General features: G+C 44.4%; 1 protein-coding gene across 1 annotated transcript; it reads right to left on the bottom strand.

The window, feature by feature from the left end:
* Positions 1 to 161,741: 161,741 nt before the first annotated feature.
* On the bottom strand, positions 161,742 to 492,584 carry TMEM47 (transmembrane protein 47). The gene is made up of 3 exons (XM_069640283.1): positions 492,092 to 492,584; positions 335,669 to 335,809; positions 161,742 to 171,649 (listed from the first exon to the last, which is right to left on the bottom strand). Exons 1-3 carry the CDS (start codon positions 492,309 to 492,311, stop codon positions 171,471 to 171,473), a joined length of 540 nt encoding a protein of 179 aa, XP_069496384.1. The 5' UTR covers positions 492,312 to 492,584; the 3' UTR covers positions 161,742 to 171,470.
* Between the last annotated feature and the right edge of the window lie 84,132 nt (positions 492,585 to 576,716).

The following is a 576,716-nucleotide window of genomic DNA, read 5'->3' as shown; positions in this document are numbered from 1 at the left end:
CCCAGAAAATCTAGGTCAAACGGATGTCACATGGGGGCCTATTTCCTCCCAGCGGAGTTGTGTTTGCTCCTGTAAGCACAGACCTCCGTGGATAAAAGTCACACAACTGCTGGCAGAGTTCAATTAGTGTGTTTGATGATGGTGGGCATCCTTTATTACATTTTAACAGACTCTAAGCCATGCCCCGTGCTCCAAAGTCAAATCTGATGGAATCAAATTAATCACTATCAACGCGATTGATCCTGATGCAACACGAGATTTGCTCCTGTCGGATGAAGAAACAACCCCTGGCTTCCCGGATCCAAAGAAAGGAGCGCTTCCCTGGGGTCGTGGCAGTTAGGGGCCAATTTAGGGGCCTTATGAAGTAGACTGTCTTGCCTGCTCGATGTGTCATGGGTCTGCTATTAGTGTGAGTTTGTGTGCTTACCGTCTGGACCAGCGTACTTAAAGGGGGGGGGCATACTGGTGGCAGTCCCTACTATGAGCACAATTTACAAAAACAGTTTTGTTCATAGCCTTATCTCCCACTAGTATGGGTATGGATTGGTTGCTTTCTACTGCCCAGCTTTAGAACCTTTGCCTTCTTGGGTGACAATTGTTTAGGTTAATATCTGGGGTCAGTGGCACACCCTCCACTGATTTGTCTGGTTGAACTGGTTGAACTGGGACCCTCGTTTTGCTCCTCTGGTTGGTCAGAGGCCCCACCCTGCGCAAACCCCTTCAAACGATCCATCAGAAACCCTCCACAGACTGACAAATGACCCTCTAGACTGCGCAATCGCATCAGTAGCTGGCTTTTAGGCTGCATTTTGGGCTGTGTTACATCACCGCCTGTGCAAGGTGCAAAATTGCAACTGAGCAACATGTTGCAGGGACGGTTGCACTCCAGCCCGTGATGACTGGGCAAAGCAACAACAGGAACTGCTGAAGGCATGGTCCATGTCGTAATGGGGACAGAGGTAGGGCAGACAGAAATTCCAAGTTCCATGTTCACAAACGTTGTCACTGCCAATCCTAGTGAACCATCCATAATTGTTGGCTGCACCACATTTCCCGTAATTTCGTTAGATTAAATCACCCGTGTAGTTCGGGATGAACGCCGTTGTCATGGGATACAATGTCCCTCCACACCCCAGGATCAAAACTAGCTGGGGCTTTAACAGGACCAAAGGATCCCAGGGATTAAGCATGCTAATAAGTGAATAGGCTACGCCAGTGGGATTTGCTGGATTAGTCTCTGTAAGCATGCATAATGCAAAGTGTCAGCTGCTGGAATGTTCCTTTTTACTAGCAATCATTTCTGTTGGAGTATGGGGGCAGAAACTGCTACTGGGATAATTGACATAACGGAACTGTGGGGATCTTCGAAGATAAAAAAGGAAGGAAAAGAGGCAGAAACTAAGGTCAATAGCACTGGGTGTAAGCAAGGAGTACAAATCCGATCCATCAGCGATAGAAGTGGTCAGTGATCACAATGTTCACAATTTGTTATCCGTTTGGCAAAGTACCCAGATAAAAGTATACAAAAGTGTAAAATGTACAGCTCAGAATCGTAGTGGTCATCAGCTCCTTGTTGCTCAGTCCCTGCAACCTGCAGTAGAAAAAATAAGATGGAGAATCTTCAGATGGCACCCAGCTGGGCAGCGCACACCCTGCAGGAGAAAACACCTGCTCCATTTCCCCCCACAGGCTTCACCCTCGTGGGGGACGGCAGGAACATTTAAGAAATGCTGCAGCAGGTGGGCGGGGCCTTTAGGCAGTGGCCAGATGTCGTGTAGGAACTTCTCAGCTGCTCAGCTCCTGCGCGAGCAAACACCCGCACCGTTTCACCCGCAGTATTCACCCTCTCGGGGTGGCAGGCACATTTGTGAAATGCTGTGGCAGGTGGGCGGGGCCTGTAGACAGCAACAAGCTGCCGTGACGTAACTCCTCAGCAGCTCAGCTTCTGCAGGAGCAAAGACCCGTACCCTTTCCCCCTTTTCCTTTCTCGGAATGGCTGGATTGTATTTGAAAATCCTACAGAATTTTGCATACAAAACAGTAAGAATGAGGTTTTTACCTAATGATCTATTGAAATATGAATGGAATTCACAATACACCATTGAGTTTGAGACTATCATGGCTGCTCATGAACAGACATCATCGCTGGACAATTTCAAAGTGGGAAGGCACACAATTCTTTCAACTGATGCCAGCAACACAGGTTTATGAGTTGTCATGGTGCAAGTGGAAGGAGACAAAGAATTTTAAAAAAAGAATGTGTCATAGAATTTTCCTCGTGAGTCCTGAAAGGTGCAGAAGCACATTATTACACCTTTGAGAAAGAAAGAACTGTTGATTAAATGGTCGATTAGAGTAATTTAGAACTTTTCTGTCGGGAGCTAAGTTTATCGTCCAAACAGATCATAAACTACTACGAGAGACACTGAAGAAGAAAGGACTAGACAGACTTTCCTCAAGGATAAGGACAGAAGTGATATTGCTCCAGGAATACGGATTTAATGTAGAATATGTTTCTGGAAAAATAAATATTCCTGCTGACTATTTGTCACATCTGGTTGCGAGGGGAGAGAATGGTGGAGAAAGTGAAGAAGGAGTTGATGAGAGTGAATGTGTTTTGAGCATTGAACAGATGATGGTCTCCAAAGAAGAGTGGAATATCAGTATGGAAGAGGATGAGTTGCTAAGGAAAGTTAGACATGAGAAGAAGGAAAAGGGGACATTGTCGAAAGTTTGCATAGTACAAATTTGGAAGGATTGTGGAACATTAAAGATGAATTTCAAGTGAATGGTGATTATGTCATGTGGAGTGAGATAGAACATTTTACAAGTGGCCCATGAGGGCCATCAAGGCATTACCAAGATGAAAAATTGTTTTTGTTCTGAATATTGCTGGCCGCTTTGTGATTTAGAGATAGAGAGAGAGTAGTAAGGAACTGCATTTTGTGTGAATTGAGTGAGAAGAGTCTCAAATCATGAGAAAGTCCAATGACCCTTGTTCCTGTGCCTTGCATGCCTTGGGAGAGAGTAGGCATGGATATAGAGGGACCTATCAGAGTCGATGAGTACCCAAGTATTGTATTGTGCTGGTAGACGCTTCTATCTGATTTGGTCAAAAAGATTAAATCAAATTCGATTTTATCTAAAAAATAAATGTGGTAGATTTTGCCGCAAAAATATGCGGGGGAGAGCCCCCACAGCCACCCCCCTTAACACCCTACATTAGTTATTCACCTATACCCTGCACATATATTTGGGGCAAAATGTGTTCAAAAACATGTGATGAATTTGAATTCTATGTAATCTCCCATGGCAAAACCTCCCTATCCTGTGGTAGACACACTGTGGAAGTGAAAATATCCAGGATTATGACAAAAAGAGAAGTAATACATTTCATAGAAGAGGTGCTCAGACGTGAGGGGTATCCCAGTGAAGTACTGATGGATAGTGGAGTGCAGTTCAAAGAGATGAGGGAATTTCTGGTTGGCAATGGTTTAGAGCATACATTCACATTCATATATCACCCTCAGGCCAATGGTGTTACAGAAAGGTCAACCATGTGGATTTGGGAAAGGGCAGTGCTTGATAGGATAGTGGCTCGTTGTTGTTCGCCATATGTTAGTACATGAATGTCTCCCTTGGGTGTTTTCCATACTTCGGTCAAGACTGAGGATGGCAGGACATGGAAAATGAATAGAGTAGCTAAAGTGGGAAGGAGTCAGGATAGTGATGAAACAGTGAGACCACTTGGAGTTGCAGACAGAAGTATTGTAAGGTCTGTGATCCAGGGGCTGGTGAGAATGGTAAGACGGTCTGAAATTTTCAAAGATTTTGTTGCATGTTGATGGAGGGGATGTGTGTAGTATGCTAGTAGCACATGGTATGGAATCCAAATGAGAGGTTAGAATGTGGAAGGTGAGCAAGGACGAGAATGCAGAGTGCAGAGGGGCGTTTGAGTGATGAGAGGGAGTGGACGTAGATCGGTGTGCTGCTGTTGGAGGATATTATGCAAGGAGCTTAATTTTATGTTTATTTGTACTTATAATGTACTACTTGCCCGCAGGCTCTGATCATGGAGGAGATAATAAATACCTTGCTGGTACCTCAACTGTGGAAATGTATCATTATAGTAAACTACTTGAAGTCAATCGACAACGGTAGGCATTTGCATGTGTCATTAGCGCCATGCATAAGATATGTATGTTGTGCTGAGGTTGAAACTGGACATGGTTATGAAAAGTATGATTTCCAAGACATATACACTTAAGGCTGACAAGATGGATGTGCATGTGATCAACACATTGTTTAAGTAGCACATTTTGTAAATACCAGAAAAGGGATTTTGAAGATCTAACTTCCAATTCCTTTTTACTATTGTCTGCAAATCATTTTCACAAAACTGTTTTCTCTTTTATGTATGTATTTATTTTTTGGACATGTGTATAGCGCCTATACAGCAGAATGTGTTTCCAGGTGCCACAAGAGAAAAAGGGGGGGGTAGGGGAGAATAAAACAATAATTCATTATCCTAGTAGGCCTTGAGAAATTCGATTCATGCAAGTGCAGTGCAAAAGTGCATGGGGTGGAGGAGGCACCAGGGTTGGGGCACGGTAATTGCTAGGAGAGCTCATAAAGGGCGAGTGTGGAAGGAGGCATGGGTAAGGGAAAAAGTGCGTGGAACAGTGGTGGGCCAGACTCATAGGACTAGTCAGGGAAAGGTGCCCGAGGGCAAGTGCTGGTAATGGGGTAATGCAGAGGACTGGTAGGAGGAGGGCCTGGCCCCTGTAGGACTCAGACGGGACCAGGCAGCCAGTTGTTGCAGTGGGGAGGCATTATCAGGGGAGGGAGAGAGGAAAGGAGGAGGAGAAGAGGAAAGTCTTGAGGAGTTTCTGGAACTTAAGGAGATCCGGCTCAAGTCTGAGAGGGGCAGGGAGGCCATTCCAGAGGGAGGCTCCTGCCGAGGAAAGAGATCTGCCCACCACTCTCTGGACTGAAGGACTCTAGCAGGGAGGTATTTAGGGAGGGAAAGTTGGACATAGCGTGGTCGCAGGCCCCAGAAAGCCTTGTGGATGATGCAGAGCATCTTGAATTTAATCCTTGCAGCAACCGGGAGCCAGTGGAGAGATTTTAGGGCTGGTGAGATGCGGTCCCTGAGCTTGAGGCCAAGGATAAATCTCTCAGTCCTATTCTGGATAAGCTGGAGAGGGCAAAGGAGGGAAAGAGGCTGGGGCAAGGTGAGGAAAGGGAGAATGCCTATGAGGAGGTAAAGCTGAAAGTGGGCATTCTTGGCAAGGTCTGTGATGCGAGGTGAGAAGGTGAGAGAGGAGTCAAAGATAACCCCCAGGTTTATTGCCTCACAAGAGGGTGAGGGGACGGGGTCCAAGGAGGGTAGGCCAGGGATTAGGGGGAAAGGAAGGGCAGGAGTTCTGATGAGAAGGATGTCGGTCTTGCTGGCATTAACACAGAGATCATTAGGAGCGCACCATGTCTGAATAGCAGTGAGACATTCAGGAATGAGAGAAGAAGGAGAGGAGGTAGAGGAGGGCAGCTTTTACGGAAATCAGCATAACAATGGGAATGAGGGGAGAAGGTGGAGATCAAGTGGGCAAGAGGGGCAAGGTAAATGTTGAAAAGCCACAGTGAGAGGATAGAGCCCCAGTGCAATGCTGCAGGTAGAGAGTGAGGTAGAGGAGAGAAAAGGGCCCATTTGAATCTGGGTGTGCCGATTCAAAAGGAAAGAGGTCAACCAAGCCAGTGCCTGGTCTGTGATGGCCGGGGTATCGTAGAGACGATTTAAGAGGGTGGCCAAGGGAGACCAGGGAGCAAGTGGAGGAAGGAGTGAAGAGGAGAGTGAGGACAGGATATCCTGAGTTTTGTTTTTGAAGTGGGAGGCAAGGGCTGTGCAGAGGGCCTGGGAGGAAGAGGAGAAGTAGAGAATGCAGTAGGATTGGCAAGTTTCTTACAGATTTTGAAAAGTTCATCCGTGTTGTTGGTGGCCCCCGAGATGCAGGCTTGGATATGGGCCCACTTCTTAGACCAGATGGAGAGTCTATGATGCCTTTGGGGCAGGCAGCAGGCCAGTTTGTCAGGGGGTGTACGAGAAGCCAACCATTTCTGTTCCGCAACTATACACTTGCTTTTCAATGAGGCTAGATCGGAATCGTATCAACTGTTGCATTTGGAAGCAGTCATGCTATTAATTTAGCAACAATTAGTTCACGTCCCATAGTAATTGCCCCTCTTACACTAGATTACTCAGTTTATTGTTACCAAAACAGTAAGGAGTGACACATTAATTGCAAATCTTTTTGACAGTTCCAGGCTGTTGGGATACAATGTTTTACTCTACAGGACCTTGGTGTCTGCAGGATGAGATCCTGGATTGTGTCCAAAAACTCAGACACAAATCATTGATAACTACGTTTCAATAAAATAATCGTTGACTAAATGAATAACTATTTACAAAGTGTAATTTTGCAGGACCAGAAAACTGAAACTATTTGGAGATGTGTATTCCTACTATACAAAGAAGCATATGTCTCATCCAAATGTTTAAGAGAAATAGTGGGTCATTTTCTAATGAGTGGAGTATTTGTATTTATTTGAAAAAACAGGATGTGAATTGTGCCTGTACAATACCATAAAGATGAGAGCAAGTGGTGAGCCATTTTATGAGGCTGTAAAAAAGTTGGACATATATCAGGGGCAAACAAAATGAACAGAACAGATATATAAGAAAAACAGGTGCCTTACACAGGTACCAATAATATAAAGGGATATGTGTTTCAAAATAAAGTGGAGCACTATTTCTATATTCAAAATTACATTACTAAGTATCACTGGAGGCATTGGTGGGGTCAGGAAGAGAGGATGGGGTGAGGTCCAGGGGAGCGCCCTATTTAGCAAGTAAGTGCAGCTTAAGCAAAACTTTGAAATTATCACCAGTTTTGGGCTGGCTTTGACTGTTACGGGTAAAGGGTTCCAGTGAAGTGGGGCGAGTAGGGAGAAAGAGCAGAAGCAAGAGGTGGCACAGGAAGCATATGGGACAGTGAGGTTGAGTGCAGAGGAGAATCAGAGGTGTTAAAATGGCCTGGGAAAAAACAAATTACCCAGAGTATGAGGAGCCAGAAAAACCCAGACTCAATAATGGAAATAGACAAAGTGAAAAGCAAAACCCAGCTTTATTAACATCCAAATTAAGCATGGACAGCATACAAACATAATATGTCGCTGCTCTCAGCGTGCTTATCAAAAACCACAGGTTTTATACTACAAATGTGTCATCAATGATGTCATAACATCATATCAGTTTGCACAACCTACATGTTATGGGGATTGGTTAAGGGGATTGACTACATATACATTCTATTAAGGTTAAACATCTGATTGGGTAGCAACAATCTGATGGCTCCTCCAGAGACCACCTCTGAATTGATCACAGTAAAAAGACATCATTTCCACAATAGATTATTGGTTGGCATAATGCGCACTGGGAGGCCTAACAATGAGGTTTTGATTGGTTGGATTTCTGTTGACTAACCTTGACCAACTAACAGGTCTTCAAGGCATGAGCCAGACAGGAGTAGGGGGAGAGAGGTCCATGGACTACTTTTTTCCGTTCAATTAGAGAAAATACAATCCCTTCTTCCTAGGCCATGAGCCAGCGTAATTTCCCTGTATTTGACATTGTGCAGCTCATCACATCTGGGAATATGAGTGAGGCAGGTGTCCTATCTGTGTTCATTACAGATGAATAGACAATGTTCTTCAATTATGCGTCACGCGTGATAAGACCGCATTTGGAATTATTTCACCCTGCATTTATTGGGATTCTAGCTAGACTCTTGCTTTCTGCCCCCAGGGTCGGGATCCAAACGCAATGGCCCGCCACTGGCCACCAGTGTAGCAGATCCCCAGGGAGTAGGTTGGGAAAGACCCTTACGTTTTTCTCAATGCCGTGAAGGATGGAAACAGATTGCCAAACTCTTAACCTGAGTAGAGGATGAAGCATGCGCCTTACCCATAGAAATGCTTCATTATGTTTTAAACACAATGGCCCAGTGAAAGTTGGTGAAAATGACGGATGCACATGCATCATGGATATACCTGGCATGAAATTTGTCATTGCCACACTCATGGACCACTATTGAGCCTGTGGTTCAAAAGCCTACAAGCCTACATGCAGCTCCCTCCAAATTGGGGAGGATTGTGCTCTCGGCAGTAATAGGTACAGCAGCTCGAGTGAAGTTCAGATTGGTAATTACTGTGATATTTTATGCAGGACTTTATGCCGAAATCCCAATTTCCAAAAGATGTAAGAACTACTGAAACGATATTTCTCATACTGAGGCCCTGTGCAGACCCACTTAATTTACATAACTATTCAACACCACCACAATTGACATCACATAACATTACGAGGTGTGCCATAAGACTTAATTCTCTAGCGCATCTTTGCATGGGAAATAGGTTCCATGAGCAAGATCAGCTAAATAACTATTTCTCCTTCTTACCCAGGACCACCCTATATAACCCCCTCTTCCACTACCCACCATACTCCTCCACTCTACCCCTCCTACCCTATGTTAGTACCCACATTCTACCTCACCCCCTCTCCTCATGCCGCCCACCCTGCCTCAACCCCACCTCACACATACTACCTTACCTCCTCCCCTCATGCCCACCCTACCTTACCCCCTCTCCTCATACCCACTTTGCCTCATCTCCTTCTCCCCACTCCACTGAACCCCCTACTTGCTCCCACCTCACTTCACCAGTCTATCCCATATCCCTCATTAGCAACACCCACCCACACATTTTTCTACCTCACCCCACTTTTACCACCATCCTCTGACACCCCCCCAACCTGCACTTAACCTACCGGGCTCCCTCCCCTGCCCTTGCCTGGCTGGGCCTGCACCCCTTTTGAGCCCTTTCAAGCCCACCTTAGTACTCAGCATATAGACCTTCTTTCCCCTGCACTCTGTTGGTTCCCCTGGCACTTGTCCACCTGGTCTCCACTTAGCACACGCCTAGACCAGGGGCCCCCCTCCCATTCTCCTCCACCCCAGAACTTGCACGCTCACCAGCCCTACTGGCGCTTCCTTCCCTCCTTAGCATTAGCGCATTCCGCTCTAACCGGCACTCTTCCACACACTCCTGCACTGTGTGTTACTGCACTTGCATGATCCGAATGGCACAAGGCCTAGTAGGACCATTTTTTGTTATTCTTCATCTAAACAAAAAACGGAGGAGGAACAAAGGAGCATAAAAAAGTTAACAGAAGCAATCCTACTATGCTTTGAGACATTTGGATCGTGCAAGTGCTTAAACATAACGGAATGGGAAAAGGGGAGAAGGGGAGGAGGGGAGTGCAAGTAGGGGAGGAATGAAGATGACACCCAAAACAAAAACCTCCCTACTAGATCTTGAGAGCATTGGGACCATTCAAGTGCTGTGACACAAAAGAAGGGAGAGGGGGCATAGAGGAAGTGAGGAATGGGGAGGAAGGAAAGTGATAAGGATGGAGGGCATCAAAAGGAAACCATGAGTGCAGGTGGATGGGTACAACATAGCACATGGCTGGAATGAAGAGGCAATTAAGTAAGAAGATAACAACAGGATACCAAACGAATATTGGTTCATGTTACCTGCATGTAAAGGGTTTAAGTGACTTCAAAATCAATGGTGAGTGGAACCCAGAAAATAATGCATAAGAGTGAATTATGAAGGCATTAAAAGACTTTAATTTTCACATTTTGAGAGTGCCATATTGTACTTTGATTGACAGGAACGGTTCCTCTGAAATATAAGGAAATATTGAAATGCATGGTTTTCTGTGGATTGTTTGAAAGTGAAAACCAAATCACAAAACTTACAATAAGCTAGTTTAAGGATAAGTGTGACCAATTAAGTGAGTGTATAATAATAACTACAACATTGCAAATGTGGTATTAACAGCAATTAAGAATTCCTGCTTACTCGAATTTGATCATGTAGATTTGGAAACCGATTAGCTCAGAAGCGAATGTTGGAGAAAATCCACAACATTTCATATTTATGATTCTGTGATATAACATGTTTTACTAAAGGTGCATCTTCTACTTAACTTTTAAGACAGCTGCTATGCACCAATAACCTTTCTTATAGTTTTTCCATAAATCTTTTTCCACATGGGCAAGACACAATGTAGAGGAGCAGTTACATACCTCTGCAGGAAGTCCCGCCCCCTTACCTCCTGTATGTTGGAAGCTTGACACCAGCAGTACCATACCACGGTGAATATTCGAAAGAATATATCCACTGAGAAAACCCTGTCAAATGTATTCCTGAAGAGACGAGGAACTCCTAGAAGGAATATGAGAATGTGTAAAAGAGGAGCTGGTGACGTCACAAGAGACAAACGTGACACACAGAGGATACTTGCTGAAGAGGATGCATGGACCTTATAGAAACTGATGATGAAGTTAAGAATCAAGTAAACTTTAATATGCAAAGAGAAGATTGCACGTGTGTGACGCACTGCAGAAAAAACAAGACATTCAATAACTGTACAGATGCAGCAACGCACGTAGATTAAGTAATCTTAGAAGCTGGCTATACATAGTGAATAGACTGCAGGCAAAGCCACCATTGTATAGAAGCTGGACATCAGTGTCATGAATTCAGTAAACTTGGACCCAAGAAGAGGAAAGGCTGAGAACTGTGTCGAAGCAAGTATTAGCTGAGATTGTGGATATGAATGGCGAGGTTGGTTGGCCCTTGTCAAAGTCAAAGCAGCCATGGCTGGTTATTTATTCTTGAAGGTGGTGAACATGAGAAGCTGAATCATCCTTTAACGCAAAGAAAGAACACAATGCATGTCAAGTTTTATTCATTTAAGACATTTAAATGCTGCACATTGGTCCAAATCGTGTTCTCCTGTCACGTGAGCCAAGGATGGAAATAGAGTTGAACTTGGAATTTCTAGAAAAGCAATAATCACACTCCCTTATATTCCCAGAGACAAGGATACTCTGCAAGACCAAGTTCAAAGACAATCTTCCTGGCATAAGGCTTGGGTGATGAGAGACGTTGGGCTTATTGGTTTGGGAGGTAAAGTCAAGTCTACCTCCTGGCACCTGGGTCTGAGCTCATGTGCTGCTAAGTGAACCAAATGTTGCAGACATGGCACAAGTGTGCCAACCAATTGTAGAGGGTCATACAATTAAGGTTCTTATAGTTTAATAGCCAATGATATACCGTTTACTTAATAGTGTTGAAGATGACATGTTTTAGAGGTAGGCATGAGTTGTCCACCTGACAGTAGATATCCAATCACAATCCTACCCCTTATAGAAAGTATACTTAGATGTTCCCCATGAGCCTATCACAACCCTTTGTAGGTTTTTTTCTCATTTGACACGTAATGTGATGTCACCTATGACACATTTTCAGTATATAAATGTGTTTTTATGGGAAATGAACCGAGAGCGTGAGAAAAACGTCCATTGGTGTCCATTGTAACTCCCTGTTTTAGACAGTTGATAATAAAAAGGCAGACTTTGCCATCTTCCTGAGTTAGTTCAATTATTTGGTGTCAGAGTTATTCTGCATCCCCATCCATCCCAGGCACATTACCCAAAGGTCTCTAAACTCAACAACATTCTGGAAAATAGAAGATAGATTATGGTTTCTTAACAGTAAACCATATACAAGTTGCCTTCCAATAGATAAAGCTGCCTTACTTGAACTTCAGGTGACTTAAAACCTTCCACTTCATCTCTTACGAGAGTTACCTATTTTCTAACAGGTAATTGGTCATATAAGACCAGATGAATATTCGAGGAACGAAGCATCTATGAGGTAATTAGAGCCTTTTATTCCTTTGAATGTGTGGTACTGCGCACAGGAAAATAAAATGAGATAGTGATACTAGATGTTTATATTGCAATTACAGACGACTGTTCAAGGATGTAGTCTGTGACAAGTTTTTTTAAAAACTATGTGAGAAAGGAAATCCATGATGAATGCTCCACCTATATATATGAGAACTCTGAAAAAATATCTTTTTGGTCTTTTGAAAGTAGTTCCCCTGATGAAAATTCGTAGGTACTAAGGGTATGTCGCTAAAATTATAAAACATGTATTGTTCTAAGGGATACATTGTGAAGGCAACTCACAAAACATCTTGCTAGAAATGTCTGTGACACAAACCATTGGCATGTTGATGACATGTGTTAAAGTTGTTTCCCTACTAAGAGCAGTGATATAAACAATTGTGCATAGGAGGTAGACTTTAAACATCTTTAAAAAGTACAATGTCATAATTGTAGTAATATTACTGGTAAAATAATAAAGAATGTGTGTTTATGTGTAAAGATACAAAGATGAAGTAATATGTTAATTAGATAAGCATGGCTACGCAGTACACATCTGAAATGGCAATAATAGGGTGAGTTCTAGACATAGTAGCAGGTTGCCAAAGCACCAATATCATCAGTAACAAACAGAACATAAAAAACATAAAAATCCAAGACCACTACAAACACTTCCCCCTCAAGCCACCTCCACAGTCACCGTGTCCATCCTCTAGAGTCTATTCCCACCTGTGCATTCTGGTACCTTAACTTTAAATATGGATCTGATCCCCTGCCCTCTAGGACGTTTCTTCACTTGAATCAAGCAGCACTACCAATGGAAAGTTCTTTGTGTAATTTGAATCATTTCGTTGATTGAAAATACTGCCTGCAATGGCATTATTCCGAACGGTATTGCATTAATTGAAGCTATGAATCTGGCGTAATGGGTGGCGTTGATGTTACTGCAGGTGATCTACATGTCTAAAGTGTTCCCACTCTGCCCATTCTCTTACCTGATTTCCTTGCTGCCTCCTACTAGAGGCACTGCCAGCCCCTCTAACCCTCTTCCTCCTTTAATACTCAGACCCATCCTCAGGTGGTAGATACCTAGGTTTTACAAAGGTAGCGGGCGCCCCTCTCTCGCAAGAACAGACATGATAACCTGTTCAGTGGTTATTAACCACTTGAGAGTTCGCAGCCACTGCTTTTACTCACTGTGCCTTTCACAGATGGGAAATATCCATTTGCATATCAGTCTTTGTCCTGCCCATGGGCAGTCCAGCACCGAAATACAATGGCAACTCCAATCTGAACGAGAGTACCACCAGCAACCCCATACACGTGTTTCACCCTTGTTGGGGATCATCAGTGAGGTGAAGCTGATGCCTCTCTAAGCACAGTGAGAGGGAGACCACGTCTGGTTGCCCCCAGGAGACCTAGGGTTACCAATCCCAGGTTCCTTAAAAAATAGTTTTACAAAGGTAGCGGGCGCCCCTCTCTCGCAAGAACAGACATGATAACCTGTTCAGTGGTTATTAACCACTTGAGAGTTCGCAGCCACTGCTTTTACTCACCTTAGAGAGGCATCAGCTTCACCTCACTGATGATCCCCAACAAGGGTGAAACACGTGTATGGGGTTGCTGGTGGTACTCTCGTTCAGATTGGAATTGCCATTGTATTTCGGTGCTGGACTGCCCCTGGGCAGGACAAAGACTGATATGCAAATGGATATTTCCCATCTGTGAAAGGCACAGTGAGTAAAAGCAGTGGCTGCGAACTCTCAAGTGGTTAATAACCACTGAACAGGTTATCATGTCTGTTCTTGCGAGAGAGGGGCGCCCGCTACCTTTGTAAAACTAGATACCTAGGTTACCTTAACATTTTTTGGGGATTCCCGACAGGGAACACCCCAGTGACCCATGCACTGTTTCTGTCCTGGTACCCTTCCGTGCCTGCTGGTCCTTTTGCGCCCCCTCCACAACCCCCGCCCTCTCCGACCCCCCACCGTGCGACCTGGCAGATTAAGTCACCCTGCCTGCTTGCATTCCATGGCCAGACAATACAGTGCCACAGATTACAACCCCCTTTACCACAACAACGTGCACAGAACTGAGATGCGTGCCAGCTAAGCTTGCAATATATTAAATGCAAATGCGACATCAAATACATTCTAATGTATCAGGACCCTGAAAAGAATGCCTGCCGGCAAGTCATGTGACCCGCGTCCAGCCTAATAACCACTTTCCTAACCATGCTGCCTTTCAGCCACTTGATTTATGATAAAAACAGTATGCTAGCAGTGAACCCCGAATTGAAGTCCCGGTCTTGAGGTTCCAGAGGCCACTCTGATATGCCATGCCACAGATGTTAAATGGTAATAAATATGCCAGCCATTTGACTCAGATGTATTGACCTGCCTGTGCAGAAATTAAATGTTCACAGCACCCATCAGCAATGAAATAATGTGTCTTTTTATCAGACTATACTTGTCCACACTTGCCAGCTCTTGCTGCTCACTCGGATGCATTGGCTTGTAAATAGGGTGAACAGATGTCCCGGTTTTCCCCGGGACAATCACCAGGGGTCCCGGGAGTTTTTTCATTTTAGAAACGCGTCCGGGGTTTGCATGTTTCGGTGGCTACTGTAATTAAAATTGCAATTATTGTTCACAACACTTCCATAATTTTGAAGTTGGAGGATTGGCTCGAACCCCCAACCTTCAAAAGTCACAACACTTCCTGACTGTGCCACATAGACTTATTTGGAAATGATTGTACAGCAAGCCATGTAATATCAATTTGAGAAAATGCTTGTTTTGAATTAACATACAAGTTTCCCATACAAAACTGCACAAATGAGATCATATACAGTTTATAGAAACGAGAAGTGCTGGAAGTATGATTGGGTGGTGGTTGCGGGGGCGTGTTGGCGGGGGGGGGGCTGTAATTGGTGGGCTGCAATGGGGTAGTCCCTCTTAAGTTTTTGGTCGTCCTGGTTTTTCGATTTTGGAAATCTGGTCACCCTACTTGTAAATTATAACGAGCATTGGAAAAACCAATGGTGTTGCATGCGGTATAGATTGCTCGATAGTGTAAGTGGTAGGAGAATGTGAATGCATTTAATTTTACATGATAACGAGATGATCTGTGACCCATTGTAATATGGAAAAGATACGATGTTAAAAATATATGAAAGGGAGTAACAGAAAAAAAGTCAACCCAATTGGCTGTGATGCTTTTGTAGTTGCATTTGTTCGTGGCAGAATCCTTGTTCAAGACCTAACATATATTGAGATGTTTGCTGAGGTGTTCATGTCGATTAGGATCCTTTAACTTAATGCATGCGTGTTCTTTTATCAAATGCTCTAATATCCCACAGCTTTCAATGATTATTGCACAATTCTTCAGTTTGAAATGATAGTTGGACTCTTTAACTCCCAGCATTTTGTGCGAACTCAGGCTGAGGGTGTGTTGCAGTAAAGGAAGGGGGGCTCATAGGCCCTATGTTCTCTTCTGCCCCCTGTCCTATGGTGTAGATTCATGCTGAGTCCATCACACCTACCCCCCTCCTCTCAGCGGAGGCTCCAGTGTGGATTCAGTGGTTCCTGACACCATTTGCATGGCAGTGCACGTGATCACATACTAATGAGGCCATCTCTTCTGTGCATTCCTTTGTGTCTTCCTGTGGAAACTGGAGATCCACAAAAGCAGGTTCCACTCTCACTGATCTGTGAAGAGGGCAGTAATAGAATTGTAAACCCTGACATTCTGTGCTGGAACTACCACCCACATCTGTATTCAATGCTTCATGTCATAAAAGGCACTTGCCACAAGGCCATTATGCTGTGTTCACATTAAACATAGACCACCATACCCTGCTGGAACTTTCTTTTCCTCCAGATGGACGCATACATTTTCTCATTGAAATGTATTTTTGCATATTTATGTTCATGTATGGTTCTCTTTATCTAACCATACACGCCACTTGTTTATTGTGTTACTAACATATGAAAATGCCAAGCATTCTTGTAACTGCTGTATTATGTGTCAATCGTTTAAATGGAAATGCTTTATATATTGGCCAACATTGTGAGAGCCTCTGTACTGAGCACAAAGACAGGGGACATGTACTGTGGGATGGTGCCCACAGTGCCTAACTAGAGGAGACCTAGCCATGTCTCTGCCAGTCTGATACCACGCACAAGGACACTGCAATGCCACATTGGTAGGGAGCTCACCTCTGGACAAGAGTAGAGCATCACCGCTGATTTCTGCCTTGCTGGGCCTTATCATTGAAGTGGGGATGAGATGATGCATCTCTACAGGCACAGGAAGCAAAGATGCAACATATCCATTGTTATTTTCAATGTAGGGTGAAGCCCCAAGAGTTCCACAATTAGCCAGAACTTTGAGAGCCACTTTATTTACAACCAACACGGGCAAAGAACTTGTTCAATGGGATGGCGTGCAATCATATTTTACCTCCTGCTGGCTTAGCAGAAGAGGAAAGGACATTTGCAGATCAGTCTGTCTCTTCGCATAGTGGCTGCTGTCCAGCAGGGGCGTTGCTAGGGAGGCGGGGGGTGGGCTGAGGGGGCTATAGCCCCTGATCTTTTGGTTGTAGCCGGGGATAGAATCTCAGGAGCTACAGCCAAAAGGCTAGCTAGCCCCCAGTCCCGACAGTTCCGACATCAGCCTAGCCCCGGGTCTTTTCCAGACCTAGCAACGCCCCTGCTGTCCAGCAGGGGCGTTGCTAGGCAGTTCTCTTCTGAACAGCAGTACCTCAAGCAAACCTGACACACGTGTCTCTTGGTTATGGGAAGAGAAGTGTGGCTGTGGTGCTGTGCTCCCGTGTAAACATTTGTCATGTATAAATATTGTGGAAATGCTCTATTTGTGAACACGAGAAATAGTGGTGAACATGAGTACAACTACACCCTCTAAAATGCTGATCTTTGAGAGGTCATCTGAATTTACTTATTAAAAAGCTTCTAGCCAAATATAGAACTAGTTTCTTTAAACATAGAACATTATTGCACAATCTAGCGCCTATATTGACATTGGAACTATGTACTTTTACTGCCTTTTACAGAGTGACGTCATGGAGGGTCAGGTTCACCTGCTAAAGACCAGCCGTGCAAGGTCGCTCCCTTGCTTTATCCCCCCCCCCTCGTTATATTCTGGGTTTCTCCATCGCGCCACCCCTCCCTTTCCCCTGTGTGCGTCCCCCACACACACCCTCGCTCGCTCCTCATCCATCCTCCTGCCTTACTTACCAGACACACCTATCGCCTGCATTCCAGGCACTAGTGAGCAGTGCAACATGTATCTATGAATTTGTCCATGCATGATGCTCTTTTGGGCATTGCTCTTTTCCCCGGCAGCCTCTGGGTGGCCTGTGCATGACATTATTTAAAGGGGCGGGAGGAGTAGAGATCACCACCTTTGAGTGAGGTTAGATGTAGACAATGCTTTTCATCATGTGAGTGAGCGTCTCTATTTCAAGTCATGAACCGAATAAACTCAAACAATCATTCTATGGTGATATATCATCAATATATTCAGGTTATTGTGCAAGCATTCATTCTCAATATCCAAATATCTATTTACTGTCAAAAGAAAAAAAAAGGCATTCCCCGATCACTGTTGCTGCTAGGTCCAGCCTTGTTGCGCCATGACATTGCTATTCATATCAATACGAGCATTACATGTCTATTGGTGACGTGCTACCGCCGACCAGTGGTGGCTAGTCAATTTCTAATTGGAGGGGCATAACTATTTCCCTCAAATATCCCATAGAAACCAAGTGTAGCGAGTGAGCTTGAACTAGACATGGGATTTTCAGTGGGGTTGGGGGGAGGAATCTCTCTTCCCCCCAGAGAAAATGTATTGAACAACAGGTTAAAGTGTTGTATTTTATAGAACACTTTAAGTAAAAAATTGGGTTTAATGTTAGGCAGTTTGCATATGGTATTGTAGGGTAACTCATGAACAAATCTAAAAGATGCAAGTCACCAACAGTACACAAGCATTTCCTTACACATTTTCATGATGCCTTTGTCCACAATACATACCAGTATGAAAACAAGTGATAGTTGGCTGTGCCCATACATTTCAATGCTGGCTGCACCAATATATTGGCCACCAATATATTGCCAATTATATGCCGAATATTGCCAATGTATTGCCACCAATATAGTGCTGCCAGTATTGCCTTATAAGAAAATGCAATGATACAATTAGAAAGGTTAGCCATATTGTTACAGCCAATATATGGTAGTAGCGCCACGCATTAACATATTCCAGTTGGCTTTGCCATTAAAAATTCCATACCGTAATATGAAAACATGTCCAAACTGGCTGCACGAAAAATGCCAGTTTAGTCACATAATAACAAATCAGGTTTTCTTTATCATAGATATCCAGTGAAAAATGCCATGACAAAGAAATAGCTAGACTGGCTGCACCAAAATGCCAGTCTAGCCACGTATTTACAATGTATCATACTTGCTTTAATTCCAATACCCAGTTAAAATTCCATGCAAAAGAAATAGTTACACTGGCAGCACCAAAATGTTGATCTAGCCACGTAACAAAACTAATCATCCTTGCTTTACTAAAGATGGCCAGTAAAAAATGTCATGCCACCGTAAGAGATGGGTAGACTGGCTGTAAGAAAATGCTAGTCGAGCCATGTAATAAACACTTATTATACCTGCTTTATCAAAGGATTAAGTTCAAAACCCTCTGCATTGTACACAAGGCCTTCTGGGGTCTGGGGACGCAATACCTTCAACTCTCTCTTCCTAAATACCTTCCTTCTCGACCTCTTCGCTCATCTGCCTCCAACTCCCTTAGGGTCAGTCGCTTCTCCAAGAAACGAGTTGGTGGCAGATCACTCTCTTCGGCAGGGGCCTCTCTCTGGAACAGCCTTCCTGCGTCCCTGAAACTAGCGGAGAACCATCTCCGGTTCCGGAAACACCTCAAAACCTTCCTCTTTGCTTCTGCTTTCTCCCGTCCCCTCCCTTGCTGAACTCCTGACTGCAATTGCACTGGTTACCTGGCCACCCTTCTGATCTCTGGCCCAGTCCCCATCAATTACCCACCTGCACTGCCTCCCTGGCAACCCCTGCACTTGGGGACCGTTTTCTGTATCCCTTCAGTCCCCCTACCAGCACTTACGTCTGTACTTCCTTTGCACTTACCACTAGCTGGTTGTTTTATGTGTCTTATTTATTCCACTTCCCATGTACTGCACTTTCCCCTCTCCCCTCCCCCTGCGCACTTTCCTTTCCCCCCTTCCCAAGCACTTGCGCAATCTGAATTAAACCTGGCCTAGTAGGATCATTTTTTGTCCTCCCTTTGTTCCCCCCCCTTGCCTCGTCGCGCCTTGAAACACTTGTGTATAGGCGCGTTATAAATGCCATATCATATCATACCATAAAGACACCCAGTAAAAATTGGCATGCCACAGTAAGAAATAGCTACACTGGCTGCACTTAGTAACAATTATCATGCCTTCTTTATAAAAGCTGCCGAGTTAAAAAGGTCAAGCCAAAATAAGAAATGGCTGGACTGGCTTCAGAAAAATGGCAGTCTAGCAACACAATAACACCTATCAGGCATGCATTATCAAAGATGCCCAGTATAAGATGTCATGCCACAGTAAGACATTTTCAGAATGCCAATCTAGCCATGTAATTATTATGCTTCCTTTAGCAAAGATGCCCAGTAGAGCATGATGCCTTCACAGCATCATATTTCACCAGTCATCTTTGATTTTGCCCCCCCACACAATCAGTGGCTTGGCCAGGCACCATACACATCCACCTGACATTCACCCACGCACCCATGCACCATAAACATGCTCATGCACACACTCACCCTGCACCTACACATGCATCATACACTCAATCATTAATTTACTCCTGAAGTCTACATAATACAGATTTGTACCTTCTGCCCTGGTCCAGACTCTGCTCCTCTTTTCACCCCAGCCTCCTTGGAAACATGACAGCCCTCTGGCTCCTGCACCATAGAAACAGAAACCAGGAAGCAAAGAGTGCTTCCTGGTTCCTGCACATGTGCACATAAGCCAGAGAACTTACATGTCACTGCCCCAGACCATATGAATGTGCAGGGAGTAACGGAAGTGCTCCCACACATATTCAGAGATACAGTTGGTCAGTCTACATCACCAATGCTCCATGAAAGGCTGGGGAGGCAGAACGTCCCTAGCCCGGTATGGTCAATTAGACATACATGCTGTGAAACAGCTTTCCCAGGAGCACTCTCTTAGCTGCAGAAAGCAGCTGGGAAAGCACACGAGTTTACACTGGGCTAGCTTGGCTCCTCCATAATGGACGAGGGTATTGGCGATTCGGTGCCTCCCTAGTTCTCCCATCTCTCATACATGTAATTCAAAGTATGAGGCAAAATGCCTACTGATTAGCAAAAGAGTTGAAAGTACATGACCATTTCAGGAGACAACCTAAAGTGGTGACCTGCCTTGGGATCTCCATCACCTGGCCCACTGGTGACGTTTTGATCTTTCACCATGGAAAAGAGATGAAAAGAACAGGGACTGGCTTCACATAGTGAGGACTAAGGCTAAACGTACGAGGGCAGGAGCCAGCGCTATAGCAAGTATGGTTCTACTGAGAAATGTATCCTCCTGCCATATTCGTCGTATTCTGTGAAAATGTGTGACCTATAAGTAGCTCAATAATCTAAAGAGAACATCCATCTGGCACCCAGAATAAAGATAATTACCACTCCTTCGAAAGATCACTGTATCTGCTAAGAAGGGTGTCTTTACATTGTCACAAAGTATGGTATGTCAAATTTCATTCAACACAACCGTGCTCATTGGTTTGATTATTCAAATTACTAAAAACCCACATTGTGTGGATATTGATTTTCAATTGTTTCATGTTATGGAATTAACGTTTGTGCTTTTCGCTAACATATTTCAATCTAGTTCACCTACCACAGACACTGGCGTACACAGAAGGATGACTTGTAATCATGCCTATGCATAGTTACATTTAACTACAGCCATCTCTTATGTTCACATATATGTTCGAATCATTTAATACTAATATCTAAATGATGTTTTGTACAGTTTGAGCTGGAAATATTAGTCACATTTTTGTATTTTCAAACTCTTTCATTTACTTCAAGAAATGTGTAACACTTTGTTAATCCAGTTTTAAAATCACACAAACTCCAGGTTTTGATAACGTTTCTTGACTCACTGGAAACAATTATGCTGCTTTAATGCAATTAATTACCTTTCTAAGCTTTGCTGACAGTACAATGTCTGAGATAATGCATTCTACCATCTCAGCATAGTAAATGTACTTAGTCCAATAAAAGGTATGAAAGTCTGGAGTTTGTGTACTTTACTGAAAGACAATGATGTTCTTTCACTCAAATACCTCAAACAAAATCATTTACTCAAGATACAATGCTACACCATTTTAGAGAAAAGCAGGCACAGCAACATCGGAACCGGAGTTCTGCTGGAGCTTTAAGGGGATCAAACTCACTAGTACTCAGTCCAATTAAGTCGTTGTCTTGTTGTCATAATGTTAGCAACCAATTTAAAATATTTAACCATCTTTTAAAAAGTATAACGTATATTTGATAAGACCAAGCAGGAAGTATCATACTAGAGTTAGGTGCCATAGTATCTCTTGAATGTACACTATGTAAGCCCTAACTCACAAGCAGTACATGCTCACTAAAAAAGAAAACTCTTGACTATTGTAGATCATATCAGTCACCAGATAAAATGTTGTTACTTCAATTGATCCCAAAGAATGACAATAGGAGACAAAAGCAACCTTGGGTGGCATCATAGCGGGTGCTTTTAGATTACTTTTGCTTATGTGGTTGTTGGGGAAAGCTTAAGCTGAAGCCATCAACACTTGAAAGAAGCAGATCTCAAAGTAGAGAGGATCAAACCAAACTTAGAGAAAATTGACCGATCTAAATTATAATGACAGCAAACTAGAAGTGCTCTTGCAAACTAAAGATGGTAATTTCGATACAAATGATCTTGCCAGAGATGAGAAAAAATAATATTGGCCCTCATTATGAATGTGGCGGAAAGGCAACAATGGCGCCGGTAGTGCTACCGGCGCCGTTGTTACCTCTCCACCACATTACGAGTTCTGCTCGTGGGTGCCGGACTGCACGCCTGGTAGGTGTGCAGACCGGCACCCGCGAGCAGAACTCATGATTGCACCAGCACCGTTATTAACGGTGCCAGTACAACCATGATCCCGACCCCCATTCAAATGGGAATCGGGAGACCGGCCATAATGGCATACACGAATCGGCAATTACCGGGTCCGCCAAACTCGGCATGACCCGGTTCTTGCCCATTCGCGGGTGCTGGAAAAAATGCAACTCCGCTGGTAGCCGGGCCCTTATCGCCAGAGTTGTAAAGAGGGCCATTGACTTAGAAATGAGGAGTGATCTGAGTTATTTGCCTGAATGAATTACCTACTTTTTGGGATTAGCTTGTACATCTTCTCTCTTTTTTGTTTGCACTTACATTATAAATGCTGAAGCTTTGTTTTGCTTGTAGGTTTTTTATGATAGAACATAGAAATATCACATTGTGATCTTCGGCATTAATAGTCTACTGTTTACTAACTTTTATATATATATATATATATATATATATATATATATATATATATATATATATATATATTTAATGAAAAAACGTTGCTAAAGAGACGTTATGGTTAAGTTGTACTAATAAAAACCTATGAAATTCAATGAAAAAACATTGTTAAAGGGACTTTATAGTTACAAGTAAAACCGAAAAACCTCAGAAATTTGCCAGTTATGGTAAGCTAAGCAACCATAACTCGTGCCACCACCGTGCACTGCTAGGACTTACACCCATGACGTCAAAGATGACATCACAAATGTCATTGATGACATCACTGATGACATCACATGTGAAATTACTTTTGATGAAAAGTCCCTAGAAGGGTTTGTGTTTATAATGTTGGTTACGTGATGTCAGGGATGATTGTGTAATGTTAAACATGTAATAACTAGCTAACAATTCAAGACTTACTACACACTTGTGCTAGTACAAAGAATACATATGAAGACCCACAATGCAAAGAAATCAGAGGCACATACAGGGAAACTAAAGTGAGGAAGAAAGAAACAGCATCATCAGAGCATGTTAATAGCATTAAAGTTTATCTTCATGTATACAAATTAATTGTGTGTGTTTGAGGCCTGCATATTTCCCCATGTACCGGCACCATGAGCTGAGACCAAACCCCAAGGAAAGTACTTTAAGAACATATGACAAGGCTAATGTCTAGATAAACAGCACCTTTTGAATTTTAATATTCTGACTGTCAGGGAACAAAGAGTAACCACAAAGGGGAGTTTAAAGGCAGTTCCCTCCTGCTTATGCCAAATTATTGTAACACTCAAACAACAGAAGGTAAAGTAATTATAAAGTTATTCCTATGGCTAAATCCCGAGCCAACATTTAAATGACCCTATCTGTGCGTAATCTCTTACCAATTGAATAGGGGTCCTAGTTGGTGCGGCTGGGCCGACTACAAGTGGTGTTGAGATCTTGTCCCTGAACTCTCTAAAAACACTTTCCTGGTGTCTAGTACGTGCACACAGATTGGAGGTCGATTCTTGTATTTTTAATTTGTCGCCCCCAATGTGTGTATCTTATCAATAAAAACACAACAACACAACACCCAAAGCAACTGGTTTAGAGAACAGTTGTCAGTGGGAGAGATTTTGCTAAAAACAAGGGGCAAAACGCGTATTTCTCGCTAGCCCAAACTTCAAATGAACCACTGTGTGTGTGGATAACAGGTTACATTTCTTTAAACAAGCCCTTAATTTTCTTTATAAGGGAATGAAGGTCTGGGTTATCCACCAGACCTATTGATTAGTCAACCGGTTTCAGCGGGATTCTCTAGTGGCCGCTTTCTTCAGGACGAATACTTTTTGATTCTTGTATTCTTAACAGTATCTTCAGCAGTGGTAAGTGTTAGAGGGTGTCTTCTAGCGTCCAAGACTTGATAGGGTAATCAATTCCTAGTCCTCTGTGGTGGAGACCCAGGATCAGTAATAAAGATGGCGTCTTCAGTAATCTCCACTGTAACAGAAATTCTTTTTGTCCGGTAAGGGGGAGTCTGTTTGATTTTCTCTCCTTATTCCTATCTCTCTAAATGCTGGTCTGTTCGTTCTTGGAGCATGTCCGGTACTGAGACGGACATGCTCCAAGAACAAACAGACCAGCATTTAGAGAGATAGGAATAAGGAGAAAAAATCGAACAGACTCCCCCTTACCGGACAAAAAGAATTTCTGTTACAGTGGAGATTACTGAAGACACCATCTTTATTACTGATCCTGGGTCTCCACCACAGAGGACTAGGAATTGATTACCCTATCAAGTCTTGGACGCTAGAAGACACCCTCTAACACTTCACAGTGCTGAAGATACTGTTAAGAATACAAGAATCAAAAAGTATTCGTCCTGAAGAAAGCGGCCACTAGAGAATCCCGCTGAAACCGGTTGACTAATCAATGGGCCTGGTGGATAACCCAGACCTTCATTCCCTTATAAAGAAAATTAAGGGCTTGTTTAAAGAAATTTAACCTGTTATCCACACACACAGTGGTTCATTTGAGGTTTGGGCTAGCGAGAAATACGCGTTTTGCCCCTTGTTTTTAGCAAAATCTCTCCCACTGACAACTGTTCTCTAAACCAGTTGCTTTGGGTGTTGTGTTGTTGTGTTTTTAATGATAAGACACACACATTGGGGGCGACAAATTAAAAATACAAGAATCGACCTCCAACCTGTGTGCACGTACTAGACACCAGGAAAGTGTTTTTAGAGAGTTCAGGGACAAGATCTCAACACCACTTGTAGTCGGCCCAGCAGCACCAACTAGGGCCCCTATTCAATTGGTAAGAGATTACGCACAGATAGGGTCATTTAAATGTTGGCTAGGGATTTATCCATAGCAATAACTTTATAATTACTTTACCTTCTGTCAGGGAACAAAACCACCTGGCCTAGATATTTCAGTGAACAAACACAAGTGGGCCAGATATATGATGTCATCAGTGATGTTATCAATGACATTTGTGATGTCATCTTTTATGTCCTGAGTGTTAGTCTTAGCAGTGCACGGTGGTGGCACGAGTTATGGTTGCTTAGCTTACCATAACTGGTGAATTTCTGAGGTTTTTTGGTTTTAATTGTAACCATAACGTTCCTTTAACAACATTTTTTCTTTGAATTTCATAGGTTTTTATTAGTGCAACTTAACCATAACGCCCCTTTAACAAAGTTTTTTCAGTTAATTTTATAGGTTTTTATTAGTGCAACTTAACCATAACGTCCCATTAACAACATTTTTTCATTGAATATCATAGGTTTTTACTAGTGAAACTTAACCATAAAGTCCCTTTAACAAAGTTTTTTCAGTGAATTGTATGGGTTTTTATTGGTGCAACTTAACCATAACGTCTCTTTAACAAAGTTTTTATCAGAGAACTCCATGGGTTTTTACCAGTGCATGCTATTTTCCTACAACTTACTAATATCATACTTACCCCAATATAGCAACGTTTTTGTACAATTTCCAACATTTTACCTTAAAACCCTGCCATTTCCCACCTCCTAGCATCATTTTTAACACTTCTATACTTTTTCCACTGTTTTTGCTTCTGTTGACGTCTGCGAATGTCTGACATCATTGTGGAACTTCCGGTCAGGGCCCCGTGACAATGTGCTTGCGTGCAGCATGATGACGTGTCCATGAACGCGTTTGCACTTTGCGTTCTGGTCCTTGCTTCGAGGATAATTCAGAACTGCATTTTCTACTGATCAAGGAACTTTCAAGCTCAAAATGTTCCCCTTGCACCGCTCCTACACCTATTCTTACTCATTATCCATTAACAATTTAGTACAAAGCACATACATGGAAGAATATTGGCAACAGTGCTATTTATCTTAAAAAGGGCATCAGCGATTGCCATCCCTCCTCCCCAAGAGCCACCACCACCAGCTGTAGGACCCAGACAACAAAAAAAGCACAGTATTTCCAAGACAATGAAGAGGACCAAGAAGATGAGGTAGAGGAAGTGCCTACCTCTAGCACCCAGGGAGAATCAAGGGTGTGGCAGTTCTTTACCACTGTTGGGAATGTACCAAAGGCTAAAGCTACTAAAGTGAAATCCACTGAGTGCAATACTCACTCACGGAATACCTGGATGTTAGTCCTACGAGACCACCTCCATGCGCTGCCACACCAAATCCAACTACCGCAATGCTCTCAGAAATATTGTTCCTTTATTAGTAAGTAGTAGGCTGTCTTGCTCCACATCATCTTTCTCAACCAATAATGTAACCACAAAGCCTACATCTGTGGGACACAAAATCCCACCAGCTACATTGCAATCAATAAAAGAGGCAGTTGATCCATATCTTTGAAAGACAACAGTCCTCTCTATATACTTCAACACACCACTCTGCAGGGGGAAGCAATTTCGACGTGCGTTTGAAGCTGTAATCAAGGAGCATGAGAAACTCTGCCCACTACCTTAGAAGTAAGACATGCACAACATTATCCCCTGTCCACCTGCACCTCCATATTAATGATTGGTGCCTCTTCCCTCATGTCCCTCCTCACCTTGGGTTCTAACCTCTCCTGCAATTTTTTTCTTTGAAAAAAAACACCAAAAGAACAGTTCCTCTAGGAGCCACCTTTCATAGTTAAAAAATAGAACTAAAAAAAATCTTATAGACTCAATGGCCCTCATTACGACCCTGGCGGTAAGTGAATAACGATGCCGGTAAAGGATTACTGGCATCGCTTACCGCTCCGCACGATTAGGAAAGGACAACCCGCTATTAGCAAATAGCGACATGAGCGCAGGCACGCGACCCCTCATGCCGGAAATAGCGCCATGGCGCAAACAGGGGAACATCACGACTCATGCGGACATGCATTTAACGCCCTAGTGAAGGCTGTAAAATACCTTACTGCCATGGTGCAAATACCGGTATCGCGGACCACCCGTAAGCGGCCATGTGCAGTGTTCCCAACTGCCACAGGTGCACACAATCAGCACAGGTGGAGGCAATACAGACTGGGCAAGCACAAAATGAGCACACCCCACCCCTTCCCACACCCAGTCACACTCCACAATGATTCCAATACTACTAGCAATGCTGGGGCTAGAGGACCTGATTGCAGTGGAAGTGCTGCAACAACAACAACAGGCAGCACAGAGGAGACAGAGGAGGAGAAGGAGGGCAAGGCAGGGCCAGCATGCCCACCAGTGCAGCCAGTGGCACCACGCAGGCAGCTCCCAATCCCACGCATCAGAGCCAGTCCATTCAAAATAACAGCTGAGCAGATCCACACCCTGTACCGTCTGGACCGGGACACCATCACCACCATTGTGGACATGATACATGAGGACATTGTAAGCCTGATTGAAACACGCGCCGCCATCCCACCCCTACTGAAGGTAGTGTCTGTGCTTCACTTCCTGGCCACAGGCACCTACCAGCACACAGTGGGGCACATGCATGGCATTTCACAACCATTATTCTCTTGTACGCTGAACCAAGTGCTTGATGCCCTCCTCAAGCACACAGACGACCACATTTCCTTACCAAGGTCTGCCCAGGAGATCTCAGACACCAAAGTAGGTTTCCATTCACTGGCCGACAACCCTGGTTGCATTGGCGCCATCGACTGCACCCATGTGGAATTGGTGTTCTCACATGCCATGGAGCAAGCGTACCACAACCGTAAGATATACCACTCAATCAACGTGCAAATGGTATGTGACTCGAACAGGATCATCACACATTGTTGTGCCCGATTCCCCGGATCAACCCATGATTCAATGGTCATGAACAACTCCACGATACCACCTACATGGAGCGACATACAGGGCAGAGATTCTGGCTTCTCGCTGAGTCGCATGTTATGCCCATGGAAATGTGATGTGGGTAGGTGATTGAGGTATAGATGCATACTTCACCTGGCTGAGATGGGGGAAGGGAGATGCATACTTCACCTGGCTGAGATGGGGTCGGGGGAGAGATGCATACTTCACCTGGCTGAGATGGGGGGGAGAGATGAATACTTTACCTGGCTGTGTGTGTCAGAGGGAATGGTGCATGCTCATACCCCAAAGCAGCCCAGACTTGACCTGACACCTGACCACATAATGCAAGATGTAAGCAGCCCTACCATGTAAATGAAGCAGTGTCACAACCATTCCACAGCCATCTGCATGTGCACTGTACCAAATCAGACCAAATCCCCCTCAACACAATGCAGCTACAAGCAATGACTATAGCCAATACACAGCACCAAACCCCATCAACTGAAAGGACAGTCCCCAATTACTGCGTACAAAGGAGTCACATGAGGGTCAAATACATCAATACACCACTACACTGACACATAGGCCCAACTGAATTGCATGACACCATTTGTTGTGCGTAGTGAGATCATCATGAGGCTGACATCAACGGTGCCAGGATGAAAGCATACAAATTACTGGAAATCTGCCAGATCACAGAAACAACCGTCGTGGACTAACACAGTGCATGAGCACTCACAAGGAACTGGACCCCTCTGTGCCCACTAGTTGATGGCATGCACACCAGTCCATAAGAGGAATACACACATAGCAGTCACATCGTGTGTCTCCATTCATGCATGGAAATGGGGTTGAATTGAAGAAATAAATGCATGTCATGGTGTCACTTAATGAGGTCCCATATGATGTGATGACTTACAGATACATTGTTGCCCACATGCAGGTGATGCAGGCTATCCCTTGAAGAGGTGGCTCCTTACCCCCGTCTGGAACCCGCAGAACAGGAACGAGGAGGACTATAATCGTGCCCATACATGAACCCGTGTGGTGATTGAGCAGACATTTGGCCTCTTGAAGGCACGGTTTCGCTGCCTCAGCAGGTCTGGTGGGGCACTCCTGTACCGCCATGAGAAGGTGGCAAAGATTGTCATGGCATGTGTCATGCTACACAATATGTGCACCTGACAGAATGTGCCCCTGCCCCCTGACGCTGAACTGCAACAACCTGACGAAGAGGATGAGGAGGGTGGTGATGGGGCAGAACCTCAGGGAGGCAGCGATGCACAGGAGGGACGTGACATGCGTCAGACTCTGATCAACCAATGTTTCTAGCACACATGGACAGGGGTGTTACATGGAGCTGGCACTCGGGGCACTGGGTGTGTCAGGGACATGCACACTGTAGACTGTTAACCAATAAAGCACACGTATGCAATAAGCAATGTCCACGCATGTGAATTATGAGAAACCAAAATGTGTATTGAAGAAGCATAACTAAGTGAACAAGCCCTCCACCCCACACACCCGCTCTCCCTCCCTCCTCAACTCCCCCACACACCCTCTCCCCCTTGCCCCTCAACTCCCCCACACCCCACACACCCTCTCACCCCTGTCCCCTCAACTCCCCAACACACCCTCTCCCCTCTCTCCCCTCAACTCCCCAACACATGGTGTGCAGTACTGGGCACCAGTGGACCACATGGCGCCAGTATGCAAGGCTGTGCTTAGTGGCATCCCCTTCTTCCAGCACCAGGTGCCCCCTGTCTGATCGGCGCAGGTTCCTGCCAGACCTGCGCACGGGGCTGGTCCTGGTGGAATTAGCAGCTGAAGATGTACTTGGTTGCTCAGATAACTGTGGTGAACGCATGTCCCGCATTGCTGCCACCATCTCAGACAGTACGTGCCGCACTGCGGCCAGTTCTGCACATATGTCCTTTGAGGATGACTCTATTGCTGACTTCAGGGATGCAGCACAAGAGGCCAGTGAGCTGCTGCTGGTGCCTTACAATGACTTGGATTCCCTCTTGGGTGTTTGGGGCTGGGATGGATGTTTGAGGGGTTCCCGAAATACTGTGTTCCTCGGGCACAGTTGGGGTGGTGCTGGGAGTTGCTGGCCATGAGTTATCCGGAGACAGCCTGCGCATGCTGGTGTCGGGCAGGCTGCATGGGGACGGGAGTGGGGAATGCAGGGGTCCAGTGGGGGGAGTTGCAACATGCAGCACATCCCCTTCCTCGTCATCAGAGATTGCTGCTGTGGCAGCTTTTTCGCCAACTGTGCTGCTTGCAGCCGATGCAGTCCCTTCTGCCGTCGACACATGGGTGATGGTGGCTGTTGTGGGCGCCATAGTGGGGGAGGTAGAGCACATTGGTGCTGTAGCCTGTGGTGTGGTCTTGGCCTTCCGATGTCGTGCCGGTTGGCCTATGCCCCTTGCAGTGGAGGGGCGGTGTTGTCCCTCCTCGGCCCTGGCCTTCTTCTGTGGTGTGGCACCGGTGTCCTCATCAGCGCTGTCAGATTGTGTGCCTGTGGGGGACCAAAGGAGGGAGAGGGTTAGTGATGGGCCTACGGGCATTGAGCATTCATTGGGGTAGCTGCATTGACATGGATTGGTAGACGAGTCAAATTGGGGGGAGTGACATACAGGTTGCCTCACTCTTGGGTGAGTGATGCATGGAGGCATTTGGGTTGCAGCACAAATGGGGTGCATCATGCATGTGGACAAGGTGATGCTCTGCACTGCCTGCACGCAGTCTTGTGCTTATGTGTGTGGTGGACCCTGATATACATCATTGCACTGTCAGTTCAGGTGGACATCATCGTGGTGGTATTGGCATTGTTTGATTAGAGACACCTAACTGCATCGGCTGATGACGGGGCTCCTCTCTCCATGTCCCCGACTCCATCTATTGACTCGGTGCCTATGGTGGAGGCACATATCTCCTCTCATGGTTAGAGTTTTATGGGCGACTCTGCACCTCCACCTGTCACCATCCTAAGGTTTTGGTTGGCCGACAGTATACTTCGCACACGTAGACGTAGGTCGTCCCATCGCTTGCGGCATTGTTTTGGTGTGCGGGGTGTGGTGGCGACAGCACTGACTCTCTGGGTGACCAATGCCCAAATCTGCTTTTTACGCTGCAGCGCTGGTCGGGACATGTCATTTGCAAACACCACGTCTGCATGCTCCTGCAGTGTCTCTGCCAACATGGTGAGCTCCTCTCTGGAGAAGCACTCCTGGTGCAGCCGATCTACAGTTTTTTTGACAGCTTTTGGCATCCTAAATTCAAACAGGTGGTGGTTGAGGTGTGTGGGAGTTCTGGGGGTCAGATGGCTACTGGTTGTGGTGGATGGCAATGGATTGTGTTTTTAAAGATGGCCGCCGTGCTCTTTCCCGTCCCTGTGCGATGACGCTACTTCTGGTTCCGCTTATTTACGGTCACTGCTAATAGTGGTTACCGCTATTTGAGGTGACCGCTATTAGCGGTGACCGCTAATGCCGATGGCTAGCATGCCGGAGGTGCTATTTCCACTGCAGACGATGCCGGAAAGGGGGATTTTACGGGCTTTTGCGGCATGGCGGTGATTTCATTACCGGCATGGTGCAAAGCTCGTGCCTGCAAACTCGTACTGGGCTGCTTTTAGCGGTCTATTGCCGGCACGGACACGGTAATTGCGCCATGCCGTTAATGACCAGTACTTACAACCATGGTCGTAATGAGGGCCAATCTACTTTACTTTTCTCAGTAAAGGACATAGGGCCTGATTACGACCCTCTCGGTCTGGAAAGAAGGGTGGCGGTAAAACCGCCACCACCGTTGTTTCAGGACCGGATGCTTCAGAGTCCTGCAGGCGGGAGGTGTCACTCCCGCCAGGTCTGACCTGGCGGGATTAACACCACCCGCCTGCAGGAGAACATGGGAACACCGGCTCTGTCATAGACTGAACCAGTGTTTCCATGGTCCCCATCCCCATGGAGTCCGGCAATCACAGAGGCGGAATGGTATTACGGGTCCGGCGGCAGCCTGCTGGTTTTTCCGGCACAGCTACCACCGGACTCGTAATGAGGCCCATAGACTCAAAACGATTTCCAACATTTCCATTAGCATTTTGTGTTATGCTAATGGGAAAATTATGATGTTCATCCCCCGTTCCAAGGACCGGAACAGGGGATAACGGACCGGCAGCCCAAGTTATCGGGCCAAGCGAAGTTTGTCTGTGTGTGCCCTGATGTATGCAGGCTTTGGCGCGCTATAAATAAATACATAAATAATGAGGGCTTTGGACCATTATCCCCCATTGCAGCCCCTGCAATGGGTGATAAAGGCCATTGGCTCTCTTGGTTCCCAAAGCAGGAACCCGGGGTGCTAAAAAATAGATTTGTTTTCCTACTGCAGGACGCAAGAAGGAAAATCCCTTTCCAAGATGGCCACCATGGAAAGAGAAGGCAGGGCTCCGTACAGAGCCCCTCTTCCCTTTCCATGGCAGCCTGCAGAACCCTAAGACCATGTTACCACAAGCACATTTTTTTCCCTTTCAAACCTATCCTACTTTGAAATAACTTTACCACATAGCCGGTCGCAGGCGGACATGGCCACTTTAACACAATTTGTCATCCCTCGCGGTGATGGCCATTAGCCAAATTGTCTGCATCATGACTTTATACCATGACCCGGACAATCTGGCCACTGCCCATGGCAAAAGGCTATACCTCAGTCACCAAAGGTATATCACTATTTTTTGTACCTACATTTTGACACTTGTCAAAAAATAAAACATGGGCACATTTGCAAAACCATGCTTTAAGGTCCTTGCCAATGCTCCTTACACGAGTTTGCTTGAAATCCTCCCATGTTTTATTTTTTCAAAAGTGTCAAAATGTATGTACCACATTTATAAGCCTTTACAATATTTTGGGACCCCCCCTCTAATGTTATCCCCTCTTTACTGAATCCCACCAAACTTTGCAAAACCATTCATAATTAAGTCTAGAATAAAATTCTAAAATTACATACAATTTAATTGAGTGGCGCCAAAGTTATAAGCCATCCAAAAACTCCTTTTCACCAAACCTGTAATGCAGAAATAGGCACAGATGTCCTAGGACATTTGAAGTGTCCGCGGACACCACAGGACTGTACCAGGACATGGAGTGTTCGCAGACCTGTTTTTTTGGCTTCTTATGGCCATATCCCATCCCATCCTCATCACTCCCACCTCCCCAGAGATTGTTGAGTTTGACTGTTGCAATGTTGCGTTTCTGTTTTCTCTACCCCGGTGTCCCACATGGCATGTGTTTCGAGAACACTAATGCATTTCACCCTTTTACCCATCCAATCAGCGGGTGCGCCCAATGTCTGCAGACTTCACGTCGCACGATAGGCAAATCAGAAGACTGTCCGCGGACTGTACATGGAAATGGGTCCACGACCGAACCCGGATATCACTAATTTTTGGGACTTATGTTTAGCCCATTTTAAAGAAAAATACGTCCAGGGGGAGCGAAGTTATAAGCCACCCAAAAAGTGCTCTTCCTATGGGTTTAGCAACTTCACCATAACTACTCGCCCGCTACTGCAGGCTGTGTAATATGCTTGTCCTGATTTCCTCGTTGCCATATTGCCGGCAAAAAGATAGTGCCAGTGTGCTTTAGATTCCCCCAGAATATTGCACAATGTCTCTTTCCTTTCATGTTGCGAGAGTGTGCCTATTTATAGACGAGGCTGCTGCTAATTTACTTAAAATCGGAATGCGTACACCTGTCCCTCCCTTTGTCCAGACTAAAATGCTGCGGCAGAATTCTCTGCTAACCCTTTATTCGGATGTAATTGGTACATTTTAGTGGCCAGTATCCTCTGCCAGAAGACGTTTTTGCAAAGTATTTTATTGTTCTATTTATCTGTGAGCTGAACTCTTTTTATTCTGCGTTATTTTGTCACTGTTGTATGCTGCTTTCTGTGCCTTGAAGCGATTGCAATGTGGCAATTGTTTCTATGCGTTATAAATTATTATAATTATAAAACAGGGAAACATATAGTATCTTGTGCTTTCCCTTCAGTGTCTTATCAACTTTTAAGCAGAACTAAGTGTTTCTGTGCCATAACTGGAAACATAGATCTTTTAGCAACAGTTTTTAAGAACATCGTTTTTAGTTCCATTTTCTGTAAGAAAGGTTAACAGCACCAGCATTTTCTCCGTGTGCTTTTTAAATGCAATTAAAAAAAGATAACTTTTATTGTTTTTCCCCGGGGGTCTCCTTTAGTGTCCTAAATATTTTACTTGTTACCATTAAACATTCTCTTCTTTGAATTCTCCTCTAAACGGAAAAGAAAGCCTGGAGAAGCTCTTGGCCTGAATAGAAGTTAGTGCTGCCTACGCGAGATGACCAAATTTCATCCGTTACACTGTATGTTTAAATAAGCATTGGCCAATCCAACAGTTTTGATTTTGTTAATGTGACCATTTACATGCGCGCCTTCTAGGTACCAGGAGAGAGGCGGGGAGGCAGTCCGCATTGTTGAAGGAACAGTGCCATGACAGAGGAGTGCAGAGTCCCTGCCTCCGAGGTCTTGGTGATTTTCAAAGTCCACTTTTTATTTTAACCACCCCTCATATCTGTGTAACAAAATATTTGATTACCTTTGGTGCTGCTGAATCACCCAAGGACTCAAATTAATTCTGCTGCTAAGAAGCACTTGGAACTGAGTCAAAACTACTGCTGGGGCTAAAGAGTCATCTATTATCCAAAAGTAATGGCGAGGCTAAGGGCCCGAATCATGGAAATGTCTGCAGAAATCCCACAAGGGCTGCACGCCGAGGAGGACACTGCTGCGAGCATGCGCGCAGAATAATAAATGTGTGCCCTGTGTATTCATGGAATTGTTCGTGCAAAGTAACCATATTCGCAAGTTGGGCCACAATGCCCCGAACATGCCCACACACAAAGCATAAACAGCCAGATCAGCCACCTTTGGGCTCTCCCCCGGGTGTGAATACACACACCCTTCAAACAGTTCATGGGGTCCCCCGCAAGCAGACCTGCATCTCAGAAACTCTGCGCAGGGCCCCCTGTAACTGTTTCTGGCACCCCAAGAACCTGCGTATGAAAAATCGTATCTTGATCTAAACTCTGCGTACAAACTCTTGTATACTGTTCCTACATCCCGCTACACTGCTTACGTGATCCCCTAAGTTACATCTGAACCCCGATTGAGTACACGCACCCCGTAATCCGACATACAACGCCACCTCCACGCTGAAAATATGCAAGTGTACTTATGCCTGCCTTCATGTGGCGGATTGTATGAAGGACTTGCTTAGTCATTTCCCGGCCGAGAGGTTGCACTATCGAATCCGTGAATAAGTCTTGTGACATGCAATTGTGGGCGTGTGAGGGACTTCCCTCGGAACGCCTGCTTTTCTGCAAGTTCTTCCCCATTTTTGGTGTTCTAACCCCTTCCCAGCCCTCTCCGCAAGACATGCCCATGCTCTGCCTGCAGTCTCGCGCAAGACCTCAATGGCTTGCACAGACGTGCCAAGCCAGCGCGAGCTCCACGCAAGTCCAGGAAAAGTACTGCGCAATCGATTCCATGAATCGACAAAGGCGGATTTGCACGAAGTTGCGTGCGCAAGTACCCTATTTTCCGTGCAAATAATTCCATGAATCAGGACCTTAGAGCCTAAAACAACTTTGTGCCTACTTGCACGCAACCGTTTATTTGCACAGTCCGCGTATTCATGGATTTCAAAACGCAAAGTAACCTGCAGTGCAAAGAAAATTGAGTTGTGCCTGGAACGCCCACAACACGCCCACACGCAAACAATAACTAGCGACAAATATCAACCTTTGTGCCTACCTTCACGCCTACTTTGCCCCACCATCCAGCACCCGGGTGAAACAGCGGGCCTTCACCTCGAACTCCAAGCGGTACCCTGGCGATACTGCACACTGCCCCCCGTAACTCAAGGCAGCACCCCAGCGATACTGCATACTGTTCCCCATAACTCAATGCAGCACTATGGCAATATTCCGGACCATCCCCCGTAACTGAAAGCAGTACCCCGCAAAACTACAGCCTTCACCCCTATTTTCAAGACACCTACACGGCTGGCCTACAACCCTAAGTTATAGCAGACCCGCTCAAGTCCTGACTCCACCCCTGACCTCCACCACGACCCCAGGTATCCCCCTCAATTCCTGACACAACCGCACACTCCCCTGACCTCTGGCACAACCCCAAGGCAGCTCCCTATCAATACAAACCCTCCCCTCACCTCTCTGACCACTGCAAAAAGAAATGGCAACCCCCCTCAATTACTGACACCCCATTGAACTCCACCACAACCTCCAGGCAGCCCCCTCAATTCTTGACACCACCCCTCAACTCTCTGACCTCTGCCACGACCCCCAGGCAGCCACCACAAGCCCTTACGCCACCCCTCAACCCTCTGACCTCCACCACAACCCCTACGCAGCCCCCTCAAGGCCTGACACTACCCCTCACCTCCTGAACTCCACCACAACCCCCAGGCAGCCCCCTCAATTCCTGCCACCACCCCTCAACCCTCTGACCTCCACCACAACCCCCACGCAGCCCCCTCAAGGCCTGACACCACCCCTCACCGCCTGACCTCCACCACAACCCCCAGACAGCTCCCACACTTCCTGACACAATCCCTCACCCCTAACCCCCTGACCTACACCAAAACCTCCAGGCAGCCCCCTGCCAATACAGCCCCTTCCTACCCCTCTGACCTCCATCACAATCCACAGACAGCCCCTCATTCCTGACACCACCTCTCACCCCCTGACCTCTGCCACAACCCCCAGCAGCCAGCTGCCACTACACCCACCTCCCCTCTGACCTCTGCTGCAATCCCCAGGCAGCCCCCTCAAGCCCTGACCACCCCAACCCCCTGACTTCCATCACAACCCCCAGGCAGCCCCCTCACTTCTTGACACCACCCCTCACCCCATGATCTACATCACAAACCCAGGCAGCCCCCTCAATTACTGAACCACCCCTCACCTCCTGACCTCTGTCACAAAAACCAGGCAGCCTCCTACCAGTACACATCCCCTCTCACCGCTCTGACCTCCGCCACAACCCCCAGGCAACACCATTAATTCCTGACATCACCGCGCACCCTGACCTCCGCCAGATCCACCTGGCAGCCCCCTGCCAGTACACCCCCCCTCTGACCACTGCCACAATCCCCAGGAAGCCCCCTCAATTCCTCAAACCGTCCTGCACCCCCTCACCTCCACCACAAACCCCAGGCAGCCCCCTGCCAGTACACCGCCTTGAAACACTTTTGTATAGACGCGTTATAAATGCCATATCATATCATATCATATCACCCCATCCCCTCATCCCTCTGACCTTCACCTCAACCCCCAGGCAGCCCACTCAATTCCTGGCACCACCCCTAACCCCTCTGACCTCTGCCACAACACTCAGGCAGTCTCCTGCCAGTAAATGCTCCACCCACCATCCCTGCTCACCTCTGCCCACTACCCCAGGCAGGTCCTTCTAGATTACACCACTACCAGTCCAAGGTTCCACAACAACTTACCTCAAATTCTCTGGCCTGCCTCCAACATGAACTACACTGGCCACATATCATCTTCCAACCTGAACAACTGGTAGCACTGTTGCATAATTCATGTCTGTAGCTCCTTATAGGACTCCCTGGTACATCACACTCAGTTGCACATCAACAGGATGGCATAACATAGCACCAGCTACACTTTGATTACACCATGTACCTGTAACTTAGTAATGCAATGGAATCAATGTCACATATGATTATGGCCATTTGCCATTACAATGGCCTCAAAGCTCTGTAGGTGAATGCCCTTGAATGCCCAGGTGCGACACACCAGAGAGTGGTCTGAGTCATTAGTAATGTGTCTGTGCATTGTAGCATCTTTAAAGCATGAATGAAGGTAGACAGCTAGATAGGCGGGGTGGAAATGTCCCTGCAAGTGACACCAGTAGAACAGGCTTGTGGTTGGGTGATGCCGAAGCTGTCAGAGAGCTTGTTAGTCAAGAAGATTTGTTAGTCAAGAAGATGATAATGGGTACAGCCAGATAGACTAAACAACCATGTGAATATGCCGCATTTGAGTGGCAGATGTGCATCATCATATGAGAGCAGGTAGTGGGTGATTGCATATGTGTGCAGGTGGGTGGCCATGCTTTGTGAGGGTTACATCTACCTTATATCAAGTGCACAAGTGATGTGTGGAGCCCACACATGCACATTGATGCCCCACCCACGTGACAGTCACAGAAGAAATGCATTTGCACAACATTGAAAAACTGATTATAAACATGAACAAAGAGACTGCAAGAAGCCTGGTATCAAGATTCAGAAACTTGTATTCAAACTATTTACACAACAATGCTGAAATATGGGGAAGGGCAAAATGTTCAGGGATGTAAACAATATAAAAGACCAAAATGAAACCTAATACGTCATAACTATTTACACAGGCAGCGGGCCTCAATATCATTCAATGCATCCTCTAGGATGTAGTCAGACTCCTCTTCACCTGTCTGGAGGCGGGCCTACATTATTGCCTGGAGCGCTTGCAGGCCCTCAATCATCCAACTCTCCTCCTCCTCCACAACCCTGCAAGAATCCTCCAGGATAGCTGCCTGCCTCGTTGTCTGCCTCTCTTCCAGCTCTGCCCTGGTTGCCTCCCTAGCCTGTTGCCTCTCCACCATCAGCCACCTCTGATAATGGGTTCTGATGCACACCAACTGCTGGGGAGTCCTCCTTTCCTTCTGCCAGATCTGACACATTTCCTACCTGATTTGCCTCATCGAGGTAGAACGGCCCTGCATCAACTGCCTCCTCATACTCCTCATCTGATGCTGCCTGACAGAGTGTAAGATGCGTGGTATGTATATGTGCCTATGTACAAACACACGTGATATGAGGCAGCCCAATACCTGGTGTAGACACTGGCATTGCGTGGCCTGCGATATGCCTCCAACAATGGAAGTGGTGTGCTGAAAGGCTTGTGGCTATGAAATGTAGGGCTGTCAGAACATTCTCTAGGGGTGTGAGGGCATGGGAGCAGATGGTGGTTGATGCAAGTTCTTCCTCCCACTCCCTGACTAGCTCTAGGACGACATGGGGTGGGAACCTGTACCTTGCATGCACCTGGTCATCTGGCATCCCAAAGAGCATAATGCGTGGTAGGAATATCCTGTCCCTCACTATCCTCCTCGTCCTCCTTCTATGGACATATACGATTCCTCCAAGTATAACTGCATTCATCCTGGTTGGGTGTCATTTGAATGGATGGCATTGAGTGCTTTATACACATTTCTTTTGCACGTTGCGCATTGTACATTGTGTCTCCTATCATGTGGAGGTAAGATCATGAGGTTTGCGTGTGACTTTTTCTGATGTGAATTTGCGCTTTGCAATCCATGAATTCGGTTGGTTATAGGTTAAAGGGTCGAAATACAAAGGATCGAATGCCATTTTTTTGAGTCAAAAGGATCGGAAAAAAAGAGTCGAATGCATTTAAAAAAAAAAAATGTTTATGGGGGGTTCCCTACCCAACCCCTGTTTTCTTTAAAAAAAAAGATTTTTTTAACTATATTAATTAAAATAAAAAATTAAACATAAAAAATGCATTCGAAAAAATTGTTTTTCGATCCTTTTGTCTCAAACATTTTGTCATTCGATTCTTTGTATTCGATCAACTGTCTGGACACCATTCGGTTAGGTTTGTGCTTGACTTGGTGTGAGATTTCTTTGTGTGGATCATCCCTCAACATGCCCACGTTATCCCTTGTTCTTCCTCATTTTGCGGGGAGAATGAGGAAATATACATGTTCCGCCCCCTATTTGTTTCTTTGGGCAGTCCCATCCCACACTTTGCGTGGTTTGTCACGCAAAGCACATGACTGCACGCAAAGTCATGACGGGCCCGCACAAAGTCCGATCCTTGAATCGCTAAATGTTTTTTATGTGCTGAAAAGTGTGCAAAGTCACTTTTCAGCATCCAAAAAAATCTATGAATCTGACCCTTTGTTAGATATCCAAAATTTGGACAGTACTTAGAGTTACTGGAAAAAGAAATATGTCAAGAAGAACTTTTGGCAGCTGAACTGGCAAAAGAGATGCCTGATGGCAGTCAGGATTCTGCACGAGGAAGTCAAAATGTTTCAGGCAAACCAATTATTCAACCTGATGTTGAGCTCATGATGTAGAAACTGCAATGAAACAGACAAAGGTTGCAGATGCAAATTATGAGACATTACTAAGTAAACTTAATGTAGAGCACAAGTAAGTCTATTGTAAAATAAAAAATACGTTTTTTTTTCCACGGTACAACATGACAGGCATGAATGTTCTTGTATCCAATACAGACCTCAATTGATGTATATCAGTGAACAAGCAGGAACAGGAAAATCATTTTTAATTCATGCATTGAGAGCAATGATACAACATTTCACCAATTGCTCTCTGTCATGTATTGTGACTGCTCCAACAGGTAGCAGCACCCCACATAGGGGTATTCATTTACATTGATCATTGATGCTACCATTGGAGAATTACAATAAACTTGAGTATCAAAAATGTGTATCAAATGCAGGACAAGAAGTAAGGGAAGGTCTAGCTTTCATTCACTTGAGAATGCAAGAGGTCTTGAAGATTGTCTATCACATTTTGTTTGCAGGTAAACACGTCTTTGTTTTGGGAGATTTGTTACAATCAACTCATGTGAAAGGTCAACCAGTCTTCAAGATGCTGTAATGTGTCAAAAAACTATAGGCAGCATTGGTCATTTCAACCTTTAGCATTTTCTGAATTCAAGGAACTTACCATTAATATGAGACAATCTGCAGACTTAGAGTATGCATAAATGCTTAATAAATTTGTATAGGTATCCTTGAGGAGAATATGAAAATGATTTTGAAAGGGAGACTGATTTCTAACAAGTTTCATGCAGGTTGCACTGCACCTGATGTCATTTTGACTCTTCAAGAAAATAACATTTCACGTGTTGCTTTGATGTGCAGACTTGGAGAGTGTGACAAGTTCAACTCTACAATGCTGCTCCCTGAGAAGCAAGACATTGTAGAGATACAATTGTGCAATGTTTTAGATGGCCATTTTATGCCATCAGAGTTAGCTAAAAGACCAAAGGCATGATTATTCCATTATACAGTTCAATTTCCAAAACCGCAGGTCTAGAATTGGTTTGAAACTATGCATCAATTCACGAGTAAGAGGAACTTGAATGTAGACATTGGTCTAGTCAATGGAGTAATGGAAGAGTGATTGCATTTCACACTTTAAACTTCACAGTATAAATATTAAACATATTCTTGTAAAGTTTGATCATGTAGAGGAACCTCATTTGGTTTCACGGACTTCTGCACTTTTCATGCTTTTAAAGGACACCTTTGTGAAGCATATGCATTTACTATTCACAAATCACAAGGGTTGACTCTAGAAACAGCACTGATTGACATTGGTCATACACTGTTCAAAGAAGGAATGTCATATGAAGCCCTGTCGCGTGTACAAAATATCAAAGGTTAATTTTGAATAAGCTTTGATGAATTGAAGGTGATAGCTGACATTTCCTGCATTGAAGAATATAATAGGTTATGTGTAATTGCATTATACCTCTTCCTGCTAACCTCTTAGCTAGAAAAAATATGCAACCGGTGAAGCTACATTAAAATAAAGTTGTTCCTCTTATGTCTGCAAAACAAATATGACAGATTTAGTAATCGAACAGGAGTTGAATGCTATTCAAATGCAGCTTTGTGCATGGTGTTTCAAATGACACTACTGATGCAAGAAATAGCTTCAAACAGTAGAGAAACAGCTATATGTGAAACATTCAATTATTAAAGTATCTGAAGATGAAAGAAAACACAACACACATTGGGCAATGCCAATCAGAGGTATAGTAGCTGTTGCAAGTGGAAGTGAACATTTTTCTTGCAATACATAGGAAGATAGTCAAGAATGTGTAATGACTATATTCGAGGTGCTAGTACAGGAACCAGTTGGTCTAGATAGATATGTAGGAATATCTTACGAGTGGAAGCATGAGTGTCCAAAATGTTACAAAAAGCTAATTACTCAAGATGTTACAGAAACGTTTTTATACTTTCCTGTTCCTGATCAGAAAAGTGTGACCTTTTCTGATCTCGTAACCAAAGCTTTTCATGATATGCAATGCAGTGACTCTGGTTGTAATTTACAACCAACACTGCAAAATCTAGTTTATAAATACCTTAGAGACATTGTATAGATGGTAGGAAATTTAGCACGTTGGGTATGAATTTTCTAAATAGTCAGGTTTCTGTTTGCAACAAAACTTTAAAAATATGCGCAATTATTTTTAATGAGGGAGCACCCATTCACTGTGGACATTTCACAACATGGGTGCGTACAGAAGTAGATTGGCTTGTCTGAAATTACTCTATAGTCACACACCAAGATAGATTGCCAAAGGGTTTAAAGAATGCTTACTTGATGGAATATATACATGCAAAATGTATTTCTGAATTGGCAGAATAGTAATAAGTGTTTTATGTAAACTAAAGGATAGTAATTTACTAGGTTTCAATATAAAATCACTACAACATAAATGTAATATTAGATTGTCAAGATTATATAAATAACAAACAAACAACATTTTGCAATCTTCTACTTCGGTTTTATTATGTAAAACACAGTGTATTGCAATATGTTCAAGTGTTCCCTATAAGTACTGGGTTATATAAGTGGTTCCATGTACATTATTTTGAGTGCTAGTGGGTGCAGATGTTGATATCTATTTACATCTGAATCAAGTATAGAGGTTTAAAAAAAAAAAATGAGATGTGACCACTAATTGTCTGTAGGTGGCCAACATAAGGATGCACCCAACCTTTACAAGAAGTGTTTAGTTAAATTAAAAGCCAAAACAGGCAACTTTAAGTACTGGTTGGTGGATTCTCTGAAGTTCTTTTATTTCAAGTGTAGTAGTTTCTACAAATGTCTGGGAATGTGTTCAGTGATTACACTGTGGACTTTAAAACAAAATAGATACAATCAAATATTTTTAAAGAAATATCAATGAATTTTTATGCAGTAGATTAAACAAAATTGCTATTAACTTCTTATGTATGTCGGTGGCCAAAAAGAGGACACACACTGATTTGAAAGCTAGCATTGTAATGACAATTTAGAGATAATTAGAATATTTGAAAGTGTACTTTGGTTTAATAGAAAAAAGGGATCAAAACTGCACACACGTGTCTGTTCAAATAGAAGTATTAAATAACAATATGCATTTTTTTAAAGGAGAAATGTTGATTATGAAAGGTCATTATTAACTTATGTGTGTAGGTGGCCAAAACAAGGATTTCACAAGAAGCATTGAAATTACATTTCTAAGATACTTAATGCAGCTTGTAGTAAGTACTCATGTATTTACATACAGAGAGCTTTTTCTTGTCTGCCTTTTATTTCAAATAATGGTATGACTAGACATTACAAATATTTACACTCAAAATAAGTGTACAATGTTGGCATGGCTGTATATATTTTTGTACAACTGATGACATAGTTAGTTTATATGTCTCAGTTTCCTGGTAAAGGTTGATTAAAATGCTCTGTAAATTTCATATGTTTTAAAATTAAAGAAAGTGTGTACAAAAATGAAACATAGGCTTTTCATATATAGGGGGTAATTCATAGAATTCGGCGCACAAGTGGCGCACGCTGCTGGCGCAGAGTGTGCGCGTGCGGCAGTCTGCGCCAGCTGCGTGCACCAAAACCCATTTTAGTGCACAGCGTATTCATGGATTTCAACATCCATAACCAGCCGTGGTGCAGAGTGGCGCAGCGACCCTGCAGCAGGGCCAGTTAAGCCCCCCAACCCCGCCCCGTGCGCCATGACCAGCACACAAATCCAGTACATGGCGCAAAGGCCAGTGGACCAGCATATAGCCCCCCAACCATGAAAACATGTGTAAAATTTCCCGCGCACGCCCCAGAAACACGTATCCCTCCTGCGGCAGCGAAAAACGCATGTAAAACTCCCCGTGCACCCCTCTGAATACACGTACCCCACTCGTGCCAGGTAAATAGCATAGAAAAAGCACCCCCCCTGTTGCGTGGTCTGCCTGTGGGGCATGCCCAGGGTGGATGGGGTTCCTGCGTGTATTTGGGGGGTCCGCGTGAAGTCTTACACGTGATAGGCCTTGTGCGAGCAGGGTACGTGTATTCTGGGGGTACGCGGGACATTTTACACGTGATAGGCCTTGTGCGAGCGGGGTACGTGTATTCTGAGGGGTGCGCGGGGAGTTTCACACGCGATAGGCCTTGTGCGAGCGGGGTATGTGTATTCTGGGGGTGTGCAAGGAGTCTTACACACGATAGGCCTTGTGCGAGCGGGGTATGTGGATTCTGGGGGTGCGCTGGAAGTTTTACACGCGATAGGCCTTGACCGAGTGGGGTATGTGGATTCTGGGGGTCCGTGGGATGTTTTACACGCAATAGGCCTTGGCCGAGCGGGATACGTGTATTCTGAGGGGTGCGCAGGGAGTTTCACACGCGATAGGCCTTGTGCGAGCGGGGTACATATATTCTGGGGGTGCGCGGGACGTTTTACACACGATAGGCCATGGCCGAGTGGGGTACGTGTATTCTGAGGGGTGCGCGGGGAGTTTCACATGCATCAGGCCTTGTGCGAGCGGGGTACGTGTATTCTGTGGGTGCGCAGGACGTTTTACACGTGATAGGCCTTGGCCAAGTGGGGTATGTGTATTCTGAGGGGTGTGCGGGGAGTTCCTAACGCAACAGGCCTTGTGCGAGCAGGGTACATGTATTCTGTGGGTGCGCAGGACGTTTTACACGTGACAGCCCATGTGCGAGCGGGGTACATGTATTCTGTGGGTGCGCGGGAAATTTCACATGCAACAGGCCTTGTGCGAGCGGGGTACGTGTATTCTGTGGGTGTGCGGGACATTTTACACATGATAGGCCTTGGCCGAGCAGGGTACGTGTATTCTGAGGGGTGTGCGGGTGTTCCACACGCAACAGGCCTTGTGCAAGTGGGGTATGTGTATTCTGTGGGTGCGTGGGACGTTTTACATGCAATAGGACTTGGTCAAGCGTGGTACGTGTATTCTGAGGGGTGTGCGGGGAGTTCCACATGCGATTTCGCTGAGCGAGCGGGATACGTGTATTCCTGGGGTGTCCCAATGCGAATTGGCAGTGTGTGTCCTTCCAGGTGTGCCCTCTCCCCCCTCCCCAGGCCCTGCAGGCAGCCCACAACACAGGGGACTACCCTGCACCCCGGCCATGCCCCGCAGGCAGCCCATCCACCCTGGCCATGCCCCCAGCCAGCCCACATGTCACCATGCACAAGTGAGCACCGACACATGTCCCCCTGCACCCTCACCCACCCAGCAGTGACAGGCACCTGCCAGCATGCCCCCAACTCATGTCCCCCCACCCACTCACCCACCCAGCAGTGACAGGCACCTGCCAGCAGGCCCTGACTCATGTCCCCTCACCCCCACCCAACCATCAGTGACAGGCACCTGTCAGCAGACCCCGACTCATGTCCCCCCACCCACTCAACCACCCAGCAATGACAGGCACCTGCCAGCAGGCCCCAACTCATGTCCCCCCACCCACTCACCCACCAAGCAGTGACAGGCACCTGCCAGCAGCCCCCGACACATGTCCCTGCACCCCCATCCAACCAGCTGTGACAGGCACCTGCCAGCAGGCCCCCAACTCATGTCCCCCACCCACTCACCCACACTGCAGTGACAGGCACCTGCAAGCAGGCCCTGACTCATGTCCCCCGACCCACTCACCCGGCCAGAAGTGACAGGCACCTGCCAGCAGGCCCCGACTCATGTCCCTGCACCCCCACCCAACCAGCAGTGACAGGCACCTGCCAGCAGGCCCCGACTTATGTCCCTGCACCCACTCACCCACCCAGCAGTGACAGGCACCTGCCAGCAGGCCCCGACTCATGTCCCTGCACCCCCCCCAACCAGCAGTGACAGGTACCTGCCAGCAGGCCCCCAGCTCATGTCCTCCCACCCCCTCACCCACCTAGCAGTGACAGGCACCTGCCAGCAGGCCCCGACTCATGTCCCCCCACCCACTCACCCACCCAGCAGTGACAGGCACTTGCCAGCAGGCCCTGACTCATGTCCCTGCACGCCCACCCAACCAGCAGTGACAGGCACCTGCCAGCAGGCCCCCAACTCATGTCCCCCCACCCACTCACCCACCCAGCAGTGACAGGTACCTGCCAGCAGGCCCTGACTCATGTCCCCCCAACACATCATCACGATCCACAATCATGTGCCTTATGGCCAAACAAATCACACCTCACGCCACCCCAGTCCAAACACACAACCAAGTATTACATCCACCCCATATTGAAATCCCCATCACATGATACATCCCAAATGGCAAGTATGCACATCAACACATTTCCGGCACACACACACAATGGGTGCATGTGATTGAGAAAACACACATCCTGACATGCATGAAACCAAAGAGAGAATACCACACATTGAAGTATGAAATAAAAATGTATTAAACACAAAAGCAAGGGAATGAAATGAAACACACAATAATGGAAATAATTAAGAAAATAGCAGCATGTCCAAAATATAAAATAAAAATGTGTGAAAGCAGAATCCAAATCAATCCAAAAGCACATTGGTCCAAAGTGTCTGTCCGTCAAAACAAATCCAAAGTGAAAAAATAAGACAAAACCATGGAAAAAAATAAAATAAAAAGAAGTGAAATCCAGTGTTGAACTATATACAAAGTACAAATCCAGGGTCCATGAACGACTGGTGCATAGTCTCCACAGAGGAGGAGAGGGCCGCCAGAGTGGTCGACACATGTAGGAACCCTCTGACCATGGCCCCTCCCAACTGGGCCACGTTGCCATGCAGCTCTTCGTGATGGCGTACGTGCTTCCCCCAGGAAGCATGCAGGTCATCACGAATGTCACGCGTGCGCAAAGCGAAACCAATCAGGACGGACCCCATACGGTCATGGGTCTCCTTGTCTGCAGGTAGTGGAGTGCCAGGTGACGTGGGCCTCCCCCCTTCCTGCGGACGGGCCTGGGACAGGGCATCCCTGCTGGTGCATGGTGGTGCAGTCAGAGGGTCAGGGACCGTGACATGCACAGGCCCCTCCACAGCGACCTGTGCTGGCTCCTGCCCCTGGACTGCACCACTTGCACCAGTGGAACCACCCCCACCAGGCCCCATGTGCGACTCAGTCGCAGCCTCCTCCTCCTCTGTGTTGACCACCAACCTGGATGGCTCCGCACCGTCTTCTGCCATCGCAAGCCCCTGTGGAGGCTCACCCGGCCCTTCCGCTGCAGCCATAGTGGCAGACGAGGCATCAGTCCCCTAGCTCCTGGATGATGGTAATTCCTGGGAGGGTGGCTGGGCCTTGCGTCGCTGACTGGTGTAGGCATCCCTGCCGCTTTGCTCCACAGCACTGTCTCCGCCCTCTTCTTCACTCGACGCTGTGTAGAGGAGACATAGAACACAAGCATCAGGGTACTGTACAATAGTCCCTGGACAGGAAGCAATAGCACATGAGTGGCACTGTCAAACATCACTTCCATCCTGTCCCTCCACAACACATGGGTCACTGCAGGCAACACACATGCAGAAACAGGCACGGTGCATGCAATCAACATTTGCATCCATGTTCAAGGGCCTCTATTGACATAAAATGTTGTCTTCAAACTCACATGCATCATGGGTCAAACTGATCCCATGCACACACATCACTGGAGGCTCATGCATCTGGCTTCGCACACCACAGACACAGTGGATACAAGGATGACTAGACTGCATCAGTGAATCAACACATCGTCACGGACATGTGTCATGCATCCATGGTGTTTCAAAGTCACACACACGCTACTCAGACACACAGACATGTACACCATACATGTCCATGACAGCAGCACCCACTTCTCACACCCCATCCATGTCCAAGAACAGAGACAGGCATGCATTCATGTGTGCATTCCGCATGCTGCTCCCCATGTTGCATTGTAACACATGCACCATCCATGTGGTTCACTCATGACTGGTCTCACATGCAGCACCATGATGTCCATGCACACACACATCCATACATGGCCTATGTCACACATACAGGCAAATAGACGACTACCAGCACACTGCTACATGCCCTGTTTCACACAGCAATGCATGGCCACTTACCGCTCAACTCCAGACGGGTCTGCCTCTGAAGGATCTGGACGTGGAGCGCTGGGTTCATGCGTTCCAGGACCCTTGTCTGGATGTTGGTCAGGCTGACCTGGCACCCCTCTGCATCCTCTGCCTTCAAGAGGCGCCAGGCCTTGTTGAGGGTCCTGGACCTGAAGTCCTCCTAGCGCTTCCGGACGTGTTTGATGTCACAGGTTGCCACCCCCTCCACATTGATGGCAACCACTACGTCCTCCCCTATCCTCTCCCGTCCTTCCTTGTTGGCACGCGATGGTGTGAAGAGGGCTGATAATGCCCCAGAACTTGCTCCACCCGGATACCAACTTCCTTATCGCTGAAGCTGGTAGCCCTCTGCAGGTGTGGGTGGGCAACTGGGTCCTGGGGCTGGGCTGTGGAGCAACGGTATACCAGTCGGGAGTCTTCTGTTCCAGCAGGGGTGGACACAGCAACTGGACCCCTGCAGATGGCTGACGTGCAGGCACCAAATAGCAGGGCACGTGGGCAACAGGCAGGCAGGCAGCAGCAGATGGCAGGTGGGAGCATGCCCAGGGCTCTGGGGGACAGGAAAATGGCCTTCTGGGCAGGAGCGTGGTCTTCCGTGTGCTGTCGCGTGGCCAGCTTGATACGGAGTGATTTGGCACGTGAAAAAACTGCACATCAGCGTGTAATTCGAGGAAAGGCCCTTAGTGCCGAAGCACGTCTGTGACATCACGCGCACAGGCGTTTCCCTCGTGACGGGTGCATAGTGATTCAGCACGTGAAAAAACAGCACATCCGCGTGTTGATGCGTGTAATCTGAGGAAAGGGCCTAAGCACGTAAGAGAAGTGATGCACGCGGGCGTTTCCCTCAGCACGGGTTAAAGGTGAGCGGGACCAGCAGTTCACTGTACGTGCTTTTCGTGGAGACCGACGTGTGTGTTGCTACTTTGTGTTGTTTCGCGCGCCATCACAACTTCACAGCGGATCAAGGACGTATCTCTTCTTTTGGCGGGGGTATTGGCTACGTGTGTTTTTCATTATCACGCTAGTCTGACGGTGATTCGGGCACGCTATTTTTCCCACTGCGGGCCCCTGTGTATCGCGTACCGTTTTTGAGGTCATAGTAGCCTGTGTGTCCCACGCGTACGTGTTTTTTGTGTCCCTGGGTGCCACCACGTACTGCGGGAGGTTAATTCCACACACGTGGGCTACCGGGGGTTGCGTACATGGTTTTACTCTAGTTTTGGGGTGCCTGAGCTTTGCGTGACACGTCACATTATCACCCAGGTCACATACAGCCTTGCAGGTGCAGGGGTGCTGTTAACATCTTGTATCCCACCCCCTTCACCCCAATTGCCCAGGACAATTGTCGTGTACACCTCCCATTGACACTACTCCATCTGTGCCCGCACTACTCCATCTGTGCCATGGCTGGGAGGCCACAACAGGTGAGGGGCGCCTCAGCTGGGCGTACTCCACGTGGCAAACGTAGTCAGGGACGTGGACGGGGTGACCAGGGAGTAGGGGGACTCCAGGGTGTCCAGGGTGGCTTCAGAGGGGGAAGAGGCAGGGGTGCAACACCTCAGCACGATGTTGTGCCATGTGTTGGTGCAGTCATACCACCACCCCCTGCGGCTCCGGGAGATGCAGTTCTTGCATCTGGCACTGGTGCCCATGTGAGCCGGCAGTCCGTTTCATCGACTGCCACGGGCCCAAGGGTAGTGGTAGCTGCAGGTGCAGCTGTAGACACCACCACCCAGGCTCAGGGTCTACCAGCGCAGGCTGCGTTGGCACTTGAAGAGTCCACCGTAGGTGCACGCAGGGCTGCCCAGAATGAGGCACGTGTCCCTGGGGCAGTAATGTCATCTGCTGCCCCGACCAGTTGGGTGTCGGCAACTGCAGGGGCAGATGCAGCTGACACGACCCCGGTTGTGAGTCTACCAACCAGGACAGTCCCGGTCAATGACCCTGGCCCAGCGGATGTTGCTGCGCAGGGTCCATTCCAGGGCACCCAGCAGCCACTGACGCAAGTCAGGGCCTCACTGTATGTTCCACCTGACACTCCCTCGGCTAATTCCACCAGCGCCACTGCCCATACTGATCAGGGTGGCATTTGCTAGCCAGGGTCCAGACCAGCATCCAAGAGAAGGAAGGTTGCACCTGCAGTACAGGCTGGGACCCCAGACACAGCTACGGCCTCCGGCACATCGAGGAAGAAGCCTTTCTGCAAGCAGGAACTGGACTACCTCATAGACTACGTGCGGGACCACAACCGTGACATGCTAGTGGGGCCGAATTGTCTAACTACGGCTGCCCATCGTGAAACCCACTGGAAGCAAGTTGCGGAAGATGTGAGTGCATTCGGTCATGAGGTGCATACGGCGCAAGAGTGCAAGAAGCGTTGGAATGACCTCAAAACCAGCACTAAGGCGAAGCGTGCCTCAAATTACAAAATGACTCTGGTGACTGGTAGTGAGCCGGAACCTGAGGAGGAAGACCTCACTCTGCACGAGTCACTCATTGCAGAGTTCATACCACCAGAATTGGTCGAAGGAGTGGGAGAGATGCAGGACTTTGATGCCCAGTCCAGTGAGTGGTGCTGCGTGTTTGTCGAGGCCATGTGTGTTTTACTTGTGTGATGTGTTGTGCATGACTGCCACCGCATGTCATGTGTACATGGTTCACATGTGCAAGTCATGCAATGCTTCACTGATGCATGGCTGCTCTGCAGGATGGTGGACATGTAGAGCAGACAGGGACTGTCCTCATCACAACACTTGCACCCTACTCACATGCTAGTCACTCGGATGCCCCTCCGGTCCATGTTCCAGTTCACTGGCCCTTCTGCATGAAGCCTGGGGTGTCCTTCCTCTCAGCACTGGGACTATGTCATAGCATGACTGAGGCGCATGTATCCTCTGTCTGCATATGGGCACTCCACGTAGGCATGCTCCGTTGCCCCTCCACCCCCCCGCACTCCAATTTCACCTTTGTACTGGTGTGCATCATTTTGCCGTAATGCAATGGCCTGTTCAAGCCTCCTGTGTACATGCTAAGTTCCACCAGCCAACCTGCCTGACACATGCAATGGGGTACATCCTTTGTCCTTCATGCAGGGTGTCTCACTTGGGATGTGCAGATGGCAGATGGTCCGCAGGGACATGAGTGCCCATTCATGCTCCATGTGCATTCCATGCATGCCCCTATGTGTCCTTGACTGGATGATCATTGTAGTACGTGTCCAGGGTGACCTACATTTCATGGCATTTCATCAGCCTTCCCATGCCCACTCTGGCTCAGTCCTGCGTCCCACACATGTTTAGGGTGTGACAGTCTGTGTGGGGCAGAGGCCTCACCCTGTTTCAGGCCCACTGACTCTGGCCAACTGGTGTAGTGTCTTCTGCACACATGGGTGTACTACTGAGGGTTCATCATGTGTCCTGCTTACTGTCCCATCATCATCTGCTGTGTTGTCAGTTGACTCAGTTGATGCAATTGATGCTAGTCAACACTGTCTGCCAATACACAGGTCTCTGGTCATCCTTTTGATACCATGCGGGGGGAGGGGTGGTTTGCTTGTAGCCATGCAGCCCATTGCATGCACATTGCACATGATGCCTGAACTTGCCCTTGCACTGCCTTCACATATATTGATACACTTCATGATGTACCTGTTCATGTAGATAGTGGGTAACGTACACTGTACTGCACTGCATCAACCCACTTCTTACACTTCCGTGTTACACCATCCTGCATGCCTTCTCACTGATACTATGTGAAAGTGACCTTGCATGCATGGCAGGTTCTCAGTTGTGTGTGACTTGTGTGCTTCATGTGTTGGCTGTCTGTGTGATGTCTATGTGTATGTGTGTTATGTGTTTCGAACATGTGTACTAATGTTATTTTTTCTCTTTTCAGATGATGACGCAATGGAGCCAGAGAATGGTGTTGTCATGCCAGGCACAGGGTTGTTATCACAACAGCAACCCGGCACAAGCGGGGGTCATGGGGTGGTAGACCACGAGAACCCACATTTGTTACAGACCATCTTGTCTATGGCTGGCAATGAGTCCAGCCCAGATGACCACTCTGACGTCCATGTCAAGTTGGATGTGCATCAGGTCCATTTGTCAGGGGTGAGTGATTCTGATGTGGACACTCCTCTGTCTGTGACACCTGCACTGAGGGGCCAGACGGTGGTGGGACCTCCGCCTGTGGTGGATCGGGATGCAAGGTCACCCTCCACACCAGTCGCTGATGTGCCTGGGACATCACGTCGACGGGGGAATGTATGTGCCGACCCGACAAGGACGTCCGGTCCTTGGGCCTCCCAGGTGTCAAGCCCAGCAATGTGGTGGCCGCGTGCCACCAAAGTATACTGAGTGGGAGCAAGACATGACTGCCAATTCAGAACCCCAGGGGGCAGCAATGGAAAACATTGCTGTGAGCATGGAGCGTGTGGCCCAATCTGTGCTCTCCCTGCTAGGCAGGTGCTTCTCCAGCAGCGGGCGGCACAGTCCAGGGCCCGCTCACTCAGGCTGGGCATGGCGGCCTCAGACAGGGCACGCCAGGCTGAAATGTTGTCTTTGCGTCAAGCAATTGCTGCTCACGCAGAGGCACACATGGAGGCCCTGAGGGTTGAGTTTGAGTCCCTCGGATCCACTCTGGGTGTCCTCTTGATGTCCCAGAGGGAGCGGTCAGAGGAGAGGTTTGAGCAGCTTGAGCGTACCATCTCGGCCGAGCTACGTGCTTGCCGGGAGGTGCATCAGTTGTCCAGCCAGGCCACGCAGGAAGAACTCAGTGTTACACGTGTTACCTTGCAAGAGGAAGCACGTGTATCACGGGAGGTTCTGTATGCAGACCTCTGTGTAATCGCCGCACAGAACCAGGCTCACCTGTCTGGCAGTCTTGCTGCCGACATGGGGCAAGCTGTGCCTAGGCGTGGTCAGGCTCCTGTGCCACGTCCTCCTTTTCAGGAAGAGGCAGACTCGGACGACGAGATATCTCCCACACAGGTCGTAGTGTGCAGGCGTTGAGCACATGGAGTTTCTTTTTTTGTCTCAACATCATCGCATGTGGGTGTTCAGGTGCACCCTGTACCTCCCCCCTCCTGGGTGCCTCCCCCCGGGTCATATGTGGCCATGTTTGATTTTTGATTTTAGTTTAGTTAGTTGATATTGACTATTTGATAGTTATTTTAATTAGGTAATGTAGGTTGTTCATTGTTAGTTTAATTAGTTAATATAGTTTAATATTGTTTGTCTATTGTGCATTCATGTGACGGTGTGGTGCTTTGTGGCTTTTGAAAGCATCCACTGGCTGTTCCAGCTGAGCCCTTCAAGCTTGTCTCGTGTATGTGTTTGCAGCTTGGGGTCCTGACTCACAAAAGCCACTCCTGCTTCCCGTATCCATGGGCTCGCAAGGATGGTTCGGTGTTACAGTCATTTACACAAGGGCTTTGGACTGTCATATCTGTGGCCTGTCTGCTGCTGTACTACTTGTGTTAACACCCCTAGTGGGGATTGTGGGGGTTTTATCCATGGCATGTCTGTATTAGATTTGGGTGGGTTCATGATTGATGTGTCCATTAATTTATATAGATTGTGATGTATGTTTCTTTTCTCTGCTGTTCATGTGCTTGTTGCACTTCATGCTGTAGACAGTGCCCGGCACCTTTTGCCTGTCAAAGTCACTCTGATGGTGGGACGAATTCTGATGTAGGTCTCTGACATGGCCCAGTCACAACCAGCATGAAGAGACACACACAGGGAACTTTCCAGCGTTAATTATATGTTTTGTGCCCTTTCTGCAGGTGAATGAGCCTCCAGTCCACCTTTGCCAGCAGACATGGGGCATACTTCTACAGACAGCTGGCCACGTTCGGTGAGGCGCGCATGTGTGCTCAGACTTCCAACAAAGGCAGACGTGTTCCCATGATGGGGAGCTTGCACAGATATTGTTGTTGAAGCGCACAGTCCAGCTAATATTCGTTGGGGGACAAATGGCAAGTTGCTTTCAAAGTTGTCAGGGCACACGCAGGGGCTGTCACACATATCCTCCGGTCGCCCCTGCTCCAAGAATCCAAGTTATTAGTGCAGTAGTGTTCCTAGCCAGAAACTGATGCAGCGCACAGGGACACCCAGCAAGGCATGGACTTGTGTGCAGTGCATATCATTAGCATGTGCAAATTGACACGTGCACTACCTATAGAAATCTGCGGATTCAAGGACACAACTTGTAGTGTAGTTGCACCTCGCTATACACGTCTAGCTGCTCTCCCAGGGACCATTGTATGATGTGTGATTCTTGACGCCTTGGTCTTCCATTTCCTGCGTGCCCACGTGCACCTGCCTTACTGCATTGACAGTGTATGGTCCATCACGGGGGCAAGCTAACGTATACGAACAAAGCAACAGACAGGAGTGTTAGTTTGTGGAGGAGTCACTTACTTTGGGGCATGTATGGTGTTGTGTGTGTGTGTTGTAAACACACACAGATTTGTAACTCACGCTCTCTTTGCAGCATTCTACTGCTCCTGTTACCGGACCTGAGAGTGCGCAGGCAGGAGGCCAGCAATCACCCCAGAGATAAGTCTCTCTTTGGCTTGCTTTTGACTCATTTGGTACAATGTGCATGATGAACATGTTTTCTCTGATTGAGTAGGTGTTATTGTGAATAGTAGTTTTTTCTATTTTGCCTACTTTCCCTTGCTAATCCGACTCCCCTCTCCTGCCCCTCTTTCCGGTTATCCTGCATACCAATGCCTGTCCAAACAACATATCCCTGACCCTCCTTCCCCGCCGGGGTCTCAGAGGCCTGTGTAAGTTTGACCTTGCAGACGCCCAGACCACAGAGGGCGTGGTTGGTTCGTGCCACTCCTGCGCCTGGACACCGGAGCTCTGACACTACCCATCAGTTGTTGCATCCTCATTGTATGTTATGTACCGTAAATGGTACCCATCCTGTAGGACCATTGTTCAACTGTGCTACCTTGGTTGTTCTATCATTGTGCTTGTACATGTGCTTTGACATTTCCTGCTACTTCAAGTCATCTACTGGAGACTCTTCCAGGGTTTTTTGGTGCCTACAGGCTTATTCCCTGGTTTGGCTCCTTGGAGTCTCTGAGATTTGGTATTTTTTACCAGTCAAGGTGGCCTCTGAGGGGGCTGGACCCTATTTACACGCAAGCTGGAACATGGAGACCAAAGGCTAGGGTGATCCTGTAGGCAGGTAGACTTGAAGGAAGAAGGCTACATACCCCAGACACAGTTGTTCATAAGGTCACGGTGATGTGTAAATGAGGGAGGCCCTTTTGTTGTTGGACAGTTGGCTTGGGCTACAGGGTCTTGGGCACTCTGAAATTGAAAATGTGGGGTACTATGTACATGATGTATTCTGCTGGTCAATGCCTGTTCCTGTGTTGTCTTTACTTTTCAGGTGTCCGCGGATTGGTGTGGTTTGACATGCTGGGGTGTACACATGGGCAATGTTCACATGTGATGTGTAGAGGACACTGAGGGTCACTTGATTTCGAATGCATGTATTGAGTGCATGTCGCTACTGACACACACAGTTGCACAATGACCCACCACATGTACAACCACCCTTCCATGCCCACAGGTGAACACAGATTGCCTTCTGGGGCCCACTGTGTCCCTGCAGCGCATGACCTATGACCATTTGTGGATCATGTACATGCGTCAATTGTTCATTTATAAAATTAGTTATTTTCATGTGATGCTCAAGGTGTATCTGCAATACAATGGCTGCTCAATGTGCTGTGTGCTGAGCAGTGTGTTGCAGGAGACACACACAGCACACGGGTTCGGAAGTAGGGATTTTGCCTTGTACAATGTGCATGTGAACAGGCATTCAGTGTTATGTTCGTGCTACAACTGGTGGTAAGCATTTGTGTATTACTTGGTATGTGTGGGAGGTTGATGGTCAGTCATTTCATCTGATTCCATATCAGGCATCATTGTCTCAAGCCACTGTCCATTTATCACATGTCACTTCGTATCTTTTTGGTCATGTGTTGGCCTTTTGCTATTGCTTGCTATGTCATGGTGTGGCAGACAAGGGTGATGTGGGTTGGGAGGGTTTGGGTGACATAGCAGGGATTATCATGGCCTGTTTTGCAGGGGGGTGTGATACACACCTTGCATGTGTTCCTTTTGGTCACACAGGATTGGTTCCGTTTGAGTAGCTAGGGATGCACACAATGTAGCACTTCCATGGCAACATTCTCAGGGTGGTAAGGTTGTGACAGTTGACTGTCTCTTTGTCATCATCGATTGTCACCTGGTATGTGCCAGGCCTGTGTGCACTCCACAGGGGTGGGAGTTTAGGTGAAAAATGTTGCCACAAGCTGGATCCGGGCAGCCTCGCCACATGCCCTATCCCCTCCCATGGGCAGCGCCTGTGCCTGTGGTTGGGAATGTGGGGGCACCACCATGTCCACCGGTACACCCTGCCGTGTTGCAACATTGTGCAGGACACATGCTGCCACAATGATCTTGCACACTACTGGGGGTGCATAGAGTAGATGCCTGCCAGAGCGGTCAAGGGAGCGGAAATGTGACTTGAGCACTCCGAATGTGCGCTCCACTATGCCCCTGGTTGCAATATGGGCAGCATTGTATCTTTCCTGGGGTGGTGTGGTGGGGTTCCGGAATTGGCATCATCATGTGGTTGCTCAGAGGGTAGGCACTGTCCCCTGGGGAGGTGTTAATGGTTGTGATTATTAGGGTTTGTGTATTTGTCTGTGTGTGACATGCATGCATGTGCACAGGCATTTGTACTCACCTAGGAGCCATGTGTCGCCATCCTGCCCAGCTTCCAGGGCCCAGCTCAGGGCGGACATTCTGTATATGAAACTGTCATGGGTGGAGCCAGGGTAGTTTGCATAGACAGAGGTGATGATTCCCTTTGCATCGCATACGACCTGCACATTGATGGAATGCCAGTGCTTGCGGTTTCGATAGATGTGCTCAGTGGCCCTAGGTGGACGTAGGGCCACATGGGTGCAATCTATGGCACCGAGCACTTTGGGGAAGTGTGCCACCCTGTAAAAGTCCTGGACCATGGCCTGCCTTTCTGCGGGTGTTCAGGGCATGTATATGTGCCTGCGGACTGAGGGGCGCGCTGTCATGATTGCCAACACCTGGTGTAGGCAGCGTGACTGGGTGGCCTGTGAGACCCCCCCACTATGGCAGTTGTCTGCTGAAATGACCCAGTGACCAAAAAATGCAGGACATTGAGCATCTTCTCCAAGGGGCTCAATGCTTGGGAGCACAGGGTGGGGGATGTGAGGTCATCTTCCCACTCCCTGACCAGGTCTAGGATGATACGAGGTGGAAACCTATACCTGCCATAGACCTGGTCGTCAGGCATCCCAAAAAGGCTAGTCCGGGGTTTGAAAATGCAGGCCCTGGATATTCTCCATCTCCTGCGGTGTCCCACGATCAGTGCTGCGACAAATGGGGCATTCATCGTAGCTGTATATACGTGTTTGTTGTTTGCACGCACTTTTATCCTGTGCATGGGGACGCTTCCTCCTGCCTTCATGTGGCAGACGTGTTGATGCCTATGCGCATCTTTTAGCGTGCACAGGTTTCCCGTATTCGATTCCATAAGTATGTGTTGTTCGCGTGCGTGTAGGCGTTCCATGTATTTCTCTGCAGTACTTCCCCAGTTACGTCTTCTTTTTCACACGTTGTTCCCCATTCCGCGTGTTACGCCCCGTGTCCCGCCCCCTTTTTCGTGTGTGCGCCGACGTTGTGCGCTTTCCTTGTGCGCGTCGCGCACGGCGTTCGGGATGTTGCAATGACGTGTACGCCACGCACGGGTTTGGCGCACATCCCTATGAAAACACGCGCAGGGACTTACATGAATCGAACGCGTGCGCCTGTATTTTCACGCCTGCGCCAGCTTGCGCCAAGATTTTCGGTGCACATTTGTTGCATGAATCGGCCCGATAGTTTTTTATTTGTATGATACTCTTAGTGTGTACTTTTTTTGTATGTAGAATGTGTAGAATTAGCTATGCAGGTGCAACATTTGAAATTGCTGCACATCTATTTAGAATTTGCTGATGTAAAACCAGGTTCATAGTTACCTCAATGCTTAGTGTAGCTGCCTTACTTTATTAAGGAGATATGCACCCAGGGAAGGGCTTTCAGCCGATAAAGTGGCTGGAACAATGGGAAAGAATACACATTGCCTGCTTTCTGACCCAGTCACCTGATGTTCTTCCCCGAGAGGCACCATTTTCCTTTTCATATTTTTAATCCAGTGAGGGTACAGGGAATTTCTCATTGTTGCCTCCCCCAATCAACTATCCCACCCCCTTCTTCCATCCCCCCTTACCTGTGGAACTGGGATCTATGCTCTGGTCTCAGACCTTTCCAGTCTCCCAGCCGCCATAGACATGGAAAAGTGACTTAGTCCCTTTTCCATATGGTGGCAGCCATTCCCCACCCATGCCGACTCCTTAGGAGATTGTTTGAGCAAGCTGAGCAAATCTCTCAGGGGGAAAGCCATTCACACCCCGGATAAACCTTGGTGTGTGAATGGCTTTCGCCCCCTTGGTGGTGTGCTGAAATGGGCAGTAATGGTCCACAGATCTCACCAAGCCTCTTTCTGCATGCGGGCATACCTTGGCAAGGTATGGTGGGCTGTTACAAGCCATGTCAACCCCCCACCACCAGGGCTGGGGGTGAACCTACATTCATGTATAAAAAATGAATGTTTTAGCAATACTTACTATACATAGTAATGATGTTTTTTTAGTAAGTATGATGCAATTAAGTCATTATTTTTAATAGTACTGTTTTAAATTATTAGTATGTTATAGAAAACAGTTTAGATGTAAAAGTAACATGTATTCATACAATTTCATTTAGAGAGTAGAGTTTTTTTCCTTCTATTTAATTATTAATAATCACCACCTTAATTGCTTGAGTACTCGGAATACGTTCAGTATTCAAACAGTACTGTCATGAGAAAAACAAATTTCAGTAATCTTCTTTTCATTTTTATTATGAAATATATTGCATTGTCTTTCACAGATGTCATGGTGATGGAGCAGACAAAATGAGGGACGCATTAAAGAAATTAGGTAAGTAATTTTGAATTACACATCTAAAGAAAATGCTGATAGTATGCTATTAAATAAAAACTTAAAAGTGGTATATTGAATATATTTTAACTCATTAATGGGCTACTAGTCACTGCCTGCTCCCAATGCTGCCAGAAACACTCAGCTCTTATACACTCCATGTAGTTACACAGACCTCTATCACATGGATCATCAATTCGCCTCACTGCCAGAAAACTCTTCCGCATTTTTAGAACACCTAGCCATTGCTAACACATGCTAAAATCACAACCTCTCTGATAATCTCAAACAGCACCTTAGAGCAGTCCTTAAAGAAACTTTTTTACAAACAATTCTGGACAAATTGCAGTTGCAAGAAACCTTACCTGATGCATAAACAATACCAGAGAAAATGACTGAATTCACTAATCTCATTAAACAAAAGTATCTTAAGACATTGGAATGGACAAAGATCTTGGCCTGTAGGCAACACCCATCAGATTAACTCTACAGGCTAAAAGACAGTTTCACCAAGTATTCTGGCATTTAGAATGCTGCAGATCAGTCCAAGACTGACTGCTCTTGTCTCTCATTTCATCGCTGGCCTTCTCCCTGAAGCATCAAATAACAATCAAAATGTCCATATAGGATGGCAAGCAAAATCAGTTGGAAAAGCCCTTCCAGCTGCTCAACAGTTGTTATGACAAATTAAAAAGTCAAGAACAGGATGGTGTTGCTAAACTGATGGCATTGCAAATCCACAATTATCAACCAATGGGATGCAGGGAGGGCCAGGGGACGCCCTGGACCTCTGCGCCAACCTTGTCTTCATCTTCCTTGCCCCCCAACCAACAACCTTGCCTCCAACAGCCATTTGACTGCCCTCCACGGATCCATCAACCTTTTACCCCACAACAAATGCAACCTGGACAGCCGTTTTGTAGATATTGCAAACAGACTGTGCATCTGATTCAGCAATGCAAATTAGACCTGTGAGAATGCAACTCCAGAACTATGCCACTCCTCAGCAGCAACTCTTTGCCCAACCTGCTAACTCATCTTTCCCTCCTGCACTTCTTCCAACCCCACCACCCCAACAACTCGTGATTACGCAGACATGTCCAAACCCGAAGGCACACAATAGGAATGCCAGTGGGTCCCTCCTGTGATATCATCAGCTTTGCACCTGCTAGACCACTCTGGTCCTTATCTTGACTGTAACATTGAAGAGAAAACTGTCAAATGTTAGGTTGATACTGGGGCTAGTCACTCCACATTGCATGCTTCTGAATTTTCACATGTTTCTACTTCCAATGATATTGTCAATGCAGTGAGGATTTTGGGAACTACCATCCCCCAACCTGTTTCAGATTAATTGTCTGTCTCCATTAGTCTCATCACAGAGCAACATGCTTTTCTATTAAGCCCCTGCTCTCCTACAAACTTACTGGGTATTGATATTTTCTGCAAAATTAATTGTACCATTTATTATTCTCCTGTTGGAATATATGTATACGTGCTGTGCAGGCTATATGCTGATTTTCTGTTTCTCTTGCAGCAAACTCCTGCTGCACCTTTGGCTTCTGACAATCTGCTCAAGCCCACACAAGCCTCACAGGTCACAGTTTGTTTGCAGTTGATTCCTGCTTCACTCTGGGCAACCTGTGTTTTGGAATAGGCAGGAACATTTCTCACCATTTAAAAAAAATGTAGGATTAACATAGCTGCATTTTTGTTCACCTTATTAAAAGTTAATTAGGTGATGTGCTTTGACACTAAAAAAAAATACAAATATAAGAGACAATCGCCAATGGTCAACCCTTTGCACACCCTTCAGGCGTGTCCACTCAAATCATGGACAACTCAAATGATGACATAAGTTATTAAGCATAATTTGTTTTAAGACTATTTCAAAAGAAAACAATTAGAGAAATTAAAAAAGGAAACCTTAATGGATCTGATATATGCATTAATTAAGAATGCAGCAAACATAGCATACTAACAGATTAATTAGTTGAACAAACATGCTAACTACTGCATAAAGTCTTGTCAAGCTACAAACAATATTCAATTCAAAACATGTTGTTCAAAAAATTATAATGATAAATTCTTACATCTTACTTCCCTCTTCAACTCCTCTCTAAATAATGCATCTTTTCCCTCATCCTCTAAGTCAGCTACTGCCTTCTCTCTCCTTAAGAAACCTGATTGTGATCATAACTGTCCTGCCAACTTTTGTCCGATCTCTCTTCTACCACACTATTCCAAAATCCTATATTAAGTAGTATTGAATTGACTCAATGATCCTCTTCAATCTGTCCTCTGACCTCTGCATTCTACCAAGACAGCTCTCCTCAAGGTTAGCAAATTCATCTCTTCCACATGTCATGCAAACAGTTAATCTATTCTTATTCTTCCTGACCTCTCTGCAAAATTCAATACTATCAACCCTTCTGACCTTCTCTCTATATTATCTCTCCTTTGCACCAGAGATGAGGCCCTTGCTTGGCTTGCATCATACCTTGCCTCAGACACTTTGAGGTGTCCTGGAACAGTCTTACCTTCCACTCACCCCCCTTACTGTCTGAGTTCCTCAGGGTTCTGTCCTTGTTTCAATTCTCTTCACTCACTATAGAGCTATTGGCTCCCTGATCTGCACTTACGGCTTATCTTATCAACTCTTTGCTGATATCAATCAGATCTTCTTCTCCTTTCCATCTTTATCCGACGAGCTGTTATCAATAATGTCAATAATGTCAAACTATCTCTCCGCCATTAAATATTGGATGGCATCTCACTCGCTCATGCTCAACTCCACTAAGACTGAAGTTCTTTACTTCCCAAACAAACAAACTATTTCTTCATCCCCCCTCATTTTCTCTACCCTCCTAACTGAACCGCCCCAATATCAAACCCATATGTCATCTTCTCCCTTTCAACACTGCTAAACAGATAGGGGCCAATTCATAGAATTCGGCGCACAAGTGGCGCACGCGGCTGGCGCACAGTGTGCGCGTGCGGTAGTCTGCGCCAGCCGCGTGCGCCGAAACACATTTCCGCGCACAGCGTATTCATGGATTCCAGCCACCAAAACCAGCCGTGGCGCACAGTGGCGCAGCGACCTTGCAGCAGCGCCAGTTACGCCCCCAAGAACGCCTTCCGCGCAGGGAAAAGCCATCAAAATCCCCAATCCAGCGCAAAGGGCTGCGCTAACCCTGTACCAGCATGGCAAGCGGGCTACGTGTATTCCAGGGGTTCGCGGGAAGTTTCACACGCGATTTCAGCAGGGTACGTGTATTTCAGGGGTGCGCGGGAAGTTCCACACGTGAATAGCCTGGGCGCGTGTATTTCAGGGGTGCGCGGGAAGTTCCACACGCGAATAGCCTGGGCGCGTGTATTTCAGGGGTTCGCGGGAAGTTCCACACGCGAATAGCCTGGGCGCGTGTATTTCAGGGGTGCGCGGGAAGTTCCACACGCGAATAGCCTGGGCGCGTGTATTTCAGGGGTGCGCGGGAAGTTCCACACGCGAATAGCCTGGGCGCGTGTATTTCAGGGGTTCGCGGGAAGTTCCACACGCGAACAGCCTGGGCGCGTGTATTTCAGGGGTGCGCGGGAAGTTCCACACGCGAACAGCCTGGGCGCGTGTATTTCAGGGGTGCGCGGGAAGTTCCACACGCGAACAGCCTGGGCGCGTGTATTTCAGGGGTGCGCGGGAAGTTCCACACGCGAATAGCCTGGGCGCGTGTATTTCAGGGGTGCGCGGGAAGTTCCACACGCGAATAGCCTGGGCGCGTGTATTCCAGGGGTGCGCGGGAAGTTCCACACGCGAATAGCCTGGGCGCGTGTATTCCAGGGGTGCGCGGGAAGTACCACACGCGAATAGCCTGGGCGCGTGTATTTCAGGGGTGCGCGGGAAGTTCCACACGCGAATAGCCTGGGCGCGTGTATTTCAGGGGTGCGCGGGAAGTTCCACACGCGAATAGCCTGGGCGCGTGTATTCCAGGGGTGCGCAGGAAGTTCCACACGCGAATAGCCTGGGCGCGTGTGTTCCGGGGTGCGCGGGTAGTTCCACACGCGATTGGCCGGGGTACGTGTGTTCCGGGGTCCCGTGAACTTTCACACGCGATTGGTTGGGATCCACGTGTGTACTGTCATCACGTGCAATGAGGGATACTCCCTCGCACGTCACGACACAGACGCGCTCACGCGCTGAGGGCCTTTGGTCCAATGAAAATGCGTATGCGTGCAGACGCGCTTACGCGCTAAGGGCCTTTCCTCGAATTACACGCTGACGTGCAGAATTTTCACGTGCCAAATCACTCCGTATCAAGCTGGCCACGCGTAAGCACACGGAAGACCACGCTCCTGCCCAGAAGGCCGAACTACTGCCCCCCAGAGCCCCGAGCACGCTCCCACCTGCCATCTGCTGCTGCCTGACTGCCTGCTGCCCACGTGCCCTGCCATTTGCTGCCTGCACATCAGCCAGGGGTGCTGTTGGTGTGACCACCCCTGCTGGAACCAAAGACTCCCGACTGGGATTCCATCGCTCCACAGCCCAGCCCCAGGACCCAGTTGCCCACCCACTCCTGCCTCTGGGGTTGTCATGTCGGGGCAAACTCCATCTGTGACCACTGACAACCCCCGGCCAGAGAGGCAGAGGGGCACCAGCTTCAGTGCCACCGAAGTTGGTGTCCTGGTGGAGCAAGTCCTGGGGCAGTATGATGCCCTCTTCGGAAGTTGCCGCGCCGACAAGGAAGGACGGACTCGGATCTGGACTGACATCGTGACTGCCATCAACGCGGAGGGGGTGGCAGTCCGCGACTTCCAACATGTCAAGAAGCGCTGGGAGGACTTCAGGTCCAGGACCCTGACCAAGGCCCGGCGCCTCTTGAAGGCAGCGGATGCCAAGGGGCGCCGGGGCCACTTGTCGGAAGAACAGATGAGGGTCCTGGAACACATATCCCCAGCGCTCCACGTCCAGGTCCTTGAGAGGCAGACCCGTCTGGAGTCGAGCGGTGAGTGTACATGCATCCTGATTGTGAGCAGTGCGTGTGGTGATCGTTCAGTAGTGTGCAGGTTGCACATCTGTTTGTATGGGGTCGAGTATGGGTGCGGGTGTACAGGGCCGTGGGGCTGACACATGCGAGGGCTGTAATGTGTGAGACATGGATGGTGCCTGTGTGTGTGGGCTTGCATGCCAAATGCAGTTGTGTGGGCACACAAGTTTGTATGAATGTGTATGTGAGTAGACATGTCCGTGATGTCACGCATGTATGTTGTTTTCAGCTGATTGTATCAGCGCTGTGTACATGTGCATGTGTGTGTATTTGACAAGGGTGCAACAGTGATGCAACATGGATGCATGTGACAGCGGTATGTGGAAGCCTGATGGGCAGATGTGACATGGATGCCCGTCTGAACACTGCGACACTTAGCAGAGGTGTACACATGCATGCAAGTGTGGTGGTGTGTGTACATGTGTGGTGCACTTCCTGTGTTGCATGTGATGTCTGGCTCACCTTTGGCTGCTGATGCTGTTGTATGTGTATGGATGGTGTTGGCAGTTGCAACATGGCTGTGGTATGGCTCGTGTGTGCAAGTTGTAATGACATGTGTGTTGGGGATTGTGATGACATGTCAGAGGTTTGCCAATGCCACTCATGTACAACTGTCATGTGTGTATGTGTACATTGTACAGTGCCCTGATGCCTGTGTTTTGTTTCTCCCTGTCTGCAGCGTCAACTGATGAAGAGGGCGGAGAAGGTGCTGTGGAGCACAGCGGCGGGGATCCCACCGCCAGCCGGAGACGCAAGGCCCGGCTCCCCTCCCAGGTTGTCATCTCGTCGGGGAGTGAGGAGTCCGGTGCCGCGTCCCAGGCCGCAGCTGCCGGGGGGAGGTCCAAGAGGCGGAGGTTGCAGTTGGACTCCTCGGCAGCAGAAGGGGCAGCTGGGACCCCACAGGGCCCAACGGGGGAAGATGGCACAGAGTCATCCAGGTTGGTGGGGGGTTTGGTGGAGGAGGAGGCCGTGCAAGCACCGGAGACGGGGTCTGGGGGTGGGGATCCCACTGGTGCTAGTGGTGCAGTGCAGGACCAGGGACAGGAGGCAGCACAGGCCGCCGCGGAGGTGCCTGTGTGCAATCCTGTCCCTGATCCTGTCCCTGCATCATCTTGCACCAGCAGGGATGCCCATGTCCAGACCAGTTTTCAGGCAGGGGATGAGCTGACGTCAACTGGCCTTCCCCTGCCTGCGGACGTGGCTATCCAGGCCCGGGTTGAGCCTGTCCTGGCTGGAGTGGCGTTGCGTCAACGGGCCATGCGAGGCGACCTGCAGTCTTTTCATGAAGAGACTGCAGGTCATCTCGAATGGCTCGTTGACCACGTCAGCCTGCTGGGACAGGTCACCCAGGCCGGATTCCTCCGTCTGATGGGGCTTGCCACGACCCCCTCCTCAGCTGGACCCCCTACGCGCCAGTCGTCCTCTGTGCCATCTTCCCACCCATCAGTCACCTGGGTGCCCTGTGGAGCTGCCTCTGACGGTGCGGCCAGGCTGGTGGAGGAGGCATCCCTGCCACAGTCGGGAGTCGGACGTCCAGCAGGGGTGGCCACGTCAACGACTGCACCCCAGCCGGCGGAGGATGTGCAGGCAGCAGGAGGCAGTGCAGGGGCAGAGGCACAGCAGCAGCAGCTCCATGGTGGGAGCCATGAAGGCTCGGGGCCTTCGACATCGGAGGGGCAGGCATCGGCCGGAGGGCAGGAGGACCCAGGACAAAAAGTGTCTTCCGTGTGGCAGCGGTTGGGCCACGCCATAGATGCGGAGCGGCAGCGGGCGGAAGAGGCACGGCTCTCAATGGTCAGGGCGGAGAACTCCATGCAGAGGGCCCTGAGGCGGGTCGAGTGCCTCGAGGCAATCCGCAGGGCTTTGGAGGTGGACACGTCGACGGCCCTGCGGACCCTCGGGGCCATGGAGGAGGACCGCCTCCGGGACATAGAGGAGGAGTTCGATGATGCCCTGGCCCGGCACATCCAGAAGTGAGCCGTGGAACTAGCCCGCTGCCCTTGTACATAGTTATGTAGGTAGTGTTAAGTTTCATTTTTGTTTTTATTTCATTTGGACCTTTTGGACATTGGCCACATTTTTGTATATAGTTTTTTTTATTGGTTAGTGTAGTTAGTTAGGTTTCCTTTATTTTGTTGGGATGATGGACCCTGGCTTCTTGCTTTGTACATAGTTGTGGACTTGTACAAACTTTATTTTTTAAAATTATCCATGGATCAATGGCTTATGTTTTTTTTTCACATTGGATTTTGTTTGGTGGACATTGACTTTGTAGTACATTACTTTGGATTTCTATATTCTTTGATTTTTTCTTTTTTTTGGACGGACATGCTTCTTTTCATTTTTTCCATTCACATTTCAGTTTCTTCATTTTTGTTTCTATTCATCTTTCCTTTAATACATTATTTATTTGTTGCACTTCAATGTGTGGTGTCTCATTGTTTTCATGCATTTCATGTTATGTGTTTTGAGATTCACTGACACCCATTGGGTGTATGTGAGGGACATGTGTTTGTTTTGGAACTTGCAATTGGTGTTCTGTGATGTAATTGCAGAATATGAGTGGGTGGATGCAATACTCGGGTGGGTGTTTTGCATTTGGGGGCTGACCATAGAGACCAGGGATCTGGACTGTGATGACATGTTGGGTGGGGAACATGAGTTGGACATGGGTGGGGGCCTGCTGGCAGGTGCCCCACAGTGCTGGGGGGTGGGAGACATGAGTGGGGGCCTGGTGGAGGGTGCACCTGGATGCTGGGGGGGTGGGGGTGTTGGGAGACATGAGTGGGGCCTGGTGGAGGGTGCCCTGCACTGCTGGGGAGTAGGGGGGATGGGAGACATGGGTGGGGGCCTGGTGGAGGGTGCCCCTGGATGCTGGGGGGGTGGGGGTGGTGGGAGACATGAGTGGGGGCCTGGTGGAGGGTGCCCCTGGATGCTGGGGGTGGGGGTGCTGGGAGACATGTGTGGGGGCCTGGTGGAGGGTGCCCCTGGATGCTGGGGGGTGGGGGTGCTGGGAGACATGAGTGGGGGCCTGGTGGAGGGTGCCCTGCACTGCTGAGGAGTGGGGGTGCTGGGAGACATGGGTGGGGGCCTGGTGGAGGGTGCCCCTGGATGCTGGGGGGGTGGGGGTGGTGGGAGACATGAGTGGGGGCCTGGTGGAGGGTGCCCCTGGTGGCTGGGGGGTGGGGGTGGTGGGAGACATGTGTGGGGGCCTGGTGGAGGGTGCCCCTGGATGCTGGGGGGGTGGGGGTGGTGGGAGACATGGGTGGGGGCCTGCTGGCAGGTGCCCCACAGTGCTGGGGGGTGGGAGACATGAGTGGGGGCCTGGTGGAGGGTGCCCCTGGATGCTGGGGGGTGGGGGTGCAGGGGGACATGCGTTGGTGGGCAGTAGTGCTAGTTGATATGTGGGTTGGCTGGTGGGCATGGCCATGGTGGATGGGGTGCCTGCAGGACATGTGCTGGGTAGGCCCCTGTGGTGTGAGCCACCTGCAGGGGCCGTGGAGGGTGTAGAGGGTACACCTGGGAGGACCCACACGTGCAATTCACGTGTGCTGCTCCCCGCGCACCCCCGAAATACACGTACCCCGCTCAATCGCGTGTGGAACTTCCCGCGCACCCCTGAAATCCACGTACCCGGCCAAATCGCGTGTGGAACTTCCCGCGCACCCCCGAAATACACGTACCCCGCTCAATCGCGTGTGGAACTTCCCGCGCACCCCTGATATCCACGTACCAGGCCGAATCGCGTGTGTCACTTCCCGCGCACCCCCGAAATACACGTACCCCGCTCAATCGCGTGTGGAACTTCCCGCGCACCCCTGATATCCACGTACCAGGCCGATTCGCGTGTGGAACTTCCCGCGCACCCCTGATATCCACGTACCCGGCCAAATCGCGTGTGGAACTTCCCGCGCACCCCTGATATCCACGTACCAGGCCGAATCGCGTGTGTCACTTCCCGCGCACCCCCGAAATACACGTACCCCGCTCAATCGCGTGTGGAACTTCCCGCGCACCCCTGATATCCACGTACCCGGCCAAATCGCGTGTGGAACTTCCCGGTCACCCCCGGAATACACGTACCCCGCTCATTCGCGTGTGTAACTTCCCGCGCACCCCCGGAATGCACGTACCCCGCTCAATCGCGTGTGTCACTTCCCGCGCACCCCCGGAATACACGTAGCCCGCTCATTCGCGTGTGTAACTTCCCGCGCACCCCCGGAATACAAGTACCCCGCTCAATCGCGTATTTTACTTCCCGCGGCGCCACTTTTTTGATGCGCTGGGACTCTACCGCCTGCCTTCGTGTGGCGGACGTGTTTCAGCTTGTGCGCGGCTTTGGCTGTGCGTGGGTTTGCCCTATTCCATTCCATGGATACGTGTGGTTCGTGTGCGTGTGGGCGTTACCTCTGCTTCCGTGCAGTGCATCCCCAGTTACGCCCTTATTTTCGCGTGTTGTTCCCCATTCCGCGCGTTACGCCCCATGTCCCGCCCACTTTCTGCTGTGTGCGCTGAGGTTGTGCGCTTTCACTGTGCGCGTCGCGCACCGTCGCGCACGCCTTTCGCGATGTTGCAGTGACTTGTGCGCCATGCACGGGTTTGGCGCACATCGCGCGGTGAACACGCGCAGGGACTTCCATGAATCGCACGCGTGCGCGTGCGCCTGTTTTTTTCCGCTTGCGCCTGCTTGCGCCTACTTGCGCGTAGATTTTCGGCGCACGTTTGTTCCATGAATCGGCCCCATAGTCTCCTCCTTAGGCCTTTTTTGATCCAACTACTGTTCCAGTCTCCTATTTGGCCTTTCCAACTATGCTTTTTTAACTCTGGACAAAGTCCTCGACTTCGTGGTTCACACACTTTTCAACCTTTCTGGCTTTACCTCTACCTCCTCTGCTCATAGCCAGATTGGTTGGCTATTTATGAAACAAAGACATATGCAGAAATATCTTCTTATCATCTTCAAAACTATTCCTGTGCTTACCTCACCTTACCAATCAGGTCATCTCACTCTCTACTCTCCGCCTCGCTTGTTAATGTCATGCCTGCACCACGGACGCACTCATTGGCAACCATCATGGACTAATTGTTATTCATTCATCTTCAAAATACTCTTTGAACAACCCCTATTCACACTTTGGTCCTTAATTCCCATTTCTGCAACATTGGTACTTTCCTATTTAATTCAACTAACTACATGTACCATAATGAACCTTGCTACAGCTATCAATTCCTGGCCAGTCCCATTCGTCAGTATTGGAACCACAATCCCCAGAAGCCCTAGCGATCAGTGCTGCTTCCACCATCTCAGGACCAGAGAGGGAGGAGGCAGATTATCTTCAGGTGTGCAGCTCCAGGTGCTGCCAATTAGCCTGCCTCAGTACAGGGCAGGGCTGTATTTAAGCAGCTGCCTGCAGGAGCTCTGTCTCTTGCATCAAGAGTCGCCCAGCCCCTTTTTGCCTTGAGCCACGATTTTGTATGCTGTTCCTGCTTTATCCTGCTTTGCAGCCTACTACAGTCCTCTGCAGCCCTCTACAGTCAGCGGCCCTGCTCCTCTGGGCTCACTCCTTGCTGCCCTGCTCTTCTGGGCTCCTTGCCTTGCAGCCTGCTTCACTCCGCTGCCTACAGCCCTTGTCCACTGGGCTCCCTGCCTTACAGCCTGCTTCACTCCGCTGCCTACAGCCCTTGTACTCCTGGCTTCCTGCCTTGCAGCCTGCTTCACTCTGCTGCCTACAGCCCTTGTCCTCTGGACTCCCTGCCTTGCAGCCTGCTTCCCTCCGCTGCCTACAGCCCTTGTATTCTGGGCTCCCTGTCTTGCAGTCTGCTTCACTCCGCTGCCAACAGCCCTTGTTCTCTGGGCTCGCTGCCTCGCAGCCCTGCTCCTCCGGGTTCGCTCCTTGCTGCCCTGCTCCTCTGGTCTCCCTGCCTTGCAGCCTGCTTCACTCCGCTGCCTACAGCCCTTGTCCTCTGGGCCCCCTGCCTTGCAGCTTGCTACACTACTCTGCCTTCAGCCCTTGTCCTCTGGGCTCCTTGCCTACAGCCCTTGTCCTCTGGGCTCCTTGCCTACAGCCCTTGTCCTCTGGGCTCCCTGCCTTGCAGCCCTGCTCCTTTGGGCTCGCTCCTTTCTGCCCTGCTCCTCTGGGCTCTCTGTCTGCCGTCTACTACAGCTCTCTGCCCTGCTCCTCTGGGCTCCCTGCCTTGCAGTCTACTATAGTCCTCTGCAGTCCACAACAGTTTACCTGCACCTTGTGCCATCCGTTACTGCAGCCCTGCTTCCCTGTTTGCAGCCCCCCTGTTTCCTGACTGCTGCTCCATTGCTCTCTTCCTTGTTTGCAACCCTCTGTTCTTGATCCCTGTTCTTCTCTTCCTTGAGTCCTCTGCCCTTCCCTTAGGTTACCTATTTCAATTATACTGCTTTTCCTTCATTTCCTTCTGCTATATTGCTCATTGACTTCCTTTTCCCTGGATATTTCTGTTCTTGTCTTCTCTTGTATCGTATGTAGATCCCTTTGTACAGAGCTTGACTGTTGGTATCCGGCAGGCAACCACTGCCCCTTCCCTTGTCGCGTTTCAGTGTTAGACACACACTGCTGTTGTTCCCAGCCATGAGCATAGAGTGTGGGCCCCTGTTACAGCAATCTGTGCAGAAGGCTGGAGTTTCCTAAGGTCCGTGGAACACGCTTTCCCATTTCTGCATACACCCCAAGAGGGAATCCAGTTTGTTTGTACCTTTGTATTTCCTGCTACAGCTGCCTACTCTTCGTTCTTGTTGAGCTTTCTGCTGTGTGTGTGCTTATCTGTCACCTTATATCACATACAGGGGTAGCCGCCTGACAATAGTTAGAGCATACTCTTGGTAGTGTATGCCTTTATTCAAAAAGGAGGTTGTGGTGTTTGCAAAGATCACCACTAATCTAAACTTGTGTCAAAGTCTAAAGGACCCCAAGGGGGTGAAAGCTACACGCACATTCATTCGTACATGTGAGCACAAAAGTTATACAAGATGTAAATTTATTACAACAAACTCATCGACCAACAACACTCAAGGTATGGCAATTTGATGCTTTCGAGAACAATCAGGTAGCATTTTAGAGACATGGATCCTAAAGACCTTCTGCAGCAGAAAGTTTACAGAGGTATAGTTTATTCACATGTACTTATACTTCATCAAGAAAACACATTAGTTATAAACTGATGAATAATAAATGCAGAAAAAACATAAAATTCATTTACAACAATTTAGTGCAGTGAAGCATGGTGATAGACTGTAGTGAGGCATAAGCATGTCTAGTAGGCACTATTTTCTAGTGCAAACGCAAAAGTATAGACAAGGTGCTTGTCCTTATAGAGTCAAGACAAGACCTATATGTATTAGACATTAGTCTGTTAACTATAGGTGACCAACCAAAGGGTTGGTCACCTATAGTTAGACATGCTTATGCCTCACTACAGTCTATCACCATGCTTCACTGCACTAAATTCCTTCTCATCATAAACAAAAGTTTAACACATTACAGGGCCTGCGTTAGTGGCCCTGTAGTTATGGTTAAGTTGCTCAACCCATAGGAAGAGCACCTTTTGTTTTGGGCGGCTTAGAACTTCGCCTTCCCATGACAAATCCTCATGAAACATTGCAGAAAAAGTATATGGGCCTGTCAGATTGACTTTGCTAAGTTTGGTGAGGTTTCGTGCAGGGGGGCAAACTTATAGGGGGGCTCGCAAAATGTGTGTTTTTTTCCCATAGATGCAATGGAAACAAAATGTTGCTCATGCCTATAGCCCAAACCGCTGGACGGATTTTCACCAAATTTGCACCAGGAGTAGTCTCAAAGCGTGCTTTTGTAAATTAGGTGTAAATCAGTTCAGTAGTTCTTTTTAAAATGGGCAAAAAATAGGTAGAAAAAAATTAGTGATATATGGGTTCGGTCCGCGGACTTACTTCCCTTTTTGGTACGTGGACGGGCCTCCGATTGGCTCAGAGGGTGGCGTGATGTGAAAACCATGAGGTGTGTCATATTTTTGGGAAACGCCTGCAATGTTGGATTCGTGGATAGCGCCCCTTGTCCGCGAACATCGTGGTAAAAACATATTTAAAAACACAACATTGCACTTGTCAAACTAATGAAACAATTTCTTGGTAGGTGAGGATTGATGAGGATAGGATAGGGCCATAAAAATCCAAAACAATGGGCGTTTTTTCTCACCTTCAAAGTTCGCGAACTGCTCGAGACATCCCTGTTCGCAAACATCTTAGATGTTCGGGGGCATCCATACATATTTTAGCATTAAAGGTTTGATGAAAAGCAGTTTTTGGATGGCGTACAACTTTGGTGCCACTCAATGAAACTGTGTGACATTATTCTAGACGTGACCTTGAATGGTTCTACAATGTTTGGTGCTGTTTTACCAAAAGGGACCCAGAAAGAGGTAGGGGGGGGGAATATTTGAAAGGCTTATAAATGTGGTGCTGTTTCCCAAATGTTCACAAAAGGTTGCAGAAAGATTTAAGACCCAGATTTGAATGTTTTTGCAAAGTGTGGTTGGATTTTGTGAAGAGGGGGCAAAATTAGAGGGGGAGTTTTAACATTTTTAGATGGGTTACAACTTTGTTGCACTTTGACGAATGTGCACAAAAGATTTTAGAAAGATTATTGACTGAACCTTGAATTTTTCTGCAAAGTCTAAATGGTTTTTGCCAACTGGGAAAAAAGTTATGTGACTATTTTATGTATGTACATTTTTACCCTTTAAAAAATAAAATTGATGGTTTTGCAGGAGAGTTGTGCAAGGAGCTTTGCCAAGGACTTGAAAGCGTGGTTTTTCAAATGTGTCCGTGTTTTATTTTTTTTAAAGTCTCATAATGTAGGTACAAAAAATAGTAATATACCATTGGTGACTGAGGTAAAGCCGGTGACCATGGGCAGTAGCCAGGTTGTCCTAGTCATGGCCTGTGGCCATGGGAAGTGGGCAGATTGTTTGAGTCATGGCCAACGGCCATGACTTGGTTAATCTTGCTACTGGCCATGACTCCAATGGACTGGCAATGGGGTTAAAGTGTGCATGGCCACCAGGAACTGGCTATGTGGTGAAATGTTTCAAAATCGGGATAGGTTTGAATGGGAAAATAAATTCTGCCCATGGCTAAAATTCTGTCCGTAGCTAACGCCGAAGTCCTGCACAGGATTGCATGAACAGATTGCTGTGACTATTGCTGCATACATTCAGAGGCAATGCTAATCAGCAGATCATTACCAAGCACGCAGAACCAGGTGCCCACGTGGTCACCATGCGACCCCTTGTAATCATTACCCACCGTTATTTGTGACCACAGTGGGACAAGATATTGGAATTGGATGCTGGATGCATTTCCACAACCTTGCTGCAATGACTGGCCCACAGTCGATTTACATGTCGGCTGAGTTCTAACACTAAATATAGCATCAAGAGTGGTTTTGAAGACTGCTTCATTATGACAACAGATACTTATTGAATAATAAGGGCTCACTCTCCTATTCAAAACCTAACACTTGAAGAAGGAAGGTGTAAGGAAGGCATGGTGTCAAACAGTGATGACTGACAGAGGGATCTCAGTTCAAGGGTGTTTATTGAACTTCATTGGGTTGGTTGAACGCCTATCTAACCTAAATTTAAGGATGGGAGCAGATTACGACCATCAAATAATAATAACGCAGTCCTAGTCAAATCTCTGTCAAAATAAAAGGGCATATACTAATAAATCTATTGCCAATCCTTACTTCTAAATACAAAAAGGTGTGGGACAATAATGTATGCAACAAAGAAAAAGTGTTCAAGAAATAATATGTAAGGACGGTTCAGCAGTTGGCCTCCCCTCCCCACGTTTTCAGCATGGGGCAAGGCGGCACATTCAATCTTCGCACACACTCTAGCTTCTCTGCCACAAGGACACAGTTCAAAGCAGATATATCAGGGCCTTCTGCCGAAGTCTCTTTCCCAATAACAGTCTCTTACTGCAGAGGGCCTGTCGTAACAATCAAATATCAAAGTTCCATTCCTATCAAGATCTTCACATGCACAAGTGCTGGCTTCCAGTGTTTATCATGGGTCTCCCTCCTTCAGGTTTGGACCCCTTTTACCACAATGTTTACAATTGGTCTCCCTCGTTCTGGCTCGGACCACGGATCTCCGTCGTTCGGCTCAGATCCTCTTGCTATCAAAATCAAAGACTTTTGAATGTGCAATGGGTTTTGTTTAAACTGTCGCAGGACCACTTCGATTCACTTCACACAATGTCCTTATCAGTCTTTTAGCATTTTTTTCTCTTGACAAGATACCTTCCAGAGACCTTCGATTGAGCACACTCATGGTGCCAGATCACTCTGTTAACAGTATCTTATCTTTCCTTCTCAAGTTCAAACATTCATCAGAAGTTTAGCTTCACTTGAGTCTCTAATCACACGCGTTTAACAATGTTCATTCCATTGCTCATTATACAATGTTGCAGCTTGCAAACTTGACTTCAACACAGACCAGTTTTGCATCGGTCTTCCCAATGGTATCTCTACCACACAATGCAGGATTATTTAGTCTGGTTTTGTGGCTTGATGCTTTCTGCCTCAAAGGTTTCTTGAAAGTAATGGTTTCTTGCCGAAAAGGTCAAGGGTATTTCCCTCCTTGTGAACCCTTCTTGGTTTCCTAACTTTATCTCTTCATTCAGCTGCTAACTCAAAACTGCAGTTCCTTCGTATACTTTGCCTCGCGCAGAATGTGCTCTCACGCTCTGCCTTTTATCCATGTGGGGAAGTCCGATGTGGGTGATTGTCAGTAATTGCCTGACTTCGCATGACCATAGTAGCAGCACATGTCAGATACACTGCTCGGTTTTGCGTCTATTTTAACCAAGAGCGCGTTGTCCTTGTAAAATTGTTGGAGAAGGGAAAGGGGGTAAGGCTCCCATGTATCATACCTGGTAAGATGCGAAAAAGGTGTTACAATACATAGACATGAACCAAAATACATACAAAGGTTTAAAAGTTCATACCTCATCAAAATTAACAATACATATGACTTATTTCAGAACTTATTTCAGAACTTATTTTGCACCTTGTTTCACAGTAAAATAAAAGTAATTAAACAGAGATTCAACCACTTTCAAGTGGTTACAATGAGTTTGCCCATTAATTCTGGATATCATCAAGCCACTACTTAAAGTACTGCCTGATGCTTAACCAAATTTGGTACAAAGAAATGTGTACTGATACAGATTGTGTGTGCAGACAATATACCCAGAAATCTTCACATATGATTCTATCAGGGTGCTTTGAGTCAGATTTAACATGTTGCGGCAAAAGAAAGCCTCAATCCTGTTAAGCCAATCCAACTTATGTAGCTCCAGAGCCTCTAATACATACAAGATGGAAGGACCAACCCATTGCTTGTATAGCATCAGCATCCCACTCAGGGAGAAACCAGCATTACTCCTGGAGAAACAATTTATCAAATAGGTCATTTGACAAGCCTTTACATTTTAGTATTTATAAAAGAAATGTAACTGCCTCTCTCTGTCAGATTTAAGCCTAGATACTTGAAGTCAGGGACATAATGAATCTGTCCAATGCTCAGTCCAATACAGACCGTATTTACTTTTTTATATGCAACTAACATAACCTTGGTCTTATTTAAATGTATTACAAGTTCATTTTCTTTAGCATAGTTAACTAAATTCTCCCTGAGTGTTTTTATACCTAGGACTGTGTGACTCAAGAGCACCAAGTCATCCGCATATAAGATTGCAGTGATGTGTACATTACCAATCTTCAGGGACCAAATGCCCAGTGCTTCCAAGCATCGGATTAGATCAGCCAGATATAGGTTAAAAAGTAAGGGCAGACAACAAGCACCCTTGCTTCACCCCCCCCCCTATTTATACCGATCTCATCCGACTGTAAGTCAACAGTGCCCAATCGAATCCTGGCAGTCGTTTTATGATGTAAAACGATGACAATTTCACAATTTCAAGTAGCCAAACTGGGCACCCCCACGCTCACATCTATGCCCATTTAGCATTCCTGGTTTACCAGATCAAACGCAGATTTAAAATCCACAAACGCTAGGTACAGGGCAGGGAGCGACGTATCTTTAGCCTGGTGGATTAAGTGGATCACCACTCGCAAGTTTACATTCGTGCTGTCCCCACTCCCAAAACCAGTTTGTAGTGGGTGAAGGTTTTTCCTATCGACCCATGCTTGCAAATGCTTTAACACACAGGCAGCAAAAATCGTGCTGGTGGTGTCCAACAAAGATTAAAGGTGATCATTTTCCGGGTTTAGCCTATCTCCCGCTTTATGGACCGGAATCAATATAGACGTTGACCAGGTCTCAGGGATATTTTTTAGAGGCATACTTTGTCATACAGGTTACAGAGCAATGTTGCCCAGGTAGCTGGGTCAGCTTTCATTACAACTACCACTAGGCCATTTGGGCCATGAGCCCTCGAGTTATTTGCCTTATTAATTAATTCCACAATACAATCACGGTTGAAGTGCAAGGGCCCACCACCCTCATCCACCATTTTTCTTCACTTGGTTTACTATTCTCCAGCATTTTAGTCTCGAAGAACAAACGCCAAGTGGCTTCAGGGATAGGCTTAATCATACGCTTACAGTCCTAATGGTCTTTGGCTAGTGCTAGACAGCACCAAATAGTTTTGGGGTTATGCGTCAGCATCGCTTGCACTAGTTTTTGCTAATTGTCATTCAGACCCTGTATTTCTGGCACTTATGCCAGTTACGATAACCGTTTTTAATTTTCCATATGTTCATCTCAATCACTGGTTTAGGAAGAATGGATCTTTTTGTAACTCTAATTTGTCTACGCATTTTGCGTTTGCCCACTTGCTCCTCCTTATCAAATGCTTTACTTTTAGCCTCCCCTAATGCAGCCTTAGGCTTGCCCCAGATTCTTCCCACTTTGTTGGTAATTTCCTTAATCCAGTCTTCGATGCCTTCAGCATCCAGTTTGCCCAAAAAAACACCCTCCACCTCCATTGCTTTAGTCAACATATACTTGCCCTTCTAACATTACCTTCTGACCATCAAATTCTATTACCTTGTTGGTTAAATTCAATATCAGCCGGGCAAAATTCATTCAGTTTTCTACCAATTCCCTCAATACAGTCTTACAGCTTCCGGTGGTCACTAACCGTTGTGGGGGCAGTGCATACTTACACTACTAGTTCGAGGAGAGGGCCATTCATGCATATATAGTCAATGGTACATTTCTTATTAGGCAAGGACCAGGTAGGTTGTCCTGGGATGTCTCCCCCAAATCGACCATTTAACGGAGACAATTCCCAACCCGCCCAGAATGTTTCCCATTCCTCCCCTTTCACATTCTGAGCTTTCAGTAGCATCCTATTTCTTATAGGGATGTGACTTGCAAGCTCTTTCGTAGAGAATTTCCCACACTTTGCATTCATATCTCCATATAAGAGAATCATATATCGCTCCAGATCATCAACCCACATCACAAATAATGTATCCAAATGTTCAAAAATGCTTTCAGATTTTTCATTCCCTGGGGGGTCGTATACACATACTACCAATAGCCGCGTACTTCGATGCCATAAATGGGTTGGTCATAAACCCGAATAAATCAAAGATTCTGATCTATAAGCACCCTAAAAAGAAGATTAGCTTTAAGAAATGGGTACTAGATGACCAATCGATCCCGCAAGTGGAAAAGCTAGTTTACCTGGGGTATAAGATATATGCAAGTCCAGCAGCATATTTAACCGAAGAAGATATCCTCGCCAAATCCCTTCTTTAGTGCCGCATTTGAAAAAAATAAACTCCAAGTATTGCAAGTTCTCCATTCTCCCAATGATAAAGTACTATGTGGCAAAAATTGTTCCATAGTACTATATGGCCTAGAGGCCAAACGACATCTGTGTAATTTAAATTGGTCCAAGCTGGAGGGAACAATATGGAAAGAGGCCTTAAACTTACCATCGAGCACCCCGGGATGGCACCCGAGATATGAACTGGGATTCAAATCGTTAAGTTGTCTGGCTGAATGGAAATTGCTATCGCTGTACAGAGAGATTGTACGTCCGAAACCAAGTTCCCTATATGAGGACATTTAAGTACACCTTGGTTATGCAAAACCCACCAATTTTCTAGGGTTGGAATCTAGAGAGAAAGCCGCTCTGGTAAAAACAGAATCGGACCTTGGAACCCTGATTGTTAACCCACTGAAGGTTAAACGGGAGCTGGAACTGTTAGATTGGATTGAAACCATCTCGAAGGTAAGGTCCTCAACTCCCTACAATTCATTTTTAGTGGTGCATAACAAAATAGGATTTCTCCTGCGGTACCTTGAAAAATTTCCAGATAGAAAGATCAGGAGCAATGTTTTAAGGACTAGGCTCAATATACTGCCCAATGGAGAGATACTAGTAGCTTGAAGGCAAGGGGCTAGAGCCATTACACGCTGTTTGGGCTGTGTCTGCCCAGCAAACCAATTCCTTTGGCATTTATTAATGGAATGCGAAGGCACCTGGCAGCTGAGGGGAAAAAGAGTTGCGGAGATTCGTGGCTAGGACCGAGTGGTTATTGTCAGAAAATTTCTGGTACAGAATGATATTGGGACACAAAGTACTCTTGACGGCAGCAGTGGTAGAAGTACTGAGTACCTTGAACCTGGTAAACTAAGAAAAGACATTGAGGGAGAGAAGAGCTATAGAACATGTTTCAATAATGTGCACAGGCAAGAAATGTTGGGGAGAAAACAGTTTTAACTAATTTGAGACAAAAGAGGGATGGAAGATTTGGGGGGAGGAGTAGCAAACCAAAGCTTAGGGGGGGGTTTGTTCTTTTCTTTTTCTCTTCCTTTTGTTGTGTTTATCTCTTGCTCCCCAAAGGTGAGGAATAGGAAATGTCCTGTTACACCCCGCCGTGCACATCACTCCAGAAGACGGGCTTGTTCTTTAAAAGGTACACTCAAACATGTTTTCCTTCCTTATGGTATGCGGCGCTTCATTCCCCCATTCCTTTCACAATGGAGATTGCGGCAGGGGTTGAACAAACTACGAGTACCATGATCCTCCACTGCACTATCATGTGCCCTGCGCCTCCAATCACCATGCTCTGACGTTTTGCTTTCTCTTTCGGATAAATGCAGTCTTTTCATTCAGCTCGCTGCTTCTGATTGAAGTTGCTGACGCCTTTGAAGTTTCGTCTTCGTCCTTTCTTGAATATCTGGAATTCTTAACCTTTGCCTGCCTAACGGACCGTCTTGTCTGCTGCTTTGTACTTTACTGCCAGGTTGGTGTACCAGGACCTATTTCTTGTTTTCACGGACTGCCTTGCCAAATCGATTTTGTACTTCTGCTGCCTGCACGTTAACAGGACCCTTTCAAGTCTTGCTCCTAGCCCCGAACTGCACATCTAACAGGATTACCGTCTGGGATTCATTGACATTCTATCAAGTCTGATATCGGACATTGGGAATTGTGTTTACCTTTCTTCAACAAGTGCACAGGGGGACGCTGCGCAGAGTGTGCACCAACCCGGAACTAGTGCGCTCCTCGTGCCGTTCGGGTTAGAACCCTCACTAACATTCCCATTTATTATTTTACACTGCCGTTTGTTTCACCTTGGATTGATCCCAACACTACTAGTGGTAAGGAGTGTTTCTTTCCTATTCCAACCTATTGTCATAGTTCCTTGAATAGTCTTGACAGGGATATTATCTTGAGGTAGAAATAATCCATCCCCGGTCTGCAATTATAGAACTCATCTCTTCTTCTTTATTTTTATAGCCGGTAAACCGTGGCAGTGTGTTCTCCCCGCTCTTTTGGGTGATCGGGCTCTTGTACTGTTTTAATCAGTAGGGGGTCATATCATTTTAAAGATCTATTCCCTCACAGAGAGGAGGCTCGGTTGGAGGCCCCATCCGAGCTCTTCAATCAAACCCTGCGAATCCCGGTCCTGGTCACCTCCTTATCCTCATCCTGGGTGGTGAGTAACAGAATCAGAAGCCTTATTAATATGGAAGGAGAGGACCCGTTAGCCGCCATGGTACGTCTGGTGGCAGAACTCCGGGCTGAGATTTCAGTAGCTCATGATGCTCTGAGTCACAGGATTGATAATCTACAAAGATTTCCGCAGCCGCAGTCTTTGGGGATAGACGTCTCAAACGCTTCTGCATCCACTTCAGGGGTCTCTAATCCCTCAACATCGGGGTTTGCTGAGGCCCCAGTACTGGTGGCTTCCCAATTCCCGTTAGCTCCTCCTGAGAGATTTCTTGGAGACCCAAAAAATTATAGGACCTTTATTAATCAGTGCAAGCTGCACTTTCTTTGTCGCCCTACGGCCTTTCCTAATTCAACGACAAAAGCTGCCTTTATCCTTTCCAATTTTGGTGGAACCGCTGCAGCCTGGGCTAACCCTCTACTCGAGTCAAACAGCTACCTGCTATATGACTGCGATGCCCTCATCGCAGCTATGAACCGGGTTTTTGACACTCGTTACAAATCCCAGGCTACGGACCTTGAGTTCCTGAACTTACGCCAAGGGACATCCTCTCTGTTTACCTATCTTACTAGGTTTAATCAACTGGCAGCCGAAACGGACTGGCCAGAAGAGAAAAAATCGGCAGTCTTTTACAAAGGGCTATCAGAGGAATTAAAAGATGTATTAGCAACCGTACCTACAGTTCCCACGGCTTTTGGTGAACTCCTGGATTTGGTTTTGCAGATCGACGCCCGAAGAGCAGAAAGAAAAGGGGAACGCAAACCAGCAGGTATGACCCCTCGACTGCTGGAATCCGCCAGTTCTTCCTTGTCCGCCCCTGAACCCATGCAAGTGGGGGCTATACGGGGACCCCTTACTCCAGCCCAAAGGGAACACCGCAGATCTAACAATCTTTGTATGTATTGCGGTTCGGCGGACCATCTACTTAGGGACTGTCCAAAGAAACCTGTTGGGAAGGCGGGAAACGCCAAAACCCGGCACTAGTAAGAGTCCCTACGCCGGGGATACATTCTTTGGACTCACACGGGGTCACCTCTGCCCCTGTTAGTTTACCTGTGTTCTTTACAGCGACTCCTGACATCTCTTTTTCTTCTTTAGCCATTATTGACTCCGGCGCCACAGGGAACTACCTGGACTATGACTATGCTAGTTCTCATAATGTGCCTATGGTGTCTAAGGTACGTCCAGAAACCGTTCATGCAGTGGACGGTACCTCCTTGGTATCTGGGTTGGTCACCCAAAACACTTCTCTGGTTCGAATGCAAACGAAAGAAGGGCATACTGAGAACATAACATTCGACTTGATCAAGGCCCCCCAGTTCCGGGTCATTTTAGGGGTTCCCTGGCTTCAACAACATAACCCTGCCATTGACTGGGCTAAGGGGGTCGTTCAGTTTCCATCCCCGCTCTGCAATGAACAATGCTTTCTAAGCACTAATGTGTCACCCGATTCTTCCTGTCAGGCATTAGTCGCCTCCACAGCCCTTATCGGGGCCGTTACCACTGCTCCCGATATAACTATTCCATTGGAATATCAGGCCTACCGTGATGTCTTTGACAAGGGTGGAGCCGACCACTTACTACCACATCGTCCATACGATTGTCCTATTGATTTAACACCTGGGGCCAAAATTCCAACTGGCAGAGTGTACTCCCTTACGTTACCAGAGGATAAGATATTAAAAGACTATATTGAGAAAGCCTTGAGCAACGGGTTCATCAGGCCGTCCAGGTCCCCTGCAGCCTCTCCGCTCTTCTTCGTTCCTAAGAAGGAGGGTGATCTTCGCCCTTGCATTGACTATAGGGCCTTAAATTCGGTCACAGTAAAAAACCAGTACCCTCTTCCGTTAATCTCTGTTCTTCTGGATCAATTAGGTACTTCTGTTATATTTACCAAACTGGATCTGAGGGGAGCGTACAATCTTGTACGTATACGCAAGGGGGACGAATGGAAGACGGCGTTCAAAACCTGGTACGGATTATTTGAGTACCTTGTCATGCCCTTTGGGCTATGCAATGCTCGGGCCACGTTTCAGGCCTTTATGAACGATATCTTCCGTGACTGTTTGGACCAGTTTGTAGTAGTCTACCTGGATGATATCCTTATATACTCTTCATCTAGGCAGGCACATAAGGAACATGTGCTTTTTGTTCTGCAGAGACTGCGAGAGAACCATTTATTCATTAAAGCCGAGAAATGTGTCTTCAATACCACTGAGGTCGAATTCCTTGGTTATGATCTCACTAATCAGGGTATCAGAATGAGCCGTTCGAAAGTTAAGGCAGTCTTAGAATGGCCTATTCCCACCTCAGTCAAAACACTTCAGTCGTTCTTGGGCTTCTCAAATTTCTATAGACGTTTCATACACTCCTTCTCCTCCATCTCAGCTCCTTTGACAGCATTGACTAGTTCCAAGCAACGCTTCCATTGGACTCATGACGCAAAAGAGGCCTTTGATGCTCTAAAAGAGGCCTTCTCCTCTGCCCCGGTACTACAGCACGCTAATCCACTGTTACCATACTTGGTGGAAGCGGATGCTTCGGGATCCGCTGTTGGGGTCGTCTTGTCTCAGCGTTGTCCTGATTCTGGTGAAATACACCCTATAGCTTATTTCTCTAGGAAACTCACTCCCTATGAGAAGAATTACCCCATTACGGAAAGGGAATTGCTGGCCATCAAGGAGGCTTTTTCAGAATGGAGACATCATTTGTTGGGTGCACAGCATCCTGTTACGGTTTTCTCAGATCATCCCAGTCTGTTGGCTTTCAAATCCATGAAATGTCTCACTGCTCGTCAGGCCCGCTGGCATCTCTTCTTTTCACAGTTCAACTTCACTATCACCTATCGTCCGGCACATCTCAATACATGTGCTGACGCCTTGTCTCGCCTGCCTCAAGATCCTCAGAGTACCATTCTTGACCGACCTTTGGTTTTACCCTGCAGGGTGGTCTGCGGATGCACCCCACATTCGTCTTTGCGTTCCATAGTTACGGAATGGGTTGCCACTCATGCAAAGGAATGCCTCGACCTCAATCTTGACATTGTTCAGGGGTTGCCTTACATCCAGGGTCGGCTATACTTACCTCCCGGAGAAGCACGTCTTTGTGCTTTTACCTGGTCACACGACTCGATTTCGGCAGCTCATCCCGGTCAACAGAAGACTTTGGAGGCTATTCGCCGTTGGGCTTGGTGGCCCTCGATGTCTAAAGATGTCATTGACTACCTTGCCTCCTGTTCAGTCTGCTCCCAATGCAAGACTACTCGGTCCAAGCCCATGGGCCTCCTACAACCGCTCCCTGTGCCACATAAGCCGTGGTATATGGTATCCATGGACTTTGTAGTGGACTTACCTCCTGTGAACGGCTTTAACACCATCTGGGTTGTGGTTGATTATTTCACTAAACTGGCCTTATTTGTTCCCTGTATCGGTCTCCCATCTGCCCCAGCATTGGCGTCCCTCTTTCTTAAGAACGTTTTTAGGTTCTTTGGCCTTCCCTCTATCATCGTTTCAGACCGTGGGTCCCAATTTACGTCACGCTTCTGGAGAGCCTTAACGGCGTCGCTTCAGATCGAGGACCGTTTCAGTTCGGCCTTTCATCCACAAACGGATGGCCAGACAGAGAGGGTTAATGCCACCATGGAACAGTATCTCAGGTGTCTCTGTCTTCAGTTCCAGTCGGATTGGTTGGTGATGCTCCCACCAGCTGAATTCGCATACAATAATTCCTTACACTCCTCTTCTGGTGTTTCTCCCTTCTTTGCTTTATACGGGCAACACCCTCGTTCCTTGCCTCTGGATCCGGCTCTTCCAATTGATAACCCGGCAGCTCTTGATTGCGTCCGGAACATGCAGACGGTGCATGACTCAGTTCTTGGACACCTATTGAAGGCTCAGAGATGGGCCAAATTCTATGCCGATAAGCATCGGATCCCTGCACCCGATTATACGGTAGGCATGAAGGTATGGCTCTCCACGCGCAATCTGAACATACCTGGCAAACGTGCGCTCCTTCCGAAATTTGTGGGTCCATATTCGGTGACGGCCGTGATCAACCCGGCAGTGGTGCGTCTTTCTTTGCCTTCTTCGTGGAAAGTGCATCCCGTGTTTCATGTGAGTCTGCTGAAACCATGTATTGCCTCCACCAGACTGCCGGCTCGTCCTTCTCCAGTGTCCATGGATGGAGACCTGGAATATGAAGTGGCTGGCATACTGGATTATCGTCTGCGCAGGGGTCGTCCCTTCTACCTTGTTGATTGGAAGGGCTATGGTCCCGAGGACCGGTCTTGGGAGCCTTTGTGCAATATACATGCACCTGCCCTTTTGCGCCGTTTCCATGCCCGTAGGGGGTTGGCGCCGTTTTTGGGGGTGGATACTGTTACACCCCGCCGTGCACATCACTCCAGAAGACGGGCTTGTTCTTTAAAAGGTACGCACAAACATGTTTTCCTTCCTTATGGTATGCGGCGCTTCATTCCCCCATTCCTTTCACAATGGAGATTGCGGCAGGGGTTGAACAAACTACGAGTACCATGATCCTCCACTGCACTATCATGTGCCCTGCGCCTCCAATCACCATGCTCTGACGTTTTGCTTTCTCTTTCGGATAAATGCAGTCTTTTCATTCAGCTCGCTGCTTCTGATTGAAGTTGCTGACGCCTTTGAAGTTTCGTCTTCGTCCTTTCTTGAATATCTGGAATTCTTAACCTTTGCCTGCCTAACGGACCGTCTTGTCTGCTGCTTTGTACTTTACTGCCAGGTTGGTGTACCAGGACCTATTTCTTGTTTTCACAGACTGCCTTGCCAAATCGATTTTGTACTTCTGCTGCCCGCATGTTAACAGGACCCTTTCAAGTCTTGCTCCTAGCCCCGAACTGCACATCTAACAGGATTACCGTCTGGGATTCATTGACATTTCTATCAAGTCTGATATCGGACATTGGGAATTGTGTTTACCTTTCTTCAACAAGTGCACAGGGGGACGCTGCGCAGAGTGTGCACCAACCCGGAACTAGTGTGCTCTTCGTGCCGTTCAGGTTAGAACCCTCACTAACATTCCCATTTATTATTTTACACTGCCGTTTGTTTCACCTTGGATTGATCCCAACACTACTAGTGGTAAGGAGTGTTTCTTTCCTATTCCAACCTATTGTCATAGTTCCTTGAATAGTCTTGACAGGGATATTATCTTGAGGTAGAAATAATCCATCCCCGGTCTGCAATTATAGAACTCATCTCTTCTTCTTTATTTTTATAGCCGGTAAACCGTGGCGGTGTGTTCTTCCCGCTCTTTTGGGTGATCGGGCTCTTGTACTGTTTTAATCAGTAGGGGGTCATATCATTTTAAAGATCTATTCCCTCACAGAGAGGAGGCTCGGTTGGAGGCCCCATCCGAGCTCTTCAATCAAACCCTGCAAATCCCGGTCCTGGTCACCTCCTTATCCTCATCCTGGTTGGTGAGTAACATGTCCCTAGTCTCCTTTTGTTTTTTCTTTTTTTCTTTTTTTTCTTTTAAAGAGATTTGAACTGTGTAGATTTTAAATGTTGGCTCTGCTTTGTTTGCATGTAAAGAATTGTAAAGGTTTGATGCTATTGTCTAATGATCTCTAAACCAAATACAATAAAAAAATGTTTAATAAAAAAATATCCGCGTACTTGTATCTTCCACCATCAAACGTGTTTTAATTGCCAAGACTTTATCCCCCACCTCAAATGGAGTAACAATCGAGGAGGATAAAACATGGGATATCTCTATCATTAAGCTTCCTGAGGGTCTCCCCTTAAGGCCCTTTATTGCCTTTCTCTGGTAGATCACATATCCATCTAAGACAAAATCTTCCAACATCCACGTTTCTTGTAACATGAAGATGTCAAAATCTACCAATGAGGTAAGTGACTCCCCTTCTGAGGAGAAATGATTATGGACCCTAGTGTTCCAGGACAAGATCTTAATTCAATCATGAGACCCCGCCCATACCTGGGATGATGCTCTGTTGCCACTTCCACCCCTGCTTGTTATCAAAACCGTGACCACAGCTTTAATTGGCTGCACAGATGTGACCTGGATGTCCTTTCTATTACAGTTTTTACATTTATTGCATACATCATCCCCCGGTTTCAATTCAGGATCACAATTCAACTTGTAACCCAGAAATTCCAGGGATTCAAATTGGGCTCTGATCAAAAATTCTGTGGCCAGAAGTGCACAGTGGATTTTCGACATATCTTCATGGCGTGGACCTAATGGTTGAACAAAGTCGAAGTCACTGGAATTCAAAATGCGCACAGTAGTGATTTTTGCGAACATTTTGAGAAGTGCTGATCGGTTAATGACAGTTCTTTTTATAATGGATGACATCTGGCAAACTGTCACTATACGCTTATCCAGATGCACCTTAACTGGTGGCCGGGCTAGTGGAGCCCTGCTTACCGAGGCAGGACACAACATTTTTGTGGGTACACCAGCCCTGTCCACCACAGAAAGTTCTGGGGCTTGAGAATCATTTGTAATCTCGCTGGTTTCTTCAGGAGGTTCAATCAACTCTTCCATTTCTTGTACAGAAGGGTTATCCTTTAAGAGCCAACTCGTCAAGTATCAAACAGCAAGGATCAAATGTAATGCTACATCGCATTCATATCCAAACTAAAACGTTTTTCTTCTGAGCTCAAGAATGCTCACACATCTGCCCTTTTGGCCCTCCCTTGGTAGTCTTCCACTATCGACTTCCTAACTAATCAGACAACTGGATCCCCATCATATTTCAATCTATGGCACCCTTCGAAAGAGTTAATGCCAGCGATTCTCATTCCAGTTGTTTCACCCAAGGCTGAGCATGCAATAAAGCTCATGTCAGAAAAATAGAGACTGAGTGGTGCAAAGATTAAAACATTCTTGGATATACATTTGCCATCAGGTCATAGCCCGAAACATTGTTGAGCACTAAATAGTGTCTTATCTCTCAAAGTCCTTGATTCCATCATCAAACTAAAGGAAACATGTTGCATTGTTAACAATCTGACTTTACTGGAGTGAGCCCAATCCATGGCTCCACAAACACACCGGAGATATGTAACATTGTAACCATATTCTTTTGCAATAAATGTCTAGATCAATCATGAGTGATCTCACCCCAGCCTTCACTCCAATACCATCCAGAAGCCAGGGCCTGCATTTCATAGGGTCCTTCCTGACTATAGCCTTTTGCTAATTAAAAAACGTACATAAAGAATCCAATTGCATCTGTCCTGCCACCCTCATTCTTGAATGTGCTGACATCGTGGTGAATCCGATAACACATTTCTTCAGCCTCTTCCTGGTTCTCAAAAAGCCAATGTTTGACCATCAAGTACTATTGAAATACTTACCCACTGCAGGTCTACCATGTTTTGCCAAGATCCTTAAGCATAGACTGTCGCAGTTGCTAACTGTTTTATTACAGCTACAAGAACTGACAGAAGAAGCCAAGTACCTGAGCGGGTCCCCAAACAACAAAGCACCATTGTTTTCGGCAGGATATGCATAACCCACCACTGGCCACAGGCATGGCTTTACACACACATCAGTATACAGAAAGGACTATGACAAACTTAGGTCATGCTGTTCACATAATTTTCTGCTTACACCAAACTACACCTCAACAGCTCTGACAGCAGAATGCATCGCAGACCTGTAACAAATTCAGGCACACTGAACACGTAGCGAGTCTGTAGCACTCACGCCATCTCCCAACTCCTCTCCGCATTCATCCACATGCCTGACAGCATGGATTGTCTCTACTAGAGCCAGGCCAGCACGCATACTAATCATACTCCATGACCTCCAACACTATGGACTTTGGTCCTCCGAGGGTGTTCCCACTAACTGCGCATTGAGACTATAATAATGGTAAGGCGCTATACAAATGGCAAGTACAATGCAATACAATAATGTGTCACTAAAGTTCCCATAGAAAGTATGTGTGCTATGGGCAGTTTTCAATTAGGCCTAAGGTATAAACACCACAGTAGATGTGCCCTGGTTATTGTCTGTGTTGAAATTCTGCCCTCAGATGATGGTGGTCTTTACATCCCCCATTATTCGTTTACTACCTTTGACACTGTCAACCACTTGTTCATACTGAAAAGGCTCGAACAGCCACGTGGGGTGTCTGGAAAGACCCTAACCGGGAGTCAGGACTTTCTGACTAATCACTAACAATGGCTGAAACACGAGGACTTTGTTTCAAACTGCTCCCCATCCCATTTGGTGTGGCTCGGGGCAAAACTCTGTCACCACTTTTGTTTGATATTTATTTGAAACGACTCATGGATCTTCTTCATGATTTCCCACTTACCTGGATGCTACACAAATATCACTGTAATTCAGCAGCGTTGAGAACCTCCTCTTTGATCTGTCAAGAGGGTTTGTTCCCCTCGCGGAATGGATGCATAAAACAGCATGAGTCTCTGAGGTGGCAAAAAAAGAAATATTTTTACATGCTTTACGTTTCTACTAAAAAAAACACCCCAAACCCCTCCTCACTTTCGTTGGCTCCCCTGACACCTTTTCAGCTAAATCGACAACATTGGGACACCGACATCTTGAGAGTGAACTTACAAATTAGAGTAAAACTTATTTCATCTAAGGTTTCTTAAGAAAATCCTCACCATCATCGATCAGGCAAACCATGCTGCAAGCGGCCGAATCCCGTGCACATTTACTCTTGGACTATACCAGTGTACCATCTGCCAATTTCCCCACGTACCAAATCAAAATGGTTGCAGCGGCTCTTTGGGGGGTTGTGGGCTCACTGGACTACTGTAGCCATTATAGGGCCAGTTTTATCCATATGATCCCAGGTTCAGATACCAGCTGCAGCAGGTCTACTCAGACCTTAATCCTTTCTAGGTCACTAAAATAAGCACTTTTGGGTGGAGTAACACTAATCTTCTGTTTCCTCGGACGAAAGTGCCCTTGCAAGTTCACCAATTAGGTTATCAAAACACAGAGAGCATCACACCAGAAACAACTTGCCATCTGCCCTTTCCTGATGGACTGCCAATCGCTCCCAGTAAAATTACATCACTTCGTACTGCTTTGACTGACCAACAAATTCCTTTCCTTTCCAGCACCCTCTTACCATGGAGACAGCATCCAACCTGACCACCTGTCCACCTCAACAGAAACCCACAGATCAAATGCTCCTGAAAAATTCCGATATGCAATTACTCTGGCGACAGAAGCTTATCAGTTGCAAACTGCTCTATGGAACAACCTCGCTGTATTTCTTGGGCAAACTTCCTTTTCTGCTCTTGTTTTGGAAGCTCCTAACCTGGCTATTTAGGGAACCCTATTGAAGTTGTCCATTGGACTGTATGTACCTCGACTCCACCCCGTTCCACGTGCTCTTACTGCTTCTCGGTCATACAAGCATCTAGTGACATGTATTTGTTGTTGTGCCTCGAGACATTTAAATACATGAAGAGCATGTGTACCTTTAAAAAAATAAACATTACTATCGAATATTCTCTTGTCCAGCAAACATAAGCCTGTTCAGGTATTGTTTCTGAAAGACCCCTTGCAGAGCCAATTAATTAGCATTTATATAGCACTACAAAGCCTCAGGTAGCTGGGCGCTGCTTATTATTGCCCACAGTGTGTGGTGCTCGTTTATCGACCTCCGGAGGATGAATGGATGAGTTTAACCCTGCCCGGATTCGAACCTGCTTCTGCAAGCTCTGCACAGATGTTAAAGCCAGCGCTCTACTTGCTGTGCTATCGGACCTGCTTAATTCCGCAAATTCCGCAAATTCCTTTCTTGAAATTATCCTAGGACATTTCACCAACTACTATGATAAGTGGAATCTGCTTATTGCATGGATTATTTGAATGCGTGTCTTATTTATAAAAAAACCCCACAATTTTCTAGTTACAAGATTTCTTTCAAAACAGTGGCAGTCAAATGCAGTGGCCCAGATGGACTCTGAAAAGGCAAGAGATTAAAAGACAAGCACAGAGTAAAGCGGGAAGACAGATACTTTTGATGTGACTGACTCCTTATCCCTCCACAAGTTAGTCTGTGACTTTGTGCTCAACAGTAGTATTTAAAAAATGAATGGTCGCCCAGGATACATGGACACCCTACTGTTATTTCCAAGCAACCAAAGACATTTAATGATGGGAACGCACGTGCCCCACGTCGTGTCATTGCTGCTTTAGTGGAGAGCAAAGGTTGAAAAGAACCTCTGCTCTGCTTCCTTCCTTCCGTGTTGCCATTTCCCACTTGGAGGAAAAGTTAGGTAGGAAAGGAAAGAGTCGAAGAGGCAAGACAGAGAGGTGAACTGTGGTCAAATCACTGCAAAGCATTGGAATTTCACAAAATAAATCATGCTGTGCAGACATGTGTTATTGTAGATTGCAAACCGTGCTTGCATTCTTTTCTACCGTTTTCCTACTCTTACTTGATCCTCGCCTCTTGGGTCAGCAAAGTTTGGGAACTCTTCGAGCAACCCATGCCAGAGATGGATGTGCTACTACAGTACATTAAACAAGCCTCAGCAAAACCGCTGTGGCTTTTTCGTGAACAGCAGTTCCCAATGGCAATACCAGCAAGCCACTGCCAGCATCTCCGGCAGACAAGCATCCGCTATGGTGACGGTGCACGACACCACAAACACCACCATCCCCACTGTGCCTGCAGACCAGCATGTGCCAACCCCAAATCCCCCTGCAGCCACTCCCATTGCACCCACTAGTACTTGTGGCCCAACAAGCGACAATGATGCTGCTAGCGTTGAAAGTGTGCATGCAGATCAGGGCGCTGACGCACCCGAGAATGAAAATGAGGGGGGCAACACCACACTAGAGCAGCTGGTCACATTCAGCCCCATGGGACTGCACAGTCCAATCCGCTCCCCCACACCTTCCCTCCACAAACTCAGCGCCCAGCTACAGCACATCGAAGAGCACCAGGCCAGTCTGACACAACTTGTCGAACAAAAGTTCCAGGCAAGGCTGCAACGGGGGAGGCCCGTCTGCAGCGAGAGAGCAGTGCCACCTCTGTTTTGGTGCCTCTCACGTGCGATAGGGAGTTTCTCCACAACATACATGGTGTTGTCACGGCGGGTCAGCGAGGGCAACAACATTCATGGACCGTGTGCCCGCACCAAGCCCTGCTTTGGCCTCCGCCAGCAGGACACCCATGAGTTCTGTGACCAGCAGCCCCGTAGGAGGACATCACGGCTGGCAGGAGCAACTCGGAAGGACAACCATGGGCACAAGCGCAGCAGAAAATAGTCTTTACATTGCAGAACTGTAGTCCCACAAGTTGTGATGGGGACGGGTTGGTGGGTGGGTACGTTGAGGGGTTTGTCAGTTTGGGCCTGGTTGGTGGGTGGGTACGTTAGGGACATGGGGGGGGGGCACATGTGGTCTCCATCGCAATCCCAAAACTGTTTCCCCTGTTAATTCAATAATACACTGGTGTGCAAATGCTAATGACAAGTGGACAATCTCATTTCGTGTGTATCGAAATAATGTACTGTAGTTCTACAAGATGAAGTGCTGAATGTGCATATGTAGTATATCAGAAGAAATTGTGTATGAGTGCTCCACGTGCATGTAGTCCATCAATGGCACCCCGGCCTGGTAGTGCACCCATCCCATCACCGTCATCATCATCATCATCTTCATCATCATCTGCTGGCGCGATGTCCGGGGGCAGTGGAATGTTCCTGCGTATGTCCAGATTGTGCAGCATATCACATGCAAGTACTATTTTCCCTGTCTTCACCGGGCTGTACTGCAATGCGCCACCTGATCTGCTCAAGTAACGGAATCTGGCCTTCAGCAGTCCAAAGGTCCGCTCTGTCACACCACTTGTACATATGTGTGCCCGGTTGTAGGCCTCCTCATGCCTGTTCCGTGGCCGTTGTATGGGCGTCATCAGCCATGGCGTGAGTGCATATCCTAAAGCAAGGAAATCCGTACTGCTGTAAATTCAATTCTCAATTAATTCAAATGACAAGTTATTTATCGAAGTGTACCATTATGGTATCACACATATTTTTGGGTTGAAGAGGACTCTGAAAGCAATAGGGGTAGTCTCAAGTTTTGTAAAAAAATATAAAGATATTTATTTAGCAAAGGAAATTATGTGTAAATAATATGTAAACATTTAAAGACATGATACATGAGCAATTAAATATAAAGACATGCAAGTTTATTGATTGACAAGTAAATGATGGCAAAAGAACGAACTATAAATAGAAAAAACAAGAATTCAAATATCAGTTTTTCTGCAAACTTGTTTGAGCAAAAGAAAAATACTAAAGGAAACTAGACACATGGAATGCCAATAGTGGAAAGTGACCCAAGTGTAAGCCAACACTCTTGATTTTGTGGCTTGATAAATGGCCACTGTACAATTTGTTTTCAAAAGAAAATGGCAGAATCTAAATTGTTCTATTTCCTGTGATTTGTTGACAGGTCTGCCTACGTGTGCGTGTCAAGAATTGGTACTGAAACAAAAAGTTCAAATTGTCATTGTTAAACCATGTTTCGGCAAAAGTGCCACCTGTCTGGCCAAAAGTTCCATGAGATATTTGAAGTTGCCTTCCTCAGGGCGAAATACCTCACAACAACTGGACCCTGTGGGGAAGCAGACATAGACAAAATAAATAGTGTGAAAGGGACGATCCCCCTTCTGTAAAACTACCCAGATTGCTCTAAAAGAAATTCAGATACCCAATGGCAACAACAATTACCTAATCAATTGGCTGTGGGAGAGTAGAAATGCCCAGACGCATGGTGGGCCAAAAAACCCATGCAGGGCGTCTGGGAGGGTGGAAACGGGGTGATTCACGGCATGACTGCATCAACAAAGGAATGGTCACATTGGAAAATGCGCTCTCTGAAAGTGGAGAGAGAAGTGTAATCAGAGACAAGGGTAATGCTGCACAGTGGTAATGTGGTTAAAGAAGCGTTGAGAACGCGTTTAAAAAGGCTACCTTTCGGTATATGTTTGTAAAAAAACGCTGGATGGAGTCTGTTCCACGCTGTTGCATTCAACGGAGCGCTTTGGAAAAATACTGGGGTCCGTGAGATAACATCAAGGGTTGACCTAAAAGGTATAAATATGTATACACATGATCTTGATTTGAATATGAAAAAGCACACAAGTGCTTCAAGTTACAATGGGAATTCAATAAAAGCCTACCTCAAGCGGGTGAAAAAGGGGGCCCAGCTGAAGGGTGGCTGTGTTGCTGGCTGAGAGCGGCGAGTACTGTCTTGCCGCCCGGGGGCGGAAGGAGGAAGCGTTGAGTGCTGCCTCTAAAAAGGGGAAAAGAAGGAGCACAGAAGTGCTAAGTAGTGCTGCCCGGCATGAAAACCATGCAGCACAATGTTAACCTCATACGCATGAACGTTGCGAGGCTGGAAATAGTTAATTTACATACCTCGGGGAATCCTGAGCTGTCGTCTGACCGATAGCTCCTTTCGTCCTGCTCTGCGAGAACGCCGGGATGCGCGTGTGTGTGTCAGTGGCGAAAAGAGAGGAACTGCTAGCTGCGGCAAGGGCGTTGGTCTGGGAGACTTCATCCTATTGGTGCCAGTACAAGATGCGACAGGATTCGCTAGAAGCTGACGTGCCTCCAAGTCGGTGATTGTAATTGGTTAAGCGGAGGCCCAGCCCTATAACCCACGCCTCCGAAGAGACTGAGTGCATCTCCGGCATCACCTGCATGGGAGTGAAAGTAGGGGCACATGTTACTGTTTGTGGTATTACTATCTGTATCAGATGCAGTCCACAGATGCCCCTTCTGGTAATCTGATGTTGACTCATCTATTGTGCACACTTGGATCACATTTCCATGCTGGGTTCTGTGATGCCTAGATTTGTGGAGTAATATTAGGCAAGAACATGTTCCAACACGGCCTAACAGTTTGGGCTGGGCTGTTACTATTGGTAGCAGTACCTGACTGATTTGCAATGGCACAGACGGGCTAAAAACAGTGGTGTGGAAGGTTGCCCAGAGCAATGCCAGTGGTACAGATTCATTCAAAACATTCCACCCATCACTTTTGTGGTTCCAATCATTGTAATGTACATGTGTTCAGATGTGGTGGGTGACTCCGGCATTGTGATGTGATGGGCAGATCTGCATCAGGCAGACACAGATCACTGCAAAGATTTGATCACTGTGCACAGCACGAGATGCGTCCATCGTGGCATGGGAGTAGCAAATGTACATTGGGTGGGGGAGGTACTCACATCCTCATGTTGCAATTGGATGTAGTGCCACCCCATGGCTAAGGTGTACATGAAGATAGGCAGGGCATGTTTATGCGTGACATGGCATGGTGCATTAGTCGCTGCACTAAGCTCTGTTTATTCTAGTGCTTGCCTATTGGGCTTGTATATTCCCCCCCAATACACAGGGGTCATGCATTGGCATTTTGCTCAGCCAACTGCCTGGGACACTGTGGGCCTTGACTATTCCGGCCCCCCCAATAAACAGGGGTCATGCATTGGCAGTGGTACTCACCCAACAGCCATGTGCTTTGTCCCGCATAACATTCCATATAGCGTGGCAATGTTGAATTTCGCAAGACCATTGAGTCATGTGTGGACCCAAGGAAATGGAACAGCAATACGTGATGACTTGTTGGGCATCGCAGACAATCTGGACGTTCAGCGAGTGGAATTGCTTCCGATTGCAGTACACTACCTCAATTGCATGTCTGACAGTCAACTCCATGCGGGTGCAATCTAATGCGCCTATGAAATTAGGCATACCGGCAATGGCATGGAAGGCCACTTTGGTGGCAATGACCTGGGCAGGTGTACGGGGTAGGGAAATGTGCTCAGATGCATGGCGCAGTACCTGGAGCAGTAGCCTGGAAAAACGGTTGTGACAGCCCGTGCAGCTCCCCAACAGTGTGCTGATAGGTTTTGGTGGCAAGGAAATGCAGTACGGAGACTAACTCAGCAGGGGGGGATTGCAGTCTGGATGCCGATGCGGCTGCTGATGTCCTCTTCAATGAGGGTGACGATAGATATGATTGAGGCCCTGTGAAGCCGGTATAATGTGTGGATTTGACTTGGGGTCAGGTTCCACAGTGAGGCCCTGATGCAGGGTATTGCTGGCTGCCTGCGGGGTGGTACCTGCTGTACATTGATGTTTTGGATGGCCAACGGGTTCCTGATTTGCCTCCTGCGCCTACGCCGCCTCCTCCTTTGCCTCAGTGCTGCTTCAATCTGCACTGCTACTAGCAGGTACCCTATCCCAATTGCTGTTAGGGCGGCTGACAGCATGGTTGTGTTGGAAGGTGGCTTGGGGGTGGGGGTGGCCCTTTTGTAGACTCCCAGTGGCCTATTATGTGCAGCTGGCCTGGGCCTGATTGTGTACACCTAGGGACTGTTGCAGCTCACCTGTCACTGTCTGACGCTATGTCCGCGGTACCGGCGGTAATGGTACAGTGTTCACAGTTTTTATGCCATGATCCTGGCGGTGTTTCTGTGTCCGTGCTACTCGTAATGTTCCCGGTGTTGCGCATTGCTGGTTATTGGGGGGTGCGCCGCCGAGTCGTCCCGCTGTTTACGTGCACGGAGCTACCGGGTGCGTGGCACCGCGGGTTCGCTTTGCATTGATGGTGTTTCCAGCATCACGGGTCAGAATGAGCTGGTCCGGTAAACGGTGTCGGTACAGGTTTATCGGCACCGTTAAATTCAGACCGGCTAACTTGTAATGAGGCACTATGTCTGTTTGCATAAAAATCGTTTTTAGCCTGTGTCCCCTTCCTGACTGAAAGAGCTGTTTGTATACAAATCGTTTTTAGCCTGTGCTCCTTTCCTTACTGAAAGTTGCTAGCTGCTTGAAAATCGTTTTATTCTGTGCCTGAATGCATCAATGAAAGCCCCCGTTTGTTTTGCAAATTGTTTTTAGCATATGCCCGCTTCCTGAAAGTTGCTGTTTTCATAAAAATCGTTTTTTAGCCTGTGCCACCTGCCTGACTGAAAGTTGCTATCTGCTTGAAAATCATTTTAGCCTGTGCCTGTCTGCATCATTGAAAGCACCTGTTTGTTTTGCAAATTATTTTTAGCTTTGTCCCCTTCATGACTGAAAGTACCTGTCTGTATGATAATAATTTTTCAACTGTGCTTCCACCCTACGGTTTGACTGTACACTTACTCATTTGGCCTACTATGCAAATTGGATTACGATCAGAACTGTACTTTGCAGCATACCTGCTGCACTGTGCCGCTTTCAACTTAACTAAAATTCGAACTTGGCGGTGTGCACTTGCTGAATTGGGTTCTTTCTACTTTAGCTAAAATCGAATTTGCCTGTGTACTTATGTCGCAATTCTTAAATTCTCTTCTTGCTGGGTGCACGACTGTTACTTAGGACCTTTTTACTAACAGCGTTGATGTTGAGTACATCCTGCATTAACATCCTGCACGTCCTGCCGGGTACTCAGCCCCCCACTGCTCTTACCCTTTGTACTCCCCTGTTTTCGAACCCCTCCCCTCCTCTATGTGCCTCAGTAGATAAGTCTGGTAAGTGTCCTCAAGCTAGCCATGTCGCTATATATATCTCCTATCTTCTCTAACTGTTTCTCTATTTCCTATCCTTCTATCACTAAATCTGGCTGGAAGAAACTTAAGAAGTACATACTTGGCTCCAACCCATGCCTTCCTATTGCAAACACCTATGTCACGGCTTCCACCAGAGAGATTCTCACAGACATCCTCTTTGTCGTTACCTCACCTGACCAATGGACCCTGTACATGGTCACCTTTCTCTCTCCTATCGCCTCTTCTCCCATTAATGGTGGCACCCGCTGGGAGGTCCTCCTTGACCTCTTCACCATTTCCAGGGTCCTCATTATTGTCTATTGGAATGGAACCATCATGGTTAAGGGTCCACAGCCCAACCTTCTTCTCTTTGACAGGCCCCTGCCTCGCCGCTCTAACCTTACCTCTCCCACTGGACAGGCTCCCTTACCTGCTGTGCCTTCCTTCTCCTCTGCAAAGGCTCCCTTGCCTACTGTGCCCTCCTCCTCCTCTGCACAGGCTCCCTTGCCTTCTGTGCCTTCCCCCTCCTCTGCACAGGCTCCCTTGCCTTCTGTGCCTTCCTACTCTTATGCATAGGTGCCCTTGCCTTCTGTGCCTTCCTCCTCCTCTGCACAGGCTCCCTTGGCTACTGTGCCTTCCTACTCTTATGCACAGGCGCCCTTGCCTTGCCTCACTGTCCCGGCTCACTTTTCGGCCTTGGAGCCACTGTCTTCCTCCACTATCCATCTGGCTCTGTTGCCACCCTCTAGGGGACCACCGTCTGCTGCCTCCCGTCCCCCACAGAAGACATTCAAAGATGGCAAGTGCTCCATATTTGCCACTCTTAACTCTCGCTCTGCTGTCAAACACTCATCTGACATCTGCAAACTCCCTGAATCCATGGATCTAGATGTGCTTACCATTACAGGACATGGTTCAAGGATAGCTCTGTCACAGGCTTTGACACACTCCTCCCTGAAGGATACAAGATCCTCTCTGCATCCAGGCCTAAAAGGACAGGAGGTGGAGTGGCGCTGATCTTCCCAGAATGGACACCTGTGTCCATCATCTCACTTAGGCCTACTTCTCCTTCGAGTGCCTAGTCTGCAGGCTCTCACTCTCTCCTAAACCTTCTCTTCTTATGGCCACCTTCTACCGGTCACCAGGACAGTCCACTCTCTTCCACTCTGAAAGGGCTGACCTGGCCTCCTCGCTTCTCTCCTCCTCCTTTCAACTTCTCCTGCTGGGTGACCTCAACATCCATCTGGATTCTCCTGACTCCTCAGGCCCTTTTTGCAACCTATGCAAATCTCTCTCCCTCTCTATCTTACCTTCTGGCTCCACGCACACAGCAGGCCACACCTTGGATGCTCTCATCTCTACTGACATCCCTCTCTCTATCCCTCTCACTACCTCTCTCTTGGACAGGCCACTCTCTTCTATCTTCACACTTGAAGCTCTCCTCGCCTCTTGCATCGGCACACCCAGTGCAGCCACCCTGTTTCAAAGTCATCAGACCCATGGAAAGAGTGACAGTGGCTGCCTTTACCTCCTTCTACTCTCTGCATCCTTCTCCTGCAGCTGACTCCCACCCTGACACAGCCCTCGCTAACTTCAATCTCTCTATCTCTAACACCCTTGATACTCATGCCCCTGTCATGAGGGTCCGATTGAAGCCTTCCAAAGAGTGCAACTCTTGGTGTGACTCTGATCTGGCTGACCTCAAATGCAAGTGTAGGACAGCTGAGTGGAAATGGAATTCGTTAGGAGGATCCTCTAACAAACTGGCATGCCGCCTTATTCAAAGGCAATATCGACTCTGCATCCACACCAAGAAAAGAGTCTTCATTCAAGCCTGCATCTCTGCAGCATCAAACAACACAGCCAAACTGTTCAAAGTCTGTAAGGAACTGGCCAATCCTCTAGCAGCTTCCTCTTCTGTCACACCTAACTGGGAGCTTTGCTCGGTCCTGGCTGCACACTTCTCCACAAACACCCAAGACATCCTCTCCTCTCTCATTCCCACACCACATCTTACACAAGCACCTCTGCAGCTTCCCATTGCTCCTCCACCAATTCTCCTCTTTTCCCTCACTCCCATCACACCTGCTGAGGTCGCCAGACAAGTCCGGTCTATGAAGACCTCATCCAAACAGAGGGACCCCTCCAAAACCATTAAGGACAACATTGACTCTTTTGCTCCAGCCTTGGCTGATCTCTGCAATCTCTCTTTTGCCACTGGTGTTTTCCCAACTTCTCTTAAGCACTCCCCTGTGCACCCTCTGCTTAGAAAATCCTCTGCCGACCCATTTATTCCAGCAAACTACCTCCCCATCTCTGTCACCCCTTTCCTGGGAAAACTCATGGAGAAGCTGGCTACCTCCCAGCTCACCTTCCACACTGAATCTGCTGGTTACCTCCATGACATTAGTCTGGTTTTAGAGCATGCAGAGGCACGGAAAGTGCTCTTCTGAACACCTGTGAAGATCTGCTTTCAAATCTTGACACTAACACTCCCTCTGTCCTCATTCTTCTTGACGCCTCCTCTGCCTTTAACACACTAAACCATACTATCCTGATCGCACGTCTCTGTGATATCCTGGGAATAACAGGTCAGGCTCTGGCATGGTTAACCTCCTTCCTCTCTGACTGTCCATCAAGGTGGAACTTGGGTCCTTCCTCTCTACTATCACTCTTTCAACATGTGGCATTCCCCAGGGTTCTAACCTATCCCCCTGGTTCTTCAATGTCTACATGGCTGCCATGGCACGTGTAATTGCCACTTTCTCCTTGAACTTACAGTGTTATGCGGATGACACTCAGCCTCCTCCAAGCTAACCTCAGCCACCTCCTCTTCCTCACCCATCTCTGACTATCTGTCTGCAATTCATCATGGTGTGCTGCAAACAAACTCTGCCTCAACCCCTGCTCCCGCTTTCCCACTCTCACTCTGGCCGGCCTCCCCTGGCCTTGCGCCTGCACCCACATGCGAGGCAAAAAAACTTGGGGTCATATTCGACCCAACTCTCTCCTTCTCCACTCACATTTCCGACATCTCTAAAAAGTCCAACTACCAGCTGAACCTCCTTAGAGGTGCTCTTCCTTTTCTCACCTTCCTCCAGCGGCTCACTGTCTCCAGAGCTCTGGTTCTCTCAAAGCTGGACTACTCCACCAGCCTCTTTCTCAATCTCCTTGCCTCTCCTTTGCACCTTTTGCAACTCATCGAGAACAGAACCACAAAACTTATCCTTGGCCTCAAACCCAGGGACTACATCTCTCTGGTGCTGAAACCCCTTCACTGGCTCCCCGTGGCTGCAAGGAAAAAGTTCAAGATCCTCTGCATTGTCGACAAGGCTTCCTGGGACCTACCTCTCTGCAACAATGTCTACCCAAATACTGTCCTTCCCGTGCCCTCCGCTCATCTGCCTCCAACCTTCTGCGAGTGAGCCGGTTCTCCAAGCAGAGATTTGGTGGGAGATCTTTTTCCCCAACAGGGGCCTCCCTCTGGAATAGCCTCCCTGCCACCCTGCGTCTTGAACTTGATCTCCTTAAGTTCTAGAAACTCGTCAATACATTCCTTTTCTCCTCTTCCTTCTCTCTCCCTATGCCCTGCTAACTTTTTCCTCCATTCTATCCCTCTCCCCCTCCTTTTCCACACAGCTTGCAGACTGGCCACTGGGTGTACCTTTGAGTCTCACAGGTCCCCGGCACCCTCGTCAGTCCTTTTCGCACTTGCCCCCAGACCTGCACTTGCCTCATCAATACTGCTCTTGGTTAATGACCCATGAGAGTGGCATCTCTCAGCACTTAACCCAGTTTCTGACTGACTGGGCACACTTAACCCCGCAACCCTGCACTCGCTCTCCCCCTTTTCCCCCTCCCTCCCCTGTACCGTCTGTGCGCTTGCTTGATATGAATCATACCCTGCATTTGAAGATCGTCTATCATCCTCCCTATCCCCCCCCTTGCATGGTGGCACCTAAATGCACTTGGGAAAACTGCAGAATTGTCGTCAGAACTGTTTGCTGTTATCCAAACTGTTAACTCTACTATATGCACTTACTCTGCCTGTGCAGACTTTTATCGTTCAAAAATTTAAGGGCTCTCAATGACTGTTGTTTCTTCTCCCCTTGTTTCCCTCCCTCCTTGAGCGCTTTGAAACACTTGTCTTGTGTATAGGCGGTTTATAAATAAACATTACCATTACCATTACCATTACCGTTTATTGCATAACAGATAGTGTGAGCAAAGTGCACCGCATGTTGCTCATGTAAAAAAAAAATACAACTAAAGATGGCAACCATGCAAATGATTAAGGGAGACCCTCCTACATTTTCATAGAAAGGAGAGTGATGAGCGGGATGGTCTCAATGGCTCAAGAACCGGAAGGTAAGTGAAAAGAGGTGTTTGGGGGATGCAGTGGGGGTGTGTGGAGGGAGCCTGAGCGGGTAAGAGAGACTATGGCAAGGAGATGGGCAGCACACAAAAAGAAAAGCTTGAAATTAGGACCTTCCCAACTGGTAAATCCTATAGTAACCCCTAATTGCAAGATGTTTGATTGGTTGAGGCACTCCACCTGTTTGCTAATATAGTGAAAATCTTGTTGTGTTAGGGTCATAGGCATAAGTGGTGAAGGGGAATTGTACATAGTGAGAAGGAGCACAGAAGAAAGAATACAGGAAAGTATCAGGATGAAGTGCATAAAGGGATGAATTGGGACAGCTAACAGGAAGGAAGTCTACCCAGGAAAGTCTCATTGGACAATATGGAAGGCTAGATTGAACACCTGCATCACAGTCATGATGAACCAAAAGCCTCCATGTATTAAACCACGCATAAAGAAAAATGCAAAATAGACTAAAAGAAAGGCGTCTCTCCATGGATTAGACACCAATAGTTTTGACAGAATCTGAGACAGGAATGTTAATGGTGTTGATGGTGTAGTGGCTAATTGTGAGTCTAGGTTTTTTAGCATGTCGGGGGAACCTACCAGGAGGAGTTCAGTCTTGTCGGAGTTGAGGCATTGTCCATTGTCTGCCATCCAGGCAGTTGCTGTCATCATTTGAGAATTACCATTAGAGATCAAATAGTCTTATATGCTTCACATACTGGTTAAAGATGATGTTGACTCATTCAATTGGGTGATTTGATTTGTCAGCACAAAGGATCTAATAGCCATGACAAACAAGATTGTGGAGGACTGGATTATCACTATCGTGAGCCATGTTTCTGAAAGTCAAATAGGTCTATCCTTTAAAGGGAATACGGATGAAAATATTAACTGATTGTGTGGCAAATCTAATGTTGAGCAGTGGGCACATTACCTCTGGGTTTTTGTATTCATGATGGCAATGCCAGGCAGTGGGAAGTGGTGTAAAGAGGTTGAGGCAGAATGTCATGTGGTGGGGCAGGATATTGATTCCCAAAGTGTTTCTAATATTGTATTTCTTCTGAGGTTACCCTTTCAGTTGTACAGTGGTTTAATAACCTCTGTGGTTTTGGCATTCCTAATACTATCTGTTTTGCCAGTTGGTCCCTTTAGAAAATGCACCTGCTGGTAATTCAAATTGGAGCCCCATCAGATTGGTGGTCCATGTTCCACATTTGAGGTGATCCACATGTAGTGGACTGTATGAAAACATGTCTGATGGGCAGGTTTCAGCCAAGTCCTGGTTACATGTCAAGTATCGTATGGATATTGGGGCTGAAGAGAATGAAGATTATTGAGGAATAGCAAACGTGTTTGTCTAAACCATGGTGCTGATATTTTACAGCAGAACAAGAGGATTCATTGGCCCAATTGGTTCGTAAACTCTTCTTTTTACCACCCCTGTTAAAAGTTGCAGAGCTATAGGACACTCTAAGAGGAGAGAAAACCTTTGGGTCCTCCCACCCATGGTTGGACTCAAGCCTGAATATCAAACCAGCCGACACCCTTGTACGTAATACATACGTATTGAAGAGGGCACAGAGAAGGAACCCTATATTTTGAGCAAAAAGACTTGCTGTTCAAGGCTGAGATACATTTGAAGGGGATGGTCTGATATGCTACCAGCTCTTGTGCCCCCCCTTTTTATAAAAAGCCATGTCAGAGCCAGTACAATTTCACCTGACTGCAAGTCACTTGGGCATTGCTAAGGCACAATATCATGTTCTTAGCCAACAGCCAACATTTCTGGACTAGGATGTACCAGCATGTCAAGATGATTTGTGATGGATGTACTATTTGCCTAAACATTTTGTGGGTAGATGTAGGGTGGGCACCCTTACAACCATAACCTGTTAACGATGTACTGTTCTCTATAGTAGGCAGGTATATTGTCGGGCCCTTAAGAGCGAGTGGAACTAGTATGGTATTGTTGATTTTGCTGTCATGGTGGTTCTGATGCTGGAAATGCATCGGAGGGACAGGGCCTCCGTATCCTTGTCCTTTACGGCCTTTTTATCGTGTGTTCTGTCGTGTTTTCTGCGCAGGAGTTCATGTGGGACTCCTGGCAGTACAGCTCTCTCTCTTTTGGTTTGGTGAACCGACCCATGGGATACCCTTATGGCACCCATGGGTGGGGGTACAACCCTGTGCCCCTAGTGTATGTTTTTGGGCACCTGTGGGTGGCCCGCAGAGCAGGGTATGGGCTGGTGGCAGCACCATGCTGAATTTGACAGGTGCGCTGAGTATCCTCCGTTTTGGGATACCCAGGCCCTGCCATTGGAATCAGTTGATTCCTGATGGAAAACAAGATGGCCCCTGTGGCCTCTTGCTTTCTATTACCTGTTACCTTGTTTTCCCAAAGTCCTGGCAAGCCCTGACTCTGTCCCTTCCCCCTGACTGGCTGTTGGGTGGAAGTTCCATATATGGTGTTGTTGTGAAGTCCAGTCCAGACTGACTGGAGCCTTCCCAGTGACTGTATGTTGTGGGTACACCCTGTGGGTGGGACCTGGGTGAATGGAGTGTGTGACCACTATGCACTTCTTGTTGTGGCTGTCTGGTTTCTGGTATGAGAGACAAAGACTGAGACAGCCCTGCCCGAAACTGGCCTGAATGCAGTGTGTAGTGTTGAATGGCTGGGTCTTTGTCCCAATCCACATTCCTTGTTGTGAGTGTCTGAGAGGGAGGAGGATGGCCTCAATGCACTGTGTGCCTGATTGGCTGACTTACTGCATGAATGCCCATCTGCATGATTGGCTGCTGAGAGTGACCCAGCAGTGTGGATGAGAGACAAGATAGTATATCTGGGGACCTCTCACCACTGGAAATTGTTCAGAAGCTGTGTCTACACTTTAAGAGTAACTGGAACTGCTGATCCTCGATGCCCAGCTGGAAGAAGAAGACTTGCTGTTGCATTTGCTCCGACCTGATCTGAAAGCTGCCAAACTCGTCAAGGACTGATCCGAGAGAGGACCTGGTAGGGCACCCTCTTCCCGTGCTCCGAGGCACCATCGAGCACCGCTAACCTTCACTGAAGCTCCCTGGAAGTCAGACCCTGGAAAGGCTGCCGACCCAAGACGGGACCGCTGAGGAGAACGAAGCAAACCACCCAGACTTCGCAGCTGTCGAAGTCTATTGCCATTGACCAGGGTCCGCAGGTTTGTGTAACCGCTGGAGGTCCGTCGAAGTTGTGTTGCCCAGCCGTGGGGACCACTTGACACCGTGCCGCCAACGACTGGAGCCGCCCACTCCTTTACCTAAGAACATTTGACTCCAAAAACTCCCTTGTCTGCAACGTCGACCGCTTTGTCCCGCCGGACAAATTCGAGGACGGCCAACGCGCCGAGGAGAATCCGCCGGTGGGTTTCCCGCCACCTGAAGGCAACAAAGACTTCGATGACTCGACGCCCTTGTTGGGCCACAGTTCTTCTGAAACTCTTTGCGGTCCTGAACAATCCATGGCAGAGGTGCCCCGCACACCTCATCCTCGCAGGACGTCACTGACGAGCACCGCCTGGATCGACGTCGTGGTCTCGGCACCCTTGAACTTCTCATCGCTGCCGTCGATGACAAGTTCACCATCTTCGATGCCTCTCGATGATCCGTGGCTCCTGCTTTAAAGGGAGTCACTCAAGAAGGTTCCTTCGATGCGTCTTCGAAGAACTCTACTCCACCAGGTACATTGGGGGGTAAAACCTTAATAGGATGAAATAAGGCTATTGAACAATATATGGACTGGGCTTGTGCTATATATCTTTATTTTACAGATTGAACAGGGGGGGGGGTTTCCACACAGAACTGTGTCGATTGGTAGGGGCCAGTATTCTGCCTATTGTTTCAACCATCTTATGTTCCTTCCTCTCTCTATTGCTGGTTTCCTCGTTATTGATCTGTGTGACATTTTAACCGTACAGTTGATGCACTTTAATGAGATTTGATAACATTGGTGGTACCACTTTAAAATTGTATATATTTATCATTGTTGATTTCCGAGTACAAAGTGCGTTATTGTGATCGTATACATACCTTTGAATATTAATTATATAAAGACTGTGTTTTCAGTAATACAGTGTGTGGACATTCCTTTGTGGGGGTTCGGGGACTACACTGTACTTGAGAACTAGCCTGCATCACCTCCTGAGAAGCTAGGCCTTGATTGCTCGTCTATGTTACCAACGATAGAGAATCTTGGCTGGGGTCCTCTGTGCCTCTCCTCTACCAGACACCCCCCTCCAGTCTTTTTCACTGGTGGCAGCGGTGGGATGCTTATGGTTTTAAGAATCAGTGTATAACCGTGCCACTTACAAAATATCTGCACTTTATTAAATTAAGGTTTGGTTGTGTACAAAATAACTGCATTACAAGCAATGCAGTCTATTGCAAATGGTAAATTGACTAGGATGAGCTTAGAGGCTCTCCAGAGTGCTTGTGAAGCCAGGGAGTTAGACTTTGTGGATAAGTCTAGGGCTGAGCTGATAGCTGCCCTGGTGGACTACCAGACTGATGGTGAAACTCTTGATGAGGGGGGGAATGCAACCAATGAGGACTCTGCCCCTGGGGGTTCTACTGAATCTGTTTCTGGGAATGCCACCATTCCTGCTGCCTCCGTTCCGAACCCCAGCAATTCCTTGGAGCTTGAGTTATTAAGGATGAAATTGGCCTTTGAATATCGCAAGTTGGAAATAGATGCTGAGCTTAAGAAGGAGGAGTTGGCTCAACAAGTGGAGCTCAAGAATAGGGATCTTGAACTCAAAAATAAGGACCTTGAACTCAAGAACCAGGACACTGAATGTCAGAGAATCCAGCTGAAGAAAGCTAGAGTGGAGACTTCAGCGAAACCCAGTGAGAGTGTCAGGTCCCCAGCAACTAAATTTATGAAAGATTTGGTTGGTGTGTTTGTGGAGGGTTTGACATCCTCCAATGGATTGAAGAGTTTGAAATGGCTTGTGCAATTCATGATGTTGACAAAAGAGATTGGGCTTAGTGTTTGTTAAGCAGAGTGCCTCAGACTGGGTATGACTGTATTCTGAAGCTGAGTGTGGAAGAAAGGGGTCAGTATAAGTGTATGAAGTCTGCTTTGATTGCCAAGTTTGGCAAGACACCTACCCAATACCTTAAAAGGTTCAGGGATTTTAAGAAAAGAGAGAATGTGTCTTGGGTTGACTGGGTGAGTGCGGCGCACATGAACATGATGGGGTGGAACAATGGTTACAAGGTGAAAACTTTTGTTGAATTGTCTCACCTATTGTTTTTTGAGCATTTTTCTGAAGCCTGTTCACTGGAGCTGCGTCAGTATGTTGCTGACCAGAACATTTTTGATCCCTTTAAGCTGGCTAGGCTGGCTGACAAGTGGGTCTCCCACCTGGTGTCCCCTAAGGACTCTAGTGGGAAGGACAAGGACAAAGAAAAGGGGGCCTCTCAGAAAGCCGAGGAGTCCCAAAGGCCGTCACAGTCGGGTAAACCTAAACCCTCCTCTCCTAAGACCCAAAAATCTAGTGGGGATAAGTCATCTGTGGGTGGGAATAAGAGTAGTGGTCCACCTGCTGAAAAGCAGGCTCCCAGTGGTTCCAGTACTGTACCCCACACTCCTGTGTGTAATCTGGCGTGTCGAGCACTGGACTTTTGTCAGCTGTCCTTTCTACCTTGTTATTGATTTTATGTCCTTCCTTGAGGGCCTGCAGGAGTAGCTGGTATATACTGCATATTCTAAAATCCATGTTCTGCAGTAGTTGCATAGCCCTAAAAATGTCTGTATGTCTTTTACTGTGGTGGGTCGGGGTGGCACGCACAGATTCCGCTCGATCTGGTATGATACATTTGCCTTTTGCTGATATTAGCTGACCTAGATACAGCACTTCCTGCTGGCAGTACTGTAGTTTGGCATTGTCAACCTTGTACCGCTTTCAGGTCAGTAGTTGTAGGAGTGTGATAGAGTTCCTCTGGCAGTGCTGCTCACTGTCACTACATACAAGCAAATTGTCCATGTACTGGATGATTGTACTGGGAACTTGAATGTTTCCTAAGTCATTCTGTATATTCTGTTGAAGATGCCTGGGCTCTCACATTACCCCTGGGGCAAACAAGTGTGTTCGAAGTGCATTCCACCATGGGTTAATGCAGTATAATACTGAAAACGGGGGTGCAAAGGTATCAAAAAGAAGGCATTTTTCTGATCCACCACATATGGGACCACAGGAAATTCTTTCTGTACAACATTGTTTAGGGGGTGTATGTCCTGGATCATCCTCCAAATGTCCCTGTTGCCTTTTTAACAGGGTAGATAGCTGTGTAACATGGAGATGTGGGCAGCACTATTACACATTTATCGAGCAGGGCCTGTATCGTGTCTCTGAATTCCTCCTCTGCTTCTCTTGTTAGTCGATACTGTTTAACACATCATAGCACTGCCCCTACTTGCAGTGTTGTGTGTACTGAGGTTACTTCCTGTAAAAGTCCAACATCTTGTGGATTGGTGGTCCTCAAGTGCTCAGGTACATATTTTAAGTCTGCTTCAATGAAAGGGGTTAGGGCCACAAGGGCCATAATAGGGCATTGTGTTCTCCAGTACTGCCCAATAGCTTTGCAGGGGATGCAAATCTCTAGTACTATTTCTCCATTACTATCATTATTTCCGAACAATTCTGTATCTGTCACCTCCCTCAGAGCTACAGTAGGGTAAATGCAAAGCACTTTACGCTACTTGCACCCATCCCTGTCTGTCCCTAGTATGTCCACTCTCTTTGCTGACACCAACAACCTTTGCAGGTCTAGGGACAGTATTGTGCCTGTCACCAAGTCTGGGGACACCACAGGGCGAAAGATGAAATCTATTGGATCTCACCAACAACTCTCGCCAATATGTGGCACTGCCTCCACAAGTACTTTTATTCTGTAGATAAACATATCTGGGTCTAGGAGTATCCCTTGGACCACTACCTCCCCTGCCATGGCATGTATTACCATCATTGCTTTCATTGCAGACATTCTTGACATGGCACAAACAATGCCTTGATCTGTGAATGAGATTGTCATGTTCAACTTGCTGAGCAGACCCCAGGCAGATAAGTGGACAGGAGAACTTTTAGAATACAATATGGGAGCATGCACTACCCTTCCCCCCACCTTTACATACAGCTCTTCAGTGTATGGAATTGTGGAAATAGCCCCAGAGAAGCTCTGTGTGTCGAGAGTTTTGCCCGATAATGGGAAGTCTCTCGCACTGATGCATGATTTTGTTGCACCCAAATCCACCATAAAAATTAATTGCTTGTTTCCTATCTCTTCCCCCACCAAGGGTCAGGGTTGAGGGTCATTGAGAGGACTGGACAGGCAAGAGTTCTTTGTGGGCTGTCCTAGTCAGGATATGTGTTTGTCCTGGGGACTGAAAAAGGGTTTTTCCTCATCATGGCTGTGACCCGAAAGAGGGCGACCATGCCATTTGGTGCTTCGTTGAACAGGGTTGTGCCACCTTCCTGCTGGTAGGTGTGCTGGGGTGCGTGCTGTTGTACTGTTTGCTGCTGTTACACTGATGGACCAGCTATCTGTGAGGGTAAATGGATGTAGGCCTGGAGTATCTCATACGGTACAGAAGACATTCTAGGTATTGGCACTTGTTGAGCCCCCTGGGGTGATGGGCCATAGTTATACCTCATCCTTAGTCTGCTCCTGCCTTCTCTTGAAAAATGCCCACACTTCCCACTGTTCATTTTGAAGCCCCCATTCCTCCTCCTATGGGCCCTATTTCCACAAAACCTCCTCCCCTTGCACCTCGAGCTGCACCTCTTCCTCGCTGCTGTCCTCCTTGTTGCCACTTTGGGTCAGGGTACTGTGGACCCTCGCCCCACGTCCTTGCCCTCCTTCTGACAAACCACAGCTATTCTATTGTTTGTTAACTGTTGGGTGTTCCCTGCTTCCTCCGCCTGCACTGGTGTGGACACTGATGCTTCCACAACAATTTTAGCTAATTTATTCGTACCAGTTTTGCTTCCTCTCCTTGCCACCTATGGGCCGTTTCTTTACAATGGTGTATTATTATGCTCTGTATCTTGGCCCACCTCTTCGCCCTGATGCCCACAATTTTGTCTACTGCTTTTTGCACCTCTTTTGGCAGGCCCTTTTTAACAATAAAGTATAAAAGGGTATTGACTGGTCATGCGACCCACCCGTCTCGACTGAGGGGGGTCTTCATCAACGCCCATAGTTCATTGCATGATTGATTGTAGATCAGGTGTATCCCATATTAGTGCCTGAATCTTGTTAAACGATGCTCCGTCATGTGCATCGTTTCCCCACAGTCACTCCCGGGTGTCCTACTTTTAGCCACATATCCCCAGTCTGGTCTCCAATAGTCGCTACTAGTAAACTTTTCATGTCGTCGACCACCTGGGGTACCCCGGATGTATGCTTTTTGAATACATAAATCCACTTTCCTTCACCCGCCATGAGGGGCGGGAGCGCCTTTATCAAATTATTTGTATCCATCTGCTCCCATGGCTTATACTGCGGTCTGCCGGTCCCCTTGTGTATGACGTGCATCTACATCTGTGCCCTACTCCTGTCACTCTTTTTCCCACTTCCTTTTGTCTTTGCTAATGCCATACAGCCAAACCTGCTCCTTAACCTACCATCCCATAAACTCTCTACCTGGGAAGTTTGTTCAGGCGCTTTCTCTGCCTCCTCTTCCTCATTGTCCTCGAAATTATCAACTGTACTCCACTCATCTTCCTCTCCTGTGTGAGATCCTAAATTCTCATAGCTTAAGCTGTCCTCCTGCTCACTCCCTTATCCTTCCTTTTCTATACACACGTTCTTTAAGGCTGTGCTATCTATTCTGAATAAAAAGTACCCTGTTTTCCACCCATCTACTCCTTGTTCTACTGGTTTTTCTGTCTTCACCTCACTCTGTGCTGCCTGCAATCTGGCCAGTTCTGTTCATGCCGATGTCAATGCCACTTCTAGGTTTCTTTTATTGATATCGGCATGTACTAGGACAATCCAGAAGGGAAGCATATGGGGGTGGTGGGGCTGTCACCGTGGTGGACACATACATCAGGTTAGTATAACCTACCGTTGGGTGAGCTGTCAGTTGATATATTCCTTGTGTTTCCCTAGTGCCCCACCCTCCTTTCCTGGACAGTCACCCCTGCTATCATTCTGGGCTCCTCCTCCTCCCTCAGAATCTTCCATATCTTCAGACATTTTCCAGAGTTCTACTATTTCTCTCCTCTTTTGCAACTGTTTACCCTTATATTTGGCTGTTAAAAATATGAACATGTGTTCCAGAGTACTCTTATTATGGGAACACTGCTCTGGCCAAGAGCATGGCATCCCCCCTCTTCTTGTCTCCACCACCGATTGCTATGGGTGTTTCTCTTCCCATTTCAATGATCCTTGTGCATTACTGCATTACTTCTGTTACACCTTTGTGAGCGCGCCACACATGCCGCACCGGCCCCTCCAAAAAGCAAAAAGTTAGTCCTTCATTCCCTCCTTGCTGTCAAAAAGTAAAAAAATACACTGCCCCTTTTCTACCCAGTTACACAATATAAGTAGTACCACCTTCTCCCCTCACCCTGGAAAGGCTCCCTAACATTCTGTCTTCTTTTCCTTAATATTCTCCTTACAAAATTCAATAATAATCAAAATTAAAAGAAACCACATCCACCCCACACCAACAATCTCACTTTCTGTTTGTTCACAACCTTCACATTTCCCATATACCCATGCCCTGCTTGTTATCACTTGCAAGGGTATAATCACATGCACTTGTTCACCTGAACTCCTCCGTCATGGGGTCCCAATAATGCCACATACAAAAATTGGAATCGGGGAAGTCCCTTAAAGCATGAAGTGGATTGGGACTTTATGGGATATATCCATTGTAAACCAAAAGTATCCACTATGCTGAAGTAAAAAAGATTTATTAAAGATAGATTCAAACAACCTAATTTGTTTTGTATCCTATGCCGCGGATATCACAATTATTCTTTGCCACTGTATTTTTTCTCTGAAAACTTTCCTTTTTTTGTCAAGATAATTTATTTTGCATTTTCAAGAAAAACATATAAATGTAAATACACAATCTAAAGTGATGAAAAGGTTATAAAACAAAAGAAAATTAGGAAAGAAACATTTGGTTCAATTTTTGCAAGTGAGTAGATGCAGACAGTGAGTAAACCAATACATATGAATAGTACAAAAACACGTATTAATTGGAAAAGCCAAATTCCATAAAAACAGAAGGAAACTGTGACGGCCCAAATTCAGTATTGCAGGTGCCGCTAGTTAGTGAATGCAGGTCTGCCTCAAAATTTCATATAATGCCAGCCTGCACTCTACTCAGAGCCGTGCCCCGCTCCAAAGATCAGACAGGAATTCTCCAAAGACGGCTCCTGTAAAACCATTCTATAATACGTGTTTTTCGGGACTGTAGGTGGGCACAGCCCTTCCGGATAAGCAGCTGGGAGGCTTCCGCAGGCACGGGAGGCACTGGGATCCCATCAGGGCCACCAATCGAAGGCACTCCCTTTAACGCACACACCAAAACACCAGATAAAATACAACCTGCTAGGGAAAAAGGCCCAAGAAACTCTTGGAAGCATAACAAGTGTTAATTTCTACAAAAATAGGTCCATCAGCAAACAACTCTGCTGACATGGAACGTTCTACCAAAAAAGGTACAAGCAGCATATTATAAGGAGACACAGCATCATAGATGACATCACCATATACAGTAGAAATCCACGTGGCTGGTTGGTGCGACTCTATACATGGTCGGCCTGCTCCATAGGGGATGCCAGGTCATTGGTCCCAGCTCAGTCCGTCCGTCTTCTATCACGTGGGTTCTGCTGGGCTCATCGTCTCCAGGGAACCAAGGCAGAAGGAGCAATTAGCTACTTTTGTGAACAATACTACTCTATCATTATACAGTGTACCTGGCAGGCTCTGAGACCGGCACAGGAGTAGTCTTGAGGTCAAACCAACCCACACATCCTTCACTCACTCCAGATTGCGTCATCCGCACTAAGGCGTCCCCCCTCACTTTTGAACCATAATGTATCCCTCCCTGTACCTCGCACTACAAACCATGTCAATATGAAATGAAGGTGGGGCAACCATACTCTCAGATCTTTATGGCTGATTGATTAATGGTCGGTGATCTGGGGTCAACTGGTATCTTGTAATTCAGGGGTCTCGGTTCTAGGGCAGTTGTAGAGGCTATAACTTGTGGTTAGCTGGGTGAAGGTCAGAGGCCTGCTTCGGCCTGTTTGTGATCACATGTACACAAAGGCACCCAATTCTGTCTCATGGCCTTGCAGGGCACATTTCAAAGAAGGGTTTCTATGGAAGTCGGCGGCGTGGGCCTTTCTCATCAGTGCTTGGGACTATCCAGATTTCCCCTTCAGGCTCGCAACCTGTGTTTAACACACTAAATACTACATGGTTACACAGGCTCTGTGCTTTGATAATGGCTACTAATATCTACAAAAATGGCATTCGGTTATATACGTGCATACAATATTATGATTGTTTGAGGACTTTTAGGATGCCCCTCTTCCACCTGGTTTATTATGGTTCTTTCAATGCGGTTCTCCTCACATTAAAGCAATTTAGTTGGTTAGTGGAGGCCATGCGTAGGCAGGCATCGTGGAAGAGCAATTTCTTGCGGATGATGGTTTTGGGCTAATTCCTGAGAGGTATACGTCTGGAGTCAGATATTGATGGTGAGAGTGTTTTAGGGTCTGTGGTCATGGATTGACAAAGCTTGTGTTCCTCCCTTCCTTGCTATCACAGTAGAGTGGAAGTGTGCACATGTACTTTCTTCTGCAGGTTTGTATGGCTGATCCGATGCATAGGGTATCATGAAGGTGGCTTTAGGACTTCAAGGAGACAGGCTTATAGATGGTGCATACTTTTTCAAAGGTGAACTGTTTTTGACGTGTGAGGCTATGCATTTATACATGTTGATTAAATTACATGAGGGGAAGATGATCCTGGCAATCCTTTATGGGACAGAAAATGATCATCTTTTGGATGAGTATGTCTTATCAAAATTTGAAGGATTGCTGTGGAGAAAAAACAGTGGCATTACCACCTTGTGTACCTTTCACTATTGTATAGTTTGAGTTAGGTCTAAAATCTTTGATCTTCCATTACTTATGCAGGAAGCTAACTCTATGGGCCTGATCACGAGTAGGGCGGTAGCACTTACATGCAGCGGTAAGGCAAATACTGCTGCATTTAAGGGCTGGCCTGATCACAAGTTGGGTGCTAAATGGGCTGTGTTACCTCCAGCTTTTTGCTGGAGCTGAAAATCTCATTTGGTCTCCCGGTTTCAGCAGGATCACCATCAGCGGAATTAGCGCACAGTAATTGCATCAAAAATGCCCCATATGAACCCAATGGGGAATGGGGATTTCCCGTTAACGGCTAATAGCACCGGAGCAGGGATACCACCGGGATACCACCCAACTCGTGATCAGGCCTTATGTAAGAAAGTGTTGTTTCCACTGGAAAATACCATTTTCAAACTGTTAAGTAGACATGCTGAAGCTGAGGCTCTGGTTTACATTTGGAAGTTGGACAATGCATTCTCAAAACAAGGCCTTAACCTGGAATATGTATTGCAGGATATGGGAGGCGCTTAATGCTCCCTAATGTAAAATTACTGGTGTGCAACCTGCAATGCTATTTCTCGATATCAGCACTGTGAACAAATTCACAATGAAGCTAAGAAAATTGATGTAAGGAGTACGTACTTAACCCAATCTCCATTACCATATTTGAGAAGGTTAATGTTTAGATTCCGCCCAAAATGTGCTGAATTTGAAACTCCAGCATTGCGTTAGAGCTAAACTGCCACAGGAGATTTCTTTATGCAGGTTTTGTGAGCAGGAGAGTGAGACGTTGCTTGCAGCATTTAACTGTAGAATGTGCGGCATTGGGGACTGAATGCCCCCTGCCTTATAAACATTTGGTCCATGATTCCTCAGCTGTTTTATTGACATGTTCTGGGTTCGGATCACTCTGAAAATGACTTATTCTATCATGTGATTTTTAAAGTAGATTAATTTAGAGGAATGAATCTGTGATTACAAAATTTTACCTTTTTATAATAGTATGAAATGGACACCTAGGATCGAGTTGTGATTTTCATCTTTGCTGTTTTAAAAGATTTTGCACAATTGTTGTTGTCAAAGTAATTCTACCTTTTCTCACTTTCCCCCAGAAGTTCAATGTTACCAGAGCCCTCCTTCTCTCTATTCTTGACTATTGCAATAGCCTCCTCCTGAATCTACCTTCTTCCACTCTGCAACGCCTCCAGCTAATCCAGAATAGGGGAGGGAGACTTATCCTTGGCCTCAAGCCCAGGGACCGCATCTCTCCGGCACTAACATGTCTCCACTGGCTCCCGGTTGCATCACAGATTAAATTCAAATCCCTCTGTATCATCCACAAGGCTGTCTGGATCCGGGGACCACACTATCTTCAACTCTCTCTTACTAAATATTCTGCCTCTAGACCTCTTTGTTCCTCTGGCATCAACTCTTTTTGTGTGAACAGTGGTCAGGAGGTTGATCACTTTCCTCAGCTAGTTCATTTCTATGGAACAGCCTGCACCTGCCTCTGCGTCTTGTGCATGACTTTCTTAAATCCATAAGGTCCTCAAAACTTTCCTCTTTACCTCCTCCTTCCCCCTTCTCTCCTCTGCTACTTCTCACAGTTGCTTTGATTGGTGTCCACAGCCCTTATGCATCCCCAGGGACCTGACCTCTCACACCAAATTGCCCCCAGCTTCTGTCTATCCTCAGCACTTGCTTTGGCACACACTCCGTCCTGGAGGCTTGCATGTACCATAACATGCACTTCATATGTTGCTCATCCACGAGCATGTGCACCCCAGTACCTACCCCCATTGCCCCCTCCTTTCTGCACTTGCACATTCTGAATACTCACAAGTCATAGTAGGTTTGTCCTTTTTTCCCCTCCACTGGGTTTAATATTTGTATGTATTTTAATGTGTCTCATTCCCATGTCCCCTCCCTGTTGCTATGTAGGCACTTTGAAACAGAATTTACTTGCTGTATAAGCACCTAACAAGCGAACAATACCTTAAATACAATAAATAAATACATATAAGGAAAAGAAAAGGACAAATAATTATTCCAACTCACAGTTAAGGTGACTCAGCATATGCTCATGTTAAAACAGAAAAAACTAACAGTGTAGATTCACTAATATACTCATGAAACAGATGTATGGATTTTATTAAAAAAATGTTTTAAATGTATCTTAGCTACATAGAACCCACTAACAATATGACATCCATAGTACAATACATGAAGAACATATACACAGTGAAATGTAATACACCCACATCTGGACAAACAAATGCATAATCATCCATGATTGTGGTTACAAAGTGAGCCCGACATATTTCAGTCCTTACAAAACACAGATACTGGGACATTCATCAGGGGCAATCCAACCCGAAGAAATTATTGATAGGTGGATCGAGATGATTTTCACAGCGTAGCTACCATTCCTTTTGAAACTTTAGAAATCCACCAAAAACTGCAAATGATGCAGAAACCGTCCTCATTTCTAGTACTGATGTGATTGAATAAATGGACAGGGCCTCCACTGGCCAGGAACAACACCAAACATTTGCAACGACAGAGCTGCACACACATGGGACTTTTTCAATGTACCAGCAGTCTCCACAGGATATTACTGAGATATGCCTGGATGCTGTCCCTCAGTGAGTACTTCTGTTTTTGAAAACAGAAATAGTCACTGTTTTTGAAACCAGAAATAATAGGTCCTCATCTATCGTAGCTACTGCTTACTATGTTCAGTCCATCTACGGAAGATGTTTATTAGAGTCATCCAACTCATTCAACCCAAATGTGCCTCTACACCAATACATTGGTGTTGGTAGTCTTGTTAAGCTTGAAGAGGAAGAATACATCACTGAACCTCCTGAATTTCTGTAAATGTCACCCAAAAGTGCCTTTAACCCTCCTATCAACAACCATGTATTGGCAGTCGTTGAAAAAACAGTACTTGACCAATTCAAGAAACTAGAATTCAAGTCTAAGAATCATGGAAACTTTACGTCTGTCGAACGCCAGACACTCAAAAACTTGTTAGATAACAACAGGATAATCTTTAAACCAGCTGACAAAGGCGGAGCGCACGTCCTGATGGACAAGAGTATGTATATAGCGGAAGTCGAACACCAATTGGGCGATCTTGAGACTTATCAGCAGATCGATTACAATCCCACAGAACAAGTAAGAAGCCTCATCAAAGCAACCTTGGATGAAGCAGAATTGAGAGAAGTGTTCACAGAAAAAACACGCACATTTCTGGAAAAACCGCATCTGATCACACCAGTTATGTACATTCTGCCTAAAATCCACAAGAGATTAATCGATCCACCTGGACGACCAATCATAGCAGCAACTGTCAGTCTACTGGAACCGCTAGCGAAGTATCTGGACCGCATTCTACAGCCACTCATACAAGAAACTGAGACGTATATTAAGGACAGCACGCATTTCTTGAGAAAATTAAGTGAAAGTACTTTTGTCAAGGAAAGGGATATACTCTTTACCATGGATGTGACATCGCTGTACACCAAAATCGCACACGAGGCTGGACTGGAGGCGGTTGGATGGCTACTGCTGAGGTCAGACAATTGCCAAGGAGACAAAATATTCGTCCTAAAACTGCTCAAAATAGTACTGATGAACAATTTCTTCAAATTTCAAGATGATTTTTACCTCCAACTTTCAGGGACCAGCATGGGTGCCACCATGGCTCCAGCTTACGCCAACACTTATATGTATTATTTGGAATCCGAAAATGTCCTCACGTCTCCAAGGTGGGCACGGCATCTTACCCTCTTTGTCAGATACATTGACAATATTTTCTGAATTTGGTCTGTCCCAGAGGATGAACTAAATAATTTCTTCTCAATGATGAACGCCATGCACCCTCAAATTAAGTTTACTACCTTAACAAGTAAATTGAAGATCAATTTCCTTGAAGTGGAGGTCTATGTTAAAGATGAGAACCTTCAGACCAGGATTTTCACAAAAGCCACAGACAGAAACAGTCTACTATTATCTACAAGCTTTCATCCACATCGAACAATAGACAATGTTCCATTTAGCCAATTTATGCGTTATCGCAGAAACATCTCTGAAGACACGGAATACATAAGACAATCTGCCACATTACGACAAAAATTCAAAAACAGGGGATACAATCTGGCCACAATCGCTGGCATTGAGGAAAAAGTATCTATCATGAAGCGGGACACTCTACTAACCTCGAAAAACCAAACAAAGGATGAACATTTGGTCTATGAAACAACATATTCGACCCAAAGCAAGAAAATTAGGGACATTATCCAAAAAAACTGGCCGATGCTCCAGATGGACCCTCAAACTCAGCCTCTCTTTCGACAACTACCTAACTTCGCGTATAGGAATAGCAAAGCACTTAGAAACAGTTTGATCAGAGCTGAAACACCCAAAGATCTACCCACGGCAAAGACATTTAAGGGGACACAACCTTGCTTTAATTGCCAACATTGCAGCAACATCTTACCTGGCAATACCATCTCACATCCACACACTGGGAAGCCAATCACACTAAAACATTCCTGTACTTGCGGTCTATGTGGTCTATGCCTTAAAATGCCCTTGCGGTTTTTACTATGTAGGCATCACTATGAGAAAGGCCAAGCTAAAATGGACAGAGCATAAGTCAAATATAAGGACAAAGAGCCTTAAATCCCCAGTATCGGTGCATTTTCTTGAGTCTAGGCACTCGATAGCTCAACTGAAATGTCTAATCCTTGAACAGGTGAAGGCTGGCCCTAGAGGAGGTGATATCCATAAAAAACTGCTACAGAGAGAAATCATATGGATAGAACTGTTAGACTGTCTCACCCCTCGTGGTATGAACTGTGAATTTGATCTTATGTGTTTCCTTTGATGTTACAGATGTGAATTTAGAAGTTGAGGCTGGGTTCCTCCTTTACTGTTATAAATGTGGAATCGGGACTTTACATACATAAGCTTGAATGTAAAGGGCACACTGAGATGCCATATAAACCGAATGTGCCAACATGTGTGTATGCCAATCTGCCAGACATATGTGAATATGTATGCCTCTAGAGAATGTGAACGGCTTAGGGACCGTCAGCATGACAAACTCTTTAGGGGTATTCCATGCAGGGAAAGTTGTAAGTACCCATGTAGATTGACCATTGATCACTTCTTTTCAGTTCAACCCAGTTTTTGATAGGAGCCGGTATGCTCGCTAGCTCCTCCCTCTGGGTCCCAGCTAACCGGCAGGACGGGGAGCGCCCCACAGTCCGACTGGAACTGTGACACCCCCCTCCTGTGCCCCACTACTCAGATTAATGATGACCCTATTTTCTGCCCTTGCAGACGTTTTTAGCTACGCATACAGATGCTCGAGTACAATTTGATTCTTCTCCTGATTGACAATATTGCAGCGCCGCTCGCAATACGGCTCTGTACGGCTTACTACCCACACCAACATGGCGGCTTAAGCGCCAACGCGCATGCGTGGCGTCCATGACAACCACTTTATCTAGGTTCACTTACGAGCGACTCGTCTTGGCGACGGGCTGCTCGGGTTATCCTCCCTGCAGAGATCCAGTAAGTACAATTGAATTTCAAACCAATACGATACTCCCTACGGAGAGATTCTCACTCCTATTACTATACGTGCTCGAACTAGCTCATCACGCTAGTACACAGGGGCGATGTTTCGCGCGGCAGAACAGTCTGTCAGTGCGACTTCTAAATTACTTTAGTATGAATCTGCCATCACCTCTGATGGGGGCTTTTCCCTTTTACCTGCAGATACCTGCATGAGACCTGAATCCCGCCACCATTTACCAACAATCTAGATGGGAGGCGACTCTCTCCAGACCCGAAAACACCTTTTTGAGTCCAGTTCCCTCGACTCACTAGGTCAGTGTATTTACTAAGCCTATTAGTTACTTTGAAACACAATACACTATACCCCTTGACAAGTTCATTTGAATTATTCTTAGGACCCAATGAAAGAGATTCTACTTGAATACATTATGAAATATGAGCACATTTGGCCCAGAAGCTGGATTAATGGAATCCGAAACGCGTTGGCACCTCATACCAACTAGGACTGCTTTTATATGTTGAAAATTTCAAAAGGATTTATGTTGGAAACTGTACATGTTATCACCAATGATGTAATTGGGACACAACTTGTCATACTCATTCGATTCACCTTCTTTTTGGTTTACCCACATTTTTTATAGCTCAAACCGTACCATTGTTGAATTTTGAATTACTGTATTTTACGACACCCTTTACTCTGCACTGTGGAAACTAACAGTGCAACAGACAGAGACTTTTGTTTATATAAAACCTGTTTACTTAACCTGTTTTGAGTCAGTTTGGTCCTTTTCCTTGTCTTGCTCCAGCAGGCGGACAGAAATATTGAAATATACACTTTAATGATTACGTATTGTGTTAAACTATTGAGCACAGTTGTATGCTGCTCGCCATCTAAATTACAAATTTACAGCCTCAACTGTTATGGATATGTGACTCATTGGAGCCATCTAACTTCTGTTCTAGTTGAGATATTTGAACTGGGATATTATCCCGCAAGGAGTGCAACTTTGGGCTCCTGGTCGGCAACATCCAGGGTGTGTGTTTTTTTTACCTAGTCTTGTTAAGCTTCCCACTTTCAACTACAGGCACAATCAGCCTGACCTTCATGTCACTCCCACTAAAGGATTATCAATGTTCAATAGGGGACTTTATTGGCTTGCTCACCACAATGTATCTGATTCACACCAACACCATGTTCCTCAATGTCTTTCATGTGGGTGGCAATCACAGACAGCCTGAAAACACTCTGTCATGGGTGTCCAATGATAATAATTGTAGCAGAATATTAGCATTGACTTTCTTTTGAGTCACACAACCCCCATCATCCAAATGCACGGGTAAGGCTACCTAAAGGCATCTAGAACATTAAGGGACTTCCAAGTGCTGGCTTTCAGCGTAGTCCACAAGCTCGACCTCCTCTCACGGGCCCAGGTTTATGAAAAAACCTAGACTGCAAGTTGCAGATCCAATCAATGTTTAACGGTGTTCATGAAAATGTGGACCACCATGCACCTGTGTGCCAACACACCCTGTAGCCTTGCACTTCCGCAGCCAGGTACAATGAAGCCCCCATCCTATGCAATGCATGCAATGGAAGAGGAGGTGTGACCTCCTATGGGAACCTTAGGTAATTGTGCACTACACACAGTTAAGTGATGTCTGGTGGTATCTGCAAATGATGCATTGGCACATATCCAAAATAAGCAACAAAGTGAGTGGACTCTGGCGGCCATGAGGTATTGCATGGAGTGTGTCCACAACGTGCATGTTCAGTGGTCCAAAGAGAATTTCAGTGTTGTGCGATATGTCATCAAGTTGTGTATGTTGTGGGCCAGCATCATGTTGCCCATGGGCCTGGCTGCGCTTTACAAATAAAACAAATACAAAATACAAATAAAGAGGAATCATCAACTGCACAAGTAACTGGCTATGTTCAGTGACACAGACAAATTCCATGTTTCCCATTCTCCCTGAATCCGAACCCCTGGTCCTCCAACCACCAGAGGTTATCTCTTAGCTGTTAATATTCCACATCTCTCTCAGTCACAGCACGATAACCTCACAACTGATGTCTGGGGAGTGCTTTCAGTTGTGAAGTGACAAGATACTGCAGTTCTTTGTGGGTCTAAGTATGGGATTTGTAATCAAGCCTTGCAAGGCTTGGACTTCAATCCACCATCCGACCGTCTGACACTTGAAGGCATGTGTCCAGGTCTTGGTGAATGGTAGTGTGTTGTGTTTGGCAATTTGGAAGATGCTTGTTTGTGGGGGTGAGGTTGTTGTCACTTTCCGTATGTTTGAGAGCTGGACCCAGCATTGTTTAAGTATCTTTGTAGTGCCTGGTTTCTGATACAGCCAAGGACGTCATTTGGGGGTTACTAGGTTGCACCTGCAACCCCCTGTGGTCTCCCTTGCGACCCCTGTGGTCTCCCTTGATACCCCTAAAAAAATGAAAACTTTTCTTTTAATGAAAGCTCCTTGGCTGTGGCCAGCCAGCACCATGAGGCTCTTTGTTTCTGGAGTGGCTAGCTTTCTTGTTGAGGGCTCTTAAAAACAGGGGGTTCCACAAGTTTAACACTTTGAGCAGTGACCCGGTATAAGAAAGAATTCAAATAACAAATATTTTCTGGATTTCTATACAATAATTGCTAGACTCATTAAAGTTAGATTTCAGGCACACTTCAAGTGGTGCGTCACTGATTTTGTCTGTTCTTAAACACCTCAACTTCACAAAGCAGACAAAAACCTCCAAAAAGCATTTAGAGTAGAATAAGCATCAACTTCGGACTATGTATTTTGCTTTTCGCAATTTGCAGTCAAAGCATGTTTTTTTGCTGTTGTCTCTGTTACGATCAAACCAAGATCGCCCCGGAAGTGACTGGCGTAGGAGTGCTTCAGAGGAGTCTTTGCTCTGAAAGAAGTGGAACTAGTATCCCGATACGAACGAGACCCTTTCGGTCAGTGAGAATAACCCAGGAATAAATGTCTGGGGAACAATAGCACCGGAAGAGATTTGACCTCTGCTCCCGAGACAGCCACATTTCCTCCATCCTCACGAAAAGAGAAAGGAGAGAATACAAAGAACCGCTCCACGGTTCGCCGTGAGGGTAGAACCACAATTCCATAAGAACACATGGGGAAGGAAGCCCAAGTCAACAGAAAATGATACCATGTAAACAGTACTTAAGATAAAAGAACACTAATTGACAAGGGACCTTTTCTCGAACATGCCGGGCAACGGTTTCCAGGATTTTTCGCTTGAACGACACACAGCTTAAAGAGTCCCCCTTTACGATCAAATCGCTACCCTCTGCATTGATGGTGGAGATTACCTTCTGGGTCGATTGACCGATAAGAGGAATTATACCCCATGGAGCCAGAATAACACTGCAACCCCAACAAGAACGCTACAAAGGAATCTTTCTTGATTGAACCTTCGCTTTGTTTTTTGTAATGTTGAGTTTTACTGTAATATGTTGCATGTCCAATTAACCCCGCATACAAGCCCCTGAAGAATTTCCGGGTATTTAACACAAGACACCTTGTACGGAAAGAAACATGTTGGGCATTTTTTTATGATTGTGGAATGAAATTTTGAAATTGAATGAAGGTAGAATGAATGGAATGAGTTTGAGTGATTTGTGAGTAATGAGGTTTGGCAGAGTGCAATCAGTAGCACAGCACAAGACACTTTAACGGCTAAGTATTTTAACTAATATACTTACCGCTCTAAGGGGGTCAACACATGCAGAGAAAATAACACATGAGTTTTCCTCAAAAAAACTTTGTGGTAGAAAACCACACAGGTATTTCAACATTGTGAGTTTTAACTTTTTGTATTTAACTTTTTGTATTTGACAAATGAAATATGGATATTTTTCTGATAATTCGGTTGTCACGCAAATGTTCTTTGTAGTACTGTTAGTGAAAATAGCAAGATAATGGAATCCACTTAGACAAGGTAGCATTTTCAAACCACAAGCCTTGTTTTTCAATTTTTCAAGGGTTAATCCCTTTAGTTTAAGGGTTTGCTTGTGGTTGTTGTCCCTTAATCTCTCTCTGTTTGATCTTGTCTCTGTTACGATCATCACAAAACATTCCATCTCGGTGTCCTCGGTCACTTGACAAAATCTGTGTGCCTAAAAGCTTGTGTACAGTATAGAAATGTTTGCCCATGTCACATTAAGTGGCCCTTGATTTCATTGTGCCACAATTAATGCTTTGTTGTAATGTGTCTATCTTTCCTATCTCCATGCCATGCTCTTCAGGATATTTGTTTGCATGTATGAAGTAACAAGCGCCCAGAGTATGGGATGCCGGGTGAGTGCGCTACTTTCCTTGCACTAACCTTCTTCAATACACAGTTTTGAACCCTCCCAATGGTATGTATTTTGCCAACCTCTGAAACCTGAAAAGTAGATCCACGCAGGCTTGACGTGTGGCCAACTTTGCACCAGACCTGACTATGAAATGGCCTGCTGTTAAATCTCAGGCACAAGTTTAATCATATCCACTACATAGTGTAACTTGCTTTCTGAATTTGAGAACATTCAGACATGTAATGGCTCGTTCTACTATAGCCGAAAAAATAACTACAGCTGGTAAAATAGATCAGTGGGTTGAGCGTTTGCTGCTGCAGTATGTGTGTGATCTCCAGGTTGTAGGTTTGAATCTCGGCCAGGGCAACTAAGTATTTTATCCGTCTGATGTTGATAAATGAATATCACAGAGACTGGGTGATATTGTATGTATATCTGTTCTATATAACGCACTTAGGCATAAGTGCTATATAATAACACATCATTATCATTTGGCCTTGGACGTCTGCTTGCATTTACAGTAATTTGGTAATATGGACCTATACATATAATAATAATAATATGAATAATAATAATAATAATAATACTAATAATAATAATAATAACAATGATAACAATACTAGTAATAATAATAAATATTATTATTATTATTATTATTATTATTATTATTATTATTATTATCATTATTATTATCATCATTGTTGTTATTGTTATTATTATTATTATTATTATTATTATTATTATTATTATTACTATTATTATTACAATACCCACTGATATTAACAATACATATGGTGATCCATTGTTGTATGAAATGTATATTGCATTACAGTGATATCGTAACCATATTTTTCATAGTGTACTTAGGAACAATGCTATGTGATGTCGCTTCCTGTTCTGTCAAGGGGTTAAAGGTTGTGTTCCATCGCTTCCCGTGATGTCACTCTGGGGTGGGCTCAAATGACATCACTTCCATTGATGTCATCTGAGGTCTAGTATTGTGTGATGTCAGTTCCTCTACCCCTGGAATTTTGGTGAAATGACGTCCCCAGATATGCTTATGTCCTACTTAAACTCCTAACTCATATCTTTCAGGTTCTGCAGCAGCATGCATGTTATGCTTGGGCAACATGCTGGAAGTTGTTGATATGGATTCGAAGTTGGGTACCTTTGCAACTGTTTCTGGCCACTTCTATGTCTGCCTGTTCAATGCACCTGAGATTCAGCTTTACGGAAAGCATTTTGATGCTCTATATTACTTTCATGTTATTTTGTAAGCAAATGCCACTAAGCATGGCATCTTTGTATATGGGACTCTTCTGTCCCCAGTGACCATGATTTCCTGTTTATGGACCATAGTGTGGTTGGGCTCTTACAGACCCAAACCACCTGTAATGGCTCTTTGTTAGTACATTCCCTGGTGCTCTATCATGACCCTCTATGTCTGGCAGGTATTTGGTTCACTTTGATTTTCCCTCTGCAACAGTGGGCCAGTTCCACAATTGTATTACAGCTGGCCCGATGTTGGTGGAGTGTGTAGGATGTGGAATTTCCAGAATACTCTTTCTAGTCATTTGGCTGTGGGAATAGGGTTGGCGCTGTTGTCCTTTTGTGTGGCAATGAGTGCTAAGCCCCTGACTTGCTTGATTGATTGTCAGGATTCAGGGAGTTTGGACTTGGGCTAGGGTTGCTGTCTTCCCATTTTTTGCCTATGGCTTCTGTGATTCTCTGGGGGTGTCTAGGTGTGGACTGCCCAAGGCTAGGGGCCTCAGCCAATCTGACATAGACCTGTTGAACTGACTGTATGTTTCTCTATCAGTTGTGTAAGGGTTTTTATCCATTACATGTTGGTCTGCTGTCTTAAGGGATGTTCTTCGCACCTCACTCTTTCTTTTTGGGTGGGGGTGCTTGTGAATTTCCATTGGATGGGCAGTGTCTCCAATGTACATCCTTATCAGTGCAATAACATGCCAGTCCTATCTTTACATGCTTGGTATGCTTTCTGGATTGGGTAATGTGAATAGGAAGAGTAGGTGTAGGAGTAATGTAGATGATTGTGTGTGATTGTGCATGAGCGTAATGTGAGGCAGAAGAGTTGCTGTAGGGTTAATGTGGATGACCAGTGCATGATTATTCTCAACAAGTATAATGAGAGTATTCTCAACCACAGCGGCAGCCCCACCAGCCTTAGTTACTTGTGGAGTGCCCCAAGGCTCCTGTGTCTCAAAAAAACTATACAACATGTTCACTAAGCCACTCTCCGACCTCCTAGACAAACTGGGGGTCACATACACTAACTACACGCATGAAACCCAAATACTCCTACCCATTACTGGCAATTATGACGCCGCTTCCAACGTACTGAGTGAAATATACCTAACCATTCAAGCATGGATGACGCAACACAAGCTATGCCTAAATGAGGAGAAAACAGAACTACTCCTCATTGGCACTCAACCTCTTCTAAATAACCTATCTGGCTCTCATAAATCCTTTACCATTGGTGCAAATATTGTCAATGTAGCAAAAGAGGTAAAAAACCTAGGAGTATATCTATCATCTCTCTCTCTCCCTAACAACGCAGGTAAACGCAATTGCTTCAGCCACTGCCTACACTGCCAAACTTATCAAGGCCTGCAGACCATTCCTAAACACTGACAATTGTATCACCCTCGCCAGAGCCCTCATACTGTCTAGAATTGACAGGATCTCATTTGTGCAACATTAGCAAATTACAAATCATCCAGAACAATGCTGTAACATCCCCAAAAAAGATCACATCTCATCAGCTAGATGAAATATCCACTGGCTCCCAATCTGGGAACGCGTCACATTCAAAACGCTATCGCTGACACACAATTGCCGATCTAACAGCACCCCGATCTATCTAGCTATCCAAATCTCCAAGGTCCAATCCAATGGACCTACCCGATTGGCATACTTGTGCCTTCTAGCCATCCCTAGATACAGACGGTTGCAGCTTCCCTGTGATTGCGACTAAACAATGGAACTCTGTGACCCCAGAGCTTAGATAAGATCCCTCCCTCTGGTCCTTCCACAAAGGCCTCAGAACCTGGCTCTTTTCCCAAATTATCTAAAGGAACCACAACCATACAGCTATTGTCCTAATTATGTACCAGCAATTTATCTGTACTTGTATCTATTATGTCTTGAATATAACGCATTTTACTGCATAACCTGTAATCTATTGCAATATGCAACTACTGTAATCACCACTTATACGTAACCCAGCGTCCAGTTGCCTCCGGGTTAGGTGTGCTTTACAAATGTAAAAATAAATAAATGAATGATTGTGCTTGATTGCCTGTACAGTGTAAGTACTATGAGGGGTAAAAGCAGACATACAGTTAATTTGGATGACTGGTACCCGATTGTGTCTTATTGCCTTCATACTATAGGTATTGTAAAAAGGAACAGTAAATATAGGGGTAATGTGGATGATTGGTGCATGATTGTGCCTGGGTACATTTATGGTGTACGTTCTGTGAGGAGGACGTGTATGTATAAGGATAATAAGGGTGACCGGTGCATGATTGTCAGGTAGCACTTTCATGGTGTAAGTACTGTAAGGAGGAAGAGTAGGTGTAGGAGTAATGTGGATTTGGGGTGCAGGAGTGCCATGGAGCATCTTCATGGTGTATGTACTGTGGGGAGGAAGAGTAGGTGTAGGAGTAATGTGGATTTCGGGTGCAGGAGTGTTATGGAGCATCTTCATGGTGTATGTACTGTAAGGAGGAAGTCTAGGTGTTACAGTAATGTGGAGTATGGGTGCATGATTGCCAGGACCACCTTCATGGTGTAAGTACAGTGATGAGGCAGTGTAGCTGTAGGGTAAATATGGATGACGGGTGCATGATTGGGCCTGAGCATCTTCATAGTTTAAGTACTACGATGAAGAAGAGTATGCATAGGGGTAATGTGGGTGACGGTGCATAATTGTCAGAGAGCACCTTCATGGTGTAAGTATTGTGGGGAGGAAGTGTAGGTGTGGGAGTGATGTGGATTACGGTTACTTAATTGTTCCTGAGTTCCTTTATAGCTTAAGTACTTTGAGGAGGTAGTATATCTGTAGGGGTAATGTGAATAACTGGTGCATGATTGTTAGGGAGCAGCAGTATGGTGGAAGTACTATGAGGAGGAAGAGTAGGTGTATGGTAGATGTGAATGACAGGTGCCTGACTGTTCTTGAGCAGATTCAAAGTATAAGTATTGTGAGGAGCAAGTGTATGTGTAGGAGTAATGTGGATAACTAGTGCATGATTGTCAGGGAGCACCTTCATGCTGTAAGTACAGTGAGGAGGAAGAGTAGGTGAAGGGGTAATGTGGATGACCAGTGCATGATTGTCCTGAAAACCTTCTTAGTTTAAGTACTGTGAATAGGAAGTTTCTCTGTAGGGGTAATATAAATAACCAGTGCATGATTGTCAGGGAGAACTTTCATGTTGTAAGAACTGTGAGGAGGACAAGTCGTGTAAGAGTAATATGGATTACGGGTGCATGATTGTCAGGGAGCACCATCATGATGTAGGGACTGTGAAGAGGAAGATTAGGTGTAGGAGTAATGTGGATGCCGAATGCATAATTGTCATGGAGTGCTTTCATGTTAAAAGTGCTGATTCGTGGAAGAGTAGGAGCTGAAGTAGTGGAGATTACCTGAATGTAATCCAACCACTTCTTATGTACAATTCAGCCACACAATCTCCTGCTTAGTGCTTCCCATTAATAGCAATGGGTGATTATGGGATACTTTTACATTGGTGACTGGACTGATTTCATACACCAGCCCAACCCTGGCTGGTTCCCAGCTGCGTCTTCTTTCATTACACCTTTAACAGTTATGTTATAATGCTAAAAGCTATGTTTTCTGAAGCGAGACCCAGCAGCTCAGATACAAGGGTGTGGTTTTAACAGTGGCAAGGCTGCAGATTCAAGTTCCCTCATTACCTTGAAAATTGTCAAAGTGGTCAATTGAGCTCTCCATTGGGAGGAAATAAGTAAAACATGTGATGTTTTTATCGTTATAAAATATTGTTTTATCTTTATTTCCATTAGAAATGGCTCAGAGAAAGAGAGATTTTTTTTATCCCAACCAGCATTGCTAGTTCTCAGATGCACCTTCATCATTATACCTTGTTTTGCCATGACATAATACAAAAAGATATACTTTCTGAAGGGAGACACAGTAGCTCAGAAGATAGGGCTTGTGTTTATCAGGGTTACAAGTTCAAGTCCTGTAATTGTCATGATAATACTTAAAATGGTAGATTGAGCTACGTTTGGAGGAACCAGGTACATTTTGTAGTGGTGTAATACTATAAAAATAATGTATCTTTATTGCCATTACAAATGGTATTTTAATCCATCACACATTTGACCTTCATATTATAATGCATAAGGCGATGTTTTTGAAGGAAGAACCAGTCGCCCAGATTTGAGAGCAAAGGCTTACTATTGTCAATATTGCAGGTGACAATCCATGCATGGGCTTAAAAATATTCTCACAGGTAGGTTGAGATGTGCAGTGAAAGGAAATAGGTACAATTTCTAATGTGGCGCAGAGAAAGAGAGCACCACATTTGTTTATCTCAAACAGCATTGCTAATTCCCAGATGAATCTTCCACCATTACACCTTTGACCACCATGTCATAGTGTAAAAAGCTATGTTTTTGGAAAGGAAAAACAGTAGCTCGGACATTTTTAGCAAGGCTTTACAAACAGAAAGGTTACAGGTTCATGACCCTTTATAGGCATGAAACTATTTGAACTGGTCGCTTGAACATTGAGAATGCATGCAAGAAGCTGCATTCTGAAGGTGTAACAAGTAGCTCAGAGATCGAGGCATGGGTTTGCTGATGTCAGCGTTGCTCTTATTGGAATAAAACTGCTCAAAGTGGTTGAACTGTTCATTGCTAAGCAACAGGTCAATATTCTATTTTTATATTTTTCGCTTGTACACAATATTGTTTTATCTTTATTTCAATCTAAGAGAGAAAACAGCGCTTATGTTTGTCTGAGCTGCTATTGCTAGTTCACAGATGCATGTTTTGCCTACACCCTTGACAGTCATGTCATGATGCAAAAAGTGATAGAACCTAACTGTTGAGCCAGCAGCTCAAAGTATAGACCATGTGTTTACCACTGGCAATGTTATCGGTTCATGCCCTTTGTTGGCAGCAAAATCCCAAACTACTAGGCTGATCTGTGCATTGGCAGGAAATCGGTAGATCTATATGTAGCCCAAGCACCATTGCTATTTTCCAGATGCATCGTCTCCATTATACTTTGAGCTGCATGTCATAATGCAGACTTTAGAGCATGGGTTTACCAGTGGCAAGGATGCAAGTTCATGTCCCTTCATTGGCATGGAATTACGTGAACTAGTAGGCTGAGTTGTGTCTTGGGAGGAAATAGGTACATTTTTAAGGAATTTTCTGTCTCTCCCAAAAAGTGTTTTACCTTCATTTTAAATTGAAATGGCTGATAGATGCACACCTATGTTTATCCCAACCAGCATTGCTACTTTCCAAATGCATACTCTACCATTACAGTTTGACTGCCATGCCCTATTGCAGAAAGCTATACATTCTAAAGAACAACTCAGCAGTTCAGACTTTGCGGGTTCAAGTTCAAGTTCATTAGTTGGTATGAAAACACTGAAACCCCTAGGTTGTGCTGCTCGTTGCTAGTAAAATAATACATCTGTTTAATGTCTTGACTAGTATAAAAAGATTGTGGCAATAAGACCTGTGGCGGCGGGCCAATGCCGCCCCAGGTAATGCCCCCGGGCCGTAATAGTTAACGAAGCCCCAGGGGCATTACCGTGGGTGGTATTGGCCCGCCGCCGAGGGTGTTATTGCCATTAGCACCCCGGCTCGTTAGACCGGGGTGTTAATAGCATTTTTTTTCTGTTTTGCCGCGTTTCGAAACAGAAAAAAAATAAAATAATGGCCGCCGGGAAAGGGAAAACCGTGGTCCGTTTTCCCTTTCCATGGTGGCCATCGGGAGCGGAGTGTTCCCAGCGTGTCCGCTCCCAAAAAAAAAAGACAAAAAAAGAAGCAGAAGGTAAGTGGGGTTGGAAGGGTGGAAGGAAGGGAGGGGAAGAAAAAAAAAACGTACCTGCGTCCCCGCTGGGGGACGAGGGAAGCCTCCAGCCGTGTGGAGGCGCCGAGCGGGGATGGCCCGCTCTGAGTCGCCACACTGCTGGAGCCTGCTATCGTTGCCCAGCGGGGATGCAGGAGCAAAAAGGTAAGTGGGGTAGGGAGGAGGGAAGGAGGGAAGGAAAAAGAAAAAGCTTACCCGAGTCCCCGGCGGGGGGCGAAGGCAGCCTCTCAGTCGTGAGGAGGCTCGGAGCGGGGATGGCCCCGCTTCGAGCCTCCTCATTGGCTGAGGGGCTGCCACGCCCCCGCCGAGGACAAGGCGGCTGGAATCTCGGCCGAGAATCGAAGGATTCTTGGCCGGGTAATGACCCAGCAAGAGCAAATCAGAATACTTGTTGCATTCTGATTGTCTCTCGCCGGGTACTCATGTTTTATATTTATTTCCATTGCAAATTACCCTGAGAGAGATAGCAGCACTGTTGTTATCCCAAAGCGGAATTGCTTGTTCCCAGGTGTATCTTCATCCATGACATAATGCAAAATACTAAACAATTGGAATGGAGAACCAGTAGTCAGTGGTTAGTTGATGTGCTTTCCAAAGACAAGGTTGCAGGTTCAAGTCTCCTTGCTGGATTGAAATCACTTAAACTGGTAGGTTTAACTACAGATAGGTATTTTCTATTGTTATAAATATGTTCTTTATCTTTATTTTCATTACAAATGGATGAAAGAATGCAATACCATTGTGTATCCCAATCAGCTTTGCTCTTTTCCCAGTTGTCTCTTCAACCATTTCAATATTACACTTTGACCAACATGTCATAATATAAAATACTATGCCACCATACGGGAGACCAAGTAGCTCAGAGGCTAGAGCATGGGTTCACCAATTGTCCAGCTTCAGGTCCAAGTCACCTTATTGACATGACAATAATCATAATGGTAGGTTGAGAACCTTATTGATGGGACATTTTTTGTTTTTTACTGGTTTAAAATATTAATGTATTTTAATTTCCATTACAAAGGACTCTGAGAGAGAGAGACTAGCACCTATGGTTATCAAAACCGGCTTTCTAGTTGCCAGAGGCAGCTTCGCCCATCACACCTTCGATCACCACATCATTCTGCAAAAGGCTATGCTTTCTGAAAGTATGCCCAGAGCTGTGGGGATAGTTCAGGGTTAACATGTTTGCCTTTGAAACAAGGCAGTGCAGAGCAACACAGGTTCAAATAATCGCCCTGTGCTTTGAGACTGGTCTCCAGTATTAACTATGTTATAAATGAATGATTAATTAATCTCAGAGGTTAGGAAATGTGGTGACCTTTTTCACTGTTCTTTACCATAATAAAAAATATTGTTTTTATCTGTATCTCCATTACGAATGACTCTGAGAGAGAGCAGCACTTTTGTTTATCTGAATTAGCATTGCAAGTTCCTAGATGTATCTCTATCCATTATTCTTTGACCGCCGTGTCATAAAGCAAAAAGCTAAGCTTTCTGAAGAGAGACCCAGTAGCTAAGAAGTTAGCAAATGGCTTTACCAATCGCAAGTCCTCTCATTGGCAGCAACATGCTCACACTGTTAGTTTGAGCTGTGCTTTATTAAGCAATAGGTAAACATTTTAAATGGTAATGTTTGTGTACTGATTTAAAAATATTGTGTTATCTTTATTTCCATTACAAATGACTCTGAGAGAGCATCAATTGTGTTTATCCTAACCGGTATTGATAGATGTGTCGACATCAATTACACATTGACCAACTGTAGTAAATACCCCATAGATGTGTCAGTCCACTCAGAGACCAGCTGCAGAGCCATGATGGATCCACGTGACTTTGTTGTACATATAGGTATATATATACAGAACTCCAGTTACTCTTGGGGCATTTACACATCATATGGAAAGTGGATCAAGGTAACATCCAGTGACAGGGAAGACATTCATGGCCAGTGAGACAAACAGGACTAGCTCACTACATAACACAGACATTTCATGATCCAAAAAGCTAAGCTTTCTAAAGATCCAGTAGCTCACAGGTTAGCAAATGGGTTGACCAATGGCAGATTTAAGTCCGTTGGCAGGAGAATATTCAAATTGGTAGTTCGAGCTGTGTTTTGGGAGGAAACATGTAAACATTTCATTTTTCTTACTGTTATTAAAGTATTATTTTATCGGTATTTGATTACAAAGACTCTTAGAGAGCAGCACCTCTGTTTATCCGTACCAGATGCATCTACGTCATTACACTTATGATTGGCATGTCATAATGTAAAAGCTGGGCTTTCTTAAGGGAGAACCATTAGCTCAGATGTCATAGTATAGGGTTACCAATGGCAAGGATTCCTGGCAGGGAAATACCCAAACTAGTAGGCTTTGCTGTGCCTTGACTGGAAAGAGGTACATTGTTTATGAGTTTTGACTATTACGTAAATATAGAGTTATCTTTATTTTAAAACCAAATGGCTTCAGGCGAGAGATGGAGAGCAACACCTGTATTTATCCCTACCAGAATTGCTATTTTCCAGATGCATCTTCATTCATTACATGTTGTCTGCCATGTCATAATGCTAAACGTGATGCATTCTGACGAGAGACCCAATAGCTAGGACTTTAGAGCATGCGTTTAACAAAAGCAAGGTTGCATGGTCAAGTCCCCTCTTTGACATAAAAAGACTCAAACTCCTAGGTTAAGCAGTTCATTTGACGTAAAATAATGGCATTTGATACATGTTTATGTTTTTTTACTGATATAAAAGTATAGTTTTAGATCTATTTCCATTACGAATGACTGTGAGAGAGAGCCACAAACTATGTTTTTCCAAACCGGCATTGATAATTCCCCAGTGTATCCTTATCTGTTACACTTTGCTTGTCTTGTCATGATACAAAAAGCAGGCGTTACGGTTTCAGATCCAGTAACTGAGTGGTTAGCAACTGGGATTTCTGAAAAAAACAATGGCTGTAAATTCAAGTCTCCTTGTTGGCTATAAATTACTCAAACTAGTAGGTTGAGCTGTGGATTGGGAATAAAATATGTATTATTTACTCTTATAAAAAATATTGCTGTATCTGTATTTTCTTTCCAAATGGCTTCTGGAGAGTGCAGCACCTATTTCTATCAAATCCACTTTGCTATATCCCAGGAGCATCTTCACCCGTTGCAGTTTGACCACCATGCCATAGTGCAAAAAACTAAACACTCTAAAGGGAGACTAAGTAGCTCAGAGGTTTTACTATTGGTTTATCAGTAACACAGTTATACTTGCATGTCCCCTTATTGGCATGAAAATTGTTGAGCAGTTCATTGGTAGGAAATGGGTACATTTTTTAATCATTTTTACTGATATGAATATTATTCTATCTTCATTTCCTCAACCAATGACTCTGAGCGAGAGAACAGCACCTACGTTTATCCGAAGCAGCATTGCTAGTCAACAGAAGCATCTTTGCCCATTACACGTTTGACCACCAAGTCTTACTGCAAACAGCTATTGTGCAGAGTAAGAGACGCAGTAGCTCAGAGTTTTGCAACTGCGTTTACCAATGGGTAAGTTGAAGGTTCAAGTCCGCTCATTGGCAGGGACATATGCAAACTACTGATTTGAGCTGTGAATTGGGAAAAACTAGTTATAAAAATATTTTTACTGTAATACAAAATGGTTTTCTCTTTATTTCCTTATACGTGATTCTGGTTATAAAAAATATTGTTTCCATTTATTTCCATTACAAATGACTGAGAGAGAGCAGCACACACAGTTATCCAAACCAGCATTCCTATTTCTGTTACATTTTGACCGCCATGTTACAATGCAAATTGCTATGCCTTCTAAATGGGAGCGCAGTAGCTCAGAGCTTAGAACACATATTTACTAATTTCAAGATTGCAGATTCAAGTCCCGTTATTGGCAGAGAAAGTACTCAAACTTGAGCTGGCTTTTACTAGGGAATGGGTGAACATTTCAACGTTTAATGACATATAAGCATTGTTTTTTCTTTATTTCCATTACCAATCATTCTGAGAGCAAGCCGCACTTATGTTTATCCAATCATAATGCAAAACGCAATGGTTTATGAAGCAAGATCTTGTAGCTCAGAGGATAAAGTTTGTGTATGCAAATTGCAAGGTTGCATGTTAATATCCCCTCAACGCATTGGAAAGAGTCAAACTCCAAGGTTGTGCTGTTCATTGCTAGGAAATAGATGCACATTTGATTATTTTTTTTACTTGTATAAAAATATTGTTTGATAATAATTTCTATTCTAATCAATCTTATAGAGAGAGCAGCACCGATTTTTATCCGAACCCGCAAAGCTATTTTCCAGAAACATCTTGGTCCATTTCATTTTAGACAGACATGTCACAATGCAAAAAGGGAGGGACTCTTAAAGAACACCCAGTAGCTCAGATGTGCAATCATGGGCTTTGCAATGGCAAAGGTGGAAAGTTCTAGTTCGCAGGAGCCTTTTCAAACTGGTTTGTGTTTTTCTTTATTTTCATTTCAAATGGCTGAGAGAGAGCAGCAACCATGTTTATCCCAACTAGCAGTTCTTTTAACTAATGCAAGGTGGCAGATTGAAGTCCCCTTCTTGGCATGAAAATGACGAAACTGGTAGGTTGAGCTATTCACTGCTAGGAAACAGGTTAAACATGTATTGATAAATGTTTATCACTGATTTCACGTATTGTTTGTACCTTCATTTCCATTACAAATGGCTCTCAGAAGGAAGCCGCACCTATATTTATCTTAATCGGCATTGCTAATTCCCAGTTACACTTCCATCCATTAACACTTTGACCGCCATGCCATAATGCAAAAAGCTATGCTTTCTTTTTGTAGCAAGACACTGTAGATCAGAGGTTAGAAAATAAGTTTGCCACAGTCATGTTTTAAGGTTCAAGTCCCTTCGTTCCCAGGAAAACTCTCAACTTCTAGTTTGAGGTGTGCATTTGATTGAAGAAGATAACCTTTTAAATGTATTTTTACTTGTATAAAAATATTGTTTTATCCTTATTTCCATTACAAATGATGCTGAGAGAAAGCAGCACCTATGTTTATCCAAACCAGCATTGCTATTCTCCAGATGCATCTTCATGAATTAGACTTTGAGCACCATGAAGCTTTGCCTTAGGAAGGCAGATCCAGTAGACCCAATGCCAAGGATGCAGGTTTAAGTCCTCTCATTGGCACAACACAATACTCAAACTGGTAGGTTGAACTGTGCATTGGGAGGAACTGTGTACACACTTTTAATGTTTTTTTTACTGTTACAACAACACTGTTTCATCTTTTTTCCCCTTACACATATGAACCTCACCTTTGTATATCCCAACCAGTACTGCGAGTTCTGAGATGAAGTGTGATCCATTAAACATTCGACAACTATGTCACCATGTACACATCTATGCTCTTGAACGGGATATCCAGTGACTCAGATGTTTGAGGGTTGGTGCACTAGTGATAAGGTTCCAGGGTCAACTCCACCCATTTGCATGAAAATATTCCAACTGGTTAGTTGAGTTGCGCATTGAGAGTAAATAAAACATTTTAGAAGTGTACTATTAGAAACATATAGTTTTCTCTTTTTATCATTTGAAATGACTCAGAGCAGCACATCTGTTTATCCCAAACAGCATTGCTAGATCAAGACTGGGAATGGCCTGTAGGGCAATAGGGCAATGCCCAAAGCGCCAGCCCACGATTCCAGTATAGGCCAGTTATGTTTTGCTAGAATGGCCATAGTGTGGCTGTTCCATAAGTTACTAAATGGGTACTAACCAATGTTTCGGAGCAATTGTTTTCAAATGCATTAATTGCAACATATTCTACCAAAAAGATGTCCTTGGGAGTACTTTAACAGTGCTTTTGGATAGGAATTCATTGTGATATGTTATTTTGGGCAACTTTTTAATTAGTGCCTGGATGGATTGTATGCCCCAGTCCAACCATGGCTAATTCCCAAACGTAAATTCACCCACTGGACTTTGAAAGCTATGTCATAATGCTAAACTAAAATCTATATTTTCATCAGTGTCAAGTTTGCAGGCTAAAGTTTACTCATTGGTATGAAAATACACACACCTGTGGGTTGAGCAGTGTGTTGGGAGGAGATAGGTTGTATACACATTGTTTGTTTACTCTTAAACACATATTGGTTTACCTTTCTTTCCATTACACATGTCTCAGAGAAAGAGAGCAGCACCTTTGTCTATCCCTGCGTACCTGGTGTCTTGCAGGGGTGGACGTCGACCTACCTGATCTGAGCAGACAATGGCAGGTCCTGGGCAGGTGAATAGTGCCCACACCTCTTGATGGAGCAAACACGTTTGGCCCCTTGGTGATGCACTCTCGCCCTCACATCCAAAGAGGGGTGATTATTAGTGTTGTACTGGAGCTGAGATGGGACTGCTATGTGGGCTGCTTGTCGTCTGTGCTCCTTATAATTAACGAGAAGGATTCCCTGCAGATAATAAAATAACAGTATTAAGGCATTCTGTGAAGGAACTCCCTCTGCTCTAATCTTCTTTGCCATTCTTGATAATTACTTTATGAACTCTAAAGGAGCTTACCAGCTTTATATTCTGTAGATTTAGGCAACCATTTTCCAAATAGTATTCTGTAATGCAGTTGCCTTGTTTAGTCCGGTATTATCTGCAAAGGACAATGTTCATAAACAATTGGCTCTCTTGTTTTATCTAGAAAATAAGTCTAGTTGTATCTTTCATATATTGGCAGTGCCTTAAAAACTCTGTATCTCTTATTATTTCTTTTCAGGCTTGGAAATGAAGCTGCTGAAGAACTATGGACACTCCCAAGGAACCCATCAGGTAAGTAGTTCATTGTTGTACTTCTACAGTTGGTCTGGTTGCAAAAGAAATGTGAGTCTGTTAGCTTCACGGGAGGTTTTCTTTGTGCAGCTTAATTAACGTGCAGCCCTGCTGTGCTAGAAAATGCAGACCATTGATTGCACCGAATGCTGCAGATTAGAGATTTAGTGGCCAGTCCGTGCTGGTTATACTTTCAATAGAATGGCACTGTGTGAAACAGGCGACCATTGATGTTGCATAAATGATTAAAGTTCAGAGTTCCTGAGCATGTCCGTTTGCCTCACGGGCACTTGTGGTGCACTGCTTATGTACGCTGCGAAAATGAGGCTTGCTAAACTCACAGAACTAACACGTCAGAACCTCTCTGCGCATGATTGGTTATTTATAATGTGTTTATAAGCCTAGACCATCGAGAGTGTCAGAAGCGGCCCTTGTTCCTTTGTTCCTCTGTCAGTGATGGTGGCAGTGCGGTTTGACGCTCAACGTTCTATGCAGAAAGGTTCTTTCCTCTAACTCATTGTTACTGCCCATTGAAGCAGGCTCACTGGGGTATCGCTGCTCCTTGAGAGACTGGAGAAGATTGGAGAGATTGGAGACCACAGACCATAGCAGAAAGTAGAAAGCAGAACGTGTGAAGTTGCGGTGGTGGTGCCGGCAGCCAGCAGCCGGTAAAGTGGTAATCAGGTGCTTTGGGTAAGCATTTGTCAGACGAGAATGTGAACTGATGAGAATGTCTCTTTGCATTCTCTTGGCTCCAGCCTGCTCCCATGCTGCTCGGCAGCCACCCCTTTATCCCTCTGCTGTGCCGTGCTCTCCCTGCCCACTTGAGCACTCGCACCCGCACAGTATTATGACAGCCAAGGGATGGCGCGATTTAAGTGCAAGTATCTTGTGAGCTGTGTCTGTTTCTGCTTTACATTACTTTGACCTACAGTTCTGGTGTCGGTTATACCCTTGAAGTCACTTATCCACGGAGTCCGTAGTATTCTTGCCTCGCTCCCTTCTCTTTTTTGCTCTTTTTATTAATTGCGGCGGACCTGAATCACCTTGACGAAAACTGAAGTTAGCTTTGTTTCTATCCACTCTTCATTTGGATATTCATGTGAACCAAGCGAACTGCAATCTGTGAACTGTCAGTCATTTGTATGTGTCATAACCCTCTCCCAAGGTGACTATAAAGGGGTTGCTTTTCTCGTCAATTCATGCCAGCCCGGTATCTGGCCTTGGTTGGGGGGTGTACTTGTGAGAATAGTCTATTTTCAGCTATGGCTGCCTGGGTTCCTGTAGCTTGTGTGGAGGCCTGTTAGGGAGTCTTTTTTTCCGCAGGCTTTTGAGTTTTACGACCCACCTTGGAGGTGTCCTAAGCCTTGGGAGGAGCCGGGTGGGGGATACCCGGGCGGGTAAGAAATCTTGGAGTCAGTATTATTCACAGTGCTGACTTCTAACTTTGGTTGGTGCGCTTTAGAGCTTTCTTGGTCACAAGTTGGTTTGATTTGATTTGATTTTATTTTATTTATAAAGCGCAAAAAAAACAGGCCCAGGGGCAACCGGGCGCATACTCTTAAACATGTTACAAAAAGCAGTAGTTACAGAAGTTACAAAAATATACAACATATATAAATGTACATACTCTTAAACATGTTACAAAAAGCAGTAGTTACAGTGAGTTACAAAAATATACAGCATATATACATGTACCGAAGGGTACCATTAACAGCGTATAATACAGGGACAGAGCAGAGAGAAAATGTATATTCAGTTCTGTACCACACATGGAGTCTGGACTGTGTCAAGGTCTCATGAGTCTTGGGAGAGCAGCCATGTTTTAGCATTGTTCTTGAAGGAGTGGAATGATGGTTCAATTCTGATAGGTGTGGGCAAGGTGTTCCAGAGTTTGGAGGCCAGGACGGGGAAGCTCACCCCACCAGCTTTTTGGAGTTTGCATCTAGGCACGATGAGGCTGTGAGTTTGGGCTGCTCTGGTAGGTCGAGTGGAGGTGTGGCGTGAGAAGCGAGTGGACAGGTAAGGTGGGGTGTTGTTGTTCAGACATTTGTGAGTCAAGGCTGGGGGTTTTCGGGGCAATTCTCTATTTTACCGGGAGCCAGCGTAAGTCCGATCTGACGGAGGAGATATGAGAGCATCTTGGGATGTTTAAGGCTGCCCTTAAGGCATTATTTTGTACAGTTTGCAATTTATTAAGGTTAGACTGACTGGTCCCTAGGTAGAGAGCACTACAGTAGTCGATTTTGGCCATAACAAGAGTTCTGGTGAGTGTGATACAGTTGGTGGAGTTTAGGAAGGGTCTACAGGCAGTGATAAGTTTGCAGGTAAAGGCCGAGGCTGACCTAACTGCATTTATTTGTCTGTTCAGAGAAAGCAAGGAGTCAAGATAGACCCCTAGCGTCTTAGTATCTTTGGAGACTTTAATGTCATTGCCGTCAATAATGAAGGACTTGTAGGTTTGGTCTAGTTTGTTTAGCCGATGATTTGATCCTAAAAGTAAGAGCTCAGTCTTATCATCGTTAAGGCAAAGTTTGTGCTGTGCCATCCAGGCCTGGATGAGCAAGTAAACATCGTTAAGGGCTTTGGTGTCAGCTGTGTAGTCTCCTGTGATAGGGATGAGTATCTGGGTGTCGTCCGCGTAGTTAGTGTAGGAGACACCCAGATAGTCAAGCACATCGAAGAGGGGCTTGGTGAATACGTTATACAACGTAGGGGATACACACGAGCCTTGAGGAACGCCACAGTGAATGGGGGAGGGATCCGCTGATGCCAGCGGTGAGAAGACATTCATGGATCTATTGCTCAGGAATGAGTGGATCCAGGAATTGGCAGAGTTGGAGAAGTGGGCTGCGGATTTGAGATGCTGGCAGAGTATTTGGTGGTTGACCAGATCAAAAGCCGCAGAGAGATCAAGGAGAAGGAGAAGAGCTAGCTTCCCATTGTCCTTCAGTGACTCCATCTGAGTTTTGAAGTCGATCAGAGCTGACTCCGTGCCATGTTTAGGGCGGAACCCTGATTGTCTTAAGCCCAGGAGATTGTTTAGTTCGAGGTAATCCTGAATCTGCAGGTAGGCTGCGCGGTCCAGGATCTTGAGCAGGAATGGGACCGTAGTGATAGGTCTGAAGTTAGTTGAGATATTTGGGTCAAGGGAGGGTTTTTTGAGGAGTGGGATAACCCAATCATCCTTTAGGTTGTCGGGGACAATACCTGTCTTGAAAGAAGCATTTATGAATGCTGTAATGAATGGGGCTAGCTCATGAGATGCTTCCTTGATAATAGGTGCTGGGCAGGGGTCGCCTTGGCAATTGGAAGGTTTTAAATTGTTTATGATGTTTTCTACTTCGAGAGTAGTGAGTGCGGAGAAGGAGAAAGGTTTATGTGGATAGGTTAAATGTGTATTAAGTGTAGGTGTGGTCGGTGGTTGGTCAAGCTGTAGGGATTTCTGTTTGTCCCTGATTTTAGATTGGAGGGTAGCAATTATACCCAGGAGTGCTGACTGAATATTGGTGCACCAACTGTTGTCTTTGGAGCAAGAGTCAGGGGGGGCTGCAGGTGTCTCGAGTTCCTTAAGGATATTAAAGAGTTCCTTAGTATTAGACTGGGCTGACATAATGCGGTTATTATAAGAATTATAAGGTTCTAAGGAAAATCTAAAACTGAGAACAAATCCAAGTTTAAATGTGCTTAACACTGAAGAAGTTTCTAAGCACAGACCCAGGATTCAGATCTGTGTTGCTCTATGTCTTCATTCTTCCAAGACGAGCGTGTTGCCACTGAGCTATACTACTGCGTTTTTCTTCTAGAGATCACTGGTTTTACTAAGCTTAATTCAGCACCGTGAGTTCCTTGCGTGTGCCCTATTTAGTGTTTTATAAATCTGCAGGGTCATGATACACGTGCTAAGTATCTGAGTTAGTGCGATGAAGAAATGAAATTGTTTCTTTATGCAGGTGGAAAAGCAAATAAGTCTCGAAAGTGGTGGTTGCTTACTGTGTCCTTTCTTTAGTTTTCTTCACAGGTGCAGAAAGCAGATTTATGGATCTGAAGGCATGGACTTAGCTTTTAATATCACGGTAAGCGTTGTGACAAGTTGTAGAAAAACGTGCAGGAAACGCGAAGCACGGGCCCCCTATTGGTTGGAGTTTTCTAGACTAAGGTTGTGCAACATTGCACTGCGCTCGCTACTTTGCAGTCAATGGTCCACACCATGGCCATCTTGGTAACTTTGTTGCTGGTAGTCTGGCGGCCATCTTAGAGTGATGCTTGTCTACTATATTTGTCCATGTGGCTATGTGTTTGGGTAACAGGGTTTTTGGCAATGGGTACCTGACATTCCAACGGACATTGATATGTCCAAGATGCATCTTCCTCCATTACACTTTGACTGCCGTATCATAATTCAAAACGCTAGGTGTGCTTTCTTTAGACCTTGTATCTCCGAGGTTAGAGCATGGGTTTACAAAAGGCAAATTTGTGGGATCAAGTCTGCTCAATAGTATAGTAGGAACATGCTGAAAGTGTTAGATTGAGTTGTAAAGTGGAAGGAAATGGGTAAAATGTTAATTTTGTGTGCTTTTTACGGTTATAAAATATGGTTTAATTTTTATTTTCATTGCAAATGCCACAGAGAGAGAGAACAGCACCCATGGTTATCTGAACTGGCATTAATAGTTCCATGATGCATGTCCATACATTACACCTTTGACAGTGATGTTGTAATGCAAAATGCTATGGTCTTGAAAGGAGATCCGATAACTCAGAGGTTAGAGGGTGGGTTCACTAGAGACAAGGTTGCAGTTTTTAGTCCCTCATTGCAGGTTACAGGTTGAACTCTATTCTTTGGCTGAAAATGATCTAGCTGCAAGGTTGGTCTGTGAAAAGTAGAATTTTTCATTTTTGCTGTTATACAAATATTGTTTTATCTTTATTTCTATTACAAATGACTCAGAGGGATAAAGCAGCACCTATTTTTATCCCAACCAGCACTACTAGTTCCAATCTCTGACTGGCCTGTAGGGCAGTAGAGAAGCGCCAGAAGTGCCAGCCGAGGATTCTACTGGAGACCAGGCTATCTGGCCAGAATAGACCACTTTTTTGGCCTTAGTCGGTCAGTTTCATATTTTACTGTGCTAGTTTTAACCAATTTTTCTAAGCAAATATGATTCCAAATGCAAACATCTTGCCCACCGGCTCATTAGTCTTGTCTTTGAAATACAGAAAAGACAAAATGAATGAGGTGAGGCAAACTAAAATTGAGGATGTCCCTTTTTTCGATTACCTTAGAGTTACACTGGGGTGGAATATGAAATGCCAGAATCAAATATACAATGCTAACCTAATTCTTGCAAAAAGGGATCGAGCTATATTGTCCTTTTCAAAAACGTTTTGGAACAACATGTTTTCCCCAGATGTAAAAATGTATCAAGCTCAGGCCCTCTCGGCAGCGACATTTCATGCAAGACACTGAAACATTTCCTCGTTGAGCAGAAACAACAAAAAAAACTTTTAAAAATGGTACTTGCAGTACCCGCTAGTACACTAAATATATTGTTATATCTTGAATTAGGTTTACCTATGATTATAGACATTTATCTGAAAATGCTACTTTTTTGGATAAACCACTTTTGTATGAATTTAAGAAAGCTTTATTAGACTTTTTTATGGTATCCGAATGCTAAATCTCTCCCATGGTTCAAGCAAATAAAGGGCAATCCATATCATCTGCTTTTGGTAGAATATTGGCTGAATCCTTCGTCAATTACTCTGAATTGCTGACAAACTGTAATAGAGAAAACATTAGCACTTGTCTGGAACTTTATATGGAAACATATCTCAGTCTAATTAATCCTTCAGGCCTGAGGTCATTGTATGTAAGACGTTGGCTGGCTATGGCACCAATTGCTACCAGTCAGGATTGAATAATGACACATGCGATTGTGGTCAATTTTTCCCAGCCATGAAAGAAAGAATTCAACATTTCCTCTTTTCATGCCCCGGTATTAAGTAATGCGTGATAGGAACTTGAATTTATGTTTAGGCAATAGAGGTGTTAAAATGCTGCCAAATTGTTAAGCAAATGATTGGAAGAGTTAGATATTATGTTTCTGGCCCTCATTATACCTTTTTCAGTAATTCTGTAGGGATGCTGGGAAACAGACCTATCGTTACTGGCACCTGATATCCTTGTATTACTGAGAAATTGCAGGTGCCGGTAATGGCAGTAAATTCCCATTCCATGGTGTCCCGGAGGACCACATGGAAGGGTTTGCCAGTATTTCCCAGCACTGGTAATGCTGGTGCCCAAATATCAGCTCTCTTTTGCCGGTGGAGTCCTGATTTACCTCCAGCTCTTGTCTGGAAGTAAATCAGGTAACATCCACCGGCAAACTTGTAGTTTTGCGGTGCAGGAAAAGTGGTGGTCACAGAATTACCACCACTTTCACCGCCACTTTTCTCAAACCGCAAACTCATAATGACCCCAAGTCTGTCTGTCTCTGCTTATTTAACACAGGCATGGCGGCTGAGAATTAGATTTCTCTCAATGTATCAAATTAGCATGCCCAAAGCAAACCCTGCGATATTGGCCCTGACAGTTGACTTGTACAGACTAGGAAGTACTAATTATTAAGCAATTTTACATTATAGCAAATGTTTAATCATGAAGTTCAATGTGTAGTCAGGCTATTTCCCTTGGTCAGGGAAAGGCTGATGATATTCTTAATCTAGGTTGTGTGTTAGCAGATGTGCGTATCTACTCCACTGTCCACCCACCTGCATGCTTCTGATGAAGTAGTAACAGGTGCTCTGCTTTATAAGGTGCCGCATTCCCCCCCACAGCGTGTGTGGCACACCTCCAAGACAGTCGTGCATTGTCTTGCACAGGCTTCAAAAGCACATTCATGGGACCGTGTTCCTCCGCTGGCCATTTCCCCTCTCTACAGTAGCAGCATGATACCCCCTTCTATGCATCACCCTATACTCTCTTTTCCTCTGCTATGCAGCTGGGTTGTTCATCAGCCCATTCCTCAATTTTCAGAACTGTGTTGCTTGATTCTGAATTCTGTATCTTACCGGCCATGTTCTTCGAAGGTCACTTGTCAGTGTTCTCAGAAGCCCCTGTATTAGAGGTGCACAAAATGACAGATAGAGTTACTTGTTATTGCTTTTGCAGATGCTGATGTTCGTTCCTGGGACAAATTCCACGGAAAACATTGCCAACATGCTGTATTTGTGACATTGAGCAGCTAAATCAGGACACAAACTGATGCCAAACCAACAGGACATTCTGCTCACTTCTATTTGGTTATAGCAATTGAGCACCTCTAACCATATGGCAGAGCTGGCAGAAGCAGGGGTTTATTTGCACTACTCTAGAGACACACACATATTTATTAACCTAATTGTTAATGGCTTCGGTGCGCAAACTCAGATTGCTGCTTGATGATTGGCTGTTGTCCAATCGAGATCTACCAGTGGGAGTCACACTGACACGAATATCTGGCGTCATGGCTGCGGCATGGAATTCTGTAATTTTGTAGAACAACATTCGGGGAAACCTAAATTAAAGAAAATAGAAATGGAGATTGTGAAATTGTCGAACAAGTAGGTCATAGCGAGCAATTGTAACTTAAGGGAAATGCGATATAACAGCAACATCAATGTGAAGGCAGCCAGCCAAAATCTGTTCAAGTTTAATATAGCAATTACATATTGGGTTATACATATAAAAGCAGGCAGGCGACATGAACATTATAAAATACACTTTAGCCCCAAATAAATCTAAAAAAACTCAGGGGGTTCAGCATGGACCTGCCCCCCGAACCCCCAGACCACCTTTGTTTTCAGAAAAACATGCTTAAAAAAGGGGAGGGATATTCGTGGATGAATACCACGAACATCTATTGATTGAGTGTAAGACAGAGAGAAAGAAAAAAGAGAGACAGGGAGAGGGAGAGCGAGAGAGAGATTAAGAAAGGGATAGAGAGAAATGAAATGAAGGCATCAGATTTGTATCAACAGCACACACAAGAGAAAATATGACACAAGCATGCAATTTATGACAATTTCAGCAGAAATGTGTCGAGTTGGTTTTGCTCAAAAAGAAGTAGTCAGCCCACATTTCCATTGAAAACAGACACATCGTAAATACTTTTTCTCTGACAGTATTCAACAGGAACCACTTATTTCACTAACATGACCTGATGCACCCCCTTTGTTCAACCACTGCTTAATGGGTCTGCCCTGCATATCCTGTCAAAAAGGCCCCCTGTGCCAGACAGCCTTGAGTCAGAACATAGGGTGGGACACTCCTTGGCCTCTGACCCATGGCTGCCCCATTGCCACTTAACACACGCTACCTCACTGTCGGTTTTACCTTAGCTTGTGTTACCTCCTTTCCCAGATCATCACAGCTTTGCCTTGGAATGTATACCTTTTAGGCCTCCCTATGTTTGGCTTAGGCAGCCGCTTCCTGGTATCGCTTTCCTGTTGGTTGATGGCTTGCACCTCCCCCCCCACCAGAAGACTCTCTTTAGTACTAACCTCTTGTTCAACTCCTCAATTGCCAGGCCATAACAGTAGCTCCATTCAGGGTGGGGTCCCCTGCAGTCCAGAGGCCTTCCTTGATTTTAGCATTACATGTTCTCATGATAGATTGGTCCCTGATATACTCATCAATTGTCACAGGAAACACATATGGCTGTCAAATAAGTGTCGACTACTTCCCCCACCTCTCTGAGTCTCAGAACAGAAATGATAGAATGATAGTGTTGTGATTAACTTTGCATTCATCTGGTGCAAGTGACTAGAATCTTGAGATGGAATGCAGGGCTTAGAATGTTTATCTATGAGTGAGTTCCAGGTTTGTTAGTTGCAAGGATGTAAGCCCTGAGAGAGGATGCCAGTGGGTGTCCTATGTCCCCTTTTATTTACCTGACTCCAAGAACTGTATTTGATGTACCTGAACTTAAGTAAATAACTCAACAGTTCACTGGAGTGTCAGAGTCATTTATGGCCAGACCCTGAATTCAACACTGGCGACGAGGATGGGATCTGGCTGTGCTGGGGGGACAGCACCAAAGGGAGACACCCACCGCCCCCCCCCCCCTCTGAGAAGTGATCCTCTCTCAGGTAAGAGCGCTGGATGGCTGTGAGGCACTGCAAGTGCAGTGAGGGCAATTTAGGCCCAGACAGAAGTGCTACAGAGGCAAAGGGGGCAAGAAAGGCCCAGACAGAGGCGCTACGAAGGCACTCGAAAAACAGATCAGCTATGGATGTAAAGGTGCTGCATGAGGCAGTGGAGAGGTTCTGCCAGGGCAGTGAGGCGCTACAATGGGCAATGAGATGTTGCAGAGGCAGTGAGGCGCTGCATGAAGAGGTGCTGCGAGGGCAGTTAGGCGCTGCAACAGGCAGTGAAGAGGCGCTGCAGAGACAGTGAAGCGCTGCTAGGGGCAGTGAGATGCTACAGAGGCAGTGAGGCGCTGCATGAAGAAGTGCTGCAAGGGCAGTGAGGTGCTGCAACAGGCAGTGAAAACGCGCTGCAGGGGCAGTGAGGTGCTGCGTTAGGCAGTGAAGAGGTGCTGCGTGAGGCAGTGAAGAGGTGCTGCGTGAGGCAGTGAAGAGATTCTGCAAGGGCAGTGAGGCACTGCAAGATGCAGTTAAGAGGTGCTGCAAGAGGCAGTGAGTGGTCGCTGCAGAGGCTGTGAAGTGCTGCATGGTGCAGTGAAGAGGTTAGGCGCTGCGAGGGCAGTGAAGTGCTGCACGGGGCAGAGAAGAGGCACTGCATAGGGAGTGAAGAGGCACTTCAGTGACAAGGGTGTGCTGCAAAGGGCAGTGGGGACAAGAAGTTCTAGTGTTGAAAGGTACAACGGTCTGCTGTAAAGTGCAGTGGGCTCTGTGAGACTTATGGTTATTAGAAGGAGCTGTGAAGTTCATTGGAGCAGCAAGGTTCATTCATTCATTGGCATGGTGAAGTTCAAGGTGGCAGTCTCTCATAAAGCATTTAAGAGAATTGAGACTGTACAAACATTCAGAAGAGTTGGAAGTTGTTAATGGATCTAGGAGGGGCCTGGGGCCCATGGACTGTGCAAACATCTGTTGCGCCAAGGCTACAAGCTATTGGTCATAGTGAAGGCAGCTGAGATCACTGACAAAGTTATCCGATGTCAGCGCTTACCTTTGACTGGAACCGAAGGTTGCTGCGGTTGGCTTGAGTGGAGTCCTGGAGTTTGGCATGAGTGCTGCAGCGGGTGGCCTGACTCAGTTATGAAGTTTGATGGGGATGGGAGCTCTGTGTTCCTCCGTTACGCTCTATGCAATGGTGAAGTAGGAGAGAATGCAGAGGTGCTGGCGATTAGAGTTGAGATACTAGAGCTGATATATATTAGTTTATGAGAGTGATGTTGTAGGTACATGTCTCTCTTTTTAATTGAGTTATGTAGTTTAACATATTTCTCTCCACAGGAGGACTTTTGACATTTTTATGCATGGATGGACTTTTGATGTTAATAGATTTTTGCAAACGATGTTAGAAAGCAATCCTGCATTTAGTTTTAATGTGCACTGAACTGCTACACAGCTTACCATGGCTGAATTTCAGGCCTCTGTTGGATAAGGCACTTTAGTGAAGTGAATGAGTAGTGAAAACTACTATAGTGTTAAGGATATAGAATGTCTAACAAGAATGTTTAAAAAAAAAAAAAATCTTTCAACATGTGGATATTAAGGCTTAAAAGTTGGTGCGCACTGTTTAGTTTTTGCTTTGACACACGTGTGATGTTTGGATGAGTGTCAAAGCAAGTGTTTTTGGGAAATGGTTCTTTAACCATACATTTTCCCACAGACACATTATCAGTATGGGCCCTGCAGGCTTGAATTTTGGACATTGATGGGGCATTTCTTTTACTTGGTTACCATGTTCAATGCTCAGTTGTCCTATATGGTATGTGTGTGGGGAATGGTGTGGTTGTTGACTCAGGTATAAGGTCAATGTTATAGTGTTTATATGTTGCATGAATAGTGTGGGCACAGTTTGTAAGGGAACGGGTGATTCCTAGGGTGTGGTGCCAAAGGTGTTGAGATAACAGTTTACAAGGGAAATGTTGTTCCTAGGATTTGGTGCCATTGTTTTGGCATATGTTGGTAGACATGTGTGCGGTGATGTGTGAGTGAGATAAGATATTAAGGTTTTGAGTGTTTATTAAATCTTCATTAGAGTTATTAAGTTGATAACAGTGTTCATCATTAGCTGTTCTATGTAGGCAGATTAATATGTTCTCTCCACAGGTGGACTTTTAATTTTAATCCACAGATGGACATTGATGTTAATGTTAATAGATTTTGAAGTGGTGACAGGGTCTAAACCTTTTGGAGTTGGTTGTGGTTATATATGAAATGCTTTGAATAATCTTTTGTTTTTCAGGTGGGACTTTACTGGACAAATCTTTTGATGAAATATTGATCTTGCCACCGATACTTTACTGTTCTTGTTGTTGTCCCTATAGGGGAAAGATGTGTTGTGATTAACTTTGCATTCATCTGGTGCAAGTGACTAGAATCTTGAGATGGAATGCAGGGCTTAGAATGTTTATCTATGAGTGAGTTCCAGGTTTGTTAGTTGCAAGGATGTAAGCCCTGAGAGAGGATGCCAGTGGGTGTCCTATGTCCCCTTTTACTTACCTGACTCCAAGAACTGTATTTGATGTACCTGAACTTAAGTAAATAACTCAACAGTTCACTGGAGTGTCAGAGTCATTTATGGCCAGACCCTGAATTCAACAGATAGCAGTCCCTCACCGCATTGGTTTTCTTAGAAAAAGGCTGCTCGAATTTGCTTAAGCTGTCTCATACAGGCAAATATTTAATTTTCTTGTTCCTCAGCAGCCGGGAGTCTGGCAGTGCCACCACCTGGCAGCTACATGAATGCTCGAAATCTTCCAGTTCCAAAGCAGTTCAACAATGTCCCCTCTTTCTGGTCATTAGTGTTGCGACTGCGACCACAACCTGAAGATAACTTTGAAAGTGGCCACCGATAGTTCCCAGGACAGCGGTGGATCCTCTGGAGCAGCTAAAAACAGGCATGAGGTTTGCACCTCTGTTCTGCATTGTAGACCCTGAATGAACCCCCATTGAATTTAATAAGCATAATGTTCTGAAATGGTAGCAACATTGACATCACCCAAGAAGCCCAATCCCAGTAGCCTGTTCAGCCATGTTATTGGGATACTAATACACCGTCTGAATAGTATTTTTTTTAAAGAAAAATGTACGCTGATGTCATACTAAACTGAAGTAATATTGAATATTATGTTGGTTTTCTGTATTGGTGTGTATTGTTGAACACCTTATTACTTTTTGAAGTGTAGATTTTCTTAATTAATTTTTAGCATTTTATAGGATCATTATTGTGAATGAATTGTAGTACTGTGTTTTTGTAATAAAATTGACAAATACTATTGATGTGTGTGTGGTGTGGCGGGAAGTCTGTCATTTGCTTTAGACTACCCACACTCCCCTAATGACAACATTTTGACACACGTTAATGCACCTTCCTTTGGTTGTGTAGCATTTAGTTTTTCCCTCTAAGTAGGAAGGCTGTTTACCCTGTGTGGGTCCGGCTGTAGTCAGACAGATACGTTAAAAAAACCTGACACCTGACACACTGACATTAGGCCTTGTGTATAATTCATCGTGGAAAGAGCACGAAGGGCTGCCTGGCCATTTAGGATACAATTCAATGCTACCACCCAGGGCGTGTGCTTCTATCTGAGGACTAAGTATTACTGAAGGTACCAAGCTACTGCCAAGAACAGGTGGGAGGCAGAGTCTTTTCCATTGCTGGGCCGAAACTTTGGAACGCCGTGCCAGTTGCGCTACAACGCACTGAAGATTTTGAGCTCTTTAAATGCAGGCTTACTCCCCATTGGTTTGCTTGAAGTGTTTTCCCTCTCTTCGAATCTAGACAGCGCCATGATGCCTTAGGTGACAGTGCGCTCTACAAATATCTGATTGATTGATCGATTGATTGACACTGTTTTAACAGGCAGCCTCCCACTAATGGGAGCACAGAAAAAAAAAACTTTAGACTGTACTATAAGGCAATCAGACAAAAGCAAGGTATTGCTCAGGATACATCCGAATATGGGTGAGTTTCACAAGAAACCGATAGTTACCTATTTCCTGAATCATTAAAATCCTCACACAAAGTGTTTGACTCTTGGATTGTGGCAGCACTAAAAATCAGAGATTTTCTCTGACACTCCCCACAACCTGCCGCAGGGATTTCATTTGAACCGTCCCACGTGAAAGCCAGTGGCGACAGATGTAATTGTTTTGGTTAGGGAGTAGTTCGGGCTTCAGGATTGTGGTTGGAATGTGGCAGAATACAATCATGGAATTGGATAGTCCTATAGACAATATACACTCCAGATGTTGCTTATTGAAATGACAGTAAATTACAACTAAAGTCTTAGGGTTAACAAATTCTGTCTGAACCCATATACTGTTTATCACAACACAGACGGAACATTTTATTAAGTTACAACTTCTACGTCTAAAGTCACCTATGACTAAATGAACAGGATGGGTTTGCATAGGGGTGGTTTCTCAGTCCTTCAAACGGCTGGAAACGTTCCTAAACATATCCTCTCTTGTTTTCTTGACACCTAGGTTATTGGCAAGATTAAGAGGTACCAATTCAAGGTGATCCTTGGGTTTCCATATGGGGCCAGGAGATCATGGCTCTTTGGGAGCTAAATGTACCTCCTCTGTTGATCCTGATGTTGTTCCCTCCCCAGTGGCAATCCACTTGCTGTCGTATCAGAATCTGGACTGGCTCAATCTATCAGCCTGGCTGTTGAAAGGCAAGGGCTTTTTTTGGTTTTAAAACAGTGGAGGTGTTAGAAGCGATACAAAGATATAAGCCCTTATATTTACGGGGCATAGTTTTACCATCGGACAGCCTTCCAATAGTAGTGCATGAAACTAGCATTTGATCCCTTACGTTGTGAAGCCCCAGCAATTCTGGATTTCTGACTGGATGGATTTCCAAAAGAACAACAATAGTGTCTTTTGAAGATTCAGTGGGCAACCCTATTGGCTTTTAGACATCTATGGAGGGAGGTTCACAGGCTCGTGAGAGACGTTTTGGCAATCTGTTGGAATACATAGGAAGGATTTGCAATCTTTAGTGACTGCTCAGCGTAGTTGGTTTTAATTAGTAATTTTGAAATGGTATGAGCCGACAGGAGATCGCATTCCAGGAGTGATTCAGGGCAGGTCTGCCAGGACTGTTGCTGGTTCCTGGGCAGGGGGCTTTGGAATTCCTTTGAGAGATGTTCAGCGCAGCTACTCAGGCTAGCCCCTCCATGCTCACATCCCATTATAAAGTGTAAATGCATTTGATTCCTGAGGACACATTGGGAGCAATGGTTCTGAGTTCCGGGGAAATAAAGTAAAAGTTACATTCCAAAATTAAGCCAAAATCATGGGTAAAACTTCTATGAATGGGGGATAGCACAGGGGAAACACACCAGTCTTGGAAACAAGACCACACAGAACAACAGAGTTTCAAATGCTGGATCTGTGCTTAGAAACCAAACTCAGGTATAGTAAAAGATGCATACAAAAAAACAATTAAATAAATACATCTTTAGTGTCTGTAGTGTGTTTTTTATTAATCAAAGGATTGTGTACAGTAATAATAATTTGTTTTTTATATAGTGCTTTAATCTAAATCACTTTACATACATTATTATAATTAGCCAATCAAAACTGGTACTTATTTATTGATCTTGGAAGGATGAAAGGCTGAGTTGGCATTGCCAGGATTTTAACCTGTGAATCAAACAGAGATCACAGCAACATGCATTTAACCCACTCAGCCATCTTACCAGCTGACTTTTATGTTTTTCATGCCTTCATGCTATTGAGGAAGGTGACAAGGGAGGAGATGGGTGCAGTCATTCTAAAATTACATTGGTATTCCCTATTGCATCATCTTAGTCACAATGTGCTGCCCTGTACGGGTTAATTTGAGGTAAGATCTGGCTACTATCAGGAGGCCGTCCTCTGCCTGATTTCTCCTATTGGTCCATGATGAAGGGTGTGGCAATGGGAGTAGCGGAGGCCATAGGAAGAGAGGAGACAATTCTAGATGATATGTCCTTAGAACTCCTTATGATACTGAATATGATGACACAGTGAGAGAGTCAATGTAATGGAGACTACCCAAAATGGAGCCTGATTTACAAAGTGTTTTCCGATGGGATTTCTCCATTAAAAAACACGTTTGTGAATCAGTCCCATAACTGCTGAACCCATATGCATGCATTAGTAATGTCCAAACCCCAAACCCTCACCCATAATGATAGGCTCACAACTTGTTTCAAGTGTTGCCAATAAAAAGGCCGTAGGATTTTATTGTACAGATATGGGTTATGACAATAACAATATCACATATCATGATGGTATCATACTTTTGGGCACCGGGTCCTGAGGTTATCCCCTCGTACCCGTGCCGCCTTCTTGTGTCCCACGACTTGTTGTGGGCACCGTACAGTGCCTTGTACTTCTTTTTGTTCTTCTCCCCTTTTGTAGGGTGGGTGGGTTCTGTGGTAAAGAAGCAAGAAGATTTGGAAGACACTGAGTAAACAGTGAACCTCCTGTTTGCTTGGGTCCCTGTTCAGGGTCCACAAACAGATAGTGTTTACTCTGAGCATGCTGCTCTCATTTATAGGACCCAGGGAGGCTGTGGGTCTTTGTTGTGTATGTGATGGGGGCCGCTGTTGTCGCAGCCCCCGGCCGGATAGCCGACTGTCTGACCCCTTGGTGGGGGCAGATCTTTGAACCTGGGCCCTGCCTGGTGGTTGTTTCCTTGTGGCGCTTTAGCACCTTGCTGTTTGGAGGAAAGGTGCGATGACTGTTCGCACCTTACCCTTCCGTGGCTTTTGTGCTGCCGAGACTGCGTGTCTCCGTAGTTGGGGGGGAAGGAGAGGAGCAGGCGCGGGGGTTGGGGCTGCCCCTCTCCCAGCTGCCGATGGTAACAGCAGTTACCCTGCCTCGCTTGTGGGATGGCCATGCAGCATTGCCCATAACTGCTGAACCCATATGCATGCATTAGTAATGGTCGAACCCCAAACCCTCACCCATAATGATAGGCTCACAACTTGTTTCAAGTGTTGGCAATAAAAAGGCCGTAGGATTTTGTTGTACAGATATGGGTTATGACAATAACAATATCACATATCATGATGGCATCATACTTTTGGGCACCGGGTCCTGAGGTTACCCCTCGGACCCGTGCCACCACACACGGGCAGGTGCCCAGCTGACCGTGTTCCCCCAAGAGTATGCCCTAGAGACAGCCCCTGTGAGCAAGCGTATTGATTTCCAGAAAGAAATGCTCCATGCCCTGGTTAGACAGATGGGTGCCGTCATGGAGAAAAAGGTCTGGGTTGCCTAGTGTAATGGCTGGGTGTTTTATAAAACCCAGTCCTCTTGTCATACAGAATCTCTCTATCGTCCTGTTCAGTTTTCTTCTAGATATGTCTATAGATTTGTAGCAGTTGGCCCCCAGCCATATCTTTCTTGGTAAGATGGCTGAGAAGTATATTTCCGTTCCCCTCCAGTTCTGTGAAATGCCTGCTAGGGAGGAGCAGATTTCTTCGCATAGGATGCGTCTAGCTGTGTTAAATAGATTGTTGCCCCCTAGATGGATGATCAGGAATTCTGGGGGGTCCCTGTATGCCACCAGTTCTGCTAGTGTTTCGTGGACGTCAGCCCAGCGTAGGCCTCTGTATCCCCACCATGAAGTAATTGCGTTTCTGAACGATGGCCCTTCTTTGGTCTCTTTAGCCCATCTGCCTGTCCTGAAAACGAAAGAGTGGCCAACTATCCATGCTGATCGTAGTGTGGTCCTCGATTCACCTGTTGTTTCTGTGGTGGTGAGAGGAGGGGAAAAGAAAGAAAATTTTAGGGCGGAAGGCTATATCAATTTTTGGTCTGATATATCTTTTATAACAGTCTGACTTCCATCCCCCTATGTTTTTTAGTAGTTGCAGTGCTAAACCTCCTTGTCATGCTGCAGTGGCGGCACCTATCCTGAAGGAGTGAGTGCCGAATTGTTTGGGATCCCACCCTGCTCTGCTGATTGCTTTTATCAGCACTCCTTTAAACTGGTAGCGGCTTAGGGCTGACGTATCCTTGTGGATTAAAAAGCTCCCCCCTACTTTGGGTCGTTGTGCGTAAAAGAGGTTGGTGATACAAACTGGGCAGTTTGTTGCCTCGTCGATGCAACAAATATTAATGGTTGTCTTCGGACCCGTTTTCGACTGTTGCATTTCTATGTTAACACTCTCTTGCCTCACCCTGATTTCCATGACACCCAGGCCGTTTTTGGCCTTTGTGCTGGAAGCGATGAGTTCCCCCACCCGGAAAGCCCCGAAGTAGGCTAGGAAAAAAGCTGTTTCAAATAACGTTATCTTGTATGGGTGCCAACATATGGCTTCCAAATGGCTTGCTATCTGCACCAGTTTGCTGAAGCCAACGGGTCGGCGGGTGTCCACTTGTGGACCCTCTATTCTGCCCCATCCCTTCATTGCGTAAGAGATGAGCTCGTTCTAGGTGGGGTCTGAATCACCCCGGATTTTTGTAAAGTATGAAATTGCCACCAGGTGTCTTTTTTGCCCAATCCCTTTTGAAACCTTGTTTCCGGACCCATTTTAAAAATACTTCTATATCTTTAATCGTTATAAGTTCTACGTGGTTTACACCTGTGGCTTTAAATACTGTTTGCAAACACTTACTGTACTGCATTGCAGTGGTGCTTGCAACCGCCCTCTCTGCCATCTCTGTTAGGAAGCCTGTGAGGTTGTTGGAACCCGTTGTTGATGTGTCTGATTCTTGTTGGGCATCCCGGCTTGGGCTCTCTGGCGCCGGCGTTGATGCCAATGTGCTGTTGGCACCCGTTTTAGAGGTGCCTGCTTTGTATTGGTCATCCCGCCCTGCACTCTCTGGTGCTGGCGTTGATGCCAATGTGTTGTTGGCACCCGTTTTAGAGTTGCCTGATTTTCGTTGGGCATCCCGGCCTGTGCTCTCTGGCGTTGGCGTTGATGTCGTTATTCTTGTCTTCCCATTATTGTCCAGCATTCTGCTGGTATTGGCGTCATCTGTTCTTGGGCGTGTAGCGCTAGCTCTCGGAATCTTGTCCACTGGAAACGAGATAAGGCATCAGCAATGTTATTATATGTCCCTGAAATATACTTCGCTTTGAGTACAACGTTTACTTGTAGTGTGTCTGTTGTAATGGCTCGTAGTACTTTTAGTGCTAGAGGGCATTTTGTAGACCTTCTGTTTATGGAGCCCACTACAGCCATGTTATCGCACCAGATCAAAAGTTCCGTATTCGCTAGTCGCCTGCCCCAGATGTGTAATGTTAGCCAGATGGGGAATATTTCTAGTAGGGTGATGTTGTTTCTTGTCCACCCTGCTGTTTGCCATGAATTGGGCCAGTGTCCTGCCACCCATTCAGAGTCTAGTATGGCTCCAAACCCCTTGCTCCCAGCTGCGTCGGTGTATAGGACCCTGTTTGACCGGGTATTTAAAGCGTTCACCAAAGTAAAACCCTGTTGAAATCTCTGGGGAATTTTCCCCATGTTTCCAGGTCTTGTTTCACCTCTCTGCCTAGCCGGATATGCAAGTGTGGTTTGGTGAGTGATTTTATTTTGAACTCCAGGCTTCTGGCAAATATCCTTCCTTGAGGTATTATTTTGATGCGAAATTGAGGCTGCCTGCCAAGGATTGTATTTCCTTTACGGTCCCCTTTTCTCTCATTATCAGGTTTTGTATTTTTGCCAGGAGTTCTGATATTTGTGCTCGAGTTTTGCTAAAGCCCGGCCGCATTCCTCGGAATTTGGTGGCCCTATGACCATGAAATCATCTAGGCAGTGTACTATTTTTGTCCCTGGTCTCTGTTTTAGGAAAGCCCATTGAAAAAAGGAACTGAATTGTTCAAATAGTGCACAGGATACTGCGCACCCCATGGGGAGGCATCTATCTACGTAGAATTTGTTGTTAAAGGTGAAACCTAACCACTGCTGTGACTCTGGATGGACTGGCAAGAGTCTGAAAGCAGATTCGATGTCCAGTTTGGCCATCAGCGCGTTCCTGTCGCACTCTTGTATGAGCCTTACCGCCTCTTGAAAATGCATGTAAGATACCTCGGATTCTGTGTGTGGGATGCCGTTGTTTAAAGACTGGCCTTTAGGGTGATGAATTAGTCTTATTTTACCAGGTTCTTTTTTGGGGACCAGGCCTAGTGGAGATATTAAATAGTCTTTTAAAGGCATGAAATCCCAGGGACCTGCTACCCTTCCAAGTTGCAGTTCTTTCTTGATTTTGGTTTCTACTATCTGGGGGTTGTCTCTGGCTGACTTTAGGTTCATCGGGATGTGTTGTGACCCAGTGCCCTTAAATGGGATGAAAAACCCTTTGGTGAAACCTTGCGATATTATCCTGCTGGTTTCCTTGTCAGGGTAGTTGTTTAGGGCGTCCCTAAAATTGCCCGGGTTGATGGGTGTTAGTCCTGGCTCTAAAACTGGGATATCATTATTTCTTGGCTGGTAGTCTGGTACAGTTGCTTGCTGCATGGTCGCCGTTGCAGTTTGTGCAGGCATGTTTGTACCAGCATTCTTTGCCCCATGTACACTGGTTTTTCCCAAAGTTTCTGCATGGGATGTTGGATTTGACAGCCTGCTGTTTGTTCTGTCTGTGGGCATTATTTTTAGCCGCCCGAGGCTGGTTCCTCTGAAAGGGCTGCTCCCCTTTTTTGGATTTATCATTGTCATGGGATTTGCTTACTTGGGAATTTTTGCTATTTTTGGAAAAAGACTGCATGGTATCTTCTTCCTGGGGAGGTTCGGCGTTGAGGATATATAAATCGTTCTGGACTTCATCCCACTCAATGGTCGACCTTTCTGACATGCTCCTCCTAAATCTAATGTCGTATGCAAGCCATGGCTTCCCCCTTTGTGTTACTTTTACTTCCCTTATGTTATCAACGTATGCCCAGATCTTCCTGCCCTCCAAAGGGAATTTTTCTTCGTATATTGTTGCTAAGATGGCAAAAGCATGTAACCGGTTGTCCCAGTTTTGTTCGACCTGGGCATTTCTGGCAATAGCTTTTTGTTCTATTTTTTTGGGGTCTCTGAAAGCGTCTTTCCCTTTGCGCTGGGCTTCTATTAGGGAAAATATTTCTATAAATTCTTTGGCCCATATGGCTTCTTTGATTGTGGTATCAATGTTCCATGCCAGGCATCTTTTGTATCTATTTAATATCTCTGTTTGGAAGGATTTCATTTTCTGGTCTAATTGTGCATTACAAATTGTAGCAATGTCAGTTGTATTGCTGCCGGGTGTCCCTGTCGCGCCCGTGTTGTCTGTGCCTGGGGTTGTCCAAGCTTTTAGGGCACCTGCTGGATCAGTTGCTGGAGTTGTGGAGGCTGTTGCATTTATAGCTGTAGGAGCTATTGGCAACTGCTGTGTTTGTTGTGGCGGGATTGTTATAGGTGGTGTTACGGGTGGGTTGACAACCGTTATCGTAGGTTCTATTGCGATGGTGGGATTTGAGGCCCCAGGTTCCCTTGTGGGCGGTGTCTGCTTCCCCCTTATTTCTACCATTAGATGCTGCAATTCCGCTACATTCTCGCATGGTTCTGACAATTTTTTGGTATCTTTTCTGGCGCCTTTGGATATTTTTCTCCTTTTTAATGGTGCAGAAACCTCCTCCTGGCTGGGTGGGCTGGTAATTCCTTCCCTGGGTAAGCCGTACATGTGTTCTCTAACCCATGCCCATCCGTAGTGCTCTGCCGCTTCAATGGCTGCTAGCAGTTGTGGAGATTTGGGCTTCTGCGCCGGTGTTGGAGGTGCCCGTGTTTTCTGTTTGGGCCCCATGTTTTTCTATGCCTGCTATAGGAAAAAAAGGGGGTTTTATCAAGGAGTTAAACCGTTGCTATCGGCGAGTTCTTTGAGCCTGTTCTATTTGTTGCCCGTGCTGGGTAACTGTTGACTGGTGCCTTCTTGCCCGGGTTCAGAAAATTAAGGCAGCCCCCAGGTTTGATTTAAATTGGTTTCACTGTGAGGTCATCCTGTAATATTACAGAAATTATTTTAAATCTGCAGTCTTTGGACCCGCCACGCTTGGAACTGTGTTCCCTAGCACTGTGTGGTTGTAAAGCAAAAACGAGGTCCCAAGCTGGCTTGTGACTCTGCCCGAGTTTAAAACTGCCTTGTGTTATCTTGCCCTGTCTGCCTTATAACGCAGAGGTTCCGGTCCACTGTAATCAAAACTTCCGGACATAAATGTCTATTTATCCTCCCTCGTAGCCCCAGCGCGATGGCTCACCTTAAAAGTGTTGAATCGTACGCTGTCCGCACCGTGCTTGTTCATGTGCAGTTTCTCCCTCGTTCGCACTGGTTTTGGGGATGATTCCACGGCACGCATCTTTGTTTGCTTTGTTTCAGACACGCTTGCCGCTCGCTTTTCGTTCTATGCCGAAAATGTTGAAATTGACAGCGTCCGCGCTGGCCGTCCGGTTGCCGCTTCTTCCTTCGTTAAAGCTGTATTGCAAATGCTTTGAACAGTACAATGTTCGGGAAGGAAAAAGACACTGTGATGTACACCGACCTCCAAGAATTGCTAAAGAAGCAAGAAGATTTGGAAGACACTGAGTAAACAGTGAACCTCCTGTTTGCATGGGTCCCCATTCAGGGTCCACAAACAGATTGTGTTTACTCTGAGCATGCTGCTCTCATTTATAGGACCCAGGGAGGCCCTGGGTCTTTGTTGTGTATGTGATGGGGGGCCACTGTTGTCGCAGCCCCCGGCCGGATAGCCGACTGTCTGACCCCCTGGTGGGGGCAGATCTTTGAACCTGGGCCCTGCCTGATGGTTGTTTCCTTGTGGCGCTTTAGCACCTTGCTGTTTGGAGGAAGGGTGCGATGACTGTTCACACCTTACCCTTCCGTGGCTTTTGTGCTGCCGAGACTGCGTGTCTCTGTAGTTGGGGGGAAGGAGAGGAGCAGGCGCGGGGGGTTGGGGCTGCCCCTCTCCCAGCTGCCGATGGTAACAACAGTTACCCTGCCTCGCTTGTGGGATGCCCATGCAGCATTGCCCATAATGTTAGCTTTACTAAAGTTATTCAGAGGGGGCTGGGAAACTAGTAGAGAGCTGGAGTTGGTGTACAGTGCAGCTTCTATGCTGATTAAACAGTTGTATGGCACTGATGCAGTAGTAATGCTTCACTGAACTGAATTATTATGTGGCTGTTGTGCGGTTTTCTCACGGATTGATAGTGGAGCTGGCGAATCCGGCTGAGACTGCTCGCATCACGTGATTTGAGCAGTGAGAAGCTGTGAGGGAGAGGAAGAGCCCCATGTACATGTATCCAGGGGAATACCTCAATAATGAGTTTTCATTTCAAACCAACAACCTGCTTTATACAATAATGACGCAATAATGACGCAGGGAAGCATTCACACATTATGAAGGGAAGACAAGCAAATGCTGAGTGCATTGCCTGTGAATACACATGAAAACATTTGGGAGAAAATGCCTGCCTCCTTTAGCACATTATAATGTGCAGTCATGTCTCAACGGCTTAGTGATCTCATTCTGTGATGTCTAACTCGTTATGAAACTAAACTTCCAATAATTCAGATGCAGCAATCATTTAGAGGCATCTACGGGTATCAAGTGATATCAATGTGTTTCTGTTTCCCACCAGAGAGGACGTGTTTGAAACTCACGCTATTTAACCAATATGACCAATCATCTTTGAACGTTAGAATAACCTTTCGATTGTGGTTTTCTTTTAATGTTGGGTCAAGCGAGTCACTTTATCAACACCTGGTGGCACCAAATCAATCTATTTGGCATGGATAGCGGTAGGAGGCAAATTGCACGGACACACATGCACCGTAGCGGATGTCTCTTTACTCCTGCCTGTGGTATGTTTTTGACATAACGATTTGCTGGAAGTTGAACATTCTGGAGATGCCTCAGCTGCAAATAACGACCTCTTGCATCCATCACTTTAATGGAAGGTATACCAAGTGCCAGCATCTCTGGAAAACAGTGTTTCCTTTGCTCCACATATCTTTTGTTTGAAGTGTGTGTGTGTGTGTGTGTATTTTGTGTTTTAATGTTTGTTATTACTTGCTGTAATGAGCACTTTATTTCTGTTCTTTAGTCATTGCATCAACTGTGTTGTTTGTCTGCTCGACATGGGTGACTGACAGGGGCGTGGCCACCCCTACCTACTTCTTATTGGCTAAAATGCACACACCCATTCTACAACTCTCTGAGGAATTTCCCATACCTCTACTTCTGACCCAAGAACGCATTCAACCTACAGCGCATTTGGGCCATACCAATGTTAGAAGGTGCTATATAAATGACCAGTCCATTTAAATGAATGTTATCTAAGAATGGGCACCAGGGGCTAAATTATCTAGCATTTGCACCAGTGTAAAAAAGTGATCAAATGATTTCATAATGTAAAATGGAGCAAACCGGTTGTGTCACAATCCATATTATCTAACCAACGTTTGCATGAGAGCAACAATTAGACTATTTTTAGTACAAGGTGTGTTGCATTACAAAAAACATAAAGGTTTTTGCTACATTTCTGTTCATGTTATGCAGCAAACGTAGCTAATAAAACAACCTGCTTCAATGTGGCCCTGGTGAAAACATGGTTTGATAATATCAATTGGAGCGAAACCCGTTTGCTCTATTCTGTATTATCTAAACAGCAACATTGGTGATAAAAACGTTTGCTCCACAAAGCTTTGATAATATGTGCCATGATGCCTTTGTAGAAGTGAACAGAAAACAATGAATCTAAAAATATATTGCCATTCTTACATATATGTGACTTCCTCAGGCATATGGGTGCTAGGAGCATATTTCATAGCGACTGGACCCTCGTAGAGCCCGTCACTCTGAAATGTGTTAGAAATAAAGAAGCATTTCTATCTCGGCTGCCGGCATAGAAATGCAAGTGGGAGAGCAGCAATTCATTCGTCTGCGGTTCCACATTAAAACAAAATTAATGTCAACTTCGAAAACCACCCTCTAATGCATTGCACACTCCCCTGTGCCTGTTCCAAACAAGCATAGGGAGTGTGGTTGTTTTCTGAATATTTTAAATCACAACCACTTTGTGAATTGTGGATGCCCTTTAAAATGGCCAGGCATGCCCCCTTACTTGTGGGATTGTGCAAAGGGGGTCAGACAGGGCATCGGAATGTGTGCACATGTGATGCACATGTTCCAATGCCCTTTGTGAATGGGCCACACATTTTTCGGGTGCATGTAATGGGAGGCCCCATAGGATCAAAGGTTTTGTGGAATCAATTCCTGTGATCTTATTGGACGAAAGAGCTTGTAAAGTCACTTCCACTGTCCCTTTTGTTATTGTGATATTATACCATCGTCTTCAGGGTCCACTGATATTGTACCTATTGTGGCAGTCAGTTAATAGAACACAACCTGTGGAGCAAAGCACACGCTTCAAGAAGACCCAGAAGGATGCTGACAAAGTAACAGCAGCAAGAATAGAAGCACTGCTAATCAGCTTGAAATATATTTATTTCTTCTTTAAAGACATACATTAAATCTCTAGGCACAGTTTTAGGCATTAAGAGGACACAGAGGCAATTTGTTAGTGTGCACGGTTCTGTACAAAAATACAGTGTGAATAAATGACATTGCTAGCCATTGGATTCGACTTCACTCACCAGTCAATCTGTCTGCATGTTTAATAATATACAGCCACGTGCTCATTCCTATACAGCATTTATATTTCACACCCATCGGTCTCTCTATGTTTATGTCTTCATAATGTACAGGTTGAAACTTACAAAAGCTGAGCCTAGATTGTGCAAGAAAGCCAGAGGTGTTGTGAACTGAATTAGTTGGCGGCGCCTGATGCATGCCCACGGGTTAAGCAGTACTGAGCTGCTAACCTTGCCCGGGTATTAAGGTACCCTATCAATTAGGTGTGACCTTCCATTCTTATGCCTTGAATTCCTCTTTCACAGAATGTGGATCCCCAAGGAATGTTGTGCAATGCATACATACAAAGCTGGGGGAAAGCTTCAGTGAAATGAATGCAGAGTACCTGCTGATCTGGCGTGTATTATGCAGGTTGCTAACATATGAGATTGCTGTGAACAAAATGAGATTGCTGTGAGCAAAATGGGGGGGGGCTGCTTTGTAAAATCAAGTAGCGATTCTGTATATTGGTGTATTTCAGATCCATCCTAAACACCATTTAACTGCGGGAGTGGGCGGGGCCTACAATGATCTCCTAGAGGAATTCAGGACAAACACACTCGCCCTTAGCAGTTAAGGGGTTAAATCCCCAGGTGCATTTACTCCGCTATTGCACACTCTTCAAAGTGCTATTCAATGACAATATTTCACATGTGCAGTGTCCTAGACATACATTAGTAGAAAGTTGCACAAGTGCAGTGCACACCATTTGCAGGTTACAGTCTTTTCATTGAAAGATATTTCATTGAAAGATTGTCCATCGAAAATAAATCTTCATTGAAAACTTTTTTCATCGAAAAAATTATTCAAAAAATATTTGTATGTATATTTGGGTGGGCTAAAGGGTTAAAGGGTTAAATGGTTACATTCGGACAATGGGCATTTGTGGGGACCCCCAAATTAAAATAAAAAGACATGATTTGGGAATGGGTGTTTTAAAGGGCGAAAAATGGAAAGTGGTATTAAACCACATTAGATGAAAAAAAATGTGTTGGAAATAATTCGATGGAACATCTCTTGAATGAAAAAAATGCGATGAAAATACATGTAACCACCATTTGCCAGCTGTAAACATACATTTCTGCAATATATGTTTAAACCAGGGCAATTTTCTTCTTTTTCCAAATACCAGTGAATATTTCTCCAGCACAGATACATACATTATGTAATTCGGCACCTAGCATGGAAAAGAAGGAGTACTAAAAAAGAAAATGTAACCCACCATATACTGTAAACCTCAAAGAGCAAATACTGAGTTATCATACGGGGTACAACTTTACAGTGGCCTACAAAAGTAGCAGCAGCACCAGTTTGGTCAGAAAACCATTCGACTCGACCCTACATAGCAAAGCTGTAGCAACAGAAGAACTTGGGTCAACAAGGTAAACTTTGATGAGTATTTCCTTAGCAGTGTTGTTGCAAGTGAAGAACTCCAGCCACCAAGGCAAAATATGATGCATATTTCACATGATTAGATACAGCATACAATGTAGGCATGTTTCAAGGAATGGCATAGGTAGTCAATGGATGCATTCTCTTGCTATCCCGAGCGCTCAGACTGTATGGGATATTCTTCGAAACAGCGGATCACAGGTGCTGTGTAGAGTCTGGAAGCAATGGATAATCGCCAACTCCAATGCAAATCACATTAAGGGGAAACCACTGAATCAAGTCGTCCCTGGGTCATACATGGCGAGCCAGGTGACCCAGAACACATTGCTCATACTTGCTTTGATCGTGCTTCATAAATATTTCATTACTCCCTCAGACTGACCTCTGCAGTCAGATAACAAATAGGACCAACTCCAGAAGATACTTGAGACATGAAAAACAACGTCCTGCTAGGAGTTTCCTGCCAATCCTTTCCTGCAATTACGATGTGAATTTCCCAAAACATGCAGTAAAAACAGGTATGTATTGTAAAACAATGTCGTGAGCCCTAACCGATACATGCAAATATCGGCTCAGATGACCATCCTTGCAGAGCAGTACGAGAATGAGTAGCCGGTGCTTCAGAAGTCTCGGCATGGGAGACTGGATACAGAAACAGCCAAAGCTTCACATACTCAACAGAGGCTGATCAAATTGCTATAAATCCTGCAATTTACAGGGATTTGTTAGGGTGAGTATTGTGACCAACAAAAAGAGCAGAGTCCAACTTGAATTGCACACTCAAAAGGGCGTCTTACTGAATCGCTATCACAGACATGTTTCGCATCTAAAATTCTGGGCATTCTTATCCTCCCAAAATGATCTTGGCTTTTATGCAAATTTGCCAGGTTTGGTTCCATGAAGAGATGTGACCTGGCTTGTAGCCTGCCCCTTGACTCGGCCCCTTTCCCCCCCTGGCTCTGCCTCTTCCCCCCCCAAGGAGTAGAGGGTACCCAGAGTACATGGTTTCCCTTTCTAGCACTGCTGAAGATACATTCTATGTTGTGTTAGTAGTGTAGCTGTCTTATAGTCATCTACTATTTGTTACAGAAGTGAATTTCCTCTTGCACTAAGTAGCTACCTGAAGATGTTTCCGATTGGCATTCCTTGTGCTTGGTTAATCCAATGGCAAAGAAGAGCGGACATCCACACTGCTCGAAATGCAACTGGAATAGCTAAAATATTTGGAAGCAACCGTGTCTTAAACCAATCTTCTTGTCCTACATGATAACTATTGAACTTGTGAAGTGTCTGATTGGACCAATCTAAGTAAAACACACATTTTAGACAAATATTATTTGCATACGCTTGCTGCTTATGCCTTGACTTTCGATTGACAAATCCTAACAAAGGCCTTAAAGTGGTGGGTGGCTTTGCACGATCAGCAGATGCGCGTCTCCTACGGTATCATATGTAGGGGACACACAAAGCGCAGCACATTTTCTGACTAAAATCCACCTGAAAATAGATTAAGGCAGCGTCTTACATATTTGACTTGCTTGCATTCATTGGTGTAATGGTCATCCCTCAAGTGCCAGAGAATTCGGGGTGACCCAAACGAATCTGCAGAACCCTGACTGGCACAAAACCTGTTTCTGTCACAGGTGGTAGAATCTCGCCTCCCACACCCTCCATTTTGTGCTAAAGCCACTGCCAACAATAACATGCAGCAGCTTTATTTAACATGCCCAAAGACTCAGTTGTCAAAAGAGCCTCCACACTTGGGCAGTATTTGCACAGGGCTTGTAAGCACTGGGTTATTCGTGTTACTAGACCAAGCATGAACTGTTTGGTTTTGTCAAACTATGAGACCAGGTGAGGGCTTGAGGGAAGGCTTTAGAGAAACATGGACCCCCAGATCATTGATGAAAGCAGCCAAGCCCCAGTTTCAAGAACCCTCCTCTGTCTGTTATTTTGAGTTTCGAATAAGTAGAGACACATTTGAACTTTGACCCCCTCTATTTTATATTCGGTCATTCCAGATTTAAAAGACGGAATTGGCACACGCTTTCAAAAGTGAGAAGGCTTTGCATCATAAATAATACCCCATTGACTTGCTTTCCTATGGAAATTAGAACATTAGCATTCGTTCCATGACTCCTTATTAAGCAGGCTTACTTTTAAATGAGGGCATTGCGTCCTTTCCGCACAAACCACCTGGTGACATTTTCCTCCGGTATCAGCAATTAGCCTTGGTTGCAGAGGGTCACAGTGACACATATCGCTGCAGCATGCAGTATGTTTGAGTCGGGCAGGGTAGTGTCCTGCTGTTGCACAAGCTAGCAGCAGCACCGTGCCCCCCACAATGATTACACCCTGCTTTCACTGGGTTCATCTTACAAGGGTCGTTTATTTTCTAGAAGTCAAGGGGTCTTTTCTTTTTTCCCTCAAACAGGTTCATATTTACACAGCATTTCCTAACTTCTTTAAACCAAGTACTGATGCCAGTTAGAAAAATAATACGTTTTATACTTGTGGCGTGTCGCCTGAAGTAGGGTGACTAGATTTAAAAAGTAAAAAAAACGGACAGGGCAGCAAACATAAAAGTAGGACTAACTCTTGAAATTGGCTATCAAGGCACTTCAGTAGCAGTTGGAGGAGAAGGAAGTTTGAGTGTTGGTAAAATTAACACATATAATTAATTTATCACAAACTGTCACTATCTTAATTCGTAAAACACTGCATTTTGTTTGTGTGAGATTATGCCTTCCTGCTGCCAGCTATGACGACCTACTACCAAAACCAGGACCACTGCATTTTCCAATGGAAACAAAATATTGAGAAAGAGGGACAGAGCACCCAACCCCCCGGACAGTCCTAGCAAAACCAGGACATCTGGTCACCCGACCCTACGGTCAGATGGAGGGAGTAGTGCAACTCAGACAGGAATCTCCTCAGGCAGCTCCCTACACAGCACTGCCTGAACAGGAACAGGTATGCAAAACAGACCTTTTCTACTTAGTTTTACATTTCCACTCTGAGCTTAGGGGTAGCTATGTACAATGAGCATTTCAGAAGTTGTGTGCTTTAAGGCCTGTCAACCGAAATGCACTGTTGGGATCCACGTGCGTGGAGGAATGGGGGCTGCCTCACATCAGCAGGCACCATGAGCCATTGCCAGTGCTTAATTTGAAAGGAAATAAGTTCCAGGGCCCAAATATGTTCGACACCGCCCGCATCTGCTCCACACAGTGTCAAAATATTTGGAGTTAAAGCTCCAGCTTCCCCCGGTTTTATTGAAGTGGAGGAAAGATCTGACTCTGGCAGCGTCGACATAACGTATTAGTTGTGGTTCGAAATAACGAATGTTTAAGTTAAGTTGACATTTTTCCATTTGTTCCAATTTCATTGATGACTTTATAGATGGGAGTGGGGTTCAAGGGGAATGTGATCACCGTCGGAACAGGATGATGTTTTGCACCTTGGTTTCGATACAATGGTCGAGCCGGTTGAGTCCTTTACTTCCACCCCTAGGACAATATATTGATTACCACGAATAGGCAATAACAGAGATTCTGATGATTATTACAGATGTAGAAGCTTGAAGCAACAAGTATGGATCACCAAATGATTAATAATTCTTATATTGCATGCATAATTTATTTATTTTGCATTTTTAAAGCTCTCACACTGCCCGCTGGCATCGAGGTGCTGTTACAGGAATTGTTTGTTTTTGAGTTGCGAAATTGTTGTCTTTTTTTCTTCTTAGTTGCGTATTTATAACGCGCTTAAATACCCAGAGGTTTCCAAGCGCGGACCCAGTGTCGTCTTGCTTCCAAGACAAACACGTTGCCGCTGAGCTATCCTGCCGAATCCTGTGGTATTCTTCAAAGATGTACTATCCCTCCCTGAAGCAATACTGAGATACACAGAGGAAAATGATCAGTACACAGTGTCTTTCTTCTTCACTGCTGCAGTTCACTGACGAAGCACTTTTGTGTGTACACGTATTTCAAATTCATCACTGTCTTGATTTCATGGTCATTGAGAGCAGCGATGCACTTCAGATGACTGATGGAACTATGTGTGATCATCAAGCATGCACACCAGTGCATTGGTGACAGAAATAGCAAATATGTATTATGTGGTCTTTTTGCAAACAAATCTTTTTTATTCAACACAAAACCAACACCTTCTTGCGCCCTAATTAATGCAAAGATAAACACCAATTGAATTTCTCAGTGGTCACAATGTCAGAGCTCCTTAGGGCCTAATTCACAGAGCGTTTTTCAATGGGATTGCACCATTAAAACATGCTCCTGTGAATTAAGCCCTATGCTTTTTTGGAGATCAAAAGACATACCAAACCGAACTTTTTCGGAAACTAAAATTAGAGACACATAATAGGTCTGTGTTGGTCGAATTAAAAAAATACAACAACAAACACCAGTCAGTGAATGTACAAAAAACTGAAGCATCCGTTTTTTGTACATTCACCGGCTGGTGTTTGTCTGTGTCTTAATTAGGGCGCATGAAGGCTTTTGATTCTTGTTGACTTCTCAAATTTATTTCGGACAGGTGAGGACATACCCAAACCACTGCAACCCTCATAGAGTAATATTGAAATATTTCTGTAAAATCAAGACATCTCAAATAAAATACAGAGCGCAGGGTGGATCAAATTTATGGAATATGTGTCTTACGTTTTGATATATATTTTTTTGTCTTTCGAGTTTTTGTTCCTCAGAGCATCCGATCTTTTGAACATGCAATTTCCTTTCAGTGTGTTGGCCATGTAGCATTATTTACGTCTCAAAGTTTGGGTACTCGGTTTGTGTCCCTCTAGATGTTTTAGACTACATACAACTCCCATGATCCTTCAACATTGACTATGCTGGCTCGGACTAATGGGAGATGGAGGGCCAACAATGGCATAGCCAATCTCTAGCGAATCATCTACTTCGACCTACATTCGCAATATTCAATATTCAATCTACCTCTTTCACTCCATTCACCTTATACAATTGGATTCCTCTTGTAACTTACGCCACATGCCATATGCCACTTACATGTATGCCCTTGCTTTTCTTTATATGCCAGATTCCTTTTATCTCACCTATTGTTTTTTGTATGCCCCAGGTCTACTATATGTATCTCCAATGCTGTCCAAGGTCTCAGTTGAACCCCTTTATTCCTTTAGTTAATTTCCTCCAGAATTTGTACTGTAGTCAAATGTTTCTGAATTGAGATACCCTCGTGATCACTTTACTCTTGTGTGACTGACTCTGCCCTACACCTTTCGCATGGACCAGAAACTTGAAGGTTTCCCTATAATCTGCTGAGTGTTATTTTATGCTGTTTGGGATTTACATCCTGCAACCTTGGCTCAGAAGTGGTGGAGCAGTGAAGAGTATGTGAGTGCCCATGCAACAGGTATATGTGGGAGGGGCAGGAGAGGGGGTTATGATAAAGAGCACGTCATCTATTGTCAGTGTGCATTTGAAGAGCAGGATCTTTTGCTCTTTACTGAACCGCAGAAGGGTCTTTTATTAATGTAGAAATGTGATCGACACAAGAACATACCACTATGATCAGTTGCACACCTCTACTCTTGCTCAACTTTAACGTGGTGCTTTACTCCGCTCGCGTCAACATACTGTGAAGTTGATCTTGGTATAGCACTTCTGTGCTTTAAGTCTTGCATCTCAGCTGAAAACAATGACTCGCATTGCAATAAGAAACAAGATACTCGTGGGGGTTATCCTCCTCCCTCAATGACAGTGATAACCCCTGGAACGATTGTGCAGTACTGTCATTGGACAATTAACATGCTAGGTCAGCTGTTATAGGCCCCAGACCTGAAGATTTTCCAGCACGCCACATTTCAAAACTATGGTAGCAGTTTGAAGCGTACCCACAACCAGTTCCCTGTACCCGCTCAGGAAGATTCATGTACTATCCACAGGCCCACGCAGACCCTTGTTTAATATCAACAGATTATATTAGCTTTATGTACTCATACCTCATGCAGTATTGGGAATTATTGGCTCTTAATCCCTGTTAAACACCCTCACTGTGTTCGGGCCTTGAACCCGGGCTTCAGGGCCCACAACACCAGGCATGTCTCTCAGACCAGGTCTATAAAGCTTGAGTGAAACCACCTTGAACTATGGATTTCGCACATCTGAAAATCTGTCAGGAGTTGCCTTTCTGTGTACACATCTCACACAAAATAACTTAGCAATAACAGAAAAGGGAAGGCAGCCTAGCCCCTTTGTTAAAGATATGAGAATGGCTTGCTATAACTTAGTATTTGCACTATTAACTGCAACTTGTGTACTACTGTTAATCTGACTAGTCACACTCAGGTTTAGCAATGTATTTGCATGTCTGGAGCAGTAAATGCCATAATACGTCTTGTGTACTACTGTTAATCTGACTGTTCACACTCAGTTTTAGCAATGTATTTGATGTCTGGAGCAGTAAATGCCATAGTACGTCTTGTGTACTACTGTTAATCTGACTATTCACACTCAGGTTTAGCAATGTATTTGATGTCTGGAGCAGTAAATGCCATAGTACGTCTTGTGTACTACTGTTAATCTGACTGTTCACACTCAGGTTTAGCAATGTATTTGATGTCTGGAGCAGTAAATGCCATAGTACGTCTTGTGTACTACTGTTAATCTGACTGTTCACACTCAGTTTTAGCAATGTATTTGATGTCTGGAGCAGTAAATGCCATAATACGTCTTGTGTACTACTGTTAATCTGACTGTTCACACTCAGTTTTAGCAATGTATTTGATGTCTGGAACAGTAAATGCCATAGTACGTCTTGTGTACTACTGTTAATCTGACTGTTCACACTCAGTTTTAGCAATGTATTTGATGTCTGGAGCAGTAAATACCATAGTACATCTTGTTAGCAACATATATGAGAGACGCCAATGGACAATTTGAAACAGACAGAACTGGGATGGTGTTACTCGAGAGTGTGTCCTAAATGAGTGCATACATCACATCACCACAGTTTATACAGTGTTAAAGCATTTGTGAATCCATGTCTGTACAGAATAACTGCAACATTGGGCAGTGTAATATCACTTACGTTCACTATCAAGCACAAGCATGGCAATGTGCCTTAAGAAGCATCGCAAGGACTGGGCCATGAAACTCCCACATTCACCCTCCCCAAGCACTAATATGTTACAAAAAACAGGATATTACACAGGATAGACACCCAGGAATTGTTTTTTTGTCAAATTGACTCAAAAGCTAAAGAGAGCAAGTGGTCAGATTTATCACAACACTTGGTCACAATGACCCAATTGAATGGGGTTTATTTTTCTATTCAGAACGAAACATCTGCATTATGTTGCAGACAGAAGTTATGGAGGAAGAGGGACTCCACACTAATGCTCTCCTTACACTGTATAGTTTGGAAATACTATACAGATGCTTTTCATGAAGTGCGAAATTGAGAGGCTCGCTTTGTTCGACAGCCCTCTGAGCTAAGCTGTAGCCTCAAACCACTCGTGTAAAGTCACGTGCCAGGATTTTAACTTGCATTGCTGATTTCTTTAATTTCTGCTAGTGCATGCGGGCATTTGGGTCAGCCCACTTGTTTGATGAAAGCAAGAGTCAGTTACGTTGCACTGATCCACTCTGATCTGCTGTCTCCTTTTCGCAAATGCCATGTCTGAAAAGCCCAACATGGCAAAACACTGAAGACAGACTTAGCTTTGTCTTGCAGCTTGCGATAACACGCCTGTCCACCAGAGGGGGTAAAATAAACTTTACACAGAGCAATTGCCCGATGATTCTCCTCAGAGAGTAGAAAGAGCCAATGGCATGTTCATTCCAATGTGCTGTTCTTTTGCTCTAAAAAGGTGTTGTGGTAAACCTGTGCATTTGAGAAAAACAAAGTTAATGCGTAAGCGTCTTGCAAATATGCCTATGAAGTTATTCGTTTTCTTGCGATTGGTGCACTTTCCATTAATGTACATGAAGCAGGTTATATCATTGTCAGCCAAGAGGCAGGACGAAACGAACCCAACAGAAGAGAGAACTCGATATTCTGTAAGTTTTTTTTTCTATAAAACAGTGAGTTAGAAAAGTTGGAGGAATCCATTTGTTGTTCCGAAGGCTGGTGCTAGTAGTAGTCCTCATAGTTCTTGGGGTTCAGGCAATAAAGGATGGCTCCTCCGAAGGAGAAGATTGTTGCACCCCAGGCCAAACCATAGCCCCAGTTGAACTCATGGTATATTTTCAGGGTGACCGTCTCAATGAACTTTATGGGGTAGAGGACGAGGCTGCATACCTGCAGGACAACTGGAACAAAGAGAAAACACAAGTCAGAATTTGTCTCTTCACAAAAAAGTACACACTAATAACAGCAGTTGTGCCTGTATTACATAAATCTGGCACTAGTTGTGAAGAATTGACTTCTGTCCTGCAGGAGTACAAGGAAGAGTAAATCCTAAAGCTCCTATCCACCCGTCACACTTCTACAAACCAAGAGTGAACCCAATCATAAAGGAAAAACTGTTAAGAGATATACCTCCTTCGCCTTTTATGGTAATGTGGGCCAAGGGAAGGCTGTACTCTAAAGAGAGGTGTGAATGTGAAATGGTAGCAACCCAAACAGCAAAATATAACAGTCCTAAATAAAGGAATGTCCAATCAAGGTTCTATACAAATATATGTACTTTAATCAAGCATGCAATGTGCAATATTGTCTGGAAAGAACACACAATATACAGAGGTACTCTGGGTAACGACCAGGGGAGCAAATGCAATGAAAACCACAATGATCAAAACAGATATGTTCATGTGTTGCAAAAAGGGGTTAATGTTACCTAACCATTCTTTAGAGCCCAAAACGGACTAAGGGGCAGATGGCAAAATTTCCTTTTGCAGTGTCTTAGTGGTTTGACTACAGCAAACCAGGCTTCTCTGTGCATTTTCAGTGGTTTGGGTCAGTTCGAGAGCCGCGAGTCGAGGTCGTCCAGCGGCAAGCAGATGTCGAGGCATGGTCAAACTTGAAGAAGGCTGCGGTTCAAAGCGTGCTTGAGTCATGCAGATTCTGGATGTCAAGAAGTTTGGTTGAATGTTTGTGTTTTTTTTGTGGGGGACAAGCTGATGACGAGATGCGCAGGTGAGCAGCTTCCGTGCGTGGGTCAAAGAATGTGATTCATGATGAACACCAGAGTCAGTTTGATTGTCAGTGATGACGAGGCTAGTTGTCCAAATGGCAATTTGAGGAATGTAAGTGCATCTGAACGTATCTGTTTCAGCTCAGGCTAGTACAGTGCAGCAGTAAATTGGTTTGAACAAGTAGAACTTTGGTTTGAATGACGTGGAGTTCCAAAGGCAGCTCAAGAGGGTCCTGTTGCTTTTAACTGGGTCCAAAACATTTGAATAATGGCTTGCAGCGGTTTGACTGCAAAATGGCAGCAATCTTGACTGTCTTGGCTCTCAGGAGCTGTGAATCCCACTCCAGAGTCTCAAGGACAATATGACTCCTTTTATCAGGCTCCCAAACACAGGGGAGACTGGCACACACCTGTAGAGGTCCTTCAGCATGGTGGGCTCTTGGGCATCAGTGTGTCTCGAAGAAATGCAGGTCTTGATCCAGCAGCAGATTCACCCCAATGGTCCCTAGTGATGGTTAGGGGTCAGAGCTTGCCTGTGGCTTGGAATGCTACCTTCACCTCACAACATTTAAAATCTAGAGATAATTCAAATAAGTGGTGGGAGATGCCTTATTAAAATTCAAAGGCCTACAAGAGATTGGATAAAATTCACTTTAAGGGTTCAAAACCTGTTGAAGGAAGAAAGGGACTTTGACTTCTGACATCACGCCCAAAGCGCTTTTTGCAACCGGAAGTGAAGGGGACAGGAAGAAAAGATAGAAGCAGAGAGAAACAAGGAGGTGGAACCTTGCTCCAGCTGTAGAGAACTCATTTGCTCTACACTAACTGTGCCCCTTCCCTTCTCAATAGAATCAAATGCCTTTTGGTATGCAGAACCCTGGAAGAGGCTATTCTGTTTGTGTGTCCTTTGATTCCAGTTCCCAGGACTGCTTCCTGTGGAGTGTCTGTCTCTCTGGGGAGGGTGTTACCTGCCCTCACAAAGGAACAATGAGAGGAAACCCCAAGGCTGCAGCAGTCCTCCTAGCTGCAGCAATGCCAGACTGTTTGTGAAGAATTCACATAACCCTTCCATAGCTTAACTGGGCTCACAGCGCTGACACATGTGTGATATCAAATTGTTGTGGCTTGGATAACTATGAGAGATGCTGGCCATCATACCCCAAACTGAGACATGGCTTTTGTTTAGTTTAGTGTGCCACCAGGACAGCATTCTCATAATAATGTTTTTCTTTGGAACAGGGGAGTGTATATCTTAAATGAAGCCTCATGCCTTTAGAGACTTTACTGTCACTGCAGCTGCCAAGAGGTCACCTGTGACCCCTGAACCCCTTCTCTGTGTCTTTTGAAAGTTTTTCTGTAGATCAGGCTACTGATGCAGCTGGGCAAAGGTGTACTTTATGCGTTTGGCATGGAGATTATGAAAGCAAAATCTGATCAGCAGATTTCCCTTTTTTGTGAAATAGAATAACGCACATCATTGTCTTAATTAATAAAAATAATAAAAGGCAGGGCTTCTATACCCTTGCCAGATGGCAATTCCTCACACTAGTCCAGTGTAATTTTAAATTAGCATTTGTACTGGTCCAAATTTGTATTGCAGCAATGCATGTTGCACCAAGCTAAGTGCAAACACCAGTGCAATGTTGGAATACTGGCTGTGGTCCCTTCTTATTTTGTATTTTTGGGAACTAAAATATAGTAACGTTTTGTGGTCCCACTGACAGTATTAATTAACGTTCATGTGCTATTGTGCTTTAAAAAAAAAAATGTCCAGCAATTTTGTTTTGTAGTTTTTTTCTCCTCTAATATTTAATATGGTTTCTGTTTTAAATGAAGATGCAACTTCCATCTGAAAAATGTCTATGTTTTAATTACTCTTCATTGGTTAAATGAAAATTAAGATTTCCTGCAGTGGAAACACAATCAACCTCAAAATATAAAAAAACAAGAAAGGAATTCTTTTAATGGGGTGAAGATAAACACTGGAATAACCAGGATCGTTGGTTTAGACAAATACAAATGCCATCAGTCCACCGCAGATGAACTTTGAAGTATATAAATAAATTATGACCCCATTAATACTGTATGGTGGCTTTGTATGCAATATCAAAGAGGAACGCTGGGTCATTTCTTGCAAATGGGCACAACTTTTGGCAGTTTTAACTGCACTATTATTTACATCTAAACTGTTGACAAATTAATTAGCATATTTAAAGGGGTCAAGTCCTGAAAATGAAAGTGGGGGAAGCATCAACAAACGGAATGGGATGTGATGTCACCAGAAATCAGCATATCAAGGTGAAAGATGGACATTTCATTACATTGGCTTTGCATAAGCACCCAAATTGCACAGGACAAATGGCATTTGCCTTTCATAAAATCAACACATACACAAAACCAAGAGAGGATATTTTCTTCTAATAGTGTTTTTGAAAACGTTTAAAGGTGTGCATGGTTTAAACTCCAAGAACCAATAAAAATGTTTTCCCTGGAACTTACAGTACTGAAATTGGAAATTTCACCTTTGGGTGCTTGTTATTTTTCTTCCGGTTATATAGTACAGTGGTGAAGCTTCTGGCCTGAAAACCTGACGACTGTGGTTCGATCGCCGAGGTTGGATTTAATTCATAAATTCATAGAGGACAGTCAATGTTTCTCATTGTAGCTGATTGGGGGGGGGCTGAGTCCACCCTCTGAAAAAATTGGGTGTCCACCCGTGTGTACCCTCGACTTGAGCTCTGCATAATTAACGCTAAATAAGTACAAAATAATTGTTAAAGAAGGACAAGGCAATGCAAACTCATTCTCACATATCTTACATCGCGTATGCATCAGACCTTTTCACATTTAGAGCCTATTTCATGGAACTTTTACCATGGTCAAAGTGACTTTGAACTGGTGCAAAGTCACTTTGCACTGCCAACAAACGCCCTGATTCACAGGGCAGCGCAAATTATATTTTTGTAGTGCAAAGTCACTTTTAACTGCAGAAATACTCTTTGACCAGCCGGTCAAGTGGCACATCGAGTAGAGCGCTCGCTTTGATGCAGGTTCGAATCCCGGCAGGGCCAAACTCAGCCTTTCATCCTTCCGAGGTCAATAAATGAGCACCACACACCTTGGGTAATAATAAGCAGCGCTCAGATACCTGAGGGTTCGTAGCGCTATATAAATGAAAAAATATTATTTCTTAATTATTTGTGTGAATCATGGTGTTTGTTGGCAGTGCACAGATCCATGAATTAGGCCCTTAGTCTCCTCTGTGGACTAGGTAGAACCACAGCTGAAAATACTGACAGTCGGAAAGGAACCAATGTCTATAATCTGCATTGTTTATAGTTCCACAAATACTTTACTGTTACCCAAGAGAAAACAATAATCCACTAGAAAAAATGGGCCAAGAGGTTCCCGAAAGAAAATCCCAAAAGTCAAAAAATATCCATGAAACTGCATAATTCCTCTTGGGGATCTTACTGTGCAGCAACCTCAGGGTCTGATTTACAAAACCATTGTACTATTCGAAGACCCTGTTGAAAACCATTTTCTGATTCAGGCCCCCTGTGTTTCAGGTGATGTGTTGATGTTAAACACAACTCAAGGCAGAGACATAAACAGGTGGTGCTGGGAGGGGGGGGCAGACTGGAAGCAAATCTTTCTTCTTCACACAGCTCCACGGATGTACCACCCGGGTTGAGTAGAAATAGAGTATTGTAGCTTTATCCATAAGCATCCATGTGTAGTATAGGTGTGTGAAGAAATTGGTTGTAATGGTTGTAGAAAAAAGATATATTGCAGAAGAAGAAGAAGAAGAATAAGAAGAAGAAGAAGAGGAAGAAGGAGATGGAGAAGAAGAGGAGAATAAGAAGGAGGAGGAGAAGAAGATGGAGAACGAGAAGAAGAAGACAAAGAAGGAGAAGAAGAAATAGAATAATAATAAGAAGAAGGAGAAGCAAAAGAAGAAGAAGAAGAAGAAGAAGAAGAAGAGGAAGAAGGAGATGGAGAAGAAGAAGAAGAAGAAGAAGGAGGAGGAGAAGAAGATGGAGAACGAGAAGAAGAAGACAAAGAAGGAGAAGAAGAAATAGAAGAATAAGAAGAAGAAGGAGAAGCAAAAGAAGAAGAAGAAGAAGAAGAAGAAGAAGAAGAAGAAGGAGAAGAAGAAGAAGAGGGAGAAGAAGAAGAAGGAGAAGAATGCAATAATAACCCATACCAGACCTAATTATAAGGTGTACATTAATCACAATAATGTTTCGAAGACATGCATAAATGATTGAGTATGGGAAGCTGTGCTGTTGGTCACATCCATAGTAGAGATAGATTTGAGTTAATTAAACAATATTTTGATATTAAACTGAATAGAGCACTTAAATTGAACTGAATGAAGATTGAACCTAGGATTGACCATTGTTTAATGGAGTCCTTTTGATCATATACTTGAATGTGACTGCCTATATACTTGCTGTATGTGCTTTTTTGATCAGCAAATGGCCAAGAACCATGAACAAACAATTCCCTTTTTGATATGCATACACAACTTTGAGATACATATTCAATGAATTCATAATTAATGGGTTGATTTGATATTAGAGGCTCAGGTACAATACCAGTGTCAAACTGGACTTTTCTCAAGGCTGTTCACCGCTGTTTGACTCAGAGTGATTGAGCATGATGAACTATGATCTATATATTTGCAGCTAACATTCATACATGTATGTAATTGAGATTTGTGACTCAGATTACGGGATTAGAAAGAACTCCATGTTTTATTGAAAAGCTCCGCCATTATGCACAGTTCAAGCGGCACCCAAAAAATATCATTCCTTCACCAGCCGACCCCTTTGGCTTTTTGACTAGCTGCTACCATACAGGGCACCAAGGAGGTTCCTCTAATTGTGCTTTACATGGAATGGAGACTGGAGCAAGTATCCCAATTAATGTCTTTCATCAACCTTCCTAATATGAAACCTCGTTATGGAGCGACCTGATGCTGATCTTTGGTGGGGCCGGACAGTGGGAGTCTACACTAATGAGCACAACGAGCCTCAACATGAGTTTGTCAAGCATTTTTTGTGACTATCTAGGCATCTGTGCCAGTAGTACAGTGGGAAAGATACTGACCTACAACATGCTGCAGCTTCCCACACCACAGTGTGCAACGACATGAATGCAGTACGAACTTCAGAGCTGAGCCTTTAGGGTATTGTAACTCAGCTGCATTGCACTGCATGGAGGTGAATCCCTCACTGCCACACACAAGTGTCTTTGCCAGTCCATTACTTTGCCAGGCCACATCCAGCAGACATGGCTTGTCTGTTCACAAAGATGCACCCACTCCTGCGTCAGGAAGTACATACTCATTTGTATATTTTTGAAAAACACAACACAGTGGAGTGGTTACAATATGGAAGCAGCAATGAGGGGCCATAACAAGTAATATTTCCACCTGCTGGTCTAAAGCCTGAAACTATTCAGTTAGATCTTACATTTTTTGCAACTCTCTGACGTGTCTAACTTATTTTTGTTTATTCATTTTAACAACGAGGCTCTTGGGCCTTTAACTTGGTTTTCAAAGCCAATAACTCCTTGTATGACTCTCTAGGTAGGTCTATACGGCACTTGGAAATCATTATTGACCTCCTTTCAGACCATATGAATGCTCAGAAAGCAGTCAATAACCACTAGTATTGACTGTGTTCCTGACATTCTGACCTCATAAGCAGGTAGGGAAACACAAGTATGAATCTGCATTAAAAAACAGCAATGCAATGTCTGAGCAAGATTTCTTTCAATTTGACATTCCAACCCAGATTAACACACTAAAATGAAAACTAACACATGGAAGAAACCCCATCCCGTTAACATTACACCTAATGCAAGCTTCTGCTAAACGTATTCCAGGCTATGATACCTATCTTCAAAAAGGATTTGGTCAATGATCCGAAAAACTATAGGCCTCTTGCACTCCTGGATGCTGCCAGCAAGATATTTTCTTCTCTTCTTTTACGAGATTTGAATCACGTGCTGGGGCATCAGAGGGGTGCTAAACCACTGCCAGGTGGGGTTTAGACCAGACACAGGAATTGTCCTCAATGCTGCTATCATGGGACACCTGTTAGAATTGGTCAACAAGGCAGCCTTGGATTCCATCTGCATAGCCTCCTTAGATATGAGCAGTGTTTTTGATAAAATAAATAGATCTCTCCTTTGGACAAGTTGCTCGAAAGCTCTCTTCCTCTGAAACTAGTGCAATTATCCAGTAAAACCCCTTTTTCATACGACAAGGAGGAGTGGGCTTCACTCAAAACACATACTGTGATCTTGCATCAACAACAAAGGCATCACAACAATGAACAGAGCTTAGCAAGGACGGTTCTACCCCTAGGGCCCCAGTAGCTTAGTGCAATTATTGGCCAGTCTTCACAGGTCTACGTCTGCTTGGATGAGCTTGATAAGGAAATGTGCAGTGTTGGGTCCAGTTCAGACTTGTGTGGGTTTAAGACAAGGCTGTGTCCTGGCACCCACCCTCTTTAATGTCTACAACAGTGATTTAGAGAATCTCTGGTCAGGGGCTGTCACATTCCCACTCAACCTAGGGCATGTGAATCTGAATAGCTTAACATTTGCAGACAACCTGATCTTCTTTGATAAACCTCCCAAAGGCCTCCATAGAAAATGTAATCTATTTTACACCTATGCCATCAGGAACAATAGTATGGTAAATAGAGATAAATCTAAGATGTTTATCTTTTCCAACAAGGTGAAACCAAAAGTAATGACATGGAAGGTGGGAGAACAGATTTTGGAGAGGGTAGTCTCATTATGCTATTTCGGCTACGATCTCATGAACACTCGCTCACTGGCAGTAAGTAAGCTTCGGCTGGTATATGAAAAGATTGATGGTTTATCTTTGTAAATTCTCCCTCCTTCCGGCCATCAGATGTTATTTGGCTAAAGTGGAGCCAACAATTGTATATGGGCTAGATTTGACTGCTTTCGAATTGGGCCTATATTTAAACACCATCCAGGGGCTGGTTTGAAAGAGACTTTAGGCCTGTCCAAGTCTGTTCCTAATGGAATAATCCAAAATGAGCTGGGTTTGATTTCCCTCTATGCAAGGACCCAATGGAGACAACTATCTAATTACCTAAACATGATCTCCCCTCCTAATAACTCTCTATATAAGGATATGGGTGAAGTGTTAACAACCAGTGAGTTGAATCATTAAATGTGTTCAAAGTCAATTGTAGGAACATTCTGGAGGCAATTCATTCCTCAGAAGAGCAGATTGATCTTGAGGCCTTTTGTCAATAAAAAAACTATTAATTATGGTCTGATGTATGAAAGTTGACGATCTATCGCATCACAAGTCATACAGTGACTATACAAGGTTCCCTAGAAAAAGGGAGAATTTCCCAAATTTGTATACCCGTTCCCTACTAAAATTATACGAGCAGTATATATACGCTTTTGTCTCAACCAACTCCCCACCTTAGAGCGAGCAAGCTCTTGGAAATTAGAGGCAGGGAGTATATCACACTGTTGATTGTGCGATTATAGAGGTAACCAGCTGGGATTTTATGAATCACTGAATGTATACATGTGTTGTATTATTCTTCTCTCCTTCTGGTTCTCCTTGAATATTCTTTTATTCTTTATTATTCTTTTAGTCATTTGATTTGTACTTAAATGTTTAAAGTGCAAAATGAAACGTTAAAGGTTTATTCTTTTGAAACCAATATAACAATAAAAAAAGTGTTCCACTTGAAACAAATTTACAATTCAAATGCCTACCTTATAAAGACAACTTAACTAATTAAATATTGCAAAATTAAACCACATTTCATTTATTACACGATTTGTGTGCTTTAGTCTAGATTGAACTAACATATTTTACTTCACCACCACAACTTAAAAACTTGTATTGCTATTGCCACCATGCGGAAATAGCCTTATAGACCTCAACGGGAGTTGTTATCGCTTGGATAATGACATTTCACCAATTTATGGCCAAAGGCATACTTGGTGGCAGGTTGTTATCCCGCAACAATGTCCCGTCCCTCTATCTATGAGTCTTTAGCAATCAACAGTACAATGTGTTTTTTCCCTTCTAAACAAACAAAACTAAACTATGCATCCCTGCTTCTATGAACTGTCTGGCGAGATTTGGTGTCTTCTTCCATGGTATAGGCTCATTATTTCGAAAGAAATGTAAAACACTGCCAAAATCTCAACCTCTGTAAAAACGTACAATTTGTTCATCTGTGTTTACATTTTACAGTTTGCATTTGCAATTCTATTCTTTTTTTCACTTAGATGGTACAAAGGGTCACTCTATTTAACCAAACATGTTTTATATTGCTGCACATGTCACAATAGGTGGATACATGAGCAATATCTGTTTTTCTTATGCCAAGCCTTCAGGATTGGTGAGGATGCTTGTTGCAAGCAGCCCTTTGAGACTCTTACATTGGAGGCCATGCTGCGGGCGCCCATGCTGGCCTATGAGCAAGCTGCTGCTGTGGTCCTTAGTTGACAGTCTGCTCGTAGCTTTAGCAGGTCCCTTGGTTGGCTGGCTGTGGTCTCTGCCCCTGTCCATGCCACAGGGGAGTGAGACCAGAGGTGTAGACAGGGTAGTGTGAGAGCAGGCAAGGTCCACCGAAAATCTGTAAATGCCCACTCTGCGGCACTTTGTGGTGATTTACCGATGTCAATGTTGCAGCTGTACAGCAGGGTTTGCTCTCTGGCCTCTCTCTGCATGTCAGGAACTAGGAATCTACCGCTTCCAGGTTCATGCCTGTGAGGAACATGGGAGCCGCAGGCCTGCAGAGCAGCTGAGAAGGTAGTTTTGTATCAAGCCTGGAGGGAAACAGGTAAGGAAAAATGCATTTCTGTCTGTGTGCATGTGTGTTTTTTTTGGATTGTATGTATGAATGTTTGTGCACATGCATGTGAGGGGTATCTGTGTAAGTGAATGAGAATGCTGCGTGAATGTTCTGTGTGCTTGTGTGAATGATAGAGAAGCTGTATGGGTATGTGACTGGTGGGAGACTGTGTATAAATGTGTGGGTGAGTGTGTGGGTGTGCGTGTGGGTGTGTGTGTGTGTGTGTGTGTGTGTGTGTGTGTGTGTGTGTGTGTGTGTGTGTGTGTGTGTGTGTGTGTGTGTGGGTGGGTGTGTGTGTGTGTGTGTGTGTGTGTGTGTGTGTGTGTGTGTGTGTGTGTGTGTGTGTGTGTGTGTGTGTGTGTGTGTGTGTGTGTGTGTGTGTGTGTGTGTGTGTGTGTGTGTGTGTGTGTGTGTGTGTGTGTGTGTGTGTGTGTGTGTGTGTGTGTGTGTGTGTGTGTGTGTGTGTTTGAGGCTGGGTCCCAGAGGGGCATTGGAGCATGGACATAGTATGTTTTACTGGTGTTTTTGGGCAAAGTTAACTTGCTGAGTGTTATTATTTGGAGAAGGGAAGGGGTTGAGGCTCAGAGAGGTTACTCACTGAGGCTGGCTGGTTAATACTGTGGCATGGAATTTTGTACTCAAAATAAGGTCAAACCCTAACATGATGAGTGTTCTTACATGGGGTGGGGGAGGGTAAGTTGACTTACTGTGACATGGCATGTTAATACTTGTGTCAAGGTCAAAGTCAACAGGATAACTGTTCCTAAAGGGGGGTATTTGTGCAGTCCGCAAGGCAATTATTTTCCTACTATGGCATGGCATTTTTACTAGCCTTAGGGGACAAAACAACATGATGAGTGTGCTTATATGGGGGAGGCATTTGCATAGCCAGCAAGCACATGTTTTCTAACTGTGGCATGGGTTTTATACCTGGCATTAAGGCAAAGCCAACAGGAGTATGATCATAGTTGGGGATACTTTGGTAGAGGCAGCAAAATCATTACTGCATTAAGGCGAGGTAAACATGAGTTTGTTCTTACATGGGAATACTGGCATATAAAGGTGCACCAGCATGCACATGTATGGGTACAATCAGAATACAAATATTTTTTACACTGACAGAGTACTGGCATATAGTTGGAAAAGGCATTACGAAACTGCAATGTAAAATGCTCCTGTGAGTTGTTGCTGACGTGGCATCTAATGGAATTGTTTTCATGTCTTACCTTTCAAAATAGTAAAATGTAACTGTGTGGCTTTTTACCTAATTTGTCACTGAAAGTGTACTGTAAAATGCATCATGTTAGCCCTTTATTTAAAGCATGTTCTCAGTGGGAGAACGCCCCCATCCCAAAGTCTTCCTTGGTTGGTTTGCGCTCCTTCATTATTCTCAGTCGCTCCTGTTCATTTGGCTGGTGCAGAAACAACCATAACAACCCTTTCCCTCTACGGGCTTCCCTTGAGTGGGCAAAACTACATTAGCTGCGGGCGCCTCTTGTTAGACAATCCTGGCTACGCCTCTGAGTGAGACCGAGCGGCCCTAGCCGGTGGGAGTTCACAGTTGTAAGAGCAGAACACCACTGACGTTCACACCATGCTTGCACTGCCCAGCTCACCCACCTATATGTTATCAAACACCATTACAAAGACACAAAACTAAGACAGATTACTTTCTTGTGTCTGTGTTGCACGAAAGCATGTTTGCAAACAGACATCTATAATGAAAGAGTTGTACTACTCCCCCGATGCTGATTAACTGGTAACCATCTACAGAGTTGTTTAAGGTGTCAACAATACTTTATTAAATAATAATTCTAGCTGCAGCATCTATTTCCTTCTGCTTTCTACTGAGCCTCTGTTGTTCTTAATATATGGGATAAAGTACCCCCTCCCATACATTGTAAGGCATACTTAAAACGTACGGTAGGGGACATTTGATTGCTCATAATACATGGCCCCACACAGTTATCCCATTTAATACCACACTCTTGCTTAATGTAATGTAAGGGAGCTTCCATTTGCTCAGCCATAGAATGAATGAAGCATCTGTTTGGATTTAAAAAGGCTAACAAACACTTCCTAATCTGTTGCAGTAAAATACTTTAGGGAGTTAAATTGGAAGCGTGGAAACATGTTTTCATTTTGTTCTTTAAAATCCTCCTCTGACCCCTGCTAGGCCGTCTTGCATATTAGACCGCGTATTGCTACTCCTCACTGATGAGCCCCAACAAGGGCGAAACATGTTTGGGGATGCTTGTTGTCTCGTGCAGAAGGGATGTGGCCTAGCAGTTTGGGCTGGACTGCCCCTTTTGGGGTGGGGCTAAGCCTGATTTGCATATGGTCTTTCCCCTTCTGTAATGGCTTGGCAGGCGAAGAACAGTGGTTTGGAGGGTTGCCCAGAGCATTGCCAGTGGTTAGGAATTCATTCTAAACCTTCCAGCCATCACCTCTTTGTTTTTGCTTTGTCACCCCAAGTGGGACGGGTATGCCCAGACAGTGGGTCCCATGCCTGCTGGGCCTAGAGACCCAATCTACTCCTCACTGATGAGCCCCAACAAGGGCGAAACATGTTTGGGGATGCTTATGGCCTCGTGCAGAAGGGATGTGGCCTAGCAGTTCGGGCTGGACTGCCCCTTTTGGGGTGGGGCTAAGCCTGATTTGCATATGGTCTTTCCCCTTCTGTAATGGCTTGGCAGGCAAAGAACGGTGGTTTGGAGGGTTGCCCAGAACATTGCCAGTGGTTAAGATTCATTCTAAACCTTCCAGCCATCACCTCTTTGTTTTTGCTTTGTCACCCCGAGTGGGACGGGTATGCCCAGACGTGGGTCCCGTGCCTGCTGGGCCTAGAGACCCAAGCTACTCCTCACTGATGAGCCCCAACAAGGGCGAAACATGTTTGGGGATGCTTGTGGTCTCGTGCAGAAGGGATGTGGCCTAGCAGTTCGGGCTGGACTGCCCCTTTTGGGGTGGGGCTACGCCTGATTTGCATATGGTCTTTCCCCTTACGTAATTGCTTAGCAGGCGAAGACCGTGGTCTGGAGGGTTGCCCAAAGCATTGCCAGTGGTTAAGATTCATTCTAAACCTTCCAGCCATCACCTCTTTGTTTTTGCTTTGAACACAACTGCCATACATCCATCACTTCCATAAGGCCTCAGCCCTGGTCAGACCACTAGCTGATCTCCTTCACCATTGCAGCTAGACTCCCTATGATTACTGGTAAGATTGCTCCCGCATCACCCACCAAAACTAAAAGAAATATTACTCCGGAAAATCTCATCCCCGTCATCCTCCCCACTCTAAATTCTATCCCAGACCACACTGACCCAGCTACCATGGTACAAGTGTACAATGAAGTGATGTTTGCATCACTCAACACTATTGCACCTCTGAAGGTCAGAAAGAGCAAACCTCAACAACACCTTAACTTGTGGTTCACGCCCCACCTGAAAGCCATAAGACAAGAAAAACATCTTAGCGAAAAAATCTGGCGATCAGACCCATCAGACCTTAATAAAAATAACTTGACCAAACTCTCCACCCTCTACAAGAAGGAAATTATCCTAGTCAAACAAAGTTCCTACAACTCCCGAATCTCCCAAGCCAAATCTAACACTAAAGAATTATTTCGCCATCCTAAAAGAAGTAGAATCTCCCATTCAAGCTCCCGACTCCTGTCTGAAGGATAAAAACTGGTGCACGAATATTCAAAACGCTCTGTCCAACAAGATTACAATGCTCCAGGTGAAAATTAATAATAAAAAAGATACCATTACTACCACCAAGACTGACAACTCTGAGAATACCACCAAGACCGACACCAACCTCTCACCCCCAGTGCAACCTATCCCTACTCCACCCTCACTACCCACCTCCAGCTTTCACTTTCGCAAAGTGTCTACCAAAGAAGTGGAGAAAGTTATTCTCTCCATCAAACCTTCCAACTGTCACGGCGACCCATGTCCAGCCCAACTTATAAAAGACGCTGCCCTTGACCTCTCCCCATTCATTAACAAACGTATAAACGCCTCATTCACCTCAGGCACCATACTCTGCAATTTGAAACACTCTTGGGTCTTTCCCCTCCTTAAAAAACAAACTCTTGACCCCAACATCCCCACCAACTACCGTCCCATAACCACAGTGCCCTTCCTACTCAAAATTCTGGATAAAGTAGCCTACCTACAAATTCAGCACCACCTGGAACAAAATCACCTCTTAGGTGTTCGCCAGTCGGGATTCAGACCCCAACACGGCACTGAGACTTGCCTCTTAGATCTTAAGGCACAAATAGATATTCTAAGAGACAAAGGCAGCACAGCACTTCCACAACTCCTTGACCTATCTGCCGCAATCGACTTGGTAGACCACTCAATACTATGCATCCATCTAGTCTCCGCAGCCTGCTTCTCCCAGGAAGCAGTCCCATGGATCCAGTCCTTCCTAGATAACAGGACAATGCGAGTCTTCTCTCCCACAGCAGCAGCGGATCCTACACCTATCTCATGCCGTGTACCCCAAGGCTCCTGCATTTCCCCTACTCTGTATAACATCTTCACAAAGCCCCTTTTCGATAATCTAGATGGTCTAGGTATCACCTACACTAACTATGCAGATGATACACAGATCCTCATCCCGTTGACGGGAGATTATGACAAGGATTTGGCCTTTGTAAACAGAGTCTACCTCATCATCCAGACATGGATGGCCTTGCATGGTCTATGCCTGAATGATGACAACACAGAACTCCTTATCCTAGGTACACCATCCAACATCAAAAAACTAGGCCCTAACTACACCTCATTTGCAATTGACAACAACAATATTACTGTGGCCAAAGTAGTCAAACACTTGCCTTCCACCTAGATTCTACGCTCTCCTTTGGCAAACAAGTTGATACTTTGGCCTCTGCCACCGCCTATACTTGCAAGCTAATTGGAGCAGCCAAGCCCTTCCTCTCACCCAACAACTGTCATCCTAGCGCGAGCATTAATCCTATCTAAATTGGATTACTGCAACGCCCTATATATTGGCAGCAATAAACATATCATCTCTAAAATTCAGACTTGAGAGCTGCCCTAAATCTCCCCAAAAAGGCCCATATATTTGACCTTAGGAGATCAGTCAACTGGCTATCCACTATAGACAAAATCCACCTCAAAACTGCATCCCTGACACACAAATGCCTTAACCACGCAGCCAATTAATACCTCTCAGACAGATTCAATAGACAAACAGCCTCTCGCCCACTAAGAAAGGTCAACTCCAACCTCCTACTAGTACCTAGATTTAGGCTTACCAAATCCGGTGGGAGGAGCTTCCCTGTCTAAGCAGCTCAATATTGGAATTCCCTCCCCCCTGCATTAATGGAAGACCTACCATACCTACAATTCCGAGCTAGCTTGATCCACTGGCTAAAGGAACAGGTCATTTGACCAGACCTTATAATTATCTATCCTGCACCTACTGTACATATGAAACCATACTGCCCTACCATATTTATGTATGTCCTACAGATCTATGCCACACTCTGTTTACCCTCTTTCTGCCTGCCTATTGCGACATCTATACAGCACTGTAACCACAGCTGTACCCACTTGTAAATGCCTCAACATATTTATGTATGTCACACAGTTCTATGCCTTACCCTGTACACTCTCGCCTTGCCATGTCATTGTGTCATCTCTGCAGCACTGTAACCACAGCTGTAACTATCTCTGTACATTTGTAACCTAACCTTAACAACCCTCTTATGCCTTTGCGCCCGAATACCCTTGAGTCTGGTGCGCAATATAAATAATAAAACAAACAAACAAACAAACAAACAAACAAACAAACAATAACATGCAGATTGTTGCTCACGTGTGTTAAATACCAGCAGTGAAAAAAATTAACATTCTGCCATAATAAGTTCCTTTTCAATTATTGGCTGGAAAGTGTCACAGAAAACAATTTTACAAGCAAGGAATTTGAAAAGCTTGTCATGGCTTTAAGTGCTGCAGTGACAGCTAGAATTCTGTTCTGTGCTGGCTCCAGCAGCAGGCTTTGTGACGCCACAAATGACGTTTCATGACTGAGTACTGAGCAGTTGTGATGTCATTTTCCTATTATAGATCAGTTCTAATACCACAACTAGCCTGTAATAAGACAATTTTTCCCTGGCTTTTATTTGGATATTGCAGGCTGCCATATAATATAATGTTCTTACACATTGCTGTTTTCTTGTTGGAATTTCAAAGAGTATCATTTTATCTCCAAATATTTTTTCCTAAGCATGTTTCTTTGTTTGCTGCCAATCAGCATTCAGTGAGAAAATGATCACGTATTTATAAAGTTCCCAATGCCAGAATCACCCTACTTTTAGGCGCTATGTTTACTAAAATCGTGTTCATCAGAAAGATGGATTTGGACCTGGGTCATGCAAGCTGAATTCAGACGTTCAAGGAAAGTGGCAAGCTGAATGGAGCACTGGCGCTTACCCGATCTTAAGATCCGCTGGGTGGGGTCTGCCATGATGCTCCTTGATGCTGGAACCGTGGAAGGGCACTGTAGAAGCACGACCCTTTAACTGCCTACCCCGGCATATGGCTAGGTGGAAAGATACAGGGTAAGTCTTCTTGCACCACGAAAAGGAATTCCTGAGATGAATGTGATGCAAAAACAGTGCAAGGCACTGATCAGGGAAATTCAGATGGTATTTCACTAAAAATGAGCAGGCCAGAGGTCAAGGGAAGCAGCAACAGGACAAAGCATTCAGAGCAAAGGAGGAAGAAGGGGTAATGCAGGTAGAGCAAGGAGTGCATGTAAGAAATGGCAAGTAAAGTAAAGCAAGTTCAAGGAGCAAGCAGAGAAACACCCAGAAAGGATGCACAGTGAAAAGAAGAGCAGGAAACAGGAGCGGGACATAAAGGCTGTTGAGACACGCAGAGCTGTGTCTTCTTCCAGCTTGTATGCGTTGTTAGGAGTTGCTAGGCAACGCTGTGCGGAACGTGAGCATGCATATGCCTGACTCTTGTGGTGATGTGCAGACAATGAGAAGTTAAACATGGCCGCATCCGGCAGCATCGTACCCCCAACGGGCAAACAAGGAGCCAGAGGAAACCACCGTAACGTGGATGAGGGCCAGAACACAGAGACCCAGGTAAGTGATGCACTGCTGAGCGGGCCAATGACGCAAGTCCCAGCGGTTGTACAGCCGCCATGCTCCCAAACCTTGTCAGAGGACCCAGGAGTTACGCAGCAGCGTAACAGAAAGCTCTTACGTTTCTCTGAGTTGCCTGGGTGTGTTTGAAAGGACACACTTCTGCCAGCGAGTTTCTTTTGGGGGTGTTTTGATTAAGTGTGAACCATGTGTTTAACTGGTAGTTTGGTTTTCTAGAACCCCACTGTTCCAATTTGGTAAATGCCTTGCATGTGCTGGTAATGTGAAGTGAGGGCTCATTTCATATTGAATATGAACAGCAGTTGTCCATATCTAGGCACCAGATATGATTCCGCTACATAGTGCAATCACCAAATGCAACTAAATAACGTATGTAATTCTATACAGTGGTTCAAAACAAGCATGGCAAAGTCAACAGTTTTGAATGTTTGTTTAGGCATGGGATATGCCTTTGCCAGACACTGCCATATGGTTATTACCAGGCCATAAGATGTGAACAGTAGGAACATGGCGTGAATACCTGGGTATATCATCGGAGTGCCTGACAAATGCTTACACAATACCAATTTGCAAGCAGTAGCTGTTGGCTTTGTTAATGCTTTTTTTTTAATAGAACCTCATTGAATGGAATAGATATAAATCAAGTGGCTGAAGACAGATTTGCTTAAGGCATTTATATTCCGACAGTAACCTATTTAAAGATGCAATCAAGCCATTAACTCTCAACAGACTGATTAGAAAACACACTGGCAGGACAAAGTTTAATGTTATTGCTTCATAGAGCTAGCTGAACAAGATCCCAGGGGGATGAATTTTGGAAGGGAAGGAGTAGTTCGCTAGTGGGAATGGCCTTAGAATTAGAAGGTCCGTTGGCAGTCAATGACCAGCTAAGTAATAAAACAACAATTACAAGCTGTGTGCTCCTCCTCACATGTAATCTCTCGCATAGCTAGTCTCTGAGGCAGGAGGTTTGTCTTATAGGTGGTGCTTAAGCTCCAGATAATAGCCAAAACATAAGTAATTTTTACTGACATTTACTAAATTTAGTATGTGTTAGCCAAGAGTTAGCAAAAGCTTATTTTGCATAAATCAGTGAATATGAGCTGCAGCATTCCACAGAGGATTTAACTTCCTCCCAGAGGGCATCACACAATGAACCTCTAGATCACGGACACCCTGATTCACATTCTTTCAAAGTGGATAAATTAAGCAGAATTAAAATGGGCAACTAATACTACTTATTTTTAGATCGTTTAGAGCATTTAGAAGGGGAAGGGTCCAGCATGAAATGCTATATATTTAGTATTTCATCGCCTTCAGCTCTGCCTTCATGTTTGTTGCTTATGTCTTTCTCTTTATTTTTACAATGATGAAGGTATGTACAACCATAATACAAACAAATATACCTGCACTTTTTCAAAATGCAGTCATAAAGTTGTTTTTCGTTTTTTATTAAAAAGTTAATTTGGCTTTTTTTGGATTGTGACAAAATACAACAGTAGACCGGATTGCCACGTACTCTAGCCAACTTTTTCTGTATCTAAAGGTGTGCGCGTTGGGTAATTTGCTTACTCAAAAATGCTTTGCTCAGGTGACTCTGAACTTGATGTGAACTTCCAGTGTTGGCTGATGGGTGGCGCTGTGGCATGTGTGACGTAACTCAAGTCAAGTCAAGCCTTTTTAAACCCGCCATTACTTTGCTGGTGCTTGCTACACGTGCCTTAATGCTCTAACTGCAAGGTAACAGACTAAATACTACAGATGATCCCTAATAAGAGTACAACAGGTATTCAGTTGTCTGCAGTCTTGAGAATTATTGGTTTTAGGATGAGGGCTAATGTGCATATCCACAATGCTTTGCTCTTGTGGCTGTGAACTGGAGGTGAGCTTCCAGTGATGGCCACTGGGTGGTGCTGTGGGATGTGTAACTTGGCTACAATAGCTTACACTACTTCCACGTTTATAAGGGCTGGAAAAAGAAGCAAATTATGTCTAATGCATATCAGTCCCTGCCTGCCAGCTTGTTGACCTGTGATGCAGAACCTAGATTATCCATGATTTGAATAAAATGATTGACCTGGCAGATTGTGGGTAGTGACGTCAGAGATCTATGTTACCTGTTATCAGGATCCTGCTGGAAGTAGCCAGGATACTGACTAGGAGTTCTGACTATTCTGCAAGGAACTTAGTACTTGGGCCTTGTGGTCAGTCAACCATCACAATAGTTGGGGAACTAGTGTGGTCAATGTAATGTTTACAAGTCAGTTTCCTGAAGGATGTGGACTCTGGAATGTTGAATACAGAGATTTGGGAATTTTCTGTGTAGACAAAGACTATTCCACCCTTTTAGGTTGGATTTTTTTATCAACTATCATTTTACAATCTGCTGGTAAAATGGAGTTGACTGATGTTGTGTAATTTTCTGAGATCCACATCTCTGGGATTACCAGGAGCCAGATTCCAGAAACCTTGCACTGGTGTAAGTGCAAAGTAGCATGGTATTAGCACCCTAGTTCTAAAAACATTGCACTGTGACAAGTGCCATTTATCATGATATAAGCAATAGGGAGAACATTTTCCTAGTGCAAAAAAACATGCACTTTCAAAGAATTTTTGCAACAGTGCAGTTTGCGCTGGTGCTAATACGGAATGGAGTTAGCACTTGGTTCAACTTTGCCCCCTTTCAAAACTGAACTGAAAGCGCATGTTTTGTGCACTAGAAACATTTCTACCCTATTGTCTATACCAAGAAAAAATGGCACTTGTCTCGGTGCAAATGTTTTTGAATATGGTCCCAATGTTTTTAGAACTAGGGTGCTAATACGATGCAACTTTGCACTTGCACAGGTGCAAAGATTCTGTAATCCGGCCCCAGGAGGTCAACTACAAATTCTTCAATAATTTGTCTTATGTTATTGATGCTTTTTATGACTAATCCACAGTTTTCTGGCTCATTTTGCTTCCTGCATATCCTTTGAGTGCTTTCGGAAAGATACCAGTGGATGGCAACCCTTTTATTCATGTGGCCTGTTTCTTGCAGGCTTGTTTTTTGTCCTGTGCTTTATTGTGTGGGACTGAGGGAGGAGCGGTTAGTTGTGGTGATGCTGTGGTGACTCTGTTCTGTGGGCAGCTTCATTGGATGTTGGTGGGACTGCGGGTATTGGTATATGCCACTGTGTCCTCATGTGACCTATCCCCTGTGTTGGTGTTATTTGTGATAAGAGAGGGAACATTCTTGTTCTTGAAAACATTGATTATCATTGGCAACAGATTTTTGACAAGAGACATTTTGGAAGTGTTAAGCTTGAAACGCAATTCTCAAATCGTTGTAGGTATTGTTTTAAAAATGTGCAACTCTCATGTGCGTGGAAGGTTGCCTCTTATTTAATTTGCTGACTCAATGTCGAAAAAGATGTATGGTAAAGATCAGAAATTGCAAGAGTATGTAGTGAAACAAGTTTTAAAGTATTAACACATACTTTGTATGCAGTATAACTAAAGACAGAGAATATTAAACAATATTAAAGAAAAGAAATGTGATAAATAAACATGTATACAAAAGACGAAAGGAAGATGGACCATGTTGCAGAAAAAGTACATTGGTGCAAGGGCAATAAGTTTTATGGCAAACATGCCCTAGTGCAAAACAAACATATATACTCATATTGTTTCATTTCATTTGTTCACCAGTGCTCATTTCTCACTAGTGCTAGGACAATGGCAAACATTGTCCTGGTGCAAACCTGCATTGAAACAATGCATTGTTTTAATGATTGCAATGTTGAACTGTGTGCTAATTACACTTGCACGAGTGTATAGTTTATGTAATATCACCCTATGGGCCCGATTTACAAAAGAGTTGTTTTGTAATTCAGGCTCCCTCGTATTTGTGAAGAGAGTGCAGGTAAGGGTTTCATTGTAGGGCCCCGTTTGAGTGAGGTTTTTAGCAACTGCTTTTCCTACCAAGATAATGGGTTTTCCTTTATTACATCCAGATTCCTTATAGACTGCACTGGTATAGGCTGATTCCCCACTGAGTGTCCCGGTGGAAGTGGAATAGATATGGGAGGCCATGATACTACAGTGCCAGCCACCAAGTCCTCCATTTTGAATCTCATAAAAGCAAAACACTTTGCTTGCTTCTTCCAGTGAGAGTATTCAGTTGTGATCTTCATGCAGAGAGGGACACTGTGGTCCTCTGCTCCCACCATTCATGCACTAAGGCCTTGATTCACAGAATGTGTTTCTGACCTGCATGCAGCTAGAGGTAGAATAAGTCAGGAAAATTTGGTATCTATGGATTTAGCCGACAAAAAAACTAAGAAAATAAAGTGCAAAATATTGAAATTGGTTAATAAAGAGGGCACAAAATATCTACAAGCGGTAAAAATGTTGAAATGCAGGCAGGAATGTAGAATTAAAGGTGTAACTTTTCATCATGCAAAACGCCTTTCAGCAATTCATGGATCGAACTTTGCACGTATTTCCGGGACTTTGCATAGGTCCATCATGTCTTTGCATGCAATCGAACGCTTTGCACGACACTGCACGCAAAGTGTGGGATGGGCCTATGCAAAGAAATGAATATGGGGCGGAGCATGCATATTCCCCATTCTGTCTGCAAAATGATGAATAATGTGGGTGTGATGAGGGACGGGTCACGCAGTGAAATTGTATGCTCAGTCAAGTTCAAGCCTAACCAAATTCATGGAACCCAACGTGCATCCTCACTGCGGGAAATGTTACATGCAAACCTTGTGGACTCACTGCCAGATGATAGGAGGCACAGAGCACTGTGCACATAGGATCCAATGCATAAAGGTAAGGTTTACATAGCAATTTAGGGGTGACGGCATGTAGTTGAGGTGCCGCTTGGAGTTAGGGGTGCAGAGTGCAGCCTTGAATTATGGGGGTTCGCACGCAGGTTTGCTAGCCAATGCCTTGAGTTATTGCGAAATGCTATGCAGATTATCGGGGTACAGTTTTGGGTTAAGGGGGTTCCTATGCAGTGTCACCGGTTTGCTAACTTGGTTGCGGGTGGATGACCCACCGTATTGCCGGGGTGCTTGATGGTGGGGACCAGGTAAGCACAAAGTTTTGTATATGTCGCTGGTTTTGTTTTGCGTGGGGGCATGACATGGGCGCTCCGGGCGATACTTGTACTCAGGGTTACTTTGTTGTTAGAACTCCATGGATATGCAGAACGTGCAAAACATGCTTTTGCATGCAGGTAGGTGCAAAACAGTTTTACGCGCAGAGTGCTTTGCAGGGACTTTGCAAATATTCCATAAATCACGCCCTAAGTGGGAAAAAAAGTCTAATTAGACTTCAGTAAAAAATTGTATAAAAGGGAGGGTGAAAAAGAGGGTTCACACGTATAAGTTGTCACCGGGGCTTGGGGGTGTCCCCCCGTAAAGTGAATTTGCAAGGCAGATGTAGGTAGAAAGTAATATGGGTTAGTGGAAAAACATTTAAAAACCACAAATCCAGGAATGAAATTATTTAATCGTCCACTAGATGGCAGTCACAGACTGTAGAAACAGAATGCATGTAGATATTAGCCTCGATCTAAAAGGTACGTTGTTATTTTTGTTTTGTAAAAAAATGCATTTAGATGTTATGCCAGCGTTAAAATCACATATAACCAACAATTCCTGGATTTCTGCAGGCGGAATTATTCATAAAGGCAAAGCCCGTTGCACTAGCAGATGTATACCACTTGCATTATTGATGCAAAGGAGATGCGCCTGGAGAGTAACTGCAGCACGTGGGGGTGCATCCCTGAATCACAGAGGGGTAATGTATGCAGAAGACCAGACCAATTCTCATACAGAACATAGGAGACTGCCCCTTTTTACGCTTCATTAATTTCATGTACCGATGATTTCTGATAGTATCATACAAAGGGCATGAATGCCATACAATTTTGCACTGACATTTGCACACACTGACCACTGCAAAAACTACATTATGCAATGGGCGGTCAATGCAATATCAGGGCAAAATTGGCAGGCACCAGTGTAAAAGAGCTAGCACTGTTCAATGTATGAGATCCTGTGCAATCCAAAAGGGGCATACCTATGGCCATCATCACCATGTCTTCCTTCTGTTTTTGTCTATTGAAAGACTGCAATATACCACACAGAGCATCATAGATATCCCAGATAACATTAGAAGGACATGCAGGCATTTCTCAAGCACACTTTACTTTCAAATAAGAAAGAAGAGGGGGTTTCCTATGTGAGCCTATGTGCATTCAATTTGGCAGTCCTAACAGCTTCCCAATCCTGTAATGATTGTGAGGTACACACTTGTTGGTGTTTATACAATGTTGTTTTAATTCAATGAATTCCGAATTCATCATAAAAAAGATACATTTTTCGCTTAGTGTCATTCATTATTGAACTTGTACCCGTAGTGACTTTTCAGGTGAAATAGTGTCATTCTTAAATAAACTTGTGCCAACATTTCTCTGCACGTGCTATTGTTTCACCCTTCCTTGGGCTTGTGAAGGCACTTATACATTGTTTGGTGTGCCAATTTGATTCAAATTTACAATGTATACATACATTTACTTAACATAACACACATATAGATTTTGTTGGTTCATAAGCGAGGGGCTCTGTTTCTTGTAGTTCCTGAATGTATTTATTTATTCAGATTTGTAGAGCGCACGTCAGCCCGGGGGCATCGCGGCGCTTGTTACAGACATATCTTAGTTGCATGTACACGAGTAATACATACATTTACAGGAGCAAGTGATGAACAGACTTCTGCGGTTCTTTGGTATGGAGTGAGAATTCTCTGTTCTGGGGTCCTCATTAAAGATCAGAAAGGTGCACCTGCATGCAATCCATCTTCTGGCACATTGCCCCTCTTGTCTGCAACTGAATGGTGGCCAGTCATAATTTCGAAAAAAAATGTCGACAGACAAAAATGTCGACAAAAAAATGTCGAAAAAAAAAATTTCGACTTTTGTTTTTTTTAATTATATATTTATTTTAGGGGTTCGGGAGTTAAAAAAAGGGAACAATTAAAAAAAAAATTAAGAAAGGGGGGTTGGGGGGGGAACCCCCCCCATTTAAAAAAAAAATGCATTGAAAAAAAAAGTCGACATTTTTTTTTTTAAAAAAAATTTTCAAAATTTTGACTTTCGACATTTTTGTTGTCGAAATTATCACTATAAACCCAACTGAATATATGAATCCCTTGTGGGAATAGTGGACGACCCTGCGGTTGCTTCCGTTCGCTTACGGCTCCGTTTGCTTCTACTACACTTTAATTTTAGCACAATACAAGTGGCTCAAGATAAAATATAGACCACTATTATGACTTCATTTTGTGACGCTTCCTCTTGTGACCATACATGTTGCAATTCAACAGTAGATGTTTAATTGATGTGCAATGTTTTTAGGAAGCACGCCACCATGGACACATCCTACCCATGACTCCAGATGGTGCCACCTATAAACACAATACCATCACATGGCACTGCACTCTCTCTCATTACTCACAATCAAATGCGTCTGATACACAGGTGGCTGGTAATCCAACGAATGCATAATTAATCATATGCACACATTTAGAGACTTGTATGGACTCAGGCAATAACATAATGGTTCTACCAGCTGTGATTTGTATGTAACCCAAGAGTGGCAGGCTAGCCCTCCCTCCTGTGTAGATTTCTCGCAACGTAAGGAAATATTTCAGAAAAATTACATTACTGCACACATATCTTGCCTCTTCTGCTCAATTAAAACCACAATGCATTCGTTTTTCACATCAATTATAAAACATATTTAGGAATACAATACACACCAATATATCTAATACAAAATGTCAATGACAAACGTACGAAACAACGTAAAGTGCACACAGATGGTAATGTGGGGTTAGTTTAAAGTGCTGTTTGGAAAATACAGTACATTTTAATGGATTATTAATGTATTTCATCCACTTTGACACTATCTACAACCAGACCCATGGTCACCCTCCCATCATTATTGAATTTGATACAAATATTTTACAGTGAGTTTTATAACACCCTTGGGTCTTTTTTATTTTATTCAGAACTCCTTCATTGAATTTTTAACTTGTCACTCTTTTATTTACTGGAATGGAGTACCCACACTTTCCCTCAGGATTACTAGTCATGAATATCCCGCTTTCAACAGGATGTGTTTGATCAAATATGTTGACACACAAAGCGAGCGCTTCAGCCTTTTATCAAGATCCCCCAATCATATTGTGATCTCTTATTCCCTTAAACATCTAGGCCTTTATCAGGACAGGGCATTTGGTTACATCACAAGATCCAATCTCTTCACTACCCCTTGTATGCCATGTTCATTCTCATTGTCTTTTATCACAGGGGGGAATGCATCATTTCTCAATCCACATCTTTCCATGCACTGGATATCTCCATTTCCTTTCTTCAAATTGCTTCAGAATGAAGTCACCGGCTTCCATCGTGGGTTCAGTGTTTAATCTTGTACCACCTGGAAACTAAAAGTCAGCTTTCTGGTCTTTGCCCGCATGCTCTCGCGTCTTTGCAGGTAACTGAAGTCAAATAGAGGGGGCCACTTGTGTTCTAGTTCCATTCATTTTTTATTATAGCACAGTAACCATTATGATTTGTGTGACAAATTCATGGGTACACACCACACTAGACACAAAACTGAGCTCCAAATAACCATATTAACTGAGCTTCAATATAAATTCAGTAGTGGGTTACATTTTTAGTGCTAATTCCATTACTGCCAAATATTTTGATGCTAAAGGAATTAGCAACATTGTTATCTCATGCCAAGGTCCGAGTTGCCATTGAACTGGGGGGGTTTTCCTTCTGCCAAGTACTGGGAGTATAGTCTCAACTTAAATGTCAAAAACCACTGGAATAACCACACGTGCAATTACCACCCTTCTCCAAATATCCCAATACATTCCCATGGACTACCCCAAAACATGTATACGTATTAATGGGGGCATTGCAGGTATATGGAGGGTTTGCGTGTGAAACAAGGCACGTATCACAAGGAATGACTGTTTGAATGTTGGAAACCATTCGCCATATGCTTCAGGATTGCCTGCTAGGAGAGGTTGGCTTCCATGCTGTTTTAGGTCACCATAAATATGGTAAGAATGCCAGTGGTTTCGCTGTATTTCTTTTAAAGTGAATGTGGGCTTTCTTGGCTGGGCAATGTCTTCTTTTTAGGCCCAGCACGTGTTGGGGAATCTCTTTAGCCAGAGGGCAGAGGGTGGAGGGGTGGGAGGGCGGGTTTGCCTGTCCAATGTGAAGGACCTGGTTAAGTGAAATTGCATGCTAATCTATAAACAATAAAACAGAGATTACAAAATGAGCACAGAGCTTTTCCACAGACCTGACCGTACATTTCGGGCTCATGCACTGCAACAGTGAACATACATGTGGGATTCCAGTGAAGGATCCATTTACATTGAGTAGGAGTTCCAAAATGTTGCACCTTTCTACTTAATGCCTCTCTCACATGCACCACTCAGATCCAATAGAAGGAGGCACTTTGTGTAATGCAGGCCTTGTGCTGATCATGTATTTGTATCTATGGGTGCATGCACGTTGCCGTTCCAATATATGAAGACGGCAATGTAAGTGATATTTTAGGAAAATGCTAGGACATGTGCTTGGTGCCTGCGAAGGTGACTAGCTGAGGAGTGAGTCAATTGCTTGCAAAAATCGATTCATATTTGGTAAATAGAAGATGGATCTGCCAAATTGCTAATAAAAAAAAGGACTGGATGAATTAGGTGTATGGATTTGATATGCGACTGCTTGGAATGTATGCACTATATGCAGTATACAGATGTTATCCGGTCAGTGATAATGCTATGGACTTCTTCCTCTTCCAAGTACTGGAATTATATGCATTGCCATTACCCAAATGTATAGTATTCAATGTATCGACCCCCGAAGGATGAATGGATGAATCGGCTCTGCTGGAGTTCAAACCTGTGCCTTCCGCTTGCACAAGCGGCAGAGACGAGCGGGCCAGGGGACTCAAAGGGCATCTGCAATGACATGGACATTTCAGTGGAGGAGCCTGGGTGGAAGTGAATGGGTACATGAACCCTTCCCTTCCAGGCAAGATCCATACCTTTCAACATTTTGAAGGTGAAAGATGGGACATATTGAAGCGGGTTTGAAGAGATGGCTCGATGACAACTCTGACTTAAAATACATATATCATTATTGCATATTTGAGAGTGACTGATAAAAAGAACACAAAATAAGAAATAAACGTCTTGAAGAGGGAGGATTGTTGGGCCATACTTATTTAACTCCCTGCAACACTCAGGAAAGGTGCACACGTGATATTGAATAAGTGCAACCAATGTTCTTGTCATGGGCTAGTACAGTGGTGGCTAGTGAATGTACTAAATGGGACTGTGTACATATTTTCCAGTAATGACCATGAGCGAATGGGTTTAAATTGTGCATTTTACAGGACACATTTTGTGAAAATGAAGTAAAAAGTCATAGAATTTGCAATTGTTTCTGTGGGGTAACACATGCACAAATCTAACAGATGTCACTTCACCAACAGTACATAAGAGCGTTTTCAAAGAAATGTTCATGATGCTTGCGTCCACAATTTATGCCGGCACTGCCACCTTAAGAACACACTCAGAAGCCCTGTGCTCAATATTACCAGTATTGCTACTGTGAGAATATATGCCAATGTTGACCTGTAAGTAAACACTCACATCAGCCTTGACCAATAATGCAAGTATATCCACGGCATGAATAGATTATTGTTGGCTTTACATTTTGATGTCACTATAAGAAAACATGTTCATGTTGACTGTGCTGATATGTTGCCAGTATTGCCAATGTAAGGACGCTTAAAGGTGACTGTGTCAAAGAATGCCAGCATTGGCCATGCAAGAAGACACCCTTGATGGCTGTGCCCAATATAACCAGCATTGCCAATGTAAGTACGCCCACACACAATCACACATACACGTTGACTGTGCCCAATAATGGCAATATTGGCACTCCAAGAATACATTTTTATTCTGTCTGTGTCAATTTATACCAATAATTGGTGGGGCACACTGTGTTAGACGATATGGGAGAGAGAGTCTGAACGAGTGGGTAATGTAAATGGTAAGGATCTGTTAATGATAATGTGAATGAGGGTGAGCTTTGGGAGGCGTGGATGTGTGTGTGTGAGAGTAAGTGTGATGGACACAGTTGGCAGTGATATGTTTGTATATAAGGGATTTATAAAACACAAACCTAGTAGCGATGCAAGAGAGCATTGAACATAACCAAATCACCCGGGGGTTACACGTCAGGATAAGGAGTGGTAGAGGAGCTTGGCTGGTTGAGTAAGCAGTGGAAGGGACCCTCAGAGGGGGAGTAGGATTTAGTTGAGTGATCAGCAGTTGGCCAGATGTATTGTTTACAGTATGGACACGCGAGAGTAAGATTGGGCATGTGGTTGAGAGTAATATGTGTCCGTGTATGTAAACAACTCCGCAGATGGGCGCCCACAGGGGTGCATTCTTTTGAGTTGGGCAAATGAGTACATGTGTGTATTTGGCCCAGGGGCTTTTGAAAGTTTCCACCACAAAAAGAGGAGAGAAAATCCAGTGGCATACTGCTGTTTGAGCCTTGGGGGCTGTACACACTGTGTAACTCTAGGGATTGTTATACTTTCTGGGACTTTGGACGGCATGACCTGTGCAACAGGAGGAATTTGTGAGCGATATGAAACTTGGAACTGCAAACTCTGCACACAAGGACTAGTTATGCTGTCTGGCCCCGAATTGCTTGTTTAACATGATGTACAGCTTTGCCACCCAAATTATAAATGTATAGAGTCTGTGTAAGAAGAGGGATAGCTGTGGGATGAGCAGCCTGCCCCTATTGTATCCATGCAACATAAAGGATGCCCCTGTTGACTACGGACTGTGCCTGTATGTTTCTGTAACCTGAAACACAGCTCTCCTCTCTGAAGCCAGGGCAGAGACTGACAAGTTTATGTAATCTGAGGGATGCCCTTAGTTTTGAAACATTTAGAAATGATTAGCCAGGTACTAGCATGCACAAACATACTGAATTAGTACTTACAAATGCAAGGTCTATTTTGAGCAGGTGTAATGTTTGCCCCACTGTAACCTCCAGTTCAAACTTTTTGACAAGAGAATGCATACCTAAATACAAGAGAATGTTAAAAACTGGGAAAAGTTAGGTCTAAAGTACAGACAGCCTGCGGACCCCCATTAAAACTCTGTGGAACGGGTAGGAAAGGAATATACCATTTTTAAGAGAATTAGGTACAAAAATACTTTTTTGGGACCCAAAACCGGGACTTTTCCAAAAAATTGAAAATTGTGATAGAGGAGCAAGGTGCAATAAGTAGTGAGCGAGAGACCTGAATGTGAAATACATAAACATATTTGGCATGGGAGACCACTAGGTGGCACGGACCAAGATGGCCGTGTAATGCACCGCTCCCATTATCCTTACCCCGTTTGGAGTGATATTAAGAACGGATCCCGCTGACATAGAGAAATGGAGGGCATGGATTGCGGCTTGGTGACCCCACGATCAAGGATCTGGGCTCTGATCAGTGACATGTGCAGTAGATTAAATGTGCCGACGTAGGCGCTTGTGGCAGACCCTTCAGTGGACTGCAGTGGTGACCTGGACAAGGAGAGGGTGTTGCTCAGCCCAGAGGGCGAAATGAGGAGCAAAGAAAAGAGAGCTTTGGAGGGTCTCACTGCAGGCTACTGAAAGGCACTGTGTGGGTGGCAGGTTAGCGTGAAGTTCTCCCTGGTAACCAGGAGACAGATGGCAACAGTAAGGATCATGGATCCTGAAGAGAAGGAGGGCCGACTGACCTCAGGAGCTGGTTGGTGTTTGAGGTGGCAGGCTTTTAAGAGTGGGTGGTCCTAGGCCACACTCAGTGATGGAGACTCTAGTGTTTGGCTTCTGATAGAGAGCCACCGGGAGGAGGGAGACGGTGACTCGAGGGAGCAGCGTTCTCGCCAGAGAGGTTGGAGGCTAGAGGCCCACAAGATGCGGACCCAGGGCAGTTGTCTCAATTATTGAGAGCTGTTGATGGGCCAGCTAGGAGGGCCATTGGACACTGGATGAGATGTATTGCTTGCCCTTTCAAAGAGGACCAAGCTGGAGCTGGACAGGTTGGAGGTGCTGCAGTGAAGGATTCAATCATTACAACGGTTCTGCCGCAGTTGCATGATGGTGAGCAGAGAAGCACACACACTTTGGGGACTGACGGTGCAGATAACATCTATTTGGCCACAAAAGAAGACATCATTGGTCTCCTCCAGGAAATGAAGGTGCTGAGAGGGGATATTCAGTCCTCTATAACAGACTTATGACGCAGAGTGGACATGCTGGAAAATAAATTAGAAGGCTTGGAAAACAATCAGTTGCGGGTGGATATGGTTGAAATGAGATATGATGCATGCTTGTTGGATTTGGAAACAAGGTAGGCAGAGGTTCTCTTGAAGGTTGCCAACCTCGAAAACACAGGCATAAGAAAAAATCTGAGGGTCCTGGGTCTGAAGGAGCAGGCTAGCAAAACACCTAAGGATGTGGAGAGAAAAGTGAAGGACGTAGTGAACGCCATGTCCAAGGAGGAGGGCAGAAAGGAGGTCAAGTTAGGGAGAGTGCATAGCCGTGGCCTGGGAGGTAACAGAGGCCCAAGGTCGGTGGTGGCTCAGTTCCATCATTATGGTGAGAAGGCGGAGGTCTTGGCCAGGGCAAAGATATTGAAAGAGACACAGTATGAGGGTGTGTCAATCCGGATTTATCAAGATTTATCAGACTTCACACCCTCCACGAGGAGGCACTGTTGTCAGCTAACATGTTGGCTGGCAGATAAGGGCATACAATATTGTTGGGCCTACCCCTTCACTTTGAATTTCGAGCACAAGGAAGAAGAGTTCAGGATTACAAGGGGCCCAGAGGCATCTCAAGTTCTGCAGCACCTGACTAGCTAAGAGGACGGGTGGTCTGGACTTGGTAGTGAGGTAGACTGATGTGGAGTGACTCTAACAAGCACCATGATGCCTACGGGCTGCTGTGCACTCTACAAATATGAAGAAATAAATAAATAAAGATCTGACACTCAGGAAAAGAATGCCAGGTGGAAGGAAGTACAGGAGACTTGTTCATGATCTCCTATGTTTCATAGTTAGTGCTGCACTTCACACCCAATAAGTGTGGAATAAAGGTAGCCTTACGATTAAAGAAACCAACATACTACAGGGCCTTGTGCCTGCTATGTCATCCAAACTAGTATTTTAGGAGACACTGATGAGTCTTAATAGAGCAGCGCCAGGTTACTGACATCATTCTCTGTGACTAAAAGGGGACATACTGCTAAAACTAGACCGTACAGCATACCAAAATGTCAGATCCTGAGACACCCAACCTGGGTGTGCCCCAGATTTTCACATCTTACATGCTGTGAATGATTGAAATCCCTTGAAAATGAACTCAGAGATGTTTTAAAGGGTCTTGGAACATGCCTTATTGGTGTATGATGGTGAAGTAGTCCCATATTGATTTTACTTGTGGGATGGAAAGGGGCATGATACTATGCCATTCTCAGGTCTATTGGGTAAAAGAGGTTTGGCCACACTGGAGGAGAGTAGCAACAATCTTTATTTCCTAAATGGGAATGGTATTAATGTAGAATGGGACTGGGGCTTTGCACAACTTGAGCTGCAGGGATCCAATTGATCAGGATGAGAGGCAAGTAGGGAAACATATTCAATAGAAATCACACTGATGGCAGCCCATCAAAGGGTTCTAGTAAACTGAAGAGCGATATGAAGCTATGAACTGGTGGTTTAAGCCACCAGAAAAAAGGTAGAAATTCATTTGTGATTGGAGCAGTGATCAGGTTATTTTTGATAGCAGCAAATGTAGTGTTCCCGAGTAGATTGCACATACAAATCCTTCCGAAGCTATCGAGGAATTTAGGTGACAAGAGTGGAGGTATTAAATAGATTCAAATAAATTTGAGGTGGCTCTGGTGCTCATTTTGTCGAGCTATAGAAAAGACTACAGAAATACAGAATAGTATTGGGTTTAGGGATGATGAGGATTGAGCACAGGGATAGACATGTTTTTACTAAAGAGAACAAAGTGCCTCAATACGAGTACCGTGGTGATGGGAAAAAAGGTGGCAAAGCAGTGGAAAAAAGATGGTGGTTAATCCGGCAAATCAGCAGAATTGATGGAATTACCGCCGGCAGTAAGTCTGCTGAAATCCCTATTGAGTCCAATGGTCTCCAAAAAATGGGGATTTACACCACTTAACACCACTTGTAATCCTGCGGTAAATCTGCAGGACGAAGTGGTGGTAATGGTAAATCTGTTTGGTGGTATTTCAGTAGATTTACCACCAAAATACTGCAAAGCTTATAATGAGGGCCAAAGTGTATAGGATGTATCCTTGGTTACCTTTCAGTTCTGTTGCGTTACTCTATCAATCTCAATATCCAGAGTCAATGTCACTCATTCTTTCCTGTCAATGCCAATTACAGTTCTAAAAAGGTCAACCTGGAAATGTAATGGACCTGATCCAATGCTAGAGCAACACAGCAATACACACAATGTAAATTGTTTCTTTGCACATGTGCTTACCAGTCTACTAACCAGCCTAAATGAATTATGTCTGCAAAGGAGAAAAGAAAATTGAGGGTAGTAGAATGTACGGAATTATGTTACCACGCTTTCCTAAATAATTGCTGCATTTCAACCACAGATTTGTTCTGTTTTAGGAGAGAAGTATTTGGTTTTGTTTATTATTTGTATCGCGCACCAAACCCTGAGGTAACTGGGCGCTTGAGAGACTTAAAGGTTACAGACATAGACAAAGTCAGGCAAACAGATTATCATCAACAAATGGACCCTGGTTACAGGTGTGTCAAGTAATAAGATACAAGGTAGACTGTACAATGGTGAGCTGTGGGGGCCAGGCCCAGGCATCTCAGGTGATGGTCAGGATGGTAAGTTCTACTTATTGAGGAGGCTTGATACTCAGCCAGTTTTTTTATACTGGTTTTATAAGCGAGGAATGAGGGTTTGTGTCTGAGGGGGATGGGTAAAGAGTTCCAGCATTTGGCTGCTTTAACTGGGAAGCTAGCTCCTCCTGCTGTTTTTATATTATATCTTGGTACCACTAGATTGTGGGACTGCGAAGATCTGGTGGTGCGTGTAGGTTGATGAATGCAGATTTTCTCTGCCAAGTATTTCGGAGCAGCATTTGTTAGACATTTGTGTGTGAAGGCCAAGGTGCGTAGAGTGATTCTGTCTCGGATGGGTAGCCAATTGGCATTATGTCTATGAGTAGATATGTGGCATGATCTTGGGAGACTAAGTGCAGCTCTCAGTGAATTATTTCAGAGTACCAGGAGTTTGTTTAGGTTGTGTTCCGACGAGCCGAGGAAGAGTGTGTTGCAGTAATCGATTATAGATAGAGCAAGTGCTCTGCCTAGCATTAGGCAACTGGTTGTGGATAGGTAAGGTTTACAGCTGTAGATCAGTTTATAAGTGTAGGCCGTGGAGGACGCAACACTATTGACCTGTTTTTTAAGAGAGAGGGTTGAGTCAAGGTAAACCCCTAGGGTTTTTAACTCTTTAGAGACGTTGATTACGTTGCCATCAATGATGAAAGAGGAGTTTTTGGTGTTGAATTTATTCAGCCCTGCCTGAGTACCCACGATCATTAAATCGGTCTTATCATCATTGAGGCAAAGGTCATCAGTGGCCATCCAAGCTATGATTTCACGATAGATGCTATTTAGCTGTTTAGAGTCATGGTCGTAGCAGCCAGTGATGGGGATGAGGACTTGAGTGTCGTCAGCATAGTTGGTGTAGATGACACCAAGGTTGTCTAAGCGGTCGAAGAGGAGCTTTGTGAAAATATTATATAGTGTGGGTAACACACAGGATCCCTGAGGCATATCACACAATATTGGAGTCGGGTCTGCTGAAGCCGAAGGGGAGAAGACTCTGGTGGTCCGGTCAGATAAGAATGATTTAACCCAGTCGGAAGCATCAGAGGAAAAAGCTGCAGCTGTGGTGAGATGATTGGTAAGAATTTGATGGTCGACAAGGTCGAAGGCTGTGGATAGGTCAAGCAGTAAGAGGATAGATAGCTTGCCTTTATCGTTCACCTCGTCCATTTGGATGTTTAGATCCATGAGAGCTGTCTCAGTTCCGTGTCTGGGTCTGAAACCAGATTGCCTGAGTCCTAGGAGGTTGTTCTCCTTTAAATGTTTCTGGATTTTTGTAGATAGGCAACGCATTCCAGAATCTTTTGAAGGAATGGGACGGTGGTGATGGGCCTGTAGTTTGTGGGGATATTCGGGTCGAGGTTGATTTTTTTAGTAATGGCATGACCCAGGCTTCCTTGAGGTTGTTAGGTACCTGATTGGAAGGGAATGAGGAGTTTATCAAGGAGGTGATGAAAGTGGCTAGGTATTTAGCTCCAGCCTTGATGATCGTGGCGAGGCAGACCTCGCCTTGGCAATGGGAAGGTTTTATGCTTTTTATGATGTCCTCTACTTCCTTAGGAGATGACAAAATGCACAAGGATGATATGCATTGCAGTCATATTATCTCCTTGTTGGTCAGCCAATCCCTGTGTCCACTTCATTTCATATTTCAATACAATTAGATGAAGTAAAATAGGAACGTTCACAAGCAAAGATTACGCGCAAAACAACTTCCTGTAGTTCACAGAGGACATGTGTTCAATTTATCATACAATTTGGATGTGTCTGTTAAATTAGGGTGTGCATTTCTCTATCCCCTGTGAGTTAATCATACATCTTAATAGTGAGTTACCACTATGAAGGCAAAAACTACAAACAGGAGATGGGGGCAACACGCAGAGATTATTGGTGGAGGAAGTCGTGGGAGGAAAGTAAGTAGGCAGTAAGGAAGAGATAGGAAGAGGGTCTACACGAAGGAAGAGAAGGTGAAGGTTATGACAGGCAATGGTGGACTGGGAACCAAAAGGCGCCCTGGAAATAATTGTTAAAGTGGCTCCATATTACACATTTTTTTAGCAAGCCCAACCGTTTTCCTATGGGAAAATTAGAAAATTAAATAGGCTACCACAATAAAGAGGCCCAGGGTGTAGAGGCCTACCGGGAAATCTTCAGAGTTCCCTATAGGCCAGTCCAGCCCTGATGACAGGTGAGAGGTTGATGGGGGTTAGGATGCGAAAGAAAAAAGGGAACGGACAACAAAGGGATAAGCGTAAAAAAAGAAAAGGAAATGGGCAGTAACAGAGAAAAGGAAAGAAGCTGGAAGGCGAGAGCAGAAAAGGAATAGGTTTGGGAGATCATCCTGTGAAAACGAAGAACCTTAAGATGGGAGGATTAGAGAACGAGAGTGGGAGCTGAATGAGAGCGTGGGGTCGATATGACTAGAAGGGAGGAAGCGAAGAAGACAGGAAGAAAGTGGCAACACGATCACGCGCGTATGCTTCTTTTTCGTGCCACTCAGTGCTTATGCGTATTCAGTAAGTTATTACTGTTCATCGTGGGTGGTATCTTTATGTGGACAACAAATACTTTGGCGATCTTTGACCAGCCTAAAAATGAATTGCTTTCAAAGCTCACAGTCACCCTTTATGATCTGGGCATGTGATCACACAACGCTTTTTAATGACTCATACAGCAGTACGTCGATTCATGTTGTCGCGTCCTTTCAAACACAGATTAGCATGTGATGGCTCGAGCATTGAATTGTTTATGTCACAGAGTCGTTCTAACATTTATATTTCTAACGTATTTTACACGCCTGCTCTTTACTGAATCATTCAGACCTAATATGGGAATAACCCAAGCCCGCACTGCTCCCGAACAGCATCTAAAAGCCACTGGGCTGTGTTCTGGTATAGGCGCATTCCAGAACGTTCCCAATGCTGACCAGAAACCAATGCACGGGTGTTTAAAAGTAAGCATCCAAAACTCCCCTTAGCCGTTTTCATAGCAACTGTGGAACACATTTGACCTTTGACCCTAATGATTACACAGGCAGTAATATCATACATGCCCACTGACCATGATGACATTATATGGGGTGATGCAACCAAAGTAAGAGAAAAAGAAAAGTAAATGGGTTTATGTTTTGCAAAATTACAACTGGTTAATCAAGCAGCTAAAAGACTATTCTAGTTACCCACCATATGTTACAGATGAGAAAGTCTCACTCATACAGTTGCGGACGCCATATGCCAAGTGCAGCCTTAAATGCCGCAGTAATGTTATCCAAAGGGCAGTTACTGCCTTATATTTGAGGTATAATCATCACATGGAAAGATCATACTAAAATGTCCAGTTGCTGCCGTTGTGCGTCAGGTGCAGACTCACATTCCCCAGTAATGCCATCTAATCAGTGGCGCAACAGAACATTTGGGGGCCCCCCGGCGAGACATAATGTGGGGGCCCCCCCCAGCTCGGCATGAAATCACAGGTCGTGCCACTCTCTGGACTGGCCTAGGTTACCGCGCTTGCACCATACTCATGAATATGCTGATGCAGGTGTTTCTCACCCACTGCACTCAAAAGATAAATATATCCTCAAAATCAGCTCCTTGACCCAAAATTACCTCAATTACCAAAATTACCAAAATTACCTCCACTATCCTCTTCCTTGTACCAGTGCTTATGTATGAGACACCTTGCCTCATAGGTAAGTACTTGGACAACAAAGAGTGGGACTAGGAGTAGGCATTACCTCCATGTCCTGCTAGCTCATCGCAGTACTTGTGTATGAGGCAAAGTGCCTCATACACAAGTACTGGGTGGAGGAAGAATAGGGCTAGGAGTACTGAAGATTACCAATATGTAATCAAGGCATTAAAAACTAGCAGTGGTGCAAATCCATTGAGCTGACTGTGCTTCAGCCCCACCCCCCCCCATTTTTGTGCTATGTTGACTCCACCTGGCTGACCTACAGAGCCGTTTCCAGAAAGAACAGGACACATAGAATGTGCCTCGTACACAAGTACTGGGTGGAGGAAGAATAGGGCTAGGAGTAATGCACATTACCAATATGTAATCAAGGCAGTAAACACAAGCAGTGGTGCAAAACCATTGAGACGACTGGGCTTCAGCCCCCCCCCCCCCATTTTTGGGCTATGTTGACTCCACTTGGCTGACCTACAGAGCCGTTGCCAGAAAGAACAGGACAAAGATGATAAACGGCGCCTGGGTTTCGTGTTTACAAATGCCCTGCAATTACTAACATAAAGCATTTCACTGTTAGTACCTGCATTCAAATGCATGTTTTTTTTGTCAATTTAAACCGTGATGTGGGTTTAGTACTTGCATGTCAGGGGAGCAATTGGAAGGGTAGAGAGGAGACAGGAGACCACTCATTCTCACACAAGTCCATAAGTGGGTGTTTTTAGACTCAAAAGAGAGAGTTAACTGCGTGTAACATTAGAGCTGAACTAGAATAGTCTCATTAGAATGCGTAAAGAATTTAGATGCCCCCACACAAATAAGTTTGCACCTCCCGCACCACTCGTGAAGTTAGCACCTCCCCACTGAAATGTAGATTTTTTTTGGGCCCCTGAACACAAGCAAACACACCATTCACCATACACACGCACGCACACCCATCCACCCATACATTTAAATATGTACCTTTCACCATACAGGCACACCCAGGAAGCCACCCATACATTTAAGTGTGAACTCTTTTATCATTCAGGCACACCCAGGCAGCCACCCATATTTAACCGTGCACCCTTTCACCATAGAGTCACACTCCGGCAACCACCCATTCATTTAAGTGTGCACCCTTTCACCATACATGCACACCAAGGCAGCCACCCATAGATTTAAGTGTGCACCCTTTCACCATACACTCACATGCGCACACCCAGCCACCTATACATTTAAGTGAGCATCCATTTGCCATATACTGTATGTCTGTATGAAGGCATAGTGACTTCAAAAATAAAGTATTTTTTTTTAAAGTTTACTTTTTTTAATTTGAGGGGGCCCTCTCCCAGGACATGGGGTAGCGGGACCCCCTCCACTGCGGGTGTTGCGGGGCCCCTACTAGGCCAGTGCCTCCAATGCCATCTATCGCCTTGCATACAAGGTATACCCACTGCATGTAACGTACAGCCCCTCATGTCCAGTTGTAACTTAAATGCAAAGTGCAGCCTCAAATACTGGACTCACCTGCTTGGTGGCACATTCAATCATACGTAATGTGCAGCTTGGCATACAGTATTGTCACCAAAACACTCTTCCCACTCACACCCTCACATCCCTGTACTTACCTGCATAGCAGTACCATCTGCATACACAGATGTGGCTCCCTGTGTCAATGCTACCCTGTGCCTCACCCTTTCCCTCTGCTCCTTCATCCTAGCTTTCCATCTTGCTGTGTGCACTGAACCAACACAGATTTGCTGACGTGATGACGGCGTGGATTAAGCGTTCCCGATCTTTGTGGCTGCCCCTAATCCCTCACCAGCCACAAGGACGCGCTAGACGCTAGGAGAGGGACCAGGGCTGGAAACCTTAACATGTAAGTAAACAAGGCACTTATCAGTGCTCTCATTACTTTCGTTTGGCACTGTCACTACAATCTCTGACCCAGGGGTCGAACGGGCAGTGCTTGGGGACCAAGGGACCAAGGGATTGGCCAAGGGTAGGAAATGGAACCCTGGTTACCCCCAAATGACTCACCCACACATTCTCGGTATCTGGAAAAGACTAGAACGATACATAGACATCTTAAAAATTAAAGCATTCTTAATGCTTTACAACATGATTTCAGGCACAAAAATGAACTACTGTAATGCACGGGATACTCTCTTGCCACAACAGGCCTCTTTATATTGTAACCCCCCACATCGTCCCCTTATACCCCACCTAATATAATGCAGACCCTCGTGTCAGTCCACTGTTAGCTTAGGCAATCTTCGAATTACTCTCCCCGAAGTTCTGATACAATAAACAGGCTAATTGTGACCAAAACTGAAATGTATATAAATAGAATAAAATCGATGGTGGTCCCTTTGCTTTACACAGGGGAAGACACCACAATAAAATACACACCTATTAGTCCACACAGTTAAAGTTACCCTGTCTCTGGCAATATCACTAGGAGGCGACACACACACATTCAAACGCCATAATGACTAGTGACATATTTCTAACATTTCTAATCCTAAATAATAAAAGACCACTTCTAAGCGGCACTTCTATGCCTATAATGCCACGTATAAGGCAGAATAATAAAGCTATCTTCAGTTAGCATTTACACAAAAGGAGTTTACAAGCCCAACACATTGAATGTTCTCGAGTGTCATAAACAAGCATTGGTACCCGTAAAATGTTGCATAGAAAATTAAAATGCCATTAGGTACACATATTTAATTCAGTTAGCCCCTCTCGCATGAGTCTGGAGTTGTGGGTTTTTGGCCTATGCACATGTGATTTAAATGCAGCCTAAAATGGGTTTTATCTCATTCTGAAACTTATGGTAAAGGAAACAATGCTATAAATTTGGAACAGACAGAATATTGGTTCACCCACCCAAGATCGGAAAACGGTTTTATGATTTTCTAATACAATGACGAGTACCCCTCCCACTTCACTATGGGGATCGGGTCCAGCTGGTGTGGAGCCCTTTCCCTCCTGTGCAATATCAAGAGAGAGAAGCAGGTGCATTTATATTAGGATTATGTTTTGTGGGAATTGAATTAGGATGGCTAAACTCTTTTTCACCTTCCAACTCACTTTTTAATATCACTGGATTTCACAAGTCACAAGTCATTAGGCTATGAACGATGTGCATTTGAGTCACATCCTAACTGGCTCTCTAGACCTCTGTAAACATGCTGGATATATCTTTTATCAGATTTATTTTACAAAGAACTACAGTCTATCTGTGCAGGAGTGGTTCCAGTTCTATACTGACCACACACAAAAGAGAAAACATTTCTGTATATATTTAAATGTAATCTCCTCCAGCATCAAGGACAAAGAAAGCAGGATTTAATTCACACTAACAAACTATGATGTAGCAATCCTTCTCGCTTCGGGCGGTGTCCAGGGCCAGTAACTGCCTGAGTGCATGCAGCAAGTGCCTCGGCGAGAGCTCAGGGATGTTATTGGTTCTAAGCAGGGTTGATTGCTATTCGTACCCCGGGTTTCATCCATGGTGCAAATAGTTATTTTTTGATACCGACTCCCCACTTATTGCGTGAGCCCAATCTCTGGTAAAACTTTAGAAATATATATTGAAAAGGGAGAACGTGCCTTTTCTATTTAAATGGCAGCCTTGAAAGGAAAGATCAGCGTTGCTGGGAGCCCTAGCAGGTAAGTGGGGGATGGATTAGGGGGTTGGGAGTGTGGGTGGGGGGTAGAGGATGATATGGAGGCCAGGGAGGATCGGGGAGGGGAGTATGAGGGAGGGCAAGAGGAAGGGAGGTGCCAAAAAAATTTGTGGCACCCAGGGTAGGGCTTCAGGTGGCTGGGAAAAGGCAGGCGGCACACTGTGTGTTATCGCCCATGTTTCCAATCACCTGATTGGCTGAGTGTATTTGCCTGGGTGCAAATATTGAATTCTCATTATGTCTAATAATATATCATCCCCTGTGCTCTGTACTGTATTTTCTACAAAAGGTCAAACCCGACTTGACTTTAAATGTAGCGAGAAAGGATTGTTGCATTTCACTTGAAAATATCAAGATATTGAACTTGCAATGCGTTCCCCCCATCGGAAATCACTACCCCAATTGCTTCCACTCTAGGAACTTTGCAGGACAATGAATCTAGGGGACTTTTCTAATTGCATTTGGGAAATATTTATACTCACTTTGAATCATTCTTTAAAGAGGCTGAGTCAGAATGCTCCCTCATGCTTTTTCAAAAGAACTCCCAGTCAGCTTCTCTTCCCTCTTGGAAAGCAAGTCTGATCTGGGTAACACTATCCTCACGAATAGGGCCCAATTCTCCAATTAATCCAGTCTCGATACTCATCCAATTTGAGCACGTGGTATTCTTTCTGTGAAGCTCCTGACTGCGATCCTAACTCCTTTTGTGTTCCTTTTTTTATCATTGGAAATATTCCCATGATTGCCATCGAAGACAACACATTCTCGATTGGTCAAATCTTTCCACTGTCTTGCTCAATAGTCAGAAACTCTCCTAGAATACACACTCTATTTTTTCATCAGCTAAACCATTTCTATATTTATGACCAGAAAATGAAGTGGCGGCTCATTTGTTTTTATTATATTTAAAGGCAAAATCATTTTGTCATATTCCCTCATAGAAATATGCCACATTGATGAAATATTGACATCTTGAAAGGTGGCCTGACCATGTGACATTGTTTTTCATAATGTTATTCAAATTAATCATTTAATTTATGTGTTCATAATACTACACATTTGGTTGTGGACTTATCTAAAAAACATTCTAAAATGCAACTCTAATATTACTTTCATTGCTCCTTTATTTCTTATGCAAGGTTACAGTCTGAGGTTTAATTTTCTTGGGATAGTGAAATTGTGATGCTATCATGCCTTTTAGTTAATAATCAATCTCGGTCACCTGACACAGATCTCTGGGTTCTATTAGATTGACCATCACATCGGGTTTTATGAGGAGACATAGAAAAAAGTGACACACTTAGTGCAGTAAGATCTGTTTGAGGTCCGGCCTTAGGAGAACAGGCTTGACTGTTATTAGTAAGCATACAGTAAATGTTGGTTCTTGGAGGAAATATATGTTGTATTTATGAGGATATCTTCGGCTGAGATGATTTCACAATGGTGGGAGGCACTCCTTTCATGGAGGACCTGTTCCAGATAGCCCTTTTGTTCTTAGGAGTTAATGGATTTTCATGCTTAAAGGCAAACAAAGGTTAATTATTCTAGATGGCTTTGGCAAGTCTCATGGGAGTCTTAACCTCCGTAATATGGAAACCTGCATCTAGGGTACAAGTGAAGAAGTGAGGTTGTCAGTGATTTCATTGGAAAGCAAATCAGCATTACCCAAGCTAACTCAGAGCATCCTGTAAGTATGTATTGTAATGTGAAACCAATAAAACCATGTAGTATGCCATGTACATTTGCCAATATTTAATCTGTAACTATGAATACATCCACAATTTGCAGTTTAAATAAAATGTCGTCCTTAATAGATACTTTCTCTTGCACCAAGTTAAGAATCTGTATTTGGGTCATTTCTTCATCAGCAGTAGAAAGATGCTTTAAAAAAAAAAAGAAATTGACAACATCCGATAAAATCACAGGGTAATTCATTTGGCTTTCATAACTTTTAAATTAATATTTCAGTGGCACAGGCGGTTCTCTTGCTTGCTTAATGACATTTCTGACACACATGTTTTTTTACCACTTTCTGCTGTCAATTCAAAGTTGCTCATGATACAGTCTTTGAGCCCTGAATGCATTTTCACCTTATAAATCGGTGATGTTTCTAATATGTGTGAAACTCTGCGATATTTTGGGATGCTTAAGGGAACATCTAACTACTTATATCCCATAAGTGCACCCTAGTCATGGTAGCTGGTGGGAAGCACAAATCATTCTGGTGCCTCTACACTTTAAACTTGAGGCAGTTTCCATGTGTCATTGTTTTCCCCCTACAGATGTTAATACCTGCACAACCAGATTCGTTGCCCAGAACTCCTGTTACCCCATAAGTACATGTGAATAACTTAAACACTGTTAACTCAGAGGATGTACAGCACTAGCTAGCAAAGTCATGTGATAGGACAACATAACTTCATCGATCATCCACACAGCAAGGGCCACCTGACCCACCACAATCTAATCTAGCGCCCCCAAGGAAGCTAAACTTCTGCGATCTTATAAAGTAAGGCAGGGGTTCCACCCGCCCATGCAGTGACAGCGCGTACATGCCCTGCTCACATACTCCATGTATGTGGAAAGGGCCACTTTATGACAAAACAAAGACATTTTACAAATGAAAGCATTTCGTGTCTAACACCTTGAATAGAATGCTCAAGCCCACAAACATACCTCAAATAGCATGTACTTTATCACCTATTGTGCCCCTTAGCATCAAAACACTCCTGCATTGACCGCTCAGGCAGACCGTTTCAATCTGCCCAAAGTTGTGCAATTGTCTCAGTGTTCTGTGTCACACTCATCACAGCAGTCTGGTGCTTCACAGAAGATTGTTCACTTTTTCGCTGTTGCATAGATCAACACATATTTTACGATGCTGGTCCTTTGGCTTTGTATTTGTGGTTGGAATTTGTGCCAATCCTCTACACAGCCCGCCTTAGGCTACAAAGCAATTTGTGTGAGAACTACCTCTGTTACCCAGTGTTTAGGAGGTAACCTCCAAAATGGCTGCACCCATTGGTTAGCAGACATTGGAAACACTTTCTGTTAATCATTTCCCAGGTCGCTAATGAAGGAGAGCCTCCCTCTTTTCATTGGTAGGGATCACTTTGAAGACATAGGACCCTTTTCTCAACTTTGACACCATTTGTGTGAAATATGCATGAACACATAACATTTGTCACCTTCAATGGCAATCAACACATTTAGGAATGCTTAGTCAACAGCACGTATTGGACAATTTAGGAATGCTTGGTCAACACCACGTATTGGATACCAATGGTCATTGATTTCTTCAAATCCCTCTGAAGCCCCCTCTCTCAGGTGAAAACATCCATTGTACGGTTCTCCTTTTCATGTCCCGAGGGTTCAGATACTTAGCATCATGTTCTATACAAATAAATGTTGTTCTTCTGGGAAGGGCCATATTCGGATGTACGTGATTCAATCGAAGCAGAAAAGACCACAGCTGAATCTTGCGAAGTGCGAAGCTTTGCATTACCATCATTTTGAATCCAGCTTCCCCCTGCCCATGACCACCAGTCACTGCTTTCCTTATCATGTTGCCACTTCCCTCCCTCTCTGCCCGATCCTCCTGTCACCCTTCCCCATGCAACGTTTGTCTCCTACCCTTAAAATGGTAGTGACTGCCGTTGCAGTGTCCTTTTCTTTTTGTTTAACTTTATTGTCCCTCGTGCAACTCGTTTCTTAGGGAGCGGGGGACAGCCCGTAGCCCAACAATCTCATTATATCGAACATAGGTGCAGGGGACACGCCTGCAACCCTTGTTCAATATAATGGGAATTCGGGGTCGGGGTACATGCCAAATCTGCATTTTTTGTGTTCAGCATTTTATTTACCACTTTTTGGGGAGATTTGCCATATTCTAATTAATCATGGCATACCGTTTCTCCATTCTAACTGCTACGTGATAACAACTTGTTCAAACCCTCATAACCTACCCCAGTCTAACCTGTCCATCACTCTGTGGCCGAGCTAATGACATTTTCATCAGCTGTCAGAACTTCAGGTGCCAAGGTAGCCAGTCTTTTTACCATTAAGATCGAACTGCTAATTTATGTAGAGCAATTTTTAGCAAGTGTATCAGGGACGTCATTTAGGGGTTGCCAGGGGTCGCACTTGCGAACCCCCGTTCTCCCTTGCTACACCTGTGGTCTCCCTTGCTACACCCTACAAAAGAAAAAAAAGGTTTTTAAAAAACTGAAGCTGCTGGGCTGTGGCCAATGCCATGTGCCTCTTTGTTTCTAGAGTGACAGCCTTTCTTGTTCAGGCTTCTTAAAAACAAACAGGGGGTTCTAAATAAGAAAGAATAGGAATGATAATTTGTCTTTCTCGAATTCTAAACAATAATTGCTAGACTCATTAAAGGTTTATTTCAGGCACACTTCAGGGGGTGAGTCACTGATTTAGTTTGTTCTTAAACACCTCAAATTCACAATGCAGACAAAAACTTCCCAAAAACATTTAAAGTAGAATAAGCATCTATTTCGGAATATGTATTTTGCTTTTCGCAAGTTGCAGTTATAGCATGTTTTTTTCTGCCGATACATATGGTAATGCAATCTTGTACGAAATGTACATCATTTACAGGGATATTGGTCCTCATTGCAAGGGTGGCGCTCCCGCAATGAAGGGTGTCGGTACTGGACCGGCACCCTTCATTACGAGAGTGCCGATTACGAGGTTCCCTTTGCGGGACCCAGAGAAGATGTCTGGTAAAACCAGATGTCTTTTCCGGGTCCCGCGAGGGGAAGGTAATAACGGGCCATTCGTAATGTGCCCGTTATTACCTCCCTCCCCATTCCCATTGAGCCCTATGGGGGCTCAAATGGGAATTGGGAATGGTTCCTTCAAGGAGGAATTATCGGGTCCTCCAATGTTGGAATGACCTGGTTATTCCTCATTGAAGGATTCCAGTAATGGAGCCCGGTTTGGAGGCAGCCATGGTGCTAATATGGCTGCCTCCAAATAATAGCACCATGGCTGCCTCGAAACTCATAATGAGGCCCATTGTAACCATATTTTTCCTAGTGTACTTCGAAACAATGCTATGTGATGTCACTTCCTGTTTTGTCAAGGGGTAAATGGTCGTGTTCCATCGCTTCATGTGATGTCACTTCAGGGTGGGGTCAAATTACATCACTCCCTGTGATATCATCAGAGGTAAAGGGTCATGTGATGTCACTTTCGCTACCCCTGGCATTTTGGTGAAATGACGTCCCTCAAATGTATGCTGCAAATGAGTGTTTGGGGTGAGTCACAATGGGATCTGGAATGGATGTTGTTGTGCGGTCATGAAGGGATCTCCCCCCATATTTTACATCAAAATATCTGTAAACCTTTGCAGTAAAAAATGCTACAGTGAAAATTCAGCAGTAAAACACATAGAACTAGATGCCAAGAATCCATAGCTCAACCAGCATAGATGTTGGTCCTGGTGCCCCAAAGCTGGAGCAAACCAACAAGGCATTGGCCATTGTTCTTAACAAGGTAACACATCAGATTCACTTATAGTCAGATTACAATCATCAGAAAAACATTCCACTAATGCAGTGCTACCACCTGCGCCACACCACTCATGTATTCAAGCCACTATACCCCACAACCTATTTTTTAAACGAGAGCCATCTGCCACATTTGAAAAACCACAAACTGCTCCCTGGTCTTCTCAAAATGCAGCCACATTGTCACGTCAATACATTTAGACTAACAATATTCGGACTGTTGAAGAGCCTCAACATGCACCCTTGTTATGCTAATTCCGTTGTGCAAGTTTTATGCATAACCCCCAGAGAGTGTTGTGTGTCGTCAGGAGAGTCTCCTTGACATCACCACATTGCAAACAAAGAACAGGTATTCCAGCAACTGCTGTCTAACTCACCCTACATACTCACGGATACCCTTCACTGTCTGCCGCTAGTCCAAACATAAGTCTCGAAGTCATCGCCACCAGGTTCATTGCAATCCATAGGAATGTCTGCCAGGATGCAGGCCCTTTTGTATTTTCTGTTTGACCGTAATTCCACTAATCTGCTAATCATTGTGTCAGGAATCTGGAAAAGCTTCATGCATTCTCCCTCGTCCTCCGCTCTTCATAATCATTGAGTTAGTAGTTGACATGAGCAGAAATGATGTTGCTCCTGTATATGGCCTGTCAAATTGTATGTCCAACACGAAGAAATCTTCCAGATGCCCTGGAAACAGATGAACAGTGGACTTTTATCTCACACTCCACCATCATTCCCTCAGCCCCAAACTTCCTCAGCAACTGGATCACTGGGTCAGTGTTGGAATAGGCCATCATCCAATCAACTAGCTATATGTATGATTGCCCCACCCTATGGCCAAGACATGTGATGATTAACCCATATATGCTTTCCATCTTCTTAGGATCTAGCACCCACAAGGTTAAGATTAAAGGCTTTAACTATGGGTCACTGTTCATCGGATTATAGTAATTAATACAAATAAAAAAACTTTAAAACCCCTCTGTTATATCCACTGTCTGGTTAATGTTTCAGATATTACAACACGGCTCAGTTTTAACCAAAGTAGAAGCCATTCTCCTTTGCTCCAATCCCTGGTCCATATGTCCCGCTGCTAGCCGTCTGAAAGCACCCTCTAACCACCTCCCTGTGGTATCAGGTAATATTATCCCCACCAATAATATCGCCATACATATCTGCGATATATGTCTCGGGAGGATAGCTTAGGGCCAATGTGCTCGCCTCGGGAGCACGAAGCAACACAGGTTCGATCCCCAGGTCCGCGCTTAGAAACCTCTGGGTATTAAGCACGTTATAAATAACCTATCATATCATATCATATATAGTCCTTGGGAAACGACATAGGTGATATTATTGATGGGGTTAATATCAGGTTTAAATGGGAGCGGGGTTAGCGGGGTGACCCTGCTCCCTTTAGAAAAATAAGGGGGTTGCGGTGGTGTCCGCTGTAGGTTCCATGGGGTAATATTGCTGCAAATAAATGGCACCATTCTTGAATGGCTATATTTTTGAGACAATATTAACACATGGAACCACCCCCTACAAGTGCAGAACTGGTTGCCTCCTAGTGGCCTTTCAGTAGTCAAGTTTGAATTTACAGTTCTTGCAGCTGCTCACTCTCTATTAAATGTCCAGGAAAACTAGGTATTGAGTTAAACATGTCTACTACATGCACTGGCAATGGGATTGGGACTTCATTTTCTGTAAGCAATTCTGCCATAGGCATCCTAGGACAATCCATCTGAATCCCTTTTCCCACATGATATGCTACTTACCCATCCTTTCCAAGATGTATAGTCCTCGTTTTAGCGGAGCAAACCACAGACTGACGCACCGACCATACTCATGGGCTGCCAGTCAGATCCATGTTCTCCTCCTTCGATCCGTTAGAACATTAACCCTAACTATGCAGCAATTTCAACAATTCCATAACATCATGCACTTATCTTTTTTTGTAAATGCAATTAAAACAGCCTGTAGACGTTTAGTCAACCACATGCATTCCAAACATTTTGGGAAGAGCCCCATTCTCTCCCACAGGCATCTGCTGTTGTCCTCATTATTAGGACCAATGAGAAAAGAAACATTCACCATACTGCAAAGTGCAAGGGTGGAATAGTGACACAATCCATTCGCACAACGATTCAGCACAGCTGCACAGAAGTTGGATTACCCCTGCCCAATAAGAGATGCCGAAAATGCCAGCCTATCAAGATGCACAGACGTTTTGGTGAAACAGAAAACTCAACAATTCAGGCACTCAGCTAAGCCAATATGCACCAAGTTCCAGCCAATGAAGTGGCCAGAATTGTTCAGCAACTCCAATCGGCTGGAATTCAGGTAATTCTAACCAATCCTGGGCTACCTCGATCCCCACAGCAAATGTGAAATGATTAATGGAATTACGTGAATCTGGTGATTTCCCTTTGCATGCCACGGCATGGGTCCCTTGCTCGTTGCACCATATGGAACTAAGCTGCACCTCACTGAGGAGACCCAACAAGGCCGAAACATGTCGGGGGTTGCTTGTGTTTCCGTGCAGAGGAGACCTGGCCTAGCACTTCGTGCAAGGCTGCTCCCATTGGTGGCAGTAGCTGACTGATTTGCATATTGGTGGACCACTTTTGCAATGATGCAGACTTTCTAAATAACGCTGGTGTCGAGGGATGCCCAGAGCAGGGCCAGTGGTTCAGATGTATTCGAAACCTTCCACCCATCATTTTTTGGGTTACTTTTTTGGTTCCCTTTGCAAGTGAACATTTTATTCACCACTCAACTCTACTGTGCATAACCCAGTGAGCTCCCCACAAAAACCACCATGTGGACAGGACATGAACACTCACACCTCACTGATCTTTGTAGGCCACTAGCTGTTGTAGCATTACGTTCAACTTGCGTATAAATCACCTTCACCTTGCGTATGAATCATGTTTAAGTTGTGGGGTAGGAGAAATGTTGTTTTAGGCAACACGTTTCAAAGTTACATTTATATTGGAAATGTATAAGCTCAAAGAAACTGAACAAAGACACATATTACTGAAAATAGATTTTTACGCTGACACAAGAAGTGGCATGTTGGGAGAGAACGCTTGCTTGAGTTCTGCAGGTGCTTGATACCTGAAATGCAAATGGCTCTTCAGCATATTAAGAAAAGCACACATTATTCTGGGGAGGTGCAGGGTGCAGGATCCAGGAAGGGGTGTGTGGTATGGTGTGGGAGGGATGCGGGTTAACATTTAAAAAAAAACGTGTCTTTGACTGGAGCAAACTGCTTGCTTTTGAACTAATTTGAATACCCATAATGCATTCATTGCTCAGTGGATCTGTACTGAAAGTGAACTTCCCGGGATGGCTATTGGAGGTGCTGTGGCAGGTGTTGTTTCTTAGATGAAATGGCCTTTTCTACCCTCACATTCCACGTATAAGGATTGCTTTTCTTGAATTTGTAAACCCACCATAAGTTTGATGATATTTGAGATATATAATATACATCTTGATACTATGCTTGCTTGTGTATATTGCACAAATAACATTAGTTAAACAACCTAAAATTAACAAACTTGCTGTCATCTCTCACCAAGGGGAAAGCGTTCCCATTAAAAATCTATTTTCACAAATAGCAGGCTGTTCAACTAGACACATTATTATCGAGGTATACAATCACTTTCAGCAATGAACCACAGCAAGTGACTGTCTGTTACTGTATGAAACTAGCTGGACATTGCATGGAAAATCTATGCGCTAATGCAATCCATTCTCTTTCTTTACCTTCCCTGGAAAGGTAAACAAGATCTACCTGTTATCATTCGGGCTTTGCGTAGATAGCTGCCAACCGCACCTCTACAACCACTATAATGGAAGATAAGATTTTAAAATCTGCAAAACAATTCTCCACTTAAAACCCACCTACAAAGCCTCCCTGCTGCCCTTCATCTTGAGCCTGATGTTCCTAAATTCCGGAAACTTCTCAAGACCTTCCTCTTCTATTCCACCTTCTCTCTCCCTCTACCTTGCTAACCTAGCTCTTTGCCCTTTTTATCTCTTCCTCCTCTTCCTCACAGCTTGCCAACTGTGTGCCTGGTGTAGGTCAGTGCCTCAAAGGTCCCGGGCACCCCCACCAGTCCTGTCTGCACTTGCCTCAGGGCCCTACACCCCACGCTCCCTCAATGCACTTGAGAATGAAACCAAGAGATTGGATCTCTTTGCACGTAACCCAGTCTCCGCCGACTGGGTGCACTTGGACCTCCTCCTCCTCCTCTGGCCGTCTGGGCACTTGCAAGTTCCAAATGCACCTTTGCCTGAAGATCGTCTGGCTGTTCTCCCTTGTCTTCACCTGTTAATGTGCACTTGGTTAAACTGCAAAAATGCCGTCAGGCCTAATTGCTGTATCTAAATTGTTAAATGTATTATATTAACTTACTCTGCCTGTGCAGACTATTATCGTCTCAGAAATTCAAGGACTCTGAGCAACTGTTTGTTTTTCTCCTTGTTCACACCCGCCTTGAGCGGTTTGAAACAATTTGCCTGTGTATAGGCACTTTAAAAATAAACATTACCATACCATACCAAAGATATATTGTGTGCACTTTATTTGCTTTTTATTCCAGGCTGCCCAATAAGATCTATTGGTAATTAATTAACTTCAGCTTTTATTGAATATGTTTCTTTTTGTATTTTTATAGCACCTTAAAATATGCTAAACATTGAACTATAGAAAGTAAAAGTCAAGCTCTTGTAAATTATACACACTGATATCCCATAACCAATGTGATGTCTATTTTCTCCATGTAAGATATAAATCAATCAAAAAATAAAGCCCAACAAATAAATAATCTTTGATTGGATGATGGGGTAAGGTTTTATCTGGGGTTCTTATTAAACGGATTGCTGCCAAGCATTTCAAACCTGCACCGAATTTCAAACAGTTGTTGGAGCCCTCATCATCCCTCACTTGGATCATTGCAGTGCTCTACTTGTGTCACGCCTCAGGGAACCTGGCGGCTTTGGAAGAAGTGGAGGCTGCGCCCGCCATTGCTGGTTCCATCACGTTTTGGGAAACGCGCTGTGTAGGTCTAGCTGTCCTTGCGACGTTCCCGACACCGGGATTTATTCTTTTCACTTCCGGGGTCGGGTGCATTGCAACGTACAGTGTTTCGTCCTGTTTTTGCCGGCGCTGCTGTTTTCGAGTAGTTTTCCTTCTTTCCGCCCGTTTGCCCTTCTTTTCTTTTTTTCTGCCCCTTTTTCTTCCCTTGTCGCCATACCTTTAGTCGGGGTTCCCCCACGATCTTTTCTCCTCCTCCCTTGCCTGTTCCGTTCCCGTCTCTCATCCTTCCTCCCTCCCGTCTTGTGTTTACTTCCTTTGTATTTCTCCCTTTACTTACTCTGTTGTTCTTTCCGCCTGCCTTCCTTCCAGTCTTGTGCTTGCCTCGCTTTGCCCTCTTCTGATAGCCCTTATCTGTACCTATCCTGCATGAAATCTCTGTGTACTGACCGCTGCCTGCCTTGTGGATTGCCTCGCCTAGCCCTCATCTGCTTATCCTGTATCGGAACTGCATCCTGTTTGAAATCCATGTGTACCGACCACTGCCTGTCTTGTGGATTGCCTCGCCTAGCCCTCTTCTGACTATTTGTACTGGAACTATATTCTACTTACCTGATCTCTTACCCGAATCTCGTTGGAGCTTGTTCTAATTTCCGGACTGTGTCAACCAGTTCCTCTCCCTCTGCTGCTGCCTCCGGAGTGTGGTGATAGCTACCACACAGCGGTTGAAGATTCAACTCTTCTGGGGTTTTTTGTGCCACTGGCTTTTTCCCCATTGACCAGCGACTGAGGAGGGTTGCCACAGATCACCCAAAGGGTGTCACTGTGGCGTCCTACCTCGGTCGTCCCTATCTTCAAAAAAAAGGGGTGAAGACTCGAACAAAGGACAACCCAATGCTGACTCAACGCCGGAGACTTTGAGGTGAGGAGGAAGGGGAGGAAAGGGAGTCAGGGGCATCTCAGGAGGAAGAGGAGATTACAGACCTTCCTGACAACTTGCCCTACTCCAAAATAGCTCATTGGCCCTGCTGAAAGGGACCAGGTTGCTGCAGAATGTCTCATCACAGGTTTAGGACAATTCCACCACACGACCCCCATCCTCAAAGAGCTGTACTGCCTACCCCTTCAATAAAGCCTCATGTTCAAGACAGCCTTCATCACCTACAAAACAGACACAATCAAAATAGCACTATGACTGGGCCAAAAGCTCACCCTCTCCGGAGGCCAGCACACCAGAAGAACCACTGCATTCCCCCCAGTAAACAAAGAACTGCAATAGGGACACAAGCCTTTTTTCTGATAAGCATCCTGTCTCTGGAACATGCATCCAATGCAGTTAAGACTGCCATCCACCATTGTACACTTCAAAGAACATCCTGTCAATCAGTGATCGAGCCACTCACACATAATTCACCCCCTCCAGAGCACTCACCCCCGATTGATCCACCTACCCATGTCAGCTCCTCAAGTACCCTTGCACCATACTGATAATCCCCTTGGATTGTTCCCTATGTACAGTGCTCATGATTTGTAAAGCCCATACATACTTACATCCATACATATAAGATACTGCACTGCTGATTGACACTTTTTGTTTTGGTGGGGGTGCTTGCTTGTGCCTTAGGGTTTGCCTACTATTGGACATGCATGGCCATCACTCCTTTCTTCACCGCCATGTTGTATCCTTTTCTTGTTTCAATACAATATATATATTTTCATGCTAATGCATAATTTGTATATTGCTGTGTAATATTGTAATGTTGACATTGTAGTGAAATGTACAAACTCCCTGGGTGACAGCCTTGTAGTTATCATCATGTCCCTCAAACCCCTAAAATATGTCAAAAGACCAACATGCACAATTACCAATTATGCATCCTTCATATCTTGTTATTTGTCTATCTATCTGTCTGTCTGTCTGTCTGTCTGTCTGTCTGTCTATCTATCTATCTATCTATCTATCTATCTATCTATCTATCTATCTGTACTTACCTAGCTACACTGGAGCATCTTTTACTTGCAACCATGTACCTTAGATGTATATTATTACAGAAGCAGCCAGCAGAAGAACTGCCTGGCAGCTTGCAAATGTAACACTATTGCATGACAGCTGATGACAACAGCATTATTTATTAACAATGTGTTATCAGGAAGCATGGCAACAAGGGATTGGATGTTTTAAACAAGGCAATGTGTCAAAGTGTCGATGTGAACATTTCCTGCTTTTAAGTAGCTCTGAAACTTTCCAGAAACCAATTCGACAGTAAACCGCAAGCCCTGGATGAATTCGGGAAGCAAAGGGTGAATTGCGATTACATTGTAATGTATGCAAAGTAAATGCATATTAATTTAAATCTTGTAACTTAATTAAAGAGGTGAAAAAGCTGAAGAGGAGTGTATAAATATTTAATAATTCTGGGAGGCTGGGAGACCAACAGCGTGCAGGGCAGGGAGATGCTCTGGAGTTTAGCGCTGTTAGAGTTTTGCATTACCGCGCATTGCAGACATTTTGCAAATGGTGTCTCTTGAGAAGAATGTTGATACTGTTCATAAAGAAAGCAGATTGCCTTGGCCTTACAAAACATTACACCAAATCATTTACAGTGCTGTACATACAAGATAGTGCACTAGTTTTGTTTGGCATTGTTTTGGGGGGGAGGGCTTTTTGTGCCTTAGTGTTTGCCTCCTATTTGACATGCATGGCTATTGCTCCTTTCTTCACATGCCATGTTCTATCATTTACTTGTTTCAATAAAATGTATATTTATTAAATACTAATGCATAATTTGCGTATTGCAGTCTAATATTGTAATGTTGGAATTCTGGCGTAATGTCTAAAGTCCTTGTGTATCAGCCATGTGGTTATTATCATATCGCTAGGACCCCTTGAATATGTGAAAAGGCTATCATATACAATTATGGATCCTTAAATATCTAGTTATCTGTCTGTCGGTCTGACTTATCCATCTATCTTACATGGTGTGCAGTGATAATATCGCAGCAAAAAGCGCCTGTAAAATAAATCGCAGCACAGTGGTTTGACACAGTAAAGGTCTACCCATTATACCATTTAAGGGGAGCAGGGATTGCGGGGGTGTCTCCCGCACCTCTTAAATGGTATAATGGGTCCAGGATTTGTGGGCGTGTCCCCCGCCTCCATTACCTCTATTGCGGTGGCAAAACCAGTGCCTTTTTGCTGCAATATATTGTGTAAAGTACCATTTTTGCTGCGATTTTAACAAATGGAACCCTAGCATTATGCGCATTGCAGACATTTTGCAAATGTCTCTTACAGAGACTTTTGATACTGTTCAGATCAAGCAGATTGTATTAGCCCCACAAAATATGAAACCAACTGGTTTTGAGCTCTGTGCAAGAGCTGCATTTTCGAAATCCCTCTGATTCAATATATGTAGCATTTTGCAGCTGTGAATAGCTTGATGATTTATTGTATTAATTGCCAGCAACAGTTCGAAAGTCTGTATGAATACTAGGTACAATTTTTATTATTAATAGGTAAACACACACTACCTGACCTTTGCATCTCTGCTCCCCTTCACAAGAAGTTTCAGAAATGAATGTCTGAAGCATGAGTGGGGTAACAAAAGGGGGGTTATTTCTCATAAAGCAACCACTGAAAAAAGAAAAACAATTACCCAGATACACATCTGAAACTGATTAAAGGTGGGTCAGTAAAAGAACGAAAATATAATCCATCATTCTAATATTAACAGGTGTATAACCCTGGGCCATACACACTCTGACCTTCCTCATAGCCAATAGACGTGTACTATGTACCAGAAAATTGAAGTCAATATTTCATTTAGGAATCCCCTGTTGATATTAATGAAGAAAGTTTCAGTGTTGTGCAGTTGACATGTTTTTATATATTTTATCCATAAAACATATTCAAGCAGCACTATGCCTCAAAGGTTAATATATTTGGCACTTTCCAGCATTATTGTTTAGCTCTCTATCATTTTAGTCTCCATTGTATCGGTGGTGAATGAGTACATACCCCTGACAATGCAGGAAACCATGATAATGTGAACAAACACAGAAGGAAAAGCTCAAGATGGGTTTTATCATTATATATTTAACTCCCCATCTTTTATGGAAAAAAGGGCTGTGGGTATGTTTGAGTAGACACATTAAATCGTGTTTCACTTGAAATGCTCTCCATCCGTGTTCTGTGTGACATGAGTCACTCTACTACTAATTATTTTGGTTTTGTTGATACTAGGTGCCTTGTTTGTGTGTAACGTGTTCATGTATGTAAGCTTTCTTCACTGTTAAGCTCTAATCAGAGCTACCAGTGCATGAGGAGATGTTTGCTCTCTTGTACAGGTTGGCTTGGCTGGAATATTGCTAATCCTTAAATTGTAACACTTTATCTGGATGGTTTCATGTAATTTACTGGCTCAGTGTGGATAGTGCTATTGCATGAATACAATGATTGAAGAATTTGGCAGAATAGGTACATTTCAGTGGGTAAAATATAGAGTGCTGGGGGTGGGGGGGGCTGACCAACTGCCGGCAAGATGGCTGCTTAGCTTCCCCAGTCCTCCTGACAAAATGAAACCCTATTTATGCTGAATTATATTTTTTTAATGAGTGACAGATATTTCTCTTATGCCAGTGAACTTTATTTAGTACAAATATCTACGCTTCACACTTACCCAAACTCAATGAACGGTATGCTGCATGGATTGCATCACAGGGAACTGCCGCTGTTCTCCACTTGCAGTTGCGATTACGGGCCTTTAAATTTCTACCACAGAGGCTCTACTGGATGGTGTCAAGAAAACCTCCGGCAGCATAAGCGGTGAGAAACGGCTAATGCTTGGCTTGGCGCTTCTTTGTCTTATTCTGTGGCAATGACGCAATGTGGGTCCCTCCGTCCTGAGGTGATTAAATGGTGTGAATCTTACGCGATGCTGCTGCCTGCCTTTACTTCAGTGAGGCCTACTCGAGACAGACAACCTAACTCCCATATTCATTACTGCAACAATGATTATACATTATATTACTTACTCACAATTTCGTCTTTTGCTCCAGTTTATGCTTCTTCACTGATTGTCTGGGTTAATACATGCTCAGTCATGGTTACTTCTTAAGAAGAATAGAGTAAACCCATGTATACCCTGGAAGTATCCACGTTAAATATAGGCATGGAAAGATTTGTATCTGAACTATCTAATATACAAGCTTCTATATTAATGTTAGACACGTGTTCCCTGACAATTCAAGATGACTTTCGCACCTTTAAGAATGATATTAAAGTTATGTCAGAAAGGCTGAATGAGAGAGAAGAATGCATTTCCTTTGCAGATGATAAAATTGAAGGTATGGAACACATGTAACAAAGGGTATCCTAATTGGAGAATGAAGTTATAAACTTGGAAGATAGAAATAGAAGGAACAATATTGAAACATATATAATTCCTGAAAATACAGAACAGAATAATGCCACCGATTGAGCTTCAGGGATGCCACAAAATAAGACCTAACTTCTCTAGAAACGCATGCCTCTTGCACATGAACAAGTTTGTCAAGTTCTTATGGCTGCCAAAAAACACTCTCCTATATTAGTCAATGGGCTATAGCTCAACTGTCCTTTCTAAAGCTATGCAAGACAAAAGGAAAAGGATTTCTGGAATTAAGACCTGCATTGAAAAATCTGAGTAACAGATATGGCCTGCTAGATTCGGCCAGAATGATGCTTACTACCCCACATGAATCTACCAAAGAATATTCTGAGCCTGATGATCTTTACAGGCTTATTCAATCCCTTGAATCTAATTCCACGGATTTGTCACTGATTATAACCTCACTTGCTGTGACCTGCTCCAATCAAGAAGATAAATTGGATGGTCAAGGATCTTTCAAACATAATAAATTAAAATCAGGGAAATATAACATCTCATGAAACAGATCTGATCTAAATGTTTCTACCAAACTCTCTGATGGATATGATAGACCCAGAGACATACCCAAATCCCTATAAAATCTCAAGAGCCAATTGTCCCTTCTTTTCAAAGGTGGCAATTTCCCCTTCTTTGGAAAGTTAACCCCATTTATTGAATGTTGCAATTTAGTTATGTTTTCTAGGTAGCATCTTCATCCTTTGTACATTATTATGGTTCTAATCATCTTTTTCCTCCTATATATAAGCCTTTAACTTTTTGTCAGAGACCTTCGGAAATGTTATGGCAACTCTTGTTCTTGCTAATGGCCGTCCCAATGTCCTTACTCCTTTATCTATTTTTTATTATTTTTTTATTATTTGACTTGTCTAAACCCTTTTCCATACTGTCTCAATACCACTACAGTTAACAATCTCGTATCTATGTTCCCTCCTTATGTGATCTCCTGGTATATAATTAAATTCTCCTCACAACTTGGATGTCCCATTCGGTTGTCATTCATAAGAACCTCTGTGCATTACACTCAGTGTTTTTCATTTTAGTCACAGTCTTTGTGTTCCTTCAATCAACATCATATGCTTGTTTATTAGTTTCAAACTTTGACCATTGAGTCTTAAAATTACAACTTGGAATGGTAAGTGTCTCAATAAACCTGTTAAATGGCAGACAGTTTTATCTCATTTGTCAAAAAGTAAAGTTGATATAGCTTGTAGCCAAGAAACCCATTTAGAGTCAGAAACTGAGAATAAACTTAAATATTATGGATAGGTCATGTATTTGTCTCATTGGAAAAAAATGCAGAGATGCTATCCTGATCAACAAATGGATTTACTTTCAATTCATTCATGAAGAACATGATTCTTCTGGACATTGGGCTATTATTGTCATGATATACTTGTTTCAATTGTCAACATTTATTGTCCTCGTGCTCCTAACCCCGGATTTTGTTATCAGATAAATCAAAATATAATCAATAGAGATTTAGAATGTATTCTTTTGATGAATATAATCACATTTGGGATTTTACTTTAGATTGGAAGTCTGACACTTAGTTCATTAACTTTAAATCTCACAAAACATGTTTAAACTTTAAAGAGGATCAAACTAGTTTTGTCTCCTGGTGTTTTTTGCCACCCAGACCTCAAAGAATGTACCTTTTTTCCCCCTCCACACAAATCTTACTCCATATCAGATTATATCTTTGTCAATAAAATCAATTTTCTAATATTCAAAATTCAGAAATAGGTCCCATCATCATTTCTTATTGTGCCTCATTTTTTGCATCTCTTGAATGGAATGTATAACCTAACTTTCCCTCCAGGTGAAGACATGAATTCCTTTCTCTTAAAAGATCGCTCTTTCATTAAAAAATTGAATGATTCTTCTTAGAATTCTTTAATAAAAATCATGCACAAGATACATCTGTACATAACAATTGGGACACATTCAATGTGTTGTTAGGAGGTTTATTATTCAGTTTGTTGCTTAAAAAAAGTATGACTAAATCTCCAATGAGATGCTTCATACAATCAAATTACTAGAAACATCTTACTTTAAACATCCCACTGAGAATACATTGAAACAATGTATGACTAAACAAATTGAAATCAATAACATCATTTTAGAAAAAAAAAGAAGCAACTTCTTACTTCGAATTAAAGCCAAATATAATGGAGGTTCCAATAAGTTTAACAAATTATTAGCCTCGTAGCTCAAAAACAAAACTATCATTACATCCATTACCGACACTTTGGGCATGAGAGTCACAAGTAAAAATCAAATTAACAAATAATTCTTTTACTTTTATTCTGAACTTTATATATCTGACTCTGCCATTGATAAAGCTAATATGAATAATTTCTGCTGGACTATAAAACATTATCAAATAACCAACAGTTCTATCTTCCTTATATAATCCCATTACTCTTCAAGAAATTCAGAAAGCCATCCTTGATCTTAAAATTGGTAAGGCCTCCCGATCCAGATGGTTATCCAATTGATTTTTATTGTTTCTTTTCTGAACTGATATCCCTTAAACCTCTAGAATTATATGACCATTTTTTTCACTCAAGATCAGAGTTCCAGACCTTTGGTGAAACTTTAACAATCTTGTTTCCCAAATCGTATAAAGATCATTCATTAAATAAAGGTTATCATCCCATCTCCCTTATGAATTCGTACTAAAATAAATGTGCTAAAATTATAGCGAATAGATTACTTTTATGCCTAAACTTGTTAATATTGACCAATCTGGCATCAGTAAAGGGCGATGTACTGCCTCAAACACAAGATTACACTACAATGTCCGTTCTCATGCACCTCAAAAATCATCTGTTCCCCTTATTCTCCCTCATGCTGAATTTGTTCATTCCATAGTCAAATTTGTATTTGACTTTCGGGGAAGATATGGAAATGCTTACAACTTATGTTTAATTTTCAAGAATCATTAACCTCATGTAACGTAATGATTGGAATCCTAGTTTATCAACCCCTGATCTATTTAATATTTCATCTACATTGGTTCCACCTTATTGCGTCAAACTGGAAATCTACTTATAAACTATCAAACAACATGTGGTGGAATTCCACATGTTCCTTTCACAGAATGTATCCCCATTTGACTCTTAGTACATTTTGATTGTCCCCCTGTTTTTCTCATTATATGCAGTCATTATTTTGAGTATCTTCTTTGAAAAAGTGTATTGATACATATTAGCTCAGTATTTGATCTTATTCTTCCTTTTTATTTGTTCATATATTTCATATATCATATTTTAATTGTATAATTGAGTTGTGATCTCATGTTGTATATCCTCAGTCATAAACTCTACTAAAATGTAATACAAATGATTAAACAAAAGAAATATAAAAAATGTTGTTGGTGTGACTGAGTAATTTCAGTTGAAATGCTCCCCACCTAAATTAGGAACTTACCTTGAGCTTACCAAAATTATGTGAGTCCATCTACTAAGAAAGAATATGTCAAAATAACCTACTAACGGTGACCACCTTTTAGCTCGCTGTGCCATTCACAGAGGAGAAATATTGATTTCCATATCAATTTTGTCCCACCCACAAAAAAAGCCACACACTGAAATGCTAGGCAATTCTCCTCTGAACAAAAGTACCACCAGCAAGCCCAAACATATGTTTCAGCTTTGTTGTATATTAGCAATGCAGTGTGGCTGTGTCTCTGTACAGAAAGAGAGCAAGGGGCCACACCTCTGTTACACTGTGGCTACAGTGATGTCTCTCATGGTGGTACAGAAAGAAAGGGTTCATGTTTGTATCACCTTTCAAACTTAGGTGCAACCCCACCAGTTGCACCACATTTGCCAACATTTTGAAAGTCCCCTTACTGAGAATGAACAATAACCAAATAACCTGTTCTCTGGGATGGTTACCACATATCATTGGCCTTGCGGGACATCATGAGTGAGATGAGGCCATGGTGCTTGCTTTGTCCCTGTATGCACAGAGAGCACAAAGTCCAAATTTGCCAACATTTTGGGAACCTCTCTACAGGGAATGAATGCTTGATTACTCTTCAAGCTAAGGGGGAAACCCAAATTGTGTTAACATTGTTTTTACCCCTTTAAAGGTCGGGTCCCATCAACAAGAACAGTCTCATCCACAATGCTAAGGAATTCTCCTCAGAACAAGAGTACCAATAGCAACCCCAGACATATGATGTTTTTACATTGCAGGACATCATAAATGAGGTATGGCTGTGGTGCTGTGTCTCTGTATAGAGGGACAGAGAGAGCAAGGGGTCCACATTTTGATTACCGTAGGAGGCACAGATTAAAAGGGGTCCACGTTTTTATCATCCTTCAAACATAGGGCAAAACCCCACATGCCACAAATGTGCCAACATTTTGGAAGCCTCTTTACTGAGAATGACACATAGCCAAATAACATAGTCTCTTTGAGGGTTACCACACAGGAAGATCTACAACTGAACTTTAGCTTAGAGTATCTTTTTTACAGAGAATAAAACATCTATTTGCTCATCGGTTTGGATTGCAACACAAGGTCAGCCCAGCATCAGAATGCTAGGCAATGTTCCACTAAAGAAGCATACCACCAGCAACCCCATGCACATGTTTTTATAAAGTTGTAAATCATCAATCAGTTATGACATTGTTGCTGGGTCTCTCAGTTCCCTGAAAGAAAGAACTCAACATCTGGGTTACCCTTAGGGAGAATCCTTCAGCTTTCCAAATATGACAACATTTCCAACACTTCTCTACTGAGAACAACCACACCCAAATAACTTGTTCACTGGGAATATTCCCACTCAAGAGGTTCTATAACATCGCTTTAGTCCACTGTACCTTTCACAGGGGAGCATTTCCATTTGGATAGTATTCAGGTCCTGCCTCAAGTTACATCGAGTTTGTGTTTCTGTTTTGCATAATGCATAAGTCAGTCTGTGTTCCTGATCATGTTGGCATACACATATTTTTCACTAATGACATGTCAGTATATAGAAATAGACACAAATGTAAAGAGGATGAAGTCAACCTTTACTTCATATGATAATTTCAAGAAACATAATGCTTTGTTTTCCTTCAGACAAGTCCTCTGCATATTATTCCAAATATGTATGGATTACACATATAATATACACTTTAAGTAATACTACCAATAAGAGGTGTACATTTAATTATTTTGAGATTTTTGGTCAGCCTTCAGCGAGAGACTTAGCTTAGACCAAAAATCCATCATCAAGATTTCATGACAAATCAATCTCGGGGGATTGGGCACCAAGAAGGTTTAACTATTCCTGCAAGATGCCTTATATTAAATAAAGCAAATACAATCAGAATGCAAAGTAAACCTGAGCATGAAAATAACACATAACCATGATGCTTTGTATCAGCCTATCCCTACAGTATCATGTGTATCGCTTATAATAACAAGGTCTAACATTCACTGACACTTTGCATTACAAAGCAGCAGTATATGGATGGCTTTGTTGGGAAAAAGTCTTACAATAGCAGTCTTTCTGGATACATTTAAAGATGCACAGCACACTACTTCCTTTAGATAATCACCCAGTGGTGCCTGATTACTTGCGGCCTTTCCTCTGTTTGGACCCATCCTTTCTTACTGAGAATCTGTTTTATAAATCTGATCTATTAAAGCTCTCAGAAGCATCCTAACCCTCACTTGGAGATCTGCAAAAACATGCAAACCACTTTTAAAAAAAGATCACACCGAACGTACCAAATTTACCACGAGGGAGAGAATGGCCAAGTCAACATCTGGAGAAGCTTGAAGAAGAATATCAAAAATTGGCATTAAAATAGGTGTTTGAGGTACCTGGATGGCAAAGGTGCCCAGTCCAATTTGCCCCAATTCTGTGCACATGAAAGTCAAAAGGAAACATGATTAATGGGACTTAGAAAATTGTGTGGTAATGTTTTGAATGTGGTCGAAACATCATCTTTTGACTGTGATAGACACAGCTGGCCTGTCGGAATTACCCAATTTGTTAGTTCACTTTTGTTCGTTAGGTCTTTTTTACCTAATTATAGGTGAACCTTGTTTAACCTTCTTCCCTTTTGACCTACTTACCTGAACATGAGGAGCAAGGGTTGCAGGGGTGTTCCCCTCTCCTCGTAAGCGAGGGCCAAAAAATTACTTTGGCCCCGTTTTCAATGAACGGTCAAAACGGGGGCCCGAGCAGTTTTAATGCAGGCAGTCTGCCCGCGAGCATAACATATACATCGGCCTGACTGGCCATGCTTATGGTTTGAGGAGGACAGAACATAAATCAGTAGATATTAACATGCCTGAAAACAAACATGGCAGAGTTCCTCTTGCTGAAATTATGGGAAGTTTGCACAGAAACTCTTCTCAATAAATGTTCCCACATTGCAGTCTTAGTGACATAGTGAAGTATGCAGCATGCAAATGCTGTAACTGCTCCGTATCTGTCTAATTTCAGCAGGTGTTGCGTAAGCCACTCATATTGTTATTATGCGATGTACCTGTAAGCTCTGCTTTGTAAAACATAATAGTTTGGTGGTGATCCTCTGGTAGTCCACTCACTCATGGGAATGCCTTCATTTGCTAGGGCAAATTCTCAATGCAATTCTGGTCTGACTCATGTTTCCATCAAAGGATAGTGGGAGAGAAGAGGGACGGTGGGCACTTACTTTTCTGCGCTTTCACTCTCCTTGCTAAGGGGCTCATGACTACGTCATTGCTGTTCAGCACAGTAACCCTCTGCCACCTGTTCTAAGATCCTCGGTTCACACGTGCCACTGGCTGGCAATGTCTTGAAGAACATACCTGGGTGCAAGCATAAGCGGCGGAAGGCCTTCGGCCTCTCTGGCCTGCAAAGCTCCACCTCCTTCATCCTTCTTGCTCGTGCCTGAACTCGGTGCTTTGCAATCTCAGAAGGAGCAGATCTCGCTCCCAGGCAAGACACTGGCTCATTGGGAAAGAGACAACATACATGCTGCTCGCCTAACCTTACCACATCAGTCTGGCCCATGGTCAAAATATTCTTCCCCGGTCAACTAGTGGGTGCAATTCAATGAGCGTTGTGCTGCACACAATGTCTCACGGTCACATACATGCTGCTACCACATGAAGGTGCAGCTGCCCTAGCAGTTGTCTAAGGCCAATTTGCCATATCAGACTACGCACCTGGGGGATTGGCGCCTCTCGCCAAGAAGCACAAGGCGGAAGCGAGGTGCACTTCTATGATTTCTTTTGCTGCACCCCACCTCACAGGCTCCAACACCCACAGGCAGGGCTCTGAGCCTGTGATTAAGAAACTAAAAGGAGATGCGCACGTACCCAAAGGACGGATAGCTGTGCGGCCGCCTCTCCTGCTTGCTCAGACTGCCTAGGAGACAAGCAATTCACAACCTTCGCCCCCCATCACCCCACCCATCCATACTTAGGCCACGCCCCCAAATAAGGTCGCCCCCCCCCCACAGCCACCCCCTGCTCCATCCTTCCTCCCACTTAAAGCCCTGCCAAGTGCATATACCGATTTGCATAAGAGATAGGTCAAACACTGATCTGGTACACACAAATATTAAGATAATTGTTTAGCAGTTGGGACATTTTTGCCCCAATAATATTAGTGTGAAAAATGGCAATTGCCCGAGTGCAAGGCTTATGCAATAGCTCCCCGCCCCCGCCGCCCACGCCCCCACGCGGCCCAGGCTCTCTGTCTGCTTCTGTGTATTTTTAGTTCATAATGTTTTGACATCTGATCGGTTTGAACTGAAAATACCTTTCAGGTTTTTAAATTAACTCACACAAGAGTGAGCCTTTGACCAACTCCTGACACATTAGCACTAGGCGCTAGGATCTAATGACCACCACCTCAGTCGTGTTGTCAATTCAATCACTGCCAGTTTGCTGAAGTCGACGTGGCTGCTTTCCTGTGACAGTCTATTAAAGTAGAAATCGCCGTCTGGGTTTTTATTTCAAAATGAGACAGATCTGTTTTTCATCAGGCTGTTGATGGCTCCCCAGCGCGCGCCCAGCCATCATATTCTCGAGCGGCCTTGTGTACTCTTTGCACAGCACTGGTGGCAGCGCGGAATCCTGATACATAATGCCAGGCCTCGGAGGCTTTTCATTTGATACATAAGAGAAAGTTGACAGAGTGTATGACGCCCACCACCCACACTCTTTCCAGGCATGTAAACGTGTTCACGGTTAGCATTCTGCCCTGTATGTTTTTTTATTTAATGAATGTTCTCAACAGGTATTTGTATTCACCATCACGGGACTCTTTGAAATGTTGGTCGAATTCCATGCAACATACGTGAAATTGAACAAATTCTTCCACAAAGAGCCAACGACCTGCTGTAATCTTTCCCAATTATCTCGCTCTCAGATATGATATGATAGGTTATTTATAACGCGCTTAATACCCAGAGGTTTCTAAGCGCGGACCCGGGGATCGAACCTGTGGTGTTCCATGTTGTCTTGCTTCCAAGGCGAGCACGTTGCCCCTTGAGCTATCCTCCCGAGACAAATGGCGCCCACCCCCTTCTCTCCCCCCACTAAATGTACCTTTCATTTGCCTTCTCCCCTTTTCTCTCTGACAAACCTCTAAAATGACCTACCTTGTAACAATGCACACGCACACAACTCTGCCCCATTTGGCAACCTCGTGACAATTAGTTATCACATCTAAATTAAATGAGCTAAAAAACTAAGCTTGCTTCGTGAGATCGATCACTCCACATCAACAGCCAATCCAGACCACAACCATGATACAATTTCTAAGAGATATTGAGCGGTCCACTTCGGATAAACAGATGCTTAAGTTTCACTGCCAAACCCACAGAATCATCGTGGCGATCAGGATTCAGTGCACCCATAAATACCGCAGATTTTGCACCTGCCTCTTCACCTGTCCTATTAACAACATCCCTGACACTTTCCTTACAGGGCAATGCACAGTGAGGTCACCGAAAATGGCAGATGGTCTCTATTGGTATTTACTTATTTATGTACTTAAGTATTTATATACAGGAGGAACAATGCTATTTTGATCACAAAAGAATGTACTATAGATAAGAAATCAGATTTGAAGGGAAACAGTAAGCTTCTTACAATGGGGTGAGTTTGAGGGACATTCTGACCAGGCTGTTGAGGGGAGTAAACGGAATAGTCACCGGAGACCATAATAAGTGAACATACATAAAGGGCAATCAACATTGGACATTTTTAAGTGCACAGCCAGTTTACATTACATTTGTACGTATTGAGATGCATATAGCAGTGGCGCCTTGCAGTGGATTTATGCAATAGAAATCGGACCAGGAGATGTTATGAATGAGGCAAAATATTGATAAAGGGTAATATAAATAGCGTCATGGAGTTTTTAGAAGGGTGTGTTGGTGAATGTACAATGATGGGTGGGGAGGTAGAAGGGCTTAAAAGAATGGCAAAGTGTCAGGGTAGAGTGGAGGTAATTTCAGTGTGGAGGATGTGGATCATGAGGGACATTTTGAATGCATGAATGTTGGTGGCGTTTCATGCAGTAGGGAGTACCTGTGGTGAGGACAACGAGGGAGAAGGTGTGGAGTTAAAATAATACACAGAGTTGGTGAGGGATGCTGTGAATGGGATGGGTGCTTGGTTAGGGGGTGGGGGTGCAATAGCCCATGTTTGGATTTTACGACCAGTTGGCGAGATTAGTAGAAGATGCGGTTGTGCACTGAGTGCCAGCAATGGTAAAGGTGCTGGGGAGAGGTGGATGAAAGACAGAGCTAATTGTAGAGGAAGTGAGTTACAAACTCAGGGATTTTTTGAGAGGTGCAAAAGAGTAGATGCGGAGGCCAAAGAGGATATCCAAGCAATAGTTGAGTTCACTGAGTAGCAGAGTGGAGATGATACTTCTTGTGCAACAGAAGCAGGAAAGAGTACATATATTCCTGATATTGTGCAAGTCACTCTTAGCAGCTGTAGCGGTAGGGGTGATGAATTGTCAGATCCTCAAATCCCTGTTAAAGAGGACGCCAAGATTGCAAGCCTGGGGGAAGGTTGTGAGGACATTATGATGATTAAGCGAGAAACATTGAGGTGTTATGGGCAGGGCGATAGCTCACTTTGGTCTTACAAGAGATGATCATAAGACAGCGAAGTGCCCAGAACCAGTCAGAGATCTACAGAGAGAGGTCAAGGGTGAAATCAGGAAATGGAGAAATAAGATCTGGGTATCACCTACAAAGAGGTGGTAGGAAAGCCCAAAAGAAGAGGTGAGTTTACCAGGGGAGGAAGAGTAGAGGTTGAATAGAAGAGGGCTGAGGACAGTGCCTTCAGAAACTCACACTTTCCCATTTGTAGGAGGCTGGTTGCAAAGAAATATAGAAGGTTCAATGAGAGGTGTAGAAGGAAATCCAGGTGAGTGCAGTATGTTGAATACCAAATCCTGGTGAAAAATTCATGCGTTATAGGGTTTTATAGTAATGGGGGAGAAGAGGGACTGATCAATTTATCAATGTACTGTAAGGGTCAGTAGAGAGAGTCTTCAGAATAGGTAGAACAGGGACTAACCTGAAGCAAGCAGTAGAGATTTGAGTGGGGTCGGTGTGGCCAAACATTCAATAAATTTGATGTTATGCAGAGCAAAGAGGTAAAGCAGAGCCCATGACTGGTTGGGCAGCTAAACAATGGAGCACATGGATGAGGGTGGGATAAAAGCAGCATAAAGCAGCTCAGAGAGGGGTGGGTAGGCATAGGGGCAAGAAATGTGTGTGCAAAGGGCAGTAAGGGTGTAATGGATCCTAACAAGTTTAGATGAGAAACAGAGGACACAATCCTTCACAAAGAGATTCAGGTGAGGGCTACAGGGAGTATAGGTGTGGGCCTGGAAATGGTTCTCAAATGGAGACCGCAGGACCATGTTAAAATCATGAAATGTCTTCTCATTAGAGAATACCTTGGACATAGAAAGGATGTGGAGCGAGGATAATTGGCTTAGCCTTCTAGGAAGCCAGAAAGTCTGGATATAAATTGTGTTTAGAAACAGGAAGAAGGGGGGGGGGCGCTGTTGAGCAGCCCGAAAAATGGCCGCCTAGCCGAGGAGCTCCGTGTGGCAGAGACTCAAATCCACCATCATCAGCGTAAACCTGCACTTTTTTCACCACTATGCCGGCCCTGTTTACTGCTGACATTGCACTGCATACCCTGCTGTTTTCCTGGCCTGAATCGGGCACAGTGAGCCCCACTGGGCTGCATCTGAACTTTTGGCCTGCATTCCTGTGTGCGCCTCGGTGCTGCCTGGGTCCTGGAGCGGGCCCGCCCTGAAGGGAGGTCCTGCGACTTGGCTGCAGCGCAGGTGGACAGCGCCTGCGGTTGCCAACGCCGGCGTGGGGCGACATGTGTGCCCCCCCGGCTACCTCTGTGCACCAGAGCCTCCCTGCCCCCGATCGTGCTGCTCCGGAGGACGGGGGCGACATCCGGGCTGGTGCCTGCCCCACCCCCTGCTTCGTCACCGTGACATTGCGGCTTAACCTTGGCTCCCGAGCGGGCCGCTGGATCTGGCAATCTGCCGGCTGATATCGGGGAGCCCCGGGGCACTTTCCACGGGTGGCGGCCTGCCACTGCGGCCCAGGTGAGGAGCTGGGCTGGGTGGAGGCTCGCCCCCCCATCAGTGCGTGCTGTATCCCCACCCGGCGCATTTATTACAGTGGCGGGCGCCTCTCCCTCGGGCCTGCCTGTGCTGCTTACACTGCCTCCTCTGCGACCATGCGCCCCAAGCCCAACTGGCCGCTGGGGCATGGGACATTTGGCGGCGTACTGAGCCGCTGGCTCCCGTCGGCTGACCTGCTTCACACTGGGGGCTCCAGCTGCCACATCTCCCCACACACATTACGAGCTGCCCTGGGGGGCGCTGCCTCACGCTAGAGGCCTGGCGCCTGGACCCGGTCACCGTCCGTACTGGCGTATGCGGGGGGCCACAAACTCTTCAACTCAGCCAGCCTCAGCCCTGGCCACGCACCGACAATGTGCTACTTCACGGCGGCCATCCTGCCTACCCCAATTGGGCCATCTTCCGCGATGGCAGCCTCCTGCAGCGGCTCCTGCCAGCCCCTGCACCTCCCATGTTGGACATTGGTGCTGCCTACAGCTCTCATCTGGCTCATACATAGGCCCAGTGGCTATCTAGACTGCAATCATACTAAAGGTGTCACAGCCCACCGCTACCCTCGCTTGACCTCAGTGGCCTGCATCACATGGGGAGTGGGCCTCGCCACTGCGTCCCGGCGCCTCACACTAAACCGGGCCTGACCAATCGGGTCACCCCTCAACATACGTGTGATGCCCAACAAATCCAGGGGACAGATTTGCGAAGGTGGCCCCGCGTGCAGACCAGGGCGCCGCAGCACCCGTCCATGAAGATCCTGACTCTGAGCCCTCCCCGGGAACAACGGCCCCAGATCTCACTACCATGATGGAGTCGATGGCCAAGAACTTTGCTTCGTTCCACGAAAAATTGGATGATATTAATGCCAACGTCGCCTCTCTGAAGTCCCGGGTCTATCAAGCGGGAACGCGGATTACTGAGGCTGAAAACAGAATTGGGGCTAACGAAGATCACTTCACCCCTTACAGGAGGCTGTGGCCACCCTGACCCGCGACATGAAGGTGGTGAAATCAAAGTGCGATGACCTCGAGTCCCGCTCGCGTAGAAACAACCTGTGCATAATTGGGGTCCCCGAGAACACCCTGAAGGGGCTCATGGAGTTGGCTGTCGAAAATCTGCTTAAAGACCTATTGGGGAACCCCGCTCTATCCCCTTTCTTCACAGTCGAACGAGCCCATCGGGCCCTGTCCCCGCGTCCCAAGCCGGGAGATTTTCCCAGACTCATCATCGCCAGGATTCTCAACTATAGGGATCGGGACCTCATCTTACGCCTGTCACGCGAGAAGGGGGACCTACGCCTTGACTCTAACACCATCCAGATATTCCCCGACATCTCCGTCGGGTGCAACAGGAGAGATGTCAAATCCTGGGAGTCAAGAAACTGTTACGGGAGCGCAATGTCCCATATGCCATCCTTTTCCCGCCCAGACTTAAAATTACCTTCAAAGAGAAGCTGTTTTTTTTCACGGTGCCCGAGGAGGCTGTCAAATTTATAGAGTCACATAGACCACTGCTTGATCGCAACGGCAACCCCATGGTTGATGACTGAACGGAGATCACTCCGCATCTCTGTTATTGGTTTATCATTGCTTGCTTTCACATGTGCTGATAGTAATGCAGCCTTCCTGGCTCACCTGTAACTACGCATCAACTACCGGTGTAGATCACTTATGCATGGTTCACGGCCTGGGACCGGGGGTGGCTCCCCGCCGTGCATACCGGCCTGCCACTACTGAATGTTCCACTCGTTGATTACTGACTCATTTGCTCCTACAGGCCCGGCTTCGGAGTGCAGGGCGTGGCGGGCCACTCCCCCCCGGGCGGCTTACCCCCCTTTTTCTTACGTATCCGGACCTGGCCCCCATGTGCCAGGTGTTCTATGTATGCATATGAATCGGTTAAGATATCGCTGGTAATCCAATGACATTCCTATTCTATTAAGTCTCCACACACGGCAACGGCGCACCCCACTGCGATTGCAATGTTTAATTCTGTTAATTTGAAGTTGGGTATTGGCCCCGGTTGGGCCGATGAGATTGCGGACCCATGTTGGGCACCGCCTGTTGTCCTCTTTCTTGTAGGACAATTTTGTAATTTTGGGTGGGGGAAGGGGGTAACACTGCCCGTCTGGATGGGGTGGTGCAGGAGGGGGGAGGAGTGGGGTTGTTGTTTGTTATGCAAAAAGGCAGAGGTGGGTTGGTGGACCACAGTGCATCAGGGGGCCCCTATGGGGACGACCTCCGCCCTGGGCTCACTTTACTACAACGGTGGTGGGATGTTACTTAAATTATTGACTTGCCTGTAACAGTGATATCCTGGAATGTGCGGGGCCTGAGCAATTACACCAAGGCTCATAAAATGATAGCGTACGCCAACAGACCCAGTTGTAAAATATTGCTCCTGCAGGAGACTCACTCAATGAGCCCTCTGACCATGAGTATTGCACCAACATGGGGACCACACAGATATTTCACCTCATATTCCACGCGCGCCAGAGGGGTAGAGACGATGATCCATAATTCACTTAAGTTTGTTCTCCACAAGAGCCACATAGATCCCGAGGGGAGATACACTGTATTACATTGCACCATAGCCAACAGGGATTACTTGCTGGAGAATACCTACGGCCCTAATATTGACTCTCCCGATTTTGTTGACCAGGTGGCATCCATACTGCTAGGATACGTCAAGGTGCAGATCATCTGGGCGGGGACATGAACTTTATACTAGATGCCATGATGGATAGGACCGGCACAGCCCTTAGGTCTGTCCCACAGTGCAACACTTGACATTCACGATGCATGGAGGGCCCTACATCCGCAAGCACGCAATTTTACCTATTACTCCTCATTTCATGACAGCTCCTCTAGGATCGACATGGTCCTGCTGTCCGGCCCTATGCTGGGCAGGGTAGTGGAAACGCAGATACTCGCCCGCACACTATCAGATGACTCACCGGTCTTGATAACCCTGGAATTGGGGATACCCGGCCCTACTAGTCATACATGGCGATTCAAATCATCTGCCCTGCAGGACATTGTATTCAAGGCGGACATCATCGCTGACATTCAGACTTATTTTGATCACAACTTGCCCCAGTCCACCACCCTAGGGATCCGCTGGGACGCCTTCAAAGCCTTTATCAGGGGTGCGTCCATTTCTAGAGAGTCGGGAGTCCTCAAAACCATAAGAGCCGCTCTGTCCCACTCCAAAACCAAATTATGGGACCTGGAACGAGCACACCTGGCCTCAATCGACCCAAGTGTCCTCTCCCAGATCAGTGAGGAGCTCAAAATCTTCAACGAACATGCCACTAGGGAAGTCCAGTACTTCAATCACCAACAAGCAGCACGTAAATACGGAGAGGGCGACAGACCCGGCAAAACGCTGGCCCCATTGGCAAGGGGGGAGTGGGGCCAATCCCAAATAACCTGTGTCAAAGACAGTCAGGGGGTTATACAGTGGTCCGACCAGCAAATCCTTGAAGACTTTTCAGGCTTCTACTCCTAATTATACTCCCAGCCCCCTGAACATAGTGACTCCCAGATGCGGGAGCTCCTGGAGCAGATTCCTACCACATGTGTCTCCCCTGCCACTATAGACCAATTAGATTCCCCTATTACATTGAACAAAATAGTGGAGGCTATATCTAGTCACCCTAAAGGAAAGGCACCGGGCCCCGACGGGCTAACAGCTGAATATTATCAGGAGCACATGGAAATACTGGCCCCTGAACTGCTTGGGGTGTGGAATGAGTCACTCAGGCTAGGATCCCTTCCCCCGACACTACGAGAGGCCGTCATCACGGTCCTGCTCAAGCCTGGTAAGCCTAGCAATGAATGTGGATCCTACCGGCCCCTTTCATTGATGAATTTGGATACTAAAATTTTCGCTAAGGTGATCGCCACCCGCTTCCTGCCTGTCATGTCCTATATGGTGCACGATGACCAGTGAGGCTTTATGCCCGGGAGATCTACGTCCCACAATATCAGGAGGCTTCTTAACGTCATGGCGCGAATCGATCAGGGGGTGAGTGCAGTTGCGGTCACCTTGGATGCCCAGAAAGCCTTCGACATGGTGTCTTGGAAGTACATGTGGCTCGTTCTTGAGACCATGGGCATAGGACCCAGGTTGATTGCATACATTAAGTTACTATACACTTCCCAGGTTGCCAGGGTCTGTGTCAACTCCCAAACTTCCGGTCTGATCCCTCTCTTCAGAGGCACCCGTCAGGGATGCCCATTCTCCCCGATCTTGTTCGCCCTGGCTATCGAGCCCATGGCAGACTATGTCAGGGAGCGCCACTCGCATAAAGGGATACGGCTATACGGCTACAGGATACCCCCGAAATGATCTTGCTTTACGCGGATTTCGTGCTGCTGCTCGTCGGAGACCCCAAAAACCACCTTGACCCAATCCTGCGTGACATCACCCGCATCGGGACATAATCTGGTTTCACAATCAATTACACCAAGTCTGAACTCTTCCCTCTCACGAGCTCCACAGCGCGCCGTACCACCGAGTACCCGCTCCGTTCGTCCCCAGATGGGATTAAATACCTGGGAATCCAGGTGTCCCTGACCAAAGACACCCTCCTGGCTGGCAACTACTTGGCCGTGGCAGAACAGGCTGCAGCCAAGATTGCGCGCTGGCGCCCCCTCCCGCTTTCTCTAGCAGGGAGACTTTCACTGGTAAAAATGATACCACTTCCTAAGCTGCTGTATGTATTCACTAATGTACCTATCTGGCCTGGCAAGAAATGCTTTGTAGACTTACACAAGCTGTGCAATCAGTTTCTGTGGCACTCTGGGGCCGTGCGTAAAAAATGGCTTGATATGACACATACCCTACGATAAAGGTGGTTTCACTGCCCCTGACATGCTGCGGTACTGGATCGCAGCGCAGGCACAGTTCGCCTCCTACTGGTACCCCGGACCCTCATTATGCCCTCATTTCAAGCTGGAAACCCTTGCGGCGGCTGGCACCAACATAATGTCTTTAATTCTACATCGACAATACGAGCCGGACTCAGCCATTGACCCGGTCCGAACCACGGTGCATGCCTTGGGGGCGGATATTCTCCACAGGCACCGAGGAACACCCGTATTATAAGTGGCTCCCCGCCTGGCAGTTCCCCGGGCTGGAACCCACAAACGGCATAGCCTTGGCACGACACTGGCAGACCCTGGGAAACCTGGCCCTAACTGACTTCTACCCGAACGGGCAGTTCATAACACCACACACCTGGAAGCCGGGCCACTTGGGGTCACCTTTGGAACTCTTACAATTTTACAGACTCCGAGCTGCCTTCCATAGTGCTTGGCCTGAGTTTCCCAATGAACCCCCTGACTCCCCTGGGATTTCCTACATCGCCAACTCGGGAGGGGCCCGCGGGCTGTTATCCTCACTATACAAACTCCTCCTAACTACTTCCCCACCACAGCCCTCTGTGGCCCGGGACGACTGGGCATCCGAACTGGGGATGGAACTCACTGACCAACTGTGGATGAAAATGTTCTCCCACACTAATGGAGTCTCCTTGAACTTCTGCTACTGTACCATTCAGTACAAACTGTTGAACAGGTTATACTACACCCCACTCAAGATCTCCAGGTTTGCTCGCCACGACCCAAGGCTCTGCCCTCGCTGCACTGCAGAGGATGCGGGCCACCTCCATATGTTCTGGGGCTGTCCAAGGCTAGCTACATTTTGGGACGAGATCCTGAAAACTCTGTCAGAAATCTGTGACACTGTTATTGAACCTGACCCACTGGGGGTACTGTTTGGGGCGTGGGAGGCCGTGGGAGCCAGGGGTGCTGCTAAATTTTTAAATGTGAGCTGTAATTGCTAAGAAGTGTGTGTTGCAGAGCTGGAAGTCCTGCCCCCCACATTTCAGAAATGGTTGAACTTATTAACATGCTCTAGGAACTGTGAGGAGGAGTACCTCATTACCCTCCCGGCCCACTCCTGGCCTAAAGACATCTAGTCTCCCTTTAACAGCTATCTTAACAGCCTAGATACACCCTCGTCTGGGGACAACTCATCGCAATCATCTCTATAAAATGCTACAGCTTTAGACGCTTAATGATGCTGTATTCCTGACTGATGGAGGAAAAGATGCTGAACTGTGCCATCTGCGGAATCAGAAGAAGATGATACGGACCTCCCAGCACGTGGATCAAAACAACCTTTGCACCCGACTCCCCCTCAACTCAAAATCAATGTGCAGTCGGGCGGGGGGGCTTGTTGGGTGTCCTGACCCACGTTTGAACTATTATGCTACAACATTTGGTGCTGTGGGTTTAGAAAATCCAAGATGGCGGAAAAGCCCACATTTGCGCCAGAATACAGGAGAACCGTGCAGTTTTGCGCACACCAAAATGGTCGCCTAACCTGCCACCCACCAGTGCAAAGAAAGATGGTTCTGTTCAAAATCTGTTTTTATTAATGTCAAAAATTGAGATCATGAGCACGAAACCACCAAACAAAAATCCAACACTGGTTGAGTGTTCTACTTTACTCTACTGCAGATCCACATCAATGCCATGTCAAGCAAGGATCATATACAATCAAGTAAAATCCTTTCTTTTTGAAATGTATTAATTCAAGACAGCTTCGAAAAATAGGTGCAGTACCGGCATTGGACACTAACCGGCGCTAGCGATCTAAACTCTGACAGGTGAACTGTATTTCAATAGCTGACAAAGGAGCCTGAGCCAGCCTGGACTTCAAAGCCTTGCTGGTTAATGAAAATTCTTAACACCCGCTGTTCCCAGAAGGCAGTCTGATTCAATTAACAGTTCAAGAGGCCTCTGTTCATGGGAAGTCTTCACACTTAGCCTTCCCAGCAACAGCACAGGAGATCACATGGTCGTGTCAACCAGATGCAGAGTGGCCCCCTGTTCTGCTGACCTCAGTCAACACAATAGACTCTTTCTGCTGAATAGAATATGCTGATTTTGGGTGTTTACTGTCAACACTGCTCCGGGGGAAGGAGAGGCATGTGATCTCTGACTCACCAAGTTCCTGGGGGCGGACCCAAACTGAATTGTGGATTTCATATTGCACCAAATGTATGTTTGATTAAATCGCTCATAAAATATTCTCTCAAGCTGACAAGAATGTACAATTTGGAGATTCTTAATATGCAAAATGTACCTACAATGTGAGTCTAAACTCCACTTTGTACGGTGTTCTGGGACCGAACCCCACAATTTATTAATGCTGCAGACACTGTATTTATGCTAGAGACATGACAACTTATATTAATATGCTCAGGGAGAGGGTACAGGTCTGTGTAAAGATTTGATGAAAAACCAATGTTGCTAAAGCTACCAAAAATGAAAAATATGTTGTCATTTCTTAACCCAAGCTCTTAGAAACATCAGAGTTGGGCAAGAATGTACCTTCATTCATCTGTGATGTGTACATGTCATTTCAACAACTTGTGTATCTGGGAAGCATGTGTGGTTATGAAAAAATGATTTTATAAGTGAAACCAAAGGGGAGGATCTTTCTGTATGCCATAAAAATGACACACAACTCAGTTCCCCAATCAAGGGAGAGAGGAGGACTTGGCCAATGATAGGTTGTGGGGGGCAGGCTTAGTTATGCCCACGCACACACCCATTTTCAAAAGACATGAAAAGGAACACTGAAACCCAGGGAGGGGATTCACTTTCCACTTTCCACTTTCTTGCGAAGCATTTTGCCAGACGACTTCAAAATCCAGACAATCTCCAGAGAATCAGAACTCAACTCCAGATAGATCCAGAACCAAGCCAGAACTTTGTAGCAGAGAGGCCTAACCCAACCAGCTGAACTCTTCTTAGCAGGCCTTCAGAACCCAGCAACCTAACCAAACTATTCAACAGCCGGGAAAGCTGTTTGATTCTGGCTAGAACCTTGGGCCAGAACCATATCCAGACCCAGAAAGCAGAGCTGTATCCAGAGAGACCAGACCAGAACCAGAGATCCTGAACCGCAGACCAGACCCGAGGCCACGCTGTGAATGGAACCGGTGCCAAAGACTGTCCGGAGAGAGAACCGCAGCCCAATCCTGACCCGATCCGTGACGAAGTTGCATTCCCGTCCAAAATTAGGAGTGAGTATCCAGCCAGAACTGTGCATAGTCATCTCTTAGTTTAAAATAATCTAATTCAAACCATTTCCACCTATCTAGAACTGCATCATAGAATTATGTGTACATCCTGTTGATCCAAAACCTTCCACAGCGCATCTGTCATTCTGAAACTTTAATTTCATTTCTGAAAATCTATCTCCACAAAATCATCCGTATCCTTGGAACCGCGTGTGATAGGAACGATTTAACTTTCATTTTAAAGCTAAGAATCTAAGCTTTCCATCAAGACCGACTTTCTACTCCTCATAGTTTTTCCGTAATCGCGCTCGACGCACTCGGAAAAAGTGCCACAATTTGCGATTTGGCTCAAATTTCTTCACCTGTCAAAATAGCCGCTTTTGCTTGAACTGCTAAAATTTGTTTTCAACCTACTAATCCCTCATTGAGTATTGCCAGTGTGACTTGAACTAATCTTAAACAGCTATCACCTACCCTGAACCTCCTACAGGGAATTAAAATCATTTTTAGCATATTTTTCCCTTCTTTGCATACCACATTTAAAAGTACTTTTGCCTGTGTTTGAAACCATCCCTGTTTCTCTAAGCTTGCTAAGGGGGAACTGAAATTGGTATTGTATTGTGATTGTATTCCTGAAAACTGTGTGCTTAACTTCCATCTCCTTATATTGCATAGGGGGGAGTGAATTGCCACAAGGAGAAAAGTGAACATATTATCTCTTGTGAAACCCCATCAGTTTATTTCTGTACTGCATTTTTATTCATCATTGAATTTCATTGAAATCATAAAAGTATTCTCAGCTACCTTATCCTCCCTATACTAACTCCTAAGTAATTAAATCAGTGTGCTAGTGTAACATCATCCATTGTTGATCACTGTCATATGCCTAAGTGTGCTATCAAATATTAATTTATTCATAAAAGTGTGATATGTATATATTGTTTACTTTCTCAATAAACCTTTTAAATTGCAAAACAAACCTACTTCTTGGCTCAGTGAGGTCAGGGGGGTTCAAAGAGAGGGGCGTTATATAAGGGTTTATCATCCAGATTATAACTTGTCATAAAAATATATAAATAAGGGATTCCCTTGGGCGTCCCAGACGAGGCACTGATTTAGTGGGATTGCTGAATTGAAGTCACTTAACAGATTGGGGGCTTGAGCCGGGGATTCTGGATTAGATCTATCACTTGTGCAGATTAATACAGTGTGCTAACTGACAGGATACATAAATCCTGTTGGATCACCATGCCGTGTTACACTGTAAAAACACCCCTCAAAGGAACGCTCTAAGAAAAAGGTCTGTTTTGCAAAATAAAATACAAACTTCTGTAAAGTCAGGAAGGAAATCAATTTCCAGAATGACGACCATGGTAGATATCAAAATAGCCAGAGAACACCGCTTACATGAGCTATTTGTGAGAGGTGAGTGGGCTCATCAGGACCAGGAAGTTTGGTTGCAGGCAATCGCACCCCAGATCACTGAAACAGGGTCAGACATATGGAGAGATCAGGGTCCATTACATGTGGCCCTGAGTGAACTATATATGGCCCCTAAAGCCAAAGATGAGCCTGACAAGATTGTCAGGATACCGGCATATTTATATTTATATATGGGAGTAATACAGGACAAATGTGCTGAAGGCCAAGATCTGGCAAATAGGCAACTGATGGCATTAGAGAAGGCCCAATCTGACCTGGTCTCTTCTGAGCAGAGGCTGCAGAGGAGCCAGGAGTCAGAAAATGATAGTAGGCAGTATATTATTAAAATAAAAGAGGATATGGGAATCCTGCAACAGGAAAAGTCTGACCAGGACACCAGATTTCTGGCCTTGCAGAAGGAGTACCAAGAAGGTTTGGACTCCCTACTGCAGAGCCAGAAAAAGCTGGAGCAACAGATAGATTTCAACAGGGCATGCACAAAGCAGGTAGCCACCCTGCAAAGCCAATTGGATAGAGAAAAAGAGGAGAGCAATAAACTGATTCTGAAAGACCTGGATACCCAGACATAATTTGAGGAAGAGCGCCAGAAAGCTGGTGCCTTTCAAAGGCAGAGGGATGACCTGGTGGCACAGATGCAGGCTCTTAGTCAGGAAAGGGACACCTTAGGCCAGGAAGTCTGCCAATTAAAAGAAAAAATTGAAGAAAATCACTTGGCCCTCCAGGGACTGGGTGACCTCCAAAAAGAGCATCAGAACTTGTTAAAGCACACCAGGTGGGTGCAAGATGCTCTGGCAAGAAAGGAACAGGCCAGTAGGGATGGGACTCAGGAGGTAACTCTCCTGCAGCAAAGACTGGCCCAGTACTCCAGGACCAACCAGGAAGCGCAGAGAGAAAATGAGGCTCTCTGTCAGCACAATGATAGGCTCCAGCAACAGGTAGCCCTGCAGGAGAGACTGATAGAGTCTAGCAAGGCCTTAACTGAGGAACTGAAAGCGCAGACTCTTGCATTGCAACAGGGAGCAGGGGCTGACAGAGATGAAGTTCGCTGGGAAAGGGAAACACCTGAGCATAACCTCAGGAGCCTTAGTAACAGAGGCCTTCATCTCTCCCAGTCCTTTGACTATGCCACCCCCATGTCCCCTGGCGCACATGAGCACAGGGCTACAGGGATGGCAGATTACTATCCAGCAAAAAGTATGGGGCTCATAGGCCAGTACCACCCAGGAATGGAAGGGCGGGCATCCGGGTATGGGCACCTAAGTACAGTGCAATTTAGTGGGGAACTCCAGGAGAGTAGGCCCACTAAGGGCATCCTGAAAACCTCTGACCAGTTAGGTCAGTGGGGGGGTACCCATAAAAATCCTGGCAGCAAGGAGGAATCTGAAGACTCCTCTTAACGTCACAGGACACAGGAGACCAGGTCCCCACATTCTGCCAGCCATTCCCAGGCTCGCAGAATCCGGGAAAACCCGGAAGATCAGACGGGCACCTCTGGGAGCAGTGCTTCTGAGTCAGAGGATGAATGGACCAGGGTTACCCGAACCAAAAAGGCCAATAAGGCAAAAAGGGCCTTGCTTAAGGACCCCTTAAAACAGATTAAGGCAATAAGGAGTGTCATCACGCCTTTTCACAAAGAACGCCAAGTATTCTGTTTGGGAACACTTGGAGCTTTATGAGCAGATGATGGAGACTTTCCATTTGAAAGACAGCAGTAGCTGCATTCAGTATGTAAAATTGACATTCTCCCCAGAATACTCCAGTTTCTTTGCGGGGCTGGAGGACCAAAATCATTCAAGATGGTCCACCTACAGGGCGGCCATCTTGAAACATTTTTCTGTTCACAGAAATCCCCAGGAGGCTCGCAAGGCAGCCTACAATTTGCAATGTGGGTAGGATCAGGCCCCACAAGAATGTGTGCAGGAGTTAAAGCGTGCTTTTGCGCAGACTACAAAAAGGGTACGCACGGACAGTAAAGAATTTGTTAATACGTTTTTCCATGCCTTACCCAAATGCATAATGACCCAGCTCGTGGGAGATTTTCACGAGAAAAGATCTTTAGACTGGGTCATTGAGCAAGCCACACGCATCTATGAGGTGCAGAAACCGGTGGAAAATAAGAATCAGCCCAAAAACCCCAAAACCAACAGCACCCCTGCTGCTGCCAAGGTGGCAGAGGTAAAGGTTGCCCCCGTTTTAGAATTGGAGATGGGGGGACCTAAAAACCTGCCTGCACTAAATAATTCTAAGCCCAGAAGGCCCTCGGGCCAGTCACAGACAGGGAGTCAAGGAGGTAGTCCCACAAATGGGGTCCCTCACTCCCCTGATTATGTAAGTCCCCGCTACAAGGGAAACCGACCCATCCTGGGTTATGTGTGGACTCCTCCAGCCCAAGGGGGGGGGTCCAGCCAAGCACCTGACCCAGGGAACTTCCCTCCTAACTTCCCACAGGAGGGCAGAAATTCCCCAAATCCTGGGCAGAACTTGTTCCCCAGGTATCCACCCAACTTCCAGCCCCAAAATCATCCATCCTTCTTTCCCCACTTCCCTGAGCCCAGACCACCTAATACGGGAGAGGGGAGACCAAGGGTGGGTGGGGTACCCAAATCTTCCCAACCCGGGGTACTACCAGAGAAGAGATAGCTACCCTTCCCGGGATCAGCCCAGGGGAGAAAACAGAACCCCGTATCAGCCTGTGCGGGTTTCCCAACTTGAGCGCCAGGTCCAAAATATGGCACAGGAGCTGGGTCGCGTGCTAAGGGCTCAGCAGAACCCTCAGATGGGCATGCCAGCACAGAATGCACCAAGCTCTGGGCCTGGTGCTCCAGAACAATGACGGGGCAGCACCCCAATAACCCACCGGTTCCCAGGGAGGAGGCACAAGGGGAAGGGGGGTGTAAAGCCTTGGAGGAAGCTGCTTCCTTCCCCACTTGTAAACAGCCCCTGGAAACCCAGGAACCGGAAACAAAATCTCCTACCCCTGAAAGTCTGCCACCCAAGGAGCAGAGAGGAGGTAGGAGAAACAAAGGACCCAAACAGACCCATTTTGTGGAGGAGGTACAGGTCTTCCAATTTGAGGGAGAGGGATCCTCAGAGGACCCTGGGAAAAGGATCTTCTCCTTCAGAGATGGGGGAACTCCTCCCAAGGAAAAATGGGTCCCAAGGGATTCCAACCCAGACTGGGTAGATGTGGGGATTGTGCTGTCACCGCCCATCATCCTGGTGACTGCCTCCAAAAAGGGGGGGGTGGCCCAGAACCGGAACCAGGGGAACCCAAAACCGCATCCATAGACTGGGTAGATGTGGGGATTGAGCTGTCGCCGCCCATCATTCTATCCCAGAACCAACAATACCGAAAACCCCTGGTTCAAACCCATCCTGGTGACTGCCTCCAAAAATTGGGGGGCGGCCCAGAACCGGAACCAGGGGAACCCAAAACCGCATCAATATCCAGTGGCCAACTTTTTCTTGCAGATTCCCATGACTCTCCACAGAATTCTGCCCAAATCTCTTCTCTCTCAATGACCAAAACCAAAGAATGGGCCCACCAGTTGTCCAAAAATGTGCATTATCTTTGCCCCCTTGAGGAGAAGGAGGGAAGATACTATGCCCCTGTACAAGTACAGGGGCAGGGTACAATTTTGGCACTGGTGGACACTGGATCCCAAGCTACCCTTTTGTCTAAAAGGGCCTTTGATGAACTAAATGCAGGAAGGGGGGAGAATTACCGAATTCCTCTCACCTCTCTTCCTGGACAACTTCAGAACTTTGACGGGAAGGAAATTCCCGTCGAGGGGACTGCAGATTTGGACATCAAAATTGGGCGACACAAGGTGAAACATCCGGTCATAGTAGTGACTCCAGAGGACACCCCTTGTTTACTAGGGAATGACCTCCTGAGAAGGTTGTCACCCCTAATAGATTGCGTAAACAAGGTCCTCTGGTCCCAGACTAGCCGACCAATAAAATTAAAACAGAGCGTCAACCATGTTAGTTTAAACGGCACCTGCCACATGGTTGAACAAAAATCTGACCAAGTAGAATTTCACTTCCAGAACAACCAAATTCCAGACGTGACAGTAATAGCAGTAGGACAACAGACTGGTGATGGGGGGCCCTCTCTATTTCTGAAAATCAACCTTCCTTCCAGTTTAAAGTGGTATTCCACACTGGAAGGAAACACTCTGAAATTCTTTACTAATCCACAATCAGAAACTCCCACTCCAATAGTCCAGAAAGATGTGAAATCAGTTCAGAGCCTGGCTGATATTCAGCAAATTGGAGAGCAGTTGTTCATCCCTGTTCAGTTGAATGCAGGGAAGGACTCTGTTCTCGCCCGAGTGTGTGTGAACAACGGTAAGAGCTTCATCAGCGAAGCCATGTTCTGCCAACTCCCAAAAGATCCAGCCATTCCCACATTCAAACTGACAGACAAATGGGAAATGGATCTGGAAACACCCAATTCCAAACATCTCCTGCCAAGCAAGTGTATGCTCAAAATCTCCATTGGCAACAAGAGCATAGTCCATAATTGTTGGTTCGTGCGAGACGTCACTGCCGCCTTTTACGTAGGCAGTGACATTCTCAATCGCTTTGCCATTAGTTTGGACCTAATAAACTTCAAAGCTTGGTCCCGATTAGCGGATAATCGCATGGGCTTTGATCACTCTGAAAAAGCATTTACGTCAGTTGAATTGCTACCTTATGCAGTTGAAATTCAGGTAAAAGAGGAAGTCACCATCCCATAAAGGACCCGACAATTCTCCCTGGAAATGAAAGTTAAAAGAGGACCAAAATTGAAAAACCCCGATGCTTATATTCATCTAAATGCTTCTCTCCAACAGCAAGGGTTGGGGGTAAACCCAACACCATTAGTCAACTTAGAACATGACACCATTCCAATAGAGGTGGATAACAGCGACTTAAAGAGTATTACTCTAGCCGCAGGCACCATTATTGGAATGGCGGTTGATGACCGACATTTCTCCATTGATTTAGGAAATGAACTGTTAGGACCAATCCCCAAGGCCTGTTTGGACAGTGACAGTGATGAAAATACAACACCAGACAGGATCATTACCCGGCACTGGGGGAACTTCCTGGTGTACACTTCCTGCCCTTATGGTAAGGAAGATGTGACTTGTGACTTCAGGAGGGATGAGGTGATTTTCCAGGTCCATGAGGGCTGCCTTTCCCACCTGAAGGCTCTAGTCCTAATCAGCACTCTCACCAGGGACTTCTCCACCCAGCTGGAGTAGGCCGCTGAGATAGCAAAACCAGAAGTCTTTCCAGGATTCAGGCTGATGGTGGAAGAGAGAGTCAACCTAGCTGACGCCTGTGTGACTCTGGAACAGAAGCAAAAGCTGAAACAAGTTTTCTTGGATTTCCAAGATCTCTTTGCGGTAGACTCATATGACTGTGGTCGCACCGACATCCACACAACAACAATTCCCATGGACCCTGGCATGACTCCAGTGTTTGTGAAGCAATATTGCCTGCCTCTCGCATCCATGGAATCCCTTACTGAAATAATTAAGAACCCTGAGTCCCGGGGAATAATCTGTCCAGTCCACAGCACCTTCAATAATCCGGTGCTCGGAATATTGAAGCCAAACGGCCAGTGGAGACTCTGCGCTGACCTTAGGGAGCTCAACAAACGGGTCCATACTTCCCGATGGCCTCTGCCCTACATTGACCAAGTGCTGGCCCAGATTCAGGGGTCACAGGTATTCACTGCAATAAACCTGACCAATGGATACTGGACCATGCCTGTAAGTAGGGAGGACCAATACAAACTGGCTTTTACCTTTGGGGGCCAGCAGTACACATGGCCCGGACTTCCTTCAGATACCTCAACTCCGGCAATGAGTTCAACATTTTCCTACATTAGGCCATGCCCAATCTGGGTGCAAAGGGTAACCTGGCTTATGTAGATGATGTCCTCATCAAAAGTTCATCTGTGGAAGAACACATAGCAGAGATCCGTTATGTTCTGACACAGCTGAGGGCCGCCGGAGCAAAACTTTCCTTTCAGAAAGCACAGTGGTGTAGAACCCGTGTTAATTTCTTGGGGCATGAGATTACTCCTCAGGGTCTCTGTCCCCAGGAAAAGAAGGTGGAAGCACTTCAGAAACTGAAAGACCCCACCACTCTGCAGGAACTAAGGAGCCTCCTTGGACTGACTAATTACAGCAGAAAGTTCATTGAGGGCTACGCAAAGATCACCAGACCCCTGATTCATCTCTTGAAGGGGGGGTCAAGTGGGAATGGGGTCCAGAACAATCCGAGGCAGTAAGACAGCTCAAAAGGAGCCTCTCACAAGCGTCCTGCCTAGCTTACCCTGTCATAAACAAGTAATTTTTCTTGGAGACAGGGTTCTCTAGTACATGCTTGACTGTAGTATTATATCAAAAGCATGACAAGGTCAATAAAGTAATCTCCTATGCGAGCAAAACTTTATCCTCTGTGGAGGAAAAATTCAACAATTGTGAGAAGGCACTCCTGGCAACGGTGTGTGCATTGAAGAATTACCACCCGTTTATCCAGGGGGAACACATCATATTGGAGACTCCACACCAGCCTCTGCAATATCTCCAAAGTGACCGAATCCGGGCCGGAAATGTGAGTAATTACTGAATTACTTCCTGGATTCTGTCAATGCAAGGCTTTCCTGTGGAGGTCAGATATGGCCAAAACAAGAAGAGTCCCCTCGCGCAAGGTCTGGCTGACTTGCATGATTGTGCCAGAGAAAACTGTCTCGAGGACGAAAGTCTAAAAATCAAGGACAACATGGAGGCATACCTTAGTTCCCCACACAAAGTCTTTGAAGAAGAAAAGTGTGAGGGAATGCCCACTGTCTATGTGGATGGATGCTCTTACAATGTTGACAACAACGGGGAAAAAGAACTTGTGGCCGGCGTAGGGAATGCATGGGTGAATGAGTCCCCAGAACCCTCCGCTGGATACAAAATTGTCCCCGAAGTAGTCAGGTGGCAGAATTGATGGCTGTGTATCAAGCCATCCTCACTGCTGTCCAACATCAACTCCACAAACTGGTCATAATCACAGATTCAGATTATGTACGGAACGGGTTTGTGGCGCACCTGGTTAATTGGAAAACCAGGGGCATGTTATGTGCTAATAACAAACCCTTGAAACATGGGAAGTTAATTCAAAACATTGATGATCTGATCACCGTGAATGGGATGACCATCTACTGGAAAAAGATCAATGGTCATTCCAAAGTAGAGGGACCAGACAAAACGGGAAATTACTTAGCTGATCAGCTGGACAAAACCGGGGCCATCCAAGGGGATCTAATAGAGATTGAGTCCCTGTTGGGGGAAATCCAGGTCACTGCTATCACTAGGTCCCAGACAAACGCTCACAATGATCTTTCAATTGCACAATGGAGTAAAGAGACCCCAGATGATGATTTGATCACGGCTCAGAAGGGGGATGCAATGATTGGTAAGTTTTACCAACACATTGAGGACCCTGAGAACTTTTCCCTGACGGATACCGATTACATTTGGAAAGAGGACCTTAGAGTGTTGATGAAATGTCCAAAAATGTTCCGAATCTAAGACGGTTTGTTGGTAAGGAAATCCCAAGCTGGCCATGATCAGTGGGTGGTCCCTACCTCATTCCGAAGCCTGATGTTAAGTCACGCCCATGATGCAGCCACCGCCGTTCATAGGGGGTTTCATGCAACACTTGAGATCTTAAAAGAGGTTGCATACTGGCCACACATGGGGCAGGACCTCGACCAATACTTGAAGGGGTGTCTTGTGGGTGCACAATTTCAGCCAACATCCCTCACACACCGTGCACCTCTCCAAAAGAGGGGGATGACACTGCCATGGTCAGATTTGCAAGTCGACTTCATAGGCCCCGTGATTCGCTCCTCTAGGGGAAATAAGTACATGTTGACGGTGACATGCTTATTTACCAAATGGGTGGAATGTCTCCCGGCCCCAAACTGCACGGCAGAAACAGCAGCTGCCCTGATGATCAACCACATCTTTTCGCGTTTTGGTCTACCCCAAAGGATTGCGTCAGACAGAGGTAGCCATTTCACCAGCAAAGTAATGACTAAGATGTGGGAGATACTGGGCGTCAAAAGGAAGCTACATATTGCTTACCGGCCAGCCTCTTCTGGTGCAGTGGAGAGATACAACAGAACCATTGTGAGCATCTTAAAAAAGTTTGTGGCAGATTCTGGGCCAAGTTGGGATATCCGATTACCTTTGGTCCTAACGGCCATCAGATCTACCCCTTCATCTCCAACTAAAATGTCACCATTTGAGCTGATGACTGGACGCAAGATGGTGCTTCCCCAGCATTTGCTCTACAGGACCCAAGAGCAGACATTAATTAATGCCTCCACAACTCATGAGTATGTGGAGAATTTGAGGAAACACCTTCAACATGTTTTTGCCTATGCTCAGCGGAATCTAGAAAGATCAGCCGAGAGTTTGAAAACTACAATGAAAGAATACAATGTGGGAGACCGGGTCTATCTTTACAATTTCCAGAGGAACCAGGCCTAACAGCAAACATTTCTGCCTACATGGAAGGGACCTTTTGAAATTGTAGACAAGATCTCCCCAGTCGCCTACAAGATCCGCATCCCCAAAGGTAGTTTGGCAGAAGGGGAAGACAAGTGGGTCCATATAAATCAGTTAAAGTGTTGCCATCCCAGGCACACTCTGCAGCAACTGGAGGAGTCCTCTGCAATAACTGAGGGGGCCGCTCCAAAGTAATTCAGTTCCAACCCTAAAATATCCCACATATAGTCTCTAAAATATTATGATTCTTGAATGCAAATGTCTCCTCATTATATCTTGTTTTTTTAAAAATAAGAATGAAAATGTCTCTTGATTTATAAAATGTATATGCCGCCCCACTATATCAATAGTGGGGGAGAAATGTCTACAAATAGGTATTGCCGCTTTGCTTTGTCATCCTAGGAGAGAGAAAACCTGGAGACTGGCCAACGAGGACGATCCGGGGACCGGGAGCAAAGATCCGAGGGGCCCGGGGTACCTCCCGAAACTTCCATCAGGACCGGCGAGGAGAACCGATCGATCCACCCTGATGGAGGAAAAGATGCTGAACTGTGCCATCTGCGGAATCAGAAGAAGATGATGCGGACCTCCCAGCACGTGGATCAAAACAACCTTTGCACCCGACTCCCCCTCGACTCAAAATCAATGTGCAGTCGGGCGGGGGGCTTGTTGGGTGTCCTGACCCACGTTTGAACTATTATGCTACAACATTTGGTGCTGTGGGTTTAGAAAATCCAAGATGGCGGAAAAGCCCACATTTGCGCCAGAATACAGGAGAACCGTGCAGTTTTGCGCACACCAAAATAGTCGCCTGACCTGCCACCCACCAGTGCAAAGAAAGATGGTTCTGTTCAAAATCTGTTTTTATTAATGTCAAAAATTGACATCATGGGCATGAAACCACCAAACAAAAATCCAACACTGGTTGAGTGTTCTACTTTACTCTACTGCAGATCCACATCAATGCCATGTCAAGCAAGGATCATATACTATCAAGTAAAATCCTTTCTTTTTGAAATGTATTAATTCAAGACAGCTTCGAAAAATAGGTGCAGTACCGGCATTGGACACTAACCGGCGCTAGCGATCTAAACTCTGACAGGTGAACTGTATTTCAATAGCTGACAAAGGAGCCGGAGCCAGCCTGGACTTCAAAGCCTTGCTGGTTAATCAAAATTCTTAACACCCACTGTTCCCAGAAGGCAGTCTGATTCAATTAACAGTTCAAGAGGCCTCTGTTCATGGGAAGTCTTCACACTTAGCCTTCCCAGCAACAGCCCAGGAGATCACATGGTCGTGTCAACCAGATGCAGAGTGGCCCCCTGGTCTGCTGACCTCAGTCAACACAATAGACTCTTTCTGCTGAATAGAATATGCTGATTTTGGGTGTTTACTGTCAACACTGCTCTGGGGGAAGGAGAGGCATGTGATCTCTGACTCACCAAGTTCCTGGGGGCGGACCCAGACTGAATTGTGGATTTCATATTGCACCAAATATATGTTTGATTAAATCGCTCATAAAATATTCTCTCAAGCTGACAAGAATGTACAATTTGGAGATTCTTAATATGCAAAATGTACCTACAATTTGAGTCTAAACTCCACTTTGTACGGTGTTCTGGGACCGAACCCCACAATTTATTAATGCTGCAGACACTGTATTTATGCTAGAGACATGACAACTTATATTAATATGCTCAGGGAGAGGGTACAGGTCTGTGTAAAGATTTGATGAAAAACCAAAAACGAAAAATATGTTGTCATGTCTTAACCCAAGCTCTTAGAAACATCAGAGTTGGGCAAGAATGTACCTTAATTCATCTGTGATGTGTACATGTCATTTCAACAACTTGTGTATCTGGGAAGCATGTGTGGTTATGAAAAAATGATTTTATAAGTGAAACCAAAGGGGAGGATCTTTCTGTATGCCATAAAAATGACACACAACTCAGTTCCCCAATCAGGGGAGAGAGGAGGACTTGGCCAATGATAGGTTGTGGGGGGCAGGCTTAGTTATGCCCACGCACACACCCATTTTCAAAAGACATGAAAAGGAACACTGAAACCCAGGGAGGGGATTCACTTTCCACTTTCCACTTTCTTGCGAAGCATTTTGCCAGACGACTTCAAAATCCAGAGAGTCTCCAGAGATCCAGAACTCAACTCCAGATAGATCCAGAACCAAGCCAGAACTTTGTAGCAGAGAGGCCTAACCCAACCAGCTGAACTCTTCTTAGCAGGCCTTCAGAACCCAGCAACCTAACCAAACTATTCAACAGCCGGGCAAGCTGTTTGATTCTGGCTAGAACCTTGGGCCAGAACCATATCCAGACCCAGAAAGCAGAGCTGTATCCAGAGAGACCAGACCAGAACCAGAGATCCTGAACCGCAGACCAGACCCGAGGCCACGCTGTGAATGGAACCGGTGCCAGAGACTGTCCGGAGAGAGAACCGCAGCCCAATCCTGACCCGATCCGTGACGAAGTCGCATTCCCGTCCAAAATTAGGAGTGAGTATCCAGCCAGAACTGTGCATAGTCATCTCTTAGTTTAAAATAATCTAATTCAAACCATTTCCACCTATCTAGAACTGCATCATAGAATTGTGTGTACATCCTGTTGATCCAAAACCTTCCACAGCGCATCTGTCATTCTGAAACTTTAATTTCATTTCTGAAAATCTATCTCCACAAAATTGTCCGTATCCTTGGAACCGCGTGTGATAGGAACGATTTAACTTTCATTTTAAAGCTAAGAATCTAAGCTTTCCATCAAGACCGACTTTCTACTCCTCATAGTTTTTCCGTAATCGCGCTCGACGCACTCGGAAAAAGTGCCACAATTTGCGATTTGGCTCAAATTTCTTCACCTGTCAAAATAGCCGCTTTTGCTTGAACTGCTAAAATTCGTTTTCAACCTACTAATCCCTCATTGAGTATTGCCAGTGTGACTTGAACAATCTTAAACAGCTATCACCTACCCTGAACCTCCTACAGGGAATTAAAATCATTTTTAGCATATTTTTCCCTTCTTTGCATACCACATTTAAAAGTACTTTTGCCTGTGTTTAAAACCATCCCTGTTTCTCTAAGCTTGCTAGGGGGGAACTGAAATTGGTATTATATTGTGATTGTATTCCTGAAAACTGTGTGCTTTACTTCCATCTCCTTATATTGCATAGGGGGGAGTGAATTGCCACAAGGAGAAAAGTGAACATATTATCTCTTGTGAAACCCTATCAGTTTATTTCTGTACTGCATTTTTATTCATCATTGAATTTCATTGAAATCATAAAAGTATTCTCAGCTACCTTATCCTCCCTATACTTACTCCTAAGTAATTAAATCAGTGTGCTAGTGTAACATCAGCCATTGTTGATCACTGTCATATGCCTAAGTGTGCTATCAAATATTAATGTATTCATAAAAGTGTGATATGTATATATTGTTTACTTTCTCAATAAACCTTTTAAATTGCAAAACAAACCTACTTCTTGGCTCAGTGAGGTCAGGGGGGTTCAAAGAGAGGGGCGTTATATAAGGGTTTATCATCCAGATTATAACTTGTCATAAAAATATATAAATAAGGGCTTCCCTTGGGCGTCCCAGACGAGGCACTGACTTAGTGGGATTGCTGAATTGAAGTCACTTAACAGATTGGGGGCTCGAGCCGGGGATTCTGGATTAGATCTATCACTTGTGCAGATTAATACAGTGTGCTAACTGACAGGATACATAAATCCTGTTGGATCACCATGCCGTGTTACACTGTAAAAACACCCCTCAAAGGAACGCTCTAAGAAAACGGTCTGTTTTGCAAAATAAAATACAAACTTCTGTAAAGTCAGGAAGGAAATCAATTTCCAGAATGACGACCATGGTAGATATCAAAATAGCCAGAGAACACCGCTTACATGAGCTATTTGTGAGAGGTGAGTGGGCTCATCAGGACCAGGAAGTTTGGTTGCAGGCAATCGCACCCCAGATCACTGAAACAGGGTCAGACATATGGAGAGATCAGGGTCCATTACATGTGGCCCTGAGTGAACTATATATGGCCCCTAAAGCCAAAGATGAGCCCGACAAGATTGTCAGGATACCGGCATATTTATATTTATATATGGGAGTAATACAGGACAAATGTGCTGAAGGCCAAGATCTGGCAAATAGGCAACTGATGGCATTAGAGAAGGCCCAATCTGACCTGGTCTCTTCTGAGCAGAGGCTGCAGAGGAGCCAGGAGTCAGAAAATGATAGTAGGCAGTATATTATTAAAATAAAAGAGGATATGGGTATCCTGCAACAGGAAAAGTCTGACCAGGACACCAGATTTCTGGCCTTGCAGAAGGAGTACCAAGAAGGTTTGGACTCCCTACTGCAGAGCCAGAAAAAGCTGGAGCAACAGATAGATTTCAACAGGGCATGCACAAAGCAGGTAGCCACCCTGCAAAGCCAATAGGATAGAGAAAAAGAGGAGAGCAATAAACTGATTCTGAAAGACCTGGATACCCAGACATAATTTGAGGAAGAGCGCCAGAAAGCTGGTGCCTTTCAAAGGCAGAGGGATGACCTGGTGGCACAGATGCAGGCTCTTAGTCAGGAAAGGGACACCTTAGGCCAGGAAGTCTGCCAATTAAAAGAAAAAATTGAAGAAAATCACTTGGCCCTCCAGGGACTGGGTGACCTCCAAAAAGAGCATCAGAACTTGTTAAAGCACACCAGGAGGGTGCAAGATGCTCTAGCAAGAAAGGAACAGGCCAGTAGGGATGGGACTCAGGAGGTAACTCTCCTGCAGCAAAGACTGGCCCAGTACTCCAGGACCAACCAGGAAGCGCAGAGAGAAAATGAGGCTCTCTGTCAGCACAATGATAGGCTCCAGCAACAGGTAGCCATGCAGGAGAGACTGATAGAGTCTAGCAAGGCCTTAACTGAGGAACTGAAAGCGCAGACTCTTGCATTGCAACAGGGAGCAGGGGCTGACAGAGATGAAGTTCGCTGGGAAAGGGAAACACCTGAGCATAACCTCAGGAGCCCTAGTAACAGAGGCCTTCATCTCTCCCCGTCCTTGGACTATGCCACCCCCATGTCCCCTGGCGCACATGAGCACAGGGCTACAGGGATGGCAGATTACTATCCAGCAAAAAGTATGGGGCTCATAGGCCAGTACCACCCAGGAATGGAAGGGCGGGCATCCGGGCATGGGCACCTAAGTACAGTGCAATTTAGTGGGGAACTCCAGGAGAGTAGGCCCACTAAGGGCATCCTGAAAACCTCTGCCCAGTTAGGTCAGTGGGGGGGTACCCATCAAATCCTGGCAGCAAGGAGGAATCTGAAGACTCCTCTGAACGTCACAGGACACAGGAGACCAGGTCCCCACATTCTGCCAGCCATTCCCAGGCTCGCAGAATCCGGGAAAACCCGGAAGATCAGACGGGCACCTCTGGGAGCAGTGCTTCTGAGTCAGAGGATGAATGGACCAGGGTTACCCGAACCAAAAAGGCCAATAAGGCAAAAAGGGCCTTGCTTAAGGACCCCTTAAAACAGATTAAGGCAATAAGGAGTGTCATCACGCCTTTCACAAAGAACGCCAAGTATTCTCTTTGGGAACACTTGGAGCTTCATGAGCAGATGATGGAGACTTTCCATTTGAAAGACAGCAGTAGCTGCATTCAGTATGTAAAATTGACATTCTCCCCAGAATACTCCAGTTTCTTTGCGGGGCTGGAGGACCAAAATCATTCAAGATGGTCCACCTACAGGGCGGCCATCTTGAAACATTTTTCTGTTCACAGAAATCCCCAAGAGGCTCGCAAGGCAGCCTACAATTTGCAATGTGGGTAGGATCAGGCCCCACAAGAATTTGTGCAGGAGTTAAAGCGTGCTTTTGCGCAGACTACAAAAAGGGTACGCACGGACAGTAAAGAATTTGTTAATACGTTTTTCCATGCCTTACCCAAATGCATAATGACCCAGCTCGTGGGAGATTTTTACGAGAAAAGATCTTTAGACTGGGTCATTGAGCAAGCCACACGCATCTATGAGGTGCAGAAACCGGTGGAAAATAAGAATCAGCCCAAAAACCCCAAAACCAACAGCACCCCTGTTGCTGCCAAGGTGGCAGAGGTAAAGGTTGCCCCCGTTTTAGATTTGGAGATGGGGGGACCTAAAAACCTGCCTGCACTAAATAATTCTAAGCCCAGAAGGCCCTCGGGCCAGTCACAGACAGAGAGTCAAGGAGGTAGTCCCACAAATGGGGTCGCTCACTCCCCTGATTATGTAAGTCCCCGCTACAAGGGAAACCGACCCATCCTGGGTTATGTGTGGACTCCTCCAGCCCAAGGGGGGGGACCCAGCCAAGCACCTGACCCAGGGAACTTCCCTCCTAACTTCCCACAGGAGGGCAGAAATTCCCCAAATCCTGGGCAGAACATGTTCCCCAGGTATCCACCCAACTTCCAGCCCCAAAATCATCCATCCTTCTTTCCCCACTTCCCTGAGCCCAGACCACCTTATACGGGAGAGGGGAGGCCAAGGGTGGGTGGGGTACCCAAATCTTCCCAACCCGGGGAACTACCAGAGAAGGGATAGCTACCCTTCCCGGGATCAGCCCAGGGGAGAAAACAGAACCCCGTATCAGCCTGAGCGGGTTTCCCAACTTGAGCGCCAGGTCCAAAATATGGCACAGGAGCTGGGTCGCGTGCTAAGGGCTCAGCAGAACCCTCAGATGGGCATGCCAGCACAGAATGCACCAAGCTCTGGGCCTGGTGCTCCAGAACAATGACGGGGCAGCACCCCAATAACCCACCGGTTCCTAGGGAGGAGGCACAAGGGGAAGGGGGGTGTAAAGCCTTGGAGGAAGCTGCTTCCTTCCCCACTTGTAAACAGCCCCTGGAAACCCAGGAACCGGAAACAAAATCTCCTACCCCTGAAAGTCTGCCACCCAAGGAGCAGAGAGGAGGTAGGAGAAACAAAGGACCCAAACAGACCCATTTTGTGGAGGAGGTACAGGTCTTCCAATTTGAGGGAGAGGGATCCTCAGAGGACCCTGGGAAAAGGATCTTCTCCTTCAGAGATGGGGGAACTCCTCCCAAGGAAAAATGGGTCCCAAGGGATTCCAACCCAGACTGGGTAGATGTGGGGATTGTGCTGTCACCGCCCATCATCCTGGTGACTGCCTCCAAAAAGGGGGGGTGGCCCAGAACCGGAACCAGGGGAACCCAAAACCGCATCCATAGACTGGGTAGATGTGGGGATTGAGCTGTCGCCGCCCATCATTCTATCCCAGAACCAACAATACCGAAAACCCCTGGTTCAAACCCATCCTGGTGACTGCCTCCAAAAAGGGGGGGCGGCCCAGAACCGGAACCAGGGGAACCCAAAACCGCATCAATATCCAGTGGCCAACTTTTTCTTGCAGATTCCCATGACTCTCCACAGAATTCTGCCCAAATCTCTTCTCTCTCAATGACCAAAACCAAAAAATGTGCCCACCAGTTGTCCAAAAATGTGCATTATCTGTGCCCCCTTGAGGAGAAGGAGGGAAGATACTATGCCCCTGTACAAGTACAGGGGCAGGGTACAATTTTGGCACTGGTGGACACTGGATCCCAAGCTACCCTTTTGTCTAAAAGGGCCTTTGATGAATTAAATGCAGGAACGGGGGAGAATTACCGAATTCCTCTCACCTCTCTTCCTGGACAACTTCAGTACTTTGACGGGAAGGAAATTCCCGTCGAGGGGACTGCAGATTTGGACATCAAAATTGGGCGACACAAGGTGAAACATCCGGTCATAGTAGTGACTCCAGAGGACACCCCTTGTTTACTAGGGAATGACCTCCTGAGAAGGTTGTCACCCCTAATAGATTGCGTTAACAAGGTCCTCTGGACCCAGACTAGCCGACCAATAAAATTAAAACAGAGCGTCAACCATGTTAGCTTAAACGGCACCTGCCACATGGTTGAACAAAAATCTGACCAAGTAGAATTTCACTTCCAGAACAACCAAATTCCAGACGTGACAGTAATAGCAGTAGGACAACAGACTGGTGATGGGGGGCCCTCTCTATTTCTGAAAATCAACCTTCCTTCCAGTTTAAAGTGGTATTCCACACTGGAAGGAAACACTCTGAAATTCTTTACTAATCCACAATCAGACATTCCCACTCCAATAGTCCAGAAAGATGTGAAATCAGTTCAGAGCCTGGCTGATATTCAGCAAATTGGAGAGCAGTTGTTCATCCCTGTTCAGTTGAATGAAGGGAAGGACTCTGTTCTCGCCCGAGTGTGTGTGAACAACGGTAAGAGCTTCATCAGCGAAGCCATGTTCTGCCAACTCCCAAAAGATCCAGCCATTCCCACATTCAAACTGACAGACAAATGGGAAATGGATCTGGAAACACCCAATTCCAAACATCTCCTGCCAAGCAGGTGTATGCTCAAAATCTCCATTGGCAACAAGAGCACAGTCCATAATTGTTGGTTCGTGCGAGACGTCACTGCCGCCTTTTACGTAGGCAGTGACATTCTCAATCGCTTTGCCATTAGTTTGGACCTAATAAACTTCAAAGCTTGGTCCCGATTAGCGGATAATCCCATGGGCTTTGATGACTCTGAAAAAGCATTTACGTCAGCTGAATTGCTACCTTATGCAGTTGAAATTCAGGTTAAAGAGGAAGTCACCATCCCATAAAGGACCCGACAATTCTCCCTGGAAATGAAAGTTAAAAGAGGACCAAAATTGAAAAACCCTGATGTTTATATAAATCTAAATGCTTCTCTCCAACAGCAAGGGTTGGGGGTAAACCCAACACCATTAGTCAACTTAGAACATGACACCATTCCAATAGAGGTGGATAACAGCGACTTAAAGAGTATTACTCTAGCCGCCGGCACCATTATTGGAATGGCGGTTGATGACCGACATTTCTCCATTGATTTAGGAAATGAACTGTTAGGACCAATCCCCAAGGACTGTTTTGACAGTGACAGTGATGACAATACAACACCAGACAGGATCATTACCCGGCACTGGGGGAACTTCCTGGTGTACACTTCCTGCCCTTATGGTAAGGAAGGGTGGTCAGTCAAAAGGCCGAAACAATAATACCGAACGACAAAAATCTCGAATAAAAAAATATCGAATAATTTAATTATTTATTTATATGTGTTTTTGGGGGTCAGGTAAGTAAAAAAAAAGGGTTACAATAAAAAAAAAATAGAAAAAAGGGGGGTTGGGGGGGGGGACCCCCCCATTTCGAAAAACAAACGTCATAAAAAAAAATTCGATATTTTTGTTTTCGGCCTTTTTTCTTCGATATTTTTGTTTTCGAGATTTTTGCGTTCGGTATTATCACTATAAACCGGTAAGGAAGATGTGACTTGTGACTTCAGGAGGGATGAGGTGATTTTCCAGGTCCATGAGGGCTGCCTTTCCCACCTGAAGGCTCTAGTCCAAATCAGCACTCTGACCAGGGACTTCTCCACCCAGCTGGAGGAGGCCGCTGAGATAGCAAAACCAGAAGTCTTTCCAGGATTCAGGATGATGGTGGAAGAGAGAGTCAACCTAGCTGACGCCTGTGTGACTCTGGAACAGAAGCAAAAGCTGAAACAAGTTTTCTTGGATTTCCAAGATCTCTTTGCGGTAGACTCATATGACTGAGGTCGCACCAACATCCACACAACAACAATTCCCACGGACCCTGGCGTGAATCCAGTGTTTGTGAAGCAATATTGCCTGCCTCTCGCATCCATGGAATCCCTTACTGAAATAATTAAGAACCTTGAGTCCCGGGGAATAATCCGTCCAGTCCACAGCACCTTCAATAATCCGGTGCTGGGAATATTGAAGCCAAACGGCCAGTGGAGACTCTGCGCTGACCTTAGGGAGCTCAACAAACGGGTCCATACTTCCCGATGGCCTCTGCCCTACATTGACCAAGTGCTGGCCCAGATTCAGGGGTCACAGGTATTCACTGCAATAAACCTGACCAATGGATACTGGACCATGCCTGTCAGTAGGGAGGACCAATACAAACTGGCTTTTACCTTTGGGGGCCAGCAGTACACATGGCCCGGACTTCCTTCAGATACCTCAACTCCGGCAATGAGTTCAACATTTTCCTACATAAGGCCATGCCCGATCTGGGTGCAAAGGGTAACCTGGCTTATGTAGATGATGTCCTCATCAAAAGTTCATCTGTGGAAGAACACATAGCAGAGATCCGTTATGTTCTGACACAGCTGAGGGCCGCCGGAGCAAAACTTTCCTTTCAGAAAGCACAGTGGTGTAGAACCCGTGTTAATTTCTTGGGGCATGAGATTACTCCTCAGGGTCTCTGTCCCCAGGAAAAGAAGGTGGAAGCACTTCAGAAACTGAAAGACCCCACCACTCTGCGGGAACTAAGGAGCCTCCTTGGACTGACTAATTACAGCAGAAAGTTCATTGAGGGCTACGCAAAGATCACCAGACCCCTGATTCATCTCTTGAAGGGGGGGGTCAAGTGGGAATGGGGTCCAGAACAATCCGAGGCAGTAAGACAGCTCAAAAGGAGCCTCTCACAAGCGCCCTGCCCAGCTTACCCTGTCATAAACAAGTAATTTTTCTTGGAGACAGGGTTCTCTAGTACATGCTTGACTGTAGTATTATATCAAAAGCATGACAAGGTCAATAAAGTAATCTCCTATGCGAGCAAACTTTATCCTCTGTGGAGGAAAAATTCAACAATTGTGAGAAGGCACTCCTGGCAACGGTGTGTGCATTGAAGAATTACCGCCCGTTTATCCAGGGGGAACACATCATAGTGGAGACTCCACACCAGCCTCTGCAATATCTCCAAAGTGACTGAATCCGGGCCGGAAATGTGAGTAATTCCTGAATTACTTCCTGGATTCTGTCAATGCAAGGCTTTCCTGTGGAGGTCAGATATGGCCAAAACAAGAAGAGTCCCCTCGCGCAAGGTCTGGCTGACTTGCATGATTGTGCCAGAGAAAACTGTCTCGAGGACGAAAGTCTAAAAATCAAGGACAACATGGAGGCATACCTTAGTTCCCCACACAAAGTCTTTGAAGAAGAAAAGTGTGAGGGAATGCCCACTGTCTATGTGGATGGATGCTCTTACAATGTTGACAACAACGGGGAAAAAGAACTTGTGGCCGGCGTAGGGAATGCATGGGTGAATGAGTCCCCAGAACCCTCCGCTGGATACAAAATTGTCCCCGAAGTAGTCAGGTGGCAGAATTGATGGCTGTGTATCAAGCCATCCTCACTGCTGCCCAACATCAACTCCACGAACAGGTCATAATCACAGATTCAGATTATGTACGGAACGGGTTTGTGGAGCACCTGGTTAATTGGAAGACCAGAGGCATGTTATGTGCTAATAACAAACCCTTGAAACATGGGAAGTTAATTCAAAACATTGATGATCTGGTCACCGTGAATGGGATGACCATCTACTGGAAAAAGATCAATGGTCATTCCAAAGTAGAGGGACCAGACAAAACGGGAAATTACTTAGCTGATCAGCTGGACAAAACCGGGGCCATCCAAGGGGATCTAATAGAGATTGAGTCCCTGTTGGGGGAAATCCAGGTCACTGCTATCACTAGGTCCCAGACAAACGTTCACAATGATCTTTCAATTGCACAATGGAGTAAAGAGACCCCAGATGCTGATTTTATCACGGCTCAGAAGGGGGATGCAATGATTGGTAAGTTTTACCAACACATTGAGGACCCTGAGAACTTTCCCCTGACGGATACCGATTACATTGGGAAAGAGGACCTTAGAGTGTTGATGAAATGTCCAAAAATGTTCCGAATCTAAGACGGTTTGTTGGTAAGGAAATCCCAAGCTGGCCATGATCAGTGGGTGGTCCCTACCTCATTCCGAAGCCTGATGTTAAGTCACGCCCATGATGCGGCCACCGCCGTTCATAGGGGGTTTCATGCAACACTTGAGATCTTAAGAGAGGTTGCATACTGGCCACACATGGGGCAGGACCTCGACCAATACTTGAAGGGGTGTCTTGTGGGTGCACAATTTCAGCCAACATCCCTCACACACCGTGCGCCTCTCCAAAAGAGGGGGATGACACTGCCATGGTCAGATTTGCAAGTCGACTTCATAGGCCCCGTGATTCGCTCCTCTAGGGGGAATAAGTACATGTTGACAGTGACATGCTTATTTACCAAATGGGTGGAATGTCTCTCGGCCCCAAACTGCAAGGCAGAAACAGCAGCTGCCCTGATGATCAACCACATCTTTTTGCGTTTTGGTCTACCCCAAAGGATTGCGTCAGACAGAGGTAGCCATTTCACCAGCAAAGTAATGACTAAGATGTGGGAGATACTGGGCGTCAAAAGGAAGCTACATATTGCTTACCGGCCAGCCTCTTCTGGTGCAGTGGAGAGATACAACAGAACCATTGTGAGCATCTTAAAAAAGTTTGTGGCAGATTCTGGGCCAAGTTGGGATATCCGATTACCTCTGGTCCTAACGGCCATCAGATCTACCCCTTCATCTCCAACTAAAATGTCACCATTTGAGCTGATGACTGGACACAAGATGGTGCTTCCCCAGCATTTGCTCTACAGGACCCAAGAGCAGACATTAATCAATGCCTCCACAACTCATGAGTATGTGGAGAATTTGAGGAAACACCTTCAACATGTTTTTGCCTATGCTCAGCAGAATCTAGAAAGATCAGCCGAGAGTTTGAAAACTACCATGAAAGAATACAATGTGGGAGACACGGTCTATCTTTACAATTTCCAGAGGAACCAGGCCAAACAGCAAAAATTTCTGCCTACATGGAAGGGACCTTTTGAAATTGTAGACAAGATCTCCCCAGTCGCCTACAAGATCCGCATCCCCAAAGGTAGTTTGGCAGAAAGGGAAGACAAGTGGGTCCATATAAATCAGTTAAAGTGTTGCCATCCCAGGCACACTCTGCAGCAACTGGAGGAGTCCTCTGCAATAACTGAGGGGGCCGCTCCAGAGTAATTCAGTTCCAACCCTAAAATATCCCACATATAGTCTCTAAAATATTATGATTCTTGAATGCAAATGTCTCCTCATTATATCTTGTTTTTTTAAAAATAAGAATGAAAATGTCTCTTGATTTATAAAATGTATATGCCGCCCCACTATGTCAATAGTGGGGGAGAAATGTCTACGAATAGGTATTGCCGCTTTGCTTTGTCATCCTAGGAGAGAGAAAACCTGGAGACTGGCCAACGAGGACGATCCGGGGACCGGGAGCAAAGATCCGAGGGGCCCGGGGTACCACCCGAAACTCCCATCAGGACCGGCGAGGAGAACCGATCGATCCACCCTGATGGAGGAAAAGATGCTGAACTGTGCCATCTGCGGAATCAGAAGAAGATGATGCGGACCTCCCAGCACGTGGATCAAAACAACCTTTGCACCCGACTCCCCCTCGACTCAAAATCAATGTGCAGTCGGGCGGGGGGGCTTGTTGGGTGTCCTGATCCACGTTTGAACTATTATGCTACAACATTTGGTGCTGTGGCTTTAGAAAATCCAAGATGGCGGAAAAGCCCACATTTGCGCCAGAATACAGGAGAACCGTGCAGTTTTGCGCACACCAAAATGGTCGCCTGACCTGCCACCCACCAGTGCAAAGAAAGATGGTTCTGTTCAAAATCTGTTTTTATTAATGTCAAAAATTGAGATCATGGGCATGAAACCACCAAACAAAAATCCAACACTGGTTGAGTGTTCTACTTTACTCTACTGCAGATCCACATCAATGCCATGTCAAGCAAGGATCATATACTATCAAGTAAAATCCTTTCTTTTTGAAATGTATTAATTCAAGACAGCTTCGAAAAATAGGTGCAGTACCGGCATTGGACACTAACCGGCGCTAGCGATCTAAACTCTGACAGGTGAACTGTATTTCAATAGCTGACAAAGGAGCCGGAGCCAGCCTGGACTTCAAAGCCTTGCTGGTTAATCAAAATTCTTAACACCCGCTGTTCCCAGAAGGCAGTCTGATTCAATTAACAGTTCAAGAGGCCTCTGTTCATGGGAAGTCTTCACACTTAGCCTTCCCAGCAACAGCCCAGGAGATCACATGGTCGTGTCAACCAGATGCAGAGTGGCCCCCTGGTCTGCTGACCTCAGTCAACACAATAGACTCTTTCTGCTGAATAGAATATGCTGATTTTGGGTGTTTACTGTCAACACTGCTCTGGGGGAAGGAGAGGCATGTGATCTCTGACTCACCAAGTTCCTGGGGGCGGACCCAGACTGAATTGTGGATTTCATATTGCACCAAATGTATGTTTGATTAAATCGCTCATAAAATATTCTTTCAAGCTGACAAGAATGTACAATTTGGAGATTCTTAATATGCAAAATGTACCTACAATTTGAGTCTAAACTCCACTTTGTACGGTGTTCTGGGACCGAACCCCACAATTTATTAATGCTGCAGACACTGTATTTATGCTAGAGACATGACAACTTATATTAATATGCTCAGGGAGAGGGTACAGGTCTGTGTAAAGATTTGATGAAAAACCAATGTTGCTAAAGCTACCAAAAACGAAAGATATGTTGTCATTTCTTAACCCAAGCTCTTAGAAACATCAGAGTTGGGCAAGAATGTACCTTAATTCATCTGTGATGTGTACATGTCATTTCAACAACTTGTGTATCTGGGAAGCATGTGTGGTTATGAAAAATTGATTTTCTAAGTGAAACCAAAGGGGAGGTTCTTTCTGTATGCCATTAAAATGACACACAACTCAGTTCCCCAATCAAGGGAGAGAGGAGGACTTGGCCAATGATAGGTTGTGAGGGGCAGGCTTAGTTATGCCCACGCACACACCCATTTTCAAAAGACATGAAAAGGAACACTGAAACCCAGGGAGGGGATTCACTTTCCACTTTCTTGCGAAGCATTTTGCCGGACGACTTCAAAATCCAGACAATCTCCAGAGATCCAGAACTCAACTCCAGATAGATCCAGAACCAAGCCAGAACTTTGTAGCGGAGAGGCCTAACCCAACCAACTGAACTCTTCTTAGCAGGCCTTCAGAACCCAGCAACCTAATCAAACTATTCAACAGCCGGGCAAGCTGTTTGATTCTGGCTAGAACCTTGGGCCAGAACCATATCCAGACCCCGAATGCAGAGCTGTATCCAGAGAGACCAGACCAGAACCAGAGATCCTGATCCGCAGACCAGACCCGAGGCCACGCTGTGAACGGAACCGGTGCCAGAGACTGTCCAGAGAGAGAACCGCAGCCCACTCCTGACCCGATCCGTGACGAAGTCACATTCCTGTCCAACAAGCCCAGAAGCGACTTTCTATTCCTCTAGTTTTTTCCGTAAACGCGCTCGACGCACTCAGAAAAAGTGCAGCGATTTGCGATTTGGCTCAAATTTCTTCACCTGTCAAAATAGCTGCTTTTGCTTGAACTGCTAAAATTCGTTTTTAACCTACTAATCCCTTATTGAGTATTGCCAGTGTGACTTGAACTAATCTTAAACAGCTATCACCTACCCTGAACTTCCTACAGGGAATTAAAATCATTTTTAGCATATGTTTCCCTTCTTTGCATACCACATTTAAAAGTACTTTTGCCTGTGTTTAAAGCCATCCCTGTTTCTCTAAGCTTGCTAGGGGGGAACTGAAATTCGTATTGTATTGTGATTATATCCCTGAAAACTGTGTGCTTTACTTCCATCTCCCTATATTGCATAGGGGGAAGTGAATTGCCACAACGGGAAAAGTGAACATATTATCTCTTGTGAAACCCTATCAGTTTATTTCTGTACTGCATTTTTATTCATCATTGCATTTCCTTGAAATCATAAAAGTATTCTCAGCTACCTTATCCTCCCTATACTAACTCCTAAGTAATTAAATCAGTGTGCTAGTGTAACATCATCCATTGTTGATCACTGTCATATGCCTAAGTGTGCTATCAAATATTAATTTATTCATAAAAGTGTGATATATATATATATATATATATATATATATATATATATATTGTTTACTTTCTCAATAAACCTTTTAAATTGCAAAACAATCCTACTTCTTGGCTCAGTGAGGTCAGGGGGATTCAAAGAGAGAGGCGTTATATAAGGGTTTATCATCCAGATTATAACTTGTCATAAAAATATATAAATAAGGGCTTCCTTTGGGTGTCCCAGATGAGGAACTGACCTAGTGGGATTGCTGAATTGAAGTCACTTAACAGGGTGCTTGTAAGTGTTTTATTTATTTTTTTATTTTTCATGTTTTATTTTTCATAGTCATAGGTATGCACACTGAGTATTTAGTGTTTTTCTGGAATACTGAGAGGTGTTTTCTATTGGTTACACAGGTTCAACATATACACTGATTCCAGTGGAGGATTAATTTCAGCTGTCCCGTTCACCATCCCTAGAGTTGGAACTTGGGGGTGAGTAGGGGCTCATGTGTCTATTGAATTACAGCACATTTGTGACATTATCAGTCACTTGTTTTAAGAAATAGGGATGACATTATGTTTTTATTCATTTTTCTAGGCTTACTACTGGCCCATATGCGTTTAGAACAGGGCCGAGTTATCGCTCCATGCCCTATGTCCTGAAGAAGGTCTCCGATCGAAACACGTGTCGACGCTTTTCTGTGAGAAACATCTGGTCAAATTTGTTACCAGATATATAATGACACCTGATATTATGGACTGGGTCACCGTTTAATGTGATAACTGAAAATAATTGGTGTAACAATTTTTTTAATGCTTATTGGTTTAGTAAACACTGTGGTGTTTTATACTTGAATGTCTGAATGAGTTTTGTATGTGGTTATGATTGAAGGTATGAATTGATGGTTTTTTAGGATTTTGTGATATCAAGATTGATTTTTCTTGTGATGAGTTTACTGAATAAAATTTGATATATACTAAATTCAGCTAGTGTCATCCCGTTCTACTGGTCCACTTTTCTGTTTGATAATTATGTACTCTCCATTTTACTTCATTAATTTGCACGGTCTCTCTTTCTGAACTCTGTCTTTGTTCCTTGTACCAGTGTAATCTCTTTGTTTGTGTTTGCAGGTTTTTGCACCCTACTACTAGAGGGTCTCTTTGCATTATGTTAAGGTTGGTTCAGAAATACAGTCTTTTTGATTTCTTAAAGCGCTGTTAGGTATTCATACATCGGTTTGTTTGCCCCTTGTTTTCTCTTGTAAAAATGCAGTCTGTGCTTCCCATTGTTTCCAAATGTTTTCGTAAGCCTCTGTAGTGCTTCTTCACGTGGGCTTTCTATGTCTGAGCCATACTCCTCTTGTTCGTCTGGCAATGTCTGAAACATGCGTTTGCCTTCTATACCCAGCACACTTATAAGCATCGCCGTCTTCTCTTTCTCCCTTGTTTCTTGGAGGCCCGTAGCTTGCATGTACACTTTAAAGCTTTACAGCTACTGCTGCTGCTGTGTGTTTGCTCTCTGTAGTAAGTGCTGGTGGGCTGTTCAGGGTGAGGGCAAAGCCCCCCCACAGTGCAGGCAGGTACGCTGTCAGAAGTAACATCACGCGCAGAGTGACCGGGCAGCCCGAACTAGCAACATCGCCTCTGTGTGAGTGTTTGTCTGGGAGGATGCTCACGGCAGCGCGTATGTGCAACTGGGACGCACATGTAACAGTGGCGATGAGTCGGGATCTGCAACCCGGGCACGGCGGTGAAACTGGCAGTGATTGAATTTATTTTTAATGATGATTTCACCATTCGAAATGCTGCAGAAGGGGGTGCAGACCACGCGGCTGGCGGCCATTTTACACAAAGGGACCAGGATGGTCGCGGCTCAATTCTAGGGCGACGGTGAGCCATCCAAGCCCAATATTTGGACACTTTAGCAGCAGACAGCTGCTAATAGCATGTGTGATACTTTTTGGAGTGAATTTCTACACTTTCCTTCATTTACGTCGAGTGTGAGGTGAGGAGCCAGAGAGGCCTGCTGTTTCTTTGTTGTTTTCCCTGATCCCACCCTTCTCATATTTGAGACAACTGGCTACCTGATTCCTCTGGCCTGGCTGGCCTATTCCTGTGGCTGTGAAAATAGCATCTTCCTGCTGGGACTGTGTGTCATCAGTTTCTCTACCATTTTCATCATCAGTGGAGTTTCCAAGACCCTGGTGTTGCTCTGCCTCAAGGGGTGAGAAGCCCACATCGCCAGAAGAGGGTGAGTGAGTTGCGGCCCCATCTGTGATTTGGGTGGGATGCCTGTGCGCTGATAGCCATGAATGATCAGGCTAACCAAGGAGCGCCTCCGCCTGGACCCCCGGCCCCTGTGCCTCAAGCATTGGCCCTGATGAGACCACCATCGTCACTGCAACCAATCTCTGAGTTTGATATCTCAGGTGCCTCCTCCAGCCTGGGGCCCCGATGGAAAAGGTGGATAGATCGCCTCGACATGTACTTTTGGGCCACGATGGAAACCAACAATAATAGTAAGCTGCACACCCTTTTGTACTCTGCCGGGCTTGTGGTGCACAAAGTTTTTGAGTCCCTTTAACTTGCGGACACCTCATATGTTGCTGCTAAAGCTGCGTTTCACAATTACTTCCTGCGCTGGCAAATGTGGACTATGAGCGGTTTGTGATGAGGTCGACCCATCAGAAAGAAGATGAGACTTTGGAAAATTTCTATGGACGACTGCGCTGGCTGTCAGTGACATGCACCTGGGACAACCCTGACACGATGGTCACGATTTTGTTAATACACATATGGCAACACACCTTGTATATACAACATTAAACACAGTAGGCATATAAAAACACACATCATTGGTGCTTATCAAAAACAACTACTAAAACCCGCCGAAACATTTCATCTATTACGTTTACAATCTATGCAGAATTCATCAATTATCACGGCTGTTTTAAAAATTCCTAAAACCAATAAAAATAAGACATGTAAAAGGCACATTAATTCAGTATCTGTATAATTTCGACACATTTCCAACAAACTTACTATGAAAAAGATCAGATTAATATCACATCCATTAAGAAACAAAATTGAACAGACCCATGGCAGTGCATACGTTTGCAGTTGTCCTTTAGGATTATCAGCGACAAAGCCAAAATGACTGCCACAAACTTCAGATGGGGGTCAACCGCATTTTCAGAGCTGGGAGGGGGCCTCAAAGTACAGAACTTGTTGAAGGCTGAAAAAGCCAAGGAGGTGTTGAGGACAGATAAAAGCCATGACATTAAACTGAAGTCAATATAATACCTGGGGGTGGGGATAATGCTGGAACAAGGGATCAATACAGAAGGCACTAAAAGAGAATCTGACAAAAAGCGTGGCAGTCTAGAAGGGGCCAATGAGGAACCAGAGAAGGGGACTGGAGGTAGACTAGGGAGCACTCACATAATACGAGGCGCAACTGAGTGAGGGTAAGGGAGGATATCACAACAATATATAAAAGGTTGCAGGGGCACTGCCATTTATCAAATAGCTATGTAACATTTAAGGCAGTCAATTGTATTCTTGTTATTGTTCATTTATAAAGCGCTTAATAACAGCAAGTGGTTTCTAAGCGTGGTAGGATCAGAGCTGGACTGGACTATAGGTAACTCTGGAGAATTGCTGCTGAGCCTCTGCACCTGGGCCTCTTTTGTCTGGTAACCTATTTTATATCCAAATGTTCTCATAGGAAAAGGGTTGGCTTTGCTGAAAGTGTGTAATATGGGGCCACTTTTGAAAATCATGTCCACGGCCTCTTTTGGTTCCCAGTCCACCCCTGGGTAGGATCAGGATTCAAACCTGTGTTGCGCTGCACTGTTTTGTTTCAAAGACAAACGCGCTGCCCCTGAGCTATACTTCCTCCCCTCAAGGAATGTTTTAATAATTCCTGGTTGTAGAGGGCTGGATGCATCTCTAGCCACAGAACGTTTTCATAAGATCGGTCACATAATCACACCAGAACCTCTGTCGTTGGCCCTCTGCACTCTGAGCGAGTCCATCATGACCCTTATTTGCTATGTTTGTTAATAATTCAAGGAAATAAAAAAAAAAGATTAACTTCACACAACATAAGGGAAAACGCGTTTCATATATTCTTTCTTTCTTAATGATTGTATTGGATATTGATAACAAAATAAATATAAACAATGGATATATCTTCAAATTCTCAAGCAATTTCAAAGAGAACATGAAAATGAGATGAAAGCACTTCCACAATTTGAAAACAACGAAATTGTTGCATTATTCAAATGTGTGTGCTCATGTGTCATTTCTTAGTTTTCCACACTGTAGGACAATTCTGTAACGCACGCAACAAGTTTCAAAGATTTCTATATTCTTCATCAGGAGTAGTTTCAATTTTTTATTCCTCTCCCCAGAGTAGTGAAAAACTCATTGCCACAGCTGTTTTGGGGAGCTTAATGACCTTAAATATGGTATTGCTCAATACTCAAGTTGTATATCAAGATATCTTTGTAGATGAAATATGATGATATATGTAATTCCCTTGTAAAGGAACTAGTTCTGTGAGCTGTCACATTCCAGCGTTACGTAGCCGTGTGACGTACGCTCTCTGGGTATGTCATTTCATCATCAAAAAGCAAACAAAGCAATGCACACATTAACCACATAGCAACCGGTAATGAAGGGGATCCAAGATGGCTGCCAAACCTGTTTGTTCATAGCTCTGAGAGCGTGTCTGATGAAGAGAGAGATGAAAAAAGGGTAAGCAGTATAACTTTCCATTCCCCTTTCCCAAGGCAATGACACAGGACATGAGGCGGGCGCAGCCAGCATTTCGACCATTAAATGGCAACCCTAGTCAAAATAAAATGCATTCCTTAGGCGTTGACTAAGCAAGCATACTACTTCCAAAATACATTGTTTAAGCATTTACTAAGCCATAACCGGGCCTGTTTAGAGCACAAAACATGTAAATTAGCTACGTAAAGTGCCAGTGAGCACTTTCTAAGTGATTTAATCCATGCCTAGAGAATACGGGAACTGCTAATAGAAGAGAAATGTGTATCACTGCTTGGGAAAAGTTACTTAAACATCGCGACATCTCAATGATGAGCTTCTGAAATTTTAAGGAAGTGTTTCCCTCTGTCTAGACGACCACTTATGCCTAAAAATGAGATTGCCCTGTAATCCAGAGGTGCATATGATGGGCTTAGCATCTGAATGAGTAGCCACAAGGATTGCTGTGAGTGTGAGGTAATTTAGATGAACAAAAGATGGCAAAGCACTGCACGTGACCGATAGTGAGCTAAAGGAACATGCTATCCATGGAAATCATGTTTCCAATGGACTTCCTGCAAGGCAAAATAGCCCTTTTGACGACCCCTGCAACTTTGAGGGTTCTCAATTGAAGACCACGCTTATTATATACCCAAGCTTGCACAATTGCCCTTGCAGCTCAACCGCACCTCATGCAGTTGGGGCAGACCCCCCCTTGTTGGATGCGCACCTTTTCACAACAGTTTGTGCACCTCAAGCCCCCTCAATCCACCATTAATATAAGTGAAGCTGCATGGTTCTCTTTGCATATGGCTTATTTGCTCAATGAAAGGTTTGTACACCTCAAATGGCCTATACAGCATTCGGCTTGTCAGCAATTCCATAATATCACAGATTTGGTAACAGTGGCACATGCATTGGACAGGCTGGATGTCATGCGCTCATGGGCGTAAGTTTAGGGGGAGACCGGGGTGTTTGTCCCCCCCAACTTTCATGGCACACCATTTTGTCCCCATTCATTTGGCTGGGGCACCTTTTCTTCAGATGTCATGTCCCCCCCAACATTTTCAGCAAAGTTACTCCACTGCGTGCACTTGTGTTGCCTCACTGGTTGCTTGCACCATTAGCTCTGTGTCACGGGGAGGTAGGTCCCCAGAGGTGTGAGGTTCCTGAGGTTTGCACATAAGGTATACAAATCTGATGACTATTTGTGGGGCATGCACGGTATCGTTCTGTGCTCTGCCTTTTAGTGCAAGTCTGTAGCAGCCTTGCACTACACAGCAGTCACGATACCTCCAGGATATCCGCAGAATGTTGCAATTCATTTTACCAGCCAATGTATTCACAATACTTAAAATCCCAGATATTTACAAGTAACCGTGAAAAGCAATGGTCAAGCCCTTCATATAATCTCAGTCAAATATAAGTAACTCATTCAGCCCCCCTAACCTCCAGTGATTCCGCCCCAGGCAGCTTAAATTTCCTTTTTACAAAGGGTTGTTGTAGTCAGAAATATTACTGAATGTGTAAGGCCTTGCGCAAAATTCTCTGAAGGAAATATCAACTGTTCGCTCTGCCGATTCGGGAGTTTTCAATACTTTTTCTCAAGTGGGCACTGAATAAAAATGCAAACTGTGGTGCAGCAAAAACACCCTTCACCTATGTTCATCCTGAGGGTGTTCAAGCATATGGGTAAACAGATTTTTATTCAGTGTCAACACCTCAATGTTAACATCATCAGTAGATTAATTGGGAAGAGAACCCGGCCCACTCAAATTCCCAAACCCTAACGTCAGCCATTCCCATCCTGCAACATATCCTATTAAGCATAACAATCATTTTTGATTTTTATTATGCTTTTGTATCCAAAGCGCTTTACATAGGATATATTTACATACATCATTATTATTATTATTATCCAATCGAAATTGGTACTCACTTTATCATCCTCAGTAGGATGAAAGGCTGAGTTAACCTTGCCAAACAACACTTGTGAAGCACCTTCAGCAAGGACTTGAAAAACAGATCACCTTCATACCTGAAGTGAAATCCACATGGCCAGGGTCACGAGATAAACGAAAAGAAGTGACTATAGAATGTTAAAGGAAATGTGCCCATGGCCTCCTTCCAGACCTCCATACATCGCAAAAGATCTGCAGCCGCTTACCACTATATATCTACGGCACCCCAATATTATTGTGCTCCATTTTTCCAGGCACTGCCTAAACCATCCTCATAATCCTACACTGTAGAATGAGGCACTTTCCATCACTTAAACCATTTTACACGTAGAGAAATAAGTCAATAGAACCAATGGCAACCCTGCTTCCAGCATGCAGGAAATTGACAAAGGCACACTATTCATCCATTCACTGTCCAGAAGCTCGAGGATCTGGTTGTCTCACTGGTTTATGAGCATGGCAGAAAGACATCAGCAGCAAGATGAGACTCAGCTAATTCACATGGGGTTCGGACCTGTTGAAGCCCCTTAGGGCATCTCAACCAGCTTTCTTTGTGACTGTATAACGTTGCCATGGCCATATCATGTATGTGAACGTAATGGAATTAATCCTAACCACTGGCGTAGCTCTGGGCAACCCTCCATACCATCATTTTTCAGCCTGCCAAGCGATTACAGAAGGTGGAAAGACCAAATGCAAATCAGTCTTAAACAAGCCTGATTTACATACACTCTTTCCCCATTTTATAATGGCTTGGCAACCGAAGACCGATGGTCTGGAGGGTTTCCTAGAGCAATTCCAGAGGTTAGGATTGATTCCAAACCTTCCAGCCATCACCTCTTTTGTTTTGTGTAAGTCACCCCGAGTGGGACGGGTATGCCCAGACGTTGTCCAGAACCTGATGCTCCTACAGACCCAAGCTAAGGCCGAAACATGTCTGGGGATGCTTGTGGCCTTGTGCAGAAGGGATGTGACCAAGCAGTTCAGGCTGGACTGCCCCTTTGGAGTAAGACCAAGCTTGATTTGCATGCACTCTTTCCCCTTTCTTATTCGCTTGGCAGGCGAAGAACAGGTGGTCTGAGGGTTGCCCAGAGCAATGGCAGAGGTTAAAATTGAATTCTAAACATTCCAACCATCACCTCTTTTTTTGTGAACGTAATGAGCACATTTCCTTTGGCTCTAAGAAAGTGTGAACGGTAATACAGTCTGGTAGATCTTGCATTACACCAGAATACTCATCCTTTTCAATTTGGGAACATTTTAGGTAGATGGATTTTTGGCAGCTTCTTATCGATTTGTGAATCACAGAGAAAATATGAGATGTCTAATTCCTGGGTCTGCAGGAATTACACTGAAACGTAAAATGATGATGGCACGAATTTAGCACTTAGGTTTTCCCATGGGTAGGGCAGTACATGTTCTGAGGTAGAGTGGAATAATGTTCCAGACTTTGTGGAAGCCAGATCTATCATGGGAAAAAATGGAAGAAAAAAAAACCACACACAAAAATTATTAAAAAAACTACAGCGCTTCTTGATCTTTCTAAAAGCATGCCCACTGAATCACTTCCTGTTTTCTTTAGCTGCAATTTTGTATCAGCCCAGATGATATCATTAAATCAGTCCCCTGTGACTTGTGTCTTTAGTTACTGGAAGGGATTGGTCTGTTCCCCAAATTACCTGCCCATTTGATTTTAGATTTGCCAACGGGAACCAGTGATCTGAAGGTCTTATTGGCTCATATTCTAATTCCCAAATCCTCTGCACCCCTTTAGGGCAGCAAATTGTCTCAGGAGGATAGCTCAGGGGCAACGTGCTCCCCTTGGAAGCAAGACAACACGGAAAAGCACAGGTTCAATCCCCAGGTCCGCACTTAGAAACCTATGGGTATTAAGAACGTTATAAATAACCTATCATATCATAATCAGTGTTTGTTTCCATGCCTTGTTCCTCATGCAGCACATTCAGGCGCAGACATCTGCCTTTATTAGGAAACCTTTAAGCTGTTGGAGTGAATGCATTTGTTTCAAGACATAGAGTGTGTTACTCCTATTTGCAGTCCAAAGACCCCCCATCAACTGGGTGGCCTGAGGAATCGCCTGCCACAAACACCTGGATAAGAGAGGTGACAGTGGTGTTTCACTACAGGATACTGTCCACTTTTACACACAAGGGTGGGGGGAGACACACATTTAACCTGAAATAAGCAGGAACGTGAACACATGTTCTACATGATGGAAAAACTGCGAACATGGTTCAGTTCAATGGGCTCTAGCAGTCAGTAAGCAGGTCACATAAACAAGCTGAGCGAGACTACTGGACCAAACACTAGCTAGAATGACCAGGCTGTTGTTGTGTTGTTATTCCAAAGATGTGCTATTCTAACCAGCGGCATCACCACGCTTATTGACTTACCCTGATCTGTCTTAACCTTCTAAAAATGATGAACAAAGGAGACAAACCTGCCAAGAAGCTGTTCCTTAATGCATTTGTTTTGTGTTAAATAAGGCCCCACGGCAAAGTCTACTTAAGGTGCCATGTTTATGAAAGATCAACAGAAAACAGGTTCAACCACCATTCGCAAACATGCCTGCTATCAGGGGTGGACTGGCCTACATAGGAACTCTGGAGATTTCCCAGCAGGCCACTGCATCATGGGCCTTTATTTCAAAATGTTCAATAGAAGCGTGGTTGGGCTTCCTCCAAATATATAATATGGGGCCACTTTCAAAATTATTTCCAGGGCCTCTTGGTTCCCAGTCCCCCTCTGCCTATTGTTATCGTGCATGTGAATGGTCACATTCTCTGTATGACAGTGAAGACTGGACCCCGATTTACATTGGGCCAACCGGTAATTTAGCCAGTTGAGCGACTGCATTGTCACATTCCTCATGCAACAGTGTGGACTGAACCTGTATTTAGTTAGGTCCAATCTTAATTGAGCAACTCCACCCTCCCACACACATTTAAGGGTGATCTAAAAAAGTAGGAGTTGTTATAGTGCTGTAATTACTGATACAATCAGCACTTAGCGTGGACTTGGTTTATAGATGGTGTAACATGTCTCAACTGCAAGGATCTGGAAACACGTTCTAGCCACAATATGGTTTAAACTTATAGAGCCAAGGAATGAACTGCTTTGGTTGGAATGTCTCATTATGGATCTTGTTTAAACCTGTTCGATGCAATGCATCAATTTCAATCAATGATAGCTTTATTTCCGCAAATTGCCATAAAAGCCAACATATCATCAACATATTTATTTATTTATTTATTTACTTATTACATTTGTTACTCGCCCAGACCCACGGGTATCACGGCAAAAATTCAATAAGTTGTAGCATTTTTATACAGTGTTACAGTTACCATCACACAGAACATATTTAACTAACATGCAAATAAATCATGTGAACACATTTCTTATACTAAGTTCCAATTGGTCAAAGTAGCAGGTCACATTTTGTTTGAACACTGGATTCCGATCTAGAGGCGAACCCTATGGGAGCATGAAGGAAATGGGGCTACGTTAGCTGTCCAGATTGATTCAAGGAAGGCGGTGAACCAAAAGCATTCTATTAGGTTAATATTTGTTAAATAACCAACTTTTCATTGCTTTTTTGAATCTTAGTAGGGAGTCCTCATTTTTGACACTAAGGGATAGTGTGTTCCAGTGCGATGGGGCTAGGACTTTGAAGCTACTTCCTCCTGCTCTACTGTATTTGTATTGAGCACCTTTATGGAGGGCCAGTTTATTAGATCTCAATGTCCTACAGGAGCTTTTTTTCTTGATGGTGTTATTGAGGTAGCTGGGCGCTTTATTGGTGATGCATTTATAGACGGTGCTGAGTGTTTTGAAGATAATTCTTGCTTCAATTGGCAGCCAATGGTTTTCTCTTCTGATGCTAGATATATGTTCTGATTTCTTTAAGCCAAGGGCCGCTCTAAGGGCTTTGTTTTGTAATAGTTGGATTTTATTTAAGTTGGTTTTGGAGGTTCCAAGGAAGAGGATGTTACAATAATCTAGTTTTGTTAAGATCAGCGCTTTGGGTGATACAATTTGTGGGGGTGAGAAATTGGCGGCTCGGTGCAATAGGTTTTGCTGTGTAGGCTGTGGAGGAGGAAAGGGCTGCTATCTGCTTTTGCATAGTGAGCTTGGCATCTATATATACACCAAGAGTTTTAACTTGTTTGAGTACTGGGATCTGTGTACCGTCAATGTTCATGTGAGAGTAGTTAGAGTGGTTAGAGTGGAGGGTGCTTATTATACAAAATACGAAATACATACACTATCAAAATGCATTTAAATCATAAACTTGCATTTATATATATTGCGTTTGAAATGCTAATTTCCAATACCTCTCTACATTGTTCTCTGTTCAGTTACCTGTTATGTGTACCAACGCTCAACAAACACATAGAGGTCAGAAATGGATACAGATGTTTATGTGTTAGTTTAAGAAGAACATCACAAGTTGACTGATTTAAGATCAAATAATCTATACAATTCCTAAGTACGGTGTGAGTTATTGTGAAAATACTAAAATGCATGTGTTGCTGACACAAGAACGTCATCTCATAAAATGGCCCAATACAGTGTGATTATATTAATAAACTGTCATGTGCCCATATAAACTATGACCATGCCAGGGAGTATGCACACCAGTGACTAATAAGAAAGAACCTCTGAACGTTCACATCAGTGCTCTCAATTACACTAGGAGGTATTTATGTACCCTTTCTTTCTAGGTAACCAAGCTTTGTAAATATAGGTGATCACCGCAAAGTTAAATGTCACATCCTCGGTACTCTTACAGGCCAAAAAGGTTTCGGAGAAGCTGCACACATTTGCCTCTCTGAAGAAGCCGTTCAAATATGGTCTACTTCAAACCTTATACTTAGGGCAAAACAATAGAACATGTATTACACTCTCTCTCCCATTCACAAAATGTGGACACAAAAAGTCCTAATTGACCCCCAGCTAATAGTATGCACTGCTAATGGCAAAATGTCTGATCTAAACTAAAAAATATAGTGAACGTGCCAAGGTTGGGCCAGGATAATCCAAATACAACTCCTAGCCCACTACATATTTACAATGTTATCTTGTGTATTGGGCTATTAATTCTGAGCTGATGCTGTTTATTGTAATTCAGAGGTTAGGAGTTATCTGTGCTTCGCCACAATTGTGTAAGGATTCAGTCAGTAAGAATCAAAGCCCAGGTAATTACAATTATTTTTCACGTGTTTAAACCAGGTCAGACTTGTACCTGTCTCCTACCCCAGAGCATTCTGGAGAGCCTCCCTGTATTTAACCAGGGCACGGGTGCTCCATGTGTGAATCAGGTAACACAAAGATCTGCTCTCTACCCTTCGTCCTATGTATCCAATGCCTGGCTCCTCATGGAGTGGGATTGTCGGAGTGCTCCCGGGTTAATTCAATGCTCGCTTTAAAGATCGGTTTCCAATGACCTCCAGTTTTTTCAGTCCTAAATGGCTCCAGATCTCGGCACCGTAAAGTGCAGCCTGTCTAGAGTTCAATGTGTAGATATTAAAGGCAGGTCTCAAAGCTCCCCCTCCTTGTGCTTTCATGAATCTTACTATGACCATGTTGTGTTTGTCCAGGGGATATTAGATTTGTCTACCTCTTGTGACCAAAGGCCAGAGACAGTGAGCCGTAACCCAAAATAATCCAATCTTACAACCTGCTCAATTTCTGCGTTACCAACGTTAATGCTTAGCTTTTCAAATTTTACTCTCGGAGGGCTAAAAACCATAGATTTGTTTTTTTAATGGTCCACCATAAGGCCAGAATCATCACACAATGTGATCACAGTTCCAACTGTTTATTTGGCCTGGTCGGGGTCAAGGACACCAAAATTGCATCGTCCGAGAACAGCAAAATTGGCTATTATTTCCCACCCACCATTGGTGCATCAGTTGGGATAGACAGCAGGGATGCTATAGTCTTATTAGTGTACAAACCGAATAGTGTTGGTGCCCGGACAGCACCCTAGCGCACACTTTTCGGTACCTCAAAGGCATCTGTTGTGTCCCCTCACAGGCTCCATCTAACCAGTATTGTTTGTATAAATCATGTTACTGGCGATTTAGACAGACATTGGAATACCAACCGTCTCCAATCTTTCCCAAAGTTTGCATGGGACTTCATCAAGTGCCTTTTGTGGTCAATGAATAATGTGTAGAGCTTCATACTCCTCAGCGGAACCTATTTTTTAACCAGATGGTTCACCCGAAAACCTGATCAATGGTGCTGGTCCCAATTAGAAATCCTGCCTTTAGATGACTGATCCTATTGTTGCTAATTATCCACTTATTGTGTTCTTATTGTTGAGTGCACTTTTGCTTCCTGCCTAATGCATGCACATGTATTGTCACAAAGTTGGTTTGGTTTAACTCGTGCCATCTTCAGCTTTAGATTGTGTCCAACTCCTGCTGTAGATGCCTGGGATAAGGGTGGTATGGTTGTCTTAGTGTGTAAAATTTCTCACCTGTGGAGCATTGGGATGGGGGCGGGGCAGGAGCTATGGATGGTGTATTCATCTGTCTCTCAACAAACCCATCCAATAATAAGCAAGGAAAGGAGAATAATCAAGAACTGAAACCATATTCCCATTTTATTGCTTTTATGACAAATGAATGCTGTTTAGGGTCTCTGAAGTTAGAAAGAAAAATGTAAATGTTTGAAATGCCCTGCTGAAGTAGGGTGTGTTGTTGCACATGTGCCTAATGCAAAATGTTTATTACAAGTGTACTCATGTCTAACAAGTGACCTACTTGAATAGTCTGTCTGTTCTTGCTGATAAGTTTGAATATATATTTAAAGTGCCTAACTGTGAAAGTGTGTAGGGGGTATTATTGTGTTTAGAACCTGTCCTTTTGCTTGCATTTGGAGATAAATGGGCATTATGAATGAAAGGCACAGTATGAGGTCTGAAGATGCCCAGATAAGGTCCGGAGGTATAATAAAATTAGAACAGAGGAAGTGGCAGGTTATTTCTTCCGAAAGCAAATGCATTATGAATGTTGTATTAGTCACAGTAGTACAGTAATAGATGACACCTTTCCGAAGTTATTAACAATGCTGACGTCATGCAACATAGCTTATAATTTGCACTGCAAGAGCCTGGAATGAAATGCCACAGTAAAACAGAAAATGGCACGGATGTCACTTCTAAAATCATGTCTTGCATCATTGTTGGTCTTAAAATTAAACAGACAAATCAGTCAGGGCTTGATTACATTAACGCATGTGACATCATCATAAGAGACGTGGTGAGTGAGAAGGTAAATAGGCATATATATCTTCTCACAAGAGTAAATCTTCTCGAGCAACTGGGGGTTTTTTGGTCGTAGTGAACCTGCTTGCAAGGTTAACCCTTAAAGACTTTCTGATAACAGTCAACGCCTCACATTTAGGGATGGGGAGAGCAACTACTATTCATTGATTGACTGTTAGTGATCTGCTCATACAGAACTGCTTTGTCAACAGAACAGGTAGGACATGTCCTCACAAAAAGGGCACAATGATGTATCTTGATGCACACGACCAAAGGGAAATATATTAAAACCACTGGCAAGCTCTCCCATGCATAAAGACAAGGTAAAACAGCTTAGAAGAGCTTACAAGTGAGCAATTATAGAGTATCAAAAAAACTCCAATTTAGCAGTAGAGCATAAAATGGAGGAAGCTGATGGGATCTGCTGAGTTTTGAATGTGGATTGGGCTGCATACAAAAGAAGGTAAGGTTCTAGATCTGTTTTGATTCCAATACGCATTCTTGCTGAAAAGCTGATGGAGGTCTATAAGTCATTGCATGGATGTCTGTTGGGGGGTTTTAGAGCCTCTTGGCCCAATGAGCAAGGGGTTGCTGAGGTGTGGGCCAATAAGGACTCAGCTATGATGCAATGAAATAAAACAAAACATATCTTACAGATATGGCAAGCTATTGCAGGTCTAGCTGCCATGATGACTCCGGGACCGGAAGTTTTCCCGGTGGATATCCTGAATTACATAGCCACTCTCTGGTGCCCACTGCTGTTTTAATGCAAAATGTGACAGAGTACGCTTTCTTTCAGGCTGGAGGGAAGGTACCCATGTACTAATTTATAAGAATGCTAACAAATGTTGCCCTTCTTCATATCGCCCTATTTCACTCATTAACTCCACTGCCAATGATTTTTGGAAATGCATGTGTGCAGGGCTGGTGGGGTGGATGAATACACCCCCTCTGTTGTGTGACATTTAGATTGATTCCTGGAAGGGTTGGGAGCTGAACTGTAGGGTTTGAATGTATACCTCAGACATTGGAATATGTATTTGACACAAGAGCTTTAGTGTACTCCGCTGACCTGGATTTGTAATGTACATTTGAACATGTTAATTGGGATCATTTTTTCTCATGATGTTTCAGATGGTGACCCCAAATATCAGCCTCATAGCAACACATTCGTTGACTTAATCCTTTCTATTTTTGCATTGATTGACTGATTGAGTGATTTTCTTTTCAATATGTGACCAATTGATTGACTAAATCCTTCGTATTTATTGCAGTGATTCATCGATTGACTCAATCTACTGTATGTTCAGTAACACTATGATTTAGTGTGTTGTTTTATTTTTCGCAAGCAAATCATTTTTCGTTTATTGGTTTTTGGTAATTTGTGAGATGAATTCATGTATTGTTTTCTATTTTTGTATCTTTCTTTAGTGATACGGTTTTATGAGATTGAATGCAAATTGTCATATTTAAATGAAACATGTTTAATGTTGCAGTTGATTTCTGGACAAAAGAGAATAAACTTTATATTTAGCAACAAAAGGATTTCTTCATTTCCTAGCCGCAACTGTATGTAAAAATATCAACATAGCCAGACCTGCTATTTGCTACTTAGTTAATTATTAATTTATAGGTTTTAGATCTTTAGTAAGAATTCCAAGCGGAACTATGTTGTCTGTATGTTTAGCCTCATATCAACAAGCAACAGTTTTTTTTGCCTTTGCGTGAATATTATCAGTATCCGCGCGCTACCTGTGGTTTAGGTTGTTCGGATTCCTCTCTGTTATTATGTTTCCTTAGTAACTGACAAGACTGAGGGACCTGAACACAGGACGCAACTAGTCTCAGACCAAAAGGGCATGATATAAACTGCAACAGATAAGATTGGCAATAACGGCAACCTACAAGCAACTACAGAAACCCTAAAATCACTGACCAGGACCGTAAACCTGTGTACAACCACCCAGTACCTAAGAACCACAGAGGTTTATTATTCTCTCTGAAACAAGAGGAAAAGAGAAACGATCTTGTGTATATTACTGAAAGCTTAAACAGCATATGCCTGTGTCATAATTATGAAATGTGTACACTAAAATGTGAAACGTGACACAAAATTGAGACACGATACAAAGTAAAGAATGTGGTGCCTTGATAAAGCCCAAGGAAGGGTGAAACAATAAGCATGTGCAAAGAAATGTTAGCACAAAGGTTTTATGTAAAGAATAACACATCTCTGACTGGCATAAATGCTTTATAAAGAATAACACGCCTATCACCAAAGAAAGTCACTACTAATAACAAAAGGGAATACACAAAGTGAAGTAACTTGTGTCTGTATGACGAATGTGGAACAAACTGAACACACACTAGGTGAAGCAACTTGTGTTTATGACATGAATGTGGAACAAACTGAATAAAGAGTCAAAATTGTATGACAAACACTAACAAGTGTTTACCTCACAATCATTACATGATTTGGGAACCTGTGGGGACAACTGCACTTAAAAGTGCAAAGGCTCGCATAGGAAAAAAACCTCTACCTTTCATATCAACAAGAAGGCATCCTCCATGGTGCAAGTAAATGAGGGGCTTTAGGTTTTTCTAAAAAGTTCAATTTCTCATCTATTCTATTAAGGGTATAAAAGTAAAGGCCTTGACTAGGTATTTAGCATGTATTTTGGGCTTTCCTGTGGTGGATGCAGTGGATTGCCTTCAAGTGGTGTTAAAATCAATGTTTGATCAGAGGTATAGGAGTACCAAGGAAGACAGCATCATTTAACACACACACACATACAGCAGTTGGGCTCTCTTTTTTGGCTCACGTTATTGCTTGTCATTCTGTGATGTTTTGGGGTGCAGTCTGGACCAAGACTAAGACAGGTATCATGTGAAGCAATATAAGGGATATTTTCAATTATGGTTGTACAATCTCCTGGTTGTGCTATATACAGAGCATGTTAAATACAATGGGCTGTGCATCCGGGTTTCATGAGCCAGTGAGAATTCTGGCCAATGAGAAGTCTACTATTAAAGTCTCTTTTCGAGATACCTTTGTGACAGGAGAGAGAATCAGTGGATTAATAGATGTTCAATATGAGCATATAGCACTACTGCACTGCACAGTCTCTCCTCTTGAGACACCAGTAGACCTCTATTGTCACCTTACGCCCTTCTGGATGCCAGCTTTCCCTTGCGTGACTGTTGATGGCCCATCCATCCCCTCTGCATATTTCTTGCCCTTTTCTTGACACTGCTACCCAACATGGTCCCCAGCTTTTGCCGACGTGAATGTGGGGTACCTTTATTGCTTTCTCTGACATTTTCCTCAGACATGTTACAGACAGGGTAGACTAAAGCAGCTCTTAAATGCTGCATTCTACTTCCCTAGGCCCAGCTTAGACAGTAGCACAGGCATTTATAAAATGACGGATCCTAGCTCACAGATAGCATTTTGGTAAATGTTCATAGTGTTACATGATTCTTCATTGTATTGCACATCCCCTGTTTACATTTCTGTATTATGAATCACATCTGAATGATTTTAGCATTTATGCTATAAAAGTGGGCACAGAGCTCAAGTTCCACTGATCTGGTGGCGCTCACTTCTCTTTACAGTCCTGAGAGACAGACATGACAAGGCACACCCTTGCCAAAAGGTCTAGCCTTACACCAGTGTTCTGCATATCAAAAGGGTATTTGATGCTATTGACAATGGACGATAGCTGAGTTGATGTAGAACAGGGGGAGCAAAGAGTTGTTGGAGGAAGATTTCCCCACCTTGTTTCACTCTAATTCTATGTTCCTTCCTGTCCCCCCCACCCCCTCTAGCACAAATCACAATGGGTATGAACATGTCTGAAGAACAGGTATTGGACCCCTTAAAGGAGGCTTGGTTTAGTCGAATCACCTTTGGACTTTTGCCTTTATGGGAATGGGTCTCTCACTCCTTCTTTGATTACTTCTTGGAGAAACACCTGAGGAGGAATGTATTTGGACCTCTTTTGGAAGAGTTCATCTTTCCAAAGCCATCAACCACAGAGTTGAAGAAGGGGCAGTCCAAGACAAAGCCAAGCACTGTGTCTTACCCACTCAAAGGGCACATTGGGGTGACACTTTCTAAGGAAATAAACATGCCTCTCTGCACAAACCACCGCTAGGCTGGTACAGCGGAAACTGAAAGGACTCATCTTTTCCTAGAGCCCCCGGAGTTCATGTCACAGCATCTGGAGAACCATATCAGCCAAAGCGCCCTGTTCTGCTGCATCAAAACAGTTGAACTGCATTCAAATCATGTACGCCATGTTCACCATACTCAAATCAAAGTCACTTGCCAGTGCTGCTTTTGGCCTCCATCAAAACTCTAACTGTCGAACAGGCTCACGGCTGCATTATGCCAAGTGGATCACATCACCAGTTCAGCCCGAACAACTGTGCCCCAAACTTGAGCCACCGCCTATTTGAACCCTGCATCAGAATATTAGGGTCACTGCATCAACCAATGGCCCTTGAAAAAAAATGCTGGAGCATTGTGTGATACAACGACACGTACCAATGTTTGCTAATATCTCAAACCACCTCTAATCCCAATCTTACCTTGGTGACCCATATGAACTGAATGAACCGAACAATGCACATCAAGCTCATGATTCGAAACAACTAGATGCCAGTTTTCTGCTTGACCCAGCATGGCTCCCATCGCCTGAACCTTATTTGAACTGCACTGCAGCTCAGCTGAAACCTGGTTTGATGCTGTCAAACTGCCTATGAACAGCAGAAAGGTACTTTTGACCCGCAGCTGCCCTCCTGGTCCTTCCTTGGGCACTAGAGACTGGTCAGCTCGCATTGGCACAATTTTTCGACTGAACAAAATATCCTTTTGAAATCTTTGGTTGCTTATGACCATCTCTCCCCTGTACTCATTGCAGAGAGTGATACATCTATCTACCTTTGCATAGTCTGCGTTCTCTCTTACAGAGATGTGTTTTTATAGTGGTTTTAATTGTTATTTGTATATTGGTGTCTTTGATAAAAATATACATATTTGTATAAAACCTTGATTGGACATTCCTTTATTGTGGACTGTTATACTTTGCTGTTTGTGTCACTACTGGATAACATTCACATCCCTTCTACGAGTTCATCCTTCCCTCAACCCACATTACTGCAAAAGGCAAAAGAGGTATATCTCTTGGCTGTCCCTGTTTTACATTTATTCCTGGGATCACAGTTTTGTAGAAGTGTTGGGGCTGAGCAGGTGGTTTTTCCACTATGCAACCAAGAAAATCACACACACACAGATGGACCTCACTTTTCCTTAGAAAGAAGCTTCTTTCTATGATGTATATGCTTCTTTCTATGTATAATTGTTGTCCAGCTCTTTGCGTGGTTTTCTTTGTTGCTCATTTATTGTGTGACAACCATTCAATGAAGAAGTCTATAGGACTTTGAAAGCTTATACGTATACGTTTATTATTTTCAGTTAATCTAATAAAAGGTACAAAAACGTGGATTTTGTTTGATTTAAAAACTTGACTAATTCTGCACTAAGCTCTTTCTATTCACATTTAACTTTATAAAAAAATATGTTACTATTAGCCTACTAACTGGTACTTATTCTTGTGTTGACTTTGTAAGGCTAAAAGGCAATAAGGACCCTTTTGAGATCTACATATATGTGAACCTGCCCACAAAAGATATATCCTCTTGATTGCCGCTCTGCTCCCTTGGCTCTTCACAGCATCCCCTCTCAGTATTCTTTCCATTTTAAGTGCCATGCCCTGTTGCTTGGAAGCTACCTGTGTGCTTTATAAATCACATGCATACATGCAGACATACACAGGACAGTGTTATATCTTCTGCCAAACATCAGTAGTCTGCATGCAAAATAACTGCAGTGTTACTATAGTGAATCTACTCTTGCTGACAATTCACTGTCCACTTTATGCACCTAAATTACTTCTTCCTCATTCCTGTGTCATAATAGTATGCTGAAAAAGGGAATTGGCCAATTTGACCGAAAATATTTTACTGTATGGCCGAGTTCACTGAATTTAGGCTGTACAAACCAAACTTCGGTCACCTAGGCCATACGGTTCCATTACAGCGAATATGGGGAACAGGGGTTGTGGGGGTGTCCCCCACTCCCTTTGCTCACTATAATGGGAATAGGGGTTGTGGGGGTGCCCCCACTTCTGGAGCATTGAAAGCGGGGGACTTAAAAAAAAAACTGAGAAAGGGACCCTGCAGCGTCAGTTCTGACCCACGTTGCAGGGACGGAACTTACACCACAGGGTCAGAATGAAAGTGGACGCTGAAAGATAAGTGGGGGGAGGATGGAAATGTATTGAGGGCTGGGAGGAGGGCATGGATGTGGTGAGTTTGGCACCAGCAAAATTGGGTTTTCTGCAAAATTGACAACGGTCAATTCCACCGCAAACAATTATGCCACGGTCATCATATCAATCCTGAAAAAGAGCTTCAAAGTTATGTTCTGTAGGTTATTGTAAGCACACATCATTTTGCATTCCTGTACAGTTTGGATAAACAGCGCTGCAAGTACCAGAATACAATATGATGATAGCTTAAAGGTCAACATAGTCGATATTTCCACACCTGACATAGGACAACTTGAATTCCTACCCAATGAGTTGTACTAGTTCCATTACTTAGACACATCACAGAATAGCATGTGTGGCAAAATCACACTTTTATTCATTTTGTACACAAGCTCGCAACATGCTTTTATGCATAACATTGTAGAGGAGCAGGTGGAGGTCTCTTCTCTAGGCCTCCCGCTTCACCACTGTCCTATTGGAGTAGCAGATAAAAGGCTACCATTGGTAATTAATGCACAAGTTTATGTGAGCTATCCATACTGCACTGATTATTCAAAAGAAGATATGCACTCAGACAACCATTCAGAAGACACCCTCACGTTTAGACAAAGAAAGGAAGTTACCAAGAAGGATGCCAATTGCCTAACTGCCAGGATGCAGCTGTGAGAATCATGAATGACTTCTGAACAAAAGTTTGACGACAGCAATATGATGTCATAAAGAAGATATATAAGCCTGAACCGAAATGATATGAAAATATTTAAGACTGATGATGTAACAGAAGTATTAAGAGAAACATGTACCAAAAGATGATGATATTGTGAAAATAAGAAGTAACTTGTTGACCACCAACTGTAAATATGCTGTATTGCAAGGTAGAAAAAGCATATAGTCGCTTGCAAAAAAGAGGTATATATATATATATATATATATATGCATATACATTCAAAATGGATGATGGCCCATGTTTAAGAATAAACCCAGCTACCTCAAAAACGAGCCTAGGATCACAAATTGAAGAATTGATGAAGAAGCTGTTTTCATGTGCAGAATAAGGGAGTATGTTTGCCTGAAGTCAAGGAGGCTATTTCGAGAGATGGGCGCAGGGCACAGAGATGGGGCGAATGAATAGACTACGTGCATGAGACATATTTCTGCTAAGATTATGAGGGCAAGGACATTTGAGGATGTCAAGTATTGGACAACCACAAAGTCAAAAGCCTATATGAGGTGGAGTGAGCAAGTCTCTAAAGGACAGAGAGGGTAATGGAACCCTGTATAAGTAAATCAAATAGCAGAAATTGAGAGGCTGAAATGGACAAAATCATTGTCTCCTAACACGTGAGGAAGAGCTCAAAACAATTAGAGCTTCAAGTTAATATAGTGGTGTACTCAGCGTCCCTCGAATGTCCCAGAACAGTGAGCAGACTACAAGGTCAACTACAAACGATAGACCTTGGCTAAGGATCAGGTCGATGACATACGATGGACTAAGTGGGAAAACTGGGAACAGGTTGACACACCTTGAAAAACTAAGTTTTGTTCTGTCCACGTGCTGCTCAGGGGTGGACTGGGAACAAAAAAAAGGCCCTGGAAATAATGTTCAAAGTGGCCCCATGTTGCACATTTTCTGTAGGCCCCAACATTTTCTTGTAAAAAAATTGGAAATACTACACAAAGAGGCACAGAGTGCAGAGGCCCACCGGGAAATCTGCAGAGTTTGCTATAGGCCAGTCCACCCCTGGTGCTGCTACGAGCCGAAAGTCCAAGGTTGGATAGGGTTGCCAACCAATCACAAGGCCTGCCACGAACATTCATATACAATGTAATCAGAATGTGACATACATAGAAGTAGCTGAGGGTGTGTCCTACCAACAAGGGGCAGCCAATGAGATATTAAAACTTATATTATTCTAGAATGAGAGAGGTTCCCCTAATCCAGTCCCTCCCGGCATTAGTTTTTTGTGAAATGCTGCGTAGGATGACATCATGAATGACATATGTAATAAATATATAAACCCTGTGCAAACTTAGATGTAAATACAGAGCATCTACTTTGATAGCTGTATTTCTCCCAGTATTTTACCATCTTCTTTTGGTCTGTCTGATTATTTGGTTTTGGTAATTCCTTCTAACACACAGTAGACGCTTCAATGTGCTAGAGCACAACGTGTATAACATGCGTGATTCCGCAAAATTGGGTGCACTTTTTTCAGCCTCCAACAGGAAAATATGCATCCTTGTCAACCAAAATCGAGTAATTTTTATGAGCACAGGCAATGGCGTGGGGGTTCTTCATGAAAAAGCAGTCAGTGGGCAGGATACAAAACAAGAGGAGCCACACAGGAGTGAACAAAGAAAAATAGAAAGGCAATGTTCTTTGAGCTGTGTTCTAGGAGCACCGCATCACTCAAGAGGCATGTTATAATCAGCATAACGACCTAGCCCCAAGAGGTATCTGCATATAGGAAGCTACACCTGTCATGCAATGGCGGGAGCTGGACATATGAGGCTGTCTTTAGCATTTGATGACTATTCCTAGCACGCCATGCTAGAACTGGCATTGCAAGTGGCTGTATTGATATATGTTTGTCTCTTCTGGGCATGGTCCTGACTTAGTTTGACTGCTCCGGTGGCATACCAAGGCATAACCCTAGTTCAAATATGGTTGGCAAATAAACTAACCTTTCTTCTGCCTCATTAACTATGTGTTTGTATTACATTCCTTGTCGGTTTTTTCCATTACATCAACTATGTCACTTCTAGTGATGTCATCAAAGTCAAATGTTATGTGTGGAACTTTCTATGATGTCATTGTGTGGGCTAAAGGTCAGGTCATTTCATTCCCTGCGAAATCAGCAGACATGCAATGTCACTTTTTCTACCCTAGGGCTGAATTAGCATCACCAGCTTCCGAACCCAATGAGATCATAAATATACCTCTTTAAAAAAAAAAAGGCTGATTCTATTTTTAGTACATTAGAAAAACAACGGTCCTCTTGTGGTGGTTTCTTGCTTGATTCCACAACTTTAAAATCCGAACGATAATTATACCCACTGGGCCTGATTTATAAAAGCATTTTACAATGGCGGAAACCCGTTGAAAAGCATTTTGTAAATCCGGCCCAGTAACATGTCAATGTTATTTTATAGGCAGACAAATTGTGAATATTAAAACAGACGAATGTTTCTGGCAGTACATGAGGTCGTGCTTGCCAATAATGAACGTTGCTAAGACATAACAAAAAACATTAGAGAGCATGGGAGAGAAAGAAAAGGGCAAGGGATCAGAGGGGTACCAGGGAAAAAAGAATAGAGACATAGAATAAAACATGGAATTCAGATGTTTATTAACGAAATGCTTTTCTTTGACCGTGATTGTTTTTCTCCGGGTATTTAACAGCAACTGAAACATATTGAAAAGATTTAAAAAAAAATGTTAAAAGGACGGTATTCTTCCTAAAATGAGATAGCATGTTTGATTATATGCATTGTAATACTTTGTGTAATATTAGCGCACACATTGCTGGGGTGAGAAACCATGTTGAAAATCTGACCAGTGAACGGATTTACGGGGATTTCCAGTTAGTTTATATAGATGGTGTGGGGGGTTGTTGATGTTCACCATAAAAAAGGTTACTTAGCAACCAGATACCGGAAGGAAGCGATCAGTACCGACAATGTGTCAGCCCTCTATTAAAAAACAATATGTGCTCAGTACGAGAGGCAGCAGCTTTCACGCCTCCTGCAAATGGAACGTCTCAGCTGAACAAGAAAAAGTGTAATAGACAGGCAGCAGTTGGCTCAGCAAGGCTACAACGGTGACACATGAGATTTCAGAAGTTATTAGTCGTTACAGGAAAGACAGGCAGTGATGTGACGATCTCCTTTGGCCCACGTGTAACTGATGGCAGGAATGTAACACTGGAGGAGTAAATGTCTGCACTTGCCACAAGGGCTGTTTGAAAGGGTGGGAGAAGTGAGCAGAGGCACAGGGCGTGGACACGGAAGGGGCGCTGCTTCTAAGCCAGTCCACTGAGACTAAGGAACGCAGTATACAGCGTGGGAGTCCGATCCCTAACCAGGTACTCAAAATGACTTCCAAAGGCCATCAGATCCCTGCCTGTTTGAAAATCCAGCAAATGACTTAGCCAGTCAATGGTGTCTTACTGCTGCCCCTCTTAAATTCGTTTCTTGCAGCAGATTACTTGAAGTGTGACATATTTTTCAAATTACATTTGACATTGTGCAACTCTATACCAGAAATAGAGATAGATCATAAAACCAAGAGTAAGAGTGGTTAGACAGGTTGTGGCAAGAGCCATGCTTATTACCCCCAAAACTGGTGCCTGTTGCCTTTCTTTTTCAGGGGGTACTTCCAAACCCCTCATTTGTTGCCTCCAACACCCCCAGACGCCCGGCCAACTGCCATGATTTGTGAACTTGTAGAGGAGCAGATAGATGCTTTCTCACTAGTTCCTGCCCCTCACTGCTGTCATGCTGGAACAGCAGGAGAAGAGCAGTAAATGGGACCCCCTGTATCTTTCCTGTACCGCATTGAGTGAATGAGAGATGTTATGCACTCACACAGCCATACCGAATGTACCTTCCCACTGAAAGCGTTGAAGGGTGCAGTGTGGAAGGATGCCACATGGAAGGGTGTTGCATGGAAGGATGTCAGAACGCACCAATGAACTTCATGGACATACGTTAAGTGAAATCTGACGAGGTCCGAGTGATGTCATAAAGAAGATATATGTACCTATGATGAAACAATATGAAAATACTTAAGTGTAACTATGTAACTGAAGCACCAAGAGAAACATGTACCTAAAGCTAAAGTAAACGTGGACATAAAGAAGATGAAGTATCTTACTGACCAATAACTGTAAATACGCAACAATTCATGGTACAATGGAAACATATATAGACTTGCTATAGGGGAATATATAACATGGCAAGGACAGTCATAGTAGGAAAATGGATGCTGGCTCATGTCGAATTCAACAAAGCTACCTCAGAGACAAATCAAGCTGCAGAATCAGGAGACGTGGGAGAACAGCTCTGTGCAGAGCCGACAATGAGTTAAGGTTGGCCCAGAATTAAGGATGCTATTTCGAGGGATAAGCACAGAGCACAAAGGGAGTGCATGGGTTAGCTCTGAATGTGGGACATTCTTCATAGATGGAAGAAGAAGAAAACATCTGGGAGAGCCAAACTTCTGCTCAATTAAAAGTGTATAAATTTCATGTGAGATAGAGTGAGCAAGTCTCTAGAGGCCAAAAGTAGCAACAGCACCATGCACAATTAAATCAAATTGCAGAAAATAGAAGGCTAAAATTGACAAATTCATGGTCCCTTCACACATGACTCAGAAGTTGAAAACACAGGCTATTTATTAGAGCCTCAAGCTATGATAGTGATGTGCGCACACTCCCTTGAATGTTCCTGGACAGTGAGCAGGCAACAAGATCAACTACAAACAGAAGACTGGCTTATGGCCTACCGGTGAGAGATGATGGACTAATTGGGAAAACAGGGAGTAGTCTGATGGGATTCAAACACCTAAGTTTCGTTTCACGTACATGCTGCTAAATAGCAAAAAGTCTGAGGTTTGGATAGTATGCCAACCAATCACTGGGGTTGACGGACAACCTAATGTGCAATGTAGCATAGACCAATCCACTGTCGATATAGTCAGCATTATACATATTTGGAAGTAGTTCAAGGCGTGCCCAACAGATAAAGGGTAGCCATTGATGTACTAATCCTTATATGTTCTATGAATAGATATGTTCCCTTAAACCAATCCCTCTCCTCAATAGGATTTGTTTTTTGCCATGTTGAATGATGTCATAGAGGACGCCTATTGGGGTATAAGACCTCTATGTAATCAAGCTATAATGTGAGTGTGCAAGCATCAGTCCGATGTCTGTGAGTTCTCCCTACTTTATTAAATGACAACAAAGAAGTGCTTTGCCATATTACTTGAGTTTGTCCGATTATTTGCTCTGAGATAATTATTTGTAATTCCATCTAGTGCAAAAGACGCTTCAAGGTGCTAGAGCACACACCCAGGCACCCTTTCACAATATGGTCTGTTATCTGCCTCTTTACAAACCCTAAAATGGTGAGAAAAAGGTGCTGCATGCACCTCTGTAGGGACATAGTGGAGTTTCACAGAGGAGGCAAGGACATGGTGTGCTGTTACATGCATGGCCTCTTTTGTGGGAGGCCTTTCCTGGGCCCCCACATGATGTGAAACAGCAAATATACAGTATGCCAACCATAGCCTCACATGGCAGATATACTCATCATAAGTAAAGTTCAGCACCACATGTCTAGGTGCTGCCATCATATGCCAAGTGCAACCTCGAAGGCCCCAGTGCTTCCATAATTTACCAAGTGCAGCATCCTATGCCAGGTACCTCCCTAAGAGGCCACCTGCTGATGAACATTGCACTTTATAATTGCTGCAATAGCACCCTATGTTAAGGTACTGTCATCATATGCCAAGTGCAGTATCAAATGTGTCAGAAATTCCATCTTATGTCAGTTAATTTATCATATGACTGGTAGAGTGACCATATCTAAGTTAAAGCTCCATTTATCCAGCCATAGGCAGTTAACTCATTGTAAGACGGTTATTGCCACATATGCCTGCTATCCAATGTACGATACAGTCTCATGTGTCCATGGACTACCGTCATATGCCAGGAACACACCCAAACGCACCAGTAATGACATCTAGTGTCTGTTAAAGCCTCGGATGCCATGAATAGTCACCATGGATAAGGTGCAAGCTGAAAAGCCCAGGTGATGCAATCATATGCCAATTACAACCTGGAATCCCCCAGTTCGATCAGTGTATGCCAAGTAGAGGCTTGATTCATAGATGATGCCTGAAATGCCCTAGTGTTGCCATTATAAGCCATGTGGAGCCTCAAACAACTCCGTAATAGCATAGCCTTGGTGTAAAGCGGTCTATAAATAAATAAATTAATAAATCAATCAATCAATCAATCAATCAATATCATTCTAGTTTATGCCACCTTGTGTGTCTGGTACAGCCATCATATAATATTTGATAACAAAGGAACATGAGAAATCCAGGTGCTGTCCTTCCATTTCCAATACAGCTTTACATGGTCCAGTGATGTCATCGTATGCCAGAATATAACTCATACACCTGGCAGACCAACCCAAGGTGAGGTACAAGCTTTCATGTATAGATGATAATTTAATATGCCAGGCAGCCTCAAATAGACCAGCAATGGCACGTTATGCCTGTTAAAATACGGATTCTAGTCACAGTGACCACAGGCAAAGTGCAGTCTTGCATTTCCAGATACTGTGCTCATGTGCCAGGAACAGTCTTAAATGTCCCAGCAATATCATCATGTGGCAGTAAAAGTCTCCTTCCCGTGGTATGATCACTATATGCAAGGTGCCACCTCGCAGGTCCAGGTGAAGCCATCAAGTGCCAAGTATAGTCTAGTATATCACAGTAATTACACATGATGCCAGCTATTGCTTCATATAACTGGTATCAACATCGGGTGAAAGGTACAACCTCAAACGTGCAGGTCCTGCCATCATATGCAAAGTGCGGCTTCACGTGACCAAGAACGTTCATGTTATGGCAAATAAAGCAATGCATGGGAGTTCTAGGTATAGCCTTGTGTGTGACTGCGCTGCCATCATACGCCAAATGCATCCCAATGCCTAACTGCTGCCATCCCATGCCAAAGAAAATTTCATCTGCTGGATGCAGAGGCAGCCTAACATGTTCAGGTGCTGCAATAATTTGCAAAGTGCAGGTCCAAATGACCAACGTTGAGGTTTTTATGATAAGTCCAGCCTCATATGCAAAGTATAAGTAACACCTCACATGGCCATGTGCTGCATTAAAGTGGTGACTGGCACAGTTTAATAAAGTCATAGCATCTTACATGGCAAACGCATCCCCAAATAATGCTATCGCATGACACTAGGCCCAGTCATCGCATGGAAGGGAGAGCCAAGTGGGTACATCTGAGGAGATGCTAGTATGGATGCAGCCGATGCCCCCAAGCCACTCTTAACTTGAAAGGCCTCCCGTGCACTGATGAACTGCAGAGCTTGGGCTGCAGGCCAGGCCACAGCCTGAACACACTATACACAGGTGCACTAAGCTACGGGAGAGTGCGCAAGAGATGCTTTCCCCAGGGCAGTGGTCTCCCCACAATTGGCTGGGGAGACCAGAGGAGCAGCTCACAGACTCTAGGGATGTGCAGCAAAAACACGTATGGGGAATCCAAGTAATGCAGCCACATCTGCTACACACACGTTATTCTGAGGAAGCTAGCACGCGTCATAGTAGCACATATGCTTACTTGCCTTGCTTGGGTCAAATGGTCCAGTGCCAAGATGCCTTTTTATAGAGAATGTCAACGCTGTAGCAGAGGTTATACTAAACCACATGCCCTACCCCGGCAACAGTACATGCCCAAACCTCAAAGCCTCTTCCATTTTAAAGGCATGGACAAGCATCATGAGCTAGTCAAATGCTTCCTGTCATGCTTCCATCTCATTTGCCATTGCCTTTCACAGGCAACACAACCCGGAGGTGCTCAAAGCAGCATCCTTTAGTGTGTAGTGACGGTTCTACGCGTGCCTGCCTTCACCTGGTGCCCCACCAAAGCCCACCAGTATTCCCAGAAATAACCAGCATCTTGGTCTCCCTCCATGTTCCCATACCCCCAAAAAAGATGTGTCTTATCGAAATGAACATTCAAATGTATATACTGGCTTGTGATAATTTAGCAGACTATTGCACTGGTTTACAGGACTTGCTGTACATAAAAGTTATAAATAAATATATATATATATATATATATATATATATATATATATATATATATATATATATATTCAATGTATATATAAATACATATATGAAATGTATGTTTCTCTGAATTTGATATTGTACGAATCACATGAACCAAATCTGGCAGGGCCAAAAAACGTACCAGCAGGAGAAGGTAAGAGTGGGCATCACTGATGCAGAGCGAGGGGCTTCACAGTGCCTTGAGGAAGGTCAGGTTGCGTGAAGCTCACTGCATTTAGGCTTGAACGGAGCACAGCTGTGGATCTACCAACAACCGAATCAAGAGTGGATGCGCCGTTCGCTCCCTATATCTGCTGCCTCAAACCAGGGGTGGACTGGCCTACAGGGAACTCTGGTCAGATTTCCCGATAGGCCTCTGCACCCTGGGCCTCTATTGTGTGGTATGTCCAAATGTTCCCATAGGAAAAGGGTTGGGCTTGGTATAAATGTGTAATATGGGGCTGCTTTGAAAAAAATGTCCAGGGCCTCTTTTGGTTCCCAGTCCACCCCTGCCTCAAACCCTCTATTTGCCTTTAACTGCAGTCTTAATATTGCATCCTTCTAAACTGTAATGGGTTATTTATAAGGCCCTTAATGCCCAGAGGTTTCTAAGTGTGGGGATCAAACCTGTATTGTCCAGGGTCGTCTTGCTTCCAAGGTGAACGCATTGCCGCTGAGCTATCCTCACGAAACTTTACCCCGTGTTGCACTCCACGTTATTAATTCATAGCTAGATCTGCACTTTACAAAATCCAGCGCAGGTAAGCGCATACTACCATGTCTTCAGCGCACACAGTAGGTATGTGGCTATCTGAACGCATTTTCAGCGGTACTATCTAGCCACGTGACTCTGAACTGTTTACACCCTCAATCCAACGATCCCTCGTGCATTAGCTTCGATGCTTGGTTGTGTTTGTTTCCTGGCCTTTTTAAAACTATATGTGGCAGCAAACCACTTCCAAGCTTTCACAGTCAGTGGTGGGGAATGCGCAACGCATGCAACCAATTGACATTTTTAATAAAGCCAGTGACTGGCCAGCGCCGTACAATGCCGGATGATTTTAGAACAGCCAGCACAGACGCCATGCGTGAATCTGAACTTCCGATCCAGCAGGGGGCAGCAGCAGACTTCCGCACATGCTTGGCAGCCCCCATCATCCCTCACACACTGAGGCCCTGGTGTGTCTATTCTACATCCTTGGAAATGGCATTTTAATCCATCTAAAAGACTTGATGGTTCTGTCTGTCTCCTCATTATTGGCTATTAGATAGGCTTCTCCTGTGGGCTTCAGTGCTGACTTGATTGACAGGCAGAGGGCGGGGAATATCACAGGAATATTAAACATATCTATCACCGGCTGCGCGAGGACAAAGCAGTCTGCGTATGAGAACGTGAGGCCGTATGACTATGGCACGCTGTGCTGCCTTTGCTTCTGTTTTTAAGACGCTACCTTTTCAATCAGACCCAGTCTCCACTCCGAGGCTAACTTCCACCCTCTAGAGCAGATATCTTCAATCTATGGGGCGCGCACCCTTTGGGGGGCACGTCAACATGCCTGGGGGGTGCGCGTGATGCCTTCCAGAAGAAGAAAAAGGGTAACGCTTTTTTTTTCCTGCTGCACTGAACTGGACAAGTGCAATGGGGAGCCACTGGCTCCCATGCACATGCTCAGCCAGTGCGATGTGGTGGGGGCGTGGCCATGAAACAGGAAATAAACGCAGCCTGGACGCGCGCTTTCCTGCCTTTGGATCGCGCATCCAGGCTGCGTTGTGGTTTCCTGTGTTCCGTGCTGCTGCGGCCGACACGTGTGAGAGGTAAGTCACCCCTTTATTTTTTACTTTATTTTTAATGAAGCGGCTTGCGTTGTACATAACACCGACAGAGCAGTTTCAGTCCCCCGCTCGCCTCCTCTCCTCCATGCCCCCTAATGTGGGGGTTGCAGAGGGAGAGGGGCGCAGGGGGGACCGGTGCTGCATTAATAACGCAGCTCCCCCATGGCAGATTGCTGGGCTCCAGCAAGCTGCCATGGGGGAGCTGTGTTACTAATACAGCACCGGTCCCCCCTGTGCCCCTCCCCCTCTGCAACCCCCACATTAGGAGGCTTGGGGGAGAGGAAGCAAGCAGTGGAGCACCTTTGCTGAAAATGTTGGGGGGACATGACATCTGATGAAAAGTTTCCCCAGCTAAATGAATGGCGATAAAATGGTGTGCCATGAAAGTTGGGGGGGACAAACACCCCTCTGCCCCCTAATATTACGCCCATGGAGACAAGCGGGGGACTGAAACTGCTCTGCTCTCGCCTCTGCCTGTGTTACCCTCGCCGCTGCCTGTGTTACCCTCGCCTCTGCCTCAGTTACGTGCTGTATGTGACAGCCATTTAATTTTTAATATGTCGATGGCACGAGCCTACGCTATACACAGGGACCTTTTCATGTATTGCTCTGAGCTGCAATGCTATTCCCAACTGGCCATTGCCCCTCTCTGCACAGTTGTCAATGGAAGCAGCACAGTGCTAGGTCTGCTTCTCACAGTAGCACCTTCACTGGCTTGCTACCAACATATACTGTTTACTAGTCACTCCTCGGATCTGCCGGTCTTGTGTTTGCATGTTGAAAGCCTGTCTTTAACAGTGACGCCTCCCCACCTCTGCTCTAACAACTTCTCTCCTCCCCCCAGACCTGCAGCACTTGCGCCAGAAGACCTTTGTCTTCCCATACTTTGACAGATCTTTCCTGCCCGTCATCCGATCTTCGTATTTCCCTGGTAGGTGCCAGTGCCGTTTGAGAGTAGGTAGGAAGGGTGTCTGGGGGACAGGGGTGGCAGAGCCATGTGGGTCATGTATTTGAATCAGGGATTTCAACCCTATCTATTTCTGGGGCTGTACCTATCTCTGATGCATTTTACCCAAGAGCTGGGTTTAGCTCCTGCTCATCTAATCCTAATTTGAAGTCTCAGGAAGACCCATATATCCTTGTCTAACTGTTGTGTTTTCATTGCAGCAGCATTTCTCCATGTAACCTTGACTAACTGTTCTTTTTTTATTGCAGCCGCATTGCTCCAAGCGTCAGTCTATCAACCAAACCACCTGTGTTCCGGCATGAAAAACCCAGTGAAGCACTTGCCCCAGTCACGCAGGTAAGGATTTATTTTCCCTGTGTGCCATTGGATGAGTACATATGCTGATGTTTTATATCCACCCTGTGCAAGGTTGCACCTGCAACCTAGTCCGGGGCCACATTGCAAAAAGAAATTAGAGCTAGGCCTGCATGATCTGAATAGTAATTCTTCTGAGACTTGTACCAATGTATTTTAATCCAACCAGTGTTTCTGACTCATTTTTGTGTGGGGCTTCCCTCCCCCACTCCCAAGATTTTCAGACCGTTTTTTGTTGAATTTTTGCTTTTTTTTAAATCTCCTCTCCTTTTTTCCCCACCCCATATTTCAGAGCCTTTTTTGCATGGGGTGTTTCCCACCAACCCCAACCTTTTCACATGGCTCCGTTTAACTCTTTGCATGTGGTGTTTGCCATGCTTTTTGTGGGGTGCATTTTTACTTTTTTTAAACCGTTTGCAATGTTTCGACAGGTTCAGGTTCCTTTTCTCAATGGATCGTTTTCTAGTGCCCAAAGATGGTAGGGATCTGAAACGTAAAGTGGAAGGGGAGGTGGGAACAGACAAAAGAAATGCAAAAACACAGAAATATGATCACTCTTATTTGGACTTTGGGTTCACATGCATCACAGTCGCTGGGGAAGTGAAGCCGCAGTGTGTGATTTGTGGTGCTACATTAGCAAATGACAGCCTGAAGCTAACAAAATTAAGGCGGCATTTGGAAACCAAACATGCCGATTTAGCAAAAAAGACCAGGGATTTCTTTATACGGCAGCTGCAAGGCAGGAAAAGGCAAAAGGAGACTGTTAAAAGTGTGGCATCTGTTTCTGCAAATGCTTTGAAAGCATCTTACCGCATTGCGTTCTTTCTTAGCATAAACAATAAGCCTTTTACGGATGCTAAGAAAGTGATTCTCCCAACCATTCTCGCCGTCAACCGGGTAATGCTTGGTGAGAGTGCAGCAGAGAAATGCAAAAGTATCCCTATGTCAGACACAACAATTTGCCGCCGTATTGCTGATCTGTCCTCTGATATCAGTACAGAATTGATATTGTGCTTGAAAGACAGCCAGTTCGCCCTACAGTTGGATGAGGCCACTGACATATCAAAAGAAGCTCACTTGATTGCCTATGTGAGGTACTGCCATGGAAAGGAGATGTTGGAGGACTTCTTGTTTTGTAAGCCAATTAAGGGCATAGCAACTGCACCTGAACTCTTTGAAATTTTAAACAACTTCCTAAGTTCCAACTGCCTAAAGTGGGGGGCGTGTGTTGGTATTTGCACGGATGGTGCTCCTTCAATGTGTGGTGCTAGAGCTGGGCTAAAAGCAAACGTATTGGCAGTAGCTCCACATATTGTGTGGACACACTGCATGATACACCGAGAAGCTTTGCCGGTGCGCAATATGGGGCATGAACTGACACAGGTTTTGACTTCTGTTGTAAAGATCGTAAATTTTATTAAGATGCACCCGACAAGAGCCTGTCTGTTTGCCACCTTATGTGCAGAAATGGGAGCTGACCATGATGCTTTGCTGTTTCACACAGAGGTCAGGTGGCTATGCAGGGGAAAGGTTTTAAATCTATGATCTCAGAAACGAAGTGAGACACTTTCTCCTGGAGTTAGACCAGACAAAAGCAGAGCCTCTGTGTGATCCACGCTGGCTTATACTGTTGGCTTATCTTGGCAACATCTTTGAAAAGCTACATTTTCTAAACCTCTCCCTGCAAGGCACAGAAACCACATAATTTGCCATGAATGCAAAAATATCGGCATTCAAGAAGAAACTGGAACTTTGGAGAAGGAGTGTTGATATTGGCATAGCCGATGCGTTCCCATTATTAGAAGATGCTTCAGAGGAGACGGAGTATGACGTTTCATGTGTTTCTGAAGTAATAGGAAACCATTTAAATGCTCTCAGGACCAGTCTCGAAAAGTACTTTCCTGACGACAATTGCAACATGAATGACTGGGTGGTTCAGCCTTTCCTAGCTGACATAGGAGCCCATCTCCCAATGTAACTCCAGGAGGAACTAATGGAGCTCCAAAGTGACCGCCTACTAGAGAGCCAATTCAGAAAATTATCTTTGGGTGCATTTTGGCAACATGTGTCTGCAGAGTTTCCAACTTTATCGAAATGTGCAGTCAATGTACTGTTACCTTTCAGCACCTCATACCTGTGCCAAATTGGGTTCTCTGCACTTGCAGCCCTAAAGACAAAATATCGGTCAAAGCTGGAGATGGAAGAAAGCCTATGTTTGGCTATTGCAAAAATTGAACCCAATATTGACAGGCTGACTGGTGAAAGGCAGGCCCACCCTTCACACTAGTTCTCCAGTATGCCACTGTCCAACTTGCAAGTGACATCATTGACAGTACGTTGTACTTGAGAAACAAATTGTTACAGCACTTGCATAGCAAATGTTTCTACAGGACAGCAATATTGGGTGTTTTCGTTTGTGTGAAATAAATATCCAACACAATTTTTAGTCGAGTCCTCTATATTATAGCAAAATAATCGGAATGCTTTATTCACAAATATTTGTCCTCTAATCTGATTTGAATCATTGCAAGCAATGATTTTGAAACTACGTGGTGTTTGGCATTCACGCCTTCGTTAGGGGCACCATTCTACTCCAGTGCGCGATAACCGTTCGCAACCGAGTACAATTCTGGAGTCCATGTGTATAGGGGGGCCTGGGCCAGAGAAATTATTCTTAGGGGGGCTTGGGGTCAAAAGGTTTGAAGACCACTGCTCTAGAGCCTTGAACACCAGAGGACAGGCCGCAGGAACCGCGACTGGCAGCTCGGCCCTTTCTGATGGCGGTTGAGTTAATAACTGCGAGTTAATAAGGCACAAAGGAATTGATTGTTTTAACCTGCAGGGCTTGAGCAGGAATAAACACTGTTGATGGCTATGCTATTCATTCAAGGTGGCAGAGACATTCTTTTAATGATCTCTAATTACACGCTGTTTCCTAAGTCTCAAACAGCACAATAGCATGAGTTAAATATTGACAAGGTACCTACAAAAATAGGGCATGTGTGCTAAATGGAAAACTCAACAACGCACATCAAAATGCTAACACCCAAATGGAACCCGATGGAGGAAGCACACGGCAGACAGCCGCTGCAGCCCAATTAGAGCACTCGAGCACCCACAATGAACCAACTGAAAGATGCCAGAAATCAGAAAAAATGGGACAACTCCATGCTGCCACAGAAATCAACAATCAGAACCGTAACCAACAGCACCCCGTAGCCCTACCGGCTAAATCTTTAAAAACATGCATGGCCAACGACAACACAGAGCAGAGCATGTGCAAGTAGTAGTAGTAACATTACTTATTGAGCACAACCAGAGCCGGGCTTAGGGTATGGCGGGCTGGGCGACCACCCGGGGCATCATAGTCCACCAAGGCACCATTAGCCCCCTAGGGCACTAGCTCGAGCGGAGCCTTTCTAGGGCTATCCCGAGCTGGTGTGGTGGGAGAAGTGTTATTTTGAAATTAAATGCGCTTGAGGGAGCGGGCGCATTTAACAACAATAGGGTGCCGGCACCCTATTGTGATAATTACCACCCGGCTCTGGTGCGGCAGTGGGAAGATAATCATTTTATAGGGTGCCGCCGCACCGTATTGTTGTTAAATGCGCCGGCTCCGGCAAGCGCATTTAATTTTAAAATGACACTTCTCCCACCCCAAAAAGAAACAATTGGTCTTTTTCTGACCAGGGCGCTGCTGCCACTAAGGCCGGCACTGAGCGCTATTCATTACCAGAAGGAAAAAAAAACAGTTTCAAGATATGTGCAAAATACATACAGTCGAAAGACAATAAATAAGGTAACAAAGACAATACATACAGCAACCAAATTAAAACAGCTAATCAGATGAATTCTGCTAATCCTACTCGTTGCATCCATTGGGGAACATAAAAAGAATGAAAATGTTGTTCCAATCGCACTTTAAAAGTCTGTCAAGTGGCCCTATTCCTAATATGGATGGCTAGTGTTCCTTAATCGACAGCCCGCAAAACACAAGAGTCGCCTTCCTTAGGACATTTGGTGAAATGTTCCTATAGTGAGTCAGTCCTGTGAACGTCATCTGAGGAGGTGTGTTGGGGTATAGAGCTGAGCCATGTCAGAGAGATTCTGATTCAACATTTTCTAGAATAGTGTCATCGAGCCAATTAATGCCATCAAGTTGAAAATGTGCAAAGTTCCAGGCCCAAGGCAAGAGGGCCAGGAGAATGGACGTGGGGTTTCAGCAGAGCAGACTAAAGGGAGTATTTCAGTTTTACCTCCATCCAGACATAAACAACTGTCTTGCATTCAGCGCTGGACAGCCCTGAGACACTCCGTAACCAGCTTGTCTCCATGTGTTCCCCCATGAGATCTGTGACCCCAGCCCAGTCAGACCCTCCCACTCACCACTCCTCGCTATTAACACACACACACACACACCACTCCTCTCTAACAACACACACACACACTGACACCCCCTCTGGCCCTGGAAACCAACCATGTTCTCTTGCATACTCATTAACACCAGGTCTGTTTCAATAAAGAAATTTAAAATGTTTGACTTTATCTCAGGTGAAAACCGGGCATACTCTTTATCACAGAGACCTGGGTTGCCAACAATTATGAACCCACTGCACCCAAGGCCTTTCCCTCCTGGGTACAATCTGATTGTTCAGAACAGATCCAGCAGAGGAGTGCTGGCCATCCTACACAAACACCAGATCCCAGTCCTACCTAAGGACATCTTAGCCTGCAGCACTGATTGTGAATCACTGCTTGTAAAATGCCAACTCTCCCCTGCTGCCACCCACAGGTTTCTACTCCTATACAGACCCCCTGGTTACAATAGGAATGTTGCAGTCTTCCTCAGTGACGCACCTTAATTCAACATCCTTCTCTCACCATAGTAGGAGATTTCAACGTCTGGTTGGACATTCCCTCAAACCCCATGACAGCTCTCTCACTGATAACCTAGAAGCCTTCAAATGAACACAACCAATATCCCTCCTCACCCACACCACAGGCCACACCCTCAACATGGTAGTCCGGGCCACAAACATTATATCCACCTTCCTCTAGCCCCTAATCTGGACAGATCATTCCACAATCTTCAACTCCGTCCTGCACTCCTACCCCTCCCTCTCTGACTCGCCAACCTTTCCTCTACAACAACTCCCTCCCACATATATCTCTGGAATAAAGTCTCCATTAACCTCGATCTAGCCCTCCTAAACTCACTCCCAGCCCTCTCAATCAGGAAGGTACTCTGCCCATTGAACTCTCGTATCACTGGCTCTACAGTGCCCTCATCGCCCTCACTCCAATGAAATGTACCTCCCAGAGATTGGGCCCCAACCACAAGTGGTACACAACCAACCTCAAATCTATCAAAACTCTCAAGAACCGACTGGAGCTGACTTGGAGAACCACCCCCACACCTCAAAACATATCCTCTCTTGCTAGACTGTTAAGGTCATACCAGTCAGAAATTAGGAAAGCTAAAAAAACTTCTGCCAGAACCAAATCCTCTTGTGCCTCCACCCAAGACAATACTGCACAGAATCATCACAGAATTCAAGAATCCATGTTGCTCAACCCTTCCCCCTTAACTCCCAATCTCTATGCAACACCCTGTCCAGACACTTTCACAATATCGCTTTTGAGAGATACTGTGCCATCTTTTCAAAATAGCACTGAGGCCTCCTAACACTTCCGTTTATCCACCAAACCCCGGACCCACCACCCTCTCTATACCAGTCTTCTCCTTTTTCTCCCCCATCTCACATCCTGAGATTCACATGCTCCTAGTGCAACGCTGTTCGTCAGGCTCCCATGGAGACACCCGCCCCCCTCCCTCGGCTCTTCTCAAGAACATCCTAACAAAAACCTGTGCTGGCAGCATTGCATAGTCCATCCTTAACCATTCCCTCTCCTCAGGAATCTTACCAAAAATTCCTTACGTCAAACCTCTCCTCAAAAAACCCTTTCTCGACCCACTCCTACCCCTGAACTATCAACCTATTTCCAACTCCTGCTTCATTGCCAAACTGCTGGATAGCACAGCATATAAACAGCTCTGCCTTTTCACAGAATCCAATAACCTTCTTTACCCAGCCCAAACAGTCTTCAGACCCCTCCGAGCAATTGAGTCCTCTCTTGTGTCGGTTTGGGATGACTTAAAAAATACAGCAGATGCAGAACGATGTGTAGCAATCATCCTTCATCGATCTATCTGCCACCTTTGATACCATTGACCATACCATACTCACAGACAGGCTACACTCCTTAGGAATCAAAGACTCTGCTCTCGCTTTGCTGGAAATTATGCTCCTCCGCCTTTCTCTTCCCTCTCTTGCCCATGCCAAAAGGGATCCTGCAGGAATCTTCCCTGTCTCCCCTATTCTTCAATATCTACCTTAGCCCTCTCCCTGTGCTCTTCCGATCTCATAACTTCATCTGCTAAAAGTACACAGACTCTCCTCCTGCCTTTCTGATATCGACCACTGGATGAGAATCAACCACCTCCTCCTTATGCCTGGCAAAATGAAAATCCTATTGTGCAGTAAATCTGCTCTCCTTCCCCAACCTATCTCCTGGCCAAACTCCCTAGGAGCCCACCCCCCATCCCCAGCAACATCCACTTCTGTAGAAAACTTTGGATGCACAGTGGATTTGAATCTTTCCCTCTCCCAACATATGAACACTGTATTAAGAACTACGCATACCCAGGCAAATCTTCCCGTACCTCACCTACCCACACCAAATTTCTGCTTTCCTTGCCATCATCCTCTACCACATAGACTATGCAAACTCCTTTTACAAAGCCATTCTCCAGCATTCTAGCTCGTGAAACTCCAAAGAATCCACAATGCCACTGGTGGGCTCGTCCTTGGTCTCTCACCTAGAGACAATATTATCCCTGCACTCAGAGTCCTACACTGGCAACCTATCAGTCGACAGACTACCTTTAAAGTCATGTGCATCACTCACTGTGCCCTCAACAACATCAGACCAGAATTCATCCAGGATAAACTCATACACCATCAACCTTTTAGGAACCCCAGATCTAGTTCTGACCTTCTCCTCATCATCCCCCATTACAACTCTACCAGATTAGGAGGATCCATTTTCTCCATCCAAGACCCTGCCATCTGGAACTTGCTTCCCCTCAACATCTGCCACATTGATAACCACCTATCTTTCAGAAAGGCCCCAAAAATGTGGCTACTCCCTAAGACAATCCAAAACCCTCTTACCCACCCCATCTTCATCACCATAGCCTCATTCGCTAGCAACAGCCTCACTCTCATTAAAACACCAACAAGTCACGTTGGCAGTGGATGCCATCTGTTATCGTGGTGGCCCACCCAACACACATCAAAACACTGACAACCTCACATACATAAACCCACAGGTGGTTGCTGTCATGGCAACCTGCCCTACTCACTCAACCTGCAAACCACTTACTGTACTGTAGAGCAGCAACCAACTGCCCCTGTAGGAAGTCTCACCCCCTACAACCCATATGCTGGAAGTCTGAAATTGTGCCATTCGTGACAGCAGCAGTTGTGACTATTCCACGTCAAATCTTCGAGAAAAGGTATCCACTAAGAAAACCATATCAGATGTATTCCCGAAGAGATGACAATCTTTTGGAGGAGATCCCCAAAGGAATATGAAAATGAGAGGAAGAGAAGTTGGTGACATCATAAGATGTGAGCATGATGCACTGAGAAGACTGCCTAATGAAGAGAATGTGTGGACCTTATGGAAACCGATGATGAAGTAAATAATTGAGTACATTTTCATATGCAAGAAAAGATTGCATGTGTGAAAAGCACAGCAGAATATGGAATTCGTTCAATAACTGTACAGTCGCAGAAACGCAAGTAGATGAAGTGATCAAAGAAGCTGGCTATAGGTAGTGAATAGACTGCTGGTGAAGCCGCCATTATATAGAAGCTGGACATCCGTGTCACAATCTTAGTAGGTTTAAACGATTAAGAGAAGGGTTGAAAGCTGTGTCGCAGCAAAGAATGAGCTGGTAGCATGAAAGAATCAAGAAGAGCAGTCTGGCTTGGTGTCAGGACTGAAGCAGCCACGAATTGGTAATCTATCCTTGAAGAACAGTGAATGTGAGAAGCTAAATCATCCCTTGTTAAGGTGCAAAGAAAGAACACCATGAGTGCCGAGTTTATTATTATTTTTTTTTAATTAAATTGTTTGGCTGTAGAAACAACCTTTCAATTTAAGACAATTTACATCATTCAGTTTAGCAGATGTATAAAAAGATCTAAGGTATACATTACAATTCAAACACAAAATATAACACATAAAATTGTGTGTAATACAAATATTCATTTAATACAATTAAATGCTGCAAAATGGGCCGAATTGCGGTCTCCTGTCACATGAGCCAATGATGGAAATAAAAATTGGGCACGCAGTTCCTGAACTATGACAAGTGTGAACCCGCACTCCCTTATATTCCCAGAGACGAGAATATATTGCAAGGCCAAGTTCAAAGACAATCTCCAGGGCAGATGGCATGGGTGATGAGAGATGTTGGGCTATTTGGATGGGGAGACATGGTCAAAGTCCACCCATTGACACCTGGGGTACTAGCTTACATGCTGCTAATGAGCCAAATGTTCCTGAAGGGCACAAGCGTGCCAACCAATTACAGAGGACCATTTAACGAAGGGCCTTATATTTTGAGAGCCAATGATATACCGTGTATCTAATAACTGATGAAGATGACTTGCACTAGGGGTGGACATAATTTGTCCACCTGACCATAGAGACCCAATCACAACCCGTCCCTATATAGAACGTATACCTAGATGTTCCCCTTGAGGCAACCACAACCCCCTCGCAGTTTTTTGCTTATTTGCCACATAGTATGACGTCACTTATGATGAGTTTTTGCAATATAAGTATTGTTTTTTATTAAATGCTTTGAGAGACATAACGCTGTACGACATCCGTTGATGTCCGTTATAACTCCCTCTTTTAGACAATTGATAATAAAACAGTAAACAAACTTTGCCATTTTCCTGAGATGGTTTGATTGTTTGGTTTAAAGAGTTACTCTGTTTCCCATCCAACTGCATGACATGTTACCCAAAAAAGGGCCCTATGCTCATGTGGCAGCAGAGGATGGTTCAGACCCATTGGCCAGTTAGCTCCAGATTTTTGGACTATTGTAAATACTCTGCTATCTAGCAGGAAGATCACAGAGTTTCCTGTGGAGAGCAGCCGAATAGAAATCTAGCAAGGAAAACCGAGAAGGTTGACAGGGTCCCTCTTTGATGAAATCCCTATCTGGTTTCCACGGGCGCTCTGCGGACAGAAGGCAAAAGTGGTCTGTTTGATGAGGAGACAATACTGAGTGTCTTGATTCAAATGACCGAATGGTGAGTAGACTGAGGGGAATGACAAATTAAGGGAATGGGGTTGTGGCCATTTAAAAGTAACTGGAAATATTGTGTGGAGACAGAGAAGCGCCCAGAAGCTTGACCCAAGGGGGTCTAGAAGAAGTTGTCTCACACTCCAGCAGGAGTCACTAGGCTATATGTGAACAAGTCCACATTAGGAGATGATTTAAATCCTGTGACAGGATATTTGAATAGGGGTGAGGAGAAAAAGTGTGATCACGGACTATGTTTAGTAAATGTGAAAAGTCAACTAGTCTGTCTATGTATTTGTGTTGATTTAAGGTGTTGAAGAGTGACACAAGTTGTGAAGGAATTGAAACGAAGTTAAGGAGCTAAAGGGACTACCTAGGGAAGTGGTTGGTACCAATCCAGAGAAAGACAGAGATAGTTGAAAAGGTAGCGGCTTGAACAGCGATTATAAAACCGGTTAATTATTAACCGTCATTTGAGACAAGTCACAATGGGAGACACTCCTGTGATTCATTTATGTAAGACTTTGGCAAAGCACATGCCCAAGCTTAAACAGTATAGTGTGGAATTGGTGCAAGGCACAGCAGAAAAGATATTCATGCCATGGCCACAAGGTGGATGACTGTCAAAAGCAATATTGCAACATATAACCACATACTTGCACGCTTTGTACACCTGGAAGAATTTGGAGAAAAGGTTACCTATTCTAGAGCTTTTGAAAATGTATCAAGAAGAGAGAGAGAGAGGATCCGCCACTTGAGGAGTGCATGCTTAATCAGTATAAGGAGGAAGGTATCAAACCTTCTGCTCCCCTTTCCTCACTTGAAGTAAAAGGTGCTAGTGTGGAAGAAATAGGGTTGCATCCTTTAGAAGAACTGAAAGCAGCTATGGGGTATAGTAATCTGAGATACAAACAGCTTGCTTATACCAGTGATGCTAGTCCAGAGGAGAATAAAAGAAAAGAGGAGATCTTTAAGATCATACAAGATAAAGAAGAAAAGAGTGAGCGATTGAACGCATTGACAGAAATAGAATGAGAGATTAAGAGATGGAAAGGGGGAAAGGACAAATCTGATGAGGTAACGCTCATGCAGAACGAATGGATGGGAGGACAGATATTACTCAAGCTATACTGAAAAAGCATTGAGGAAGTAAGGCAAATAGAAAATAAGGATGAACATGATAGAAAAGACAGAGAGCGAGAAAAGAGATTGAAAGAAGATGAGCAAAAAAGAAAGAGCAAGGAGCGACAAGAACAGATGAATCAAGAGGAGGAAGAGAACAAATAGGAGTGGGCAGAGGTATAACAATAGGCAGAAAGCAATAGAAGATAGAGATAGAAAAGAAAGGAAGAGAGAGGAGGAGGAAGAGCAGAACCTAAGGGACAAAAGGATACAGAGACAAAGAGAAGAGGAAGAAAGGGGAGCAGGAGTGAGGAGAGAAGAACAAATATAAGAAGAGGAGAGAATCAGAAGAGAGGGGAGAGAACAAGGAGAATTAGATGAAGAGTTAGAATGAAGAATGCGACAGCGGGACTTTGATATTAGCCCTGTTCATCAGGAACTAGTAGTGCTAAGCCCAGCAATATTAAGAGACAGAATAGAAGAGTTCCTTCCGTTAAAGGCAGCAACATGAGGGGCATCTAGAGTAGCATTAGAAGAAAAGAACTTTGATATAGGAAGTATCGGAGGCAGGATCGATAAGGCCTATCCAGAGATAAAGGAAGGTAGCAAATCTGGAAACTGAGGGAAGGGATATCAGTCCCTAGTATTCCAATCACGAGGCAAAGACGAAAATCCATTTAGCTACAAGCACATAGCCTTATCCTTAAGCTGATTGAACTTAGATAAGGATGAAGGGGATGAGAGTCACACTAGTTGGGGACTAGACAAGTCAGACGAGGAAAGAGAATCCTTTGTTGGGGAAGAGAGAGGGATTGCGTGTGCCCCCGTGGGAAGCTAGCAGACGGACAAAGAAGTAAGATGGTCTGATCCAGAGCAACCTAAAGATAGGATGCCATATCCCACAGCATATCCAGAGCATCCCAGAGGACGATCGTATAGTGAGAAAGGAGAATCACTGCCATTTGTGAGCAGGTTAAGATCCGTTCCAGTAAGGAGACGGACATGAACATTTGTCCCTGCCATGAATAAACAGATGATGGGAGCAAACTGCAGGTTAGGGTTTACACAGTTTTTCTTATTTTTAAAAGGGGGGGCGAGACCACAGTATATTCGATGGCTGCAGATGGATAAGGATAATTCAAGGTGCAAGCTCCCAGGTTTGATGTTAGGCGCTGGGAAATGGATATATAAGTTAGAAACAATGACAGTAGGGAACACATTAGCCATAGGGGACATTAAGTGTCTCCTGGCAGCTATTCTTGTGAAAAGAGCTGATGACACATGGAGAAGAGCAGGATAGTCAAGTGTGACAGCACAAAACACAGAGCATGATTGAGCACCATTCAATAATTGTAGTGCAGATGTTTGGATGGCTCTCAGGGTGCAATATCCCGACACATCAGATATGGGTGCAATTATGACACATAAGATGAAAGAGGATTAAGACCCTATTGCTTACATTCAGGATATTCAAGAGCATTGGCAACATGAGATGCAAGTGCCATGAGAAAAAATTGTGGCATTATTTTAACACATTTTATGTCTGGGGATGTTCGAGCAAGTACAGAGGCAAATGAAAAAACAAGTAGGAATGGAGGCGGAGCCGTGGACTGAAATACGGTTAACGATAGTGCATCACTGTCGGCTGTTGCAGGAGAAAAACAAGAAGAAAGATTAAACAAGAAGAAATATGAGGCTAGAAAAATTGAGGAAGCCAAGTTAGTTCAGAAAAAATTGTCAACATTTACTATGGAAGGGACGGTATTGACAAGCAGAGAAGGTTCCATGCCTTAAAATCGCAGCAAAAATAGCCATGAATACAAAATATCTAAGCAAAAATGCCATGGTTTTTTGTGCCACAATCATGTAAAGGGTGAAGGGGTACACCCTTGCAACCCCTGGACCCATTACACCATTTAAGGGAAGTGGGGGACACCCCCGCAACACCCGCTCCCCATAAATGGTATAATGGGGAACACCTTTACCAGTTCAAACCACAGCATTTTTTATGTGATTTTTTTTTTACCGGTGACATTTTTGCTGCAATTTTATTACCTGATACCTCAGAGAAGGACTGGGAATGCAGCAAGCAGTGAGTGTATCACAGGTGAATAATTAGTGCCCAATGGACCAAGGAGGGAATGGGTTCAAGCATGTACACACAATAGGACAGCTCAAAGGGCAACTTGATGTGTTCAGTACTATCAGTGACACCAGACCCCCAAGAGGAACCAAAGGCTGATGTGACGATAGGAGGCAAAGCTTTTTCTTTTCTAGTAGACACTGGGGCTACTCGTTCATGTATACGAGAGGGAAAATATCCAATGTCGGGAATTGCCATAAATGCTCAAGGTTTCTCTGGAGCGACGAGTCGAGTTCCTTTTACTGATGAATTACCAGTCTATATAGGAGATTGTGACATGTCTGTTCCATTGTTGTATTCACGACAGACACCAGTTAACATTTTGGGAAGAGATTTGATGACAAAACTTAATATGACGATTTAATTCAATGACAAGGGAATCGTGTGTTCCACTCCTGGAAAGCACTACTTAAATGTGAGTGAATTTATACTGGCATTCCGAGGGCAAATGGATCTGCGAGGTGTTCGAGTAGAGCCAGAGTTTTTTTTTAATGGGGTGAGCATTCTACTAACATGGCTACCTAGTGGAGTGAAGAAGACTGTGAGGATACCTGATAAATTCTTGTTCATACCACGGATACCTATGGACAAAGAGGGGGGGACAGACTATCCCTCTAGAGTTAGAAGCAGCCATAGTATGAAGGGAAATGGCGATTCTTGAAGGAACGGATGATGAAGGTAGACCAATGAGGACAGTAATAGCTCTCGAAGAAGGCTACAGGTTGACTGACATTACTGATGATGATATGTTTGGAGAAGACCCACCAGACGATGAAGCAGTGTTCTTTATGAGCATTACATATTGGATTAGAATAGAGAACAGGGAAATACCACAGCAAATGGCAATAATGCTGCAGTGTTTCTTTGGAGAAGGTGCCATGTGTCCCATGGACTACAGGCCCTTATGATGTAGGATTATTAAAAGGAATAGGGGAAGTTAAAATAAAGCTGAAACCAGGGGGTGATTTTACCTTGAGCAAGACAGTACCCCATGTCTCGAGAGGCTGATGAGGGTATATTCAAGACCATTTAAGCACTGAAAAAACAAGGTATTCTGGTGCTATCAGAATCATCGTGCAACACCGCTCACCACTCACAAGACTTGACTTCATTTACATTCTGCCAAACTCGCCTGAAGCATACTAGGCTGCCTCATGGGTACTATGAATCTACATCAATCTTTAACAGGGTCGTCCAGGTGGACTTAGGAAATGTTGATTTGAAAAGTGTGGTGATACAATAGGCAGATCACATTTTAATTTGTAGCACCACAGAAGATGAGTGTAGGCAAAACTTGATTCAGTTGATGACTATTTTAGCAGACAAAGGATGCAAGGTAGACAATGAGAAAATACAGTACTGTCAAGAAGAGGTCTTATACATGGGATAGTTGATTTCACATGAGGGAAAAAAGGTGACACCTGAAAGAACTGAGGTGATTATGAAAACTGCAAAACCACACACAGTGAAACAGCTGCAACGATTTTTGGGACTATGGAATTATGTTAGAGGCTGGGTGTTTAACTATAGTTTGTACACAAGACCCCTTTTGCAAGCATTAAAGAAAGCACAGGTAAATGAGGTTACAATAGAATGGACTGAGGAGATGGAGGAAGGGTTGGAGGAATTGAAGAAAGCGATTTGCACAGCTCCTGTTTTGGGAATTCCCAATTATGCTGAGGGATGTTATTTATTTTTGCACACAAATGGAACAGTCATGACAGCAGTACTTACACAAAGGACTACATTAGGGTATAAGCCTCTAGCGTATTACAGAGGGATTTTAGACCCAGGTATGAAAGGACACTTCCCTTGCGAACAGTCATTGGCAGCCGCTGCATTCACAATTGAGAAGTCTACAACTATTGTTATGGGCTGCTCTATGACTCTCTTTGTGAAGCATGCTCTGTTTGCCATTTTTATAGAAACCCAAAGGTACATTAACATCTCAGAGAGCTTCATCCTATGTGATAATGATTTCGAACCCTACGATAAAAATGGTTTGATGTAAAATAGCGAATCCTGCCATATGTGTAGCTGAGCCAGGAACAGAAGGTGATCATGTGCATGACCGTGTAAATTATGTTGACTTTTATAATGATATACCTTGCAGGAAAGAAAATGCTTTATCAGGAGGAGAAATTATCTTTATTGATGGTTCTTTGAAAATTGATCAGACAAGTGGAGAAAGGCATTCTGGTGCACCTGTAGTAAGGCATAGATTAAATGGGGAATTTAAACTTGTAGCAAGTGCCAGGCTACCGTCTCATTTTTCAGCACTAGCAGCAGAATTGGTAGCGCTTTTTGTCACACTCAAAAAACACAAAAGGCAGGAAGTAACGGTATACAGTGACTCTGCCTAAGTGACGTCAACCGTACACACAGGGCTAGCTCGTTGGAAAAGGAGGGGATAACTCCGAGCAGACGGCACTCCAGTGCAGCACGCATACTTATTGGACAGGCTTATTAAAGCACTACAACTCCCAGTAGCCATAGCAGTCATTAAATGTGCCGCTGACACTAAGCAAACAGATTTGATTTCTTGTGGGAACACAGCCGCAGACGCAGAAGCCAAAAGGGTTGCGTATTCCCCAGATATCTCAAGGTTTGATACTCCAAATGTCAAAGAGAAAGTAGTCACAATTATGGTAATGCAAGAAGGGTTTAACCATTTGGCAAAAACCCAATTAATGGAGATTCAAGGAAGTGCACCACAGGAAGAGCAGGAGTTATGAAAATAAAGGGGGTATTCTTTAACCCCCACAGAAACATTATGGTGACAATATAGCACTGGAAAACCGGTGATACCAGTAGCATTGTTAAAGGTAGTGCTTGAACAGCTGCACTACCCTACCCATGTAATTAGGGAACAGTCTTGCTGCTACAATTGCGAAAGATTGTTTTATTCCAAATCTGTTAAAACATGTTGCATTCTTTGTAGTGAATTGCATCGTGTGTCAAAAGTTTACGGCTGGGCATACACTGAGAACGATTAGAGGAGTAATACCTTGACTGAAGGGTCCTTTTCAGCATTTACATATTGATTTTGTTGACATGCTGCAGGTATGTAATGGATATTGGTATCTGATAGTGGTGGTGTGTCCCTTCTCTAGGTGGCTTGAGAAAGGTCTGTGTACACTCCCTAATGCTACTTGCGGAGTGAGGTTTTTAGTACGTGAAGTCTTTCCAAGATGGGGTGTTTGTGAAGTGCTGAGATCCAACAATGGGCCACATTGTGTTAATGAAGTGTTTGAATGGATAGGATTACGATTGAATATTAAGCATACGTTTTCTTCTGCTTATCACCTGCAAGCGAATGGCATATGTGAGAGGCCCAATGGAATCCTTAAAGAAAGGATTGCCAAAATCAAGCTAACATATGAAAAAGGGATAGCTATATTGCCTACCCTTAGCTTTATATGCCTTAAGGAATCCGCCTGGGTCAGACCACCACCTCACCACATATGAACTAGTAATTGGGAGGTGACTGAGAATGCCTCTTACACCTCCATCAAGGAGTAGACGTGATGCCCAGAGTACAACAAAATTATTAGGTGATGGGCTGCATAATTATTTGACATGTATGACCTGTAGCATCTCTCTCATTTCAGATCGCCTCAAGCACCAGAGGGATCATTCCCAGAATACAGATGAAGACAATCCAGCAACCGGTTCCAGTGAACTTTTATCGTCACCTAATTGGTTTGTTGGTGATGCAGTTCTGATGAAAAATGTCACTCGAAAGTGGCACAAGCCACGCTTTAATGGCCCCTTTTGCATTGAAAATATAACCCCCTCAGTAGTAAAAGTCCAAGGAAGATGAGCTTGGCTTCACTTAAACGACGTGAAATTATACAACAGCGAGACCAGCCATCCAACTGTTGCAGATACAGAAGCAAGACAAGAAGAAGAACTTCAGCGTGTGCAGACTCGATCGATGGCGAAGAGGACAATAAAGCAGTCAACTATTTATGCAGATTTTGCATTTGGACTAAGGTTCAGTTAGACACTCTTTATAGATATTATAGTAGGAGTGCAAACCCTTGCTGTGAGCCTCAGGAATCTTTTGAAAATTAACTTTAGAAAAGTATTGATGTATCACAGATATGCCTGAATGTAATTTCGAGTTTGAAGATTGGAAAAAAGAGCAATACCTAGATTCATTTCTCACTGAGTATCTATTTGGTTAACCCCATGGTCCTGATTGACAGGGATGTACACAGGCTTATATTTGCTGTTTTTGTATTTATCTTTCAAGCTTGCCCAGCTCTTGGCAAAAGAGATGTTGATGTTCACACTTTTTTACAGGATCCTATGAATGGCCCTATAATTAGGAAACTGCTCATAGCAATAATATAGGAGATATTGCAATTGCAGGAGTAAAAAACTATTTTTCCTTAGATGATCACAGTAGAAATGAAGAATGATGACACAAACACCATTTTAGGGAATGAACAAGCACGGGAAGTACCAAGATGGATAGAGAGATGGATGTCAATGCTCTTTTTGTCTTTCTGTTTCTCCTGTTTCACACTCTCTATTACATTGGTCCTAATAAGGCAGGCATTCCTTTGGTTCTGCCCACTACGAGAACTACTTCTGATTTGTTTATTTCCACTGAGGTAGATGCCCTTATGATTCCCCCCACTAGGAAAACTGTTTTTGACTTGCTTCATTAGTATTACACAGCCTTTATATTTGGGAGACAAGAGAAATGCAGAGGGAGATAATGAAGGGATAAACACTTATAGAGATGATACAGCACATTTGGGTAATAACATGTGGTATCAACACATGAAAAATATGGGAGAGAGAACATCTAAGGAGGGTTGGTATGTGCGTTCCTTAATACCTTATGCTTTGGGAACCTCTAAGATTTTAATTTCTTTTAGCATTTTTTACATAGCGCTTCGAATCCTCAGGTATCTGAGCGCTCCTTATTATTTCCCTCAGTGTGTGGTTCTCATTTATCAACCTTGGAATGATGAAAGGCTGAGTTTGGCCCTGCCAGGATTTGAACCTGGGTCAGCAGGCTCTGCACAGATGTCAAAGCCAGTGCTCTACTCGCTGTGCTATCAACCGCCAGTACTCATACTCATACTCATAGTCAAAGAAGTATTAGTGAAAAAAGCACATTGCCTGACACATCTCGCACTTTGCCTGACAAGAGGACAGTTCCAAGGCAGAACAGCATCCATGTTGTGGATGAATAAAGTGACATCTCAAAGAGAAGACAACTATGTGCAAGATTTAAAGACAAGAGAGAATCCAGAAACAAAGTATCAAATAATAAAATATGAACAGCCTAGAACAAATGGAGCAGGAATCAAGATTGAAGAAAACAAGATTCTGCAATTCAAAGATAAGAAATGGAAGGAAATACGAGAATGTTGCAAAAGAGGTTAACTACAAATCAAAGGAACAGTGCTTACTTACGATGGATGGGTCGATGCACTGGTTGCGTGCAAAGCAGCAGCATTAACTGGACAGTGGGAAGCAGTTGTGGCAAATGCAGAAAAAAAATGTAAAGAGCAATGGCCGAAGATCACAAGATTGTTGACATGGGTCGATGATAAGGCAGGACCATTGTAGATACTACACCTGAAGGATGTGTTGTTATGTTTCAGAAATAATGTTACGAGGAATGTTGGAGAGAATCACCAGTGTGGCCTGATTGTTGATGTACCAGGCATGAAGGAAGGGACAGCCATCATGATGGATCATTATTGGGTTTGTGGGTCCAGAGCCTACATGAAGCTGCCCAGGGACTGGGGACGGGTGTGTTCCTTGGTGCTCATCCATGTTCCAGCGTTAGTGATTCCTCAGAGTGACCTGAACATTGGTGAATTTCCAAAAGCCATTTAAGAAGAAGATCGCTCAAATTTCTCAATCGAACACAGAGGGAGAATTATTTCACAGCAAAATCAATAGAAACCTTTGATGCTATTCCTTATGAGCACAGGTTGTTCGGCAAGACTGCCTCAATATTCACGATTATCTTTATGCCTGGGATCCAGACAATGGCCAATGCCAAATGGTTACAGATTACAAGATGGGAACTTCTTCAGACCATCAACACTACCATAAAGGGATTCAATGCTATCAGGGAAGAATTTAGGGCCATAGGATTAATGATCATGCATAACAAATATGTCCTTGACATGATCACAGTGATGGATGGAGGAGTTTGTGCCAAAATCGGGCCATCATGTTGCACGTTCATACCTTCTCACGATGAGGAGAATGGGACCTTGACAGAGGCCATAACGTTGCTACAAACCTGCACAACAAGATGGAAGACGAGACAGAATACATCAAAGATGATGGATGGTTTGCGTCTATGTTATTATTGGTTCCACAATGGATGGCAATCATCTTCAAGTTTCTTGGAGAAGTATTAGTGATGGTGATGTTTGGATTCTGTGTGATCAGGATAATAATCACACAGTGCAAGAAGACAGCAAAGAAGGCAGTAGGAATGAGGATCATAATCAATGTTGAATCAGGGTTTGGACTCAAGGAGTTGACAGATGAAGATACCAGAAAAAACATAGAGGACAGCATCATAGCACCTGAGGGAATGAAGTTCCTGTATCCAAAGCATCACAAGAAATACGTAGGACAATGAGTCTATTGTAATCTGAATGGACAGTGCAGCTACATGACCTGGAGTTTGGATGAACATGTAAAATCAGCAGGACCCCTAAAGGGTGTAATGAAGATCTGGACCCCGAAGAAGCACTTCTTCAACAGAAGAAATCAAAATGTTGAGATTAGTGAAAGTGTGGTTGAGGAATCAACCAGAGAGGGGAGTGTAGAGGAGCAGCCAACTGCCCTTGCAAGACGTCCCACTCTCCTACTATCTGTATGCTGAAAGCCTGAAATTGTGCCATGCGTGACACCAGCAGTTGTGACTATTCCGCCATCGAGTCTTTGAGAAAAGCTATCCACTAAGAAAGACCTAACAGATGTGTTCCCGAAGAGATGACAATCTCTTCAAGGAGATCCCTGAAGAAATATGAAAATCAGAGAAAGAGAAGTTGGTGACGTCACAAGAAGTAAATGTGATGCACTGACAAGATTGTCTAATACAGAGAATGTATGGACCTTATATAAACTGATGACGAAGTAAAGAATCGATGAAACAGTCATATGCGAGAAAAGTTTGCATGTGTGAAGAGCACTGAAGAAAATGCAATTTGCTCAATAACTGTACAGATGCAGCTGACACCTGGAGTATGAGCTTGCGTGCTGCTAGTGAGGCAAATGTTCCAGAAGGGCATGAGCGTGCTAACCAATTGCAAAGGGCCATATAATAAAGGTCCTTATAGTTTGAGGGTCAATATTGTACTGTGTTTCTAATAACTGTTGAAGATGACTTGCACTAGGGGTGGGCATGAGTTATCCAGCTGATTCTAGAGACCCAATCATAACCCAACCCCTTATAGAAAGTATACTTTGATGTTCCGCTTGCGCCAACCACAACCCCTGTAGGTTTTTTCATATTTGCCACGTAGCATGATGTCACGTATGATGAGTTTTTGCTATAAAAGTATTTTTTTTTATGAAATGCTTTGAGAGAAATAACACTGTATGACGTGCATTGATGTCCGTTGTAACTCCCTGTTCTAGACAATTGGTAATAAAACAGTAAACAAACTTTGAAAGCTTCCTGAGTTGGTTTGATTATTTGGTGTAAAGAGTTACTCTGTTTCCCATCCAACTGCATGACATGCTACCCAAGAAAGGGCCTTTAGCTCAGTACACAAACACACATCAACCCTACTGGCCTCCAGCACTCTGACTGGTGCGCTCAGGCTTCCTGCATACAACTCTTGACAGTCTGATGGTTGTCGATATGTTACTAAATAAAAGATCCAGGATAGCCACTCAGGGAATTAAATAAGCACTGGGTATTCCGCCCTAACACCCCGCCTCGGCTGCACACCTAGGGGACCATACTCATAGCCCTTCCTGTGTTCAAGATCTTAGGACAATGCTGATAAGCACTCAGAATGCTCGTGAAATTGGGAATCACAAGCGCATGGACGACAACCTGTCTATTAAAATTACAAGATGTAGTGAACCAACATGCCCTGCTCCAACTGGAGATAACACAGCCTTACCGATGACCTTAGTACCAACTACCTCTAAGTCAACGGCACGTTAGAATAGTGAAGACCTTCACAGGTACTGCTCTAGAAGAGATTGGGATGGTTAGCACAAGTATTTCACTTGGATTGTCTGTGAAGGTTAGGCGGCTTGATGGGTGAGCTAGCTGCTGCACCAGGATAGATCTAGGAGTGGACACCTTGGCAGCAACTTATAATGTTATCCCGTCCATTGAGCTAGAAGATATATGATGGTAATCTATCCATTGCAATTAGAAGATCTATAAATCAGCCTCTATATCTCGTAATGATGTATGCAGATATCTTGGATGCTGCACTAGAAAGAGCCTGATGTTGGCCTATTATGGAACTTTGAAGATATACCGTAAGACTATAAGGGTATCCTATCTATTACACTAGAAAATCCTATGACTCAAGATCCTATGGCAGCCGGGCCTCCATGCTTAGAAAATGGCATAAAATAGCTGGGCCCTCATTACGACCCAGGCGGTAAGGGGTTTACGCCGGCGTAAACTTCGCCTACCCTTACCGCCTGAGTACGAGTTCCCGTAGCGCCATGGTGATTTTACCGCCTGCTTTTTGCAGGCGTTAAAATCCATGGCGCTAAGGGACCTTGTTGTTAATTACGCCACCGTAATTTACGGTGGCGTAATTAACGCCTTCCCCACTCCCATTATGCCCTATGGGGCAAAAATGGGAATGGGGAAGGGTAAATGGGGATTGGGGACTTACCGCCCCGCCAAGGTCGGAATGGGGCGGTAAGTCCGCCAACCACCATGGCGGAGTTGGCAATTTAGCGCCATGGACCATGGTGCTAATAGCACCATGGTTCTCCGCCAAGGTCGTAATGAGGGCCCTGGTCTATTCACACTTAGGGTAGTCTGTCTACAGTGCCTAGAATTAGCATATGAGGGTAGCTGGTCTTCTTCACACAGACGACTGCATCACACAACAAGATGAAAGATAAGAGCCTATGGTATGAGTAAACACATCACTTCGGTGGACATTTGCCACAGGCACAGCTATCCATCCACACGCTTTAGAACGCAGCTTGGACTATGACAAATTAGGTCTATCTGGATACATAATGGTTTTTGCCCTTACACCAGACTTGCCTCAACACCTCAATCAATAGAAAACAGTGACAACCTATGACAATTTTTGGTCTAGCTGGGCACACATCAATTCTATTGCACTAGCTCTCTGTTGTGACCTTCCTGAGCACCCATACACATGCCTGACTGCTCGGGTTGATTATTGGAGCCTAGCCTGACCACCTAAGTCCTGGTCTAGGCCAAATGCATACACGCACTTTAAGTATTTTACTGGGAATGTTCCCATACCTGAACTTCGGTCCCCTAGGGCATTCCTACCACAAAGCGCTTTGAGCCCATACAAATTGACATATAAATGACAACTACAATACCATCTGTGCACCCCAACTGAGTCACACCTAGAGGTTACCTTTTTCTGTTCACTTTTAGTCACTGTGAAATGCTGCTTAAATTCATTTTCTGCTATGTGGTGCTTTTGGAACTGAGTGTGACTGAAGTATCTCTCTCTCTCTCTCTCTTTCTCTCTCTCGCTCTCTCTCTCATCAGACTTTTGATAACACTCTTCAGACTGGTTACTCATTATGTGTCCCTAAAGATGATTTGTATTTCAACTCTCACCTGACCTAGCCAACATAGTGAATGGTGAAAGATCCTGGGAGTCGTAGCCAAATTCATCTTACTACAGCTGCCATCATTTCACTAGACAACTAACAAAGCAACACAAACGAAGCTTTTCTAAGTCAAATATGATTTTGGAAAAAATATTTTACCCAAGTCTCTTAAATACACATCCAAATAAGTCAAATCATTATCACAGGAAGCCCCATGTTCACACCCATACTGCCAGAAACTTCACCTTGCAAAGTTAGCATTAATAATAAGATACAACATAGCTGTGTACATGCAGAGATTCTTGGACAATTGCCCCTATTCCTTCTAAAAATATCAACCCACGCATACCACCATCAGCAACCCCAAACATGGTACATAGCCGCGTGCGCGGACACACACATACACAAACTCTCTATCATGGAGCTGGATGCACAAAGCATGTTTTACTGGTAAAATCCCATTGAAAAACACGTTGTAAGTCAGTTTCTCATTCTCTCATTCTCTCCTTCTGTATGCCTCTCTCTCTCCTCTTTCCTACTCTCTGTATCCTTCATGATGGAAAACACCAATAGAAAGTCACACCTCACGGCCATTAAGTGTGGAGTTCCAAACCAAATAATGTTAGAACAAATGAAAGATCGGAAATGTAACAATGCAGTAAATTCGCCCAAACGAATGGGTAAACAGACTTCATCACAAGGAATTACATCTCAGGGAAAAACATAAATGGGCATTATGTTATTCACATGTTTTTGCTCATTTGCATACATTCCCCTAACTTGAATGAGCAGGTAATGACTGATATAAAGTGTTCACACTGAAGTGTGAGATTCACAGGAACACAGTGCAATTTGGCCAAAGGCCCTGGGCCTATTCGGGAGCACATTGAGGTAGGCAAAGAAAAAAAAGGTGATTATTTTCCAGAATTTAGACAAGTGCATTTTTAATTAGTGGAAACGATGCTATTTAGCAACGATTATAAAAATCCTGCAATTATCTCCTCAGTTTTGTCCTGACAAAAGACCTGGTCCAATTTGAAACAAGAACATTTCCTATCAGGACAAAACTGAGCATACCTCATAGTTCAGTTATGAATATAATGATAAAAGAACACATATAATCAACCTGTAGTACACTGTTTTCTTTTTGCAGGTTTTCAGCTGTGTAAGTTTCGAGTGAAACTTGTAAAAATGTTCATTTATTTTTTAAATGGAAAGAAGCTCGACAATTTTTAGAACCTCTTAGCTCATGAACCAATCACTCCGAGGGCACCCACCAAAAAAAGCACACTTTATAAACTTCTGAAATGGTCATTACATTGTATATCCTTTTGTTCGGTTCCCGCTGCCCCTTCATATTCCTGAGCCAGGTTTATCAATATGTCCAGCTGCGGCTCAAGCTATTGCAAGTGGGATTGTAGCTCTCTGTGCAAAGCATAAAGGCCATCTTTCAGTGTTGGCAGTCGCGTTCTTCTCGTGTAGTCCTGTGTCTGTTTCAGTTAATGTCGCCCCTGACTAGTCGGTAAGTCGAACACATACCACCTACAAGAGTTATTATCTAGTTTGCAATCCTTTGCACAGTGAAGTGACCTCTAGGGATTGACATGAACGTGAAGTACAGAATGAAAAAAGTGAAAATCAGCTAGTACTTGCTGGCTTTATGGCAGATTTGTTTGGTGCCATTTGCTTTTGGGGGGGAACCCTACACTTCCTCTCCTTTATTCCTCCTGTTTTATTAATGTATGCATTTATTTATGTATGTGTGGCATGGTGACCCCTCCTGGGAACATGGTAGCTCCCAGGATGTTGTAATGGGTCACGTGGCAGTAGCCACGTGACCAAAATACTAAAAGAAGCAAACTGCTTCCGGCTCATCAGTCACTCCATCCAGAGGCTCCAGTGTCGTTCCTTGAAGCACCATGCTGGTGCTGCGCTGCATGCGTTGGGCCCAAGGACGGGGCCCAGCGGGAGGACGGTGCCCCTGCCGGGCAACGCCGTCCGGACGGTGCCCCTGCCAGGCAACGCCGTCCGGACGGTGCCCCTGCCGGGCAACGCCGTCCCTGTGTGTCCCCTCCAGCCATGTGAGTCGGGTTGGGGTGCCGACCCCGGCCTGGGTGCCCCCAGGCCCAGGGCCGCTGTGCGCCGGGTGGCCCCCGGCCACGTGTGAAGCTCCGGTGGTCCAGAGTGGGTGGGGTGACCCCCACCTATGAGTTGCACCAGTGTGTCCTGTCGGATGCCCCCCAACCTGAGTGTGGGGCTGCCCGGTGACCCGGAGCAGCCCCCAACAATGGCGACGAGGGCTGGAGCCCTGTGTGCAACCCGGCGTTGGCCGCATGGAGAGGAAATGCTGGGGGTGGCCCGGGTCCTGTGTGTCCCAATGCAGGCTGCCTGGTGCCCCCGGGATGACGTGAGGTGGGCTGTTGCCCGCGAAGGAGGTGTCACCGAATGGCGGTGGCCGCTTGGGCTGCACCCCCACCCATCTGACGAGGGGGGGCCTACCCGCGGTCTTCGGCCCGCAATAAACATAAGGATTGTGGCATCGGCCGCATGAGGTGAGGAGTCTGCCCGGCCACCACCGCCAACAGCAGGAGGAAGCCGTCCCCCGCCCCCCCATGGGGAGCGAAAGTCCCCTCGGCTTTGGCTGCTACGAGAAGGGGAGGAGCGGCTAACATAGCCGCGTGAGGAAGTGATGCGGGCGCAACTTCAACGGGGCCCGCAAAGGAGCTGCCCGCCCTGTGGGGGGGAGAATCTGTGGCGTGAATGGCCGCGCGGGCTGCTGCCCCTCCCCCACTGCCTGGAAGAGGATGCGGGTCGTCGCCCGCGATGGAAGGGGGGATCTGCGGCCCCCACCCCAGAAGAAAGGGAGCGGCGTCCTCCGCGATGGAGAGCTGGGCTGCCCCTCCCCAACCCATAGGTTGCGGCGATGGACGCCGCAAGAAAAGAAGTGAGGCGGGCCCAACACCACCTGGGCCCGCAAGGACAATTAAGCGCTCGCTCTGAGGAGCGGGCAGAGCAGATGTGGTGGCTGCGGCCACACAATCTGGATCTGAATGACACCTGGCCTAGTAGGATCGTTGTCTGTCTTCCCCTTGTTCCCCCCTCCCTGCCTCGTCGCGCCTTGAAACACTTGTGTATAGGCGCGTTACAAATGCCTTATCATATCATATCATATCAATGAGGTGAGCTGCCCCTCCCCTGCGACCTCGCTGCAACACGTGCTGGCGGCGTCCGGCGCAGAGGAGAAAGAGTGAAAGGAAGGGCCGCCGAACAGCTGGGGCGGCCCCAATGGGAGGCGGGCCCATCATCATCTGGGCCCGCAGGTGAAGGAGAGGTGCTCCGGTCTGGAAAAAAAAAAAAGTGAGGCGAGCTGCCCGCCCCTCCCCTGCTCGGTGGCCCCTGGCAACATGAACAGCACGGGTTTGCGGCCCGCGATGGGGAGGAGATGGGTTTCCTCCCAAGAGGACATGAAGCAGCTGTGGCCACAATGAAGGGGTGAGCTGCCTGCCCCTCTCCCACCCGCAAATCGCAGAACATAAAGGTGGGTCCAACTCCACCTGGGCCAGGAAGAGAAGGAGAAACCAACAAAAGGGGGCACAAGGTCACACTGCCTCACAGGAAGAATACAGGGACATAGCCCCTGGGGGAAAAGGGAGGGTGGCAACTTGTGCCAGTGTGGGGTGCTCCACCCCGCCCGGCAGCGGTGGGCACCCTGCCTCTGTTTCCTGTCATCTGCCCCACGAAGGAGAGGAGGTGCAACAAGGGGCCTGCCACCAGGGTGCCTTGATGCCATCACAGGAGCACCTGGACTATGGACTTGGCCGATGTGGCCCCTGGGCCTACCCAGGTGTGGCTTTGCCGGTCTCTCTCAGCGTGACGATGGTGCGGCCGCCCGAAGTGAAAACCCGGGAGGGATCAACCTGGCATCACGCATCTTCAATGTGGTGGAAGGGGGACACTGTCATCGATGCCCCCAGGAAGACTCCGTGCTCGAGATGACCCGCCGGGGGAAATATAATGTGAAGCCAGGAGTTGGTGTTTTATTATAATACAACCACTCACCCAGGTTAATAAAGGGTGTGGTAGTAGAGTGGTTCTAGGAGAAGTAGTGTGTAGTGTTGTAAGTTTGTTCTGTTGTTATTAAAAAATGGAGTGGTGTTGCATGGTGACCCCTCCTGGGAGCATGGTAGCACGTGACCAACATAATAAAAGAAGCGAGCGGCTTCCGGCTCGTCAGTCACTCCATCCAGAGGCTCCAGTGTCGTTCCTTGAAGCACCATGCTGGTGCTACGCTGCATGCGCTGGGCCCAAAGACCGGGCACAGCGCGAGAATGGTGCCCCTGCCGGGCAATGCCGTCCTGGCGGTGCCCCTGCTGGGCAACGCCGTCCCTGTGTGTCCCCCCAGCCATGTGAGTCGGGTTGGGGTGGCGACCCCGGCCTGGGTGCCCCCAGGCCCGGGGCTGCTGTGCGCCGGGTGCCCCGCGGCCACGTGTGGAGCTCCGGTGGTCAGGAGCGGGTGGGGTGACCCCCACCCATGAGTCTGCGGCATGAGGGTCGCACCAGTGTGTCCTGTTGGGTGCCCCCCGACCTGAGAGTGAGGCTGCCCGGTGGCCCGGAGCAGCCCCCAACAGTATGTAGACATTGTATAGCGCACTGAACCCGGAGGATTCTGGCTGCTTTTTGCTTAAGGTGGTTGGTTACAAAAGTTGGTAACATCGTAGAATACAAACTTTGGTTACAGTGGTTACATCATACAAGCGGATACAGTCATACAGAAGAGAATGCATGCTGGCTTGGTTACAGTGGTTTGAACGTGCAGTTGGATTACATCAGAGTCATACGTGCTGGAGAGATATTGTTTCGAGTACAAGTAGCTTTGGATGTAGTCAGTACCGCTATGGGAGATTGGGGGCGAAGGTATAAGGGAAGGGCGCTGTGGTTCTCCTACCTGTCTTGAGAAAATAGCAATATTTGCAATTGTGCAATAAGATAGTATTTTAGAAACATTTCCCATTTTTTTCTGGGCTGCTTTGTCTTCTCTTGAACAAGAATATTTCTTTACATAGGAGGTCCTTCTCAACAGTATCCTCAAATCCAACCTACAACAAATAGTTCAAGACTGGGCATCATGTAAATGTCCCAAACGTCTCTCTTTACTATGTCCCGGTATTGCACCTACATACATGCAAGTAAACATTGCAATAGGTTGTTTCCTTTTTTGAAGCTTGAAATACAGCGTGGAAGTCGTTCTGTTCATTAAGAGGTACAAAGAGTGAGGTACAGCCAGGCGCCCGGAAAATATTGCTTCCCATTCCCATATGAGTCCCATTGGACTCAATGGAAATGAGGAGGCCGGATGCACAGGCACCATTCTTGAATTCAGACTTGGCCGGCGGAAAGGCACCCATGAGGCAGGCCTCGTAGTTTGCCAGTCCGGTAAAAACGGTACCGGCAAGCTTGTAATGAGGCTCAATCATTTTAAGCTAACGTCATGTAATGAAGTGATGAATTGAATGTGTAATTTCTTAACAGGCAAAGGGGCCGGAGAAAGTAATTAATGATTGTATAGTTTTAAGTGTACTGGGAAAAGTGAATAATTGTTTTCTAATGTGTTATTGTATTATGTTTTTAATGCGTCACTGTATTACGCAGTGTGAAAGGTTGACAATGTTCTACCAAATGCACAAATAAGAAACAAAACAATAATGTACTCAAATGAACCAAATTGTGGCAGTTGTGCGGTTCCATTCAGTCCCCAACATCAAGTCACGAGCCACATATTAATTGAGAAAGCCAATTCATGATGGCGGAGCTATATCGAGCGTTCATGGGCTGCGATTTGCAATGGCTTCGTTATGAGTATGTAATTTTTTGGCAGCCCCAGTATATCACAAGCAGTTATTACCTGTACCGTACGTGGTAACCTGATGGTCTTTGACTGGTTATAAGAATATGGCCTGAGCGGCAGTAACCAATATAGACTTATTGAAATACTACATTAGGTATTTCAGTAAATCTGTCTGCATCATTCAAGTATTGTTTAGCCATTATCACCCTATTTTGCGGATGGCAATGGAATACGCACAGAGAAGATGTTGGGCAGCTGGGATGCCCTTCTTCTCACCACAATTGGTTGCAGCTTTGCAGCTTTTCTATTTCATTCAGTGAAAGGAATGTTTGCCCTTTCCTTCCGGACAAAACATGTAAAACTATTTCAGTGAAATGTTTACAATGTTTAACTCCACCTTTTGGGTACATGTAATAACTAGCAGATTTTTTGAGGTATTCAATCTTTTAATTAGGTGGTATTTACTGAATGGGGTAAATATTTCCAGAAGCAAAATGTGGCAGGCGAGAAATCACCTTGATTGAGCAAAACAAGTTGGCTTGTCCAATAAATCTCTCTCATGGTGCGCGCTCCTCAGTTTACAGCAGGCACTAAATCGCTCTCTTAACAATCGTTGCCTGCAGCACCTAAATTTACAACAGGTGGTAAGAATAGGTGGTATTTGATTTATGCCTGATTATGCCGTGAAGCAACGGCTCACCAAGCGGGCCACGCGGTGTCACTACATGGGTGATTATTCCCTGCATCCCCCACAAACTCAAAACATGAAACTTGCCCGCTCCGCCATTTTAATAGGCGAGCCAGTGATGAAGATGGACAAGGAGAGGGTGACCATGCTGGGATGTGCGACCTTCCCCTCACCTTTACTAAATGATATTCCTTTTCCTGAGCATCACAGGCTGGAAGGTCCAGAGTCCTGAATTTAACACCTCTTCACAGTTCCAGGTGAAAAATATCATGGACATAAATGTCACCCCATGTCTATATGTCATCTCATAATATAGTCACGTCTAGAGGCAGACCGCCCTTCAGCTGACATCCGGCGGGCCAGGCGTTCAGTGTTTTATTTGTATGTCTGCCCTGCTGTGCAAACTAGTTTGCTTTCTTAACTGCTCCCTTGCCCTTTAAAATTTCATGGACAATAAAGCATGTCGCCTTTAACCTGTGCAGGCCCCCGTGCATTGCCGCTGTAAATCCTGCAGTCGCATTAATTCAGAGCCTGAAAAAGGTGTTAGAATTCATGAGGCTCTATCCATCTTGCCCCAGGTCCCCCCCAGAAGGACCCATTGATCTCCGGTCACTGCCGAACGCCAAGATGTGCCCGTGACATTTTAATACGGCGACAGAAGTCATTAATTTTCATACCTGCCGCGAAAAGCATGACTGCAACCGGTCTGTAGAACCGCCTCCGGGATCCAAGGCAGATGGAGATCAAGCCCACCAGGAAGGAAATGAGGATGATGGCGGCCCCTCCCAAGAGCAGGGCTAGCGTGGCGATCTGCCAATCTGTGGGGGGGGAGAGAAATAGTGCTCATGAGGAACTCAAAAAAATAGCAACATGGACATGTTATACCTTCAATACTGAAGCCATTACGTAATCAAATGAAATTGACATGCATACAGCGGGATAGGTCAGAGTATGCTGCCCTCCAAGATGTAACATCAACTGATGTCTAATTGAGTACATAAGGTTGCGATTGCCATTGACAGTTAGATTTGTTTTTTTCTTTTCCTGCTTTATGAATTCGATTGAACGGATACTGCATGTATCCTGTTACCGTATAATAACCACCAATAAAAAGACATTGGGCCTCATTCCGAGTGGGACGTTAAGGGATACCGGGCACCGGTAAGGAGACCCGTGCCGGTAATTCCTTACCGCCCTACTATGAGTTCCCTTAGCAGGTCCCTCCTTTAACGCCTGGTCTGACCAGGCGTTATGGACGGGACCCGTTAAGGGAATTCAGAGCCAATAACAGTACCGCAATTTGCGGTACCATTATTAGTGCCTTCCCCATTCCCATCGAGCCCTATGGGGGCTCAAATGGGAATGGGGAATGGCTTTTTCAATGGGGACTTACCGGTCCCGCAAAGGTCGGACTACACCGGTAAGTCCCCATTGAACCACACCGGTGCCGGACCCGTTATTGGAGGCAGTCATGGCGCAAATAGCACCATGACAACCTCCAGTCTCGGAATGAGGCCCATTGTTACATAAATAAACCCATCTTGAAATTGCCTTGCATACAAAGTACGGCATTACGAAGGATAAGAGAAATAATATAATGCGTCATGTAACATTGGTTCATAGACGGAAATGACTTTGCAGTGGTTACTTCATGGTGGTCAAATAAGCATATGTTGAGGAATAGAGGTTGTGTGAGGTAAGGGTAGGGGAGGTGCTGCGTAGGAGGTTTGGGGGGATTATGAGAGACTCCTTTTAAAAGACAAAAAAAGAAAAAAATACTGCAAAGTAACTACCTCCCTCTGGAACAGCCTCCCTGCCCCTCTAAAACTTGAGGAGAATCATCTCTGGTTCCAGAAGCACCTCAAAGCTCCCCTTTTCTTCTGCCTTCACTACCGCTCTCCCCTGCTGATCTGTTCTCTCTTGCACCATGCACCTGGCCACCCTGTGTCCTCCGGGCCCAGGTACCTGCTCACCCTGCCACCCTCCCGCACTGCCTCCGGGCCACCCCATGCACTGGTGTCTGTATCTGTATCCATACAGCCCCCCCTTTTCTTCCTGCACTTATCAGACCTACCCTGTCTGCTGCCTTAAACCTAGCACTTGCAAATTGCTGGCTGCACTACCACCGTTTGTTGCCTTTGTTATTTATTTATTTATTTATTTATTTATTTATTTATTTATTTATTTATTATTTATCTGTTTCTCCTTTGCTTCGCACTGTCCACTTTTCCCCCTTCCATACACTTTCCCCTCCCCCTCTCCCATGCACTTGCACGTTCTCAATGTCACTGGGCCTAGTAAGATCACTGTTTTGTTCTCCCCGGTTCCCCTTCCTTGCCTTGTCGCGCTCTGAAACACTTGTGTACGAGCGCGATAGAAATAAAATATCAATTTATCAATTATCAATAAAAGCTGGCCCCTTCACCAGAAGGTACCCACTACAAGGACAGATATCTGACTGGGCCTGTCCGGGCGTAACGGAGCCAAGGGCCCCCCACGCTGCCCACAGTTTGACCTAATCCAGCTGCAGGGTAAGCTATCCGCCATCCCAAATTCCTACTCTTGATTTATCGTTGTGCCTGCTAAGCGCCACCGACCCACTGGCCGTTACCTTGCATTTGAACTGTCCACTCTATATGCCGCAGAGTCAAGCATAGCACCTTCTATCCCTACTGTGAACTCATGCGACTTTTATTGAGCCAACATTGCTATCTGCAAATTTCTAGATTGAAATCAAATATAGCCTACCTGTCCCTACTGTTTCCGCACTGTGATTTGCACTGTGATTTGCATCTTGCCATGTTTATATTGCTGTGTAATGCTTGCATTTCTAGTCAGCATCCTTATCCATTTAACTACCTAATGCTATTTGTATAGTGCTAGGCATACTTGACCACCATTGCTACTATGGTCCAGCAGTATTCACTTACAACTCTGTGCCGCTAACTTGCATAATGTTAACATTGTGAGTGAATCTTCACTAGCTAAATGCCCAGTCAGTACAACGTAGTTGGTGAACGCATTATCAGTGTTCAAATATTGCCTACACTACATTGATACTTGCCATATGTGCCAGTGACATCTATGTTTAAATACTGTCTAGTATGCCTGTGATACCAATGCATAAATGCCTAAAGTTTCCAGTGGCACCTCTTATACTTGCTGTTGTTGATCAGTGCGACTCTATTGCATTCCATGGTATTCCAGTTATTTCAACATGATTGCATATGACTCGCTATTCTTGCCTAGTCACTTCTGTGCAGCCCACCGGGGTCCTCAACACCCTATGGTTTAATCAGCATACCTTATTAAATGTCAAGGAGATTACGCCATTACTAGCTCTACCTACTAGTATGCCACAGCCTACGGCTAATATAAGGTTCCTTTCCACAGTACAGTCATTAGTTAAGCCATTATCTGTACTATGTGTGCCCTCACTTACCTGTTGGTAAAATTGATGTGTGTCCTACTGGCTGCCAGCCAACAGGCCACATTTACAGAATCATTACACATTGACCATCAATGTCTAACTATGCCCAATCATACCCTACTAATACCTGGGATTAAACCTACAACTGTTCTGCTCCCGCTGAAGTATAGTCTCCAGCCTATAATCATAAAACCAACTAAATTCCTACCCAAGTTGCAATTTGATACTAAGGACTCTAATGCAGAATATATCACTTGTGCAGGCCTTGACCGCCTCCGAACCCCTTCCCAATGGATCAACTGTTTTGCCACTAAACCAGTACCTAACAAACCTTGTCCCACTGGAGTCAGAAATAACAGACTTGGCTCTAGATTAACTAGATTCCAAGAGCCACTAACCAGCACTTCAGGTAAAGTATACCTTCCCACTTCCTGTAATAATCATACCTCCAAAATCAATGTCATAAATAAAAATAGAGCCACAAACAAAAATCACAGGTGCAAAACGAGCGACACAACTAATAAGAGAGTGAGTCAGAATAATTCTAGTCCTTATTTGGCTAATATGAATATACCTAGCATCAAAGGTGCTTTAATCAACGCCAGATCATTGGTTGCACATGCTATAGACATAGCTGACTTGATCACGGCTGAAAACCTAGACTTCCTAGCAATAACTGGCTTCACGTAGCAGCAGGCCCTTCTCTCTCACTTGCAGTATCTGACAACTACACCATCCTAAAAGCAGACAGAGCAGACTCCAGAGGTGGAGGTATTGCTGTCGTTTCTAAGTCCAACTTAGATTTTAAAGCAGCCATCTCGCCATCTGTCACGTCATGTGAACTACTCGCTGTTAAAATACCTATCTCTAAAGCATGCACTTTAACTGCTCCCTTAATTTATAGACCACCAGGGCCCATTCGCTCCTTTGAGGAAAATATTATTTCAATGTATTTATTTATTTGTATTTGTAGAGCGCGCTACAGCCCACAGGCATCGAGGTGCTAAATCAGAGCTTGAGGAGGCTTACTTGAGGGTTACAATGAAGCCGCCCAATAAAAGAACTTGTTCACATTAAGGAGTTACATGGTACAGCATATCACACGTTAAAAACAGATCAGACAAAGAGGTTTGTCTTGATGGCTTTACAGAAGACAGAGTGGGAGTCAATAACCCTGAGGTGGGGTGGTAGAGCATTCCAGAGAGAGGGGGTGACTGTGGGGAAGCTGGAGCCGCCCACACAAGCTTTGCGAGTTCTGGGAACAGACAGCAGGTTTGAGTACTGGGATCTGGATGGTTTGTGGGTGGTGGGTTTGGTATTTGCCAACACCAAACCTACATCACCCAAAGAGTCACTCAGCCTACTCAGGATAAAGGTAGAACCTTAGATTGGATCACCAATCTTAACTGCGAAACATGAATTACCTCCATTGTACCTCACACCTGGACAGATCATTACCTACTTTCCTTCAGCCTCTCAGCAAGTATCCTCACCACCAAGTCTAACTCAATAGTGCCTCCAATCCTCACTAGGAACAAACAGAATATCACTGTGGACAAGATTCTACCACAGATAATCCCTATCCTTAACTCCCTGCTGCCCACTGCTGACCCAGACACATTAGTAGATGTATATAAATCCACTATGACTAAAGCCTTAGACATTATTGCCCCATTTAAAATGTGTAAAGGCATACCTAGAGCATATCTGAACTCATGGTTTACACCCCAACTAAAAGTCTTGTGGGCGGAAAAAAGGAAATTGGAAGTCCTCTGGAAACATCTCCCTACCGAGGATAATAAAACTAATTTGTTGAATATCTCAGCCAAATACAAAAAATAAATATTACTCACCTAACGTGAGACATACAATGACAGGATTAACAAAGTTAGTTCAAGTACCAAGGAACTATTCGTTATCCTTAGACAAATGGAATCCCCCATTCCGCAACAGACACCTGCTTGAAGGATAAACTTTGGTGTACCAACATCCAAAATGCTTTAACTAATAAAATCACCCTCCTCCAAAAGAAATTGCGGACAAAAGATTGAACCTGCCAAATATGGGTACGCACTATAGTACCCAAGCTCACACTCCAGCTCAAGCTCCAAACCTCCTTCCACGTTTCAAATTCTCCAAAGTTTCTATCCGTGAGGTAGAAAACATTATTGCTTCTCTCAAACTCTCAAGGTGCCAAGGAGACAGCTGCCCAGCTCAGATAATTATAGATGCAGCCAGAGACTTGGCACCCTTTATTTCAAAACTAATCAATGCTTCATTCACATCAGGTACTGTCCCTAGCAACGTAATGGAGTCATGGGTCTTACCCCTCCTAAAAAAACAATCCCTGGATCCTCTGATCCCTACAAACTATAGGTGGATTACAACAGTCCCGTTTTTACTAAAGATACTAGACAAATTAGCCTACATCCAGATCCAGGACTACTTAGAGACCAATTACCTCCTAGGGATTCGTCAAACTGGCTCCAGCCCACAACATGGCACTGAAACTGTGTTGATTGAGCTAAAAACCCAGATTGATGAACTGAAAGACAATAGGAAACTTGCCCTATTATTACTATTAGATCTGTCGGCTGCATTTGATTTGGTGGATCACAAAGTGCTATGCAACCATCTAGCCTCAGCAGCTTACTTCTCCCAGGACGCTTTAGCACAGATCCAATCATTTCTGAACAACAGGACCATGAGAGTCTTCTCTCCCTCTGTGTCAACTGACTCCATCCCAATAATATGTGGTGTTCCTCAAAGCTCTTGTGTTTCACCAACTATGTATAATATCTTCACGAAGCCTTTGTTTGATGACCTCGACTACCTGGGTGTCACCTACACTTATTATGCAGATGGCACCCAGTTCCTCATACCTCTCACTGGAGACCATGATAATGACGTGGCCCCAGCGAACAAAATGTATCTTATCATCCACGCATGGATGGCCTCCCATGGCCTCTGCTTGAATGATGATAAAACTGAGCTCCTGATACTAGTAGCTTCAGCTAACCTCAACAAATTTAGCAATAAATATGCCACATTCAACATTAACGGGAACAACATTAAAGTGGTAAAAGAGGTAAAAACCGTAGCATTCTACCTAGACTCAACCCTCAATCTAAGCAAGCAATTTAACGCTACAGCCTCTGCAACAGCATATACCTGCAAGCTGATTAGGGCCTGCAAACCCTTTCTCTCCAATGAAAGCTGTATCATCTTAGCTAGAGCCTTCATCCTTTCAAAGTTGGATTATTGTAATGCCTTATATCTAGGTGTGAGTAAGTACATTGTCAATAAACTCCAAATACTTCAAAATAGTGCACTTAGAACCACATTAAGCATACCTAGGAGAGAACTTATCTCGGAGGTGAGACGACAGAATAAATGGCTTTCCATTAAGGACAAAATTCAGCTCAAAAGAGTCTCCTTAACTCACAAATGTCTTGATCATGCTGCATCACAATACCTAACTGAGAACATTGTCAAAAAATCTTCCTTACGTCCTACTAGGACAGTCAACTCATTCTGCCTGGTGGTTCCTAGATACAAATTTTAAAAAAGCAGGCTGGAGCAGCTTCCCTGTTATGGTTGCTCTACTTTGGAAGGCCCTCCATCACTCTCTGAGTTCTGACTAGTCCTTCCCTAGCTTTAGGAAAAAACTATAAATTGGCTATCGGCGAAGGACCAATGACGTGCCTAAGATGAACTCTGAGCTACCATTAAATGCACATTAATGTTCCTCTGCTTTTTAAATAATGCTTGTATCTGTCAAAGTGTGTCTATTGTACTATACTGTATATGCCTCTGTATCTTCCTGTATATATTGTCTTAATCTCACTGATGTAAAATGTGTAACTTTCTGCAACGCGCCCAGATACCTTCAGGTTTGGTGTGCTATATGAATCAATAAACAAACAAACAAACAAACGTGGTAACCAATTTGCATATTGCACCATGCGTGCAAGCAGTAAGACCCTATTTGCCTAAACGAAAAAAATGTGCATGGCAACAGAAATACAAATATATGTGCTATAGTGGGAAAAAACAGACACATGAAAACATTTGGTATATCCCGTGCCACCATAAAGGTTGAACTAATACTGCCCCACGATCATACTAAAAGGGCACCAGGTTTAAGATGTCCTAAGACAAATAGCTCGCGTGGGGCTCCGTTCACAAATCAGGTGTGGCAATGCTCAGGTAAAACAATCCAAAAAGGCAAACAGCAAGAGTCTATGGATACACAATTAAAGATCCCACATGGCAGTGACATTGGGGATGACCTGGTCATGATCATATATATATATCTGACACCCCAAATTCCCCAAAGCACTGAAGGACATTCGTTATAACCTAAAGCCATCCATTAAAGTCCTCATTGATAGGCAGCACCTCTCAGAGCGAAATTGCTAACATGGCAAAAGGAATTGTCCTTTCAGCGTTCAGCAGCATTTCAGAGCAGGTCACGACTTTCGTGCTGGGACGCAAAAAGAAGACGACATTCCACGCACAATCAGGATTGAGAAAAACTGACAGCTAGGTGATGTGCTATCACAGTATTTCCCAATGTGACAAGGGCAGGAGATTGCACACATGCCAATTTAATCCAGGGTTTATAGCATATGTTTATGACTCACAAGATGACCCAGTTGAATTTAGAAAAGATATTCTTTCATGCCAATATGCTTTCATTGGACATTCGAAGGCCAGAAATAAGGATCTGACTGACTGACTCACAAGGCAGAATACCGTTCATTATAATGTGTGGAATACATGACGTCTATGATTCGACAGTCATCTTCGTTCAGAGGCACACACACACACTGATCATGTTCAACTCATGAACCTGATTTTCTTTCCACAAAATGTCCACATCAAGAACACACAAATAAGTGTCCCATGATGCTGATGCGCGCTATCGCACACTCACACACATGCCTTCAGACATGTGTGATTTAAAATGATAAATGGATAAATTGAATGAATTAACTATAAGTGTTCATTAGAAAACGCACCGCCTTTTGAAGGCAAATTAGTTTTCCGAATACATTACGAGAACTAAACACGAACGGGCATGATTTGCAAAGTGTTTTCAATGGGATTTTCCCATTGAAAAACGCTTATTTATTTTATTTATTTATAGTGTGTTTTAGTTACGTATACAAATAATACAAAATCTGAAACTTTTCAGTGTACAAATTCTAAAAGAACCCATAAAAGAAACGATCTCAATAAAAACAATCACGATAAACAACCTTTACAATTATACAAATGACATACCTATAATCCCCAGCAATATTGCATAAAAGAATTCATAAGTGCACATCAATCCTAAAACATCAATCTAAAACATCAATCTATTAAAAAACTTTTTACCCAACACTTTTTGGAAAATCAGGCCCACCGTGTTTTTATTGTGGGTATAGTTTTTTGTGTGCAACAGAAAATGGTTGGATCACAATTCGGCTACACACCATATTTTACAGCTTTGGCTGTGCCACTATTGCCGGAAGCCGCCCAACAGAGCAGAGCACGTCGCAACGCAGCTTCTTCTTGGTCGAGCTGTGTCGTAGGCGGCCTCTGAGGAAAATACGTGAACGGAAGAGGTGCGGCTTGATGCGGTCCGACGAACTGGTGGGTCCTTTCCTCGAGCCTCGAGCCCGTGATTTCGGCAGCCAGCAGCCAGCAGCCCGTCTCGTTTGAGTGTGCGAGCAAGCCTGTGCTGGGCAGAGGCGGAGAACAACAATGGCGGAGAACAACGCCGGGAGAAAGCCTGGAGAAAGCGAGGGAGAGGGACTGAAAGAAGGAGAGGCCCCGCTTACAAGACATCAGGTGAGAGGTGAAAAGTGAGAGCCGCATCGCGACGCGCTGTGCCGTGAACCGGGCTGCTCCGGAATTGTGCCTAATATCTCACACCACGGCACGGCGGCGAGCGAAGCTATCAGCGGTGCCTAACTCTCACGGCCCTTCTGCCCCACTGCCCCAATTGGGGCCCCCCTCTATATATATAAGGAGCCATTAGAAAGAGGTGGTGTGGCACCCCCAGCACCCCCCCAGAGCCTGAAGGGGGCAGACGGCAGTTACCTCACCTGACTAACCTCTCCCCTTGATAGGAGGAGGGGTTGGTGTCAGAGGTGACAGGGAGGCACTTACAAGTGGTGCAGAGGCATCAAGCATAATCCTACCCCACCCTGAGCTGTACCGGGGAAAAGGGGGAACCCTCTATCCATACTTAGGGACTGAGGGCCCGCCTAAGAGACGGGCGCTATAGCCCTCGGGTCGATTGGCAAAGCGGGGTCTATAAGTTAAGTGGACAAACAACTTTGCTCCCCCACGTGGACCGAGGGGAATCACCACACCACGCAAACACCGGGCCTTTCTACCTTTAAGCTGGAAAGCAAAGAGAACTACAACACAGCTATGCAACGGGGCAGAAGAGCCCCCCATTCAATATACAATTTACGTAAAAAAGAGTGCCCATCCATGAAGGAATCTAAAGAGTGTCCTAAGAAAGGGGGAAAACCCAAAAAGAATGCTAAAAATGCTCTACCTGTGATGCAAGGGGCTATAACTGAATTCTTCCCGGTGAATCCTCCCCCGGCCATTACTTCTACAGTAATTGAGGACTCGACAGCACCGACACACAACAATGGCATCTCTTTAAACACCTCCAATTTTGATGACATAGATAACAATTCTCTTCAGGATCTATGCCTGACCATACAGAAAGGGATGCAGACCCAAACTCCGATGAAGCCAAACAGTGGCATAATCCCCACCAAAGACAGTAGCATGAATAATCTTACAGGGGAACATCGTTCGCCGGAAAGGAGCGGACGATTATCTGCATCTCCTAACTTAGTAATGACATCGATGGAGGACGATCCAGATAACTTAACGGCAGTCAACATCGACCTTCACCCTAGTCCATCAAAGATAATTGAGCTCCAATCATCGGTGGCGGCCCTGCAATTTGCCCTCAAGATACTGCTACAGATGTCGGGATGCATTTTGGCCAACACCAACGCTATCACTATAGCCTTAGGCCCCAAAGGACTTCCACGAGAAGAGGCTGAAATGAATCTTTCAGCTGCATTATTCACAGCAGACGTGATGAATGAACATGTCGTGGAGATGGAAGAAAACGAGGGGCCAAATGTATCCAATAATAACAGCATAATTGAGATACCTCTAGAAGAGGGGGAGGAACTGTAGAAGGAATATAGCCCCCAGCCCCCCCTTACACGTAAACAGCGCAGACTGGCAAAAAAGGCACTGAAGAATATGCCAGTGGTCATAGGTATCCAATCTCCCATAATGGATTTGAAATCAGCACCGGAGACACGGTCGAAAAAGGCTACGAAAAGAATGGTGAGAGCAGCCCAACGGGCGGCTAGGGCTAAGGGTCCCCTGTCAGACTGGTTGATACCTGAAGATAAGGCTACTGAAGCGGTCGATAATGACATTCCTGTGCTGTGTGAAGAGCCTGACCAGGAAACCAGCATTTATACACAGCCGGAGTATGTGCTTGAGACACAGGCGTCAGGGGAACCCGGGGAGCCACCATCATTAGAGCCGAAGAATGCAGCGAACGACACAACTGCTAATCGCATTTGCTTCATCAAGAACCTATTTCCTAGTGGCAAAAACCCCTGGTTAGCACGCTCTGAGTTGCTTGCTAGACTATACCACATACCCCAACTGCGTGTTTTAAAATCCGGGGACTTTCTTTTCATTGAACCACTTGGCTGCCCAAATCCCAACGTCTCGGCCATACATTGTACCTTTCCAACTACGACGCAGTTAATCAGGAATCACAAAGAGGACATGTTAGCAGTGGACATTGAGATTGATGTGGACCCCATGAAGAAGGACCTCTCATCAAAACCAGAAGACATTATGCCCGCAGTGCCGGCTGAGACTGTACCTAAAATGGGGGAGGGGGATAACCTTGCACTGGCTGAAATACAGCAAGCCTTGAAATCGCTGCTAGAACATATCCCTCAAATGTTAAAGAACCACTGATGTTTTTCATTACTCTCTTGGAACTGTAGAGACTTTTCTCATCTTCTGAGATCTGAGGGTTCGGCTGACCTACTGTCACAACATAGCTGTATCTGTCTCCAAGAGACATGGTCTTTCGACCCTTTGCTACTTGACGGCTTTGTTATATATCAAGCGGGGGCCAAACGTGGCAGTACGGGCCGTCCCTATGGGGGGCTTCTAACTGGGGTAATGAATGTGTTTACATCTCGTAAGATACAGTGTAAAGCCGAGGAGCAGCTCTTGGCAGTAGAAGTTGAACTATACGACGAAAGAGGACTGGGAAGATATCTGGTAATCAACCTTTATAACCCCCCAGGAGAATTGAGGCGTGACTCGCTGCAGGAGGCGATTCAGGACCTGTTGTCTCCCTGGTGGTTGAGAGATGGAAATGTGGCCGTGATGATCATGGGCGACTTTAACTGCCACATGATTGATGAAACATCCATACCCCCTAACCCTGACCTTAACACCAGGTGTGAAATGACCCATGGAAAGAGAGAAGTTGAAGGCCTAGGCTGGCTACAATTGTTCGGAGCTTGGGACATGGCTATGATCAATGGTCGTACCAGGGGAGATCGACCGGGGAAACACACTTGGTCTAACGGTATCTCTTTTAGCACGTTAGACTATATATTCATGTGCCCCGAGCTACAGACAAGAGTTTCTGATATGACTGTAAAGCACAACGAATGGAGCGACCATGGATCGCTACATTGCACTCTATGTATCCCTATCCCCTCATCAGTACCTCCTAATATAGGCAGTATTCAAACCAACTGTGCAGGTTCCAGAATTGTATGGTCCGAGAGAAATATAAGCTCCGCTACGGAAGCACTTAAATTTACGGCCATTCCAGATTTTCATGAGTTTGAATACATATCAATTCATGAGATTGAGGACTGGATATTCAAATTCTCAGGCCAGCACGCTACGGCCAATATGGGTCATATGCTAAAGATAGGGGGGTACATACCCCCGTTCAACAGGGAAATTAGGGACGCTAAGAGAGACCTCAGAGCGGCTATCCGAGGCCTGAAACCGATGAACTTACCTGGAGCCCTATACCGGGAGAAACTAAAGATAATCAAAAATAGATATAGAGCAGACATCAAATATATGAAGAGCTCTGAAAAAAACAGCAGGTATCAGAAGCTAGTACAAACGATCTGCACTAGAAATTCTCGCGGCATTTGGTCGCTCCTAAACGAGAACAGAGAGAAGGCCAAAGCCCCCTTGGTGAACCCAATAAGTAAGGAGGCATGGGAAAAGTTCCTATTAGATCGGAACTCAGGAGGGATAGAAAACATGAGTAGCGCTATGGTGAAGGCTCCTTTCCCGTTGCCCTTTGACATCTCTGTAGAAGCAATAATGAACAAAATAGTGGCCCTCAAATCTTCCAGAGCCCCTGGACCCAATGGACTAGCCAACGTAGTGATTAAGAGCCATCCTCTATTTTGGGCCGACTTGTTTGCGCTACTTTTCAATAAAGTATTAGAGCAGGGGGCAATCCCCAGATCATGGCAAACGGCCATTCTTGTCCCGGTATTCAAAAAAGGTAGCCGTTTGGATCCTAATAATTATAGGCTATTATCCACGTTAGACATCTCTGGTAAGTTATTTGCCTCGTTGCTACTAAGTGAGTTGCAAAAATGGGTGGATAATTCAAAAATACTCAGTAGATTCCAATGCGGGTTTAGACGGGACTTCTCCACCGCACATAACCTCTTGGTCATGGATATACTGCGTACACGGGCACTTAGTAAGGGACAGCCCCCGTTGTACGCCCTATACATTGACTTCAAGGCTGCATTTGACTCGATCCCCCGAGGGAGACTATGGGCCAAGCTAGAAAAATTGGGATGCCCGATAGGTCTGCTATATTACCTAAAATTACTCCATCACAACACCACTGCATGCCTTAGATTAAACCAGGAAGGACACTTGACTCGAAAGGTGACACAAGACAGTGGGGTAAAGCAGGGATGCGTCACTGTACCCCTTATTTACAATCTGTATGTGTATGACATCCCGGCAGCCCTGGCTGAGGTCGACAATTGTCCACCTAAAGTCGGGGAAGCACCTTGCACAGTACTTGCATATGCGGACGATCTGGTTATCTTTGATAACACCATAGGTGGCTTAAGACGTTCTGCTACTTCTCTCTGGGATTACGCCAGAATTAATGGCCTAGTGATTAACCTGGATAAGACAAAAGTACTAAGATTCACGAGGAAAAGAACAACTCGCGTGAATCTGATGGTACATGGTAACCTTATACCTTACGCTCCATCCTACCGCTACTTAGGAGTTGACATTGAGCCCCTAGGCGATTATGCACTTTGTAGACAGGGGCGAATCACAAGAGCAATGCAAGTCACCTCACTTATATCTGCCTTCACAAACAAGCAGGGTGGCTTCACTCTATGGGGGACACGTCATCTCTACATTCAAGTGTTTGCACCCATGATCGTGTATGGACTTGAATCACTGCTTACTATGGATCTAGGGTGGTTACAAGTGCTGGAGGGTAAGTTCTGGAGACGAATCTTGGGACTACCTCCGGGGACACCGATGGCACTGATTAGATTAGAGCTGGGCCTTCCCTCCCTCAAGGCTATGGTAATGAGGAAAAGAGCTGGTTTCCATCTCAAGATAATAAGTGACTCTAGCAACCCCTTACTATCTGTGATCCACCAGGAGGTGATCAAAAAATATTCCACCTCTCCCTTCAACAAAAATATGGTTGAATTTTTCACTGAGATTGGCTGGATACACAGAGAGACTATGGTCACAAAAGAAACTATACATGCATTAGGTAATAAAATAGACAGATGGGACTGGCTAGAGAATTTTGCGCACATAAGTAAACTTGAGACATATCATTTTGTCAAATACCGGCTGTATAATTATATGAAGCCTCAAGCTTACTTTTCTCTCTGCCCCTCCAGGAAACTCAGACGCTTCATCATTCTGTTTAGACTAGAACAATTACCTACTTTGTATATCAGAGGGGCCTGGGAGAAAATCCCGATGAACAAGCGTATATGTCGTCTCTGTAAATCCCCAGACTGTCTTGAGACTGCTAGACACCTCCTCACGGGATGTCAGACGCTGAGAGATACTATCCTCCGCCATCTGGGCGATTTTGTACACGACTGTGTAACAATACATGATATGTCTTTCTGGATTTATTGCACCAATACCAGCAATATGCACTTATTTATTGCAATCTATAACATTTGGCAACAAGTAGAACTTGGCCTTAAGGGAAGGGCGGAATCTACCCAAGATTGAGGAGCACAGGAAAATACTCAGAGATCCTCTATGGAGAGAGAAATTAGCTTCCCATGTAGTATATGCAATGATTTTTCTTAAGTTAGAGTTTTTTTTAATGTCGGTAATGTCGGTATGTATATATGATTATATCTGTTTTTTAGGTTTATGTACATTTTATATTGAGCACAACGTTATGTATCTTGCAACATGTAAAATTGTATGTGTAAAGTCTGAATTTATTTTCATACTATATCACATTAAAGAATTTATTTATTACTATTGCCGAAGCAATATATCCACCTGAGAGGGCTGACGAAGGTAGAAATGAAGTGATGAAGGATTGCACATGAAAAGAGAGCAGAATAAAAGTGTAAGCAGAATTAATGCCCAATATTGTATCCTTCTAATGCAATCTAATGTCCAGATATTGGCAAATGCAGTACCCGGTTCCACATGATGAAATGGAAGTCTTCACCTTGTGTGACCTATGCCATTTATGCTGCCTTTGTCCATAGTCTAATATATATATATATATATATATATATATATACACAAAAGCAGGAACCGCAATCACAATTGTGGCAAGCCTGCACTCCAAGCAGTGGTACTGTCAGGAAATCCCACAAGGAAAAAAGTAAAACTTGAGGTCAAATGACTATCAAGTTTATTAAATCATTATTGAAAAAGCAACATGATGAAAACAGAGGCATGACAACAGAAGGAAATGTCCTGTACATAGCGCTTGCTCACAGACAGGTTGAAGAGGGTTGGGGAGGTTCGCCCGCTCCTCCCCCTTCTATAAGATACATGACACAGAAGAAGGCCAGGAGATACCATGAACGCCCATGCTATTTCGGGCCAATTTCTAGTGCTTCAATGATAGACAAATATGTCGCGAGGTATCCCCTCAGCCAGCCCTACAAGCCAGGTGCAGTACAAGTCTACCCCAGAGTGGATGAGGAGCCCCAGGCTGCAACCGAAGACACTTCAATTGACAGTACTGATTGAAGCATCAAGAAGCCAAGTCACTGACAATTATCCCCACCTCTTGAACCCACTCAAGCATATCTTTTCTCTGTTTTGCACTATCATTTCTTGTCATATGGTATTGGTTGGTGGGAGTTTGTTCATGGCAATTCAAGCATCTCTTCTGCCCAAATCCACTCCATTTAAAACGGCAGACTGAACCTGCACAGAGGCCAGCCACCATCTTGGATGTCACAGGTGCACATGTGGGTCCCGTATCAGCATTCCAGCATCTCTGCCTCTCTGGATTGATGCTGTTGTCTGGTCCCGTGGTAGTGTGTTTAAACACTGCATTACCAGTTTCTTTGTCTGGGTAACATGAGAGGCTTCTGTTTCCCAACTTGCATCAAAGACAGTTTAAATTTGTGAACGTGTGCTTCTTGTGTTTACTAAATAGCATCTTTCTAGTGGACCAAAGGCCAAATATTTTTTCAAGTATTCAACCAAAACCGAACCTAAAGCTGAATAGTAGTTTTATTTTATAAATCATGTTCTAAACTTGAAAAACGTTTTTTAAAAATATCAAGCAGTATTTTAAATGTGTCCCCTTGTTTCAATTATTTCTCTTCACGTTACAAAAACTATCATTTTATTGAAAGCATTCACGTAAGAAAATAACAGATTAATAAATAAAAACAGGAATGCAATGCACGGAAGGATGTTGCACATGTAAAACCTGTGCTAATAAAATTGACAGGCTTCACAAAAGCAAAGTGCTAGAGTGAAATCAACAACATCGATATTGCATTTACTATTGCAAATCACACACAATTTCAATCCCTTGTGAGCTTGTGGGTAACTTAGGTGGTAAGTGAGTTTTGAGACTTCGTTGCAGCTCCCATAAAAACAATAAATTGTTTTTGCCCGTTGATGCAGGACAGAAGTCATGATGCATGTGAGTTAAGTTGTTGACTCTGTCTCCAGACTATCCCCTCACTTCAGAGAGCACATGAGTGAGTGGACTCTCTCAGAGAGTCTGATAGGGTTGGAGCTGGGGTACTCACACATAGGAAATGATGACATGTGACTGAATCTGCCCTAAACCTACAAGTTCTATGAATGCCTTGCCTGTTGGGCAGTCCTTCCATTACACCAAATCACAAACCAAATCAACTTACACATCCTTTCAACCACACTAGAAGATACGAGCTCTGTTGCGTTTTCAATTTCTTGACTCTTAAACCCTCAACCCGACAACATCAGAAGATACTGTGCTCTCTACCTCTCTTTTCCCCAAACATAAAAGTCATTCCATCTCCCACCCCTTTAATGTTGGGTCATTATAGACTGTAATGTCGTTTGAGAGATTTTACAATAAGCAGGGTTCCCCCAAGAGGGTGAATATGGGTGTGAAATGGTTGGCTACATCTCATACTTCCTGGCATGTAACGGACATGTCCCCAGCTCTATTCAACATGAAGTGGCAGCTCGCCTGAAATGAAACCTTCCAAATTCCAAATATCCTCCCCATCTACCAATTTCATTACGAGGTCCCTTTGTGAGTTGGAGATTTTAACGCCTGCTTTTTGCAGGCGTTAAAAACCAACCCGCAAAGGGACCTTGGTGCTAAGTACGGTGCCGCAATTTACGGCACCATACTTAGCGCCTTCCCCATTCCCATTGAGCCCTATGGGGCAAAAATGGGAATGGGGAAGGGCCATGGCGGCATGGGGAATTACCGCCCGCCAACCTTGGAATGGGGCGGTAATTCCCCATTCCGCCATGGCGGAGTCGGTAAGTTACCGGCATGGACCATGGTGCTATTAGCACCATGGTCCAACGCCAGGGTCGTAATGAGGGCCTATGTGTAGTCCCTTCTTCCTTTGCATGGCTGCCTGTCATGGATCGGGAGCATACACGCTGGGGACAGAAGTGTTTCCAGCTCGTCCACTCCTGAAATGGACAAAAAAGAATGTAAGTGGGGTTGGGAGGGTGGGTAGGGGATTCTTTGGATTGGGGAGGCTGCAGTGGGAACAACGCTTACCTCGATCGCCGGCAGGGGAAGATGGCAGCCTCCAGCCGTGTGGTGGCTCAGAGCACGGATTACCCCGTTCCGAGCCTCCTCATCGGCTGAGTGGCTCCCACCCCCCCCCCCCCCCCGCCGGGGTCAGAAGGGAAGGAACCTTGTGGGGGTGAGGGATTCCCGTTCGGGTTACGCAAGGGCCAATGAGCTTGCTTGTAACAAGCTCATTGATCCTCGCCGGGTACTAATGCAATTTAGTTTTGACTAATAGGTGTCACGAGCGAACACCTAATAGCCCAAACTAAAAAGTAAAGCACACTTTGTTTCCCTTATAAAGTAGGCAAGGAAAACAGGCAGGAGAGTGTGTGGAAAATAGTGGTAGGGTGCGTGAAACAAAAAACAAAATAGAAAAAGAGAGTTCAACCTGAGAAATTTGGATAGAGCATGTACACTGTCCAAAATAATTTCTTTAGAATTTAGGATTTGACAAGAAGGTATCAAGAAGGGAAATTCAAAAAAGAAAATGATTAACAAAACACACAGATCTGCATCTAATTCAACCAGCTTAGTTACATTTCTTGAAGGTTAATCTAAATAAAATGTGTCTGTGGGGTACCTGAGATGCCCACCAAACCTCAGAACAATAATAAAAAAGACAATAATAAAAACAAATCAGGATTTGCTTTACTCTTAAAAAAAACATTCCCCGCTGCCTTACTAAGGACTGCGCAGACTGGCACTGGCCAGTAATGCATTTCCCTAAAAAGTAGCCACATTGTGCATACTTATTTTTTTACATTTCTAGAATGAGGCGAGGAACCTATCTTGCACTAGTGTGAGATAAAGGAAATCTATTTTTGGCATGGGTCGTTATAATTATCATGCAGCCAGGCTAGAAATAATGTTCTATTTTTGGTACTTTATCACTGGTGTTAGAATGAGTCTTTTTTATATTTCTAGTGGGGTAGGCCACTCATGGGTCAGGCTTATGAATTGCACAGTGAGTACACTCTTGGATTCAGAAAACTTAAGTCACACATGAATATTTGATTTGTGGGTTGCAGCTTTCACTTCTATTAGGTTTCTGTGGTGATGGTTTTCATGTTGTAATTGTAATTGTAATCCGAATTGTTTATTTGTAAAGCGCTTATCCACAAGTGAAGTGCTTCAAAGCGCTTCAAGTCGGGAAGGGAACAAGGGGGATATCATCATCATTCTTATGCCCTGAAGATTCTGAATGATCTAACAGCAATAAATAGCATAGGGGGTAAAAAGTAACATACAGGACAGAAGGGTAGTCAACAATGCATCTATGAATGCAGAGACAGCCAGCTAGGTAGGGGAGACAGAGGAGGACATGACAGGCAAACATGCTAAACCTAGTACATTCTAGTGCATTCAAGGTTGTGCAAGTGCGCAGACAGAAGTGCCAGGGAGCGGGTTGGGACAAGTGCGCCCAGTTGAGCAGGGGCCAGGATTAAGTTCAGAGTGGGTGCCACTCTTATGGTATGTATTTCGAGTGCAGTAGTGCAAGGCAGAGTGCAGACGCCAGGAGGCAAGTGCAGGACTGACGGGGGAGCCTGGTACCTGTGCGGCATGGAAGGTGCACCAGGCGACCAGTCAGCTGACTGAACAGTTTGGGGATGAGAACGAAGGCGGGAATCAGGAGAGAGGATGAAGGAGGTTAACAAGGGAGATGGAGAGAGAAAGAGGAAGAGAAGAGGAATCTCTTGAGGAGTTTCCTGAACATAAGGAGGTCCGGTTCAAGATGGAGAGAAGCAGGTAGGCTGTCCCAGAGGAAGGCAGCTGCATAGGATAAGGATTTACCCCCAAATCTCTGTTTGGAAAAGCGTCTTACCCTCGGAGAGTTGGAGGAGGCTGAGCGGATGGCTCTGGAAGGAGAGTATTTAGGAAGAGAGTTTTGTAGGTAATAGGGGCCCTAACCATAGAAGCCTTGTGGACTATGCAGAGGGACTTGAAATTGATCCTTGCAGCCACTGGGAACCATTGGAGGGATTTTAGTGCCAGAGGGATGTAGTCCCTGGGCTTGAGACCAAGAATAATATTGCGGTTCTGTTCTGGATAATTTGAAGAGGTTTAAGATTAGAGGTAGGAAGATTGAGAAAGAGACTGTTGCAGTAGTCCAGTTGGGAGAGAACCAGGGCTCTGGAGACAGTGAGCCACTGGGGGAAGGTGAGGAAAGGTAGAATACCTCTGAGGAGGTGCAGCTAGTAGTGGGACTTTTTGGACTTGTCTGAGATGTGAGAAGAGAAGGAGATAGTAGGGTCGAAAATGACCCCCAGGTTTTTTGCCTCACTAGTGGGTTAGGGTCCAGGACCAAGGGCGGTCAGCCAGTGTGAAAGTGGAAAAACCGGAGCAGGGGTCCCAATGAGGATGATAGCTGTCTTACTGGCATTAGGGCAGAAATCATAAGTAACACGCCATGACTGAATTTCGTACAGACAATCGGGATGAGCGAGGAGGAGGAAGAGGCTGAGAGTAGACGGAAAGAGAGTTGTGTGTCATCCGCATAACATTGAAAGTTGGAGGTGAAGGCAGAGGTACTGTGGGCCAAAGGGGCCATGTAGACATTGAAAAACCATGGGGATAGATTATATTCCTGGGGGACACCACAAGTGGAGAGAGTGATAGCGCAGAGAAAGGAATTGAGTTCTACCAGAGAAGGACGGTCAGAAAGAAAGGATGCTAGCCAAACCTGGGTTTGGTCAGTTATGACCAGGGTCTCACGTTGATGGGAGATCAGGATGTTGTGGTTTACCATATCGAATGCAGAGTAGAGGTCAAGAAGAATGGGGACAGAGGAGTGTTAAAGTCAATGTTTGAGAGCAGGTCTTCACGGGTGTTCAGAAGAGCAGTTTCCATGCCTCTGGATGCTATAAAGCCAGAGTGATGGTCATGGGGCCAACTAACAGATTCAGTGTGGAAGGTCAGCTGAGAGATAGCCAACTTCTCCAGGGGTTTGTCCAGGAAAGGAGTGATGGAGATCGGGTGTTAGTTAGCCGGAATAGTAAGGTTGTCACATGGTTTTCTGAGCAGAGGGCGCACAAGAGAGTGCTTGAGAGAAGTGAAGAAGACTACAGTGGCGAAGGAGAGGTTGCATCAGTCTGCCAAGGCCGGAGCTAGTGAGACAATGTAGTCCTTGGTGGTTTTGGATGGGCATGGGGTACACCGGTTTGGAAGAAGCTTTCATAGACTGGGCTTGTCTAGAGACCTTCTTGGGTGTGACAGGGGAGAGGGAGGAGAGAAGGGGAGTGGTGGGGGCAGCAGATGGGGGCCAGAAGATGAATGTACATGAGTGGGTGTGGAGGAGGGAGAAGACAGGGTGTCATGTGTTTTGGTCGTGAAGTGTGCAGCCAGGGCCTAGCAAAGGGCCTGGCTGTGTGTGGTAGAGGAAGAAGCTGCAGTAGGATTGGCCAGTTCCTTACAGACTTTGAAAAGTTTGCCAGTGTTGTTGGTTGCCACAGAGATGCAGGCTTGAATATGGACTCTTTTATTGGACCAAATGCAGAGTCTATATTGCCTTTGCATAAGTCGGCAGGCCATTTTGTCAGAGGGTGCACCTGAACATCCCCCTATTTTGTCAGGTTGGTTTATCATGTTTTGCGTTCACATTTCAAATCATCAAAAACCTACTTTTACTTTCATTTTGTGTGTGTTATACATTTTACAGGTCTGTCACGTGTCTGCTATAACTCTACCCCTACCCTCCCCATCCCACCCCTGACATTATAAAGTCATTTTTTCCATTTCCAGAAACATTACACCCATATCCAGAATGCTCCGGTAGATTTCTTTTCAATGACAAAATGAAATGTTCCTGCACAATGTTGAATTTCGTATAGGCATGACACATCTAACCAAAATACTCCCGAAAAAATCACATCATGTTTGATGGATGTGTAACATACTCCCTGTGTTAATGCTCAACCAGTGGAGCTTGGGTGTCTTGTACCAGAACTACAAATTACTTTTGGAAGTTAGCAACTGAAGGACATGAGCTATAGTCTAATCTGCTTAGATCAACCGTCGGTTTTGGGAGGATCACACAATCTTTCTCAATAATCATTGGCTTTCATAATCACTGGCCCTCATTATGTGGTTGGTGGTAGTCATGGCGCTATTTGCACCATGACTACCACCAATAACGGTAGCGTGTCTGGTTTGGTGAGATGGGGATTTACCGGTCCAGTCCGACCTTGGCAGGACCGGTAAGTCACCATTCACCAAACCATTCCCCATTCCCATTGAGCCCCAAGAGGGCTCAATGGGGAGGGCGTAAATAACGGGCCGGCGTATGCCAAGCCCGTTATTTGCGTCCAGGTCCCTTAACAGGTCCTGTCCTTAACACCAGGTCAGACCTGGCGTTAAGGAAGGGACCCGCTAAGGGACCTCGTATTAGGGTGGTAAGGGATTACCAGCATCGGTCTCCTTACCGGTGCCCGGTATCTCTTACCGCCCCACTCGGTATGAGGGCCACTGTGTTGATTTTAGCTGTTGCATACTTATCTGTTGTGATTATCAACACCCTACAAAGATGCTTGTTTTTACACGTAATCACTATTTTCAATATTTAATTCACTCATGTTTGTTTCAGGCTATAGCAAGAATAATGTATAAAAGCATCATCTTAATCCAGTTTTCAAGCACATACCTATGCATGGATGTCAAGAGCCATCTTGGGCCACATGGACAGAAAACGTGGTTGCACAATGCACATTCCTTTCATTTTTGGGAATTGAAAAATAAACGTTCCCTCCCTTCTCATCATCTACTGTATGAATGTACAATTTACAATGCTACTAAAATATATTGTGGAAACCTAAATTCCACATCCATCATGACCATGGCCGCTCATCCATAATGGGCTACGGGCATCGACCCACCGGGTCTTGGCCCCCTCTCAACCATTATGGAGGAGCCAACCCAGTGAAATGCAAAAACTCCCTTAGCTGTTTTTTTTCAGCTGAGGGAATGCTCTTTACTGTCAATGGGAAACACTGTTTCCCTTTGACAGTATCAGTTCCCGAGCCATGCAAGCTCAATGAGCCATGCAAGGCTGGGGGCGTTTTGGTTCCCCAGCCTTACATGGCTCATTAGAAATGCTGGCTGAGGAATTGCATGTCTGTATGTGCAAAGGGGAGCACCTGCGCCTCCTCGCACACAGTCAGAGCAGGCTGGAGTGGGGTGTCTCCTCACCCACGCTCAGGCCCCTGCACACATAAACCAGAAAGCTTCCTGATTCCTCTGATTCCTGTTCATGCTAGCAGGGGCCTGAGCATTGGAGAGGAAAGACCTGCGGCAGAAGGTAAAAGTTTGTTTTTGTTCATGTTTTTTTTTAATTTAAATGTGTATGGATGCATTCATGCTTGTGTTGTTAGGTGAATTTATGTATGATGATGGATGCTGGTGTGAATATTCGAGCGTAATTGCTGTGTGCATGTTGTGTAAATGTGTGTTTGTATGTTCATGTATTTATTATTTAAATATGTGTATGGATGTGTGTATGCTTGTTTTATGAGTGAGTGCATGATAGGTGCTCGTGTGAATAAGACAGAGTGCTTGCAGTGTGTATGTTGTGTAAATGTGAGTGTTTGTATGTTCATTTAGTTATTTACATATGTGTATGGATGTGTGTATACTTGTGCTATGAGTGAGTGCATGATGGATGTTTGTGTGAATGAACCAGAACAGAGAGTGAGTTTTTGTGTGTATGTTGTGTAAATGTGTGTATGTTCATGTATTTACTATCAGGCATCTTTGATAAAGCAAACATGATATATGTTATTATGTAGCTCGACTGGCATTTTAGTGCAGCCAGTTTGGACATATTTTCATACTTTAACATGCATTTTTAAAGGTAAAGCCAACTGGAGTATGTTCTTACGTGGGGATACTGCCATATATTGGCAGAACAAACATGGACATGTTTTCTTATACTATCATTACTGGCATTATGCACAAAGCAAACATGATCTGTTCTTATATGAGAATACTAGGGTATAATGGTGCATTCAGCATGGAAAAATATGGGCACAGGCAGTGTGAACATGTTTTATACTGGCACATATTGTGCAAAAAGGCATCACGAAAGTGTTTTGGAGAAATGCTTCTGTGCACTGTTGATGACCTGCATCTATTGGATTTGTTTCATGAGTTACCCTAGAAAACCAATTGCAAACTGTTTGGCTTTTTGCTCAATATTTCTAAAGGGTGTTCTCTGAAACCATTTGAACCCATTAATTTAACAGAATTCTGGGGTGGGGGAACCTGCCGGAACCCCCCTTTATTGCTACGCTCGGTCGCTGCGGCATATCTGGGACATATATTTACACCCCTCCAGTTAAAATATTCACCAGCCACCACTGCTCATGACTAAAACCGTCATATATCAATGTTTGAATGGGTCTCTCTCTGAATTATACTACAAAATAAATCCCTTATGAACATGGTTTTAAAATGTTTGCTTTACCTCTGTCTTTATAGTCTGAATGGTTTGAAGGCTGAATGTGTGTTCAATCAAGTATTTAAATTCCTGCAGGTCCTGGGTCTCATCATTTCTGTTAATTCAGAATTGCATATTTATTTTGTGGGCAATGCAGAATATTTCCTGCAAGCTGAAACTCAATGTATGGATTGCTTTCAACAAAGAATGTCTGCATAGTACAAACAGTAATCACACAGTGGAGTTAACAAGCACTTTTTAATTTCGAGTAGCAATACTTGCCACCCTAAACTTCTCCACTGCGGCATCTCTGTAACTATATGTTAAGGAGCCAGGCACTTGGGAATATTGCCATTATTAAAGAGGATTACGTAATTAGCATACTGAAAAATTACCATACTAATTGCCATCACAAATAATATCATACTTTAACTTTGCATGCATGCAAACTGTGCAGGATAATGCTGGGGTGCCCCATTCTGATAAGCTGCTGTTTTAATTACTTTTGATAAATCTTCCACAAATTAACATATAAAGTAGACAAGAGGGCCAGCAGAAATGGGGCACTGTAGTGGACTCATCTCTCTAACCCAATTTATGGAAAATATTGAGCTTGGAATAAGACTTTATGAATTTGGCAGTGCAGATCTCTTTCATGTTAGTGTTCCCCCAAGAATCTAAGAATTAAGCATTTACCCCCTGAGGGGCACATGGACGCCAGCCATTATGTGCCCATAATGCATCAACACTTGTGTACAGGCGTGTTATAAATGTCATATCATATCATGACATAAGAGTATAGAGCAAAGTAAGGGCCATTTTGAAGGCCTGAGGCTACCTAAAGGCTTACATTGCTGCACTCTTAAAGTGCTAAGGGTGTGGGAACCCATATTAGCAGCATCCATGAAAAACAGGGGCGTCTGCGAGTTTGTCACAAAACAAATGAAGAGCATGCAGGCAGAGGTGTTGGTAGGTCTGGAAAAGATCTGGGGCTATGCTAATGGCGGGACAGTCGGGACTCAGAGCTGGCTAGCCTTTTGGCTATAGCCCCCGAGCTTCTATCCAGGGCTACAACCAAAAGACCCAGGGCTGTAGCCTCCCCAGCCCACCACTAGCAACGCCTCTACATGCAGGTGAGTGCTTTCACAGTGCACGGGGTAGCTTAGGCAGAGACTATCAGCAGTGGAAAGCAAAGCGGAGAGGGCACAGTGAAGTCACAGAGCAAGTAATGGTCAGGATGCGGAGGAAGGAGTGGTGAGAAGCAGTGGGGCGATGGCAAAGAAGTGGCAGCACAGGCAGCAGGGGCGAGAGAGATTATTCAGTGTGGCCTGCCCGAGGGATGCAAAAATTCCCAGCAACACCTGGATGATGATGCCCAGACGTCCTGCAGCCTGGTTGGCTAGGACACACCAATCATTCTTTAACTAGTGCTACTATAGAATACTATGTGTCACAAGTGTATTAGCATGATGGTGGTCCATGGCATTAACTGTGGTATCATAGAAAGGGCCAGTCTGCTCGTGGAATGACTTGCAAGAACAGGTTCAATCTTAACTTGCCAAGACTGTCATCTCTACACGTGTATACCCCTATTCAGGAGAGAGGACGCATATTCACAAATAAACCCTCAACCCATCTCCCTGGTACATCTTATATGTTCACCAGGACCTATATGTGGCTTGACTATTCAAACAATGAGTACTGTGTGAACAGATGAAACAAAAGGTGTTTCAGGGGTAAACAAACTTACGTACAGTCTTGCAGAAGTACTATATTACTTATTTGGGTGACTTTTACACTGTTTTTACCTGTATGAGTATATAGTTATGATATGATATGCCATTTATAACGCGCCTATACACAAGTGTTTCACAGCATGACGAGGCAAGGGAGGGGGAACAGAGGGAAGACAGAGACAACGATCTTACTAGGCTAGGTGACATTGAGATCGTGCAAGTGCAGGGGAAGAGGGAAGGGGGAAAAGTGCGGGGGGATGGGAGAGGGGAAAGTGCAGTACATGGGATCGACAGTAAGTAAATAGAATAAAAAAGCAATAAGTAAAAGTGCAGCCAGCTGGTGGCAAGTGCAAGGGTAAGTGCAGACATCAGGTGTCAAGTGCTGGTAGGGGACTGTAGGGATACAGAAAACAGTCCACAAGTGCGAGGGTTGCCAGGGATGCAGTGCAGGTGTGCAGCTGGTGGGGGAGGGGACCTGGGCCCGAGATCATAGGGTAGCCAGGTGACCAGTGCAGTTCCAGTTTAGCCGGCAATTCAATTGTTAATCTGTTCAGTGACAAGCCTTGGTTCATGTGACCACTAACATTATGTACTCCAAAAAGTGAAATTTGTTACTATAAGGGTTAAAACCAGAGAGCTGGGTAGTGGTATCCAGTGGAGAAGCCTCCTCCTATAGGTAGCCATTTTAGATAGCACCAAGTACACACTCCTGTCTAAGGTACATGCATGAACAGCAGAAACTACCAATCCATGTCTATGAAGCAAAATCATCATAGTTGTAATTTCTTTAAATGTGTGTTCATTGGTCTTGCTGCAAATAGTGCTTCTGTCAGAATCACTGTACAAAAGGGAAAATAGTAAGGAGATCAATTCCCATTGGTTACTGGAATACAGGAGAAACATAAACCTGCAAGTGAGGAGGAATCGAGGACATGTAAAGGGTGGATGGCACACAGTAACAGACCTTATATTTCCAGCGTGCACTCTAAGGCACTGTCACTTTTATGCAAATATATTAGTTGACAATTATGAACGGTGGGGACAGGGAAGCTGTTCCCTGAGGTAGGTCGCTGGCAATCTTCAAGGTCAAAGTAGAGTTAATGTTTTTAATTTCATAGGGAATCAATTACAATGTTCAGGAGCCTGGAAGGAGAAAGAATGGAAGCGGTCAGCTGGGATCATGTTGAAGGTTCAAGTAGGGTAGGTAGAAAGAAAGGTAGAAACTTTGTTAAGCGCAACAAATCACCTCAGACAAGGCATCATAACATTTGAAACATATCTCAGTTGCGTGCCGCTAGTAAAAAGTCAAACTCTAGGTAACAGCCTGGTCTTAAAGGGTCTCCTGAAAATGAAGTGTTCAGACTCATCTTAAATTGTAAAGGGTAAATAGTTCCAGAGAGTTGAAGCCTGAACAGCAAAGGTGCAGCCACCCCATCTATGTCTCTTGAATTATGAATGGTCAAGAGTTTAGTGGAGGTGGAGCGAAGATGTTTTCCAGGAACATACTGAGCGAAATAGATCCTTGTTAAAGGTGAGTACGCACATTTTAATAAGCTTTATGTGTTAGGCACAAGGATTTACATTCCACTATGTTAGCCTTAGGAAGCCAATGCACGGATCGAAGAGAAAAACAACCCTACAGCCCCCTTTTGGATATGTTGTAATTTGGATAGAGATTTCTTTGGGAGTCCCAGATAGACAGCATTGTATTAATCGAGCCGACTGGAAATTTAAGCATGCATAAGATGCACTTTGTCAGACAATGAGAAATAGCTCAGGAAGCCCTCCACCATTTTTAGTTGAAAGAAGCAGCTGCTCAGCACTTTGCTAGTTTGTCCCTCTAAGGATAATTCAGGGTCTAACCAGACTCCAAGATTACGTAGTGAACATGAAGGTTTGGGACAGAATCCCAGCGAAGGCGGCCAGAAAACCTGCTTTCCCAAAGATTCTTACATCTTATTTGGATTACCGTAATTATGTTTTTTGTTCATTTAGTTGAAGGAAGTTTGCCGTCACCCATCTCTTCACTTGCTCGAGGCAGCTCTTGAATTGGTCAATCAGGTTTACGTTTGAATTACCCAAGCGTATAATTAGCTGGGTATCATCAACATGCACATAAATAATATTAAAGCAAAGCATTAGCTCTTCCAAATGAGCCATATAAAGTTTGAAAAAGGAGTGGGCTTATAGAGGATCCTTGAGGGATCCGCAGTGGACGTCTCTCATTGCTGATTAAAAGGGGGAAAGAATACTTTTTGTTTGCTGTTACTTAGAAATAATTGAATCCATTCCCATGCTTTTTCCTGAAATCCAGGATTATAGATATGGTTCAAGAGGATGTTGGGATCCACTGTATCAAAGCCTGTGGATGGATGGATCTAATATGATAAGTACGCCAGTGCCCCTTGCATCTACCTAGAATTTTAGGTCATCTAGCACGTCTAGCAAGATTCAGGATTATAACTCATGCGGAAGCCGGACTGAATGTCATGTAGCCAGCCAGTTTCTTCCGTGAACGATTGAAGTTGTGATTTTAGTACAGTCTCCAATAGTTTCCCAATTTAGGGGAGTTGTGAAATCGGCCAGTAATTAGATGGCTGTGTAGCGTCCAGTGAGGGCTTTTTTTTAAGAAGTGTAGAGATTGCAGCTATCTTCAATGGGTCAGGACCTTTGGCCGCTATCAATGGGTGATTAATAATGAGGCACAAATCGGAAGCCACCCAAATCCATATTTGTCTCGTACTATTCCCCATGCCTTCTAGCTGGCGACACCATTTTGTGGCCTCTCTTACTTGGTTGTTGTACTAAGGTTTAGAGGAACGTGACATGTTTCCAGGCCCCCTCTGTTTAGCAGACGCAAGCATATTTATTGCCTTATGTTAAGAGTCAGTAAATACTTGTATTTATTTTGAGACTGATCGTACCATATCTAATGGATTTGATGGAGCAGGCAAGACAATCTGGAAAACTGGCCAACATTTTTAAACTGAGACCTTAGACCATTCGATATTGTGGTTGACATGTGCTGATGAGGCTTAGTGATGGTTAAATTAGCAGCTTTGACCTTAAAGGGAATAAACACATGATCGGGCCAAGCCGCAGCAAGTTGATCTTCCATCATAGTCTGAGCAGGACTGCCGAAGATACAATCAAGAGTGTTTCCAGCAGTATGTGTTGGGAGCTTCACGAGTTGCAACAATCCCAATAACGACATCCAGTCTAACCAAAAGGAAGAATTGGGGGAGGCCTTATCTAGCTGGGTATTGAGCTCTCCCAACACCATTAGCTTTGGGCTCAAGGGAAATAGGCAGGACATGTGGTCAGTAAAGAGCTCTAGGAACTTTGCCGGATATCTTGGAGGCCGATATATCACCACCAAGTCCAAAGAAGAATTATGATTTAACAATCATTTCACATGCAGAACTTCTGCATCATCACTTAATAAAGCAGCCTTGTTTACCTCTAAAAACTAATGTAAAAAATAATTGCCACCCTCCTCCAAGTTTCACCTCTCTGTTGAAGCAATGAGAGGAAAAACCCTCAGGGCATAAATCGTTGAGTGACCATAAAGAAGCGTCCGACAGCCTGGGTCTCCTGATACAGAGGAGATCAAGATGGTGATCTATAATAAGGTCATGGATGAACATTTTATTTTTCACTGCAGACCTCTCATTAAGAAGTGCTTCATGGCTAAAAGAAATGCAAGGGGCCTTAAAGGATGGTAACTGAGAGGTTGTCCACTGGGTTCATCAGGTAAATCAATGGAGACTGACGAGGAAGTAGAGAGGATGTTGCCTTTATCATGGGCATACAGGAACCAATAGCTGATAGGCTCCAGCTGCTATTGAACTAATGACACCACTACAGAATTGACCTAGGGAGGTAACATAGGACTTGCATTAGGAGGCTAAGAGGCTAATGTATGAATATTTCGGGCCAGGTGCTCCAACTTCATCTCTTGAAGATTAGTGGGAAACCCTTTATGATTAGGACTCAATGTCAAGTCAACCACTTGCTCAAATTTATCAGATGAGTGACAACCCCCAGGCAATAACATGCTAACTCTGTGTGGCAGGAAGGGAGCTTCTGGCAATTGTAGAAAACCCAGAAGACAAGTAGGAAGTGGAAAGAGTGAATGCAAAAGAAGCCTAGTTACTGTAAGACCACAGTCACTAGTTAAAAATACTAAATATGTTTTCAATTGAACAACAAAACAATTAGAAAGCTAATAAAAACACAGCATAATATCAAAGACCCGTGCTACTCTTACTGGGTATCATGTTCAACAAGTAGGGCATTTACAATGGAGTCTGGCCTGTGCTGTCACACTAGAGCATATGTAAACTGCATCACAGAGTCGTGCATCAAAAACCTCCAGACACCCACAAAACACACTTGCGCGGCACCTTGTGCTTGTTTGACCCTCTTGAACAGTGCTGTGTTCATTACGGAAACCTGGACAGCTAGAGCCAACATACTTGCATAGGGGATTCATGCACAGAAGAACTCTGTTTTCTATCAGCCACCTTTCAATACCAGCCATAAGATGTGTGAGTCAAAGAGACTGGTACATCCCTGTTCAGACAGCAACAGTGGGCTGTGGAACCTGCAGCCATTTTATTTCAAGGATCCATATCTTTGTTACACTATGGATGTTTTGCAAACATACTTTATGTGTGCCCCTCAAAACTGGTCTCAGAGGTCAAATGTAATGATGTGTGATAGTTCTGAGGTCAAAATATGATGCATTAGTTGCACCATTAGATTGTTCAACCAAGCCAACAGACCAGCTACACTTCCATTATAATCTCTGTTGCCAGCATAACCTGTTTAACCATCTGACAAACTATTTCTGCTAGGTGTGGAATCAGCAGCCCATTGAAACTCACACATACTAAAATGAATATCATGGAACATTTTAGTTTGTTAAATGATGGTGGCGCAAAGGCATGTGCCATTGTTAATCACTGCTCTGTGTGTTCTTGTGGTGTGTAGCATGCACTAGCAATTGTGAGCAATTACTGCTGGTTATCAGCAAAACACGAATAGTTATCATATGTGTGAAGTAATTACACTTTTTTAGCATGGCAAGTGGATTTTGATTATAATAACACAGATCTAGCTCAATCTGCATTCAGACTAATGGTTGATACATGCATGAACGGGCTGAGGGTGACAATGTATTGCCCACTGTAAAACAGAGTCTGAGTGAGAAAAATGGCCACAAAAGGTGCAGAAAATGGCTTCCTGCACTATTTTCCAAATCCGCAATATTATGATTAGTTCTGTAATAAAGCATAAACCTCACGAGGAAACCTGCGTGGTAGTTGCCATTTTGGTTTTCTACACTGAAAGTAATACTTCTCATGCTGGCATAAAAAGATCAATTATCTAATTCCCACATGCCAACTTAATCTCTGCAAGCTGTTTCCATGTGTCCTGTTCTAAGAAAACACAGGTACAGGAGGTTCAAATCAACAGTGACATGATGGTAATTATTGGTGGCATGCCCACCAAAATGGATGTCACCCAAGGCTCACTACACACCATGGTGAAAGCCAGGAAAGCAAGGGTGGATCCGGGATTCCAACACCTTTAACCACAGTGTGTGGTAACTACAATGTCCATATCAGCCACTTGAAGAGACTGATGAAAATATGGATGCAAAATCCTGACCAGACAAATGCTTGCTCAGTCGGACTCCTGCACCCAGATCCACTTAGTGCAGTAATAGAAATTGTGTCTTCTATCTGTAAAGAATAATCTAACTTCAATGTCTGTTAGGACGTATATTTCAGGTTACGTTATGTTATGTTATGTTATTTGATTTGTATAATGTTACTACCTAGGTATATTTGTCCTCCTCCCCTTTATCAGGGGTGATTTTAGGGCCCATGGAAGATGCTTGGGAGTGAGTGATGGCCAATGTCAAAACAAGTATTGGGAGCCCCCACGAATGCTGCATTGGAGGGACAGGGCCTTGTCCTGATCTCTCTTGCCATGTGTGTTCTGTGATGTTTTCTCTGCACATGAGTCCAGTTGGGACACCTGGCAGTGCAGCTCTCCTTCTTTTTGTCATTGTGAACAGAGACCCTTTTCATATCCTTATGGCACCCATGAGCGGGGGTACACTCCTGTGCCCCTAGTGTATGTTTTTGGGCACCTATGTGTTGCACACAGAGCAGGATATGGGCTGGTGGCAGCTCCATGTTGAATATGACAGCTGCTCTGAGTATCCTCCATTTTGGGATACCTAGGCCCTGCCATAGGAGTCAGTGGATTCCTGATAGAAGGCAAGATGGCCCCTGGGGCCTCTTGTTTCTATTGCCTGTTACCTTGTTTTCCCAAAGTCCTGGGAAGCCCTGACTTTGTCCCTTCCCCTGACTGGCTGTTGGGTGGAAGAACCATATATGGTATTCTGGGGAAGTCCAGGTCAGACTGGTTGGAGCCTTCCCAGTGACTGTATGTTGTGGGTACACCCTTGGGGTGGGACCTAGGTGAATAGAGTGTGAGACCAATATGCATTCTATGTTATGGGTGTCTGGTATCTGTGTGTGTAACACAATGAATGAGACAGCCCTGCCTGAAACTGACATGAATGCAGTGTGGTGTGCTGAAAGGCTGAGTGCTTGCCCCAAACCACATTCCTTGCTATGGGTGTCTGGGTGGAAGTGAAGAGCCTGAATGCATGTGAGTCTGAAACTTGAACCTCTTCCTTGAAGTCCAGCTGGAAGAAGAGGAATTGGTGCTGCAGTTCCTTTCGACGAAATCTAAAAGCGGTCAAGTCTGTTGAGGACTGATCCGAGAGAGGACCTGACTAGGAGAACTCTTCCTGAGCTGTGAGGGACCATCATGCAAAACCTGCTGCTCTTCATTTAGGCACCCTGGAAGCCAGTTGCGAAAGGCTGTCGACTACAGAAAGGTTCCGCTGAGAATCCTGAAGAGAAGCGCTGGGACATCGAGGCCTTCGAAGTCCATTGCTGTGGACTGGGGTTCGGAAGATTTCCATGACTGCTGGAAGCCATTCAAGTCGAGCTGCCCAGAAGCAGGGACAGCTTGACACTGTGCTGCTCAATGACCAGAGCCATGAAAGCTCCACTTTTGCCTAAGAACATTTGAGCAAAGGCTCCCTTGCCATCACTGTCGACAGCTTTGTCCCGTCAGAGAAATTCAAGGTCTTCAGCTACTGAGGAAAATCTGCTTGTGAGTTTTCCGCCACCGAAGCCAACAAAGACATCCCAAGGACACTGACGGAGTGAAGAACCGAAGCCCAGTCCATGGTCGAGTCCCAATCACCAAAGCTATTCCGAGGTATGTGCTGCAGCTGAAGCACCTCCCGACCATCGCCGTCCACTGCTGGCCCTACAGTCATCACTGAGTCTTCTTTGTGGCACCAAGCACTTTGCAGCAAGGTAGACCGCACACCTCATCTTCCCAGGACTTCCTCGAATGATCGTTGAAGAGCACCGCGAAGATCGAAGCTGCTGTCTCGACACCAGTGTTCCACTTTTCTTTGAGTAATCTCCATGCCCTTTGGCTGCTGTTTTAAAGGGAGTCCAGCCTCGAGGGATCTGTCGATGAACCATCCAAGAAACTTTTCTATCTCAGGTACATTGGGGTAGTTGAACTTTTTGACCAGGAAGCAAGACTAATTTAACATTAATGGACTGGGCTTGTTAATACTTTTTATTACCGGTTGCCCGGGTGGCGGGACCCACACTCAGAAATGTGTATTAGTAGCAAAAGAAGGATTCTGCCATTGTTCAATCTAACGTGCCTTCCTTCCTATGATCTATGCTGTTACACTTTGCTGCATGATTTGTATGCCCTTATAACTGTCAGTTGATGCATTTTAAAGAAAGGAATCTAAAGCTAAGTGTGGTGCCACATTGACATTGTATATATTTGCCATATTAGAATTACGAGAGTACAAAGTGTGTTATTAACTGTGTATATATCTCTGAACCTTATTTTTATATGAATAACTGTGTTAGCACATACCATACTGTGTGGACATTCCTTTGTGGGGGCTTGGGGACTCACTCTACTTAAGAACCAGCCCGGATCAGCTGCTGAGAGCTTAAGCCTTGGTTGCTCGCCCAAGCTACCATAGAGAGAAACTTGGCTGGGGTGCTCTGCACCTCTGCACTGCCATATAGAGGGCAGAAGCACAGATACCCCCCTCCAGTCTTTACAGCCCACACTCCAAACCCCCCTTGTGAGGCAGCTGTGTGGAGGCTATATTATAATGGAGATATTTCCTAATGCAAATGCCAACTGGCGATTCCCCTAGGTTTATCAAGGAATTTCCTATGCATATTGCCTGCTTATATACAACTAATGCATCTGAAGAGAAGCCTCTGAGGTCAAACGTACATGTCCAGCACTGGTTGGTTAGCGGGAGGCTTTGTCAGCAGTACATGTGCTCTAATATTGTGCACTCAATGTGCATGCTAAAACTATTTTAGATAAGTGCTTTACTTCTGTACAAGTTTATTTTACTGTTCTGGAATTTCTCAGCCTGAGGCACTAGTCAAAGTGTGTTTTGAAGAACTCTAATTACAGGCAAGTAAACCTTTCTTGCTGTGATATCACTTCCTGTGATGCCATCCTATGCAAATTAAGGGGCACTGCATTTATTTGCTTCACTTGGCATCCTAAATTATCAGGCCGGCCCTTGACCGAGCTGGTCCTATCTGCAATCCTCTTCTAATTAGTCATAAAACCACCCACCAAATATGCTGTTGGTAACTGTTTCATTAGCTATAAATACAGGACAAATTACACACACATGCCGTGCCAACACAACTGCTGTCCTCACTCTTTTATTTACATCCATCTCCTTCGCACCCGAATGTTTCTCAAGGATTTATTTTCTGTCAGCAACAATCTGCAGCTATCAAGTAAAGATGCATTCCATGAACCGCCATATGCAGTTCGAATGCAGCTGGCACCGACCGAGGGACTCATTACTGCAATAAAGAGAGAGAGATAACAGTCTCCAGGCCGAGTGAGTTTTATTCACTGTGGTCAGAAAAATCATGTGTAGAGGACAGAATAAAACGTAATTCCACTCTGCCCACCAGCGCAAGGGTAGAGGTCAAAGTATATGATCCATTCAGGTCCGCTCGAGCGTAAGGTAGAAATCCCTCCGCTGGGTGAAGAGTGGCTCTAGGGCCATTGCAGTAACCTTGATTCCTGCCTGGTGGCGCTACTTCTCTGGGCGTTTCTGCCAGGCTTCAAAACCTAATCATTTCCATATCCTTGCACAGATAACTCTCCATAGAGCACTTCATGTAAAGGGCAGTGACGTTAAGCACTGTTTGAACAGACCTTGAGAACCCCACCCGTAGTAAACACATGTCAGTGCATTTAAACGTAGCCCAACCCTTTTCCTATGGGAACATTTGGAAATAGCAGACAAAAGAGGCTCAGGGAGCAGAGGCCTACCAGGAAATCTCCAGAGTTCTCTATAGGCCAGTCCACCCCTGGGGTCTAGTCTTGGAGCTATATTGTCAAATGTTAAATTGTAAGCCCTTTTGGTCTAGGCATGCCTGCACGGTAAACCACGTTGCTTGACACTGCTCCCTGACAAAACATAGTGGAGGTCTGTAGGGTTTCAGTAATGCCAATAATTTGTTGGTCTGACTACTCATGTATTCATACTGCTTCAGTTTTATGTTTGCTGTCTGCGGGCTGCATAGATGGAAGCTCGAGGTGCAAAATGTTGCGTACCGAAGCGCAGCGTACAGTACATAAGGCTTCTGGGTACGCAGTCTGCAGACTGCAAACGAAGGAGCGAGGGGCCATAGCAGGTAAGTGGAGGGGTAGGAGGGATGGTTTTGGTGGAGCACGTAATGGGGGGCAGTGCGACTGGAGGACCCCCTAAAAGAAGACTGGGAGAAGGGGTCTGGAACAAAAGACCTACCTTGCGAGGTCAAAGGGGGGGCTTCAGAGACTGGATTCCGCAGTCAGTTTTTAGTTCCTGATCTTTGGACGCTAAATCCATTTCTAACCTGGCAACACCCCCAGCAGGGGGGTAATTTTTATCTTGCTTTGCCAATATTTAAGTTCTTTCTTGATGTTTATAGGAGACAGAGAGAGGGACACACACACAGACAGAGAAAGAGAGGGAGAGAGAGAGAGAGACAAAGACAGAGAAAGAGAGTGAGAGACAGACAGAGAAAGAGAGAGAGCGAGAGAGAGACAGACAGAGAAAGAGTGAAAGAGAGAGCGAGAGAGACAGACAAAGAGAGAGAGAGAGAGAGAGAGAGAGAGAGAGAGGGAGACTCTTATAAGCTCCACACTGAGCTCCAATTAATGTTCACAGGAAAATGTTGTGTGCTTTACATATACACATTTATTTAAGCATGTCATGCCTTTTTCAGTATTCAACCAGTTATCTTTAACATTTTATGAGGTAACAATTCCATGAATAATGCTAAAGCCAACATGTGTTCCCTGCTTGAAGGAAAGGGCTTCACCTCGCCGTAAAGGTTATACTGTGAACTACATAAACATACAAAAGAGAGGGCATGCCTTAATTCATAGGTGGCATATGCCACTCTTGGATTACCTCTAAATGAATAATTTTAAACTGCAGTTATATGAAAAGATACAATGAAATAGAATTCATCCATGATTGGTTGATACACAATAGAGAGGAAGACATTAATAAGATGCAGAGTGCATAAGTCGGCTCATCAAATACCTTAAGAAATAGAAAGGTAAAGAAAAGAAGGACATGGAGAAGTGAGAGCGAAAATGCAGAAACTGACAAAAATGAGTGCAGCAAAGGACAATAATAGAATGTTCACAGTTTACTCTATAGCTATCACTCCCGTGTCAGGGAGTGCAACCGGACCAGTAACGGCACGCCACCCCGATCCTAGGCAGGCACGAGTGAAGCGAAGGATTCAGCAAAGGCTCAGGCCAGTTACCAGCCCTGGTATCCCCCACACCCCCGTGACAAGATATTGATGGCGATTCATTCCTCAGGGTTCCTTCCAGAGGTGCAAGTAGTTTTTTTTTTAAAGTATTTTTTATTTTTTTTACTAGAGATGGACTCCACAGGTATTGTGTGAGCCCAATCTCCAGCAGAAAACATAAACAAGATGGCCAACATCACGGCAAATAGAAAAGGGGCGGGATCCCTTTTCTTTTACCATGGAGGCCCGATGGGAAGAAGTGGTGGAGCTGGGAGGCCCAACAGGTAACTGGGGTGAGGAAGGTACGGGGGTGATGTGGGTGTGTGGAGAGGGTTTGAATGATGACTTGGGGGTTTGTGGGAAGGCTGATGTACCTCTCAAAAAAATGGCAGCAACCAGGGAAGGGGAAGGGACTTGGATGGCTGGTGGAATGCAGGTGGGGCACTGGCAGTTCTTGCCCACATTTCCAGCCACTTGATTGAGTAAGCTTCCTTCCTTGGGTGCAAATCTAAATTAATTCATGTCTGTGCCACATTTTTCCCAAATAACAGTCAGATGCCATTGGGGGCCTGTCACTTTATTACCCAAAGAGGAGAGAAGAAAGGACATTGACAGTAACAAAAGTATTTCCATATTGTGGAAATGTTGGTATTTCCCATTCATTAATCCACATTTAGATTTACTGATGTCAAGACAATGTATTTACAAACAAAGTGAATCACGCCATCAGAAAGAACCTCTGCAGATAATGTGCATGCTTTCTAAAGTGAGAGGCAACATAAATAAACATACATAACAAGGTGCCTCACAAAGTATGAATTGTATCAATATTTATTTTGTGCACCATGTTAAGGAGATTCTTTTGCAGAATTGTCGGAAAGAAAACCTATTTACTGAATATTGTAAGATATGATCTGAAAGTAGACGTGAAGTTAAGTGTCATATATGCTAGGTCAAGAGGCATTATATGTGTGGTTGCAACAGTAAAAACATATGGTATTTTAAATACCTCCTATTCTTAAATTACCATCTAACTTTGAGTTCGTATCACATTACATATTTAGCACATGACCTAGATCGAATGTACTGAATTGGATCAATAACCCATATTTACCTGATGCAATATTACCTAAGTAGCCAATGCGGTAAATATCCCAATTTATAATTAGGTGGCATTTTAAAAGCAAGTGGGATTTAAAGTGCAATGTTTATCATTGGCATAATGATGATTCCTTTTGGATTCTTACAAGTGTCGTGTGCTAAACGCATTATGGACCTCACCGCAGATGAAGTATCACTAGTGCATATTCACCATTCCACACCACTATCACTTTGTCAGGAGGTAACAGCAGCAGTATTGTTATTCTGCTTGACTACTGGTGGTATGGATGTACTGCAGGTGGTAAGTAGCAATTGTCATAAATTGCCATCAGTTGTAGAAATATCAGAGGTCGGAATGTATATTTTCCAGCATATTCAGTAACACAATGAAATCCGACAGTGGTTAAGCGTATCGCTAGCAGCAAACCAGCAGTAAAATAAGACTGTCAAAAACAAAGACCGTTCTGGGGCACTGGTGGGGCCCGGACAAGAAATAGTACACTTTCCTGCGACCACATGTATGTTATGTGGCAATTTGTATGGGGCCGCGGCTAAAGGATATGAGCATTCTAAAGATCAGATCAATGCTGATATCATTTTTAGTAGTAAATACCAATATTTTGAGATCGTATTTGTCTGTGGAGTGTGCTATTGATGGTAACATATTTACCACGATCAGTCCCTTTAGCACTCATGGCAAATAATCAGCAAGTCGGTGTAGCCGATGTTTTCGTTTAGCAATAATTGGCCCATTACTTATATTTGCCACGGTTCCACCAGCAGTATTCACTGCTTACCACAGGCAGTTCCGTTACCACCATTTCCGGAATGGTTAATTTTAATTGTGTGTCTCAGAAAATGAGCCACCACTGTCTGCCACCTTAACAGCTCTCACTGTGTATATTGACCTTTAAACCCTTTTCAAAATGTTCTGAGGTGAAATAAAAATGGAGGAATAATGCAGGAATAAACAGCCTGCCTGGAGAATCAGTGAGGTACTCTTTCAGTGTTGGGAATCAGCCATTAGGGGCCTTCAATCCTGTTCGACTGCTGAAAGGTCAACACAAGGCCTTCTCCATGGCAGTGTTACCTGCTGACATTTCAGAAATGTTATTGGTCCCACCGATGAAAACCTATTTGTTTCACAATCATAATATTCTGCCATATATTATCCTTGTTGTTATTTCTCGTCTATAAACCATTTTGGTTAGACATCCCTTCGGAGAAGCGCAAGAATAATTTTAAGAATACAAGGTAGTCATGTTCTCTTCTGTTTCTGAGTTATAAATGCACTCCTCTGGTATGCCTTTCTTGCTTAGATCCAAGCTTTCTTTTGGGGAATCTCAGCCTACCTGATGTTCTGTTCTCATTAGAAAGAGCAAATCAGGCAGAGTGCTAATCAACACTTTGGCAGGAGTGCCACCACAAGACTAATTAGAAAACTGTTGCATGGAAAATATTTAACAGCAAAACCTGGAATTGTTTGTTGAACTGCTCGTAATTGAATGTCTTCTTGTATATATCTCACGTGTACAATATCCACCCAAAAACATGGCCACTGTATCGTTTCCACCACAAATCGTGAGCATTCTTATTTTGCATTTTGATATATGATTCACAGGCAGTATGCGCGTGCGCACACACACACTGCGAACATTAGAGCACAACGATGACACGACACATAGGAGCTAAGGTTGGTTTGTGCTCTCCCCCAAAGTAGAATCCAATGGGGGTGTCATCATAATATCCACTGAACTACATTATATGGAAATCGTTCTCTCAAATAATCACCGTGGATATAAAAACCTCCTTTCATTTTAATGTGGTAGGGCAGCAAGCACAGTCCTAAAGAGAGCTGGATCCCCCCTGAAACTGCCTTCTGAGCCATGGCCTTAGCAGCCAGCAGAAGTGAGTTATTGATGATGAGGCTTCTGCAAGGGCTGTAGACTGTCAGTGGAGTTGATCCAAAGAACAGGTCTCAGTGAGGTGCTGTGGTATTGGAAATCCTCCTTCTTTGCAGGTAAGTGAAATGACAACATACAGTTATGGAATCACTCGGCGTGAGGTACTCTGTAACTTTGTGTTGATTTGCCTCTTTAAGACAAATCTCAGTATACCTTTTGCTGCATGAACACGTTTTAAACAAAATCATAGATAAGGTCTATGGTCTTTGCATCGAATGCCATTCCATCGAAATGTTTCCATCTAAAAAATGTCCATCTAATGGATTATTTTTTTCTTTTTTCCTTTTTTTGGGGGCTCCCCCTCTAAACCCCTGTTTTTTTTACCCTTTAAAATGCACCTGAACAACAATTGACCCTTTACCCCCAAACAATATGCATTAGATGGGCATTTTTGAGATGGAAACATTTAGATGGAATGGCATTAGATGCAATGACCAGATACCATAAATAAGCACTGAGATTGCACTTTTAATTTAGACAACAAAGAATTCATTAAGAAGGAACCTTGCACTGTGATCAAAGTAAAATTTAAAATAAATGGTGGCTAATTAATGGTTTTGATTGCAAAACGGCTTTTACAGGGCTCGCATTAACCACGTGTCAGATAGGCTGGCCTACATTCAATGTACTGAGGCAGCACAGCGTGTTTCGATTCAGTCGCCATGATGTGTGTCGCTCCTGTGTTCCCAATAAGACGTCTCTGCGGCATTATGGTACATTGTGTGGCACAAACATTTGCACAAAGGAATTAGTGAAAGTGAAAAATATACTTGTAGTGAATTTGCGCGGGTGCTATTTCCATTTTGCACCCGCAAGTGTGGTTTCTGCATGTGTAAACTGCGATGGAACGTGCACAATTGACCGTGATACCTCCCGATGAGAGATAAATAGTGTGTCGAAGTTGGGGCTCCCCTTCGCTTGCTTGAGAAGTCTAACTTGCTCCCCCTGCTAATGCATTCCTCAGGAAAATCTCTGCACCATCTTGCACACCCAATTCGACAGTCGCTCCTACTTTGTGCCCTTTCATTTGTGGCACACTATATTGATTACAAAATATATAGGAAATGCAATATGTCTCTCCATGCGCTTTATAGGGGCATCTTACATATGTGTGTACTAGAGTGTTGAGGGGATACAGGTAGAGAGAAAAAGGCACCCATGCAAAGACAGGTTCTGGCACTGAGGAGCAGCAGAGCGGAAGATCCCACAGAAGGCTAGAGTGAGACACTGAGCAGGAGCAATACAGCTGGCCCAGCTAATGCCCAGCGATGACAGAGGACTGAGAGGAAAGGCAATGGCTCTAAACTAATGACGCAGAGTCAAAAGCCTGCTTTGGAGGCTCCAAAAAGAATCCTAATAGCCTGAGGAAGGAAACAAGGTCTGCAACCTGTGGTGTCGATTAGTGCATGTCGACGCATTCAGGCCTGTGTGATAGTATGCTGTGATGGTTAGGAAGAGAATGTTAGGAATGACTTATCTGGAAGGGTAACCCCAAGGTTAATGCTACCTGCTGATGTGAGGGAGTGAAGTAGGACTAGGTTACGGAGCTCTGGCCTAGCCCGATAATGTTCATGTTGTATCAGCTAAGCTTGTGGTGGCCATCTGTGGGAGATATGCATGGGTAGCGCAGTCGCCAGTGCATAGAGTGTTGAAGTAGATCTTCTTTCTGATTGGGAGCCAGTGTGGTATGTGGAGTGCAGGTCTGATAGGTGTGTTTGTGTTCAGTGAAAGGAGTAGTCTGGATTCCACGTGTTGGTCTCATTGTAGACTGTTGAGTAGATGCTCTCGATGTTCAAAGTAAAAGATGTTTGTAGTCTATTCCAAATAGTAACAGTGCGATAATTGCATTGATATAGTTGTTGATGGTAAGGTAGAGCATGATATGTTTTACTGTGCGGTGTTGAAAGAAGGAGCACCTTATAACAGCTTTAAACTTTGATTCAAGTGTAAAGTTATTGTCTATTGTGAGTTTACATTTCCTCACAGTAGATGTAGGTGTTAGGCAAGGGATCGTTAGGTTTGGCCAGGGTTCCTGCATCAGGGTTAGGTCACATTGCAGAGCCTGAGTTCTGTTTTGATGGGTTGGTGTTAAGTCTGTGAAAATGTCACCTAAGAGTCCACATGTGCAAGGCGGTGTGCAGTCATAATGTCGACATCAATAATGTCGACAGTCAAAATGTCGACAAATTAATGTCGAAAAACAATAATGTCGACAAACAAAAATGTCGACATTTTTCGATATTTTTTCGAAATTTAATTTAGTGTATGAATAAATAAATAAATATATATATATATGATGTGTTGAGTATGAGGGGTGGTTGGGGGGTGTGGGGGGGGTGGCAGGGGGGTGTTGGGTGAGGGGGGGTTGGGGGGGGACCCCCCCATAGTAAATACAATTTTTATTTATTTAATTATTGAATAAATAAATAAATAAATAAATAAATAATTGGTATGTGTTGAGTATGAGGGGTGAAAGGGTGGTTGGGGGGGTGTGGGGGGGGGTGGCAGGGGGGTGTTGGGTGAGGGGGGGTTGAGGGGGACCCCCCCATAGTAAATACAATTTTTATTTATTTAATTATTGAATAAATAAATAAATAAATAAATAATTGGTATGTGTTGAGTATGAGGGGTGAAAGGGTGGTTGGGGGGGCGTGGGGGGGTGGCAGGGGGGTGTTGGGGGGGACCCCCCCCATAGTAAATGATCCTTTTTTAGGTTATTTATTTATTGAATAAATGAATAAATAAATAAATAAATAAATAAATAATTGGTATGTGTTGAGTATGAGGGGTGAAAGGGTGGTTGGGGGGTGTGGGGGGGGTGGCAGGGGGGTGTTGGGTGAGGTGTTGATAGTTTTAAGGGTTTATAGTCATAATGTCAACAAAAAAAAATGTCGACATTTTTTTTTCGAAAAAATGACTTTTTACATTATAAGTATAGGATGTCGACATTATTACTTTCGACATTTTTTTTTCGACATTTTTGTCTGTCGACATTTTTTTTTCGACATTATGACTATAAACCGTGCAAGGCAATTGTTGAGGTCAAGCATGTCCATTGTTGCTCCATTGGTCAGTTTGTAAACAATGTTTGTGTCATCTGCATAATTAAAGCCAGTCAGGCCTGTGTTGCTGATGAGATCCGGGAGGGTGTGTTATGTCTATTTTCAAGACAGGAGGTGGGAGGCTAGAACCTTGGGGTACTTTGCACGGCAGGGTGTGAGGAGTTTATTTGAAAGGAGCCATCATTGGTATGTCTGATCTCTCAGTCAGGAAGGATGTGATCCAATGTAGGGCATTTCCCTTCATCCAATGGCTTGCAGTCATTTTAGTAGAATCACATAACTGATGGTGTCAAATGTAGCAGGCAGACAAATCCAGAAATATGAGTGCATTGACTGAGTCATTGCTGTGTTGTATTTTGGCATGTTCCAAATTGAGAAGTGTGGATACTGTTCCTCCCATTGGCCTAAGTCTGTGTTGTGATTCATTGATGAATAAGTTGATGCCTGCTATTCACTGTAGCTGTTGGTAGATGCAGTGCAGTTCTTGAGGATTTTGCTAACAACATGTATATTAGAGATTGGGCAGTAATTGTCTATTTTGTTAAAGTTGGCTATGGATTCTTTAAGAAGAGGTTTAACGACGGCTGTTTTGAAGGTGAAGGGGTTGCCACCTGTTCAAGGAAGCATTAGGAATGGATAGAAAGACAAGTGTATCGTTTGATTAGTAATAGTTTTGTAAATGTTAGGGGGCAAGGGCTTCCTGGACACTGGAGAGCCTGATGGGTTGCTGCGCTTGGTTGTGGAATGCAAGTCCTGAAAAGTAAAAGGGAAGAAAGCAGGTAATGAATAGGCAGAAGGGTCTGTAGGCATGGCTTCCCTAGTAGAGTGGAGGCCTGTTGATATGTTCTCATTCAGTTGGTATTGGATTTGTTGAATTGTGTTGCTGAAGTGTGAAGTGATGTGAGTAGTGAGATATATTTCCTTTGATAACTTCTGCTTTTAGTAGCACAGTGTCTTTAGGTGGCAACTCTGTTTGTAAGGAGGTTGCTTCTTCTCCAGAATAGCTTGAGTTTCTGTTTATCTTTGTAATGCAATTCAGCTTTGGGCTAAATATTTTGTGACTATTTTTTGAAGCTTTTCAAATCTTTTTTGCTACTCTGCTATCCATAGTAGTGTTTATCCAGTTGTGGATAATGTTGCGTTGGTCATCCGATGTTCTGGTTTGAGTTTGTTTGTGATATGGGGTTTCATTGCTTAGAAGTTCTCCAGCTGAGTGTCCACTTGGATCTTGTTTCATGGTCTGGGAAATGTCTCATTTAGAAGGTTTCCCAAAAGCTGCCATTTCAGTGAAGAAGATGAGTGGGATAGAAACGTGGTCTCCCCAAGGTAAGCAGATCGTGGTGGAAATTATAGTGTTCACATTCGAGAAAGCACCATCCAAGGTGTGCCAGATTTGAGGGTAGGTAATGTAACCAATTATTTAAGGTGAGCAGGTCAAAGTAACCGAAAAAAGTCTTTGTAGCTTTATTATCCTCCATCTCAAGCTAAATGTTGAGGTCTCCGAATATAGTGAGATGTTTATGGTCTATGTACACCCGGTTGTCTACAACGGAAGGGTAATATAAAGGTGGTGTGTACATTAGAAGGAAGTTAAGTTTTGGGGGGGCGGTGTGTGTGTGTGTGTGTGTGCGTGCATGCATGCGTGTGTGCATGTGTGTGTGTGTATAAACAGATTAAGAATAGAGATTTGCAGTGTGGGGTGATGTTGAATGTTGAAGCCGTAGCTTTCACAGAGGATTCTTTGTGAACGAATGGAATCCTCCTTCCCCTCTCCTTACTGTCATGTAAGCAAAATTAATTTTTTATCATACAGGGATGGTTGTGAATGACTGCAGGGTGATTTTCTGAGACCCAGGTTTTGGTGGTGAAAAGGCGGCCAATTTTGATGTTGCATAGAAGATCATAGATGTCTGAAGAAGATTTGATAATGGAGCGGGCATTGATGAGGGGATATCAAGTTCCAAACATTCCCATGTAGCTCTGTCCTATAGATGGCAGTTGATTGATTTGTTCATTATTATTGTCATTGTCATCTGAACTTTCTGTGTTTTTGCATTCACCCGTAAACAAGCTGAGTAGGTTCTGCGTGGTATCCGTTTCAGCAGCCTCATTTCAGGGAGGGATGGCTGTAGGATGCTGTTTCATGATCTAAGGCACAACCAGTGGTGGCTCCTGGATCGAGATACTTCTGGAAGATAGTCCAGTTTTTGGTGTACACGTAGCAGTCAACAAGGAGTTTGTTTGATGGTTGGTGTCTTTTTTATTGTTTTCTGTTGGATCTCTGTACACTCCATTGTTGACATGAGGTGAGAGTTGGTAGTTTGATGCGAGTGCATTGAGTTGTTTGAGGTCGTATCTGGAAATGAAGGCCATCAGAGGTCTGTTGGTGGAGTAGATTAGGCCTGCATCCATGCATCCGTCGTTCATTTGATTTTGAGGAATTGTGGGAGCAGACTCCTGAAATGTCATGCTTTTTACGTCAGCTCTGTAGGCATGATGGGTTCTCCTGGGTGAGCAGCTTAAGTAGCTAGTGTTCTGTTGGCATATACCTTGACTCTTCCCTCACACTAACAAGACAGATCAACGCTATGTCATCCTCCACCGCATACACTTGCAAGCTCATCAATGCCAGCAGACCCTATCTCTCTACTTCCAACTGCACCACCCTAGCCAGAGCATTAGTACTCTCCAAAGTTCACTACTGCAACGCTCTGTACCTGGGCAGCAGCCAAAAGAACATTAATAAGCTGCAAGTTATACAAAATAACACACTAAGAGCGGCCAGGAACATCCCCAAACACGAGCACATCGCTGCTACCAGACGCGACTGTCATTGGCTATCTATACCTCAGAGAATCGAATATAAAACGCTCTCTCGCACACACAAATGCTTATCCAACCAAGAACCCAGATACCTCTCAGACAACCTCATGTCCCATACACCAGCCCGACTAACCAGATCAGCCCAAACACACTACTTAAATATCCCCAGATACAAGCTCCAAAAAGCAGGCGGCTCAAGCTTCCCTGTGATTGCCGCAAAACTCTGGAACTCACTACCAACCGACCTGAGAGTCGAACCCTCTTTCCAGCACTTCAGACATAGCGCCAAAACCTGGCTCCTGGCCAAGGAAGCTTAAATCACGACTTATAACAACTCATTTGCATATACCGTATATCCTGATCATTCTCAAATCGCACAAATATGTCTCTACCTGTATACTGCTAGCAACTGAGCTACAATGTATAATTAACTACAATATGCATATAACCAGTAACAGTTTTTTTCATTATGTATATTATCAGCAAACTGTTTTCACAATGTACTCATCGCATGTAATATTTACATACTCTTGCAATGCTTACTGACTCTTACATAGCCTGTAACATCCGAATGCAACACTTTTTTCACTACTATGTAATCATGTCAAGCGCCTGGATGCCTCAGGGTCTAGTGGTGCACTATACAAATAATAAACTAAACTAAAACTGAGGTACTCTGGGTAGTATGTTCCACGTACCTTACAGCGTTATTTCAGTTGGCAGCCGCTCTTGTGCTCCTGGTCCATTGCAGGCCAACGTGGAGGAATACAACATATTTTTACATAGCACAAGCTATGTGATAATACTTTGCGCTATGTAGACTTACATCTGGCTATGAGACCATTTTTTTGTGGAGCAAATGTTTATGGGTATGGAAGTGAGTCTGGTTTAGCCAAATTTAATTTGATCAAGCAAAGAGTGAGTGTTTCCATATGAGATGAGGCTGGTTATGCACTGGTCCTCCTGATCCCTTCCTCTAATACCTTCAAATGGTTTATGCTTCTGGCTATACACTGGTCATCCTGGTTGTACTGCAGATGGATTTATATATGCAAGTCAGTGTGGCTAGTAACAATGAAGTTCATTAAGCGAAGTAAGTCAGGCTTTGCAGAAAGAGTCTAGGTATGCAATTATTAACCTGTTTACGGTTATACGTAAATGTAGTTATACTTCAAGATGATCCGATTAAGCAACAAATATACATAGTATTCATCATTCACCAGAAGGATGGATTACGTGACAAGTAAGTCTGGCTGTGCAAAATGAGTCTGGCTTTGCAACAATTGATCTGGTAAAAACAGCAAATGAATCTGACCATGCAACAATGTATCGACTAAGCAAGTAGTCTAAGCAGCAATAACTGTGAATCAGCAACAAATAAATCAAGAGTTAAATTTTCCTTTAATTGCACTATGAACATGGGAATAATTGTGTAGTGCTAAATCTTTAACAAATGATACAGGCTATAAAAAAGGGGCTGTGTATGCAACACAATTTGAGTGACAGAACAAACAAATGAGTCTATGCAATGAGTGATCAATTCAACAACAGATATGTCTGCCTGTACAAAGATAGTCTGGTTATGTAGTAAAACATCTGGTTGTGAGACCAGGCAAACATGCCTGTGCAGCCAATAATTTGATAATGCAAAAGTTAGGCCTGGCTACGCAAAAGGTGTCTGGCTATGCCACAACTGCTTTGATTCAGCAACATATAAGTGCGGCTATACAACAATCAATCTGGTTTTGAGAGATCTACAAATCCAGCCAAGCAACACTAGATTGGAAAATCAACAAGGTTGGCTGTATGTTGCCAAACTTAGATCAGCAGTAAATAAAGTGTGATATGTAAAGTGAGTCTATGTATACAACATGCAATGTGATTAGGCAATAAATACTTCTGGCTATGCAACAATCAATAAGTAGCAGAAGGGTATTAGTATGGAGAGTGATCCTGGCTATGCAGCAATTCATTTGATTCATAAATATGGCAATGGAAAATCAGTCTGGGTATGCAACAATGAATTTGATTCAGAGAAAGCAACAAGAACTTGGCTGGGCAATAAGTGACTTTATTCAGCAACAGTTAGGTCCGGCTCTGAAACATGGACATGGCTAGGTAACAATACATTTAGTTGAGAGAGTAGCTAAATATTGCTATGCAAGACATGCTTTGATTCATCAACAGATAGTCCTGGCTAAGTCATTGTCGAGTTGATTAAGCAACAGATAGGCCCAGATACGCAGATGAATCTTTCTAAGCAATGGTTCATCTGATTAAGACTGGAAATAAATATGTCTACACAATAGTTGATTGATTATGGCCCTCATTACGACCCTGGCGGAGATCGTGGTGCAATATGCACCATGGAGCACGGCGGAAAGCTGCCAATACCGCCATGGGGGTTGGCGGATTTACCGCCCCATTCCGACCTTGGCGGGGCGGTAAATCCCCAATCCCCATTTTACCCTTCCCCATTCCCATTTTTGCCCCATAGGGTATAATGGGAGTGGGGAAGGCGTTAATTACGCCACCGTAAAATACGGTGGCGTAATTAACAACAAGGTCCCGTAGCGCCATGGATTTCTCCGCCCGGAAAAACCAGGCGGAAAACGGCTCCATGGCGCTACGGGAACTCGTAGTAGGGCGGAAGGGTCCGCCGCGAATACCGCTGGCGTAAACCCACTCCGCCAGGGTCGTAATGAGGCCCTATGCAACATCTGAGGCTGACGCTATAACAAGAACACATTTGCATTCACAACAAACAAATCCTGCTGCACACATGAGTCTGTATGTGCAGCAGTAAAGGTTATTTAAGAGATCAGATGAATTTGGCAATGGGACAAGTGATTTGATTCAGCAATACTTGTGTACAGGCGTGTTATAAATGACTTATCATATCATATCATGAGCCACGGTATGAAAAAGAATGAAGCTGTGCAACACTTAATCTGGTTTACAGAGCAAAACATATGGGCGTGCAGGGATTGATTGATAAATTAGCAAATGGGCGTTTCTTTGCAGCAATGAGTTTGGAAAAGCAGCAAACAATGAATTTGGACTCACAAATTTGGACTCTGCAATACGTTTGGATTAGCCATGAAGAAATCTTGCCCTGTAAAGTGATTCTGTCTATTTATCTATTTATTTAGTTATTTATATTTAATGTATTTGAGTATAAAACTTCACGCATGAAATTGAACACACCAACCATAAAATATTCTCAATTCAATAAAATTCAGTAAAAATACACAAAGGAATATGAGAAATTAATATTAATACATGTCCATGTCCTATAGGCATCAGACCCCTATACTCCTCCATTCAGGTCAAATTAGCAATACATATCCTAGGAGAAGGAAATACAACAACTTCAGCCTCATAGATTGATCTCACCAACATCGAAAATCTACTTCGTCACAGACCGCGATCTGCATATTTACTTTAGTTGTCCTCTAACCTCTAACTATGTCCTATATAGGGACAACTAGAGAGATTTACTTGAGGTTTTGCAGCAGCCCCTCCAAAACGCATTTGTCTTTATTGAGTATGCCTGGTGGACAAATCCAGCCAAATGCTGCATATACACATGTCCCAGCTTGAAGCATTCCATTAGAATGTGTTTGGGTGTTTCACTTGCAGTGCGTACTTGCCAAATGCGTCAATGCCTCTTGTTCTTAGGTATCCCAGACTTGCACTGCAACACCGCCAAAACGGGTAGGTGATTCAGTCGCAATAAGAGCAAGAAGGGTCTAAGATGTGTAGAGGAGCATACTATCATATATGGTTAGGGTTTTTTAGAGAAGTATAATGTCTCTGAAACAAAGGCGAAACTCTTTAATGAGGCTAACGGATTAAGGTTTGCGCCCCAGTCCCACAGCTCAATTCTCTTAGTTAGGGATTTTTAATTTTCCAAAATATCATCATTGCCCATAGGTGACCAATCTAGTTGTTCAAACAGTTTATTCACACTCTTTAAGAGATCAGGCTCTCTTACACTCCTAAGAGAATCACAACCCACATCCGAAAATGTGTAACTGGACTAGTTATAATCTGTACGTATAACAATGCATGTTTTTTCAAGACCACTGAGGGCAGAGAGAGACGACCAAGCTCTAGTCTAATGACAGCCATTAGTGAACAGATGGGTAAACCCAGTATCTTACGCCAAAAACAACCCTCAATTCTTTGTGACCAATCAAAATCTTTGATGGTGAGGCTCTCATGCCCATACATGATAGAAGGTACAAAGGACTGTAGGGAAAGGCGTCTTGCTCCCTCAACAGTGAAGCGCCCCGTTCCTAACAAGAAACAATAAAATAGAGATGTCAATTTTGCAGCCTTCACCAACCGATTCTTAATACAACCATTGTAACCTCTTGTATACTCCAATTCCATACCAAGATATTTATATTCAGTTTCAGGCACATCCCCTTTTTGGGCGACAAAAGCCATCACTTTGGGTTTGCTCCCGTTTATAGTCAGGAAGTTTTCCATATAATTCTTCAGCCTGTCATCTCAATCCAGAGAATGTAAGGGTTAAAGAAAACAAATCGTTAGCGTATATATTCATTTGACACTGTGTTGAGTCGATTTTAGGAGGGATGGACCTCGCCTTCACGAGAACATCCGGGAGATCACGCAGGTAAAGGTTGAAGAGCAAGGTAGCTAGGACGCATCCCTATTTTACGCTTTTATAGATGCTAACAGGGGTAGACAGATCTCCCTCACCCTCCAACCTAACCCTGGCTGTATTATTGGTCTGAAAAAGTTGAACAAAGTACAATAAACCAGGGGGCAGACATAGCTCTCAAGTTTAGCCCAGAGTCTACCCCCACCCACCGTATCAAAAGCTGACTTAAAATCGACAAAGAGAGTGTACAGCCCTGGAGAATCTCTGGCTCACGGTCTCTCTGTCAAATAATCCATAAAGTTAGGGTTCTGAGAGTTAAAGTAGCCCACACGAAAACCACATTGGAACTTGTCCAATAGGACAGTATGGTCCACCCACCTCTGCAGTTCCTTCAGCAAGAGGGGCGAGATCAATGTTCCATGCAATCCAACATAGATAACAAGCGGTAATTGCACGGGGAAGAAGGGAAGCCCTTTTTAGCACTGGGATAAGTATAGAAGAACGCCAAGAGTCAGGTATCCTGCCTTCCAAGGGGACCTTATCAAATAAAACTTTCAGCAACCCCGCCCAAAAGGCAGGGTTCTGTTTAAGTATAATACTAGCTAAACCGTTCGGTCCTGGTGCTCAGAAGATTTGTATCTACTTATCCCTCATCTTATGTCCACCTCATCAATAATCCTGAGGAGAGGGGGAAGCTACACCAGACCATGCTGTGTGTCCAGGCGTGCACTGGGAACCAAAAGAGGCCCTGGAAATAATTTTCACTGTGGCCCCATATTACACATGTTCAGCAAGCCCAACCCTTTTCCTAATGCAACATTTGGAAATGCCACACTTAAGAGGTCCAGGCTGCAGAGGCCTTCCCTATAGGCCAGTCCACCCCTGTGTGTGTGTCCCAGCGTTACACTCCTCAAGATGCCTCAGCCATGATGCTTCATTTATGGGGTTAATGACCTTGTTGCTTTATTCCCCTTTGCAGTCCCAAGCACCTGCCATATGGCCGGTAAAATAGCTCAGCGGGTTGAGCGCTCGCTGCTGCGATCTGAGCGTAATCTGCAGGTCGCAGGTTTGAATCCCGGCAAGGCCAACTCAGCCTTTCATCATTCCGAGGTCGATAAATGGGTACCAATGTTGGTTGGGTGATGTTGTATGTAAATATGTGCTCTGTAAAGCGCTTTGGATTAAGGCGCTATATAAATAACACATCATTATCATCATATGCATCTAGAGCTCCCCGATGCAAGTGCTTTAATCATGTTTTCCGACTGGACCCGCATTAGGGTTAAGTGCCATTGATGGAGCTAGTTTCTGTATGCATTTTTCGCTTGCTTCTTCTCGCTCCTTAATATTTCCTAGTCTACAGGGTTGTCTTTTAAGCAGACGTTTCCTGTCCCAACGTTCCCTGTCATAGTTCGCTCTTTTGCCTTCGATATAGGCGTTAGGGGGACCACTGTAGGATGCATGATGGTGTGAGACGATAGTAATCCATGTGTTGGTTTTTGCCTGTTCTATATTGGAATATGTCCACCTAATACGATTGCCGGCATGATTTTTTGAAACATCACCTCTAGATTTATCATAGACCTCATGGTCGCATGCAATTGATAAAGACAATGATGCATGATTGCTTCATTTTTTCCACTGGGAACACAGTTCAACAACCCCTGGTAGTGTGCTTGAAGAGACAAAGAAGCAGTCTAGGGTAGACTCCTTTAAGCTCTTGCTCCATGTGTAATCGCCCGGCACATGGCCGGGTGAATGACCATTTAACATTTCCAGCACTAAATCTGCATTGAATTGCATCCAGTTCATGCCAGCACTATTTGAGAGTGACTGTTTCATGCGGCATAAGCCACTTGCATTAACCACCCCTTCAGATCAGCAGAGCAAGTACAGTGTGTGTTAAAGTCTCCTCACATATTTACTCTATCAATCCCATCATAAAAGTTCATCACAAAATTGGGCCTTCTTACAAAGTTGATGGTACAGCAAGTTCAATGGCTAATACATGATTTGTGTTGATGGTTCTTACTCTGCGGGACTTTAGTTTATTAGAGACTCCCACCATTAGCCCACCAGAGGCCCTCCCCCTTACTTCTATCTTGGAGTTAACCTGAGAGATGACTTATCCATCTTGGTACACACAATCAGCAAGCCAAGTCTCTTGCAAAATAAGCACAGCGTTTTGGGTTTACGGGTAAACAAACGCGCAAACCCTCAGGTATTCCAGGACATACAAGTCATATTTCATTTCTGTCTATATATCAGTTGATTTGGTTAGGCAATGCATGTATCTGGTTTGCAACAGTGAAATATGAATAAACAACATATGTGTCTGAGGGCCTCATCACGAGTCTGGCGGTAACCCTTAAATGCAGCGGTAGCGCTATTACCGCCACATTTAAGGGTCCACCAGATCATGGCCTTGGCGGATTTCCCTCCAGCTCAGAGCTGGGGGGAAATCCACTGTAAAATTGCCGATTTTCGGCGCTATTACCGCCGACGGGAAATCCACCGGCGGTAATAGCGCAAATTATCCCCATTGGGCCCAATGGGAAATGAAGAATTCCCGAATGGGCCCAATGGGGAATGGGCACTAACCGTTCTGCCAAACCGTGGTCCGGCGCTAATAGCGCCAGGGGGTTTGGCGGTAGGGCTAATGGCGCCGCCGGTAATACCGCCGGCGTTACCGCCCAACTCGTGATGAGGCCCTCAGTCTGAAGAATTAGTCTGGCTATGAAATAATTAATTAGATTCAGTAACAAGTAAACCTGACCAGCCAATATGAATAGGGGCATGCAGCAATATAATGATCAAGAGAGCAGAATACATTTCCCCATGCAATGGATGATCGAATTTAGCAATAAATCATCTGGCTACACACCCTATACATGCTGTAGGTCTGCTGTCAAACAAACCTAATCTGCACATATAAGGGGAATCACACAAAATAAAGATTCCTTTAAGATGTATTTCTTAGAAATGCTACAAAATGTTTTGGAATAGTGGATCTCCCAAATAATATATTTCTCCAGTGTGCATATAGTGATGGTTTGTGGTGGTTATAGCGTCTATATTGGTTTTTTTGTCCCTAATCTAAGAGATGGAATTTCAGGTGTCAAGGTGCACTGGTAGAGGCATGGATATGCATTTTCTTTGACACTACCTTTTTGCAATTGTATGACCTCTGGTTTACACCAAATGTTTGCACTAAATATTCCTAGGGAGCTGTGTATAGTTTCAAATGTAATATTCTGAAACCCATTCAGGTAGGTGTGTGGATGGGAATCAAAATGATAACCAAATTCTAACTTAATTCAAGGTGATCTGGTTGTGGCACTGGCAAAATGCAAGTTTCTGTTATCATCACAACAAATTATGGAATGGGTATTTGATTGTTAACCCCATATGACACCAGCCCGTCTCCTGCAGCCGTACAAGGCAAGTCAATGCTCTTTTGGAATTAGTCTCATCATGGAACATTGCAGAAGTTATAATGATATGATTGAACTCTTAGGGGCATATTAAGTGATTGGAATACAGCAAAACCGCTCTTATTTGTATTTCCAGTTAGATTGTTACAGAAATTGTACTGTCAATGTGAATCCATGAGGCAAAGGTAAATCCAATGGTGGCCTAGCATCAATTATGAGAAATTCTCTATTTTTGAACCCACTGAGATTAATGGTGGGAAGTGTAAAGATGGTGGAAGCTACCATTGGAGACATTTGCAAAAGAAAACTTCTTATTGTAACAAATCATGCTGCAGTAAATAGTTTTTACTAAATTTTTGATTCAGGCGGCACATTTGGAACGCACTTTGATTCTTACAAAGTGGAGTGTAACATTCTGATGGTCAGTTTGAACGGTACATTAACAAATTCATGCATGTACAGGCCAGTTGCTTCTGAACCTATACAATACTCTTCATTTTAGAGCTAAAAACATTATGTCCTAAACTTCCTCTAATAAAACTCCAATTTAATTATTGAATTCAAGTCAACTTACCTTTATTTCAGAACGTTTCCACAAAACACAATTTTTTTTTTTTAAAAGCATGACAATACTGTGCATAGTATATTTTGCAACATATTGGAAATAGTTGGAAGGGTTCGCAATGGGAACCCTCTCTAATGATTTAATTAAGTACAAGCTAATGATGGATAGATACTCTCCACAAGAAGCTTAGTAGAAGAATGTAATATCTGTGCACATTGACATTTGTAACCAAATCCAAAAACGCACTCACAGTCTGGGACAGAATGAGGATCTAAACAAAGTTGTTGGTGATCCAAGGGCCCATGTAACTGAGAACATGGCAAAGAAAATTGCAAACATTTGAAACTTTAATGCACTTTTGGGTCATATGTAACAAAAGAGTGTGAAAAGATGGGCTGATCTGATGCTTTGGGAGAGCAGCATGTATGTCCTGTTGACAGGTTTGGTTAGAAGGATGTTTAAATGTTGCAGTCAAAGCACACACATTGTACATCTATTTATGGGAATTTTATGAGTCCTGGTGAAGCAACGCTTCCTCTGGTTTTCCACTCAGCTTTGGTAGAGAGACATTCAAGTCGCCAAGGGGGTCAAGGGAGCAGCAACCTACCTGATGGAAGTGTTGCCATCAGAACCATTCCCTAGGGTGCCAGGCCTGTCTGGCGGTACTGAGCTATCAACTGGGGACAATCCATTCACCATCCCAGTACCCTGGAGTCCAGGATTCAGTACATGCATGGCTGGGTCGGGGACTTCTCTGAGTCTTCTCCAGGCCTTTGGTGCATGCAGGAAATAAACAACCCTTCCCCTATCAGAACACAGAGCCATGATGTCCAGCTTCAAAGAGGCCAGTAACGTGGTGGTGGGGCCAAAACAACCATTCCACTCTCAAACCTGATAGAGTCATTAGGCATGTGGAATGAGGAAAGCACCCATGACCCAAAGGCAATCATCAAAAATAGGCAGCACCCACCATGTTGTTTATTCCCGGGCCAAACGAGGTGCAGTGGCATTGGCCTGTGGATACTAGTAACCATGAAGTCATTATTTGTAAATTTTGCTGTGGTAACAAAGGATTGTGTGTGTTGGGTTCTTTAATTGCTTATGATAAACTGGCATGAATGTATACACTCTGTCAAAGAGGCAATTGTTATGTAAAATATAATCATTTGGGTGAATGATGATATTCTAAATGTGGGTTCTTTTCCGCTTTGATTTTTCTTTCTACGGTCTCATTATGGATGTGGTGCAGGACAAAATAACTTCCCACTGACTTTACACTGCAAAAATACACTTCGCAAAGTTAGTTCCATGAATCAGGGTTTGTGTCGGCAATGCAAAGTCACTTTTCAGAAGTGCAAAGTCACGTTGAACCGTGCGAAAAATTCCATGAATCTGTGTTTTTGCAGGTGCATCCGTCATTGTCTTGGGAGGATAGCTCAAGGGCAACACACCCGCCTTGGAAGCAAAACAACGCGGAGCAACAAAGGTTCCATCCCCGGGTCTGTGCTTATGATATGGCATTTATAACGTGCCTATACACAAGTGTTTCAAGGCACAATACCTTAGAAACCTCTGGGTATTAAGCACGTTATAAATAACCAATTATACAATTATAATTATAATTTGCATTGCCTATCCATTCCCCTCCCCCTAGACACACTTATTTCATACAGGCAAATTGGGTGCTAATGGTGGTGCATCGTTATTTTGCCGAGTGTGTAGCAGCTATGCATGAGCGCACATATAGCGCTGACACTTGCCCTTTGACACTCAACAATCCTTTTGTGAATCTGTGACAGTTTGTGCACAATTAGACTGAACATTTTGTGAGCTGAAATGTGATAGAGAAAAGATATGCGAATTGGGCCATATATAAATGGTGCCTTGGCATTTTAGCAAACATTTTGTCTTGATTCACTGGTTAAAAATAGTTCATGTCAAAATGCGATGTATTTCAAATACAAAACGATTTACTTGCATTCTGTCAATGGGCTATTGTACGGTTTTATGTCAAGTATTAAAGGCTGCATGTGTAAAGTGATTTACTATCAGATCATTGTGAGGGATTACAACTGATTGGCACCCAGGGTGGAATGTTGGAATCCTTGGCACAAATGAAAATTGAGGGCTTACGATCAATAACCGCTGGTGAAGACATTGATACTGTTGCCTCCCAGGACTCCTTCTCACATGCTAGCCACCTGCCACCCTCCCTGCACCCTTCCTTCCTATACCCGCTTCATGCCACAATCCCCCTTTTAATCATGACCACGTGGTGACCACTGCTTACACAGCATCCAGGAGTGACTATCCTGTGATCACCTGACCAGAGCCAAGGCACAGTAATAAACGACAGACTACTTCCAGAAGACCACTGAGGATAGGTTGCTTTGCAGCCATGTTTAAGTGTTTTCTCCTGTTGTTTTACTTTGAATTTCTCTGCCACACTGAAATGAGTGATATGTCCAGCACGCCACTGGAGGGTGCTATCATCTTTTTTGTCCCGGACTTCAGAACAGTACGGGATATTATGAAGCCTGAGTCCTACGTATGCACTCTCGCTGAACTTGGGCGCATAAGTCGGGCGCCCGGCCTTATAATATCCTCTACTGCCCGCAGCTCCGGGAAACAATGCTTCAGTGTTGCAGTCTTCTTTATTCTAGGGGCAACCTACAATTGCTGTAGGACAAGCACAAATGTAAATTGAAAGTTTTGAAAGATGTATTGAGAAATGGAATGCAAGACATTAGGTATAACTGAAAAAAGCAGAAGTAAACAAAGTCTTGTTTTAGTGTAGGGATGAAGAGTAGTTTTGGATTTAGAATGTATCATTCAATTTCTAGTGGTGCTCTGTAAATCGTCATAACATAACATAAAATAACATTACATAAAGACACTTTATGATTATTTATTTTTAATTTATGTTATGACTTTCACAATAAAACATTTCACACAAAACAGAAAAGAATAACACATCCCACATATACATGCAAATTGGGGAAACCAGATCCCTGTATTACTAAAAAAAAAAAAAGTCCTTCAATAATTTGTTAAACATCCAATTTTAAAATTACATTCCGCAGATTCTTATTCACATTTTTCTATTCTCTCTCTTGTGAATGCAATTACGTGATCTTGTATAGCATCCGTCTGCAACAATTGGTGGCCTTGCTGCACGTGGCTCTCTAAGACAAATTGGGTAGGGTTCATTAGTGGGACAGTGGGACAGTGGCAAAGGCAGATCCCAAAAAAATGTTGTGTTGATAGGTGCTGGTAGGAAGTACCGGGTTCCTGAGTGCCAATGTGCTTTCTATAGGTTTGCTGCAAAAACATGCAAGTATGTTATCGATAGAGAAGATCCCAAAATCATATAGAATACAGTGCTTCGGGTCTGATTAGCCACTGATGTGGTATAGTCTGACAGGGCTCAAGAGGAGAGCTTAGTCGTGGCTCGATTAGTGTTAATCTTCTAACACCTAGGCCTGTGGTGGCCATCTGTTTGGGGCTTTGTGTGTGTAGTGTAACATGGTAGGAGATCTTAGAGGGGAGGGAATTAGTCATGGGAAGGTAGGAGTAGGTCTTACAAGGCAACACAACCTGCAAACACCCCTAACCCTGGCTGTTTGCACACAGGTCGTACATTTCTACCTTTCAATGCCAGCTCTCCCTCCCTCCCACCTCTCTCTCTCTCTATCTCTCTCTCTCTCCTTCTCTCTCTCTCATAGATACATTGTACCCGATTAGGAACAAAACAAAGATCTGCTAGCTGGAGGATGAGGGAATGGGGCGTTTGAAAATTCAGACATTACCATAACATGTCAAGGAATGTGAGAAGCAAGAACGTATTATTCAGAGGAAGGATGTGCTAACATTTTAGGACTGCTGTGCCCCAGTTCGCCTTCCTTAGTATGCTGATTAGCAGGCTGAGAAATTCCTGAAACCGCATTCTAATATGCTCTGGTACTATGTTCAGTGGCCTACTGGGACCTTTTCCCATCATTGGCAGCGCAATGTGTTTTTCAGGTGTTTGTCAGTCTCGGCTCAGTGCAGGGGCCACCAGAATCCATGCAAATTTTGCCCAGAGGTCTACCTTTCTGTTTCCCACAAGCACCAAACTCTTCTCGCAAATTCCATAATAAAAGCCCTCCCTTTCCCTGCCACCAACAGCTACAAGCACACATTTTTGATGCAGCACCAGACCTTCGGTATCAGAGTGATGATGCAACACTGCCAAGGAGTCTTAACGATGAAACGAGGACCAGAATAAATGGAAGGTGGAATGCGGATTCCTGTAAATAATTGTGCAGCACCTTGGGTTCTGGGGCTAGAGGAAATGCTGGACTTTCCAATTAACACAAATTCGATTCATATAATTTAATTTTAACAAAATGTTGGTCATTCAACAATTTTCCTTCATTACAGCCAATATCAACCAATAGACTTCTATATTCCAGAAGCAATTCCATCAACTCTGTAGATGATTCGTTCTTCAAAATTAAATGTGTCAACATGGAATGAATTCTCAATTGATTGTAAAATGTTTACATAAATCATTAATTTCCTCCCCATCACCAGAGATTTTGATGACAATAATCTTAATTCATGGGTAATTATCACTGTAGGGTGTGAATGCGTTAAATTCAAGGACTTCCTCCATAGAAAGCCTTCGAATATCTCTGAAAGCATCCAATTTTCCAAATTGCAGACCTCTAATCCATAAATCAAGATTAGTATGATTTTGATTAAATACAAATATATGAAGGATATTATTGATCTGTAGCAAAACCATTTCTCCTGTGCCTTCATTTGAGGTGCAAACAAGATCACTTTACTTTTTAACTGATCAATAGTACGATCATCTTGATTCTTGCTAAAAATGGGAAAAGGATAGTAATAAATCATCAACTTGTTCAATCGTATTTCCATTCACTTTCCATCTAAAATGCATTGTTTTTCCTGTGAAAATAAATATAACCAATTTCCCTATGTGTATCTGCAGATAACATTTTTTACTTAAAGTGCAATAGTGTCCAACTTACACTGTAAACCTTTTGGGTGGAATCAAAGATACTCACATCGTCAGCATATGCTACCCATTTAATATGAAAATCCACAGGTTGTGGTAAAGAAAAATATTGGTGTTATCAAGTACATTTTTAAATTATATAAATATATATTTAAAAGAAATAGCTCTAAAACAAATCCTTGGTTTAGGCCAGAGAAGGTCACATTTCCCCTAGACAATATCCCATGATTTTTCAATCTTACTTGGATTACAGTACTTGTATACGGCATCAATATCATTTTTAGTAATCCATTTGGAATATCCCACTCTTTAAGTTTTCGCCAGAGGCAATCCCTAGCAACCCGGACAAAGGCTGCTGTCAGATCGATGCATGCAGAGTACAGCAGCCAATTATAATTTCTCCATGCCTGTTTCTGCAGTAGGTTTAGGATAAAACCATTCAAAGCGGTCCCCAAATGTTTCCTGAATCAAGTTTCATATTTTGATAATATTGGTCTTTCCACTGCAGATCACTAGGATCTTGCTACAAGAATCTAATAGTGTGGTAGGTTTTTAGTTTTTTTTTTGTCATAGAGCAATATCCTTTTTAAACACAGGTACAAGATAGCATGTATGCCAAGTTTCTGGAGTAGAGGATGTAATTTTTATTGTAGAAAACAACTGGAAAAATAATCTTGCCCAGAGTCCGGGATTCCCATTTAATGTTAGATTTGTGAAAACCATCAGGGTCAGCAGATCTGGATCTTTTTTATGTGAGTATTATTTTTCAACATTCCCCTTAGTAAAGTGTCCCTTCCAAGAAGGCAACTCTGCATTTGTTATACCTATTTCACCCTCATTCACTCATCCAAACAAACTTTTAAAGTGAGCAACCCCCACAGATTCCGATATTTGATACGTTTAAGCAAAATGTTGAGTTTCATTCATATTATTTAAATATTTCTAAAATTCCCCAGATCGATGGACTCTTAAAGTCTCCATCAATGTTTCTTTATTTCTTTTTAGTATACCAATAATATGTCTGAAACCGCTTAACAGATTTTAGTTTCAGCTTTTTAGGTACACATTTTTCGCTCCTAATTTTATTTTTAAATACCTTAATTGTCTATGTAGTACTTGAATTTTTATCTTTATCTCATGACCAAAACCATGCAAATGAGACTTTTTTCAATGGTAGTTACGATGATAACAATACATGAAAATTCTTAGCTACTACACAATTACATTTATCTACAGAGAAATGATTCTTGGTTTTTACATGTGGAACCCTAATATAGTTGAAGCCTATTATTAATGTATTCACACTACTAGGTGACCACAAAACTCTCATTGTCACAGAAGTCACTTGAGATTGACTTAATAGGGTTGCAGTCTGTAAGTCTGGTAATGGAAGCTCAAATGTTACCAGTAGATTACTGACTACCGTCTTTACAATTTTAATTGACTACAATAGTAATACAGCCCTTCAGAACCAAAAATATAATCAATAGTAGAGCTACTGTTCCCCAAAACCAAGTACTCTGGCTTGGTATATCAACTTTCATATTTCCATTTACTTTAATAATCTCCCAAAACTGCATACATTCAACCACTAGCAATCCTTGCTGGGCACACAACTCAATTGATGTCTGTATATCTGTCCACATTATGGTCTGAAGAATGTGTTATATTTGAAAGTTTTAAATCAGGGCAGAAACAATAAAATTTTCTAGCAACTTTTGCTCCTCAAAAATCTTGGGGTAACAATATAATTATTATAATTATAATGGATCCCAAGTGAAACTAACTACCATTATAGAATCAGAATATGCATTCATTTGCAGGGCCTTTATACCAAGATAATTATCAATAGTAATAACTTAGACTTCTTTTAGTGGTAATTTTCAAAAATATCCATCCAGATAAGGTTGCTGCAGAAGCCACACTTCTTGTAGAAAACTTTTATTACAATAATTGAACTTTGGAAAAGAAAACTTTTCATCTAAACTAGGTGCATGGGTTCTGCAGTTCCAAGACAAGAAATATACATGTCCATGATTAAAGGTAATCTATCTTATTTATAGTAGAGCCAGTATTTCCAAGTAAGTTAGGCAGCCATGACACCATTCATTCTCAATCCCTACTTAAGACAAATCTTTGTTTGATATCAACATTTTTCTTCCCCCTTGCATTTGTAGTGTATATTTCAGATGTATTGTTTTCTCTAACTTCCCTTTAGGTGATCCTTACAAATCATAACTCCATACATCATGCTTATCATGTGATTGTTTGAAATATTACATTGGTAGATATTCATAAATATCATATCACAGACCCCGGAATTAGTAATGTTCCATCATCAACATGTTACATACATATATTATTTAATTCCACATTTAGTGACCTTAAAATTTTTTCCAAAACCCATATTTTAATTAGAGCTTACCATTTTATCGTGTTACATTTCCTTCCAGGGTGAATTAACTTTCCATGCTGTAGCTTTCTCTTCCTTTATTGCTGGGTCACTAACGCTATGTATTAGGATTCATTCCATTCATGAATACACGCAACTAAGTCATCCTGCCTCAAAAAGGACTCCACACTAATGCCCGACTCCTTACATTATAAACAGCAATTGAAGATGGAATTACTCTTTGATCAGAACATACATTATCTAAACCAATCAGCTTGTTTTGTTCAGCAGCAACATGGCTTTCACTCAAGAATTCCATGTTCGCCTTTATTTCATTGAGTCAAATCGAGCGAGACTCTCTTTCCACTCAAATATTATCATCTAAGTACACAAGTGTTTAAAAAAAGAAGTTCAGTGCAGAAGCAGAATATGCGCCCAGAGTTGATGCACTTACTGTCAAGAGTTAGCTTACAGTTTGGCTCCATGTGAGGTAATTTGATTGGCGTATTAGCAACATCAGTTTCTAGGAATGTGTTCATGTGTTGTGGCACTGCATGAGGAACCCGACTTCCAAGCATAGATACTGGAGAGGCCCCAATTTCTTGTGCTTATAGGCTTTCACACATCCTCAGGTAGCTCTGCTCCCCTTCTGCTAAAAGCCAAGAGTGACAGGCCATAGTACCCCGGGGTTCCTTGATAATCAGTGAGGACTCGGTTGTATCAAACAATTGGTAAATACACAGAGCATATTAACTCAATAGACATTTTTGGGTTAGTCACAGGAAAATAGTGATTTTCTCTCCATTTTTAACCAACTTTCCTCTGTGTTACTCGTCCTCAAGCTAGGCACCTCACTTAAGTACTGCGACTGTGAGGTTACTAGTTTGGGGGTCAATCTATATCAGTGTTAGAACTTCTTAGGTCATAATGCCGTAACTTAGCTGACTCCATAACTGAATCTTCTGCACTTCCCAAGCCTATAGATATTTAACATTAATCCGTTCTCGGCCTCACAAACTTTGCAAACTGCATTTTCAGCTGCACTTTATGTTTGAGCTTCGCTTGGTGCTGTGGTGATTATAGGCCTCTCTCGTCCTCTCTTTACGAGTGCTGGGACTCGATGAGCTTGGTCCCTGCACACAAAAAGCAATCTGCCAGTGCAAACTGCACTTATAACCGCACTTCGCAACTGCGCTCTTCGCGGTGCGGCAGTAGTTATAAGCTTCTCCCCTTCCTCTCTTCATTGTTGCCAGGAGTGGATGAGCTTGATCTCTGTGCACAAATAGCAGAACACTTATATCTTATCGGCTCCCAAGCACTGGCGTAACAGGGGCCCCCAAAGCCTCTGTGGTGCAGGGGGCCCCATACTGCCCATACCCAGCGGGGGGCCTAGTGGTGGTGGGGGGGGGCCCTCACCAGGGCTTGCAGAAGGCGCCCCACATTTTGTGCTACGCCAGTGCTCCCAAGTGCAGTCATTATTTCTCCAGATAATTAAATGTAGACATTTCAAAGCTTCATTTCTGGTCGGACCTACATATAATATATGTTGCCCTATTGTCCAAGGAGGTAGAATGAGTCCCATAAATGAGACCTTAAAGTACGTCTAAAATATGGCCCAAAATGCACATTTGCCCATATCAAAGGCCTTCCCATTGGTGATGTGGGGGAAGAACACGCAGCGGCTCTCACAATCTGAATTAAACAACGTCATGCAGGGAACGAAAGAGCAACATTCTACCCAGCAGGGCCTAAACGGGAAACGTAAACACGCCTCGAATATCAAACCTCGTGAGCTGTGCTTCAAGGAAAGGTCATATTCAATGTCAGAATTTAACAGAAGTCTCTCGCGGAATACACGCAGGACAAATCTGCTGTTTGACTGAATGTAATGCCGTTCTCTTTACCTCAGAGATTTCGTCCAAAACAACAAAATGGCATCCTGCTTATGCAGCACTAACACTTTCCTTCAGCCGTCGGAAACATTCTGGCTCACTCGATGTCTATTACAAAACAGCATAGTGCAGACCGTGTAAACCTATGCATTTAATTCAGCTCAATACTGTGCACGTTTTCCTGTCTTCATAAATCAGGTGTTAAAAATGAGGCGCTCGGGAATCACCAATTAGCAGGTGGCTCATTAATCATGCCCATACCTCTCCCCCCAAGTAAATTGTGAGTATTCCTGGGTCATCCCTTAAACCGTCAGTGACCCACATAGACTTGCTAGCTTCTTATCAGGGCGACAAACGTTGCGAACCCTGCTCTCCTCAACCACCCTGAGAGCACCGGCCTGGATCCTTCAGCCCCCTTTCACCTCAACCTGCCTCTGCTTACTTAATGTCCCATCCAGAGGAGTAAAGTGATGCAGCCTCACCTTCCTATAAAATGCTGTGTTTTATATAGGTGACCATAGCCCGTCCTCATATGCTAAACATTTTACAAAATATATTTCATGGTTGCTGAGCCCACTCGCCTTCTGTTTTCCCATATTACCAGGAGAAGGTTTTCTGGGTGACTCGAACTTTTTTAGTACGTTGCAAAGCGGCTTTGTACTGGAACAAAGTGACTTTTCACTGCCTTCAAACACCCTGATTTACAGAACAGTGCAAAGTGTATTTTTGTAGTGCAAATATTTTTGCAGTGCAAAGTCAGTTTGATATGATATGGCATTTATAACACGCCCATACACAAGTGTTTCAAGGCACTACAAGGCAAACGAGGGGGAACAGAGGGAGGACAGAGACAACAATCTTACTATGCCAAGTGACATTGAGATCATGCAAGTGCAACGGAGGGGGAAGGGGAAAAGTGCCAGGGGAAGGGGGGGTGCTGTACATGGGATCAAAACAATAACAAGAAGTGCGGCCAGCAGGTGGCAAGTGCAAGGTAAGTGCAGACAGCAGGTGTCCAATAAGTGCAGGTAAGGGGACTGTAGGGTTACAGATACAGGCCCAAGTGCAAGGGTTGCCAGGAGGCAGTGCAGGTGTGCAACTGGGCGGGCGGGGACCTGGGCCCGAAATCAGAGAGTAGCCAGGTGATCAGTGCAGTATCAGATAGGAAATCAGCAGTGGAGAGGAAGAGAGAAGGCAGAAACAATGAGGAAAGTCTTGAGGGGCTTCAGGAACTAGAGATGGTTCTCAAGTTTCAGAGAGGCAGGGACGCTGTTCCAGAGGGAGGCACCAGCAGAAGAAAGACATCTACCACCAACTCGTTGCTTGGAGAAGCGAATGACCCTGCGGGAGTTGGAGGTGGAGGAGCGAAAAGCTCGAGTAGGAATGTGTTTACGAAGAGAGAGTTGGAGGTATTAAGGACCCAGAAGGCCCTGTGGACAATGCATTGAACTTAATCCTTGCAGCCACTGGGAGCCAATGCAGTGATTTCAGTGCTGGAGAGATACGATGCCTGGCTTGAGGCCAAGGACAAGTCTTGCAGTCCTTTTCTGGATGAGTTGCAGAGGGCAGAGAGTAGAGGCAGGCAGATTTAGAAAGAGGTGGTTGCAGTAGTCCAGCCTAGAGAGAACTAGAGCTCTAGAGACAGTGAGCTTCTGGGGGAAGGAGAGGAACAGAAGAATACCTCTGAGGAGGTGCATTTGGTAGTTTGACTTCTTAGAGACGTCAGCGATGTGAGGAGAAAAGGAGAGTGTGGAGTCGAAGATGACCCTGAGGTTCTTAGCCTCGCAGGTGGGAGCAGGACAAGGGCCAAGGGCGGCTGGCCATAGAGTGACAGGGAAGGAGGGTGCAGGTGTGCTGATGAAGAGTATCTCTGTCCTACTGGCATTAAGGCAGAGATCGTTGGCGGCACTGCACTCCTGGATAGCTGACAGACAGTCAGAGATAAGAGAAGGAGAAAAGGTGGCAGAGGGGGAGCCTGAAAACGAGCTAAGTTTCATCTGCATAGCACTGAAAGTTGGAGCACAGAGTGGCAATGCAGTGGGAGAGAGGTGCCAGGTATTGGTTCAAAAGCCAGGGTGGACAGGATGTCCTGTGTTTTAGAGATGAAATGAGAAGCCAGGGCCGTGCAGAAGGCCTCGGAGGGGACAGGAGAAGTAGAGACTGTAGCAGGATTGGCCAGCTGCTTACAGATTTTAAAGAGTTGGGCCGAGTTGATAGATGCCACAGAGAAACAGGCTTGGATGTGGGCTCTCTTCTTAATATGGACAGAGAGCCGGTATTGCCTTTGGAGCAGGTGGCAGGCCAGTTTGTCAGAGGGTGTACATGATGCTACCCATTTCCTCTCAGCCACCCTGCACTTAGGTTTAAGGGGGACGAGGTCAGAGTCATACTCGGTGTTGCACTTGGCTTTGAACTTCAAGCAGATAATCATGACAGGGGCAAGAGCATCAAGAGTATCAGAGATGGAAGAGTGGAGCATGGAAAGAGCTGTGTCATTTTCTTTTGTTTTTTTTCAGGCGAAGTGGGAGGCAGGGACTTCGGGTGTTGGGGAGCAAATCAGAGAAGCTAACAGCCTTTGTGGAATATAGGCCTTTGCAATAGGATGTCGTTTGTGTTCTGAACAACATGATTGGCTGCTCACCCAATCCTCAGTTTTAATTGACTATACAGTATTATTTTTAACGTGTCTGTTAATTTACCCCTGTGGCATGCTTAGGAGGGAACCATGGTAGGAAATTTAGAAAATTGGGTTCTGGCACTTTGCTAGGCATGAAAGAAAAAAGAAAAAAGACATGACATGCAGATATCCAGAACACCTTTATAAGAAGTTATGAAAACAGAACACCCCCATTTTAAAGAGAACAGAAGATGATGGAATTTCTTACCCATGACATAAAGGTTCGCCTGTGCATATTGGTTGTGTGTATGATTGCCAGCTAAAGTCTGCTCGTATGACTCAATCAGGCTTTGATGAAATGTCTGCTGCTCCCTTGGTATACAGGGATTAGTTCCTTCTCATTACTGAACTCCTGCAGAACAGCAGTCATTTTGTTACACTGGGGTCAAGTGGTTGGAATCTTGGGCAGACTGTGCTTAAAGTTTAATAAAAACAAAATACACATCTGTGCAGTCAACTTTAGAAACACTACAAGGTGATTTTTATACAATGGAATTGGACATGAGCTCCTCGAAGAGCATGCATGCAAGTGACCTTGGTGAACTATGTCAGGAAAGGGGAGTCCGCCATCGCAGTAAGGTTAGCAAACTTTCATTGCTTAAGTGTCCAAGTTTTGCTGCTATTCTTCCCAAAGGGCAAGTAGTGTTGCTTTCCATAAATCACCGGCCACAGTCAGCTCCTGTGTTAGTCCCACAGCTCAGCCGGGTCCCAGGTTAGTCTCAGTGGGGCTGATCCAGCCACTAGAAATCTCCTTCTCGGGGAAATAAGGGTGGCCCTAGCAGAACAGAAGTACAGGCATTGGGTAATGCTGGGACTGCACAAGAGAAACCCACAGACAATCTTCTGAGGGGAGGGAAATGTCTCAAGCAATGGCACCCATGGAAAGCCCAGGTGTCACATCCACAAGGACTTTGTGCAGCCATATGAGGTAGGAAAGGACATCTTTCAGCAGTTTGAGGTACTAGAGTTAGTCTTCCAACTCGAAACGTTAGAGATGGGATTGTGGGATGCAGCCCTGATGAGTCGCTTACTGACAGAGGGTACTGATGTCAACATTCAGTTGGTGCCTGAGGAAAGGCCTGTTTATTCTAAAGTATGGCTGCCATGCTCAGAAGGTTCTACAAGACCCAAGAAGAATACGTGAGGACTTTTAGAGATCTCACAAAAAGGATCAGACACACTCAGGGGTGGACTGGCCTATAGGCAACTCTGGAGATTTCCCGGTGGGCCTCTGCACCCTGGGCCTCATTTGTGTGGTATTTCCACATTTTCTCATAGGAAAAGCATTGGGCTTGCAGAAAATGTGTCATATGGGGCCACTTTGAACATTATTTCCAGGGCCTGTTTTGGTCCCCAGTGATTATTTCCAGGGCCTCTTTTAGTTCCCAGTCCACCCCTGGACACACTTTTGAGGAGTTTAGACATGTATTCCTGAAGTATCTGAAAGGGTGGCACTATGGTAATAAAGTTGACACTTTGGAAGGAATGTTTATTTTGATGGCATGTGAACATATCCAGAAAAGATGTGAGGCAAATTTAAACCGGCATCTATTGGACAAAGATATCCCAGACCCTAGAGAAATTGAACATGCTCCTGACAGGTATGGGAGCATGCATGTACAGAGTAAAAGGCCTAGGTGACCACCAAAAACAGAGGACAAGGATTCTGATTAAAGAAAAACACAAGGAGGGTGCCAACACAGGTTCACAGTCTCCTTCCAGATAGAGGCCCACAAAACAAAAAAGGGGAATGCTGGACTCATTGGACATCAGCCAGCACAGAAAAGAACAGTGATGAGACTCCTAAGATTGGGACACCAGAACTCTCAAAATCCTGTGTGTGGACTTTTCACATTGGAGGGGTGATCCAGCCCACCAGGGAAAAGGCAAACAGGCCACAGTGAGCGCTGGCCCACCTGCCAACACTCAAATCTTTTTGGATCATGACTTAATTCCTGGAAACAAAGCTTCCGTGCCACATGACGTGGCTGCCAGTGTCAGTGGGTGCATTCTGTCTTCACATCTAGCAGAGATGTGAAGACAGAGGTTTCTGAGACAGAAGCCAGCTCTGCTCCCTAAACCATTCCAAGGGGACATTTGATGTGACCAGCTGACAGGACCAGGCTCACGGCAACTGGTACCCCGCACTGCCCAGTAAAGGCCCTCGCCTGAGTGCTTATTGCTCAAATACACTGAGTCAGAAAGGAGCCATGTCTGTCCTCCTATCAAAGGTAGGAATAATGTAAGAACAATTCCTCTGATGATGCATCCGATTTCTTTTTCAGCATCTGGTGATAGATACATCAGCAATCCAGAAATGATCAAGTTAGCAGATGTATGCGGCCAACATAGGCTTTGTAGTTTTGACCATTTTAACTGTAGATACGTATCTGATATGCTGCAATCTGTTTTGTGAAAGTGTACATCTGACTATAGAGCCGCAAGCAAAACAAGACTTGTCAGTGAATGAAAGAGGGGACGCACAAGCTAGTCAAATATAAAAAAAAAATAGTATGTGAAAAGAAGTTGCCAGCTTTACATCCTTTCATATCGTTACAAAAAAAATGTTTAGCATCCAACATTGTAACCTTTCATTTCGAGCTTTCAAGTGAAATGTGTTTGCTCATTGTGTAGTGCCCTGCCAATAGATCTAACGGGAACTGGAAAGAGGGGGTCTCCATTGCTTTAACGAAAGTTTGTCCCTTGCATGGATTGTGGAGAAGAGGGAACACATTTTACAGGCTGCACCCGAGAATGATCTGCCTCCTCAATACTTTCTCTCGGCTTTACGGATTTGATAGCAATATCATTGCGCGTTTTGCATAGTATTTCATGCCCGACTACTACCACTTCTAAGCACAGTGATAAAGGGTGTTACTATTACCCAGTTTTATGGTGCTCTGCTTGACGTTCTTTGAAAATAAAGGGCCAAGTTCGATGTAAACCCATGACTGTGCTGCAGATTAAATACAAATGGTTGGGTCATAGAAGCAACATACCTCTCCTTAAAGATCCACTCGCATTACAAATCAAATGACCTAGGCGTGAAGGCAGGAATGCCCTGCTTCCTGACCTTTTTTGATCAATCGGGGGCCCAACAGGTTTATGATCGCTGGTCTGGAGCTGGCTGGTATCTTGGAAATCAAGCATTCTAAAGCCAGGGCATTTGGGTGCTTTAGAGTGGAGACTGGTGAGGGTCGGATGGCCGTGCCCTCCTTCTCGTGGGATTGCATCATACAAAGATGCTCAGCCCTCCTCCCATGGCCTTTCAGGGCACATTCTTCCCAGGGTGCGGAGGTTGGCAACATTTTAGGACAATGAAGGGTTTATGGATCTGTGTAGCTCTGGCCTTCCTCATCAGTGTCTTGGATACAACCATTTCCTCTGCTAGTGCTCGTAGCCTGGGCCTGGGCTGCTGGCTGCAGTGCTATGTTTAAGCTTTATTTGTTTATTTAGTTATTTAATTGTACACTTGTAAAGTGCACTAAGCCCTCAGGCATCAAGGACCGGTTGCAAAACATGTTACTCGCAATACTTAAAGATCAGCAGGAATCGTACAAAGCACAAGGCTGTAATTGTCAATTGAATAAGTAACAGGCACATATCATATGCAGCAAAAGGCTGGAGGCGTCATGTCAGGTGGGGCACAGTCACATATCATACACAGCGCCAGGCTGGAAGAGTCATATAAGATGGGTTGCAGGCACACATCATACACAGCGCAAGGCTGGAAGAGTCAAATCAGGTGGGTTACCGACACATATCATACAAAGAGTCATAGCAGGTGGATCATGTGCAGTACAAGGGTGGAAGGGTCAAATCAGGTAGGATACAGGCACGTATCATAACTAGCGTAAGGCTAGAAGTCTCAAACTGGTGGGCTACAAGCACATATAATACGCAGCATGAGGCTGGAAGAGTCGTGTTTGGTATAAGCAAGTCCAATCCATCATGTTACCAACATAAATAGGCTGAGAATACAGCACAGGGCTGCAAGTCCAATTGAGCAAGTTGTAGACAGGTTAAGTTACGTAAACAGCATAGAGCTGCGAGACCAATCTGGTAAGAAACAAGCAAGTGAAATGCAGATACAGAGCTATGGCGCAAAATTCAGAATGTAAGGAAACAGGTTGGGTAAAGAAACAGCACAAGGGTGAAGTTTAAGTTCGATAGGTTTCAGGTAAAGATCACCATCATTACTGGAAGCAATGTGATTGCTTGATGCTTCTTGGTGTCGGAGAGATGGATTCTCAGGGTTGCTCGGTGGGCAATAATGTGGCTCTGACAGGAATTGGCCTTGCTTCTCAGCCTTCCTGTGTCGGGCCTGCTGTTATGCCCTGCGAGGGATGTTGTTGCGGTCACTGCCGGATCTCAATAAGCCTCCTCCTCTCGTCCTACTCTGACCTCGACTGATGGGGCCGATTGAGCCTCCCACTCCAGAACTCCCTGGGAGTCAGCAGCTCATTTCCTGACTGGATCCACAGGCCTCCCCTGGCGCTGCGGGCTGAAGTACACAGGCCCTTCCTTCTGCTTAGCATGATGAGATGAGCCTCTGCCTCATAACTTTGAGCTCTGTTTCTCTGCAGACTGAGATGCTGAAGAAGTACGGGAGAGGGGCACCAGTCCCTCTACCTGGCAGAGCCCAGTTTCTTTGTGCCATAGCATGGCTGCTAATACCTAAAATGGCTGCTATTCTGATATGATATGATATGATATGATATGGTATTTGTAACGCGCCTATACACAAGTGTTTCAAGGCGCGATGTACATGTACACTGCACCTATGAAACATGCAATAATGTAACCGCGCAGACGCCTTGAGGGTTCCCCCCTGGTCTCTTACATTACCTATGACAGCCTTTGCCTCATTCTAAAGCACTTGGGGGTGCGGGAAGATCATGTCCCCCTCCAAACAGAATCAATAACACAACTATTAACTGAAGGATCAAGAACTGGGACAGCATCACTGGTGAGGAAGTGAATTTTAAGATTTGAAGGAATCTCAACTATCCCCTGGAGTCGTAGAGAGAATATCCATAGTAACACTGAAGTAGTGGCCTTGAAGGAGAACTGCAAGTAACTTAAGGCACACCAGGTTCAATCTCCCAGCAGCACTCACCTATTGTTTATCATTGTAATAGAAACTGCTGCCCTTTTTACACACTTTTGTAGAAGAGGAAAACAAATGCACAGATGGAAAGCAGTTGTATTAATTTGAGGTGTGGCCAAGATGTGTTGTAATATGTTCATTCTTCCGACGATTTTCTAACGCCAGCTAGAACACGCTGTTCTCGTTAAATATTACTTTGTGGCAGTGTTTGAATGCGGCCATCTTGGTTTATTCATCAGAGAGGCCATTCAAATGTTTCTATTTTGACTCTCGCAGGTCCATGTTTTTTTTTTAGAAATAGACCAAGATTTGGCCAGACATACACGATTATTAGATTAATAGTGGCATCATTCTTACCAGTTGTTGACATAGTATCAGAGCATTGCATCATGTTATTGTGACATGAATTAGACACATTTGGAAAATGTAGTGAACAGCGTCATTTGGTATAACATGAACTACTGTGACATTTGCTTAAGGAGTGACTTAAAATTGACCTAAGGCCCTTTTGTTGTTAATGGGGTGAAAAAGTGAAAATATTAAGGAGCTCATTTTGAGAACAAATATGTAATTTGACGACGGGGACCTTGTGCGTTTGCCGTCAGGTTAAAACAGGTCCCCGCCGCAAATTTTTCATCATTTGTACTACAGGCGACCTTTTGCCCTTCACATTTTCACTCTGCAGTGCGAAGTGAGTAAACGCTATCTCACATGCTGGCATGTTGGGCAGAGTTTACTTTTGATTGTGAGCACCGATTGCCATTTATTTATTTATATAATTGTTTTTTATAACACACTTAATACCTGAGTTCGGTTTCTAGGCGTGGATCCAGGATTCAAAACTCTATTGCTCTGCATGGTCTTGCTTCCAAGCACGTTGCCCCTGTGCTATCCTCCGTTCACAATTGAAATTAAACCCTCCTCGACATGCTTGCATTTTGGGGAGGGATTCATTTAAACTGGAAACACTTCATAGCATACGCGGGGAGGGTTTTATTTCAAGTTTTCATGCTCCCTGCCATGTTCTCTTGGCATAGAGCATGTGCAATAGATCACTATGGTGTACGCCTGCTTTATGCTGGTGCATAAAGCTGCCGACCGCCCCTAGGGATCTCCAGCATTGGCACCGGCATGAAAATCCATGCTGGTGAAAATACTAGAGCATTCTTATGGTGGAGTGGAAGAGAGGTGGTGGAAGCAAAAGTCCACAATACAAAATGAATAAAAATGGGGGTAACGTTAATGGAAGGGGTAAAAGCCTTACGCTGTCCATTGGCATGTATGCCTCACATTGATGTTATGGCTCAATTGAACATGAGCCCCTAAGTCCATAGTTTAATCTCATTTTGGAATGAGTCTTTGCTTTTCTGAGCAAACGTTATCTGAAATAAGACCTTTGCGCTACATCCGTCCGAAAAATGTGTTTCTAGAAGCTCATCTTCAAGAATGTCCATAGTTTTCAGTGTGATGCAGTCACAAGTTGGTGGAATTGACAACTGGTTTCTAAAGTCCAGATGCAATGTCTCAGACGTGACAGAGGAAACAGTTCCAATTCTAATGCACAATGAGTTTTGGGGAACAGATATTAACACATTATTTAGACACATCTATGGAGCTCGAATTGTAGCATAAATAAAGGGTTTCTTTTTGTTTAATTTGAACAGGACTTGTACACACAAACATTGACGCAATTTGATTTAGCAGCTGAAGTTGGACTTTCCATTCCTATTGGAAAATCTGTATCGCCTTCACTTTTAAGTTTAGTTTGTAGGTCTTTTTAGATCTTGGATGCCTGTCCCGAATGCCATCTTTGTCTGCAGAGGGTTTGCCGAAGCTCAGGGATGCCATTTTGCAAAAGCTAGTAACTGACTGGTGTAATAACATGAGATCAAAGATGTCAGCTATTGTGGACTTTTGAATTAGGCACTCAATGAGTCATCATTATAATTTACTGTTAGCTTCAATTGTTAACCACTATGAACTGAAAACCATGGGAGTGGTATTGTCAATCCAACAATAGCTCTTTCTGCAGCAGTTTGGGGTCCCCTTAATCTGCCAACTATTTTAAGACTCAGAAGCTATGCATTGCATTCGTCAAGCTGTGATCCCTCGACAGCTTGATTTATAGACTCCCTCCAATGTTCCCTTTGGCAGTCTATAAAGGTTCCCAGAAATGTGATGCACAATTGAAACTTTTGTAACATAAATAATTGTTGTTCTTTGGCAATGGTTTAATTCAGAGGACAGAGAAACTTTGTCAGAACATTTAAATAGAAAATTGAAATGAGGTACAGTAAATATGATCTATTTAGCGGTAACCTCTTTTTTCCCAGCACTCAATAGTTGTGTATTGTCATTGTCCATAACCAGATTAGGTTGGAAATATTTTTGTAACTTGATAAACCACATAGAACCTTAATATGAGAAGTGTCAGTGCATGGCCTCAGTATGAAACATGCTTTAATTCTCTTCCTTCTTGATTCTGTAACCGCATTATCATTTTGTGTCCGTTCATTAATCAAGGCATTTCTGACCTTTTCCCTCGTGGTTCGAATCTCAGTTTTATCAGAAGTGTTATTCACTTCTAGACCCCTATCTCACTTCTCTGATGTCCTCATTCTTTAGCTCTCAGCTAATTTATATAATATTCTAATGTTAGTTTCCATAAAAACATTCAAGTAGAATTTCTTCACTGTTCGGTTTAGGCCCAAGAGGAGGTTATATCCGGAGTTTACGCCACATGATTCGCCTCACTCACTCAAATAACTAGAAACACCTGAAGACAGGTTATCTTTTTGTGATGACGCAGATGAATACGTCATTACTACCTTCTGCCCCATACCCACCACATTACCGTATGGGTGAGAAACTTTACAAACTGAGACAGCCATACCACCCCATAAATCTAGAGGTGGTTGACAATATGAGTTAAACTAAACTCCATGAAATGATATGCTTAACCAAAGTGAATGTACATGACATCTGCCATAAAGATTTAGTTAGGTTGCGCGACACAAGTAAGGATTAAAAATAGTTTGTAGAGTGCACAAATAGTGTGCAGTATAAATAGTGCAACATAGCGTAAAGGAACAGGAGGTTCCAATATACCAAGAAAGGACTCAATAAACTGATAGGGCAGTTGAATTATAGGTAGATAAGATTCTGAATACACAGGCAGGGAGACCATCATATGGCAGATATACAGGATGAATAGACGTGCCTATAGACCACCAACATGAAAACAGGAATACAGAAATGCAGCCCTTTTTCCAGAATTCAAGATGCTGAATTTATAAAATCGTGTGTATTGTAGAAACTCATGCAGAGTCCAAGCAGCAGCACATGGCCACAGCCAAGGTCAGGAACAAGAAAGGGAGTCATTTTAATAAGGGCACAAACAACCTGTGATATCCAGGTGCATGACACCAGGACGCCAAAAGTCATTATTGAAAAGTAGCTGAATAGTGTCCCAAAGAGCCATAAAGACCACAACATGAACGTTAGAATTAGCTAAAACCTTAATAAATAGAATGAAATCCACTCTCAAACAGGGTACTCCAACAAGTGATCCAGATATGGAAAACACTGGCTATTCATTATGAGCCAAACATAGATAGGAGCTCTTCGCTCCTCTACCTCTAACTCCCTCAGGGTCAGTCGTTTTTCAAAGAAACAAGCTGGGGGTAGATCTCTATCTTCGGCTGGGACCTCCCTCTGGAACAGCCTCCCTGCCACTCTAAAACTTGAGGAGAACCATCTCCGGATTCCGGAAGCACCTCAAAACCTTCCTCTTTGCTTCTGCCTTTGCTTCCCTTCTCCCCGGGCCTAGTAAGATCGTTTTTATGTTGTGCTGTGTTCTCCCTTGTCCCCCTCCCTTGCCTAGTCGCGCTCTGAAACACTTGTGTACGAGCGCGATACAAATAAAATATCATATCATATCATATCATAAAACACATGCAGAACTCCCACAGCATGCACACAGACACGAGACAGCACACATGGCAAAGAACATAGGATAGATAAGGCCTCATCACCTTGGGATCACTACGAGTATTCTTGAATTGGAAAAATGGCAGCCCATTGAAGTCTCTTCCCCCACTTATGTCTCCCTCATAACTTGACAACTTGTCAAGGTGTCCAAGGTTGGTAAGATAGATGCCAACCAATAAGAAGTGCCCTTGCTGCACCACCTATGATGGATAGCGCTGCCAATAACTGTCCTTGCAATGATGTAGTAGAAGTAGTATCAATAGTGGGATGTGTCGATGAGGAGCCATCAGATAGGTACCTACCGATAGAGTGGCTAACCCCTAGAGATCCTATACATAGTTTGAGCCATTAACCAACCCCACCTCCTCGTAGGTTTTGTAAACTGACAGTTTGATGTGACGTCATTGTTGACGTAATCTCGCATACAAAACTTGCTTGCAATTGTTGGAAATGAGAGAGCTATGAGAATAAAATCCTTATATGCCGTCCCAACTTAGATTTGGTGTTTGAATAAAGCTGGGTTTTGATGTGCACCTGAGTCCTGCAGCATTGTGTTTTATTTTGACTAATTGTGTGATCCTGGGCACACCTTAATATTTGTATTAATGCTTTGTTCATTTTAACTCTCTAATTCTTAACTCTTGATTTTTTTCTCCTTGTTCAATCTAATATTCTGTACACATTTAAGCTTCAAGTTGTATTTGTGATTACTTGTGGTATTTACATCAGAAGTCAATATGTCACATTTCATAAGATCCCAGGTAAGTGCCATTGCTGAATTATGTAAATTTCTAAAATCGACATGATGGGATATATCAGGTCCCAGGCCTTCCCGCCAGACCTACACTTGCCTTTGGGCCTCTGCACTATGCCTCGCACTTCTGCACTTGGAATTACGTTCCATGTTAGAGGCACCCTCTTCTGCACTTAACCCAGGCCCTGATGGACTGGGTGCACGTGGCCCCCTCCCTCGCATTTCCTGTCTGCACACTTGCACGACCTTGAATGCACTAGGCCTAGCAAGTTTACTTTTGTCCTGTCCTCCCTTTGTCTTCCCTCCCTTGCTTGGCCGTGCCTAAAATACTTGTGCATAGGCGTGTGATGGTTTGCTCTTCCCTTCTCCCCCTCCATCTTTCCTACAATCCTGTCATGCACTTGCACTAGAAGAAAGGCCTCTGGCCTAGTATACTAGTTAATTTTTGTTAGATCATTCGGAAATGTCAAGGCGTAAGAATCACTACTCTTTTCCCCTGTACCCGTCCCACTTTTGTAGCGCTTTGAAGCACTTCACTTGTGTATATAAGCGCTCTACAAATAAACAACTACAATTACAATATCGATAAGAAATCTGTGACATTTAAACGTATTTTTTGGGCCACTATCACCAGTAGAGCAGTTGTGTTTGTGTGGGAGAAGCACCTGTATCCTTTTTTTTATTTTTGCTAAACTGAATAAGAAACAGGCCTACGGTTGATTAAATATTCGGAACGATTCCTGAGGCACAATATGTTCTATGAATAATAATGCAGCTTTCAATACCGGATAACAGAATTCGGATCATGTATCCTGATTCAGCCATTTCAGCTTGATTTGAAATGCAGAATTTTCAAAAGGAAAATTCTGAGGTTGTTAATTTAGCCTGTGACAATCTCACTGTGGGGAACCTCTGCTACTGCTGTACGTGACAGGAACATCAACCTATTTTAATGTATGTTAGAAAAAGCAAACCAGGCGATCCAATGCTTCCGTCTTCGAACTTCCTTATATATTTTCAAGAACTATCATTAGAGCACATTAGCAAATCCCCAATGGGAACACATGGCAGATGTAATTCTTGGGGAGGCAGGCTCTCTGTCCATACATCTTCCCCATAAATGTGTATTACCTGGCATTAAGAGGGCAGACGAGATGCAAGTTTAAGGAAAACAAGGGTGAGGTGTGGCTAACAGGGAACAAGCCAGTTTTGCTTTTCAGAGACACCAGCATGGGCAAATCGGCAAGTTTCCGTAAAGGATAGTGATTTTCTGCTGTTTTCTGCCTCTTATTCCAGTAAAGCAGTTCAGTGGATACCCAGGACCCCGCACCATGGAGGTGGCAGAAACTAAAGGACTCACATGGCCTGTGGATACCCTAGAAAAGGCCTCCCTGCAACCCAGAAGCCAAGTAACAGCTCTGGACCTGATATCCATATTGAATAGTGCACAGCTTCAAAAACCCAGGCAGGTCGCGGAGCAACGGGGAATGTGCTGGAGTGTTGTCTCTGCTGGGAGGTTTCTTCTCAACCTCCATTGCTGCCTTGCTGCCAGCAGTACCTGATTCCACCACCCGTGTCTCCAGTGCACAGCTTCAAAAACCCAGACAGTTTATGGAGCGACGCGGAGTGTGCTCGAGTGTTGTTTGTGTTGGGAGGTCTGTTCTCAACCTCGATAGCTGCTGTGCTGCCTGCAGTACCTGCTTCCACCACCCATGTGTCCAATGCACAGCTTCAAAAACCCAGATACTTCGCAGAGCGATGCAAAGTGTACTGGAGTGTTGTTTGTGTTGCTTGTGAAGCGGGGAGCGAGCTACTGACCCAAGTAATTCTGATGGAGCCAGCTTTGGGGTTTTTTCCGATACCCAGGACTAGACTTCAGTCAAATTCACAAGTGAGCACATTGAGTATCACGCTTAAAGCATCCCCAACCCCTGTAATCGTCCTAAAACCCAACCACCCCTGATATTGGCCCAGGAAAAAAATGGGTCTAAAGCTAAGGGTAATGGAGAGGGGTGCCAGTTAAAAAATGTTAGCACCTTGCCGCAGGACGCTTCTAGTGGAACTGAATGTGCAGGACTATCGGATGTCATGAAAGGAAAGCGCTTACCCAAATATTGCACCCACAACCTTGCCCTGTTCTTTCACCTCTACTAACAACAAAGAACTAATTAACGTTCACGCATTACCTTTTTTCTGTTTGAGTGTAACAACAGGACTAGATCTAATGGATGCAGAGTTCTTACAGAGTGAAGCCATCATCTCTCTGACTCCTAGGAAAGATACTCCTCCTGCCGACGACCCACAACCCAGCGGTTCCACTGGTGACTGAAACTTACCAGCGGGGAGAGAGGCCATCCAGTCCCCGCTTGCTTCTGCGATATCGGTTTCCTCGACTGGATTGCCTACTGCGGTCCGGGACATGGGGCTGGACTCTCGGATGGCGGTTCTCACTGGGTGTCCAGTTGGGGGGGGTGCAACGGACATCTGCCTGTTCGGGGATGGCGGTAGAGACCTGATTCCATGCCCGGTGACACAGGTACAGGGCCAGAGCTTCTGTGGCATCGGATCAGACGAGAAGTATTCAGATTTCCCAGATGGAAAAGAAAGCGACCCCTTGTGCCTATCCCGGGTACTGAATCAAGATGCTAAAGCCACGGTTGTAACACTGTATGCTCTGAGGGACAAAATGCAATATACCTCACATCAGCCTCAAGTTCAGTATCTTTCAAACCATAAACTTCAACAAAGCATCATTACCTTTTTGACAGACCCTGTTACTGTCCCTCTACCTTACGAAGAGCCCCAAGTAAATTTACCAGCAACTCTTAATATGCCTTCTTCTTTCTCGTGAGCTTGACAAAAGCCCTGAGTGAGTGAGGAACGTATTCCGTCTAACTATAACATCTGACAGCTGCCATGACAACCTCTCTGTTGCCTTTTGTCAAGCTTTATGAGACAATGAATGATGGAAACAAAGACCAAACTACTCCCCTTGCCCTAAAGCATTTCAAAATTGTATTCATTGAATCTTTCATCACTTCACTGCAGTCCAGAGTGGACCATGGAATCTAATGCTCCAAAAGGATACAGAGAGAGATGCAGGACGTCCTGGAGCTTGAAAGAGCTGACAACAAATATTTGCTAAATGCAGTTTTGGACGTCCTTCACTTAAAAACAATCGTCCACAAAAGGAAGTCGGCTCCTAACAATAAAATTGATGCCATCTTTTCTGTGATTGAATCCACCAACTCCTAACTCATTCACTCAGGCCACTCTGAGAAGTCCCCACAGAAAGCCGTTGAGGGGGATCTTCTTATGCCACCAGAGGCTACACCTGGAGAAATCCCTCTGGCCCCTTTACCAGCAGAATCGCTAATGATGAAACCCAAGGCAGGGTTTGTGATTGATCTAACTACCAATAAGCAATCATGCTACCCGCCAACTTTGCCTCTTCATCCTCGTATTTCTGTGTCCAAGACCACAAAATCCGGAGGGACCAACCCCTTTTCCATCTTTGCTCACATGAAAAAGAGGAAACTAGAAAAGGGAAAAGATGGAGCCCAAGAACAAGTCAAGAAACCTAAACACCAGGCCACGAACAAATCCAGTGTGCCTAAAACGTCAGATGTGAAGAGCCGAATTTTTCAACCAACTGTCCTTACACAGGCAATGACAATTAGTGCTGGCAAAATTTGGCTCCAGAACCAAAAATCCAACCTCCATTTGGATACTTGCCAATCGAAAGGGCCCCATCCGATCGCGACTCTCGACGATACCCTAGAAACGTGCTTGAATTGCACTACATACTCGCACAATAAGTCTGAGATCATCAACGAATGGCTTCTGGTATCCCCTTCCATCTTGTCCATGGCTAATCTCATCAACTTTGTCTTTCTCGCCCATGGGCGATGTCAACAACAAGTCCTTAGGGCAGCGCATCGTGCCTCAAAGTAGCCCTCCAAAGGATCTACTTGTCCACCGCAGAGCTAAGCAATCCGTGACTCCATTCCAAACCTTGGACGAAAGACAGAAAAACATTGTTACTCAGAAAGCTAAACTAGCCAACACATCTTCACGAGGACAGTTATTGCCAAAATATGCTCGAGAGCTTGAAAAGAACATGTCTTCTTACCTGAACCCTAAGTGAAACCTTTCCTCTTCCAATAGAGAGACACAACGGGATGATCACCCTCACAGATGCTCTGGTGTTTTATCACCTAAAGTAGTCGTGGAACATCTTCTACCCGCCCAAGATAGCCGAATTCTGAACTGTGGCAACATTATGAGTCTCTTGCACAATGTCCCATTACTAAGATTCCTCAAAACAGAGGATATCTTAATTGTTGAGTTTCCTAATGAGCACTCGACAGACAGCATCATACTACATCTTCGCTCCCAAGGAGTGAAATCTTCGCTCCTCGGATTGGCACACATAATCCTCCCAATGGGGTTTGACTGTCATGGCCACCCGCCACTTGCAGCCCCACGTTCACCATTGAGAGCATTACGAGGCCCTACACTACCAAAATGCTTCCCGCCCTATGACTAAAGATGTGTTGGTAGGACCCTCAGCACTGTCATCTAGATGCTCAAGAGACATACTGAAAATTACATTCATGACCTCAGATTCTGATGAACGCTCAATTAAGCTTAACAATACATCCGCCAAAGCAATGGCTCAGAAATCGGTCCGGTGATGACCAGCTGTACAGTAAGTCAATCTAAAGATTAGCCACAAAGTTCTTTAAGAAAGGGCGCATTCTGGAATACCAGAGGTTGAGCCCATCTTTGCAGCGACAGGGATATAATTGAAGTAGGACTAGACATTCTATGATTGCAGGAAACCTTGCTCTGCAAACCTCCGTCCCTTGACAGATTGACAGATTTACTACCCTATTTAACCCCGCATATGGGGGTGAAAGAGGTCGTCCCTCGGCGGGTCTCATCACTTTTGCGAGAAACGGGTCAAGCTTTACTACAGTATCATTCCAAGTCCCTGCCCATTTCTACTAATAATATGCTTGAAAGATACCCTCCTTGAAGGAGCTTTCAAAGGCCTACTTACTAACATCTACTAGAACCCGGCTGTTTTATCCACAGACCATTTTTTAGAACTTTTGGCATCCTCCATTGACCGCTGGACTATTCTATTTGACCCAGACTTTACCATTGTGGGTGGTGACCTAAAATGTCGATGCATCAGTAAAACAACAGGTCTTCCCCCCACAATCTCAGAATCCAAGGAGAGGCGAGAACTTCCAAATGGTGGAATGTGATCACAAGCTTTGACCTACATATCCTCAACGGCCAAGCAACTAGCCATCAACCGGCTAAACCAACATCGAGAAATGAATTCCGATCTGGTATACAAGACTATGGGCCTCATTACACGGAAGGCGGTAACCATGGCGCTATTAGCGCCATGGTTGCCGCCGTTAACTTACCGATCCCACCATGGTGAATGACGGAATTACCCCCTCATTCCAAGGTTGGCGGGGCCGTAATTCCCCATTCACCATTGGCCCTTCCCCATTCCCATTTAAGCCCCCATAGGGCTTAATGGGAATGGTGAAGGCGGCAATTACGGTACCGCAAATTGCAGTACCGTAATTGCTTCCAAGGTCCCTTTGCGGGTCCCGTCCTTAACGGCTGGTAAAACCAGCCGTTAAGGTAGGGACCAGCAAGGGACCTCGTAGTAGGGTGGTAAAGGATTACCGGCACCGGTGCCCCTACCGGTGCCGGTAATACCTTACCGCAATCCGTGTAATGAGGCCCTCTGTCTAAGTAATCGAGAAAATCACCAGTGACCATGCTTTACTGATATGTACATGAGTGGGGTGACCAGGCGGAAGATAGAAACTTAAAGCATGGATCTTGAGCCATCCTCAGGGACAAATCGCCTCTGTATGAGGGAGCACGATATACTTTGGTTCTCACAAAAAGCTTTTGGCCTGCTGTTGTATGGCGAGGGAATAAACTATGCCCCTCTCCTCCAGGAATTTCAACGGCCCTTGAAAGCAACTCTCTCACTGGAAATACCTCATGGACATGCTCCTAACAAAAGAATTACTCTCGAGAAAAAACTTCTAAATAGAGATGCCCAGCAGATGCCAAAGAAACGTGAGTTTCAATACTTAATCCAAATAAGAAAAAGGAAGCAATGGTTTAAGAACTGGTTGTTGCTATACAAAGCTGAGCTGACTCAATTGGACGCCGAGCAGATGCTCCACGCCCTCATTAACAAAGACGCCATATCAATTTGGCGTTTATTAAATGGACGTCAGTTGGGAGGAGGAGACCCTCGGCTCCACATAGTCTTCAAAAAAGTTTGGATCGACTTTTATGAACAGCTACTCAAATCGAAAGACAGCCCCCACCAAATGCCAACAGAGAAACCAGGCTGGAGCTGGGCATTCCATTTGATTATCTCAACATGCAACTTCTAATTAAAAAGGCCAATTAATGAAGAGCCCCGGGACCAGATGCGATTTCGAATTCAATGATAGAAAAAGCTCTGAAGTCTCGGATTCCTTTTATACACACATTGTTTATCCAAATCCTGAAGCAGCGTACGATTCCGGATTCTTGGCGCTCACCGATAATAGTGCCAATTTACAAACAGGGTCCTAGATCCGACCCTTACCAAATTCTTGTGAGAGAATTAGAGAGAAACAGGGCGGACCTTCTGGGACAGTGAAGGAGTGGTTTCTGCCTGTTCTTAGAACAACTGGAAACTGAACCCAAAGTGCTGATTAACAAACCTGAGAAGGTGAAAAGAAAGTTTTGGCAACACCACTGGATCATGACCAAGGAGGAAAAAAATACTCACCGTTTGTTTCTCTTAAAAACGAGAGTAAATCCTTTGATTGCCTCTGCAAATATTTAATTAAATTCCCCAGTTCATGGTACAGAACCCAGTTAACCCAATTTCGTTTGAACCTACACCCAAAAAAGCAAATTCGTAGGATATACAAGCTTGCAAAAAAACCTGGGTTGTAGGTTCTGCGCCAAAATGCGGGCGAAGGAAACGCTAAAACACCTTACATTGTTTTATCCAGGTTTGACATCATTAAGAACAAGGCATATGGGGAAACTGTTGTTAGACATACGATGTCTGGACGCAGAAGAAATTGTGACTTTTCTTTTGTTGGGTCAACATTTTTCGGCAACTTTTTCTCTCATAAAATTTCTAAATAATGTGTTCTCGATGACGTTAGACCTCACTTGATCTGTTTGTGGCCAGGGCACAATGTCGTGTGGACGGATGTGCTGATTTGTTTGTTTTTAAGATTGTCGTGGAAGAGGATGCCGGTGGGTGAACAAGACCTCGACAATTGTTTTTTATACTATGATCTGTTTGATGTAAAAATGATGTTAAAAATAAAGGTTTGTAATAAACCAGAAATCTCAATAACATTTTCTTTTAAAAGAAACCAGTCGGCCAGCTCACCAACCTAACACTGACTCGCCACTTTAGAAAGTACCCTACCTGCTTTTAAATGTGCCCTAGTGACTTGCAAGACCCCACCCTTTCATATGTTCCAAGGACATCTGTTGAATGCAATGCTGAAGAAATGTTGCCTGTCCTCTCCTTATAGACAAGACGCATAGCCCAGTAGTGCCTCCACCATTTGCCTTCACCTAATGTTTTTGCGGGCTGAGGGATAATGCCAGAAAATGATGGAGAAATTGACTATTACAAATGATGGCGCCATGCTTGAAGCCTTCCCGTTTTTAAACATGTTTGTGATGGGTCCATGGGAAGGTGCTGGTAACTAAGTAACTAGTAACTAATGCTCCTATTAAAACTTTACACTTGCACAAGGACATGAATGGACATATCCTCTGTATAGAATGGTGAAAATGGTCGTAAAAAGTAGAGGAATGGTAAACAGAAAAAAATAAAAGTAGTGGAACACCGCTCCCGACCGTTCCCGCTCACTTCGATCACTGGCAGTAAACGCCCACCGCCCTTCCCGTTCTTGTGCCCGAACGTGCAAGGATGGCATAATACCCATAGGACTGCTTCTTTACTAACGTGCCAAGGCACCCACGCAATTGACGCTACCTGTTCCCTTACATGAAATAAGTGCCAATTAAAACTATGCTGCATTCTGGGCGCACCGACCCCCGTGTTACATAAATGTGCCACCGAAGAGGCTTGAAGAGGCCTAATTACAGGAGATGCATAAATATAACACGGGATGCATGCACATGTCTGTTTTTCTGCTGCTTTATTGAGGTCAGGGGGGGGTGACTGCATGACGAATCCGTGCTTGATGTCTGAAAAACAGCCCTCGTCAAGCAGGAGAATTCAATACTGGCATTTCTGAAACTTCTCTGCTGTGCAGAATTAGCGGCGAGCTCATTAATCTTTCAGAGCGTTCTCCACCTGCGCGGGCAGGCGAGCAGTCTCCCTTGTCATTTACAAGAAGCCCTTTATAAATTGCTTGCGCTGCCCATATTGACCTCCGCAGACAGTGGCCCAGTGTATGACCCATTTTCCTTCCATCGCATTGTGGGCGCAGGGGGGCAGTCGGCCTCACAAGCGCCCGTTGTCTGAGGAATTAACTGGCACTGCTATGGTTGTGTAAACAATTTACTGGGGAGCGGGAAAATGACTGTTTACTTTGTTAAGGGGTACCTCAATTTTTAACACAAAACAGAAGCCCGGTTCAGCATGGATGGACAGACCCGCGCAGCAGTGGCGTCGTCGAGAAATGCATTAAGAATGTGGACATTACCAGCTCTGAAAGCTTTCTTTTAGGAACGAGCACTAACCGTTTGCCGAATAATAATCTGATGTCGCAGTTTATCAGCCTGATAAATGTTGTGAAAAGATATTAATATAAGCACTACAATTCCGGCGTTATAGTTTGGAATGGGGTTTCATTAACAACGGGCCCTATTCACAAAGCTTTTTAGTGCGTGCCAACGCGTTGGCGTTCACACAATAGAGCAGTTATGTCTGCACAAACTGCGGCTGACTCGCAAAGGGTTAGCACGAGCCAAACGCAAACACAGATGCTCGCACTTACGTCCTGAGAGCGTGCCACGTCTACGCAATCCAGCACTCACATACGCACAGAAGCATGAGTGGCACTTGATGGGCAGGGGTGGTAGCCAGTGGTCGAAGTGAGCGGGAGCGGTCGGGAGCGGTGCGAGCGGGAGCGGTCGGAAGCGGTGCTCCTATACTTTCTTTAATTACCTTTTACAGCTCCTATACTTTAATTTTAAAAAGAAACCGTTCCGGAATGGTTTTGTTTTAAAATAACAGCGTAGGAAGAAGTTGAAACTTATACTTTCAGTGCACTGCATGGAACGTTCCCTTAAACAACAGGTTCAAGTGTTTGGGGGGATGTATTCTGTGTGGGAGGCGATGTGGCGATGGGGTTTGTGGGGAGCGGGTGCAGGCCAGCAGGGAACATAGCTCCACTACTTCGTTTCATACACTTCGACCACTGGTGGTAGCTCCTACCTAGCACTGGGGCCGTAGCCATTGACAAGCAATTTAAATGAAGTGCAGGGCTACAACATTGGGCTGCCCGGCTTCGTTATTTACAAACAAAGGAGCAAGTCACTCAGTCCTCTTGTTCCCAGTCAGTCACAATCATTTATTAAGGTTCCCAGTTCTATGCATGACAAAGCCATCCAGGTGTGTATTTCTTGGAGTTCTGGTATTTGTAGGCTTGCATTTAAAATGGAAACAATCAAAACTACAAACTTGAGAATTCAATGGAAATAGGAATGGGAAACTTGAGAGCAATGCATAAATGTAGCCAGGCATACATTCAATCTGTCATTTGTTTACATATTCCCTGAAAGTGTTTCACTTCCTCCACTGTTTCAAAGCAGTTTCAGCTGAATTTCTGCTTTGTAACATTTTTCACTTTCACTTTCTTAATTGCGCGTTCCCTGTCAGGGACTAACACCTGAAGATTTGGCCATTCTGTGCGAGTCAGAATAATCTCAGGCCACCATAAGAGTCGGGCACAAATTGCTCACTGTTCGTATGGTTTTCTTGGCAAGTCAGCAAGAGCCCTCAACTCGAGTACGGGCACAGGCAGCTGAAATGTAATTATGGACAACAGAAAGCTGTGTGAATTGGGTGCAATGTGCAAGGGAGCAAATGGTGGAGAAGGGTTAGGGAAGTGACATCACCGGAAGTGTCTGTGCCAGAAATAACATCAAATTGTTTACACAGTCAACTGCTTGACAAGGTTGGAGGGCTGAGAACAGTAGGAACATTGGCGAGCGTGTACTGTATACCGAAAAGTCAAGTAAAAAGGAGGTGCAGGCCTTTCAGGTCTGTTTCAGGAAGCCCCCTTGAGGGCTTGGGGGAAGGGACAAAAACAAAGGGCACATGTCAGTCCACATTTGGGCAAATGTGGTGACCAATGGATTGGGGAAGGGATCATGGTGGCGGCACTCTGGAGCCCCAAGCCTCCGAAGGATCCTAGTGGTATGGTGTAGGACAAGCGGCCAGTACAATGCTGCCCTCTCCACCACCGATTAGAATTTAAATGTTATGCAGATACCTTGAGATTGCCATAGGTGTTATGGAGGATCATACTTTGTCCATTATCTTTTGAACCATGACACTTACAAAAATGGGAAGACTATCATTAAATGGTCATAGACAGACCAGTGAAACCTCTCCTAAACATTCGACCATGGGAACATGAGTTACAACCTGAAATGTGATTATGACTTCCAAGAAAGTGTCACAAAGCAGAGACATTGGGAGATAGTAGCTTAGTGAACTATGTAACTATATGCAGAATGTTGTGACACTGACTTATAACATTTTTGAGTAATTCATGAAAAACTGTCATTTGAACCTGCAACCTCATGCCATCACAGGACTCATTTCATTAAATCTGGCATGGTAAGACTAACTAAAATATTTATATTGTCAGGTTTAGTTCAAAATTATAGAACTTCACCACGTTGTAGTTTTATAAGTGCAAAACTGAAATGTGTGAAAATGCTATCCCAGATGGGTGGAGTTATAAATTCACAGGGACGATGCCTTGTAACTTCAATAACCAATTATTGCAATAGGATATGCTATGATATGATTATTTTTTATTATAGCACGCCCATACACAAGTGTTTCAGAAGTAACAATAGAGGTCCAATCCAAATCAAGAGCCAATAACCTCGCACATCCTAATTTTGATAATTTAGGGTATGATTGCGGGTTCATAAGGGGACACTCAATGGAAATGGGGAGAGCTGGCTGAAGTCATCTGAGTTGGAACTGCTGACCAAATTGCTCGGGGAAACCAAGGAAAGACTAAAAGCTAGCTTGAAAGCTGACTGGGACTCATACCAGGAGAGGCAAATCAAAGGGGATGGATGGATGCTGGAGGCTACCCATGTCTGTGGCGATCTGACCAGATCCATGTCTTTGCCCTATGAGATATCCAGGAGCCCTGAGGTGGTGCCTTTTCCGGAGCACCAAAACCAGAGAGATTCTATGTAAGCAACTTGTCCAACCAGACTAAGTCTTGTGGGGATCTGTTTTATTTAATATCTTCCCTTATTGATTGGGTAGGCCGACTAAGTAGATCCTTAGTATTTTTACTAAAGAATACATATTAACTTCCCTACAGCCAATCTAACACGGGTTGATTTTGTTAGAATTCGAAATCAACAACATTGCTTCCAGTGTGAATAAAATATAGTCTGTTAAAGTAATTGGTTACTCGATTTCTTTTGCCAACCTCAAAAGAAGCTAAAGTAGTGGTGCGCAAAAATGAAATTCTCAACTGCTCTCTTTTCCGCAGACCATGCTTTAAAGTAGAGGGGTTTCAATGGTAAACTGAGAGTCTGAGTTTTTGATCTGGGGCAGAAAAGTGTCTTGCCAAAATTAAATAAAGTGAAGTTCCTGTTTGAAAAGCATACTCTCTACTGAGAGTGGGAAAGTGACTCCTGATAGAAGGGAGAGTCTTCATGGCATAATAGCAAAGGAAGAAGGGTTCCATATATATAAAAGCTGTTTGTTCTAAAAGGTTTGCTGTGCTATAACACTGCTAGCATTGACAATTGCAAAGGGAGATCAAATAAAGAGTGCTGCACTTGTCAACATGTCTTTTTACTTTTTCAAAGTGCTATATATGATTTAAATTAAACCCTATGGAAAGGAATGCCAAGATTATGATCTTGTCATGTTCTAAGGTGCAGCATCATTGTTGGCATTAAAGGATTTTTGTCTGTGATAGAAGGTTGAACTGTTGTTTTGACCTGTATATTATTTGCATGAGAGCCAAAAGTGAAAACGCACATGTGGTGTATTTTTATATATTTTCTGTATGTCTATTCCCAAAAAGTGAGTTCTTGGTATTGAAGCTTTGTGTTGTGCCAGAGAGAAGGTTGTGTATCTTGTGATGTTGTGTAAATATTAATTTTCCTGATTAAATAATAAATATATATTCTTTATATACACTGCCCTGATTCTTGGTTTATCTATGGCACAGGGGTGAGGGATCTACATGGTTCTATAGGAGTCACAGACAGGGCTAGATTGAACATAATAGGAATATTGGTGTGGGCCTCTTCATTGAGGAGGGAAAGATGTGCCTGCATTGATTGTTGCCACATAAATATCTCCAACAGTCTGCTGACTGTCTGGAATCATGGGGTGGGTCTGTAACAGATTGGAATATCATATCGGGGTGTCACCCTAGCAGAAGCCATGAATAAAAATCAATATCTTCTGACAGTCACTTGTATGAGCCCCATGCTGCATCATTCACCAACCACAGAGAGCTCAGCACCAAATAGTTTTTCATGGAGGCTGACCAAGTACTGGAGCAACTGTGTACCCAGTAAACCCTTACAATGTGTATATGATGTGGTTTATTAAACACAACATCACAATAGGGATAATGCTATCTTTTTTTGTATGCTAGACCTCAAGCAATGATTAAACAGCCAAGCAAGTAACAGAAGATTTTATATTTATATTTATATTGAGTAAAAAAAACTTTGTTAAAGGGACGTTATGGTTAAGTTGCGCTACTAAAAACCTATCAAATTCAGTAAAAAAAACTTTGTTAAAGGGACGTTATGGTTCCAAGTAAAACCGAAAAACCCATGAAATTCGCCAGTTATGGTAAGTTAAGCAACCATAACTCGCGCCACCACTGTGCACTGCTAAGACTAACACCCAGGACATCAAAGATGACATCACAAATGTCTAGTACTCTGGAGTGGCTAGAGGAGCATTTCCCACGTGAGGAAATGTCTGAAGATAGTGAACCTAATGGTAGACACTTTTCTGTATAAACCAATTAATAAATATTATTTTATATACATTTAACATATACATTTATTTTTGTACAGACCATGCAAACATTGAAAATAGTAAACAAAAAGAAATATTGGATAAGACTCTCCAGCACATGGAAGAAAAAATGGACATACTCATGGAAAATTTCAATAATTTAAAAAACTTTGTGGAGGATCACTTGAAAGAAAAAACTAGATACCATTGTCCCACATGTACCTGCCACCCTCACCATATCCCACGCAATTATCACCAAACCCTCTCCATGAACAAAAACGTTTTGATGAGACTTCCATCCCTTCTTCACTTCATATGAATCTTCTTGAAACCCCCAATTCTCCTGTGTTTGTCTCAGTTTCTGCTTCACCCTCTCTGTCATAAATGTAACATCCATATATAATAAAGTAAAATTATTATATTGTGTCCTAATTCATTTCTTGTCTTTTTAAAAAAAGCAGTTCAGGTGTCCGCAGACAGCGTAGGTGTCCAGAATGTCCGTAAAGAAACAAAAATGGGGGCGTCCTAAGGACACTAAACGTGTCCGTACTGTTCGCATGCAAGTTGAAACTGTTCTACGAACACACCTGGTGTTCGGGATGTCCGCCATTAATCAAAATGGAGGTATTGTAAGGACACTTTACCTGTCCGTACTGTTGGCAGGCAAGTTGAAACTGTTCTAAGAACACATTCGGTGTCCGGGATGTACGCAATCAAACTAACACACGCAGTGTCCTAAAATGTTCGTAAATAAACAAAATGGGAGTATCCTGAGGATGCTAGACCTGTCCATGCTGTTCGTAGGCAGGTTGAAACTGTTGTAAGAACACATCAAGTGTCCCAGGATGTTCGTAAATGAACAAAATGGGGTATCCTGAGGACGCTATACCTGTCCGTATTGTTCGCAGGCGAGTTGAAACTGTTCTAAGAACACAAGCAGTATCCTGAAATGTTCGTAAATAAACGAAATGGGTGTGTCCTGAGGATGCTATGCCTGTCCGTATTGTTTCGGAGGCAAGCTGAAACTGTCCTAATGAACACACACAGTGTCCTGGAATGTTCGTAAATAAACGAAATGGGAGTGTCCTGAGGACGCTATGCCTGTCCGTATTGTTCGCAAGCGAGTTGAAACTGTTCTAAGAACAAACGCCTGTTCGTAACTGTTTGTTTCGCTTGTGTCGCACTTTTAATTAGTTTCAGGACCCGAACAGTGACCGTACAACAACAACGCGCAAGCACAAAACAGTTTCAATGCATTTGGTGTCCTGTGGACACCTGTTCCCTTCGCAGACATGTTCAGGAAGCTATCATGTGACTGCGCCCACGCTGAGCGTGTGTTCTGACTGCGGACACTGTTTGTGTCCCCGAACAATTTAAAACTACCGTTTCAGGCAATCCACAATATTTTTCAATAATAAATCACCATAGCACAAGTCCCAGACAGTAATCCCAACTTTCTACATACTTTTTTGGATTTTTTGATCCTTTCCTTAGTGTTCGATCTGTCCGCGAGAGCGCGGGTGTCCGCGAACCGCGCACAAGCACCCCTATAAAAGGCCACACCCTCATTGTGTTTCTGGCTATCTTACAGAACACATTGCATTTCTGCTGCCAATTTTCCAGATTTATTTCTGAAACCTGATGGTATCCATGGCTCCACTACTGCTACCTGATGCTACATCTGCCTCAGCACCACCCCCACCCCCTCCACCTCCACAAGGGCCTGAAGAGGGGAACAGGAGTGAGGATGCAGAGGAGGATGAAGAGGATGATAAGAATGAGGTAGTGGAAGTCCCTACTACCAGCACTCGCCGTGAGTCTTGGGTGTGGCGGTTATTTACCATTCACGGTAACGGATCTAAGGCGCGTGCGAACCAAGTCACCTGCAAAGAGTGCAAAATGGTGCTCAGTCGCGGGAGGCTTGGTTCGTACAGCTTTGGTATGACTACTATGAAGTGATACCTAAGGTCGTTCCACGCAGGGGCCATTCGCAAGGTTGTACCTTGTGAAGAGCGTAGTAGGTTGACTTCCTCTACTACATCCTCCGTTTCCGATCCTGTCACCACAAGGAACACTCCTGTGGGACAGCGTATTCCTCCAGCTGCCTCACAGGCCATTCGCAATGCTGATGACCCTTACCTTTCGAGGGTCACACTTGTGTGTATGTACTGTGACGCAGTACTCTGCAGGGGGGAGAGACTTCGAAGTGCTTTTGAGACTCTGCTCTCAGAGCACGAGAAGACCTGCTCACTACCTAAGTAAGGCCCACCCTACATCTTCCTCTCTCCACCCGCCCTTTCTTATCCCCGTGGTTGGTGTCCCCTCTTACTCTCCTTTTCCCTCCTCTCCTAGTGTGTCGTGTGTAAAAAAACAAAAGAAAAAAGAAAACAACAAAAATAAAAAAAGGCTCTTTTCAGAGCCGCCTTTCACAGTTTAAAAATAGAAGTGGAAAATAAATGGAGCAGGGCCTTGTGTATTTTTTAGAAGTCCGCGAACAGTTCGCGAACATCTAACATTTTGGGGTGCTGCCCTATCATAACCATTGCAGTTTGTCTGGGAGGAAGTGGTGGCTCTGAAAAGAGCCTTTTGGTGGTGTTTGTTTGTGTTTGAAAAACTTGAAATGGTGAATACCTACTACAAAATGGATGCTGTAATTCCAAAAAAGGTTGCAATGCATTTTGTACATTTCTCAGAAAAATCTGATTGCCAGCATAAGTAAGATGTACTCCATCTCTGCGAAAAATGTATGTGCTACGAAACATAATATTTTCATTGTGAAAAGAGGACATGCCAACATCTCTTAGAAAGGCACAAACAGCCTTCTTGACATTGTGCCTTGGTTTCTCCATTTGTGGACCAAATGACGAAGAACGCAGGCACATTTGTCTCTGCAAAATCCGAGAAAAAATTACTTGAGAATTTGGAAACATGTGCATGAACTTCCCAAGTCCTTGTTTCATTGCAAATTGCAAAGATATTCCAGACACATGTCCTAAACTGTTCCCTCCACAATGAATTACAATTATGTCTGGATGATGCTCTGTCTCCAAAGTAGCACAGAGAGGTAGCAAGTCCAACCACTTCATTCCACGTACTCCATGCCAGTGCACTTCCACATCTGGGAATCCAAGATCTACAGCTACTCCACAGCTTTCTGCATGCACCTTCAACCAATGTATCCACGAGTCTCCCAAATACCAACACCCTGTTTTCTGAAAGACACAGCCATAGCTATCTGTTCTTCTCTCAGCAAAGAGTATCTGACAAACCCTCTCCTGGCACAACACACCCACTAAACTTTACTGACCAATCCTTTGCTCTACTCATTCTCATTTGCATGCCTCCCCACCCCAAAATCCATGTATGTAACACGCGATGTCCACGGACTACCGTCATGTCCGCTGACATATCGTAACATGGACAGCCCGTCTACCATTTCCACTTCACTCTCTGTGCCATTCCCTCATTGGATATAGCTAAACAGTCACACGACCATCCACCAATCACATTTAAGACCTGTACATCTAACTCCATCATCATAGATCAGCACTTCAAATGTACTGTTAATCACTCTGAGTACAAGTGTCATATCATTGGAAAGCACCTTCTACAAGAAATACTGTACAACTCTCCAAGATTTCTACTTGCAACTGGATGCATATCCATATGCATGAACACAAACTACAGGTATGCATATTTTCAGTATAGTACATATACAATTCTTATACATTCATAGAAACAGATTAACTGACTTTTAACTTGTATAAAATGAATTTACTGTCATTTTTCCCATCTGCTATAATCTAATCAACTGTCACTTACAAACCTATCTGCTATTTAATTTCTTTTTACAAACACATTTGCAAAGCATGTTGAACTAACATATTTAAAGTTAAATATAAAGAGTGCACACAGTCAAAGAAAATTACATGCACACACTATGTTCAAATATCTAACAACAATACTTGTACAAAAACATAAAAATCAATATCTAAATTAACATCAGTGCTATAAACACACAAAATTACTAATTTGCTTCCTTTACAATTGCAGTGAAGACCACTCTCCTGAAAAGCAGCAGCAGAATTTGAAGTACAAACAACAACTAAGAAGAAACCTGCTAATTCAACAAAAAAGTAAGTTAAATACCACCATAATATTTTTACTATTACTCAAACACACTGTGGGGTTAATTCATGCTAATTCTGTGCCTAAAAACAGAGATTGTGCACCATTCTGTCCACAAATCCACATTAATTAAACAGAGATTTACAGGCACAATGGGACACAAATCCCCATTTTTCGGCGCACAAATGACATAACTCAGCCCCTAGAATTTTAATATTATAGAACAAACTGTTTTAATTCTATACCATTAGATTTACTATTTGTACTTCTCCTCACCACTAGCTTACTTTCTACTGTCATCTGAACCCCAGTTTAGTAGCACATAATTTCAAGAATTCCTATTCGAACTAGTATTAGTTGCCCAATGCACAATCACACACCATCACATACATCTTTATCATCATACTCAGACACTCATGCACACAGCACACATACATTGCAGAACACCCCAACCCATACCCTCTTTATTTTTTTCAACAGACCCTAAAGAATGCCTACCAAAAATCAAGTCTGTAGAAAGCAATGCAGAAGTAGAACAAATGAAAATAGAAGTGTCCAAAATAAGCATCCATCTCTAGCATAATTTGTAAAAAAAAGTTCAAACAAAACAGGTAATACAGTCATTTAGCGAAACAAAGCACGCTCCAAGTACAGAAACTTTGCCTCCTCTATCAAAATGTAAAACAAAACAGAAAACGATTAACAAGAATTCAGCTAAAACTACTTTTAAAACTGTTCCTATAAATCTTGATATAGTACCAAGTAAGCATACCAAAAAAAGGATTTTAGCAAAAATGTTCTGCCACAGAGTCCTTCAAAATCTTATAAAAACAGGAGAGAAATCATGCACAACCCTTAAAACCTACCATAGGAAATTAATCTTAGAAGCTTTCATAGACAATGCAATCCTTCTCAAAAGAAAATTATTTATTTTAGTGTTAAACAAAATGAAACCACTAAAAAAACTAATGACTAAATTACAAAAAAGACTTCTCAATAAACGAAATGTCATCAAAAATAACTTCTTAATTATCTGTGGAGGTGAGTGGAGTCACACTACAAGCACAGAACCATATTTTAATGAAGAAGCATACAAACAAAAGCAAAAAAATACAATTGCCATACATAGCAGTGGACGAGGTTATGGAAAAGTTAATAATACCATAATTGAACAAGAAATATTGCTTACAAAAATGTCACCAGAAAACTTAGAATTACCTCTCAATTCACCTGAACCAGAACGTCTAGTATAAAAATGGACATGCACGTTAATGTTTAACATTCCCAAAAAATGTTTCAAGTCTTTACGCCAATTCCTCAATCAGTATGTGAAAGGCAAAGACAAAATCAAAATTAAACTACTGCAAAATATGGATACCTGTCCAGTGCGCAAGTACACAGGACTACAAGGACATTCATTGGCCTGCATTTCAGAACCTACTTGCAAAACCACCTTCCATCATATCAAAATGATATCAACACATCATTCAAATATAAGAAATTTAGTCTATAAACTGTACTATGCTAAAAGTCCTGCTTTAGCACTAGCCAATTTAAATAACATTCTTCTACATGGTGCAGCAAAAGACCTACATGAAGAAATCGACTACATCCAGGAAAAATATTTTGGAAGTGAAAGCCACTCACAGAATGAAATAGCTTTACAACAAATTAACAACAATTCTATGCATGGCAACCTTCTACTACACACATACAAAAAAGAAATACTGAAATTGAAAAGTACATCTGCTGAAGTACCAAACCATGTGTGTCTATATTGCCGCAGAAATTTTTATAAAAGTAACACAAAAACTGTAGACCTAACATACAAAATAGAAGACAATGAAGATTCTAAATGGTTTGAATTAGCTCTCTACCTTATAGCAGAAAACAAATACGAAATAACTGACCCCTTAATACTTTGCAGTTACTGCACTACAAAACTTGACAACAACCAAACTCCTTCACGTGCTATCACAAATAATTTGGAATTATTCCCACTACCAAAACCCCTACAACAACTCAATTTATATGAGAGCATCATAATTCAACCAGTGCACCCCTTTCAAGCAATAATTTGCCTTCAACCAAAAACAGCAAAATTACCTCCCTCTGAATTGGTGAAAGGCATTCATGGTAAAGTAGTGTATTTACCATTAGATATAAAACAAAATGTTCACACTCTGGTAGTGCAACGTCCAATGGAGCAATCTTTAATTATCTTAGTAAATGGTGTACCTACAAAAGACTAAGAAATTTGCCAACAACTGGTAGACTTACATAAAGTTAGAAAAGCCTTGCAATATCTAAAAGACAGTAATGAATACTACAAAGAAATTAATATTGAAGAAAACTTGAAGGAAACCACTGAAATAATTCAAGAGTCACCAGAAACTGGTCAATTTGAGCTTCTAGGTTCTGCTACAGTATCCAATACTTTAGACCATTATACAATTCATCCATTGCACTCTAATGACACCGTAGAAGATGCACTAGAAACATACCAAATGTGACAAATAAAAGGATCACCAATCAGCATATGGGAAAAAAGTATAGAAGCACATGCTTTTCCTCTACTCTTTCCTACTGGCAAAGGAGGAAGGTATGATGATAGACCTATTCAAATAACAGCATCATAATACTGCTCGTTACGGATGTATTCTGAAGCTCCCAGATTTAGACAAAATGTGGAATACTTATTCCACCTACTCTTTGAAAGTGAACTAGCAACTCTATGTTACGGAGTTGCACACACATTAAAATCAGGAACCCACTTTCAAAATATGTCAGCTTCAGAATTATTACAAAAAGTGCAACAAAAAGATGAGGTTTTACAATCAAGTATTACAAATCTATTTGCAAACATGTGTGGTACTAACAAGTACTGGTTCTGACGTCATGGAGTTGTAGGTTGTATGATAAGAAACCTTGGCCCACCCACTTGGTTTGTTACATTAAGTTGTGCAGAATATGCATGGGAAGATTTACATGATTTCCTACGCATATCAAACACAAGCAAAACAAACTTAGATATACTAACACCTGGAGAACTTTGTTCTCTAGATCCTGTTAATGTTTCAAGATATTTTCACCATCGCTTCATTGCTATGCTACACTTTATTTGTAATAAAACTGTTCCTCCCCTCGGAGAAGTGCAACACTTCTTTTGGAGAAAAGAATACCAAGCCAGAGGAGCACCACATATCCACATGCTTTTATGGATTAAAGATGCTCCTAAATTTGGTCAAGACAATTATTCCACTGTGTTACAGTTTATCGAAAAATATGTCACTTGTGAAATTCCATCAGAAGCAACAAATAGTGATCTTCATGCACAAAATTTACAATTTCAAAGAAACAAATGTGGCAAATATTGTCATCACAAATACAAAAACAAAGGGAAATACTACACCAAATGACGCTTTGGTTTCCCTAGACCAGTTACAAATAAAGGTCAAGTAAACAACTTCATGTCTTCAGTTAGACATAGTGTTAAAGGTAAATCACCTAAAAATACATATTACATAAAAGGAACAGAAGAAGAAAAATATATCGATGATTACAATGCAATCATTGCCCACTTATGGAATCCAAACATAGATGTGCAGTATATTGCAGGCAATTCCACTGCAGTTGCACGATATGTTACAGCATACTTAACCAAAGCAGAAAAAACAGAGCTCCAAGACCTCTGGAATGACCTGTCATCAGACAGAACACTGTCTCAGAAAGTATACAGCTTGGGCATAAAAATGCTCTCCCATAGAGAATGTGGCTCCTATGAAGCAGCAGATTGTTTAACCGGTACTGCTTTGTATGGAAAATCTGAAAATATAGTATGGCTAAGTCTTGGTCTCTCTAAATCTAGAAAAAGAGTTCTGAAATCATACGACGACATAGAAACAATAGCCAAACATGATCCTAACAGCAAAGACATTTTAAAAAACAATTTGCTGGACACATACTACCCAAACAGAAGTACCACTTTGGAAACCATGTGTCTATACCACATAGCCCAAAACTTCACATACAAAAATAATATAAAACCCGATGAAATAAAGGTAGATATAGAGTGTCAAATTGTGAAGGCAGCTTAGTAAAACTCACCAAACCAAATGTAATCATATCAAATTATCATTAACGACTCCTCAACATAAAGAACTATATTACATGTCCCTGCACAACTCTTTAAACCATGAACCATGGAGAAAAGAAGAAGAAATACTAGATAACTATGACTCCTATGAAGATGCTTTCAAAGCAATGAAAGCACTATAACTAATGTAAACTTTACGCACTACAAAAAAGTAGCACAATGAACATCAACATGAAGAAGAACTCCAGGCCCAACTAGATAAGGACACTCCTGACAGTAGTCAACCTTCTGTAACAGGAAGCCAAGAACCACTGGGACAGCCACTAATAGCAATGAGGCAGAATTAGCTATGAGGAAGTAGAAAACACCATGTATCAGTATGAAGATAAAGAAGACCTAACTATACTACAATCAAAACTAAACAATGAGCAACATAGCATTTTTCAAGAAGTAACAAAAGAAATTGCACATTGTGTACAACATGAAAACAAAGAATGCACCTGCCAAAATTACAAACCTATACTACTGTACGTCAGTGGTGAAGCTAGTTCTGGCAAAACATTCTTAATTAAAATCATCAGCAAAAACCTTCAACAATTGACAAACAACAAACTGTCAGCTGTTTTCAATGCACCCACAGGTTTAGCTGCCTACAACATAGGCGGTGTCACTTTACACAGATTACTACTCCTGCCAGTAGAACACCAAACAAATTAGACTATTACAAACTTTCTACAGAAGCTGCAATAGAAATACGCAGAGTATTAAAAGAAATGAAAATGCTACTAATAGATGAAGTGAGCATGGTCTCCAACCTAATGGTGGCTTTGATTCACCTCAGATTACAAGAAGTACTCAAAACAGATTACGAAGAGCTCTTTGGAGGAAAACACATTATTGTTTTCGGAGATCTTCTTCAATTAACACCAGTGAAAGGTGAGTCTATTTTTAAAACCTTAGGACACAAACTCTACCGTAAAATTGTTGGCAGCATAGGAAATGTCAACCTTTGGCAACATTTCCAATACAGAGAATTAACAGAAAACATGCAGCAATCTGCAGATCTCACTTATGCCAACATCTTAAAAAGTATTAGAGTTGGTGTACTATCTCAAGAAGCACAAACAATATTGAAAGCCCGGCACATTCATGCACTTTATGGCAATAATGCATGTGCTATGGATGTTATGGAACAATTAGCACACAAAAATGTCAATTGTACGGCCTTAATGGCAACTCTTGCAAGCTGTTTCAAATTCAATGAAACAATGTTAAAAAAAGAAATGCAACCAATAATTGAAATCAGCGCCACAGACAAACTAGACATACATGGTATCACACTACCCATGTGTGAACAAGCCACAACAAGACTACATAGTTTAGAAAATTCAATCTCCAGGACAGCTGGATTGGAAAAATATTAATCCTTAAATTGCAGAGTAATGCTTAAACGTAACCTTGACGTGGATCAAGGACTAGTTAATGGAGCACTGGGTACAGTTATTGGCTTTCAAACATACCCACGTGACAACAACATTCAGTTTGTCAATATTCTCTTTGACAACATTTCAGAAGTGAAAAGGATAGGACGCTCAACAGCTCGATTCCTTCTCTTCAAAGACATGTATGTACGCAGAGAACAATTTTCTCTAACTCTTGCATACGCAGTCACCATTCATAAATCACAAGGTCTTACCCTAGACAAAGCATTCATAGACATTGGTAACACAGTCTTTAAAGAAGGCATGAGCTATGTAGCACTATCACGCTGACGTACACTTGACGGTCTATTTCTAATCAACTTTGATGCAAGTAAAGTAAACGCTATCCTTGCATTTTAGAATACAATAGACTTTGTTCACTATACACCCCCCATCTAAAAACATATCCTGTTCCACAAAAAGTAAAACGTTGTAAAAGAAAACTAAATCAAACAGAAATGCAACAGGATGTCACTGCAAATCCTCCAAAGAGAGTAAAAAAAAACGAATACTTCATCAAGTACCACAAACAAAAAAGAAACTATTAGGGAAAGTAAACCAGGTACTTCTTCAAAGAAGGAAGACAAACTCTAAAAAAAAGCACTCAGATACAAAACTACCTCGTCCATTTAAACTTTCAAATATAATTGGTTTAAGTTGCTACGCAAATGTAGCAATTAATATTCTATTTCAATTACCACCAATTGTTGACAATATTTACTTACACAGTACACACCGATTGTGTTTGCAAATGTTAGTACTTCATAGAAACGCAACAGACAATCCTGACAGCATGTATAGTGTTTATGGAATAAGACAAGAATTGGACTACTGTGCTGGAACGGTGAAATTCACTATAAACTCACAGGAAGATCCTCAAGAATTTCTAATGTACTTACTACAAGTACTGGAAAACAAAAACATACCTATAAATGAAATCTTCCAGATTTCATACATGTGGAAACATACATGCACTCTCTGCAACAATGTGACACAAGAACAAATCCCCAATGAGCGCTTTGTGTATATATCAATACCTAATTGTGAATCCGTTCCATTTCAGCAACTTGTACAAAATGCAAACCATAGTAGATTATGTTCTACCTGCAATTCGGATAATTGCTCCACCTTACTAATACAAGCACATAGTAAATACGTAATACTAATGCTTCTATGTTACAATGCTGATGGTACCAAAAACAACTGCAAGCTGACAGGATTCATACATGGTCAAGTATCACTTGATAAGAAAACATTCACAACAATAGGTATAATCTACCACACAGGAGCCACAACCAATGCAGGTCACTATACTGCATACATATAAAAAAACGTGGATGGTTTGAATGTAATGATAGTACCATTACTCTAAAGCAGAGATTACCAGCAAATCTTACAAACGTTTATTTAATCTTCTTAAAACCAAAATGTATTAACTAAACTGTACTTAAACATTAACAAAACTTCTATTAAAAAACTAAAAACTGTTAGGATATGCCAACATCTATCTAACTGCCCCAAGATTCTACAACAACTAAACAGATAAATGAATACCACTAAATTATATAAAAAAATAGACAGTTAGAATACGCCAACTGGTGTCTAACTGCCCCAAGATTTTACAATAACCAAACAGATAAATCAATACCACTTCATTATAACAATAAATAGACAGTTAGAATATGCCAACAGGTATCTAACTGCTCCAAGATTCTACAACAATCAAACAGATAAATGAATACCACTAAATTATAAAAAAAAATAAACTGTTAGAATACGTCAACTGGTATCTAACTGCCCCAAGATTTTACAATATCCAAACAGATAAATCAATACCACTTCATTATAACAAAGAATAGACAGTTACAATATGTCAACAGGTATCTAACTGCTGAAAAAATCTGCAACAAGCCAACATATAGAACATTAGCCAGAAACAACAACTGAACACTGAAAACAAACAAACAAATAGACTGTAGCATAACAAAAAAGTTTTTTTTTAATCCAACATGGATTTTTTTTTCCACAGACCCAATGATTTTAGCAACAAACACAGAAACTGAGCAAATTTCACAGTACACTGGTTTGTAATCTACTAAATATGAGGGTAAAAAAAAAATGATTATTCAATGTTCTATGTCGTTACAAAATACCAATACTAACATGATCTTTTCTTTTATCACAGAAATTAACAAGGAATACATGTACTCCAGTTACTAAACCAAACAGTAAGTATATTATAATAAGTATAACCATCGCAGTAAATCACTCCCATAGTGACTTATAACTTCAGTGTTTATAAATTTGGTCTTGACCATGCACCCAAGACTCTAGGCCCTGGCCACAACCACCACAGCATACCACACCCATAATAGCTTATAACTTCGGTGCTTATAAATGTGGTCTTGTCCATGCACCCAAGACTGGAGAAGCCACTATGTGTGTGGTATGCTGCTGTGGTTGTGGCCAGGGCATAGAGTCTTGGGTGCATAACATCCTCAGGACACACCCATTTTGTTTATTTATGAACATTTCAGGACACCGTGTTTGTCCTTAGGACAGTTTCAGCTTGCTTGCGAACAATTCGGACAGGTCTAGCGTCCTCAGAACACCCGCATTTTGTTTATTTACAAACATCCCAGGACACTTGATGTGTTCTTAGAACAATTTCAACTTGCCTACGAACAGTACGGACAGGTATAGCGTACTCAGGACACCCCATTTTGTTTATTTACGAACATCCCAGGACACATGTTCTTAGAACAATTTCAACTTGCCTACGAACAATACGGACAGCGTCCTCAGGACACCCCCATTTCGTTTCTTGACGAACATTTCAGGACATCGTCTGTATTCTTAGAACAATTTCAACTTGCCTGCGAACAATACGGACAGTCATAGCATCCTCAGGACACACCCATTTCGTTTATTTACAAACATTTCAGGACACCGTGTGTGTTCTTAGGACAGTTTCAGATTGCTTGCAAACAATTCGGACAGTTCCAGCATCCTCAGAACACCCCCATTTTGTTTATTTACGAACATCCCAGGACACTTGATGTGTTCTTAGAACAGTTTCAACTTGCCTACGAACCATACGTACAGGCGTAGTGTCCTCAGGACACCCCCATTTCGTTTATTTAGAACATCCCAGGACACTTGATGTGTTCTTAGAGCAGTTTCAACTTTCCTACGAACCATACGGACAGGCGTAGTGTCCTCAGGACACCCCCATTTCGTTTATTTATGAACATTTCAGTACACCCGTATTGTCCGCGGTCAGAACGAACACAACAGGGGTGCCTGCCACCTAAATAAATACAACAATTAACCGATCTCTTACTCCCCCGCCCTCCCCAAACAGTCTTACAAACCAAAACACTTTACTAAATAGTATTTATCCACCAAGTTTCACCGTACTGTCCGCGGACGTCCGCGAATCCAAGATGGCGGGTGTTTCCAAAAATCTGACGCACTTCACGCTCTTCACCGTCCAATCAGCAAACATGTTGAATGTACGCGGACATGACGCAAGCCGATTGGCCAATCAGGACACTGTCTGTGGAGCGAACAGGGAAGTGTGTCCGCGGACTGAACATAGATATCACACATTTTTTGTGACCTACTTTTTGGTCATTTTTTAAAAAACTACTGGACGGATTTTCACCAAATTTGCAAAAGCACGCTTTCACGACCAAGCCGCTGCTCCTGGTCCAAATTTGCTGAAAATCCGTCCAGCGGGTTTGGGCTGTAGGCGTGAGCACATTTTTTTCCCCATTCAGTCTATGGGAAAAAAAGAAGTTTTGGGACTCCCCTATAACTTTGCCCTCCCCGGACCAACCCTCACCAAACTTTGCAAAAGAATTCAGAGTGACCCATATACTTTTGACGTAGTTGCATGAAACTTTAAAATAAATATAGACCCTTCTCTGAATTTTTGGGAAAGTTTGGTGCAGTTTCATCTAGAGCAGGTAAAGTTATCCGGGGCTCCCAAAATGTTTGCTATCCTGATTGACTGGAATGGGAAACATTTCCTGTGCCAGGTAAAGCCCAAAATGCTGGATGGATATTCACTAAACTAGCATAGAGCTATGGCAGGATCATGAAAGCATGGTTTTGCAAATTTGCTGTTCATCTGGCCAGTGGATATTTTTTAACATGCCCCCAAAATAGGTAAACATATTCCTGTTTAAATGTGATTTGTTTTCAATGACAATCATTACTATGTAACTTTGAGTACTGAATGATGTAACATGTAAGGCATATTGCAGCTTAACGTAACATACCAAGTGTACAATTTCAGTGACTAGATGGGCTTATGTTTGATTTTACCCAAACAATTTGAGATGCAGATTCATATATGAACTAACATTGAAAGTCCTAGTTTATTCTCCCAGGCCAGTAATTCATTTTGAGATGCACCGTTTGGTCATTGTCCTGAATTGTAGGGTTGATCTGTGGCAGGACGGAACAAGAGATCGTGGTGTCACACTAGAAGAAGCCATAAACAAAATCAATAGCATCCGACAGACTGGCAGGGGCAGAACAGCCCAAGCTGGGGAAAGAGTGAAGAGAATATACAAGGACAAATGAGGCTCAACCTGAGCACATGCCGCTGCCATGCACAAGTTTCCAGGTCCAACCTAGTTTCTACAGAACATCATATTCCCAGAAACAATTTATATTGGTCAGAAACAACCATGTATGACCACGCTGGATATAAGATGGTTGCTAAAAGACATATGATAGCTATAGCTGGGCATGTGTTGGTGCACTTGGAATGTTTTCCTTAACCCTTTTTGAGGTCATAAGGCCTTCTTCTGAGGTCCCCCAGCAGCAGCAACTCATTTTATATTTGCAGCTCTTAGTAGCCAATGTTGTCCCTGGGTGGGTTTTGTCACCCATAAAAGGTATTGGCGCCGAGTCTGTTGCCAGCTGTATGGTTTACCTTTGGCTACACCCCTCAGTAGCTCTTTGTCCCCATATGGTGGTGGCAAAATGACAATGGAAGATTTATATTTATAAGTTCTTCACCTGGACAATTTCATGGCGACTTTCTGGAAATGGCCAAAATGGCACTTTGCCTACATGGGCTCTTTGCAGAGCCCGCAGACCTTTGCAGAAGCAGGTGCTATTCAAACTAGATTAATTCCTCCTAAATGTTACAGGCCACATCTGTATGTGTTCTTGAGACAGTTCAGTTTGGCTGGCCACTCGGAAACGATGGCTGCCAAAACTTGGAAACGTGGGCAGCTGTGAATTGGAGTGCAAGGCTAACCCCTTTCCCTTGTGTACAACCAGGGAGAGCTTGGCCATTTTACTGATTTATGTTTTGCTGAAACCTAGTCAGTAAGAACATTGAGTGCTGGGATATCCATGGGGATCCTTGAGTTTCGGGACTGCTTACGCTGGTTCCTCATAACGGTGTAACAACACACACTCCACATATAATACACAATTCATATAGTGCATACAAAAATAAAAATATACATATATAAAACAATGAAATAATCACTCTACAAAGTCTTCTATATACCCTGTGTAAAATGCCCTTCCATTTGGGCACCGAAAATTAAATCAATTTTCTTCAGCAACCCCTAACAGAAACAATTGCCAGTCTATTTTTTTTATATATATACTAATCAATAGCTAGGTGTTTTTTGTGTTTGGATATATAGGCTGGCTCATCTATTGTATTTGGCCGGCAGCCCCCTTTTTTGCCATAGAGTAGTTAAATAAACCATCTTGTGAGGTGAGTGGGGCTCAGGTGGAAATGCACCCATTCTTAACTCAACGGTCACACTTGGATGGTGTGTCACAGACAAGGTTCTGTTTCCCAGCATATGCTGAGTCTGCTACCAGGAACCTAAAGATATTACCATTTAAATGTGCATCAGATAACAATGAGGTGTGATAAAAAAGGGAATTGTTAGGCCCCGATACCGCGCTTTGCTCTAGGTGACTCCTCGCCAGCCTCTTTTTCATGACCAATCTGGAGGTGAATGGCCCACCCATGGCCAGGCACCATTTTGTTTTACATGTATTACATTTTGTTCTGTGGGAGCCAGTGGCATAAAACGTGAGTCGAGCTTGAGCCAGACATGAGTTATAAGTGACATAGGAAGGCAATTCCGAAGAATATGGGGCTGCACTTAGCATATTAGTCCAGCACCAGAGCACAATGGCTTTATTTAGCATAGGGCTAGAATGTGCCAAATCTTGGAATGCCCTACCTATGACAATCAGAGCTGACACATCATTCTGGTCGTTCCGAGCTAAGGTAAAGGATCTACTCGCAACTCAGTTTTAGATTGCTAACTGCACCTAGCCAAATCCTACACTTTATGCTCTCTATATTTAAAGACTCCATGATCGAAGATGTATCACCAGTCAATCTACCTGTACCTTGCAGCTAAGTTAGGTTCTCACTACGCAACACTTTGTAACCTGGTCCTGTGCACTAAACATTGTTCTGTACTATGCTATGCTTTATCCTGTATGTGCAACTTATGTAACTCTGCTGCTCCTAAGACAATGCGCCCAGTTACCCTAGGGTTCGGCTGCGCTATACAAATAAACAAACCAAACCAATGTGAGGCTATACCTGACATAAGCTGGCAACAGCTGGTCAAATGAGGTTGCACTGACATATGAAGGTAGTGGCCTGGGCCCATGTGGCGCTGCCATGTCATGGTTGCACCCTTACCACATCAATGACGCAGCCTTGTTAATATTTTACAGGTGTTAACAAAAGTATAATTTGTCTACTTTAGCATATTTTTGTTATTTTATAAAAAATACAATTCTTTTAATTTTCGTTTCTATCACGAATGTGATTTTCTGTAATGCCATTAATGTCAAAGTTCATTTGATATCAAGTTCTGTGAGTTGTCAGTGTCAAAACGTCATATGATGTTTCATCCTATGGTTTGAACAGGCTTCTGAAATCACTCCTACTCCCCCTGGCATTTTGGTGAACTGATATTAATGGATGCTGGCATGGGGAAATTAGACCTTAATCCTTCCAAAGTCAATACACTGAGTACCATGAAAGGGGCTCTTAGTGACACCTAATATTACTAGGAAATGCAAAATCTGTGGTAGCAATGTCAATGTAGCATACAACCTTTTTCTACTGTCCCTAAATTAATTAAACCTTTCTTAGGAAGCCAACTTACATTTTAATTTGCGGACAGGTGATCACAGACGAGACACAATTGGCTGAAAGAAATTAAGGGCAATTTAAAGAGCATACAACATGTAATGATGTGCTTCTTGGCTCTTTAACAATACCCATTCTTACGATCCATCTCCTGGGCATTCATTTTATCGACTTCAGAAGGATGAGTTGCTAAGCCTCACTGGTGGGATTCAAACTTGTGATCTGTGAGGCTTTTGGAAGGCACTCAGCCCACTGTGGTACCTTAATTGTGCCAGCACATCCATTTCTAAACTGAAGTGAATGATTGAAAACATTGTGCTGCAGAACTCTTAGCCCCTTTTCAGGCCCTTAGAAAAAAAAACTGCCAATCAATATTTAGCTCCTGGTTCTCAAGCATTTTTGGGCACAAATAAAGGCATGTGCTTGTACATCCCAACAATGAGTGCAGGAGATCAAAAAAGAGGATGTGACTGTGGGCATCTCTGAGGGTCACACTTGGATTCCATTTGTGAATACCCATGCATAATTTCCCATATCTGGGGAGGGGAAAAGCCATTTGCGCAAATGGAAAAAGAAATATCATACTCACAAAGGAAATTAGCATTTCCATTTGATTTAAAAGGAATGTATTTTTTTTTTTCGAAATATGAAGAGCTGCTGGAGAATGTGAACATCCTAGTATTCAGACCAGGAGGACCCAGGACCAGAAACCATGCTCCCCTATCATTGAGTAAGTTACCTTGAATATATGTTTCACCCCTCTCTCCCTACAGCCCATCGCTAGCATCACCGCTCCTTCCTAGCATGGACACCGCATCACAGCAATTTAACCCACGTCACCATGGGCCCGATCAGTACTCCATCATCTACCACTACCCGAAAACTGATGCTCGTCAAAGTCCACTCAGCAACCGGCCATGAACTGACCTCATCACCACACTTGACTTGGATGCCATCTTCATTATTGAGACCTGGATGACATCCTACTCCATACACATCCTAGATGTCCTCATCTCCAACGGCTACAGAATTCTTCAAGACCATCTAAATTAGATTGGTGCAGCCCTCGCCATCATTCATAAAGCATCATGTCCATGCACCCAGGGCATCGTCGTCATTGGCTCTTTTGGAAATCTGTCCTGATGGTAAAATCTGTGGGTTCCCGAAAGGACCCAAATTACTGGCGCCTGACTTCCCAGTGCCACAGGGCTATTCTGAGTCCAGTGGCTGGAAAGTCAGGCACCAGTAATTTTGTTAGTCCCCATTCCCATGGGCACCGTCACCATTAAAAACGGTGACAATGCTTCTGTGAGAGCTCTGTGAGCGGTGCCATCCCACCCGGCAGGTCTGATCCTTGCGGGCAGGACACCACCCACCCACAGAGTTGTACTGTGCCAGTCTGGAAACAATGGTGCCGGTAGGCTTACCGGCACTGTTGTTTCCGGTTTGGCATAGTTGGAATGAGGCCCATCACTTTTCACCACATCTACAGAGCACTCAAGCCCAACACCTCCTTCATCGAAGACTTCACAATCTTGATCTCCACCATGTCTCTGTCGTATCCCAACAAAATCTTTGCATTCTGCATCAGGACACATCAAAGGGTTTTGCAAATTCGACCCTCATTGAACTGCACTGGGTCTCGCTACAAGCCTGTATAATCTTCAAATCCTGCTGCATCATCTACAAGACTGTCATCCTGAAGCCCCCAAACTACCTCACTAAGAAAACTCAGCATCCTTGAAGACCTACATCTGTAGACTTAAACTCCACCGCTGGGGGATTTAAAGAACCATATAACAGGCCTCCTCTGGCTATGCCCCAAGACTCTGGAAACTCCTTCCCATCAACATCAGACTAACCCCCTTTCTTTTACAGTTCAGGAAGTTATTCAAGACTCTCCTCATGAAGCAATGGCTTCTGCTTAACACCTACGTTTACACAGCCTCCACTCCCCACCCAACCGGAGACTGGGTGATCTGGCCCCACTGCTTCGAACCTCCGGTTGCTTGTAAATCCCTTGCTGACAAATGTGTGACCTTCTCCCTCCCCTGTTGTTAGCTCCCCACTGCCTTGCTTCTCTTCTCCTCTCATTATGTTCTTCCTCCAATAACAGCAAAGCACTCTGTTGCTTCTCATAGCTAGATCTGCGCTCAATAAATACCCTAATATTATCATAAGGCACCGTTGGCATTTTCAGTCCTCCATGCATTTCGATCTAGTTTTAGGGCTAGAAATACATTTCTTCTTTGTGCAACTATGCCCCAACACTGTTGCAACAGATTTGGTTGTGTGGCTGCAGATCGTTGTGTACAGCCCACCGAGAAATGTAGGCATCTGGCAAAAGTGCATCTTTTTTAGATACCCGATTCATTGTAGATCCATCAACAGCAGTATTTCTGTGGCATCACTTTGAGCAAATGCCACCTGTAATCTCAAAGGGACAACTTGTTGATTGAACTGTGGCACTTATTCATATCTCAGTTTGATGTTGGTTCAAGGGAGATGTCATTCAGATGACTTGTTAACATGCTAATGTGGGTACACCTTTATAACGGTATGCAGTCTTTTGAGTGCTGAAAACAGCCTCTGTTTACAATCTCCTAACATATTCTAGGACTGGAGTTTGTTTATATAATTGCACCAGTCCTAACATACGTTGGGAAAGGTGTTTAGGGGGTGAAAACAATATCCCATACCCAACAATGTTTGTTTTCTGCATTCTAAACACGCAGATTCTTTTATGACACATTGCACTGATGAAATATTAAATTATGCTTAATTATCAAGCAGCACAAATGTGTAAAGATTCAATAACGAGGAGTAGAAACAATAAAGTTGTGTAGTGAAACAATGTATGAAAAACATTGGCCCTCGTTACGAGTTAGGTGGTAATTTGTCGATAAATCCGCCAAAAACGAATTACTGTTACCGCCACTTGGTCTGCTGGAATTTCTGCCTGATTACAAGTGGTGGTGGCAGTGTAATTCCCCATTTATTTTGGTAATTCCACCAATTCTGCTGATTTTTCGGTCTTGAGAGGGAAGATTTACCTCCAGGGTTTTGCTGGAGGTAAATCCTTCACTCAAAACCCAACCTCATAATTTGGCGTAGTAGTACAATTGGCGGTAACTTAGTGACCGCCAGTTTGACCAGTTACCGCCCAACTCGTAATGAGGCCCATTATATCTAATTAGGGCATAATAGAAGTGTAATGACAGTACAATAATGAATAACAAATGGTATCCTATCCTGAGAGGTTTCAAAAGCACTCCTCGAGATCACAAAAGTCACTGGGCAGATACATTTGTGTGACACTCTTCTTACACTTTAGTCACATATCTTATTAAAGCATTATAGCCCGAAGCTCTGGGCCATATAACTGCTAAATTTCCACAACATTAGTGTATCAAGGCCATTAATGCGGGGTGCGGGTGGTAAATAGCTGAACTAACCTGCAACTGAAGGCTATAAAACCATTACCACCAGCCCCCAAGGTGGTGTGTTTTCCAATCAGGTATACTACAATATCAGAGCCAAAACCCCTTTTGGTCTGCCCTAAAAGATTACTGCTACCAAAATTGTAGAGAGCCCCAGAAAGGCGAGGGTCCCCTTTCGATGTCCACCCACAGACACTACATAGTGGGGTAGATAGGGAACCCTTCGGCTCTGCAATATTTAGGGCGCTCATAGGGTGTAAAGGTAGTTTTAAGAGCAGCTGAATACTAGGAGTAACATGAGTGATGAAAGGAGCCAGTGCCTAGTGGTAGGGCAGCCCCGGTGAAAGAGGCATTGCTGGTGGGGACAGCTGAGGGGGTGATAGCCCTGGATTTTCTGGTTGGAGCCCCAAATAGAAGCTCAGGGGCTACAACCAAAAGGCTAGCAAGCCCCTAGTCCCAACAGTCCCGACATTAGTGCAGCCTCTGTTCTTTTCCAGACCTAGCAACACCCCAGCCAGTTGAGTTCAAAGGATGTGTCAAGTACCACAGCTTGCCCGGAAGAAGCAAAGCTATTCTCGCAGTTATTACTAAAAACAACAAAGGGATCCCCGTGCATGTGCTAATAGACACTCCATTATGTATTTTCAAAAAGGTAATAGTTTCACTGTTATTCTCCCTTAAATTGACACCTTCATATTAAAATGTGAAGAGTGAGGATTAGTGTAGAATTATATAGGTGGAACAGGGAGTTAGAAAATGAGGATACCCCCGAGCAATAACAATAGAATCTTGTTTTATATCGAGTCATGTTTTGTGTCGGACTCCACCTTGCAGTCCATGGGGCTCTAATTTACACAATTGTTGGTGCTGCAAAGTTTTGATATTTGACATTTTAGTGGATTTTTAACGGATATGTTTACCGTTTTGTAGTCCTTTTGTATACGGTTTGACTAAACCAATACAATAAAAAACATTGTGCTGCTGCAAGGCTGCATACAACCGGGGCTCTACTTTCTGTGATTATACAACTTGGTGATGCATGCATGGGATACACATTAAAGCTGTGCTCTGATAAACCCAGTAACCATAATGCTGAGGACAGCCATTAAGACTGAAACAATCAACTGTTATTTTACCAATTGCATTACATTTTAATAATAGTGGACATGTCCCCTGCTGTGTCATGATGTGTGTCAGTAGCCAGCCTGATAGCCAATGCCATGCCCTATATCAGAGTACAAGTATGGAGATACCAGTCTCATTACATGGAAAAGACCAACAGAGGCCCAGAGGATGGCACAATCCAAACCCGAAAAGAAACTATATGAGTCTGATTCACAAAGCGTTTTTCACTGGGTAATCAGGTCCTACGTCTTAGTTTTGAACAAGCAGTAATGATAGTGGTCCTGATGAAGGTCCACTGGCTGAAACGAAACACTCTGTGGTAGCTATTTATAGAGGTAATTGATTGCACTTTAACATATGCTTTGGACTGCCCAACAGTCAATAATGAATCTCCTTAAAACGAGTGAATCTCTGTGAGTGTGCTGCAGCTTCGTTCATAGAGAAAAATAACTGTTTTAATAGATAAACATCTTTTTTACAAGGTAAAATCTACAAACATTGCATATATCATCGTTAAATTGACTGGAAATAGTCTAAAGAAAAACCACAACACCAGAAATTAAACCAGTGCTGTGAAGTATTGCTGAAGCGTGAATTAAAGTATGACATGGTTTTATGAACTTTAAAAAGTAAATATCTCAGAGTTTGGCTTATCTGATTTTCATTTTTCTTTTTTTTTTACATGCACCAAAATTGAAGCAGAGGATTTTGAGATATGAATCTTTTTTACATGATAGCCTCTGTTAGAGTTAAGCCAATTTGGCATCTGTGTTTTGATGCGACCAGTCACTTTTTTGGCAATTGTGTTTAACATAATAATCTATTACTTATGATGTGCTTTTGCCAAAGCATGTTACATAGAAAATGTGTGTAAACAAGTATTACTAACCAACTGAAATTGGTACCCATTTGACAACCTCACTATGATGGAAAGCTGAGGTGGTCTTGCCAGGATTTAAACATGCAACCATCAGATCACACACAGATCTCAACAGTGAGCACTTATCCTACTGAGCTATCTTGTGGCTGGGTTAGATCAAAAAAGAAAAAGGATTCAACCTTTTATTTTTTCGTTTTATGTGTCGGGGTTTTGTGCCATGACTCCAATTCCTCCCCAACACCTACAATTAACTAAATACAACTTCAAACTACCTAACAATCTTTATTGAACCAGAGGTGTGCACCTATACTCAACCTTTCTCTGGGTTAGATCAAAAGTCATTGTTTAATTTCATATGTAAATTGCCATGCAACCGTTACTATAGTGGCACTGACACACCTCCATGTATAAAATAAATAACCCCCTAATGTGCGTTATAAGGACATCACAATTCACTGAGAAGTTCTGTGGTCAAATAGCTGAATGAGGCCAGGAACTGTGAGGTGGCTTGCAATATGGCATGGGACACTGCTTTCCTTACAATACATGGGCACACAGCCATCTCCTGCAAGACTTGGCATTGCATTCACTCTAATGCAAACGATCTTCCAATTGTTGATATTTAGAGTAAATCTACACTCTGATTGGAAAGATAGGGAAAACACTATTCTAATTGTAATTGTAATTATTTATTTGTAAAGCACTTATATGCAAGTGAAGTCCTTTCATAACGCTTCAAGGCGGGAAGGGAACAAGGAATTACAGTCATCATTCTAAGGCCTTGAAGATTCTGAATGATCAACAACAGTAACTAGCATACTAGTCCAGGGCATTATCTAATAGTGTAAGTGTGTGACACAGAGTGAGGGGAGAAGGGGCTGAGGGGGGAGGGGGTTAAGGAACATACAGTACAATAAACTGCAGTACTATGCCTGGCTAGGCAGGGGAGACAGAAGGAGGACTGGAACAGACAAACTAGTGAGGCCTAGTGCATTTAAGGCTGTGCAAGTGCGCAGAGACAGAAAGTGCGCGCAGTCCAGCAGGGGCCAGGGTTAAGTGCAAAGAGGTTGCCCCACTCATGGAGCATAATGCAGTAGTGCCAAACAAAGTGCAGATGCCTGGAGGCAAGCGCAGGACTGGCGGGGAGTCTGGGACCTGTATGATGGCTCTGGAGGTGCACCAGGTGACCAATCAGCGAGATGAGCAGGTTGGGGAAGAGAAAAGATGGAAGGAAGGAAGCGAGGAGAGAGGTGGTTAGCAGGGGGAGGGAGAGAGAAAGAGGAAGAGCAAAGGAATGTCTTAAGGAGTTTAGGGAATTTAAGGAGGTCCGGTTCAAGATGGAGAGAAACTGGGAGGCTGTTCCAGAGGGAGGAAACTGCAGAGGATAAGGATCTACCTCCAAATCTCTGTTTGGAAAAACAGCTCACCCGCAGAGAGTTGGAGGAGGCGAGTGGGAGTCTCTAGAAGTAGATTATTTGGGATGAGAGTGTTGGAGATATTAAGGGCCCTGGCCCCAGAAATCCTTTTGGACTATGCAGAGGGACTTGAACTTGATCCTTGCAGCCACAGGGAGCCCGTGGAGTGTTTTCAGTGCCAGAGAGATGCGGTCCCTGGGCTTGAGGCCAAGGATAAGTCTTGCAGTTCTGTTTTGGATAAGTTGAAGAGGTCGGAGAGAAGAAGTAGGAAGATTGACAAATAAACTGCTGCAATAGGCCAGTCTGGAGAGGACCAGGGCTGTGGAGACAGTGAGCCTCTGGGGGAAGGTGAGAATAGGTAGAATACCTCTGAGGAGGTGCAGCTTGTTAGGGGTTCGAAAGAAACATGCTAAGGAGCCTAATAACATGAATGTAAACATCATGCTTGCAGTGTAACAATAGTATAACATGCACATAAAACTCCTGCTCTTCTGTAATGAACTCCAGCAGTGCACTATATAAACATACTACCATACATGTCTTCTTATTAACTAAGGCATTTACCTTGACTCCTCACTTTCTCTGACACGCCAGGTCAACAATATCTCTCCCTCTGTCGCATATACAACAAAGCTCATCAATGCCGCCAGACCATTGCTAGCCCCAGCCAACTGCCTCACCATTGCTAGAGCCATCCTCAGAGCCAGGCTTGACTATTGCAATGCCCTCTTTGCCGGCACATCCTCCCACAGCATCCACAGACAAGTGATACAGAACAATGCCATCAGAGCGGCACTCAACATCTCCAAAAAAGTGCACGTATCTGAGCCAAGAAGACACACACACTGGCTGCCGGTCAAGGAAAGAATCATCTTTAAAACGTTAGCCATCACGCACCAATGTCTTTTCATCTCTGCCCCACCCTATCTAACGCAAAGCTTTGTGAAAGTCCAGTCCAACAGGCCTTTCAGGAAGGCATATACCCACAGGCTGGTCGTACCCAAGTCGAAGAAGGTTATGGGGTCCAGCTTCTCCTTCATGGCTGCCTCTCAATGGAATGCTCTCCCTCCACACCAATCTTACTTGTTCTTTAGAAAGGCACTGAATACGTGACTCCTTACCTAGAGCCCATTGATACTCTATGCTCTCTCTGCTCCTCTTTTGGTCCCCCACCTTTTCCTCTCCCCCCTCATCCCCACAACTTTAAGTGAACCTGGTTGTAACAGCCCCTTGATGCCCGAGGGTATTGTGCGCTTAATAAGATGTATAATAAATATATAAATAAATACTGTGAATTGTCAGAAGGAAGGACTCTGAAAAGCTTGCCAGGCCTTTATAAATAAGTACTTTAGTGGTATCAGGAAATCTGTTCTGTGCTGGCTAGGCGGTAGGGGTGTGATTTCAAAATCCTACTGTAATATGTAATTGCAGTTAGCTTTTGGTGTCTTTATTGGAGGGTTGTATGTATCAGAATGGCAATGGAACTGACTTAATGTGTGCCTCGAACACAAAGAATCACAATGTGCATCCATGTATATAATTATCTACGGGTGTCTGTGCATTGGGAATTAGGGTGTGTGACGTTCATTCATCGGCAGGTTTTTTTTCGCTGATTTTTTCACCACTGATTTTTGGCTGAAAAAATCTCATAAAAAAATATGTGGGGGTTGGTAAAGTGATATAAGTGATATAAGGGATAGGAGGGTGAGGGGAATAGGTAGTAAATAACTTTGGAGGGAGGTTGGGAGAACCCCCCCAATTAAAAACAGTTTTTTTCTTCCAAAAATTGCCAGCAAAAAACTCAACGGAAAAAAAAACTTTGCCGATGGAATGACATAGAACCGAATTAAGGGCACAACTCTGCACGGGGAAAGGTCTTGGCAGCAGAGGCGTAGGCAGGGTAGGGCCTGAGGGACAAGGCCCACCCAAAATCTGTAAATGCCCAATCAGCAGCGCTGTGTGGGTATTTACAGATATTTTTCTCAGTGCAGTGGGCCCACTACATTAGCATCAGGCCCCATTTGCTAGACAATCCTGGCAACGCCTCTGCTTGGCAGGGGTGTGGCCCGAGTGGAATGACTGATGTTGCAGCCATTATTTCTTAACAGCCAACCCCCAAGTCTGTCCTAATCAGTATATGTGGTCCACTGGTACAAGCACCCCCCTTAAATATCTTTGCAGCTTTAAGCAATGACTCCGATTTCTCTACCAAACGCGCACCTGGAAACTCGACTCTCGCCGCATAGAAAGAGATAGCGACAGCGATATACAAAGCGAAACAGGAGAGAGGGAGAGAGAGAGAGACAGAGGGGGGAGAGAGAGAGGAGGGAGATGGAGAGAGAAAGAGAGACGGGGGAGTGAGAGGGAGAGGGAGAGATGGGAGAGAGAGAGGGAGAGAGGGGGAGAGAGAGGGGGAGAAGAGAGAGAGAGAGGGAGGGTAGAGAGAGGGAGGGTAGAGAGAGGAGGAGAGAGGGGAGAGAGAAAGAGAGAGAGAGGGGGAGAGAAAGTGGGAAAGAGAGGGGGAGAGAGGGGGAGAGAGATAGAGGGGTGAAAGAGAGAGAGTGAGAGTGAGAGAGAGAGGGGGAGGGAGAGGGTGGAGAGAGAGAGGAGGGAGAGAGAGAGACGGGGGAGTGAGAGAGAAAGGGAGAGACGGGGGAGAGAGAGGGAGAGAGGGGGAGAGAGAGGGGAAGAAGAGAGAGAGAGAGGGAGGGTGAGAGAGGGAGGGTAGAGAGAGAAGGAGAGAGGAGAGAGAGAAAGAGAGATAGAGGGGGAGAGAAAGGGGAGAGAGAGGGGGAGAGAGGTGGAGAGAAAGGGGAGGAAGAGAGAGAGAGGAAGAGAGAAGGGGAGAGGGAGAGAGGGGGAGAGAGATAGAGGGGGGAAAGAGAGAGAATGAGAGTGAGAGGGGGAGGGAGAGGGTGGAGAGAGAGAGGAGGGAGAGAGAGAGACGGGGGAGTGAGAGAGAAAGGGAGAGATGGGAGAGAGAGAGAGGGAAAGAGGGGGAGATAGAGGGGGAGAAAGAGGGGCAGAAGAGAGAGAGGGAGGGAGAGAGAGGGAGGGTAGAGAGAGAGAAGGATAGAGGGGGAGAGAAAGTGAGAAAGAGAGAGAGTGGGGGAGAAAAAGGGGGAGAGAGAGGGAGAGAGAGGGGGAGAGAGAGAGGGAGGAAGAGAGAGAGAGGAAGGGAGAGGGAGAGAGGGGGGAGAGAGTGTGTGTGAGAGAGAGAGAGAGAGAGAGAGAGAGATAGAGAGAGAGCACAAACAGCACAACACACTAGTTTGGCGTATGATATGCAGGGTACTGCAAGTGATCATGATCTATAAGTATGCTGCCAAGGGAATCTGCTATAATTTCCTGATCAATATTATAAAATGAAACACCACTGATTGCAAAAGCACGTACGAATAAAAATGTCACTTTAACTCCCCTAACCAGGCATATTTAATTGATAAAATGTCATTGAAAATAGTTCAAATACATTTTTTTTTTAGATAATAAGAACATATGGGGGGCGATTTCCGGAAGCAGGCGACACTGAATACTGAAGCGGTAAGGCAGCCATTTTGCCATATGCTGTGTGATGTGACGGCTCCTGTACAATCACCTTGGCTCACAGATCAATGGGAGATGCAAGGTTACGGGCCAACTACTTCTAAACATAGCAGCTCATAAACTATTAACGTCGTGCTTCCTACCACTGGCATCCTGGCAACTGTTTTATTTATGAATCAGAAAAAAACAACACATGGTTTAACGGAAAACTTCACTGCCGATTTTAATTGCGTCCATCATGGCAGTACCAAATATTTCAACATGGCATGTACTCAGCAGATGTGCCATTCGCTTAAACTGTACAGTTATGCTAATGGCGCTCCCCATCTTAAGGGAATCAAGCCCAACGCCCTAATGTTGTTAGGCCGAGCAATATTTTCTAAAACACAGCATTTGCCATGTTATCACTTTTTATGCTTTCTGCTGTCACTGCGGCAGAAGGTTATTTTGCCAAAAAAGCAGACAGCCTCCGTGATACATCAATGTTTTAAGTGTTCTTTTGGCTTATAAGTGGGTCGACTCTGAGATGGTTTGCAAGCCTCGGTGACCATGCTAGTGTGTCCGAGTTAAGAATGGGTTGTAGCAGTGTGTGTTCTTGTTTCAGCGACCATTTTGTGTGGCATGTGGTCGAGTGTGGCTTGGTTTGTAGTGAGTCTGTGCTGGAGGTTATTTTGATGGTACCTGTGATGTGTGTTAGTTTGGGGGTGCATGAGATTGTGGAGGTGGGCAGATGAATTGCGGTACTATTTAGGTTAGTGGGTGGGTGTATGTTTTGATAAGTGTTTGTGTCTGTGAATTGTTGGTGCGTGGGTTGGTATCCAGTGATTTTACAGAGGATTTTTTATTCGAGGCATTTTTGACCGAAACATTTTTCCCGAAAAAAGAGCGATTTTTTGTTTGTAAATATATATACTGTAGGGTGGAGGGGGTGAGGGGTTAAAACAGATGGGGGGGTCGGTAAGTTAAAAATATGGGGAATTGGGGGACTTGGTGGGGTTAGCCCCCCCTAATACAATGTATTTTTTTTTAATCAATATTATTCCAGTAAAATTGTTTCGGTAAAAAATGTCTTGAATATCTAAGGTAAGACAATGCATTACTTACCGTAAAAGCATTTCTGATGGTTGTATCTGCTTAGATTCACATGCTGTGCATAGGTCCGACATCCAGTGGTCACTGCGGAGTATTGCATTTTGTTTTTCGTAGTCGAAAAGGGGACGTCGACAAGGCGTGTCTGTAACACTATCCCTATAGTGACGTGCGTTGTACCCACAATCCCTCACGCGTCGAGGTCCCTCTGTTTGTATTTTTCTGCCCTGAGGGAGCCTTCTAGACGTGAGTGAGTACAGAAAAGAGAGAAATATAGTAGAGGATGTCTATGTTCCTTCCATCCGAGCGGGGAGGAAGGGCGGGCGCATGTGAATCTAAGCAGATACAACCATCAGAACTGCTTTTACGGTAAGTAATGCATTGTCTTCTGATGTTTGTTAATCTGCTTAGAATCACATGCTGTGCATAGACTAGCGAGCAGTACCCGGAGTTGGCGGTGGGTTATGAGAAGGAACAGTAGAGAAAAGATGTCTTAATACTGCCTGCCCCACCTGGGAGTCAGATCTAGAGTGTGCATCTAGACAGTAGTGTTTTGTAAAGGTGTGCACAGAACTCCAGGTAGCCGCTTTGCAGATGGACTCAAGGGGAACATTTGCAATGAATGCTATGGAAGCCCCCGTGCCTCGAGTGGAATGTGCTCTTGGCTTGAAGGGTAGTTCTCTCTTAGCAAGAGTGTAACAGAGAGTGATGCATTGTACAATCCATCTAGATATAGTGGACTTAGAGACGGCATCTCCTTCTCTTCCTGCTGCCACCGAGACAAAGAACTGATTAGTCTTTCTCAGTGATCTGGTTCTTTCCATGTAGAACATGACAGCTCTGCGTACATCTAGTGTATGCACACTTTTTTCTCCCAAGCTGGAAGGGTTTTGAAAGAACGTTGGTAGTTCTATAGATTGGTTTACATGAAATTTCGAGATGAATTTTGGTGCAAACCTTGGGTGTGTGCGAAGAACCACCTTATCCTTGTGAACTGATACGAAGGGGTCTAGTACAGAAAGAGCCTGTAGTTCACTTACTCTCCTAATGGAGGTGATAGCTATTAGGAAAGCAGTCTTAAGAGTGAGGTATTTAAGAGTTGCTTTGTGCATGGGTTCGAAAGGAGTGCCCATGAGTCTAGAAAGTACCACGTTTAAGTCCCATCCGGGAGCTGGGTTAGCTATCGGGGGGTGTATTCTCTTTACCCCTTCCATAAAGGCCTTGATAACTGGTATCTTCCACCACGACACTTTAAGTTGGGAAGTGGTGTATGCAGAAAGTGCCGCTAGGTGGACTTTAATGGAATTAAACACTAGACCTGAATCCAGTAAATGGGTCAAGTACATAATAATGTTAGTGGCAGAGCAGTCAACTGGGTTGATGTTCTTACTTCTACACCAGATGACAAATCTTTTCCACTTGCTAGAATAGCAGTGGCGAGTATTAGGTTTTCTGGCTTCCCTGAGGATGTCCATACATCTCTGAGGGAGATGTAAATGTCCAAATTCTATGATCTCAGGAGCCAGGCTGCTAAGTTCATGGTCTGAGGGCATGGATGCAGTGTCCTGCCCTTGTCTTGTGACAGCATGTTGTACGGGCAGGGAAGTTTCATTGGGGTAGATAGGTACATCTCCATCAAGTGAGCGAACCATGGCTGCCGGGCCCACATTGGGGCTACTAGTATCATGGTAACCTGCTCTTGGTGCATCTTGTGCACCACTTTGTTGAGGAGGGGAGTCGGGGGAAAGGCGTAAACAAATTTCCCTGACCATTGAATCAACAGACCGTTCCCCTTGGACTGGTTCTGGGGGTACCTGGAGGCGTAACTTTGGCATTGTGAGTTCTCCAGGGTTGCGAACAGGTCTATTTCCGGGAAACCCCATTGCGTGAAGACGTCTGAGACGATGTTTTCGTGTAATTGCCATTCGTACTCTTTGGGTAGGGGGAAGTCTCTGCTGAGTTTGTCTGCTAGCAGATTGAGTTCCCCTGGTACATGTTGTGATAGTAGGAACATGTTGTGTTTGAGAGCCCACTTCCATATATTCTGGGACAGCTTGGACAGTCCTGGAGAGTGAGTGCCCCCTTGCTTGTTGAGATAGTGCATGGCTGTGGTGCTGTCTGTGAGGACCATCACTGTCTTTCCTTGTAAGTGTTCCTGAAAGGCTTTCAGTGCTTTGAACACTGCTAATAGTTCCAGCAGGTTTATATGCTTGGATGCTAAGCTCGGAGTCCACACTCCGTGAGCAGTCTGATGGGATAGGTGAGCCCCCCATCCTGTAAGGGATGCGTCTGTGGTTAGAGTGGCTTCCACTGCGGGTGTGGCAAAAGTTTTCCCTAATAACAGGTTTTCCTTTGTCCACCACCGTAGCGAGAGAACCAAGGCCTGCGAGACCACCACCAGATCGTCCCATTGTCCGCTGGCCTGACACCACTGGCTGTAGAGCCACTCTTGCATTGGGCGCATGCGCAGGCGCGCGTGAGGTACCAAATAAATACATGACGCCATCATCCCTAGCAAGCGCATTGCTTTGCGTACCGTCACCTCTTGACCTGCCACATATTGGGGGATCTGAAACAGCATGTTTTGGACCCTCTCGTTGGAGGGGAAGATGAGGCCGTCCTTTGTTCGAATTAGAGCCCCTAGGAATTGTTTGATTTGGCTGGGGTCTAAGCTGGACTTCTTTTCGTTGATGGAGAAGCCCAGTTGGGACAAAAGGTCTACGGTCCTTTGGGTATTGGAGAAGCATGTTTCGTAAGAATCCCCTGTTATGAGCCAGTCGTCGAGGTACGGGTAAACCGGGATGGATAATCTGCGCAGGTGGGCCGCTGCCACTGCCAGTACTTTCGTAAATACCCTTGGTGCAGATGCTATCCCGAAGGGTAGTACTCTGAACTGATAGTGTTTGTTCTCTATCTTGAACCTGAGGTATTTTCTGTGCGCTGGCAACATTAAAATATGAAAGTATGCATCTTTCATGTCTAGTGTTGTCATGTAATCCCCCTGTGATAACAGTGGGATTACTTCCTGCAAGGTCACCATACGAAACTTTTGGGGTTTGACAAAGTTGTTCGCTGGGCGCAGATCTAATACAGGGTGCATGGTTAAGTCCTTTTTGGGTACAAGGAAGTACACTGAATAAATACCTTCTGTTACCTGAGATAGGGGGACAGCCTCTATAGCTTCATTTTTCAGTAGCTCTTCTACTTCTTGAAGAAGAATAGTGAGGTGTTCCGGTGTCATGCGTCGGTTGCGTGGGGGTCTGTATTTCGGGGAACCGTTGAATTCGATGCAGTATCCGTGGGCTATGGTGGATAATACCCAGCGGTCTGATGTTATTCCCTCCCATGCTGAAAGGAACGATGTTAGCCGGCCCCCGACCGGTGATGCATGGGAGGGGACCCGAATCTTTGGGTCATTTGTTGGTATTGGGCGTGGGGCCTTTTGGACTGGAGCCGCGCCCTCTTCCTTTGCCACGACGTTGGCCTCTTTGACTGAACTGGGTGCTTTGGTTAGAGGGCCAGTTGGTAGCAGAGTAAAATTGTTGTTGGCTTTGCTGCTGGCGTTGGCCACGAAAGGAGCGTCTATTGCCATAGCTGCGTCTGTTAGGTGGCCTAGAAATTTGGTCAAGAGTCTTGATGGTATCAAACTCCTTCTTTGCATGTTCTAGGGCCTCATCAACTGCTTTCCCAAACAGATGTGTTTGCTCTATGGGCTTATTTATTAGGGAAGCCTGAGTTTCTGGCTTAAATCCCGAATTGCGCAGCCAGACATGGCGTTTGAGAAGTATTCCCTGAACCAGGGAGCGGCCAGCTGTCTCTGCAGCATCTAAGGAGTTCTTTACGATGCCCTGGTTTACAAGAGTTCCCTCTGATATAGTAGCCAACAGGCGTGAACGCAGGGGTTCTGGTGCGTCCTCTGCTTCGCTGCGCAGCTTGCTCCACTGTGCATCTGCGTAGCTAGCTAGTAGGGAATTGTTATTCGCGATCCTGGTTGAGAAGGCGGCAGAGGTCGTGATTCTCTTCCCAAGTGCATAGAGCTTTTTGCCCTCTTTGTCAGGTGGTGCCTCACTAGTAGATAGTGGTACCCCCGCTCTCTTTCTTGTGTTAGTCACTACCAGAGAGTCCGGAATAGAATGTCCCCTGATGTATAAAGGGTCAGAAGACGAAGGGCTGAAGAGCTTTTCTATCCGAGGGTTAACCCCTCTGACTAAGGCCGGATTGGAAAGGGAAGGAGTTATTCTTCTCTTTATAGAAGCCAGGAGCGGAATGGACTGGCTTACCGGGGCTTTTTCTTTAATAACTTTTTCTACAAAGTCTATGTCCGGAAGAGTCTCCCCTGTGTCTATTTCAAAATGCGCTGCTGCCTTGCGCAATAGTGCATTAAGTGAAGGCTGGTCATCTATGGGGGAGGTGTTCCCAATAGGTGAGTCCTTGGGAGGAGAAGGATGAAAGACATCAGGGTCTGAGTGCACTGATGGGGATTGCCAAGGCTGCACTGATGGGGAGTGCCAGGGCTGTGAGGTAGCTGTATCTTCTTCAAAAGCTCCTGCGCTAGTTTAAGGGTCTTCCTCAAACCTCTCCTCCTCAAGTTCTTCCTCTCCACCTAAACACTCCTCATCTTCCTGGAGGTAATGCTCCTCTTCAGTGAGGTCATATGTATCTGTAGAAGGGGGAAACAGCCTAGGAATCTTGACCCTAGGGTCATCCTGGGTCCATTCTCTTGGTCTTTTGGGTGTGGGTGGGTTTTGGCTACCCAAAAACCTCTCCATCTTTTCCATACAAGAATGGAGTCTTTCCAGGGTCTCATGGGGAACCCCTGAATAGTCTAGAGGGGGGAAATCAGTGTTTTCACCTTCAAAACGCTTCGAACGCTCCCACAACGTCGACGAAAGGTTTCCGTCGCCCTCAGAAAAGCCTTCCGGTAGTTCAGAAGTGCCTTTAGATGGATGGGGCAGTTCCTGGCTACTCTTGTGCTTTTTCGGCGTTTCTATTTCCTTGGGTGCGGTATTCGACGTCTGTTTCGTCATCCGCTTACGTTTGTCCTTGGAAACAATTCTCGCCAGACTCTCGACGACAAGTTCGTCAGTCGAGGGTTCTGGAGTCGGCGTTGCCTGCGTTGCGCGTTGTTTTTCGACGGCCGCTCTATGGAGCGTTACGTCGGATGTTTTTGAGGTAGCGCCCGTATTAGATGAAAGCCCAATCGCTGGTCGCGGCTGCGTTTGCGGGTGGGGCTTGAGACCCTTGCGGTCTGAGGTCGACGCCGGAGTGCCCTGCGTCCCCTTCGGCGCTGGTGGATCCTTCGTCTTGGACGAAGAAGAGCCGTGGGTTGTGTGCTTAGGCCTATGGGGTCTGTGTGCGTCCTTGTCGCCGGGGTGTTCATCCCCATAAGCAGGGCGTGAGCCGAGCCCGTCGGGGCCGGGGACGGACGTCGAGGAGCGCGAGCGCTCCTTCTGGGGGTTAATGACTTCCGTAACGGACGTCGAGTTATCACCCTCCTCGTCACTTTCTGTAACAGCGGCGGTGGGTGAGGAAACTGACTTCGACATAGCGTAGTCTGCCCACCTCTTAACTTTCCGTTCTTTAAGAGTTCTTGGTTTCAAGAGCTTACAGGCCGCGCAGCTGTCCTCTTTATGATCGAGGGGCAAGCAACGATTACAGAGCTTGTGTTTGTCCTTCCAAGTGTATTTGCCCCTACAGCGTGGGCAAAACTTAAAAGGTGTCCTCTCCATAGCTGAGGCAATAAAAACTGGTGATAACAACCCCAAGGGAAAGATAGGGGAGAAAGAAAGACATTCTCGACGAGAAGGTAAAAGTTTGAAACCCCCACTCTCCCTACTGTATGTTGGCCGGCGAGGCCTGGCCACGTGTTCGGCAGCGCCGAAGGATCTCCTCCGTCTCTTCTCCTCCGTCGAAAACTTGCTCGGCGGAGAAACAGCTTCACAGCTAATGTCGAGGGGAGGGATCTTTAACAATAAGTATATATTAAGGACCGAGGTCCGTAGTAATTGTTTAGCAATGTCTCTCTAGGAGCTCCGCGTAAGGCGACCATAAGCTGGGCAGAAAAAAACAATCTGAGGGACCTCGACGCGTGAGGGATTGTGGGTACAACGCACGTCACTATAGGGATAGTGTTACAGACACGCCTTGTCGACGTCCCCTTTTCGACTACGAAAAACAAAATGCAATACTCCGCAGTGACCACTGGATGTCGGACCTATGCACAGCATGTGATTCTAAGCAGATTAGCAAACATCAGAAATACACTTACAACCACCTGCGTTATGGGCAGTGTTTGATCGCTGGCTATGTTGATTGGTTCGTGCCTTTGCATTTATTCACCAGTAAGAACTGCTTTGTGGGATTTTGTCCAGAGCTGAGTCTACTCAAGGTAAGTTGCACTGTAGGCTTAAGCTTGTTTTACAAAGAATGAAACTGACACCTGTATTCAACCATGACTAACAACAGCCTTGCTAAATGCCAACTTGCTTTTTGGTTTCAGGAAAATGCCCGTTGAATGGTCCTTCAGTTACAAGTCTCTCCTTCCCTCCCTCTGTCCCTTTTCTCAGATCGTCTACTTCATTAGTTTCCCTTTTTCCCAACGTTGCACAACTTTTGAACCAAGGAAGTAGGTAGAATTAACTTTGTCCTTGAAAGACAAATCAAAGCTGAGGTTAGTTCATTTGTTGAAATGATTAGACCAGTTGGATCATTCTTTTTAACCCTGAATAACTATGCAATGTGAGGAGTATTTACATATGTGAATCGTGTGGATATGTGTCACTGTAAGATCCTTAGAAACCCTCAGTCTGCCACTTGGATAACTGATCCCTTCGATGTAGCAAATCTGGCCTATTTTTGAACATTCAAAACATTCACATGGACTTGAACAAATGTGGTCTTTATTTCTAGAACAATTAAGCTACGAATTGTATTTTGGTAGACACGTTTAACCTGTCAATACCCAGAGACAGGCGTTAATATTGTATTGATCATGTACTTCCACCTTACCGCATATGACCTACACTGTAAGTGGTTTCAACCCAGCATTCCACCTAAGTCAATGCCTAGCGTGAGATGCCCAGCTGGAACCCTTAATTATATATTTTTATGTCTAAAGTTCTTTTATTTCTGGATGATGTACCCCTTATATCACGCCCCTCTCTTTGAATCTCCCCCCCACCCAGTCTCACTGAACCAAGAAGTAGGTTGTTTTACAAAGTTAAAAGATTTATTTGATTGGTTTGAACAATATATATATCACACTTTTATGAATTTGAACAATATCTAGATATCACACTATTAATATTTGTACAATGATCAGCAATGGGTGATATTACAATCAACAATCTCTTTAATCAATAGGAGTATGGATGAGAAGAATAATGGAGCATGGAATATCCTTTGTGTGGGTTCAATGAAATGCAATGATAGGAAATTAATGCAGCACAGAAATAAAACGTGATATGAATTCAATCAAATGCAATGTAATCACTCTTTCCCCCTGATACTACTCAATCCCCCCTAATATTCAATATAGAGATGGAAGGAGAGAAAACAGGTTTCAGGAACAAACAATCAGCAAATGCACTTTCAATCCCAATTACCCCAGCAAGCAAAGATAAACAGGAATGATTTTAAAACAGGTCAATTGCTTTTGAATGTGGTTTGGTAATAAATGGGAAAAACACAGAAAATGACTTTAAATCTCTACATTGGATTCAGAACTAGTGAGAGCTGCTTTGGATAGGTTCAGATAAACACTAGCAATGATGATTGAATGGCTGGCAGATAGGAAATTGAATTCAGAGGTTGAATGCAAAGAAATAGCTGTTTTACATGTTTTGAAATTGAGCCAAATGCAGAATCGTGGCAAACTATAAGGCGTTGAAGGCTGAGGATGGTAGCTTCAATTTGACACTTAAATTTCGTTTCTAGCATGTACGGTTCAGACGTTATGAAGATTTTAGTAAAGGTTGATTTTTCCCAAAAAGAGTCAAGATTTCAAATGAAAGATGCGCTTTTGAAGATTACAAACAAGGATTGGCTTCACACTAAAGGGCTATGAAGATTCGAGATACCAACGGTACAGCCACCAGTCCAGAGGCGCCTCTGTCTGATCTTTGCCCACTGCAACACTTGCCTTTCTTCAGCAAATATATATTAGCGCAAAGATGATTATCACTACAATTATCACAGGATTATATGGATGAGAGAAGGATTCAGGACAGACAAAAGAGGTTCTACAATGCAGTTCTGGATATCCTAGAATGGTTTGGGATTGGACTACTTAAGGATAAGAGATTGGCTATGGACAGTTCTATGCTAAATACTCACAACTATGGTTTTGGAATAGGCACGTCAAAGATCTGATCAAAGGTTTTGGACTGCAATCTGCTAGCCATCGGACAGGATTCAGGTGCTTAGTTCTGCTCTCAGCAAGGCACTCTGGTCTCTGCACGGCTTCTTGGACTGGATCTGACGGGTTGGTTCAGGGTTACAGCTCTGCTCTACTGGTTTGGATCTCTGGGTTCTAGCAAGGGTTCTTGGCAAGAAGCAGAAAAACAGCACAGCCCGGCTGTTGAATTGGTTATGCCCCTTGGAAGTTTGGGGTTAAAATCAGGTTGCAAGATTTTAAAGGCCAGCTGAGAAGGGTTCAGCTTTGGATTGGGCCTTCTGCTTTCAGAGTTCTGGAGTCTTGATCTGGGTTCTTCCAGTAAATCAGTTGATGGGTGAATGTGTGTGTCTGTAGGTCCTCAACATTCCCTATTTATATATTTTCCAAAGGGATGAGTAGGCTGATTATACTAAGCCCAACCCTCTAAGAAGCTATTGGTTAAGGTATTACCTCTCCCCTGATTTGAGAAGGAAACAGTGTGTCATGATGTGTCATGGTGACGCTGTGTTTATGGTCCAGGGGACAAACCTCCCCTTTGTTTCTACACAGAAAATCTATTTTTCATATAAAACAGATTTCCAATATCACCAACTTGCTAATAATACATATTTACATCCCAAATTAAATAAGGCACGTATCTGTGCAAGTCCCATCTTCTTAAAGGTTTTGGTTTACAAATGACAGTTTTTCGCGCTTTTGGTTGGTTACCCAGTGTCCCAGTGTCAGATCTGTACACATTTTCCACATACATGCGCATAACACCTAGGCACACTCCTGTACATTTTCATATTCCTAGCATTATCACAACTGCTGTGAAAACAAGGAAATAATATGAGGCAGGGTAACCAAAAAGGAAACACACCAAACACAGGTTACAAAGGAACATACAAAGCACTTTATTTTATACTGAATCCAGTTACAAAAGAACAGAACAAAATTCAGATAGCTATCAACCCTCAGTACAACACAGCGAACTCCGGCGTGGTTCGGTGTGCTTAGTGAGTGCAAATATTCATTGAAACAGTCAGGCTTTTATACATTTCAAGCCTGCTGTTCAGCCCTCCTTTGGGTTAACCATTCCATAAATAAGTTACTGCTCTAGGGTCCCTTGCCAGGTCAAATCTAGTTCATCTTAGGTTTATACATTAACAAGAAGAAATGGTAATAATGTATGCTCTAGGCCTAACATTACAATGCGGGACTTAATTTATACAATATAGTTAAGCAGGTGTTCTCATTCAATTATAGATCAGTTTCGGTGATACAGGTAATCCATTGCACACAGGTCAGCAGAAGGACAAGGTCTCAGCTCATGACCCTAACAAGTGGCCTGCAGGCAAGTTATACATTAGCTGTACAGAGGTCATGACAATCGAGTTCTGTTCTGAATAACATAGGCTACCATTTTAGCTCACATGGTGACTTTATAGAGCAAGAAAACCTAAAATGGCGGCTTGACCCAAAATGACAGTTTACATGGTTTCTAAGGTCAGGACCTTGCAATGCGAGTTTATTCACATGTAGTTTATAAGCAGCTTGTTAGCAGCTTGGCGTAGGCCAATATACATATATTCATAGCAATAGGAGGCACGATATAATTTCTAGTTTGACAAACCCTCCTTTTGGCCTATGCCAAGTGGTAAACTACTTCTGATCTCCCTGCAAATAACTCCATGTGTCATCGTCCATACACCCTGAATAGCTGTCAGAAATATCTATCGCCATTAGATCTTTTACTAAGATCTCTTTCAGTACATACTCCTTAGAGGTTTTATCCGGGGCATACACTTTATGTCCTATTGTACCTATCGCCTGAGCGCAACATCCCCCTAACATTGAACATATACTTGGTAGACATTGGATACAACAACAAAGAAATAGCAGAATTCCCAAAATAATCAGCAAGACTGAAAGCACTTTCCATCTCCAAGACCGCAAGAAGTCCCAGAACCAAGCGCTAAGATCCCAATTTCCCTCGGGAACATGCACTTCTGAACTAAGAATGTGCAGATTCTGTATTGCCTTAAAAATAGTTGGGGAGGAATCCGGTACGAAAACACAGCAAGCGGACCCCACTAGTTTACATACTCCACCACGTTCAGCCAGAATGACATCTAATGACATCCGGTTCTGAAGCGCTACCAATCTGATCGCTTTCTGCTCTAAAGTCATATTATAAAGTATATCTGTGGTCCGGTTGATGGTTCTCTCCAGTACTCTCGCTAGTTTGCTGATATCCTCAGAATTCGCTATCTGCCCAAAGAATGGAAGGAAGGATTTTGCTACATCTCCTAAAACCTGTGCTGGAGGGTCGCCATTCTCGTCCCGCCATGGACGAGCTTTCGAAACCTCTACAGTACTTGCCATAAACACCCCAGGTAACAGGATTCCTAGATAACAAGTTCCCTGCCAATCCCTGGGCAACCATGGAAATGCTACATTACCGCAAACAAAATAGATAGGTTCGCCTACATACAAAGGTCTGTCTTCCCCAGTCAAATTTGCAACGTTTTCACAACCTTTAAAATCTCCCATTGACCGGGTGCCATTCCTCTGTATGCAGAAAGAAACTGAATCGGGGCTATGGTTAACAGTATAAGAAGGAGGCACAGCATCCTTATTGCCTATCGGAGCCATTTTAAAGGAAATCAAAGATTGGAAAGGACGAGACAGTCTATCAGAAGGCCTAATAGAAGCAATATTGAGCTTACTCCTATTTGCAAAAAGCGAGCATCCCAGAGGAGTCAGAACACGTTTCTCAAAACTATTCAAATTAGTGCCATCAAAGTTCCCCGAGATGCTATCGTTCCATCGGCCAAAGAACAGTGCTCTAAGTGAAGCATAACAAACAGTTGTCAAAGGTAAAGGGTGAATATACCAACCTAGCCCCTTATCCCCATGTTGCGGTAAATGCGAGCAGATCCAACAATTGGTTCTGTTAAAGATTGCATGGGTAGCATTCATAATTAGAAGTAGAGTGTTATTTTGATAATTCCGTCTATGCAAAAGATCTCTAGGTGACAAGGTATGTAGTTGCACAGAAGGAGTGGGAACAACAGTTATATTTTCAACAGGTAGGAACTCATTCAAAGGGTACATTCTCTCCAAATACCAAATCCCACAACCAACAGTTACTAAAAGTCCCGTGATTATCACCAGTAGACAACAAAACGTTTTTGGGGCCCCCATACATATCTGCTCATTGTCTCTCTTAGTCACATTTTTGTCCAAAAGTTCAGTACGAACGGTAGCGGATGCGGGCATTGTCGTCTTCAATCGAGAAACACCAATTGTTCGTTTGCTGGCGACTCCGGTCGCGCGTCTTCTTAATGTCTTTTCCCACAACCCTTAGCCATCAGAACCCTTTATGCAATTGGGCAAAAAAAGGCAAGCCCTCAAATTCTTTCAATTGTACAGCAAGAGCCGTATTGCAAACCTATCTCCTTGGGCGGAGATTATACTTCACAGTTTCCGGTGCAAAAGAATCAGCAGACAGGATGTTGTCACTTCCCACAGGAGGTGGCGAGTGAACGGAAGTTGGATCAGAAGATGGATGATCCACAAACGATGCAGTGGGAGAGCAAGGAGGCAAGATGGCTGTTTTTTCGGGCCTTACAACTTCCGGAACGGCCTCCGATACTCTCTCTCCACCGTCTGCCATTTCGGGTACATTGGTTTCAATGTCGGAAAGGGGTTCTGCGTCTTCTGTATCGTATGGCACTGGGTGTGGGATCCGTTTGGTGTGGCTGCCGTGGATCCATTGGCGACGTCCTCCTACCCGCACCGCAGTCTGAGTGACCAGGAGCACCTGGTAGGGGCCCTTCCAACGTGGTGCGAGGCAAGACGCTCTATCGAAGGATTTAACGAGGATCCAATCCCCTGGTCGTAGACTGTGACCGGGGCCCTCGTACCTCACCGGCAACGCCTATCGCACCTGGTAATAAATTGAAAACAGGTTTTTAGTCAATTTGTTACAATAGTCGGAGAGAAGTACATTTTCTACATCGCGCAATGCGCAGCTTTTAGGCAAACCCCAAATATTAGCAGGTCTCCCCATTACCACCTCAAAGGGAGAGAGCCCAGTCTTAGTTTGAGGGGTTGTCCGCATTGAAAGTAACACGGTCGGTAAGGCGTCCGGCCATTTTAGTTTGGTGCCGGCACACGTTTTAGCGAGCTTGTTTTTTATGATACCATTGTGTCTTTCCACTAATCCGGCGCTCTGAGCATGTCTGGCCGAATGGAATCGTTTGTCAATTTGCAATGCCGTACATATCTGTAGAATTACAGCAGCGATAAAATGCGGAACATTATCCGACCAGATAACTCTCGGCAAACCGAACCGTGCGAAGAATTCATTTAACATGGTCTTTGCAGTGGTCATGGCTGTAGCGTCTTTAACAGGGAAAGCCTCGACCCACTTACTAAAGGCGCAAATGACCACAAGGACATATTTTAGATTGTTACATCGCTCCATTTCAATAAAGTCGAAGTGAATCACTTCAAACGGGACAGAAGGAGGCCCAAAGCTACCTCTTGGAGTTGCTGTCCCCTTTCCCACATTGTGTTGTAGGCAAATCATGCAATTTTGGACATAATGCTGGGCATTTTTTGAAATCTTATCATTTACCCAGACTTTCTCTAACATTCTCGTGATCTGTTGAGCGCACACATGTGTGGGACCGTGTGCCATGGTAACCATCATTACTATATAGGCATTAGGAAGCAACCATTTCCCTTCAACCATGTCCACCCAACACCCCTCATCATCGAGTTTCCCCAAGCCCTCAGCCCACCTCTTGGATTCTTCTAATGTGGCATCGGCTTGGATATCCCGTACAGACCCAACACCCTCATCCATTGCATAGGCATCTACAGTCTCCCTTGAAACATACATCTCTGTGAAGAGATCAGAGGCAGTTTGTCTAGCTATTTGATCAGCGAAAGCATTCCCTTTCCCTACATCATCTATAATCTTGCGATGTGCTGCGCACTTAATGATTGCTAACTGACTAGGGAGTGCAAGCGCTGAAAGCAATTGTACTATCAGGGAGCCATGTTGGATCTTGGTGCCATGCGAAGTTAAAAACCCTCTCTCTGACCAAAGTCTCCCAAAGTTGTGAGCCACCTCAAAGGCATACTGGCTATCAGTATATATGTTTACTGTTAGCCCTTCGGAAAGCTCACAAGCTCGAGTCAATGCTATAATCTCTGCGGCCTGCGCAGAGTTATGCGTAATTCTCTTGGTCTCCACAACCGTACTCAATGTAGTGACTGCATAAGCAGCTGTGGATGTACCATCCAGTAGTTTGAAGCAGGAGCCATCACAAAACAGCTCCCCTTGTGGGATATTCAAAGGAGTGTCCCTCAAATCAACTCTGCCTTTTGTATCTTGTTCAGTAGTATACAGGCAGTCATGTGACTCTTCATCACCGCAAACAGTATTTTGCGGGAAAGGTAGGAGTTCAGCCGGATTAAGAACGCAGCATCTCCTAATTTGAATGTGGGGAGCAAACAAGATTAATTCATATCTTGTCAGTCGTGCGGAAGTGAGGTGTTGCGTTTGGGTTTTGTTCAATAGAATATCTACAGAGTGAGGCACCATCAGGGTTAAATCATGGCCTAGGACCATTCCCTCACTCTGTTTTACAGACGCAGCAGCAGCAGCGACAGCGCGCAAACATCTTGGCAAAGCGCATGCAACAGGATCAAGGGCGGAAGAGTAGTAACCGCATGGCCTATTCTTCCCTCCATGTTCCTGCGTTAATACAGCCAAAGCACATCCATCACATTCATGCACAAACAACACAAAGGCCTTCTCATAGTTCGGTGTGCCCAAAACTGGCGCCGAACATAATGCAGTCTTGAGCAACTCGAATGAATGTTGATGCTTCGTATTCCATGGCAATGGCGAAGAAATACCCTTCTTCGTCAAGGCCAACATCGGTTTTATCACTAGTGAGAAGTTTGGGATCCATAACCTACAGTAAGAAGCCATACCTATCAAGGCTCTAACTTCCTTTTGTGTATTTGGGACAGACATGCCAGAGATGTGTTTTATTCTTTCAGGTGTCAATCTTCTTCCCTCCTTTGACAGGAGATAGCCTAAATAGGCGACCTCCTGGTAACAATATTGAAACTTTTTAAGCGAAGCTTTGTGACCATGCTTAGCTAGATGGGTGAGCAACAATACAGTGCCCTCTTTACAAGAGCTCTCAGAGTCAGCGGCTAAAAGCAAATCATCAACATATTGAAGCAACGTACAAGTAGGGGGCAATCCAAGGGTATCAAGCTGCTCTTTCAAAGCCCTACTATAAATACTAGGACTCTCAGTATAACCTTGAGGTGCATGAGTAAATGTGAATGAGCGTCCCCCTAAGGTGAACGCGAACAAGTATCTACTATCCTCATGTATAGGAATACTGAAGAAAGCATTCTTTAGGTCCATAACACTGAAGTGAGTAGCCGTAGCTGGAATCATGGTTAATATTGTCGTCACATCAGGCACAATTGGAAATTGCGGGGCGACGACTTTATTAATGGCACGTAAATCAATTATAAAACGAAATGGAATTGCATTATCACCTTTTTTGTACACGGGTAAAATCGGACTATTGCACAAACTTCCTGCAATCTCCTCAATCACCCCACGATGCACAAAATCGGAAACAATGCTCTTCAAAGCTCGCTCGCCTTCAACTGAGATCTTATACTGTGGAATACGGGGCAGCTTAATTCCATGTTTCAAAACTATTTTAACAGGCTCAATCTGCAAAACACCGACATCATTGTCATCAACTGCCCACAAACACTCTGGTACATTACTGAATTCTGGCGGCAAAGGTCTAGTCAAGAATTGCGAAACAGAACATTGCTGTGGTGAAATCGTCAAACGCACTCCATCAGAAGAACAATGAATTACCGCATTTAATTCCTTCAACAGATTCAACCCCAGCAAATTCTCTCCACAATTCGAAGTCAAGAGAAATGGACAGTGGTCCGTAAAGGGACCCAAAGAAATAGGTACCGGTGAAGAAACCGGACAAACAGCTGGTGTGCCAGAAAACCCTACAGAAACATTGATTTGCCCTGACAGTGGAATGTTTGGAACCGAGAATGATAAATGGAGCACTTCTGTGCTCCAGTGTCTATCAAAAATGGATGTTTCCTAGTTCCCACTACCATTTCAACGTAGGGACCTTTCTGATTAACGGGAATAGGTGTAGGTTCCAAACCCTGCTTCGGGCAATCCTAACGAAACAAAATATCATCAAAAGGAAGCTCTTCAGATAGATATGCAGCAGAAGGATGATCAAATATGTTTCTAGTATCCAAACTCGAAGTCTGATTGTCCTGTGAAAAAGGTTGTTGGGGATCCTGCGAAAACTGGCCTCTACCAGGGCCCCCTACACCCGGGCGACCTCTGAATCATCTACCCATATTTCCAAATGTGTTATTCGACCTCTGTCGAAGGACGGGGCATTGTGCACGCCAATGACCCTCCAGGCGACAATAGGCACACTGGTTAATATTCACAGGACCCAAGGGCACATTCCCTTGTGGAACATACTGACCTCTAATCTGCCAACTACCCCCTCTGGGGCCTCTAACAATTTGCTGTAACAATGCTTTAGTCTTCAAATCACCTTTTCTCTTCTCGACTCTATCTTTTTCATTATTGACACGGTTCTCGTAGTACTGAGCCATGTGCAGTACTTCTGATTGGGATTTCACCTGCCAAGCGCTCTCCGAAGACATAATTTGTGACTGGATGTCAGGCAGCAATCCACGTACAAATTTGTCCACAAATAATCTTTTCCCAGACTCTGTGCCTAAGTCTTGTCCACTGAAATCTGAGAATACCTGTTTGAACCGATTAAAGAACTCGGTAGCACCCTCAGATTTTCCTTGGACACAGGCCGCAAGCTTGTCCCAAATAATTCTCTTTTCGGGGATTATAGTTTTCAGTTTTGCAATGATTCTGTCAGGCAAAGTTAGTATCACCTGAGGTGGTCTCTCACCAGCTGGCCTTCCCCCATCAAGCCTAACTATGTTAGCCCATGTATCTCCCAACCCTGGTACATCGTCTATAGTTCTAACTTGTTTCCACAAATCTACAGGCAGGAGTACAGGGAATAGCAAATCAATGTCGCCTAGGGTAAACACTGAGGACTGCAAAACAGACTCTATCTCTTTATTGAACCCTATCGGATTTTTCCTAATGTCAGGAATAGTTTGTCTAATAGTATTCACTTCCTGTCGTGAAAACGGGACGTGAACAAACTGCGATACATAATGTGCAGGAATGTCCACAGCAGGTGTACCTGCTGCAGCATTAGCAGGAATCTTAACCTTTGGGACAAATGTCGGAGGAACCTCTGTCATAGGCAACTGAGATGTAGGCAACTCCGAACGCTTACTAAGCAAAAGAGCTAAGTCGAGCGCTAAAGCAGTTGAAGAAGTGTCAAGTGAAAAAGCTCTCTTATAAATGCTCAATAACTCTGTGGGACAACTAACCTTTCTCTTTAAACATTCATCCTGCAGGTACTCTACCATTACCTGTATCACTTTCCTCTGCATTTCTAGCGTATATTGACTGTATGTGTCATTTACCTCAACTGGAGTTATCGATATGTCTGAAATACATCTAATCGCATCTTTTGTACAAATTTGCGCCTCCTCAGATGTCAATTTACGACATGGAAGAAATCGTTTCTGTACATACATACTTTCTTCTTCGTCATCCTCATTCCGTAACCTTTCCAACTCCTTTCTATACTCAAATATCCTCTCAACATGCTCATGTACCTTCTCCACAGTGTCTCTTGAAAACGCTAAAGTATTGTGGGAGGTCTCCATTATTTAATTTACCCCACATTACACATAAATGAATCCCTAAACCTTCAATGAAAACATTTTTCTCAGGAAAATTATCCATATTAGAAAGTGTGGCAAGAACATTAGCTCGATCATCTCTCTTCATACAATGCTTAGCCCATGCAAACAAATCCTGTTTCTTTTCTGTAGGAACAGTATTACGAGTAACAATCCTCGACCCTGCACCCTGATCAACTACAAGCGGTACAGAACTACTTGGGAGTGAGGGTGGTGGCAAATTCAATGGAGGTACTATTACTGGTGCAATGGGAAGAGGCAGAGGAGCAGGTGGAGGAACAACAACCGGAAGAATAGGAACAACAGGTTGAGCAGGAAGAGCAGGAATAACAGCAGGAAGTGGTACAGCAGGAATAAGAGGAACATACGGAGGTGGTGCAGAGGCACCAGGCCTTCGTTCATTTAACAATTTGTCGATAAACTCATCAGAAACATGAAGATCTTTAGAAGGATAGATTTTCTGAATACCGAGTGAGAAAGCCCTGTCCATATTCCTAACCGACTCAGACTGTTTGTCCTGATCATATAACAACGCCTTTTCAGCATTTGTTTTATGACGGCGCACATGTTTTTCCCTACTTTTAAGCTGCTGCATGCAACGCTTCTCTTTTCCAATTTTGCAAAACATCAAATGCTTAAAGTACATAGTACATGCCGGCGACCCCTCCTGTGGTGCCGGATGGCTAAATTCCAAAGATTGTCTATCGCTGCGGAATAATGCCCTAAAGCAGCTAGACAATTTCCCAGGCATTTCTCAAATACTCGGTGTTACCTGGTCAATAATTGTGTCTGCAGATACAATGCGCCAAATTCAAATTGTCAGGGTTAAATTAAGAGTCGGGTAACGACTCACCTGACCAAACCTAAGGAGGACCGATCGGTTTACAAAGGACTTACCTAACGAATTATACCTTGTGTATGGTGATTTTGGCAAATCTGTCCGCCTCAAAAAATTGACCCTCGTCAAGATGCCGTCTCAGACCACACAGCTATCGTCCAGGGAACGGATCGTGCAGCGCTTTTGAGGTGTCGTGTCTCGTTCAGTCGGGCCCGTTATGTCACACCGTCCGATCCCGGTCCGATAGCGTGCGTCAACCTTCAATAATCCGGCATCAATCTTGAGGGTCCCTATTCCGGGCTCCAACTGTGAAAACAAGGAAATAATATGAGGCAGGGTAACCAAAAAGGAAACACACCAAACACAGGTTACAAAGGAACATAAAAAGCACTTTATTTTATACTGAATCCAGTTACAAAAGAACAGAACAAAATTCAGATAGCTATCGACCCTCAGTACAACACAGCGAACTCCGGCGTGGTTCGGTGTGCTCAGTGAGTGCAAATATTCATTGAAACAGTCAGGCTTTTATACATTTCAAGCCTGCTGTTCAGCCCTCCTTTGGGTTAACCATTCCATAAATAGGTTACTGCTCTAGGGTCCCTTGCCAGGTCAAATCTAGTTCATCCTAGGTTTATACATTAACAAGAAGAAATGGTAATAATGTATGCTCTAGGCCTAACATTACAATGCGGGACTTAATTTATACAATATAGTTAAGCAGGTGTTCTCATTCAATTATAGATCAGTTTCGGTGATACAGGTAATCCATTGCACACAGGTCAGCAGAAGGACAAGGTCTCAGCTCATGACCCTAACAAGTGGCCTGCAGGCAAGTTATACATTAGCTGTACAGAGGTCATGACAATCGAGTTCTGTTCTGAATAACATAGGCTACCATTTTAGCTCACATGGTGACTTTATAGAGCAAGAAAACCTAAAATGGCGGCTTGACCCAAAATGACAGTTTACATGGTTTCTAAGGTCAGGACCTTGCAATGCAAGTTTATTCACATGTAGTTTATAAGCAGCTTGTTAGCAGCTTGGCGTAGGCCAATATACATATATTCATAGCAATAGGAGGCACGATATAATTTCTAGTTTGACACTGCTACAAAGTCAACATTTTGATAGTTCTGTCTCTGAATATCGCACAAATTCCAATTCCAGAGTAATTTTAAAACGTGAGCAGAAATTTCATTTTAACAATACTATATTTACAGATTTTTACCAATTTTGTTCAGTTTTCTATGAGTCTTTTGCAAAAAGATATTTTCTGTGCTCTCCGAATAAACAAAACTGTCTGTCCCCGCCCCCAAGGTTTGGCTGGGCCAGAGCAGTCCCAGGCTTCTTCCTGCCAGCAGTTGTTTTCTGTCGACACCCAAATTAGCATTTCCTTTCAGTCAAGGGAGTCTTTTGTCTCCTGTCAAAGCAACAGGCCAAAGTCCCCTCCCACTTCCTTTCACACCTCCCTGCCAGTTCCTCAGCAGAGAGCAGGGGGGGGAAGATTCCTTTGTTTGGGAGAAACTGTGGAATGTCTTTGAAGCTCAGTGTGGCTGGCTTTAACTTGCTTTTAAAACAATGTTTAAAATAGTGTTTTCTTTTTAATACAATTTACATTTGTACAACTATAGCCACAAATCTCTTAATTCCAGCCTTTTTAAAACATAGAGATTGAATTGTCACCCTATATTGCTTTTGATGGGAAGTCTCTTCTTTTCCATACTTTGATTTTAAGGCACAAGTTTAAATGACAGTATACGTAAATGCCAGCTTCTGACACAGGCGAGCAGTGGTACTGCGCCCATTTCTGACATATTTTTCCAATGCAAGCATCGTTGAATGTGGATTTTCTTCTGATAAAATATGTTTTTGCTGACATTGTGCTTAGGTGAATTCTTTAAATAAAGTGATGTTTAACACCCAACAAGGATTTTGGATCTTTTTGTGATGTTTGGGAACCATGATTTTTGCACTTTCCACAGCCAAGGAAAAACTGATCTTTAAAGCAGTTCTGGGTTTCCCTTGCAATGCAGCACTCCTTTTTCAAGTAGTTTCATGTTCCTCTGTGGGCAGCCAAATGATAGGTTTTGGCAGTGCTCTCCTGTGTTACCACTGACATAGGCAAAATGAATTGGCGGCCTATTTTTCAGGTTTCCCTGCGCATTCTCAGCAATTTTTAACGCATATAAGGCTTTTCACCGGCCATTCTGTTGTTTTGATGCAAGCAGCGCACAGTAATGTTGCAGGTCATAGACTAGTGGGTTAGAACATGCAACAACACACATACACAAACACTAGCGCATATCCGAGGCACTAAGTCTTACCCTTATGGTTACAACAAGCCGGGCCACACAACCAACCCACACACAAGACACTGCACACAGACGCCAGTTTCTCCTGGTTCTGAACTTATACATTCGTCCAATCCTCATTAATCACACCCCACCCTCCTTTCTTGGAGAGCCATGTGAGCGCCTGGAGAATGTGTTTATTAAAATGAAATCACCCAATAAATCTAATGCTTATCAACATATTTTGAAAGAATACTGTTCAAATGTCACGCCATCTTTGAACATCTTGTATTGTTGAAAACGTAATAGAACAAATTATTGCACAAAGCCTTTCCAACAATATTGAAATGCGAGCAGTAGCCAGAAAAAAAGGGGTGTTGTCATGTGTGCAGCGATTGCATGCAAGGAGCACAAAAACAGAACTGTGTATGTACGTGTATGTATTAGGGCTGTCCTTAGGATGAAGCTAGTAGGAAATCAAGGTTGGGAGAGGTAGGGACAGGAGCAGGAATGTGGAGTTCTACTGGGATCCATTGATTAGCTACTCCCGGTGACAATGCTAAATTATCCCCCCCCCTCCAGGATATTGCCACTGCACATGATATAGCTGTAACCCTGTGTTCAAGCCCTGAGAGGCGTGGTGACGGCCAACAAGCCTGAGCCTAAATCAGGTTTGAATGAAGGGAGTTCCACATTAAGAACAGCAGGACATTAGTGATGCTCTCAGCCTCTAAATACGGGGGTTATCACTATCAGCATCACAGGGCTCCATCTTGAGTAATTAATGCGTTGAAGTCATTTTTTTTTACGGAAAAGGGTGCTACACATATTGAGAACGACCAATTTCCCTAAAGAACTACAAACAAAGATGGCCAACATGGAAAGAGCCAGGCAAGTGGGGGGCATGGGAGGTTGTTCGCTGGACATTTCTGTGATCACAGGAATGATAAGGGTTTGACACAGCTTGTGGGGCACACTGGCACAGAACAGAAAATGGCATATATTAAGGAGCAACACTTTGGTGGCCGAGAGGAGAATGCTTGCAGTTACTGTTCTAAGCCACCTGGTTGGCCAGACACTTTCTCCCGGGGATGAATAATTGACAAGTCTCACTGGAGTAGGTCAGTGGGTCATGTGGTCCATACTTGGGGAAAGGCCTCCATTAGCCTACATTGTTGTACGTGCTTAGGGGGTGAAGATGTAGGAATGCCCTGGAGAAGTGAATGGAGATGGGTAGGTCAGTGAGGGATATGCTCCATACTAGGGAAAGGCCTCTATGATCCTACGTTGTGTAGATGCTTAGGGAGTGGAGATGTGGGAATGCCCTGGAGAAGTGAATGGGGATGGGTAGATCAGTGAGGGATAGGCTCCATACTAGGGAAATAACTCTATGAGGTTGCATTGTGTAGGTGCCTAGGGAGTGGAGATGTGGGAATGCCCTGGAGAAGTGAATGGGGATGGGTAGATCAGTGAGGGATAGGCTCCATACTAGGGAAATAACTCTATGAGGTTGCATTGTGTAGGTGCCTAGGGAGTGAAGATGTGGGAATGCCCCGGAGAAGTGAATGGGAATGGGTAGATCAGTAAGGGATATGCTCCATACTAGGGAAATGCCTCTAAGAGCCTGCTTTGTTGTAGGTTCTTATGGGAGCGAAGACGTAGGCTGGCCCTGGACAGGTGAATGGGGAAGTAAGTGCATTGTGAAAAGGTGGAGGGCGAGAGGCGAGGACAGTAAGGGACGGGGTGTTGTGCTACATGACCCATGGTTACCCTTAGACTATGAAATGCGTAGTCTCAAAAACGTGATACCATATGATCGGTTTTACCTAAGCAAAGATCAAAAATATTAATCACATGAAATAGTCATAGGACAAATTCACAACGTTTCTGAATGATGCTTTACCAGCAGACAGGCGAAAGCATCGAAGTGCCCCAAATCTTTCAGAATGCTTGCAATCATACTGAGGCAACACTATTGTAACACTATGCTTCTCAGCTGCAAATCTTTAAGGGGTGTTGGTCGGATCCAACGTTAGGATCTAGAATGTCTCATGTTCATAGACTGTCCTCGTCTGTGTGTCTCTGAAAAACCAATCCATGCTTTATATGCTTTCATGGAGCAATGGGCCTCTTTTTCTGCACAAACGGGTCACTTGGGGCGCTTTTAGGCACCGATGCATTTTGTGGGTCCCAATGCCTATCTTTTACCAATTGGGATATTGGGTGGACCATTATTTGCATTGGGGCAGAAAGCTGAAAGCAGCCCTGTCCCCTTTTCCCCCATCATTGCTCTGGAAACAGCAAGACTGAATCTTCATGATCTATGAACAAGAAGTGATCCGGCAATCTACTCACATCAGGATCCACGTGGCCACACCGGTGTGCATGTGCATGTGTGTGTGTGTGTGGGTGTGGGTGTGTGTGTTGGGGGGAGAGGTGTGTGTGTGTGTGTGTGTGTATGCATGTGTGTGTGTGAATGTGTGTGTGGGTGTCCGTGTGTGTGTGGGGGGTGTCTGTTTGTGCGTGTGTGTGTGTGTGCATGTGTGTGTGTGTGGGGGGGTCTGTGTGTGTGTGTATGTGTGTGTGTGTGAGTGAACTTTAGTCAAATTGTTCTCTCATATTCACCTGAAGTCGTTTTTGTGCTGCATGGACATACCCATGCCCAAATAAGTGTATACTCCACTCTGCCCTATGAGGGAAATTTTGATACATAATCTGATGTATCCATCTATCCTTAAAATGTATCTCTCATAAATTGTTCCTTCCTGTAATGCAGGGCTGTCCAACTCCAGGCCTCGAGGGACGGAATCCTGACCGGTCTTTGGGCTATCCCTCATTAATATTCATGAGAAAACATTTACATACATTTAGAGCCATTGTATGCAAATGTATCACATGAATAATAATGAAGGATATCCTGAAACCCCAAAATGTAAACCTCAAAAATAAATACATGTTACCACCTGAAATAACTGTGACTCGCTCACTGTGCAATGTGACTAGTAGAGGGCATGCTACGTGGATTTGATGTTTTTCACTGGAATTTTTATGAGCCACAAAAAGGTCCAGCAAACATTTTGAAACGCGGTCAGTATCCAGCGGCATAAAGGGCCTCATTACAAGTTTGTCGGTCCGGTAGTAACGGCACCAGTAAGCTACCAGCGCTGTTATTACCAGACCGGTAAACTACGAGTTCTGCTTGTGTGTGCCTTTCCGCCGCCAGGTCTGATCTGGCGGGCAAACCGGCACCCGCGAGCAGAGCATGTCGAATGCACCGGCACCAATCACGAATGGTGCTGATGCATCCGACCTCCCCATTCCCATTCCCATTGAGCCCTCTTGGGAGTAATTATTACCGGCACCCGGCAATGCGGATGTAGCGGGATACGCTGGGGCTGGAATGCCACGGTACATCCCCATTGCCGTGTGCCTGAAAAAAAAACAACGCCGCCGGCAGCCATGCCAGTAATTACCGGCACGGCTACCGCCAACATCGTAATGAGGCCCAATGTGTCACAGTTCAGCAGTGTGTCTGCTGATGTGCCAGCTCCATATGCCATGACAAGTCTCTGGGCCAAATTCAGAGAAAGGTTGCAGTCTGGGAAATAGAAGAGTAGCAGGAAATAAGACCAGTTACCATTTACTGTTATCACACGGAGAACTGTGAGTTCTCCTGGTTTAGCTTCAAGATGCACTTGAGCAAATCTGCGCACATTTCGTTTGCAAGCGAGTATCGAAAAGAACCCAATTTGCTCCACTGCGAAATATCATATACATGGTAAAGAACTGCTGTCATAATTCTCAGCTGCTTCAATCAGGGCAAATCTTTGTGATCTGTGATGTGGGTAATATTTCTGGCAATTAAGTAAAGGTGGTAGGGATTAGAAAAAGTTTGCATTAAATTAGAACTTTAAGAATGACTGTGTATTGTTAATATAGTCCAAGCAATTTGCTATTTTGAATATTAAGCCGTGAACACCTCTTTTTTGCTTTGATTTTACATTGTTTTATCTATGAATATCATTTTTTGTATACATGATGCATTATTTATACTGTAAAAAAGATGTGAGTAATGTACATAGAAATAAAGAAATAGAAAACGCATGCGCGTGTGTGAGGGGGGGGGACAGAGAGAGAAAGGAAGTAGTAAGTGCTACAAGTTCTTGACTTTGAAACTGGTTTGCCAATCCTCCCAATGTTTCCGTGCTAGGGTGACCAGACGTCCCGGTTTGCCTGGTATTGGTCCCTACGTCCCGAGAGTTTATTTTTAATTTAGAAACCTTGTGCCGGTTTGGGGGAAAGGGAGGCTGACATCTTAATCTGGCAACAATTATAAACTAAATAAACCTAATAACACTGGAATTTTGACATCTGAGGATGGGCTCGAACCACCAACCTTCCAGAGCCAAGCCACGTTCATCATCTGCTTACACCACAGAGACTGGCTGAGAAACAATTAAGTAGCACAACATCAAATATCAATTAGAGCAGCAGCTCCTTTGCTTTAAGGCGCTTAGCTCCATAGTCAAAATCGCACCATTTTATTTAGTAGCAGTGCTGGAAATACTGTTGGAGGGGTAGGGTCAGGAGATCGGGTTAAGGGGGTTGGTGTGCAGGATTGAAAGAGGGGCGATGATGTGTGAGTAGGGTAGTCCTTCTTTTATGTTGTTGGCTGTCCGTTTTTTTGTCTTGAAAATCTGGACACCCTACTCTGTGCACTCAAAGTACTTGTCAAACCCCATAGATGTGACCAGCTGCTTTTCTTTAGGTCAGATACCTAATTGTTCCTGATAAGCTGCCCAGAGGAAGACATGCTTCCGGGACACCACCTTTCCAGTCCTGGGTTTGCCTTGACAAATTATTGGTATTTCTTAAAGTCCATGTTTCTCAATGTAATGTAACCAAGATTAAAACTCCCATCCAGCATGGTGTTAGTTCAATGAAAACCTGGAGAAATGGTGTCCCAGTGACATGTAGTGATCCAGTTACTCCAGCACTGAGGTGAGCAATATTTGACCCTGCAGTTGTTTTGCAATAAAGAGCTACCCAGCAGAGTCAATAGTGAGGGATCGCACAAACATTAACCTAAAATATCAGCGAGCCATCGGCTGCAGACCTCTGCTCTGGCACATTACCAGAACAGTGTGGTCATGAGTCTACTTCTCAGTGATGTATGGTAATGTGTGGAACAAGCAATCTTGGGGTTACCCAATGCAAAGGAGACTGTAATATTTGCTGCATACTTTACTGGATGCCTAGTTCTTGAGAAGAGAGAGAGCCCCGGTCAGTCTCCAAGTACCAGTTACAACTTGGAGACTGACAGGGAGGGAAATACCTATGTAACGAAAATTCACAACACGTCGATCCGGGAGCATGTCCCATTCGGCGACAGCACGGCCCCCAGCGTAAAGGAAATAGGAAAACAACTGCCTGATACCGGCGTGTTATCTATTTCTAGATTTAAATATTGACAGAATTCACTGGAAAGAACAACTAGCATCACTAAATAGAAGCCACCAGATGGTGTGGTGCATAAGCGAATGAATTCAAACCCTGCATCCCAAGATTTGGACACGGACCAATACCAATAATGTCCTGTTGCAAATAACACAAACTCCTTGGAGAATGCCGCAAAAGGGATATCCGTGTTGAATACTTCACACACCACCAAAATTCGAAGGTTTCTGTTGCACAAGGCCTTGTGCACGAAGCTATATACGAATGAGCCGCTATCCCAACTTTCACAAGCGTCCTGAAACGGGTTTAAAGATACACCAAAAATAGATCAGTCCATACTGGTGTTTTCTTTAGGTCTAGAAACCCTAATCTGTGTAGACGCCCCATAGAGAAGACCAATATATGGAGACAGATATTGAATGTATCTCACTTTTGCTACTAACATCACAAAAGTAATTGAAAACTATTTAACACTCTTTGTTTTCTTTTCGCCTGTGTTATTATTGCTTTATATAACACGTTTTGTTTAGATGCAACCTTTATTTGTATGTGAGGCTTGTTTTTTTTCAATACGTTTTAGCCTTTTGTTAGATATGTATATTGATTAAAATATGTGGTTACGTAACCTGACCTGGTATCTGATTGTATAAATAATCTATTACAGTATTATAATTCCAATCCTGCGTGTGTGAAAGCAGGGTAGCTAGTACTGGAACTCTTTTTTGACTGTATTACTTTCCTCACCCACAACAGCACCCTTTTATAAAAAAAAGAGGAACCCCATTGCTCAACTTTATTTACCCCCTGGCCAAAAAGAACTAGACATTGCATTGATTTCCATATCAGCCACATCTCTATTTATCCAGCTTGCAGACTTTAAGGGCTTGATTTATACACATGTTTTAACATGGGAAAGTTCCATTGAAAGCAGTTGTGTAAATACGGCCCTAAGACTACTGTTGGCTGATTAGAAGTGAGCAGTGATAGAAGTTTACCAAAAAAGTAGTGGAACACCGCTCCCGAACGTTCCCGTTCACTTCGACCACTGGAATGGAGAAAGTTTGAGCAGACAGGGGCAGGAATCGCTAGCCCTGGTGGATCCATCAGACAAGAAAATGAACATCAATATCTGTTGATTGGGAGACCAGAAAGAAATTCCATGTAGCCGGTTCCATGTTATAATATCCCCGCAAAAATATCGCCATACAAAAATGTCGCCATATTTTTGCGATGATATTACCCCATGGAACCTGCGGGGGACACCCCCGCAACCCACATATATTTTTAAAGGGAGCAGGGAACCCCCCCACAAACCCCCCACCCATTTACCCCATAAATTATCCCCACCAAAAATTTGCCTATGGCCGTTCCCGACGACCATATGTACGGCGATATTTTTGGTGGGGATAATAATACCTGATACCATGTAGCCCTGGTGCCATTCCAACAGATTCCGTTTCGCCCACTCTATCCGCCTTTGCCTTTGACCCAGGCCCCGGGACGCATGAAATGCGGGCCGTTGGAGGGCCTGGGAGTTTAGGCGCAGGGTGGGGGTTAAGATGGCATGAAAGCCATGGGGAGGGGTGGCGTGATGGCGCCACCAGAACAAAGGAAACAGGAAGGGAGGAGCGGCACCTGGAAAAGGTGCGAAAAGTTAGCTGCAGGGGGCCAGGGAAAGCCCGGCCCCCAGGGGAAAAACAAAGGGGCTGAGGGGTATAAGAGGGAGCAAGAAATCTAACCAAGGCACAAACCAGGTAAGGAGCCTACCTCTTTCGGGTAAGCTCCTTAGGACCTGGACAGAGGAAAGCTTTTTTGCTCGCTATTGAAAATAGCCAGGAAAAAACTGAACAAATCTGTAGAAAAATACTGCAAGAGCGCAGGGCTACATTTTTTGAGGCACGGATTATACCGGAACAATCCTGACATGTTTCATCAGGATGGGGTACACCTGTCAGCGAAAGGGATGGAGGTATTTACGGAGAACATTTTTAGCGCCCTCAAAGAACGGGGCTGTAGGTAGAAGGCTTTTGGGGGGACCTGAGTGGGTGATGTAAACACCCACACAGGTGTGGCGGCATGTGCCCAGGGACGAAGGCCCAAGGAGGACAAGGACTCGGAACAAGCCTTGGGCAACTCCGAAACTGGACACAGTGTGCCCAAAAGCTGATAACAATGTATTGTTTTCTTGTGTTATGTATTTTCTGCAAGAAAATAAAAATGCCTACGCCCTACTATATTTCCACAAATACAACTAGTCTGTGCTATCATTGCTTACTTAGGGATCTGGGAGGGGGAGCAAAGGGAGCCCACACTACCCAGCCTAGTAATATGCAAAAATATCAAAGCACGAAAAAGAAACTGATACAGAATAATAAATACAAAATATGTAAATACTTGACAGAAAAAGTCATTAGATTTGATAAGTGAGTATGTGTTTTGAAGCCTAACCTTAAACAAAAAAGGCACGTGATGGGCAGGCGGTGGCGGTGGGTATCCATCATATTTCAGAAGGGGGCATTAACAAGCCTGCAGGGCATAACAACTGCAAAATACGAAGTAATCCCTGCCACACTGAGCAGGTGTGTCTTCCCAGTTCGATTGAATGCTTTACCTCATGTGAGTGCAAAATAACTGGGACTGTTTCTCGTTTCAAGGGTGTAGGTTGAGTGGTAAGGCCCATGCAAGAGAAGGGCAGCTGCTGGGGGGGTTGATGGGCAGCTAAATTGCTGATGTTGCAATTATGAGAGGTGAGTTTCAATCCCACTTTTGGACCTGGGACGCATTGTACTGTTGCAACGACGTGTTCCCAAAACCAATCGAGTCACGGCTTCTGTATTTGGCACGTGCAACACAAGACACATGTCTCTTGTATGATATGTGTTGTGTGCAAAGCACTCTACTGCACCTTGACGATCACTCTTTTCTTTATCGCACAGCCACAATTTGATGTATGTACAGAAATACCACCAAATATAAAATATAGAAATGCAATACGCCACGATTAACATTATAGACATGCAAGTTATAGTTCACAATAATCCTACCGTGAGCTTGGAATCACACCAAAGCACGCCTATTATACTACAATCAGCTAGTGCTAGTGACATCACCACAGTCTACCAGAGACACCATTTGACAGCTCTTCGCAGCCAACATTACCCTTGCCACGCATTGTTCTTAGGCTTGGCCTCACACCTCACCCAAGGATCATGCTGCCCCTTGGCTAAGCCCCAGCACCCCAGCGGGCCAATCCTCGCTCGAGCCCCATCCAAGAATGAGGCTCAGCCCTTCCTTCAGACACATTGCCACGGTGTGGCACCCTCCTAGCCAGAATCTCATCCCCCCATAATGCCCATCCTAGCACATCCCTGACCATAGGCCGGCCTTGCCTGGCAGTCCATCCCGATCTAGTGGCTTGTCTCCTGTAAGTCTGGTGGCGAGTGTGGGTGATGAGAATGAGTGGGTGGTGTATGCAAGGGGATGTGTGTGTCTGTCTGTGATATGTCCATGCAGATTCAGAGGGAAGTAGGAGGGGGTTTTAGACCATGGAGGGATAGGTGGATGAGTGGCCTATAGGAAATGAGCTGTACACTGCCTCCAATAAAGAACCTTCCAGAGTAATGTTATTAGTTTGCGGCCTCCTTATTTCACCACTATGTCACCCTGCTTTAATGACTATACCCCCCACAAGGCCAATATCCCTACCCCCTGGATATGCATCCCTGCACAAAGCTCCACCCCTCCCACCTGAACCGAGTGTATCCAGGCGCTTAGAAGCATCTGTGCCATGAGATGCATTGCTGCCTGAGGCCCGGCTCTATTCCGCGGCTCGTTCTCATTCTGAAGGCTACCCCTTCTCCCACGACCATCCATGCACCTGTGTATATGGTCACCCCGAGATAGCTGGGCTAACGGCTGGCTCGCCTGATCCTTTCCATTGAAGTTAGCTCTCACGATATAACTGTGTCACAAAAGAAAACGCTCAAGGAAGAAAAGGGGGAGACAAAAAAGAAGGTGGGACTGAAGAAAGAAAGAAGGAAGGAAGGAAGGAAGGAAGGAAGGAAGGAAGGAAGGAAGGAAGGAAGGAAGGAAGGAAGGAAGGAAGGAAGGAAGGAAGGAAGGAAGGAAGGAAGGAAGGAAGGAAGGAAGGAAGGAAGGAAGGAAGGAAGGAAGGAAGGAAGGAAGGAAGGAAGGAAGGAAGGAAGGAAGGAAGGAAGGAAGGAAGGAAGGAAGGAAGGGAGGGAGGGAGGGAGGGAGGGAGGGAGGGAGGGAGGGAGGGAGGGAAGGAGGAAGGGAGAGAGCGAGGAAGGGAGAGAGAGGGAGGGAGAGAGGGGGGAAGGAAGGAAGGAAGGAAGGAAGGAAGGAAGGAAGGAAGGAAGGAAGGAAGGAAGGAAGGAAGGAAGGAAGGAAGGAAGGAAGGAAGGAAGGAAGGAAGGAAGGAAGGAAGGAAGGAAGGAAGGAAGGAAGGAAGGGAGCGAGTGGGAGAGAGAGGGGAGAGAGGGAGGGTAGAGGGGGGAATGAAGGGAGGAAGGGAGGAAGGGAGGGAGGGAGTAAAGGAGGGAGGGAGGGAGGGAGGAAGGAAGGGAGGGAGAGAGCGAGGGAGGAAGGGAGAGAGAGGGAGGGAGAGAGGGGGGAGGGAGGGAAGGAAGGATGGAAGAAAAGGAGGGAGGTAGGTTGAGGGAGGGTTCAGATCTGGCTGCGTGAGACACAGGCACAATCTTTAAATAGTGAAAATGCAAGGAAGCACCACTTTCCTTCTCCTCAGTCCTGGGAAAGCAGACATGTTGACATTGGCTTTTTTTGCATCCGCCTCGTGATTTATTTGGAAACCTTGTCATAAAATGAATCAAGCCTTGAACTTCGCTTTGGCGCTAAACACTGGCATTCACTCCTGTTTAACTAAACCCTTCTTCCGAGTACAATTCCATTAGCTGTGCTGGGGGGTGTCCCCGAGTCCGGACTCCAATCTCGCGGAGCTATTTGCAAGCACACGTCGATAGCAATGCAGTTAGAGCAATGATGCACGACTTCCCAGGAGGAAGGAGGATGCTTCTGAGTAGGCGATTCTCTCCCAGAAAGACTGCTTGGATATCAAGTTCGTGAAGATCCTGGGAGGGGATCGTTAACCTTGAGAACAAAGCACTTCCCTTAGAAGGTCGATGCATTTCTTGCACTGCTGACAAACGGGGGGTGGGGGGAGGAGAGGGGGGAGGGCTCATCCCGCCGCTGTTTCTAGCGCTTGTGTACAGCAAGTGGTGATAACCGAACTGCCCGAGCTGTCATGGCTCTCGTTGCTATGAATGGAGACGGTGCACGCTCGTGAAATCGTATGTTCTGCTTTGCCTGAACCATTTTTCAAAATTCCTCCAGATAAGAATGAGTCTATGGATGGAAGGGGTGAGTGTGAAACCCCCCCCCCCCCACACCCTCCCCCCGCCCTCTGTGGAGGCACTGTGAACCTATGTCACGCTGCTCAATGGATCCCCGCCAATCACCTCAAGCCCTTGTAAGACTGCGGTGGTCACAGCGATCTGTCAAAGCGGTCTATCCTGAACACTAGGCCACTCGCCTCCTTACCTGGGTGCCCCCCTTCTCCTGAGTGATGGGGTCAGGAAGCCTGGGCATGATTCTGGAGAATAAGCTTTCTATTCCAGGACGCAAAAATCACCAAAGCGAGCCATCTGTGTTGCCTCCATCTAAGCACTCTGCGGCATCGAGCAGATAGCTGAGGGGGAACGTGCTCGCCTTGGAAGCAATATGCCACGGAGCACCAAGGGTTCAATCCCCAGGTCGGCGCCTAGCAACCTCTGGGTATTAAACGTGTTATAAATAACCTATCATATCATGTACTTTGGCCAGCTTAGACCACGCAGGTAGCGCACACCCGTGTACGAACAACGTGGAGCAGTGCAACTTGGGCTTCATCCTTGGTGGTGCAGTTAGAAGCTGGAGGAGTCTAGCCTTAACCATTATGCAAAATCACCAATAAAGCGAAAAAATAAATAAATAAGTACATAGGCCCCAGTGCATAGCTGCCACATTACCAGTGGTGATGCCAAGCCTGCACCGCCCCACGAATGGAGTCAGTGGCAACGAAAACTCATGCCACTCAGCCTGCCTCTGCATCAGCTGAAGGATGCCGGTGTACCCTACACTGGCTCACTATCAGGCGTCGGCATGTATTTAAGGTCCCCTGTGTGATGAACAGTGGTCGAAGTGAGCGGGAACAGTCAGGAGCGGCATTCCACTACTTTTATTTTTTACTGTTAACAGTTTCACCGCAACCATTTTCACCATTCCCGGAACTGTTCTTTGCGGAGTTGAAGCACCCTTCTCCACTTGACCATCAGATAGGAGCTACAGCTAAACTGAAATCTGTTTCAACGTAATTGCCAGTCAACCAGCATGACTGCAACGGCTGAAAATGGTGTTGCGCATTGCTCCCTTCCTGACTACTCTGTCCCCCGGCGGAGGCACAGTTCCGTAACTTTTTTTTTGGGACACTTCTACCACTGGGGAGGAACAGGTCTGGTTTGGCAGTGACTGCCATTAATGGCCCGCACATTCTGTATTTAAATGTAAGCTTGCGTCCTACGCTCAGCGGATACACGACACTAAGTACATGTGAGAGGGCAGGGGGCCCACCTCGTCTTATCCTGGAGTTGTGAACGGGGGTCAAGTCCTAAAAATTTAAGTTGGGGGGGACTCATCAACAAACGCAATGGGATGTGATGTCGCAATAAATTAGCATATCAAGGTGAAATATGCACATTATCATTAAATTGGCTTTGCATAAGCACCCAAATTGCACAGGACAAATGTCATTTGCCTTTCATAAAATCTACACACACACAAAACCAAGAGAGGATATTTTCTTCTAACATTGTTTTTGAAAACGTTAAAAGGTATGCATGTTTTAAACTCCAAGAACCAATACAAATGTTTTCCCTGGGGCTTGCAGCACCGAAATGGGACATTTCACCTTTAGTTCTTTGTTATTTTCCATCAGGTTATATAGTGCAGTGGTGAAGTGTCCGGCCTGCAAACCTGGCAACTGTGGTCGGCTTCATTTCATAAATTGAAAGAGGCCATTCACAGCCTGATTCATGGAATTATTTGCGTGAAAAACGCAGATTTGCGCGCATTTCTGCCCGAAAATCCCTGTATAAAGTATGGGGATGTTCAGGCAGAAAGGAGTGCAAATCTGCGTTTTTCACGCAAATAATTCCATGAATCAGGCAGTAAATGTTTCTCATGTTAGCCGAAGGGGGACTGAGTCCGCCCTCTGAACAAAGTGGGTGGACTCCTTCCACCCGCGTGTACCCTCGACTTGAGCCCTGTTTGTGAAGTGGCCTTCCTTGGCTCCAGCATAGGCTTACCTCCTTACACACTTGCTTCAGGGAGCCGCTCAAGACTTTTCCCTTTGGCTGATAGAGTATAGACATGGCCACACTTTAGTTATTTTAGCAGCAAGATGCCTGAAATAGTCCTGTGCTACACTCTCCAAATATCAGAGAACATCTCATAATACCACGTTACCCAAACACAAAGTGCAGGTTCCTTAAAACTAAAATTTAAAACAATGTGAAACCTGATCCCTTTATTAGAGTAATTTCGAAAAAGGTAGCAGGCACTCCTCTCCAGAAAGAACATGGCACGATAACATGTTCTGAGATGAGAGTTTGCAGGAGACGCTTCTTGCTCACTGTACCTTTCACAGATGGGAAATAACCATTTGCATATCAGTCCTTGTCCCGCCCACATGGGCAGTCCAGCACCGAAATGCTTGTGCTGCAAACTCTCATCTCAGAACAGGTTACCATACCATGTTCTTTCGGGAGAGGAGTACCTGCTACCTTTTTTGAAATATTTGCAAGGAGCCAGTGGTTGAAGTGTACGAAAAGAAGTAGTGGAACTATGTTCCCTACTGGCCTGCACCACTCCCCACAAACCCCATCGCCACACCCCCTCCCACACAGAATACAAACCCTAAAACACATGAGCCTGCTGTTTAGAGGAAAGTGCACGTTTCAACTTCTTCCTACACTTTTATTTTAAAACTAAACCATTCCGGAACGTTTTCTTTTTAAAATAAAAGTATAGGAACAGTAAAACGTAATTTAAAGAAGTAGAGGAGCACTGCTCCCGCCCACTTCGACCACTGCAAGGAACTTGGGGTTGGTCTCCCTGAGTTACCTGGGGCAACCAGACGTGGACTCCCTGCTCACTGTGCTCAGAGAGGCACAGCTCCACCTCACTGATGAGGCCCAACAAGGCTGAAACACGTGTATGGGGTTGCTGTTGGTACTCTTGTTCCGAAAGGAATTGCCATTGCGTTTCAGTGCTGGACTGCCCATGTGGGTGGGACAAAGACTGATATGTAAATGGATATTCTCCATCTGTGAAAGGTACAGTGAGCAAAAAAGCGTGTGCTGCAAACTCTCATCTCGGAACAGGTTATGATGCCATGTTCTTAATGGAGAGGAGCGCCTGCTACCTTTTTTGAAAGGCTTCATTAGAGTAAGTCAAATGCTGGGATGCTGGAACAAGTTATCAGTGCAGATAAGACTGCCCGCCTCCCCAATCCTGCACTCCAGAAAGGCCTGGAGAACCTGTGTTTCAAGGAACATCTCTCCAATCCTGAGCCCTCCACTCAACCTTATTTCTCCCCCTCTGAAGCTGGCCTTCCCTCCCCATGCCCACCCCAGCTCCTCTGCTAGCCCCACACTCCGCTAGTAACTCCTGCGTGCGCCCGCTTTGCATAGCCCTGCCTTGCTTCGCATCTATGTGGGGGCCTAGTACAGCCTATATATACATGCTAGCTTTACAAAACCACACAGGTGGCTTGCTCAGAATTCAGCCAAGCGTGTAGAATCCAGAACTGCATGACATGCTGATGTTGCAAACCTTTACTGTGGAGGAAAACGTGCAGGCCGGTTTCCCCCAATATTGTGTAAATATTACTGAAAGGATATCCCAGTTGGAAATTGGGAGAATAACTTGAACATAGTGGCATTGAAGGGCAGTAGTTCTCTGGGGAGGGGAGGGGCGGTAGAGAACATGGAAATAACTGCGCCATATGTTAGTGTCTGACAACAAAAGGGGCCAAGGTTAACGAACACAGAGGTTTTTGATTAGGTGTTGTGTGTGATGAGTTCCGACTCCGGAATATGCGCTGTTCTCGTCTGTGCCGCTGGGGGAGCTCTCGGTGAACACAACTACAACATGCATAGGAACAACGTCGCGTGAGGTTTTCTTTTGAGGAGACTTCAGTCAATGGGGTGAGTATTATGTGCCCGACGAGTTGGACCCCTCCAAACCCCGATTGGGGGAGTGACACCTGTGCATAACCAGTTTTCTCGTGCCAAAAAGCCGCAGCACCAAGGCGTGAATTCGGGGCGGCGGTGCGTGGGCTGGACACACATGTCGCGCATATAAACCCAATAGCTCGGCGTGGGAGCTTTCCAACACCGAAAAGAGGTGCGGTTCTAGAACTTTCCTCTGGCACTGAAAACCGTTTCCTTTACATAATGTCCCCTGCACACGTGCACTGCATGGGAGAGCCACGCCCGACATTATAAGGACATTTGACATGCTAAGGAGTAGAGGCTGAAACGGCGGTGTTTGTGCCCTGGGAGAGCAGCGTTGTCTGCCAAGCACGGAGGACTGGAGAGCGCTGGGACCCGCTCAGCCCAGTTCGGTTCCTCTCAAACAATCGTCCGCTTCATCCCGGAGCAGTCTGGGAAGCCTGGCTCTCGCCGCTGACACGGGACCCCAACTTCTGCAGCCGGAGCCAAAAACGATTCATAAACTTGGACTGGATGCAACAACATGCCGTGGCCAGCTCACTCACTGGAGTGCTGTGTGTGTGTGTGTGTGTGTTCGGGGACTGCGCAATGTCTAATGTCACCGCCGCATCCACACAGGTTGCAATTTCACTAGTTCACATCTTCAGTCCGCATGCATCTGTTGTTTTCTAGCGAAAGGGGGACAAACACAATTCCGGAGCCAGGGGACGAACCAGAAGGAAAATAAATCGCCGAGCCAGTCGCTCTGCCAAGACGCCATGTGAAGGACGCTTGCTGGACGCCTGTGCAGCCCCCAACCACCCCCTCACTCACACTGGGCAGGCTGACACAATATGCTGCTGAAAGTCCTGCATTGGGGTCGGCTCTCTAGCTTCTTAGAAGCCAGGCCTATTTGCCGAGCTATTCTTTTGGACGAGGGATGCTTGGCTCTGAGAGAAGATGGGCCGCGGAGCAGCCGTTGCCAGGGAGACTCAGTTTTGAGGTCGCATTCCTCCATAAATTTCCATTTCTACCGGGAGGCCCAAAAAGAAGGCGTTCCTTCGAAGATTTGTTTCAGGGCCCCATTGTCCCCCCTTGGTTACCGAGCAGTGAGGATTGACTCCCGGCAACGATCCAGACGGGCCCCCACCAGAATGGGGCAGGCAACGTGGCCGGGACGCCAAGTTATTTATAGATTAACTAACACACATTTAAAATGTTCGGTTCTTCGATGAAACACATGGAACGAATATTATTAATCTCCTCCCCTTAACAATTTTGAAAAAGTAGCCCCTGTGCGCACATCTCCTAATCCCAGCGTCACCACTTGAATGAACTGCGTGATCCCGGGTTATCGATGCTATGAGTGCCTCAGACATGAGGCGCGAAGGGAGATAGACTACACCCCCCCCCCCAACCAGTATGAAATGCTTTGTAAAGAGGGGGCATTTATGTTTCCATTTCGAGATATAAAGTGCTTCGAGTACATCAGGTTGGCAGTGGCGCTATACCAGTGTCACGTGGCATAATTTAGAATTGTAACGGCTTCTAAGGAAAGGGGGTGCGTTCAGGAGGTGCCTGGGCCGCTTAGCACACACCTTCCTGGAGATAAATCCCTCTGTGCGCCCAGTGCCCGGCCACAAGAAGAGGAACAAGAAGAGAAGCCAGGGAACACGCCAAATACAGCACGTGGAGGCAGCAGTTCTGCGCATGACGCATCCCTCCTTCCGGCTTCCAGTGTTGAGACACATTCATGGAATTAATGAGGGCAAGTGTTGCAAAAACACAAACACACGCCGGGGAATTGCACGAGGGGGGGGGGGTGCGATGCCTGCCAGTCGTATAAGGAGCAAATGGAGGCGAGAGCAGCGCCAGTCCCCTTTCGGCTCCCAGCTCATCTGCATGGCACTGCCTGCTCCCCTCATCTGCATGGCACTGCCTGCTTCCCTCCGCCTGCGACAGCGTCCGTGTGAACGGCGCGCTCAGGGACTCGAGTACCCGTGCAGTGAGCATTCCCCTGCGAGGACGGCCATCGCCAAAATACACCGGAAAGCACAAAGTGCTGCCCCTTCTCCGGTACCACACCCTACACATGTGCCCAACAAACTGAGGCACTGCCCTGGCTGGGCGTAACATTCATCCTCCGGCTCCTTATGAGGTGAAGCCTGGCAGTGGCACCGACGTCTGGTTGGCAGAACCTGCGCTCTTTCCATGCACCCTGATGAATTTCATCACATTAAAGAACGAGTCACGAGACCCACGCAGGTGATACTATAAGGAACACCAATATGAACGACATATACATAGTATTGGGCTCGCGCTCAGTAGTTACATTTGAAAATGCCAGTGCTTAGAAGTCAGTGCTCTGACCAGTGAGGTTGGATTCAAAGATCCTCTCGCCTGATATAGGGGCGGGGCTTGCCCACCTCGGTGGCGTGTTTTTGCCCATAGGCACGGCAGTTTCTCTCCCGTGGGGGTTCGGCAAGGGGCGTTGCTAGGGGGGGGGGGGGGGTTAGGGGGGCTATAGCCCCTGATCTTTTGATTGTAGCCCCTGATCGAATCTCAGGAGCTACAGCCAAAAGACTAGCTAGCCCCCAGTCCCGACAGTTCCAACATCAGCCTAGCCCCGGGTCTTTTCCAGACCTAGCAACTCCCCTGGGGGTCGGGTAGGGTGTTTGGGGACATACATAGGTGTGGGGCAGAGAGAGGGAGAGAGACACGCAGACGTGTAAGGCGAAATCGGTGCCAGGCAGGCGATTTTTTTTGCAGGGGATGTGGGCTGAAAGAACACACGGCACCAGCAAGGAACTGAAAAGCACGTTGCTTGCCAGAGAGGCAATGGAGTGGCAACCGGGGTCGAGGCAGACATAGGAAGCGGGACGGGGTTACTGGCGGTCATGGGAGTGAATTCTGCACACGGTTTTAGGCAGAGGGTGGGCGGGATGTGTACAGAGGCATGGTTCGGGGGCGGGGGGAGTGGCGCGCGGTGGCATTGGCACAGTGTTAATACAGTGCGACCCCCCGAGATGCCATGCAGGGCCAGGGAAAGAGAAACAGATTGCCAGGAGGGTGCAAGCATGGGCAACGAGCCGGACGCAGGCTCACGCACAGGTGCAATGCGAATGCCCCCCAAGGGTAATGTCATCGCGGACAGCGGAAGGGCACGCCCTTACACAGGGAGGGGCAGTAAGGGGGCAGCGGGGTAGAGAGATGGAAAACGAGTTGCAGACGGGGCAATGAAAGAGGCACTGGGTTTAAAGAGGGGGCGGGGGAAGTTGTGTGAAATGGACACAGCTGTAACCCCATCAGGGCACTGAAGGTTTAACCACGGGCATGGGCGTAATTTTAGGGGGGACAGGGGTGTTTGCCCCCCCGAACTTTCATGGCACACCATTTTGTCCCCATTAATTTGGTTGGGGCACCTTTTTTCAGATGTCATGTCCCCCCAACATTTTCAGCAAAGTTACTCCACTGACCACGGGGGCATCGACAGGGATACCGTGTTACAGAAGGGGTACCCATGATGGCAGACGCTGGGCGTGGACATGTCACGGGGTAACAGATGAGGGGCCCTGGGGTGGACACACGTGTTTAGGCAGACCGAGCACTGACATGGGCATTGGTTTTAGAAAAGCAGGCAGGGAGAGGGGCCAGCTAGGCCGAGAGAGTACTACGATGGGGTTAGGTTTTTTAAACGACAGTCAACGTGATGTTGTGCCCAGGCTTTTAGGTCGGCAGTTCAGTGAGGTGAAAACCAGGTGTTGAACATAGTGCCGCGAGGTGAGCAGGTATCTGGAAGGCGCATTTGGCAGCGGAATGGTCAGTGGTGTGTTTGAGGTAGGCAAGCAAAGCAGGGCGGTGAGATGGAGACAGTGTGACAGTTGAAGCGTGACCGTTAAGCTGTGCATGGCTTAGAGGCAGAGGGGCTGCTTGGCAGACATTCAACCGCACGTTTTGCAGAGAGGAAAAGTTGGAGGCCCTCACCGCTCTGCAGGGTGGAGTTGCAGTTCCAGTGGTCAATCTCCTTAGTGCAGGACTCCCAGAGGGACAGGTAGTACTGGTGGTCCGCCGTCACCCAGGCCGGGCTCAGCACAGCGCCGATGTCCAGGCAGAGGGCCAGGAAGATGCACACCAGTCCGACCAGCTTCAGGGGGGTCAGCACCGAGACCCGCACCTCCTCCATCCCGCTACCGGAGGAGGCCATGGCCCGGGCGGAGGGGCAGGTCGACAGAGCAACACCGGAGAAGCGGCAGTCCAGAAAAAACAAAGACGCCCCGCCAGCGAGCAACGGTGCCTAGGGCAGCGTAGGCAGGTTGCAGATAATCCCAGAGTCAGTACTCGCGAGCCCGGTCCTCTGACTCCCTTCCCTCAGTCAGGGGTGGGGGGGTGTCGCAGCCGCCGCGGGTCTCCGCTGCCCGGGACTGAGCCTTCCACTGCCAGGCGCTCTCTGCATCTAGAACGTCCGTCCCTGCCCCTTGCTCCAGTCCCCTCCCCTTACCCTCACCGCCCCCCCCCTCCTCCTCCTCTGGCAGACGGCGAGGGGGCAGAGGGGCCAGGCCCAAGCACTGACGTCAAGATGGGCGCTGAGGCTCCGAGGAGAGTTGAAGAAATGACAGCCACACACGCAGCAGCGCCGGCACCGTCGCACAGGCTCTTCTCGTGCAGAGGCAGAATTCCACAGCCTCTTCCGAAAAGTTTGCAGGCTATGCACGGCACGAGTCAGTGTTTCTGTTATATGAATGCTGCTGCTTTAACAGAACGTGCAGCGCTGCCAACGCCGGGCACACCTTGGCCACGAGACAGCACTCATTGTAAAATTCAGCCTTTATTTCCAAGGCTCCGATCCAGCCCTTACATTCTCCCGAACCCCGAATATCTGGCGACGGAATTGCAAAGAAACACTGTCCATTCACCACCTCTTGGTAAACACTTATCGGAGATTACGCAGTGTGCATCCCCACACCATGACCCTGCTTTGTCATTGATAGGATAAGTGAGCTCTTGAATTCACCAATGCTGCACACCGTCGAGTGTGTGGGAAGGGGTGGGCCTCCTAGCTGGCCTGTCTATCGCCGTGAATGGTCAGGTGATCATGGCTCAATGCCACCGGATCACATATCAAATGAATGCATTCCGGGAGTTAACTTTGATGACACAGGTCAGACTTTGGCACCGAGTGTAGCAACAGGACTGTAAAAAGTGAAAAAAGGGCCTAAATAGCTCTGTGTTTTATAAAGTGTGCTTAATGCATATACAAATCACAAAATAAATCAACCTCACAATATCTAAAACATTATTGTAATTTGTTGAGCAACGAGATTATAATTGCAGCTGTACTTTCTCCTTCGTAAACGGGAGCCTACTTTTACCACCATATAAAGTCATACGAGCCTTACACATCTCTGTTTTACACCTTTACTATCAAGAATGAAAGAAACGCAGATAAAGAAAATAATATCATCACCTGCTTGTAGCCATTGTTCTTCAAAACAGCTTTTTGCATCCTTCCATTTTCTAATCACCTGTCATCCCCACCTGTAAAGGGACATGCCACAGACTATAACTACCACCCATTACCTACACCCACTCATGTGCCTGCAGCAATCTAAAGTTAATCATGCTTAAATGGAAAAACAAAGACAAATTGGGAAAGAGCACTTCTGATCTCAGAAGTTAAGGAGGCCGCTGATTTCTGGGGGTGCAGGATTTTACAGGGGCCTGGGCAAAGGGCTTTTACTTTCCCTGGATTCAGGAATACCGAGAGACATTTTTTCCTAGTTCCAGTAGATGTTAGTCATACATTGTATGACAGATCCCCAGTGAGGACATCATTCTTTGGGTATTGAAGGCAACATCATAGACAGAAAAGACACAATTAGAATAGCGCAGACAGACATAAGAGAGGCCAGTCCCTAAAGGCCATAAGGTAACAAACAAACTAGATTTGATCTGTCCCTGAAATACACTGTAGGCCAACACAGTAACATAGTGAACCTGCAAAACCAAAATAGTCTTGTTGCATAGTCTTTTATTTAGATAGCAGTGCTAAGCAACACAGCACTTTCCCTTAGATCTGGATATTGAACGAGCTACACACCCCCTGAGGCACTCAAGTTGTAAACTGTATAAAATACAACACAGTGATGGCTGCCAAAGAACAAGGCAAGTCTAAACAGTTGCCTTAAATGCTGAGATTCTTACAATGCCATTTTAGAATGTAGTCATGAGCAATGTTCCCTCTAGGCTGTGCGCATGTGCGCTGGCCCAGCTTCCTTCTAGGTGCCGCTCAGAAGAATTTTAACAGTGCACACAGACAATTCCCATCTAATCAAAAATATTTAATAAGGCACAAGCCACAGCAGGTACCTAATATTTGCTTCTCTCAAAATGAAGCTAAATTACAGTAACTAGTCTTGATATTCTGGTCTGGCCAACGTACATTGCCCTACTATGCAAGCTTGACCTTAAACACCCAATAAAAAGAATATACCTGTGAGATACATCTACCAGCCCGGCAGAATCCCCTACTTCACCAAACTACATCCCAGCAGTGACCAGCAGAGTGGCTGCGCTGGCTCTGTTGCAAAACAAAAGAGTTGATGGCTGGAAGGTTTAGAATAAATCTTGACCTCTGGCATTGCTCTGGGCAACCCTCCAGACCATCGTTCTTCGCCTGCCAAGCCATTACAAAAGGGGAAAGACCATATGCAAATCAGGCTTGGTCCCACCCCAAAAGGGTAGTCCAGCCCGAACTGCTAGGTCACATCCCTTTTGCACGAGACCACAAGCATCCCCAGACACATTTCAGCCTCATTGGGCGTCATCAGTGAGGAGTAGCTTGGGTCTCTAGGCCCAGCAGGCAAGGGACCCACGTCTGGGCATACCCTTCCCACTCGGGGTGGCAATAGCAAAACAAAAGAGTTGATGGCTGGAAGGTTTAGAATAAATCTTGACCTCTGGCATTGCTCTGGGCAACCCTCCAGACCATCGTTCTTCGCCTGCCAAGCCATTACAAAGGGGGAAAGACCATATGCAAATCAGGCTTGGTCCCACCCCAAAGGGGTAGTCCAGCCCGAACTGCTAGGTCACATCCCAGACGTGGGTCCCGTGCCTGCTGGGCCTAGAGACCCAAGCTACTCCTCACTGATGATCCCCAACAAGGGTGAAACATGTTTGGGGATGCTTGTGGTCTCGTGCAGAAGGGATGTGACCTAGCAGTTTGGGCTGGACTTCCCCTTTTGGGGTGGGGCCAAGCCTGATTTGCATATGGTCTTTCCCCTTCTGTAATGGCTTGGCAGGCGAAGAACGATGGTCTGGAGGGTTGCCCCGAGCAATGCCAGTGGTCAAGATTCAGTCTAAACCTTCCAACCATCACCTCTTTGTTTTTGCGCTGGCTCTGTTGAGCACGATTGCCTTGCATCAAACTGCATTTTGCAGCTACAAAAATGATGTCTGCGCTGTCTCATCAGCCACACATGGGGCAAGGTGAAACACAGAACACCCCGAGAATTGTTGCCAGTAATTTCTTCATTTGCACTAGAGAAAAGAAGTCAAAGGCAGCGCTGCTATACTGCCAGATCAGCATTTCCCATGGAAAAAGAAAGCGTTCTGCATTTAAAAATGACTGCGCACTGATGCCCTGTCCATCCTTTCAACTGTACACAGTTTGGTTCCAGTAAGACCCATCTATGTTTATCCACATTCAGATTGTGCCCCAGCAGAAAGGGGCATTCATCATTGAATGACAGGCTGTGTCAAGCAAGATCTGTGAAATAGCAAAGAACTTCACTTCACCCGCATGGAAAACGCTTTACTTTTGCATCAAAATATCACAGATAAACTCTTCATAAAAAGCCCTCTCTCTCTCTCCTAGCTCATGTCAGTTTCAAAGGAACTTTTATTTGAACAGATGCCTGTGCAGTAGAAACATGGCTGGGGCTTTGGAAAGGTTCTGAAAATTGATGAGAGGAAGGCACATTGTAAAGTGACAGCCAAGGAAAATTAACCACTTGTAAAATGGTGCTTTTTACAAACAAGAAAATGTCTGTTTAAAAGTAAATTGTTGAAACAAGGCCATGTACTTACATACAAATGTGATGGGGGGTTGTTTTAAAACATATATAGAATATTTAATTCCAACAGACTTGCTTTCTGGTTCAGGAAACAGCAATACATAAATACATTTGCTGTGAGGCCTGCAGAACAGGTTTTTTACACGCCCAGGCTTCAAAGGACTGACTACAGGATCTAACTCCCCCCAAGTGGACCAGCATCTGGGGCATATGAATAGGCAGAGGTGGGGGATTTCACATTCTCATCAGACTGCTTGGCATTCTGCAGCCAGAAGACAATGGATTTCTGGGACACATAGGTGTGACTTTCTGGTAGCACCTCCCCTCAACTCAACTAAAGAGCTTCACAGGCAACTCCATGACAACCTCTGTGCCAGTGGGCCAGAGAAAGACATTTGGCTTGGAGGGCTGGAAGACTGCCCCTCTTTGGGGTAAAGCCGGCTCACTTGGTTCTAAAGACATTTCTTCTTAAAACTGTTATTTCTGTAACCTGGAAGCTTAATAATGTGAAATTATGACAGTATGAATGTAAATTTTACGCTTTTAAAACAAGACAATGTAGCCCTTCCTGGACGCAAATGCTGGAAAAATGAAATTTCTTGGAAAAGTGCAAAGGACCAGGTTATGAAAGTTGGATGTAAATATGACCCACATTGATTTGCTTCAGTGCATCTGTTTATCGATTTTTTGGGGAGACAGTTCCCACTGAAATTGCGAAAGATTAGTTGAAGGGCTAAATGACACCGTACAAACTTGGGAATCAGAATGCCATCCTCTGTGTGAAATATGTCATTTGCCTATGTGATTTTCAAAAGTGCAATGACTCTAAAAATGTGAAATTCATGTCATAAACTGATTTGGCAAAAATAACTGTTGGAGGGTCATGGGCATTTTAAGCTTACACCATAACACTGATGTCACATCCCTGAAGTCCAACCGGCTGACAGGAAGGCAGTGACAGTCCCCCCTGACCAATCCAGTTGTTAGAGGCATGTCAAGCCAAAGGTCTGCCCCCATAGTAAATCCTGTGATGTCATCCGCCTTATAAAAGGTAGAGTCTTGGAGAGACAAAGGACTGACTGAATAATCTGATTGACTCTCCTGACAGCCTCTGCAACATCTCCAGAGATCCAGACATTACTGCTCACCCTGCAGATTCCAGGTTCCACTGCTAGGAAAGGGATAGCTGATCCAGACCTTCCTATCCAGGCAGAACCACCCTTCAGAACTAAACCCCACAAGAAAATCACACTAATTCAGGGCGAAAGGGGAAAGGTGGCTGAATCCTCTTTGGGATCATACAGCGCTACCTGCTCGCCCTGCTAACTGTTTTATCCAGCTGATGCACCTCGCTATCTATTGAGACCAGACCCCGGTGGCCAGCGGTCCTCTTTTAGGAGAGCCTGCCGCCGTGCCATGACCAGATCCTTGTCCCGCTGTCCAGAAACCCGGTTGGCGTTCCCAAATTCCAAATTCAAGTGCTGATTGCTGATTGTAAGTATCACCGCATCCCATAGCAAAACGTAGCATACCCCTTTTTGATACCTTGCCTTTGTTCCATCCTATAAGTAATCCCACCAATAACCTGGTAACTTGTTAAAATAGTCAGAATTCTCTGTGCATCCTGTTTTTGATTTCTAGGTTTTAGCGTCATTCTTCCCCATCCTTATAATCCATTGTGTAAATCGTTAGTCATATTTTGAATAACATAATTAATTCCCCTATGGAGCTGAACGCGGCGTGAACAGGTTAACTTTGCAAATTAACCTTCGAGCGTACCTTGTCTTTCTTTAATAATCTAGTCATTAAAATATAGTTTAAGTGAAACTCGTCATTTCCTTTCGAAACCGATTTTCCTTGTCCACTGCTTTCATGTTAAAACCAAATTTCTTTTCCTATTAAGAATTTCATCCTTTCAGTCATTTAGAGTTATCCTTTCACTTTCATACGATCCCTGTGATGTGCATTTGTCCCCGAGCATAAAAACAGCATTCTGATTTTGTCTGTTTCACCCGGTTTTAAAGCTATTTTTGTAATTTTAACCAGTGAAAATTAGCAAATGTAATTTCTCGACGCGTGATTTTTTGCACTGTGTGTTCCTTCCAAAGTTGATTTTCTGAATCGTATGCCCGTTGCTAGTACATTGCCTTGTAGTTTACAAGTTTCAGACTCCTCTGATCCTGTCAGACTCATTGCTACCTTATTCATTCAACCGTACATCTAAAACAAATATTTACTAATTCCGAGTGCTATTTTGTGCAATTGCAAAGGTTCTTAAATCCCTCCACATTTCGTATTTCACTTCTGTTTACTGTCTGGTACACCTGACCCCTTGCTACTCCTTTCTATCCACGCAAAATTCAGTTAATCACGGTTTGAGGGAGCGTTGCAGGGGGAAATCTTAACTTGGGTGCTATCTACCCAAAAAGTAATATTACTCCATTCATTTGTGCTTTATATTTGTTATATTAGAAGGTCAAACTAAGTGTATGCTATCATTTTACACTGTTACTATCACCCCACTGGTGATTGCTGCCAATACCAAACTTGTGTGATTTCATTTGGATTTTCTAAATAAATAAATATTGTATTACCACCCACTGGCCTGGTTCATGGTCCATTGTGGCCTGAGGTATTTGTAAAAGGGGGTGTGTGATGGGTTGGGTGCCATCTCAATCTGAATCCTTAGAAAATAAAGTAAATATGTTTTAATTTTGCGCTGCAGCCTAGGCCAGCATCAAGAGTCCTGGTCTGGTATGTGACGCCCCATAAAAATCCTTAACAGATTGGGGGCTCGTCCTGGATTGAGAAAGTGTTGCCACCCGTGACAGCTTAACACAGCAGGCTAACAATAAGGGTAGTAATACTTTGTGTGGTTAGAAAGATGTCTTACACTGTAGAAAGCATCTCCCCAAAACATAGACCCTAAGTATCAGCCCTGTGTGAAAGATAAAGTAAAATCAACCCCAAACTAGACAAAAAGCAACAGAATACAGGTTACCCTTATATAAATGAATTAATAAAGAAATAACACTTTCCATAATGACCACAGTAGAGATAATCATTGCTAGGCAGCACCTTCTGTACAAGCTATTTGTCAGAGGGGAATGGGCACAGCAAGATGAGGAGGTCTGGCTGGGAGAAATGATGCAACAGGTCACCGCAATGAACATGGATGTGTGGCAGGACGGTGACTTATTACATTAAGCCTTCAATGAGTTGTATATGACTCCAAAAATTACAGAGGAGCAGATCAAAATGGTCAGAATCACAGCCTACATATACCTCTATATGGGAGTTCTGGAGGCAAAACATGAAGAAACAGAACCCTTGCACAAAACCAGTCTGAGCTCTTAACCCAAATCCAAACGGAATTAAAATTAGTGGAAGAGAAATGGCAAAAGAGCCAAGATACTGAGGCAGAAGTTAAAAACTTCATCAAACAGCTTAAACAGGTCTTGGCTCTACAACAACAAAATAATTCAGAACAAGAAGCTCAATTAGATGCATTAAAAGAGGAGTGCCAGGAAAAGGTTGAACAGAAACTAAACCAACAACTAAAATATATCAAAGTTTGCTCAGATAAATAACATGTTAAAAAAGCAGATTGAGAAAGTGGAAGAGGAAAGGAATACATTAATTATTAAAGAACTCCACTCGCAAGCAGAATTTGATCAAGAATGCCAGAAATTAAATTCCATCAAGCAACAAAGGGATGACCTTGCTGAACAGAGGGGCACCCTAAATAAGGAGACAGATGCCCTATATCAGGAAGTGTGCAACCTAATAACAGAACTACAGAAAAGAGAGGCAGGCCTCCAAAACTAAATGAACTAAATGAACTAACAGTAGAATACAAAAAGTTATTGGGGGACACCAGACGAGTGGAAGGTGCTCTAGAAGAGACCCAAACTAAAAATGGGCAAAATCAGGAGATAAATTGCCTGCAACAAAAATTGTCCCAGTGCTCCCAGACCATACAGGCAGCCCAACAAGACAATGAGGCCCTCTGTGAGGAGACCAGTTGACTCCAGAGTCAGGTAGCAGCTCAAGAAAAGGGTTCTGCTTGATCCGACTGCAGCTGATTTTCCTGCGGCCAGAAAGTTTGCATGAGAAATGTGCGAACCACCAAAGTTTCACACATTTCCCATGCGAACACACACACACAATACACCTACATACCCATACCCCCCACCCACACCCACAACACACCCATGACACACTCCCACCTACACCCTCAACACCCCCAACGCACACCCCAACATAAACATACTCTAATTACCTATTTCTTCAGGCAGAGTCCCGGCAGTGTCAGTTCCGTTTCACTTCCGCGGAGTCCTTTTCTTTTCATTTTTTGTTTTTTATATGGGAGCTGCAGGGGTGTCCCCCACAACCCCCGCTCACTATACAGTAAAGTATAGTGAGCGGGGTGTTGCAGGGGCCACCCCCGCAGCCCCTGTTTTTTTCTTTTTTCAGGTGTTCTACCGGGGTGTCCTCGCAACCCCACTCACTGTACTACACAGTATAGTGAGCAGGGTGTCACGGGGGACACCCCCACAGTCTTTTTAAAATTTGTTATACTTACCTATAATGCTACCACCAAAGGTACGAACGGTCCGTTCCCACAATTCCAAGAAAAGATCATAGAAGTAAGTCAATCCCTGATAGAGGAGCAAAAGGCTCAGGCCTTTGCCTACCATCAGGAAATAGGGGCTGAAAAAGGGAAACTGGAGCTGTTAGAGAAAGAGTATGCTAGGCTGAATCCAAATTTGAAGGACCCGGAACAAGTAGAGAGGGACAGGTCAATCCCTGACCACAGTGTGATGCCCTCTGTACTAAGTGCCTCAAACCCATTTAACAATTTGTATGCACAAGGCACTGCTGACTTCATGTTCGCCAGTTCACAAGAACTGGGTGTTACGGGGCAGCTAGACTTAAATAGGCGTAGCATGATTGAACAGGTAAGCAAGCGCCCATCATAGATTGATGGTCGGGTGTCCCTGTACAGATTCCAAAGTGTTATGGCAGAAATATCTGATCAGGAAGGCTCCTATGAGGTGAAACTCAGGGAGCTAGACTTACAGAAGCATAACTTATAAAGGAACCATTTGGTTCAATTCGCAGAAAAACAGCATCAAATGAGGCTCCAAAGAGTATTCTGAAAACCTCCATCCAAACAGGGCAGTGGGGGGGACCCTCGACTAACTCTGGAAGCAGAGAGGAGTCAGAAGACCACTCTCCTGTGTGAAAGAGGGCATCCAAGGTGAGTGACCTAGAGAGCCAAAGGTACAACAGGGGAGAAGAAGCAAAACTCCACAATTCTGCGAGCCCCTTACAAGCTCAAAGAATCAGGGAGCGCCTAGAAGATCATGAGGGGACCTCAAACAATAGCAGCTCTGAGTCTGAGGGCGAGTAGACTCAGGTGATGCAACAAAACAAGTAAAATAAACTAAAGAGAGCTCTGGTGAAAGACCCCATTAGGCAGATTAAGGCTATTAGGAATTTTATAACCCTGTACCACAAAAATGCAAACTCTTCTGTCTGGGAGCATCTGGAACTATATGAACAGATGATGGACACTTTTCACATCAAAGATAGCCAGAACTGCATAGACTATGACAAATGGACGTTCTCTCCAGAGTACTCCAGTTTCTTTGCTGGACTGGAAGACCAAAAACATTCAAGGTGGTCCACCTACAAGGCGACCACCTTGAAGCACTTTTCAGCCCACAGAAACCCCCAAGAGGCCCGCAAAGTGGCCCACAATTTGCAATGCGGAGAAGATCAGGCCCCAAGAGAATTTGTGCAGGAGCTAAAATGTGCCTTTGCACAAACTACCAGGAGGGTGCGCACGAATAGTAGAGAGTTTATTACCACCTATTTTCATGCGCTCCCAAAATACATAATGACCCAGCTGGTGATGGATTTTCATGACAAAAGGACCCTGGACTGGGTAATAGAGCAGGCTACCCAGATCTATGAGGTCCAAACACCTGCAGAAAATAAAAATCAGACAAAAAACCCCAAACAAATCAACACCCCCGCTGCTGCTAAGGTGGCAGAGGTGAAGCTTGACCCCTTTTTAGACCTAGAAATGGTGGGGTCTAAAAACAAACCTTCACAAAGCCAGCTAAAGAAGGTCATCTGATCAATCAGCAGCAGGTGGCAGTCAGGTAGGTAATCCCACCAATGGGACCCCTAAACCTCCTGATTACATAAGTCCCAGATACAAGGGCAACAGACCTATCTTGGGGTATGTATGGACTCCCCAGCCCAAGGGGGGGAGATCCAACCAGGTGAGTACTGTCCCCAGAAACTTCCCTCCTAACGTACCTCAGGAGGGCAGTAATCCCCCAAAATCCAGGTTAAGTTTCTTTCCCCCCTATCTACCAAACCCTCCTTTCTTTCCCCACTTTCAGGATCCTAGACCACCCAATCCGAGAGAGAGGAGGCCAGGGGTACAGGGTTACAAAGGGAATCCCCAATACCCAGGATACTCCGGGAGAAGGGATAGTTAACCTTCCCGTGAACAACCTAGGTATGACCAAAGACCCCCGTACCAGCTGGAACGGGTGTCCCAACTGGAGCGCCAGGTCCAGAACCTAACTCAGGATCTGAGTCACGTGTTGAGGGCTCAGCAGAACCCTCAGATGAACATGGCGGCTCAGAACCCTGCAAACCAAGGGTCTTGCACCCCAGAACAATGACAGGGAGAGAACCCCGGTAACTCATTGGTTCCAGAGGAGGAGGAATGGGGGAAGGGAAGTCTAAAGCCCTAGAGGAAGCTTCCTCCCTCACCCGTGAATAGCCCCTGGACACCACGGAACCAGAACCAAAATCTCCTGCCCCTGAAAATCTGCAACCCAGGGAACAGAGGGTGGGCAGGAGAAATAAAGAAATCAAAAAGGCCCATTTTGTGAAGGAAGTTAGTGTGCTTCAGTTTGAAGGGGAAGAATCCTTAGAGGATTCTGGGAAGAAAATCTTCTCCTTCAGGGACGGGAGAAATCCACCCAAAGAAAAATGGGTCCCAAAAGATCTGAATGAAGACTGGTTGGGTGTGGGGACAGATTCAGAATCACCCATCCCTGAGCCCCAGAATTATCATCCTGAGAGAAAAATATTCATGGAGGGATACTCCCCACAACCTGGTTCTAGTGACTGCCACCAGGTAAGAGGGGGTATCAGAGAGCAAATGGAAAAGTGGGATTCCAAAATTCCACATATTTCAGGATGCCACATTTTTGTTACAGATTCGAAGACTCCGGCATAGAAAACTGCCAGAAATCCCTCCAAGTCCGAGGCCAAAATAAATAAATTGACCACCCAGCTTTGCAAAAATGCCAATTACCTTTGCCCACTTGAGGGGAGATTTTATGCCTCTGTGCGAGTGCAAGGGCAATGTGTATTTTCAGCACTGGTGGATACTGGATCCCAAAAGGGCCTTTGAGCAGCTAAATTCAGGAAGGGGGGAGAGACACCAGATCCCTCTCACCCCTCTCCCTGGACAACTCCAGAACTTCAACAGGAATGAAATTCCTGTCGAGGGGACTGCGGGTATGGAAATAAAAATTGGACGACATGCCACTTGGTTGAACAAAAATCTGATCATATTGAGTTTAATTTCCAAAATAATCAAACATCTGATGTTACAGTAATTACTTTAGGACAACAAACGGGTGATAGGAACTCCTCTCCATTCCTGAAAATCAACCTTCCTTCCAGCTTCAAGTGGCATTCCACCCTGGAGGGAAATACTTTGAAATTTTATACCAATTCGAATCTGAAAATCCAAACTCTATAGTCAAAAGTGATTAAAAACCAGCTCAAAGTTTAGCTAACATTCAGAAAATTAGAGAGCAGCTGTTTGTCCCTATTCAGTTAAATGAAGGGAAGGAGACTGTTCTCGCCAGAGTGTGCCTGAACAACGGAAAGAGCTTGATCAGCAAAACCATGTTCAGAAAGCTCCCAACAGATCCAACCGTTCCCACATTACATTGATTGATAAGTGGGACATGGGTCTGGAAACTCCCAATTCCAAACATCTCCTGCCATGATCAAAATTTGTATAGGTGACAAAAAGCATTGAACATAATAGTTGGGTCGTGCTGTGAAAACAAAATCAAAATATCGAGGCTGAGTACCCCAAAAGGAAATACACCGAACACGGGTTACAAAGGAACATACAAAGTACTTCATTTTATACTGAATCCAGTTACGAAGAACAGAGCAAAATCAGATAGCTATCGGCCCTCAGTGAAACAACACAAACTGCAGTGTGGTTCAGTGTGTTCAGTGAGAGACGCTGTACATTAGAATTCATGACTCTTTTATACTATTTGCGAACACAATGTCCATCCCTCCTTCGGGTTAATATTCCGCTAATACATCATCGATCTAGGGTTCATGCCGAGTTTCGCACATCCACATGTAACTGGGTTGCTTTTAATACATATATCAACAAGCCTATATGGCAACTGTGTATTCTGGGATTTCCCATGCAGGTCTTCTCAAACATTAATACAATGTAGTTAAACAAGTGTTCTACATTCAGTATTTGAATACATTGTTCTTAACATATGCTCGCGGATTAGTTTCATTGCACGAGTAATCCTTTACACACAGGTCAACGAAGGACAAGGTCTCAGTTCACGACCTCAACAAGTGGCCTGCAGGCAAGTTACATATTAGCTACATACAGAGGTCAAGACGGCCATGTTGTATTTCAGAATTACATCGTTCACCATTTTTCTCACAGGGTGACTTTACAAAGCGAACCTAAAATGGCGGATTGACCTAAAATGGCAGCTTACATTGATTTTAAGGTCAGGACCTTGCAACACGGATTTCTTCACAAGCAACTTGTTAGCAGCTTGGCATAGGCCAATATACATATATTTATTGCGATAGGAGGCACAATATAATTTCTCGTTTGACAAACCCCCCTTTTGGCCTATGCCAAGTGCTAAACTACTTCTGATCTTCTTGCAAATAGCTCCATGCATCATTGTCCATGCACCCTGAATCACTGTCGGAGATATCTATTGCCATTAGGTCATTCGCTAAAATTTCTTTCAACACATATTCTTTAGAAGTTTTATCTGGGGAATACACGTTATGTCCTATCTTACCGATCGCTTGTGCGCAACATCCCCCTAGCATCGAACATATACTAGGTAGACATTGAATACAGCAACAAAGAAACAACAGAATTCACAAAATAATCAGCAAGACCGATAGTACCTTCCAATGCCAAGATCGCAAGAAGTCCCAGAACCAAGCGCTAAGATCCCAGTTTCCCTCGGGAACATGCACTTCTGAACTAAGGACGTGCAAATTCTGTATTGCCTTGAAGATGGTTGGGGAGGAATCTGCTTCGAAAACACAGCAAGCGGACCCCACTAATTTACACACTCCACCACGTTCAGCCAGAATAACATCTAATGCCATCCGGATTTGAAGTGCTACTAGTCTTATCGCCTTCTGTTCTAATGTCATATTATAGAGTATGTCCGTGGTCCGGTTGATGGTTCTCTCCAGTACTCTCGCTAGTCTTCTGATATCTTCGGAATTCGCTATCTACCCCTAAAATGGCACAACTGATTTTGCTATATCTCCCAAGATTTGTGCTGGAGTGTCACCATTCTCGTCCCGCCGTGGACGAGCCTTCAAAACTTCTATTGTAATAGCTATAAACACCCCAGGTAACAGGATCCCTAAATAACAGGTTCCCTGCCAATCCCTGGGCAACCATGGGAATGCTACATTACCGCAGATGAAGTAGACAGGTTCGCCTACATACAAAGGTCTGTTTTCACCAGTCAAATTTGCAAAGTTGGCACAACCTAGAAAATCTCCCATTGACTGAGTTCCATTCCTCTGTATGCAAAAAGAAACTGAATCGGGGCTATGATTAATAGTGTAAGAAGGAGGCATGGCATCCTTATTGCCAATCGGAGCCATCTTAAAGGAAATCAAAGATTGGAAAGGACGAGACAGTCTATCAGAAGGCCTAATAGAAGCAACGTTAGGTTTACTCATGTTTGCGAAAAGCGAGCATCCCAGGGGAGTCAAAACACGTTTCTCAAAACTATTCAAATTAGTGCCGTCAAAATTCTCTGAGATGCTATCATTCCAGCGGCCAAAGAACGGTGCTCTAAGAGAAGCATAACAAGCAGTTGTCAAAGGTAAAGGATGAATATACCAACCAAGCCCCTTATCCCCGTGTTGCAGCAAATGTGAGCAGACCCAACAGTTAGACTTATTAAAAATGGCATGCGTAGCATTCATGATAAGTAGCAGAGTATTATTGTCATACCTTTGTCTATGCTGAGAGTCCCTAGGGGACAGAGTATGCAAATGTACAAAGGGAGTAGGAACAGTAGGTACATTTTCAGTGGGCAACAAGGATTCTAAAGGATGCATTTCCTCAAGGTACCACAATCCTAACACAGTGACTATTAAAAACCCAAATATCATTATAAAAACACAGCAATACGTTTTCGGGGCCCAGGCATATTGTCCATTGTCCCGGTTGGTCACTCCATCATTTACAAGTCCCATACGAGCGGTAGCGGTGGCATGCATTGTAGTCTTCAAATGGAAACCCCAATGTTCGTTGCTGGCAACCTCCCTGTCACGTGACTTCTTAGTCCTTCCACAACCCTAGCCAACAGAATCCCCTTTCTCAAATTTGGGCAATAACAAGCCATCGATGATCCTTTCCTTCTTCGAATGCACAGCCAAACCGTGCCATAAGTCTATCAGATGCACATCAAAACCGTGCCGTAAGTCTATTTTCTTTGTTGCAGATTGTACCTTGCTTTTCCTGGTACTGATTGATCCAGAAACAATGTGTCGTCACTTCCCATTGGAAGCAACGTAGCAGAGACAAGTGAAGATGGCAAATTTGGAACAGCATTTTCCGGATGCAAAACTTTTGGAGAGTGTGGAGACAAAATGGCTGTTTCCCCAAGCCTCACGGGCTCAGAAAAATTCTCTGACACACTCTCGGTGCTATTTACTGCTTTGGGATCGTTGGTTGCAGCATTAGCGAGGGGTTCTGTTTCTTCTGTAACGTGTGGCACTGGGTGAGGAAGTTTCTTGACATGGGATGTGTGGATCCAGTTCTTTCTTCCAGAGACCCGCACCGCTGTTTGGGTGACCAACAGGACCTGGAACGGGCCACGCCAGCGAGGTGCAAGACAGGAAGAGCACTCAAATGCCTTGATGAGCACCCAACTTCCAGGCCGTATACTGTGGCTCGTATCGCAAAGGTAAAGCCTCTCGTACCCGGTGATAAATCAAATATAGGTTTTTAGTCAACTGCAATAATCTGAAAGTAATACATTTTCAACATTTCTTAACGAATTACATTTAGGAAGGTTCCAGATATTGGCAGGTCTCCCCATTACCACCTCAAATGGAGAGAGCCCAGTGTTAGTTTGAGGAGTTGTACGCATGGATAATAACACGATCGGTAAGGCAATGATGCCGTTGTGTCTTTCTACTAGTGCGGCACTCTGAGCATGTCTGGCCGAATGGAACCGTTTGTCGATCTGTAATGCTGCACATATCTGCAGAATTAAAGCAGCGACAAAATGTGGACCATTGTCCGACCAGATAACTCTTGGTAGCCCGAACCGCGGGAAGTACTCCTTTAACATGGTTTTCGCAGTAGACATGGCTGTAGCATCTTTAACGGGGAAAGCCTCAACCCATTTACTAAAAGCACAGATGACCACTAGCACATATATTTTATTGTTACATCGTTCCATTTCAATAAAGTCAAAGTGGATAACTTCAAAGGGGACAGAGGGTGGCCCGAAACTTCCACTTGGAGTTGCTGTCCCCTTTCCCACATTGTGTTGTAGGCAAATCATGCAATCCTGGACATAGCGCTGGGCAATTTTTGAAATTTTGTCATTTGCCCAAACTTTTTCTAACATCTTTGTCATCTTCTGGGCACATACATGCGTAGGACCATGGGCCATGATGACCATCATCATTATATACGCATCAGGGAGTAGCCATTTCCCTTCAGCTATGTTTCCCCAACACCCGTCTTCATCAAGTTTCCCCAAGCCTTCAGCTCACCTCTTGGATTCTACTAACGTGGCATCAGTTTGGATATCCCGTACAGACCCAACACCCTCATCCATTGGATAAGCATTTACAGTCTCCCTTGAAACATACATCTCCGTAAGGGGATCGGTAGCAGTTTGTCTAGCTATCTGATCATCGAAAGCATTCCCTTTCCCTATGTCATCTGTAATCTTTCGATGTGCTGCACATTTCATAACTGCTAACTGAGTAGGGAGCGCAAGCGCTGAGATTAGTTGTACTATTAGGGAGCCATGTTGGATTTTATTGCCATGTGAAGTTAAGAACCCTCTCTCTGACCAAAGTCTCCCAAAGTTGTGAACCACCCCAAAGGCATACTGACTATCAGTATATATGTTTACTGCAAGCCCTTCGGAAAGTTCACAAGCTCGGGTCAATGCTATACTCTCTGCGGCCTGCGCAGAGTTATGCGTGATTCTCTTGGTTTCCACGACCGTGCTTAATGTGGTGATTGCATAAGCAGCTGTGGATGTACCATCTGGAAGTTTGAAGCAGTGGCCATCACAGAACAGCTCTCCTTGCGGATTATCCAAAGGAGTGTCTTTCAAATCAATGTTACCCTTTGTCTCTTGTTGGGTAGTATACAAACAGTCATGTGACTCTTCATCGCCGCAAGTAGTGCCTTGCGGGAAAGGTAGGAGTTCAGCCGGATTAAGAACACAACACCTCTTAATTTGAATGTGAGGAGCAAACAAGATCAATTCATATCTTGTCAACCATGCAGAAGTGAGGTGTTGCGTTTGGGTTCGGTTCAGTAGAACATCTACAGAGTGAGGCACCATCAGGGTTAGATCATGTCCTAGGACCATTCCCTCACTCTGTTTTACAGACGCAGCAGCAGCAGCGACAGCTCGCAAACATCTTGGCAAAGCGCATGCTACAGGATCAAGGGCAGAAGAAAAGTAACCGCACGGCCTATTCTTCTCTCCATGTTCCTGCGTTAATACAGCCAAAGCACATTCATCATATTCATGCACAAACAACACAAAGGCCTTTTCATAGTTTGGTGTGCCCAAAACTGGTGCAGAGCATAATGCAGTCTTAAGCAAGTCAAACGATTGCTGGTGTTCCACGTTCCAAGACAATGGCGAAGAAATGCCCTTCTTTGTCAAAGCCAACATCGGTTTGATCACTAGTGAAAAATTTGGGATCCACAACCTACAGTAAGAAGCCATACCTATCAAGGCTCTAACTTCCTTCTGTGTATTTGGGACAGACATGCCATAAATGTGTTTTATTCTTTCAGGTGTCAATCTTCTTCCCTCATTCGACAGGAGATAGCCCAAATAGGCGACCTCCTGGCAACAATATTGAAACTTTTTAAGCAAAGCTTTGTGACCATGCTTAGCTAGATGGATAAGTAATAACACAGTGCCCTCCTTACAGGTGCTCTCAGAGTCAGCAGCTAAAAGCAAGTCATCAACATACTGAAGCAATGTACAAGTAGAGGGCAATTCAAGGGTATCAAGCTGTTCTTTCAAAGCCCTACTATAGATGCTAGGACTCTCTGTGAACCCTTGAGGTGCACGAGTAAATGTGAACGAGCGTCCCCCTAAGGTGAACACGAACAAGTATCTACTATCCTTGTGTATTGGAATACTAAAGAAAGCATTCTTTAGATCCACAACACTAAAGTAAGTAGCTGTAGCTGGAATCATAGTTAATATCATTGTCACATCAGGCACAATTGGAAATTGCGGAGCGACGACCTTATTAATGGCACGTAAATCAATTATGAAACGGAATGGAATTGCATTATCGCCTTTCTTGTACACAGGTAAAATCGGACTATTACACAAACTTCCTGAAATTTCTTCAATCACCCGGCAATGCACAAAATCGGAAAAAAAGCATTTCCAAGCTCACTCGCCCTCAACTGAAATCTTATACTGGGGAATGCGTGGCAGCTCAATTCCATGTTTCAAAACTATCTTAACAGGCTCAATATGTAAAACACCGACATCATTGTCGTCAACAGCCCATAAGCTCTCTGGTACATTAATGAATTCTGGCGGCAAAGGTCTAGTCAAGAATTGCGAGACAGAAAATTGCTGTGGTGAAATCATCAAGCGCACTCCATAGAAGAACAATAAATCACTGCATTTAATTCTTTTAACAGATTCAACCCCAGCAAGTTCTCTCCAAAATTCGAAGTCAACAAAAATGGACAGTGGTCCGTAAAGGGACCCAAAGAAATGGGTACCGGCGAAGAAACCGGACAAACAACTGGCGTGCCAGAGAACCCTACAGAAACATTGGTTTGCCCTGACAGTGGAATGTTTGGAACCCGTGAATGATCAATGGAACACTTCTGTGCTCCAGTATATATCAAAAACTGATGTTTCCTATTTCCCACCACCATTTCGGTAGTGACCTTTCTGATTGACGGGAATAGGTATAGGTTCCAAACCCTGCTTCAGGCAATCCTAAAGAAACAGAATGTCATCAAAAGGAAGCTCTTCAGATAAATATGCAGCAGAAGGGTGATCAAATATGTTCCTTGTGTCCACACTCAAAGTCTGATTATCCTGTGAAAAAGGTTGCTGAGGATCCTATGCAAACTGACCTCTACCAGGGCCCCCTACACCCGGGTGACCTCTGGATCGTCTACCCATATTCCCAAATGTGTTATTCGACCTTTGTCGAAGGACAAGGCATTGTGCACGCCAATGACCCTCTTGATGACAATAGGCACACTGGTTAATGTTCACAGGACCCAAGGGCACATTCCCTTGCGGGACATACTGACCGCTAATCTGAGAACTACCCCCTCTGGGGCCTCTAACAATTTGCTGTAATAGCACTTTAGTCTTCAAATCACCTTTTCGTTTTTCAACTCTATCTTTTTCATTATTGACACGGTTCTCGTAGTACGGAGCCATATGCATTACTTCTGATTGGGACTTCGCCTGCCAAGCGCTCTCAGAAGACATAATCTGTGACTGGCTGTCAGGCAGCAATCCACGCAGAAATGTCTCCACAAATAACCTTTTCCCAGACTCTGTGCCTAGGTCTTGTCCGCTGAAATCCGAGAATACCTGTTTGAACCGATTAAAGAACTTGGTAGCACCCTCAGTCTTCCCTTGGACACAAGCCGTAAGTTTGTCCCAAATAATTATTTTCTCTGGAATTATAGTTTTCAATTTTGCAATGATTCTATCAGGCAAAGTTAGTATCACCTGAGGCGGTCTTTCACCAGCTGGCCTTTCTCCATCGAGTCTAGTTATATGCACCCATGTATCTCCCAACCGTGGCACGTCGTCTATAGTTCTAACTTGTGTCCACAAATCTACAGGCAGGAGTACAGGGAATAACAAATCGATATTGCCTAAGGTGAACACTGAGGACTGCAAGACGAACTTAATTTCTTTATAGAATCCTGTCAGATTTTTCCTAATATCAGGAATAGATTGTCTAATAGTATTCACTTCATATCTTGAGAACAAGACGTGAACGAACTGCGATAAATAATGTGCAGGAATGTTCACAGCAACTATACCCTGTGCAACATCAGCCGCAACCTCAACCTTCAGGACAAATGTCGGAGGAACCTCTCTCATAGGCAACTGAGAAGTAGGTGACTCCGAACGCTTACTAAGCAACAGAGCTAAGTCCAGCGCTAAAGCAGCCGAACAAGTGTCAACTGAAAAAGCTCTCTTATAAATACTCAATAACTCTGTGGGACAACTAATCTTTCTTTTTACACAATCATCCTGTAGGTACTCTATCATTACCTGTATCACTTTCCTCTGCATTTCTGGCGTATACTGACTATATGTGTCATATACTTCAACTGGAGTTATCGACATATCCGAAATCCATCTAAGTGCGTCCTTCGTACAAATTCGTGCTTCCTCAGATATCAATTTACGACAGGGAAGAAACCGTTTCTGCACATACATAACTTTCCCCCTCGTCATCCTCATTCTGCAACTTTTCTAACTCCTTTCTGTACCCAAATAACCTCTCAACATGCTCATTTACTTTCTCCACAGTGTCTCTAGAAAACGCTAAAGTATTTAGATCCCTTAACCCTTGCAGGAGATCTGCATTATTTAATTTACCCCACATTACACATAAATGAATCCCTAAACCTTCAATAAAAACATTTTTCTCAGGAAAATTATCCATATTACAAAGTGTGGCAAAAACATTAGCTTGATCATCCCTCCCCATACAATGCTTAGCCCATGCAATCAAATCACGTTTCTTCTCTGGTGGTACGGTACTGCGAGTGACAACCTTCGACCCTGCACCTTGATCGACTACAAGCGGCTCAGGACCAGAGAGAGTGAGCAGGTAAATTCAATGGAGGTCCTGTAACTGGTGCGATAAGAAGAGGCGAAGGAGCTGGAGGAAGAGGAACCTTAGGAGGAGCAGGAACAACGGGAACAACAGCAGGTAGAGCAGGAATAGCAGGAGGAAGAGGCAAAGCAGCAGGAAGAGGAACATATGGAGGTGGCGCAGAGGCACCTGGCCTTCGTTCATTTAACAATTTGTCTATGAATTCATCGGAAGCATGGAGGTCTTTGGAAGGATAGATTTTCTGAATTCCAAGTGAGAAAGCCCTATCCATATTCTTAGTCGATTCAGAATGTTTATCTTGGTCACAACCTCAACAAGTAGCCTGCAGGCAAGTTACATATTAGCTACATACAGAGGTCAAGACGGCCATGTTGTATTTCGGAATGACATCGTCCACCATTTTAACTCACAGGGTGACTTTACAAAGCAAACCTAAAATGGCGGATTGACCTAAAATGGCGGCTTACATTGATTTTAAGGTCAGGACCTTGCAACACGGATTTCTTCGCAAGCAACTTGTTAGCAGCTTGGCATAGGCCAATATACATATATTTATTGCGATAGGAGACACGATATAATTTCTCATTTGATAGTGCGAGATGTCCCTGCTGCATTCTATTTAGGCAGTGATATTCTCAATCGGTTTGCAATTAATTTGGACCTTATAAATAACAAGGCCTGGTCCCGACTAGGGGGCAATCCTATGGGCTTTGATAATTCTGAAAAATCATTTCAGTCAGCTCAATTGCTTCCATATGCAGTTGAAGTTCAAATTGGAGAGGGTGTCACCTTCCCAGGAAGGACCCAACAATTCCACTTGAAATTAAAATTAAAACAGAACAGAAAGTGCAAAATCCTGATGCCTATATACATCTCAATGCCCATCTCCAACAGCAGGGGTTGGGGTTAAACCAAACACCATTAGTCAATGTAGAACACAACACCATTCCAATATTGATGGATAACAGTGACCCTAGGAGTATCATTCTGGGCGCAGGCACCATTATTGGAATGGCAGTTGATGACTGACATTTTTCAATGGATCTAGGAAATGAACTGATAGGACCAATCCTCAATGACTGTTAAGATAATGACAATGACGATGACATACCACCAGACAGGATCTTCACCCGGCAAGGGGGGAATTTCCTGGCGTACTCTTCCTGCCCTTATGGAGAGGAAGACGTGACCTGTGACATCAGGCATATTCCAGATCCACAAGGACTGCCTCTCCTATCTGAAACCCTCTATCCAGGTCAATACCCTAACCAGAGACCTCTCCACACAGCTGGAGGATGCTGCTGAGATAGCGAACCCAAAGTCTTTCCAGGCTTTAGGCAAATGGTTGAAGAGTGGGTCAACCGCGCTGATGCCTGTGAGACTGAGGAGCAAAAGCAAAAGTTGAAACAGGTGTTCTTAGATTTCGTAGATATCTTTGCTGTGGACTCATACAACTGTGGTCGCACCGATATACATACTACCATAATTACCACGGACCCTGGAATGACTCCTGTGTTTGTGGACTGGACGAATTATCCCACAGGACTCTAGATTTTTGAATATGTCTGTCAGGAACTCCATTTGTGTTGCCTCTCTCATCTATGGAGTTCCTGACAGACATATTCAAAAATCTAGAGTCCTGAGGGATAATTTGTCCAGTCCACAGCACCTTTAATAATCTGGTGCTGGGGATTTTGAAACCAAATGGCCAATGGAGACTTTGTGCAGACCTGTGCGAGCTGAACAAAAGGGTCCACATGTTCTGATGGCCTCTTCCCTACATTGGCCAGGGGCTGGCCCAGATCCAGGGGTCAAAGGTGTACCCCGCCATTGACCTGACCAATGGATACTAGACTGTGCCCGTCAATAGGGAGAACCAATACAAACTGGCCTTTACCTTTGAGGGGCAGCAGTACACGTGGACCCGGATTCCCTTCGGATACATAAACTCCGGCAACAAATTCAACATCTTCTTACATAAGGCCATGCCCGACTTGGGCGAAAGGGGTAACCTGGCCTATGTGGATGATGTCCTGATAAAAGGCTCAACTGTGGAGGAACATATAGTTGAAATCCGCTATGTTGTGACCCAGTTGAGGGTTGGCAGAGTAAAACTGTCCTTCCAGAAGGCACAATGGTGCAGGATCCGTGTCAACCTCTAGGGACATGAAATAACTCCTGAGGGTCTCTGTCCCCAGGAGAAGAAAGTGGAAGCACTATTAAAACTAAAAGACCCCACAACTCTGCGTGAGCTAAGAAGCCTCCTTGGACTGACTAATTATAGTAGGAAGCTCATTGATGATTACACAGAGGTCACAAGACCCCTGATCCATCTGTTGAAGGGGGGTCAAGTGGGAGAGGGGTCCAGAACAAGCTGAAGCCGTAAAACAACTCAAAAGAAGTCTCTCACAAGCGCCTTGTCTAGCTTACCCTGTCAAAAACAAGGAGATCTTCTTGGAGACAGGGTTCTCAAATACATGCTTCAAAGCAGTATTGTACCAAAAGCATGACGAGGTCAATAAAGTCATCTCCCATGCAAGCAAGACTTTATCCTCTGTGGAGGAAAAAATCAACAATTGTGAGAAGGCAATCCTGGCAATGTTGTGGGCATTGATAAATTACCACCTGTTCACCCAGGGGGAGCAAATCATAGTGGAGACTCCCCACCAGCCTTTGCAATACCTCCAAAGTGACAGACTCTGGGAAGGAAATGTGAGTAATTCCAGAATTACTTCCTGGATTCTGTCAATGCAAAGCTTTCCTGTGGAGGTCAGATATGGCCAAAACAAGAAGAGAATCCTTGCGCAAGGTCTGGCTGACTTGCATGATTGTGCCAGAGAAAACTGTCTCAAGTACGAAAGTCTCAAAATCCAGGACAACATGGAGGCGTACCTGAATTCCCTGCACAAAGTCTATTAAGACAACACATGCCAGGGGATGCCCACTGTTTATGTGGACGGGTACTCCTATCATGTTGATAACAACAGGGAAAAGGAACTGGTGGCTGGTGTGGGAAATGCCTGGGTGAATGATGCCCCGGAACTCTCCGCTGGGTACAAAATCAGTCCCCGCAGTAGTCAGGTGGCAGAGTTGATGGCAGTTCATCAGGCCATCCTCACTGCCGTCCAACACCAACTCCACAAACTGGTCATAATCACTAATTCAGATTATGTCCGGACGGGTTTGTGGAGCACCTGGTTAATTGGAAAACCAGAGGCATGCTGTGTGCTAATAACAAACCACTTAAACATGGAAAGTTAATACAACATATTGATGATCTGGTCACCTCTAATGGGATGACCATCTATTGGAAAAAGATTAAGGGTCACTCTAGAATGGAGGGGCCAGAAAAAACTGGAAATGACCTAACTGATCAGCTGGCCAAAACCAGAGCCATCCAAGGGGATCTCTTTGAGATTGAGTCCCTATTGGGGGAACTCCAGATCACAGCGGTCACCAGATCCCAGACAAATGCTCACAATGAACTCTCAACTGTCCAGTGGAGTAAGGAGACCCCAGATGCTGATTTAATCAAGGCACAAAAAGGAGATCCGATTATTGGGAAATTTTATCAACACATTGAGGAGCCTGAAAACTTTCCTCTGATGGATACCGATTACATTGGGAAAGAGGACCTCAGGGTATTGATGAAGTGTCCCAAAATGTTCTGATCCAAGATGGTTGTTGGTAAGGAGATCCATCTCTAGTTGTGACCAATGGGATGTACCTACCTCATTTTTAAGCCTGATGCTATGTCACGCACGTAACGTGGCCACAGCCGGTCATCGGGGGTGTCATACTACTCTAGAAATCTTATGAAGGGTTGCATATTGGCCACATATGGAGCAGGACCTCGACCAATATTTGAAGGGGTGATTTGTATGTGCACAATTTCAGCCAAGTTCACTCACACACCGAGCTCCCCTCCACAAGAGGGGGATAACACTGCCTTGGTCCGATTTACAACTAGATTTCATCAGGCCCGTGATTTGCTCCTCTAGGGGGAACAAGCACATGTTAACTGTAACATGCTTGTTCACCAAGTTGGTGGAATGTCTCCTGGCCCCAAATTGCAAGGCAGAAACAGCAGCTGGCCGGATGATCAACCACATCTTCTCACAGTTTGGCCCACCCCAAAGGATTGAGTCAGACAGAGGAAGTCACTTCACCAGCGAAGTGATGACAAAGATGTGGGAGTTATTTGAGGTAAAAAGGAAACTTCATATTGCATACCGCCTGTCCTCTAGTGCGGAAATTGAGAGGAACAAGGGGCTGGAAGTGATAGCCTGCTTAAACAACTGAATAAGAGGATGAATGCCAACCACCCGCCACATATGGATGGAGTAGCCTTGGCTAGTCGATGCTGCGCACCGACTGGATAGGGAATGCTCTCTGGGCCAGATTTGAAAGGACACACAAATGCCTGCCTGCCCCCCATACAGACAGGTGTCACGTAGGTGGCAGAGGCCGAACTTGGGTAAGGTTATGAATGTGAGTGGATGCCAAGTGTGAAAGGTACTTTGTGTATTAGATGGCCCAGATCAGGACAGGTATACAGAGACGCTCCCCTTGTGGAGAGAATGCAGAAATTCAGCACGTCAGCTCCAGACAGCAATGGCAATAAACCAATCCACTAACAATTTCACCCCTCTGCATACACCTCTTGAACTCTAACCAAACAGAACCACAAGCCTACAACACAACAATCCGTACAAACTTCATCACACTGCAACAACAAAACAAACCACAAATAGACATGCACAACAGCGCACGAGGACTACCGACTGTAAACAGCCAACGGACCCACCGAGCTGAGGCTGCCAACAGCACATCACTGCACTCTTGCACTTTTCCAACTTATTCCCACTAACGCACCTACTTTCAGAGCCGCCAGAGCACCAGGGGACCACTCCGGTGGTGATAGTGCACGGTACAAATATCCTTTGACATTAACATACAATAAAACAATTGTGAGCATTCTAAAAAGGATTGTGGCAGATTCAGGGCCAAGTTGGGACATCCGATTACCGCTTGTCCTGATGCCCATCAGATCTACACCATCTTCTGAAACCAACATGTCTCCATTTGAGCTAATGACTGGACGAAGGATGGTACAACGCCTCCACAACACATGAATATGTTGAGAATCTAAGAAAACACCTTCAGCATGCTTTTGCGTATGCTCAGCGGAATCTGGAAAGATCAGCAGAGGGGATGAAGACTCAATAGGACTTAAAAACAACCAAAAAGGAATACCAAGTAGGAAACAGGGTCTACTTGTACAAATTTCAAAGGAACCAGACTAAGGAGAGAACATTTCTCCCCTCCTGGCGTGGTCCTTTTGAAATTGTAGATTAAATTTCACCTGTCACCTACAGAATCTGCATCCCCAAACGAGAGCTGGCAGAAGAGAAATGGGTCCACATTAATCAGTTAAAGAGTTGTCACCCCAGGCATACTTTGCAGCTGATAGAGGAGCGCAGGAAAGTCAAATAGAGGATACATCTGAAGAATGAGAACAAGAAAAAGAAGAACCAGAAGGGAACAAGTAGGTCTATAGGTATATCTATCTAACAGGGAGTACTTTTCATCATTATCAGTGCAAAAAAAAGGCATCACAAAAACCCATGGAATCATTTGCTGATACTGTTAAAGTACTGTAATGAATTTAATGTATGTTTGTCCCACTGATGTCAACCTCCAGGGAAGACAGTCAGTGGGAACATTTTGTAACCTGTCTTTATTTATCCACTAGTTAGTACCAATTCCGTTCCTTCGTAGACCAAGGCGGAAATCCCCGGGGACCAGGAAAAGGGAAGGAAAGAAAGGGGGTATTGCTCCACACTCCAACGAAATACAAAGGGAGCATCATGGCGTACCACTCCCTGATGAAAGAAGGACTCCACCCAATGAACCCCACGTTGCCCTACTTTCCTTCAACAAAAAATTTCAGGAAAGTAGGGGGGTGGGGGGAATCTGTGGGATACATCTACCAGCCCAGCAGAATCCCCTACCTCACCAAACTACATCTCAGCAGTCGCCAGCAGAATGGCTGTACTGGCTCTGTTGCACATGATTGCCTTGCATCAAAACTGCGTTTTGCAGCTACAAAAATGATGGCTGCGCTGTTTGATCAGCCACACATGGGGCAAGATGAAACACAGAACACCCTGAGAATTGTTGCCAGTCATTTCTTCATTTTCACTAGAGAAAAGAAGTCAAAGGCAGCGCTGTTATGTGGCCAGCTCAGAATTTCCCAGGTAAAAAGAAAGCGCTCTGCATTTAAAAATGATTGCTCACTGATACCCTGTCCATCCTTTCAACTGTACACAATTTGGTTCCAGTAAGACCCAGCTATGTTTATCCATATTCAGGTTCTGATCCAGCAAAAAGGGGCATTCCTCATTGAATGAGAGGCTGTGTCAGGCAAGATCTGTGAAATAGCAAAGAACTTCACTTAAGTCGCACGGAAAAATGCTTTACTTTTGCAACAAAATATCACTGATAAACTCTTTACAAAAAGCCTTCTCTCTCTCCTAGCTCATGTCAGTTTTTTTAACAGATGCCTGTGCAGTAGAAACATGATTGGGGCTTTGGAAAGGTTCAGAAAATGGATGAGAGGAAGGCTGCATTGTAAAGTGACAGCCAAGGAAAATTAACCACGTGTAAAATGGTGTTTTTTACAAACAAGAAAATGTCTGTTTAAAAGTAAATTGTTGAATCACGGACCTGTCCTTGCATAGAAATGTGATGGGGGTTTGTTTTAAAAGATATATAGGATATTTAATTCCAATAGACTTGCGTTCTGGCTCAGGAAAGAAAAATAAATAAATACATTTGCTGTGAGGCCTGCAGAACAGTTTTTTACAGGCCCGGGCTTGAAACACTTGTGTATAGGCGCGTTACAAATATCATATCAAAGGACGGACTACAGGATCTAACCCAACCCCAAGTGGACCATTATCTGGGGCATAGGTATAGGCAGAGGTGGGAGATTTCACAATCTCAGAATGTGCCAGTGGGCCAGAGAAATACATTTGGCTTGGAGGGCTGGAAGACTGCCCCTCTTTGGGGGTAAAGCCGACCACTTGGTTGTAAAGACATTTCTTCTTAAAACTGTTATTTCTATAACCTGAAAACTTAATAATGTGAAATTTCGACTGTATGAATGTAAATTTTACGCTTTTAAAACAAGTTGATGTGGGCCTTTCTGACAGGTTGTGTACGCAAATGCCGGAAAAATGAAATTTCTGGGAAAAGTACAAAGGACCCGGTCATGAAAGTTGGATGTAAATATGACCCACATTGATCTGCTTCAGTGCATCTATTTATAGTTTTTTAGGGGAGACAGTTCCCACTGAAATTGCAAAAGATTAGTAGAAGGAACCACCGGCTCCAGGAATTTTTTATCTGGGCGGGCCAGGCTTGTGATCAGGGGGGCCAAACGTTTCTCAGATTCGCGATCCAGCAAAAAATGTCTTCTTGGATCTGAAAAATACATTTGCCCTTAACTTCTTTAGTCTGTTAGATTGCTTCATAAGGCAGAAGCCTGGATTCAAGCCCAGGTTGTTAGGACCAGGATTGACATATACATCCGCAAGACTACTTGAATGTCTGATAAAGATGGTTGTTGGGATTGCACTCCCTGCCAGATTTAAGCCAAATGAATTCTTGTGTAAGGCTGACAGATGGCCCTGCGTAGGTGGGGGCTGGGTGTGGAGCTTATTGTCATGCCTTCCTCGCACTTTCCTGGCCTGACGGCATGTCGGCGGCGGCACGGGCCACGGACTCCCTCCGCTCCTGCATCCGCCCAGCCTCCGGGTGGATGCCGTGCACCGAGGCATCCCTGGCGCTTGTTCCCCGGTTGCGTTGGGGCTTACCCTGGTGCCTACGGGCACACAGAAGTTCCATTCTCCTTCGCAGGTGCCCATTGGACACGGCGCATCGCGGAAGAAGGTCACGTGACCCAGAAAGTGGTTACGTGACCATGAAGCTACACGAAATGTGGTCACGTGATCAGAAGAGAGGTCATGTGACCCAGAAGAATGGCAAAAAAGAGGACCAGCCCTCTAATTCAGTGCTTCTCAGCTGTTCCTACGGCGTGTAGCTATTCCTGTGTTTCCTGTATTATTGGCTTTGACTCTCTGGATTCCGGACCACGTTTTTTCACGTGGATTGCAATTGGATTTGTCTCCTGGATCTCTGTTGGACTACCTACTTGAATTGCCTAGACCTCTGGATTTTGCAATTTTTGATTGCTTTTGGTTTTGCCCTTTGGACCTGGTTTATTGTGGACTGCTTACCTAAACTGCTCAGACCTGTGGATTCCCTTCCTGGACTGCCTTGTTTCCTACCCCTTTGGCTCAGGTACTTTTGCATCTGGAACCAAGTACTGGATCATGTTGTGTTACTCCCCGACCACGCTAGACCCTGCTACATTGAGGATCCTTTTCCTTTCCTCTAACCCAACCCACAACACCTTCAGGGGGAACAGTTAGGTTCTAAGCTGTCATCGGTCATCCCTTAGGGTAAGTGTTTTTTCTGCCTATCTGCTTATGCTTACTTGTAGAATCCCTGTACCTACCTGCTAACCTTGTGTTTTCCTTACAGCCATCCGGGACCCAGTGTTCTCTGTTCCTGCCATCTATGGCCCCAATAACCGGTCAGCGAGTTGTTTACTCTTCTCTGACTGGTACTTGGGGACGCAGGTATAATAATCCACTTGGACCTTAGATCTTGACACTTATGCTCGGAGTCGTTAATCACTGTCATGAGTGCAACAAATGTTACATGTTTTTTAAGTAGTCTTTTTCTACTATTGGAGCTGCATGTTTAGTGGTATGACTCTAGCTGGAAACAGCATGTTCACCTCACCAGGTTTTGCTGACATGAGGTGATTTGCCCAGGTTCACGCAATTTGTTCAAATGGGAAACCTGCTGTCACCTTCGACCTGTTCATCCCTTCCAAAATATCAGGCTCTCCAGTACCCCTTCCACAGTCTTCTGCTCTCTTCTTGCATTTGCTCCTTTGTTTAATTCCACAAGCTCTCTCACTACTTTGAACTTCCATTGGCTACTCACTTCATCTTCCATATGCTCCCCCATGTCCATATGGAAAACATTTGTCAAAAATGAAAAATGTACTGCCCTTAACAAGAGTCTAAGAGATTATTCCCAATTATTAATGTCCTAAGAAATATGTTTTGTACCTTTTTTCAACATACTTCTATAATTGAGATATAAAAAAACAGTACAGAGCAAAAGAGAAGCAGAAAAAATAGTGCGGCAATATCACCCCCTGTCACCTTCCATCAGTTCCCCCTGACTACCATTCCCATTTACAATGACTCCCACCTACCACACCCTTTCCCCACCATGTCTTCTTAGCATGGCTGAGGAGAATCGAGGATGATGCCACTTCCTCCTCTGCAGGGCCCAAGCAACGAGGACGGCAGTCCTTATTCCATCTAACATAGTGTGCGCTCAATAATTCCTCCCTGAATACTGTGGCTACTCCCAGAAGGCCACATAGGAGGTGCTTGTGGTCCATCCATTTTGTTGTGAAAGACAACACCCTCCTCCTCGATATTGAAGCAAGGAATTGGATATTTTGTTTCTTACAAATGACATTTTGAAGCTCAACATTGTATTTTTGTTGCAAATTTTCAGCTAATTAAAATTGGGTTGAGGGTGTGTGGGAGTACTAGCATGCAGGTGAGAGTGGGATCAGGAGGTAGACAGTGGAGGTTGAATGGTTTCCGGCCTCCTGGCATTACTCACGGTTGGATGTGGCAGGGAGAATGGGCCGCCGCTCCCTTCTACCCCTATACATCATTGTCTGGTACATACTGTTTCCATACTGTTTATAATATGCACTTTTCCATGATGACTTCTTATTTGACATGTTTACTTTGCTATTTTGAATCTCACAATTATGATCAATAAATGTGGCCTTATATTTTCCAAAGAAAGTTGTGTGTATGTCTCCTTGGCTGCCTTGAACCCTGCGCTGCCAATCTATTAAACCATACTGCAAACTGGATCATTTCTAGGGGCTCCTAATTTTGGCAGGAAGCACACAGTGAGATTAAATGATGTTCCCAGGATAAACACATTTTGGTTAAGTGGATTACACATTTTGGTTAAGTAGTAAAGCCAGAATGTCACCATGGCCTGAAATGTAGATATTTGACCACACATCTTCCCAGCTAAAGTTGGTACAAATATGTATTGAAGTTTGGATTTAAATACCTAAAATATTACAATTCTGGGCCTTTGCACACAAGTCACTTTTTGTACAGATTTTGAAATGGTACTTATACTCTGCTTACCATAGCCATTACTCTGTATATAAAAGAAACTTTAAGTGATAAGGATGATTTATAGGAAAACATTTTTTATTGTTATGAATTGAATACTTTTATACCAATGATTGTAAGACATGAAAATAAAAATGTTGTTTAATTTGTAAGTTCCTGGATTCCATGTTTCACTTTACTTTTCTTTTTCCATTTATTTTGTTTTTTTTTCTTACTTTGCTAACTTTTTTCGTAATGGTTTGTAATAAGCCATACACAATAACAAATAATAATACTCACTTTTATACAGATTACTTTAAAAATGCACAAGTCACATGATAAACCAACATGACAATGTGTTCATCATTGTAGAAGCGGGTTGATGAAAAAGAGTATTGGGGCAATTTTGTTTTGAATCCTAAATTGCATGGAGGGGACTGCTACTGTTTGCACTTCAGGGCTCCTACAGGGAATTTGAATTGTTTCCACAAAGTACTGGAAAAGTAAATAGCAAAACATAGACAAAATTACCTTTTCACTTCACTTTTGCACAATGTGTCTGGAAAAGTATAAATCTCTCCCACAATTAACGATTTGGAATCTGCTTGCATTTACCAATAAAGTTACAATCATAGGTGGCAATTTACCAAGTACTGGGAAGTGGTAAAATGATTTTTGATTGTAGCTTTATTTTCCCCGTTCTGATTGGAAACCTCAAAGCTCCAGAATGCTAATTAATCAGAATTTACAAAAAATCCCATACAGACAGAAGTAAAATGAAATGCATAACAAAGTCATTGTTTCACAGAGCTTTTCCTGTACCGCCATCATTTCTAATCACCCAACAGCCACACTTAAATAGCCTATTAAAAGTGTATATAATTTAAAGAAAAAAGTACCTTTTCCTATCACTAATCACTTCCTATTTTAAATAATCTGCATTGAGACATGTTAAAAGGATAAGGTGTCACTGTGAGGACCTGTGCAGCCCTGACTGACTTTGTGGGGAGAGAAAGGCAGAGCAAGGGTGCCCCACGGACATTTGTCAATTGTCCGACTGCTAAATCCACCTCTGATTGCACTCTGTAGGAAATATTTCAATACCCTTTTTTTACATTTAACAGATGTGCACCGTTTATACGTTGCCAGAAACGTATTAAGAAATACTCTTTTCTTGTGTTATTTTCAAGGTTTCATGATCAATTTTCTGAGAGCCAAATGTTTATTGGTGGAAGTGGGACCAATACTCCAGTCCCGCACCCCCTCCCCTCTGTCACTAGTGGGATCCCACAGTAAATAACTTCAATTTCTGACACTGCCTAAACACCTAGCAGTTACATCATACTTTTCAAACAAGACCCACAATACACATGATGTATTCAGTTTGCATACAGACATTGTTAATTGTTACTCCAATAGTTTGATGTTATTAAGGCAGTACTCATCTGCCCGTTTCATGAAAAGTTCTGGCCAGGCAGGCTAGGCTTCCGCACAGACACATTTGCATACTATTTAGGTCAGAACCTCACTGGTAAGTATGTATGAGAAGATGATCTGAAGTTGGTCCATACTTGCTATCCTAGCCTTGATATGTTCAGGTAGGTTCTTGTTGGACCAACTCGCTGAGGGGCAGTTTGAGTCCTTAGGCGTTGCAAACAAGGCTCCCATATCAGGGAATATATACTTTCACTTAGGGAGATGAACTGAAACCAACACACATTGGCAAAGCCAACAGTTAGGGCTTTTGAATACACATGGCAAAGGCATTAGCCAGGCACTGCCACAAGGGTACCACCTGGCAATAAGGTGCAACATCTAGAAAATGGTGCGAGTACCTAGACCTATGATGTCATTGTCTGGAAAATGCCTATGTAATACTTTTACACATGTCAAAACGGTTGACTTTGCGATGGCTTGTTTTAGGATTCCAGTGCAAGAAACAGATGTGAGGATGCCATGTTGCTTTTAAATCTACTGGCTGAAAACATACCATGTTAAGAGATTTTATATTACAACAGGAGCTCATTTACAGAGGCAATTAAGTCATTGAACCCTCAAAAGAATGCTTAGATATAACCCAATACAGCACCAAGTTTGATGTTGCTTTGTGACACAGCCAGTTCAAAGTGTACCCAAGAGGGTATGTTTCAGCTGGGAGGGGGAAAGTAGTTGGTGGGAATACCATAGAGATTAACATGGCAATGGATGGTTAAACGACCAAACACGCCCATTGAATGTGTATCCCTCCTAACTTCCTTTCTCCATCATATCCGTGCTCCAATGCAATTGTTCTGGCTTACACCTAATAGCCTACTTCAACGCCTTACATCAAATCACTTTGATGTTACTACACTCACCCCTCCAGAATTACATTGTTTTCATTACCAACCTTATTGTTTCACTTATACTCAAGTACTTCATGCAGCAGAATATATACTTTGAAAGGAATTTGTAAGGGCTCTAAGTCTGATGGATGTAAGTCTCTGAATCAATCTTAACCACTGCCATTGCTTCGGTCAGGCTTCCATATCATTATTTACGAATCAGCCTTGGCCTCCCTGCCATTAATGTGAGCAGCCCTGCCCAAACTGCTGGACTTAGAAATGCTTGCAGTATCTTGTGTTCGAGTCAATGTAACTTGTCAGGGTCCTCGGCCGTTTATGCACCTGGTGTAGAAATCTGTGTCCAAGCATCACCACCTGCCATTTATTGTTTTCTACAGTTAACCATCCTATTAGTCATGATTGGAACAACAGTTATATTCCCACACATAAAAACCTACATTCAATTACAGAAATCTACTTGATAGGTTTGAAACAATAGCTACCTTATAAATTAAAGGTTTGAAATGTAAGTAAGATTAAAAGTGCAGTTAAAAAAGCAACACAGGATCTTGCTAGATAGTTGTAGGCAGCCTGCTTGAGCAAATGTGCTACCTTACTTAGAGGTGTGAAAGGCCCTCCATATCCCTGGTCATTTCTGCTTTCATGGCTGTGGGGCATAAATCATTGTCCAGAGCAAGCAAACAAATCCTGACTGAGCCTCTTGCAGTGCAGTTCCTCAGAATGCTAACTGCAAAATCCCCGCAGCCTGTATTTACCACCTTAGTCTCCCCCGCAATCCCCCGGGTCCCTGTGGTGGTAAACGTTTATTTTTAGTTTTTTTTTATTGCATTTTGTTAAATACATTCAAGCTTTTCATGAAAAAAGGAAAAAAGGGAAGAAAACCTCACCCACTGACAAGGCCTCCTTTCTAGAAGGGCTGGACTGACCAATCGTGACAGCAGGAGTTTCCCTGGTAGGCCTCTGCCATAGGTCTTCATTTCTTGGGGGAAGGATACATGGGGACTCAAAATTAAACTATCATTCAACATTTGCGGATATGTATCCATACAGGCCAGCCTGGGTGTGGATGTTCACTGCATGATTTGTTTCCCTGCCAGGCCGGCCCCTGACCATGGATTTTGGGGCTTGCGCTCTCGTCGCACTATGGCACGTGTGCATTGAAACCTCACGTGTCCTAATATGCTCTGTGCTGTCAAGTCGCATGCGCAGGTGTTGCTGGGATCGTGATTGAACGTGCCATTGCCACCTGAGAGACACTGCCGACAGACAGTCTGAGTACTGTACTGGTTCCGGGCCCATGCCGTGTGCTGTGCCCGTGTTCACGGTGTGCTCTGACAGAAGAAAGACAGCCAACCAACCAGGTGGGGCAGCCCGCACTGCCTCCATCAGCAGACAGCAGCATGTGACCCAAGTGAGGCTGGGTCTGAGAGCAGCTGAGGGTAGTAGCCAGACCTGAAAGGTAAGGGATTATTTGTACGTGCATGCCCCTCTCCCATTCTGCCGAGTGCTTCTGACTCTCACTCTCACCCTATGTGGTAAACCTTTTCCAATTTGCTGTAATATTTTCTAGCCATCATGCTAGAATGTTTTCCTTGTGTTGTTATCCTGCATGCAAGTGCTGACATTTTTTCTCACTGTGATGCCATGGACTGTAATATTCTCCACCTCTGCTGCAATGTGTCCCCCCTGTGCTGTAATCATTTACCGGCCGGAGTCGTGTAATATGTTCTCCATAAACTCTAACATGCCACTTCCTGTGCTTTAATGTTCCCTGCCTGAGCTATACTGTAAACCAGCACCCTGATTACCTAATATCCACTCCTTGTGCAGTGATTCCCCGGCCCCAAACTGAATGGAGATGGTTATCGGGGTGTAGTGGGAGTACCGGCAACCCGTAGGCCTATTGAAATGCACTTCAGCTCTGCTATGCAAGACCAAATTAAACTGCTAACCCAGTACTGCCACTCACACCCACCTCTACAAATGTACCTTACCATGACCTAAAGAATCCCCTAACTATGTCATTATAGAGGCTGACACACCTCTCTGCTAATGCACCTCTTCCCAATCCTGACCTCCCACACCCCTGCAATTCCAGTAGGTTAGAGCCATACAACGCTCTGCCAGTGTGCCTCAGCACTGACCTTCAATGATGCCTGCTGTTCCATTACAGCAACTAACGCAACGCACATCCGACTGTCACTAATACTCCACCCTTACCAGCAATAACCCCTTTGCTTCTATTACAGCTATTCACAAAACTGTGCTAATGGACCTCAATCCTAGCCAGCAGCAACCCCTGTTGTTCCATAACAGTGGCTCACATAAAGCTCTACCAACGAACCTCAATCCTGACTAGCTGCAACCTCTGTTTTTCCATTACAGTGGCTCACACACAGATCCGCCAATGGACCCTCCATCCTGGCCTGCAACAACTCCCGTTGTTCTATTACAGTCAGTGGCTCCTTCACACGCAGCTCTACCAGTGTAACTCAACCCTGGCTAGAAGCAACCCTCATTCTTCCATCACACTCACTCCCACAAAGCTCTGTCAATGGACCTCAATCCTGGCCAGCCGCTGTTTGATCTTTCATGCTTGTGCTAGGTGGTGAGGTCTGCATGCCACCGGAGTTGGCCCTGATAACCAGGTCTAATGTTATGCTGTTGTATTTTGGGTGCCTTAACATGGCACCTCTGCTTCTGGGCCCCTCTGTCTGTGTGAGAACAATGACACATTTCAGTGATTCCAGACTTTCTCTTGCTGCGTAGGGGGGCTGCAGGGTGTGCAGATGATGGCTCGGGCCCGCAGGTGGCACTTACCTCCTTGTGCTGTAACATTCTCAGTGGGGGTAGTGTGCTCTCTCACTGCTATACTGTTCAAGCCACGTTCAGTAATATTCTCACTGTCTGCTGCACCATCCACTTCCCGCTGTAACATTGGCTTACTCTGCTGGTACAGTCGCTCCCTGTGGTGTGCACCTCTCTTCCACCTCTCTTCCACCACTCAGCTCAAGACCTTCCTCTTTGCTTCTGACTTTGCCCCTCTTCTCCCCTGCTGATCTGCTTTCTCTCTCGGCACCGTGCACCTGGCCACCCACTGTCCTTTGGGCAGTTCCATGTCATTTCATCGTCAGGCATTTCACAGTCTGCAATTTAAACGTGTTTGACAGTTCATCGAATCCTCCCCCAATACCTCCGTCCTGCACCTATTTTTACCTATACCAACCCCCCCTCCAACCACATATCTACACTTTCCCAGCCCCCAACAAAATTCGATGAACTGTGAAATATGTTTAAACTGCAGCCTTTGAAATGCCTGACTATGAAAGAATGTTGTAACCTTTAGGGCCCAGGTACCTTCTCACCCTGCCACCCTCATGAACTGCCTCAGGGCCACTCCTTGCACTGAGGTCTGTATCTGTACCCATACGGTCCCCCACCCACTTTTCTTCTGAACTTATCAGATACACCCTATCTGACTAACCTAGCACTTTGCCACTTGCCGGCTGCACTACCACTGTTTATCGCTTTATTTATTAATTTATTTTACTTATTATTATTTATTCTGTTCTCTTCTCTGTTCCGCACTTTCCACTTCTCTCCCTTTCCATGCACTTTCCCCCTTTTTCCCTTTTGCACGCTCTTAATGTCACTGGGCCTAGTAAGATTGTTGTTTTTGTTCTCCCATGTTCCCCTCCCTTTGTCTGGTCGCGCTCTGAAACACATATGTATGAGTGCGATATAAATAAAATATCATATCATATCTTCCTGCACTTTAACACCCCACCCTGTGTGCTGTAATATATCGGTGTGGTGAGATTTCCCAAAAACACCTGCACTAAATCTCTCCTTGCTCATCAATCGTCGGCTAGTACATTATGCCCTGCCCACCCCCTTGCTTCACACACTCTCCGTCCTCCAATCCACCTCCTCAATCCTCCGGACTCAGATGGTTATTTCATATCTGCCCAGCTGATTCATGGGTGCCTGCCTGCATGTGCAATTGTCTTCTCGCTGCGCTGAGCACCCCAGCCCACCCCACAGCTTTTACATGCTGTGTAATCATCCAGTCCACCACTGCTCGATGTGTCCCCTGGTGTGTAAAAACCCCGCCCCATGCTGTAATTTTATTTCCACATAACAAAAAATCCCTTCTGTATTATGTAATCCCTTAGCCCTGCATGAAGCCAGCCCTGTGCTGTAGCATGACCTACCCATTATTAAACAAACAAAAATGGGTACCCCAATGGACTGGCAGCAGAACGGGCAAGAGTAATGTTAGGAACACACAAAACAAAGGGTACTGCTGCCAGTGTTGGTATTAGTGTGGTTATTGATTTTTAACCACCCATGGCATAATATGCATTTGCGCCAAAATCATCCAGCCCTGTGCTATAACATTTCACCCTCTGCTTTAACAATCACATTTGCCATCACACCCACATGCCGTGGGATTCCTCTGCTGTAATATTCACTACATGATCTCTTATCCTCATCTCTGTGGCGTTTTTTTTTTTTAAACTTTCTTTATTTGTCTTGACAACACACCAGAACAAACAAGGCGCCGCATGGCACCAGTAATGAGTCAATGGAGTTAACAACATACATTATTAACCACACATCATGCATCAATTACGCTATACAGAAGATGAGGCAGCAGGCTGGACATCAACAGCTCTGTGCCGGTTTTTTATTAGTTTGGGCTTCTAGATGGTGCTTGTGCCAGCTATAAACCAAAACTATTGCATTTAAGTATAGATGGGGAGAAATCGGCTATGAGAAGGGACACCCAGCGTGTAAGTGTTGTTTGGTTATTTGCCCACCCATTGACTGCCCATGATAATCCATATGGCTATTCCCAACCAGTACTGGTCCCTCCCTGCCAAAAACACCTCCTCCAGAGAACTCTTTGACTTTACGTTATTCAAGCCTAACCATCAAACTTTGCACTCAATGTGCCTGCCAGTGTTTTCTCAAAGCAGCCTTCTGAGAGTTAATTACTTAATTGGAGTTGTAAACCCACTACTTGTGTAATAAAAATCTCTTCACCAGGTCTGCTTTTAGCCATTCGATTTATAAGCACTATGCATGCCCTTCACTTAAGTCCTGTTAAAAATAAACATTTGTAAAGCCAACAGTTTTGGCTTGGGTATATGTATTAGGCATTTGCCAGGCACTGCTAATATGTGCCCAGGTACTCACAACGTTTTTCACCTGCTACCATCAATGGGCAGTTAATACCAATGTGGCGGTGCTTGGAAAGTGCTCTTCCCATGCCCACACAAACTGTTGGCATTGCCAATGCTTGTTTTTAATATGATGGAATCGACCAGCTCTATTTTGCAATAGTGCCCCTTGGTGCAGTAATATTTTCCTGTGCACTAATATTGCTCACTCATGCAGCGAATTATGGCGCCACTTTGATCACATTTTCCAGGGCCTCTTTTGGTTCCCAGTCTGGCCCTGCTTTCTAGGGGGGTCAGGGGCTGCATTGGTGGTCCTGGCCTCCTTGACTCCCCTGCTGGAGCCGGGCCTGGTAGAAGGGCTAAATGACACCGTACAAACTTGGGAATTGGAATGCCATGCTCTGTGTGAAATATGTCATTTGCCCATGTGATTTTCAAAAGTGCCACAACTGTAAAAATGTGCTATTTATGCAATAAACTGATTTTGGCGAATGTAACTGTGGGAGGGCCATGGGCATTTTAAGCATACACCATAAAACTGATGTCACGTCCCTGAAGTCCAATCGGCTGACAGGAAGGCGATGACAGTCACCCCTGACCGATCCAGTTGTTAGAGGCATGTTAAGCCAAAGGTCTGCCCCATAGTAAATCCTGTGATGTCATTCACCTTATATAAGGTAGAGTCTCAGAGAGACAAAGGACTGACTGACTAATCTGACTGACTCTCATGACTTCCGCTGCAACATCTCCAGAGATCCAGACATTACTGCTCAACCTGCAGATTCCAGATTCCACTGCCAGGAAAGGGATAGCTGATCCAGACCTTCCTACCCAGGCAGAACCACCCTTCAGAAATAAACCCCACAAGAAAATCCCACTAATTCAGGGAGAAAGGGGAAAGGTGGCTGAATCCTCTTTGGAATTATCCAGCGCTACCTGCTTGCACTACTATCTGCTTTATCCAGCTGATGCACCTCGCTATCTATTGAGACCAGACCCCGGTGGCCAGCTGTCCTCTTCTACGAGAGCCCGCCCCTGTGCCGTGACCAGATCCTTGTCCCACTGTACAGAAAGCCGGTTGGCGTTCCCAAATTCCAAAATCAAGTGCTGATTGTAAGTATCACCCATCCCATAGCAAAACGTAGCATACCCCATTTTGATACCTTACCTTTGTTCCACCCTATAAGTAATCCCATCAATACCCTAGTAACTTCTTCAAATAGTCAGAATCCTCTGTGCATCCTGTGTTTGATTTCTAGGTGTTAGTGTCATTTTTCCCCATCCTTATAATCCATTGTATAAATCCGTAGTCATATTTTGAATAACTTAATTAATTCCACTATAGAGCTGAATGCGGCGTGAACAGGTTAACTTTGCAAATTAACCGTTGAGCGTACCGCGTCTTTCTTTAACAATCTAGTCACTAAAATATAGTTTAATTGAAACTGGTAATTTCCTTTCCAAACCAATTTACCGTGTCCACTGCTTTCATGTTAAAACCGAAATTTCCTTTCCTATTAAGAATCTCATCTTTTCAGTCACTTAGAGTTACCCTATCACTTTCATACTATCCCGGTGATGTGCATTTGTCCCTCAGCATAAAAACAGCATTCCGATTTTGTCTGTTTTGCCCAATTTTAATGCTGTTTTTGTCATTTGCACCAGTGAAAATTAGCAAATGTAATTTCTCCACGTGTGATTTGTTGCACTGTGTATTCCTTCCAAAGTTGACTTTCTGAATCGTATGCCCATTGCTAGTACATTGCCTTTTAGTTTACAAGTGTTCTGACTCCTCTGATCCCGTCATACTCATTGCTACCTTATTCATTCAACCGTACACGTGAAACAAATCTTTACTAATTCTGAGTGCTATTTTGTGCAATTTCAAAGGTTCTTAAATCCCTCCCCATTTCGTGGGGGAAGGTCGGTTTTCACTTCTGTTTGCTGCCTAGTTTACCTGTATCAATAGAGAAAATAATCAGGATGTGAGATCCTAGAACAGATTAAACAGTTTTGGATATATTTATTTCAATCTCAAAAGCAGTTCTTAGAAATTTACAATGTTTTCGCTAAGCACGAAAGTGGCACGGACAGATTATATACAAACAAAGGGAGGTACAACTGTGTACCATCCTCAGAAGTGTGGAGGAAAAATTCCCTGACAAATCGCACAAGTGAGAACAATAACTTCTAAAAACTGCTTTTGAGATTGAAATAAATATATCCCAAACTGTTTAAACTGTTCTAGGATCTCACATCCTGATTATTTTCTCTATTGATACATGTACCCTCCTGGGCATATCAGGACTTTGCCAGGCACCCTTTAGATACTTTTGCCTAGTTTACCTGACTCCTTACTACTCCTTTCTATCCACCCAAAATTCAGTTAATCAGGGTTTGAGGGAGCTTTGCAGGGGGAAATCTTAACTGGGGTGTGATCTACCCGAAAAGTAATATTGCTCCATTAATTTGTGCTTTATATTTGTTATATTAGAAGGTCAAACTATGTGTATTCTATCCTTTTACAGTGTTATTATCACCCCACTGGTGATTGCTGCCCAATATTACATGTGTGTGATTTCATTTGGATTTTCAAAATAAATAAATATTGTATTACCACCCACCATCCTGGTTCATGGTCTATTGTGGCCCGGAGCATTTGTAAAAGGTGGTGTGAGACAGGTTGGGTGTGATCTCAAACGGAATCCTTAGAAAAGGAAGTAAAAGTGTTTTAATTGTGCGCTGCAGCCTAGGCCAGCATCAAGAGTCCTGGTCTTGTGTGTGATTCCCCATTAGCATCCTTAACAGATTGGGGGCTCGTCTGAGATTGAGAAAGTGTTGCCACTTGTGAAAGCTTAACACAGCAGGCTAACCATAAGGGTAGTAATACTTTGTGTGGTTAGAAAGCTGTGTTACACTGTAGAAAGTACCTCACCAAAACATAAACCCTAAGTATCAGGCCTGTGTGTAAATGTAAAGTAAAATCAACCCCAAACTAGACAAAAAGCAACAGAATACAGGTTACCCTTAGATAAATAAATTAATAAAGAAAGAACACTTTCCATAATGACCACAGTAGAGATAAACATGGCTAGGCAGCACCTTCGGCAGAAGTTATTTGTTAGAGGGGAATGGGCACAGCAAGTTGAGGTGGTCTGGCTGGGAGAAATGATGCAACATGTCACCGCCATGAACATGGATGTGTGGCAGAACGGTGGCCTATTACATCAAGCCTTGAACGAGTTGTACATGACTCCGAAAATTAAAGAGGATCAGATTAAAATGGTCAGAATCAGAGCCTACATGTACCTCCATATGGGAGTTCTGGAGGCAAAACATGAAGAAAACAAACCCTTGCGCAAAACCAGTCTGAGCTCTTAACCCAAATCCAAACGGAATTAAAATTAGTGGAAGAGAAATGGCAAAAGAGCAAATATACTGAGGCAGAATTTAAAAATGACATCAAACAGCTAAAACAGGTCTTGGCTCTACAACAACAAAATAATTCAGAACAAGAAGCCCAATTAGATGCATAAAAAGAAGAGTGTCAGGAAAAGGTCTGGAAGAGAGTCAACAGAAACTAAACCAACAAGTAAAATATAATAAAGTTTGCTCAGAACAAATAACCATGTTACAAAAGCAGATTGTGAAAGTGGAAGAGGAAAGTAATACATTAATTATTAAAGAACTCCACTCGCAAGCAGAATTTGTTCAATAATGCCAGAAATTAAATGCTATCAATCAACAAAGGGATGGCCTTGCTGAACAGATGGGCACCCTAAATCAGGAGAAAGATGCCCTATGATGCCCTATGTCAGGAAGTGTGCAACCTGAAAACAGAACTACAGAAAAGAGAGGTAGGCCTCCAGAAACTAAATGAACAGTAGAATACGAAAAGTGATTGGGGCACACCAGACAAGTGGAGGGTGCTCTAGAAGAGAACAACCAAACTAAAAATGTGCAAAATCAGGAGATAAATTGCCAGCAACAAAAAATGTCCCAGTATTCCCAGACCATACTGGCAGCCCAAAAAAGACAATGAGGCCCTCTGTGAGGAGAACAGTGGACTCCGGAGTCAGGTAGCAGCTCAAGAAAAGATCATAGAAGTAAGTCAATCCATGATAATGGAGAAAAAGGCTCAGGCCTTTGCCTACCACCAGAAAATAAGGGCTAAAAAGGAGAAACTGGAGCTGTTAGAGAAAGAGTATACTAGACTGAATCCAAATTTGAGGGACCCCAAACAAGTAGGGAGGGACAGGGCAACGCCGGACCACAGTCTAATGCCCTCTGAACTAAGGGCCTCAAACCCATAACAATTTGTATGCACAAGGCACTACTGACTTCATGTCCTCTGACCCCGTCATAGTCATTGCATCCTTATTCATTCAACAGCACATGTAAAACAAATATTTACTCATTCTGCGTGCTATTTTGTGCTATTGCAAAGGTTGCCTCCCACTTCGTGGGGGAAGGTTGGATTTCACTTCTGTTTGCTGCCTAGTATTCCTGACTCCTTTCTATCCACCCATGATTCAGTTAATGGGGGATTGACATTCAAGCACAAGAATTTTCTCTTTACTCATGGCGCCATAGCAAAAGCCTCACCCAGACTATGTAACCCAACTGTCAGCTCAAATATCAGATACTGATGGTAAGTAAGCAGGTTACTTTGATTGGACATATGTCACACAAGCACTTAGAAGTGGCCCCCTTAACACATTATAAAACATATATATCACTTTGCCCTCTAAGGATTTTCAGTAGTCAAATGTCATGCTCAATGTCTCCTACTTTAGCATTGCTAACATTGCTCTATAAGTGGAGAGCAACATTGCAACATCATTTACTTGGCTGGCAAGTAATATTCGGTATGGACTATGCTTGGAATGATTTATATATATACTATTAGGACAACAGATATTCAGATAACTAGAATGCTTTTCACACAATCTGCAACCTTCCCAAGTTTTCAGAGATCCATGGGGCATAGACCTTAACAAATTATATGGCAATTCACTTCTATACAAAAACGGTTGCACTGAGCACTTGTATAATCCTAACCAACAATGTAAAGCTGGGTATGTTGCAAAAAATCTTGTATCCACTTCATAGTAATGATGCACATACAGATTGATGATATTTTATTAAACTGCACATGATGTCATGGTGAGGCTTTACATAGGTTTTGCTCACAAATATTGGGGGTCATTCCGAGGTTGGAGTAAAGGGAAAAACGATGCCGGTAAAGGATTACCAGCATCGCTTACCGCTACGGGCCATTCCGACCAGTCAGACCGGTATTTACGGCACCGTAATCTACGATGCTGTAAATACCGTTGTTGGGTCGGGCGCGCGCCCCACCATGCCGAAATTAGCGGCATGGCGTAAACCGGAGCTGATCACAAGTATGGAGCACACATAAATAACGGCCTCATTAAGGACGTTAAGTCACTTACCGGCATGGAGTACACACAGGCATCTCAGAGAAGGAGTAAAGAACCCTGAGCAGTGGCCCACAGAGCCACAGGTGCACACAATCAGCACAGGTGGAGGGAATGGAGTGTGCCACAGCACAAAAGGACCACACCCACACACCACGCACCCTCTCACACCAAGAAAAGACCAATAGTGGTAGCAGCACATGAGGCAGGAATCCCTGCCAGCAAGGTCACAACCACTAGAACTACACCAAAAACACCAGGCCTCCCAACTGAGGAGACACAGGGGGAGAAGGAGGGGGGAGACAGGCCCAGCATGCAGCACCAGTGCAGCCTCCGCCACCACCCCAGCAGCCCCCATTCCCACGCAGCAGGTCCTGTACCTCAAGGAAACCCCTGAGCAGACACACACCCCCTACCTGCTAGATGTGACAGCCTCACCACCATAATTTGGTGGCTAAATTACTAGATAAGTGAGCAGCATACAAATACACAACACTCTCCCGGCACAATTGAAGGTGGTGCCTGTGCCTCACACCCATGCCACAGGCACCTATCAGCACACAGTTGGACCCATGCATGGCATGTCACAACCGTCCAGTACACGGACGCAGAACGAAGTGCTGGAGCACCTCCTCAGGCACACAAGGGGCTACAAATCCCTAACAAGGACTACCTAGGAGATATACGACACAAAAGTTGGCCCCCATGCATTGGCAGGCATGTCAAATGACGTGGGTGCCCCTGACAGCACCCACGTGGATTAGGTTGACCTGCATGGCATGCATGTGGCAGATCACAACCGCAAGCAATACCATTCCCCCAACGTGCAGACGGAAAGCAAGGCAAGCAAGAACAGTTCCCCTATATGACAGTCCAGACACTTACCTAAATTGGCTACACATGCAGGTGTTGGCGGCTGTCCCTTGACACCATGGTACCGGACCCCTGTCAGAAACCCACAGACCAGGCCCAGGGAGCCCCATTATAATGGCCATACCCGTGCATGCGTGAAGATGAAGCAGCCACCTGGCTTGCATAAGGCACATATGAGTTGCCGAAGCTGGACTGGTGGGGGACCCATCTACTGCAATGTGCTGTCCAAGACCCCATGCCATGTGTACAGCTCAACAAATTGTGCATCCTTTGGAATGTGGCTCTGTCCCCTGACATGGGACTGCTAGTACCAGATGAAGATTGAGTGAAGGAGGAGGAGGAAGGGGCAAGACAGCATCATGGAGGCGGTGCATGGGAGGGACATGTCGTGTGGCTTACAACGTTTGGACATAATAACCAAAACACAAGACAGCAGAGGCCGGCATTATATGGGCACACAGGGCCCTGGTTGTGAGTATACTTGCAGACCATGCACTGTCAGACATCATGATGCACATGCTGAATGATGAATGTCCACACAGGTTAAACTTTGCAACTCCAAAGGTGTATTTAAATTTTGAATGGATGAGTGTGAACAATCCCTCCACCCACCCAACCACCTCCCCCAACTCCACAACAAACCCTCCCTCCCTCTCCCCTCCCCCCCAACTCCACAACAAGCCCTCCCCCTAACTCCACAACAAACCCTCACCCCCCTCACCCCTCCCCCCAACTCCACAACAAACCCTCACCCCCCTCGCCCCTCCTCCCAACTCCACAACAGTACTCCAATGTAGTACATTAAGGCCACATGTGGCAGCAATGACGATTAATGCATGCTCCCGGGGCCCGGGGGAGGCATGTCCCGGCGCCGCATGGAACGCAGAGTGCGTCGCGGAGGAGTTGCCGGTGTGTCACGACTGGATGTGGCCGTGTCCTCCTGCTGATGCTGTGGATTGGAATGTGCAGCCTCATTGGCATCAGCTATGCGTCATAGGACGTCACACAACCTGTTAGTGCTCTCAGTGACTGCCTGACGCATTTCCCGGAGTTCATTTAGCCATTCCACCCTGGCCTGGCGGTTGTCCTCCATGAACACAGTGATGAGGTCAGTCAGCTGAGTTGCACGACGTGCATCAGATGATGGGTGTTCATCACTGGAGTGACTTGGCCCTACGTGCTCTGGCATGGACAGGACTGGTGAACTTGGGCCACGATCATCGTATCCCTGTCTGTCTGTTGGAGCACTACGGCCAGGTGTTTCAGGATCCTCAGAATCACTGCATGATGCCAGGGGGACATTGCTGGGCTCCGGGGTGTAAAACTCCTCCTTGGACGCCCCACAGATGGATGAAGGGCTGTCCACATTCTCCTCGGGGCCCGTAGCTGCAACCTCCCCAGAAATACTGGACTCTGCCGACGTTGGGGTGGCCATTGTGGCAGGCGCAGATGCTGGGAGGGATTGGGGTGGTGCAGCCTCCACTGACCTTTCAGGAACCGGGGTGGGTGTTTTGTTCGGTGCTGGAATGCGCCGGAACCTGCCACTGCCCATGGAGGTGGTTGGATGGCTTGTCTGTGGCTCACCGCTGTCATGATCAGTGCCTGTGGGGGTAGAAGAGAGGGCTAACATGAGTGATTGTATGATGTCCTAACAGCATACATGGCTGCATTCACATTTCAGTCATTTGGGGTTTGTGGCCTTTTGGGTGTAGCAACAGCAGTGGTACATGTGCATGAGTATGATATGTACGCAGGTTTCGGAGTGACTCATCCTGGCCTGGTAATGTGCTGTCTGGCTGGCACACTGCCGAACCTGCTGCACAGTGTGCATGATGCGATGTGCCCTTGATTGCGTGGCAGTTGGCTCTGCATTAGTTGGATGGGGGGGAAGGCAACATGACAAGGTGCCTTTGATGGCCCTTGGGGGAGTATACATCATGCAATTGCCATTGGCAGTGTTGACTTTGTACACTCACTTCCTTCAGCAGATGACGTTGCCCCACACTCCATCTCGCCGACGCCCTCAATCGATTCCGTCCCGATCAATGCCGCACATGTCTCCTCCCATGGCTCAAGTCTCACTGGGGAACTTGGGCCCCCTCCAGTCTGCCTTGCCTGACTCCGGTTGGCGGAGAGGAGGCCCCGCACCCGCAAGTCATCCCACCGCTTGCGGCAGTCCTTGCGGGTACGGGGGGTGGTGCCTACTGCGCTCACCCTCTAGCCGATTTGTGGCCAGATGTTTTTTTTACAGATTACTGACTCTCTCCGCATGTGGGGACTGAACACAATGTCATCATGCTCTGCCAGGTAGTCCACCATGGCCTGCAGCTCTTCAGGGCTGAATCTCGTCTTGCGGAGCCGGTCCGCAGACTTCTTTGGGGCTTTTGGCATAGTTCCTGGTTGTGTGGTCCTTTTCCGGACTTTGGATTACTCCCAAGGGTGCTGCCTGATGAGGATGGCATTGGGTTGTGTTTTTAAAGATGGCCGCCACGCTCCTTCCCGTTCCTGTGCGATGACGAAATTTCTGGTTCCGTTGTTTTGCGGTGACCGTAATTTACGGGATCCGTAAATTACGGTCACCGTTATTTACAGACGCTGCTGCTTCCAAGGCAGTGTTGTTATGTACGTGTCGCAGCATGCCGGTAGGAGGTTTTGCGGGTCATTTAGCTGCATGCCGCTAGATACTTTTCCGGCATGGCGGAAAGCGCGTGTCCGCGAGGTCGGAATGGGCCGCAATTAGCGGTCTGATACCAGGCCGGTGTCGTACTTTCCGCCATGCCGGAAAGTACCTGTACTTAACTCCTAGCTCGGAATGAGGGCCATTGTGTCTATGCAAATATCCCAGTTAGTGTTTTACTACTACAATCCCTCACTTTTTACAGAGCCCTGTAGACTAGTATTGGAGGCTAGCACAGGAGCAGTGCAGGGGTATGATTGGAAGATTACAGGAGAGCAGTCCGCAGGGGTGAAGTATAAATGAGCAACTTTTCAAAAATGAAATCAAAGGTTTTGGCAGTAGAGTACAGTGAAGAAAATGCATTGATTGTCTACTAAAGGAAAGGAAACTCTAGTAACAGTCTAAGAAACTGCACCTTCTGTTTCTTTCTATGCTCTGCTGCTGATGGTTTTTCAATATAATCATGTGTTTTCATTTAATGCCTCTAGTAACCCTATTGCATCTTGTTCAACTAATAGCAGTAAGTTGAAGAAGAGTGGTCCCTGGTCAAAGAAGAAGGCTCTGAATCTGTTGTACCTCTGAGCATTTCTGCTATTGACTTAACAGGCCAAATATGTGATTTTCTTCAATGGGGCTCCTTCAGAAACCTCAGAACGGCTCTTGTTGAATCGTGTCTAGGCTGTGGTGAGGAAGGGTGGGCAAAACTATAAGCTGTGTTATGTGCCTTGTCATTTCACTTCATATGCCAGGGTTACAAGCATGTTCTGATATGATTTTTCTCCATACTTGGAATCAAATGATTCTGCATGGATGAAAAAAGTAATTAGCTTTACGAGTAGGGATATTTCATGCTTATTAAAATGTTATTTCCCTTAAAATTCCTCTTGAGATCGGAAAGTGATATTATTTGAGTTCCTACAAATGGCACTGCTCTACTGGTCACAGAGTCCAAAAAATATCAGTTTAACTTTGTCGGTAGAAGCAGGTGGTAGGCTCCTATATGTTCATGCTTTCCCATTTTTGTTGGGCACATTTTCCTGTTTTTAGGAAGTAAGAAATGGACGGTGTATATGCCTTTTAGCTGTAGGCCTGATTTTGTGCAAATGTTGTCACAACCCACATGACAGTGTAATATGGATAGTAAGCAGAGCTCCAGGAATTCTGATCATCATATTCTGTGGTGCAGTTATTCTGATGCAATTGTCAGTACACGAATTATGAGAGGCATGTTCTCCTGGCCCTGGAACTACTTCATAAAAGTGGCACATGAACCATTGTTTTCTGACACATTCTTTTTAGTTGCCATTATTTCATTTGCAAAAATCGTATCCTGTCTACATTTTGTGGCAGCTACATCAGTGATAAGCAATGTGTTTTTTGTAATACACATAAGTGTTCTTTTCCAGTGGCATTAGACACTTTCTGCAATGTCTCAGAGCATTGTCGACAAATGAATAACCAGAACTAAACCTATTGTTTGTCCTGAGCATACAGAGCTTTTTTTTTGTACATTCACTTTTCTTCTCTGTACAGGAGTACTCATGCCAGGTATTATAACATATCCTGAAGTCCTGGACTGGATGCTGAGCTCTCTTATAATCACATATAAAATAATTTGTTATTTTAGCCTATATGTTTTGAAACAATGTTGTAAGATGCACCTTTTACACTGATTTGTAACAAATTGCAGTGTTTGGGAAGGGGATATTTCCTTCCAAACTCTTTGGAGATGGTAGCTCACTAACTATGCACATGAAAAAATAATGTGTGCATGAAAGCTAACCATTTCTGCACTTAAATAATTAGAGGGAACATTGGTCATGAGTCGGTGAGGTAAAATTAACGCTGATTTTGTCGCTTCATGCAAAATAGAGATCTGGCCTCTTTTTACTGCAGGGTGACAAATGTTTCAGCCAATTAAGAGGCTGCAATGTTTCATTTCCCTGAAGTTGGTGACATATTCATGCATCTTAAGCAAAAACCATGAATCGCAGAAGCTCCCAATTTCACTGTACCGACAAAAGGCAAAGCAGGTGGATTATGCCCAAAATTCCTCATTCTGAGGAGTACGTTTTGGCCATTTCGCCCACCCATAGTGATGGGCATCTGAGCTCTACTCCTTTGAATTTCTACAACCCAACCACAGCCAAAGTGATAAACTGGGGAGTCCTTCTTACCTAAACTCTTTGTGTGGCACCATACACCTATTAGATTGCTCTGAGGATTGAATGCTCACTGCTGTGATCTATATGAGATCTGCAAGTTACAAGTCTGATTGCCGGCAAGGTCCATTCAGCATTTCATTTGTCTGACATCGAGAAATGAGTACCAACTTCATTTGGGTGGTGATTGTATGCAGATTTTAAATGTACCGTGCTTTGGCAAAACCACTGTATAGATATCGCTTCATTATCATTGTGGTGTAGGGAAATCTAATTCCATGGAAAGATGCAGAGCAACATGCTATTTTAAAAACTATTTGAAAAAAAACACATGTGCAATTGTTTTAAGTCCCCTCACATCAAAATCAAAATATAGTGCCAAGACCTGAAATAGACATCTCAAGTTCAAGAAAATATCCTGCAACTCTCATCAAAATGAAGACCTGCTTATGACAGAGAAAAATGGGTATCAGGTAATAAAATCGCGGCAAAAACATCGACGGTAAAAAAAATCACGGCAAAAATGCTGTGGTTTGAACCAGTAGAGGTGTACCCCATTATATCATTTAAGGGGAGCCGGGGTTGCGGGGGTGTCCCCCGCTCCCCTTAAATAGTATAATGAGTTTGGGGGTTGCGGGGGTGTCCCTCGCAGTCTTTACATGATTGTGGCGCAAAGAAAAAAACTGTATTTTGCCGCAATATTTTGTAATCACGCCCATTCTTGCCGCAATTTTATGACATGGAACTGAAAAATGGGGCCGGCCTTGCATTTTATGCTGCTGTGTGTATTTATTTCCTTTACAGAAATCAAGGGTCATGGTTCTAAAACTTTCAGATGTTGAAAATGTGGACCTTTGGTGGGAGTTTCGATAGGCCAGTACAAAAGATAAAATGCTTTGTGTTTGGGTGAAAATGTAAAATATATGGGCACATAAAAATGTCACATTAAAAAGTGGCAATTGAGAGACATCCACCTGAAACAAGCATCAGATATTGGGTTGAACTCTGACACCTGGAATTCTGTTCAATTCACCACCCCCAGTAAATAAACAACAGAACGGATCTGCCTTGCACTATCAAGGAGTTGGAATTCATTTGAAGCTCAGCAATGGGGATAATGATTGGGCTTCAACTAGGTCACTAAAAGGCCAAAATTGCAAATCATCCTAAAGTGGCATTTCTATGGGCTGCATCTGTGTATGGTGGGCTTAAGATAATGAACAACTAATGGGAGTTCTGCTTGACCAGCAGATTTATGTTGCCTAATCTGAGATTTCTATCCCCCAGGTCTCTCCTGTGGAAAGGAACCCTGAAACCTGAAAAAAACAGTGCTCTCTGAAAATCTACCATATTGGTCCAAGGGGGACAGCAACAACATAAATTAAATGAATACTTTGCTGTTCTGCATTAACAGTAGGGACATCAGATACCTGGCAGAAAAATAAATCAAGAAAGGTAGGTAATCTTTTGTGTTAAAATATTGCTGTATTGGATTCATATTCTAGTGATATATATCAGATGAAATGTTGCAGTAAAATGTGTCTATTTGTAAAGAATTCAGCTTGAGATGCTCTATTTTGTGATGTAAAACCATTTTTTCTAATGTGTCATTTAATTTTGCAAATTAGGCTAGATTCTTTTTTGAGGCACAGAAATGGTGCCCGTCAGTGATTTATATATCATAATGTCCGCAGGGACAAACCTGTCCCTTAACTGAACAAATCTATAACTGAGTAATCCATTGTGATGTACTGATGAACATTGCATTGATTGATTCATGCCATAGAGAGACATCTGGTGAGCCGATTAGTAAAGTGGTCATATGTGTGGAATTACTATCTTAGAATGTTACAATATGTAATTCAAGAATGGTTAATGCAAAACATCACATTAAATGAGACAGAAACTGGGTGTAGAAGTTACTCCCATCAGACTGCCCTCTTCATTAATATGCCCAATGACTGCAGAGGGGTATTTCTACTGTGATGTCACTTTTGGAACAATGCAAAGCAAAGCGGTGGTGGTTGGAAGGTTGCATCTGGGGATGGTTGTGGTCTCAAGTAGAAGGGATGCGACCTAGCAGTTTGGGCTAGATGCCCCTTTGGGGGCGGGATTAAGCCTGATTTTCATATAGTCTTTCCCTTTTCTGTAATGGCTTGGCAGGCAAAGAACAATGGTCTGGATTGCTTCTTAGAGCAATTTCCAAAGGTTTAAGTTTAATTATAAACCTTCCAGTCATCCCCTCTTTGTATTGCTTTGTCACCACTAGTGGGACAGGTATGTCCGGATGTGGGTCCCGTGCCTGCTGGGCCTAGAGACCCAAGCTAACCCTCATTGATGATGCATGCGTGTAGTCTCTTGCAGAAGGGATGTGACCTAGCAGTTTGGGGTGCACTGCCCCTTTGGGGGGTTTTACCAAACCTAATGTGTATCTGGTCTTCCCACTTTCTGTAATGGCTTGGGAGGCAAATAACGTTAGTCTGGAGGGTTGCCCAGAGCAATTACCAGAGGTTTAGTATTCATTCTAAACCTTTGAGCCATCACCTCTTTGTTTTGTTTGTCACTCTGCAGATAGGCCTCTAATCACCTTAACCCAAAATAGGACCACCACTTAAGAAGCAACTGCACGTTTGTCTGTAAAGCAAGTTAATTGTACAATGTGCCAGAAGGAGCGAGATGATGCTGTAGAGTAAAGCTAATGAGAACCTCCATGAACCATAGAAACACTTCACATTATACACATTTTGAAACAGTTAAAACACTCCCACATATTTTATTACAAATCATCCAACCCACACATGATTGGTCAAACCTTTACAAAAGAAATCCAATCTTCTCTAATTCCTATGTTCTCATTGGTCACATTTTTCTAACTACCATCATCAATTCATATTTACAGCACACCCCTTTTGGGGATTTGTCTGTTGTAGGTCATAGCATCCTCACATAGTTACACATTTAAACACAAACATAATTCATTACAAGTTCCATCTGGCCCGACACCTTCTAACCCCAGACGTGATGCACATGATTTGCAAGGACACTTCAAACAATATGGGAAAGGGGAGACTAAACAAGTTTCCTTTGAAGTGGTTAGAACTATGTCACCTGCCCAGACCTGCTGGCATCCTTGTTTAACTATAATAATAAACAACCACCAATTCAACACTCATGGCCTCTGGACACAACCTGAGAAAATAATTGAATCCCATAAAGTATTCGCCAACTCTGCCCTTAGGTGTCCCTTTACCCCAGGTTTATTGTTTGGCCAACAGGCAGATGGCTGGGCTAACCTGAACAATGTGTAACAGACTCCCATGTACTTAAAAAGATTGCATCTCTTTTTTGCACAGTGGTGCCAAGTCATAGAAACCCAACCTGGCTGTAACTGACCATCTGATAATGTTGTGGCTACTCATTGCCTTCCCTCGGCCTCCAACCCTGCAAAACCAGTTTTTCAGGTCAGACAGAGTTCACCTCACAAACCCTGGATGCAGGGGCTGGCCAGACTATGAAAAAGCACATGGCATACAGATTTGTACATTTGCCATGTGCCCCCAACGGTCCCAAATCACAATCCCTCAAGATCCCCATGTATGAATGTTGGTGCATACATGTTCAAAACTTCTGAGTCATCTTTCCAGTTGTTTCTTCATGACAAATCTCCCTTCTAACATGCACATTATGAAGCTCCTCATTCTCCAGTTTCTAGATGCTTTGTGGGACACTATTTCATTTATATTTCATCAGCGGTTATGACATTTATTGTGCTGCATGCGTGCAAATATAAATATCATAACATAAACACAAGGTAGCACTAAAAGTAACACCCATCCCATTCTCATGAACTACACTAGATACATGTAAAATTGCAATATTGTGCCAACGTCGCTGTTCTCTCAGTCACCAATAAGGTGTGTGCAATGTGAACCCCTCTTTCTCACTGGGACTTTTCTTGACCACCCCAACATCACCCCCAGTGGGACAGGTATACCTAGATGTGGATCCCATGCCGTATGGGCCTAGAAACCCAAGCTACTCCTCAGTGGTGATGCCAAGGAGAAACATGTCTGGGGATGCCTGTGGTCTTGTACAGAAGGGATGTGACTAGCAGTTTGGACTGGACGGCCCCTTTTGGGGTGGTACCAAGCCTGATTTGCATATGGTCTTTCCTTCTGTAATGGCTTGGGAGGTGAAGAATGATGGTTTGGAGGGGTTGCCCAGAGCAATTGCCAGAGGTTTAAGATACATTCTAAACGTTTCAGCTATCACCTCCTTATTTTACTTTTGGAACACTGTTCAATCACATTCATTGATCAATTAGATTGGGGAAAATGAACACACCTCAAAAAAGGCGGGGTTACTGTTATGTATAAAATTCAACACACTACTCATTCAAGACATACACTGACAGACTCCCTCACTCACTCACTGACTGATAAAGAGGGAGAGGAAGAATTGATAGCAACAAGGAGGGGAAGCAATAGATTGCTTTCCTTTTGGACTCCTTTTGGATTATTTCCAGCAACCGGATAGTGATGACTATTAGGAGTTAAAGTCCCTGGCCTTCTTCGGTGGAAGAAACAGCAGACATGCTGTGGAGGAAAACTGATCCCATCTTGCTGACTGATGCCCACCTATTCATAGAGGGGGAAATGTAGGATGTTTTAATCAGGCAACATCTATTAAGGGGAAGTTGCCACCCACCCTAAACCAAGTGCACACACACATTTCCTTTATTCAATTAAGTTATTTTTTATGAATGTGGGGCTCCCAATTTAAAAACATTGATTCCTTAAAGCTGCCCTACCCTTTTGGGACAAGAAACACACAGGGTTGCACAGAAGGTCTGTTTATTAAAAAAATAGAAATAATTAAATCAATGAAAAGATAAATAAGATATACATCCAGGAATGCTTACAATTAAAACATTAGTCCCCCAGTTATCAATGCTACAGTTATAGAAATAGAGACTTTTGTAACACACACTTCATCATAGGTATCTATACATTTAATTCAGCCTGGACGTGCATGCCCCATGGATTGAATGTGTAACAGTCCATGAGGAATCCTTCACTTGTGAAAACAAAACAAATGCGTTTAAAGTATCCCTGTCTATGCAACTCTCTCTAATTCCCCTTTAAACAAACTACCACCTTCCTACTCAATAGACATCTCAGAATTTCAACCTCATTTAAAAAACTCAATTGCACCAAACTACTAGACCTTCATGTATAGACCTTCATGTGTACAGGTTGCTCGTAGGAAAAAAAATGTAGGTTCAACATGTGTAGAGACTAAATTCCTTTCAGTGATGTTTCTATTTAATTATCGTGTAAAAGCATACCTTTCTCACATTCAATGGGAAACTTTAAACAGCAAGAGGAGGGGTAGCAAATAATCACCTTCTTCCTTTGGTCTGGGATAACTTAGCTTTATCAACCATATTCTGCTTGCTGGTATAGCCAGGGATTACTTGAGTTATATTATTTTTCTAGGTAAAACACAGTGAGCTGTCCATTTAACTTCCTAAGAACTCCTCTGTGCTAGGTGTCATTACAGAGAGAAAGAGTCAGAGGTTCTCACTACATACATACCCTAGACCTAGTCAATAAATTATATATTTTACCAGAAGCACATACACTGCTTAAATGTTCTCTAACTTCTCGGGATGCACAATCAATGTATATATTCCCACCCCTCAACTAACAAAGAACAGGGCCAGGATTCAATCTCATTCCCTTTATAGTATAGTTTTAGTATAGCTCCCCTCAGGATTATTTCCCCTTTTGATCATACTCACATATGAATTTATTTTCACTAATTCACAGACAGGTGGGCACCCTCTTAAGGATTGATTCAATTCCCCCCCTCTAGCAAAAGGTGGGCATCAGTCAGCAAGATGGGATCAGCTCTCCTCCACAGCCTGTCTGCTGTGTCTTCCATTGAAGAAGGCCTGGGGCTTTAACTCCTGGTAAGTCTCACTTACAGTCTCTGCTAATAATCCACCAGGGGGCCCAATAGAGAACAATTTATTCCTTCTCATTCTGTTGTTATCAATTCTTCTTTCTCTCCTCTGGGTAAGTGAATGAGCAAGTGAGTCTGTCAGTGTCTGCTTCCTTAAAGAATGTGAGTTGAATCTTATATAGAACAGTAACCCCATGTTTTGAGGTATGTGTACCTTCCCCAATCTAATTGGGCAAGGCATATGATTGCACAGTGTTCCAAAAGTAACATCACAGTAGACATGGACAGTCTGAAAGGAGTAACTTGTACACCTAGTTTCCCTCCCATTTAATATGATGCCATCTCAGGGATTTCTTGGATTAAATAGTGTAACACTTTGAGATAATAACGTCCACACATATGACCAATTTACCAATCATCTCACCAGAGTACTCTCGCTGGTGGAAAATTAAATGATGCAATTTGTATCACGATGGGACCAATGGTTAATTACTTACAGATTTTAACTTATTGATACTTTTCTGTACAAATTATCTTTCCATCTCAAAGTGAAGGGCTCATCCCTGCGGACACCATGACTTATGACACACCAGTGTGTGCCCTTTCTTTACGACAAAATACAAATTTGCCTAATTTGCCTAATTGAACATCACATTCAAAAAATGTGTTTCCTGGCATCAAATTGAGCATCGCAAGCTGAACATTTCACAAAAATAATTATTGTGCTGCAACATTCCAGTCCAGAATTGTGGGTGAAATGGTAAGTCCCTATGTAAGATATTAAAGAGATTTTTTTTCACTTTATACTGTTTAGTCAATAACACAGCATCTAGTGTCTACAGTTATTTTACTGTTAGTCCAGGAATAAAAGTATAATATTTTTGACTTACACCTGCAATTGATGAGGTATTTGAAGTTTGAAGTCCTCGAGTCTGTAGATTTTCAGATAACCTTGGTTATCCAGGTATTTTCCTATTCTGCCTTCATGAATGCCAGAGAGATTGAAATATCCGATTAGGCAACACAGATCTGCCGGCAAAATTGAACCCCCATTACTTGTTTGTTATCTTAAGCCCCCACATACACAGATACAACCCATAAAAAGGGGGAGGCAATGGAGTTGATCATTTAAAAAAAATATTTCCAGGTTAATCTTGAATAAGTCTTCCTTCACTATCACATTCCATTCAGAGAATGATAGAAGTCTTCATTTCCAACAAGATCTTCTCCGCTCTATGTTGTTTTGTTTTGTTTCTTGTTGGGATCCCCTTTCCCAGTTCACCGTTCCTGGAAAGATTTATTTGGTTAATGAACTACAAAGAGGGGTAGACAGGTTGGCTTACTAAAACATAGAGACACATATTTTTATGAAACAGTACCTCCTATCATGACATTTTTATATTTCTTATAAATGACTACTAATATGTTGATTCATTCATTTTCTCACCACAAAATCCCCTCGCCCCGAAGGTAAAAACTTCTTCTCCTTTGCTTGGTTTCTCTGAAAACTATATGCATAAATCGTGTCACCTATTTTATACTCCCATTTTGTTGCTTTGAGGTCGTAATACTTCCTCATCCCCTCAGCAGACTTCTTCAGATTGCACTGGGCATATGCATGATGTAGGTTGAAGTGGGAAAATGGGAAAACACCCTCCCCCCATTCTCATCCAAACCATGGCCCAGGGGATCACGGACCAAGCACCCCCCGCGAGAGGAGTTCGACCAATTCATCCCCTCACTGGATGCCCAGGTCCCCTGTGTCCATGGCCCACACACCCGGGGAGCCTGCCCACTAGCACGTCCAGGTCAACCGACGCCTGCCTCATGGTCCAACTCGATTAGACAACAGCTGCAAATACCATCATCGTTAGAGATGCCATGACGACATAGCCAACAGGCAAGAACACATGTGCCACCATGCACCCTGGTCACTCACACACCAACCCACACAAAGAACATACTCAGTGCTATGACGTAGCGGACTGACACACCCACGGACATACATCGCTGTTATTTTTCACATAGGCCTTCTACAGCACTGCAGAAAAGCAAGGTGCCTGAAGAGCTTGTGTATACATGCTTGCAGATGCTTTCTCGCTACCTATCCCTATGAAGACGCCACCATACATAACTAATGCTGCTTGTGATACTCTGTCTCCCCGCGACCCCCATATTATGGATTATGTACCGCCACACAGAAACTAAGCCCGAGAAGGCCGCAAGCAAGAGTCCCCAGGCAGGAGCCTCACAGACGAAAATCCTCCCAAGACAAAAAGCAAAGCGCTGACCATGCAGAACGAGCTCCAATGAGAGCCCACAGCCAAGGCCGCAATGTTGCAACCCACATGCTGTGCTCCCAGCGCCAAGGTTACACCTGTCACCGCCAAGCACCCCTCAGAGCCGAAATCCAAATCAAATGCTCATAATTCTGCTCCAGCTAAGGTCTCTCCACACGTGACCAAGCCGAACTGACAAGGTGCCAAGCTCACGAGAAAGAAAGTCGCCAGTGTCCCACGTCTGGGACACAGGCTGCAACAACGAAGCAACAAGTTGGACACCTACAGCGATGGGAAAGGCATGATCATCAGCCACTAGCAAGACCTGTCCATTGTCCACCACTAACCCATAGTTACACATTGTTTCCAGCACCAGGTACATCGCGAGCTGGGAACAGTGATGGGCCCATGCTTGGGGGCTCGCGAGGGAACCAATCAGAATACGAGGGGCTCACCACTGACGCCATTTTTGTTAGCCAATCACCAAGTGTCCCCTTGTAACTAATTTGTTGTACCAATTGTTAGGGACAGCCCAAGTGTACCACCTTACCCGTCCTTATCCACTAATATTCCCTCCTATAGGTAACTATACTAACCCTACCACTCGGGGAGCCAACCCGAAGTGGCATTAGGTTTTGTGATAATTTTTCCCAGGTGACGCGAGTAGCGCGTCATACTACAGTGAAAAGGGCCTGCGAGCCCCACTAATAGTGAGAGCGTCTCCCCGATGCATACAGGCCGAGAACAATCCCTGCCATTACTATAATAAACAGCAGTAATTACTTTGCTCTTGTGTGTGTGTCTCATACTCCTTTTGGGACGCGGGAGGAGTTGGGGCCTCCCCAGCCCCGGAGGTCCACGGACGGCTCTGCCAGCCCTCGGAAATCACCTCGACAAGGTGTTTCCTAAAGTTCTCGATGATGAGTACCTGAGACATTTATCAGTGTCTGCTCCTGAGTTTGGTAAAGCAGTTGTTGAGGTAATACCATATCTCATACTGTCATTAACTCAAATGGAGACATGTTGGTGGCAGAAGAAAGGGTACATCGAATGGCCATTAGGGCAAGAAGCAATCAGATGTCCCAACTTGGTCCAGAATCAACCACAAACTTCTTCAAGATGCTCACAAATGTTTTGGTGTATCTGTACACACCTGGCTCGATACTGGATTGTAGGCAATTCAGAGTTTTCTTTTCACTCCTAACATTTTCTACATCTTTGTCATCACCTCACTGGTTAAATGACTACCTCTATTGGGCGCCATATTTTGGGGAAGACAGTGATGAGAAAAGATGTGGTTGATCATTAAAAGTGGCAGCGGTCTCTGCCTTACAATTCGGGGCAGGCAGGCAGTCAATGTACTTTGTGAAGAGACATATCATTGTCAACATGTAGTTGTTTACTCTGGAAGAATGGGTTACTGGTCCAATGAAGACGACTTGCAAATCAGACCATGGTAATGTAATTCCTATTTGCTGTAAAGAAACTCTGTGTGTAGGAGAACTTGGTTGGAACATAGCATCCCTTTACACATCTATTGAGATCCTGGCCCATGTGTGGCCAGTAAGGGACATTTCATATTATCTCTAGGGTCATTTTTTTAAATCCCCTATGGCTGGCAGTGGCTACATCATGGGGATGCTTCAGCATCAGACTTCGGAAAGAGGTTGGTACCACCCACTGATCATAGCCAGATTGTGTTTTCCTCACCAACAGCCCATCTTGAACCATAAACATATTCTGACATTTCATCAGGAAATGAAGATCTTCCTTTCTGTTATAGTATGATTTTAACAAAGGAAATCTGACTGGATATTCTAAGTATTTATAGAATTTCCAAATAATGGGATCCTTCTTTTGAGCAGTGATCAAGTCTGCATCAGGAGAGTCTCTACTCCACTGAACAGCTGTAAATTCTCTGTCAGTGCGAGTTTGTGATCTAGTCACTGATGTGACCTGGATTTCTCACAGGATGGGTTCCATATATATGAGGACTCCTGTGGAGTGCATGCTTTGACCAATTGATCAACCAAGCCATTTCCAGTTTTAGCAGGTCCGTCAATCTTGGAATGACCTTTGATCTTTTTCCAATAGATAGTCACTTCATTAGACATAACCAGCTCATCAATAGTCTGGATCAATCTACCATGCTTTGACGGTTTATTATTTGCACAAAGCATGCTCCTGTTTTTGCATTTAATCTGGTTTTCCACAAACCCATTGCCCACATAATCAGAATCAGTAATCATCACCAGTTCTGTAAATTGATGACTTACCACAGAGAGGATGACTTAATGAATTGCCTCGGCTCTGCCACCTAAATACCTCAGGGACCTATTTTGTAACCAGCAGAAGGCTCAAATCATTCTTGAATTGAGGGTTCCCAGCTTGTATTCTATCACTTTGTAGATATAGTAAAAGTTGGTGGGGCATCTCTACTATATGGTTAAACAGGCAGTCATTTTCTTATGCCCACACCATTGCCAGAAGTGCAGGAGATTATTTGTTTGACTTTGTCATGCTTTTGGTACAAAACTGCCCATCAAGCAGATATCTGAGAAACCAGTCTCTAAAAAAACTCCTTATTCTTGATGGGGTAAGCCAAACAAGGATCTTGTAACATGATTCTTTTCAATTGCTTCACTGCCTCAGATTGTGCTTCACCCCACTCATACTTTACCTTGGCCTCCAATAAGTGGACCAAAGGTTGAGTGATCTGTGCATAATCCTCAATGAATTTTCACCTATAATTAGTCAGTCCAAGGAGATTTTGCAACTCAAACAGAGTAGTGGGGTTCTTTAATTTGAGTAAGGCCTTGACCTTCTTTTTCTGGATTGAGACCCTGTAATTGTATGTCCCAGAAAGTTCAGTCTGGTGTTGAACCATTCCTCTTTCTGGAAAGGATCATTTTGCATCAGCTTTTTGCAACTGGATAAGAACATATCGGATTTCTGCCAGATGTTCTCCAAGACCGTGCTGGAAGTACATTGGTTAGAGAGACGGGAAAGAGCATGCAGAGGCAGCTCTATGAGGTGTTCAAGAAATCAGAGAAGGAGCTTGTGTGCGCAGAAAAGAAACAGGAAGTAGGGCGGTGATATATTGCACCGCCTCTGATCTGTAACGGTTTATTGAGAAGCCACCCTCAACACAGGGAGTTCCATCCCTCCCTACTCACGTGGTTATCTCAGACACAAATCATACCCCTTGGATCCCTCTCCCCTGAGCTAACAATGAACCAAGAACCAGGCTAGTGTACGGGAAATATATTGGTATTTATTTAAATTAAAATAATAGATTTAGCAAGAAAATGTAAGAAAACACTTTATCCGTGGCACAACACAATCAACTTCTCTCAGCATAATTACATCACAAAAGTTAGTTAAAAAGAACACAGACACAATTCTTACTTTCTGCAAATTTCACTACATGAAATAATTACACTGATCAATGACAAAGGCTCTTATGTACTGTTGTGCAATTTTGATTTTCCTGCAGACTTAAAAGGGTAGCAATAGGATTTCAAGATTCGTAAAAATACATATGGCAATTATAATTTCACCCACACTTTACATTTAAAACAAACACAGGGTGATTTATTGTTTTCAGACCCCCCCCCCTTGCTTTGGTCTATGTTGTGAGGTCAGACAGAAACATTGGAATGCTTTGGGAATTTTGGACTTCAGACCATCCTTACTGAAAGGCCTGTGTTGGGGAAGCTGGAAAAATAGGTTGGACCGATTTAAGAACAAAAACACCCCTCTTCCTTAAAGAAGTCAGGGTCTGCTGGAAAACAAGGATTACACAATTAAATTATAGGCTATAGTTTTCAGCGCACACTGGGAAGTGAGCTTTGTTAATTTCAAATTTTAACAGAATTCACCCCATAGTGTTCTGGCAAATGGGGAATTAATTAAATTAATATTTTGGTTACATTGACTAAGGATCTACGCAGTTTGCTCCCCACCCACTGTAAAGGAAAAATATTCAAGGCAAGCAGACTCCCCCCATCTTTAGTTCTACTTACATAGCAAGCCTCTATTTAAGGTTCAAGAAAGCCAGCTGCATCTCAGGACACTCTGGAATGATAGGGCAGTGGTCTGGCCACTCCACTCTCAAAGATGGCCTCCCGCTCTCCACTACAGGACCAGTCAGCTTTGAGGCCTTCCTAGAGATAGAGAGATAGACAGCTCCACTCAGAAGTACTCTCAGCAATCTCCTCTGGTGTCTCCATACAACTGTCAGATGGTAAGTTTCAGCAGCCTTGCTGATGGTATGTCTCTTGTTTGTCTGTTCCTGTCTTTCTCCTTTTTCTGTGTGTCTCCTGTCCTAGTGCAGTCCCCCTTAAATAGTAGTGATGGCATCACCAATTTTACAATCCTAAAGAAGTACCCTGCAATAATCCCTGCCACTAGGATAGGACAGTTACTCTTCTCTCTCCTCTCTATCCCAGCCTCCAAGTCAGGATTGGTTTAGGGGTCTGGCACACTATATGACAATTCCCATTTGTAATCACCCCTTCTCCTTTCAACTTATTGGGAAAAACGAGTTATGTATAACAACTTCATAATTTTACTAGCAACTGCCATAATAAACATATTTTCTGATTTAGCTAATCATGGAGAATTAGATAAGCTGACCACCAAATCTGTACAATGTAGCACGGCCATGTAGCCCGGCCATGTAGCACATTTCTGCCATTTCCATGAAAAACACAACAGTTATAAATATGTAAGTTATTAAGCATATCCCTAGTTTCATTTTACACCCGCTGACCAACTCTCACATCTGAAACTTGTTCAGATCAGCCAGAAACCTAGTCTAACTGGCCATTACAGTTCCCAGTTATGATGACTGAAAAAAAGGCCTGAGTTATAATAGTCCTTTTAAATTACTTGTACATCGGTATGGTCAACACATGGGAGATCTGCTTCATCCAGCACAGCCATCTGTCTCCTTGGGCCAGCCTGTGACCAGAGTCTCTCGGAAAGTTAGTAGTTTGGTCTTTGAAGTTGCAGCCCCCAGTCTTTACACATTTTAGTCATGCTCCAGCCAAGGGGAACTTGTCCTGCAATAACTGCCTTCCAAGCCAGCAAGTCTGGGGAACACTGTGCTTTTGACATCTTCAGCAGGACATTTTATGGTGGTTGGTCATTAAATGGGAGATATGACATCCAGGCTGAGAGTGGGAGTTTTCCTTGTGAATTTTTACCCTCAGCCAGCAAAAGGGTTTGCCGTGGGCTGACATTTTGTCCATGAAGACAAAGTGGCTCTTCAAATGTCACTGGAGTTTTGTGGATGAAACATAATATGCATTGCTCTTTGTCAAACCACACATCATGTTTTGTGTTCCTGATTTTTTTCTGTGAGCAGTGATATTTTTTCACTTTTATTTTTTTCAAACCATTTTTATTTGCACACACATGTGCAGGCCACTTTTATTTTCAATGTTTAAAAATCCTGTATACCATGTGGCAGCGATCTTTGATAGTTCTCTGCGTACATACATGTCTGTGAAAAGAAGGAATCGAGCTGTTGAGCGCCCTATGCTTTTTTACTTCTGAAAGTTTGTCAAAGAGAATATGTTTGAAAGCCAACAACTGTACCCATTGCTCCCTTAACTAGTCCTTGTTCCACGTCAAGGTTACGGTTAAGCATTAATCTACAGTTTAAGGATAATTTTAATATTCTCACCAAACCAGCTGTGTTGGAGATAGAATTTTCTAAGGTATTTAGTCTTGTTCTGGCTTGTTGACACATGGGTAGTGTCATACCATGTACATCCAGTTTGTCTGTGGAGCAAATTTCAATTATTGGTTGCATTTCTTTTTTCAACATTGTTCCATTGAATTTGGAACAGCTTGCAAGAGTTGGCATTAAGGACATACAATTGACATTTTTGTGTGCTAATTGTTCCATGACATCAGTAGCACATGAGTTATGGCCATAAAGTGCATGGATATACGGGTTTTGAATATTGCTTGTGCTTCTTGAGATAGTACACCAACTCTAATACTTTTAAAAATGTTGGCGTATGTGAGGTCTGCAGATTGGCGCATGTTTTCTGTTAATTGTATTGGAAATGTTGCCAAAAGTTGACATTTCCTATGCTGCCAACAGTTTTACGGCAGAGTTTGCGTCCTAAGGTTTTAAAAATAGGTTCACCTTTCACTGGTGTCAATTGAAGAAGATCTCCGAAAACAATAATGTCTTTTCCTCCAAAGAGCTCTTTGTATTTTGTTTTAAGTACTTCTTGCAATCTGAGGTGAATCAAAGCCAACATTAGGTTGGAGACCATGCTCACGTCATCTATTAGTAGCATTTTCATTTGTTTTAACACTGCGTAGTTCCATTGCAACTTTTGTAGAAAGTTTGTAATATTCTAATTTGTTTTGGTATTCTACTGGAAGGAGTAGTAATCGGTGTAAAGTGACACTGCCTATGTTGTAGGCAGCTAAACCTCTGGGGGCAGTTACAACAGCTGACAGTTTGTTGTTTGTCAATTGTTGAAGGAACTTGCTGTTGATTTTGATTAAGAATGTTTTGCCTGAACCAGCTTCACCACTGATGTATAGTAGTATAGGTTTGTAATTTTGGCAGGTACATTCTTTATTTTCATGTTGCACACCAACGTGCAATTTTTTTGTTACTTCTTGAAAAATGGTACGCTGCTCTTTGTTCAATTTTGATTGTAGTACAGTTAAGTCTTCTGTATCTTCTTCATAGTGACACATGGTATTCTCTACTTCTGTCATAGCTAATTCTGCCTCATTTGCTATTAGTGGCTGTCCCAGTGGTTCTTGGCTTCCTGTTACAGAAGGTTGACTACTGTCGGATGTTTCCTTATCTAGTTGGGCCTGGAGTTCTTCTTTGTGTTGCTGTTCATTGTGCAACATTGTTTTGTACTGTGTAAATGTTACATCTGTGATAGGGCTTTCATTTGCTTTGAAAGCATCTTCATGGGAGTCATAGTTTTATGGTATCTCTTCTTCTTTTCTCCATGGTTTAAAAAGTAAGTTGTAGCAGGGACATGTAATATAGTTCTTTATGTTGAGGAGTTTTTAATGACAATTTGATATGATTAATTAAACTTCGTTTGGTAAGTTTCGCTAAGCTGCCTTCACAATTTGTCACTCTATAGCTACCTTTTTTTTCATCAGGTTTTATATTATTTTTGTATGTGAAGTTTTGGGCTATGTGGTAGAGACACATGGTTCCCAAAGTGGTACTCCTGTTTGGGTAGTATGTGTTTAGTAAATTGTTTTTCAAAATTTCTTGGCTGTTGGGATCATTTTTGGCTATTGTTTCTATGTCGTCGTATGATTTAAGGACTCTTTTTCTAGATTTAGCAGGACAAAGACTTAGCCATACTATATTTTCAGATTTTCCATACAAAGCAGTAACGGTTAAACGATATGCAGCTTCATAGGAGCCAAATTCTCTATGAGAGAGCATTTTTATGCCTAAGCTGTACAATTTATGAGATAGTGTTTTGTCCGATTATAGGTCATTCAAGAGGTCTTGAAGCTCTGTTTTTCTGCTTTTGTTAAGTAGGCTGTAACATATTGTGCAACTGCAGTGGAATTGTCTGCAATGTACTGCAGATCTATGTTTGCATTCCATAAGAGGACAATGATTGCATTGTCATCATTGACATATTTTGCTTCTTCTGTTCTTTTTATGCAATATGTGTTCTTAGGTTATTTACCTTTTACACTATGCCTAACTGAAGACATGAAGTTGTTCACTTCACCTGTTTCTGTAACTGGCCTAGGGAAACCAAAGCAACATTTGGTGTAGTATTTCCCTTTGTTTTTGTATTTGCTACGACAATATTTGCTACATTTGTGTCTTTGAAATTTTATAATTTGTGCATGAAGATCACTATTTGTTGCTTCCAATGGAATTTCACAAGTGACATAATTTTCGATAAACTGTAAAACAGTGGCATCACTGTCCTGACCAAATTTAGGAGCATCTTTAATCCATAAAAGCATGTGGATATGTGGTACTCCTCTGGCTTGGTATTCTTTTCTCCAAAGAAGTGTTGCACTTCTCTGAGGGAAGGAACAGTTTTATTACAAATAAAGTGTAGCATAGCAATTAAACGATGATGGAAATATCTTGAAACGTTAACAGGATCTAGAGAGCAAAGTTCTCCAGGTGTTAGTATATCCATGTTTGTTTTGTTTTTGTTTGATATCCATAACAGATTTGTAATGCTTGATTGTAAAACCTCATCTTTTTCTTGCACTTTTTGTATTAGTTGAGTAGCTGACATATTTTGAAAGTGGGTTCCTGATTTCAATGTGTGTGCAACTCCGTAACATAGAGTTGCTAGTTCACTTTCAAAGAGTAGATGGAATATGTATTCCACATTTTGTGTAAATCTGGGATCTTCAGAATACATTCGTAACAAGCAGTATTCTGATGCTGTTATCTGAATAGGTCTATCATTGTACCTTCCTCCTTTGCCAGTAGGAAAGAGTAGAGGAAAAGCACGTGCTTCTATACCTTTTTCCCATATGCTGATTGGTGATCCTTTGGTTTGTCGCATTTGGTACATTTCTAGTGCATCATCTATGGTGTCATTAGAGTGTAATGGATGAATTGTATATTGGTCTAAAATATTGGATACTGTAGCAGGATCTAGAAGTTCAAAATTACCAATTTCTGGTAACTCTTGAATTATTTCAGTTTCCCTTAAGTTTTTTTCAATATTTATTTCTTTGTAGTATTCATTATTGTCTTTTAGATATTGCAAGGCTTGTCTAACTTCATGTAAGCCTACGAGTTATTGCCAAATTTGTGTTGTCTTTTGTAGGTACACCATTTACTAAGACAATTAATAATTGCTCTATTGGACGTTGCACTCCCAGAGTGTGCACATTTTCTTTCAGATCTAATGGTAAATAAACTACTTTGCCACAAATGCCATTCACCAATTCAGAGGGAGGTAATTTTGCTGTTTTTGGTTGAAGGCGTATTATTGCTTGAAATGGGTGAACTGATTGTCTGTATAATGATCTCATATAAATTGAGTTGTTTCAGGGGTTTTGGTAGTGGGAGTAATTCCAAGTTATTTGTGATAGCACGTGAAGGAGTTTGGTTGTTGTCTTGTTTTGTAGTGCAGTAACTGCAAAGTGTTAAGGGGTTAGTTATTTCGTATTTGTTTTCTGCGAGAAGGTAGAGAGCTAATGCAAACCATTTGGAATCTTCATTGTCTTCTATTTTGTATGTTACGTCCACAGTTTTTGTGTTACTTTTATAAAGAGTTATGCGGCAACACACACACACATGGTTTGGTACTTCAGCGGATGTACTTTTAAATTTTAGTATTTCTTTTTTGTATGTGTGTAGTAGAAGGTTGCCATGTGTAGAATTGTTGCTAGTCTGTTGTAAAACTATTGCATTTTGTAAATGGCTTTCACTTCCAAAATATATTTTCTGGATATGCTCGATTTCTTCAAGTAGGTCTTTGGCTGTACCATGCAGAAGATTGTTACAGGACGTTTAGCAGAGTACAGTTTATAGACTAGATTTCTTATAGTTGAATGATGTGTTGATATCATTTTAATATGATGGAAGGTGCTTTTGCAAATAGGTCCTGAAATGCAGGCTAAGGAATGTCCTTGTAGTCCTGTGTATTTGCGCACTGTACAGGTATCCATATTTTGCAGCAGTTTCATATTGATTTTGTCTTTGCTTTTCACATACTGATTGAGGACCTGGTGTAAAGTTTTGAAAGATTTTTTGGGAATGTTACACATTGACGTGCATGGCCATTTGTATACTGGACGTTCTCGTTCAGTCGAATGGATAGGTAATTCTGAGTTTTCAAGGGATATTTTATAAGCAGTATTTCTTGTTGCATTATGGTATTAAGTTTTTCATAACCTCGTCCACTGCTACGTATGGCAATTGTGTTTGTTTGGTTTTGTTTGTATGCTTCTTCATTAAAATATGGTTCTGTGCTCGTGGTATGACTCCATTCACCTCCACATATATTTAAGAAGTTATTTTTGTTGACATTCCATTTATTGAGAAGTCTTTTTTGTAATTTAGTAGTTAGTTTTGTTAGTGGTTTCATTCTGTTTAACACTAAAATAAATAACTTTCTTTTGAGAAGGATTGCACTGTCTATCAAAGCTTCTAAAATACATTTTCTACGGTAGGTTTTAAGGGTTGTGCATGATTTGCCTCCTGTTTTTATAAGATTCTGAAGGACTCTGTGGCAGAACATTTTTACTAAAATACTTTTTTTTGGTATGGTTACTTGCAAGTATGTCAAGAATAGGAGCAGTTTTAGCAGTAGTGGTAGCTGAATTCTTGTTAATCATTTTCTGTTTCGTTTTACATATTGATAGAGGAGGCAAAGTTTCTGTACTGGAAGCTGTTTTTTTTCGCTAAATGACTGTATTAGCTGTTTTGTTTGAACTTTGTACAAACTCTGCTAGAGATGGATGCTTATTTTGGACAATTTTATTTTAATTTGCTCTATTTCTGCGTTGTTTTCTAAGAACTTGCAATTTGGTAGGCATTCTGTGGGGTTTGTTGATAAAAAAAAGAAGGTATGGGTTGGGCCTTTCTCCAATGTATGTGTGCTGTGTGCATGAGTGTCTGAGTATGATGGTAATGATGTATGTGGGGGTGTGTGATTGTACATTGGGCAGCTACAATTAGTTGGAAAGGCTATTCTTCTATTTGTGTGCTACTATACTGCGGTTCAGATGACAGTAGAAACTGAGCTAGTGGTGAGGAGAAGCACTAATAGTAAATCTAATGGTATAAAATTAAAACAGTTCTTTGTTTTGTAGTACTAACTTTGTAGGGGTTGAGTTATGTTATTTGTGTTCCAAAAAATGGGGATTTGTGTGCCATTCTGCCTGCTAATCCCTGTTTAATAAATGGGGATCTATGGGCAGAATGGTTCAGAAATCTCTGTTTTTGGTGCGCAATTTCATGAATGAACTACACAGTGTGTTTAAGTATCAGTAAGAATATTAAGGTAGTATTGTACTTACCCTTTTTTGTGGAATGAGCAGGTTTCTTCAGATATGTTGTTTGTAGTTCAGATGCTGCTGGTTTTCAGGAGCAAGGTCTTCACTGCAATTGTAAAAGAAAGAAGTTAGTTTTATAGGTTATGCAGATTTAGTGGCATTACTCTGTTTATATGCATTCATAAGAGCTGTACATGTACTGTGAATAAAATAAGCATACCTGTATTTTGTATTCATGCATATGGATATGCTTGCAGCTCTAAGTAGAATTCTTGGAGACTTGTAGAGTAAATTTTTGTAGTAGGTGCCTTCCAGTGATATGAGACTTCTACTCAGAGTGATCAACAGTACATTTGAAGTGTGGAACTCTGATGATGGAGTTAGATGTAGAGGTCTTGGATGTGATTGGTGGATGGTTGTGTGACTGCTTAGCTGTATCCAATGAGGGAATGGCACAGAGAGTGATGTGGAAAGGGTAGAAGGGCTGGCTAAGAGCTACGCGCTTTGCGGACACTGCGGCTGTCCTCCGGCAGGGCGTGCCACATCCAGGGTTTTCTAGCAAATCCAGCATGGAAAGGGGACTGTAGGGATCAGCCAATCAGATGTTGAGGTTGTGGATTTGTGTTGAAAGAGACTGTGTGTAGTGAAGATGGCAGAGGTGGAGAAAGTCAGGGTGTTGGTGTTTGGAGATATGATTGTGCATGCTTTACAGCAGTATGCTCAATGCAGGCATGTGGCAAACAATTTTGATGTTAAAGGAGTGGAGGTGGTGTGGAGCACTGTGCCTGATTGCAATGTACAGTGAATTGTACCAGTTTGTGAAGATATGGGCAGGATGAACAGTCCGCATCTGATAGTTTTGCTTTGCTTTCCATTTGGGCTACGTCAGTGCCCCTACTTTGTTGGCAGATTTGAAACACTTGGTTCAAGCAGTAATGAACATCCTTCCAAATGCCATAGTAATTTTTTCTGGATTACTACCTAGGGCAGAGGTCTTCAAATTGTGGGGCGCGCCCCCCCCCAGGGGGGGCGTGGCCACATCCCAGGGGGGGCGCGAGAGCTCAGCATGAATTGTAAAAAAAAAATAATAATAATTTTCTTTCTTTTTTTTTTTAGATTGTAGGAAATGGGCTGAGGCAGCTCACATGGTCAGACTGGGCCATAAAACAGCCTTAGGCACCAATGAAAAAGTGGCCAGCAGTTGCAAATGGATATTCAGTCCTTTAGTCACAAGTACCCAAGGGGGTGTTTTTTGTTCAAATGTAAACAAATTGTGATATTTAAAGAATATTTATTCAGCAACAATGGTCAAAACTACTAGCTGCATGGTGAAGTAACTCCTCAAACTGGCCCACATTGGCCAAAAAAAGTGGCCCATTTTGACTGGCCTACACTAGCATTTTGTATTTTTGGTACGCTCATCGCCCTATTACCCTATAGGCCAGTCCAAGCCTGGCAGCTCATCCATAATGGGTAAGGGGGCGTCCATCCACTGGCCCCCTCACCCATTAGGGAGGAACCAAGGAGTGAGCCCAGTGAAACACTGAGCACTCCGTCAGCTGCTTTTTACATCTGAGGGAGTGCTCCTTACTGGCAGAACTGTCAAAGGGAAACACTGTTTGCCTTTGACAGTTCAGTTCCCCAGCCGTACATGATCACTGAGCCATGCACCGCTGGGGGGCGTTTTGCTTTGCCAGCCTTGCATAGCTCATTGGAAATGCTGGCTGGGGCACTGCATGTATGTATGTGCGAGGGGGTGCTCCTGCGCCTCGTCGCACATACGGGCAGAGCAACCTGGAGTGGGGCCTTTTAGCAACCATGCGCAGGCCCCTGCAGAAGGTATGTTTATGGTGATTTATTTTTTATTTAAATATGTGTATGGATGCGTGTATGATTGCGTTAAGGGACTGTGGTGTGAGCAGGATGGGCGGGAGCATTGGCATAGTGGTGGGAGCAGGGTGGGGGGAGCCCAGGGTCTGTACAGGGAGTAGGGTGCCGTGATGGCACGCAAAAGTTCATCTTGCACATTTGGGGGGGGGGCAGCCTGCCCGAATTTTGCTCAGGGGGGGGCCAGTGAAGACCACTGACCTAGGGCAATAGGGGACAATAGTTGGGGCACAGTATTTAAATTTACATTCAGCACGCTAAGATTTTCGATATGTCCGTGGACATGGCGGTAGTCCGCAGACACTGCGTATTACATACAGAGGTTTTGGGGTGGAGAGGCATGCAAATGAGAATGAGCAGAGCTAGGGATCGGTCAGTAAAGTTTCCTGGGTGTGTTGTGTAAGGAGAGAGTTTGTCATAATGTCTTTTTCCTGAGCGAGGAACAGATAGCTATGGCTGTGTGTTTCCGAAAACAGATTATCTAGATTTTGGGAGACTCATGGATACATTGCTTGGAGGTGCATGCAGAATGCTGTGGTGTAGCTGCAGATCTTGGATTCCCTCAAGTTGAAGTGCACTGGAATGGAGTGCGTGGAAGGAAGATGCTGGACTTGGTACCTCTCTGTGCTACTTTAGAGACAGAGCATCATCCAGACATAATTATAATTCATTGTGGAGGGAACAATTTAAGACATGTGTCTGGAATTCCTTTGCAATTTGCAATGAAAGAAGGACTTGGGAAGGTCATGGACATGTTTCCAAATTCCCAAGTAATTTTTTCTCATATTGCACAAAGACAAATGTGGCTGCGTTCTTCTTCATTTGGTCCACAAATGGAGAAAGCGAGGCGCAATGTCAATAAGGCTGTTTGTGCCTTTCTAAGAGATGTTGGCATGTCCTCTTTTCACAATGAAAATATTATGTTTCGTAGCACATACATTTTTCACAGAGATGGAGTCCATCTTACTTATGCTGGCAATCAGATTTATCTGAGAAATTTACAAAATGCATTGCAACCTTTTTTGGAATTACAGTCATCTATTTTGCAGTAGATGTTGACAATTTCAAGTTTTTCAAACACACAAAAACACCACCAAAAGGCTCTTTTCAGAGCAACCACTTCCTCCCAGTGAAAAGTGCATTGGTTTTGCTAGGGCAGCACCCTAAAACTTCATATGTCCTAGGACTGTCCGCAGACTTCCAAAAAATGCACAGGGCCCTGCACTGTTTATTTGCCACTTCTATTTTTAAACTGTGAAAGGTGGCTCTGAAAAGAGCCTTTTTTTTATTTTTGTTCGTTTGTATTGTTTGGGTTTTTTACACACGACACACTAGGAGAGGAGGGGAAAGGAGGGTAATGAAGGGACACCAACCACAAGGATAAGAAAGGGCAGGTGGAGAAAGGAAAATTTAGGGTGGACCTTACTTAGGTAGGTAGCAGTTCTTCTGGTGCTCCGTGACCGTAGTCTCGAAAGCACTTCGAAGACTCTCCCCCCTGCAGAGTACTGCGTCGCAGTACATACACAATATTGTGACCCTCAAAAGCCAAGGGTCAACAGCATCGTGAATGGCCTGTGAGGCAGCTGGAGGGATGTGCTCTCCCACAGGAGTGGCTCCTGTGGTGAGAGGAGCGGAAACGGAGGATGTGGTAGAGGAACTCAATCTACTACGTTCATCACAAGGTACAACCTTGCGAATGGCCCCACCCGACGTTAGGTGTCGCTTCATGGATGTTGTACCAAAGCTGTAGGAACAACGTCTCCATGACTCAGCACCATTTTGCACTGGTTGCAGGTGACCTTGTTCGCACATGCTTTTGGTAGGTTACCATGAATGGTAAACAACCGCCAGACCCAAGACTCCTGGCGAGTGCTGGTAGTAGGGACTTCCACTACCTCATCCTCTTCATCCTCTTCATCCTCATCCTCTACATCCTCAGGCATGTTCCCCTCTGCAGGCCCTTGGAAAGGTGGTGGTGGTGGAGGGGTTGGGGGTGGTGCTGAGGCAGATGTAGCAACAGCAGCCATGGATGCCATCAGGGTTGATGAGATAATCTCAGCATGAGCAGCAAAGGCAACAAAAGTCAATCTGCAATAGCCAGATGCACAATGAAGATCAGCTCTGGGGTGTGGCCTTTTATAGGGCTTGAGGGGTGCACTTCGCGGACAGTTCGAACACCCCAAAAAGGTTCAAAAAGGTCCAAAAAGTATGTGGAAAGCCAGGGTCATTGTCTGGGACATGTGTAATGGTGAATTTTTACTGTAAAATAATTTGGATTGTCTGAAAAAGTTATTTCAAAATGTTGGGGAACCGGACAGTGTCCGCAAATCAGGACATACGCTCAGCGTGGGTGCGGTCACATGATAATGTCGGGAACACGTCCGCGAAGGGAACGGGTGTCCACAGGACACCAAATGCATGGGAACGATCGTGCACATGCGCGCGGGTGTTCTACGGACAGTGTTCGGGTCCTCAAACAAATTAAAAGTGCAACACAAGTGAGACGGACAGTTACGGGCAGACGCGATGTTCGCAGGACTTACGGGTGTGGTGCGCATGTGCATAGATGTTCTGCAGACTATACAGACAGGTATAGTGTCCTTAGGACACCTCCATTTTGTTTAACTATGTACATCCCAGACACTGCGCGTGTTCTTAGGACAGATTCAACTTGCCTGCGGACGGTACGGACAGGTATAGTGTCCTTAGAATACCTCCATTTTGTTCACTTACGGACATCCAGGACACCGGGTGTGTTCTAAGAATAGCTCCACCTTGCTTGCGAATGGTACGGACAGATATAGTGTCCTTAGGACACCCCCATTTTGCTAATTACGGGCATTCCGGACAGGCGTGCTGTCCGCAGACACCCCAACTGACTTTTTACAAAAAAAGACACAAAGGATTGAATTAAAAGACGCATAATATTTTTTTTTATTATATACAGATACACAATTTATGAAAGAGAGGGGGAAATAGAAACTGATACAAATACAGGGGATTTAGGGGTTTGGAGATAATGGATGGGAGGAGATGAAGGGATTGAAGTCTCAATAAAAATGTTTTTCTTAGTGTTGAGGGTTTGGGGATGTTGATTGGGACATGGAGAGGAGAAACAGGTACATGTGGGACAATGGTATTTAATTTTTTCTTTTATGTGGTCCTCCACAAAATGTTTCAAAAGATTGAAATTTTCCATGAGCATGTCCATTTTTTGTTCCATGAGCTGCAGAGTATTTTCCAATGTGTCTTTTGGTGTATTATTTTCAAAGTTTGTATGGTCTGTCAAAAAAAAAATATGTTAAGTGCACATAAAGTAATGATTATTAATTTGCTTATAAAGAGAAGTGTTTATCATTAGTATTAATGTCTTCAGACATTTCCTCACATGGGAAATTTTCCTCAAGCCATTCCAATGTACTCGACATTTCTGTGTAAAAAACTAAAATATTTTAATTTTAGTGTACCTAATACAAAAAGTTTACAAATATATAAGAACAATGAAGTTTACTTACTAGTTTCTGGTAAGTTGTATTCTTTATTCATTATGTTGGAGACATATCTTTTTTGTTTTGCTATATTGCATTTTAGTACATAAGATATTTAAATGGATGGTTGAGGTGTTAGATATATAGATTCCACTTCTTATTTATTATTACATATAATGTGTTTATGTGCTGCTTTTTGACCTTGTGCATTATTTATATGGCATGATAGAACAATTTAAGATACCCCCTGATTGTTTGGGTAGTGTTGATGATGTCCGCGTCCATTCGCGGACATACGCACAGTCAGCAGACATCAAAATCACTAGGAGGGGGTTCAGTATGTTCTATGTTGCATGTAAATAAATTAAGGGTTTCCTAGTAAACATCTATCAAATTTACACTTTGAATATGTATATTCAGTTAAATAAAATTTGATAAGGGAAGTTATGGTTAAGTTGCGCTATTATAAACCTATGAAATTCAGTAAAAAAACTTTGTTAAAGGGACGTTATGGTTAAGTTGCGCTACTAAAAACCTATGAAATTCAGTAAAACAACAAATTCGCCAGTTATGGTAAGCTGAGCAACCATAACTCACGCCACCACCGTGCACTGCTAAGGCTTACATCCAGGACATCAAAGATGATATCACAAATGTCATTGATGACATCACTGATGACATCACCTGTCTAGCTCCCTCTTTTTTTGTTCACTGACATATCTAAGCCAGGTGGCTTTCTTCACTGTCAGTCAGGAATTAAAAAAGTAAAAAGTACTATATTTGTAGACCTTACCCTTCTCATATGTTCTTACACTACTTTGCTTTGGGTACAGTTACATCATATGATACATATACATAGGAGAAGAAGGAATCCTGAAACACAAGAATCTTTTTTGTGCATGAAGTTAATTAGTTCAGTTATGAACACTTTCTGGTAATACTGCAGTTTTTTTTGCTTACTTTATGTTCCCTGTTTATGCTTCTATTTGTATGCATTGTGGTCTCTTTATGTTTTGTGTGTAATAGTACAATTATGCATTAAGGGAAGCATTCGTAGGTACTTATGTTTCACAGTATGCAAAATTCTGTAAAGGAAGCACTATCATTTTACTATCCAACATGGAAAGATTTTGAATATTGCACCTCTATGGCGCATGCTGCAGACAATGCCTACGTTACTTCATGAGTTAGTTCATGTACTGAAATAACTCAGTAATGCAATGGAATTTATAGCAATGCATTGTTTAATTAACTATTTGGCATATGATAATTCTTCAATGATCTCTGATACTTTTCTGCCAATATTATAATGACAATCCCTTGTGGAGACTGTGCATGAAAACTAAATGCACATGTGATGTCATCAGTGATGTCATCAATGACATTTGTGATGTCATCTTTGATGTCCTGGGTGTTAGTCTTAGCAGTGCACGGTAGTGGTGTGAGTTATGGTTGCTTAGCTTACCATAACTGGCGAATTTCAGGGGGTTTTCTTTTTCATCCTTCCTTTTCATTCTTCAGATGGTTCCTTTGCTCGACTTTCATTTGGCTCATCAATCACTCATAAAGCGTGTATGGGATGACCACTTTCAACTGTTTGATGTGGACCCATTTTTCTTCTGTCTGTTCTCTTTATGGGATGCAGATCTTGTAGTTAACAGGTGATATTTTATGTACAATTTCAAAGGCACCACGCCAAGATGGGAGGAATTTTCGCTCCTTGGCCTGATTCCTTTGAAAATTGTACTGGTTAATCTTGTCACCTATTTCATACTCTTTCGTGGTGGTCTTTAGATCATAGTAGGTCTTCATTCCTCTATCTGACTTTTCTAAATTGCACTGAGCATAAGCAAAATCATCCTGGAGGTGCTTCCTTACATTTTCAACATACTCATCAATAGTGGACGCATTTATCAGTGTCTGCTCCTGAGTCCTATAGAGCAGAGTCTGTGTTAACACCATTTTTCATCAGGTCATGAGCACATATGGAGACCTCTTTGTTGCAGAAGATGGTGCAGCCCTAATAGCCATCAGGACAACCGGATGTCCCAACTGGGTCCAGAGTCTGCCACACACTTCTTTAAGATACTCACAATTGTTTTGTTGTATTTCTACACCCCTCCACTTGAGGCCAGGTGGTAGGCAATGTGGAGTTTTCTTTTTACTCCTAGAATCTCCCACAGCTTTGCCATCACCTCACTGGTAAAATGGCTTCCTCGATCCGACTCAATCCTTTGCAGCAGGCCGAAAGGAGAGAAGATGTGGTTGATCATTAGTGAGGCAGATGTTTCTGCCTTACAATTCAGGGCTGGAAGACATTCTACCCACTTCGTGAACAAGCATGTCCCAGTCAACATGTACTTCTTTCCTGTAGAGGAACAAATCACTGTCCTGATGAAATTGATTTGCAAATCTGACAAGGCAGTGTCATTCCCTTTTTTTGCAGGGGAGCTCTGTGTGTGAGTAAAGTGGGTTGGAATTCAGCACACACAAGACACTCCTTTAGGCAAGTGTCGAGGTCCTGGCCCATATGTGGCCTGTAAGCAACCTCATGCAAGATTTCCAATGTCGTATGAAACCCCCTATGACCAGCAATGGCTGCGTCATGGGTGTGGTTCAACATCAGGGTTCGGAATGAGGTAGGTACCACCCAATGGTCACTGCCAGGTAGGGCTCTCCTTACCAACAAACCGTCTTGGATCTGAAACATCTTGGAAAACCTCATCAACACCCAAGAGATCCTCTTTACCAGCATGAACCGACTCTGTTAGAGGAAAGCTTCCGGGGTCTTCAATGTGTCAATAACATTTTCCAATGATAGGGACCTCTTTCTGTGCAGTGATCAAATCTGCATCTGGGTTATCTTTACTCCACTGGGCTGTTGATAGTTTGTTGTTAGCCAGAGTTTGTGACCTGGTGACAGCTGCCATTCGATTTCACCCAGCAGGGATTCTGTTTCTATGAAATCCCCCTGCAGAGCTCTGGTTTTAGCCAGCTGGTCAGCCAGGTCATTCCCAGTCTTATCTGGCCCCTCTATCTTGGAAGGACCTCTGATCTTCTTCCAATAGATGGTTATCTCATTGGAGGTCACCAGATCGTCGATTGACTGGATCAGTTTGGCATTTAGGGTTTATTGTTGGCACAAAGCATGCCTCCATTCTTTCAGTTAATCAGGTGCTCCACAAACCCATTCCTGACATAATCAGAGTCACTGATTATGACTAGTTCATTGAGTTGGTGGTGCACTGCAGTGAGGATGGCTTGATAAACAGCCATCAACTGACTACTTTGGGATCCTATTTTATAACCAGCAGAGGGTTCCCGGGTATCATTCAACAAGGCATTACCACTGCCAGCCTCCAGTTCTTTTTCCCTGTTGTTATCAACATGGTAGGAGCACCCATCCACATAAACTCTGGGTAACCCCTGACATGTGTCTTCTTCATAGACCTTGTATGGGGAAGTTAAGTGCACCTCCATGTTGCTGTTGGTCATTAAGCTTTCGTCCTCGAGACGTTACCACAATCATGCAAGTCCGCCAACCCTTGCGCTAGGGGACTCTTCTTGTTTTGGCCAAATCTGACCGCCACAATAAAACCTTGCATGGACATAATTCCAGAAGTAATTCTGGAATTACTAATGTTCCCTGTCCAGATTCTGTCACTTTGTAGATACTGCAAGGGTTGGTGAGGAGTCTTGACAATGTTGTGCTCCCCCTGTGAGAATGGGCAGTCATTTTTTGTTGCCCACACCGTTTCCAGGAGTGCCTTCTCGCAGTCATTGAATTTTTCCTCCACAGAGGACAAAGATTTGCTTGCGTATGAGATGAATTGGTTGACCTTATCATGCTTTTGGTATAATACCGCTGTTCGGCATGCATCTGAGAACCCCGTCTCCAAGAAGAACTCCTTGTTCTTTATGGCGTAAGCCAAACAAGGACTATCGGAAAGGCTTCTTTTCAGATGTGTAACTGCCTCAGGTTGCTCTGGACCCCACTCCCACTTGACTCCGCCCTTTAATAAATGGACCAAGGGTCGAGTGACCTCTGCGTAGTCTTCAATGAACTTTAGACTATAATTAGTAAGTCCAAGAAGGCTTCTTAATTCTTACAGAGTGGTAGGGTCTTTTCATTTCAATAAGGGTTCCACCTTCTTTGTCTGGGGATTAAGTCCCTCAGGTGTGATCTTGTGCCCTAGGAAGTTCACTCGGGGCTTACACCACTGTGCCTTCTGAAAGAACAGTTTTGCTCCGGCCTTCTGCAACTGGGTAAGAACATAGCAGGTTTCTGCCATGTGTTCCTCCACAGTTGAGCTCTTGATCAAAAAATCATCCATATAGGCCAGGTTTCCGCTTTTGCACAAATCGGGCATGGCCTTATGTAGGAATATGTTGAACTCATTGCCGGAGTTTATGTATCCAAAGGGGGTTCAGGTCCATGTGTACTGCTGCCCCCAAAGGTACAGGCAAGCTTGTACTGGTCTTCCCTACTGATGGGTACTGTCCAGTAACAGTTGGTCAGGTCATTGGTGGTGTGCACCTTTAACCCTTGGATCTGGGCCAGTCCCTGATTGATGTAGGGAAGGGGCAATCTTAACATGTGGACTTGTTTGTTCAACGTCCGCAGGTCTGCACATAGTCTCCATTGCCTGTTTGGTTTAAGGATCCCCAGTACCAGGTTGTTGAAGGTACTGTGGATCGGACGACTTATCCCACAGGACTCAAAATTCTTAATAATCTCTGTCAGTGACTCCATGGCATGAATTTACATTTATATATGCGTCCTGATGTTTGAGGTTCTGTACTCACTTAATTACTCCCCAGACAGGAACAGGATTTATTATTAATTAGGTCCAAATTGATTGCGAATGGTTTGAGAATGTCACTTCCCAGATAAAAGGTGGAAGGGACATCTCTCATGACCCAACAATTATGGTCTGTGGGTTTGTTGCCAATGGAAACTTTTAGCATACACCTGATAAGCAGGAAATGTTTGGAATTTGGCATTTCCAGACCTACTTCCCATTTGCCAATCAATTTAAATGTGAGAATGGTGTGATGTTTTGGGAGTTTCCTTAATAATTCTTCGCTGATGAAGCTTCTTCCATTATTCAGGCATACTCCGGCGAGCACTGCTTCCTCCCCCTCATTTAACTGAATGGGGGAAAACAACTGCTCGCCGTTTTCTGAATGTCTGTCAGACTTTGGGCCTCATTACAAGGACGGTGGTAACCATGGCACTATTAGAGCCATGGTTGCCGCCGGTATTTTACCGATTCAGCCTTGGTGAATGGGGGAATTACGGCCCCATTCCAAGGTTGGCAGGGCGGTAATTCCCCATTCACCAAGCCCCTTCTCCATTCCCATTTGAGCCCCCAGAGGGCTCAATGGGAATGGGGAAGGAGCAAATAACGGTACCACTACTAGAGGTACCGTTATTTGCCCTGAAGTCCCTCAGTGGGTCCCTTCCTTAATGTGTGGTCTGGCCACACGTTAAGGACGGGACCCACTGAGGGACCTCGTAGTATGGCGCTAATGGATTACCGGCACCGGTGCCCTTACCGGTGACAGTAATCCCTTAGCGCCATCCGTGTAATGAGGCACTTTGACCGGATTCTTCCTTGTCTGGTTTCACGGTATTCAAGGTTTCTTCTGATTTTGGACTAGTGTAAAATGTTAGGGTGTTCCCTTCCAGTGTGTATTGCCACTTAAAACCGGAAGAAGGTTGATTTTCAAGAATGGAGAAGGGTTCCCGTCACTAGTTGGTTCTCCTACAGACATGTCTGTGATGTCTGGCACTTGGTTATTTTTTAAATGGAACTCTACATTCTCAGAGCATTGATCAATTACGTGACAGGTACCATTCAGGCTTACATAATTGCTACTAATGTGATGGGGCAGTTTGTCTGAGTCCAGAAGAACTTGTTTGCACAGTTGATCAGAGGTGATAACCTCCTCAGGAGATTGTTCCCCAGTAAACAAGGCATGCTTTCTGGAGTCACAACGATCACCGCATGTTTCAGCCTGTGGAGTACAATTTTTATGTCCAGAGCAGCAGTCCCTTCGACGGAAATATCATTCCCGTTGAAATTTTGGAGTTGTCCGGGAATTGGTGTGAGTGGAATTTGGTGGCCCTCCCGCATCCTGAGTTTAGTTGGTCAAAAGCCATTTTTGACAGGAGGGTGGCTTGGGATCCAGTATGCACCAGAGCTGTTAATTCACCCTGACCCTGCACCTTAACTGGTGCTCAAAATCAGCCTTCTTTCTCCTCCAGGTGCTAAGAAAGTGTGAGTTATTTGACAGCCCGGTGGTCATTTTCTTAATATTTAACTCTGACTCTGTGTGATATTGGGCAGTTTTCTGTGTCGGAGTTTGGGCATCTGTAAAAAAAACTTTGCAACTCACAATGGGAGTTGTCTGGGAATCCACCTTTTCCTGGCTCCTTGGCTGTCTCCCGTTACCTGGCAACAGTTCTCAGAACCTGTTTGGAGAAAGGACCCCCCCTCAGTTTCACTTCTGTTTGGCTCACATGTTTGGGGTTGAATAGGTTCTGGTTCTGGGTCGGTCTCCATACTTAGCATGTCCCCCTCCGGGTCTTTTGGGACCCATTTTTCTTTGGGAGGGATACCCCCATTTTGAAAGAAAAGGTCTGCATACCAGAATCCTCCAGGGATTCTTCTCTTTCAAAGGGGATAATCCAGAATTCCTCCATAAAGTGGGTTCTTTTTTGGCCTCTCCTTCTTATCCTTTGCTCTTTGGGTTCTAACATTTTGGGGGTAGAAAAGACTTTGAGTCTGTGAGGTTTTCAGGGGTTATGTTTGGGTGAGAAAGGAAGCTTCCTCAAGGGTTTGGCATCTCCCCTCCACCCGGGCCCCCTCCTCTGGAACTTGTGGCTTGCCAGAGGTTTCCTCCTTTCATTTCCCTCCTTGGGCATCAGTCCTGGGTGTTGGGGAATTCTGGGAAGCAGGGTTAGGTTGAGAGTTTAACTGAGCCCTCAGCATGTGCCCAAGATCATTGGGCAGTTGCTGGACCAGCCGCTCCAGTTGCGAGACCTTGTCTGGGTGGTAGGGAGGTCTCTAGTCATACCTCTGCTGTTACTGAAAGGGGTAACTGTCCCTTCTCCCAGAGTAGCTTGGGTATTGGAAATTCCCCCCATAATTTTCCATCCTGAATCTCGCTTCTCCTTGGAACAAGGGAGAGAGAGGAGGATTGTTTTGGAAATTCTGCATTGGGGGATATGAGGGGAAAAGGTTCAGATTGGCATGTGGAGTCATACTTCTCTCCTAAGGGAAGATTGGAGGGAAGTTTCTTGAGGCAGTACTTACCTGCTTAGTTCCCCCTCTTGGGCCTGTGAAGTGTATACAAACCCCAGAATTGGTTTAGTAACCTTGTGCCTAGGACTTATAAAGGTGGCAGGGTCAAAGGCATCATTGTTCTGGGCCCCCACCTGACTACCATTTGATTGGGCCGGGTTGGGGGGGTCCCTTTTCTGTTTCATTTTGCTTGTTGGCAGGAGGGTTACTTTTAGGACCCCCATCTCCAGATCCAATGGAGGGGTAATTTTGATCCCGCCACCTTTGCAGCAGCAGGGATGTTAGATGGTTTGGGGGTTTTGACAGTATTTTTACCCTCATCAGGCTTTTGGACCTCATAAATCCTGGTGGCCTTTTCAATCACCCAAACCAGGTTCCTATGCACGTGAAAGTCATGCACCAACTGAGTCATTATGTATTTGGGGAGAGCATGGAAATATGTAGTTATGAACTAGCTACTAATGGTGTTCACCCACCGGGAAGTCTGAGCAAATGCATGCTTCAACTCCTGCACAAACTCCATAGGGGCCTGATCTTCCCCACTCTGCAAGTTATATGTAGTCTTACTGGCCTCTTGTGGGTTTCTATGGGTGGACATTTTTTTCAGTATGACCGCCTTATAAGTGGACCATTTATGAGCATCCTGGTCCTCCAGTCCTGCAAAGAAACTTGAGTACTCAGGTGAGAACGCCCATTTAGCAAATGCTATACCATTCACATCATTCGTGATCTGGAATGATGCCATCATCTGCTTATAAAGTTCCAGGTGCTCCCATACCGAATACCTGGCATTCTTGTGGTATGGGGTCAAGAAGTTCTTTATGGCCTTGATTTGTCTGTTTCCCTGTCCTTATCTTCCTATGCACCTGAGTCCATTCACCTTGTGACTCAGAGCTGCTAGCAGTACTCCCTTCCTTGTCTTCTAGGCACTCCCTGTCTCTATGAGACTGGGAATATCTCCCAGAACCACAGGGTCTGGACTCCTCTCGCCTGGACCAAAGTGAACTCTCACGGTCACTCTCCCTGGAGTTCCTTTCAGGTTCAGGATAGAAACCAGTTTCCTCATCCCTCCTACCAAGGAGTCTGGGGAATTCCCCCCTTCCTCTGAATATATAGAGGTTTTTAGAATGCCCTTACTAGACTGAGGGTCTGGCTTTTCTCCTTCAGCGAAGCGGCCAAGGTGGTCTCTTTGTAGTAGCAACTTCAGCCAATCAAACTCCCTCACTTTCTCCTCATAACATTTTTCATGGTCTGAAGTACTTACTGTATTATTCCTTACTTCCCAGATCACATGGGTCAAGCCACTGTCCCTCCTGTGTAGTAGAGATGAATACTCACCAATATCAGACAGGGTCTGGCCTTTTCCTTCAGTTGGGCTAGTCCTGTGCAAGTCTAACTGCTTCATTCCACCCTGTTTTTAATAGGTGGCATGCATGAGGTTGGTTCCCATTAGTGCACAAGAGGTTGTAAATGACTGGCATGAGTCTACAGTTGGGAAGGGCACCTCACCTTGATCAGTGGGCCTTGACCCATATCCTGACTGGTCAGGGTACCTCAGGTCCTGTTTATCATTTTCGATTCCCATGGTGAGAAACTCACAACTGTTTCTCTCTTTATTTATTTGCTGTTGGTACTCAGAGTGCACGCCTTTTAACTTTTTAATTCTGACACTAAGGCCTTATTAATCGAATGCACCCTGCTCTCAGCTACCAGCCGATCGTTTGTTTGCTGCACCTCCTGCTGAAGTGATTCATTTTCCCTCCATGAGCTTTGTATGCTGCGTGCATTTTCAAGATGCTTTTCTTTCAGGAGACTAATCTCTTTCTCTTGTTCATCCATACATTTTGCTGCCTCTAATAGTTCAGCTTCTATTTGCCTCACTTTTTCTACAAGCTCATTCCTTTCTCATCTAATTCTGGTCAGTTCCTGAGTACCTGACTTCCTTTTCTACCTCCATTTGCAACTGATTTATCCTCTGTAATAGGACACTGTTATCCCGATTCAAGTGGTCTTTTTCCTGAGCCAGCTGTTTCCTCTGTTTTTTCAGAGTTCTTGCCTGCTGATGTAGCTGATCAAAGTCATTTTGGGAATCATGATCAACCGTGCACTTGCGCGTTCTTAATATCACTGTGACTAGTAAGATTGTTGTTTTTTGTACTCGTTCCCCTACCTTGCCTTGTCGCACTCTGAAACACATGTGTACGAGCATGAATATCAAATCAATATCAATCAACCCCTTTGATAATTAATTGACTATTTTCATTTTTCAATTGTTTTATTTCTGATTGGAATGCGGTAATGTCCTCCAAAACAACTCTATTATGAGCAGCCTGGTCATTTAGCTTGTGTTACAGTGTGCCAGATTTTCTACACACCCTTTATGTGCATTTTTCAGTGCAGAAAATGGTGCTTCACGCTCTGCACTCTCTTGCTGAAGTGTTGTTAATTCAGCTTTGAGTTGTTGAATAAGATCCTGGGCCTGTGACAGGTCTCCAGCCTGATTCATCCTACTAGACTCACTATCGTGCCAACGCTCTTCCACTAAAAGCAAATGGAAATATAACTGAGCAGTTAGCTGAGCCGTTTGCATCTGTTCATCACAAGCAGTTGTGGTCGTATAAAATGCTTCAAGTGCTCTGTGCAATATTCTGGCTTCAAGCCAAATATCATTGCTTACTGAGGTAACCTCCCACACAATTCTGGTTTGCCAGTTTCCTGCATCAACCTCAACCCATTGTCCTTTGAGAAATAATTTAGTTAGGAGATGCTCCGTGGCTTCGCCAATTTGTACAGTAGTCTTTTTTTCAATGGGCTTTTTGCTCTTTAATAAAACTTTCTTTATTTAGGGGAACAATCACCCTGCTCCTGCTTGATTTCCTCACTCAAATACATTCTTAGACACTCTTAATTATTTACCTATACATCTCGCTGGAACTCAGGAGTCAAGTCATAGCAGCATTTTAACAAAACAAGGATGACTTTTTCTCCACCTTATTGCAACTGCATCAAAATGAATAGACTGTCACAATGCATGTGTCATTAGTCAGAAATAGGAAGCTAAATCCCAGCCCGAGCCCCCACTTTGTAACAGTTTATTGAGTAGCCACCCTCAATACAGGGAGTTCCTTCCGTCACCACTCACGTGGTTATGCAACAAACTGTAAAACAGATTCTTTTTTAGCCCTATTTCAGCCACTTATG

The sequence above is a fragment of the Ambystoma mexicanum genome, chromosome 7q (assembly GCF_040938575.1).
Source record: "Ambystoma mexicanum isolate Mex_15411 chromosome 7q, UKY_AmexF1_1, whole genome shotgun sequence".
Lineage (NCBI taxonomy): Eukaryota > Metazoa > Chordata > Amphibia > Caudata > Ambystomatidae > Ambystoma > Ambystoma mexicanum.
Note: the sequence above shows the minus strand (reverse complement) of the source record. Positions and strands in the feature narration are given on the sequence as shown.

Bases quoted from the DNA above. Each gene is read 5' to 3' on its own strand.
- TMEM47 (XM_069640283.1), bottom strand. From the start codon at position 492,311: ATGGCCTCCTCCGGTAGCGGGATGGAGGAGGTGCGGGTCTCGGTGCTG. The intron at 335,810-492,091 runs GTGAGGGCCTCC...CCCCCCCCACAG, and splicing joins CAACTCCACCCTGCAGAGCG to ATTGGCAGATCGCCACGCTA. The intron at 171,650-335,668 runs GTATGAAAATTA...TCTTTGTTCCAG, and splicing joins AGTCATGCTTTTCGCGGCAG to TTGTCCTGCAGGTATGCAGC.